Here is a 449,448-nt window from a genome sequence, read left to right as displayed (position 1 = left end):
CGGTTTAATCTGTGCTTTTCCAATTGTAATCTCAATACTGATTATAGTAATTCACCCACCATAGAGGTCAGATTGACTGGCCTTTAATTATTTGGCCTATCCCTCACAATCATTTTAAATAAGTATACATTTGCAATCCTGTAACTGCCTTGGAAACAATTCATCTGGCTCTGATTATCTACCTTCGAGGAGGTCAGTGCCCTTCTAGTACCTCCCATCATATTTTAATTTAATATTTCGTGCTGCTCCTCTTCAAGTAAAATGTCTGCATCATTGCTTTTTTTTTGAGATGACAAAGATGAAGTACACATAAAAAACCCAAAGTCCAACCATTTCCCTCATACCTTGTTACTCCTAATAAACTAATTAAACATCTTTGGGTTTTCCTTAATTTTACTGATCAATTATTATTTCATTGCCTTCTCTGTGATTTCCAAACTACATTTTTCATGTCTCTCCTGCATTTTCTATACTCCAAGCTTCCTAAAGGATTTTTTTTGGGGGGGATTATCGTAAGCGCTTTTTTTTTGCACTTTGTCTTATCCTGTATTCTTCTGGATAATCAGCGAGCTGTACATTTGGCAGTGACCATATTTTTTTGCTTGTGAACACATACCTACAATGTGCCCAGAATTATATTTTTGAATGCCTCCCACTGACTTTATTCAGTTCACTTTTGCCAGATCTCTGCTTTGTAATGCTGTTTTCTCAGAATTTAAGCTGTTACACATGTTCTGTCTTTTCCTCATTCTATAATGATGCTAAATCTAACCATATTATGATCACGATGTCCAAAATAGTCACCTCTGCTACTTCATTCACCTGCACATCTTCATTTCCTAAGGCAAAATTTATAATTTGCCCTCTCTTGATGAACTTGTTACATGCTGAGTGAAAAGGTTCCCTTGTATGTGTTTTCAGAATTTTGTGCCTTCCTTGTCAATCATGCAGTTTGTATCCCAGTTGATATTTGGATAGTGGAGGTCCCCAAACAAAAAAAATCTGCCTACATATTTGCTTTTGTGTGTGTCTCTCTCTCTCTCTCTCTCTCTCTCTCTCTCTCTCTCTCTCTCTCTCTCTCTCTCTCTCTCTCTCTCTCTCTCTCTCTCTCTCTCTCTCTCTCTCTCTCTCTCTCTCTCTCTCTGTCTGTCTGTGTCTCTCTGTCTCTCTCGCTCTCGCTCTCTCTGCCTGCCTCGCGCCCTCTGCAGTGATACCCTGAAGTAGAGAGATGACTAATCTCCAACAACTATAATCATTTTCCTTCAAGTTAGGTATGAATCAACCCTCACTTCTCAATGAGTCTCGTCATCTTAGGGCTCATTGATACCATACTTAACGTCCTGTTCCCATTTCAGTCCGCAATCAAGAATACAGAAAGCTTTTTAAAAAAAAAAGTAGCCTCTAATGCTTCCACCCTTGTTAGATGCAGTGCCATTTCAAAAATGTGTTTCATCACTCGATATATAATGCACAAAAGACTCCCATCCATTCATAGTTCTTTTACCATTATATAACCTTGCAACCACCATATCACTTCAGGGTATCAAACATAAACAACAGGCCCAAACTATTTTTAGCTGCTTCGTCAATGACCACCTTCCCTCCTATCGATTTCATTTTCAGCAAATTTCCATGCATTCACTCAGTGCTATTCTGCCTGGTAACCCTGCAGACCTCTGGACTCTATATAGAGTTCAATAACTTTAGGGCTTGAGCTTTCCCCTGTCCTTTTTTTCCATTCCTCACAACCAGGCCTTGTTATCAGATAGTCTGCCTTTACATGCCATCATTGATTCGCCACTAACAGTCCTCATTAAAAGTTGTTCAGATCTAGCCAGATCATTATTCACCATTTTGTCTGCCTAACTGCTTTTCTCTCTCTTTAGGCTCTATCCTCACCCTATCTTCTGCATCGGAACTGACGTTTTACGAATTAGCACGGTTCTGAGGAAGGGTCACTTAACTCAAAATGTTAAGACTGATATTTCTCCACCCATGCTGCCAGACTTACTGAGCTTTTCCAGCAATTTCTATTTTTGTCTGATTTATACAATCCACAGTTCTTTTGGTTTTTACTGGGATGATTCTGCCCATTGTCAGCTTTCTGGTCAAAATTTTGTTTTTATTTTTATACATTCGTGGTGTAGTCCATCTGGTCCAGCCACTCAGTTCTTCTAGCATCTTCTCCTTGGTGATAGCCACCATACTCAGCTCTGCTCCATGATTCTTGAATTTTTGGGATAATAAGAGGAAGCTCTTCAGTTATACTTAGCACCAAGAAAGATTGTTATGGCTATTGGAAATCAGTCATCTCGATCCTAGAACATTGCTGCACTATTTTGTTAGGATAGGTATTAGTAAATCAACCTGTTCAGAGAGTGTTATTATACATCTCTGGAGCAGGTCTGTAATAGCTGGACAATATTGATAAGAAAATGTCTATTTTTAACTTCTAAATTTAAGATTTAGATAAAGATACAGATACAGATACGGATACAGAACTTTTGGCTGCCATGGTACCTACACACTATAAATATACAGCATATAGAATCACATTAACAATAGTGTGAAAATCCAGTATAATGCCATTTCACTAACATCTTAAATTGTTCTGGAGTTTGATCAGGATATAAATCCTTATTCCTGAATAAGGGCTCATGTCCAAAACGTTGATTCTCCTGCTCCTTGGATGCTGCCTGACCTGCTGCACTTTTCCAGCAGCACATTTTCAGCTCTGATCTCCAGCATCGGCAGTCCTCACTTTCTCCTTGGTCTAGGATCATCCTGCTGAAACTGCACAGGATGTATTTCAATTTAATGTTCTATGCACAACTGTTAATGTGTCGAAACAATGTTTTCTAAAGTTCTTTTATGTTACTCCACCCATGATTTTACTTAAAATCTAAACTCAAGAAGGCTCTTAGCCTTTTATGTGACAATACTTGGGGGGATTATTTGATCCTTCAACACTTTTTCCAGATAAGTGATGAGGTTAATTGTACATCCATCTCTTATCTACTTGATTTATATCCTAATCAAACTCCAGAACAATTTAAGATGTTAGTGAAACACATTTTCAGGTCAGCAAGCATGCCCAATTTTTAAACCTTGTTTCAATTACAAAGGAAATCTAAAAGAGAGCTCAAGTAATGTACATTACTGTCAATAAAAAAAACTCAAAAGCAGGTGTTAGGATTCCAGAACCTCCTGATTGGGAAAGATTCATATTGGTGCATGTGAACTTCTGGAGCAATAATTCATAAGTTTTCTCTCAGCAAACAGTAATTAAAAATACAGTAAATCAAATGAGTGCATCAGGGACACTGCATGACAGATTTCACAATCGTACAGAGCCAGAATTAATTTCCCTCTATCCATGCCCCCCTCTGTCAGCATCACATATGGCTTATGATTTCTGAGTTCCACCCAGCTAGACTCTGACAGAAGGTCAAAACCCGGGCTGGCATCCAACATTTGAGTCCTGCCCGATTCTTTTATTACATACTGCAATCACAGCCAATGTACGCCATTAATAAGTAGCTGGCCTCCTGAAAATGTAGAGGTCAGTATTTTTCCAAGTTGGAATCAAAACCTTCAAGGCACGCAAACTTATAAAATAATGACATATAACAAAATATTAAAATAATTAGATGGCCAAGGGTACGTTCTTGGGGACATAAGATCACAGAAGTGATCTCCTCTACACTGGGGAGACAGGATGCCAACTCGCAGAACGTTACAGAGAACATCTCTGGGACACACTCACCAAACAGCCCTACCACCCTGTGGCTGATAATTTCAACTCCCCCTCCCACTCTGCTAAGGTCATGCAAGTCGTTCTGGATCTCCTCCACCACCAAATACAAAACACCCAACGCCTTGAGGAAGAATGCCTCATCTTCATCCTGGGACCCTCCAACCACACAGCGTCAATGTCAATTTTACCGGCTTCTTCATCTCCCTTTCTCCCACCTCATACCGCTCCATCCCTCTAACTCAGCACCACCCTCTTGAAGTCTCCTACCTATCTATCTTTATTCCCATCTATCACTGCCCCACCTGCATCTACCTATTGTTTTCCCAGCTACCTCCCACCAACCCCACTCCACCCTCCTATTTAGTTGTCAGCCCCCCCGACATAAACACTACACTTCTGATGAAGGGCTTATACCTGAAATGCCGATTCTCCTGCTCCTCAGATGATGCCTGACCTGCTGTGCTTTTCCAGAGCCACACATTCTGACCCAGAATACTGATGCATTAATAATTGTCCTGACCTGCTACCTTCAATGATCTGGGCACACATACACTGAGGTTCCTCAGTCCCTTCACCCCTTTAGCATTATATTCTATTATTTGGTATGTCTGCTCTTCCTAAAATGTGCATTATCTCATGCTGTTCCTCATTAAACTTCACCTACCACCCATCTACTCACTTCACCAACTTAACTATGTCCTTATGAAGTTCTATTGGGTCCTCCTCACATTTACAATACTTCCAAATTTTGTATCATCCATAAACTTTGAAATAGTCTCCTGCCCACAAAAGCTAGATCATTAATATATATCAGGAAAAGACAAAAAAAACTTATTCCAGCCCAAAAACAATCAAGTTGACTATTACTCTGTTTTCTATCTCTCAGCCAATTCAATACCCATATTATTACTTTTCCTTTTATTCCATACACAATAACCCATATAAGACCACAAGACAAAGGAGCAGAAATTTAGCCATTCAGCCCAGAGTTTGCTTCACCATTCAATCATGGCTGATAACTTTCCCAACCTCATTCTCCTCCTTTCTCCCGGTAAGCCTTGATCCCCTTCATACTCAAAAACAGATCTATCTCTGTCTTAAATATACTTAATGACCTGGCCTCCACAGTCTTCTGTGGTAATGAATTCCATAGATTCACCACGCTCTGGCTGGAAAAGTTTCTCATCTCCATTCTAAAAGGTCTTCCCTTTACTCTCCGGCTGTGCCTTTGGGTCCTAGTCTCTCCTACCAGCGGAAAAATCTTCCCAAAACCCACTCTTGTCCAGGCCGTTCAGTATTCTTCAATTAGCAGCATGTTTCAATTAGATCCCTCCTCATCCCTCTAAACTGTCAAGTATAGACCCAGAGTCCTCAAATATTCCTCGTACGTTAATCTTTTCATTCCTGGAATCGTCCTTGTGAACTTCCTCTGAACACACTCCTAGGCAAGTACGTCCTTCCTGAGATATGGGGTCCAAAACTGTGCACAGTACTCCAAATGTGCTCTGACCAGAGCCTTAGAGCCTCAAGTATAATGCCTGCTTTCATATTCAAAATAATGCCATCATTATATTTGCATTCTTAACTACTGACTCAATCTACAAGTTTATCTGGGCTAGAACTCCCAAGTCCCTTTGCATTTCAGACTTCTAAATTTTCTCCCCGTTTAGAAAATATTGCATGCCTGTATTTTTCCTACCAAAGTGCATGACCCCACACTTTCCCCTGTTGTATTCCTTTTGCCACTGCTTTGCCCACTCTTCTAACCTGCCCAAATCCTTTTGCAGCATCCCTGCCTCCTCAATACTACGTGTCCATTCACCTATCTTTGTATCATCTGTAAACTTAGCCAGAATGCCCTGAGTTCAGGATGAGATCCAAGGTGGCGGCAGTCTGAGTGGTCTGCTGAACTGGGCTTTGTGCTGGGCAAGAAAAAAGTATCACTTTAAGCTCACTGATTATTTGGAGCTGCCGAAATCACCTGAGATACCTTTAAGGCCAGGGTGAAGTCCGGTAAAGGACAGGAGGACAGCAGACAGTGCATTCCCTTAATGCATGAGCAGGAAATCCACCTCCTGGAACGAAGACTGGTGGCAGTGGGGGAAAGGATTGCGGCATCAGAGACCCTGGCAGAGGTATCGGGAGGAAGGACCTGAGTGCTGGAAGACCAGCTTCGAGTCCTTCAGGATCAAATCGATGATCTGGAAAACAAGAATAGAAGGAAAAATGGATTGTGGGCCTCCAGGAGTGCAAGGAAGGCAAAGACCTTGTTGGCTTCCTGCAGGGATGGCTCCTGAAGTTTCTACAGGTAGAGTTGGAGTCGGGCCTGGAAAGCATGGAGCAGGCCCACCGGATCACAACACGCCGGTCCAGGCTGGAACAACGGCCCTGTGCGGTCCTCGTGCAGTTCCTGTATTATAAAGAAAAACAGTTAATAATGGAAACAGCAAGAAGATTGGGAAGGAATTCACAAACCATAATGTATAAAGATTCAAAGATAATGTTCTTTCAAGAGTTTTCAGGATCCCTGGTTAAGAGGAGAAAGGCATTTGATGATATTAAAAAGGAATTAAGGCACCTGAACATCCAATACTCCATAAGGTACCTGGCCATGTTGCATATCACCCATGGGGGGATGGTATATAACTTTGACTCTGCAGAAAAGGCGAAGGACTTTGTGAAGTCTCTGAAATGAATGACCTGAGTTGGGATGGGAGAGGAGGGGGCATTATTGCGGATATTGGTTTGGGGGTTCTTTTTCTTATTACCCCCTTTCTACTTCCCTCTCCTCCTTTTCCCTCTTTTTTTTGTGGTTATTGGTTGTACACGTATAGTTTTGTTGTAAAATTGGAACTATTTTATATATTGGTCGGCTAGGTATTATCTAGGTTTTTTTACTGCTGTCTTTTTGATCTTATATTTGGGATGGCTATATTTGTGGTTAAGACGAGGTGGGGGGGGGGGTATCCATTGTTTCAGAATGTATATAACAAGTTTTCTTTATTTGTGAATTGCCTGGGGCTAGGACATGGCCTCAGCTGGAGAGAGTCAAGATAGCAATAAAGATTGGGAGGGGTGCCCCCTATGGGCAGGGAGGAAGATCTCAAGTGAATTGGGGATTATTTGGGTGTTTGTTTCAGTTAAATGTAGTGTTTTTTTTAGTTGTAATTGTTTTTATAAGAATAGTTTTTAGATCTCATAGAGTTAGTATCTTTGTAACTAGTCACGCCTCAGAATAAGTTCCCTCCTTCTGGGAAACCATGGGCTGTCCTAGATGACCATGGCTAGTGATTTGTTCAGGTGGTGCACCTGGAATATAAAAGGGAACCATTCTCGCATTAAAAGAAAGAAGATCTTGTGTCTCCTGCAGCAGGGCAATAACCACCCTTTCCTTCCTGAGGCTCCACATGTAACTGATAAGGAACATCTGAAACTGCAGCAGGAGGTTATGACAGGGTGTTTTATTTTTCATCCTTCACTTCTAAGAGCAGAGGGGTGGCTCTACTGATAAGAAGGAACCTCCCCTTCCAGGTAATGGATCAGATTAAGGATGATCATGGAAAGTTTATTATTTTGAAAGCCCTAATACATGGAGAAGAATACGGTATTTTGAATGCAAATTGTCCCCCGGCACAACTTCTTAAATTTTTAATTGATACAATGGCAAAATTATTGAATCTTGGGATTTGCCATATGAATATAGGAAGGGATTTCAATCACCTAATCCAAGGTTGACAGAGTGCCAAAAGGCCTGGCAGGTACACCCACACAGTCTAAACAGTTGGTGGACATGTGCGATGAGTTGGGACTAGTGCATGTGTGGAGGTGCCTCCACCCCAATGGAAGAGATTTCACGTTCTAGTCCAACACACACACAAATGTCATACACATATGTTTTTTATGCCAACTGATGGCCTGGACAGAATTTTGGCGTGTAAAATAGGGAATATCGCTGTTTTGGATCATGCACCAGAATGTTTAGATGTTAAAGCTAAGGGTAGTGGAGCGAATGCACATCACTGGCGCATGGATTCATTTTTGTTAGGGGATAGTAAATTTATTGAATATATTACAAGAGAATTTAGGACCTATTGGAACATTAATTCAGGTACGGCTAGTAATCCAGCAATACTTTAGGAGACCACTAAGGCATATTTACAAGGTCTGGTTATTTCATAGGGAGGAGCAACCACGGATGCTAGAGGACCGACTGAAGGCAATTGAGAAAACATATTATAATAAACTGTCATTGGTTAAGCTTCAGTGGGTCACAGCTCTCTAGGCTGTTCTTGGCTCAACACACACAAGTGGCCAAAAAAGAAGTTTCCTTTGCCAAACAAAGACTGTTTGAATTCAGAGATAAGCCTGGGAGATATCTGGCTTATTTGACTAGGAGGAAAAAAGCCTCCCAATCTATTACCTCTGTTAGGGAAAAGGCTGGTACGATTACTTGTAAATTGAAAAAGATCAGTGCTAGGTTTAGGGAATATTTTGAAGCACTATATCAGTTGGATGGGAGCGAACACAGTACAATGGGAATGTGGTCCTTTGAAAATCTGGACTTCCCCAATGTAAGTAAGGATCAGGCTTGCCTTTGGAGTGCATCTCTAACTGTGCAGGAAGCAATAAGACATCTCCAGGCTGGCAAAGCACCGAGGCCAGATAGATTCCCAACTGAATTCTATCAGGAATTCATAAACATGTTAGTGGAACCACTTCTGGGGATGTACAAATATTCTTATACACAGGATTGTCTTCCACCTTCTCTTAGGGAGGCTAATATCTCCCTCATTTAAAAGAAAGGGAAGGACCCCGAAGAAAGGGCTTCATGTAGACCAATCTCAATGTTGAATGTAGATTTCAAAATTTTATTGAAGATGTTGGCTCTGAGATTGGAGAAGGTCTTGCCCCATATTATAAAAGAAGACCAGACAGGTTTTGTTAAGGGCCGCAGTTCCTCTAACAATATTGGGAGAGTACGGAATATAGTACAGGTATGTCAGCAAAGATTGATTCCGGGGTTGGTGGCCTCCTTACATGCAGAAAAGGCCTATGATCGGATACAATGGCCGTATCTATTTGAGGTTCTAGAATTTTTTGGTTTGGAGTGGGGGTGGAGGGTTGCAGTGTGGGGTGGGGTGGGGATCCTTTGCCAGATGGGTAGCAGTACTGTGTAATGATCCTAAGGTGGCAGTTATTACAAAATGGTAATCTTGTAATCTTCAGGGGTGTCCTTCATCACTGCTACTATTTACCTTGGTAGTCTTCAGGGCTGTCCTTCATCACTGCTGCTATTTACCTTGGCGATAGTTTCGGCTAAAGGTTCAATTAGGAGGGATCCTGAAATAGTAGCGCCAAAGGTGGGAATGGGGGAGCATAAGATCACCCTATATGCTGACAATGTCCTTTTATTCTTGGTCGGTCTCAGAATGGACTCCAGCTTTAAGGCATGGGAGGACAAGGGAATTCTATGTTTGGGAGATTTATTCGAGGGAGAGACCTTGGTGTCAATTTAATCAGTTAAGTCAGAAATATGGATTGTCCAATAGGGACTTTTCTGATACTTCCAGGTAAGGGACTATATACAGAGGAAGACCGCGTTCTTGAGCCAGTTTATAAATCAGACGTGGACAAAAGAATACTCCGGTGTACAGGTACTCTTTCACTTAGTACTTTATATTATTTACAAAAAGGTCGCGCCCTGGGGGATATGGAAGGACTTTGTAAGACGTGGAATAGAGAGTCAGGACAGGACATTTTACCGGAGATATGGGAAGACATCTGGGGGATCATAAGGAAAATTTCAGTATGTAACAGGCACAGGCTATGCAATTGAAGATTTTACACAGGGCTCATATGGCGCCAGAGAGTCTAGCTAAGTTTAAAAGAGGATCGTCACCAGAATGTCCCAAATGTAACGTTAGTATAGGCACTCTTACACACTGCTACCGGTTATGTTGTACGATCCAGAGATACTGGAGTGCTATAGTAAGGGAGTTGAAGAACATCCTCGGGATTGAAATTAACATGGATCTAGTAATTCTTCTTTTGGAGTTGCCAAATTTGCCCTCTCTGGGGGAACACGGTAAGATACTGTGTACCATCTTATCCATTGCGCAAGGAAGAACACTCTAGTGTATTAGTCAGAAAAACCACCAGGTTTTGTGGGGTAGCGTAAGCTAGTGATGGAGCATTTCCCCCAAGATTACCTCACAAATATGGTGCACCACAAAATGGAACAGTTTTATAGGACATGGTGGCCCTTTCAAATTATATTGACGCTGACTTATCAGCAATATTGTTAGGGCCGTGGTATAGCTGTGGGAATCTTTATGGGTGCCCGTGGGGCCCTGGGAGGAGGAGATGGAAGGAAAAGAATATGGGTACTATAGATGGTACTCCCAGGGATGGGAGCCTCAGTGGATGTGTGATGAGTAAGATAGAATAAAATAGTGAGATATTATTTAATTTTAGTAATTTGAATGTAGCTTAAACTAGTATTTATTTAAAATATTTTTAGTTTAGTTTTAGTTAGGTAGATATGTTTGTTTTGGTAGAATAGAAGGATGTTTATTAACAATGGTACTATGCTATGGCCTTGTTTTTTGTACAACTTTTCTTTCTGTTTTGATGGTGTTATACTTTTTCTTTATATATAAATGTTTTGTAAAAGATTTTTAAAAGCTTCTCAATAAAAATATTTGTATAAAAAAAGTGCCACGAGCTCCTTCATCTAGATCGTTAATGTATAAAGTGAAAAGTTATGGTCCCAACACCAAACCTTGTGGAACACCACTTTGTCACTGGCCGCCATCCTGAGAAGGACACTTTTATCCCCACTCCCTGCTTTCTATATCTATTGTGTAGCACTGAGTTGAACGTCTTCTGGAATTCCATGTACACCACATCAACAGCATTACCCTCAGCAACCATCCCCATTAGCTCTTCAAAAAAAACCTCCAGCAAGTTAGTTTAGTGCAATTTCTTCTTTGGAAATTCTGGTTTTACCTAATCATTCACCATTTTTCATGTAACTACTAACTCTATACCAAATAATTGTTGATAGAAGCTTCACTGCCACCAAAGAAGTTAAACTGACTTGTCTGTAATTGCTGGTCTTATCCTTACATTCGTTTTGAACAAGAGTGTGATGTTTGCAATTCTCCAGTCTTCTGGCCTATTCAGAGTCTAGGGAAAACTGAAAGGTTGTAGTTAGTGCCCCTATAATTTCCTTGGATGCATCTTATCCAGTCCTGATTTACAAATCAACGATCTATCCAACACTTCATGCTCATCAATTTGAACCTTGATAGTGACAGAGTTTCCTCCTCTATCACCATAGCCTGGGTAGCATCTAACTCTTTGATGCAGACAAGGCAGATACAAAGTTTTTCATTTAATACTTCAACCATAGCCCTTGCTTCCATGTGCCAATCTTCTTTTTGGGTCCCCATTAGCCTTACACTTCCTTTTACCACTCTTTGCTGTTTATATACCTATGGAAGACTTTAGGATTGCCCTTTATGTTGACTACCACACTGTCTCAATTTCTCTTCTCTCCTCTACTATTCTTTTTTCACTTGCCAGCCAAATCCTTTTGGTTCTCAATTGTATTTCCCACACGTCACAAGCACACTTTTCTTCTTTATTTTGATTTCCTTTGTCATCCATGGAGCTCTGGATTTTTTGGTCTTACTTTTCCCTTGAGAGAATATACTTTGATTGTATCTGAACCACCTCATCTTTAAATAAGTAGCCCAGTGCTCCATTATGGCCCAAAAGGGGACATGAAATAGCTTTGGCAAATAGAGTTGAGGAGAATCCAAAGGGTTTTTACAAATACGTTAAGGACAAAAAGATAACTATGGAGAGAATAGAGCCTCTCAATGATCAGCAAGGTGGCCTTTGTGTGGAGCCACAGGAGATGGGGAGATACTAAACGAGTATTTTGCATCAGTATTTACTGTGGAAAAGGACATGGAAGATGTAGAGCCTAGGGAAATAGATGATGACACCCTACCTTATTACAGAGGAGGAAGTGCTGGTGGTCTGGATGTCTTGAAACACAAAAAAATTGATAAATCTCTAGGACCTTAGAACTTTGTGGGAAGCTAAGGAAGTGATTGCTGAGCTTCATATGAGATATTTGTATCATCGATAGTCACGTGAGGTGCCGGAAGACTGGAGGTTGGCTAACATGGTGCCACTGTTTAAGAAAGGTGGTAAGGACAAGCCAGGGAACTATAGACCAGTGAGCCTGACGTCGGTGTGGGCAAGTTGTTGGATCCTGAGGGACAGGATGTATGTGTACTTGGAAAGGCAAGAACTGATTTGGGATAGACGTCATGGCTTTGTGCATGGGAAATCATGTCTCATAAACTTGATTGAGTTTATTGAAGAAGTAACAAGATTGATGAGGGCAGAACGGTGGACATGATCTACTAGATGTTTGACAAGATTCCCCATGGGAGACTGACTAGCCATTTGGATACAAAACTGGCTCAAAGGTAGAAGACAGGGTGATAGTGGTGGTGGTGGAGGGTTGTTTTTCAGACTGGAGGCCTGTGACCAGTGGAGTGCCTCCAGGATCGATGCTCTTATATATCTCTTAGATATATGATTTGGATGTGAGCATAAGAGGTATAGTTAGTAAGTTTGCAGATGACACTAAAATTGGAGGTGTAGTGGACAGGGAAGAAGGTTATCTCAGATTACAACAGATTGTGATTAAATGGGCCAATGGGTTGAGAAGTGGCAGATGGAGTTTAATTTAGATAAAGGAGGTGCTGCATTTTGGGAAAGCAAGTCTTAGCAGGACTTATACACTTAATGGTAGTGTTGTTGAGTAAAGAGACCTTGGCGTGCAGGTTCATAGCTCTTTGAACGTAGAGTCGCAAGTAGATAGGATATGGAAGAAGGTGTTTGGGTATGCTTTCGTTTATTTGTCAGTATTGAGAACAGGAGTTGGGAGGTTATGTTGCAACTGTACAGGACATTGGTTAGGCCAATATTGGAATATTGCATGCAATTCTGATCTCCTTCCTATCAGAAAGATGTTGTGAAACTTGAAAGGGTTCAGAAAAGATTTACAAGGATGTTGCCAGGGTTGGCCTGGACTGTCAGAGGCTGAGGGTGACCTTATGGAGGTTTATAAAATCATGAGGGGCATAGATGGGGTAAATAGACAAAGTCTTTTCTCTGGGGTGGGGGAGTCCAGAATTTGAAGGCAAAGGTTTAGGGTGAGAGGGGAAAGATATAAAAGAGACCTAAAGGGCAACATTTCATGCAGAGGGTGGTACATATATAGAATGCAGTGCCAGAGGAAGTGGTGGAGGCTAGGACAATTGCAATATTTAAAAGGCTTCAGGACGGGTATATGAATAGGAAGGGTTTGGAGGGATATGAGCCAGGTGCTGGCAGGTGGGACTAAATTGGGTTGGGATATCTGGTAGGCATGGACGGGTTGGACCACAGGATCTGTTTCCATGCTGTGCATCTCTATGATTCTGTGAATCTAATAATGGTCTCGAAATGAATCAGGTAATTCCAAAGAAATGAGGGCAATGCTGACTGGAATGGACTGGGAATGTGTTTTGCAGCAAAGATGGTTGAGGAACAATTGCAGACATTTAAGAAATTAGTTCAAGGCTTACAGCAAAGACATTATCCAGTGAGGGAGGAGGATTTGTGGAAAGGAATAGTGCAGTTTTTGGAAGAAATGATTAATTGAGAAACAATATTATGTTGTCTCTTTCACATTTCTAAAGTAATATAAGTAAGCAAAATAGGAAAAGGGAAACAAAATTAGCATAAGGAAGGTAAACATATAGTATTCTTACATGAGACCTGTTACCAGCGGTGTTCCAAAGGGATTGGTGCTGTGCCCACTTTTGTTTGTCAATTATATAAATGATTTTGATGAGAATATTGAAAACATGGTTAGTAAGTTTGCAAATGATGCCAAAATTGGTGGTAGAGTGGGTAGTGAAAATTTATCCAAGATTACAAAGAGATCTTGATCAATTGGATCAATGAGGTAAGGAGTAGCTGATGGAATTTAATTTGGATAAATGAAAGAGATTGCATATAGGCAAGTTGAATGGCAGGTGCTTTTTCCTTAGGGTGGGGGATTAAGACTAGAGGACATATTTTAAGATGAGAAGATTTTAAAAAGATGAGGGTCATTTTTTTTCTTCACATGGAATGATAATGTTGATGAGTGGATTTATTCACTCTATTCACCTGCCTATTGCCTCCTATTCATCTTAACCATACTGGAATGAACTTAGAGGAAATGGTGGATGCAAGTAGAGTTACAACATTTAAAAGATATTTGGATAAATTCATGAATAGATATTTAGAGGGATATGAGCTGAGTGTGGGCAGGTGGACTAGTCTAATTTGAGATTATTGTTGGTTTGACTGGCTGGACTGAAGGGTCTATTTCCATTCTGTTTAACTCTTTTAGCATTTTTTTTTCCCAAAAGGGAGGAACTAGGGGACTTAAGGGAAGTCATGGCAGCAGATCTCACAGCTATGATATGTTCCTCCTGTACAGTGTGGAAAATCATAGAAACTTCAACTGACTCTGGTGACCACATGCAGGAAGTGTAAAACAAAAACAGAAATTGCTGGACAAATGCAGTAGATCTGGCAGCATTTTGGAAAGAAAGCAAAGTTAACATTTCTGGTCCAGTGACCTTTCTTTACAACAGAGGTGTTTCCAGTTGCAAATATTGGCTAACCACAATTTGGAGTATGAATTCATTGTGGAGCATCTGCAATACTGAATATGTTGTGGGTAGCACATTCAATGAGGTGGTCTCACCACAGGTGATGGCTGAGCAGAAAGGGTAGAGGAAAATTTGTCCAGAAGTTCCTCAGCCCCCACCCCCCTTTTTTAATCAGGTATACCATTTTGAATATTGTTAGGGATGACGACTCCAGGGGAAGACAGTGAGAGCCAAAGTCATGGCACTATGGGTGTGTTTCTTGCCCAAGAGGGGAGGAAAAAGAAAAGTAAGACGATAGTAGTAGATTAAACTGTAAAGGGACTAGACAAGTGTTTTTGCAGCCACAAAGACACTAGCCTCCCCAGTAGCAATGTCAGGGTTATCACCAAATGGCTAAAGGGCATTCTGAAAGAGGAGGGCAATTAGAAAAGAATAAAGTATTGTTCTTTACCAACAATAAAGGCTGAAAAAGAGTTGTAATCTCTGTACTACGCCCAATGCCCTGCTATAGTGTACAAAAATAAATTAGTCCAGATGAATGCGTTACTGGAGAGATGTTGCAGGAAGGAGGGCTTTACATTGCTGGGTCATTGGGACTGTTTGTTCGGGCCAGCATGTTCAATAACGATAAACGGCAGCATCACCAAAGCAACAAACACCGGATAGAGGAATATACAGGATTGGATAAAGAGAACCAGGGACGCTTAGGATAAATACCAAGAGCCGAAACAGTAGAAGGAGAAACTTAAAAAGGAAATCAGGACAGCAAAAAAGTTTTCCTTTTTTTAATCTGCAATTTTACAAGCTGTTATTTTACAAGTACTTACAGTAAAAAGATAACTAGGGAAAAAGTAAGTCCCAAATTAATACTTCATTCACTAGTGAGAAGTACAAAATTGATACAGAATTCAGGGAATATGACTATAACAAGGATGAAAGAAATTAGCATAGACAGAGGCAGTGTTCTGGTGGTCTGGCAGGCTTAAAAGAACTCCCCAGGGCTGGATGAAATGCATCCTAGATTGTTGAGGCAAAGGAGGAAATAGCCGAGCTGCTGGCAATAACTTTCAAATCCTCTCTAGTCACAGAAGGTTCCAGAGAATTGCCAGTGTGGTACCATCACTCAAGAAGGAAGGGGAAAAATCAGAAAACTACAAGTCAGTCACTCTAGCCTCAGTGGTCAGGAGACTATTAGAAGCAACGCCCAAGAACAGAATTAATTTGTACTTGGTGAGGCAGGGATTAGTCAAAAATAGTCAGCATTATTCTGTTAAAGGGAAGATCATGTCTGACCAACGTGATTGAATTTTTCTGAGACAACCAAGTGAATACATTAGTGTAATGTATATGATCGAAGAACCCATGGAATCTAAGGAAATTTGGCTAACTGGATCCAGAATTGACCAAGTGGCAGAGAGTGATGGTCAAGGGCTATTTTGTAATTGAAAGCCAGTGTCCAGTGAAGTTCCACACGACTCACTACTGGTGGTATATAGAAATAATTTTGACTTGAACGGGTCTTGTTTAGCTTAGTTGCCGGACAGCTGATTTGTGATGCAGTGATGCCAGCAGCATGAGCTCAATTCCTGCACTGACTGAGGTTACCATTTTAATCAAATATAGGCGAGTTAATCAGTAATTTCACAGATGATACGTGAATTGGCAGGATAGTAAATAGTGGAGCATAACCTTAGATTACAGGAGGATACAGATGGGCTGGTCAGAGACAAATGGAATTCAATCCAGATAAGTGTATGCGTATGCACTTGTATTTCCTTAATTTGTTCTGTCCATGATAGACAGTAGGATCCTGGGAAGCACTGAGGTTTCGGAGAGGCTTGGTGTTCATAACCATTAGGTAGTGGAATGGTAGATAAAGTGGTTGAAAAGGCATATAGGATACTTGCCATTTAGCTGAGGCGGGGAGGTTATACTAACTGTATAAAACATGGGTTTGGCCAAAGCTAGATTACTGTTTGCAGTCCAGAATCCACATTATAGGAGGGATGTGATTGCACTGGAGAGAATGCAGAGGATATTTATCATGGTGAGGTCAACAAGTGACCATCAGAATTAAAAGACCACCCATAATATTTAAGAAATAGAGGAATGATGCTGGGTGAAGTAAACAGCAGTGTGTTGTAGACCTTTTAAGACTGTGAACATGCTAGCTAAGTTACACTTGTATAACTACATTGTTATGAATCAACGTAAAACTTGGCTCAGGTTGTTGAGAAGAGGATCATGAACTGTGATATGTAATTTTTAATAAACCCAGATTGCATTAAAGCTTCTGGACAAATTCTATGTGAACATTCTAGAGTCAAAAACAATGAAATGAAGGCACAATTTTATTAAAAAATTGCAAACAAACTAAACAAAATCAAAAATGTTGTAGCTAGAGCACACAGATGCTTCCCCACATCTGCATTCAGTCAAAATTATTTCTCAAAAATTACCCTGTTTAGGAATAAAATACAATGAAACATGCCAACATTCTTGGTTACATATACAGGGCCACCAAATTTCAGCCACAGCTGCCCAAAGCGGGTGAGGAAGGAACATTAATATGGTCTCATGCGGCCAGGTGGGGGCGGTGCTCTACTAGGCGGCGTTATTGCAATGTCCAGGTAGTCCCCAATTTGAAATTTTTGCGATTGTAATGTCATCGAGTCATCTGGTCCTTTCCTCCCTGAAACAGTGGTACCGATTTCCTTCACTCTGTCATACAAAAGCAAAACAACAGTCATCTAGATGCAATTTTCACCAGTTAAAAAGTAAAATCTATTAGGACTGCTCAATGGACAATGTAGTTTTGTTTAAGACACAATTAAACACTGTATACTTTAACCTTTTCTCTTTAAGCAACTCCAAACATCATCGTAAAACCACAATGGGACTAATTAATACTAAAGTTTCACTGATCAAATTCTAGACAGAAAATTAATTTATAATTTGTGCTTTATTCTGTGCCTTATTTGCCCTTTTAGATAGCATATCTAGCTATCTGTCTAGTATCTGTTAAGTCTACATAATCTGTACAATCCACATGCATTTATGCCATTTTGGATTTCTGTTAATAATGCAAAAATAAAAAGAATAATGGATTTAGATACCATGACTCCTCAGATACTGAAGTAGTCCATGCCCAAATTCAGTAACACCTGGAAAATATCCAGTCTTGGCTGACAAGAGGTAAGTAATATTGACACCACACAAATGCCAGGCAAGGACTGTCCTCAATGAGAGAGGAGTCTGGCCATTGCCTCTTCATGTTCAGAGCCATAACCATCACTAAATCCTACATTGTCAACATCCTGGGGGTTACCATTGATCAGAAACTGAATTGGATTAACTTTTTAAATAAAGTGGAAACAAGAGCAGGCTTGGAAACCAGCATGAAGAACTCTCTTCCTGACTCCCAAAACCTGTCCATCTACAATGCACAAATCAGGAGTGTGGTGGAATACTGCCCACTCCCTCCACAAACCACCACCTAGCAGTAGCAATTTGCCCCATCTACATGACGCACTGCAGAAATTCACCAAGGCTCCTTGGACCGCACCTTCCAAATTCATGATGTCCTTCTGTATAGAAGTAAAGGGCAGCAGATCGTATCATCATTTGCATGTTCCCCTCCAAGCCACTCACCAAGCTAACTTGGAAAGATATCACTATTTCTTCAGCGTCCCTTGGTCTATAAACAGACTGTAATAGTTCAAGGCGGCAGCTCACCACTCCCTTCTCAAGGGTAATTAAGGATAGACAGCCAACGACAGTCACCTCCCAGGAGTGAATAAAAGAAACAGGCTAATGTAAGCACCCTCAGAGTTAAGGCTTTGGCCACCAAATAACTCTGCATCAATTGCATTCTCAAACTTATCAGATACATATTAAATGAGTAACAAGTAACTCACTTTATGAAAATATTAGGAAGCAATTTGTTTTATACATAGTTTAGTGCAACATAGAATTTCTGTCACAATGTTTCCCCTTAGACAGTGAAAAATTAGTTGATGAGTGGATTTATTCACCCTCTTCACCTGCCTATTGCTTCCTATCCATCTTAACCATACTGCTGACCTCCACACTGCCACTTTAAAGCTGACAGCCAACAACATACACATACATATCCTGCACATCAGGATAATTCAATCAGAGCTGATAGTTTTCTCAAACCCATTCTCCTGCCTTTTCCCCATAACTTTTGATGCCCTTACTAATTAAGAATTATTTATCTCTGTCCTAAAGACATCCAATGACTTGCCCTTCACAGGCTTCTGCAGTGATCAACTTCACACTCTGGCTGAAGAAATTCCCCCTCATTTCAGTTCAAAAGAGAGTTGCCCGTTAATTCTGAAGCTGTGCCCTCAATTCCTAGTCTCTCCTACTCAAGAAAACATGTGCTCCACATCCACTCTATCCAGGCCTCTCAGGTTCAGTAAGTTTCAATAAGATGCCCCCTCATTCTTCAAAACTCCAAGACTTCAGATCCACCAGCTTTTTATAACAAACAAAACCGAATAAGCTTTATAATAAATCTAATTAACAATTTGTAACATGAAAATTCAAACATCTACTCCTCCAAGTAACACTCAGAATTACAGATATTTTACAGCACAAAGAGGCTATTCAGCCTGCCATCTCTGCCCTGGCTGAATAAATTCTCATCCCATTTTTCAGCACTTGGTCTGTAGTCTTGTTGGTTACAAAGCTTCAGGTGTAGACCTAGGTTCCGATTTAATAAGTTGAGGACTTCCATTTCAACATCTAAACCAGGTAGTGAATTCCAGACATTTATGATGAAAAGGTTTTTTTTCGTATGTTCTTCTAGCCAGCCTATCAAAAATCTGTAATCTGCGTCCATTGATAATTGATCTCCCAACTAGAGGAAACAGGTCTTCCCTGTCCACTCTATTCAAGGCCATCATTGTTCTGTACACTTCAAAAGAAGTCACCCCTCAGTTTTCTTTGTTCTCAAGACGACAATCCAAGCCTCTAAGATACAACCTTCCCTTAACAAAACTATGCCCTAGATTTAGCATTACCACACTTGCTTTTGTGGACACATGCCTCCCACTGACTTTATCCAATTCAAGTTTGCCAGATCATTCCAGGTTTGTCATGCTGTCTTACCACAACTTAGAACATTTATTCACGTTATGTCTTTTCCTCCAACCATAATGATGCTAAATCTAACTGTATTATGATCACAATGCCCAAAATGTTCACCTGCCCATCTTAATTTCCTAAAACAAAAAATGTGCCCTCTCTTAATAAGCTTATTACATGCTGGCTAAAAAAAATTCTCAGGAAGTCTGTGTCCCAAATGATATTTGGGTAGTTGAAGTTACCAACTAACTGATTTTTTTTTAAACTCAGGAATTTGCCTGTATTTGCTTCTCTCTCTCTCTCTGTTGGGGATCTATAGTATATGTGCAGCAGTGTGGCTGCCTCTTTATTTGCTTCTGAATTTAACGCACAAGTGGCCTCATTTGACACTTCATTTAGAATAGCATCCATTCTCTCAGCTGTAATTGAAGAAGATTTAAAGAAGGATGCCCACCTGTTTTATCCTCCTCTCTAGCCTGCTAAACAAGCTCTATCAAGGGATGCTGAGCTGTCGTCATCGTCCCTCTTTAAGCCAAGACACCACAATAATAATGATATAATGCTGACAGATGCCTGTGTCGATCACTCCTTATGTTTGCATTACCTTTTAATACTGCCAAATTCTTGTGCTGTACATTTTTCAACCTTTGCTTCCTCTGTCTTTCAGAGTCACTCACTAAATTTTTGCCCCGTTTCTGGCTTTGAACTTGTCCTCAGGTTTCCAGCCCCATGCCAATTTAGTCTCTACAAACTTAAGCAAACAAAATTGAGAGAGAAACTCAGCAGGTTTGGCAGTATCTGTGGAGAGAAGACAAAGTTGATGTTTCAAGTCCAGTGACCCTTCTTTAGAACTGGCAATAGCAAAAGTCCCTTCAAAGGATATTTATCCTAGTCTTGTTCAGGTGCAGACCATCTGGCTTGTACAGGTCTGACCTTCACCAGTACAGTTTGCAATGCCCCAGAAACCTGCTGCCCAGCCATGTGTTCAACCACTCAATTTTCAAAGTTCTACATTCACGAGCAAATGGGACCATCACCTCTATCTAGCACAGTGACATCTGCTTTCAGGACCTTAGCCCCACTCCTATCTAGGTCACTGATACCAATGTCGACCGTGACCTCTGGCAGATAACCTTGTTTTGCAACAACTCTATAACATACTTTACCTTGGCACTGGGGAGGCAACATACCATTCTGGAGCCATATTAATGCCTGTATGACTCTCTGACTATGAAATCGCTATAACTATTGCTCCTGTATAAGTCTTCCTCCACTGTCCAGGTGCCCATAGTACCACCAACTTAGCTCGAACTGCACTCTCTTGAAGAACTATTCTTTCTTACTAGTACAGCAAATATTTTATTAACTGGCACCTATGGGACCAGGAGTATGCTGATTGATCAAAAAGGTCTACATAATCAATGTAAAAACATACACTAAGTAAAGGAAACATAATACAGGGGGTATGTTTTATTTACAGCATAAATCACAAATAATGATGCAACCTTGCCTTAAATAAAAAAAACTTATCGGCAGAGACAGCCTTCTCATTCACACCCTCAAATGACTACTTGGACATCACGGGAGATTTAGATAATACAGTAAACTTCTGGTATACAATTTTTGCCCATTTATCAAGAATGAGGGTTCAAACAAAAAGTTTACTGTATCTAAATGGTATACCAATTCGCAAGCAAGATAGACTCCTGCAATACCTGTCTATTTTCTTCTTTAGATTGCCTGACAGTCATCCATTTGTTGTCTGCCTTTATCCTTCTAACCTGTGATTACACCACAGTGACTCCAGCTGCTGTTCCATTTCTGAAATCCTGAGCTCAGGGTTTTATAGTCGGTGATACTTCCTTCAGAGTGTTTATCTGGAACATATGGTGAATCAATGGCTTCACAAATATTGCAGGATGTACACTCCATTTGGCCACTCTGACCTGCCATCCTGTAATTTTTAAAATTATATATTCTGAATAATACTAAACATAACAGTTGTCACCAATCAGCTTCTTCAGCTGTACCAAAGGAAAAGCTAACTACAGGAATGAAAACATTAGGCAAGAAAGAAATGCGTCCAGCGTCTCACCAAATCTGTCTATCTCAACAAATTCCTACTTTCCATTCGATTACCAAAGCAGCACTGAGGAAAGCCTCTACTTATGTTTCTTGAAAACAACTGAAACTTCAAAGAATTAGATTAATCCAGCCATTAATTAATTACAGTTTCTCTCACAGTTTGAGAGAGACTTAAGGTTTCAATTTTTAAAAATTGCTCAACTCAAAGTATAATATTTAGTTAACTCATAAATTAAAAGGGAAAACTAGAATTTAGATAAAAATTACCCCTTAATTCGTTTTCACTCACTATTTCCCAGTGTACAAAATGCCTCCGAGGGAGAACCACCATCACCACTAACCACTGACACAGTTCCCCACCCCCCTACAAAAAACCTCTTGTCATACAAGGAATAAACTATTTACATTGTTCTAGTTGTTATGTTGGAGTTGAATGTAGATTTCATTTTACACTAGTTAACAAATTTACAGACTTGCTGGACTCCTCCTCTTAGACACTCTACCCTGTAACCTTAACACAAGTAGATGCTTCTTGATGCCTCGGTTATTGATGTAATGAAGATTTGTACACCACTTTCCTTGGGATGCAACTTCTTGGCAATTCAATAAACACAAACATTTAATCTGAAGTATAAACTATGAACTGAAGGAGGTTTTTTTGTTAAAACAAATTGTTATACATGGAAAAAGTAAAGAACATTTATTTTTAATATTTTGTAGTTTCAAAGCCAACTGTATCTTGACAACACACATTTGGACAATTTTTTAACCAGTTTAGGACAATTTGTCCTAGGGAAAACTGTCAGGCCATTCTTTCATCTTAAGTGATTACTCTATTCATCATCAAGTCTAGCTTTTGATTACATTTAATATGATTAAAAAATAAATGTAATCACATCTTAATGGTATGCCAGTATGTTCTACGAGAATGCTTGGTGTCAGTTCAGACTTGCTGTTCAGACATTCATTATGGAGTCAGATAAAGGTCAGTATGGATTAACCAGGACCAGGGGCATAAAGGAAAATCATTCTGTATTCATAGAATCACAGAATCCCTTTAGTGTGGAAATAGACCATTCGGCCCAACATGTCCACACCGAACCTCCAAAGAGTAACCTACCCAGACCCATTCCCTATATTTACCCCTAACTAGTGCACCTAACCTACACATGCCTGAAAGCTATGGACAATTGAGCTTGGCCAATTCACCTAACATGCACATCTTTGGATTGTGGAGGAAACCCACACAGACACGGGGAGAATGTGCAAAGTCCATGCAGTTGCCAGAGATTAGAATTGAACCTGGGTCTCTGGCACTGTGAGGCAGCAGTGCTAACCACTGAGCCACCATGCTGCCCTGGATGATACTGTTTTTAAAATTGAACCAGAACTGCAACTCTTTATGGTGACTTGAACATCAACTGTGTATATCAGTGATTCAAGTGACAAACTAAAAAAGAACTTTACTTAGAGGATTCTTTCAAGTCTACAGGAAAGCCATGTTGAGTGAGTAGAAGTCTCAACAAATTTGCTGAGCTGTCACCCTAACAGCCATTAGGAAGGGTTGGCCATGCTGTTCAATAGCAAAATTGAGACGGTGTTCTGGGATAATAGTCTGAAGTGGCAATGTGCCTCACTCATCTGGAGGAAATAGCATCAAGACTCTTGGCCTCCAGTATCGCCTCCACATCTTGAGAGGACCTTACACTACAACAGTTTAGCAGCTACATGTCCTGGACTAGCTGGCTCATCCGTTCCTTCTTACTTTCTCTAACTCTGTTGCACCACTGTCATGGTGATAATCCTTGCTGTAGATGGATCCATTAGTCATGGCTCCAATGATGCTGTGGAGAGAATATCTGAAACCAAACATGTTCGTGATATAATGTGAACAGTCATTCATGTCAATCACAAATGACAGTTTAGACTAGACCACAGTGAGACTGGAGAATTCCCAAGAAGGAAAATTTTTGACACGGGGAGCTTTATTCTATGTAAACAGATGGAGGACTACTGAAACCTTGCCCACTTACCTCAGCTCCCACAAGAAGGACAGCATTGTATGTAATCATGTTCACAAATAGTTACCGTTCAAGGTGAGAGGAAATCAGCTTTGTGCACTTGTGCAGCCTCTAAGACCTTTGATTGTTTTTGAGAAATGAAGTCTGCAAGTGGTACTTTTTAAGGTTGTCTGTGATTGCTTTTGTTTCAGAGATGACTGTGATCAGTCAGTCATGATCAATGATATGTCCAAGATTGCTTGTGGCCAAGATTTGTATTCCACATAATTGGATAGTGCATGCATTTCATGTGCAGGGTGTAATGATTTTGTGTAAATGCCTAATTAGTGCAGTTTCTCATGAAGGGCCACACATTGCTCACTGATAGAGTCTGTGTTTTCTAACAAACAAAAACTCTTACTCCACTCACTTTGGGTGTGGCTCCAGTCATTTTCCATTTTCACTGGGCATTTTTGACCCAAGTGTGATGGAAGGCAGTGGCAAGGGTTGCACTTTGCAGTGAGTCTGATAATCAAAGCCTTCCATAATGCATGTTCTCCCATCCCCTCATCGCTCAATACTGATAAATATCATCATATTGATTTATCAAAAACTGAGTTTCTACATGTAACAACTCAACTTTTAATTAACATTTTCATCTCCCATGTTAGTCCGAGCCCCAGCCCTACAGTTTAATTGTGCTAACCATCTTGCTGCACTTACCCCAATCACAGCTCCTCTGATGCACTGTTGTCTTGAGAAAGTCTATAGCCTTAAAAATGTCTTTAAGCATTTAGACTAAAAGATAATGCTGAATTATAGAACACATTTGCTGCACACTAGAAAATAGACAGGCAGGAAGGCTCAGAAAAAGGGGGAAACTCAAGGTATAGAGTCATAGAGATACACAGCATGGAAACAGACCCTTCGGTCCAACCCGTCCATGCCGGCCAGATATCCCAACCCAATCTAGTCCCAACTGCCAGCACCCAGCCCATATCTCTCCAAACCCTTCCTATTCATATACCCATCCAAATGCCTCTTAAAATGTTGCAATTTTACCAGCCTCCACCACTTCCTCTGCCAGCTCATTCCATACACGTACCACCCTCTGTGTGAAAAAGTTGCAGCTTAGGTCTCTTTTATATCTTTCCCCTCTCACCCTAAACCTATGCCCTCTAGTTCTGGACTCCCTGACCCCAGGGAAAAGATTTTGCCAATTTACCTTATCCATGTCCCTCATCACTTTGTAAACCTCTATAAGGTCACCCCTCAGCCTCCAACACTCCAGGGAAAACACTCCCAGCCTGTTCAGCCTCTCGCTATAGCTCAAATCCTCCAACCCTGGCAACATCCTTGTAAATCTTTTCTGAATCCTTTCAAGTTTCACAACATCTTTCCGATAGGAAGGAGACCAGAATTGCATGCAATATTCCAACAATGGCTTAACCAATGTCCTGCACAGCCGCAACATGACCTCCCAACTCCTGTACTCAATACTCTGACCAATAAAGGAGAGCATACTAAATGCCTTCTTCACTATCCTATCTACCTGCGACTCCACTTTCAAGGAGCTATGAACCTGCACTCCAAGGTCTTTGTTCAGCAACACTCCCTGGGACCTTCCCATTAAGTATATAAGTCCTGCTAAGGTTTGCTTTCCCAAAATGCAGCACCTCACACTTATCTGAATTCAACTCTATCGGCCCATCTGTTGTAATCTGAGGGAAACCTCTTTGCTGTCCACTACACCTCCAATTTTGGTGTCATCTGCAAACTTACTAACTGTACCTCTTATGCTCACATCCAAATCATTTATATAAATGACAAAAAGTAGAGGACCCAGCACTGATCCTTATTGCACTCCACTGGTCACAGGCCTCCAGTCTGAAAAACATCCCTCCACTACCACCGTCTTCTACCTTTGAGCCAGCGTAGAAGATAAAAACAACTGTGCTCACCAAGTGACAACAGGATGCTCTAAGACAATTAGGAACATTTGCCTTAGCATCAGTGAATCTGTGTGAATAAAACACCCAGTGATAACATTCATGACCATTCCCTTGTGAAATTAATGGAAGTGTTTGATTCTGAACCAGAAACTAAATTCGGTACTATCAAAAACCTTGTAATTGATGGTCAAGTTCTGTCAAATATAAATGTACTTTTAGCACCCTTGCAAGCTGGGCAGACAACAACGTCTTTGGGAGTGCAAAAGGAAACTAGAGAGAGAGCGTGCAAGCGAGAGCTGAGGCTGTTGAAGCCAGTAGAAAATTTACTCTTACTGCTTACCTGCTATGGATCGAATTTAATTGCATGTTGGGACTTCATGATGATATTGAGTAGCCATTACTGGTTATTAATTCAAAGACGAATTAATTAGCTTAAATGCAACCTTGTGGGAACATCTCAACCTCAGGCACAGAATGATTCAGTGCTTAAAAAGGAGTCTGCTCCTAACTTAGAAATTATTCTAGGCGTAACATTGAAGAGATTCTGGCACAATGTGTCATAGAGATGTAAAGCATGGAAACAGACCCTTCGATCCAACTCGTCCATGCCGACCAGATATCCCAAACCAATCTAGTCCCACCTGCTAGCACCCAGCCCATATCACTCCAAACCCTTCCTATTCTCTTAACTATTGCAATCGTATCAGCCTCCACCACATCCTCTGGCAGCTCATTCCATACACATACCACCCTCTGCGTGAAAAAGTTGCCCCTTAGATCTCTTTTATATTCCCCTCTCACCCTAAACCTATGCCCTCTAGTTCTGGACTCCCTGACCCCAGGGAAAATACTTTGTCCATGCCCCTCATAATTTTTCTAAACCTCTATAAGGTCACCCCTCAGCCTCTGACGCTCCAGGGAAAATAGACCCAGCCTGTTCAACCTCTCCCTATAGCTCAAATCCTTCAAACCTGGCAACATCCTTGTAAATCTTTCTTGAACCCTTTCAAGTTTCACAACATCTTTCCGATAGTTTCAGATAGGAAGGAGACCAGAATTGCACGCAATATTCCAACAGTGACCTGTCAGAAAGCCATTTTATGGTCAAAGTTTGCCATCCTTGCTAAGAAGCCATTTTGTAAAACAATTGTATCTGACATGCAAGCTGTGCAAGGTTACCTTATGAACTCTCCAATTAGCTCAGACTGGTACCTCTTTATTATAGTTTATCTCGCTAGCAGGTGCCTAACTTGGCTGGATGTTTTCCTACCTGATGAATGGCTTATGGCCTCTGTAGGAGCGATTAGTCAAGCGTGCATAGACCTGTCAATTAACTTTTCTTCCTTATGAATTATTGTCTGTCAGTGTTATCTGTCTAATTAAGAACATGCAATGTTTTTGTAACTTTTTGTATAAAGGAAGCCACTTTGTTTCAGTACATCGGAGTAGCTTGCTGGGGCACTTGAAGAGCTGGTACCCTACTCTCCTAGGTTATTAGAACCTAGTTAGTTTAGCTTATAGATATTAGTGTTATGGTGTAACAGTGATGCTATTGGTAAATAAAGGGGATGACTAAAATTAAACTAGTCTGTAAGAGTGTTTTTTTAATTCCAGAGAGTTTGATCTCTGGGACGAACCGAGAGAGAGACTTACATGTCCGAATCTATAAGGGTTTCCCTGGGCAGTCTCAAATCTGTATTTTAACAGTCTCCCACCCTTTTTTTTTTAAAATGGAGTTGTGCGTCTTCACAAATATTGGCCCCGCTGCATCCCCATATATTCCCTTCAATTACTCTGGTTTCTTCCCACAATCCAAAGATGTGCAGGCGAGGTGAATTGGCCATGCTAAATTGCCCAGTGTTAGGTGCATTAGTCAGAGGGAAACGGGTCTGGGTGGGTTACTCTTCGGAAGGTCAGTGTGGACTTGTTGGGTCGAAGGACCTGTTTCAATACTGTAGGGAATCTAATCTAATCTAACCATGTCACCAAGATTGAAGGTGTAGTGTACAGAGAAGAAGGTTACTCCAGTGTATGATGGGAGTTTGATCAGATGGGCCAATAGTTCGAGTGGCTGATGGAGTTTAATTTAGATAAATGGGAGGTGCTGCATTTTGGAAAGGCAAATGAGGGCAGGACTAATACACTTAATGGGAAGGTCCTGAGGAGTGTTGCTGAATAAGGACACCTTGGAGTTCAAGTTCATAGTTCCTTGAAAGTGGAGTTGCAGGTAGATAGGATAGTGAAGGCGGCATTTGGTATGCTTTCCTTTATTGGTGAGAGCATTGAGTATAGAGTTGGGAGGTCATGTTGCGGGCTTTACAGGACATTGGTTAAGACACTTCTGGAAGGTTATGTTCAATTCTGCTCTCCCTGCTGTAGGAAGGATGTTGTGAAATTTGAAAGGATTCAGAAAAGATTTACAAGGTTGTTGCCATGGTTAGAGAATTTGAGCTATAGGGAGAGGATAAATAGGCTGGGCCGGTTATCGCTGGAGCATCAGAGGCTGAGGGGTGACCTTATAGGGGTTTATAAAATTATGAGGAGTATGCATAGGATAAATAGACAAGGTCTTTTCCCTGGGGTAGGGGAATCCAGAACGAGAGTGCATAGGTTTAGGGTGAGAGGGGAAAGATTTTAAAGGGATCTAAGGGGCAACTTTTTCATGCAGAGGGTGGTGCATGTATGAAATGAGCTACCAGAGGAATGGAGAAGGCTGTTACAGTTACAACATTTAAAAGGCATATGAATAGCAATGGTTTGGAGGGATATGGGCCAGTTGTTAGCAAATGGGACTAGAATAATTTAGAATATCTGGTCGGCATGGACGAGTTGGACAGAAGGGTTTGTTTTCGTACTGTACATTATTGACTCAGTACTATATTTATGCTACCTGAAAAGAACTAGCAATACCAAGAAGAATCTCTAAATGCACATAAACAAACACAGACAAACACAACAAGTAAACGCACGGGGAATAGATTTCTCCCTGTGGAGAATCATTTTGGGAAAGATACGTTTTACCAATTAGTCCTTAAAGGTAAACAATAGATAAGATGTGGAATGTTCAGATTCTGTCCATCTAAAAGTTATGACCTGCAAAGACAGAGGTCACCAAACAAAAGCCAATGCCATCGGGATCATTCCCAGTATAGCTTGCTCCAGAAACAGTATTTTCACAGAAGGTTCCTCTGGATGTTCTTGGTGAAGACAATCAAGATTCAGAAGGTCCAGAAACAAAGTTGAAAGTCTCCTTTTCTTCCGCAGACTGGCCAACAATTAATTGCCAGTGCAGTCGGAAGCAAGCATTTATCACCGGACAATGTGAATTTCAAGGAAAAGTTCTATTAAAAATAGTGTCTTTTCATTCACAATTTAAGTAAAAACAATCCAGATATGCATACTCCTTCAATTTCAAGCTCATAAAAAATGGTGAATATAAAGCTACACAAACCTGTAGCCAGGTCGTTTAGGATCTGGATACACAATTGCAAAGCTGAAATGCGTTCCTTTCTTCCGGGCCTCTGGATAGACTTCCTTTACTAAACTTGTTAGTTCCTTCAGTGTAGCATCCATCCTGAATACGAACAACAACGTAAGTATAATTTTATTAAATGCTCATGTGCACAGACTTGGAGTGTAGCTTACCATGGGTGGTGAGGGAACAAAGAAAACAATTGCCACTTCTAAATAATTTAAGATGTTAGAGCAATTTTTCTCACCAAGGAAATCACTCCTCAGGAGTACAAAACATAAACATTACAACCTGATATGCTGGATTAGGGAATTTCATATTATATGTTTACTTCACAGACAAAAAGGCGGCAATAAGTTTAAACTATCTAAACAAGCACTTACCATGAGTTGGTGAAGAAAATGGAAGATTGAAAATTGTTTGCAATATTTGTTTTGATCTCTATTTAAGACAAATTTATTCAAGATATTCAACAAAGTGGGCAGGGAACTGTTATAATGGTTGAATCAGAGGCATAAAGGAGACATAATGCAAATCTTATGATTGTAGGCAAGAAGAAAATTGAAATCAGAAAAGGATTTGTATAATTTGATTGACAATTATTGGAGGTATGGCCAAAGGAACTATTAGTCAATGAAGCAAGGAGCTGGCTACTGAATCAGACAAATCTTTGAAATGAAATCTAGTTTAAAAAAAAATTCCTTGCAAAACATGTTATAAATACAGAATAGACTAGTAGTTAAAACACCCATTTCCAAAAGCCACATCATTAAGCACAACAATTGCACCATATAATGACTGGAAGCATATTTTACAGGAGAATTACAACACTTACCAAGTGTAGATCTGTAGTTCACTAGATGGGACATTCCCTCTAGCAAAATCATCCACTCTGTGATGTCTTCCATTGTTAGTTGTGAACACTCTCAACAGAAGAGGGCAGGTCTAAATTTTTAAACATTCAATTAAGAAAAACTAAGTTAACAAAAACATAAAACTTGTTTCTTAAATCACCATAAATTGCACGACTCTTGCAAAATTCTATTTGGAAAGTTAAAATTAAATCCTAAATGTCATTTTTCTGTAATGATTTTGATATTACTCAAAACATGGGCATAAATGTCAAATCTAGGTCCAAGAAATTAACAGCAGAAACACAAATTAATAAGATTTAAGGGCTTTTTTCAGCAAAGTTTGGGAAATGGTGCACAGAGATTCAGTTGTATTTTTCTCTTATAAATGTCCATCATTTTTTTTCTGAATCACAGCATGTAAAGTAAACAATGTATGCTCTCCAAATTGAAAGTTAACAGTAAATTAATAATATCAATAGACACCTTATATTTCTGAAACTCTACCACACCCACTTTACATGATTTAAATGTATGGTATCATGAGTTAGGACTCAGCTGGAAAAAGTCAGTGTTGGGGGCTGCTGAACTTATGCAAATTTATGAGTATATACAGATAAACATCTTCATGGAAGATTTTAAAAGGGTGATATTTGATCAGCCAGAGTGTAGATTTTAAAAGTGCAAGAACTGAACAGCTGAAATAAAATGTAACAGATACTGAACAGGCAAATAAAAGTTTAAAAATGAGCAGGAACTGAACAAGACTGTGGGACCAGAGTGTCTGAACTTAATGGGAGGGAAAAATAATCACTTAGCGGCATCACAAAATAAGGCAACATACAGAATACATCAGTGTTGAGAAAATTCAAACCTAAAAGTGGTCAAAACTCCCACTGGAAGGTGTGGTGGAAGAATTGGACTGTATGTGTATGAAGGTAGACGGTTGGGATGGTTGAGGAGGAGCAGCAAACAGGCAAGAGTAGTTAAACATTTTAAACAAAACACATTTATGGTATTAGAATGAAAATTGTGTGAACTGGATAATTTAACACTGAACATTATTTCAGACAGCCTTGCACTTGAGTTATGACATGTCAAAGCACCTCACATTCCGTCTATTCTCATCTGATTTATTTAGATTTGTACTTTCTATCTCTTCCTGTCACAGTCTGCTTACTATTTTCTATATTTATACCTTTCTCTTTTGCTTCCTCTCTACTCTGATTTATTTTCCTAAGTATGATCCCTTCACCCCACTTTTGTTCAAAATCCTTTGTATTTCCATAGTTATGTGGTTTGCAGGACTCTCCAAATGGAACAGATCCCACTGTTGCCAGTACTCATGCCTATGCCTCACAAACAGGAATCCATTCCCCCTACACAAGTCTTTGAGGCATACACTAATCTCTCTAATATATTTTGGCATGGAACAAACCAGATATGATCCAGGTAAAACTAGAGATTATGATGCAGAATTGATTGAAATGCTTTGCAATATGATAATATAAATGTTTCAAAATGTTTTTTTTCTGTGATTTGCTTTTGGGGAAAAAGTACATTTAGATTTGGAAGGAACAAAAAAAGTACACACTGTTGAATGTTCAGATGGATGTCAATATGATATGATGGCACAAAGACAAATCTCTAGACTCTTGCAGTAGTTGCTCAAGCCTTTACGGACTCAACTTTCTCAGAAAAGACTATCGAGAAATTGTCCAGACCCCCTTACAAACAGAGAATCAAGTTTTACACTGGACTCACAACAAGGTGTTTCAGAAAGGTAAAGAGCAGCCTTTTTCCCAACTCAAAACCAAACAAACAATCTCAAGCAAAACACTGTTCAAACAGACTAACACCTGATGAAGGAGCAGTGCTCTGAAAGCAAATGCTTTCAAATAAACCTACTGGACTGTAACTTGGTGTTGTGTGATTTTTTTGATCTTGTCCAACCCAATCCAACACTGGCACCTCCACATCAAACAGAAACCAGCTCCTTACCAATCATAAATCTTGTCAAATATCTTTCAGAAAATTCCTAAAACCATGTGGTTTAAAAGAAATACCCTGTTAAAACAATGGATATCCAACGTGATTTTTCAGGAACTCCTTTTAAAAAAAAACTTACACAGAACTTGAAATAAATTATTTTTTCCACAATCCTTTTTATCCTAGATATTCCAATTCAGCAGAATAGTAGGGCCGTGCAACATGACGAATGGAGTCCTGTGTGAAGTTGGGATTCATCTGTGTGGTGGTCACCAATAGTAATACTGTCACAGACTGGTGCATAGGTGACAAGTAAACTGGTGAAAAAGAGATATCCTGGTCTACAGACAGAGGAGTCTTGAAAGGTAGGCATAAGGACCTCTGAGATATTCTGACACACTGCCTATGTTATAAGTGTTGCTCAAGTTTAAGCTTCCAATGGGCAATTAACATCTTTTGGAACACTCTGAATAGGTCCTCAACTTGGAGTTAGGATTGCAGATTTTAGAGGGTTCTGACGTACCGTAATAGTCAGCCAGGAAATAAAAAGGATTAAAATTAAAACATATCCTTATTCTTGGCTAAACAAAGAAATGATCCTCTAATCACTCACATGGGCATACTCACTCCACCCCTAGATCTGTCTCACTCTGGTCCCATCTCATTGCCACCACCGACTAATCCTTTTGGCAGATCTGTATCTCCATAGTCTCAGGATAGTCACCACCTTTCATTGAATTCAGATGGCTGAACTTCCTCTTGATTATAATTAGGTTGAATGAAATGATGCCTGGCATACACCCAAAATTGATTTTTATTTAAACTCATATCTGGCCAATATCATTACAAACATCATGTAAAACAGCCAAACAGCTCCATGAAAGCAATGCAAAGAAAACTCATCACTTTCTTTTAAAAGTGTGAAAATTATGAAAGCTTCGAGCTGTGTAAATGTCATTTATGCACATCAGGCACAATATATTCACACCATGTACGAGTCACTCAAACTGCTGTCTCTCCAACACCTGCCCAGCATCTTCACAACACAAGTCAGAAGTGGCATGTAATACTCTCCATTGTTTGCACGCAGTTCCAAAAACAGCCAAGAAGCTCAACACTATCCAGAACAAAAGCCCACCTGATTGGCACCCCAACCACTACTTTCAATAGTCACTTCTTTTGCCACTGATACAGGGGCAGCAATGTGCACCATCTAAGAGGTATACTACAGTAGCTCACCAAGGCTCCTCTGCTAACATCCTCCAAACCACTGCTGCTTACTAAGTTTAAAATCACACAACAGCAGGTTATAGTCCAACAGGTTTATTTGAAAGCACTAGCTTTTGGAACTCTGCTTCTTCATCAGGTGGTGGTGGACTATAAGATAGTAAGACACAATTTATAGCAAAGCTGTAAACTTTTACTATAAATTCTGTGACTTACGATCTTATACTTCACAACCACCTGAGTAGCACAACCACCTGATGAAAGATTTTAACTCTGTACATCCCAGTCCAACACCGGCACCCCCAAATCATGACTACTGTTTACAAGGACAAGGATAGCATATACATGGGAACGTTGACAAAATCAAGCTCATCTCCTGTTGTGGATCAAAATCTTGGTACCCGCTTCCTAACGCCATTTTGGGTGTCCCTACACCACAAGGGCAGAAGTGGTTCAAGCTGGCACCTCACCATCACTTTTGCTCAGACAATTAGGGATAGGTGTAAATTAGATTAGGTATTCAGAACACTTGCATCTCACAAGTGAAAAAAAAATAGAATTGTGGAACTTTCTAATGTGACTCAAATATATTCAAAGAAACAAAAAAAACAAAAGATCTCAGCGAGACTGATTTTTCTTTTTAAAAACCATAAGTTATAAAAAAAACTTTCCTGTTTAAAATTCTGCACTTAATTTCACACCTATTTTGAAACAATTTGATAGATTAACGTTTTCATCTCCTGAATGGGGGATGTTTCACAACTGAACTAAGAAAGTAGTAAGTGGACTGGCATAAAAGATGAGATGAAAATTCGGACATAGTGGTTTCCACATACACAGCAATGAGCTATGTGCCTTTTTAGTTGATAATATCTGGAAACAGAAATTTGTCCTCAGCGCTGGCAAAATAGGAGTCATATCAACTCTATACATGCCCGATATCCAATTTAGTTTCAGTCAATTAAACAGAAGGTGCTCACAGGCGACCGATCTGATACCGCCTGTTTCTCCCCCGCCCCACTTACATTGGTCCCTTGCCGTAATTCTACAATTTTATGTTTAGGTGCAGGTTCGCAGCTTGTTCTGACTAGAACCCTATTAACACCCTCACAATGTATCACAAAGAAAAACGTTCAGAACAAAACAATTATTTTAAAAAAACAAAAGACTTCTGGTTTTCGATGTAGAAATTTCCAGTTACCGGTTAAAATTGGGCCAAAAGGGGAAACTGCGGCCTCACCCTCAATCAGCTCAGACCACGGCACCTCAGTCAGTCCACCCAGTGAAAAATGCTTCATGTCTGAGGGTGAGAGAGACCCCGCAGCAGCGGCGGCATCTTCCAACGTGCACTTTCCCGGAATTGACATAACCCAGGCCTTGACCTGACTCAACCTGCAAGGCCGCCGCTACTGCCTCAGGTAACAGCCCTCGCCAACCCCCATCACTGCGAACAATTTTCACCTTTTCACGGTCCACCGGCTTCTCCGGTTCTTTCTTAATCTCCTCCTGGGTGACTCTGGACTCCACCGCCATATTCCCTCCCCTCCGCTCTCTCAGTGATGGCGACCGCACCATAGAGAGCAAACAGGCCCCGAGAGCCGCGCACGCAGAACGCGCATGTCAATAACCAGTTTGTGACAAATGCAGCAACCATTTTTTATCCTGGCAACTGCCCATGGTGACTGGCAATAGAGTGAGGGAATATGATAATGACATTAGGCGAAAGTGAGGACTGGAGATTAGAGTCGAGAGTGTGGTGCTAGAAAAGCACAACAGATCAGGCAGCATCCGAGGTGCAGGAAAATCGGGCTGATAATGACATTGACTGGTCACTTATTTCACCCCCAATGAATATACTATAGCCATGTTTGTAGCTGATACAAACATAGGTGGGAAGGCAAGTTGTGAAGATGATATATAGAGTCTTCAAAGGGATATAGGCAGGTTAGACAGGTGACTAAAAGCCTGGTGATTGGAATACAATGCTGGAAAATGCAAGATTATGCACCTTGGCAGGAAGAATAGAAAAGCTGAATATTATTTAAATGGACAAAGACTGCAGAAAGCTGCAGCACAGGAGGATTTGAAAGTGTTGGTACATAAATCACAAAAGGTTAGAATCCAAGTTCAGTGGATAATAGTGAAATAAAATGATGACCTTTACTTCAAAGGGAATAGAGTATAAAAATGGGGAGATCTTGTATAAAACTGTACAAGGTACTAGTCAGAATACTTTGAATAATTTTTGTTTCTTTAGCTAAAGAAAGATATGCGGGCATTGGAGGCAATCCACAGAAGACTCGTTAGACTGATGGAGGGATTTTCTTAATACAAAAGGTGTACTGATTGGAGTTTAGGAGAGTGAGAGGAGACCTTATTGAAACATTTAAGATTCTTTGTGGGCCTGACAGGGTAAATGCAGTAAGCTTGTTTTCCCTTGTGGGAGATCCTAGGACCAGAAGGCATAATCGCAGAGTAAGGATTCACCCATTTAAGACCTGACATGAGAAGGAACTCCTGTCAGATGCAGGTGAATCTGTGGAATTCTTTACTGCAAGTTAGGATGGCTGTCAAATCTGGGTCATTAAGTATATTCAAAGCTGATAATCATTAAGGGAATTAGGTTTAGGAGATAAGACAAGGAAGTGTAGTTGAGGATCATCAGATCAACTATGATCTTCTTGAATAGCAGAGTGAACACAATGGACTGAATGTCTTATTACTGTTCCTATGTCTTAATCCCAATTTCCTTTAGCCATTTAGAATCCTGATTTTCAAATAACTGCCTTAATTACCATTAACAGATAATTATTTGACAAAATTTGACATCAAGCAACATATGGGAAAAAGTGAGGACTACAGATGCTGGAGATCAGGGTCGAAGAGTGGAAAAGCACAGCTGGTCAGGCAGCATCCGAAGAGCAAGAGAGTCAACGTTTTGAGCATAAGCTCTTCATCAGGAAAGAGGGAGTGCCTCAAGAGAGCTGAGAGATAAATGGAAGTGTGGCGGTAAATGAAAGGTAGCTGGGTATGTGATAGGAAGATGAAGGTGGGTGTGAAGGTGAAATGTCGAAGAGGAGGGTGGAGCGGATAGGTGGGAAGGAAAATGGACAGGTAGGAAGTTCAAGAGGGCAGTGCCAAGTTGGAAGGTTGGATCTGGGATAAGAGAAAGGGAAGGGAAATGAGGCAGCAACTACAGGGGTGGAAGTGACGGGTAGACTTCATGGTGGTTTTGGCAGCGGTGGATCTTGCGGCAGTTGCGGAATCGGTTGTCTTGCCGGCGATTGCCATGGTGGCATAGTCAGCAGTGGCAGCTGTCTGTGGGTCAGCAGGGGTGGAAGGGATGTCATTGTTTGCTGCGATAGTTGGTGGCTGGAGTGTCCACTAATGGCATATGAGTGGTTCCGGAGGCTGGGAGAAGCTTCTGGGATGATTGAGGAATCTCAAGTTTGGAGGTAAATCCATGAAAGTTTGGATGTCCAATATTGTAGAGAAAAAGCATTTGTTGACCGTGTGGATTCTTCTAAGGATGAAGAACAGCAAGGGTCCTTTGCAGGTCTGGGAGAGCGTAGCCCTGAGCTGGGGCAGGACTGACTGCAAAGAGAGGAGGTGGCGGTGCATGGCTGCGAGTGTGGAGTGGAAGATCCAGAGGGAGAACCATTTCTGGAGGCTTTGGATTTGTTTTAGGTACTGGTTGTCCTAGTCAGGTCCAAATTGTGATGGTCTGAATGTAGTCCGGAGTCCATGCGGGATCAGTCCATTCCATAGGCAGGTGCTGAGGAAGGTGATGTGGTTGTGGTAGTGAGTCTGCTTCAAGATGTGGCTGAAAAGCTTCAGGGCAGAGGAGACAACCTGGGGGGGGGTGCAGTGAGAGAGAGACTCACTGAGATCCTTGTTGAGGGAGGAGGAGAACCTCTTGAAGGGAGGCATCCTTGGAAGAGGCTTCACAGTAAGGTTACAATCAACAGGAGAAAGTGAGAACTGCAGATGCTGGAGATCAGAGTTAAAGAGTGTGGTGCTGGAAAAGCACAGCAGGTCAGGCAGCATCTGAGGAGCAGGAGGACTGACATTTTAATGATGTCTGACCTGCTGTGCTTTTCTAGCACCGCACCATTTGAGTCAAGCAACACAAGCAGATATCTGGACAGTTGACCGAAAGAAGCAGGTTTTAAAGAGCATTTTTAACAAGGAAAGAAAAGTAGGAAAGTTTTTTTTGTGGGTTATGGGAGAGGTGGCAGTGGTGTTGCAGCATGGTGTTGGTAATTTGCAGAGATTCCAGATCTTATGTTTCAGCGTGCACCTGAAGATATTGCCTCCAACAGTGCAACAATTAAAACTGGTGATGCTCAAGGGCCTGAACTGTAGTAGCACAGGTATCTTGGAGGATTGTAGAGGTTGCAGGAAATTACACAGGTAGGGCATGGATTGTGGCTGTATAGGGCTTTGAAATTTTCAAACTGATGCATTAGTCAACTGGGAGACAATGTCTGTCAGTGAGAAAAGAGTAACAGGTGAATGACAAGCTTAGGACATAGGTAGTTTTGAACAAGTCTAAATTCATAAAGAGTGCAATGTAGGAGGCCAACCAGAAAGGCATTACAATAGTTAAGTCTAGAGGTAACGGAATGAATTAAGATTTTAACAGCAAATTAGCTGAGGTAGGGGAAGAAACAGGTGATGATATGAAGATGGAAAAGGCAATATTGTTGATGGAAAGGAGGGCTTGAAATCTCAGTCCAGAGTTTATTAGCTGCCACGATTACAAATATTCTGATTAAGCCGCAAGCAGAGGTTAGGAGGACAAATGGATTCTGTAGCTAAGGAGTGCATTTTGCAGCACGAACTGAAGATAATAACTTCATCTTTCCAATATATAGTTGAAGGATTTCATATATATATATTGTTGAAGAGAATACTGAGATACAAGGAGGAGGTGTTAGCAATTCTGGAAAGTGTGAGAATAGATAAGTTTCTTGGGCCGGATGAGATTTGTCCTGGGATTTTATGGGAAGCCAGGGATGAAGAGATTTGGCTTTGTTCTTTATATCAGCATTGTTTACAGGAATAGTGCCAGAAGACTGGAGGATAGCAAATGTTGTTCCCTTGTTCAAGAAGGGGATTAGAGACAACCCTGGTAATTATAGACTAGTGAGTCTTACTTCAGTTGTGGGTAAAGGGTTAGAAAAGGTTATAAGAGGTTATAAGGGATTTATAATCATCTAGAAAGGAATCAGTTGATTAGGGATAGTCAACGACAGTTTTCTGAAGGGTAGGTCTTGCCTCACAAACCTTCTTTGAGCAGGAGACCAAACAGGTGATGAGAGTAAAGCAGTTGATATGGTGTTTATGGATTTCAGTAAGGCGTTTGATAAAGTTCCTCATAGCTATTGCCCAGGCTATTGCACAAAATACGGATGTATGGAATAGAGGGTGATTTAGCGTTTTGGATTAGAAATTGGCTAGCTGAAAGAAGACAGAGGGTGGTGGTTGATGGTAAATGTTCATCCTGGAGTTCAGTTACAATTGGCATGCCACAAGGATCCGTTTTGGGGCCATTACTGTTTGTCATTTTTATAATTGACCTAGCTGAGGGCATAGAAGGATGGGTTAGTAAATTTGTGGATGACACTGATGTCAATTGAGTTGTGGATAGTGATGAAGGATGGTGCAATTTACAGGGGGACATAGATAAGCAGCAGAGCTACTGAGAGGTGGAAAATGGAATTTAATGTGGAAAAGTGTGAGGTGATTCACTTTGGAAGGGGCAACAGAAATAAAGAGTACTGGGCTAATGATAAGATTCTTGATAGTGTAGATGAGCAGAGAGATCTTGGTGTTCATGTACATAGATCCCTGACAGTTGCCACCCAAGTTGATGGGATTGTTAAGAAGGCATATGGTGTGTTAACTTTTATTGGCAGAGGGATTGAGTTTCGGAGCCACAAGGTCATGCTGCAGCTGTACAAAACTCTGGTGCAGTCGCACTTGGAGTATTGTGTACAGTTCTGGTCACTGTTTTACAGAAAGGGTTTGGAAGCTTTGGAAGGATTCAGAGGAGATTTACTAGGATGTTACCTGGTATAGAGGGAAGGTCTTATGAGGAAAGGCTGAGGGACTTGAGGCTGTTTTCATTAGAGGCAGAAGATTGAGAGGTGACTAATTGAGACATATAAGATAATTAGAGTTGGATAGGGTGGACAGTGAGAGCCTTTTTCCTTGGATGGTGATGGCTAGCACAAGAGGACATACCTTTAAATTCAGGGGTGTTAGATATAGGACAGACATCAAAGGTAGTTTCTTTACTTAGAGAGTAGTAGGGGCATGGAACACACTGCCTGCAAAAGTAGTAGGGCATTTAAATAGTCATTGGATAAACATATGAATGAAAATGAAATAGTGTAGGATAGATAGGCTCCAGATTGGTTCCACAGGTTGTCGCAACATCGAGAGCCGAAGAGCCTGTATTGTGCTGTAATATTCTATGTTCTTTGTTCTATGATATTTCAGCATGGCTTCCTTAAGAGGATTAATTCGAACGATTAGACTTCTTTGAGGAGATCGCAAGTAAATTAGATAAAGGAGAGTCAGTGAACATGATCTATTTGAATTTCCAGAAGGCATTTGACAAGGTGCTGCACAGAAGACTGCTCAATAGGATAAGAGCCCATGGTGTTGGGAAGGAAGGCACAGGTATGAGTAGGGGATTGGCTGATTGGCAGAAGACACAGTGTAGGGATAAAGAAGTCTAGTAGAATTCCGCAGGGGTCTATGTGGGTTGTTATTTATTAACGATCTGGATGAAGGAACTGAGGGTGTTTTTGCTAAGTTTGCAGGTGACACAAAGATAGGTGAAGGGATGGTAGCGTTGAGGAAGCCGGAAAGCTGCGGAAGAACTTGGACAGACCAGGAGAGTGGGCAAAAAAACAGCAAATGGAATACAACATGGGAAATTGTGAAGTGATCCACTTTGGTAAGAAGAAGCAGAGACTATTTTCTATAGGGGGAAAGGCTTCGGAAATCTGAAGCACAAAGGGACTTGGGAGTCCTTTTTCAGGATCCTGTTAAGGTTAACATGCAGGTTCATTTGCCATTAGAAAGGCAAATGCAATCTTAGAATTCATTTCAAGAGGCCGAGAATAGAAGAGCAGAGATGTGCTGCTGAGGATGTATAAGGTTCTAGTCAGACAACATTTGAAATATTGTGAGCAGTTTTGGGCCTTTAAGGAAGGATATTTAAGGAAGGATATTCTGACAGTGAAGGGGGTCCAGAGGAAGTTTACAAGCGGATGAAGGGCTTGACATATGAGGAGCAGTTGAGGACTCTGTGTCTGAACCAAATGGAATTTAGAAGGATGAAGGAGGGTTTGATTGAAACTTACAGAATACTGAGAGGCTTGGATAGAGTGGAGAAAATGTTTCCACTAGTAGAGAACACGAGGACCTGATGGATAATTCTTTAGAACTGAGAGGAGGAACAATTTCTTCAGCCAGAGGGTGGTTAATCCATGAATCTCAATGCTGGAGAGGACTGTGGAGGGCAAGTCATTGAGCGTATTTAAGACAAGAGATAATAGGCGCTTGATTGGTAGTAGGATCAAAAGTAATGGGGAGAAGGCAGGAGAATGGGGTTGAGAAATGTATCAGCCGTGGTCAAATGGCAGATCATACTCAATAATCTGAATGCCTAATTCTGCTCCTGTATGTTATGGTCTTATTGCAATCCAGAAACATTTCATTCTCGTTAAAAGAACATAGAACAGTACGGCACAGTACAGGCCCTTGACGTTGTGCTGATCTTTTATCCTACTTTACAATCAAACTAACTTACATACCCTCCATTTTACTATCATCCTTGTGCCTATCCAAAAGTCCCTTAAATGTTCCTAATGTATCTGACTCTACTACCACTGCCGGTAGTGCATTCCACGCACCTACCACTCTCTGTAGAAAGAACCTACCTCTGACATCTCCCCTAAATCTTCCTCCAATCACCTTAACATTTTATGTCCTCTCGTGATAGCCATTTCTGCCCTGGAAAAAGTCTCTGGCTATCCGCTGTATCTATGCCTTCATCATCTTATACAACTCTATCAAGTCTGTCGGTCCGTAGCCTTGTGCTCTATGACATCTCAAGTGAATAGCCAAATGTTTTTTTTTTAATTTTATGAGGCTTTGATATCTCTGTTTTTCAAACAATTAGTTTTTGACAAACATGGTGAATTAAAAAGTTATTTATGACTTTAAGAATGTACCAAGTAATTCTGCGATTCTGTGAAATCTTTCCTCAGCTTTCTCTATAGATGTTAAATGTTTTATAATAACCATTTTTTTTCCAATCTTGGCAACATCCTTGTAACTATCCTCTCGAGAATGATATCCTTTCTGTAAAATGGTAACCAGAACTGTATTCGTCCTCTAACTGCACCTAATTAATTTATTGTTTTTTAATAACTTCCTTGATTTTACTCTCTAGGTCTCAGCAAACAAAGAAAAGTATCTCATATCCCTTCTTCAGGTACCTGTCCTACTATCTTCTGGGATCAATAAGCATGCTCCAAGGTGTCTCTGTTACTCAGAATCCTTATATTAATTGTAAGATTGTAAGAAATAGGAACCGGAATAGGCCATTTGCCCTTTGAGCCTGTTCCACTGTTCAGTTGGATCATGGCTGATTTGACATTCCTCATGTCCACTTTCCTGCATTTCCCCATAACTCTTGACTCCTCTACTGATCAAGAATCTATCTAGCCCAGCCTTAAATATACACAAGGACTCTCTCCCTCACAACTGTCTGTGGAAAAGCGTTCCATAGACTCACACACCTCTGAAAAAAGAAATTCCTCCTCATCTCAGTCTTATTTATTCTCAGTCCCTTTATTCTGAGAAGATGGGCTTTGCTCCTAGACTCTCCCATCAGCCTTCATCCTGTCAAGTCCCTTAGTAATCCTATATGTTTCAATGAGATTAGCCCTCAATATTCTAAAATTCAGTGAGTAGAGCCCCAACCTATTTAACCTTTGGTCATAAGACAATCCCTCCATACCAGGAATCCTAGTGAATTTTCTTTGAACTGACTCCAATTAAATCATATCTTTCCTTAAATAGAGGAAGCAAAACTGCTCACAGTACTCCAGATGCAGTCTCACCAGTACCTCCCTCCTCTTATACTCCAAAACCTTTTTAAAAAAACCAACAATCCATTAGCCTTGCTGAGTATCTGCTGCATCAATGTGCTAGCTTTCTGTATTTCATGCGCAAGTATCCAAAGTCTCTTGTGTTGCAGCTTTCTGTAGTTTTTCTACATTTAAATAATGCTCTGTTCTTTTGTTCCCCCTTTCAAAATGAACAACTTCAAATCTTGCAACTTTATACTCCATTTGTCAACTTCTTGCCCACTCACTTAACCTATCAATTCCTCTCTGTAAACTGTATCCCTTTCGCAACTTGTCCTTGCATGTATTATTGTGTCATCTGCAAATTTAGCTGTACCACATTCACTTCCTTCCCTTGAGTCATTAATATGTTTGTATTGTGGTCCCAGCACTGTTCTCTGTGGGAGCCCACTGGTCACAGATTGCCAGTCTGAAAAATAACCCCTTATCCCTGATCGCTCTTTCCTACCCATTAGCCAATTGTCTATCCAAGTCAATATACTACCTTCAACAACATGGGCTCTTATGTTTTAACCTTTTGTTAGGTACCTTGTCAAACATGTTCTAGAAGTCCAAATACAACACATCTGTTGGTTCTGCTCTATTCACTCTGGACTGTGGTTGAGACTTCCTTGAAAAACTTTTATAAATTAGTCATAATTTTCCTTTCATGAAGCCATGTTATTAGGTTATGATTTTCCAAATGTCCTATTATTTCTTCATTAATAATTGATTCCAACATTTTTCCAACAATAGATGGTTAGGCCTACAGTTCCGTGACTTTTACCTTCCTCCCTTTTTGAGAAGGGGTGTCACATTGGCAAGTTTCCAATCCTTTGGTAATTCTCCAGAATCTAAGAATTTTTGAAAAATTGAAACCAGTGCATTCACTATCTAGGTAGTTACTTCTTTTAGGATATTAGTATGGACTTATCTGCCTTTAGCACCATTTCTTTGTCTAATGTTACTACACCTGTGATGGTGATGGTACTTAATTCTTCTCCTGCATTCTTTAGTATTAATGAGATGTTCAAAGTATCTTCCAATGTAATCCCTTCTGTATTTTCTTGTTTATTCAGCTCAAATGCATCCTGCTTTACATTGAATTCCATTTGCCATTTTTGACCACCTAACCAATGCATTGATATTATCATACTGTTTACATCATTCTCCATATCAGCCACATGGCAATTTTTGTATCATCTATATACTCAGTAGGGCTTTTGATAACATCTCACATGGCAGATTAGTTAAGAAGCTAAGAACCCATTGGATCCAGGACAATTTGGAAAATTGAAAAATTGACTTAGCAGCATGAACTGATGACCAAACACTGATTTTTGACTGCAACTTTCTGTCCAGTCTTAAACCCTGCCTGTTTAAGGTGGGGCCTGGGTGGGATGCTGGGTTTGGAGGGTCAGTGCAGACTCAATGGGCCAAATGGTTTTTTTCGGACTGTGAAGATATTACAATTCTGATTATAAATACAACCAAGGAAAGCCTGGTAGTAGTCGATCCAATGGTAACTTTCAAAGGGAAATTATAAAAATGCATGTAAAATTTAAAGGAAACGCATGGCGATGTTAAAAGAGCAGGAAACTGACATCAATTAGAAACCTCTTTGGAAGAACCAGCAGTCGCCTAATGGTCATAACAGCGCCCTTCAGTCCTGAAAAATAGCATTCATGAACAAACTGAACGCTATTTCCATTGAACATTTTTATTCCACCACAAGGTCTGGTTGTTTTTTTCTCACATGTAGATGTTGGCTCAAGGATACTACAGGCCAAGGGTAGAACTCGATGTGGAGCAATCAGTCATTAAAGTCCACGACCAGGATGCCGTGCCGCCCCGCCCCGCCCCGCCCCCTCCTGGAATGCCAGCGCAGCGACGCACCCGCGTTGCCACGTGACCGCGATGGAATGAAAACAATGCGACGCGCAGTTGTCAATCAGGAAGGTCGGAAGCCCCGCCCACATTCTGTGGCGTTGGGAGCGGTGAGGAGAAAATAGATTTTGATCGCAGCTCTGAGCCCTGATACAGGCTTCATTTAAACAAGTGGGCAAACACTGGAAGGAATTAAAAATAAACTCGTGGGAAAGCCAACTCATCTGAACGGCGAAAGTAAGCAAAAGCATAAGACTGACCTTTCTGTGGTGATATTGTATTACCGTATTTAGCCTGTGTATGCTTACGTATAACGTTTAAAGGCCCAGATTTTACATCAATAATCCTGTTACTGTAGAATACAAGATGCATTCTGTGAGGCGCAGGTTCGTTGAATATTATTGCCCTGTGGTGCTTGCTGATCATTTATAAGGCTGATCATGTTTAAGCTCGGACTTCCCTGTGACATTTGCTGGTGTTGGTCGCTAAGTGAGACGGGTTTCCCCCTATCCAGGATTGAAGTGTATTTTCTCCTGGCTGCGGAATGCGGGTTGTCGGTTCGGGCGGCCCTCCATTGGCTCCGATCCGCATAACTTCAACAGAGAGAGAGGGAGAGAGGGAGGGAGGGAGGATACAGCGGTTAGAAACTGCGTGCAGTTACTCCATTTCAGGGCAGACATTCCTGTTTTAAGGTACAGTTGATGAGAAAGACTTTTTTTTAGTAGCAGTGGTAACGTATTACTTAAATAATCCCCCCTTGCGCTGTCACCGATCTTTAAAAAAATAGTAATCGTTTCTCTCCATTAACTTGAAGCGAAGTTTTGTTTTTAAACTGGATTCTCAGCGACGCAAGGGATCGTTCACGAACTTTCTTTGGCCCGAATCAGTTGAGGGCGACTCTACTTTCGGAGAGTTCCCCTAATGGCCTTGACTGTTATTTCTGGGTGGGGGTAAAAGAAAAAAAGCAGGTGAAAGATAACCGAATATTTTTGTTAAGGCTGGCTGAAAAGATTCGACGATGACAGCTTGGGATAGCCGATGATGTCTGCTGAATCAGGGCCGCAAAATATAGTCAGCGCTGGAACTTGCATGCTTTCGTTATTCTGTCATCGGTAATTTTGGCGATTGGGTTAGATCTATAGTATAGAGCTTAATGGGGTTTAAATTTGCGTTCATACTTCTTGAACGGTTTAGATCGTCTGCATTTTCGACTGAAGTCTTTAAAATTGCAACCAAAAACGGTGGATTAATATTTCAATACAGTCAATTATTGTTGGAAAAGTTGCTTTGAAATGACCGAGTACTTTTTTGTTAACTTTACCTTCTCCTATTTATTAAATGCCGTAGCCATCACTAATGTTGATGTTGCTACCAGCTTTGATACATACTATTAACGACCGACAAAATGTTTAATTGTACACATTGTGTAATTGCGTCCAAAATCTGCAATCTGCACATGTAATCCAAAATGCGAGCCGATGTTTTATTTCATGTTTAAAAAACTGGTTCCCCAATGCACCCAAAATAAAGCAGAATTTTACTGAATTGCTGTGTCTTCCTGATGCCTTAAAGATCACACAGCAATATTGTTGAAAGTGATTATTTTGGACCGGGAAAACTCGTACACTTTTTTTGGATTGCATGCATTTCGACTGTATCTCTATTTGTTTCTGTTTTTCCTCATAAAACTGATTAACTCTTCGAGACACTTGCAAAGCAAAGAAACGTAAATAATATTAAACTAACTCCACTTATTTAATGTGCAATATTCGTATAGTCTCTGTAATAAAAACGTTAACGTTGAATTTTATACGGATAAATTAACAGACAATTATTCTGATAAATTTGTTTTAAAGTAACAGTTGAACTTGTGCTTGAGAACTTCACAGGTTCCCTGAGCTGTGTACATAGTAGATTAAGATTATGGGGGATTTAGCGTGTTTGCAGGTTACTGTGACAAAAAAACCCGCTTGTTTGGATAGTCCTTGTATGTTAAATTTGGTACTCACAAACTCTAGTATGAATAGTGTGATTTACTCAGTTAAGATGTTAGCTGATGTAGTTTTCATTATTTTGTATTTCAGATGTTTGATTTGATTTTAAAATTGTGTTGCTTGCTTTAGTAACACAACTGATTTATTTTTCCATATTGAATAAACAGCTAATTAAATCTATTTAGTTGCTAGATCCTTTTGGTTTTCTAGCTGGGGTCTGCAAGTTCACATTTTTTTGGTGGCTGCCATAGCAAGATCCTGAGATTTTGATATTTTATGGTATTTTTTAACTTATTATCATGTAGTTCCTGCAGTCATATTTCAACTGTACGTTACATGGCTATAGTGGTGTTTTCTTCTGGGTAACTAATACACTTTGGCATCAGTGTGTCCTTGTTGCTTGATGATTTACTTGCCATATTCCTTCACCCATTGTTATAACAGCCACTGAGCAGTCATCATAAATGTAGAACTTTAGTAAGATTTTGGATAAATGGCAGGGAAGCGTAAGATACTCATCAATGCCTTAATGTTTATGTTTGTACTTTTTAAATATATTTATACTTGAGAAAGATTCCTTTGTATTCTATGCGCAATTATAAATCGAAGAGTTGATTGTTCAAAACATCAGTTTAAGGCTGTTTTGTCAACATGTTTGAGGTTTGATAAAGGCAATTTACAGTCATTATGGAATTTATTAAATATTTGTGTTATTCCAAAATTGCATGTATCACAAAATATTTTGTTACCATTTATGATTTAATTGTGATTGAAGTATGTTAAAGGCTTTGTAACATGAAGAGAAAAATACATTAAACACTATAATCAAGTCCAACAAAAAAACGTTTCTGAAAGTAATTAGGATGCAGTAAGCACTTGTTATCTTGTGAAATGTAAATACTTTTAATTACTTACTAAGTACAACAAATTGTTTTCTATTCCTGATCAAGTCTTTGCAAGTTATAACCCCATTGATTGACAGTATGACCCGAAACAGTTCTATTCAAGGTCAAAGCAAAAGAACTGAAAGGAGTATCTACTTGCCTAAGCATGTTGTAAAATGCACAGCTTGCATTTTGTTCTACATAGTAGCTATCGTGAAATAAAAGAAAAAACAAAATATAATTTGTGTGGAGTTTGCATATTCTCACTGTCTGTGTGGGTTTCCTCCGGGTGCTCGGGTTTCTTCCCACAGTGCAAAGATGTGCAGGTCAGGTGAATTGGCCATGCTAAATTGCCCCTAGTGTTAGGTGAAGGGGTAAATGTAGGGGAATGGGTCTGGGTGGGTTGCTCTTCGGAGGGTCAGTGTGGACTTGTTGGGCCGAAGGGCCTGCTTCCACACTGTAAGTAATCTAATCTAAATATTCCATTTTTATTTTTAAACAGACTAGCAATTGCTTTAAATTCTGTATACTAGCTACAGAGATGCTGACCAGAAAATGCAAAATGGCTGGCAACATGTAGTTAAGTGGACCATTCTAGTAAATTATTCTCATCAGGTTGTATTTTATCTCTACACAAACCACAAGATAATTGTCAACTATTGTCGAAAATATTAAGCTTTAATACGTCTCCACCATTTGATATTATTTATCTGCATTGGCAGTTTTTTTTGTGGAATCTTTACGTAATTGTAGTTAGTAAAGATACCAGTGGCATCTTTTCAGTAGAAGTACTGGCACTGCAATCTGGAGGGCAAAAGTTCAAGATCTTGTATTCCCTGATAGTAAAATTTTGTCATTACGGTGACTTTTTAAAATTCTTTTGTGGTGTGGTCATTTCAGAGGAAGGAAATAACTGACATGGTCTGGCCCAGCAGAAATATTTCTCATTCCCTGCTTGCCAATTGCATAACAGTCTGTTTGGTATTGGCACAGTGGGGAAGCTAGTCTAGCTTCCTCTTCTTTCACCTGCAAATAATGAGCTATTCCTCAGAACACATTTCCTTCATTTCAAAAGCAGAATGCCAGTTACTCTAAGGGAAATAATGCTGAAGGTGCAGTCAGAGTTATTTTGTTAATATATTCAATATTCAAAAATAGCATGTTAGCAAACGAACAAAATTAGAAATAAACACAGGATTAACAAAGTTAGTTCTGAGTTATGGGGATGGCCCCATTTAGATAGAAACATAATGATTTAGATGTACACTTGTGATGCCAAGGCATACATTAGGCCAAGTTCTGAAAAATGAGATTAGAAAAGTTAGGTGGTTGCTTTTGACTAGCACAGACTCGATGGGCCAAAAGCCTTCTTCTATGCTGCGTATCTCGATGACTTTGTAATATTTTAGGCACTGTTTCAGGACTTGTAAAAAATGTCAAGAAGATCTATCAAAGGGACCTATCAAGCGAAGCTGTCAAAGGGAGTTGTCTAGCTCTTGAGGCATTAAAAAGTCTATTGTTTAAATCTTTGAAAAAAAATTCCTGGAGTTTTTTTAAAGTCGTGATTGTCTGATATAAGTTTGAGTGATTTTATTACTGGGTTATTGCTGCATGATTGACTTTTTGTCCATCTACTATTTAGGATGCCTGCTGGTTCACAGTTTGTTTGACAGCTACAAATGGCAGCATCTAAGGAACAGGAGAATCAACGTTTCGGGCTTAAGCCCTGAAGAAGAGCTTATGCCCGAAACGTCGATTCTCCTGTTCCTTGGATGCTGCCTGACCTGCTACGCTTTTCCAGCAACACATTTTCAGCTCTGATCTCCAGCATCTGCAGTCCTCACTTTCTCCTCCAGCTACAAATGGTTATAGACTCTTTAAAATAGGACTATCAATTAATTCAATTACCTGTTCTTTTATTGTGCGCATACATTTGATGTTTATTATGAAGTGTTTCTGTTGACAAAATATAAGTGTAATTAATGTGTTTTTATGATTTGAGACCACTTTATGCACTTAGACCTTTATTTTGTCTCATCCTTGCAAGGATCCTGCTGATAGTGGATATTGGAGAGTTGTCATGGTCGGTGTAAAGACCAAAGATGGTGGATGGGATGAGCATAAATTGGTTTGAGTTGTGAAGAAGTTGAGTAGTAAAGGGCCATTAGGGTTGTGTGAAGGGAATAGGTTGCAATGCAGGGAGCAAGGTTGGTGGAGGGACATATGTTAGCATGGAGGATAAGAGTGTCATAGATGGGTAGATGGAAAGACAGACCTTGACATTATGCTCAAGACATGCATCATATGGTGTGCATTGGAGGGGGATTGAGGTTTGGAGGGATGTTTCAGATTCCATAAAGTTCTTTTTAGCTTTGGACACTGGAGCCAGAGCCCCAAGGTAGTCATTATGGTACCCCACCCAGCTTCGTCCTCAATCCTGTGATTGCCCACCCAGAATTCTAAACCAGTCTTTCTGCTTGTCATAGAGTCATAGAGATGTATAGCACAGAAACAGACCCTTTGGTCCAACTTGTCTATGCCGACCAGATATTCCAACCTAATCTAGTCCCACTGCCAGCACTTGGTTCACGTCCCTCCAAATCCAAACTATTCATATACCCATCCAGATGCCTTTTAAATATTGCAATTGTACCAGCCTCCACCACTTCCTCTGGCAGCTCACTCCATACAAGCACCACCCTAAGTTGCCCCTTAAGTCCCTTTCAAATCTTTGCTCTCTTGCCCAAAACCTATGCCGTCTAGTTCTGGACTCCCCTACCCCAGGGAAAAGACTTTCTCTATTTAGCCTATCCATGTCCCTCATGATTTTATAAACCTCTATATAGTCACCCCTCTGATGCTCCAGGGAAAACAGCCCCAAGCCTATTCAACTTCTGGTTCAAACCCTTCAACCCTGGCAACATCCTTGCAAATCTTTTCTGAACCCTTTCAGGTTTCACAACATCCTTTTGATAGGAAGGAGACCAGAATTGCACACAGTATTCCAAAAGTGGCCAACCCAATGTCCTGTACATCCGCAACATGACCTCCCAACTCCTATACTCAGTACTCTGACCAATATAGGAAAGCACACCAAATGCCTTCATCACAGTCCTATTACCAGTGACTTTACTTTCAAGGAGCTATGAACCTGCACTCCAAGGCCTCTTTGTTCAGCAACACTTTGTAGGACCTTACCATTAAGTGTGTAAGTCCTGCTAAGATTTGCTTCCCCAAAATGCAGTACCTCGCATTTATTTAAATTAAACTCCATCTGCTATTCCTCTGCCCCTTGGCCCATCTGATCAAAATCCTATTATAAGCTGACGTAACCTGTTTCATTGTCCAATACACCTCCAATTTTGGTGTCATCTGCAAACTTACTAACTATACCTATTATATTCACATTCAAATCATTTATTTAAATGACGGAAAGTAGTGGACCCAGCACCAATCCTTGTGGCACTCCACTGGTCACAGGCCTCCAGTCTGAAAATCAAACATCCACCACTACCCTCTGTCTTCTACCTTTAAGCCAGTTATGTATCCAAATAGCTTGTTCTCCTTGTATTCCATGGTTCTCCTTGCTAACCAATCTCCCATGGGGAACGTTTGTCAAATGCCTTACCGAAATCCAGATAGATCATGACCACCACTCTGCCCTCATCAATCCTCTTTGTTTCTTCTTCAGAAAACTCAATCAAGTTTGTGAGACATGGTTTCCCACGCACAAAACCATGTTGACTATCTCTAATCAGTTCTTGCCTTTCCAGGTATGTGCAAATCCTGTCCCTCAGGATTCTCTCTAACAACTTGCCCACCACCGACGTCAGGCTCACTGGTCTATAGTTCCCTGTCTTTTCCTTACCACATTTCCTAAATAGTGGCCCCACATTAGCCAACCTCCAGTCTTCTGGCACCTCACCTGTGACTATTGATGATACAGATATCTCAGCCAGGTGCCCAGCAATCACTTCCCTAGCTTCCTACAGAGTTCTAGGATACACCTGACCAGGTCCTGGGGATTTAACCACTTCTTCGCATTTCAAGACATCCAGCACTTCCTCTCTTGTAATATGGACATGTTTCAAGATGTCACCGTCTATTTCCCCACATTCTACATCTTGCATGTCCTTTTCTACAGTAAACACTGATGCAAAATACTTGTTTAGTATCTCCCCCATCTTCTCCAGCTCCACACAAAGGCTGCCTTGCTGATCTTTGAGGGGCCTTATTCTCTCCCTAGTTACCTTTTTGTCCTTAATGTATTTGTAAAAACCCTTTGAAGTTAATTATTTAATTACCTGTTTTCTGATTGCATCCCATGCTACAAAGTAGTCATTTGATGAAGACCAGGTGAAGCTTGGCTGTGATATTCCTCATAGACATATGGAGCAGTGATGAATGCTAAGTTTTTGCTTACTCGCTTAACCTGTCTATACCCCTCTGCAGACTCTCTCTGTTATCCTCAGCAATTGCATTCTCACCTATTCTTGTGTCACCCACAAACTTAGATTAGGAAAATGAATGTATTATAACTAAGTCATGAATATAAATTGTAAATAATTGCATTCCACCACTGATTCCTGTGTCACTCCACTGGCTGCATCCTAAAAATGTCCCATTATACCCCAATATCTGTCTTTTATTAGTTAGCAAATCTTTGATCCATGCTAATATAATACCTTCAGCACCATGGATTAACCTAAAGGATAGCACCTTATCAAATATCCTCTGAAAATCCAAGTATATTAAATCCATTGCTTCCCTCTTATCTATGATGTGGACTGGGGTGGACAAAGTCAGAAATCACACAACAACAGGCTATAGTCCAACAGATTTATTTGAAATCATAAACTTTTGGAGCTTAGCCCCTTCGTCAGGTGAAGCGAGAGGGAAGCACACAGAATTTATGGGCAGAGAGATCAAAAGATGAGTGGAGTGTTGAACACCTCTGCAGGTGACCAAGTGTGTTAGATGGTGTGAGTAAAGTAGTGAAAGAACAACTGAAGGGATGACCTATAATCCGACTAAATGGGGCAGAGAGGTAAGTACAGAAAATTAAAAATAAGATGGTGCTGGACACAAACCAAATGACTGGAATAACAAAAACAGAAGCTGCTGGAAAAGCCCAGCAGGTCTGGTAGCATCTGTGAAGAAAAACCAGAGGAAGGGTCACCAGTCCTGAAATGTTAACTCTGATTTTTCTTCATGGATGCTTCCAGATCTGCTGAGCAACCCCAGCAACTCCTGCCCCTGCTCCTGATTCACAGCATCCACTGTTCTTTCAGTTTGTATTTGACTGGAATAGCATGATAGTTACAAGGGTCGCATGCTGAGGGTTGAACCAAACTAATAAGTTATCCAAAACCAAACAAACTAATTAAGGTAGAGAGATCATAAAAGTTTATCAGTGGTGTCAAAACAGGTAAGTAAGGAAGAGTTTACAGATACAAAACAGTATGGTAGGGTCATAAGTAGTGCAGTGTGAACCTAAGATTGTGGTTGAGGCCATCTTCATGGGTACGGAACTTGGCTATAAGTTTCTGCTCGGCGATCCTACGTTGTCATGTATCTCAAAGGCCACCTTGGAGGACGCTTAAGTATGGAAGCTGAATGTCCATGACAGCTGAAGTGTTCCCCGATTGGGAGGAACATACCTGTCTGGTGATTGTTGTGAGGTGTCCATTCATCTGTTGTCGTAGCATTTGCATGGTCTTGCCAACACACCATGTCTCGGGGTATCCTTGCCTTCCGCAAATGGGATAGACAACATTTACTTAGTCACATGAGTATCTGCAGTATCTGATGGGTGATGTTTCCTTGTGTGATGGTAGTATCCATGCAGATTATCTAACATGTCATGCAGAGTGGAAGGATTTTGTGGTGTTGTGGTCGATGTTCTTCTGAAGGCTAGGTAGTTTGCTGCAAATGTCTAAGCATCCTGGAAGGCAGCCTTATGCAACAATGCAGAATTGGCGAGCAGAAACTGATAGCAAGTTTCATATCCAGGAAGATGGCCTCAACTATGATCTTGGGTTCATGTTGCACTACATGTGACCCCACCACACTTCTGTATTTCTAAAATCTTCTTTACTGTCCTGTTTTGACACCATCTTGATAACTTGTTATGATCTCTCTACCTTAATTTAGTTTATACAGTTTTGCATAACTTATTACTTCAGTTAGACTCTTGGCATGAGACACGTATACCTATCATGTTATTCCAGTCAAATAAAAACCTAAAGAGCAACAGATGCTGTGAATCAGGAGCAGGGACGGGTTGCTGGGCATGCTCAGCAGGTCTGGTGGCATGTGCGAAGAAAAATCAGAGTTAATATTTCGCAACCGATGACCCTTCCTCTGGCTTTTCTTCAGATGCTGCTGGAGCTGCTGGGCTTTTCCAGCAGCTTCTGTTTTTGTTCCATGTTATTCTAGTCATTTGGTTTGTCTCCAGCACCATTATATTTTTTAATTTTTTTTGTCTGCTTCATTTTAGTCGGATTATAGATCATCCCTCCACTTATTATTCAGCTATTGATAATTTACTTACATGCTCTGACACCCTTGGTCACCTGCAGAGAATTATTATTCAACACTCCACTCACACCATTTGTATGATCTTTTGATCTCTGTACCCAAAAACTGTTTGTTCTGTGTGCTTCCCTCTCACTTCACCTGACAAAGGGGCTCTGCTCCAAAAGCTTGTGATTTCAAACAAACTTGTTGGACTATAATCTGGTATCATGTGATTTCTGACTTTGTCCCTTTTATCTATCCAGCTTGTTAGCTCTTCAAAGAATTATGGAAAATTTTGTCTGATATGACTTCCCGTTCATAAAGCCTGACTCTGCTTGATCATATAAATGATGTGCTATTGGATCCTTTATAATAGACCCTAACATTTTCCTAATCATAGACTATAAGATAACTGGTCTATAGTTACCTGTTTTTTTGTCTCCTCTTTTTAGACAAAGGTGTTACATTGGCAATTTTCCGATCTTCTTTTCCAGAATCTAAGGATTTCTAGAAGGTTATTACCAGCACGTAATCATTTCTAGCTACTTCCTTTAATATCCAAAGATAGTAAGTCCATTAGATTCCCTGGCATGCTTTGCTAGTGATAATAGTTGTGATTTTTTTTTCCCTTTTTTTGCCTCTTGACTATTTAGTAATTTTGGGATGCTATTAGTTTTTCTACTGTGAAGGTTGTTTCAAAGTATTTATTCCCACTCCTCCACCATGGTCTGGTTCCCCTTTATTATTTCCCCAGCCTCATTCTCTAAGGTGCCTATCCTCACTTTAACTTCTCTGTCCCTTTTTATACATTTAAAGAAACTCTTGCTGTGTGTCTTGATATTATTTATTACTTGGAGCAGAGAAAATCTAGGTGGAACTTGATAGAGGTGTATAAGGTTGAGGGGCATGGGCAGAGTGAATAAAAAGCAGCTGTTCCCCTCTGTTGAAGGGTCAGTAATAAGGAGGCATAACTTTAAAGTGAAGGGCAGGAGATTTAGAGGGGAATCTGAAGAAAACATTTTCACCCAGAGGGTGGTGCTGGTCTGGAATGCACTGTCTGCGAGGGTAATTGGTACAGGAAACCTCACAACGTTTTAAAAAGTACTTGGATGAGCACTTGAAATGCCACAATCTTCAAGGCCATGGGTCTTGTGTGGGAAATTGGGACTAGTGTAGGTAAGAATGTATTTTTGGCAGTGCAGACTTAATGATCTAAAGGGCCTCTTTTGTACTGTATGAGGCTATTTACAAGTTTACCCTCAGTTTATTTTTGCCCTCTTTATTATACTTTTGCTGTATTTTTAGTTGTTGGTTTTTAAAACTTCCCAATCCTATAGTTTGCCACATTTGTATTTCTTTTCAATTTGATATCAGTCCTTAACTTCCTTGGATAATGATGGTTGGCTTATTCCTTTCCACAAATCCACACGATAGTGTCTTTGCTGTGAGCCTTGAACTAATTTCTTAAACGTCTGCAATTATTCCTCAACCATCTTTGCTGCTGAATGCCTTCTGCAGTTCATTCCAGTCAGCGTTGCCCTCATTTTTTTGGAATTAACTGATTGGTTTCTAGACCATTATTATTGAGATACAATATTGAGGATACTTCAAAATCTTCAATGTGAATGTTTTGAAATAGCTTTAGACAAGTATGTCAAAATATACATTCCAAAATGTTCTTGGAATATCAGAATTTTGAGTCTTTTTTTTCCCTGTAACCCTTAGATTCATAGATGTATATTGAATCAACAAAAGAGGAAATAAATAAATGCAATCTAATGATTATTTGTTTGTTCAGCAATTTCGAATGTAATTTTTCTATTGTCATAAAATACAGTGTCACAGTTGCACAAAAGAAATGGAAGATAAGGTGTCTGCCTGGGACCCTCCAACCACATGGGATCAATGTTGATTTCACCAGTTCCCTGATCTCCCCACCCCACCCCTTATCCCAGATCCAACCCTCCAACTCAGCACTGCCCTACTGAACTGTCCTACCTGTCCATCTTCCTTCCCGTCCATCTTCCTTCCCACCTATCCGCTCCACCCTCCACTCCGACCTATCACCATCAACCCTCCCCTCCATCTACATATTGTGTTTCCAGCTAACTTTGGCCCCAGCCCTAGCCACCTCCCATTTATCTTCTCAGACCCCTCACCCCCCCACACCCAAAATCCTGCTGAAGAGCTTATGCTCGAAATGTCAACTCTCTCTCTCTCCTCGGATGATGCCTGACTGGCTGTGATTATCCAGCACCATACTTTTTAATCCTGATCTCCAGCATCTTCAGTCCTCACTTTCTCCCAGTAGTGCAAGAGTCCCCCTAAAGTTCTATCCACATAAGTATTTTCCATTTTGCAAACTAATGACAGCATTAGTTCCTCAGCGAAGTGCAGTCAGAACCATGTCTATTACCACTAGTAACTCAGTTGTTCAAAAGAGATGAAAAAGGAGAAGGTAGAAGTAATAATGACAGGGGAACAGATAGGTTTTTTTTGTGACCAGAAATGTGACTCCATGATGGAATATTTCCTCCCTGGTCAAAATTGTCATCGAGCAGCTGTAGGACATTTGTTCTGTAGAGGGTGAACATTCGGAGCTCATAGTCCATGTTGGTATCAAGGACTTGGGATGTGGTCTTGCGACCAGAATTTAGGGAGTCAGGTAGAAATTTAGGAAGCAGGATCTCCCTTCATTGTGCTTCAGAAGAATGAGAGGTGACCTTATTGAAACATACAAGATTTTAAGGGGGATTTAAAAAGTGGATGCTGAAAGGCTGTTTTCTCCTTGTGAGAGAGTCTAGGACCAGAGGGCATAATCTTACTGTAAGAGTTGTAGAGTTTGGACAGAAATGAGGAATTTCTTCCTTGATGATGAAGAAACTATAGAATTGTTACAGAGGCTGTGGACGCCGGGTTGTTAAGGATATTTTAAAGGTTGAGTTAGACAGATTTTTAATAAGTAAAGGAATCAAAGATTATGGGGAAATGCAGAAAAGTGGAGTTGAGGATTATCAGATTAGCCATGATCTCATTGAATGGCAGAACAGATCTGAATGGGCCAAATGGTTTACTGCTGCTCCTATTTCATATGGTCAAATGTGGTAATCGGTGGATTACTCCCAGTGCCATGTGAAAATAAGAATGTATATACTAGATTAAGACAGATGACCTTGTGCCTGGAAAGATGGTGCTAGATGCTGGGCATTGGATTTCTGGGACGAGCTCTAGGGAAAATAGCACCTGAACAAGCCAACATGTGCACCTGAACAGCAGGCATGAGTTTCTTGGGGAGACTTTGGTTAATGCTGTAGAGAGGTATTTAAACAACTTTATGAAGAAAGTCTTTTATACAAGAATACCATTGTTGACAAAATACATGGAAAGACAGTTAGCACTAATATTGCAAGGCAGAATATAATGAAGTCCATATTAGGGTTACTACGCGACTCTGTGAATGCAAGGAGTATAACAAATAAGACTGGGAATTACAGGTGCAGATTGTCATGTGGATATAGGTTATGGTGATTACCGAGATCTGGCTCAAGGAAGACTAGAACGTATTGTTAAATATTTCTGTGTACAAGATGTTCACAGGAAAGGCTGAAACAGGAAAAACAGGAAAGAAATGAGGGACAGAATATTGATGTAAGAAAGCAGTGGAGTACTGGAGAAAGAGGATATCAGAATCCATTTTGCTCAAGCTAAGGAACAAAGCAGGTGCAATTACATGGCTCAGTGTAGCCTATAGATCTCCAAGTAGTAAGAAGGATGTAGAAGGACGGATAAGTTCTTTTTCTTGAGGTTCTTACACACTTGATGCAACTGCAGCACACCAACTTTTGTGAATGAGCAACCAAATTTATTAAACACAGTACAATACACGCTTTGGAGATACTTTGAACACTCCTCGCCATTCTTACGAATCGTGTCCAGGGGTCTCTGTCTGACGGAACCTTTAAAACACACCTTGCAGGACTTACGGGGTCGTGGCAAATGCTCTCTCTGAACAAAGGAAACAATCCTTTTTATACAAAATGTTTACATCACAGTTAGTAACGCTGACAAGACAACTCCCAGTCACTCCCTCACAGTCACATGCCACTCAAGGTAAAAGTGACCACCTCACCTCCAGAAACAATATAATGCAAATCATCCCTTAATGGCTAGATGTGGTGTGAATTGTATTCTGTCTAAACTACAGAAAGTAGTTGGAACTCCAACTATGAATGTTCTTATTGATTTCTAGATGAAAATGTAAATCATTCCTGAATGGCAAGGAAATGGCCACAGAAACCTCCTACAGACGCACCACCTTACCCCTGGGATATTCAATTTCTTGCAGGTCAGCAGAGCAAATTAACTCTTTAATATCACAGGACAAGACTGCAGGGAAATTAGAGATAGCCACATTAGAGACTAGTTTATAATAGAGGACTTACACCAGCAATATCCCATACAATATTTAGGTAAGTAAAGGGGCAGTAAGAGACAAATGTTCATGGATCATGTTCAAGAGAATTTCCAACCTCAGTCTGTATCCAGACCAACAAAAGAGATGCATTGTTGGACTTGGCTTTTGGCAATGAGGTGGGCCAAGTGGAGTAAGTGTCAGTGGAAGAACACTGAGAAAATAGTGGTAATTGTCATTCTCCCAAATCATTCTAAAGCTTACAATGGTCAGTTCAGAGTAAGAAAAAATAATCAGCAGAGAGAGTGAACTTCAGAGGTGCAAGAATGGAACTGGGCATGAAAGATTGGTAGGAAAAACCATAATGGAGCACTGGGCTACTTCTTTAAAAATGAGGTGGTTCAGATACAATCAAAGTATATTCTCTCAAGGGAAAGGTAAGACCAAAAAAATCCAGAGCTCCATGGATGACAAAGGAGAAGAAATAAAGAAGAAAAGTGTGCTTGTGACGTGTGGGAATACAATTGAGAACCAAAAGGATTTGGCTGGCAAGTGAAAAAAGAAATAGAGGAGAGAAGAGAAATTGAGACAGAAATTGAGACAACTGAGACAACATAGGTATATAAACAGCAAAGAGAGGTAAAAGGAAGAGTAAGGCTAATGAGGACCCAAAAAGAAGATTTGCACATGGAAGCAAGGGCTATGGTTGAAGTATTAAATGAAAAACTTTGCGTCTGCCTTGTCTGCATCAAGGAGTTAGATGCTACCCAGGCTATGGTGATAGAGGAGGAAACTCTGTCACTATAAAGGTTCAAATTGATGAGCATGAAGTGTTGGATAGATCATTGTTTTCTAAATCAGGACTGGGTTAGATGCACCCAAGGAAATTACAATCCAACTACAATCTTTTGGTTTTCTTTAGATTCTGGGTGTGCCAGAAGACTGTAGAATTGCAAACATCACACCCTTGTTTAAATAAAATGTAAGGATAAGCCCAGCAATTACAGACAAGTCAGTTTAACTTCTTTGATGGCAGTGAAGCTTCTAACAACAATTATTCGGTATAGAGTTAATAGTCACATGAAAAATGGTGAATGATTAGGTAAAGGGAGAAAGTGAGGACTGCAGATGCTGGAGATCAGAGCTGAAAAATGTGTTGCTGGAAAAGCGCAGCAGGTCAGGCAGCATCCAAGGAGCAGGAGAATAGACATTTTAGGCATAAGCCCTTTTAGGAATTATTAGGTAAAGCCAGGATTTCTAAAGAAGAAATTGCATTAAACTAACTTGCTGGAGGTTTTTTTTTGAAGAGGTAATGGGGATGGTTGCTGAGGGTAATGCTATTGATTTGGCGTACGTGGAATTCCAGAAGACGCTCAATTCAATGCTACACGATAGATATAGAAAACAGGGAGTGGGATAATAGGGTCCTTCTCATGATCGCAGCCGGTGACAAAGTGGTGTTCCACAAGGTTTGGTGTTGGGACCACAACTTTTCATTTTATACAATAAGGATCTAGATGAAAGAATCCAGGGCGTTCTGGCTAGGTTTGCAGACAATACAAGGATAGGTAAAGGGACAGGTAGTATTGAGATAGGGAGGCTGCAAAGGATTTGTACGGGTTAGGAGGGTGGGCAAAGATGTGGCAGATTAAGTGCAATGTGGGAAAGTGTGACATCTTAACTTTGGTAGGAAGAATAGAGGCATGACTATTTCCTAAATGGGGAGAAAGGTTTGAAGTTTGAAATGCAAAGAGACTTGGGAGTTCTAGTCCAGGAGTCTCAAGATAAACTTGCAGGTTGAGTCAGTAGTTAGGAATGCAAATGTAATGATGGCATTTATTTAGAGAGGACTTGAATATTAAAGCAGGGATTATACTTGTGAGGCTCTGTAAGGCTCAGGTCAGAGCACATTTGGAGTATTGTGCACAGTTTTGGGCCCCATATCTCAGGAAGGATGTACTGGCCTGGGGTGTATTCAGATGAGGTTCGCAAGAATGCTGCCAGGAATGAAAAGATTAACGTACGAGAAACATTTGAAGACTCTGGGTCTATAGTTGACAGACTTTAGAAGGATGTGGGGGGATCAAATTGAAATGTACAGAATAATGAATGGCCTGGACAGAGTGGGTTTTGGGAAGATATTTCCATTGGTAGGAGAGACTAGGACCCAAGGGGACAGCCTCCGAGAAAAGGGAAGACCTTTTTAGAATGGAGAGAGAAACCTTTCAAGCCAGAGAGTGGTGAATCTATGGAATTCATTGCCACAGGTCATTGAGTATATTTAAGACTGAGATAGATAGGTTCTTGAGAATAAAGGGAATCAAGGCTTACCGGGAAAAAGCAGGAGAATGGAGTTGGAAAACTTATCAGCCATGATTGAATGGTGGAGCAAACTCTGGGCCGAATGGTCTAATTTCTGCTCCTACATCTTATGGTCTTAAACATGTTATTGTGCATGGAATAAAAAGGAAAGTAATAATTTAGGTATTGAATTGCCTAATAGTTGATTTAATGTTTTTTGGGCTGGAATAAGTTTTTTTTTTGTTGTGGAGTTTACCAAAGATTAGTATTGGGACTGTTGCTTTTCCAGATACATGTTAATAAGCTAGCTTTTGCTGGACAGGACTCTGTTTCAAAGTTTATGATACAAAATTTGGAAGTATTGTAAACTGTGGGGAGGACCCTATAAAACTTCATAAGGATATAGATAAGTTGGTGAAGTGAATAGATGAGTGGTAAGTGAAGCTTAATGAGAAGAAGCACAAGGTAATGCACATTTTAGGAAAAGCATGGACATATCAAATAACATAGAGAATATAATGCCTCAGGGGTGCAGGAACTGAGGAACCTCAGTGCATACGTGCTCAGATCATTGAAGGTAGCAGGACAGGTCAATTAATAATGCATCAGTATTCTAGGTCTAAAAGTGTGGCACTGGAAAATCACGACAGGTGAGGCAGCACCCGAGAAGCAGGAGAATCTGCATTTCAGGCATAAGCCCTTCATCAGGAATGTAGGGGGGGATGGGGGCTGAGGGATAAATGTGGGGGTGGGGCTGCGGGGAGGTAGCTGGGAAAGTGATAGGTAGATGCAGGTGGGGGAGTGACACGTTGAAGGGGAGGGTGGAAGGAATAGGTGGGAAGGAAGATGGATAGGGCGGGCAGTGCCGCGTTGGAGGGTTGGAACTGGTATGAGGTTGCTGTGTCTTCAGCTGCCAAGATTCTAAGCTTCAGAATTTCTTGCCTAAAATTCTCTTGATTTTTCTGCTTTTTCTTCCTTTACATTATTGTACATTTCAACTCTAGCTGTTTGGCCTAGTGTGTGATATCTAGCCCAATATCACCTTTATGAGCATTTTTATAACTCTGTATTGATGTACCTTAGGAAATGATGTAAATGTAAGTTTTTGTTTTTGTCGTCATCATTTTATTGTGACTTCTACATTTCAGATAAGGATGCCCATAAGAATGAAAGCAAAGCAGATTTTATGTTGAAACAAATTTAAGGACCACAAGCATCGATAAAAAGAAGGATTGAAAATCTTTGCAGTGCCTGAAAATCAAACACAGCTTATTTATGATAAACAAAAATTGGTTTTGTGATGAGGCCAAAGACCTTTCCAGCCACTTCATATACTGGAAACAGCCGCCAGAGACTGCAGGAAATTCGAGAGGGGTTGAAACAACCTCATAAGCCTTCAGGCCAGGCTTTAAATGTTGGCTCCAACAATGAAACCCCACTAGACCTGAAAGCCGTTGTTGCAAAGGATGCTACCAGACAACAGCAAATGCGACCTGTACCGAAATTTGGACCTTATCAGAAAGCTCTCCGAGAAATCAGAAACTCCCTGATGCCATTTGCAAATGAGTCTGGTTCATCTACTAGTGTTGAAGTAAATAGACAGATGTTACAAGAATTGGTAAATGCTGGATGTGATCAGGCAAGTCACCTAATTATTTTAATATTTTTGTTATTTGTCATTATTTTATAAGCTTGTGTGTCTTCAAGGTTTTGATTCCATCTTGGAAAAATACTGACCCCTACGTTTTCATGAGGTCAGCTCATGAGGTCATTCGTTAATGGCGTGCATTGGCTGTGATTGCAGTATGTAAAAAAGAATAGGGCAGGATTCAGAAGTGTTGGATCCCAGCCCAGGGTTTGACCTTCTATCAGAGTCGATCTGGGTGGAACTCCGAAATCACAAGCCATACGTGATGCTGACAGAGGGGGCATGGATAGGGGTAAATTAATTCTGACTGTACATTATGAAATCTGCCATGCAGTGCCCCTCATGCACACATTTGATTTTCTGTATTTTTAATTACTGTTTGCTAAGAGAAAACTGATGTATTATTGTTCCAGAAGTTCACGTGCACCAATATGAACCTTTCCCGATCATGAGGTTCTGGAATCCTGTCAGCTGCTTTTGATTTTTTTTATTGACAGTATTGTACATTACTCGAGGTCTCTTTTAGATTTCTTTTGTAATTGAAACAAGGTTTAAAAATTGGGCATGTTTGCTGATCCTTGAGTCCATCACAGTATGTTGGTTCCTTTTCTTTTCCTATTCCTAATTAACAATTATAGTTCAATTTGCTGTGCCTTCCTGTAGGTATTTTTGATATTTATTGAATTTGGGTTAAAATGTAAAATAACTACTATTAAAGATAAATTCAATACATATTTAATTATTTGATTGCAATGTGAAGATAATAATGACTTTTGCCTTACAGTAGCAAAAAATATATATTGTATTTTGTGAAAATACTCTTCATGTTGGTGTTTTTGTTTGGTTGAGCTGAGTGTAAAATACTTTTTTTTGAGAAATCTTTTGTACATTGTTCCTATATATCCATTCTTGCTCTGCTGGAGAGCAAATGGATTCATGCTATTGCACGACAGATTACTTGAAAAGTATTTTAAAGTCAAGCAAAGATAAATGACAAAGCTGCTCAAGTTTGAATTACAAAAGACAATCGCTTTGTCATAATTTGGAGGTGCCGGTGTTGGACTGGTGTGTACAAAGTTAAAAATCACAATACCAGGTTTTAGTCCAACAGGTTTATTTGGAAGCATTAGCTTTTGGAGCACTGCTCCTCCATCAGGTGGTTGTAGAGTATAAGATCGTAAGACAAAATTTGTAGCAAAAGTTTACAGTGTGATGTAGCTGAAATTATATATTGAAAAAGACCTGGATTGTTTGTTATTTCTCTCATCTTTTAGAATGGACATGTGGGTTTCAGTTCTTTCATATGTAAATTCCAGAACTTTCTTCAAGGTACAATCTCAAGTGAGCTTTTGCAATAGGTACCAAGCTGGCCCAGATAATGCATTGAAGGTATGAGGTGCCCTATATGAGGCTGTCTGTGCCCCAATATTCAGACTGATTCTCATCTTAAAAAAAGGGATTTACAGAATCTTACATGGATTCATGCAGTTTTTGAGCAAAATAAAATGTAATTCTGCAAGTACAAATTCACCCGACAAACTTTTATATCTGTGTGTGTGTGTGTGTGTGTGTGTGTGTGTGTGAATGAGTGTAAAGGGGTATCATTCTGTGGGAGTATATGTGAGCATATGACCGAGAGCTTGTGTAAGGGAGAGGGGGATAGAGTCTGCATGAGTATATGGGTCTGTAGGAATATGTGTGTGTGTTTTGTGCAATGAGGTCCCATGCAGTGTGACATTGAGGTCATCCCCATGGGTACCAAACTTGGCTGTCACCCTCTGTTTGACCACTTTGTGTTGTGCCTTTCCTGAAGTCTACCTTGGAGGATGGTTACCCAAAGGTCTGAGGTCTAATACACTCCTGTCTGACCCCAGTCAGAGAACACTTCAGCGGTCTGGGACATTTGACCTTGGACCATCGGGTGGCTATCCACCAAGGCGGACTTCAGGACAGGTAACAACGCAAAGTAGCTGAGCAGGGGCGGATTGTCAAGTTTGGTACCCGTGGGAATGACCTTAACCAGGACCTTGGATTCATGTCACACTACAGGTGACCCCACTGCACTGCAGTGCGCGCACACACATGCACACAGACACAGACACACAGAGAAAAATGCACTGACACCCACACACATGCTCCTACAGACCCATACTCACGCAGACCTTCTCCCATACACAAGCTCTCTCTCATACACTCACACCCACCATCACACTCACACACGCGCCCTCTCACACACTTCTACCCCTTCACACTCACACACATACACACACTCTCTCACAGACACTCCTACTCCTCACGGACACAAACACACATATAAGTTTGTGGATGAATTTGTACTTGCAGAATTACATTTTATTTTTCTCAAAACCTGCATGAATCCATGTAAGATTCTGTCAATCCCTTTTGTAGAAATAGAACATTGGGGAACAGGCAGACTTTAACCTGTTGGGCTATGACGTGGTGTTATGTGATTTTTTTTAAACTTTGTACAGATTAGGATAGTTCCCTTCCAAGTCACACACCATCAGATTGTGGTGTTCCTATGCATTGACTGCCCTTCTCATTCTAGATACTAGTGTCTGGCAGTCTGCTGTTGAAGGAATCTTGACAAGATACTCAAGTGTGTTTTGTTTTTTCCTTGGCACCTACTGCTGCAATGGTGGATGGATGAATGGTTAAGATGCTCAATGAAATGCCAGTCAAGCAGGCAGCTTTGACTTGGATAATGTTGAATATTTTGGATTGTATTGGAGCTATGCTAATAACAATATACAGAAAATATACCATCACTGCTGATCTGTGCCCAGTAGGTGGTGGATAATGTGATGAAATGAAAATAGCTGGCTTGAATTTGTGCAGGACAGGGCATACCTGAAGAATTTCCATTTTTTGCTGTGTAGATTTAGAGTTTTAATTGTGTTGGAGCAATTTTGCTCAGGATGTTGATAAATCTCAAGAGCATTATCCCATAGTCTGTGGCAAGGATGTTGTCAGACCTCTTAATCTATGCTGCATCTGTTGCCTTCAGTTGTTTCTTAAGGTCACATGGTTTGAATTAACTTGATTGAAGAATGGCATTAGTGATGCTAGGAATCTTTAGTGGTAGCTGAGTAACATATTCATTCAGCACTTCTGGCTGAAGGTGGTTGCAAATACTTCAACCTTGTTTTATGTAATGATGTACTGTGCTCTCTCATATCATTAAGAATGCAAATATCTGTGGAACCAACTCCTTAGTTGTTAAATTATCTATCACCATTTACAACTGGATATGGTAGGACAGGAGAGCTTTAATTCCTTGTTTTTGGGATGACTTCGCTTTGTTTGTCTTATATTGTGGAGAATTCCAGGCCCGTATCTACAAGAATATATCTATTCAAGATCCACTGTAGCATATTGAAGCATGAAAAGTTCTATTGTAATCCTTCGTAATGAATAGTCAAAATTTTTGATACCTTTTAAATAATATAGGAGAATTGTTTAAATATTATAGGAGTGCATAGAATGTCCAGTACAGAAACGGATCATTCAGCCCAACTGACCTGCCTCCTGACATGAACTGCCTCCTGTCAGTCTATGTCTGAGTTATCAACATAAGCAGATGAAGGACAAAGCAATATGTTGTTTAGCATGGATGCATTTTAAAGGGAAGCTATTTGACTCTGTTAGAGACAAAAGAAAGCTGCAGATGCTGGAATCCAAAGTAGACCGGCAGAGGCTGGAAGAACACAGCAAGCCAGGCAGCATCAGGAAGTGAGGAAGTTGATGTTTCAGGTGAAATCCTTCTTCAGGACTTCAGGAGTGTAGGTGAAGCTGCAGATAAAGGGATTTTGGGGACAGGGTTGTGAAGTGGGTATAGGACAGGTAGAGGGTACGACCTAGTTGGTCAATGGGGAGAATAATCCAGTTCGTGGCAGGGAGGAGTGGAAGGAATGGGGAGGGGTTGGGAAGGGAGGTTCTTTGAAATTGGAGAACTCAATGTCCCATTTCAAAGAACCTCCCTTCCCAACCCCTCCCCATCACTTCCACTGCTCCGGGCTGAAGACTGCCCAGGCGGAAGATGAGGTGTTGTTCCTCCAATTTGCAATTTGATTCATTGTGGCAATGGAGGAGGCCAAGGATAGTCGTGTCAGGAAGGGAGTGGGAAGAGAAATTAAAATGGACGATGACTGGGAGGTCCAGTCAACCCCTGCGGACCCGACTGAGATGCTCGACAAACTATTCCCTAAATTTACGTTCGTCTCCCTGATGTAGAGAAGACTACTCCGGGAGCACCTGATGCACTAAACTAGATTGGAAGAGAGGCAGATGAATCTCTGTCTCACCAGAGAGGACTGTTTGTGGCCCTGGATGGAGGTTAGGGGGTGGTGTACATGATCTCTATTCTCAGGTAAAATAATTTGTTAATTAATATCCAATTTGTTGGATATTGGTGACTATCTCATACTTTAGGCCTCTAGATTAGGTTCCCCTACAAGTATAAATACATTCTCTACCTACATGGGCGGCACGGTGGCACAGTAGTTAGCACTGTGACCTGGGTTCAATTCCCACCTTGGGCGACTGTGTGGAGTTTGCACATTCTCCCCGTATCTGAGTGGGTTTCCTCCGGGTGCTCCAGTTCCTCCCACAGTCCAAAAGATGTGCAGGTTAGGTGAATTGACTGTGATAAATTTTCCATAGTGTTAGATGTAGGGGAATGGGTCTGGGTGAGTTGGTCTTCAGAGGGTCGGTGTGGATTTGTTGGGCTGAAGGGCCTGTTTCCATACTGTGTAAGTATTCTAATCTACGTCGTATACTTTTTGAAAAATCTTCCATATGTTTTATCAGTAATTTTGGTATCATTCCAGCAATAACGATCTTTAAGGAGAATTTGCATCAACCTCCAATTCCTGAAAGAATTTTTCTCCCTCACATCTAGTGCTGTTTTCAAATACTTAATGGTTCACATTTTCATATTGGTAAAATGACTGTACAGTTTTATCACATGGTACATATAGGAACATAATTGACACATTTTAGGTTTGTTGCAAATAGCTTTTCACATGTACATAAACCTAATTTTTTTTGTGTGTGAAAATGTTGAGGTTGATGTTAGACTTTCTAAAACTGTTTTATTCTGACCTGCACAAACCCAATCCAATCTGCTGCTTCGTTAGCAACGAGCATTCTCTACGAGAGGTAGCAAACAGAATTAAATACTATCATATGCTGTATTCATAACTTTCTTTCTTTCAAATACTAATTCTGTTTTGTCCTTTGTATGATTTCATAATCTTAAAATGCAAAGTAATCTCCTTGCTATAATTCCAAAAACAGAATCTATTCTTTCCTACAATTTGTACTGCAAATCAAATACAGTCAAGGCAAGTAGCATAACAGTTGCGCTTAATCTTACCCAAATAAGTAACGTTTAATTCACTACAGTGTTTAGCAAAGTAACATTCAATCCCGTCTTTCAGCTGAGAAGTATTACCAGGGTCCTGCCTGCTCTCAAGTAGACACACAATTCCATGTCACTGTTAGAAGAAGAGAAGAGAAGATTTTCTCCATATCCTGACTAATATTTATCCACAGACCATCATCGTCATGTCATATAAATGATAAATTATGGACTTGCAATTAAAAAGAGTTAAAAATTTGTTTTAATACCTTCAGTCATCGTAGATTGACATGGTTTCATGAAAGGAAGAAGTTGATCTATAAAATTGCAATGAGCACCTGGCCACAGCTTGAGGCAGATTTGGGAAAATCAATGTGAAATAAACCAAATTGTCTGAATTGAAGTTAGCATTTTACCTGAAGACATTGAAACTAGTGAACTGAGTCAGGTATCAAGAAACTCTCACTTCCTGTTTTAATTTGCATTTGTATGATAAGTTACACATGTATATCATGAAAGGGTTTCCTGTAACTATCCGGTTTGGGAAGACAATTGAGCTAGACTTGGAATACAGAAATTTTCACGAGCTGCCTGACAAAGCAGAAGTCAGAAAGGAAAGTGGATTGGTAACATTCAAATTAGAAGATAATTTTTCTTTCTCCTTGTTTCTCTAAAGCTAGAAATGACGTGAAAATAACTAGAGCAATGTCCATTTATTGGAAACTCCAGATGCTATAATTCTGAGGAGACAAGACATCAACTAAACAGTCATGGTCTTAGAGTTCTTTTAAAATTAGAATTAGAACTGGAATTCTAACAGAGAAAAAAAATTATTCAAGTTTGTCAATTTAACACGAGTTGAGGGAAAGCAGTAAACCCTTCTTTATATCTTTTGTATAGTTGGCAAAGCAATTAAAGTTCCACATCCACATCCATCAAAGTTTTACCTGCACATCCTCTAATATCATTTATTGTATCCATTGCTCCCGATGCACTCTCCTCTACATTGGGGAGATTGGGCGACTCCTAGCAGAGCGCTTTAGGGAACATCTCCGGGACACCCGCACCAATCAACCACACCGCCCTGTGGCCCAACATTTCAACTCCCCCTCCCACTCTGTCGAGGACATGGAGGTCCTGGGCCTCCTTCACCGCCGCTCCCTCACCACCAGACGCCTGGAGGAAGAACGCCTCATCTTCCACCTCGGAACACTTCAACCCCAGGGCATCAATGTGGACTTCAACAGTTTCTTCATTTCCCCTTCCCCCACCTCACCCTAGTTCCAAACTTCCAGCTCAGCACTGTCCCCATGACTTGTCCGGACTTGTCCTACCTGCCTATCTCCTTTTCCACCTATCCACTCCACCCTCTCCTCACTGACCTATCACCTTCATCCCCTCCCCCACTCACCCATTGTACTCTATGCTACTGTCTCCCCACCCCCACCCTCCTCTAGCTTATCTCTCCACGCTTCAGGCTCACTGCCTTTATTCCTGATGAAGGGCTTTTGCCCGAAACGTCGATTTCGCTGCACTTTGGATGCTGCCTGAACTGCTGTGCTCTTCCAGCACCACTGATCCAGAAAGCAATTAAATTAGCCAATTGAAAAAAGGGGCACTGCTGTGGACGAAGTTCAAAACCTCAATATGCTTTCCATTCTGATGTATGCAGAGGAACTGTTTAGCAGCCATTCTATCTGACAACTGAATTAATGCACCAACCCATAAACTCAAAGAGGTTCAAATCTGAAAATTGTCATAGACTAGAGAGAGATAAGGGCAAAGTAAATTCTGAGGTGAACTGAAATTGGGCACTGCATGCATTTCTCATGCATAGATTATTGATATCTACAATCTATATTTTGAAAGTGGTTGATTAATGTAATTGCCACTCTTGCTGCTCACAAGTAGAGCCAACATGCTCAAGGTAGAACAATAAACATTTATTCTACTCACTCCAGGTATAGCCAAAACGATATTTTCCAATTTTCTTGCACATGAAAGGTGGAGGGCATCACAGGTCGTGCTTGGCATGGTGCTTCATGTGCTCAGCCTGGTAATCGAGGAATGAACTGCCTGACTTATCATGATCGCTGGACTGATGACTCAATCTAAAGAACAGATGCTGGCCTACTCCCTGGACTGCAATAAAATGAAGACTCTCTAAACAGCCAATAATGTTCAATACCCTAGACTGAGATAGAACACAACCCTTGACTGCAGCAGCAGGATCCCAAATGATGGCAGGTGCCCAGATTTAACTACTCCCTGACTTGGAGACCTAGTCATTTGATTGAAGGACATTTGCATGTTTGCTGGGTAAGTAGCTGGCACATGCATAAGTACTTTCAAAAAACAAATTAAGATATCACAAATCAGTATTCTGTAAAGAAGGTTACCTCAGTGTACAATGAGATCTTGATCAGATGGGCCAACGGGCCAAGGAGTGGCAGGTGGAGTTAGTTTAATTTAGATATATGTGAGGTGCTGCATTTTTGGAAAGGCAAACCAGGGCAGGACTTATACACTTAATGGCAAGGTCCTGGGGAGTGTTCCTGAACAAAGAGACTTTGAAGTGCAGGTTCGTAGTTCCTTGAAAATGGAGTCACAGATAGATAGGATAGTGAAGAATGTGTTTGATCTGTTTGCCTTTATTGGTCAGTGTAAATATATCCATAAAGATTAAAGTAATTAGCGATTTTTGAGAAGATTTGTAGCTCAGGTTGATGATAAGTCTGTAAGTTAGTTCGCTGAACTTGAAGATTTATTTTCAAATGTTTTGTCACCATACTGGGTAATATCAGTGAGAGTCTCTGGTGAAGCGCTGGTGGTATGTCCCACCTCTTTATTTATAGGTCTTGGTTTCCTAAGGTGGGTGATGTCATTTCCAGTTTTTTTTATTGGGAAAGTAGAGAGGATCTAAGCCGATGTGTTTATTGGTGGAGTTCTGGTTACAATGCCATGCTTCTAAGAATTCTCATGCGTGTCTTTGTTTCGCTTGTCCTAGGATGTGTGTGTTGTCCTAGTCAAAGTGGTGTCCTTCTCTCTCTGTATGTATGGAAACTAGTGAGAGTGAGATTAAAGTAGTGAAGTTGAATCCTGACAATTCAGTTGACAAAGTGTTTGGTTGACACAAGATGATCAAGTAACGGTCTATATCAAGTAATGGTCTACATTTAACATTCTTGCTGCGATGCTAATTTAATGAATTGACACCTACAGAGTATTCTGCTTCATATTTGGATCAAAGGTTTCTAAATCTCCATACTGATAAATTGTCTCTGTGAAGAATATGTAAGTTTTCAGCAGTGTGAAAATGATTTTGGCATTGGATTATCGCTGCGTTAAGAAGATGTGTATGCTTTGTCTAACAATACTCACTTCCTATTTTGTCACAGACACAGCAATATCCAAGTATAAGTATTTCCTAAAGGTTTGACTTATTAGTTAAGAATTATCCAGCAGTGCTTCCATTCTGGCATTTTGAATGATTTCTTCATATAAATTGTGTTTACATCACACCGTCTGTGGAAGGTATTTCTTCCAAACAGGAGTACTCCAAGGAAATTCCTGGTAAATGTTTTTAAAAATACACATTTGTAAAATGAAGATGTATTTTTGAAAAAAGGTTGATGTGGTGTTGAAAAATTGATATTCTGTGAATGTAATTCCATCAGGACCAAAAAATTAATTTTCTGCCCAAAGTTTGGACATAATATTTTGTTGGGTAAACAGGATGGAGTATAAAGTAATGCATTCACATGGACAATTGCCCAAGGAGCTTGCTTTGTGGCAAGTAAGATCCAAACTGTAGACTAAACTTCCCTTATTTTCTAGGCAATTAATTGCTATAAATTTCCAAAAGAAATTTCAAATGTGTGTTAAAATCTAGAATGAGGTGCTTGTAAGTTTGGTAGAAATAAATTTTATCCCTTTCAAAAATAAATTAGATAATTTATTTTCATTTTGACTAATGGTAGACAGGGCCAGCATAGAGTCATAGACGTGTACAGCACGGAAACAGACCCTTTGGTCCAACACGTCCATGCCGACCAGATATCCCAACCCAATCTAGTCCCACCTGCTAGCACCCGGGCCATATCCCTCCATACCTTTCCAATTCATATACCCATCCAGATGCCTTTTAAATGTTGCAATTGTACTAGCCTCCACCACTACCTCTGGCAGCCCATTCTACACATGCACCACCCTCTGCATGAAAATGTTGCCCCTTAGATCACTTTTATATCTTTCCCCTCTCACCCTACTCCTATGTCCTCTAATTCTGGACTCCCCCCACCCCAGGGAAAAAGAACTTGTCTATTTACCCTATCCATGCCCCTCATGATTTTATAAACCCCTACAAGGTCACCGCTCAGCCTCAGACACTACAGGGAAAACAGCCCTAGCGTATTTAACCTCTCTCTCTAGTTCAAATCCTGCAACCCTGGCAACATCCTTGTAAATCTTTTCTGAATCCTTTCAAGTTTCACAACATCCTTTCGATAGGAAGGAGACCAGAATTGCATGCAACACTCCAAAAGTGGCCAACCCAATGTCCTGTACAGCCACAACATGACCTCCCGGCTCCTGTACTCAGTACTCTGACCAATAAAGGAAAGCATACAAATGTCTTCTTCACTACCCTATCTACCTGTGACTATACTTTTAAGGAGCTATGAACCTAAACTCCAAGATCTTTTTGTTCAACAACACTATCCAGGACCTTACCATTAAGTGTATAAGTCCTACTAAGATTTGCTTTCCCAAAGTGCAGCACCTCACGTTTATCTAAATTAAACTCCATCTGCCACTCCTCAGCCCATTGGCCCATCTGATCAACATCCCATTGTAATCTGAGGTAAGTGTCTTTGCTGTCCACCATACCTCTAATTTTGGTGTCATCAGCAAACTTACTAACTATACCTCTTAAGCTCATATCCAACTCATTTATATAAATGACAAAAAGTAGTGGACCCAGCACCGATCCTTGTGACACTCCACTGGTCACAGGCCTCCAGTCTGAAAAAAAACAAGCCTCCACCACCACCTTCTGTCTTCTACCTTTGAGCCAGTTCTGTATTCAAATGGCTAGTTCTCCCTGCAATACATGAGATCTAACCTTGCTAACCAATTTCCCATGTGACGACCATTATTGGAAGGTAATCTATCTTAGTGGTTTTTCAGGCCATTTCACAGGGCAATTTCAACCATATTTTGCGTGGATTTTAAGTCGCATTTAGGCTGGATCTAGATAAAGATAGCTTGCTTCCCTAAGGGACATTAGTGAATCAGTTCAGCTTTTCCAACAATCTTGTAGCTTCATGATCACCATTACTGATATTTTTATTTTTCAAAAATATACTTTATTCATAAAAAATCTGTACTTATATACATAGTCACAAATGCAGTTCAATTCTGTATGGTGGCATATCAAGGAAACAAACGTTGGAGATTGATAAGTATGTAACGTAGCTCACTGAGCTTCAAGTTTTGTTTTCAGATGTTTCATCACCATACTAGGTAACATGGTCAGTGAGAGTATCTGAAGTGCTGATGATATGCCCTGCCTCTCTCTTTACATTTTCCTTCCCTTGGGGAAAAAGAGAACCGGACATGACATCGCCCACCTTAAGAAATCAAGACCTATAAATAGAAGTGGGGACATACCACCAGCGCTTCATCGGAGACTCTCACTGAGGCTGTTACTTAGATTGGTACGAAACACCTGAAAACAAATCTTCAAGCTCAGTAAACTAACCTACATACTTATCATCAACCTGAGCTACAAATCTTGTCAAAAATTGAAGTCTATCCAAACAAACCAGACATGTCTTGCTTTGAACCGGACTATATTTCATTAGCATTTGAGGCAACTGGAGGGTCTGTTAACTGAACTGACCACCATTTAACTTCAGCAGGAAGACCTCAGACAGTGGTTTTTCTCCACTGCGCCTTAGCGGCAGCTGTCCCAAGTTTTAGTGCAATTGAATTCAGTTCGCAAGTTACCATGGTGGGATTTGAATGCTTCTCTCCAGATTAGAAGCCCATGCTTTATTATTACTAATTCAGTAAAATAACTTGAAGTGGGGAAAATAATGCAAAGCTGTGCAGAAAACCAGAGAGGTGGGACTAGTTCGGTAGCACTTTCAAAGAGCTGGGATAGGAATGATGGGTCAAATATCTTCTTTTGGTGTCACATCATTCTGTGATATAGAAGTAGAAGTCAGTGGAATGTGAATCAGATAGATCCTATAATGGGTGAGCTGCCCTACCAAATTACAGCCCTGGCAGTGAAAATGAGAATTTACCCTACCATGCTTTGTTGACTTACTATATACTTCTATGATTTTCTTTTAAATAGCAGCACTTGAATCTTGGAAGGCCTATGTACCAATCCTCAATTCTTGATCCTGTATAACAAATAACATTATTACAAACACATTTTGAATTGCCTTGGAGGTTGTTTTTGAGAAGCAACCAAACAAAATAATTTTGATTGCAACATATATGAGCTACATAACTGCAATTTACTTGGAATGTGTTCAACTATTGCTGAACAAGAAAATGTGTAAATAAATCAGAGGCTAGAATGTAAATACAACAGCTGGAATTCTCAGATTTTGTTATGCGGCCAAGAGCGTTTTAAAATTCTTATTCTGTTATACATATCGCTAGATGGTCATTTTAAAAAGTTCATTTTTAAAAAAAGTGTCATTTCACTGTTTCCACCCCCCACCCCTCCCTCCCCAAAGGCTCCAGCTCAATAAAAAAATTGAAGATTTTGGGAGAAGGTTTGTAGCTCAGGTGCTCGTTGTTGTGGTTCTGTTCGCCGAGCTGGGAATTTGTGTTGCAGACGTTTCGTCTCCCGTCTAGGTGACATCCTCAGTGCTTGGGAGCCTTCTGTGAAGCGCTTCTGTGATGTTTCCTCTGGCATTTATAGTGAGTTGCATCTGCCACTTCAGGTTGTCAGTTCCAGCTGTCCGCTGCGGTGGCCGGTATATTGGGTCCAGGTCGATGTGCTTATTGATTGAATCTGTGGATGAGTACCATGCCTCTAGGAATTCCCTGGCTGTTCTCTGTTTGGCTTGTCCTATAATAGTAGTGTTGTCCCAGTCGAACTCATGTTGCTTGTTACGTGAGTGTGTGGCTACCAAGGATAGCTGGTCATGCCACAACCCAAAGGACTAGCCACACTACCATACATCAAAAACTTCTGCACTGACAGCCAGACTACTGCGACCACTAGGACTCATAACAGCACAGAAACCAACAGCCACTCTCAGACAACAACTCACCAGGACAAAGGACCCGATATCCAGCATGAACAAAACCAATGTAGCATACAAAATCCCATGCAAGGACTGCACAAAACACTACATAGCACAAACAGGAAGACAGTTAACGATCCGCATCCATGAACACTAACTATCCACGAAACGACATGACCAGCTATCCTTGGTAGCCACACACTCCGATGACAAGCAACAGGAGTTCGACTGGGACAACACTACTATTATAGGACAAGCCGAACAGAGAACAGCCAGGGAATTCCTTGAGGCATGGCACTCATCCACAGATTCAATCAATAAGCCATGATCTTATTGAATGGCAGAAAGGCTCGAAGGACCAGATGGCCTACTTCTGCTCCTATTTTTTATGTTCTTATGTTATAATAAAAAGGACACCACCTACAGACAGTCATCCATATAGCATTTTACAAATTCCTACTTTGGAAATAGAACCAGTCTGACTCCTTACTTATGGTCTGGGATACAGACAGACTCTGACCTCATATCTTTAATACATTTTCAGAGCTGAGATGTCACTTTTTAAATATAAAACCCTAAGTTATCTCAAGAATGTGCCTTAAAAGCAGTTTCAGCATTTACATATTAATGAACTGAAACCTGCAACCCATTCTAAAAAATGAAAGATGTAACAGCTATCTAGGTTTAATTGCATCGCACTGTGATCTTTTGCTATAAACTCTGTGTCTTATGATCCTGCCCCACTAGTTACCTGATGAAGGAGCTGTGCTCTGAAAGCTAGTATTTCCAAATAAACCTGTTGGACTTAATTTTGATCACAGACTTCAACAACACTGATTACTTGCTTGTCAAATTTACACACCCAGTTATTACCCAATTAACCCGTAATATATACCATCCTCTTCCCTAGTTCTATGGGTCTCAGGCATCCCTCCCAGATTCTACAAATTGATAACATATTCCTTTTTTTATATTCAATGTTTGTGTGCGTCACATATAATAAAACAAAAAATATAAAATTACATTATACATTTTTCTCTCATAATACCTATTAAAGTTCCAAATGTCATTTTGCCAGTTTTCTAATAATTTATTTGAGATTGCTTCTTTTTTCATAAAACATTGCTATCCAGAAATTTCAATTTGGAGATTTCTCTGTTCTCCAGCATTTTTTTTAAACTGTAGTATTGATTCTCAGTCCTCCTTTTATTCACATGTTGCATTGGATACATGTTAACCCATAGTGACTTCTCATTGATATCGCACACGGTGGGCATTGCTACTGAATCCCTTTCTAGAATTTCTTCCAATAAATTCACCAATGAATGTGTCATATCTATCGAGAGTTTCTGCTGCTCGGGTAATTTTTACTCTTCAGGTCTTTTTTAGATTCTCAAGCCAAAGGGTAACATTTACATCCTTCACCCAAAAGAAAAAGATATAAATCTTCATGCACTTCAGAACCTGTTTTGAGATTTGCATAAGTAAAAAGAGTAATTTTATATTCCTGACATCTGACATTATGATTTGAAATTTCCATTTCAGTTTGGAAGTTGCTGCATCTTTTTATGAGATCCTATTTTGACTAACAAAAAAGAGGCTAAAATTTTCCAAAAAGAGGTGAAGCAACCGCTATTCATTTTCCCTCATCAAATAAATGTATTTAAAATCTCTTGTAGCCTGATTCTGAATTTTAAGTTCTGCTTAATGGCAATGTTTTCAGGTTTGCTGCTTCTGTCTCACAGAAGAGATCACCCATGTGCCTCATAAAGATGCCTGAAAGGTTGTCCCTCATGGTACCAGTAAAACCATGCGTCTTTCAACTGGAGACAGCCCATTTTGTAATAAGACAAATCTTGCTGAAAAGTTCCATACTCTAGAGCCATTATTATACATTATATAGACTATATCTGCATTTATTTAACTTTGAATATTCCCACGCATTCGTGCCTCTTTCGGAGGGTGAAGAAACACTTTCCTTTTGAGCTGGCTTCTTTAATGCAACTTTAATATCCATTGACCCATATTCCTAAATATTTGTTGCTAATAAAGCAGGAAAATCTTCAAAATTGACTTTCCTACTTTTATGTGAATCTACAATAGTCCTTGATCTGTTCAAAACTGTGGCACTGGTATTGCTTTAGCTTTAAGTCCGATCAGAAGACGTGTTGTCCACACATATTAAATTGTATGGAAGAATTATTTGTATTGAAATGGTAACTACGTGTACATCCCAATTGCTTCAGGTGGAATTTCTGGCCTGGACTGTATTCCTTGACCTTAAACCCACATCTATATTTTGCCTTCTATCTCTTTCTGAACTGTTGATCTTCACATGAAAAGGATTCCTTTTTCATTAGCCCTAGAAAGAGATGTTGTTTTCACACAGTGTCTGTTTGACCTTCCACTGTTTGAGTAGAGTGTGCAGTTCTGTTGGCTGTTCCAAAGGAAGGATGTGATTGCATAAAAGAATAACATAGATATTGCCCGTGTTGGAATGTTTCAGCTTGAATAGAAACCAGATGGTTAGGCATTGTTCTCCTTAGAGCAGAGGAGACCTGATTTAGATGTAGAAAGTTATGAGAGATATTGATAGGGAGAAACTTTTCCCTTTTAATAGAGGGAAACCAAAGGGCATAGACTCTCTGGTTAAGGTAAAGGGTAAGAGGTTTAGAAGGGAAAATGGAGAATTTTCACCTAGGGGTATCTGCAACTCGCTGCCTGAAATACTCAAGTGTTCATTTTTCCTAAATGTTGAAACACTGGAAAATGAGATTAGTGTAGATAGGTGATTGATGTTTGGTATGGATACAATTAGGTAAAGGGATTCTTTCCATGTGATATAATCCTTTGACTCTATAACGATGAAAACAGGAGTTCATTCAGTTTGACAAGTGCAAGCAGCACAACAAAACCACAACTCAAAAGCCAAAAACTGCAGATGTTGGAAATCTAAAGTAAAACATAAAATGCTGGAAATGTTCAGCAGTTCTCATAAAAGTTCACAGACCTGAGCTTTTAACTCTGTTTTTTCTCTTCATTGTTGCTGTCAGATCTGCTGAATATTTCCAGCATTTTCAGTTCTCCCATTGCAGAGTTCTATAAAGTGCAAAAGACAGCACTCACCTGCATAATCATCCTGTAGTAAATTGGTCAAACTTTTTCTGAACAGCGAAAGCTTGCAATTAGAAAGGGTTTGGAGGGATATGGGTCTGGTGCTGGCAGGTGGGACTAGATTGGGTTGGGATATCTGGTCGGGTTGGACCCAAGGGTCTGGTTCCAAGCTGTACATCTCTATGACTCTGTCTATGACTCTATGCTAAATGTACAAAGTCTATATCATCAGAGGCAAATAACTGTGTGAAGATGTCAGATTTGTTAGAAGTTGTCATGTTTTACTTTGCTTTGCTCATCAGAAATTCTGCCTTCCTTGATTTTGTCAAGGGAAAAAAATATAAAATAACTTGGAGTTTTATGCATGACAAAGTGTGTACCTTGCTGCCATTGATGATGACCTTGTAATTAAAGAATGCTACAATAACGTACCTGTTTCTGCAATTTGAAACGAAGAAAACTGTTAGGAATCTTTCTCTGCCTTGTTAGATCTTGAATTCTCTAAATGCAAATAGACTAGATTAGGTTAGAATATCTGCTGGGCATGGACAAAGGATCTGCTTTCGTGCTGTACATCTCTATGACTCTAAATAGAGATACAATACCAAACACCTTGCAAAAAATATAGTCATCAAATTTCTGATGTCACTAGGTTGTGTGAAGAAGGACTAATGCAGCACTTACAAGGTTAACTATTGTAGGCAGCATTTGATATACAATGTATTCAGAATAATAGTCTGGCACCAGACCGTACTTTTCTGCTAAACTAATGGTAAACTAACTAACTCTTCTGTTTACTGGTTGGCTCTGTGAAATGTCATGTGGCCAGCTGTGTGTAAACTGAAATAATTCTCAAATGCTCTCTCAATGCATAGAAAACTTCACTGTGGGGTATTTCATCCTCTCATTGCTGTTCTTGACTTTAAGTGACAAAAAAAAGTTGTTAGGCTGTGGAATGCCTAATAAACTAACTGTTCATGTAGTTTATGAAGTATAGTCAGAACTACAACATTGGGGTTGTTTGTGGAGACTATGAATTGCTAATCGATTGATGAATGAAATGCTTGTAAAAGTTCATTATTTCGTTTTTCATGGTAGGGTGATAATTCATACACAATTAAATATATTCCAGGTTAGGTTAGTCCTGTTGCAGTATTCATGGTAAGCAGAGAGTAAAGTGACAAACCTGCTTTCAGAATTATGCCAGGATACTCTTCAATCAGCCACATCATAGAATCCCTACAGTATGGGAAAAGGCCATTTTGCCCATCAAGTCTGCACTGACCTCCAAACCCAGCATCACATCTAGATCTATAACACCACATTTACAGAGGCTAATTCACCTAGCCTGCACATCGCTGGACAATGGGAGGAAACCTACATAGACACAGGGAGAATGTGTGGAGTTCTCACAGTCACCCAAGGCTGGAATCGAACTTGGGTCCCTGGCATTGAGGCATCAATGCTAACCACTGTGCCACCTGACATTGCTCGGATGACGTTTCCTTTGCTTAGCAACCTTAAGTTGTCTCCTTGCTGCTCAGCACCTTTCCAAGTGACTCAAGTGAAATCGAGAATTCAGTATCTTCTAAAACATTGAGATTTTTGCTCGTTGTCATACAGTGGGACCAACATTCTTCATTTTGAAAGCTATTTCACAGCATCATTGAACTGTATAGCATGACCCTTTGGTTCAACTTGTCCACGCCGAACAGATATCCTAAATTAATCTAATCTCATCCTGTTTGCCAGCATTTGGCCCTCAAATCTTCCTATTCACATACTCATCCAGATGCCTTTCAAATGTTGTATTTGTGCCAGCTTCACCATTTCATTTGGCAACTCATTCCATACACATATCACCCTCGATTTCGCAAAAGTTGCCCTTGAGTCCCTTTTAAATCTTTCCCCTCTCACCTTAAACCTATGCCCTCTAGTCTTTGGTTCCCCTACCTTAGGAAAAAAAACGCTTGGCTATTCATCCTATCCATCCCATAATAATTTTATAAACTTCAATGAAGTCACCCCTCAGCCTCTGATGTTCCAGGGAAAATAGCCCTAGTCCATTTAGCCTCTCCCTAAAGCTCAAACTCTCCAACCCTGCCAACATCCTTGTAAATCTTTTCTGAACCCTTTAAATTTTCACAACATTCTTCCTATAGCAGAAAGACCAGAATTGATTGCAATATTCTAATAGTGGCCTAACCAATATCCTATATAATCTCAACATGATTTTGCAATTCCTAGACTCTGAAGACAAAGGCTACTTTATACTTGCCGCACATTTCCAGGGGTATCGTATGAATGTAGGGTGGTCTAAAAATGCCTCATTCTTTATGTCTAGGATTTCTGTGAGGCAGAAAGCTCCAGAGAAGATTTTCCTGAGCAATTGAGTGCTCCAAGTCAAGAAGGATCTTAGGAATGCTAACTTTTTTTTGTTAACCAGCAAAGTGGAGCAGAAATTTTTTTTGATAGCAGTCTCTAAGCTCAGAAGCTGTTTAGAATTTATCTTTTTAGTCTTGCAGTAGTACACAACAACTCTTTTCTAATCCGATATTTGGAGGATATATTCCTATCTGGGAATGTGCAAATGGGTGAACCTGGAAATTTGTTTCCAAGAGCAGTGTTAATTTCATGAATGGCATGTGAACAGAAATAGATAACATGCATAAAATATTAATCACTCTTGAATAGCCTGGGATGATCTTAAAGCAAGCACTATTATCTCTTTGTAATCTCCACTTGAAGTTCCAAATCTTGAGGATAGTTTGGAAATTTGGCAATTTAACCTTTTATAATACAGTAATTGTAACTGTTGCCGTTCTATTTCAACGGTGACTTGAAATGATTTTATTTTTGTTATTTAAAATAATACATTCACAGCCACTGACTCCGTTGGAAAAATAATGTTTCTGGCCTGCAATATTCATTTGCTGTTCCTTGGCAGCTATTTTCATTTGTAAAGGAACTGAAGAGTGGAAAGTATGCTAAAGCACAATGGTTCTGTACAGTGCTGCAAATGGCACCTCCAAGAAAAATGCAGCAGGTCCCAAATTAGATTTATTGATAAACCCCATGATTTCCCTTTTATAACTTCAAGCTTCTTCCACATTTGGATGCCAGTTGCTACGTTAATTCAGTCGGTGATCCCTCCCCTTGTTGTTTGCAACAGACCTTTTCTGGAGAGTGACTTATGTTTCAAAATTTGACTGCCTGCCTTTGGTGTACTTCTTACAGCAGGATTTACAGCCATTCTGCATTAAGTCTTTGAAATAATGGGCAGAATGTTCTGTTTGCATGAGGAAGCAAAATTGGAAGTGGATCAGCCCAAAATTTTCTAGCTTTAGTCGGCATGCCGGTTCCCTGGCATATTCCTGCCTTTGGGCCATTTTGTGGCCAATTGTTTTATTGTAAAACGTTTTTATAAGTTTTGAGTTCATGGTTCCATGTTGGCCTTCTCTAAGTTCCAGGCACCCTATTTCAGTTTTATAGTAAATGTACTGAGAGAGATAAAGAAATTCTGGGGCAAGTTACCTAACTTGTGTTAGATTCCAGCCCATCATTTCTGGTGCCCATAATTTCTGGTGCCTTGGTTCAATCCGGCCAGTACGTGTAACAATGTTTCCTCTCTATGGTGAGTAAAATTCTTATATGATATAAGTTTGGTCAGTTTCAAAATAGCACAGAAAGTTCTTAAGGCTCTGCATGAGAACAAGAGTGGAGGATGGAAGTGACAGCATGAAAGTTTCTTTTAACATTGGCCCCTCCAGCAAACTTAGTAGCTGTCAGAGACTCCATTCGGTGTGTTCATGAAGCTGACCTTTTGCTCCATGCTTGACAGAGTGGTATCCAGGTTCTGTGTGAAGCTCTTCTGTAAGTTAGAGCTAGATTCTTCAATAATTCCATCTACTCTGCACAGACTACCCATCATACCTAGCATTTTCTGTATATTCCTCAGAACCACCTTGGATAGTCTGGATGTTCAAAATCGATACATAACAGTCTGGTACCTGTGGTGCCCTACGCTCCTTTTCTAACTTTTGATCATTATGCTTGTGATTCACCATGTGAAGACCCCATGTCTAGCAATGTAAGCAAGTGTCATTTTACACTGAAAAAGATAGATCAGGGTACTTTGTATGATATGAAGTTAAATACAGTGGCTGTCCAAAGAGACTTGGGGGATTCATATGCATAGATTTTTAAAATGCCACAAACAGGCGCAAAAAATAATCAAGTCATCTACTGGACTGCTGGCTTTTCTGTTTAGAAAGCTGGAGTACAAAGATGCAGAAGTTATGCTGCAGCTATACAAAACCCTGGTTAGAGCCACCAAGCATTCTAAGAGTAGATCTGGGCACCATACCTCAGGAAGGATATATTGGCCTTGGAGGGAGTACAGTGAAGGTTAACAAGAATTATAACTGGACTTCAGAGATTAAGATATAAGGACGAATTATTCAAATTAAGCCTGTTTTCTTGAGAATTTAGAAGATTAAGGTGCCTGATTGAAGTCTTCAAGATGTTATCAGAAAAAGACTGGGTAGATAAAGATAAACAGGTTGGAGATTCAAGAACAAGGTGCCATGTTCTTAAAAATTAGAGCTGAACCATTTAGGAGAGGTGGGAATAGCGCAGAAACAGACCCGTTCGGTACAACCCGTCCATGTTGCCAGATATCCCAATCTGACCTAATCCCATTTGCCAGCATTTGCCCCATATCCCTCTACTCCTGTCCTGTTCAAATACCCATCCAGATGTCTTTTAAATGTTGTAATTGTTCCCATCTCCATCACTTCCTCTGGCAGCTCTGCATCGTACATGTACCACCCTCTGCATCAAAAGGTTGCCGTCTGGTCCCTTTTAAATCTTTTGCTTCTCACCTTAAAGCTATGCCCTCTAGTTCTGGTCACCCCACATTAGGAAGAAGACCTTGGCTATTTCACCATATTTATGTCCCACATGATTTTATAAACCTGTACAAAGTGACCCTCAGCCACCGATGCTTCATGTTAGGAAACACTTCCATATGCAATAGTGGTAGAGGTTTGGCACTCTTCTATAAAAGGTAGTTGCTGCTGGATCAGTTGTTAATTTTAAATCTGAGATAAATACATTTTTGTGAAGCAAAGTTATTAAAGGAATATAGGCCAAAAGCAGGTATACAGAGTTCGGCCACAGATCAGCCATGATCTCATTAAATGGCAGCACTGGTTTGAGAGGCTGAATGGCCTACTCCTGTTCCTATAACTTCTAAAGTAACTGCAATTTCAATCTTGAGTTGGGTGCTTGCTTAGGTCAGTTCAGACAATGTATCATCTTGTGGAAAATTGTCCTCTTTGTGAAGTGTCACTAGGGATTCAGATATGAGAAGAAGTAAGTGGATTAAATTTAGGCAACATGGCGGCTCAGTGGTTAACATTACTGCCTCACCGTGTCAGAGCCCGTACGATTCCACCCACAGGTGACTGTCAAGTCTGTGTGGAGTTTGCTTATTTTCCCTGCGTCTGCATGGGTTTTCTCTGGATGCTCTGGTTTCCTTCCTCAGTCCAAAGATGTACAGGTTAGGTGACATAGTCATGTAAAATTGCCCATTATGTCCAGAGATGTGCAGGCTAGGTCAATTATCTCAGGAAAATACAGCATTACAGGGATACGACAAGGGTCTGGGTCTGGGTCTGGGTGGGATGCTCTTTGAGGTTCAGCATGATCTCGATGGGCCAAATAGCCTACTTCCACACTGTTGGATTTCTATGATTCTAGGATGTAGTCCAGTAATAGTAGGAGAGTGAAGAAAGGGTTGGGAAGAAGGAAAGTGTTATGAGTTGTGTTCTGTAACTTGGGTTGACTTGGGGAGATTTATGTCGAGAGTGTGATGCTGGAAAAGTACAGCAGGACAGGCAGCATCCGAGGAGCAGGAGAATCAACGTTTTGGGCAAAAGCCCTTCATCATAAACCCCTCATCCTAATTAAGTGGTTATCCCCAAACGTCGATTTTCCTACTCCTCGGATGCTGCCTGACCTGCTGTGCTTTTCCAGCACCACACTCTCGACTCTGATCTCCAGCACCTGCAGTCCTCACTTTTTCTAGTTGGGTAGATTAAAAAAGGTGAGTGATATAACTCTGAATACTTAGATCATTAATAGGAACAGGAATAGATCACAGGCCAATCAGCTACCTCAACTCTACTTTGCCGTCCTAACTCCATCTCCTGATTCCCTTGGTGTCCAAAAGTGTTGTTGATCTCAGTTTTAAAGATACTATTCTTAAATTGACAACTTTGCTGAGACCAACAAATCTTTTTATGACATTTCAGCCATGAATTGGTAAATAGGCTCTCTGTGATGTCTTTTCCATAGTGTTCTGGTCTGGAGGGCTTTCTCATTCACTCCCATTTCCAGTGAAGAGGATTTGCTATCCTGGATCAATATCTCTAGGCAGCATTAGAGAATTTAAGGGCCTGATCTGCAGGTCTTGCAACAATTTTTATCCCTTTGAACACTCCCTGTTGTTTGCTGCTCTCTCGGAATTGTAGGCTGTCTTAAGTGTCATCAAAGATCTCCAATTTCCTACATTTACCTCCAAAAGGCTGTGAATCCAATAATTAGACTGCAAGTTTCAGCTATGATGATGAGCTGCCAGAACTGATTCTATATTTTCTATGTCAGCATAAAAAGATGTAGGCTGGATCTGTGCATCTATCAATTTTTGGACAAACGCTCATTGGAAAATAAAACATAGATGGTCTGCAAGTAATGAAATCTGCGAAAAAAAATTGGAAGAAACAACTGTTTGAAGAAAAAGTTGAGTGTTTTGGTTATAAGTTTTTACCAGATCTCATTCTAAGTAGAGTATCCAATGTTGTATACTAACTGGCAGATAAACCCTTTCAAAAATACCATATTAAACCTTAAAAGAATGGGACTTAATATCTAATCTATAAACTCTGAGTAAGTAGCAAACAGCCTTCTGCATGTTTGATTTAAACACCTTTTTCAGAAGCTTTGCCCTTAACATGCATGAGAGTTCCATTGCAATATAGACATGCACCAAAATAAAGTGATCACCTAATTAATCCAAACATTAAAATGCCACTGTTATTGCAATCATTCATGGGAACATGGAGATCTAATGCTTTAGAGCTGTCGTTATTCATGACAAGGATAAAATGCATCTCCCATGACAGGCCCTATTCATTATCATATTCTCAATCTTGCGTATTTATGCTGGTATTGACATTAATTGCATCACAGATCTATACTATAATCGAGCAAATACAGGAATAATTATTTCTGATTTGACTGAAAGTGTTTATGCAATGAACAGGTAAAACATACAAACAGGGAACAACTCAGTTTCAACTCTTGTGTGAATTAGCTGATTCAAAGAGCATCTAATAATTGTGAAACAATGAACCTCAGAGCTTCTGCATTGGTCAGGGAAGGAAAAATATCAGTCTATAATCCAGTCACTGATCTGTATCTTTTTTTTTAAAGATATTTTTATTAGAAATTTAATATTTTGACAGATTTACAAAAATAAACAGAACTTTCAAGCACAAACATTAATATAAAAATAGATCTTAAATATATAATCATCAAAATTCAAAGGAATGATACTAAAGAAGAAAGAAAAACAATGAAACTCAGTTAACTACTAATCTAATCCACAATTATCCAGAGTGTATAGTTGAGTCACTTACATCCTTCAAACAAGAGAAAATGTTCTCTAATACACTCATAACAGTATAATAAAAAGGAAACTATTTCTAAACAATAAGAACAAAAAAAAAATGTTTGAATGGAGATCCTCCCCCTTGTTCTCAGGGGGCCTTACTTCCTTTCTAAAGGTCCACCATATCCTCTCCCAAACAGTGTCCCACCCTTGACCCGGGCGCTCCTTAATAGGATTTAGATATAATACCGAGCTAGAGTTAACAGTGAGCACCCCACCCCCACCCCTCCCCACCCATACCTGAGTATATCTGATAGCATCAATGCCACATACAAACACACATAACTATAAAATTACAACTCCAACAAATTACAGTTAAGTATAATAACATAAAATAGCAAGGGAAAACAACCCTGCTCCCAGAAGCAAAAGTAGAGTAAAGTATCCACTTCTCCCCACGGAGTGTGGAAGAGGCAAGCCAACATAAATTGTCTCTTACGATTTATTTAAACGAGTCTAAAAGTTCCTTAGCCTCTTCTGGTGATCTAAAATTATACTCGGATCCTTCGTGGTTAAAGCATAACGTCGCTGGGTAGCGTAAGGTGTATTGAATATTTAAGTTCCTTAGACATTTCTTCACCTCATCAAACGACTTCCTCCTTCGTGCCAAAGCCGGGGAGAAGTCCTGAAATAACATAATCTTGGATCCTTCATGGATCATGGCTTTAGGATCCTTTCCAAGATTTCTGGAGGCATCCAGGAGTATCTGCCTCTCCCTATAACTCTGCAGCCGGAACAGGACCGGGCGTGGGCGCTGGTTTGGGCCAGATCCGCGTACTGCGACCCGGTGGGCCCACTCCACCCTTACCCAATCAGTTTCAGCCCCCAGGTTTAAAAGCTGGGGTAGCCATCGCTCCAGAAATACTGTTAACTGTCCCTTCTCTTCTTGTTCAGGGAGGCCCAGAAGACGGATATTCTTTCTCCGATTTCTATTATCCAGGTCATCCATATAGATTTCAAAGGCCCGGACTCTCTGCTCCAGAGCTCGCACCTGTTCTGCAGCTGTTTGTGCTGCAGCCTCGGAGGTCGTGGCCTTTAGCTCCGCCCCCTTCACTCGGCCCTGCAATTCCTCGAGAGCCTGGCTGTACTTTTGTAACTTTTCTTCGAATGAGTTCCATCTCTGTCTGGATTCTGCGATGAAATTGACGAGTGTCGTTTCCAGCCTGGCAATCATCTCTTTAAGGCCTGTTTTTACATCAGCTGCAGCCGGAGGAGGAGAGGAGGGTGGGGGAGGGGTCTTTGTTTTCTGAGAGCTGTGGGATCCCTTTGGTTTACTCATTATCCACTTAATATTAAACTGCTTAGATATAATAGTAAGCAGCTAATTAAGGTTAGAAAATTTTTTGGGTGGTTTGGTAAGTGTGGTGGGGGTGAGTAACTCACTTTACCCAGGTTTTGGGAAGAGCACTGTAAACTCAGACTTGCTGAGTCGCCGCCATCTTGGATCTCCCGATCTGTATCTTTAATCACCCAGGAAGCCAGTGGCCCAGGTATTCTGATGAGAGTCATTGAAGCAGCACATACAGGATACTCACTGTTGACCAGATATGCTTACCCCCACTGGCCTGAACTATCCTCCCTACCAATTGGGTCCCGCTTGACCCAATATACACTCTCACCCATCCCCTGATCCCATCCCACTGATAGCTTCCGGATAGCTTCCTTCCTACCAACTCATCTCACTATTTGACAATTGCCCTGGCTTTCTCAGCATCAGTGTTAGCCTCCCTCAACATCTCAGGTAAACTCCACTTGTTCCCAGCTGAGAGAACAGTATCTGGTGTAGTCCCCCTCATCTAAGTTCTCCCCCCATCATTGAGCTATGTTGTATACTATGCAGCGAGCAATCACTATTCTGTAGATTCAGAATACTGTAATGCATCTCAGCAGTCCAGGCAACAGAAGCATTGAAGACCAATTATCTGTTTTGTGACAGCTCTACTGGATGCATGGGAAACATTGTAGCACTGTTTGGCATCAATCTGAGTAGCTCACATGGTTCATAAAACATGCTTTCATTGACACCAATGACCAACCCTGGAGATAATGTTGCAGAGATGGGGCAGAGAACTGCAGCATATAACATTGTGGCAACTTGTTGTCTGTGATCAAAAACAAGCTAGACATTGATGCAGTGTTTAGATTTCCTGTTCAGAAACCTAGCTAGATGATGCCATGAACCTCTGAGCATTTCATGTTTGCACTTAATGACCCCTTTGCCCTGAGCTAACTCAACAATGGCTGCAAATTTGACCACTCTGGCACCTTGGCTTTCTGGGTTTGTGGTGAACTAAATAAATAATTGCTTTCCTTTAACAGAGATCAGTGAACTCTCGTTCACACTTGAGGCTGCTGATTTGAATTGCCATACAAATTCTCAGTTGAGATTTGCAACAAACTGAAGGGTCACACTGGACTCAAAACCATAACAATGTTTCTCTTTCCACAGATGCTGCCAGACCTGCTGAGTTTCTTTGATGTTCTGTGTTTTTTTTTAAATGAGTTGGTGGCAAGGAAGTTTTGTGCAGCTGTGATCTCTAGTTTTGTAGCACTGCCTCACACGCAGCGTTTCCTCTAATTATTTTTTTCTGCTGCATGGATCTCCTAGGTCCATGTGTGGCAGCAGCTTTGAAACTAGAGGTGAGTGCAGATCCTATGAGCAACTGAGCAAAACATGGCTCTCATGTCAAATGACTAGATCTGCTTGCAGGAGTTGACAGATGTGAGCAGTTGTGTCCTAGTAATGTATAGATGCCTCTGGCATTGTAGTTTGCTCATGGTCATGTAACTGCAATGCTTGGTAGAATGGTCAACAGTGTTGAGGACTCTGGTTCCCCTCATCATGCACGGCTTGCTTGTCCATAGCTATAATGCCCTGACCCTCTTGTCTCTAATTGTATCTCTCATTGGTCTTTTCTGCTTATGCTGGGTTTAGTGGTTCCTCCAGCTGGCATGAATGTATTGAGATTTTGACTTATAAGTATGCTGCCATGGTTGTGGATATGTTCGCCAAGCTGGGAAGTTGATTTGCAGACGTTTCATCCCCTGTCTAGGTGACATTTTTGGTGCTTTGAACCCTCCTGTGAAGCGCTGCGGTACTGTGTCTTCTGGAGTTTATTTGGTTCCATTCCTGCTGCTTCTGGTTGCTGGTTTCAGTTTTTCATTGTAGTGGCTGGTATGTTGGGTCTGGGGTATGTGTTTGTTGAGAGAGTCCGTGGATGAGTGTCATGCCTCTAGAAATTCTCTGGCTGTCCTTTGTTTAGCTTGTCCAATGATCACTGTTGTCCTAGTCAAATTTGTGGTACTTGTCATCTGTGTGTATGGCAACTAGGGAGAGTTGGTTGTGGCATTTAGTGGCTACTTGGTGTTCATGGGTGCGAATTGCTAGTTGTCTGCCTATTTGTCCTATATAGTGTTAAGTGCAGTCTTTGCATGGAATCTTGTAAATTACGTTTATCTGGCACATGATGGGTATAGGGATTTTTGTTCTGGTGGGATGTTGTCTTAGAGTGGCTGTCAATTTATGGGCTGTAATGAATCCGAGTGGTTGGAGAAGTCTGGCTGTCAGTTCAGAGATTTTTGTTTAATATCAGGTTGAGTGGTTCGTGTATTGAAGAGCTTAAGTGATGCTGTGATCAAGAGTCATCTGGACTCGGAACGTTATCTTGCTCTCTCTCCATGGATGCTGTGATCTCTCTCATTTGTTGTTTTCAGCTGAGGTTTCAGCATCTGCAGTAATTTGTTCCTAAATGTAACTATCATTGTCCTTCGTTAACCTCTGCAATGCAACTCTTAAATATTGGTAGGTTTAGCCTGCGTAATGCTTTCATCCCGAAGTCATTAACTTCCACAATGGTACTTGAATGGTCTTACATTGTTTATGCATTAACGCCCCTCCTAAAAAGCAAACCGTATTTAGTAAATCTTCATTTCCCTTCTCGTGAAAGATCAATGAATGATAGCCAGTTTTTGCTTTTACTCATTTGCAGCCTTTAATTTGCAGTGAGTGATTGCCTTCAATTGCCAAATGCCTTAATATAGTGCTTGTGCAATGGCTTTTTCCAGTTTCATTTTTGATTTCCTTTTTTTGAGTTTTCACTCTGCTTTAGCACCTTGGAGGCCTCTCACTTTTGCACTGTGCATTCACGTGATCCTGATTTGGAGAAGATATTTCAGCAAAATGGCTGTTGTAAAACTGTCTTTTGATTGCCCCCATCACAAGTACTTCTTTTCTTATTAGTTTTGATGGTTTTCACATCTCTTCTCCTTTCACCTTTAGAGCCTCCTGACTGCCATGGAGAATGATTAATCCCGGTTTACTTCCTAGACTAAAGCCCCCAGTGTTGCATTAGAGAATCCAGCAATCCTCTCTGATTTATTACTTGGTTACAAATCATCTCTCATCCACCAAAGAACTTAGTGTTGGTTTCATCAGCATTTTGTAGGCTAAGTGTACCATCCCTTTAGTAAGGTTCTTTGTCTTTAAGAAGTAAATCTAGTTGTTTGTAATGTAAGCTGTCGATCCAAAACACGTAGTGAGAAGTCAAGACATTTTTGGATGGTTAGTTAATTAAAACTAATCAGTTTGCAGTTGCTTCCACAGACCAGCCCAGCCCCATTCCTTTAGATATTTTCTAATCAACTTGATCAGAGATGATATTATCCCATCTCTAGAGTAAGAAAAACTTGAACCCAGGCCTCTTGGCTTAGAGGTAGGGACACTTGCACCACAAGAGCCATCCACTGATCCCCATTTATGTCAACCGATATTTTGTCATCAACCTGTTTAGAGATGTAATTACACACCCCTGGAATCGGTGGGTATGTCCCATTGGGGAGTACCTTTTCTCTGTATATCCATCTGTACGATAATGTTGGCTGTCCCCTATCTGGTACCTCCATTTAGACACCAAATTCCTTCTAGCTCTTCAACTGTTTGTTTGGAATCCTTTATCAACTTGTTTTAATTTGTTTCTAGCTACTAAAACTTTTGATTATAAAGGCTTCTACATCTCATGGAATTTCCAGTCTGTTCCATAGTCTTTGTTCTTGTCAAACTTCAGGTTCATTCACCCTCCTACCTTGATTACCACAAGATCTCTTCCAATCATCAGAATTGCATTTATACGTTTATGATCCTTTTCTAGGGTCATGTTCACTTCTGAGTCATTCTACATTTTCTGGTCTTCTATATCCTTATCTCATTTTGCCAATCCACAGATCTTGTAGAATGAATGCTGAAAACGGATCTGGAACATATCAAAACATGTATGATTATTACTAGGGGGTTTGACAGACTAAATGCAGTGATTGTCCCCCATGCTTTTGAGAGAGTCCAAGACCAGAGGATATAATTTTAAAGTGAAGGTCACCTATTTAAGACTGAGATGAGGAGAATTCTTTTGAGGGTGGTGAATCCATGGAATTCTTTACCACAGAGAGCAGTCAAGGCTGAGATAGGTGGATTTTCAATCAGTAAGGGGAGTTGAAGATTATTAGATCAGTCATTATCTCATGGAATGGTGGAACAGACTTGACTTGGTTTGAATAGTTGTGTTCATAAACCTTACGATTTTATGGCCTATTAAGCCAATGTGTATTTTCCAATGGTGTCGGATGCTCTCCCTACAATGATGATATTCATTTGACACTTCTAGTGTATATATTACTTTATGCTAATTGTTTATTGTTCTTCTCTATGACAAATAGTTTTACTATGTTCTTTGTGTATCACTTGGTCTATACTAGATCAGCTCATTATCGTCCTAATTATTCAGCATTTGTGCATGCAAAATGGATAGTACATCAGCAGTTTCTCTGTGTTGTTAAGATTCTGTAAATGTGTAACCTTGAGAAATGCACCCTAACAATTTGGTTTCTGTGCTTTTAAACTCAATTCAACACTACCTATTACTTTATCTGGATCTTTCTAATCTTTCTGCTCTTTCCCATCAGAACGTACTGTTCTGATGACCTTATATAATGCTAAAGGTTTGCTGAATTTTCTCTGAAACTTCAATCTTAAAGAATGTCTTTCTGTCAGCATGCATGGCATTCAGAAATGGTGGAGTTTATTGTCATCCTTTTCCATGTTAGAATCATTTATAACTGAGGAATATTTGGATTGCTCTCAAAAACCAATTGGTGTGCTAACCTTCAACCATTCATAGTACGTTCTTTATATGGACTGCCCATGGCAGGGCAGATGTTAATTTACAACTTGTTTGGTTTGCTAGGATTTTACAAAATCTCTCATCCATTACTGCATGGAATATATTTCATACACTCCATAACTAAAAAGGCCTTTCAGCTACCCTGTTCAATACCACAATGCTTATATTTTCACGCACACTCCTGTGTTCAACATTCAGTAAGTGTTCCTCATCTCCATTGTCAATTAGAAATAGCGATGGTGTTCCCAGTCTGGTCTCCATGACCCTTTCCACTATTACTGTTTTTCTTTACCATGTCTTCTTGTAGGCTAAGTATAGTTGTAATGTTTCTGAAATGCAAGCTGAAAATATTTTTTTCCTATCCCAGATGTTCAAGGTTTTTGCAGCAATGCCGTTCAGATGTCTCACTAATTGGAGACTCAAAATGAACTATGTCCTCCTGTAACTCCACCACTTTTTAGTCTCTCTTTTTAACAGACAAGAAAGTTCTTCCTGATATTCCCCTGCATCTTTTGCTCAGAATTTTAAATTTGTGTCCCGTGATCCCAGTACTGTCAGCTAATGGGACAAAATTTTCTTTGTCTACCTTATCTAAGCCTCTCATAATGTCTCTCGTCTCTTCTCAATCTCTTTTGATCAAAGGAGAATAACCCTAGCTTTTTCACTCCAGTCTTGTAATCCCACCTCTAACCCATCATCCCTAGAATTAGTTTTGGCAAATCTCCTCTGTACGTTCTCAAAGACCTTTACATCTCTCCTGAACTGTGGAACAGAACTGAAGGCAATGCTGTAAGTGGGGCATACCAGAGCGTTATAAAGGTTCAGTGCAACTTCCCTCCTTTCATACCAGATATGTCTACATTCCACAGGCTGGTTATACTTCTGAATCACTCTTTTTGAACATAATGTAGGGAGTTAAAAATATCTTGCTGGGGAATTTACCAATCTGCAGCAGTTGAAAATGCCACCTATTCACATTGTAACTGTTATTCAATTGTAGCTATTGTCTGTTATGTCAAACTGAAAGTTATAATTTTAGTTTCTCATTTTAAAATGTTTGTGATTTAAGGAAATGGCAATCCGAGCACTGAAGCAGACTGGCAGCAGAAGCATAGAAGCTGCTCTAGACTTCATAAGTAAGATGGGCTATCTGGACCCTCGGACTGAACAGATCGTAAGAGTAATTAAGCAAACATCAGGTAAATTCACAGAATCAATTAAGTAAATTTAGTGCTATTTGTTAAAAAAAATTAAATTTCTTACATTGAGAGTTACAAAGAATACACGAGTATGACTTTCTATTCCCGGTTTACTAGCTTTGGGTGGATCTGAGCACAGGTGGGAAATCCAGGAAGCTATTTTGCTAGTGGCTGATGGTTTAGGATTTTCCACCAGAAGTAGTTCTACCAATGAGCTGGCAGCAGGTCTGACAAACCACTGTAATAACTTTGAAACTTCACTGTGCTCCCACTCCCAGTAATCTCCATCTCCTCCTTCCTTTTCTGTGATAACTTTTAGTTCAAGCACAGGAGATGCAACATCTATGTGGACTTCTACCTCCCTACTTTCTCATCATCCAAAGTCCCAAATATACCTATTTTTATTCTGAAGAGTAGTACAAAAGAGAAGTAATTGGCCATTTTGGTAATTGAATCAACACTTTTACATAATGTTGTGACTGTGGCTCGAGCTTGATTCTTTGGGGTTTTCTTCCCATCACTGGCGTGACATCACAGATTGTCATTGAAAGGAGCTTATGGATACCCAGTTTTGAATTGCTAGATCTGTTCAAAGTCTGTCTGATATCATACAACGGGAGTGAGTGTGGGAGGTTTTGAGAGTACAAGTGAGGTTTTGAGAAAACATGCACTTGTAAGGGAGTGTGTGTCTGTGTGTACATGTACCTATGCTGCCAATTATACTCTTTCCGAACCAAAAAAAAAGGCTTTTGCTTGAGGAATGAAGATTTTATTAAGTAGATTGAAGCAACTACTTCTATGCAAATCTCCAACCATCAGGAGGGTGCATTCAAAATGGAATTGGTGAGATTGCAAGCTCAAAATCTTCCATTTAGGAGTAAATGTAGGAGCAACAACTCCAGAGATCCCTGAATATCTAAAATATTCTGGACTGTATAAGAAAGAGAGACTTTCAACAGGGAGCAAATCAATGGAGGCTTTGTGGTGTACAGAAAGTGCAGGGGGATGTTAAGAAAGCAATTAAGAGAGCAAAGAGAGTGCATGATAAACCAGAGGCAGAGAAGCTGAGTGAGAATCCAAAGATATTCTACAAACGTATCAAGGGGAAGAGGATAACCAGGGAAAGAATAGGGCCTATTGGGGATCAAGAGAGCAATCTGTGTGTGGAGCCGGAAGACTTTGGGGTGGTGTTAAATGAGTACTTCACATCTGTCTTCATTTTGGAGAAGGAGAACGTAGGTATATTATTCAGGAAGAGGGTCTGTGAGGGTCTAAGCAGTTTGACTTGGGAGTGAGAAGATTTAAGTGGGCTTAAAAGTGGATAAATCCAAAGGTCCAGATGAGTTGCATTCCAGGCTGTGATTGGAGATGAGGGAAATTACAGACACTCCTACCCAAATTTTCAATGCTTGTCTGGCCTCTGGAGATGTCAGAGGACTGGAAGACTGCTTATGATGTTCCACTTTTCAAGGAGGGTGGTGGACTTAAACCAGGGAAATACAGACAATTTGTCCTGCATCAGTGGAGGCTAGTTGTTGGTAAATGTTCTGAAGGAAAGAATTAATCTTCACTTGAAGAGGCAAAACCTGATCTTGGATAGTAAGCATGGGTTTGTCACAGCGAGATCATGCCTAACAAGTTTGATTGAATTTTTTGATGGGATGGCCAGATGTGTAGATGAGGTTGTGCAGTTGATGTCGATTTTATGGATTTCAACAAAGCCTTTGACAAGGTCCCACATGGGAGATTGATAAAGAAGGTCAGATCTTGACAGGTTAGATCCAAACTTTGCTTAATGGTAGGAGACAAAGGGAGTTGGTGAAAGTTGTTTATGTGACTGAAAGCCAGTGAGCAGTGGCATGCCAGAAGGATCAGTGCTGGGTTCATTAGATTTTCTTATATACACGATAGAGAAGAAAATGTTGGTGGGGGATGTCGATAAATAGGTTTACGATAACACTAAGATTGTTCCTCATTGTTGACCACCCAATCAATGTTTTTGGTTACAAGATGATATAGCTTGATTGGTCAGATTGGCAGATCAGTAGCAGATGGAAATTTACCCTGATAAGTGTGAGGTGATGCACTTTGGAAGAAGTAACATAACAACCTAGTACTCAATGAATCACAGGACACGTTGAACCTCAGAGGAACAGAGGGATCTTGGAGTGCTTGTCTACAGATCCCTGAAGGGAGCAGACAGGTTGGTTGACAGGGTAGTTAAAGAAGGTTACAGTAGTGTTGCCTTTATTAGTCGAGGCATAGATTAGAAGGACAGGGAGTTATCTTTGAGCTATACAGGACTTTGGTTAGGCCATAGCTGGGGTAGTTTGTGCAGTTATGGTCACTGCAGTATAGATTAGGTTACTTACAGTGTGGAAACAGGCCCTTCAGTCCAACAAGTCCACACCGACCCGCCGAAGCACAACCCACCCATACCCCTACATTTACCCCTTACCTAACACTACGGGCAATTTAGCATGGCCAATTCACCTGACCCGCACATCTTTGTGACTGTGGGAGAAAACCGGAGCACCTGGAGGAAACCCACACAGACACGGGGAGAACGTGCAAACTCCACACAGTCAGTCGCCTGAGGCGGGAATTGAATAGGAAGGATGTGCTTGCATTGGAGAGGATGCCGAGAACATTCATCAGGATGCTGCCTGGAATAGAGCAGTTTATTTATGAAAAGAGACTGGATAAGCTAGGGTTGTTTTCTTTAGAGCAGAAAAGGCTGAGAGGAGACATTTAAGATTGAGGGACGTGGACAGAGTGGAAAAAAAGCAGCTGTTCCACTTAGTTGAAGGGTCAATAATAAGTGAGCATAATTTTAAGATGTAAGACGAGAGCTTCAGAAGGGATTTAAGGAAAAAAAACCTTTCAGAAGATGGTGGGAATCTGGAATGCCTTGCTTGGGAGAGTAGTTGAAGCAGGAAACCTCACAGCCTTTAAAAAAAGTACTTGCGTGAGCTCTTAAAATGTCAACATTCAAGGCAATGGGCCAAATGATGGGAAGTGAGACCAGTTACATTTTTTTTGTCAGTGCAGACTCATTGGGTCAAAAGAGCCTCTTCCGAGTGATTCTGGTGCTTGACACTTTGTGATGGCTAGAATTCATTGTTTTGGAATTTTAAAAAAGCCACATTTAATCATTGTACAAAATCTTTGTAAAATTTGCTCACTGACCTCCTGGATGAGTGAAAACTTGAAATGTGATCCTCCATACAGAAAGATTAGACAAACACTATATTAAATGCTTTTTCGTGCATTACTGATTCTGATATTCCTGACCTCCAGGCATTCCCATTCTTGAATATACAGAGGAACCTCGATTATCCAGCATTCGATTATCCAAATATCGGATTATCCAGCAAGATCGTAAGGTCCAGAGCTTGGCTAACCTATGTTATCCGGCATTTGATTATCTGAAATTTGATTAACGGATCGAAATACTCCCCGCCCGTGTCCTTCAGAAAATCGTGGTTCCTTTTATATTCAAGAATGGGAATGCCTGGAGCTTAGGAATATCAGAATCAGTAATGCACGAAAAAGCATTTAACAGATTCTGATATTCCTGACCTCCAGGCATTCCCATTCTTGGATGTACAGAGGAACCTCGATCTTCCGAATGACACGGGCGGGGAATATTTCGATCCGTTAATCAAATTTCAGATAATCAAATGCTAGATAACATAGGTTAGCCAAGCTCTGGACCTTATGATCTTGCTGGATAATCCGATATTTGGATAATCAAATGCTGGATAATCGAGGTCCCTCTGTATTGCTCAGATACTGAAATACTAAATACACAAAAAGAAACACGAGCCCTCAACCTTTGCGGGCTTGATGCCATTTTTTTTCAATTTCTCCTCTGATTTGTTTTGCTCCCATTCATTTGTTTTTTTGCTTCAGACTTCATGACAAGCTTTGAAAGAAGTGCTTGTGTTAACATGGAGTGATGACAAGTTCAGGCTTGAGGTGCCTTTCACAGCTGAATAGTTTAACATTAAAATAAGACAGAGAACTATAGATGCTGGAGATCTAAAACAAATACAGAAATTGCTGGTGCAACTCAGTGAGTCTGGCAGAACCAATGGGAAGAAATCAGTTAATGTTTCAAGTCCAATGACTCTTCATAAGAATTGTTAGCAATTAGGAAAATGTGGTTTAGGAAAAGGCGAGAATGGATGACTCTGCTAAAAGTCTGCTATGTAATAATAGAACTGGGTGTGGCAATGGGGTTTAAGAAAAGGTTGTTTTTAGCACAGTCATCCATTGCCACTTACTTCTAAGCCTAATATCATATTATGTGGATTGTTTTCAGTACTTCAATGTAGCTCACCCATTCTCTCTCACTCTTTGCACTTATTGTCGTTTGTTCAATTTCTCTTCTGTCTTAGCATACTATCCATACTCTCTCTCTCTCTCTCTCTCTCACTCTCAATCTCTGTCCTTCCCTGTGTCTCTGAATGTGTATCTGTCTCTGTCTCTGTCTCGACTCCACCTCCACCTCTCCACTCACCTCTCCCTTTCCCCTCCTTCCTCTCCCAACTTTGTCTTCAGCATAAATACTACTTTTTCCTAGCTGCAAACAGTTCTAAAGAAGAATCACTGGACTTGAAACATTAACTTTGCTTTATTTCTACAGACGTTGCCAGACCTGCTGAGTTTCACCAGCAATTTCTGTTTTTGAGTAGTTGGCCAATTCATTTGTGAGACACTAACATGAATAACGGCCACTTGGATGATGAACCAAAAAGAGGTTGCTCTGTGGAATTGTAACCTAACAAGGAGTCCATACTATAAATCTCCCCGCCTTTTCTTTAGACAGGAAACTGAATAAGTAAATAAATAAAATTAGGAGCTAAATTCCAGCAGTTTTTAGATTTGGGGGTGAACATTATAAAGTATCAATTATAAATGGAAGAAACAAAGGAACTTTGGAACACTTTGCTTCCAAGATGTTGTTAATATTTATCCAATTTGGAACTTGTAGACCGATTTTCAAATTAGATGATGAACTTGTGAAAAAGCTTGTCAGTCTTCCATTAATTAGTTTCAACATAATGAAAATCATGAGTAACTTATCCTGACTTATGCCCTACTAAGCCCCTTCACCCAAATACTGAAGAGCTATAAAATGTTATTGTGTTGTAGGCACCGTGTCATATGGCACTGAGTAGATTGATATTAAGCCAGGTTTGCTACTAAAAAGTCTAATTGTCTCAAGTGTTTCACAGGAAAGAAAATTAGATTTGTTTTATTGGATTAAACAACTTTCCTTTTTAACTTTAGCCATTTTCAATGTGCATGCTTTCCCACTTCCTACACAGCCTACGGCTGACTTGTCTTTAGGTCTCTCATTTTGCTTTTTTCCTCTTCTGTGAAAGTTTGGAGTGGCTCAGATTGACATACAGTCATATGCATGCACAATTCTAGCAAGAACAGTGAATAGCAATCAGGATCAGAATGCCAATTTGAAATTCCCAGTCTTGAGAGTGCTCAAACTAATTGTAACAAAACCACTGCTGCTCTAATGAGATAAAGTTGATGTGGAGATGCTGATATTGCACTGGGGTGGACAAAGTTTAAAAATCACACAACACCAGGTTATAATCCAACAGGTTTATTTGAAAGTACAAGCTTTTGGAGCACTGCTGTTCCATCAGGTATTTGGCAATATTAGAAATTAGATCTATAACTTTCCTAGTATGTAGAACTCAGCTACTCTCTGAATAAATTCTCTGAATTATTTAAAAAGAAAAGAGTTCTGGATCTGGCATAATCTGTTGAGATAGAAACAGAGTTAGTATTTTGAGTTCAATGTGATGCTCCTTCAGAAAACAAATCTCCACTATCTTTTAAGGCATCAGACATTGGAAGGTGATATAAACAGACTCATTTTCTTGATTTCTGTTTAGCTATTTTCCTGCTTTTGATAATTGCACCAAATAAATTGTGATAGTAATGCCATCCCATTTGTTTATTTTAAGGAAAAAGTATTGGACCACATCCTCTTGATCGTAGGCCAAGTTTTGAAGGATCAAATGACTCTTTGTGTACCTATCACCAGTTGGGCAATCCAATGTATGATTTAGCAGATTCTGGAGCTGCAAATACACCGAATATGAATTTTTTAGTTGCTGCTGGACAAGCTATAACTGTCAACACTCCAGGGCAAAGGTGTTCTCCCTTAGGACTTCACTCTGCAATTGTTGGACAGAATCCTCCATCAAATGCTATATTCCCCTCCACAAGCTGTGATATTAAACATCAACAAATATCATATTCGGCCAAAGGAGAAACAGGCCAATCTCTTCAAATGATAAATTACACTCTTTCAAATCACAGTGGCCAATCAATTACATTGCAAAGTCCTCAGGTGTCAAGCAATCCACATTATATGAGGCAGCATTTAATGGCTCAAGGAGAAAATAATGTCTCCTTAGGTTATGCTGTCCAAAGAAGTTCATCTTTCCAAAACAAGGTGCAACAGGAAGGAAATTATGGAACCCTTCAGAATAAAAGCCCTGTTACTCAAGGCATTCCTGGCCATACGTTCCAACAACCTCCAACAGTTTTATACTTGTCGCAGTCCCATCATAGACAACAAAGTCCTACATCTCCTCAAATACAAATGTTATCAAGCCGCACTTCTTCATTTGGAAATGAGTTTTCGGAACTTGCTCCAAATATGATCACACCCTCAAGAAATAGCCTCAATGTGGACATTTTTGATATAAATCCTTCCCAGGTGCAACATTGGCAAGTATCATCTCCATCAAGGAGGGATTCCATTCAGAACACTGGACTAGAAACATTGCCAAGACCAGCTGGCCATCTTAGGCCAGATAGCCAAATACCAAACAGAACTAATTCGTTCAATAACCAACTTCAAACTTCACCATCTGTGAAACAAATTCAAACAGGCAAAACAGAGTCATCCCTAAACACTACCAATACTATCACAGCAGTAACATCAACCCCTATTCTTCAACCTGTGAAGAGCATTAGAGTTCCAAGGCCTGAACCTCAAACAGCTGTAGCACCTTCACATCCGGCATGGTTGCAGAATCAGGGTACGGACAATAATGATATACTGGAGCAAAAATCCTTGACAGCAGCAGGAGCAGCAGCCTATGTCCTTGAAACTGATGATTACACTATGAAAGAGCGTAGATGTCCTCCACCACCATATCCAAAACATTTATTACTTCAGAACAATACAGAGCAATTTGATGCTAACTCTGTAGCCGTGGATGTGGAGCAGTGTATCCGTGGTGTTCACAGTTTGACATGCAATAAAACTGAGGACAACAACAATGAAAAAAGTGAGAAAAGTAGCAAGCCTAACAAACCAGAGAAGATGGGAAAGGACAAAAAACGTATTCAAACATCCCCTGTGCCATTTCGCAAAAATAAAGATGAAGAGAAAAGGGAATCGCGAATTAAAAGTTATTCCCCTTTTGCTTTTAAATTTTTCATGGAACAACATGTAGAAAACATCATGAAAACATATCAGCAAAAATTAAACAGAAGGTTGCAGTTGGAGCAAGAGATGTCAAAGGTATTGATTTAACATTGAAATGATAACTGTACAACTGAACCATTTAATGTTTATATTTCACTCAAACTTAATTTTGTCGTTAATCTTCTTTGAAGTACAGATTTAAAGAGTTTAGTTTCAAAGATAGCATACTAAATCAGAGTGGTTGGAAGCACATTTGAGTCCTCATTCCATTCAGTTTCTATCAGAGTTGTATTGTTTTTTATTAAAGTAATAAATTGCAGTCTATAGTATGCGCTTCTGAAAAAAAAAATCAGCAAGGATTTTGTTCCCAGCTCCACTTGCACATTTCTTTTTGGCTAGTTCAAAGCCAGCTGATATGTAGCTTTTGAGAGAGAGAGAGAGAGCCCGATTTTGTAAATGAGGCAAACACAGGGATCTGCTGACCCATTGCATTAGCTCATCTGCCATTGCAGCTGAGCAATCGAACTATATAACGATAAGAGGCAGGAGCAGAAGTAGCACAATTTGCTTTTCTGTCACTTACTTAGATCATGGCTAATCTGATGATTCTCAATTCAATCTTACTGATTTATCCTCATACCCTTAATGCCCTTACTGATTTCAAATCAGTTCTTCCTAGCCTTGAACATACTTAACCCAGCTTTGACAGCCTCCACAGTAAAGATTTCTGCAGATATACTTCTCCTCAGAGATAGAATTCCTACTCATGGTCTTAGGTGGGCAACTCTGAGATTATGTCCTCTCTTCCTAAATTATCCCAGAAGAAGGAACAATCACTTTGCCTAAGAATCTTATGATTTATTAATTGCTCTGTTCAGTCTACTAATTTCCAATGAATGTAGGTCCAGCCTACTCAACGTATCTTCTATGAGACAGTTCCTCTATACTCAGAATCAGCCTAGAGAGCCCACTCTTAACTGCCTCCCATGCCAGATATCTTTCGTTGGATAAGGGGACCTAAACTATTTACAGTGTTCCAGGTGTGGTCTAGCTCGTGCCCTTTTACATTTTATTCCCTTTGAAATAAAAGTCAAACAGTTCATTTGCCTTCCCTATTACCCACTGAACTAGATGTTAACTTTTTGTGATATATGATGTGTTGCAGCTTTTAACAGTCTTTTCCCAGTTAAATGAAACAATAACATCCCATCCCCGGTATCCAGCATGGACAGGGAATGGAGTGCATCAGTTACATTAATAGTTGCAGTCAGCACCGCTTATAAATACTATCAGCAAAGTTTGATCAAAACAGGAGAGGGCTAATCAAATGATCAGTTCCCAAAGCAAGGAAACCTACAGCCTTTGATTGCACTTGCATGAGAGTTCCAGATATAGGGATACCTGATAATTGGAACTCTGTTGTATTTAGTTTTTTTTATAGAATCCTTGCAGTGTGGAAGGATTCGCCCAACAAGTCCACACCAACACTCCGAAGAGTAACCCACTTAGACCCATTCCCCTACCCTATTACTCTACATTTACTCCTACCTCATACATCCCTGAACACCTATAGGCAATTTAGCACGACCAATTCACCTAAACTGCACATAATCGGATCGTGGGAGGACGGGAGCACCCAGGGGACAATGCCTTTGACTTGCCAAATATTTGCTCCGTCAAGTAACCTTTATATGTCCCTCTGTAGACTCCTGTCATCATCACTACTTGCCTGTCCAGCTATCCTGACTATGTTGAATACACAGTTTCTTCATTAATCTGAATAAACTGTTGGTAAGGTCAAAGCTAGTGCAGAGATCACACGTGGAGGGAAAACTTAAATTCTGTCAAGGCAGCAGTTCTTTAAGGATTGAAACATACTCTAAATGGGAATTTGCAACAGAGATTGAAAAGTGGACTAATAGTTCATTAGCATAAAGGACAAACTTGGTCAACCTGGTTTCTTTGCTGAATGGTTGGAAGTGGAAATGGCAGCTTCAGAAAGGGAACCCAAAGAACAGTTGATCATTTGGGACGAAGACCATTCTTCAGTAAATGCTATAAAGGAAAACTTGTTTATATTGTAATTGTTTATTTTTAAGACCATGGCTGTATTTTCCCTTCCATGCAATTATAATTTTTCTGCTCCCAGGAGGATCAGAATGTTGCTCTGGAACTGGTGATTGGAAGGAGGTGGTTTACTAATGACTATCTTAATTATGATTTTCCTTTGCTGTCCTGAAGATAGCAACTCCTACTGTGTTTAATTGTTGGCCCCTTAATTACATGAACTATTTGCCATTCCTCTTATTAAAGCACGATGTCTGTCTTGACAATGAATAGTAGCATGCCAGTTACCTGTTGAGGCATCATTTTAAGAAGTTGCAGGATTTAAAGAGATGGCCATTTTAATTTTGAAAATTTAGGAGAGAAAGCTTGTGACAGTGTGCGAGGAGTGTATACAGTGAATGGTCTTGTCTTATGGTGTTTAGAAATTGAGAAGCAGAACAGTCTTTTGTAGCAAGTTCTACAAGCTCTTGCTTATTTTCACTTGTCCCTATACTTCATCCAAGGGTTGGGAACTAATATGAAAGTCACTTCCACAGTGTACAGTTGGATATATTGCTGAAAGTTCAAGACTTTGTCAGATTAGGGAAACTTAATATAATGAAAAATACCAGAATATCTGTGGTACACTGAGTACACTTAGTATCCTCAGCCTTCACCTGAAATTGTTCCTTCAATCACAGCAATATGTATGTTTAGCCCACATGATTTCATCTGTTATGTATGCATGCCATTATACTGCAGACTGACAATAAGCCCAATTTTAAGTCCTCATGTCTAGCAAGAATGGGCATTTCCAGATTCTTTTTCAATCCTTGCTGGCATGCACCATTTTAAAATGCATATTCTGGTTACCCTTCTTGTAGACAGATGAGGATTTTTGTTTAATTCAGAAGTTAAGCTCAGATGATGTCACACAGACTATATTTTAATTCTGGTCAGCTATGCGTGACATCACATGCAAACCTTGCCTGAGCCCAAAGGAGCAGCAGGCACAACAGACAGTAGAAACAGGGAGTAACTGATTTTAGGTTGCCTGGTGAGCCAGGTGGTGCAGAAGTTTCTCCTCCAACCCTCAGTGTCATTGACACTGGATTTGAGCAGGACTCAGTTTACAATATCCACTCTCCCCACCCCTGCATTAAATATCACTGCTTTGATAGTGTTTTTCATTTTAACAGTGGGTTATTTTTAGTTCTTTCTACTCTGCTTGCAGAAGACACCAAATTTCAAAAAAGAGAGAACTTGCCCTGGCTATTGACCTCTAATCCTAAACCTTAAACTTGTAGATGCAAAACATAGACAATTTAGGAGATGGAAAGTTGACTGCTTTTAAATCTCATCTCATTCTCTAATTGATTTTTTGACTAAAATATAGAATGCAGGCCATTCTAACATCACCTTTTTTAATGGAAGCTGTGGGCCAATTTTGTATTTGTGTCTTAAGGACCTATTTTTGAAATATCTCTGAGCATTGAACTCATTGGTTTGCTCATTGGTGACTATGCTAATTATGTGCTAGCAAGGACAGCATTTGTTACCCATTCCTAATTGCCTTTTAACAGTAAGGCTTACTAGGCAATTTCAGAGACCGGTAATTTAGATTACACCTAATACTACGGGCAATTTGGCATGGCCAATTCAGCTAATCTGCACAGTCTTTGGACTGTGGGAGGAAACCCATGCAGACACAGGGAGAATGTGCAAACTCCACACAGACAGTTGCCCGAGTCAGGAATTGAACCTGGGTTGCTAGCCACTGAGCCGCCGTGCCGCCCACGGTGATTTCAGTCACTGTGTGTTGGTCTGGAGTTGCATGCAATCCCAGACCAGATAAGGACAGATCTACCTCCCTAAAGAATATTAGTGAATCAAGTGGGCTTTTACAACATTTCATGACATTTTATGTAGTCACCATTACTGAGACTTGCCTAATATTCTAGTTTTGTTAATTCAATTTAAATTCCCTCGACTGTCATGTTGGATGAGCCTTTAGATTACTAGTTCAGTGACATTATCACTGTGGCTCCATTTCTACATAAAAATGGTGACTTTGGTGCATGTCTACATGGAACCTGCATTACAGCTTGATTATACAACATTGCCATCCATTGTGGAGTTTGCGGCAAGTCTGCATTAGAACTCCACATACCACAGACCGTAAGGGCAGTTGATGCCTCTCCTAAGAAATTACCAAAGGGTATTACAATTCTACCTTCAGGCATATCAGTCATTTGGTAAATAGTTTTCTTCCTGTCGTTAATTGTATTTGGAGAATATTGCTTTACACGTAAACAGCTGGTCAGCCTGTGCTGCTAATCTCCTGTGTCAGCCTGAAACCTTAAAGTTAGGACTATGAATAACATTTTCCAGAACTTTGATGGAGTTTATGTATTTTGCTACATCTGTCATTTTATCCATTACTAAATTGAAGCCTTAAGTGTGCCTCAAATCAATAGAGGTTTTTTTAAAAATCCTGGTTTGGGACTTCTGGTGGGTCCAGTGCATATTTGGTGTAGCCTGCTCTACTTGAAATCTCTACCTTCAAAATGCAGAGGTTAAAATGAGGTTATTAGATCGAGTGGATCGGTTGGAGAGACAGATAGAAGCGATGAGGAATTTGCAACACAACTGTGTGTGATGGATGGCAGTTAAAGGAAGGGGGGTGAAAGTCAGATACAGTCACATAGATGGGTTAACTCCAGGAAGGGTGAAAGAGGTCAGCACCTAGGGCAGGAGTCTTTTGTGGATATACCCATTTCAAACAGGTATACTGTTTTGGAAAATGTAGGGGGTGATGAATTCTCAGGGGAACGTAGAACGAACAGCCAAGTTTCTGGTATTGAGACTGTCTCTAATGCAATGTGGAGTACGTCGGCTTCCAAGAGATCAATTGTGATAGGGGATTCTGTAGTCAGAGGTGCAGACAAACGTTTCTGTGAGAATGGTATGTTGTTTCCCTGGTGCCAGGATCACGGATGCCTCAGAGAGGGTGCAGAATGTTCTCACGGGGGAGAGGGGCCAGCAGGAGGTCATTGTGCACATTGGAACCAATGACATTGGAAGGAAAAAGGTTGAGACTGAAGGGAGATTACAGAGAGTTAAGCAGAAATTAAAAAGGAGGTCCTCAAGGGTAGTAATATCTGGATTACTCCCAGTGCTATGAGCTAGTGAGGGCAGGAATAGGAGGATAGAGCAGATGAATGCATGGCTGAGGAGCTGGTGTATTGGAGAAGGATTCACATTTTTGGATCATTGGAATCTCTTTTGGGGTAGAAGTGACCTGTACAAGAAGGACGGATTGTACCTAAATTGGAAGGGGACTAATATACTGGCAGGGAAATTTGCTAGAACTGCTTGGGAGGATTTAAACTAGTAAGGTGGTGGGGTGGGACCCAGAGAGGAAAGAGATCGATCTGAGACTGGTACAGCTGAGAACAGAAGTGAGTCAAACAGTCAGGGCAGGCTGGGACAAGGTAGGACTAATAAATTAAACTTTGTTTATTTCAATGCGAGGGGCTTAACAGGGAAGGCAGATGAACTCAGGGCGTGGTTAGGAACATGGGACTGGGATATCATAGCAATTATGGAAACATGGCTCAGGGATGGGCAGGACTGGCAGCTTAATGTTCCAGGATACAAATGCTACAGGAAGGATAGAAAGGGAGGCAAGAGAGGAGGGGGAGTGGCATTTTTGATAAGGGATAGCATTACAGTTGTGCTGAGAAAGGACATTCCCGGAAATACATCCAGGAAAGTTATTTGGGTGGAACTGAGAAATAAGAAAGGGATGATCACCTTATTGGGATTGTATTATAGACCCCCCAATAGTCAGAGGGAGATTGAGAAACAAACTTGTCAGGAGATCTCAGCTATCTGTAAGAATAATAGGGTAGTTATGGTAGGGGATTTTAACTTTCCAGACATCGACTGGGACTGCCATAGTGTTAAAGGTTTAGACGGAGAGGAATTTCTTAAGTGCGTACAAGACAATTTTCTCATTCAGTATGTGAATGTACCTACTGGAGAAGGTGCAAAACTTGACCTACTCTTGGGAAATAAGGCAGGGCAGGTTATTGAGGTGTCAGTGGGGGAGCACTTTGGGGCCAGCGACCATAATTCTATTCGTTTTAAAATAGTGATGGAAAAGGATAGACCAGAGCTAAAAGTTGAAGTTCTAAATTAGAGAAAGGCCAATTTTGACGGTATTAGACAAGAACTTTTGAAAGCTGATTGGAGGCAGACGTTCGCAGGTAAAGGGACGGCTGGAAAATGGGAAGCCTTCAGAAATGAGATAACAAGAATCCAGAGAAAGTATATTCCTGTTAGGGTGAAAGGGAAGGCTGATAGGTATAGGGAATGCTGGATGACTAAAGAAATTGAGGGTTTGGTTAAGAAAAAGAAGGAAGCATATGTCAGGTATAGACAGGAGGATCGAGTGAATCCTTAGAAGAGTATAAAGAAAGTAGGAGTATACTTAAGAGGGAAATTTGGAGGGCAAAACGGGGACATGAAATAGCTTTGGCAAATAGAATTAAGGAGAATCCAAAGGGTTTTTACAAATATATTAAGGACAAAAGGGTAACTAGGGAGAGAATAGGGCCCCTCAAAGATCAGCAAGGCGGCCTTTGTGTGGAGCCACAGAAAATGGGGGAGATACTAAATGAATATTTTGCATCAGTATTTACTGTGGAAAAGGATATGGAAGATATAGACTATAGGGAAATAGATGGTGACATTTTGCAAAATGTCCAGATTACAGAGGAGGAAGTGCTGGATGTCATGAAATGGTAAAAGGAGGATAAATCCCCAGGACCTGATCAGGTGTACCCGAGAACTCTGTGGGAAGCTAGAGAAGTGATTGCTGGGCCTCTTGCTGAGATATTTGTATTATCGATGGTCACAGGTGATGTGCCGGAAGACTGGAGGTTGGCAAACGTGATGCCACTGTTTAAGAAGGGCAGTAAAAACAAGCCAGGGAACCATAGACCAGTGAGCCTGACCTCTGTGATGGGCAAGTTGTTGGAGGGAATCCTGAGGGACAGGATGTACATGTATTTGGAAAGGCAAGGACTGATTCGGGATAGTCAACATGGCTTTGTGCGTGGGAAATCATGTCTCATAAACTTGGTTGAATTTTTTGAAGAAGTAACAAAGGGTGGTATATGTATGGAATGAGCTGCCAGAGGAAGTGGTGCAGGCTAAAATAATTGCAACATTTAAGAGGCATTTGGATGGGTATATGAATAGGAAGGGTTTGGAAGGATATGGGCCGGGTGCTGGCAGGTGGGACTAGATTGGGTTGGAATATCTGGTCAGCATGGACGGGTTGGACCGAAGGGTCTGTTTCCATGCTGTACATCTCTATGACTCTAAAAGAAGTCCCATAGGAAAAATCTGTGACATTGTTGCTACTGACAGTAATAATTCGGCAAATGTTCCTAGCATACATATTTCAGAGAAATAGTACCAACGTAGCTTCAAGATTGTTTACAAATTTAGTCCTTAACAACTCAGAGTCCCCTTTTCATTAGTGGATATGCTGGATAATGCATCCACATAAATTTCATGAAAATAAATGGATAAGAAAGTTACACTATCTGAACATTGATCCGAACACTAAGCAGAAATGTTTTGCACCTGATTGCTCCTATTGTCACTTTTTTCTTGGAAAATGCATGTAATGCATGAAAAGGGTAGACTTCGATGTAACAAATTTTCAACTAATTTTTCAATAAGGATCCAGTTTGTGTATGGGAATAAATAATCTTAGCTGAAGGGATAACAGAGTTTGGGAGTCCAAGCAAGCTTAATTAATTTTATTCTCAATTTTTTTACCCTCTTGATGGTTTAGAAAATAATCATTTCTCAGAAAATGACAACTCCATATCCTGATTTTCCAACAGAAGACAATGGATATCAATAAAAAAATTTTAGTTTGGCAGTTTTTATTTCTTCCTTACAATTGGTCTCAGGATCCCAATTGTATCACCTCCACTGCTGTTTCATCTGAAATGAAAACCTGGGAATTGAATTGAAGCTGTAATGTCCCAGGTTACGGTTTTATAATATTGTTTGGCACATTGGCCCAAGAAGACAACACGGGAGGTATCTATACTTGCCAGCAAAGGAATTATCAAGTAGTCTTTCAGTTCCTTTGAATGTTATTAAGCTTTATTACTAATTATTTTTCATCCATTTTCAACTAATTTATACTGTATGACTTCCAAAGGCAGGACTATCCGAGGCAGAACAGGAGCAGATGAGGAAAATGCTTAATCAGAAAGAGTCTAATTACAACAGGCTGAAAAGAGCAAAAATGGACAAGTCACTCTTTGTAAAAGTTAAGACACTGGGAGTTGGTGCCTTTGGGGAGGTCTGCCTAGCTCAAAAGGTGGATACAAATGCTGTATATGCAATGAAAACTCTACGGAAAAAGGATGTGCTGAGTCGTAATCAAGTGGCTCATGTGAAAGCAGAGAGGGATATTCTGGCTGAAGCTGACAATGAATGGGTAGTCAAGCTCTACTATTCTTTTCAAGATAAAGAAAATTTATACTTCGTGATGGACTACATCCCAGGTGGAGATATGATGAGTCTTTTGATACGAATGGGAGTTTTTCCTGAATCACTGGCAAGGTTCTATATTGCAGAATTGACTTTAGCCATTGAAAGCGTTCACAAAATGGGATTTATTCACAGGGATATTAAACCTGACAACATCCTTATTGATCTTGATGGACACATTAAACTCACAGACTTTGGTCTTTGTACTGGATTTAGATGGACTCATGATTCCAAATACTATCAGAAAGGTAGGTCTAGATTATGTAATTTTCTACGTTTTCCTTTAGTGCTTTAACACATGTTTGAATTAATATTATTGATTTTTAAAAAAATGTTTTGTTAGCTCATAGTAGAGCAATATTGTACTTATCATAAAAGCATTAGACTTGTGTTAAAACAGCAAATACTAGAAATACTCAGCAGGCCTGGCAGCATTTGTTTTACCTGGAATTGTATTTGGGCCTCGGACAGTGAGATGGGGGTGGGGGAAAGCAAAAAATACAGGTGTTGCACCTCCTGAACAATAAACATGTATCAGAAAATGCAATAGGAAAGTGAGGTAAGTAGGTAGATAAAGGAGAACCAGTGGAGGTGGTGTATTTGGATTTCCAGAATGTTTTGATAAAGTCTTATTTAAGATATTAGTATGTGAAAATAAAGCATATATGACTGAGGGTAATTTATGGGCATGGATTCAGAATTAATTAGCATTCAGCAAACAGACAGTAGGAACAAGTGGATTTTTTTCAGAGTGGAATTGTGTCTCAGTTATTCACAGTATATATCAGAAGTTTGAGGGAATCAAATATAATGTTTCCAAGTCTGCTGATGACATAAACTAAGTGGGATTGACTGCTGAGGAGTATGTAAAGAAGCTTAAAGGTGATTTAGACAGGTTCAGTGAGTGGGCAAATGCATGGAGGATGCAGTATAACATGGATAAGTGTGAAGTTATCCACTTCATTGGGAAAAACAGAATCACTACTATTTGATTGGTCCACTGTATACAACAGACTTGTAAGCAAAGTTAGAGCTGACAGAATAAAAAGATAGGAGCAACATTAAAATGAAAATGGTGAATGACAGGAGATGGTTGGGGGGGGAGGGCCATGGGGACAGACAATGGTGAGTTGGTGGCCCTCAGTTTGCACAGGGCAACCTCTACCTTAAAAGAAGGTATTGCAAATTTCTCCCTCTTCCCAATGCCAAAAGCATTTAGGCATGAACATTGAAATATTCAAGTCAGTTACCCTGTTAACAGGTTCAATTTCCCATTAATTATCCTTTTAAAATGGCAAGCAGACTTTCTATTTTAGTTAACTCCCACTTTTATGGGAAACAAGTCAGGGGTGAGTAGACAGGCAAATTGGGTAGCTATCCAGCATGTTTTATGGGTGCTTGCCAAAACACACTTAGGCTGGATTTTGCAACACCCACAATCAGCATATTTTCTTTTTCTTTTTACAGACTGTTAGGTTTGCTGAATAGTTCCAGAATTTCCCATTTATTTCGTAGTTGTAACACCTGCATTATTTTATTTTTTGTATCATGTTGAGAGCCTAAGCATTAATTTATCTTTTCTGCCCAAATCAGCTTATCATTTTATAGCAAAAAGACCTTTAATCTCAGTTTGACCTGCATGATCCAGAATCATCAGCTGATGTTGACAAGAATTATGAGGTAGTCCATATTCTGGAAGATCTCTGATGGAGGGAGATCATAAAATGTACAGTAACCTCATGTTGTCATGGGTGCTCTGAAATTTCTAAGAGAAACTTTTATGTCAGAGTTGACAACCATAAAGGAAAACTAATCTTGCTTGCTTTTCCCTCAGCTAAAAGTATATAGTGCATAAAACTGTTCCATTCAAACTGCAACCATATTAGACACTTTTATATTAGGTTAACTTATTGAAGTTAGAGGCAGTTTTTCCTTGGAATATTGATTTCAGGAGATTAATGCCACATAGATTCCACTGTTCTCTGTTAACATTTCACTGTTCTCCTCTCCCCTAAACACTGGAAATCAATTCCAAACAGACTTCAGTGACCATGTGAAATGTCAGAGAAAAGATTTTCCATACTCATTTTAAAAAAAAAACAAATTTAGGTCATCAGGCCCTAAGACTATTAATTTTCAAACTTATGATGATAGTGGGTGGTTCTAGTTCTCTCATGTTACTAGAGTCAGGAATACATATTTTAAATGAAATGGCAGTGGTTGCCACTGGCTGGTGGCTGGTATATCGTCATAATGCTCAAATTGAGCCCTTTACGGTGTTGATGGTCATTGAAGCACTATCTTAGCCTGTGGATTGTAACATATTCTACTTTTGCTGTAAAAATCCCTAAGCTACCAGTTATATTTTTTAATAAATGTTCCTTGATATAATGAGGGTACCAGGAGATTTAGATTTTTATGATTCACAAAATGCAAGATCCACAAAAGTTGGGTATGTATATAAGTTTTGACAGGAACCTCGGGAGATGTTTTGATTTTGGGTGAGAATAGGAATTGAGAGTATGCAAAAGTGAAAATATAAGATCACTATAGAAAGAATGAAAAGGAAAATGTTTAAAAATGCTTTGTTTTCCCTTACTTCCTCCATCTTGTCTTTCTCTTTATCCCCCTACCTTTTTATGTACTCACCTCTCACTCCCGCCCTCTCTTTGTTTTTCTCTCAATTTTCTGCCACAATCTTTGTTTAACTAGATAAATTATTTTATGGGTTAATTACATTGCTTCAAGAGACAAATATTATAACTTCTGAGGCATTAGCACAAGATTGGAATTATACGAAGAGGCATATGTGAGGAAAGATACCAATCCTGATTTCCTATAACATTTTGTTCCACATGGCACGTGGAACAAAAAAATAGGCAAAATATTACTTAACTGGAGAGGTTGAGAGGTACAGATATCCAAAGACACCTGTTGTATCCTTTCTCATGAGTCACTAAAAGTTATCATGTAGGTTCAGCAAACCATTAGGAATACAAATGGTGTGTTGGCCTTCATTGCACGAGGATTTGAGTATAGAAGCAAAAAATGTCTTGTTGTGATTGTATAAAGCCTTTGTGAGGTTTCACCTGAAATATTGTGTCCAGTTTCAGTCTTCTTCTCTCAGTAGGGGAATACTTGCCAGAGAGGGTTTGCAACATAAATTCATTTGACAATTCCTCAGAAAGTGGGATTATTTATTGAGAAGAGATTGAGAAGGTCTGGATTCCCTAGAGTTGTGCAAAATGAGGGATGGCCTGACTGAAATTTTCAAAATCTGATAATATGTGGCAGGTGAAAATAGATGAGACATTTTCCATGGTTGTGAATAAAAAAACCATGGGACAAAACCTCAGGAAAAGGATGGGCCATTTGAGATTGAGATAAAGAGGAATTTCTTCAATTTTTGGAATTTTCCAGCCCAGAAGACTTGGAAGTACAATTATTGAATGTGTTCAAACCAGAAGTCTTCTGGAAACATGGTGTCATGTGATATGAAGATAGTGTAGGAAAGTGGTGTTGCTGTAGATGATCAATGATAATCCAATTGACTAGCAGAGCAGATATGAAAGGCTGAATAGCCTACTCTTTTTGTATTCCTTAAGACAAATACAACCAATACCCTGTATTTCTTAATCTGAGGATAGATAGATGTGTCAGTCTTTTAAATGGAAGGTAATATATGGAATGAATCTGAATGCAGTAGAATTGAAAAACGTATGCCATTTTGAAATTATTCATATTTACTACCAGTATGTAATTATTGTAATTAATCCAATTTAGTAAGATCATGTCTGTATCTGACAAGAGGCTTAAATTTTCTTAATTCATTTGCCAGAGTTAAGCATCTAGTCTTAGGTTAATATAAAATAATTAGAATTATGAATAAAATGTTTTGCTATCAAAGTTGATTATTAAATATGACAGGAATTTTGTATTCATTTGTTTTATTTTCCAATGTATAAAAAGGGAGCCATGTGAGACAGGATAGTATGGAACCAAGTGATCTCTGGGGAGATTTGTCTGACTGTAAGTGCGGTGACAGATTAAAGACCCTTGAACAGAGGGCTGTCCGACAACACCACAGATGCCTAGCCCACTCATTAGTTGGAACTCCAAACTACATAGCTCCTGAGGTTCTGCTACGAAAAGGTTAGTGTTTATAATGTTTGTTTGGTTTCAGTATATTTTTAAAATAAATATATAGTAGCAAAGTACTGAATCAAAATTCTGCAGACATTTTAGCAAACTCCACCCTAATTCCAACAGAAGCCCATCAGAGTGACCACAAAAACTACTGGGCCTCCCAGGTTCCAGTGGCTGCCTTACAATCCTCATTATGTAAGAAGGAAGATTGCATGAAAAAAGACACTCTTCCATCAGCAAAAACTGTCGAGTGTCAAAACTTTGACAAGTGGTACTCTGTGCACCTTTGTTCAAACTATCAAAAATCCACTTCTCCAGCCTCCTCCAATTTTAATGGGTTCACCAGTGGAATTCAGCAATAGACATAGTCTGGAACAGTACACAGTGCTTTGGCTGTGATTTTACCAGACCTACGTACAATAGCAGCAAGAGATACAAGGGGCTTGGAGTTTACAATACTGACCTGTTACCATTTAGAGTCATAGAGTGATACGGTACAGAAACAGACTCTTTAGTCTAACTCATCCATGCAACCAAGTTTCCTAAACTAAGCTAGTCCCATTTGCCTGCACTTGACCATTCATGTACTTGTCCCAATGTCTTTTAGATGTTGTAGTTGTACCTTCATCTACCACTTCCTTTGGCAATTCATTCCACATAGGAGCTATCCTCTGTGTGAAAGTGTTGCCCCTCAAGTCCCTTTTAAATCTTTCTCCTCTCATCTTAGTTTTGAACTCGCCTACCCTAGGGAACGGACCTTTTGCTATTCCCTTCATGATTTTATAAATTTCTTTCGGGTCACCCCTCAACCTTCAAAGGTCAGCGTCTCGACCTATCCTTATAACTCAAGCCCTCCAGTCCCGGCAACATCCTTGTACAGTAAATCTTTTCTGAACCCTCTCCAATTTAATAATATCCTTCCTAAAGCAGGGCAACCAGAACGGTACACTGTATTCCGAAAGTGTCCTCATCAACGTCCTGAACAACTGCAGCATGATGTCCTAACTCCTATAAATGAACTCCAGTATTTCCCAGAAAATTGACTTTAAGTTAAACAAATTTAGAGTTCTCACTTTTCTTTCTGTCCTTCCTTGAATAGAAATATTATATTTGTTTTCTTACAATCTGTGGTATTACAAATGATTGAAAAAATTTTGAAAGATCTGAGTCAATGTATTACTATTCTTGTAGGCATTTGTTAAAACTTTAGAATATAGGCCATTAGATCTAAGATATTTTTGCTTTTAATCTCAATAATTTTTCCAGTTTTTTTTTATTAACATAACTTACATTACTTATGCTAGACTTTGTGCCAAGAGGTTTTCCACAACTGAATACCATTGACCAGGAACCAAAATGGACCAGCTGTATAAATATAAAGACTATAGAAACAGATTTGAGCTTAAGAATTATGTGTCAAGTAGCTTCCCTCTAGTCAACTACATTTCCTATAACTTCTCCTGCAATTGAATAGACCTCCAAGATTCATGTGCAGTAGCAGTTTCTGGAACCAGAAATCAATGGATCCACATATGAATCAACACCCTCCAAGCAGCTGCACAGCTTAAAAAGAACACTGCCTGTGTCCTCAAGGCACAGGTCAGAATGTGACTTGAATATTTTTCATTTATTAGGATTGCTGCAGTTCCAGCAGCACTGCAGAGGCTTGACACCATCCAGGAAAAAGCATGCTTGATTGTCATCCTGTCCAGCACCTTCAATATTCATGCTTTCCACCACTGATCCACAGAGCCAGCATGCGTAATGTCTACAAGACGCACTGCAACAACTCATCAGAGTTCCATCGCAGCATCTTTCAAATCTGGGACTTCTACCACCTAGAAGGACAAGACAGCAGACACATGGAAAAATCATCAATTGCAAGTTCCCTTTCAAGCCACACACCACTCAGACCTAGAATTACATCACATTCCTTCATGAATCACTTTCTATCAGTATGGAGTGTGTACCCAGTACCCAAAAATTGCAGTGGTTCAAGAAGGCAGCTTACCACCACCATCTGCAAGACAATTACAGATACGCAACAAATTCTGGGCTCACCAGTGATGCCAGCATCTCAAGAACAAATAAAATGGGAACAAATTTATCAACATTAAGGAGTACGAGTACTGTGATTCATGACACTTTCACTTCCCTACCATTCAAGGCACACAGAACATGTATTTATATAAAGTTAGAAGAGAAAAGAGAAACTTAACAGGTCTGACAGCATCTGTGGAGAGGGAGATAATATGACTGTAAGACAAGCTCAACAAGCATTGTAATAAAAAAATTTAAAGTGAAACCTGTTGTTTCCAATTGACCATGAAAATCTGTAGAATGTACTGGAAAACAACCCAAATCAGCCATGTCCTCACACAGAAACACCAGTCTGCAAAGGCATAGACTTTGATGTGGTGGAAAGTTTGTGGGGGGTTTGGGGGAGGGGGGGGAGAGCAGCAATGGACTAGTTTCATGGTGAAGATTAGAGTGGTGCTGGAAAAACACAGCAGGTCAGGCACCATCTGAGGAGCAGGAAAATCTATGTTTCAGGCAAAAGCCCTTCATCAGAAATTTTCCCCTCAGGTGCTGCCTGAACTGCTATGCTTTTCCAGCACAACTCTAATCTTGACTCTGATTTCCAGCATCTGCAGTACTCAGTTTCGTCTAGTTTCATGGTGGTCTCCTGGCAGGAGCTTACATCCTGTGGAACACAGACACTTTGCTAATTACGTATGTGGTAAGCTCACATACCTCATTGACGTGCCAACGACCTCTTTGGGAAACCTCGATGTGTGAGGGCATAATATGCAGTTTGATTGTTAAAGATGTGAAGAGTTAGGCAAAAACACCATGTAATTTCTCTGACTTCTCTCACAGATCATTTACTAACAGAGCTTAACTGGTAGATGCCATTCCTGCATTTCTTGTAGCGTTGCTCCTCTTAGAAGGAAGTGGTGAAGGAGGTAACGGATGCAAGAACTTTGAGCCCAGTAAAAATCATCAAATGTTAGCAGCTGCTGCAAATGTTCCAGAGCAAGAAGCAGCAGGACAAGAGGTGGAGAGGAAAGATGACAAGCAGGATTATTCACTTCACTACAATTAGCTGCAAATGATAGAATGGTAATGTCACAGAAGATTAAGGATGTTCCAATTCATCATTTCTGAGCTGTGCCAGCTGCTATACAAGGACTCATGCTTTCAATGACTGGGTTGGCAGTCTGATCCTAGTAGCTTTAAAGGTTACAGCTGCCCTTAATGTTTGTGCTGAAAGTCATTTTAGGGAGCAATTGGGGTCCCCTGCAAAAACCCTCCAGTTTTAAGTGCATCGAAGATATATCCAAGGAAATGTCATACCATGCAATAGAACACTCACTGACACCTGTCTTTTACCAAGATCCTTGGCCCATACAGGAATAGCTGCTTGGAGACCGGGGATACCTATTCCAAAACAGTTTTATGACACAAAAAAATCCACAGACAATGTAGAGCTAAGCTACAATGATGCTCACTTTTCCACCTTGAGTCGTAGTGGGACATTACATCACCCTCAATGTAAATGTGATTTATTAGCTTGGACCAGTTTAGTGGAATTTGGAAATAGAAATTGAGAGGTTATCCTGAATACAAATTAAATGATGGACTGTGGGCAAACCTCTGAGGATGAAGTTGAGACTGAGGAGCAGGAGAATGTCCAGGTAGGCTGGCCATAAGAAGAAGATAAACCAAAGATTTAGAGAGCCTGAGAGGCCAGAGACAAGCTTTGTTACCACCTGCTTCCTGGATGCCTAAGCTAGTTTCAGAATTTGATTGCACATTTAAGTTGCTCATCTGATTGGCAACCTGTTGCTTAGTTTAAAGGAAATGGCTAACTTGTTTGTTTGCTATTCTTCATATTGGTTCTTGGAGATTAAGTGGTGTTACTCTTGCAAGTGAAATGTTATTTCAACTGAATACATAGTAAAGCAACTAAGCACTATGTGCCATTAGCGAGATAGTTCATATATGTCCTATAGCATTGATGTTATTTAGCTGTGAAACCATCTGTGAGGAGGATATGGTATATGAGTCTTCTATAGTCCAGTCCCTCAAGAGAACCACCAGGTTGACACTGATCCTGATAAAGCTCCTTTTGACTCTTCCTTCATCTCTATCTTCCACTGCTTACGAATGCATTGAGACTGTAATGTTGCTTTGATAATAATTGAGCATTCTCTACAACAACATGTAACCTGCAAAAGTCAGTGATTCAAGCACCTCCTCTCTCTCTCTCTCTCTCTGGACTTGTTATGCCAAGAAGGATTTTACATGGGAGCTGTCAATTGAATATTCACAGTCCTTGAACATAACAATACTTCCTTGAAAAAAGGAACTGCTTTTTCCTACTAAGACATAGAGGATAAGTAGAGTGTCTAAAGATATATTCCGCCTGGGTCTGGTACCTTCATTATACGTTGTCCTTAGCCTCAGTAGTCTCCAAAATAATGTGAAATGCCTTGGCTGCAATCCACAAAGTTAAGTTTCAAGGATCCTGGACAGAAGGAGCTATGTACAAGCAAGGACTTGGTTACTTGAGACAGAACTTGCAGCAGCTTACGAGACTTGTGAAGAGGCTCTTCACCTTTTCCATTGATCTGACTTAAGCAGGTCTCAAAGTGAAAAACTACTACAGACATTGTAACAATACAAATGAAAATATATGGACAACATAGAAGTCATTTTTACAATGATGCCACTCACGTGCCCTAAGTGATTTTAAAAAAAATATCTGTTCCTTTCCACAATGCCTAGGTGTAAGGCAGAACCCCACAGCTGCTTTTGAGGTAGTCTGCTCAGTTGTTGGTCCTATTGACATTAGAATACTTGGGTGATATTGCAGTGGGTGTTCTCTACCTAGAGAGCTCATGCATGTTGAGTCTTCTGCCCAGCTGCAAGCTTCTCCTATGCTTGACCTGTTGTTGACAGTGGAGAGGTATAGGAACTGACCATCTCTGGAGTGTTCTAAGCAGAAGCTTCTGCGATGCCTTTGTGTTACTATTCCACCCTGTGAGCTCCTGCTGCCACTATCTAGCTTCCTTGAGAGAAAGATGATGGTGTGAGGTCAAAGATCCTCTTCCCCCTTTTACCATGCCATCGATGCTGAGACCCATAGTTAATTTAACAAATTGCATGCCTGATTGCATATTTGGCAACTACTGGGCATTCTGCTGGACCTGGGGTCTCCAAGGTAATTGCCATAAAGACATCACATGCGATTATCAGAAATATCAAAATATATTTACTGGAACATAGGACAGTACAGCACAGGAACAGGCCGTTTGGCTTATGGTATTGTGCCAAACATAATGCCAAATTAAACTACTTCCTTCTGCCCACCCTTAGTCCACATCCCTCCATTCCTTGCATATTCATGTGTTTATCTAAAAGCCCTTTAAATATCCCTATCATATCTGCCAACACCATCACCCCTGGCAGCATGTTCCAGACTTCTACCATTCTGTAAAAAAAGACATTTGGCCCTTACATCTACTTTGAATTGCCCCCTCTCACCTTAACTGCATGTCCCCTAGACATTTTAACTCTGGGGGAAAAGAAAATTCTGACTGTCAGACCTATCCATGCATTTCATAATTTTAAAGACTTTTGTCAAGTCTCATCAGCCTCTGAAGCTCCACAGAAAACAACCATAATTTTTCTAGCCTCTCCTTTATAGCACATGCCCTATCATCCATGCAGCATCTTGATCAGCCTCTTCTGCACCCTTTCCAAATTCTCCATATCCTTCCTGTGATGTCACAACTAGAAGTGAATGCAATACTTTAAGTGTAGCCAAACCAAAGTCTTTTAAAGGTACAACATGACATCCTGACTCTTATGCTAAATGCCCCAACCAGTAAGGGCAAGCATGCCATATGCCTTCATTACTCTATCTACTCGTGTGGCCACTTTCAGGGAGCTGTGGACTTGACCCCAAGGTTCCTCTGTACATTAATGCTATTCAGGACCCTGCCATTAACTGTATACTTTTCCTTAACATTTGATCTCCCAAAGTGCAGCACCTCATGATTACCCAGATTAAACTCCATCTGCCATTTCTCCACCATATTTGCATCATCCCGCTGTATCCTTTCACCACCTTCTACACTATCTACAAGTCCACGGATCTTTGTCATCTGCAAGTGTACTTACCCACCCATGTACGTTTTCATCCAAGTCATTTATACATATACAATTAGCAGAGGTCCCAGTATGGATCCCTGTGGAACACCAGTAGTTACAGACCTCCAGCTAAAAAAAAACATCCATCCACCACAACCCTCTGCCTCCTATGGGCAAGCCAATCAGAGAGGAGCTTGATTTTTGTGCTGTTTGGCCATTATTTCCCCCCCCCCCCCCCCCCCCGCCACGTTATACGCAGTCTTGGTTTTCCCTGGCAATCTCTTGATAGGTGATGTGTGCCAGCTCCCCGATAGTCTTGGACTTCTTCACTTGGGCGTGTGCCAGTTTTTCCTTACGAAGTAGAGAAAGATTGAATACGATGGGAGTGGATACAATAGCAGTTAGTGATCATGCATGAGCACAAGAGATGGTGAGGTGTCTCTATTGAGTGAGTGGGAAGTGCAGAGGTAGACAGGGTTATTAATAGTAATGGATGAAGTGATGCAAGCCCTTGAGTAGGCATAATACATGTGATGATGAGGGTTATAGTCCATCATCCTTCATGAGATACATATGCAGTGGCACAGTTGTAATGAGTAATGGTACTGTACCTGTGAGGTAGCAGGAAAATGATGGTGCTCCTACCCCTTGTGGAGGACAGGAAATCAGTATTGCAAATCTGTCCATACCAGATCGGGCAGGGTAGCCTTTTTTTTATGGTCAGACAGAACAAGACTGAGCTTCTCACCATCACTGAATCCAAAAGCACCTCCAGATCTTTCTCTGTGAAGTGAGAAAACAACTTCATTTGTTTTTGTGTCATGTGTTAAGAGGTAGACACCACATGTAAGGGGAAGGTCCTGACTTGCATAGTCTGAAGTGGTGTCAACTGGGTGTTTAAATATGGTGCCATGGATGCCTGAAGCTGCCATTAGTAGCAAGCACTTTCATATCACTCACCATGTGTTTTGCCAAATGACACAACCCACATCTCACTTGCATAAGTAATGAGATGAGAAGCAGGTGATCATACAAGGTAATTCTGTCTGGACCATGATGGGGATAATGCCATGATATTTCAAATGGAAAAGTCCAGTCCATGGTAAATTGAAAGCATCCTTGTGAGGACTGATTTTCCTCCCTCCCCTCCATTTGTCAAAATAATCTGAAATGCAAACCACCTAAAAAGGACAGACTTGTACTTTCACAAAAATCCACGTGTAATTGTGCACTTGTACTTTCAGGTCATTATCTAACCCTTACAGTTTCACAATAATGCCATTGGAAAGGGCTTGTCTCCAATAATAGGGGAGGACATTGCTCAACTCCTATAGAACAAAGAAGATTACAACAACAGCAATGGCCCAAAACCAGCCAGAAAACCAAGGATGAGTCATCAACCTAATGTACCTGGGGAACAAAAAAAAGTCGTTTTACATTTTGGAGCTTCTAAGAATTTGTAGCCAAACCAAGAATATTCTCGGATATTTTCTCCAGAAAAAAAAAAGAAGGCTAAAGGATGAACTGATCAGGGACTTTAAGATTATCAAGTGGTTTAATTTTAAGAATCTAAAACTGAAGACCATAATTAAGAGAGAGCCACTATTAAGGAATTGAGGAAAAGCATACTTATTCAGAGTGTGGTTCAAATCTGGAATCTCCTATCACATGAATTATGGATTATGACATGGACATAATTAAGGTCAAATTGGTTAAGTACATGGCAAAGCCACCACTCAGTAAAGCAACAAACACTTGTGCAGAAATGTAGCATTGCTGTGCAGCATTGGTGTTTGAAGGAGAGAAATGTTTCCATGTTAAATGATCTTTGATTTTGTTGGATGCATCAGGAATTCATACCAAATAATAGATAGTCAATGATAGCTCGTATAAGATATGTCATATCACAATGAACTACCCGACTAAGTAAGCAATTTTCAAAACAATTAGTTGGTACCAAATGTTATACTTTGTCTGTGATGTGATTTGATGTAAAAAAAGCTTAAAATGCCATAAGGAAGAGGAGTACAAAAATAATTTTCTCTGAAAGATTGGTAGCCTGTTAGTTAAGTTTTAGTCGTCATTAACTGAAGCATTGTCCATGGCACTGCCTCTACCAATCAGCATGCTTCTCAAATACAGTATACTTTCCCTTCATGTGGATATTTTTATGAATTGTCCTGATGAATGCAAAATGGAAAACTTTGACAAATGCTTTTTAACGATATATCAAATAATATCTATCACAGTTATCATTTGTATACAGATTTTACAGCAGACCAATTCTGTTGGACATTGTAAACAAAACTGGTTTAGAAATAGAAACATTTGACTTAACTGGTCTGTCAGTTTTAGCTAATGTTTGAAATAAATAAAAGTTTACTGCTCTATTCTCATCTCAGGTACTTAAGTTTTGACTCACAATTGGGGATTGTCTTGGGTAATGGTGTCTGTTTTACAGGATACACTCAACTTTGTGACTGGTGGAGTGTGGGAGTTATCCTCTTTGAAATGTTAGTCGGGCAGCCTCCTTTTCTTGCTCCAACACCTGCAGAAACTCAAATTAAGGTAGGTACCTAGAGCACTATGTCCTTACAGCAATACATCAGAACCTATGTTTTACAGTTTTGACGCAGTATCTCATAAACCAAATTGTGCATTATGTGAGGGTACAGTAGTGCAGTGGTACTGTTACTTGGCTAGTATTCTAGCCACCAATAATACTCCAGAAACACAAGTCAAATTGTTCCTCACCATTGGGGAGAATCTCAATCAAGTAGTAAATGTGCATCAAAAATCTGGTCTCAGTAATGATGATCACAAAAATCCATTTGATTTGCTAATGTATTGTCCCTACCTACTCTATCCTATTGTGACTGAGACCCACTGCAGTCTGGTTAATCGTAAACTACCCTCTGAAATGATTTGGCAAGATATTGTGCTAAACTGTGACAGGTTGAATAAGAATTAAACTGGATGAACCACCGACATTGGAATCAACAAAGGTGCACATTGCCCAATTGACTTTGCAAAGTCCTCCTCATTAGCGTCTGGCACCTTTGCCAAAATTGGTAGAGTCAGAAGACTAGCTGAGCAACAGCCTTGGAATAATTAGTTTCACTGAATCATGCATCGGGTAAAGAGAGTAGCTAGGAAAACAATAGGTCCACTCGAGGACAGGGGAGGGAATTTATGCGTGGAACTAGACGAATTGGGTGAGGTGCTTAAGTACTTCGCATTGGTATTCACCAATGAGAAGAAGATGGATAATAAGGTTAGAGAGGTGTATATTGATGTTCTAGATATTAAGAAAGCAGAGGTGTTGGGTGTCTTGGAAAAAATGAAGGTAGGTAAGTACCCAAGGCCTGCAGGGCTGGATCCCAGGATATTGGAGGGAGACAATGGAAGAGATTACTGGGGATTTGACCGAGATAATTGTATCATCTTTAACCACAATTGAGGTTCCAGAAGACTGGAGAATAGCCAATGTTGTTCCTTTGGTAAAAACAATGACTGCAGATGCTGGAAACCAGAGTCTAGATTAGAGTGGTGCTGGAAAAACACAGCAGTTCAGGCAGCATCCAAGGAGCAGTAAAATCGATGTTTCGGGCAAAAGCCCTTCATCAGGAACGTCGATTTTACTGCTCCTCGGATGCTGCCTGAACTGCTGTGCTTTTCCAGCACCACTTTAATCTAGAATGTTGTTCCTTTGTTTAAAAAGGGCAATCCAGGAAATTATAAGCTGGTGAGCTTTATATCTGTTACAACACGGGAAGACTCTCATGCTTAATTTTAAAAAACACAGCAACACAGAAAAGATGCATCCCATGCAGTAGTCTGTGCAAATTCAATAGGCCAAGAACTATTTAAAGTAAAAATTAACAATTATTTATTTCTTAAAGTATAACAGAGAATAATTAAGTTACAATTCCTTCCTCTAACCTATCTTCTATAATACTAGTCTGATAAAACTCCCAATTAAGATTAAAAAAACTTATTTCAAAACCAGGCAGCTTTCAGTTTTCTTTGAATTCCTGTGTTCTTTTCTTCTTGGGGAGTTTGCTTCACAGGTTACTGATCGATAAAGGTACCTTTTAAGAGGGCTATTTTCTGGGCAGTGTTCAGATGTCATTGGCTTGGCAGATCTGCTCTCAACTGTTCAATTTTCCCTGATCTTATACCCCCCCCCCCCCAAAGCATTGGATTGTGTTATCAGCTTTTAAGATTGCCAATATACTAAAATCAAACTGGATTGGTGTTTGTATTTTCCGAGGTATAATTTAAATTGATTGGCCTAATTCAAATCTGCTTTGTCGTTTCCAGGCAACCATCTAATCAAATTGTTTGACCAAATGTTACATTATATTTCTTTTCAGAACATTTGGTTCTGTCAGGTAGTTCTGTTGCTTTTAACTCTCTTGAAGGTACAGTATACCCATAGCTTCAAAACAACCCTCCATTAAGAAAACAATGAACCATCATAATGAAAAAATGGCTTCATATTTTTACTTTTAAATGCATTACCCTAACATACAGATAACTTTGAGATAAGTTCACCTTAATGTCTTCCCATATACCTAATAAAATATTAAATAAAGACAAAAGTTATCTGAACTCTATCAGTTGAATACACGATAACCCTAATCTGCGATTATATTCTTCCGACTTGCAACGTGTATGATTTTTAAATTAAAAATCGGTAACGTAAGTCTCCAGTGAAATAGTCTCATTTTTGTCTTTAAAGTGTTCTAAGAATGTAAGCAGATTGTGACCTATGTACAAAACCGTTTCCAACACATTGTTCGTGACATACATGTTAAAATGCTATAAGGCCAGTACCAAACTCAATAGTTCCTTTTCAGTTGTGGAGTATTTCCTCTGGTGGATATTGATCTTCTTCAAAAAGTAACCAATTGGCAGTTCAATCTCATCCTCATCTTCCTGTAGGATTAGAGCTCCAACTCCTTTGTCACTGGCATTGATGGTGACTTTAAAAGGTTTAGAATATTTTGTTGTACCTAAAACTGGTTTGGTGGTTAATATGGCTTTCAAATGGTCGAATGCTTCCTGGCATTGTTCTGTCCACCGAAACTTTGTGTTCTTCTGCAGCAAATCGGTTAATGGTGGCACTACACCACTGAAGTTTAGAACAAACCTCCAATAGAATCTGCTGAGTCCTAAGAATCACAGCACCTCTTTCTTCAAAGTTGAACATGGAAATTCCTTGATGGCCTTCGTCTTTGCATTCTGTGGGGACAACCTTCCATGTTACGTCCCAAGAACGTCGCCTCTGCTTTCGCAAATTCAGTTTTATTTAAGTCGATCACTAGTTTTGCTTCTTGTAGTTTTTCAAAGGGCTCCGCCAGCTGGACCATGTAATCTTTCCAGGACTTACTAAAGATCACTATGTTGTACAAATAGACTGCACAATTTGTTAACCCAGCCACAACTCCTTTCATGGGTCTTTGGAGTGTGGCGGGTGCCTTCTTCATTCCAAAGGCCTTCACTTTAAACTGATATAGCCCATTTGGGGTTACAAATGCAGAAATTTCTTTCATCGCCTCTGATGAAGGTACCTGCCAGTAACCAAGCATTAAGTCCAACTTCGTGATGTAACCGGCTTGTCCGACTTTCTCGATACAGTCCTCCAATCTAGGAATTGGATAACAGTCTGATTTTGTAACGGCATTGACTTTCCGATAATCCACGTGGAATCGTTGAGTCTGATCAGTTTGAGTACTAAGACAATTGGCGAACTCTACTTGCTCTGGCTTGGTTCGACGATGTCTTCATCGAGCATGGCTTCCACTTCCATGTGGACTTGTCTGGCTTTGAAAGGATTAAGCAGATTAGGGTGTTGTTTTATTGGAGCAGTATTCCATACATCTACTTCATGTACAATAGCATTAGTCCTCCCCATCTGATTCTTACATATGTCCTTATACTGCAGTAACACATCTTTCAATTGTGTTCTATGCTCCTGAGACTGATAGCTTAATAACATATCCCACTCCTCAAGGACTTCTTCACTTTTTGATCTATTTTAAGGCACATCAAATCCATATCATCTGGATTTGATTCCTCACTCTGCGGGGCAGTAACTAACACCTGTTTCTCCAGTTCTTTCTCTCTAGTATAACATGGTTTCAACATGTTCACATGACATACTGAATACTTTTTTTTCTATCTGGCATCTTTACTAATTAGTTTACCTGACTCAACTTTTTCTCAATTTGATAGGGACCACTAAACCTGGCTTTGAAGGGATCTCCTATCAATGGTAACAGTACTAACATGTTGTCTCCTCAGGAAAATGTTCACGTCTCAGAGCTTTTATCTGCCACCTGCTTCATTCTACACTGTGTCCTCTTTAGGTGCTGGTTAACTAACTCACCTACTTGATTTAGTCTCTCCTCACCTCATATTAATAATCTAAGTGTGAGATCTCAGACTTTGCTCCTGACAATTTTTCTTTAATTAATTTCAAAGGGCCTCTCACTTCATGATTGAATATTAACTCCAAAGGGAGTGAACTGAGTAGATTCATTCAGTGCATCTCTATTGGCAAACAATACGAATGGGATACCTTTATTCCAATCATTTGGATAGTCCTGACAATATGCTCTCAACATGGTCTTCAAGGTCTGATGCCACCTTTGTAAAGCTCCCTGGGATTCAGAATGATACACACTGGATTTACGTGTTGTATACCTAAGCTATCCATGACCTCCTTAATAGCCTAGCAGAAAAATGTGACCCTTGATCCAACTGAATCTCTCTGGGTAGCCCATACTGTGTGAAGAAAGCCACTAACTCCTCTATCACCTTTTTTGCCTTGATACTCCATAATCGAATTGCCTCCAGAAATCTGGTACAAATATCCATTATGGTTAACAAGTCCTGGTTTCCGCCTTTAGTTCTTGGGAGGGGACCAACAAAATCAATTATAACCCGCGTGAAAGGTTCCTCAAATATGGGAATTGACAATAAAAGTGCTGGTTTTATTAATGCCTGTGGCTAACCTAAATATGTCACGTATGACACGTATGGCAAAAGTTAACCGCATCCAGGCCAATAAAAATATTTTTGTACTTAACTTGAGTCTACCATATCCTGAGGTGACCTCCTACAGGTAGTTCATGTGCTAGCTGTAACACTTCCTGTCTGTATGCTACCAGCAACACAATCTGGTGCACTTCGGCCCATTTCTCCTCTATTTTAACCAACTGTGGTCTCCATTTCCGCCTTAGGATTCTATCTTTCAGAAAGCTGTTGCAAGTCTCTTAGCTTTTCAGGAGTAAATGCTTTTGTCAGACCCTCTGCCTATTCAGGTTTTTCCTGCACCATTACATCAAACAGGATATCCACTAATTGAACCTCAACTCCTTCACCTTTCCCTTTACTTTTTGCTTTGTGCTGTGACTTCTGATAGTGGGATCTGGGTTACCACACAGTCTGGGAAAATAACAGGATATTTCTGTTTTAACTCCTCAGTTTCTTGGTCTTTCTTGGGCTTCTCCACAACAAGGGGTGTCATGCCCACCTTGGATCCTGCCAAATCATTCCCAAAAACAAACTGAATTCCACTGTAACTTCCCCTGTCTTGATTCGGCACTCCAACCTGATCTTACATAGAGGAACACTTAATTTCTGTCCATCTATCCCACCAATTACCACATTCTTTGGTAACAGATCAGAAAGAGTGCATATTCGCTCATCTCTTGCTATCAGCGATTGGTTAGATCCTGCATCTCTCAAAATTATAGCTTCTTGCCCTTCTTCCTGTTCTTTCTAAGTAAATTCTTTGTAGAGATCAGGTACTAACTCCATACCCAGCCCCTGCCTAGGCTGTGCACTGTCCTGCAGCACCTCAGCTCTTCTTGGGATCTCCTTTATTACCTTCACTAAAGTCACTGGCTTAGCTTCTTTTGCCACATCTTTTCCCACATCTTTACCCTTCTTGAATGATCAGCACTGTGTCATTATGTGTCCCACTGTCTGCCAGTGAAAACACCTTTTCCCAGTGCCCATCTGAAACCACTGGCACTGTAATTTTCTGTCTCACTCCATTACAGTGAAAACATCTGAGGACTTTCACCTCCTTTCCACCCTCTTCGGCTTCTTTTTTTATCCTGTGATAAACTCTTACCAGTGCTTTCTACTCTTGGTTTAGTTGTGTAGGATCTCCCCTTCTCCCAACTTCTGTCCCTCACAGGATGAAATTCTGGCTGGAAGCTTGTCTTATGCACCAACATGTACTCTTCTGCTAATTCAGCTACCCCTTCTCCCTTCCTGAACTTTCTGTTTCTCCAAATGACTTCTTACCATATCTGAAAGTGAGTTTTTAAACTCCTCCAGCAAAATAATTTTTAGAGCCTCAATTGTCCTATCTATTTTCAAAGCACGCACCCATCGATCAAAATGACTGTTTAATTCTTTCAAACTCAACGTAAGTCTGACCTGGTTCCTTCTTTGTGTTTCTGAACTGCTGTCTATATGCTTCTGGTACCAATTCATAAGCACTTAAAATAGCCTGTTTAATCTCTTCATAATGTCTTGACACCTCATCTGCTAGTGCAGCAAATACCTCACTAGCTCTGCCTACTAGTTTAGTTTGAACTAGCGTTACCCATAAAATCCTTGGACCACTCTATCTGCCTAGCCAATTTTTCAAATGAAATAAAGATGGCTTCAACATCTTTCTCAACAAAATGTGGCAGAGTTTTGACATACTTATAGATATCTGTACCATCTCTTTTAATTTCCATCCTGTTGACTTGACTTTGCTGACGAAGTGAAAGTGAGGAATGCAGATGCTGGAGATCAGAGCTGAAAATGTGTTGCTGGAAAAGCGCAGCAGGTCAGGCAGCATCCAAGGAGCAGGAGAATTGACGTTTCGGGCATGAGCCCTTCTTCAGGAATGAGGAAAGTGTGCCAAGCAGGCTAAGATAAAAGATAGGGAGGAGGGACTTGGGGGAGGGGCGTTGGAAATGCGATAGGTGGAAGGAGGTTAAGGTGAGGGTGATAGGCCGGAGTGGGACTAAGTCGCAACTTCTCAAGTTCAAATTTTCTCTCTCTTTGCTCAACTAAGAACTTCCTGTCTCTTTTTCCTCTCTCTCTTTCTCAGTCCCTATCTTTTCTCTGTTTCTCTCTCCCTCTCCATCCCTTTCTCTCACACTTTATTTATCTTCTAACTCCATTTTCCTCAATTGTAAGTTTCTACTGAAGTTGTCTGTTTCTCTGACACAGCTAAGTATTTGAGTATTTCCCTGATAATTTCAGCTTTACTTTTGTCCTTTGGTAAACCCAAGTCGAACTTATTTGCTCATTCTAAAAGTATGGCCTTTTTCTTTCCTTCTAAACTTTCTTGGCAAATATGAGCAACATCTTCAAATCACAGAACCTCTTTAGCAATTTTAAGGAGCTATTTCTCTCACTTTTAATCAACCACAAGTAAGCAAATTGTCTCACTTATGCTTTATTTAAAGATCTAGGACACTAACTTGCTGGGAATTTTCGTACCCCCGAATCTATTCAAATCTGTCTAAACCAGTTCAAATCACGGACCTGAGCCCCCAAACTGTTACGGCACAGGGTAAACTCTTCTGCTTAGTAAAGAAAAAAAACCAGCAACACAAAAAAAGATTTATCCCATGCAGTAATCTGAAAATTCAATAGGCCAAGAACTATTTAAAGTAAAAATTAACAACTTTATTTCTTAAAGTAAAAGAGAATAATTAATTAACAACTATTTACAATTCCTTCCTCTAACCTATCTTTTACTTTCCCTTCTTCAAGACTAGTCCTATAAAACTCACAATTAAGATTTATAAAAAGACACTTCTTACAAAGAACAAAGAAACTTTACTGCCCAGGGACAGGCCCTTCGGCCCTCCAAGCCTGAGCTGATCCAAATGTCCTGTGTAAACCTGTCGGTCAATTCCTAAGCGTCTGTATCCCTCTGCTCCCCACCTACTTATGCATCTGTCCAGAAGCATCTTAAATGAATCTATCGTGCCTCCCTCTATCACCTCTGCTGGCAGTGCGTTCCAATGCCCACCACCTTCTGTGTGAAGTACTTGCCGTGTGTATCCCCCTTAAACTTTCCACCTCTCGCCTTGAAAGCGTGGCCTCTCATTATTGAATCTTTCACCCTGGGAAAAATCTAGTCTCTATCCAACCTGTCTATACCCTTCATGATTTTGTAAACCTCAATTAGGTCCCCCCTCAATCTCCTTTTTTTTCTAAAGAAAATAAACCTAACCTACTCAACCTTTCTTTATAGCTAGCACCTTCCATACCAGGCAACATCCTCGTAAATCTTCTCTGCACCCTCTCCAAAGCGTCCACATCTTTTTGGTAATATGCCGACCAGAACTGTAAACAGTATTCTAAATGCGACCGAACCAATGTCTTGTACAATTTTAACATGACTTGCCAGCTCTTATACTCAATACCCCGTCCAATGAAGGCAAGCATACTGTATGCCTTCTTGACCACTATCCACCTGTGCAGCAACCTTCAATGGATCTGCACTCCCAAATCTCTCTGCCCATCAACTTTTCCCAAGGTTCTTCCATTCATTGTATAATTCGCTCTAGAATTAGTCTTGTCTAAATGCATCACCTCACATTTGTCTGGATTGAAAGCCATCTGCCACTTTCCTACCCAACTCTCCAATCTATATATATCCTCCTGTATTCTCTGCAGTCCCTTACATTTTCTGCTACTCCACCAATCTTCATGTCATCTGCAAACTTGCTGATCATATCAACAGTGCCCTCTTCCAGATCATTTATGTATATTACAAACAACAGTGGCCCAAACACTGACCCCTGTGGAACACCACTCGTCACCTTTCTCCATTTTGAGAAAATCCCTTCAATTACTACTATCAGTTCTTATCTCAAAACTAGGCAGCTTTTAGTTTTCTTTGAATTCCTGTCTTCTTTTCTTCTTGGGGAGTCTGCTTCACAGGTTACTGATCAATAAAGGAATCTTTTAAGAGAGCCATTTTCAGTGTTCAGATGTCATTGGCTTGGCAATTCTCTCAAGTTCAATTTTCTCCGGTCTTATGCCCCCCCAAAAGCATCAGATTGTGTCATTGGCTTTTAAGATTGTCAATAGACTAAATTCAAATTGGATTGGAGTTTGGTATTTTTCGAGATTATAATTTAAATTGATCGGCCTAATTCAAATCTGCTTTGTTGTTTCCAGGCAACCAGCTAATCAAGTTGTTTGACCAAATGTTACATTATATTTCTTTTCAGAACACTTGGGTCTGTCAGGTAGTTCTGTTGCTTTTAACTCTTTTAAAGGTAAAGTACACCGACATCTTCATAATTTATCAGTGATACAAAAATCATTGTGAAAGATTCTTAAGGGCAGGATTTACTTGCATTTGGAAAATAATTATTTGGCATAATCAGCATGAATTAGGCCAATCAATTTGCTCAGGAAGGATCTTGTATCTCAAATTTGATTTGAGTTCTTTGAGGAAGTGACAAAAGGTGATTGTTGAGGGTGGGGCAATGGTATGTTATCTCCATGGATTTTACTAAAGCATTTGACAAGGTCTCTTACAGTAGGCTGCTCCAGAAGATTAAATCATGTGGGATCTGTGGTGAGTTGGTAAGTTAGATACAACATTGGCTTGGTCATAGACACAGTGGTTAGTGTGGAGAGGTGTTTTTCTGCCTGGAGGTCTTTGAACAGTGGTGTTCTGCAAGGATCGGTGCTGGGTCCTCTATTTGTATTTTATATAAATGATATGGATGAAAATTAGATGTTCTGATTAATTTGTTTGCAGATGTTATTAAGTTATGGATAATGAGGAAAGTTGTCAAAGGATACTGCAGAATATAGGTCTTTTGGAAATGGGTTGGAGAAATGGCAGATGGAGTTTAATCCAGAAAAGTGTGAGGTGATATATTTTGGGAGGTCAAATACAAGAGGCAAAAAAACCCAGTAAATGGCAGGACCCGTAGGAGCATTGTTTTACAGTGAGATCTTGGGGTGCAAGTCCATAGCTCCTTGGAAGTAGCAACACAAGTGGCAGAAAAGGCATATGGCATGCTTGCCTTCATCAGTCGAAGTATTGAGTTGGCAAGTCATGTTGTAGCTGTATCAAACCTTAGTTAGACCATATTGAGCGCTGTGTGTACAGTTCTGATCGTCACACTATAGAAAGGATGTGGAGACTTTGGAAAGGGTGCAAAAGAGATGTACCAGAATATGGCTTAGAATACAGTGTATTAGCTATAATGAGGGGTTGGACAAACTTGGATTGTTTTTACAGGTGTGTCAGAGGCTAAGTGGTAACTGATAGATGTATTATAAAATCGAGATGCGTGGATAGTTGGAGTCTTTTTTTTTCCCAGGGTGGAAATATCAGATATTAGGGGGCATAAGTTTAAAGTGAGAGGGGAAAGTTTAAAGGAGATGTGTGAGGCAAGTCTTATGCAGAGGGTGGTAGGTCCCAGGAATGTACTGCCAGGGTAGGTGGTAGAAGCAGGTACGATAGCAATGTTTAAGAGGTATTTAGACAGACACAAAGAGGCAGCGAATAGAGAGATACGAACCATGTGCTGGCAGAAGGGATTAGTTTAGAATGGCATCATGGTCAGCAAAGACATGATGGGCTGAAGGGCCTGTACCTGTGCTGTACTGTTCAATACTGACCAGTGAAAAAAGTAGTAGACAGTAGTAGAGAACACCTGGCTAATTTCTCAAATAAAACATCGAGGAAAGGGAACTAACTTACTTGTTCTGTTTGAAATGAGAAATTGAATACAGATAGTGTCTCTGAGAACACGTAAGGCATTCTGCAGCTGTGAATTGAAATACTGTATAGCACATGTATCATCTACATATCAGAAATATTCAAGTAATAGCATATTAGGTGTCATTTCATCAAAGACACCTATCTTATTGATTCCCCTAAAGACCTGTGATGATATTACCTGTACTGGATGTAGGTTTGCTCACTGAGCTGAAAGGTTCATTTACAGGCATTTCGTCACCATACTAAGTAACATCATCAGTGAGCCTCCGGATAAAGCACTGGTTGCATGTCCCACTTTCTATTTATGTGTTTAGGTTTCGTTGTGTTGGGGATGTCCTTTCCTGTTCCTTTTCTCAGGGAGTGGTAAATGGGATCCAAGTCAATGTGTTTGTTGATAGAATTCTGGTTGGAATGCCGTGCTTCTAGGAATTCTCATGTGTCTCTCTGTTTGGTTGGCTTGTCCTAGGATAGATGTGTTGTCCCAGGCGAAGTGATGTCCTTCCTCATCTGTTTGTAAAGATATTCGTGAGAGTGGGTTATTACCTGTACATTGCACAAACTTATGAAAAGCCTTAAAGTGGTTACTGCCCTGAAAAATGTCCAGTTCAACTCTGATTACCCCTGAATGGCAAGGTATCTCAAACATTCAAGCAGCAAATGGTGTTCCCAACTATCAGGATACTGATGCCAAACCGTAAGGGCAGTTACCAATCCTGCAAATGGGTAATGTGATGTATGAACTTCAGTGCTTGTCTGATGCCAGGTATATAGATCATACACACTGCAGCATACCCCTTTGACTGTTCACAGCAAGCAAAGTACTGACTATAGTCACCCATCACATGAGTATTACAGTGATTCTGCAATTAGACAAATTTTGCTAGAAAGTCAAAGTAGGATGGTCAGTTGGACTTAAGTGCAGTGCATGTGTGTCTAGCAACTCCATATTTTAACATACTGGGCCCTGTTCTTTGCAAATAGAGAGAAAATGTACACACATTGCGTTTGTTTCTACTCAAAAAAAAGGTGACATCCTTTTGCTGAATCATTGGTCGGGGACTTGCCCTGAGAAATTAGAGTCAAACCATTGATCTAAAATTTAAACAAAGTCTGCCAATCACTAATTAGTGATGTATCTATGGCAAAACCTCAACCAACTAACATCCATTTTCAAACCTATCAACATATTGCTCTCATGGATTATAAATGTTGATTTTCCCTATTAATTTGTATTGTTGCAGATTGTTCTGATAAGAGCAGGACAAAAAGCTTCAGTAAAGTACCTTATTTTAGAAACAAAATTGATTATGTAATTGCAGCAGGTGATAAGAAACACTAATAGGATATTGGCCTTTATTGCACTGAGAATGGAATATAAAATTAGGACAGTTTTACTGCAGCTCTAAAGGACCTTATTGTGAGTACATTTGGTGTACTTTATCCACTTTTTGCCTCTTTATTTGAAAAGTATATAACTGCATTAGAAGCAGTTTAGTAAAATAACTGATAACTGGGATGAAGGATTTCTCTTATGAAGAAAGAGTGAACACATTGGATTTTTACTGATTGCAGTTCAGGAAAATGAGACCTATCTTATTGAAATATATATGATCCTGAGGGAACTTGTTGATACTGAGAGAATGTTTCCTCTTGGTTACAGAGATTAAAAATAATAGCTCTCCCTTATATATTAGATGAGTTTTTTTCCCCCAGCTCATTGTCAATATTTAGAGTTCTCTTTTTGTTGCGTGTAAAGATTGTCAACTGCAACCTGGTAATTGATCTGAATGGGGAAATCCCACCTTCCACTGAAAATCTGGACAAGTGTCAATTGCTTAAGGAGAGACCATGGCAAGTGCTTTACAAGTGGAATGTGAAGAACAGCTCAAATTCTGACTGTGGCTTTCCAAGTAAGATTATCATTCACATGTTGAACTTCTGCCCTGGGAGATCATTGCTGTTGGCATCACAGTCATTCAAATTGGATCAGCAGAAACTTTTGAATAGAGTGTTAAACTCGACGTTGAACAATAACTGTTTCCCCAGCAATAGAAATAAAAATCAAACCTTCTGTGAGGGAAATCAGTGAGGACAGACAAGGTGGGTAACAGGTTGAAGATTCAGATAGATATTGTTAGTGAGGAGAGGTCAGAGTCAGATAAAAGTCCGAGAGTACTTTATAGGTCTGAGAAATTGCAAAGTATGTCTGCAGTATTGGTACAGGGATGTAGGAAGTAAACCTGGTGGTTTTATTCAATCTTTTATGACTTGTCCAGCAGTTGTCAGTCTTGCATGGGATGCTTGACCAACATTCAATACTGGTTAAGTAGAAACTTCCTTTAATTAAATGTTGAAAAGACTGACATCACTGTGTATGATCCCTGCTATAAACTTCATTCCCTAGCTCTTAACTGGATTTGTTTCTCTGGAAGAGTCTGAGATTAAACTCATTTGGTCACAACCTCAGTGTCATATTTGACCATGAGATCAGCTTTGAACCACATTTGTGCTGTCACCAAGATTACCTGTTTACACCCACACAAGATGGTTCCAGCTTTGCCTTGTCTCAGCTCATCACCTGCTGAAATCTTCATTTTTGTATTTCTATACATGACTACTCCAACATGCTATCTCCCACCTCTACCCACAGTAAATTTGAAATCATCCAAAATTTAGTTCCCTTGTCTTGATGTGCATTAAGCTGTGTTCACCCTTCACTCTATCCTCACTGACCTACATTGGCTCTCAGTGAAGCAATGTTTAGATTTTAAAATTATCGTTCTTGTTTTCAAATGCCTATACAATGTGGCCATTCCCTATCTGTCTAATTTCCAATTGCCACACAATATTTGTGCTCATCTAACTCTGGACTTTTGAGCATACCTGATTTTAATCACACCACCATTGATGCCCACTCTTCTAGCATCCTACACCCTAAGCCTTGGAATTCCTTCTCCACACTTTGCCTGCTTCTCCACCATGCTTTCCTCCTGTGAAAGACTCCTTAAAACCTATCCCTTTGACCAAGCATTTGGATTTAATGTCTCCTTATGAGGCTTAGTTTTATAGCTATCCTGTAATGTACTTTAAGACAGTTCCTGATATTAAAACTACCATATAAATGTAAGCTTTTGTTGTTATTGGATCCAGTATTCCAGGTGCTACGTCTGATTGATAGCAATGAATCTGTGTATGGTCCAGTGGTAGGAGGCAAGTGAAAACAGTTCAACTCCAAATTAAACCACGGTTTCTCAGCACATGGTTGGTAAAAATTAAGTGAATATACAGGGTGAAATAATCATATGCATTATAATTCTCTCCTCAGGTGATAAATTGGGAGAGCACACTCTCCATTCCTCCACAAGTAAAGCTTAGTTCTGAGGCAACAGATCTCATCATAAAGCTCTGTTGTGGCGCCAGTGACAGATTGGGTGGAAAAGGAGCAGATGAAATTAAGGGTCATCCTTTTTTTATTACCATTGATTTTTCTGAAGACATCCGCAGACAGCCAGCACCCTATGTCCCAAAGATAAGCCATCCCATGGACACTTCCAACTTTGACCCAATAGAAGAAGAGAACTCCTGGAATGACAGCAGTGATAGCACCAAAATGTCTGACACACTAACTAGTTATGTTAGTGGCAATAAGCATCCTGAACATGCATTTTATGAGTTTACCTTTCGAAGATTCTTTGATGACAATGGTTATCCCTTTCGGTATCCAAAGCCCTTGGACACTGGTGAGCCCAAACAGAATCAGTCAGATGTGATCCAGAGGAATTCTGTTGACCACAGTGAAAGCTATCAGCCTGTATATGTTTAAAGTGTGTATATATAAATTTGATGTGAAGTTTCTCTGTTATGCCATATGAAACAGTGCAACATACAAAGAAATGAAGATTGATTGTTGAAAACTGAAAGCACTTACTTTATCTTTGTGGCATATTATGCCCTCTGGGATGGTTGAGCTCCTGCTGCTGAGTGTGTTCTTTGCAAAATGTGCGATATTTAACATCATTAATTTTAAAGCAGAGAGTGTAGCTCTGCTGTATAAATAACAAATAGACAACAAACTCTGAATATATCTGGAACATAGTAAAGATTGCAAATATATGGAGAAAGCTGTAAGAGGTTTCTGGCTACGTGCAATAATATGTAAATCATTATATGTTTTTATATATAGTGCAATTGGTAACTGCAATACAAAAAATGTACAATTATCTTATAAACATTGTTAATTTTATAATAATCTATATTGAAAGGTCTGGAGCAAATTGCATAATACTTGATGCTGCTTTATGTCCTTGTATGATACATACAAACTATTTTTCAATATGAACTGAGAAAAGGGTGTGTTGATGAATGGATAATGCATCCTGGTATGCTTTTAGTGTGTGGAACTGAATGCATGAACAGTATTCTTTTTCTTCTTAGTAAAATCACTTTATGGAATATTTTTAAAACAGGCAGGTCCTGTGTGAGTTGATTCTTTTATATGAATTTTTTAAAAAATCAAGCTCTTTCTTGAGAAGCCATTATGTTAGTCTGCCTCTTTAGTACAGTCTGTGATTTTTGTGTGTTCTACATATCATAATTTTGTTCTTCTATTCACAATCATACATGTTTTAAGATGTAATTGCGGTCAAACTAGCTGCCATTTTCAACCTATTTACAAATTAATATGAACACAGAATGTTTCACTATTAATCAGTGTAATGTCACTATGGTCCAATGGAAATTATGTTGTAATAAACTGAATTTAAAATTATCGAAAATGTTCTATTATTAGTTATTGTCATTGATTTATTAGTCTAACAAAAAACTCCTAATGTAATTACTTATAGAAGATAATTTTTTTTCTGTTAAGTTTCTTAGCTGCACTTAATTAATTTTAATTGATATTGATATGCAAAATTTTGATGTTTATCAGGTTTTCTAATCATTTATGCTGTTTCCGTATTTCTGAAATTAATTTGACATAATCAAAAAATAATGGATCTGTTTTTACTACCAGCTCCAGAGGTGTGTTGTCATATCTGAACAGTTTGATAAGAAAAATAGATGCCAAAAATATGACCAATGTTAAGATAAAGAAACTTGCAACAATAGTCCGTTTGACTGACTGTTACAATATTAATGGAATAACATTCAATAAATTATCGTTGCATCTATTATTGGACAAGTCATAAATTATAAACATTACATTTAGTTTTATTCCTAGGACATTCATTAACTAAATTTGTAACACTTTTTAACCATTCAACCTATTTGGTTACATTTAGTCTGGATCTTTTTGTTGCTTTGTTTCCTGCAGATAAATTCTGTCAATTTTTTTCAAAGGGTTAAGTATGGAAAATAGCTGAAAAGCTACAAAGGTATGGGATAAGGGTAGCAGAACATTTGGAAAAGTGGTAACAGATTATTATCTAGAAAAACATTCTGTGTCAAATTGAAATGTAAGGAGGTTGATTACTAGGAGATATTTCTGTTATATAGTCATCAGCAAATATGCCCAAATCTGATATGGAAAGCTGGTCACAATTTGGAATAACTGCATTTACATTTATTATGACAATTTTATTTGGCTGTACAATGTATCAAGTTTTTTCCAATTTTGAAAGACTTTGAGTTATCTATGCAGTGTGGAGATACAATTAGTAATTGTCCTTGTAAACCTTTTAGAGCACACAATCTTCTAAAATAAAAAGCATATACTATTCAAACTTTATGAAAACTGTTATCTATTTTGTACAAATTTGTTTACATTTCTATATAAAGGTGTGTTCTGAACATGAGAATTATTGTGTTGCTTGTTCTGTGACAGTCTCTTATTATCCAGTATTATTGGTTTTATAACTTGGTCACACATCCAACAGAAGTCCCGTTACAATTTTCCTCAGGAATCCAAATATAATTATTTATTAGTATAATATGAATGCCTTTTAGGATCTTTGTTTTGGTAAAATCTCAAAAGTAAAAAACCTAAACAAAATATGTTTACAATGTCAGTGTGGCAATTTATAAGTGAGTTAAATAATTTTGAAAGATCCACAACAGTTTTGATATTATTTTACTGAATCATTCAGATGTATTTTATTACTGATGGGAATTTGACCTCAAAGAATATGCCTATTTTTAGAAGTTACTCATTATGTTTTCAGTACACCGTGCAACATTATAAACCAAGAAAGCACTCTGCATGCAGGACCCTGTTTAAACCATTCTGCTTTTACATCATTGATATAACTGGTATTACGTGCATGCAATGTCAAAGTTTCAGTTTTAAAGTTGTTTCATTCAGGAACCGATGCATGACCTGATTTGGTACCATTTTGGAGTAATCACTCTTGCTCATCATCTCTCTCTCACTTACTGTCTCACCTATATCCTGACCATGCCACTTGCTATCTCTCCTACTTGCCACTTCTCCCACCTGCCCCATACCCTCCAAGCTATTGTTGTACCATAGCTCATCTCATTCCTATCACTACTCCTCTCCCGAACGTTTCATGTAATTCTATGTGAGATTTGCTATAACTACATTTTTTTAACAATCTCCAACTTCTAAAGACAGTAACATTCATACTTTCTTTGCAATGTGCAAACTCAGATGTTGCTCCATGTAAGTTAGAAAGCCCATGCAGCATTAGTACAGCACTCTCAGTGAGAGTTCAGCAGCATCAGAGAGGGAGAGGCAGTAAGTGGAAAAATCGTGAGCTTGAGAGGCTGGGGTGGGTTAGCAAGTGGGGAGGACCAGTGAGCAAGACAAGTGGCAAGTGGAAGATATGTAGAACAGTTAGCATAATTACTTTTTTTGAAGCAAAATTCTTTCATTTTAAAAGTTATTACATTTAAGAATAGAAAAATTTAGGAATGTGATATTTCAACCTTTAAAAGGTATAATTTTACAATGTTTTCCCAACAAGAAAGCTCTTAAAAACCTAACTACAGCTATAAATTGGTTGTTATTAGACCATCTTATTTGGTTAAGGTCGTTTAAGTTAATGTGGAATTTTTCAAGAACTCAACCAAAACATTAAGCAAGGGATTACTATATTGTCTTCCTTGATGGCTATAAAATGTACCATCTGAGAGATTACCATCTGAGGTGCACACACCTCAGGAATGAGACAGATTTGCACCAAGATTGCCAACTTCAGCTGAGGATGCATGAAGAAAATTGCAGTTGGCTGTAAAATAAAAGAACCAGGCAGGGAGAAAACTGATCCTAAATTCTAATTGCTCTTTGGAGACACCTGCTGGAAACTCACATCTGGACAGCAAGTAAATATATAATTAGATAAAGCAAAGAACTGCAGATGCGGAAGATTTGAAACAAAAACAGAAATTACTGGAGAACCTCAGTTGGTCTGGCAGCATTTGTGGAGAGAAAACAAGAGTTAACTTTTCAAGTCCAGTGACCCTTCTTCAGAACTGTTCTACCAGAGCGGAGTTTCTGTTTTTACAATTTCTGTTTTTGTTTCAAATACATACTTAGGTTTGTCTTCCAGAATCAAGTAACAACTGACAGTTGAGTAATTTTCGGATGATCTTCTGGTGGAAAGTCTTGCTTACTGAAAACATATTTGGGATTATGTGTTTCGATACAACTTTCATTATTCATTTCCAGCAGTTGCACCTTTGCAGTATACATCATGGATCCTACTTGATTGTCCTATTAGTAAAATCGATGAACATAAAGTAACCATGCAGCCTTTTCTACTTGTATTCCCTGGTATACCATATATAATTATTTTTGCCAAGTACGACAGGGAAAATCTGCTACTTTTTACTTATTCACTGATGGAATGTGGACATTACTTGCAAGAACAGCATTTATTGCCCATTCCTACTTACCTGGAAAAGGTGATGTTGAACAGTCTTCTTAAATCACTGCAGTCCTTGAAGTGGAGGAACACTAATAATATGGGGTGAAGAATTCCAGGATTTTAACCCGGCTAAAGTAAAGAATGGCTTTATGATTAAAGATTGGGATGATGTATGGTTTGGAGGGGAACTTGCAGGTAGTTGTATTCCTTTCCATCAGCTGTCCTGTCCTATGTGGTAGAGACTGCAGTTTGGAGATGCTGCTCCAGAAACCTTGGCGAATTGTTGCAGTGAGACTGTTGAAAATGGTGAATGTGACGCTAATCAAGCAATGTGCTTATTTTGAATAGTGTCGAGGTTCTTGTGTTGTTATAGCAGCATCCATCCAGGCAATTGGAGAGTATTTCATCACACTCTGTCTTTGAGATGGTGGATTAACATTGTTGAGAAAGGGAGTTAGTCGCAAGAGAACTCCAGGCCTCTGACCTACTCTTTTAGCCAGTTTTTTTGTTTGTTCTAGTTCAGTTGCTGGCATTTTTTTACCCTAAGCATGTTGATAGAGGGGGATTCAGTGATGGTAATTTCAAAAGGAGATATTTGATTAATACTGGTGGAAGATGGTCATTACCTCCTACCTGTGAGATGCGACTGTTACTTGCCACTTTTAGCGCAAGCCTAGATATTGTTTGGGTCTTCCCATAAATGGTGCTGAGCATTGTGCAACCAGGCAACTTGTCCACATCTGACTTTATAATGGAGGGAGAGTGACTGATGAGCAGCTGAAAATGGTTGGGTCTAGGTCATTACATTGAGGAGCTAAGAGTCTTGTGGTATAGTGGTGGTGTCCCTACCTTTCAACCAGGAGGCCTGTGTTCCAGTCCCACCTGCTCTAGAGGTCTGCTATAACACATCTGAACAGGTTGATTCAAAGTATTTACACTGAGGAACTCCTGCAATGATGTCCAAAGCATAAGAAGAGTGATCACCATCAAACATGTATGTACTAAACACACAAACCAGGGCAAATCCGATCTGCTACTTTCAGCCCATTCAGCCAACTCTTAAGCATCAGTGTGGAATTGAGCAGCTTAGCAAAGCTAAAGTCAACGACAATGAGGGGCAGAGGTCTTTATCTAGCACAAAGAAAGATGGTTGTGGTTGTTGGAAATCAATCGCCACAACTCCAGGACATTTATGTGCTCCTCAGTGTAGTATCCTAGGAACAACCACTTTTTACTGTGTGCTTCCCAAGAATTCTGCAAACTCATCCTTAATAATGGACTCTAAAATCTTGCCAACAATTGATGTCAGGCTAACTAGCTTAGAGTTGCCCATCTTCTGTCTCTCTCCCTTTTTAAATAGGGGTGTTAAATTAGCCTTTGGGACCTTCCCTGACTCCAGTGACCCATGAAAGATCACCGCCAATGCCTTTACAGTCTTCTCAGCCATCTCCTTCCAGAACTAGTGCCGTCCATCTAGACCAGGTGACTTATTTATCTTCAGTTCTTTTAGCTTCCCCAGCACCTTCTCCCTAGTGATGGCCACTACACTTACTTCTGTCCCCTGACTCTCAAAGTTTTGGTAAGCTGCTGGTGTTTTCCATTGTGAAAACTGATGTAAAGTGACTATTTGGTTCCTCCACCATAGTTTATTCCCCATTATGACTTCTCCATCCTCATTTCCAGTAGTCTAATGTCCACACTTGCCTTTCTTACCTTTTATAGGTCTATAAAAAAAACTCCTGCAATCTTCTTTTTTATTACTGGCTAGCTTGCCCTCATTTTTCACTCATTGTTTTTTTTTCTGCTGGTTTTTAAAGCTTCCCACGAATGAGTTTTGACAACATTTGTAGCTCAGGCTGAGGTTCTGGATGTAGGTTTGCTCACTGAGCTGGAAGGTTCGAAGCTGAAAATAAACCTTCCAGCTCAGCAAGCAAACCAACATCAAGCTTCCCAATAATCTTCACCACATTGTATGCTTCTTTTGCTTTTATGGTCTCCCTGACTTCCCCTGTCAGCTACGGTTGCCTTAATATCTTTTTTCTTCCTTGGGATGAATTTCTGTTGTGCCTCCTGAACTAGTCCCAAATTTTCTCCAATATCATTACTGAAACCTCCATTATCAAAATCCTAGGGTGATCAGGAACTGAATTGAATTAGCCATGTTTGTATTATGGCTACAAAAGCAGGTTGGAGGCTTGGAATCTGACAGCAAATAGCTCACCTTGTCACTTTATGAACCCTGTCCAAACAACACTGAAGAAAATTAACACCATTCAGGGCAAAACAGCATGCTTGATTGGCACCACAAAAGACTACGACTTAATGATATAGCATACTTGTATGGATTGAGGATTGGCTAACCAACAGAAGACAGAGTATTGGAAAGGCAACCTGTGACTAGTGGCACCACAGGGATTAAGACTGCAATTATTTTCAATATATGTTAAATGCTTGGACTGGAATGTATTATTGCCAAGTTCGCAGCTGACATAAAAATAATGGGAAAGCAAGTGCTGTGGATCACAGAAAGGGTCTGTAGACAGGTTAAGGAAATGGGTAAAAGCTTGGCAGGTGGAACATAATGTAGTAAAATGTGAGGATAGAAAATGTGAATATTATGTAAATGTAGAAAGACTGTAGAAAGCTACAGTGATGGATTTGGGAGTCATCATCCATGAATCAAAAAAACCTGGCATTCAAGTTCATTGTGTAATAGGAAAGGCAAATAAAATGTTGGCTTTTGTTTCAAAGAGGATAGAAATAAAAGTTTTGCTAAAACTATAAGGCAGTAGTCAGCTGGAATACTGTGAACAATTTTTGTGTCCATTATCTTAGGAAAGATATACTGGCATTGGATGCAATCCAGAAAAGGTTCACAATATCAGATATGGAGGAACTGTCTTATGAGGAGAGGTTGAGTAGATTGGGCCTCTCTTCATTGAAATATAGAAGAATGGGAGGTGACTTATTGAAACATGAGTCTTAGAGGACTTTACAGAGTAGATATGGAAAGGTTGTTTCCCCTCGTGGGAGACTCTAGGACCAGATGGCCTAATCGCAGAATATGGGTTTGCACATTTAAGACAGAGATGAGGAGGAATTTCTTCCCACAGAGGGCTGTTGAGTTGTAAAGTACATTCAAGGCTGAGATGGACAGATTTTTATTCTATAAGGGAATCCAGAGTTATGGGGAAAAGACAGGAGAGTGTAGTTGAGGATTATCAGATCAGCCATGATCTCAATGCAAGGCAGAGCACGCTCAATGGACTGAATGGCCTGCCTCTTCTCCTACATCATTGACTTAGATGGTGATGACTGCCACTAAGGTGAGGCAGAGTGTAAGATCCTGAAGTGAAACCAGTAACGGTAAAGGTTAGAGTGGTGCTAGAAAAGCACAGCAGGTCAGGCAGCATCTGAGGAGCAGGAAAATCGACATTTCGGGCAAAAGCCCTTCATCAGGAATCGGTAAAGCTCTAGGCCAGCCCAGAGATGATGTCCAATATGGTTCACCAAGATTAGGGGTTGGCTAGCATTATTATAAGAGGGGAGGGGAGGGGAGGGTAGATCCTCCAGAAGAACCCATTCTGCTTTCCCTCTTTCTTCATTTCTCCTTCCTCTCACCCTCTCCCATGCTCTCCCTCCTCCCCAGTATTTTCCTCTGATCCCTTCTCTCACTCGACCCTGCCTGCCCTCTTCCCTCCTCTCCTCCACTAAGCTACTCCTTCCCCCTTACCCTCCCTCTCTGCTCCCCACTCCCCTCCTCCTCCCCCTCCCTCTCCCCGCCTCTCCTCCTCCTCCCTCCCACTCCATCTCTCCTCCCACTCCTTTCCCCCCACCCTCCCCCTCCCCCTCCCCCTCGCTCCTCCTCCTCCTCCTCCTCCCCCTCCCCGCTCCCCCTCCCGCTCCCCCTCCCCCCCCCTCCCCCACCCCCTCCCTGCTGCCCCTCCCACAACCCCTCCCCGCTCCTCCTCCTCCCCCACCCTCTCCCCCTCCCCCGCACCCCTCCTCGCTTCCCCCTCCTACTCCCCCCTCACCGCTCCTCGTGCCCCTCCCCCTCCCTCCCTCTGCCGCCTCCTCCTCCTCCTCTCCCCCACCCCCTCCCTCCTTCCCCCTCCCCGCCCCTCATCCCCCTCCCTCCCTCCGCCGCCTCCTCCTCCTCTCCCCCACCCCCTCCCTCCTTCCCCCTCCCCGCCCCTTCTCCTCCCTCCCCCTGCTCTTCCCCACTTCCCTGCTCCTCCTCCCCCCTCCCTGATCCTCCTCCTGCTCCTACTCCTCCTCCCCCCCTCCCGGCTCCTCCTGCTCCCCCCTCCTCACCAACCCTGCTCCACCTCCTCCTCCCCCTCCCTGCTCCTCCCCTCCGCTCCTCCACCTCCCCACCCCCTGCTCCTCCTTCCCCTCCCTCCTCCTCCTCGCCCCCCGCTCCTCCTCCCCCTCCCTGCTCCTCCTCCCCCCTCCCTGCTGCTCCTTCGCCTCCCTCCCTCCTCCTCCTCGCCCCCCTGCTCCTCCTCCCCCCTCACCCCCCGCTCCTCCTCCCCCCTCCCTGCTCCTCCTCCCCAACCCCTGCTCCTCCTTCCGGTCCCCCCTCCTCCTCCTCGCGCCCTCTGCTCCTCCTCCCCCGCTCCTCCTCCCGCCTCCCTGCTCCTCCTCCCCCCTCCCTGCTCCTCCACCCCACCCCCTGCTCCTCCTTCCCACCCCCTGCTCCTCCTTCCCACCCCCTGCTCCTCCTTCCCTGCTCCTCCTTCCCCTCCCTCCCTGCTCCTCTTCCTCCAGCCCGCTCCTCCGCCTCCCCCGTCTCCTTCTCCACCCCCCTCCTCCACCCCCTCATCCCTACTCCTCCTCTCCACACCCCCCGCTGCTCCTCCCCCCGCTCCTCCCCCCACACTCCTCCTTTCCACACCCCTCCCTGCTCCTCATCCCCACCCCCTCCCTTCTCCTCCTCCCCATCGCTCCTCCCCTCCTCCTCCCCCTCCTCCTACCCCTCCCTGCTCCTCCCCCCGCTCCTCCTCCCCCTCCCTGCTCCTACCCCTCCCTCCCTGCTCCTCCTCCCCACCACCCCACTCCTCCCCTCCACCCCCTCCCTGCTCCTCCTTCCTGCTCCTCCCCCCGCTCTTCCTCCCCCCCCGCTCCTCCCCACCCCCTCCCTGCTCCTCCCCCCGCTCTTCCTCCCCCCGCTCTTCCTCCCCCCTCCTCCCCCCGCACCTCCTCCTCCCTCCCTGCTCCCCCTCCCTGCTCCTCCTCCCCATTCCCCTCCCTGCTCCTCCCACTCGCCCTGCTCCTCCTCCCCCCGCTCCTCCTCCCCCCTGCTCCTCCTCCCCCCGCTCCTCCTCCCCCCTGCTCCTCCTCCCCCCGCTCCTCCTCCCCCTCCCTGCTCCTCCTCCTCCCCCTCCCTGCTCCTCCTTCCCCTCCCCCCGCTCCTCCTACTCCGCTCCTGCTACCCCCTCCCTGCTCCTCCTCCCCGCTCCTCCTCCCTGCTCCTCCTCCCCCCTTGCTCCTCCTCCGCCCACTGCTTCTCCACCCCCTCCCTGCTCCTCCCCCCTCCCTGCTCCTCCTCTCCTGCCCCCCTGCTCCTGCTCTCCTGCTCCTCTGCTGCTCCTCCTCTTCCCCCTCCCCGCTCCTCCTCTTTCCCCCCTCCCCACCACACCTCTTCCCCCCTCCCCTTCCCCCTCCCCGCTCCTCCTCCCCCTCCCGCTCATCCTCTCCCCTCCCGCTCATCCTCTCCCCCGCACCTCCTTCCCCCTCCCCGCACCTCGTCCTCCCCTCCTGCTCCTCCTCCCTCTCCCTACTCCTCCCCACCCCCTCCCTGCTCCTCCTCTGCACCCTGCTCCTGCTCCTCCCTCCCTCCCTGCTCCTCCTCCTCCTTCCCCCCTCCCCGCTCCTACTCCTCCCCCCTCCCCGCTCCTACTCCTCCCCCCTCCCCGCTCCGCCTCCTCCCCCCTCCCCGCTCCTCCTCCTCCCCGCTCCTCCTCCTCCCCCACTCCTCCTCACTCCTCCTCCTCCCCGACCCTCCCCGCTCCTCCTCCTCCCCCACCCTCCCCACTCCACCTCCCCCGCTCCCCATCCTCATCTCCCCCTCCCCTCCCCTCATCTCCCATCCCCTCCTCCTCCTCCCCTTCCCCTCCCCCTCATCTCCCCCCTCCCCATCCTCATCTCCCCCTCCCCTCATCTCCCATCCCCTCCCCCTCCCCCTCATCTCCCCCCTCCCCATCTCCCCCCCACCCTCCCTCCTTCCCCCCTTCCCCCTCCCTCCCCTCCCCCTCATCTCCCCCCTCATCTCCCCCCCCCCTCCCCTCCCCGCCCCCTCCCCCTCATCTCCCATCCCCTCCCCCTCCCCCTCATCTCCCCCCTCCCCATCCTCATCTCCCCCTCCCCTCCCCTCCCCCCCATCCTCATCTCCCCCCCATCCTCATCTCCCCCTCCCCTCCCCCATCCTCATCTCCCCCTCCCCTCCCCCCACCCCCCCAACCACCCTCTTCTCCCATCCCATCCCCTCCTCCTCCCCTTCCCCTCCCCCTCATCTCCCCCCTCCCCATCCTCATCTCCCCCTCCCCTCATCTCCCATCCCCTCCCCATCTCCCCCCCCTCCCCCTCATCTCCCCCCTCATCTCCCCCCTCCCCATCCTCATCTCCCCCCTCCCCTCCCCTCCCCTCATCTCCCATCCCCTCCCCCTCCCCCTCATCTCCCCCCTCCCCTCCCCCCCCCATCCTCATCTCCCCCTCCCCTCCCCTCCCCCCATCCTCATCTCCCCCCACCCCCCCCACCCACCCTCTTCCCTCCTCTCCCCCTCCTCCCCTCCCCCCTCCCCACACCCCCCACACCCCTCCTACACCCCCCCCTACCCGCCACCCTCCCCCCTCCTCCCGCCCCCACACCCACCCCACCCCCCTCCTCCCCCCACACCCACCCAACCCCCCACCCTCCCCCCTCCCCCACCAATTCCCCCAACCCCCTCCCCCCACCCCCCCAACCCCTCCCCCCAACCCCTCCCCCTCCCCCCTCTCCCTTCCCCCCCTCCCTTCCCCCTCCCCCTCTCCCTTCCCCCTCTCCCCCTCTCCCTCCCCCAAACCCCCCCACCCCTCCCCCCACCCCCCCTCCTCCCCCCACACCCATCCTCCCCCCTCCCCCCCACTCCCCCCTCCACCCCACATCCCCCCTACACCCCCCTCCTCCCCCCCACCCCCCCACATCCCCCCTACACCCCCTCCTCCCCCCCACACCGCCCCACACCCCTCCCCCCCCTCCCCCACACCCCCCCTCTCCCCCCCACATCCCCCCTACACCCCCCTCCCCCCCACCCCCCCTCCTCCCCCTCACATCCCCCCTACACCCCCCCACCCCCCCACATCCCCCCACACCCCCCTACACCCCCCTCCACCCCCCCCACCCCCCTCCCCCCTACACCCCCCCACCCCCCCCACATCCCCCCTACACCCCCCTCCTCCCCCCCACACCGCCCCACACCCCCTCCCCCTCCTCCACACCCCCCCTCCTCCCCCCACACCCCCCTCTCCCCCCCACATCCCCCCTACACCCACCTCCCCCCCCTCCCCCCCCCCTCCCCCCCACCCCCCCCCTCCCCCCCCCCCCTACCCCCCCCCCTCCCCCCCCCCCCCCCCTCCCCCCCCCCCACCCCCCCCCTCCCCCCCCCCCCCCCCCCTCCCCCCCCCCCCCCCCCTCCCCCCTCTCCCCCCCACCCCCCCCCCCCCCCCCCCCCCCCCCCCCCCCTCCCCCCCACACCCTCCCCCCCTCTCCCCCCCCCCCCCACCCCCCCCCACCCCCCCCCCTCCCCCCCCCCCACCCCCCCCCACCCCTCCCCCCTCTCCCCCCCCCCCCACCCCCCCCCCACCCCCCCCACCCCCCCCCACCCCCCCCCCCACCCCCCCCACCCCCCCCACCCCCCCCCCACCCCCCCCCACCCCCCCCACCCCTCCCCCCTCTCCCCCCCCCCCACCCCCCCCACCCCCCCCCACCCCCCCCCACCCCCCCCCACCCCCCCACTCCCCCCCACCCCCCCCCACCCCCCCACTCCCCCCCACCCCCCCCCTCCCCCCACACTCCCCCCCACACTCCCCCCTCCCCCCACACTCCCACCCCTCCCCTCACACTCCCACCCCTCCCCTCACACTCCCACCCCCCTCCCTCCTGCCCCTCCCCCCTCCCCCCCCGCCCCTCCCCCCTCCTCCCCCCGCCCCTCCCCCCCTCCTCCCCCCGCCCCTCCCCCCCTCCTCCCCCCCTCCCCCCTCCCCCCCGCCCCTCCCCCCCTCCCCCCGCCCCTCCTCCCCCGCCCCTCCTCCCCCCGCCCCTCCCCCCTCCTCCCCTCCCCCCGCCCCTCCCCCCTCCTCCCCCCGCCCCTCCCCCCTCCCCCCTCCTCCCTGCTCCGCTCCTCCCCCTCCCCCGCTCCTCCCCCTCCCCTCTCCTGGCCCCTCCTCCCCCGCCTCCTGTTTTCCCACAATGCCCGGATGTCACTCTCTCACCAACATGGCGGCTGTCGGTGCTGCCGAAGTCATCGCTCAGCTGGAAAGCGCCGCCAAAGTTTTAATGGTAAGGGCCTTGTTTGCTGCTCTGCTCCTTCAGCCCATACGTAGGCAAAGGCTCCAGCTGGTAGTCTGGGGTTTTTATTGTTGGTCCTGGGTGATTGGAGCTGTCAGGAGCGGGGGATATGAGGGTCCGTGCGTGGCGCAGTCCCCAAAGCCGGGGCTTGGAGTAAAAGTGTAGCCCAGGAGCGGCTCGAGTCCGCTCGTTAGCCTGGGACAAGCTCTGGACAACTCTACTCGTTTCTGTGAATAACGCATGCTTCCGCACCCCATATTATCAATAGTGTTTTTTGTCAGCCTTTATTACATGAAGGGAACGATTGGATCTATCTCTGCCAGATTGTTTGCTCCCAGCATCATCAGTGCTGGTGGTTGATATTTTATGTAATATATACTTTGTTTTAAATTTTTAAAAATTCGATCAGCTGCAACCCATGTGCAGACAATAAATCCGCTTATACACATCCCAATTATGCTTAAATCGAAACTTTTTGATGAAATATTGTATTGAGCTTTAAAATGGCGTTTTATCATCGGTTAATGCTGTAGTAGTTCTTGATGAGACTTGCTCAGGTACACCAAAAAAGGGTGGTCGGACACGGTAAACATTCATTGCCATCATATTTAACGTTCAGTATAAATTCGTGTAACTACTGGCTAAGGAGTTGTGAAATGGGGGCTATATTTTGTACTTACAAAATAATTTTGGGTGATGATGTTTGGCTGTCATATGAGCTAGAATTTTCAACACTTATTTGACTGCTTTAATGTTTGAATTGGTAAAGGAGAATAAGTGACTAAGGAGCACATGGAACTAATGTGGCATACCCTGCCTGGTCATTACATCTAATGTATAACAAAGGGAAAGTATTCCAATTAGTTTTATCATGTCTCATTGTTAGATTAGATTCAACTTCAAAACAATTCCAATGCTTGCCAATATTGAAATAACTTAGATTAATTTTTGTGTTACATAAGTTTAAATAGTTTTTAGCTTCAGTTTCCTTCATCCAGTGCAATGGTTACCTTCTGTGTCCTTTTCCCATTATTTTTTGGATGAACATTAAACCCTTTTCAGGCAGTTATAAAAGACTCAATGGTTACTATTTTGAAATGAACAGGAGAGGTTCTCTTATCAACATTTAATCTCTCACCAAAACTGATTATCTGGTCATTGCTGAACCTGTGCTGTAGTGTTTTCCTAGGTTACGGCAGTGACTTTGGTTCCATGCCTGTAAAATGTTTAGGACAGCCTGTAATTGTGAATGGCAATGCATAAATGCAAGTTATTTCTTTTGATTATTCAAATGTGAATAGAGTATTAATAATGTAATATTCTTCTCTTCTGACTCTCAATTTTACAGCATGTATATATTGTTGATATGTCCAAGATTTACCAAACATAAAAGGGAGTCCAGAAATTTTCTACAGGCATATGCAAGGTATATAAATATTGAAAATATGGCAAGAGGACAGGTGAGGCCATTGAGGAGCCGAGAAAGAGATCTATAGATGGAGTCAGATGACATAACTGAAGTCCTAACAGCTTTGTGTCATACATTAGCAAGTAAGAAGAGACAGTTATAATCAATGATCTAAGATTGAGGACTTCCACTCTTTTTAACTGCTCTCACATAACACTACCATGTGCCTTTTTATCTTTAGGTGGTCCCATATCTTCACTTCTAGCTGCACTAGGTGTTGCATACTCCTTCCAGTCATAAGTTCAAACGTGTTGGTCCAGTTATCTGGTTTGGGATTGCTCTTAGTCATATTAACGTTAAAGGGTAAACATACCCCCATCCTCTTCTTAAATCTCCTGGCACATGCTGCCAAGTAGTTGAAGATGTACTGACTATCCAGATAAATATTGGCTGATTTATCATCACACCACTTTAATGTCTTCAGGGTGCAACCAGGTCGACTACCTGAGCACTGTCTACCTTTCAGAGCTCCTTGTTTCACTATTTCCTGATTCCTTTTTATTATGGCTTGGCCTGTCTTGGGTTCCCTGGCTTTGTGGCACCCAGCCGTTTTTTTTCCCCAAACCATAACTACCCAACAAGGGAATGACCTTAAATCCACAACCCCCCCCCCCCACTCCAACAATCCTTCAGTTCACGGTCCTCCGTCCCATAATTGCTACACTTCCTTGTTATTTTGTCTGTACTCTCTGTAATGATGCTCACTCAACAGAAGTGAAACACTGGCTGGACACAATGGTCTCATTTGCTACTGCCAAATTTGGTCCCACAAAATATTTCCACCAGTACTGTGGTGATCTGTGGGGAAATGCCTCGCTTATTCAACATCTATCTCACTTACCAATTGTAGAATAGTTCTGTAATCATTACCCATTGAAATATTTGGACCTAGGATTATTTTTGTAGATTTAGTTGGCCTCAGCATAGATGAGCTGAAAAATGTGTTGCTGGAAAAGCGCAGCAGGTCAGGCAGTGTCCAAGGAGCAGGAGAATTGACGTTTCAGACACAAGCCTTCCTGAAAAAGGGCTTACGCCCGAAACGTCAATTCTCCTGCTCATTGGATGCTGCCTGACCTGCTGCGCTTTTCCAGCAACACATTTTTCAGCTCTGATCTCCAGCATCTGCAGTCCTCACTTTCTCCTCAGTGTAGATGAGGACAACTTGGACTTCAGCAAGGCTTTTGATAAAGACCTGCATGGGAGCCTGATAATAAAGATAAGAACCCATGGGATCCAAGGACATTTGGCAAATTAGAACTACAGTTGGCTGAGTGGCTGGAAATGGACAGTGATTGTTGAGGGGCATTTTTCCAACTGGAAGTCTGATTTCATTGGGATCCCCAGGGGTCACTTGGAGCCCCTACTGTTTATAGTTTTTACAAATGATTTGAATCTAGGGTTGATTACAGTTTTCAGAAGATACAAAAATTGTTAGGTTGGTGATTAGTGAGGAGAATGGCCTTCAATTGTAGGAGGATATAAATGGGTAGGTCTGCTGGGCTGACTAGTGGGTGGCAAATGGACTTTAACCCAGATAAGTTTGACATACGTGGGCAGGACAATCAAGGCAAGGGAATACATGATGAATAGTAGGACCTTGCAAAGCACCAAGGATCAGAGGGACCTTGGTGTGCACATTCACTGGTCCCTTAAGTAATCAGAACAGGTGAATAAAATGTTTAGGAAGGTATATGTATACTTGCCTTCATTAGCTGAGGCACAGAGTTTAAAGAGCAAGATGGTCATGCTGAAACACTCTAAAATATTGGTTAGGCCAAAACTCAAACATTCTGTGCAGTTCTGGAATCCATATTATATAGGAGGGATATGATGGTACTGGAGAGGGAGCAGAAGAGATTTACCAGGATATTGGCTGGGCTGGAGAGTTTATGAAAAGAGATTAGACAGACTTGGATTGCTTTTCTTACAGTAGAGGAGATTGAGAGGGAGATGATTAAGATATATAAAATTAAGTGACATAGGACAGACAGGAAGGAACATTTCCTCTTGATGCAGGGACCAATGGCCAGGGCACAGACTGAAACGAAGGGGTAGAAGGTTTAGCAAGATGTGGGAAAAATCTTTTTCATCCATTGGTTGTGGGAATCTTGAACTCATTGCCTGTAATGGTGGTCAAGGCAGAAACTTCATCATTTAAGACATACTTAATGTGCATTTGTGATGCCAAAGCATACAAGGCTGTGGGCCAAGTGCTAGAAAATGGATTTAGAATAGCTAGGTGGTTGTCTTTGATTGGCATGGATGTGATGGGCTGGAGGGAGTTTTTTTTTGCAGATCTGACTGAGTTCCCTTCACGCCTTAATTACATTGGATCATTCCAGTTGGGGTTCTATGTGCTGGAGGGTTGGACTGGAATGGAGCCCCACAGGCAAGGTCATAAATTGTACCTGTCCTGGCGCCAATATTTATAGATATTTTTCCTACGTTTGGCCTCCATTGATGTACACACAATCCTTATCTCCTGCAGATAATGTAAAACAGCAGATAGCACTAGCATGGGAATCACCTATCTATCCTGTTGGGCTGGAAATTACTGTGTGATCCATCGGACCTGTCAATGGGGAAAGAAAATATCATGTCTAGGATTGATCATGTGGTTTTGCGTGTAATGGGAATAAGTGTGCTTCACTCAAATCTGAATCATAGTGAGGGAAGAATTACCTTGTGAAGTTTCCTGTCAATTTTTAGTGAAGGTGGTCAAGTCTAATTCAGAGGACAGCTTTTATGCCTGTTTCTTTAACAATTTTTTTCTCTTCTGATTTAGTCTACCTACCTCTAATCACTAAAATTGATCAGACCTCACAGATCGAGTCATAGAGATGCACAGCATGGAAGCATACCCTTTGGTCCATCTCCTCCATGCAGACCAGATATCCTAAACTAATCTAGTCCCATTTGCCAGCATTTGACCCATATCCCTTTAAAGAGTTCCTATTCATATACTCAACCAGATGCTTTTAAAATGTTGATTGTACCAGCCTCCACCACTTACTTTGTCAGCTTGTTCCATACCCACACCATCCTCTGTGTGAAAAAGTTGTCCCTTAGATTCCTTTTAAATCTTCCCACCTCACCTTAAACCTATGCTGTCTAGTTTTGCACTTGTCCACCCTGGAGAAAATACCTTGTCTGTTTACCCTATCCAGCCCACTCATGGTTTTATAAACACCTAGAAGGTTTTATAAACACCTAGAAAGTTTTCTCAGCCTCTGATGGTCCAGGGAAAATAGACGCAGCCTACTCAGCACCTCATTGTAAATCAAACTCTCCAATCCTGGCAGCATCCCTGTAAATCTTTTCTGAACTCTTTCATGTTTCACAACATCCTTCCTATAGCAGGGAGATCAGAATTGCACACAGTATTCCAAAAATGGCCGAACCAATGTCCTGTACAGTCGCGACATGACTTCTTAACTCCTATACTCAACGCACTGACCAATTAAGGCAAGTATACCAAATGCTGCTTTCATACTCCTGACTACCTGTGACTCCACTTTCAAGGAGCTATGCACTTGCACTCCAAGGTCTCTTTGTTTAGTAACGCTCCCCAGGGCCTTATCATTAAGTGTATAACTTCTGCTTGGATTTGCCTTTCCAAAGTAAAACACCTCACATCTATTAAACTCCCTCTAGCACCCGTTGGGCCATCTGATCACGATTCTGTTGTACTATAAGGTAACATTCTTTGCTGTCCCCTACTCCTTCAATTTTGGTGTCATCTGCAAATTTGCTAACTGTGCCTCCTATATTCATATCCAAATCATTTATATAAAGACAAAAAGAAATGGACCCAACACTGAACCTTGTGGCACACCGCTGGTCACAGGCCTGCAGCCTGAAAAGCAGCCCTTCACCACCCTCTGGCTTCTACTTTTGAGCTAGGTCTGTATCTAAATGGCTAGTTCTCCCTGTGTTCCACGTGCTCTAATGTTGCTGGCCACTCTACCATATGGAACCTTGTCAAATACCTTACTGAAGTCCATGTAGATCATGTCCACTGCTTTTCTCTGATCAGTCCCCTTGTTACTACCTCAAAAAGCCGAATAACGTTAATGAGACTCTATTTTCCAAACACAAAGCAATGTTAACTATCTCCAATCAGTCCTAAAACCATGGAGCTACCATAGCCAAACTGTGACCAATGTCCAGCCAATTGAAAATCACTACCAACTCACATAGTCTCCCTCATTCTTCCATTGTCAATTAAGTATTGTATGTGCAAGGGCTGTCTTGCTTTTTAATGGTAAATTTATTTCCTGGTATTTGTGACATTAGCCCACCCTTTACATCTGCCATGCTGCCAAGCTCTTCATGGGATGGGCATTAAGTTCTGCCCAACATCTATCTCAAGTTATTTATGAGGTCAACCACAACTCAAATTGGACTTCTGAACTATCTCCTCTGTGAAACCTTTTTCCCACTCCACTCTGGCCTATTCTGTGCTCATTCCTATATATGGTCAGAAATCATGCAATACCAGATTATAGTCATAGAGATGTATAGCATGGAAACAGACCCTTTGGTCCAACTCATCTATGCCGGATATCCCAAAACAAATCCTGCGGCCGTTCCCCTCAAGAACAAGTATACCATTTTGGATACTTGTGGGGGGAACGACTTATCAGGGGTAAGCAATGGGATTCAGGCCTCCCTCCCCGTTGCTCAGAAGGGAAGGGTGGAGAAGAGCAGAGCAATAGTTATTGGGGACTCGATAGTTCGGGGCACAGATAGGCGGTTTTGTGGGGGCGAGAGAGACTCACGTTTGGTATGTTGCCTCCCAGGTGCAAGGGTACGTGACGTCTCTGATCGTGTTTTCCGGTCCTTAAGGGGGAGGGGGAGCAGCCCGAAGTCGTGGTCCACATTGGCACCAACGATGTGAGAAGAGGGCTGAGGATGTTAGGCAGGGTTTCAGGGAGCTAGGTTGGATGCTCAGAGTTAGAACAAATAGAGTTTGTTACCCGTGCCACGTGATAGAGAGTCGAGGAATAGGGAAAGAGAATAGTTAAATGAGTGGCTACAGGGATGGTGCAGGAGGGAGGGATTCCGGTATCTGGATAACTGGGGTTCTTTCTGGGGAAGGTGGGACCTCTATAAACAGGATGGTCTACCCCTGAACCTGAGGGGCACCAGTATCCTCGGGGAGAGGTTTGCTAGTGTTCTTTCGGGGGGTTTAAACTAACTCTGCAGGGGCTTGGGAACCTAGACTGTAGCTTTAGGGTGCAGGACCTGGAGTGTAGGGAGGTTAGGAACATGGCATCAATCTCGAAGGAGGGTGCCTGTAAACAGGAAAGTGGCTTGAAGTGTGTATACTTCAATGCAAGAAGTATATGAAATAAGGTAGTTGAACGTGCAGCGTGGGTTGGTACCTGGGATTTCGATGTTGTGGCTATTACGGAGACATGGGTAGAACAGGGACAGGATTGGCTGTTGCAGGTTCCAGGGTTTAAATGTTTTAGTAGGGTCAGAGGTGGGGGTAAAAGAGGGGGAGGTGTGGCATTGCTTGTCAAAGATAGTATCACAGCAGTGGAAAGGACGATGGATGAAGACTCGCCATCTGAGGTAGTTTGGGCTGAGGTTAGAAATAGGAAAGGTGAGGTCACCCTGTTAGGAGTTTTCTACAGGCCTCCTAATAGTCCTAGAGACGTAGAAGAAAGGATTGCGAGGATGATTCAGGAGAAGAGTGAAAGTAATAGGGTGGTCATTATGGGGGACTTTAACTTTCCAGATATTGACTGGGAAAGCTATAGCTCGAGTTCGTTAGATGAGTCTGTGTTTGTCCAGGAGGGTTTCCTGACACAATATGTAGTCAGGCCAACAAGAGGTGAGGCCATACTGGATTTGGTTCTGGGTAACGAACCAGGCCAGGTGTTAGAATTGGAGGTAGGTGAGCTCTTTGGGGACAGTGACCACAACTCGGTGACTTTTACTCTAGTGATGGAGAGGGATAAGTGTGCACTGCAGGGCAAGAGTTATAGCTGGGGGCAGGGAAATTATGATGCGGTGAGGCATGACTTAGGATGCGTGGCTTGGGAAAGTAGGCTTCAAGGAAAGGGCGCAATCGATATGTGGAACTTGTTCAAGGAGTAACTATTGAATGTCCTTGATAAGTATGTACCTGTCAGGCAGGGAGGATACGGCCGTGTGAGGGAGCTGTGGTTTAATAAGGAATTGGAATCCCTTGTTAAAAGGGAAGAGGGCGGCCTATGTAAAGATGAGGTGTGAAGGTTCAATTGGGGCGATTGAGAGTTAAAAGGTAGCCAGGAAGGATCTGAAGAGAGAGCTAAGAGCAGCAAGGAGGGGACATGAAAAGTCCTTAGTTGGTAGGATTAGGGAAAACCCAAAGGCTTTCTATAGGTATGTCAGGAATAAAAGAATGACTAGGGTAGGAATAGGTCCAGTCAAAGGTAGTAGTGGGAAGTTGTGTGTGGAGGCTGAAGAGATTGGGGAGACACTGAATGAATACTTTTCATCAGTATTCACTCAGGAACAGGACATTGTTGCCGATGTGAATATTGAGTCACAATTAATTAGAATGGATGGCTTTGAGGTATGTAGGGAAGAGGTGTTGGAAATTCTGGAAAGAGTGAAAATAGATAAGTCCCCTGGGCCTGATGGCGTTTATCCTAGGATTCTCTGGGAAGCAAGGGAGGAGATTGCAGAGCCATTGGCATTGAATTTTATGTCCTCGTCTACAGGAATAGTGCCAGATGACTGGAGGATAGCAAATATGGTTCTCTTGTTCAAGAAGGGGAGTAGGGATAACCCTAGTAACTATAGGCCGGTGAGTCTTACCTCTGTTGTGGGCAAAGTCTTAGAGAGAATTGTAAGGGATAGGATTTATGAACATCTGGATAAGAATAATGTGATCAAGGATAGTCAGCATGGTTTTGTGTAGGGCAGGTCGTGCCTCACAAACCTTATTGAATTCTTTGAGAAGGTGACTAAGGAGGTGGACTAGGGTAAAGCAGTAGATGTGGTGTATATGGTTTTAGTAAGGCGTTTGATAAGGTTCCTCATGGTAGGCTACTGCAAAAAATACGGCGGTATGGCATTGAGGGTGTGTTGGAAGTTTGGATTAGGAATTGGCTGGCTGAAAGAAGACAGAGGGTAGTAGTTGATGGTAAAGGTTCGTCTTGGAGTGCAGTTATTAGCGGTGTTCCGCAAGGATCTGTTTTGGGACCATCGCTATTTGTCATTTTTATAAATGACCTGGAGGAGGGGCTAGAAGGTTGGGTGAGCAAGTTTGCGGATGATACGAAAGTCAGTGGAGTTGACAGTGAGGAAGGATGTGGCAGGTTAGAGTGGGATATAGATAAGCTGCGGAGCTGGGCAGAAAGGTGGCAAATGGAGTTCAATGTAGCTAAGTGTGAAGTGATTCACTTTGGTAAGAGTAACAAGAAGATGGGGTACTGGGCTAACAGTTGGATACTTGGTAGTGTGGATGAGCAGAGGGATCTTGGTGTCCATGTGCACAGATCTCTGAAAGTTGCCACCCAGGTAAATAGTGCTGTGAAGAAGGCATATGGCGTACTGGCTTTTATTGGTAGAGGAATTGAGTTCCGGAGTCCTGAGGTCATGTTGCAGTTGTATAAAACTCTGGTGCGGCTGCATCTGGAGTATTGTGTGCAGTTTTGGTCGCCATACTATAGGAAGGATGTGGAGGCACTGGAATGGGTGCAGAGGAGGTTTTCCAGGATGTTGCCTGGTATGGTAGGAAGATCGTATGAGGAAAGGCTGAGGCACTTGGGGCTGTTTTCATTGGAGAAAAGAAGGTTTAGGGGTGACTTGATAGAGGTGTACAAGATGATTAGGGGTTTAGATAGGGTTGACAATGAGAACCTTTTTCCACATATGGAGTCAGCTATTACGAGGGGCATAGCTTTGAATTAAGGGGTGGTAGGTATAGGACAGATGTTAGGGGTAGATTCTTTACTCAGCGATTCGTGAGTTCATGGAATGCCCTGCCAGTAGCAGTGGTGGACTCTCCCTCTTTATGGGCATTTAAACGGGCATTGGATAGGCATAAGGAGGATAGTGGGCTAGTGTAGGTTAGGTGGGCTTGGATCGGCGCAACATCGAGGGCCAAAGGGCCTGTACTGCGCTGTATTTTTCTATGTTCTATGTAAATCTAGTCCCATCTGCCAGTACCCAGCCCATGTCCCTTCAAACCCTTCCTATTCACAAACCCATCCAGATGCCTTTTAAATGTTGCAATTGTACTCGCCTCCACTACTTCCTTTGGTAGCTCATTCCATACACACACCACCCTCTTCGTGAAAACGTTGCCCCTTAGGTCTCTATATTTTTTCCGCTCCATCCTAAACCTATGCCCTCTAATTCTGGACTCCCCCAACCCATGGAAAAGACTTTGTTTATTTATCCTATCCATGCCACTCATGATTTCATAAACCTTGATAAGGTCACCCCTCAGCCTTCAACACTTCAAGGAAAACAGCCCCAGCCTATTCAATCTTTCCCTCTAGCTCAAATCCTCCAACCCTGGCAACATCATTGTAAATCTTTTCTGAACCCTTTTAAGTTCACAACATCCTTTTGATAGGAAGGAGACCAGAATTGCATGCAATATTCCAAAAGTGGGGTCTAACCAATGTCCTGTACAGCTGCAACATGACCTCCCAACTCCTGCACTCAATACTTTGACCAATAAATGAAAGCATACCAAACGTCGCCTTCACTACCCTATCTACCTGCGACTCTACTTGCAAGGAACTATGAACTAGCATACCAAGGTCTCTTTGTTCAGCAACACTCCCTTGGACCTTACCATTAAATGTATAAGTCCTGCTAAGATATGCTTTCCCAAAACGCAGCACCTTGCATTTATCTAAATTAAACTCCACCTGCCACACCTCAGCCCATTGGCCCATCTGATCAAGATCTCGTTGGAATCTGAGGTAACCTCCTTCACTGTCCACTACACCTCCAATTTTGGTGTCATCTGCAAACTTACTAACTATATCTGCTGTGTTCATATCTCAATCATTTATATGAATGACGAAACTTAGAGGAACCAGCACTCCACTCGTCACAGGCTTCCAGTCTGAAAAACAACCCTCCACCACCAGATTCTGTCTTCTATCTTTGAACCAGTTCTGTATCCACATGGCTAGTTATCCTTATATTCCATGAGATCTAACCTTGCGAACCAGTCTCCCATGGGGGAGCCTGTTGAACGCCTTACGAAAGTTCATGTAGATCATGTCCACCGGTCTGCCCTCATCAATCCTCTTTGTTACTTCTTCAAAAAACTCAATCAAGTTTGTGAGACATGATTTCCCATGCACAAAGCCATGTTGACAAACCCTAATCAGTCTTTGCCTTTCCAAGTGCATGTACATCCTGTCCCTCAGGATTCCCTCCAATAACCATGGACATGAGGCTCACCAATCTATAGTTCCCTGGCTTGTCCTTACCACCTTTCCTGTGACTGTTGATACAAATATCTCAACAAGAGGCCCAGTAATCACTTCCCTAGCTTCCCACAGAGTTCTAGGGTATACCTGATCAGGTCCTGGGGATTTATCCACTTTAATGCGTTTCAAGACATCTAGCACTTCCTCCTCTGTAATATGGGCATTTTTCAAGATGTCACCATCTATTTCCCTACATTCTGTATCTTCCATGTCCTTTTCCAGAGTAAACACTGATGCAAACTACTCGTTTAGTATCTTCCCCCGATCTCCTGCAGCTCCACACAAAGGGTGCCTTGCTGATCTTTGAAGGGCTCTATTCTCTCCCTAGTTACCCTTTTGTCCTTAATGTATTTGTGAAAACACTTTGGATTCTCCGAAGCTCTCTTTGCCAAAGCTCTCCCATGTCCCCTTTTTGTCCTCTTGATTTCCCCCTTAAGTATACTCCTACTGCGTTTATACTCTTCTAAGGATTCACTTGATCTATTCTGTCTATACCTGACATATGCTTCCTTTTTCTTAATCAAACCATCAGTTTCTTTAGTACAGTGGGTTTATTTGAAAACGCTAGCTTTCAGTGCGAATAAACCCACTGAACTATAACCTGGTGTCATGACCTTTGACCTTGTCCAACCCAGTTCAACACTGATACCTTCACATCATTCCTATGTTGTTACCTTCCTTTAGGTTGAACACAGTTGTTTTTACCCAAGTTTCTTACTCAAACTGAATACTAAACTACCATGTTGTGTCATTATTCCTGAAGGGATCTTTTACCCTGAGATTATTTATTAAAGCTGCTTCATTATACGTTACCAGATCCAAATAGCGTAATCTCTTGTTGGATCCACATAGTGTTGTTTTAAAAAAAATGCTACCCCAGATACACGCTATCTGTTTTGAAGAATGCTCACTGAACCCGAAATGTTAACTCTGCTTTCTCTCCCTAGATGCTACTGGACCTAATTTTTTTTCCGGCAATTTGTTTTCGTACATTGAGTCCTTCCTTGTGGCTACCTCTGCTAATTGTATTTTTGCAATCTACTCGAAGATTCAAGTCACCCATAATTTAAAGTATTGCCTCTTCTGACATGCTGTCATTATTATCTTATTTACTTTCTATCCCACAATATAGGTACTGTTAAAGGGCCTATAGACTACCCTCACCAGCATTGCCTTGTTGTTTCTTACCTGTTCAATATGGATTATACATCATTCAATCCAAGATTGCTTTGTGTTACAGTACTAATTTCATCTTGTACTGATAAATTTGGGCTATACCAGTTTTTTTTTGTGCATTTATATTCAAGGTGTACATGTGGCAGTGACTTCGGAACAGGAAGTCACAGCTGCACTTGGCATTAGCATACCAATTGTGGACCTTTGGAGGAGCTCAGCCTTCCCTTCCTGCCAATCTTTTTGAATGCTCAATGTTGAACTCCAGCTTTGATTTAATTATAACCATGTTTTCATAATAGTTATGATCATATCCATTAAACTCTCTTTGTGTCATTAATCACTGATTTTGTTCTGAATACTGTGTGCTTTCAAGAAAAGAGTCATTAATTTTGCCTTTTTATATTTTGTTCTGTACTTTGTCCCTGTTGGCTATCATTTTTTACTCTTGTATGCTTGGTCATTTTATGTTCCACACTGGGTATCATTGTCAAAATACTGCTGTTTTAATTTACAAGCACTCTCTCCATCTCTCCCCTCTCCCCCCATCTCTCCCCCTCTCTCTCTCCCGCTCTCTCTCTCTCTCCCTGCCTGTTTTTTGGCAATAATGAAATCAAAGTGTATTGTAAACATCTAGACTATTATATGCTCAATTGCTCTTCCTTTCTGGTTCAGAACTTTTTTCATTCAGTGAAGGGAAGCAATCCATTTGGCTTCTTCATCTTATCTATCTTCAGGAACCTTTGGATACTCAATCCAAGGTCTCTCCCCACCTTGCCCCCTCAACCATTATTGATTTATCATTGGAGAGGACTTTGTTTTCCCTCCCAAAATGCATGACCCCTCACTTCTCCAGATTGAATTACATTTGCCACTTGGCTGTCCACTCAGACAAACCATTGATCTCATGCTAGAGTTGGCAACTATCTTCTTCAGCATCAATTACCTTGGCAACTTTTGTGTCATCTGTAAATGTCCGAATCACACTTACCACAGTTAAGTCTGAATCATTGTTATATACCATAAACAGCAAGTGAGCCAAGGCTAAACTCTCTGGAACATAACTGGCAAGCACTTTCTAATGCAGAAACATTGCCCTTTATTTCCTGTAACTGAGCCAATTTTGCCACATTAACTTGCCATATAATCATGGGCTTTTTTTTATGATCAGACTGGCATTTGGGACCTTGTGATAATCATATCTGACAAACTTAGTAGGATTCTTTGAGGAGGTAGCGAGCAGGATAAATTAAGGGGAAGCAGTGGACGTAATATATTTGGATTTTAGAAGGTGTTTAATAAGGTGCCACTTCATAAGATGTTTAAGCTAATATATTAGCACGGATAGAGCTTGCTTAGCAAATAGAAGACAGACAGCTAGGATAAGGGAGGCATCTTCAAAATTGCAATCTGTAACTAATGGTATTCCGTAGGGCTCAGTGCTGGACTCTCAGTTATTTATAATGTACATTGATGACTTGAATGGGGACATAGAATGTAGTATAGCCCAGTTTTCATGTGACACAAAAATAAGCAAGAAGACAAGTGATATAGACAGATTAAATGAATCAACAAAAACTTGGCAGATGGAGTATAATGTGAAGAAATGTGAGATAATATATTTTGGCAATAAGAAAAGAATTGAATATTATTTAAATGAAGACTGTAGAATGATACAGAGCAAAAAAAGAACTTGGTTGTCCTCCTCTATGAATCATAAGCTAGCATCCATATTCAGTGGGTGTAAAGAATCCAAATGTAATGTTGACCTTTCTTTCAGAAGGAATGAAGCATAAAAGTAAAGATGATTTGCTAAAACTGTAGAAGGCACTACTCAGAACACACTGGAATACTGTGAACAGTTTTGAGTCACTTATCTAAGCAAAGATATAATTGCATCTGGAGATAGTTCACTTGATTGATACTAGACATGGAGGGACTGTCTAATGAGACACATTTGTGTAGATTGGGCCTATATATTTTGGAAATTCTGAGAATGAGAAGTAACCTCATTAAGATATTCAAGATTCTTACAGGACTTGACAGGGTGGATATACAAAGTTTGTTTCCCCTTGTGGCTGAGACTAGGACCAGCAATTGGTCACCAATTTAAGACAAAGATTAGGAAGAATTTCTTCTGAGGTTTGTGTATCTATGAAATTCTTTACGGCAAAGAACTGTTGAGGCTATCTCATTAAGTATATTCAAAGCTGAGATTTTTATTCTGCAAAGGAATCTAGGGTTCTGGGGAAAAAGCAGGAAAGTGGAGGTGAAGATTATCAGATCAGCCATGCTGAGATATTTGTATCTGGGCGGCACGGTGGCACAGTGGTTACCACTGCTGCCTCACAGCGCCAGAGACCCGGGTTCAATTCCCGACTCAGACGACTGACTGACTGTGTGGAGTTTGCACGTTCTCCCCGTGTCTGCATGAGGTTTCCTCCGGGTGCTCCGGTTTTCTCCCACAGTCACAAAGATGTGCGGGTCAGGTGAATTGGCTATGCTAAATTGCCCATAGTGTTAGGTAAGGAGTAAATATAGGGGTATGGGTGGGTTTCGCTTCGGTGGGTCGGTGTGGACTTGTTGGGCCGAAGGGCCTGTTTCCACACTGTAAGTAATCTAATCTAATCTAATTTATCAGCGATAGTCACAGGTGAGGTGCCGGAAGACTGGAGGTTGTCAAACATGGTGCCACTGTTTAAGAAGGGTGGTAAGGACAAGCCATGGAACTATAGACCAGTGAGCCTGACATTGGTGGTGGGCAAGTTGTTGGAGGGAATCCTGAGGGATAGGATGTACGTGTATTTGGAAAGGCAAGGACTGATTCGGGATAGTCAGCATGGCTTTGTGCATGGGAAATCATGTCTCACCAACTTGATTGAGTTTTTTGAAGAAGTAACAAAGAATATTGATGAGGGCAGAGCAGTAGATGTGATCAATATGGACCTCAACTTCAGTAAGGTGTTCGACAAGGTTCCCCACGGGAGATTGATTAGCAAGGTTAGATCTCGTGGAATACAGGGAGAACTAGCCATTTGGATACAGAACTGACTCATAGGTAGAAGACAGAGGTGTTGGTGGAGGGTTGTTTTTCAGACAATTTGAGCTATAGGGAGAGGCTGAACAGGCTGGGGCTGTTTTCCCTGGAGTGTCGGAGGCTGAGGGGTGACGTTATAGAGGTTTACACAATTGAGGATCATGGATTGGGTAAATAGGCGAAGTATTTTGCCTGGGGTCGGGGAGTCCAGAACTAGAGGGCATAGGTTTAGGGTGAGAGGGGAAAGATATAAAAGAGACCTAAGGGGCAACTTTTTCACACACAGGGTATGGAATGAGCTGCTAGAGGATGTGGTGGAGGCTGGTACAATTGCAACATTTAAGAGGCATTTGAATGGGTGTATGAACAGGAAGGGTTTAGAGAGATATGGACCGGGCGCTGGCAGGCGGGGCTAGATTGGGTTGGATATCTGATCAGCATGGATGGGTTGGACCGAAGGGTCTGTTTCTATGCTGTACATCTCTATAACTCTATGTTCTTATTGAGTTACAGACCTCAATGGGCTGAATGTGTTCTTCTTCTGCTACAATGTCTTAGCTATATTGGATCTTGTAATGTGTGATGAGGTAGAATTAATACAAGATCTTGTAAGTAAGAATCCTGTAGGAAGTAGTGATCAAAACACAGTAGGATTTCAAATTCACTTTGAGGGAGAGCAACTCAGATCTCACAGCAGTATCCTCAACTTAAATAAGGTCAATTACAGAGGTTTGGAGAAACAGCTGCATAAAGTGGGCTGGGCAAATCAGTGGATAAGTTATGGCAGATATTTCATAATGCTCAGCAAAAAAAATCTTCTTGTCAAACAGAAGGCCTTGATGATGAGAAGGATGAGCCACCAGTGGTTAACATCAGTAGTCAAGAAGATATCCAATCAAAAACTGAGATATGTAGCAGCAAAACCTGGTGGTGGGCCAGAGGTTTGAAAACTTTTTAGGAACTAGCAGTGGATAACTAAAGTACTAATAAAGAGGAAAAAAATTGATTATGAAAGTAACTTAGCAGGAAATATAATTTACTGGCCCCAGGGCAACTCATTACCAACTTCTTTCCAGTCCGAAAAATATCCACCAACCCACTGTGTGATACAAGTCCCTTTTATTCCATGAGCTCAAACTTTCTTCATAAATCTTTTCTGTGGTTCTGTATAGAAACTTGGAAAATAGAAACAGCCTGCTCAGCCATTCAGTATGATCAGGGCTGATCATCCTACTGAGTGCCCTGTTCTGTTTTTGCCCCACCCTTTAATCCCTTTAGCCGACAGAACTATAACTAACTCTTCCTTGAAAACATTCAAAGTTTTAGCCTCAACCGCTTTCTGTGGAAGAGAATGAGAATTATGTAGGCTTACCACTGTCTGGCTGAAGAAATTTTGCCGCATTTCAAACACTTTATGAAAGTTCATATCCATCACTTGAACAACAACATCCTCATACCTCCTTTATTACCTCTTCAAAAAGCTCTAGCAAATTACTTAAACATGATTTCCCTTAAGAAATTTAATTAACCATTGTCTATAATTAATCATTCAATCTGAATGATTGTTTCTAGAATTTGCCCCACCACCAAAGTTAAACTGGCCTTTAATAGTTGGGCTTTTGAACCCTTTACTGAACAAAAATATATTTGCAATTCTCCAATCCTCTGATACAACCCTTGTTGTCAAGATTGAAAATTTATGGCCATATTTCTGCAATGTTTACCCTTACTTCCTTCAATATTCTTTTGTCTTCCAACGGGCAGCACTGTGATTAGCATTGTTACCTCACACAGCCAGGGTCCTGGGTTGAATTCCAGTCTCGTGTGACTGTATGTAATTCACACGTTCGACATGGGTTTCCTCCTAAGTCCAAAGATGTGCAGGTTAGATGATTTGGCCAGACTAAATTGCCCATTGTGAGGTGAGATGTGAAGGCTAGGTGGATTACCCATGGTAAATGCAGGGATAAAGATGGGAGATAGGTGTGGGTGGGATGCTCTTTGGAGGATCGGTGTGGAGTCGATGGGCCGAATGGCCTGCTTCCAAACTGGAGGGGTTCGATGATTCTATCTGGTCTTAATGCACCATCAGCTCAAGAACAAATAATCTATCCAATCCCTTTTTATCAATTCTGAATCCTTCTGGTAACTAACACTCCTCTGTCACCATGTAGCATCTACTTCCTTGGTAAAGACAGACATAATATTCATTGAAGACTTTAACCAAGCCCCCTACTTCCATGTGTAAATGCCTTTTGAACTCTTATTGATTCCTTTTGAACACTTCTGATATTTATGTACTGTCGAAGACTTTGGGATTCCCTTTTATAATAGCTGTTTGATAGATCAGAACTTGAATATTGCTGTAAAAAATACATTTTTCTTATCTTACACTATATTTTGCAAGAATGCAAATTCAAGGGGAAATTTTAAATAGCGTCAGAGGAGAGTGAATGACAAATGGACTGTAGTAGAAGCATTGTTTTGGAGAATACAATCATTAATGCTGGTTAGCAGTTAATAGTCAGGTTTTGTTTAAATTTAGCAAGTTGCTTCTGGTTGGCACATTGCCTTTCACAATTGACCCGTGAATGGGTGTCATTTATTTTGTTGAGTTAAGCTATGTGTAGTGCATGTACATGTTATGTCTGTGACAGTATGAATAAATGTAGCTTCAGGTATGCACAATTACAGCACACTGCAAACCTGACTGATAATTCTCAGTTGAGTGTGTAAATCCTTACGGTTGGGACTATCCAGCAAATGATGTCCACTTGTAGAATGACATCTTAATAGAATGGTATATCTAATCAAACTATCAAAGGGACATATTATGATTTACCAGTCTTTGAGATGAGCGGCTTATCATTTCTGGTATCCTGTCCTATTACTGAAATTCATATACCATATGACTTATTTGTGTGATCTGCAGAACATCATTTTGGCTTGTTGGCAGCATCCTGTTAGTGGTGAATACCATTTCACTTGCTACTGTGTCGTGGCGTAAATCAGCTAGCTTCACCTGTCACTCAAACGTTTGCAATATCTTATCCATCCCAATCTGAGAGGAACTGCAGATTGACAGTGAGAATTAATCTGATCAGGGTAACTGTTATTCTGCTGGATGGTTTTGATGCACCCTTGCTCATACCTTAATTTAAGATTTCTGCTAAGGCCGGTCTCATAGCATGTGGAACTGTAGGAGTCCCAGCTTGTATTTGTAGGTTTGTATTTAGAAAGCAGTAGAGAAACCCCTGGCTGATTTCTCAACTAAGACATCAAAATTAACGATTCCGATTAGGTGACCCTTCAGATTCTGACAGGATTTCTGTTCCAATCTTTTTTCTTGTCCATCCAGTTCTGAAGGAGGGTCACCTGACCCGAAATGTTAACTCTGATTTCTTGCCACGGATGCTGCCAGACCTGCTGAGCTTTTCCAGTAATTTCTGTTTTTGTTTGAGTTTTAACATCTTTTGTTTTTTCAGTAGATGCCTGTTCTTAATTTAGCTGTAGGTTGAATTATATTGTTGTTACCTGAATTTGGTCTCTATTTTACTTCTACCTCACGTATTGCTGAAAGAAGACAGATTATCAAAAGCTTTTCGTCTTGTGCTTAGGTTGTTTCATAAGAATGCAAACTCAACATTTCCCCTACCATAATCTCACATCCCTAAATGTTTCCCCCATTGGCGCTTGTTCCTGATGATGGGCTCTTGCCTGAAACATCCATTCTTCTGCTCCTCGGATGCTGTCTGAGCTGCTGTGCTTTTCCAGCATCTCACTTTCGACTCTGATCTCCAGTCCTCACTTTCTCCTATTTGGTCTACCTGACCTGTTTATTTTCCAAGAACCAGATCTACAGGTTCCTCCTTTCTCATGGGACTGGACAAATATTGTAGAAAATTGTCCTCAGTACAATTTAAGAATGCTTGTGGCACTCTGTCCTTTGCATTACCACTATCTCAGTCTATATTTGCATAATTACTTTGCCATTATAACTACAGTGTAATGTTTGTCCCTCTTCAATTTCTTTAGATTTGTTACTTGCCATCCTTCCCACTAGTTGATGACCTTTAGCCTTCACCTTTTAATTGCACCCTTTTATTTCTTAACTCTAGCCAAATTGTTTCTGTACTTGAGCCCATGGGCATTCTCTTTTTCCAGATCTTCGGTGCTCTCCTTAACAAGGACCCCACCATCCCCCTTTTAACACCTAGTATACAGGAATATCTAAAACACAATTATTCTCCTCCTTGAACTGGGACTGAGTTATTGCCACATCATCATTTCCATGGCTTTGTGCACCTATAATTCACCAATCTTTATTATGCTCCATGCATTCACGTGCATGTTTTGTAACCCTGTTTAGACTGTTCTAATTTTTCCCTTACTCTGACACTTCCTATTAATGTAATATTCTCTATTGTAGTGCTTTATCTGCCAGTAAACAATCTCCAATTAGCAAAATACTCAACAAGAAACTCAGGTGGAACTTGTTTGGCTAGAATAGATGCCATATCACCCTCAGCTAGTCCCAGAAATCCAAAGTCCTTTTTTTCACTCCATCTTTCCAGCCACACATTCATTCTTCATATCCTCTTATTTCTTTATTCATATGTGCATGGTACTTGCGAGCTAATCTACAGATGACTACTTTTAGATCCTTCTTGCTAATTTTCTTCTGAGATCCCTAAATTGTCACTGCAGGATTACATCCTCTTTCTTACCTATGTCATTGGTGTCTATGTGAACCACAACCTCCAGCTGATTACCCTTCCAGGAGAATACCCTGCAGTTGTTCTTTGACAGTCTCGACCCAGGCACAAGGGTGGTAATATTCCATCTTGGAATTATGTCTACGACCACAGAAACACTTATCTGTTCCCTTAAATATTACATCCCGCATTCCTACTGCTCTCCCACTCGTCTGCCTTCTCTACTGTACAGTTGAACCACCGCGCAGTACCACAGGCTTGGCTTTTGTTGAACTCTTTTGAGGAACCATCATCCACACCAGTACCCAGACGGAAAGTTGATTAGACAGCAAAATATTTTCCGTGGACTTCACTGCCTGACTGAGTCTCTTGGACAACCAACCATCTGCTTGCATGTCTCAACCCTGCAGCATGATCATCTCCCTGTGCTATCAATGTGGTCCTTTGCTTTGCAGATACATCAACATTGACTCTGGTTGCCACTTGAACTCTGAAACCCATGAGCTCAGACTTCTGCAACCAACAATACTTTCTACCCATGTGCTTGACTGGATCATGCAAAGTGACCATGACACTCCAAGCAGCATAGGATGGACATTCTGCATGACCAAGCAGCGCTATCTACTTTAGTTTATAGTAAATATCCAAAAATAAGCTAAATGATTAGAAGATAGCACTGAGAGCCATATTTTTGTTATAAAACTAAAGAATAAGCTGAGCCCCAAGTGAAGAAAAACCAGTGCAGACTTGATACCTTAATTAACAAACTACATCCCACTATCTCCTATGTGAAAGCATTTCTTAAAAGTCCTGTGTAGTTCTTCTACCAATTTCTTTACATCTATGCCTCTTGTTTATTGACCTACCTGCTAAAATAAATGCTGTAAGTCTTCGCTCAAATGCTTAACCTCATTTCAAGTCTTTTGTCTTTAAGGCCTGATTCCTTGATTACATTGGCATTTCCAGTTGAACATTGTTACAACCAATCTTCAACTTCCCCTCAGGCTGTTCAGAGATGTTATTACACATCTCTAGAGCAGGTGGGACTTGAACCTGGGCTTCCAGGTTCTGAGGTAGGGACGACATCATTGAGCCATGAAAGCCTTTTTTTAGTCTACTCTTTATGTTTGGACATGAGTCTGAAGCTCGGAGTCCCTGCAACATTTACAGATTTGAAAAATACCTTATCTTTGAACAAGCTCATTGTTCCCATTTGTCATTACATGCCTGTAATGTGGGCAGGACTTTACCTGGATCTCCTGGCTAAGAGGTAGGGATATTACCATTATGCCACAGTAGGCCCTTTGCGCTCTGTTCTTAGCTGGGACCGTTGTCTTTACTACTACATGGGAACCTCGATTATCCGCGCGAGATGGCTGGGCACTATTTCATTCGGATAATCAATTATTCGGTTAATCGATAAAATGCCTGCCCTCTGGGGCGTGGAGCTTTTAATGTCTGCTCCCCGTTCAGGAGACTGCAGCAGCAGCAGCACAGCGTGCGAGGCCCAGTCCACCGCGCCCCCAACAAAAAGCAGGCGAGCCCCTACTCCCTGCCTGCCCCCAGAACCCCATCCAACCCCTGCACGCCAACCCCGTGCACGCTCCCCCATCCACCCTCCCCCCTCTCAGGAGTAGCCGGACTGTACATCAATGACAAGACTGGTGGTGCTGCCTTTGTGGGGTAAGTCTCCAAATAGCGTGCACACGCAACCAGTCCCCACACAACTTTTTACTGCAACTTTTTGTCAGGTTCCACCTCTGCCCTGTATACAGGACAATGTTGGAGAGATTATCTGGGGAGGATGTTCCCTAGAACTCCAGGGAAAGTGTGGGGAGACAGAGGGCAGGAGGTCAGTCATTTGGAGACTGTGCCTGTTTAATCACTGTAAACAAAAGACACAATCACTGTTGGAAACATGTCTTTGATGTAATGTTTCTATCGGGACCTCAAGATCTCCTTCAGATAATCCGATTTTTGGATAATTTGTATTCGGATAATTGAGGTTCCCCTTGCTGTCATTCTGCACGTGTATTGAAGGTCTCCATCTAGTGGTAGAATTGATTGGGCACTGTGCTGACTAATCACTGTCAGCAGGTGGAGCCGAGTCAATGTTTAAAAATACAGGTGAGTATTTAAAAAAAAATTGTAAGTCTACAATTGAATCATAGAATCCCTACAGCATGGAAACAGGCCATTTGGCCCAACAAGTCCATACTGACCCTCTGACATTGTATTGTATTTCTTTTATATTTACTGATGTATTTTACTTTGCAAGACATTTTATTTAGTGATACAGTTCTGAACATGGTACAGTATTTCAACTTGTATTTTTTTAGACAAAAGATGTTCGAAGACATTTAACTCTGAGTATGTTATTGGTTTCTTTGGGAAATCGGTGAATCACTTAAAAATTGTTTCACTGCTAATTGTGATTAATGAGAATATAGCCACAACTTTAGTTGAGGATTTACTGTAGGGTGCTTCCTACTATTCTAGCTTCTCATACTTCTAAGGAGAGTTAAAAGTCACAGAACACCCGGCTTATAGTCCAACAGGTTTATTTGAAAGTACAGATACACAATCCTTTATCCGGAATCCTTGGGGCCTGCTGTTTCTCAGAATTCCGAGAAAGTCGGAATTTTTCAGGTTTTAGAATAAATGACTTTTCCACAGTGAAATGAGAAAAAATTATCAAACAGCAGACACACGTGTGAATAGTACGAACACTGAGATACAGTTGATGCCTGCCAGTGCTGGGCTACAGCACCATGTTACACCTGAGTGACATGGGTGTGGAGTTGGATCACCTGTTCACACGCCAAAATGGCACTCTAAACTCCATGAAAAAAATTAGGATTTTGGAGCTTTTCAGATTTTGGGAATTTCAGATAAAGATTTGTACCTGTACAAGCTTTCGAAATGCTGCTCTTTCTTTAGGTAGCTAGTGGGGCAGGTATGTAGAACACAGAATTTACAAGTAAAAGATTAAAGTGTGATGCATCAGTTGTCTGACACTTTGATCTTTTACTTGTATGTTCTGTGTCCTATGTACTTGTCCCACTAGCTACCTGATGAAAGAGCAGTGCTCTGAAAGCTTTTACTTTCGGATAAACCTGTTGGACTATAACCTGGTGTTCAGTGCAATTAAAACCCTCCTTTGATAAGGAGACCTCAACTGTACATATCAGGAAGTGGTACTGAGGTGGTAATTTCAGTTGGTGAGTAAACCAATGGCCCAATCTAATCCCTGGGGATATTGATTTGAATCCCACCAAGGCAGTTGGTGAAATTTGAATTCAGTAATTCTGCATTCAACATTGTAACCATTATTTAGGGGAGATGATGGTCTAGTGGTGTTATCGCTAGACTATTAACCAAGAGACCCAGATAATGTTCTGGGGATATGGATTCAAAGACTCTAGTGATGACTGTGAGACCATTGGAAATACTGCATCAATAAGATCAAGACTGATCTGTTAGTTTTTAGAATTCCTTATTCCATCATCTCCCAATTTTGTAGTTCCCTTCCCAAGCAAGAATCTTTCTACATTTGCCTTTAAAATATTCAATGACCCTGCTTATATTGCTTTCTGGAGCTGTGTACAAAGTGTCTCAGACCTTCAGAGAACAAAATTCTCTTCATTTCAGTGTTAAAAAGGCTAATTTTAAACACTGCCTCATGTCCTTGAGTCACCAAAAAGAGAAATATCTTTTCCATGTCTGCCACATTGAAACTATTCAGGATCTTATGTACTTCAATCCATGGCCCTAATTTTTCTATGTGCTTTGTTGATTTCAGTTGTGTTGAGATTAACCCTTAATCTTTTGGGAATATGGAGTCATAGAGATGTACAGCATGGAAACAGACCCTTTGGTCCAAACCCGTCCATGCCAACCAGATATCCCAACCCAATCTGGTCCCAACTGCCAGCATCCAACCCATATCCCTCCAAACCCTTCCTGTTCATATACCCATCCAAATGCCTTTTAAATGTTGCAATTGTACCAGCCTCCACTTCCTCTGGCAGCGCATTCCATTCCCGTACCACCCTTTGTGTGAAAGAGTTGCCTCTTAGGTCTCTTTTATATCTTTCCCCTCTCACCCTAAACCTATGCCCTTTAGTTCTGGACTCCCCGACCCCAGGGAAAAGACTTTGCCAATTTATCTGATCCATGTCCCTCATAATTTTGGAAACCTCTATAAGGTCACCCCTCAGCATCCGACGCTCCAGGGGAAACAGTTCCAGCCTGTTCAGCCTCTCCCTATAGTTCAAATCCTCCAACCCTGGCAACATCCTTGTACATCTTTTCTCAACCCTTTCAAGTTTCACAACATCTTTCTGATAGGAAGGAGACCAGAATTGCATGCAATATTCCAACAGTGGCCTAACCAATATCCTGTACAGCCGCAACATGACCTCTCAATTCCTGTACTCAATAATCTGACCAGTAAAGGAAAGCATACCAAATGCTGCCTTCACTATCCTATCTACCTGCAACTCCACTTTCAAGGAGCTATGAACCTGCACTCCAAGGTCTCTTTGTTCAGCAACACTCCCTTGGACCTTACCATTAAGTGTATAAGTCCTGCTAAGATTTGCTTTCCCAAAATGCAGCACCTCTCATTTATCTGAATTAAACTCCATCTGCCACTTCTCAGCCCATTGGCCCATCTGGTCAAGATCCTGTTGCAATCTGAAGTAACCCTCTTCGCTGCCCACTACACCTCCAATTTTGGTGTCATCTGCAAACTTACTAACTGTACCTTTTATGTTTGCATCCAAAAAGTAGAGGACCCAGTATCGATCCTTGTGGCACTCCACTGGTCACAGGCCTCCAGTCTGAAAAACAACCCTCCGCCACCGCCCTCTGTCTTCTACCTTTGAGCCAGTTGTGTATCCAAATGGCTAGTTCTCTCTGTATTCCATGACATCTAACCTTGCTAATCAGTCTCGCATGGGGAACCTTGTCGAATATCTGAAGGAAACAGCAGCAAATGTTAAAACCAGAAACAACCTATTAACCAAACTGGCTAGATGTACGCATTGCCATTGCTGCCACAAACCTCTGGATGCAGCACTTGCAGTGTTGTACTTCACAGCATAGATCATCATTTACGCATCTTGTTGGACGGTCTAACTCCAATAAGCATACCCTGTGGAACCTTCCTTTCTAAAACATGTTATCCCAGGGATAGGTGAGTGAACCTTCTCTGAACTGTTTTCAATGCAATTAAAACCTCTCTTTTGATAAGGAGACCTCAATTGTGTAAAATAATCAAGATGTGGTCGCACGAAAGCATACGTAGTTGTAACAACATGTCCTACTTTTATATGCCATCCCTTTTTGATCTGCCTTCATTGGGTTGTCTGGTGCAGTGATGGTGACATCCCTTGTTCTGGGCTAGTTTAAGTCCCATCTGCCACAGACTCCTTATGTTTGAACATGTTGATTGATACCTTCTACATGCCATCTTAATTGTTTGCTGCGCCTGCACGTTGGTTTTCATTGACTTTTGTGCAAGGACACCCAAGTCTCCTTAACGTTTTTCAATCTGTCATCATTGAAGAAATACTTTGCATCTCTGTTCCTCCTATCAAAGTGAATAACTTCATATCCCCATTATATTCTATCTGTTTTGTTCTTGCCCACTCACTTAACCTATCCAAATTCCCTTGAAGCCTCTCTGCTTCCTCCTTTCAACTCGCATTTCCATCTAATTTTGTTTCAATTGCATTTGGTCTCCACATCCAAGTCATTAATAAGATTGCAGGCATTTAGCTCCAAACACTGGTCACAGCTATTTCCTCAGTGAATTTTTTTCCAGCTGTAGTGGGGATATTTGCTGATAATTGCACAGTAATTATAACTCATCAGATTGTAAGTGGACCATGTTTGTATGTACCAAGTTCTGGTCAACATGCAGGTATGGGATTTTTAAGAAGTATTCATAGGATGTGGGAATTGCAGACTAGGCCAGTGTTTATTGCCACTCTCTAATTGCCTTGAAGAAGGTGGTGGTGAGCTGCCTTCTTGAATTGCTGTAGTCCTGGGCTTGTCGGTACATCCACAATGCTCTAAAGAAGGGAGTTCTAGAATTTTGACCCAGCGGCAGTGAAGGAACAGATGTGTAGTTCCAAATCAGGAAGCTGAATTGCTTGAAGGGCTGGTGGTGCAGATGGTGTCGTGCCCATGTATTTGTTGCTCTTGTCCTTCTAGGTAGTTGTGATTCGAGGTTCTCTTGGAAGGTGTTTTGATGAATTGGTAAATGGTGGTTGAGGGACTGAATATGAAGGGTGTCAGTCAAAAGGGCTGCTGTATCCTGAATGGTGTCATGCATCTTCAGTGCTGTTGGAGCTTTATATGCATTCCCATAGTACTGCATAACTGCATGCAGTACTCCAGCTGTGGCCTAACCAAAGATTTCCATATCTTCAACATAGCGCCTCTGCTGTTTTAATCAGTGTCACAACTGATAAAGGCATGTCTACTGTATGTCTTAACTACCCACTGAACCTCTCTGGCCACCTTCAGTGATTTGTGAACAAACACCCCAGGATCCCTCTGACTTCTTAGTCTCCTGCCATTAATTGAGTATTCCCTTGTCTTGTTACTTCTTCCAAAGTGCATCACCTCACACGTATCAGGGTTAAATTCCATCTACCAATCTGTCTGTATACGGTGGGTCCATGTCAATCCTCTGAGCAATCTACTCCATCCCTGTAGCCCTGCATTTCTCATGGCTGGTCCACCTAGCCTGCGCATCCTTGGACTGTGGGAGGAGACCAGATCATCAGGGAGAGGCCCATGCAAATACAGACTTAGAGCCATAGAGATGTACAAACCCTTCAGTCCAACTCATCCAGGCCAACCAGGTCTCCCAAACTGATCTAGTCCCATTTGCCAGCATTTGGTCCAAGACCCTCTAAACCCTTCCTATTCATATACCCATCCAGATACCTTTTAAGTTTTGTAATTATACCAGTCTCCACCACTTCCTCTGGCAGTTCATTACATACACACCACCCTCTGCATGAAAGTATTGCCACTTAGAGTCCTTTTATATCTTTCCCCTCTCACCTTAAACCAATTTTCTCTAGTTTTGGACTCCACTACCCTAGGGAAATAACCTTGGCTATTCACTCTATTCATGTCCCTTATGCACTTTGGTAGGAAGAATAGAGGTGTAGACTATTTTTTAAATGGAGAAAACATTCAGAAATCTGAAGTGCAAAGGGACTTGGGAATCCTAGTCCAAGTTTCCTCTTAAGGTAAACTTGCAAGTTAAGTTGGTAGTTAGGACAGCAAATACAATGTTGGCATTTATTTCAAGAGGACTAGAATGTAAAAGCAGGGATGTACTTCTGAAACTTTATAAGGATGTGGTCAGCACATTTAGAGTATTATAAGCAATTTTTGGCCCCATACCTTAGAAAGGATGGACTGTCCTTGGAGTGGGTCCAGAGGAGGTTCGCGAGAATGATCCCAGGAATGAAAGGCTTAATGTATGAGGAACGTTTGAGGACTCTGAGTCTATACTTGATGGAATTTAGAAAGATAAGGGCGGATCTAATTGAAACTTACAGAATACTGAGCAGTCTGGATAGAGTGAGTGTTGGGAAAATCTTTCCACTAGCAGGAGAAAATAGAAACTCAAGGGCACAGATGGAGTAAAGGAAAGATCTTTTAGAATGGAGATGAGGAGAAACTTCTTCCACCAGAGTGTGGTGAACCTGTGGAATTTTCTGCTGCAGAAACTAGTTGAGGCCACTGCATTGAATGTTTTCAAGAAGGAGATAGATATTGTTCTTAATGGATATGGGGAGAAAGCAAGAACAGGGTATTAAGTTGGATATCAGCCATGATTATAGTGAATGAAATAACAGGCTTCAAGAACCTATTCTAACTCCTGTTTCTATAAAGCCATAGAAGACTTAAGGAGACAAGACTTCAGGCTGCCAATATTTTCTTATAATTTCTTTTTGCACCTCTTATTTGCTTTTTCACCTCCCTGCTGAACCTTCGATATTCCTCTTGGTTCTCAATTTTATTTTCTACCTTTTGCTTGTCATAAGCACACTTCTGAAATGCTATCTACTTTAATATCCAGGGAGCACTGGATTTCTATTTTTGCCATTTGAGGGAATATGCTATGATTAAGTGCAGACCATTTTCTCTTTGAAGATAGCCCATTGTTCAGTTACAGTTTTTCTTACCAACCTCATTCCAGTCAATCCTGCCCACTTCTGTTCTTTATCTATTGAAGTCCGCTCTCCATTAATTGATTTTTTTTTCCCCATTCTGGATTATTACGTGTCTTTTGCCTCCATTATCCTGAGCCTTGTGGTACAATGATTATGATGTCCTAAACATTTCCCAACTGACACTTGATCCACTTGGTCCATCAACTTTCCAAGAACTAAGTTCAACAGTACATATTTTCTTGTTGGACTTGGAGCATACAACTGAAGGAATCTGAAAAAGTGTTGCTGGTTAGAGCGCAGCAGGTCAGGCAGCATCCAAGGAACAGGAGATTCAATGTTTCGGGCATAAGCCCTTCATCAGGAAGGGCTTATGCCCGAAACGTTGAATTTCCTGTTCCTTGGATGCTGCCTGACCTGCTGTGCTTTAACCAGCAACACCTTTTCAACTCTGATCTCCAGCATCTGCAGACCTCACTTTTAACTGAAGGAATCTCTCTTGCATGCATTTCAACCAGACTTGTCTCTCCCTACCACATGCACAACAAGTATCCCAGTGTAGGTTTGTATCATTGAAATTTTCTGTTATAATGACACTATCATATTTGTTATATCTAATTTCCCTGCAGGTTTGTTCCATCTAATTTCCCTGCAGGTTTGTTCCTCTACGTGTTAGGTTCTTTTTCTTGAGATTCTTATACCCTTGATGCAACTGCAACATGTCAACGTCTGTGAACAACCAAATATTTATAAAGCAAGTACAAGCTTTGGAGGATCACTTAACATTCTTCGCAATGCCTGCGAAGCATATCAAGAGAAGTTCCCTGAACAAAAGAACCAGTTCTTCCTTTATACAAAATCTCATATCTCAGTCAGTAATGCCCGTAAGACAATCTCCAGCCAGTCCCCTGTAGTCACATGCCACTCAAGACACAATGTAGTGATCGCATCATTTCCAGAGATAGTGATTAAATATTCCTTCATGGCAAGACCTGGTGTAACTTGTATTTTTTTTAAACTGTAGAGTGCAGTCAGAATTTTAACTGCACTGTTTTTATTGATTCTGAATGGAGGATGATAATGCAAATAGCTTTGAATGGCAAGGGATGACAATGTAAATTCACTCTGAATAACTAGGAAATGGATGTGCAAATGGCTCTGAATGGCAAGAGATGGGAGTGTAAATTCCTTACATTCTACCTGTAACACAGAGGCATAGCACCCTACTCCTGGGACATCCAATTTCCTGCAGATCAGCAGAGCAAATTAACTCTTTAATATCTCATTCTTTGTACTAGTAGTTCGAGTGCAGCCTATGCATAGCAACATACTTGTACCTTTGATCCTTAGTTCTAGCCAACTTGATTCTGCACATGGGCTTTCTGAAACATCCCTTTTCTCCAGCATTGCAATGCACTCCTGAACCAATAGACAGTAGGTGCAGGAGTAGGCCATTCAGCCCTTCGAGCCTGCACCGTCATTCAATATGATCATGGCTGATCATTCTTAATCAGTATCCGCTTCCTGACTTATCTCCATAACCTTTGATTCCACTATCTTTGAGAGCTCTATCCAACTCTTTCTTAAATGAATCCAGAGACTGGGCCTCCACTGCCCTCTGGGGCAGAGCAATCCACGCAGCCACCATTCTCTGGGTGAAGAAGTTTCTCCTCATCTCTGTCCTAAATGGTCTACCCTGTATTTTTAAGCTGTGTCCTCTGGTTCGGCACTCACCCATCAGCGGAAACATGTTTCCTGCTGCCAGAGTGTCCAATCCTTTCATAATCTTATATGTCTCAATCAGATCCCCTCTCAGTCTTCTAAGCTCAAGGGTATACAAGCCCAGTCGCTTCAGTCTTTCAGTGTAAGGTAATCCTGCCATTCCAGGAATTGACCTCGTGAACCTACGCTGCACTCCCTCAATAGCCAGAATGTCTTTCCTCAAATTTGGAGACCAGAACTGCACACAGTACTCCAGGTGTGGTCTTACCAGGGCCCTGTACAGCTGCAGAAGCACCTCTTTGCTTCTATACTCAATTCCTCTTGTTATGAAGGCCAGCATGCTATTAGCCTTCTTCACTACCTGCTGTACCTGCATGCTTGCCTTCATTGACTGGTGTACAAGAACACCCAGATCTCTCTGTACTGCCCCTTTACCTAAATTGATTCCGTTGAGGTAGTAATCTGCCTTCCTGTTCTTGCCACCAAAGTGGATAACCATACATTTATCCACATTAAGCTGCATCTGCCATGCATCTGCCCACTCACCTAACTTGTCCAGGTCACCCTGTAATCTCCTAACATCCTCATCATATTTCACCCTGCCACCCAGCTTTGTATCATCAGCAAATTTGCTAATGTTATTGCTGATACCATCTTCTATATCATTAACGTATATTGTAAAAAGCTGCGGTTCCAGCATGGATCCCTGCGGTAATCCAATGGTCACTGCCTGCCATTCCGAAATGGAGCTGTTTATCACTACCCTTTGTTTCCTATCAGCCAACCAATTTTCAATCTAATCTAGTACTTTGCCCCCAATTCCATGCACCCTAATTTTACTCACTAACCTCCTATGTGGGACTTTATCAAAAGCTTTCTGAAAGTCCAGGTACACTACATCTACTGGATCTCCCTCGTCCATCTTCAGAGTTACATCCTCAAAAAATTCAAGGAGATTAGTCGAGCACGATTTCCCCTTCATAAATCCATTCTGACTCTGTCCTATCCTGTTACTACTATCCAGATGTGCCGTAATTTCATCCTTTATAATAGACGCCAGCATCTTTCCCACCACTGAGGTCAGACTAACTGGTCTATAATTTCCTGCTTTCTCTCTCCCACCTTTCTTAAAAAGTGGTATAACATTAGCCACCCTCCAATCCTCAGGAATCGACTCCGAATCTATTGAACTCTGGAAAATAATCACCCAACGCATCCACAATTTCCCGAGCCACCTCCTTCTGTACCCTGGGATGTAGACCATCAGGCCCCTGAGACTTACTTATCAACCTTCAGACTTAACAGTCTCTCCAACACCAAATCCTGGCAAATATAGATTCCCTTAAGTTCAGGTTCTTCAGCCACTGTTACCTCTGGGAGATTGCTTGTATCTTCCCCAGTGAACACAGATCTGAAGTACCCATTTAATTCTTCTGCCTTTTCTTTATTCCCCGTAATATATTCCCCTGTTTCTGTCTTCAAGGGCCCAATTTTAGTCCTAACCATTTTTTTGCCAATACTGTCTCTCTTCCTTCCTATCTTTTTGATCGTTTCTGAATACCTTGTGCCCAGGGATATTTAACAGTCTTGCCCTTCCTTGAGTAAGGTCTCTGCCACAACATCAAAATCCCACATAATGGTCTGCGTGTGCAAATCTCCAATCGTGCTGCACTGTATGCTTTCACATCCATGCACACTGATCCTGATTTAGACTTTACTGTTTTCTTCATCAGTCTAACTTTGCCTACTAATTAGCTATTGTCTCTGCTAGTGCTCTGCTGTGAGCCGTGGTTTTCTCCTCTACTAGTCTTTTTAGTTCCCACACCCTGTCAAGTAGCTTTAAAGCATTCTCAATAGCCTGAGCAAAACATCTGCAAATAACACAGCCCCAGCTTTGTACAGGTGCCATCTTCTCCAGAACCTGTCCCAGGAATCTAAAGCTCTCCCTATCCAACCACACATTCATCTGCCTATTTCTGTACTCCTGCATGTGGCACTGGGAGCAATCCAGACATTACAATGTTTGAGGTCCCGCTTACTAATCTTCTATCTAGCTCCCTAAATTCTGATTGCGCGATCACGTATCTTTCCCACCTCAATCATTGGTGCCAAAATGGGCAACTGCCACTTAGTTTTGTCCCCCCTCCCCCACCACCAACCTTGAGCAGTGTCCAGCAGCCACTCTTGTCACATTCTTGACCCTCGGGTGGGGGGGATGCAGGTAGAATTCTAGAGTTACACTGACAGCCTCAGAAACTCTTCTCTTTCTCCTTATTCGGTAAAGCTACACTGCTTGTTGTCAGACCCAAATGTGGGAGACTCCTGCAATATCTGCCTGCTTCTCTTAGACCGACTGGCAGTCTCCCATTCCCTTCCTTCCTCCAGGTTCTTAAGTTGAACATCTCTGAACATCAGATGCACGTAACTCTCAGTCTTGCTGATGTGTCACAGAACCAGCAGTTGTTATTTAGCTCTGAAGTTTGGAGTTCAGGTTTCTGCAGCTGGAAGCGTTTTCTGCACATATCGCCCTCTTGGCCATACTTTCTGTTCAACTAGCCTATGTTGCTATGTCTTAAACTTAAATTACATCTTCCTTGCTGAGTCTTTCTTCCCATGGCCAACTTTGCTTATTATATTGGCTCTAACTTACACTTTTTTCTGTTATTTCTCAGTTAATCCTTATTTCCAATAATACATTTTTTTAAATCATTAATTAGTAAACCACCACTTCCATGTGATGTCACAGATCTTTTTCCTCCAGTCAGCAGTCTCCTATCACCTCTGTGTTGAAGTGCTGGGCCTCTGATCCTAAGCTTCCGTATCTCCTCAAAGAAATATCACCAGAGATGCCTTTACAAAATCCTAAAGATCTAATAGTAGAATCAGTCCTCAAATGTCCCAGATCCCCCTCCGTCCAACATCTCATGAACTAGGTGAGCCGTGATGTCTGCATGCCTGACAACTTTCAAATATATTGTATCTTCTGAGCTTTGTTATAGCAAGTGAATACCAGGAGGGCAGTTCGTCCAAACTGAAGAAGTAGTGTCTGCAAAGGTGTCAACCATATCTCACTCTATCAAGAAACCTCCTGAAATGTGCTGCTAAGGTTTTGATCACTGTCTTTATATAGCATGCTGTACTGCTACTATTTTATAAATTTCTCCAAGAAAGGGTGAGAAAGTACTTGTGCCAGGCTTCAACCATAGGTATTTAATCTCATCTCATGATCTTTTCCAATCATCTTTTATAATTATTGAACTTCACAGTATAGGAAATGGTTTTTGACTGCTGTGGCCGCAACTGCTTTCAGTAAAAGTTCCCTATCCTACATTTTCACTGTCTGCAGATTAATATTTTTCTTCAAATGTTTATTTTCTAAACCAAGAGCATCTCACATTTTTAAATACGAAAGTTATTACATAAATCTTACTCTCCCTCGCTCTTTTTGGTGATGATTTTACATTGTTGCATTTTATTTGATTTTGCAATGAAAGGTAACGTTTTTCCTGATTTAACGGCTCAAACTGTTCATAACTTTGGACACCTTTCGAGTTCATTTTATCGCCTTGTACTTAACTGAATGTTAAGTACAAGGAAATAGTGTTAAATATATGCTTTGATCCTTTTTACTTTTGTGGTAAATTCTTGCTCCACCCATCAAAATAGTGACTTGGCTTCATTCCAAGAATGAGTTGCTTTTTCAAATTGTGTTGCTGACTGCTTACATCGGAAATTAGTCCCAAAGGGTCTTTGTTGTGTTGTCAGCAAAGAAGCTGAAGCCATTTTTACCATGGTGCTAGTTTTGTTCATATTCTGCCAGAGCAACATTTGTATGCATTTGTAATGTTGTTCAAAATTGTAAAATGTTTTTGTCCAGGATCCTGATACGTGCAATGTAGTTAGTGGTTTTGCTATCTAAAATTTAAAGTAAGTAATAATCAGTGTAACAGTATCAGAGATGTTTCAAATTGATATCTTTTGCTGAGTGGCAGTTGTGATTCTCTGTAATACATTGGATTGATGATTTTTTTTGTTCTATTTTTGAGTTGTCATTAGTGTCATGGGAGGTCTCTGAAATCATGAAAGTATTCTACCAAACAGTTCAATACTTTCATATGTTGAAAAGTATTTTCATGTGTCTATGTAAACACAAACAGCTGCAGGCACAGTCACCACTTGTAGATATTTTGCTACACTTCAATACTAAATACATTGGGTTAATGCCCATTGAGCAGCACATGAGACTTTGTTTCGGAAATGTTGTCAAGTAGTGGAATAGAAACTCTGACAATACTGTATGCATTTGAAACAAGTATCTGCTTTGTTATAAATGACAATTGAGGTAAAGTTTTCATTTAGATAACAGGATTTTCTTACGTGATTGTCCCTTGAATGTATAACCCAGGTTGCTTTTCTTTTTATTTATTTGCAATCCCATATATCAGTTTCTAAACATTTTACCATCATCTCAAGTTATTTTTTAAAATATGTCAACAGTTAAGGATGTGTGATGGTGAGCATTTACATATTTCCCACATTCACTTAAAAGAGTACCTATAATGTGCTTTCTGGTGAGCTGAACTGTAAAGGTCAGTCCTGATTTGTACTTGCTGGAATGTAGAGTCAATGCTCTTTTGTCTTTGGAGCAGGCCTCAATTGAATGGAACCCGCAAGCTTAGAACATCCTGATAGAGCTTACTGGAATCAGCTCAACTCAGTGATTTGTGGTCTAGATTGTAGCAACAAAGTAAATCTGCAGGGAGCTGTTACTGTCACTGAAGAAGTACAGAAGCTGCTTTGCAAATTTTCCTTTTATCAGTATGAAGACAATTTGGAATTTATGTTTCTGGGGGTTCTTTTCCACCATCACTCATGGCCTTCCTTGTCAGATATATATAGAAACTGACATATGGGATTGCAAATAAAGAATAAAAACAACCTGAGTTATACATTCAAGGGACCATTCCGTCCATGAAACTTGAGTCCACTCTTGCTTCACTCCCAACACCCCTACCCATCCCGGCACCTTTCCCTGCAAACTGCTGAAGGTGTAACACCTATCCTTTTACTTTCTCCTTCTCAGTGTTCAAGTGCCTGAGCATACCTTCAGCTCCAGTGCTTTACCTGCACTTCACACTATTTAGTCTACTGTATTCACTTCTCACAGTGTAGTCACCTCTACACTGGCGAAATGAAGTGTGAGCAGGATGAACATTTGCATTCTGTCTGCAAAAAAGACGCTGAACTTCCAGTTCCTTGCCACTTCAACAGACCACCCTGTTCCGTGGTCAACATCTTTCTCAGGCTTACTGCAGTGCTGCAGCAGAGCTCAGTGCAAGTGAAAAGAACAGCTAAAGCTGAAAGAAATCCAACTTGTAACATGATGAAGTGTATAATAGAAGTGCTCAAGTTTTGGATCTGAATGAGAAAATAAAGAGCCAAGTGTTGCTAAAATGGAGAAAGCTGCTCTACAGAGAGTTTTGGGAGTCTTTGTGCAGAAATTGAAGAAGTGAGTGTACATGTTCAGGTAATAGATAAGGCAAATGGAATGTTGGCTTTTATTTCAAAGTGAATGAAGTATAAAAATAGGGAGGGTTATATAAGTCGCTAGTCAGACAACAACTGGAATACTATGAACATTTTTGGGCCCTTTATCAAAGGAAAGATATGTTGGTGTTGAGGGGTAACCTGAAAAAGGTTCAGTAGATTGTTTTTTTTATGAGGGATTTTTTCTTATGAGTAGGTTGAGGTTGTACTCGTTGAAGTTCATGAGAATAGACTTCTTGGGGGCTTGACAGGGGTAGGACAGAAGATGTGGAGAGATTGTTTCCCCTTGTTGGAGAGACTAGCCAGAGGGCATAATCTGAGTAAGACGTAGCCCACATTTGGAGTGCTGTGTGTAGTTTTGAGGCCCATGTCTAAGGAAGGATGTACTGGCCCTCGTGTATGTTCAGAGGTGATTCACGAGAATGGCCCCAGAAATGAAAAGCTTAACATATGAGGAATGTTCAAGGACTCTGGGTCTATACTTGATGGAGTTTAGAAGGATGAGGGGGATCTAATTGAAACATACAGAATACTGAATGGCCTGGACAGAGTAGATGTTGGGAGGATGTTTCCATTGGTAGGAGAGACTCGAACCCAAGGGCATAGCCTGAGAATAAAGGGAAGACCTTTTAGAATGGAGATAAGGAGTAACTTCAGCCAAAGAGTGGTGAATCTATGGAATTCATTGCCACAGAAGGCCGTGGAGGCCAGGTCATTGAGTATATTTAAGACTGAGATAGATAGCTGCTAGGGTATGAATGGGGTGACCAGAATTGTAAGCAAAATTCCAAAAGTGGCCTCACAAATATCCTGTAGAGCTGCAACATGATATCCCAACTCCTGTACTCAGCAGTTCTGATCAGTGAAGGCAGATGTGTCGCATGCCTTCTACCCTACCCTATCTATCTGCGACTTTACTTTCAAGGAGCTATGCACTTGCACCCTTTGGTCTCTTTGTTAGGTAACAGTACCCAAGGCCCTACCATTAATTGTCTTAAGTCTTGCCCTGGTTCACCGTACTTTACATTTATCTAAGTTAAGTTCCATTTGCTGCTCCTCAGCCACTGACCATTTTGATCAATGAAGTACTCTGAGATAATCATCTTCACTGTCTATTCCATCATCTATTTTGGTGTCATGAGCAAACTTACTAACTATACCTCGTGTACTCACATCCAAATCATTTGTGTAAATGACAAAAAGCAGTTGACCCAGCACCGATCCTTGTGGCCCTCCTAACTATTCCCAAATAAAACAAGATTCTAATGGCATGTTGTTCCAATAAATACAAGTTCTACTCATATAACAAAAAATAGAATTTATTCTCTCGGAATTTCAGTCAGGTTACATGTTTTCCAGAATGTTCTATGCCTTCTTCCATTGAGTCTTCTGTCTGGAACACTTCTTCCAATTCTTCAGTCAGGAATGCCTTTTTCTGTCTTGTGTACCATTATGTTTTAGATGTTGCTTTCTCTAATACATAGGTGACTGTGAGAGCCATTTCTCTCTCGAGAACTGAGAGCTATTAGCTTTGGTGGATGGCAGTTAACTCTGGTCCAACTGTCCCCTGCTTTTATACCAGTGATGAGATAATACTTCTTGCATAGAATTGGTCCTATGTTGTCAAGGCCATCACATTTAAATTTAATGGGTTGTTGGTATTTAAGTGCATGTTTCAAATTGGCTAAATTCAAAGCCTGTTTCTTGATTTTAAAAAAAATGTTGCTTGGCCTGCGAATTATACGGCCTTTTGATACAAATGTTTCAGTTTGGGCTCTCTATGCACCTGCAAACCCCCCATGCTGCTACTCACAGATATCCATTTTAATCTCTAAACCCAGAAAAACACCATCTTTTAAAGGGACAGTGCAGTGTTTTCCCCTGCATTTTACAATTGTTTTTACAATTTTATGCTCACCAAATTCTAACTTCCTGCCTCCAAATATACAATTACTCTACCTAACTTTGCAACAATGCCCAATGACATTATGACTCTTAAGTGAATGTACTGTACCCAAATTTTCAGATGACAAAATAGGTCAAAAGGCAGCTTGAGAGGGATACAAACCTATTACAGAGATATTGATACATTAAGTGGGTAAAGAGTTTGCATGTGTTGTACAATGTGAGAAAATGCGAAGTTGTATATTTTGGAAAGAACAAGAAAACAATATTATTTAAATTGAGAAAAATTGCGGAAAGCTAGGTAATCATGGAAGGCTAATGAAATGTAGGCCCTTATTTCAAGAGGTTTAAGAGTATAAGATTAGGGAAGCCCTACTGCAACTAGGCAATGCGAGACCATATTTGGAGTACCGTGAGTTTTTTTAGTTCCTTTTATGTAAAGAAATTTCATTGGAGACAATTCAGAGAAGATTCACGAGGATGATCCCTCGTTTAGAGGGATTGTCTTATAAGCAGAGGCTAAACAGTTTGAGACTCTACTTGCTGGAGTTTAGAAGAATGAAACGTGATCTCATTGAAGCATGTATGATTCTCAGCACGCTTGACATGGTAAATGCTGAGAGGATGTCTCCCCTCATGGGAGAGTCTAGGAGCAGAGGGCATAATCTCAGAACAAAGGAATACCAATTTAAGAAGGATATGTCGCAAAGATGTTACTGCAGTTGTTATGGGGGATTTTAACATGCAGGTAGACTGGGAGAATCAGGATGGTATTGGGCCTCAAGAAAGAGACTTTGTGGAGTGCCTCAGAGATGGATTCTTAGAGCAGGTGGTGCTGGAGCCGACCAGGGAGAAGGCAATTCTGGATCTGGTATTGTGTAACGAACCAGAATTGGTCAGAGACCTCGAAGTGAAGGAGCCACTGGGAAGTAGTGACCAGAATACATTAAGCTTCAGTCTGCAATTTGAGAGGGAAAGGGTACAGTCGGACGTGACGGTACTTCTGTCGAATAAAGGGAACTGTGGAGCTATGAGGGAGGAGCTGGCCAAAGTTCAATGGTGCAATACCTTAGCTGGGATGACCGTGGAGGAACAATGGCGGATATTTCTGTGTATAATGTAGAAGTTCCAGGATCAGTTCATTCCTAAAAAGAAGAAAGATCCCAGGAGGAGGCATGGGCGGCTGTGGCTGACTAGGGAAGTTAAGAAACATATAAAGTTAAAAGAGAAAAAGTATAACATAGCAAAGATAAGTGGGAAAACTGAGGACTGGGAAGCTTTTAAAGAGCAACAGAGGATTATTAAGAAGGAAATACGCAGAGGAAAAATGGGGTACGAAGGTAAACTGGCCAATAATATAGAGGATGGTAAAAGCTTTTTTAAGTATGTGCAAGACAAAAAAATGGTTAGGACTAAAATTGGGCCCTTGAAGACAGAAACAGGGAAATATATTACGGGGAATAAAGAAATGGCAGAAGAATTAAATGGATACTTCAGATCTGTGTTCACTGGGGAAGACACAAGCAATCTCCCAGAGGTAACTGTGGCTGAAGAACCTGAACTTAAGGGAATCTATATTTGCCAGGATTTGGTGTTGGAGAGACTGTTAGGTCTGAAGGTTTAGATTAGATTAGATTACTTACAGTGTGGAAACAGGCCCTTCGGCCCAACAAGTCCACACCGACCTGCCGAAGTGCAACCCACCCATACCCTTACATTTACCCCTTACCTAACACTACGGGCAATTTAGCATGGCCAATTCACCTTACCCGCACATCTTTGGACTGTGGGAGGAAACCGGAGCACCCGGAGGAAACCCACGCAGACACGGGGAGAACGTGCAAACTCCACACAGTCAGTCGCCTGAGTCAGAACTTGAACCCGGGTCTCAGGCGCTGTGAGGCAGCAGTGCTAACCACTGTGCCACCATGCCGCCCCCGGTGATAACCGCCCAGGTTGATAAGTAAGTCTCAGGGGCCTGATGGTCTACATCCCAGGGTACAGAAGGAGGTGGCTCGGGAAATTGTGGATGCGTTGGGTGATTATTTTCCAGAGTTCAATAGTTTCGGGGTCGGTTCCTGAGGATTGGAGGGTGGCTAATGTTATACCACTTTTTAAGAAAGGTGGGAGAGAGAAAGCAGGAAATTATAGACCAGTTAGTCTGACCTCAGTGGTAGGAAAGATCCTGGCATCTATTATAAAGGATGAAATTACGGCACATCTGGATAGTAGTAACAGGATAGGACAGAGTCAGCATGGATTTATGAAGGGGAAATCATGCTTGACTAATCTTCTTGAATTTTTTGAGGATGTAACTGAAGATGGACGAGGGAGATCCAGTAGATGTAGTGTACCTGGACTTTCAGAAAGCTTTTGATAAAGTCCCACATAGGAGGTTAGTGAGTAAAATTAGGGTGCATGGAATTGGGGGCAAAGTATCAGATTGGATTGAAATTTGGTTGGTTGATAGGAAACAAAGGGTAGTGATAAACAGCTCCAGTTCGGAATGGCAGGCAGTGACCATTGGATTACCGCAGGGATCCATGCTGGGACTGCAGCTTTTTACAATATATGTTAATGATATAGAAGATGGTATCAGCAATAACATTAGCAAATTTGCTGATGATACTAAGCTGGGTGGCAGGGTGAAATGTGATGAGGATGTTAGGAGATTACAGGGTGACCTGGACAAGTTAGGTGAGTGGGCAGGTGCATGGCAGATGCAGTTTAATGTGGATAAATGTATGGTCATCCACTTTGGTGGCAAGAACAGGAAGGCAGATTACTACCTCAACGGAATCAATTTAGGTAAAGGGGCAGTACAGAGAGATCTGTGTGTTCCTGTACACCAGTCAATGAAGCTAAGCATGCAGGTACAGCAGGTAGTGAAGAAGGCTAATAGCATGCTGGCCTTCATAACAAGAGGAATTGAATATACAAGTAAAGAGGTGCTTCTGCAGCTGTACAGGGCCCTGGTGAGACCACACCTGGAGTACTGTGTGCAGTTCTGGTCTCCAAATTTGAGGAAAGACATTCTGGCTATTGAGGGAGAGCAGCGTAGGTTCACGAGGTCAATTCCTGGAATGGCAGGATTACCTTACACTGAAAGAGTGAGGCGACTGGACTTGTATAGCCTTGAGTTTAGAAGACTGAGAGGGGATCTGATTGAGACATATAAGATAATGAAAGGATTGGATACTCTGGCAGCAGAAAACATGTTTCCACTGATGGGTGAGTGCCGAACCAGAGGACACAACTTAAAAATACAAGGTAGACCATTTAGGACAGAGATGAGGAGAAACTTCTTCACCAGAGAGTGGTGGCTGTGTGGAATGCTCTGCCCCAGAGGGCAGTGGAGGCCCAGTCTCTGGATTCATTTAAGAAAGAGTTGGATAGAGCTCTCAAAGATAGTGGAATCAAGGGTTATGGAGATAAGGCAGGAAGAGGATACTAATTAGGAATGATCAGCCATGATCATATTGAATGGCGATGCAGGCTTGAAGGGCTGAATGGCCTACTCCTGCACCTATTGTCTATAAAAGTGATGTCACTGACCTGATGGGCTGAAGGGCCTTCTGAGCCATGACCATTCTTTTGTACTCTTTGTATGATGCTGCTAACGTACTGCACAGCTAATCTTATTCCCAATTTGCCACTTCAAATATTAAATTACAGTATTTGAGCATGTTGTTTGTTAGTATCTATGCCTACAGTTACACTTGGGATTGATGAACAGCGTGTTTAATTTTTAAAAAGCACCTGGTTATTTGGCATGTTTTGATTTATTAAATAATTTTGATTTCCCAACTTGGCATACTTCCAATATCTGAACCCTTCACAGATTGAATGAATAATTGCAGTTGTTTAAAGGTAACTAGAATGACTGTCATCCTCCTTTAAAAGTTGAAATGCTGAATACTACATATTTAGTTTTGTCTTTCTTTCATTTATTCTCCATAGTATTGCTGTATTCCCATTCCTCATTCACAAAATTATTGATTTTAATTCATGGATTTACAGATGGTGAGTGTCTTTCAATGTCTCTTACCTAAGTAGTCTTTGAGCATCAGCAAACAAATGAAATGCCACACAGTGAAACTTGAGGAAATTGTTATTACCAACTGATGCAAAGGCATGAACCTTCCAGAGAAAGTCAGTGGATGGCAAGCAAGAGTTACATATCAGAATGGCTACTTTTTCTTTCAAAGGAATGAAACTGATTCAGTGAGAAACAGAGAAAAGTTTCATTTTTAGAGTTTGCCACTTAAAAATCAAAAATCGGGAGGGAGAATTGATATTTGAATATAGCGGTGGAGACACTGAGAGTGGAATTTATCAGCTATTGATGCTGCTTGGTTTCTATACTATTGTGACAATTAACTTCCTCTGGTTGTTGTGATTTTAAGCTGAAATGGTGTATTTTTTTATATTGTGCACCTTTCCTGAAAATCAAACTGAGCAAGTATTTTTGGTTCCAGGGAAGAGTCATATCAGACTCAAAACATTAACACTGTTTCTCTCTCCACAGATGCTGCTAGACCTGCTGACTTTCACCAACATTTTTCTGTGTTTGTTTCTGACCAGTGGGTTGCTGGTCCAAAATGTTCAAGATTAGTAATGCTGTTATATAGTCTATTATATTAAAGTATAGACATTGAAACCTTGATATATCTTGTTAAAAATCACACAACACCAGGTTATAATCCAACAGGTTTAATTGGAAGCACACTAGCTTTCGGAGCGACGCTCCTTCATCAGGTGATTGTGGAGGGCTCGATCGTAACACAGAATTTATAGCAAAAATTTGCAGTGTGATGTAACTGAACTTATACATTGAAAAGTTGATTGTTAAGCCTTTCATCTGTTAGAATACAGTGATAGTTTCACTTCTTTCATGTGTAAATCACAAAACCCTTTTTTAAAGTTGCATTCTCGGGTTAGCTGCTAACAATGGTGATAGCTAGATAATATGTTGAAGGTGTTGTTAATGAATTCATTTTTGAAACTCAGCCCTTGTTTGATTTTCATGTCTTTTCAAGAGTCACTTTTCTCTCTCTGCCTCAAAGGGGAAACAGCTGATTTCCATAATATACCTTTTCTTGATAGTTTCATCAAATATTGTATTTAATGCTATAAAGAATCAAAACTATATTTTTCATTATGTTAATGCTGCGATGCACAATACTTCACTGTTTCCTTCAGATACTATCAGCTGAGTAATAACCTGGACATGTATAATAGTAATATACTGTTTGACTTCCTCTCAGCATACCAAAAGTGGTATTATTGCATCATGTAATGAATGTACATGTTAAATCATTTCAACATGATGAAAATTCAAGCAGTTACAGGATGACTTAGTAACTTACTGAATGGAAAATTAGACTAACATAATGAGATTTCCTGTTTCACACTTCTGTATTCCATGAATAAAGCACTGGGGCAAGTGGTGAATGCTTGGAATGTAAATCAGCTTCTCACTCACTCCTGCATTGAAATTTCCAATAATCATATGTGGAAGATGTGCATCATTGCATAAATATGATATATCTGTCTTGGCTACAAGATTTTAAAAAATGTTATCATGACTTAACTGGGAATAGTGTATCAATAATTCAACAGAATCTAATTTCAAAATAACACTTTATATCCACATAAACTTTCATACCAGATATGCCCAAATACCTGATACCTACTTTGTTACAAAACTAAACGATTTTAGAACAGCTGTATCTTTGAGCAATATTATTGCAATATTATTTTATCTTAAAGCATGCGTTAGCCTAAATTGCATTAACTTCTGAATTACTTGAGTCATGAAACAATAATAAAATCTTGGAATTGGTAGGCAGCCAGGTGTCAAATGAAGTTGAGAAAGTGGGAAAGTTGTTTGCTGTGTCAGAGGAAACCATCAGGGGTTCTCAAGAAACCTATGAGCATGACTACTCCTTTATGGTCTCTACCTTTGGCCTGCCCTACGGTTTCTTCCTACAGAAGATAATAACTTACTGCAATTAAACAAAATATAATTCAGTCCCTCACTTAATTAAGTCAAAATTATTAATTTTTGAAAATTAATTCAATCCTACAGCTTCTCTGGACTCTAAAAGTACACTCCAATGCTTGTTTACAGCCATAATTCCAGGCTTCATTTGGCAACCACCTTCACTAAGCTAAAATTGCTCCTGGGCCTTTTTGCGAGTTCCAGTTTTGCTCAAAACCAAGCAAATATTACTTGTGGACCCTGCTGCTCCCCAAAAGGCCATAAATGAGTAGCAGTGCTCATAGGTTTCTTCAGAGCCCCTGATGGTTTCCTCTAACACAGGAGAAAGTGGGACTGCAGGTGCTGGAGATCAGAGCTGAAAATGTGTTGCTAGAAGAGCGCAGCAGGTCAGGCAGCATCCAAAGAGCAGGAGAATCGACGTTTCGGGCACTTTCCAGCAACACATTTTCAGCTCCTCTAACACAGAGCCAACAACCTTCCCACTTTCTCAATTCCACATGACTTCATCTGACTCCTGTCTCAAACACTTAACTGGCTGCTAATTCCTGGAACATCCTTCCAAGATTTCTAACACCACAGACATCTAACAGCTCTTGACTCTTCACTGAGTAACCTGAGAATGTGTAGTTCAGCTGCCTTCCCAGCAGCACAGCTAATTGCAGCACTCCTAACTGTCTTCCGCTGTCTGTCTCATCCTCACTTCTTTCCTTTAATGTTTGAGCTCCTTTCAGTGACTCCTAAACTGTCCTAAATGATCTATTGAAAACCTTTCAATTCGCCCCACTCTTATTGCTGGGCAGAATTGATTTTGGTCATCCAGCAACTCGTGGAACGATCTATTCCATAAATGTTACCAGTCAAGATTGTGACTTGCTTCGTTCAAAATATTTGCAAATCAAAGACTTTAATCACAGTCAGTTCTTTGTATTAATCTTTGGCCTTTCACTTTTGCCACATTTGGGAAGAAAATGTGGATTTGCAATAAACTTAAAGCTAAAGCAGTTATTGATTATCAGATGAATTGAGTCCTAAAATGTAATTCACATTGCAAGGAGAATCTGTGGTTTGCTGCCTTACTTTGCTTAAGAACTCTATATATTCTGTATGTGGGCGCAGTGTTGAATCTGGACTAGAGAGGGAGCTATGGTCTAAAATATTGAAGTTGTTTTGGTGAGATTTTTATATAGTGCAGAACAATTGAATATTCCCATTTGTGTAAATTCTAGAAATTATTTTATAGAATCCCTACAGTGCGGAAGAAGGCTATTCAACCCATCTAGTCTGCACAAACCCTCAGAGCATCCCATCCAGCCCCAGCCCCCTCCACAGTGATTTCTTACATTTACTGTGGCTTATCCACCTAACCTAAGCATCTCTTTTTATGTCCTCATTACTGACCAGTTATTCGCTTAGGCAGCTATTTTCAAAGTGAGTTTGATACTAAAGTTACTGACCTGTATTTCAATTCAGTTACAATCAACTTGAGTCCATCCAAATGTCATAATTTATTAACAGATAAATCATTGAATATTTTTAAGTGTATTTACTCCTGGATGGGTAAATGTTCTCACCAATTTAGTCAGCAAGTTTTTACAAACACAAATTAATTTCTGTTTTTGAGGTTTGAAGGGAAATGTTCATTCTTTTAAGAGTGCTTGTACAGAAGGGCGCAAATGAATTTAAAGAGTATTTTTTTTCCAGTGTGATGCCTTGTAGCCTTATTTCTGAATCTATCTATAAATAGTAATAGTGAGACATGGGATGGTTCTCATTGTTGTAGACGCTCTTTACTTCGATCAATGTTCTTTGAAAGCAGATTTTGTGAAGAAACATTTGTTCATCCAACAGTCTTCCTGCTTGGTTCAATAATCTACCTTCTCTTAGCACAAGGAGGGATATCCAGAAAGGATAGCATTCCATGGAAAGACACACAAAATGCTTTAATTTCTCTCGCTTGGTAATGTCTCTAATCACCCCGAATTTGCAGATGACACAAAAATAGGTAGGAAAATAAGTTGCAGTGAAGAATTAAAAAAATTACAAACTGATATGCTTAGGTTAAGTGAATGAATCAGAATTATGCCAATGGAATTTAATGTGAATAATGAGAGGTTAACCATTTTGGTCAGAAGAATAAAAAGGTATCTGTGCTAATCCAATTCCAGATACTTGAGAATCCCCAATTTTAATTGGTCCACCAGGGCAAAGTTGCTTAGGTGCTCAACTCTGGAATTTCCCATTTATATATCTCTGCCTATTTACCTTGTTCTTTAAGCCTTCATCTTTGACTGCATTCTTTGATATCTGACCTGGTAAAACCTCGTGTTGCTTAATTTAATTAAATTTCACTTTATTGTCCGTAAGGAAGTTAATTTTGGGTACATTGATCATTCATTTAAGAAATAACTTGCAAATGAATAATAAAAAGAAAAAAACTTTATCACTGAGATTTTACTTGCATTAAAATTTAACTTAAAATGTGGAATTCAAGGAACTTTTTCAGTACTCTGAAACAATCAGTCCAAATGAGTCAAATCAAACTTTTTTTAAGAGTGCTTGCACAGAGGGGTGCAAATGGGTTTAAAGACTTTTTTTTTCCCCATTGTGATGCATTGTAGCCTTTTCTCTGAATCTGTCCAGCAGTACTAGGATATAGAACAGTCTTCCTGCTTGGCTCAATAATCTATTTACCCTTAGAGACTTTTTCACCAAGATCGCAGCACAAGGGGGGGATATCCAGAAAAGATAGCATTCTCAACAACAGTGAAATAAAAATGTTTTATGATTGTAGGATCTCCTTGAAAGGATTGTACTTTTCATAGGTAGTATTTTTTTTATGTCCCTTCCCTAATACACCTCATATTTTCCCTATAATTCAGCTGATCATTTGCTTGAATACGTGTGTTTCTAATTATTAATTATTATGAATCATCGGTGTCATCTTTTGTTTTACAATTCTCCTGTGGAGCCCAGGGTACACTTTGTTACATTAAAGATTTCTATAAATATAAGTTGTTGATTGCAGATTCCAAAACAATGATCCTGGCTCGCCATGTTGATAACTTTTGCTTATGCAAATCACTGCAAAGTTAGTGTGAGACTAGTAAACCAACTTCACGTTTCTGTTGAACCAATTCAAAGTAAAATAAAATAAACAGTTGGAATACAGAATATTTATATTTGGTTTTCTGCCAGTTTGTATGTAAAGTGACAACTGAATTTTTTATGCTTCCTCTTTCCACAGGCACCCCCATCCATGGTCAGTCATGAACAACGTCAACATGCAGAACACATATTCCTGTCATTTAGAAAATCAAAATCGCCGTTTGCAGTATGTAAACACACATTAGGTAAATCTATCCTATTTCTACCTGCTTAAAATCAAGATTACCTAAAAGCTGGATCATTTTCAATTCTGTTTCTTTCCAAATATCTTTGAAACTCTATGTAAAGCCCAAAGGAAATCATTCTATCAGTCGTAAAAATGTTGATGTGTGCTTTTTAAAAAAAAAAGCTTCAGCTTTTTTCAAGGGATTGTAATGTTTGATAATTGTGTTTCTTCCCGTGTGTCCAGCCAAACCATACACTTGCTACAGTACTGTATGAGGGTATAGCTATGCAACCTACTGTCTGCTTTCTGCTGTTGTTCATATTAGATAGTCACTACAGGTGGAGCAAATAGCCTGGTGATAATTTGTCCATTTTGTTTTCCTAGTCTCACTACTATGGCTACATGTCTTTCACTTAACTCTAGTTAGATTGATCTGGATAACTGTTATGATCCCAGTTGATGGTTCTACTGGGTAAGTCAGTTCCCAGAATGAAGTCTCACTTGGTCGATCGTATGTTTTTCTTTATCGTAGCTAATGTGTTTATTGACTAAAATAGTCATATGAGGCTGTAAATTTTCTTTAACAACAGAATAGAAATTTATTATGCAAATGATGGAAACATTTTCTTTTAAAAAGTTACCTAAATGTAGAACAGTTAAAACACACACCAAGGCAAAATCTGTTACAAAGTCTTGAATCCAGTGAAATTACTCCTCTTCATCAAATCTTTAACTTCTTAACTGATTCTCCCCAGTTTCTGCCATATTAACAGCGGAGTCTTTTCATGTGAATAAGTACAAAACTGGGAGCTTAAGCTTTTCTAGTTTTTAATAACTTATAGATTTCTAACGAAATGCTCTTGGCTCAGAGTTTTCACAGACAAAACTTTTCTGCTGAAGTCACTTTGCTTTCCCTGAACTGGCTTAATTCCCATCTCGGAGGCAAGTTACATTTATTTCTGACCCCAGTCAAGTTTTGGAACTGCCATAAAATCTTTGTCTCTGGGTTTTCTAAGGTAAACTCAATCCTCGATTATTCCGAACTGAAAGCAAATTAATGACCTTCAGTATTTGCTGAACCTGTTGTAAACTGCCATAATATATGTAATTTTCCATTAACACTCCCAGGGTTTGCAGTCATCTGCCCTCTGACATGAACAGGATTGGTTGCTGTTCCAGAAGGGTTGTTTGACCTCATTTCTTTTTTTAAAAAATCCTTCAAAAAAAGTGACCAACTTCCATTTGCTATTTATTTGTAAATGATGTTAAATATTATATAATCTTAAACCTTTCATTACATTAGGAATTAGAATGTGGCAAGAATTGAATTTGCTCTTTACTCTGCCATAGATTACTGCTATGCATGTATCTTTGTCTTTGAATTGTGTGTGCAGCTCACAAGTGAATTAATATGCATTTATGACCTGTGGTCAATAACATTAACTATTCTGTCTGGCAGATGTTGTGGCCTAGGTTCCCAGGCGCAATTAAAGATGATTTAAACTAGGAATTTGAATGGCTGTAAGATTTGTGAAATGCACATTAATGTATTTTTGAACTCTTCACTATTCATATGGATTTAGAAATTATTAATGAGGTCACAAAGATTGTAGCCATGTGAAAAATAAAGAAAATTGGTACACCAGGAAGTTGTTGATCTGATATTGCAATTAGAATGCATTATTGAAGCAAATTAGGACTTCCAGCTAAGTTGGAAATTCTTGGCTGACTGATTATGATTAAGAACTAACTAACTGGATCAACTGGTAGATCTGTGATTGAACTCTTAAATCAAACAAACCTCATTGATATCCAAATACTCAAACATTTACTGCATAGAAGGCAGCCATTTGGTTCATTGTGTCTGTGTTGGTCAACAAAGATCTGACTACACTAATCGCATTTTCAAGCTTTTGGACTATAGCCCTGAAGGCACAGCAGCACAAATACTAGTAAATCTAAATCCAAATAACTGTTCAAAGGGCCATCAATCTTAAGTTTTTTTTATTAGTTTAAATTAAGAAGCTTTTATACACAAGCTATACTTATGAACTAAATAATTTCTCCACCGTTCTTTTTGTCATGTGCCATATCACTTGATGACTGAACTAATTAATGACCTTACACCAAGTATAGTGTAGTTCTGTAAACAGCTGATAGAAAAGTTGTGAATATATTCAATTTAACTGTTTTCAGATTCCCTTTGTACTCAAGAAAGGCTTTCTCAACTGCCTAGTGAAAGTGGCACCTCCAATATGAGAAAGTGTGGTTATGTACACAGGACACAACTTGTTAATGTTGTCCAATTCATGCTCTTTGCAGAACATGTTTCGGTATGGGTATTGATGCATAATAGTTAATAAAACATTTCCCACTGTTATTTAAGTGAAATTTGCCAGTGTAATATTCTTTTCTTATATCATTGATTGGAAGAAACAAGGTCTCAAATATTTGATTTCTGTTTTGCAGAAACAAGTAAAGTTGACTACGTTCTTTTTCAAGCTGCGACAACCATAATGGAAGCGGTTGTACGCGAATGGGTACTCTTGGAAAAAAGCAGCATTGAATCATTACGGACATTCCTATTAACTTATGTCTTACAAAGGCCTAAGTGCGTATTATGTATATTGAATCTAAGATATATTGGAAATTCGTTATTGTCATGAAGCACTCTTGCAGTTTTCCTCAGATTTCCGTTAAATTTTTTTTATTGTTGGAAGTGGTTTATCTTCAGAAATTCTATTGAAGTTAAATATTAAGTTATAGTTCACAGATAATATGCCAGTCTGACTTTGGAAGAATGTGGTCAAGAATTGCCATTTGAATAATTTATGAGAGAAAATCATGCAGTAAAAGCTACTAATCAGTTGTCATTAAATCTTTTTTTAAAATTTTGTTACTGGAGGATATAGTAAGTGGTGATCTGATAGAATTAAAAATTCTACTTTTGGAAGAAAGTTTGTGTTGCTGCAGCATTCCTGAAATCCATAATGCCTATAATTTAATGTTTAACCAAAATGTTATCCCAATTAGCCCAATTTTCATATGTAGAAAGAGAATATTCCTTCAGTACTTCATAATAATATGTTCAGCAAACAGCAGGTAGCAACCTAGGTGTTCACTTGCAAGCAATGGAAATGTCTGCTAATGAGATAAGATTTGGAATAAAGGTAGAAAATGTGAGGAATGCTCAGCAGTTCTGACAGCATTTAGGGAAAGAGAAACAGAATTACCATTTCAGGTTTGTGACCTTTCATTTTTATTTCAGATTTCCAGCATTCCCTGTATTTTGCTTTAGATGAGGTAAAATGTGTGTTGAGTTGTCTTGAAATTCATTTTCTGGTAACTCTCTACATTAATGATGACACATTCTGCTCGAATTAGTTAAGACAGTGCTTCCCAAATTTCTTCTCAGTTTGACTCCATTTTTGAGAGTTGGGAATTGTTGTGACCTCTGTGTATAACAGATTTTGGAAGCTGAGTATATGGCCTAGTTCAGTTGGGAGCACAGCTGTTAGAACCCAGTCAGAACATTGTGGTTGCCATTACTTCAATGTCGAGCTCATGTCTCCAAGTTTTCAGCTTGCAACCCAGCCTGTTCAGCCTCTCCCTATAGCTCAAATCCTCCAACCCTGGGCAACATCCTTGTAAATATTTTTTGAACCCTTTCAAGTTTCATAACATCCTTCCTAGAGCAGGGAAACCAGAATTGCATGCAGTATTCCAAAAGTGGCTTATCCAATATCCTGTTCAGACACAACATGGTCTCCCAACTCTTATACACGATGCACTGACCAACAGAGATAACCATACCAAACATCTCCTTCACTATCCTATCTATTTGCGACTTCACTTTCAAGAAACTGTGAACCTGCACTCCATGGTCTCTTTGTTCAGCACCACTCCCCAAGATCTTCCCATTAGGTGTATAAGTCCTCACTTTCTTCTCAAAGATTTTAACCTACTGCGAATCCTCTTGCAAGGATGCCTTCCTTGAAGAAGCTTTCTTCCTCCCCTTCCTGAAGAAGGGCTCATGCCCGAAACGTCGATTCTCCTGCTCCTTGGATGCTGCCTGACCTGCACTCTTCCAGCAACACATTTTCAGGTGTGTAAGTCCTGCCCTGATTTGCCTTCCAAAATGCAGCATCTCACATTTATCTAAATTAAACTCCATCTGCCACTCCTCAACCCATTGGCCCATCTGATCGAGAATCTGTTGTACTCTCAAGTAACCTTTGCTATCCACTACACCTCCAATTTTGGTGTCATCTGCAGACTTGCAAACTATGCCACCTATGTTCACATCCAAATCATTTATGTAACTGAAGAAGGAAAAAGTTGTGACTGTAACAGTTTTCCTTTTTTGAGCTATTTTCAGTCTTGGAGCTGATTTTCTTGAATTGCAGGAGCAGTAATTGCTGTTCCATCGTTTTGGAACTTGGGGGGGGCGTGGCAGAAAATCAAAACAATGGCACTTTAGAAATGTGGAAGAGAGACGAAGATAGGTTCCACATGGGAAGTGATTCAAACAAGAAGGAAACCTACACTGCTGTCTGACCCAGCAGTGAATCTGACCAGCGACAGCCTTTGGTGTTTGAGTTTAAGTATTTCTAGACATCAGAGCGCATTTAAGAAAAGTTAACAAACGGTGAAATTCACAGATGACCCATCAGAAACCTGTGTGGGTGAGCTCACAGCAGGGGAGCAGCTAAGTGGGTAGTTTTTAAGGTGTAATTTTACAGTTCCTTTTTTCTGTAAATCTATCATAATCAGGAGTGGTTTCTTCTTTGATTATAGGGGAACCTCGATTATCCAAATGAGATGGGCGGGCATTATTTCGTTCAGATAATCGATTATTTGGTTAATCAATTAAATGCCTTTATTCTGGGGTTTGGATTTTTTAACATCTGCTCCCCGTTCAGAAGACTAGCAGCAGCACAAAGCACGCGAGCCCCTTCCCCCAGAACCCTGTCCAACACCACACTCCCCTGCCTGCCCTTGCCTTCCAACGCCACCCCCTGCCCCCTCTCTAGGGCAGCCGGACTGTACATCAACAAGACTGCTGCTGGTAAGTCTCCAAATAGTGCACGCATGCACACACAGACACACACACAACTTTTTACTGCAACTTTTTGACAGGTTCCATGTTTGCCCTGTACAGGACAATGTTAGAGAGATTATCTGGGGAAGGGGGGGGTTTAGGGTACACCTCTGTGTAGAACTCCAGGGAAAGTGTGGGGGGGGAGAGAGGGCAGGAGGTCAGTCATTTGGAGACTGTGCCTGTTCAATCACTAAGCAAAAGATGCGATCATTGTTGGAAACATGTCTTTGATGTAATGTTTTTATTGGGACCTCAAGATCTCCTTCGGATAACCTGATTTTCAGATAATTGGTATTCAGGTAATCGAGGTCCCTCTGTATATACTTTATTGAGGTCTGTCTCTTGATTAAATTTTTAAAAAACATAAAACATAGGTATTAAGTTAGCCTGGAGCTGTGTTTGTTAGAGCAGTAAGATTATGCAGTTTTGAGTCTATGGATTTTTATGGTGCAAAGATGGCCTTCAGTAGAGTGATGTGCTCTTCCTGTTGGATATGGGAGATTAGGGAGAGTTTCCATGTTATTGATGATTATGCCTGCAGGAAGTGTGCTTGGTTGAACATCCTGTTGGATTGCCTATAACTGCAGGTCTGCTGATACATGCAATGAGGAATTTATAGAAGCTAGGGCATATGCTAGATGACAGGTAAGGAAGGGAGAAAAACCGCAGATAGGTTACCTCCAGAAAAGATAAGAGGGGGAGACAGGTCATGCAGGAGTATCCTGTGGCTATCCCATCTCAAATAAGTATGTGGTTTTTGGAAAATGTAGGGGGGTGATGGATTCTTAGGAATGTAGCACAGGCAGAGAGGTTTCTGATACCGAGGCTGGCTCTAATGTAACAAGGGATGCGTCAAGCGATCGGTTGTGATAGGGAACCCTCTAGTCAGAGGCACAGACAGGCGTTTCTGCGGCCGACAGTGAGAAATCAGAATGCGGTGTTGCCTCCAGAGCCGGGTACAGAATATTCTCAAAAGGGAGGGGGACCAGCAGGAGGCTGTTGTACATATTGGAACTAATGACATAGGAAGAGAAAACGTTTAGATTCAGAGAAGAGAATACAGGAAGTTAGGCAGGAATTTTTAAAAAAGAGGTCATCAAGGGTAGTAATGTCTGGATTGCTCCAGGTGCCATGAGCTAGTGAGGGTAGAAATAGGAGGAAAGAGCAGATGAATGCATGGCTGAGGAGCTAGTGCAGAGGAGACGGGTTCACATTTTTGGATCATTGGAATCTCTCCTAGGGTAGAAGTCACCTGTTTAAGAAGGATGGATTGCACCTGAATTGGAAGGGGATGAATATACTGGCAGGGAGATTTACTGAAATTGCTTGGGAGGATTTAAGCTCGTAAGGTTTTTTTTTTGGGGGTGTGTAGGGAGTGACCCGGGGAGATACTGAGGAAAGAGATCTGTCTAAGACTGGTACAGTTGGGAAAAGGAGCAAATTAGACAATCAGGGCAGACAGGAACAAAGCAGAGAACGAGGGAAGACTGATTAAATTAAACTACATTTATTTCAGTGTAAGAGGCCAAACAGGTAAATACGTAGAACATTACTGGCAGTACAGGCCCTTTGGCCCTCGATGTTGTGCAGATCTATCATACCAATCTGAAGCCCATCTAACCTACACTATTCCATGTACATCCATATGCTTGTCCAATAATGATTTAAATGTACTTAAAATTGGCGAGTCTACTACCGTTGCAGGCAAAGCATTCCATACCCTTACTACTCTCTGAGTAAAGAAACTACCTCTGATATCTGTCCTATATCTATCACCCCTCAATTTAAAGCTGTGCCCCCTCGTGTTCACCGTCAACATTCTTGGAAAAAGGCTCTCCCTGTCCACCCTATCTAACCCTCTGATTATCTTATATGTCTCTATTAAGTCACCTCTCAACCTTCTTCTCTCCAACAGAAACAGCCTCAAGACCCTCAGCCTTTCCTCATAAGACCTTCCCTTGATACCAGGCAACATCCTAGTAAATCTCCTCTGCACCCTTTCCAAAGCTTCCACATCCTTCTTATAATGCGGTGACTAGAACTGTACACAATACTCTCAAGTGCGGCCCCACCAGAGTTTTGTACAGCTGTAGCATAACCTCATGGTTCCAGAACTCGATCCCTCTATTAATAAAAGCTAAAACATTGTATGCCTTCTTAACAACCCTGTCAACCTGGGTGGCAACTTTCAAGGATCTGTGTACCTGGATACCGAGATCTTTCTGCTCATCTACACTACCAAGAATCTTACCATTAGCCCAATACTTTGCATTCCAGTTACTCCGACCAAAGTGAATCACCTCACATTGTCCGCATTAAACTCCATTTGCCACCTCTCAGCCCAGCTCTGCAGCTTATCTATGTCTCTCTATAACCTACATTATCCTTCGTCACTATCCACAACTCCTCCAACCTTAGCGTTGTCTGCGAATGTACTAACCCACCCTTCTACACCCTCATCCAGGTCATTTATAAAAATGACAAACAGCAGTGGACCCAACACCGGCCTTTGCAGTACACCACTAGTAACTGGACTCCAGGATAACCATTTCCCATCAACCATCACCTTCTGTCTTCGTTCAACAAGCCAATTACTGATCCAAACTGCTATATCTACCACAATCCCATTCTTCCGCATTTTGTACAATAGCCTACTATGGGGAACCTTATCGAACACCTTGCTGAAATCCATATACACCACATCAACCAGCTTACTCTCATCTACCTGTTTGGTCACCTTCTCAAAGAGCTCAATAAGGTTTGTGAGGCACGACCTCCTCTTCACAAAACCGTGCTGACTATCCCTAATCAAATTATTATTTTCTAAATGATTATAAATCCTATCTCTTATAACCTTTTCCAACACTTTACCAACAAATGAAGTAAGGTTCACTGATCTATAATTACCAAGATTGGCTCTACTCCCCTTCTTGAACAGGGGAACCACATTTGCTATCCTCCAGTCTTCTGGCACTATTCCTCTAGACAATGAAGATTTAAAGATCAATGCCAAAGGCTCCGCAATCTCCTCCCTGGCTTCCCAAAGGATCCTAGGATAAATCCCATCCAGCCCAGGGGACTTATCTATTTTCACACTCTGCAGGGTTTCTAATACTTCCTTGTGAACCTTGATCACACCTAGTCTAGTAGCCTGTATCTGTGTTCTCCTTGACAACATTGTCATTTTCTAGAGTGAATACTGTCGAAAAATATTCATTTAGTTCTTCACCTGTCTCCTCTGACTCCACGCATAACTTCCCACTATTATCCTTGATTGGCCCTAATCTTACTCTTGTCATTCTTTTATTCCTTAAATACCTATAGAAAGCCTTAGGGTTTACCCTGATCCAATCCGCCAACAACTTTTCATGTCTCCTCCTGGCTCTTCTGAGCTCTCTCTTTAGGTCTTTCCTGGCTACCTTGTAACCCTCAAGTGCCCTAACTGAGCCTTCACATCTCATCCTAACATAAGCCGCCTTCTTCCTCTTGACCAGAGATTCCACTTTATTCGTAAATCACAGCTCCCGCGCACTACAGCTTCCTCCCTGCCTGACAGGTACATTCTTATCTAGGACACATAGGAGCTTTTCCTTGAATAAGCTCCACATGTCTAATGTGCCTATGCCCTGCAGTTGCCTTCCCCATCCTATGTTTCCTAAATCTTGCCTAATCGCATTGTAATTGCCTTTCCCCCAGCTGTAACTCTTGCCCAGTGGTATACTCTTATCCGTTTCTTTCACTAAAGTAAACATAACAGAATTGTGATCGCTACCACCAAAGTGCTCACCTACTTCCAAGTCTAACACCGGGCCGGGCTCATTACCCAGTTCCACATCTAATTTGGCATCGCCCCTTGTTGGCGTGTCTTCATACTGTGTCAGGAAGCTCTCCTGCACACACTGGACAAAAACTGGCCCATCTATAGTACTTGTGCTATAGTGTTCCCAATCAATATTTGGAAAGTTGAAGTCCCCCATGACAACTACCTTCTCTCTCATTCCTATCGAGAATCATCTTTGCTCTCCTTTTCTCTACATCTCTGGAGCTATTCGGGGACCTAAAGAAAACTCCCAACTTTCCTTTCCTGTTTCTAACTTCAGCCCGTACTACCTCAGTTGACGAGTCCCCAAAAATCCTTTCTGCAACAGTAACATTGACCAACAATGCCACACCTCCACCTCTTTTATCATCTTCTCTGTTCTTACTGAAACATCTAAATCCTGGAGCCTGCAACAACCATTCCTGCCCCTGCTCTAACCATGTCCCTGAAATGGCCACAACATCGAAGTCCCAGGTACCAACTCAGGCTGCAAGTTCACCCACCTTATTCCGGATGCTCCTGGTGTTGAAGTTCCCCCCCCCCCCCCCCCCCCCCCCCAACCAATGTTTTGCTTGCCGGTGCCATCTTGCATCCCTGAAACCTGATTTTGGACTTCCCTACTCTCAACCTTTTCTGTACTCAAACTACAATTTTGGTTCCCATCCCCCTGCTGGATCAGTTTAAACCCACGCAATAGCCTTAGTGAATTTCCCCCCAGGATATTGGTACCCCTCTGATTCAGATGAAGACCATCCTGCTTGTAGAGGTCCCACCTACCCCAGAAAGAGCCCCAATTATCCAAGAATCCAAAACCCTCCCTCCTGCACCATCCCTGTAGCCACGTGTTCAACTCCTCTCTCACCTTATTCCTTGCCTCACTAGCACGTGGCATGGGCAACAAACCAGAGACAACAACTCTGTTCATCCTAGCTCTAAGCTTCCATCCTAACTGCCTGAATTTCTGCCTTAAATCTCCATCTCTCTTCCTACCTATGTCGTTGGTGCCTATGTGGACCACAACTTGGGGCTGCTCCCCTTCCCCCTTAAGGATCCCAAAAACACAACCAGAGACATCACGAACCCTGGCACCTGGGAAGCAACACACCAACCATGAGTCTGTCTCGTCCCCACGGAACCTCCTATCTGACCCCCTCACTATGGATTCCCCAATGACTATTGCTCTGCTCCTCTTCTCCTTTCCCTTCTGAGCAGCAGGGACAGTCTCTGTGCCAGAGCCCTGTACGCCATTGCTTTCCCCCGGTAAGTCGTTTCCCCTCCTCCCCCCCCCCCCCAACAGTATCCAAAATGGTATACTTATTGTTGAGGGGAATGGCCACAGGGGATCCCTGCACTGCCTGCTCGTTCCCTTACCATCCCCTGACTCTAATCCATCTGCCTTTTTCTTGTACCTTAGGAGTGACTACTCCCTGTAACTCCTCTCAATAACCCCCTCTGCCTCCTGAATGGTCCGAAGTTCATCCAACTCCAGTTCCCTAATGCAGTTTTCGAGGAGCTGGAGTTGGATGTGCTTCTCGCAAATGTAGTCAGCAGGGACACTAGTGGTGACCCTTACTTCCTACATTCTGCAGGAGGAACATTCAACTGCCCCAACCTCCATTCCCACTATTCGAAATTCTCACAGAGACTGTTGAAAAAATAAGGAATAATAAAAAATAAACTCGTCGCCTTACCAAGCTGGCGCACAGATCCTTTTTTTTGGTTAGAGAAGGAAGATGGGTGGGAGACACTACCTGAATAGTGTTTCAGGTAACACAACCACACAAATATGACTTCCCTCGCAATTCTCAGCAAATGAAGGCCAAACTCCCAAGTAAGTTCTTTTTTAAGGAAAACTCACCCTTCCCGGTAGCCCTCGCGTCACCACTCCTCCTCTCCTCACCGCTCTGGCAAATACATCTGAACTCAGGGCACGGTTGGGAAAATGGGGCTAGGATAGTATAGCAATTACAGAAATGTAACTCGGGAGATGTTCCAGGGTATAGATGGTAGAGGAAGGATCAAAAGGGGGCAACAGAGGAGGAGGACTGGCATTTTTGTTCAGGGATAACACTACATTTCTACTTGGGCATAATAGTTATTTGAGTGGAACTGATAAATAAGAAAGTGATTATCACCTTTTTAGGATTGTACTGTAGACCCCTCCATTGTTAGTGGGAAATTGAGAAACAAATTTGTAAGGAAGGGATTTTAACTTGTCAAGCATAGACTGAGACTGCCATAGTGTTAAGAGCTTGAGTGGGAAGGAATTAAGTGTGTACAAGAACATTTTCTGATTCCGCATGTGGATGTACCGATGAGAGAAGGTGCACAGCTTGGCCTACTCTTGAGAAAATAAGGCAGGGCAAGTGACTAAGGTGTCAGGGAGCACTTTGGGGCAAACAACCATAATTCTATTTGTTTTTAAATAGTGATGGAAAAGAATAGACTGGATCTAAAAGTTGAAGTTCTAAATTGGAGGAAGGCCAATTTTGACAGTATTAGGCAAGAACTTTCAGAAGATTGAGGGGACAAATGTTCATAGGTAAAGGGATGGCTGGAAAATGGGAATCCTTTGAAAATAAGATAACAAGAGTCCAGAGACAGTATGTTCCTGTTAGGGTGAAAGGAAAGGCTGGTAGGTGTAGGGAATGCTGGATGACTAGAGAAATTGAGGCTTTGGTCAAGAAAAAGGAGGAAGAATATGTCAGGTATAGGCAGCAGAGATCAGATGAGTCCTTAGAGTATAAAGACAGTAGGAGCATCTTTAGAATGAAATCAGGAGGGCATATAGAATTAAGAAGAATCCAAAGGGATTTCATAAATTAAGGACAAAACTGGGGAGAGAATTAGCCTTACTGATCTTTAAGGAGCCTATGTGTGGAACCGCAGGCGATGGGGAAGATACTAAATGAGTATTTTACATCAGTTTTACTGTGGAGAAGGATCTGGAAAATATAGAGCTAAATAGTGACTTCTTGAAAAATGTCCGTATTACAAAGGAGGTGGTGCTGGACGTCTTAAAATGCATAAAAGTAGGTAAGTGCCCAGGAGTCTGATCAGGTGTATCCTAGAACTCTGGGAAACTAGGGAAATGATTGCTTGGCCTCTTGCTGATATGTTTGTGTCATTGATAGCCATAGGTAAAGTGTTGGAAGGGTGGAGTTTGGCTAATGATCCACTATTTAAGAAAGGTGGTAAGGAAAAGCCAGGGCACTACAGACTGGTGAGCCTGACATTAGTAAGTTGTTAGAGGGAATCCTGAGGGACAGGATTTACAGGTATTTGGAAAGGCAAGGACTGATTAGGGATAGTCAACATGGCTTTGTGCAGGGGAAATCATGCCTCAAACTTGATTGCATTTTTTGAAGTAACAAAGAGAATTGATTAGGGCAGAGCAGTGGGTGTGATCTATATGGACTTCTGTAAGATGTTCAACGAGGTTCCTCATTGTAGACTGGTTAGCAAGGTTAGATCCTGTGGAATACAGGGAGAACCAGCCATTTGGATACAGAACTGGCTCCAAGACAGAAGACTAGATGGTGATGAGGAGTTGGTTTTCAGACTGGAGACCTGCGATCAATGGTATGCCACAAGGATTGGTGCTGGGTCCACTGCTTTTCGTCAGTAACGTAACTGATTTGGATGTCGTTGTAAAGGAAATCAAAGGGAATTTTCTTTTTGGCTCCTGCCTCAGATATACCCGAGATCTTGCAATGGGGCAGTGTACTCGTTCAGCTCGCACCTAGACCAGAATTTACCACTACATAACTGAGATTACAAAGCCAATTGAAAGTCCACCTGAGAAAAATAGTTCCAGTGTAAAAATACCATATTAGTATCAGTAATACTGTAGTATCAGTACACACATTAGACGGTCACTTAATCATTTATTATTAAATAAACATATCAGTAGCCCTTGACTCTTTTAACTATTAAAAGTTGATTTACGTCTGCCATACATAAATGCAGTGACCTGTCTCCACTACTTTATGTAAGAAAATTTTGAGTAACAAACCTATGACAGAAAAAATACTTTGCATCATCTCCATCTTAAAATGGAGAACTCTTATTTTTAAACTCTGTCCCCTAATTCTAGTCTTCCAACGAAGATGAAGCATTCTTCCACTCTGTCACATCCCCTCAGGATCTTGTACATTTCAATAAGACCACATTTCACTAAAAATCCAATCAATGGATATAGGCCTTGCCTGTCTAAGCTTTCCCCTTACGAAAGCTCTCCCATCCCAAGAGTGAGTGGAGTTAATCTCTGCATTGCTTCAGATGCAGTTCTATCCATTTTCAAATAATGAAACCAAAATCTTGGTGAGACTGCGTCTGGTACTCTCTGATTCTTTGTACAGTTGCAGTAATACTTCTTTACTTTTATATTCTATTCAGGTTTGCTTAATCACTAAAATTTCATTTAACTTTCTGTAGCTGCATACTACATTTTGAGATTCCCACGGCACTCATTGCGCAGTCTCAAGTTCTGCAATCCATTTAAGTAGTATACGGTTTTTCCTCCTCCTCTTGTCAATATCAACAAATTCAAATTTTTATACATTGTGCTCTATCAATTTTTTTGCCCACTCTCTTAACCTATCTATACTCTGTTGCTGACTGTTTATACCCTCCTCATAAATTACTTCCTCAACTTGTGATATAGTTGTTAATCTGGGAGGTTGAGTGCAAATGTGCTAAAAGGCAATTGAGGTGAATTTCTTTTAACACACTATCGTTGTATTTGATGTATTATTGATTATAGCTAGCAAAGTTGTTGAAAATTATATCTTAAAATTAGTTAATGTTTCTTTTGTAACAGCCTTCAGAAATATGTTCGAGAACAGATATTATTAGCAGTAGCAGTAATTGTAAAGCGAGGCTCATTGGACAAAACCATTGTCTGTAACAGCATCTTCCATGAAGTCAGCCACTTAATAAGCAGTGGTAACCCAGCAGTGGTAAGTACTCAATGCTCACTTTGGTTTTCATATTGTTGATACTGCTACCTTTTCTTGTACTGTTGCTTTGCATATTTGTCACCTCTCAGATGGTTAAACTTTTACTTTTTCCCTGCAAAGCCTAGTGCGAAAATGCTTTCAATTGTCAAAAAATGAATATACGAGTAATATTCCAATGTATCCAGATGGAAACTATTTAACTTTTCACCCATCTCCACAAAGCTATCATCATAATCAGCCTTTTATTGAGAACTAATAATTTTCCATTTTGTAATCTTTCTAACCCCAGCCTCTCCTCTGTCTGATATTGTCAACAGTTCATCTTGTCTCCATATTGGTTTAGCTCCTGGACATCCAACGTCCTCAATAGACTTAATATTCACCACATCTGTCACCGGGGTTGCTGTCTGAATTGTCTATAAGATGGATTGCAATAGATTTACTTAGGTTGCTTACTAAGGTCTCCCTCCTGCAACACTTTAGGAATGGCATCCACTCTGAATTTTGCCATCAAGTGGATAGGGTAAATATCCTGGGTTGGGAGAGTCTAAAATTAGAGGACATAAGTTTAGGGTGAGAGAGGAAAGATTTAAAAGGGACCTGGGATCAACTTTTTCATGCAAAGGATGGTATGTGTATGGAATGAGCTGCCAGGCGAAGTGGTGGAGGCTGGTACAATTACAACATTTAAAAGGTACCTCGATGAGTACATAAATAGGAAGAGTTTAGAGGGTTATGGGCCAAGTGCTGGCAAATAGGGCTAGATTAGCTTGGAATATCTGGTTGGCATGGATGAATTGTACCGAAGGGTCTGTTTCCGTACTATATATCTGTATGACTCTGAGTTTAAATTTTGTGCAATCCTGACACATATTGTCAATTCAAGAATACTGATATTCCAACATTTTGGAAATGTACATCTGACAGAGCAGTGACACACTCAAGGACGTGAGTGGTTTAATGGCAAGGTTCTCACTCACTCACAGCCCACACATCTCTGCTGTGTCCGCACCATCTCCCCACCCCCACCCAAGCACCAGCACATTGATTAACGCATTACTGCACAGATATGCACACATCACTGATCTCTGTTTGAATTCTTTCAATGAGATGTGTTTCTTGCACATAAACTCTGGGCAGGCACCCAAGTATTGATTTGAATAATGCTACAATCAAGGACAAGAAGGGGCATGTTTTTCCAAATCTGATGTTGGGAAATATGTTGGACCAGTTACTTGTGAAGGAACATTTGGGCAAGAGTGTTTGTTAATCAAAATGTTTAAACTAGTAATGAAGAAAATAAAGGAGCAATCTAAGTAGAACTTCAAAATTGGAAGAACGTTAACTTCGATGAGATGAGTGGGATACAGCCAGAGTAAAACAGAATCAAAGATTGACACAGATCCTTAGATGATGAGGGAGGTAGAGCATATGATGAAATCAAAAGAAGGGTCTGTATCATACCTGTCAGGTGAATTCTTCAAACATCAGCCAGGCCAAATGTGTAAATTGATAGGATAAATAATGTGGAAAATGTGACTGACAAAGAAATAATGAGAATAGAATGGCAGTTAACTTAAAAAGAAACTCAAATCTTTTGCTGACATGTATGTGGTAAGCGGGAGATAAGAGGTGGGGTGGAATCTTTTCAAACCAAAGGGACTGATGTATGTTTCAGGGCACAGGGCAACACTAGAATACATAATGACTATTTGTACTGATGTTTACTGGGTGAGGGATGGCATTAATGAATGTGAAAGGTCAGAAATTGAGACCACTTTTTTAAAGATGTGTTTATTCATTCACTGGACATGGATATTGATAGCCAGGCCAGCATTTATTGTCCATCCTTAATTGCCCAGAATACAACTCCATTGCTGTGGGTCTGCTAGTAGTAAATGACTTAGGCATTGAAATACAAACTGAAATTTCAAAGATTTCCAATGGCATCAAACTTGGAAGTAAGGCAAACCGACTGATGTCAACTGACTACAACAGTACACAGATCAGTAAAATGGACAGACAAATAGTGGATGGAGTTTCACAGTGATCAATTTTGACGGAGCGGTTAAGTTAGATTCACTAAAAAGGTGTCATCACCTTAATTTTAGGAGAGAAAATTTCTCAACATCATTTGTGTGTGTGTGTATGTGTATGTGGGGTGGGCAGGGGGTGGGAGAAAAGGGAATGTTTTTGTAAGAAATGGATCTATAATCCATGTAGAAAATGTACTTGTGCAGAATTCCTTCACTCCTGTTTAAGATTCTCTCTGTCTTATTGGGGGATTTTGGCTGATTCTAGATTTGCAAAAACATTAATACTCAAGATAGCTTTTACAGATGTTAGAAATATTAGGTTACTGAGAGTTCTGGTTGTCAAACTGTAAGTAACAAGGTTATGAGCATGTTATTAATCATGGAAAAGTTTTGAATCTAGTGTAATTTTCACAAACGATTGCTTTATGAACTATTTCGTTCCCACATAAATTTGATGAGGTGTTGACCTTTTGCGATCTGTTAAAATTTGACTCTGCCATACTGCAACGATTCAATGTTTTGATATATCTTAATATTCTCAGACTGGGTTTGAATACACTTAAACTACCAAGGTCAAGGTATTACTCATGAGTGGTGCTTCTGAACTGAAATGCTGCAGCTGACCCAACAGCATTACTTCAGCTGTTGTGTGCAGCTGTATAAATAGAAACACACTGGTAGCATACTTGCCGTGTACTGTGATTAACTAGGTAGGAAGACACATAGCAATTTCCCTCTAGACATTGACTTCACAGACATAGCTTTGAACATTAACACTTCAGCAGACCCCACCTTGGCACCATATGGTCTGGGCTTCTAGCCAATTGCTTTGAAGTTATAACAATGCTGACAATGATCTTTGGGATAAATCTACAGGGGGAGAGAAAGCATCGAGATTGATTCAAAATTGTCATTCCAAGAATGCATCACATTTCCCCCTCGAGTTGTTGCATGACTAATGCATGATTTCACAATTGTGTGTGCAACACTAAACCTGCAACAAAGCCATGACATTTTATGCCATCTCCTATCCAGCAGCATTATTTTTATAACTTACAGGGAAGGAACAATTGCAATCTTGTATTTTTTTTTGCCACTGCATATCAATTTTAAAAAAAGCAAATCCCATGTATCGAAGTCCAGGTGAATTTGCTGTTTGTAGGATTAGTATTCATTGGTGTGGACATGATGGCACAAATGTTTTTTTTAACATGATCCAAAACACTCTTTGCCTCAGCTGTTATTTTTTTTTGCCAACTTCATACACGCTTATGTGCCAACAAGTGCTTTCAGATCTTCTGCCTCTGGTCACCTCTGCATCCCATTTTTCCTCTGTTCTATTTCAGTACTAGAACCTTCAGCTGTCTCTGTGTGACATTATAGAACTCTTTCCCTAAATCAAACCGCCTTGCTGTGTTTCCACTCTTTCAAAGACTTTAAGGAATTTTATCTTTTGACGTTGCCTTTGGTCCAGGCACAAATCACTTTTACCTTTATTTAGCACCTTGGGGAGTTTACTACATTAAAGATGCTAATTCAAATTATTAACTTCTCATTGGGTTACAGTTTCACTATTCTTGTTTGTGGCTGAGGTGTAGTTTTTGACACAGTGGACCACACTGTCCTCACTCACTGTCACTTTCTCATTGCCCACCTTACTGTCTTCCTTAGTTCTAGTCTTAGTATTCTGGAATAGCCAGATGCTGTCAGCACTAATTTCACTTTTCACCCCTGCATTACTATCTCTGTAGTTGCTCCCAGGGTTGTTCCTTACCCTCATCTTCCATTTAACTGTCATGTATAATCTTGGAAGACATCACTGAAATAATGAAGTACTGTTTTCATTATCCTTCTTGCACCCTCCACTGCCTTGGTGATAGTAGATTACCTATCTGGCAGCAAGTTTAGATGAACAGCAATTATTCCAGTTAGTTATTGGAAAGTGCCATTACAAAATCTGTAACCTCACCATGGATTATTTCCCCTCCCAAGACAGTGAGAGATTCAACTGCCTGTTTACAACACTGTTGTTGTGGTTCTGTTTGCCGAACTGGGAATTTGCGTTGAAGAGGTTTCGTCCCCTGTCTAGGTGACATCCTCAGTGCTTGGGAGCCGCCTGTGAAGCACTTCTGTGATGTTTCCCCCGGCATTTATAGTGATTTGTATCTGCCGTTTCCAGTTGTCAGTTCCAGCTGTCCGCTGTAGTGGCCGGTATATTGGGTCCAGGTCGATGTGCTGATTGATTGAATCTGTGGATGAGTGCCATGCCTCTAGGAATTTCCTGGCTGTTCTCTTTTTGGCTTGTCCTATAATAGTAGTGTTTTCCCGGTCGAACTCATGTTGCTTGTTATCGGAGTGTGTGGCTACTAAGGATAGCTGGTCATGTCGTTTCGTGGCTAGTTGGTGTTAAGACCATAAGACATAGGAGTGGAAGTAAGACCATTCGGCCCATCGAGTCCACTCCGCCATTCAATCATGGCTGATGGGCATTTCAACTCCACTTACCCACATTCTTCCCGTAGCCCTTAATTCCTCATGACATCAAGAATCTATCAATCTCTGCCTTGAAGACATTTAGCGTCCCAGCCTCTTCTGCACTCTGCGGGAATTTCACCACTCTCTGGCTGAAGAAATGTCTCCGCATTTCTGTTCTGAATTGACCCCCTCTAATTTTAAGGCTGTGTCCACGGGTCCTAGTCTCCTCGCCTAATGGAAAAAATTTCCTAGCGTCCACCTTTCCAAGCCATGTATTATCTTGTAAGTTTCTATTAAGTCTTCCCTTAATCTTCTAAACTCCAATGAATGTGGATGTGGATGTGGATGTGTTCATGGATGTGGATCGTTAGCTGTCTTCCTGTTTGTCCTATGTCGTGTTTTGTGCAGTCCTTGCATCCGCATCCATGAACACCAACTAGCCACAAAACGACATGACCAGCTATCCTTAGTAGCCACACACTCAGATGACAAGCAACATGAGTTCGACTGGGACAACACTACTATTATAGGACAAGCCAAACAGAGAACAGCCAGGAATTCCTAGAGGCATTGCACTCGTCGACCTGAACGCAATATACCGGCCAGCTCCTGAGCTACAAATCTTCTCCCAAACTTTGTTTACAATACTAAAATTCTATTTGATCCCAAGCTGAGTTACTGACCCCATATCCTCTTTAACAAGATGACTTACTTTCCACCTTCGTGATATTATTCACTCCTTGTTGTTCATTCAACCTTCTGACTCAACAATTTTACTGCTCTCTCATTAACCTTTCATTCAAAATTTGTGTCTATGTACTAGTTACACTTCACCTATCTTTGGTGTGCTCATTGATCTGTATTGGTTCCCGGTCTTCAAATGCTTTAGATTTAAACTCTTCCACGGTCTATCTCTTTAAGCTACATCAGCCTTCAATCCTTGGCAGATTCTACATTCCTTTCATTCTGGCCCCTTAAGTACCCCAGTTCCATTATCTCAACCTTCGTGTCACCATTCTACAGGGGGAGAATTGCGTTCCTTCCCTGTAAGTTATAAAAATAATGCTGCTGAATAAGCGATGACATAAAGTGTCATGGCGTCATGGCTTTGTTGCAGGTTTACACAATTGTGAAATCATGCATTAATCATGCAACAACTCAAGGGGGAAATGTGATGCATTCTTGGAATGACCATTTTGAATCACTTTCAATGCTTTCTCTCCCCTGTAAATAATGATGGCTTCAGCTGATTGTTTGCAAATCCCTTCTGAAGCTTTTGCACCTCCAACTCCTTTGAGGTCCTCCCTTAAAGTGCACCTCTTTGACGAAGCTTTTAGTCACCACCTTTTAGGGCTATATTTATCTTTGGTTAATATATAAAGCACCTGGATTGCTTTTCTCCATTTCTTTTTGATGAACACGTAATGATTGCTGTCATGGAATGAATACCCCCCACTTGCCTGAAAGAACATACCTTTAACAACCCTCAAGAAGCGCGATGCTATCCAGGATAATGCAAACTGCTTTATTGGCACAAATATCCACTGCTCCCACCTTTAGTGCTCAGTGGCAGCGGTGTGTACTATCAGCAAGATGCACTGCAGAAATTCACCCAAGCTCCTCACATATCAAAACCCATGACCAGTTCCATCCAGAGGGTCAAGGCAGTAGATGTATGAGAACACCTGCAAGTTCCCCTTCACACTACTCACCATCCTGACTTGGAAGTATACCACAGTTCTTTTAATGTAGGGTCAAAATCCTGGAATTCCATCCCTAATGCCATTACAGGCCCATCTAGAGCAGATGGACTGTAATGGATCAAAAAAGCAGCTCACCATTACCTCCTAGGCAAGTAGGGATGGGCGATAATTGCTGGCTGTGTCAGCAACACCCACATCTCATGAGAGTAACAGAAACTGATATTTCAGGGAAATTTGTGGCAATTCTACTGCCTGTGGCATTTCGTCTAGGTATTGCAGGTTCTTTCAAGCATCTGACATTTCTCCTGTCCCTTACTTATTTCTTCTCTGCACTATTGCTTTCAGCTTCCATGCGCCCCTGCGTACCCCGCCCCCCCCCAAAAAAAACCTGTCTTTTTCGTTTCATACACAGACTTGCAACTTTAGGATGGTGGTACTATAATGCATTATTGCAATATTCGGTGTTTGTATAGTTTTTAAAGTTGTAAATGATATAAGTGTAAATGTTAATATTACTTGAACTTGTCTTGCAGCAAACATTGGCATGTTCAATCCTCACAGCATTATTAAGTGAGTTCTCAAGTTCCACTAAAACCAGCAACATTGGTCTCAGTATGGAATTCCATGGAAGCTGCAAGAGAATATTTCAGGTAAAGTTTGTGTTAATGTGCATCTTAAAATAAAATGGTATATGTTTTAGGAAGTAATGAAACTATACATCTGAATGCACAGACCATTATGTCTAGCCATCTTTGAGTTGGACCATTATTTGAGATCTGGAAATTATAATAAGTTCATCCTTTAATATTCATTTAATATTTCAAAGCTTTGCATTTGTGTCTCTTTGTCATTAGTGCTTATCATGAGATAATCACAAGTCCAAGTTTAAATATATCCTAAACTTTGGCAGGGTGCACTTCTCCCCTAAGACGTGATGTTGTTATTTCACTCTTCACCTTAACTGTTTTACCTGATACCAGCATATCTGGAAGCTGCTGCAACAATGAGAAATAAGCAGAGAGTTAGGCATGAGAAGTAGCTAAATGTTTTGAATTAACTTGAGAAACCAAATAAAAGACAGGTGCAGCTGGAGTCACTATGTTTATTTTACCTTCTAATAGTTTCAAAATAAGAATGTATGAAGAACCCCAAATGGGAGAAAGTTATATAGTCTTGTAGTGTCTGTTGTGGGACCAGATGTTATTGGAATTGTAACTACATTTTTCTTCTCTTTGCTCATGTGACTTTTTATTTACAAAATGATCATGCACTCTAAATGAGTATTGTCGTTCTGTTTTGTTTTGACTTTACACAATAATTTACACCATTCCATAGAGAATAGTTTGACAACACTCCTTCCCACTTGTATAGTCTGTTTCTTTGGGGCTGTCATTTAGAATCTACTTGTTTTCTTTGAGGGTACAGCTTTATGTGCTGGATTTGCCCTCTTGCCCTTCAGCAAATAACAAATTAATGAGCATTGCAGTTAAATGTCATAGAGTCGTAGAGATGTACAGCATGGAAGCAGACCCTTCGGTCCAACCTGTCCATGCCGACCAAATACCCAACCCAATCTGGTCCCACCTGCCAGCACCTGGCCCATATCCCTCCAAACCCTTCCTATTCATATACCTGTCTAAATGCCTCTTAAATGTTGCAATTGCACCAGCCTCCACCACATCCTCTGGCAGCTCATTCCATACACGTACCACCCTTTGCGTGAAAAAGTTGCACCTTAGGTCTCTTTTATATCTTTCCCCTCTCACCCTAAACTTATGCCCTCTAGTTCTGGACTCCCCGACCCCAGGGAAAAGACTTTGTCTATTTATCCTATCCATACCCCTCATAATTTTGTAAACCTCTATAAGGTCACCCCTCAGCCTCCGACGCTCCAGGGAAAACAGCCCCAGCCTGTTCAGCCTCTCCCTGCAGCTCAAATCCTCCAACCCTGGAAACATCCTTGTAAATCTTTTCTGAACTCTTGCAAATTTCACAACATCTTTGAGAGGAAGGAGACCAGAATTGCACGCAATATTCCAACAGTGGCCTAACCAATGTCCTGTACAGCCGCAACATGACCTACCAACTCCTGTACTCAATACTCTGACCAATAAAGGAAAGCATACCAAACGCCGCCTTCATTATCCTCTCTACCTGTGACTCCACTTTCAAGGAGCTGTGAACCTGCACTCCAAGGTCTCTTTGTTCAGCAACACTCCCAAGGATCTTACCATTAAGTATATAAGTCCTGCTAAGATTTGCTTTCCCAAAATGCAGCATCTTGCATTTATCTGAATTAAACTCCATCTTCCACTTCTCAGCCCATTAGCCCATTTGGTCCAGGTCCTGTTGTAATCTGAGGTAACCATCTTCGCTGTCCACTACACCTCCAATTTTGGTGTCATCTGCAAACTTACTAACTGTACCGCTTATGCTCGCATCTAAATCATTTACATAAATGACAAACGTAGAGGACCCAGCACCGATTCTTGTGGCACTCCATTGGTCACAGGCCTCCAGTCCGAAAAGAAAACCCTCCACCACCCTCTGTCTTCTACCTTTTGAACCAATTCTGTATCCAAATAGCTGGTTCTCCCTGTATTCCATGAGATCTAACCTTGCTAATCAGTCTCCCATGGGGAACCTTGTCGAACGCCTTACTGAAGTCCATATAGATCACATCTACTGCTCTGCCCTCATCAATCTTCTTTGTTATTTCTTCAAAAAAACTCAATCAAGTTTGTGAGACATGATTTCCCATGCACAAAGCCATGTTGACTATCTCTAACCAGCCCTTGCCTTTCCAAATACATGTGCATCCTGTCCCTCAGGATTCCCTCCAACAACTTGCCTACCACTGAGGTCAGTCTATAGTTCGCTGGCTTGTCTTTACCGCCCTCCTTAAACAGTGGCACCACGTTTGCCAACCTCCAGTCTTCCGGCACCTCACCTGTGACTATCGATGATACAAATATCTCAGCAAGAGGCCCAGCCTTCACTTCTCTTGCTTCCCACAGAATTCTCGGGTACACCTGATCAGGTCCTGGGAATTTATCCACCTTTAACCATTTCAAAACATCCAGCACTTTCTACTTTGTAATCTGAACAATTTGCAAGATGTCACCTACAGTATATATCTTCCATATTGTTTTCCACAGTAAATGCTGATGCAAAATATTCATTTAGCATCTCTCCCATTTCTGCTGCTCCACACAAAGGCCGCCTTGCTGATCTTTGAGGGGCCCTATTCTCTCCCTTGTTATCCTTTTGTCCTTAATATATATGTAAAAACCCTTTGGATTCTCCTTAATTCTATTTGCCAAAGCTATCTCATGTCCCCTTTTTGCCCTCCTGATTTCCCTCTTAAGTATACTCCTACTGCCTTTATATTCTTCTAATGATTCAGTCAATCTATTCTGTCTATGCCTGACATATGCTTCCTTCATTTTCTTAACCAAGTCCTCAATTTCTTCAGTCATCCAGCATTCCCTATACTTATCAGCCTTCCCTTTCACCCTGACAGGAATGTACTTTCTCTGGATTCTTATCTCATTTCTGAAGGCTTCCCATTTGGAAAATACTTAACCACGAGGCTGCATCACAAAGTAACCCAATCCAATCTTATAATATTTTTTCACAACAACCTGTTCAGGGATGTTATGACACATGTTTGGAGCAGTTGGGACTTAAATCCAGTCCTCTTAATTCAGAAGTAGGGAGACTACCACTCTGCCACAAGATCCCTCTTAGCCCATTTTAGTCAATGTACTTCTAACAGAATTATTAATCAACAGTCATGGACAAGAATCTGACCTAGTTTTTCTGTCCTCAGCTGAGGGGTAGAAAGAACAATTTCAGTGCATTTTATCCTCTTTGAGATCAACTAGTTCAGCACAAATCTGGGACGTTGCATTGTAGTTTGATGATTTATATACCTCAGATTTTCACTTTGTAAATTAGGTGAGTTTGCTCACCTTTAAATGATAGCTGATCCATCAGGGAGGACACCAAACTTATCAACAGAAATTGTGCTATTTCTATACTGCTGCTGGTTGCCTAATTCAAAATAATAAAAGAGAAACAAGGAAATGCAATCCAAAGCAGACTAGAACATAACATTGAACTCAAACTACTCATGTTTGAAGCTGTTTGTTCTTTTCCAGAGATGAATGTTTCTTTTCATCATTACTCTGCATGTTTTCCCAGAACATTAGATAAAATGAAGGCAGAGAGACAGGATCACTATAATAGATTTTATTCCTGGCTTTAAATAAAAATCAGACAGTCAGAATCATAATACTTGTTAGTATTGAATTTAACTAGATCACGTGTGTGTTTATTTTTGCTCTTGTTACCAAAAATACAGGAGGATGACCTTCGACAGATATTTGTTTTGACGGTTGAGGTGCTTCAGGAATTCAGCCGACGGGAAAACCTTAATGCCCAGATGTCTTCTGTATTTCAGCGTTACCTTGCACTCGCTAACCAAGTCTTGAGCTGGAACTTCCTTCCACCGAATTATATCCTTTCTCAAGCTTCAGTTTTATATTTGTGGTGTTAGCTTGTTTTGTGATCAGAGAAATAATAAAGCTTGACTGTTTGGAGAGTATTTTTAACAAATTTTGGCTGAAGTGAACTTCCACTTTCTTTCATCCACAGAGACACTGTCTTTCAGCGATAGGACTCTCAAATTTCCTGAATAGAATTTCTGTGCTGATTTGTTAGCTTATATAACTTGAAGAGATGGATGGGGCATTGCATCCTTGGCTGGAGAAGAGTTGATGATCTGGAGTTCCAATTCTTTCCAACCCATTCTGAAGAGGACTCACTGGTCTCAAAATGTTAACTCTGCTTTCTTTCTGCAGATGCTGCCTGACCTGTTGGGTTTCTCCCGCAACTTCTATTTTTTGTTTCAGACCTTCAGCATCTGTAGTTCTTTGTTTTATTCCAGATTATTGATCATTTTCTGATGGAATTTTTTTGTATAACATAATTGGGTGAGGGCAGGATTTGATTTCAGTGTCGAGGCCTGTTCCCAAAATCAAATAACCAGCCAATATGCAAATCTGAAGTTGTGGACTTTGATGGTGGGCAGTACACATCCTCTGAAGCAGTACTAAGTAAGGATTCAATATCTTCAGTAGTAAAGAACAAAATAAACCGGAAGAGAAAGCACTGTAAATTGCAGTTTGGCACTTTTTAGAATAATCAAATTAAATTGTTGTTAGTTTTTCATTCTATAAGTTATGGTTGTTTGAGAAAATTCTATGTAACAAAGATTGAAAATTGATTGACCCTTGACTGCACAGTCAAAATGGATAATTATAAAATGGTGGATTTAACAAGTACATACTTTCCAGGGAAAGTATATGAACTGAGTGTAAAGGATTAACAGATAAACCATCATATTTTTGCTTATACTAGTACAATCCAACATAAGGGAGAGCAGCATTTTCTCCGACATACTTTCCAGGGAAAGTATGTCGGAGAAAATGCTGCTCTCCCTTATGTTGGATTGTACTAGTATAAGCAAAAATATGATGGTTTATCTGTTAATCCTTTACACTCAGTTCATATACCTTTATGTAACTAATGATTGCTAGTTCTTTGAGCGTTGTTGTGAACTAAATAGTATAGCAATCCTATGGTGCCAAAATTGTCATCAGTGCATTAGTATGAATTGTCTTACTAAAAATAACAGGATGTGACTGCTAAATATTGTGGCTGGTTAAAATAGTGCCAATAAATCTAACTGCTTTGAAGAGATCGTGAGTTGTCTGGTGTAGTTCTGATCATTTGAGGCAAGTGCACAAGTTAAAATTTGATGATTTTGATTTTAATTCTAGCTAAGCTATCTATAATTTACTACTGGTACATCTTATAACTTTGAGAAAGTGGTTATTTTGTCCATAGTCTAACAAACTGAAAAACCCATATATTGCATTTGAGCAGTTGTCTGTAGTGATCATGGAGAGGTTTTACAGCTCTCTTACATCCTAGACGTCTTAAGTGATCTTCATTATTGTTTTAATCAGCAGTAGGTATTAAAGCTAAGTGTTTACTGTATGGATCAAATTTCTACTTTCAATCTCTTAATCAGATCTTTGTATTTGTGATTCCTATATTAGTGTTTTTGGGAAGAGAGATTTATTTTGATGTGAATTCAGTTTGTTTGTATGTATGCTTAAATCTTATCTGTGGTTATCATGGGATTCTTGCCTAACATTTAATTGTAAAATAATTGCATGCCAAATGTTGATGTAACTTGTGGCTCAAAGGGTGCAAAACTATTGTTGTTTAAGCTGCTACCTGTAATCTTGGCTAAATGAGCGCATAGATTTTGCCAGAGCACAATAAAATCTGTGGAATGCCTCCCAAGTCAGAATAGCCAAACAATGCATGAGTGCAGCAGGCCCAAGCTATATATAGGTGTTCCTTTCAAGTGGGATGCTCTTCAGCTGTGCTGTTATTATTATGTGCACTTCACAGTTTTCTCTAAACGTATAAAGTAATTATCACGTAACTTTAGTCAGAGGTAAAATTTGCCAGACCTCCAGCAGCAGTAGTCAAGATATTGCTAATAGGTATGTAGGATTTTTACTTGTGTTTAGCTTTCCCATCACAATCAGTTTCAGAGATTAGATTCAGAGATTAACGTCTCTATATGAAGTGGCGTGTTAATTAATTTTGGTATTCACAAAAGAAACATAGTTATGTGCTTTTAGGTTGTTGCATGCATTTGTTGGTCATGTTGAGTAACTACTTCTACTGGAGCTAAATGATGTGAAATTATGCTGGTCGTTTGTCAGTTTTCTTTAAAATAAAGCATTGAATTTTATTTTCAAGTCAGCTGTAAATAATAGCAAACAGACAATTTAATCTTGCCTTTTCTGTTATTAGGTATGTAGAGTCTGTGTGTTGCTCAGTCACTTATGTTAAAATGAAAATCCTAATTTGCTGGTGTATGAGATCTTCACATGAATGGTTTTGTCTGTGTGCTTGAGTCTCTACATTCTATAACAATGGAAATATGTCTTTAAGCAGCTTTTGTGTTTTTTTTAATCAAAAACAGTCACATTTTATTCCAAGGTTGGTCCAAAGAGAATCCATCAAGAAGAATTAAATAAAGTTGGCATGTTATTTTCCTAGAAACTTCAACTTACAAGGGTTTAGAGGAGAGTGGATAAGAGGAAAGTCTGATCAACCATGATCCTATTGAATGTAGAGCAAGATTGAAGGGCTGATTTGAATTATACCTATTCCTACTTCTTATGGTCTTAAATATTTTGAGTCTGCAGTTTAAGAGAGAAATGTATATCTAAGCCTTTTAAGCCTCTGAAATGTTTTCCAGCTGATGCAGTATTTTTGAAATGTATTGAAGGTATTGTTCTAAGTAGGAAAATATGACATTTTTCTTTGTGAGGGAAGGTCCCTATTAGCAGCAATGAGATAAGTAACTGGTAATTTGTACTATTCAATTCAAGGATTGAATTGAATAGTACAACTTCTGCGTTTTACATGTTGTCATGAGAATTCCCCCGACTACCTAAGACGGAAAGACTGTTGAATGGTTCATATGAAAGTCTGCATCACTGACAGTGCAGCACACGCGCAGGATTGCAATAAAGCATTTGTCGTTATTATATGCGCAAGTCGCTGTAGTAGGGCTTGAACCCATGATCTCTGACTCTGGCAAGAGTATGACCACTCAGCCAAGACTGACACCTGTTGCATGTGCAAGTGCAGCATTAAAAGTATGTCACAGACTAATGACTGCAGTTGTCATTAATAAGTGTGTGTTTAACTTTAGTGTATATTAAAAATGGTCATGGGACTATCATGAAGGAAAGAAGCTGTAATATCACAAATCAAGGCATTTGTTAATTAAAGCTCCTGTTGCTGCCCCCCTTATCGTTTTAGTTGCTGTGCTTATTCATGTGATCATATCACAATGGAATGCCACATGATTGTAATCAAACTTTTATCTGCAACCATTCGTGGGTCTTGTTTCTGAACAGTTAAATGCTTTTATTGCTTGTCCTCATGCTGCAGTTATTCCATGTATTTAACATGGCTTAAAGTTTATTTCCATTACATTCTCCCTCTGAACTCATCTTAGTTGTAGCTAGGAAGTATTTTCCCCAGTAATGCTCCTCTATTGACCTTGACTCCAGATAACTGGGCAGGCATTATATAGCTATGTTTGAATCCTCCCAAAATGTGATGTTGAAGCCAACAGAATCCTGGCGAGAGACACTTCTGGACAGCAGAGTTATGGATCTTTTCTTTACAGTAAGTAGTATTCCAAATTTGTATTTGGTAATTGGGTTGAAGACAAGAGAAGTTGTAATTTTTGCAATTTATTTTATTTACTGATTGTGTTGTGTTGGAGTCAGTCAACTCTACCCTTGAAGCTTTTCTTAAGCTATTTAAATATTTGAATTTTTTTTTCAAAGAATTATGATATGGTCAGGTATGTTTTTGCTGTTTATCTACTGTTAGGTTTGTTCCAGAAGATATGGCATATGTAATGCAAATGAGAGATGGCAATAATTGTTTTGATTAAAATTGCTTTGAATTAAAATTTTGTGCCACAACTGATTTTAAAAAAAAGTAAAACAGTAAGTATAAATCATTGAATGTCTCTTAATTTGTATAATGCAACATTATCATCCCTTTGACCTTGAAGTCGTGCACTGTTAATCCTGAAATTTTCTTGGCTGCCAAAAATCAAGTCTGAGAATGGGTTTGGATGTGTGGGCATTGACACCAATGCTGGGGCAAATGGGAGGTAAGTATATTGTTGAAATGGTCATCATCTGAACTATGCTTGAGCCATTCTTCAACTGAGTCATGCAATAGTAGATAGGGATTTAAACTAAATAATGGGAGAGAGGGATTAAGTGAGAGATGATGTTACAATTTAAAGAGTGAGGGGAAAAAGGTAAGACCAAAAAAAGCAAGGCAATTGGTAATCTGCATGTGGTAGAAAAGGGCAGAGTGTACCGCTTAGAATGCACCTGCAGGTGAGGCTGGAAGATATAAAAATAGTAAAAAGAGTACAATTTGATTCTAAAAAGAATATACTGAGCATTCGCAACAACGTAGATGAATAGATGAAAATCAACAGATATTATTTAATTCCCATTACAAGGGTGTGGCTGCAGAGTGACCAAGTCTGAAAATTGAATGTTCAAAGGTATTCCAAGTTAGGAAGGATAGATCAAAAGAAAACAATGGTGGGGTCGTGCTGTTAATATAAGATGAGCTGTTTTAGTGTGTCGCTAACAGATAATCATAGATCCAAAAATAAAAATGAAGAATCACTTCATAGGTATCAAATAATGGTTAGAGTAGTTTATAGACTACCAGAATGTAGTGGTGATGTAAGGCATGATATAAATTAGGAAATTAGAGAATTGTGAACAAGGGGGGGTTTTACTCTATGTACAGAATAGAAAAACTTAGAACTGTGCGTGTTGAATTCCTAGAATGTGTACAAAATGGTTTTCTGGAATAGGATGTTGAGCAAGTAACAGTTTGCTGACAATTGTTAATTAACAGGTGCAGTCTCCATCACAATGTCTCTACCATTCAGAGTCCACTTGCCAACCTATCAGCACTCTCCGCTTTTGCAATATAAATGTTATTTTTCCTTGACATTGGTAGATTTGAATTGCCTTGATAGTGCAAGATGAAAAACATTTACAAAATGTACTTTTTTTAGCAAAACTCAAATTTACATTGTGTTGAGGCACAAAAACTCTACTGAAGTCATCTAAAAAAGGTTAACAAGAAAAGTTAAATATTGTGTTGGATCGAAAATAAAGGCTTATAAAGTTGCTAAAAGAAATAGTCTGATGAATGAAAGCATTTTAGAATTCAGAACAGGAAGACCAAGAAGTTAATAAAGTAAATAGTATGTGAAAGCAAATTAGTTTGAAGTGTAAATAATTAACTGTAAAACCTTCTATGGGTGTGTAAAAAGAAAAGGCTAGCAAAGGCTGGTGTGGGCCCTCAACAGGCAGATAAAGGGGAATATATGAAGGGAATAAGAAAAACTAAATAAGAAATAAGAAAATAAGAATAAGAAAACTTTATATCTGTCTCCATAGACGATGATTTAAAATAACTTCCAGGGATGCTAGTGAACCAAGGACTAGCAAGAATGAAGAACTGAGAAAAATAAGCATTGTACTGCAGAAATTAATGGGACAGAAAATTGGTAAATTCCCCAGATTGGATTATCTATATCTTAGAGTGTTGAATGGAATACTAGATTTAGGGAGAGTGGTATGTAGATAATCTTCAAAATTCTCTGAAACTGCTTCTACAGATTGGAATGCAGCAAATGTAACCCCACTACCTCTCAACCATTTTCTTTTTGTGTATCCTTCCCAATATTTGAGAGAGGAGGGAGAGAGAACACAGGAACTAACCTGACAAGCATGGTAGGGTAAAATGATTCATTTTAAAGGATATGATAACTTTGGAAATAATGGTAGGATTGGTCAGAATCAACATGGGGATATCATGTTTGATAACCTGTAGTTTTTTGAGGACATAACCAGCTCATTTTATGAGGGCACTTCATGACATGGTATATGTGGATTTTCAGAAGGCTTCTAATAGAGGTCCAGGCAGGAAGTTAATAATTTTGAGCAGATTCAAGTAATTTTAAATAATACAAGAGCATGGAATGCGAATTGTCAAGAGGCAGAAAGTAGTAGGAATAAACAGTTCATTCTCAAAGTGGCATATTGTGATGAGGGCAGTATTACCGTGCTTGAGCCCCACTTTCTCACAATCTCGATCAATAATTTGTTTGTGGGGATCAAATAAAGTTTCCAAATACTGATGAAACAGAACTAGATGGGAGTAAGTAAAGGGAATGCAAAGAGGCTGCAAAGGGCTTAGTCAAGCTAAGTAAGTGGATAAGAAGGTGGCAAATGGAATACAATGTGGAAAATGTGAAATTTTCCACCTCTGTAGGCAAAACAGAAATAGTGTTTCTGAAATGATGAGAGATTGGTGTGTGTTGATACTCAAAGGATGCTGGGTGTTCTTCATAAGTTACTGAAAACTAGCATGCCACTCAGCAAGCAGTTAGGAAAGATGGTATGTTGGGCTTTATTGCAAGGGGACTTGAGTACAAGAGTAAAAAAATTTCACTATATTTTTACAGAACCATGCTGAGACCATGCCTGAAAAGTTTGCTGCAGTTTTGGTCATTGTGACTAAGGAAGGAGTGCAAAAAATATTCACTATATTCACTAATTCCTGGGATCGTCAGATTGGTCTATGAGGAGTGGTTGATGAGATTGATCCTGTGTTCTTTAAAGTTTAGAAGGATAAGAAATATCATTGAAACATGTAAAATTCTTATAGGGCTCAAGAGGGCAGCTGCAGGCAAGATGATTTTCGTGGCTTGGGGTGGTGTCTGCAATCAGGGACAGATTCTTAGAATAAGTAGTAGGCCATTTTGGACTGAGAATTTCTTCAGTCAGCAAGTGGTGAGTCTTTGGAATTCTCTGACCTGGAGAACTGTAAAGGCTTTGTCACTAAGCAAGAATAAGACAAATATCGATAGATGTTTGCATAGTACAGGCATCAAGGGACATGGTGATTGTGTGAGAAGAACACTGAGGTAGAAGATCAGCCATGATCAAGTTGAATAATGACTGTCCTGCTCATGCTCCTACTTCCTGTTCCTAAATCCTATGTTCAGAGCATAGCCTTTCCAATACCTTGTTTCTATTAATTTGTATATCAGCCATTGCCTGTACTGTCTCTGCTTTCAGTGATACTTTATTGACATCCTGTTTATCAGTTAATACAAATAAAAAGGACTCATTCAGAATTCTAGCATTGCCCTCGTGGTCTTTGTTGTTAATAATAATTTACATGGAAAGTAAAATATAATCTATCAGAGTCAGCGTAGTTTTATAAAAGATAACCATGTTTGACTAATTTGCTAGAGTTCTTTGCCTGCTACATTTTCAATGTGGATAATGGGAATTCTGTAGATGTTGTATAGCTGCACTTCCAGAAGACATTTGATAAAGTACTGCAAATGGTTAATACACATGGTACGATAACATCAGGTTAGGAATCATTTATTAGCTTACATGGAGGATTGGCTAACCAACAGAGAGAGATATAAATGGATCTTTTTCTGGTTGGCAAGCTGTTAGTGGTTGCCACAGGGTTTGTTCCTTGGGACCCCAACTACTTAGAGGAGAAAGTGAGGTCTGCAAATGCTGGAGATCAGAGCTGAAAATGTGTTGCTGAAAAAGCACAGCAGGTCAGGCAGCATCCAGGGAACAGGAGATTCGACGTTTCGGGCATAAGCCTTCTTCAGGTTTATGCCCGAAACGTCGAATCTCCTGTTCCCTGGATGCTGCCTGACCTGCTGCGGTTTTTCAGCAACACATTTTCAGCCCCAACTACTTACAATCTGTATAATGAAATGGATGTGGGCATAGAAAGTACTATAGCCAAATTTTCAGATGACACTAAATTAGGTGGGAAATAATGTTGTAATGAAGAAATAAGAAATTTACAAATGGATATGAGGAGGTTAGGTGAATTGGCCAAAACTTGGCAGATGAAGCTTAACATGGATAAGTGAGGTTATCCATTTTGGTTAGTGACATAGAAAGACAACTTATCCAAATAGGGAGTAGCTTCAGAGTGCTTCAGTGTAGAGGAATCTGGTGTCCTTGTGCATGAATTGCAGAAGAGTAGTATGCACAAACAGCAATTAATAAGGAAAGCAAAGGGAATGTTGGCATTTATTCCTAAAGGAATATTGTATTAAAGGAGGAGTGTGTGGCTTCAACTGAATTGATGAGACTGAACCTAGAGTATGGTATACAATTTTGGTTCCCCTACGTGAGGAATGTTGTTGCATTGGAAGCAGATCAGAGGAGGTTCACTAGATTGATTCCAAAGATGAGGACTTGTCTTTTGAAGAGAGGTTGAGTAGTTTAGGCATTTACGCTTAATTGAGATAGAAGGCCTAATTGAGACACACGGTGCAAAAGGGGATTGACAATGTAGATAGTAAAAGGATGTTTCCTCATGTGGGCAATTTAAAACGAGAGGCCATAGTTTTCGGATAATGGGTAGCAGATTTAAAGCAGAGACGAGAAATTACTTCTCCCCAAGGTCATGAATCTGTGGAACGCATCAGTCCAGAGAATAGTGAATACTGGGATATCCAGTAAATTTAAAGCAAAGGTATTCAGATTTTTAATTCGTTAATGGGTTTAAGGGTTGTGGAAAGTGGACAAGCAACTGGAGTTCAGGCCAAGTTGAGATCAGCTGTGAGTGGTTTTGAGGGGCTGAATTGCCTACTCTTCCTAGTGGTCGTTATGTTCTTAAATTGTACAGGTTTGGTTGCATTTGGATGTAGACTGCTTCAGAATCTCAAAAGTGAACATTGGGCAGTCATCAGTGATCTACCCACTTCTTACCTTTATGATGTAGGGAAGATCATTTGACAAAGCAGCTGAAGATGGTTTGGACTAGGATGCCAGCAGTGTCACTACTGCAGTGATGTTCTGGTGATAAATGAGCTCCAACAACCACAACAATCTTCCTCTCTACTAGTTACGCTGATGTGAGCAGAGAGCTTTTCCCCCTAATTCTAGTTCTGCCAAGTCTGCTTGATGCCACACCTGCTCAAACATGGATTTGACGTCAAGTGCAGTCATTCTATCTTCTGGAATTCCATCTCTTTTGTCATGTTTGAACCAAGGCCATAATGAGGGCAGGAGCCAAGTGGTACTGGTAGAACCCAAACTGAGCATCGGTCAGTAGGGTATTGGTAATCAAGTGCTACGTGGTAGCTTTGTGGATGATCCCTTCCATCACTTTCATGATGGTGAGAATAGATGGGGCAGTAATTAGCTGGTTTTGCCTAGGACATATCTCACAATTTTCCACATTTTCAGGAAGTTTTTGTGCAGCATTGTAACTGTATTGGAACAGCTTGGCTAAGGGCATGACGTACTCTGCAGTGCTTGTGTACAGTAGTATTGCCATAATGTCATTGGAGTCCACAACCTTCGCAGTATCCAGTACCTTTCAGTGTTTCATCAGGTCAGATGGAGTGAATTGAATTGGTTTAAGACTGACATGTTTGATGCTGGCGGACTTATGGAGGAAGCGGAGATGGATCATCCAATTAGCACTTCTGGCTGAACATTGTTGAAAATGTTTCAAGTCTTGTATTTTGCACTGATGTGTTTGGTTCCTTCATTTCGTATGGGGATATTTGTGGAGCTGCCACCTCCTCTTCATTGTGTAATTGTTCACTATCATTCACAAATGGATATGGTAGGATTGCAGGGCTTGGATCTGATCCAGTGGTTCTGGGATCATTTAGCCTTGTATGCTGCTTCCACTGTTGGGAACTAGGTGACACCTCGTTTTAGATGTGCCTGGTTCTTCTCCTGACATCATAGACAAAAGTGGATACTGTAGATTCTGGAGATTACAGTCAAGATTCGAGTAGTGCAGGAAAAGCACAGCTTTTCGATGTTTTGGGCAAAATGATGAAGGGCTTTTGCCCAAAACATCGATTTCCTGCTCCTCGGATGCTGCCTGACCTGCTGTGCTTTTCCAGCACTACTCTAATCTTGACTGTGCTCCTGACATGCCCACTTGTACTCTTTACTGAATCAAATTGGTTCCCAGTTCAATGTTAGAGTGGTGAATCTGTTACTGTGATGTTTTGATAATTATAGCAAAGTCACTCAAGTCACGCAGTTGTCTTACAGGTACCGCTTGTTTAAAAATACACTTAAGTTTTTTCAATCACTCGTTCAAAAGAACAAATACATCATACTCTATGCTCTATGAGAGATGGCATTCTTTTCTGGAATGGGAGTGATAAGCTGGACAGCTGTTCTTAACAGGCTTCACTTCAGCTCAGCATATTCTTCGCAGGCTTCCGATGAATTCAGCTTGAAGTCTAACTGAACCAGATAAAACACGAATCTCTCCAAGCCAGTCACTGTTCAAAACAGCTTCAGCGGGGTTGATAGTAAAGCAAGCAGGTATCAGTCGTGAGTTTTATAGGTAGCATTTCCGAGGCTTACAGTGAACATTCAATTGTTGAAAATGTGTTGCTGGTTAAAGCACAGCAGGTTAGGCAGCATCCAAGGAACAGGAAATTCGACGTTTCGGGCCAGAGCCCTTCATCAGGAATGAGGAATGTAGGTAGCGACGCATGGCTGCAAGGGTGGGGCGGAGGATCCGGAAGGAGGTCTGTTGCTGGAGGCTTCGGATTTGTTGTAGGTACTGGTTGTCCTGGTTGGGTCCAAATTTTGTTGGTTGGAATGTAATTTGGAGTCTGTGTGGGATCAGTCGGTTCCGTAGGCAGGTGCTGAGGAAGGAGATGTGGCTGTGGTAACGAGTCTGTTTGAGAACGTGGCTGAAGAGCTTCTCTGCAGAGGAGATGATCTGGGGGGTGCAGTAAGAGAGAGACTCACTGAAATCCTTGTAGAGGGAGGAGGAGAGCTGCTTCAAGGAAGGCATCCTTGCAAGAGGATTCGCGGTAGGTTAAAATCTTCGAGTAAAAAGTGAGGTCTGCAGATGCTGGAGATCACAGTTGAAAATGTGTTGCTGGTTAAAGCACAGCAGGTTAGGCAGCATCCAAGGAACAGGAAATTCGACGTTTCGGGCCAGAGCCCTTCATCAGGAATGATTCCTGATGAAGGGCTCTGGCCCGAAATGTCGAATTTCCTGTTCCTTGGATGCTGCCTAACCTGCTGTGCTTTAACCAGCAACACATTTTCTACAGTGAACATTCAATGACATCTTTGAAAGAAACTGGTATGTCCAGAAAGCTTGAACTAAACCGGTTTTCTACACCCCTTCAAAGCGCAAGTCCTTCAAGCAGTATTAAACATAAAACAATTTTGTAACATTACAAATTATGCTGAATACAATTGGTTTGGTAATGGTGTACAACATTAGATTAAATTCCCTACGGGGTGGAAACAGGCCCTTCGGGCCAACAAGAACTAGAGGGCATAGGTTTAGGGTGAGAGGGGAAAGATATAAGAGACTTAAGGGGCAACGTTTTCACACAGTGTGGTACGTTATGGAATGAGCTGCCAGAGGATGTGCTGGAGGCTGGTACAATTGCAACATTTAAGAGGCATTTAGATAGGTATATGAACAGGCAGGGTTTGGAGGGATATGGGCCAGGTGCTGGCAGGTGGGACTAGGTTGGGTCGAGATAGCTGGTCGGTATGGACAGGTTTTACCGAAGGGTCTGTTTCAATGCTGTATATCTCTATGATTATAAGTCCACACCAACACTCCGAAGAGCAACCCACCCAGACCCATTCCCCTATGTTTACTCCTGAGTAAAGCACCTATCATTAGGGGCATGGCCAGTTCACCTAACCTGCACATCTTTGGACTGTGGGAGGAAACCAGAGCACCTGGAGGAAACCCGCAGACACTGGGAGAATGTGCAAACTCCACACAGACAGTTGTCCGAGGTGGGAATTGAACCCGGATCCCTGGCGCTGTAAGGCAGCAGTGCTAACCACTGAGCCACCGTGACGCCTGCACAGTGCTACAGTCTGCGACAATCCAGTCTAGCAGACTCGGACTCAACAGCTCAGTTTGCAGTAGTGATACTGAGTCGCACTTGATGGACATCAAAGATCTCCCATCCAATGTTAATTCTGTGCCCTTGCCACCAGCGCTCTCGCTAAACATGCTGATTGCAGCATTAACTTTGAATTCTGGAAATCACTGTTGTATATGGACCTTGGAGGCACTTGCAGCTGGAAAGGAAATTAGAGGAAAAACTGCTTGTCACTCTGTGCTTCATTTAATTAATGCTCAACATGGAGTGCTGTTTCACCAGCTATTGCAGGGGAGGAATTTTCCTTGCCCACATTTAACCTGATCGCGTGAGACTTCATGGAGTCAGGAGTTGACATTTGAGGACTCTAAAGGCAACTTCATTCAAAATGTAACCATGATATGTAAGATATTATTCTGTGAATAACTACCCTGTAGCAATCTCTTCTAATTTTGCCGTAAATTTCCCCAGATGTTAGTTAAGAGGTAGGCAGGGTTGGGTTTGCTGTTATCGTTTCTTGTACCTACGGTGATGCCTGGTGGTCCATCTGATTTTATTATTGCTTTAGATATGGTAGTGACTGGATCCAACTGAATGGCATGCTAGGCTGTTTCTGACAATATTGAAGAATCAACCACATTGCTGGTTATCTGGACTTGCACATAAGCCAGAGGGATTTTACAGAATAAACAATTTAATGGTCATCATTAGACTATTAATTCCAGGTTTATTACTTGAGTTCAGATTTCGCCATCTGCTGTAGTGGTTTTCAAGCCCATGTCCTCCGAGCATTATCACATGATTAGTGAAAAATCGCACAACACCAGGTTATAGTCCAACGGTTCAATAGGAAGCACACTAGCTTTCGGAGCGACGCTCCTTCATCAGGTGATAGTGGAGGGCTCGATCGTAACTCAGAATTTATAGCAAAAATTTATAGTTTGATTGTACCTGAAATTATACATTGAAAAATTGATTGTCTGTTAAGTCTTTCATCTGTTAGAATACAGTGATAGTTTCACTTTCATGTGTAAATCACAAAACTTTTTTTTAAAAGTTGGTTAACAGTTGGTTCTCTGGTTAACTGTTAACAATGGTGATAGCTAGACAATATGTTGAAGGTGTTGGTCCCCTGTGTTGTCTGTCTATGCCATCATGATAAGATTGATTCTAATCTAAAAAGTGAGATAACAGAGTTTTACATAAATTCATGCAGTTTTTGAGCTCAGAGTTATAACATGAATGCATGTAGTTTTTGAGCAAAGTACAATGTAATTCTGCAAGTACAAATTCACCCCACAAAATATATGTGTTCATGTGGATCTTTGTCTGTCTGTGTGTCTGTCTGGGGTGGGGGTTGAGAGTGTGAGAAAGTGTGTGTGGTGAGTGCAGAGTGTCTTAAGTCTGTGAGGGGATGCATGTGTGAGTGTGGGCGTCTGTGTGTACCTGTGTGTGTGTGTGTGTGTGTGTGTGTGTGTGTGTGTGTGTAGTGCAATGGTGATCACCTGTAATGTGACATGAACCCAAGGCCTCGGTTGAGGCCCTCCCTATGGGTACCGAACTTAGCTATCAGTCACTGCTCGGCCACTTTTTTCTGCTGCCTGTCCCGAAGTCTACCTTGGAAGATGGTCACCCGAAGATCCGAGACTGAATGTCCTGGACCACTGAAGTGTTCCCCAACGAGAAGGGAACCCTCCTGTCTGTTGATTGTTGTGCGGTGCCCATTCATCTGTTGTCGTAGCCTTTGCTCTGTTTCCCCAATGTACCATGCCTCCGGGCATCCTTGCCAGCAACGTATAAGATAAGCAACGTATAAGATAAGCAACGTATAAGATAAGCAACGTATAAGATAAGCAACGTATAAGATAAGCAACGTATAAGATAAGCAACGTATAAGATAAGCAACGTATAAGATAAGCAACGTATAAGATAAGCAACGTATAAGATAGACAATGTTGGCTGAGTCACATGAGTACCTGCCATGTACAAGGTGGGAGGTGTTCCCATGCGTAATAGTGGTATCTGTGTCCACAATCTGACACGTCTTGCAGCGTCCACCGTGACAGGGTTGTATGTCCTGAGAGCCGGGCAGTTTGCTACGAGCAATGATCTATTTGAGGTTTGGCGGTTGTTTAAAGGCAAGTAGTGGGGGTGTGGGGAAGGTCTTGGTGAGGTGCTCATCCTCATTGATAATGTGTTGCAGGTCATGAAGAACTTGGTGTAATTTTTCAGCTCCTGGGAAGTGCTGAACAAAGGGTTCCCTGTCAGTTGCAGCACGTGTCTGTCTCCTGAATTTTTTTTTGAAACTGTTCGTTTGAATTCAGGACAGGAGATCCTATAGATGTAAACCATAATGGTAGGAAATTGCAGGTGTTGCAAATCTCTTTGGAAGTGTGCCTTTCTCAAACAGGTACTCAATATTGCCTCTATGCCTTGTATGCAAAAGCTCTGCTAATATTTTTAATTTATCTTCTGTTATGCTCAGCTTGATTAAAGTGTCTCTGTAGCTCAAACCCACCAACCCTGGCAACATCCTCGTAAATCTGAACCCTTTCTAGTTTTGTGACATCCTTCTTGTAAGAGGGAGACCAGAATTGCACAGAATTCTACAAAAGTAGCTGAGCTAATGTTGTACTTGTGAAACATATCAAAAGGAATATTGGTGGACTAAGGTTGGAGCGTTCTGTAGTCTTCAGAATTAAGATATAGCAATATTTGAATTCCTAAAAGATTGTAAACCTTCTCCTTTAGCTCAAAGCACTAAAAGACATTTTAATTCACATTATTCTAACTGAATTTAATATGTCCCTGTTATTTAACGTGTTATCTCTCCTGCTGTGTTTCCCCCCCTTTCCCCTGCCCCCTCTCACCCGCTTGGGGAGTTTCAAATGCAGTAACACCATGCTTGTTGTAGCCTGGAGGCATGTTTCCTTCCATCAAATCACTGACTAGGATTTGCTCCTCTTTAATGACTGCGGTTTGCATGTGAGAAGTGTTTGCAGGTTGATACTCAAACTCTTTGTTGGCTGTGTTATGAATAAACCTTCCTTGGCCATGTGATCTTTGAGTGAGGCCATGTAATCCACTCCTGAGGTATTAAAATAGCTTTTATCCAAATGCAGCAAGACTTGGACAATATTAGGTTTGGGCTGATCAGTGATAAGTAATGTTCACACCACCCAAGTACCAGGTATTATGACTAACCAGCAAATAAACAGGGCTAGCCAAATGCTACAAAAGCAGGTTGGAGGCTAAGAATCATGCAGTAACTATCTCACATCCTGACTAATCCATCCTGTCCACCATCTACAATACGAAGTCAGGAGTATGATGGAATACTTGCCTAGATAAGTGCAGATCTAACAACATTTTGAGAAGCTAGATAGCATCCAGCACAAAGCCTACTTGCTAGATACCATATCCATAAGCATTCACTCTCCACCACTGATGTACTGTAATGGCAATATGTACCATCAACAAATTTAATGAAGAAATTTGCCAAGGTTTCTTCAAGAGCATCTTCTAAACCCCACCGACTACCACCTAGAAAGATGAAGGCAACAGGTAAATGGTACACTGCCACCTGCAAGTTCCCCTCTGAATCACTCACCATCCTGACTTGGAAATATACTGTTATTCTTTCACTGTTGCTTGGAATTAAATACTCAACTCCCTTCCTATCAATATTGAGGATGTACCTATGCCAAATGGACTGCAACAGTTCAAGAAGGCAGCTCTGCTCCCTTCTCACTACCTTCTCCAGGGCAGTTGGGGACAGGCAATAAGTATTGCACAGCCCACATCCCAAGAATTAATTTTTTAGAAAAGAACTTCTTGATCAAGAGACAGGGATGCTACCTGATGTCCTAAATTACCTCCGTTCAGTAGGTCAGAAACTCTTAAATTCAGATTTCCAGTGGTTGGTTGGACCTTTCCTCACTGGTAAGAATGCAAGTATGACATAGAACTGCTGTCAGTAAGTGTAAAGATCACATTTTATCCTAATTTTTAATTATGAAATGAAAGGGGAAAAGAATGGTTTTGAAACTGAGGATTGCTGAAAGATGAATGCATTTGTTTTGAAAGCAAGTAACCTGACACTCATTGTAGGTACTATTTACATAGCTACTAGTTCAAGCAGCAGTAAATAGTTTGTAGATAAACTGGAGTCAAAGACTGTGTACAAATTGAAATTCAGCTGGCAAAAATGTAGCTGGTTGGCCTGTAGTCTAGTGACCAGTTATCAAAGACAGAGGACATCTGTCAACAATTATATGATTGGTTCTCTGATACCTGACAGATTGGGGCTACAAACAAGATAGTGATAAGCCATCAGATCTCCATCAGCCGTGGAACTCTCTTGGTTCTCTGCAGTAAAAAAAACTGCTTTCAGCTTGAAGCAAAACAGTTTATTTTCCCTTCAGTTTAAAATTAGGGTCCTTTTACAAGTGTGAACTAGTTACTCTATGCCCCCTCAAGCCAGTGAAAGCATCTGGAGAAGATCAAGAAGCATCATTCTGACCAGTGGAAGAATCATTCCAGCAGTTCCTATGCACAGGAACCACAGAACTGCAAGTCTTTCCTTGTGCCTGTAAAATCCATGTTGTTTCTTGTCTACGTGAAGTGAATCATAGAAACTAGAAGCAGATGTAGGTCTTTCAAGCCTGCTCTGCTATTCAGTATAATCATGACTGATCCTCGGCCTGCAAAATTCCCACTTTCTACTGATAACCTTTGACATCTGAAAATTTATCTATCTCTTTCTTGAAAATATATTTAGTGACTTGTCCTCCACAGCCTTCCACAGGTTCATTGCATTTTAAGTGAAGAAAGTTTTTCCACATCTCAGCCCTAAATGATCAACCCTATAACCTGAGACTGTCTTCAGGTTCTAGAATATCCAGTTAAGAAAACAATCTTCCCCACACTTTGTGTGTCTAGCCCTGTTATAAATTTGTGTATCAATCAGATCCTTCCTCACTCTGCTAACCTCTAGTGAGTGCAGACTCCGCCAAACCAATCTCTCCTCATAGAAGGGCTTTGGGAGAGTTTATAAAGTTTGAAATTTTAACTACTAGGTGCCGACAGTTCATATGCATTTGCCTGTGGTTAGAATCTATTAAGTTGTAATAAATAGTAAATTGCAGAATTCGGTTTTTAAGAATATCTTGAATTTTGTGATGTCTTTGGGAATAGCAGAGCTTCAGCTTTCCAAATATTGACTGGGAGCACTATAGTATGAGTAATATAGATGGGTCAGTTTTTGTCCGGTGTGTGTAGGAGGGCTTCCTGACACAGTATGAAGCCGCATTAGATTTGGCATTGTATCACAAGCCCGGCCAGGTGTTAGACTTGGAAGTAGGTGAGCACTTTGGTGATAGCGATTACAATTCTGTTATGTTTAATTTAGTGATAGAATGGGATAGGAGTATACCACTGGGCAAGAGTTACAGCTGGGGGAAAGGCAATTACGAAGCAATTAGGCAAGATTTAGGAAGCATAGGATGGGGAAGGCAACTGCAGGGGATGGACATATTAGAAATGTGGAGCTTATTCGAGGAAAAGCTCCTGAGTGTCCTAGGTAAGTATGTACCTGTCAGGCAGGGAGGAAGGTGTAGAGCGCGGGAGCTGTGATTTATGAATTAAATGGAATCTCCGGTCAAGAGGAAGAAGGCGGCTTATGTTAGGATGAGATGTGAAGGTTCAGTTAGGGCGTTTGAGGGTTACAAGGTAACCAGGAAAAACCTGAAGAGAGAGCTCAGAAGAGCCAGGAGGAGACATGAGAAGTTGTTAGTGGATAGGATCAGGGTAAACCCTAAGGCTTTCTATAGGTATTTAAGGAATAAAAGAATGACAAGAGTAAGATTAGGGCCAATCAAGGATAATTGTGGGAAGTTATGCGTGGAGCCAGAGGAGATAGGTGAAGAACTAAATGAATGTTTTTCGTCAGTATTCACTCTAGAAAACGACAATGTTGTCAAGGAGAACACTGAGATACAGGCTTCTAGACTAGGTGGGATTGAGGTTCACAAGGAAGAGGTATTAGAAATCCTGTAGTGTGAGAAAATAGATCAGTCCCCTGGGTCGGATGAGATTTATCCTAGGATCCTTTGGGAAGCCAGGGAGGAGATTGCGGAGCCTTTGACATTGATCTTTAAATCGTCATTGTCTACAGGAATAGTGCCAGAAGACTGGAGGATAACAAATGTGGTTCCCCTGTTCAAGAAGGGGAGTTGAGACAACTCTGGCAATTATAGACCAGTGAGCCTTATTTCATTTGTTGGTAAAGGTTATAAGAGAGGATTTATAATCAACTAGAAAATAATTTGATTAGGGATAGTCAGCACGGTTTTGTGAAGGGTAAGCCGTGCCTCACAAACCTTTATTGAGTTCTTTGAGAAGGTGACCAAACGGGCAGATTAGAGTAAACCGGTTGATGTGGTGTATATGGATTTCAGCAAAGTATTCAATAAGGTTCCTCATAGTAGGCTATTGTTCAAAATGCAGAGGGAAGGGATTGTGGGAGATATAGCAGTTTGGATCAGCCATTGGCTTGCTGAAAGAAGACAGGGTGGTGGTTGATGGAAAATGTTCATCCTTGGGTCCAGTTACTAGTGGTGTACTGCAAGGGTCGGTATTGGGTCTACTGCTGTTTGTCATTTTTATAAACGACCTGGATGAGGGTGTAGAAGGGTGGGTTAGTAAATTCGCAGATGAGACTAAGGTCGGTGGAGTTGTGGATAGTGACGAAGGATGGTGTAGGTTACAGAGAGACATAGATAAGCTGCAGAGCTGGGCTGAGAGGTGGCAAATGGAGTTTATTGCGGACAAGTGTGAGGTGATTCACTTTGGTTGGAGTAACCGGAATGCAAAGTACTGGGCTGATGGTAAGATTCTTGGTAGTGTAGGTGAGCAGAGAGGTCTCTGTGTCCAGGTACACAGATCCTTGAAAGTTGCCACCCCGGTTGACAGGGTTGTTAAGAAGACATAGTGTTTTAGCTTTTATTAATCAAGTGATCAAGTTCCGGAACGAGGGAGCATAGCTTTAAATTGAGGGGTGATAAATATACGACAGATGTCAGAGGTATTTTCTTTACTCAGAGCAGTAAGGGTATGGAATGCTTTGCCTGCAACAGAGTAGATTCGCCAACTTTAAGTACATTTAAGTCGTCATTGGACAAACATATGGATGTGCATGGAATAGTGTAGGTTAGATGGGCTTCAGATTTGTATGACTGGTCGGTGCAACATCGAGGGCTGTAATGTTCTATGTTCGTTACCAGCATAGTAGCAATTGACTGTAACCTGAGAGACATTTTTACATGGTTAAATTTAATTGCATTCCTTCACATTAACCTGTTTAAAACCTGTTTTTCAAAGGGAGCATTGTAATTTCACGAGAGATTGGCTATCAGTAATTGGTGACTAATTCTACTGGTCCTGCAGGTGACTGTAATAGGATATGAACTGTTCGTTTCATCCATGCTTTAATATTTTGCATTATTATTTCCTGATAATGCAAAGAAACTGATCTATACTCACAGTATACTTACCAGTACAATTTTTTGGCAACATGACAGCTACTTTAATTTGTTATCCGTGATGGACTAATGCTAAAACAGATGTCAGTGCTAATTTGCCAAAGCTGTTTGCAATTTATCACCAATTTATCTTGAATAAACAGGCACACTAAGATCAACCTATTGAAAGATTTATTAAAACTAGTTCAGTATATTATAACAGAAGTACATAATTCAAATTTTACTTCTCTAAGTAACCTGTCATTAAATGTATTCTTTCCTCCCCTGTCTTACTTGATGTTGACATTGATGTCTGTCAAATAAACAAGGACATTGATTTTGTTTTATTTTTAAATCTTCTGTTGTGTTTGAAAAAAAGTGTTGACTTGTAAAGTTCAATCATGAAATATGCAAACTTGGTCTAATAACAAGACCATAGATTTGCCAAGTTTAGCATGTCTAATTTTACACAATGTCGACAATTATATTCATTTGTCAATTTTAAACTTTGTTACTATTAATTGACATATGTATGTAGCAAATTGATATAGAAACTGTTCTTCAAGATAATTTATATGTATATCAAATGACAGTGTTTTAAAGATTTTTGGTTGTTCTTATACAATTTTCCATTATCTAAAATTGATGTCAAGTGCCAAATTGTCAATAGGCAACGAAGGGAGGCAGTTTAAGAGCACTCTTCCCTTTAAAGACAGATGTGAAGAATTTTTATTTTGAGAGTTGTTAGTCTTTGAAATTCTCTCCCAGAAAGCAGTTAAGGCTGGTTCTTTGAATTAATTCAAGGTATACTTGGAGATTTTTGATGGACAGAGAATTCAAGGGTTAAGAACATCGGAACAGACATAGGCCATTCAGCCTGTCAAACCTGCTCTGCCATTTAATGAGATCATGACTGATCTATGGCCTAACTACATATACCTACCTTTGGCCCATATCCCTAAATACCTTTGCTAAACAAAAATTTGCCTGTCTCAGATTTGAAACTAACAACTGATCAAGCATTAATAGCCTTTTGTGGAAGTGAGTTCCAAACCTTTACCACCCTTTGTGTGTAGAAGTGCTTCTTAACATCTCTTCTGAACAGTTTAGCCCTAATTCTCTCACTGTGCCCCTGGTTCTAAAATCTCCAACCAGTGAAGATAGGGTCGATAAAAATATACTACCATTCCTGTTAATATCTTGAAGATTTCAATCACCCTTAACTGTTTATTTTGAGAGAAAGCAGATGTAATTTGTACAAATTCTTCTCGTAACTTAACCCTTGCAGTGCTGCTGTCATTCTTGCAGTTCCTCCACGGCCAGTGTAGCCTTTCAAAAACATAGTGCCCAGAACTGCTCTAAGAACTCAGTGGGGTTTAACCAGGGTTTTGTATATCTGCGGCATAAGTTATGTCCCCTTATACTCCAGTCCTCTAGATATGAAGACCAGCATTTCATTAGGTTCCTTAATTATTTTCTGTATCTATTTCTGGCATTTTAAAGATCTAATCATTTGAACTCCCAAGTCTCTTTGAACATCAATGTATTTAACAACATCCCATTTCGGAGATATCCTGATCTCTCCATTTTCAGTCCAAAATGGATAACCTTGCACTTGGTTATGTTGAACTGCATCTGCCACAGTTTTGCCCATTCACCTAGTTTACCAATTTTCCTTGTAGTTTTATGCTATCGTTGACACTGTCTACAATGCCACCTAACTTTGTGTCATCAGCAAATTTGGACGTATGGCTTTCTATGCCATTACCCAGTCTTTAGTTCATAGTGTGAATAATCGATACAGCACACCATTGGTCACATCCTGCCAATTTAAGTACCTTTCCTTTATCCCCACTTTTTGTCGCCTGCCACTCAACCAATTTCTCAGCCATGTCAGTTATTTGTTCTCATTTCCATGGGATGCAGAGAGGATGGTCGAGTTGAAACTGCAATCAGATCAGCCATGATCTTATTGAATGATGGAAGAGAATAAATCACCTACTTTTGCTCCTGAATACCATGTTCAAACCTAAGGCGAATTTATTTTTCCAAATTCACCTGAATATGATAAAGTCTGTTCAGTGAACAATGCTAAACTTTGAACTTATCCAACTTGGCATTGATTTTCATTTCCTCTAATCATGGGCCATTTGCTAAAACACAAACTAACAATTAACTTTCAATACATACACTGAGAGCAACAGGAGAATTTTTTTTTCTCTTATAGGTACATCGTAAAATCAGAGAAGATTCTGACATGGCTCAGGATTCGTTGCAGTGCTTGGCACAGCTGGCCTCTATCCATGGACCTATATTTCCTGATGAGAGAGCACAGATTGATTACCTGGCTCATTTTATTGAAGGATTACTCAACATGATTAATGGGTATGTTTGGAAGATCTAAAGGAGCAAAATGGATTGATTACGTGATTTCACAGGATATTTGAGGATAATTTCTTTGATTCTATGGTAGCTTAATTTCAAATCAAAAGCTGCAAATATAAATTGACTACGGAACTTCTGATTTTTTTTAGAAAATCAGATTGTTATTTTGTGTTTCTCATTGTTACAGTTTACATTCTGTGGAAATTTATTTCTAGCCCGCTTTATTTTTCAGGATAGAAATCGAGGATTCTGAAGCTGTGGGAATTTCCAATGTTATGAGCAACTTAATTTCAGAGTTCCCACGCAGTACCTTAACTGCCATTCCAAATGAACTATTTTCTTCATTCATAAACTGCCTCACACATCTCACCTGCTCTTTTGGAAAGAGTGCTGCCCTGGAAGAAGTAGTGAGTATTTTTTAATTTTACAGTAATTTTGCCTTAACTTTTGACTTGAAGACAGAGCCTGGAATATTGTCACATTTCGCAAAATTACAAATTTTCAGCAAAATTGTTTGCTTATGGAATAGCAAAATGCATATACTGGCCAACTCCAAAAGGATGCGATTATTATCAGCCTGGTTTGGACAATCTCAGGTCATTTTTCTACACAGTATAGTTAGTAAATGGCGTGCAACAAAAGACTGGTTCTTGCGAGAATGGGGTTGTTGTTTGAGGAGCAATTGAGCCTCTGTTGTCTACAGTTTAGAAGGAGGACAAGTAAGCTAATTGAAACAAATAAAATTCTTGCACATTTGACAGGGAAGATAAAGGAAGGCTGTTTCCCTTGTCTAGGGATCTAGAACCTAGGTCACAGTCTCAATAAGGGATATGAGGTGTTGAATTTCTTTCACTCAGCATGTGGGGCATTTTGGAATTTTTTTAACTCAGAAAACTAAAGTTATTGAATGTGTTCTAGACAGGTGGTTTGATTTCTAGATATTAAAGGTATCAAGACGTTTGGGGGTAGTGCAGGAAACTTACGTTGAAGTAGAAGATCATCCATGACCTAGTTGAATAACAAAGCAGGTACAAAGCGCACAATTACCTGTTCCTGCTTCTGGTTCCATTGTTCTTGCTATATAACCAAATAACACCGTGTATATTTGTGTGATGGTGGTGGTCTGTTTGAAAGAGAGAAGTTTTATTTTAGTACAAACGTTTGGGGCCAGATTTTCTGCTGGATGACCATTATTCCAGTGTAGGTGAAAGGTGAGCATGGGAACCCTTTCATAAGTAACTTTTCAACTGATGTCATATTTACCCCTCTCACCTCCAACTGTACCATATACAGCCCCTAGACTCTAACCCTTTCCCCCACCCAAGTTCTAATAACCCAGCCCTATTATACACCCCCCGAACACATCCTTACACCATCTTCTGCCTGGCACCCTACCCACCTGATATTTTTCCTTCAATGGTTACTCACTCCATTCCTGCTGTGAATTCCACCCACCTGCTGCCCTACATTGTACATACTTGGAGCCCTTCCCCTACTCATTTAACATGGCACCTGGTGCCCTACCACTGCCATATTCAACTGAGGCCCTAACAATCTATACTGGCGGCCTTCCCACCTGGCACCCTAACTCTCATTGTATGCAGCATGCCCCTGGCATCCTACCCATATGACATCCTGCCCTTGCATATACTTTTCATTAGGCAGCCACTTTGACAGCTGCTGTCAGTAAATCTGAATCTTTGCATTTCAGAATATGGCAGCTCCCTGCTATGAAAAGAGCGTATGGTTCTGCACTGAGAGAACTCTTGGGATGAAAGTATAATTCCAAATTTCTGGAGGGATCCTTATCTGACACTCCTGATTTCTTGTCAGAAATGCAGAATGCACTGGTTTCTTGAAAAGAAGTGGCGAGTGGCAACCTGAGAGAGATTAACAATCCTTGGAAAAAATAGTATGTGTTTCTTAGTAGCTTAACACCAGTGCATTAAGGTTCACAAAAATATAAATAATTCCTCCATTTGCTTGACTGGTTAAAACAGAGATTTGCTGACCCATACAGATTGGAACCAGTTGTGTTGAGTTTGATGAAGTGGTGCATATAATGCAGTTAATAATCCTTGTGCTGGACTACTGATATAAGAAAATGATTTCCAGTCAAAAACACCTCTTGCTGAAGATATATTAAAGTGGACAAATGAAGGCACGATTAGATCTGCCTGTGAGGTTCATGGCATTTAATAACTGCTGAAACTCAGTCTGAGCCTAATATGAATGGCTGTTTCAACAAGGTATTGTCAAGAGCTTGAATCCCTTTAAACCATATTTCAACAAGAAATAAATACCTTTAAACAAATAAGATTGAAGGAAATTGCTGGGTATTTAGGGAGGGGTGCAGGAGGATGATGTTGTAAAAGAGGGGAGGATAATAGTGGCACGATACTAAATGCTTTGTGACTGATTTGGGACATTTTTCACACTGTATGAGATTTGGATCCTGCTGTCTAGATGGCTTTAAGTACGTTTAAAGAGATGCTGAAATCGTAGTAATACCTCAGTTTACTCAGATTTGTAAAGGTGTTTTCCAATTTTGGATAATATAGTAGCACCATATCACCATTTTTGCATGCAAGGGCAAAGAAGTGTATGTAGCTTCTTGATTATACATTGTTCTGACTTTTTATTATTTGAGTTCTTTGCCAACTTCATCTCAATGTTACATTAATTTTTAAAATTTAATGATGGTTTTCTGTTATAAAACACAATATTTGCATTATATTTTGAGAATTGTTCACTTGTGGTTCTGGTTATAGATGAATTGACTGGAATAATGGTATCTATTAACTTCTGTCTTTTTATTTCGATATTCCTGCCTACTGAAAAATGTATTTTTATCATGGCCGATGTAAAAAGGTTAGTGAGCTTGTCATGACAAGAAATGAAGTTTAGGAGTCAATTAATCATGTATTTTCATAAACTTTCAAGTGTTTGAGCTTACAGAATCAATTATTTTCTTCCTGCCTTCTCTCAACTGCTAGCATTTCGCAGTAGCATTAGCAGAATCTCTTAGGCATTATTGAGGAATAGTATCTAGTATGGTAGTGAACAGCAGAATTGTGGTTATAGAATTCAGTTAAAGAAACTAACAAAAGATAGCTAAATTTGTAAGTGAACAAAGTCAAATCCACAATTTTGTGCAGAGAAAAGAAAATTCCTCCTTCAGTGTAGATTGGCACAATTTTGTTTAATCGTTATTGTATTGACTCTGTCTCATGTAAGCCTCACTTATGATTGATGTACAGAGAAATCTGGGTATTTAGATCCATTGTTCCCTGAAGGTGGCAACGCTGGTCAGTAGATTGGTCAAGAAGGCATACGACATGCTTTCCTTAATCGAGCAGGGTGTTGAGTACAAGAATCAGCAGGTCATGTTACAGTTGTATAAGTCTTTGGTTCGGCCACATTTAGCGTACAGTTCTGGTCGCTACATTACGAAAAGGATGTGGATGTTTTGGAGATAGTGCAGAGGAGGTTCACCAGAATGTTGCCTGGTATGGAGGGTGCTAACTCTGAGGAGATGTGAAGTAGATTAGGATTATTTTCATTGGAAAGAAGGAGGTTGAGGTGGAACCTGATTGAGGCCTACAAAATCATGAGGTGTGTCGACTGGATGGATAGCAAGAAATTTTTTTTCCCTAAGTGCAGGAGTCAATTACCCGGAGTTACGAGTTCAAAGTGGGAGGGGAAAAGTTTAGGTGAGATATAGGTGGAAAGTTCTTCACGCAGAGAGTAATGGGTGCTTGCAATGCGATACCAGTGGAGGTGGTAGGGACAGGAGTGAAAGTGTCATTTAAGATGTATCTAGACAGATACATGAATGGGCAGGGAGCAAAGGGATACAAATCCTTAGAAAGTAGGCAGCAGATTTAGATAGAGAATGTGGATCGGCACAGGCTTGGAGGGCCGAAGGGCCTGGTCCTGTACTGTAATGTTCTTCGTTCTTGTCTGTACCTATTTACTAATTTGAGAATGATTTTCAAAACAGTGTTATCAATGTATGTTAAATTATAAATAATAACTTATAGTGTTGTAAAGGTGAGGTAGTCTCAGTCCAACTGCTACTGGAATAGTAAAATAAATATATCCTTCTTAAATATAACATTTGTGTGTTAGTTTTAATAATTCCTGGATTTAAATTCGAAGCATTCTAGTCCATATCTGTGGCATATTTTCCTTTCTAATAGAGTTTGAATAAATAACAAAGACATTCGTTATTTATTCATTCAACTTAAATATGGACGATTCAAGCTTTTCAAACTCTGAAATTTGCAGTTCAATGCTTTTACTTAGAGAATTACTTTTTTTTTGTATCTTGTTTCTACTCAAAGAACAAACTTTACAGGCAATTCATCTTTTCAAGGTTTTGGAGTGCACTTTCACTTTAATTGTAAGACCCATGTCAATTGCAGTTGTAAATTGGCTCTTCCAAAATCAGTGTAAAGTTTGCGAGTTACAAGACCCATTCCAAGTATAAATATGTTGCCGTATGTTTTATTATGGTTCTCATAACAAATACAAAATGAACTACACTTAATATAAGCAGTAGTTGATCCAGCTATTTATGTCAGGGTGCCAATTCACAACACTAGTTTGACTTAGAACAGCTGTCTTGCCCTGCTGACTGAAACTGAAAAGCACGGGCTGCTTTAGTCTTTGCTAACTACTTACCCTCTTGATCAGAGCCTTTTTGAACTCTAATTGGTTTATTAGTGGATGAACAGCATATGCTGAGTCTTGGATTGATTAAATAATATGTCCATTTCCTGATTCGTTCCTACAAATGTAATGGCCATTGTGATAAGGGCGGCACGGTGGCACAGTGGTTAGCACTGCTGCCTCACAGCGCCTGAAGACCCGGGTTCAATTCCCGACTCAGGCGACTGACTGTGTGGAGTTTGCACGTTCTCCCCGTGTCTGCGTGGGTTTCCTCCGGGTGCTCCGGTTTCCTCCCACAGTCCAAAGATGTGCGGGTCAGGTGAATTGGCTAAGCTAAATTGCCCGTAGTGTTAGGTAAGGGGTAATATGTAGGGGTATGGGTGGGTTTCGCTTCGGCGGGTCGGTGTGGACTTGTTGGGCCGAAGGGCCTGTTTCCACACTGTAAGTCTAATCTAATCTAATAACTCTTCCTACAGACCTGTCATTCATGTGTTAATATGCCAGTCACTTTATTTAACCATCCATTTTGTAACAGCATGTCCCTTCTAGCTTACCAGTTCTACAAATCTTGCAAAGATAAGTCATCTGCTTGGAGAATGTTTTTCCATCTCTTCGAGATTGATTGTCATCCCAAATATCCCACTTAGTACATCTAAGATACATTTAAAATTGCAAGAGGATCTGTGAACCTAATTTCAGAAAATAAGACATACAAGTATACATATCCATAGCTCTGTTACAAACCATTTTAAAATTTAGATGTCTTTGAGTAATAGTCTTTCTACTTTCAAAGCATATGGTTACCTAAGTTTACATTAGCCTGAGCTGAACGCAGCAATAAAACATTTTACCTAGCCATATGGCTTGTTTGCTTCAGAAACTACCACCGTAATTAAAAAGAATGCAATTTAACCCTTCACTTCCTGAATCAAGTCAAAATGATTAAGTTTTGCAAAATGACTCAATATACACTTACCAAACTTAAGTTACAAACTGCTTGAGGTTTGTTCTGCATCAGTCCTTTTATAAAAAGGAATTAACAGTGCAGTACAATTCTGCCTGTAGTTTTGATCATTGATATTAGAACACTCTGATGATCAAAATAGGTTTTTACTACACTGACTTTGGTATGGAATTTCAGAAAATACCTACAGTTTATAGCCATGGAAGTATTGTAATATTTTTGTATGGGAAAAAATGATGTAATTTTGCTTCTATGTATCTATGTTTCATTAAATTAAGTCATTTACTAAAGAGTGACTGATGCAATATATTTATTTATTTATAGTTGGACAAGGATGACATGGTGTATATGGAGGCATACGACAAATTACTTGAGTCGTGGCTTACACTTGTACAAGACAATAAGCATTTCCATAAAGGGTTTTTCACTCAACATGCTGTACAAGTTTTTAATTCCTACATTCAATGCCACTTGGCAGCACCAGAGGGCACAAGAAACTTGGTGAGTACACTTTGTTTAGTTTGCTTCATCTTTCCTTTTTTCTATAAAACTGTAGAGGGCCATGTTTTTCAACTAGTGTAAGATCTTAAATGAACTAGCAAATCTCTTATTCTAGTCTTCTGGCCATTTCTGTTTCAGTGGGCTCTAGTTCCACCTGAATTTAATTGAAGTTATAGAGAATGATTTTGCTTGATGTGGAGCTACTTTGGGTCATGTTATCCAATAATAAGAGTACTTGCTTTGAAATTCTGTTGTTGATATTGTTCCTTCATTGTTTTCTCTCCTTTTTTTTGTGTTTCTTTAAAATGTTGGCATGGAAGCTACATGTTCTCCATTGTAGTTACTGTTTATATATGAGTTTTAACGAGTTACTTTTCAAGTTTGACATTTTGTGGGTATAACAGCTGAGCATTATCCTATGCTCGTTTGGTTGGTGGCATGTAACTTCCAGCAAGGTCAATGGAAATGTAACAAGGGTGACCTTCACTTTCTCAATCCTAGAGGGTTTAAGCCAAATGTACCACTGCAACTGCTATTCCATCTGAGATCAGATAACAGCACACATTGGGAATTGGATGTAGAGATATGGGGGTAGTCTTGCTCAATTACATTCTAACTTTATCAACTGAGCCAAATACAAATCATCGAGTGATTTTAAATGAAACAAAAAAATCAAGTGTGCAGTATTTGATAGGCTAATTGTGTGGAAAGAGGTACTGTAGTGGATATGCTTTCGATCAGTTTTCATAACTTTTCAGTGAATATATGCCACTTGTACATCAAATTATGGCTCCAGCTTTAGTGTTCTGCATGATATGTTTCTGAAGATTTATGTAGCATTTAAGTAAAGTTGGACAAAGTGGATTGTTAAATAGACATTTATTTCGCGCATACATTAATGTAAACTGGCCTAATTTTTGTTTTACCTGGAGATGTAGGTATCACTGGTAAGGCTAGCAGTTACTGCTAATCCTCAAGCAATTGGTATTGAACTGCAGTCTTAACTGCTACAGTACATGTAGTGTCTGGGAGGATGTTCCAGGATTATGACCCACTGACAGTGAAAAAATGTCAACATAATTCCAAGCCAGTATGTTGAATGACTTGGAAATGAACTTGCAAGTGTTGAAGTTCCCATGTTTTTACTTCCTTTATCCATCTTGTCACAGTTGCACATTTGAAAGCTGCTGTAAAAAAAAAACCTTGGTGAGTAACTGCAGTTCATCTTTTAGAAAGTGCACACTACTGCCTGTGTTAGTGTTCGATTAGGGTGTTTATCTTGGATGGTGTTGAGCTGCTTGAGTATTTTTGGAACTGCCATCATCCAGGCAAGTGGGTGGTCCTCATAGAATGAACTACCAGCAGAAGTAGTTGAGGTGGATTAACAACATTTAAAAGACATTTGGACAAATACATGGATAGGAAAGGATTAGAAGAATATGGACTAAGTGCAGGGAAAGGGGATTAGTGTGGATGGACAGTTTGGTTAGCATGGACCAGTTTGGGCTAAAGGGCCTATCTCCATGCTGTAAGCCTCTATGACTCTGACTGGAAAGTATTCAATCATGCTCCTGACATTTGCATGTAAATAATAAACATACTTTGGGGAGTTAGGAGCTACTTGCTGCCAGTACCCAGCCTTTAACCTGCTCCTGTAGCCACAGTATTTAGTTAAGATTCTGGTAAATGATAAACTGCGAGATGTTGATGTTAGGGGTCCTGAGATGGTATCACCATTATATACCTTGGGCAGATGATATAGTTATCTCTAGTTGGTGATAGCCATTGCCAGTACATAACAGCTGAAGGCCCATTGCTGTGAGCAGATATAGACTGGTTGTGCAGCAGTATCGGAGAAATTGTGGATGTTACTGAATACTCTAAAATGGTCAATAAACATTCCCACTTCTGATCTGATGTTGGAGAGAAGATAATTTGATGAAGCAGCTGATGATGGTTGTGTCTTGTATACTCACTCCCTGAGGAACTCTCAACATTGTAATGAGTAGCCTTCTCACACACCTAATCATCTATATTTCTATTGGAATTTCAGATTTTGGGGTTCACTTTAACTTTAAACGTAAGACAGACGTCAGTTACAATTACATTTTAAGTTTGAGAGTCTGTCTAAAGTTTACTAATCCAGATTAGATACAAGACCCATTCCTGGTATAAATGTTTTTAGATTAGATTCCCTACAGTGTGGAAACGGGCTCTTCGGCCCAACCAGTCCACACTAACCATCTGAAGAGTAACCCACCCAGACCCATTTCCCTCTAACTAATGCACCTAACACTATGGGCAATTTAGCATGGCCAATCCACCTGACCTGCACATCTTTGGACTGTGGGAGGAAACCAGAGCACTCAGAGGAAACCCACGCAGACACTGGGAGAATGTGCAAACTCCACACAGACAATTATCCAAGGCTGGAATTGAACCTGGGACCCTGGTGCTGTGAGGCAGCAGTGCCATCCACTGAGCCACCGTGCCACCGTTCTTACAAGAATCTCAAAAGAAATAATATGCAATAAAAGCACTGATTTCCAGTTGGTTCAGCTTGGGACCCTGGATGGTGGGCATGTTTCTTGAATGAAGTTCTCCTTCTGTCTTCAGTTTTCTTTTCTTGTGGACTGAACTACTAAAATGATCCCTTGCTAGCGACTACCATCTGTGCATAATCAGTGGCATCCTGAGATCTGATTGGCTTGCCAATGCATGAATAACACTTGATTAATTTTTGATTGTGATAATGTCTGATTACTATTTGGATTTGTTGAAAGTAATGGTCACCTTGTGACATCGCTTCCAATTGTTTCCTGATTTCTTTCTTTGTAAGGTCACTTCTGAAACCATATTGCCTAAAAGAACTTGCCAACCTTTTACATCTTTAACATCTTTATTGATAATTGGCACTAGTGGTGTAATTAGTGTGTCTGCTTAGTGCATGTAGTGTCATTCCTTAATGATTAATATCATCTCAAATGTCCAAATATGTATATCTAAATACTACTCTCCAAAATCTATTAATATCCTTTAGCTAAAAAAAGCATGATTCCACAATTACCAAAGTACAGTTGCAAGCTGCAACAGAACAACAAAAAAGTTTCATTAAGTTAAAAAATTAAACCTGTTTAAAACATAGCTGTGTATTTCATAAAAGCGCTCTCCTCAAAACATTTTTATATTTGTTAACCAACGTTCACATTTGTTTTGAGTTTTAAAAGCAACCTTGAACCCTGTTTTGACTTGGGCCATATGGCTATTCTTCTTTACAGAAGGTGTTTAAAATAACTACAATTAAACGAAATGTGATACCTCACTTCCTAAATCAAATCAAACTAATTTTGGAAAAATCTACACATCCTCCAGATGTGACTTCAACCGATATGGATAATTTTCTTCCCTAGTTCCCACTGGCTTCAATTTTGCTGGTTTCCTTGATGCTGCAGTCAGTCAGATTCTAGGGCAATCACACTCACTTCACATTTAGCATTAAGCTTTCATCGATGACCCTTCCTGTGGGGTCAGGGAGTCCAAAACTAGAAGACCTGGGTTTAAGGTGAGGGGGGAAAAATTTAAAAGGGAGCTAAGGGGCAACATTTTCACGCAGAAGGTGGTGCATGTATGGATTGAGCTGCCAGAGGAAGTGATGAAGGTAGATATCCTAAATTAATCTAGCCACATTTGCCAATGTTTGGCCCATATCCCTCTAAGTCCTTCATATTCATAGACCCATTCAGATGCTTTTTAAATGCTGTAATTGTACCAGCCTCCTCCATTTCCTCGAAACTCATTCTATACATGAGTTTCTCGAGGAAATGGTGGAGGCTGGTACAATTACAGCATTTAAAAAGCATCTGACTGGGTCTATAAGTATGAAGGGCTTAGAGGGATATGGGCCAAACATTGGAAAATGGGGCTATATTAATTTAGGATATTTGCCTCCACCACTTCCTCTGCAGCTCATTCTATACACGTACTACCCTCTGAATTAAAAAGTTGCCCCTTAGGTCTCTCCTTTATCTTTCCCCTCTCACCTTAAACCTATGCCCTCTCATTCTGGACCCCCCCCCCCCCCCCCCAATCCCTTTGTCTATTTATCCTATTCATGCCACTCATGATTTTATTAACCTCTATAAGGTCACCCCTCAGCCACTGACGCTCCAGGGAAAACAGCCCTAGCCTATCTGGATGGATATTTGGAGGGATATGGTCCAACTGCTGGTCAGTGGGACTAGATTGGGTTGGGATATCAGGTCGACATGGAAGAGTTGGACCAAAGGGTCTGTTTCCGTGCTGTACATCTCTATAACTCTATGCTACCAAAAGTATAATGAGGCCTGGAGTTGAGAGGCCCTGGCAGCACCTGAAATTAGTGTCAGTGAGCAAGTTATTGCTGAGAGGGTGCTGCTTGACAGCACTGCCAATTATATCCTCTATCACCTTCGCTGATAATTGCAAATAGACTGATGTGGCAGTATTTTTATCTGTCTATCTATTTATTTATTTAATGGACTGGAATCCTCAGAACCAAGTGATTGCTTCCTTGTTTGCTGAGAAGGCGGTTAGTTGGTCACTTGTCTGCACAGTGCAACATGAATTGTTTCAGCTAACTTCTGACTTTTCATCAATTGATGTTTGTGAGGCCAGGAGGCTAGAGGACAGTTTCTTTTACGATTCACCTTTCTGATTCAATTGAGTAGCAACAAAACAAGTGAGAGAGGCTACAACACTGGTGTCAACCTGACAATGTGGAAAATACCCCATGTATGTCCTGTACACAAAGTAGGACAGATCTAGCTCAGCCGATTACTGGTCAGTTACTCTACTCTCAGTCATCACTAAAATGATTGTATCATCAGCAATGCTATCAAGCAGCACTTGCTCAACAATACTGTGCTAAATGCTCAATTCGCTTCCACCAGGACCACTCAGCTCACATCTTTATAATTTTTGTTCAAAAATGGACAAAAGAACTGAATTACAGAGATGAGGTAAGAGTGACAGCCTTTGGTATCAAGGCAGCATTTTACCAACTGTGGCATCGAGGAACCCTAGCAAAGCTGGAGTCATAGGAATCAAGGAAAACACTCTGCTGTTTGGCGTCTCACCTGGCTCATGGGAAGATGGTTGTTGTTGTTGAAGGTGAGTCATCTCAGCTTCAGGATATCTCTGCAGGAGCTCCTTAGGGTATTGTCTTGTCCAGACAACTTTGGCTGTTTCATTTCCCTCCATTATGAGGTTAGAGAAGTGGTGATTGCACAATATTCAGAACCACTTGAGACCCTTCAGGTGTTGAAAAGTCCATGTACAAATACACTAAGACCTGGGCAATATCCAATTTTAAGCTGAAAACCGGCAAGTAGCTTTCACACCATATACATCAGGCAATGACCATCTGCAGTAAGGGGCAAGCTAACTACCATCCCTGACATTGTGGCATTACCATCATTGGATTTCCCCCAATCAACATCCTCGGGATTGCCATTGATGAGAATCTGCAGTGGACTAGCCGTATACATACATTGGCTACAAGACCAGATCAGAGGCTTGGGATCCTGCTGCAAGTAACTCGCCACTTGACTTTCCAGAGCTTGTCCATCATCTACAAGGCACATGTCAGGAGTGTGACAGCATACTCTCCACTTGCCTAGATGAGTGCAGATTCAACAACACTCTAAGCTTGACACTTCCCCAAACAAAGCAGCCTCTTTGATTGACATCCATGAACATCCATTCTTCATCGGATTCTATTTGCTACTGATCAGCCCATCTGATTATTCCATCCATATCCTCCTGTAATCTAAGGCTATTCGCCTCACTATTTACCACCCCACCAATTTTTATATCATCTGTGACTTTTATGATTAACTTTCCTATGTTCAATTTGAAATCATTTGTATATCCCACTAAACAGCAAGAGTCCCAACACTGATCTCTGCGGAATCCTACTGGACACAGGCTTCTAGTTGCTCAAACTCTCCTTGTACATTACTATCTACGTTTTGCCACACAGCCAATCTTGGATCCAATTAGCCAAATTTCCTTGGATCCCATAGGCTCCTAACTTTGCTGTCACCCATTCAGACCTTTTCAAAGTCTTGCTGGTCCAAATATACTGCATCAAATGCAATGTCCTCATCTGCATACTGGGTCATCTGTTTGAAAACTTCACTCAAGTGGAGTAAGCATTATTTCCCTTCATAAAACCATACTGACTCTTTTTGATCAATCCTTGCCACTCCACCTGCAGGTTAGTTCTGTCCATCAGAATTGCTTCCAACAGTTTATCCACCACTGAAGTTAGACTGACTTGGCCTGTAGTTCCTGGCCCTACCCCTTGCTTCCTTCTTGAATATGTCACAATTGGTTTCCAGGAACTGTCTTAGAGGAGGAGGATACCATTCTTGCCTTAGAGCCAGAAAATTGCTTTTTCCATTAAAAAAAGTTTCAAAAGCATATATGTTGACAAGAAGTGTTCATCTTGCAAATCATTGTGGACGAATTCTCAAATGTGTCCCTGTTTTTCGGAAAAAATTCAAGTACCATAAGGACTTCGGTGTTATCAGTTGCAGCTTAAATTTGTGTCATTTTCAGCATGGTCATTCATAATAAACACTAAAACAACTGAAAAGTTGTTGGGTGCTTTCCATTGAGCTGTATTAAAAGAGTAACCGGTCATGAGGAACACAGTAAGATTTCACAAATCAAAAGTAAGATCTTTAACTTGTTTCACTGCTGGGGAATGAGAGTGAAATTTTAACCAAGTACTTGAATGGCTAAATGAGCGGGTTGAAACCTCTTTTACATAGAGTAATACTTCAAGGAAGGTCATACAGGCCATTATGCCTACCTGGCTCTTTGAATGGGCTGTCTTTTTATTGCCTCTTTACCTGTTTTAAGCTCATTGTCTCTCTTCTATCTCTTTGTTTAATGTGATATTGCGAGTATTATTTCAGTTAAGGAAGACAAAGTAGGCATTTGATACATCATCACTGTGTGCCCTCTGTTTCCTCAGTTTACTTTAGACCCAACTTCCCTTTGATTTTGTTTTTCCCTTTACTCGCCATTGAAACATTGGAGCCCATTTAGTACAGTACAAAATTTGATTTAGGTTTGTTTTTAAATGCTGACGTGGAACTGGAATTTTTGACTGAAGCAATCCTGTCAGTTGAGTTGAGCCTTCATTGTTTTTACGATTTTTATTGTCATCTCATTTCAGCTCACTTTGTGTCCTCATGTTGTTATGGTGCTTCTTAACCATAAAACAAAATACTCCCACTTATGAGCTTGCCCTTTTTCCGGAAGTACATGTTTTTTTTCACGCATTCATGACTACAGATTGTTATTGCCTTTGTATTTAATGAAATCGCTGCAATCTTGAATTTGATCAATCGTGCCAATATACTTACAAGTATTGGTTAGGGTATTTTAAGTAAATATCTTTCTCAATATGGGGATCTTGTTAACAAACTCAAAACATTGATAATGAACAATACCCTCAAACCCTCAATAGATCCAGCAATATCGAATTCTTATCATATGTCATTGCAGACTTTCTTTAACATGTTTAGAAGAATGCTTTCTAGTGGTAACGCACTTGTGTAACACTATAATTTATGTAACAATGTAACATAATATGTTTTCGGCTGAACATTTAATTTAAAAGGGAGGTTCTTTCGAGGGGTTTAAAATCCCAGGCCAGCTTGATCAATCAAATTCCTCAGTGCAAGAATGTGTAGGTCATTGCTGGAGACATGTTATTTTGTACACTTGGTGTTCACTGAGATGGATTGCTTAGATTCCTAACATGTTTGTGAAACTGATCTTGGCAGTCTAGTCACTGCTTCCAATTGAAACTTTGAATTCATTCCTTACATTTTATTGACTTCAGTTAATATTTTCACATATTGGAATTTCTCCTTAAAACAACAACAATCAACGCTACTTAAAGTAATGAGCGTAAGGGTTGATGCATTAAATCAACAATTAATGCTGTTGTTTACTACATTTGGAGTCTTAGGAATAGTATGAAAATTATTTTTTTCACATTTAGGTTGATGAAATAACTCAAGTGATTTAAGTCACAAAAGGGTAATCTGAATAATAAATAGATGTTCAATAGATACTCCATACTGATCATGTTTTTTTTTGCAACAAATAAATGTCTTCATTGAGTTAAATGTGGATAAGTAAACAATTTAATGGTAACTATTGTAAGGGTGTATTAACACTTCCCATTATAGCATGTAAACTGCCTCTCACCTCTTTTCAAAGGTGCCTGGCTATCTTGAAGTTCACTCCTCATATTATGTTTAAGCTATCTGACAACTGATTTCAGTATCTAACCCTGTGATCCATGAAGCATTTATATGAAACTGAAGACTATTGGCTTATGATCTTACCGTTAACAGTTACTATACAGTCAGCTATAGTGTAATGAAAGGTATGTGAGCACACAGTCCCCTTCTAAAGAAATCCTAAATATTCAGAGCTCGGATTGTAAACTTTACTATTGGATGGTAAATGCATTTTCTGCTACAATGTAAACTTCCTAAGTATCATTTAATAGGGAGCATGGAAAAATATTACCGCATTTTGCATTTAAAATTTTTGCTTTTACTATTTCACGATGTAACATTTTTAATCTAATTTGACAGGTAAGACTGCAAGTATACTACCTTTAGAATAATATGTTAAATTAATAAAGTTTGGATCTCTAGTTATTTCAGAGAATGTTGAATCAAATAAAGTATCTCAAAAAGTCATCAACAATCTGGATAAGCTAACTTTCTCAAGTGAAGACCAGACTATTCCAAGGATTCTGCTAATGCGGCTTGTAAATAGGTCATTAGGATGTGTTGAGGATGATCTCCCTGAGGTTTTTTTTTGCCTGAGAAAGAAAAAGCCTCCACTACAGAACTTCTATCCCAGTTCTAGCTTCTGTCAAAGATTTAATAAATTTGCTTATTGCATAAATTGTAGACAGTTTTGCATATTTTGCCTTTGTATTTTTACCCAGGATAAATTATACCCAACTCTCCACAAATTTTAGAAGAAAGTCAAAAATTTGCTAAAATGAGAAATGGCTCTGGCTTTTTAATGATGGTGCAGTTATACTGCTGCTTTTGTCTGTGATCTGGTTTTAGTTGGCCATGTTGCCCAGTTCTGACTCTGTGTGTTAAAAGAAAGTGTGAGATCACTCTATATTCCTGAGGTCATGTATTGCAGTACAATTCTCGGCTATTGAAAAGTTGCAACTTAAAAATTCAGAGTGTATTAACTAGATTTCCATATCTTCAATATTTTATTGCTTGGACAGTGGATACTGGGTAACAGAAATCCGCATAGAGTTTCATTTCCATCTACCCAGTAAAAATAAGATGATTACAACAAACAAACTGCTGTAGAAATGCTGCAAATTTGGCAACATATGTGGAGAGAAAGAAGAGTTAACGTTTTGGTCTCAGTGACCCAATTCTTGTGGGATTTGCTAAATGTACATTTAGCTGGAAAATACTGGACCCTTAAAAAATGAAGAAAGCCTTTTTGTTTAACAGATTTTCTGAATGTGACTGACATAGTCATTATAGCCAAACTGTCCGGACATATGACATACCTCTGGAGCGGATGGAACTTGAAACAATGCTGCTAGTCCAGAGATGGGACACTGCCACTGCCCCCAGAAGAGTTGCTGTAATTGGTGTAATTTGTTTTCAAAGCTGATGAAGTGTGCACATGCAATATGAATTGGAGTTATGCTCACTAGCAGCTGTGATCAATTATATAATGTGTTGTGCCGCAAATTTGAGCTCTGCTAATCCATTACGATAGAGGATATGTTAACTGCACATGGAACGTATTGGTAGGTTATATGAAAGGGAAATACTGTTTGACAGACCTTTTTGAGTATTTTGAGTTACAAACAGATAAAAGGGAACCAGTTAACGCTATTATGACCTCACGTCAGATTACCATGTTGTGGTCTGGTAAGCAATAAGAAAAACATGTTTAAAAAAGGCATTTTTTGAAATCCAAGGTACTAAGATAAAGCTGCAGGATTCCATGGTTTGAACAAACAAACAAAATTGACGATGCAAAGTTAGAATAGTAAAATATATAATAGATATACACAATGGACATTGTATCGTTGAGAATTAACATGAAGTAAATTTGGATAACAGACAAACTGTAGTCAAACATCTCGCAGCATACATGGGGCGGGGTAATATACTGGCGTAGAATGAGAATTGATCTCTGGGCAGAAAACAATAGGAATAAATAGTTTATTCACTGGTTGGCCTGCTGGGACTAGTGAAGTATTGCAAAAAAATAGTGCATAAGCTCCAGCTATTCACAAACTATATCAATGACTTGGATGTGGAGAGCAAATATAATATTTCTAGGTTTGTTGATGGCACAAATTTAGCTTGAAATGAGTTGTGAAAGGGATATAAAGAGTTTGCAAGGACTTTTAGACAGGCTGAGAGAGTAAAAGCATGGCACTTATAATGTGGAAAAAATGTGAAGTTATCCACTTTGGTAGGAAGATCAGCGTATTTCTTAAATGATGAGAGATTGATGTCTGAAGGGAAATATGTCCTCATTCGTGAAGCACTGAAAGCTCGTATGCAGTTCAGCAAGCAGTTCAAAAGGCAAATGGTATGTTGACCTTTATTGCAAGAGAATTTGAGTAGAGGAGCAAAGAAGGATTACATAGAATCTTAATAAGATCACACCTGGAAGATTGCATGTGGTTTTACCACGATGTAGGGAAGAATAATAGTTGTCTACTTTCCATAGAGGGAGCGCAACAAAGATACACCAGTCGAATCCTTGAGATGGTAGGATTTTATTTTTGTTTATTTGTGTATGTTTCCAACACACGTTAGGTAGTATTTATTGTCTGTCCCTAATTGATTCTGGTGAAGCTAGTGGTGGGCTGCTCCTTGAACTGCTGCTATTCATGGAGCGTAGAGATACACCAATGCTGCTTTTAGGAAAAATGTTTTTTTTGTTGGAGGGGATTAAAGAGACTGGGCTAATGTTCTGCAGAACCCAGAAGAATGAGAGGTACCTTGTTCAAACACACTATCTTCTTTCAGTCGTTCAAACACACTATCTTCTTTCTTGCACGGGGAGTTGCAAGAAAGCTGCTTTTGTAGGGTGTTAGAAGTCAGGACTGAGATCAGGAATCTCTTCACTCAGGCAGTGGTGAACATTGGAATTTTCTACCCTGGGTTGTGAAACTTTAAGTATATTCACAACTGATTTCTAGATATTAAAGTTGTGAGGGACATAGGCCAACAGGTTTAATTGGAAGCACTAGCTTTCGGAGCGCTGCTCCTTCATCAGGTGGTTGTGGAGTATACAATTGTAAGACACCGAATTCTCCAAAAAGAGGGACATAGGGATAGTGTGGGAAAATAGCACTGGAGTCAGAGGATCAGCTTTTAGCTTGTTAAATTGTAGTACAGGCTTGAGGGGCTGATTGGCTTAACTCATCTACTTGCAATATTTTTGCACCTAGCATAGTCAATGAGTTGTGTGCATATTCAAATTCACAATCTTTTTGGACAAAGTGACAATTGCATTAGGTTGAAAACTTGTGTTTATAATTGCCACATTTATTTTTGTATACAGTCTTTGAAAGAATTGTTTCAAAAGAAATACATAGGTTTTAAAAACACTGGGATAAAAATATGAATTCGTGCTAACTGTAGATTCCATGCAGTTGTTCTAGTACAAGTATTCCCTACTGTTAATAGTAATGTGTGCATACAAATTATATTAATTGAAGCATATTCTACTCACGCATATGGAGTTAGAATGAAAAAAAGGTTCCAATCAATTTTCAGTTACCTTATTTGAATTGTATAATGAATAATAATTTGCCTTTAATGCAATAAAGCTTCATAAGGTGTTTCACAGGAAAGTTACAAAAACAAAATGCAACACCCAGCCATATTAGGAGATATTAGATCAGATGACTCAACATTTGTTTAAAGTGGTAACTTGTAAATAGTATCCTAAATGAGGAAAATGAGATGGATAGGGTAAAGTAGAGCTTAGAGCCTAAGCACCTGAATGCAAAGCGATCCGTGGTGGAGTGATTTAAATTGTGGATGCTCAAGAGTCCAAATATCTCTCAAGATTGTGGAAGTACAAGAGATTATGAAGTGGGATGGGATAGGGAGAGATTTGAAATCAAAACTGAAAATTTAAAAGTCGAGTCATTAATTGTCTGGGAGCAAATCGAGATCAGGGATATTTGTTAATAGGTTTTGGTGCAAGACAGAGGCGGCAGCAACACTTTGGATGGCCTCAAGTTAATGGAGGGTACAATGTGGGAAGTAAACCAGGAATGCGTAGAGACACGGCATGGTTTGGCAATACTGTCGAGATGATGAACTTTGCTGATGGTGTGAAAATGAACCCCACCTTGGGGAGAAAATTGATTCTAGGTTTGTGAACAGTTTATTCTTGCACACTTGAAAGGGAGGGGGGGTAGAGTTGGTATCTAGAGAAAAGAATGACATATCTTACTGATATTTGGAAGTTCTTGTTCACCCTGTCTGACAGAGAGGACTAAATCTGAAGAGAGCTGTTAGCAATAGCAATTAACACAGTGACTGGGAGAGGAAGTTGGATGGTCAGTAGTTTAAGTAGGAATAGACTTGGTGGAGTAGAGGTCAGTCTTGTGGATAAAGGTGAGAAGCTTAAAAGGAATCCGGAATCTTGCAACAATTAGATGATGCTTTGGTAGAACTACACTTGTTATACAGTTGCAATTTTAATCTAAACTTTTAAGGAAGGATATACTTGCATTGGAAGCAATGCAATGAGGATTCACCAGATCGGTTTATAAGATGAATGTTGTCCAATGATAAGGATTGAGTAAGTGGGTCTGTGTTTTCTGCTATATGGAAGAATGAGAGGTGAACTGTTTGAAATATTCAGGATTATGAAGATGAAAATTGAAACATTGTTCTTCCTGGCTGGGGAATCCAGAACAAGGGGACCAGTAGAAAGGGACAATCATTTAATGAAAAACAAAAATACCTGAGCTAACAGCAGGTCAGGCAGCATCCATGGAGAGAAAGCATGCTAACATTTTCAGTCTAGATGACTTTTCATCAGAACTGAAGTGAAATGTGGAGGGCACAGCATTTATACAATAATGGAATGGTGCGGTTGGAGTGCTGGGGGAGAAAGGATGCTGATAGTTCAAACTAAGCAATTGGAATATGAGAATGGCAGAACAATGGTGTGTCTGACAACCAGACTGGGAAGAACAGATAGTCCCACTTGGGTGGGGGTAGGGGAGAAGAAGACATTGTGACAGAGGATGTAACAAGCAAAGCTATAAATAAAGGAAAGCAATGGGTTCACAATTTGAAGATGTTAAACTCAATGTTGAGACCAGAAAGTTGTAAAGTGCCTAGTTTGAAGATGAGATGTTGCTGCTCCAGTTTTCGCTGGATTTGCTGGAGCATTGCAGCATGCCATGGACAGACAAGTGGATATGGGAGAAACATTTTCACTTATTATCAATGTTTTGAATTCTTTACCCAGGGGATCGTTGATGTAACGAACATTAAATATATATTAGGCTGAAATGGACAGACGTTTGGTCTGTTTTCTTAAACTGGAGAAAGAGAGGCAGGGAAAGAATTAGAGCAAGTTTGGCCAGGTGACGTTCAGAATAGGAAAAAGGGGCAATATAAAAAGTTAATTATACTTGATGCTTTCCACTGACCATCTAGGAGATCATTTAAAAGTAAAAAGTAACCTATTCCCATTCTTTTTCCATTTCAGCAAAAAGTAAGAATGATGAGGCAAACTAAGTAGTCAGTTGATATTTAATATTTTAAGTAAACAAATTTACTGTGGAATTTTACATTGAAGATTTTTTAAAAATTCCAATATCTAATTTTTGTTTTTACACAGACCACCAATGGTGTAACATCACGCGATGAGGAAGAAATCAGTGAAATTCAAGAAGATGATCGAGAAATGTTCTCTGACCAGTTGGCAAGTATCGGCATGCTAGGAAGAATAGCAGCAGACCACTGCATACCTCTTCTTATAAGGTAGGCTTATAAAATACTGGCAGAGGAATTTGACACAACTGACTTAAAATAAATAATCATCTTGAAATCTTAGATTCACATCACCATGGAATTAGTTGCATTTAAAAACATTTCAAGTATGTGTTCTGGACAGTAGTACTGCTTCTACTTAATATTTGCCTGACCAGTCAGATTGAGAATAAATCAATTACTTCCCAGTTTTTCTAACTGCTCAACCATAAAATCATTACCTGTGAAACAGTAACCCTGGTGGTCATCTATTTCCAGTATTGTGCTCAAGAGGAATTATATGACAGCCTTAATGAAAGGCTACCAGTTCATGAGAATTATCATAGTTAAACCCAATTCTGACTTTAACCTGACATCTACCCACCACACCTCACTGGCTTTGCTTGAAAGCAACTAGAGGTGAAAACCTAAACCCGTTTTCTATTCTTGTTTCAAAACTACCTGCAGGCATAGAGGGTGTTTTTCTGAGTCCTGAGCATAGAGGTGATTGTTGGGTCCTGTGGCTGGGTCTTTTGGGTCAGGGTCTGAGCAAGTGTAGTTGGAGAGTATGTGGGGTAAGTTGGGATTGGTTGACTATTCAGTCAGGGGTTAAGCTAGTTAGGCAAATATTTAATAGTTACTCAAAACTGTAGACTATTTTATGAACTGTAGTGGAACCTCCCAAATTCTCTGAATTAAATGGGTATTTTCAGAGAGCTCCAACCATAGGGGAATTGCCCAGTGGAATCTTCAATTTCTGCTACAACAGAGTCTGCTACAATGGGATTCTGTTTTGTCCCTGTGTGCAGGTCATACCTTTGCTTTCAAATCAATGCTGTGACCTTACTAATTCCTGAACTTAGATAGTCTTACTTAGCGGTTTAAGGACTGAATCTGAGCATTTGAGGCAGAGAACAATATGGGTATATTGGGAGTTAGCAAAAGTAATAGTACTATTTTGTATTAGTCTGGAAAAGAGCAGATACAGACACCAAGTGCCAAATGACAGCCTGCTTTGTTGCACACTTCTATGGCTCTATCAAACTAAAGTGAAATCAGTACAATATGATCTCTGCTTTGTCAGCCTTTTCTTGTTCCTTTAATACATTCAATTAGATGAATGCATAAATTTAGTTAGTGAGATTGCAGTGAGGGATATAATATGATTCCATCAATTAGGAATGGTTTTATAGCAGATGAGACTAACGAGCACACTTGCTATTCCAAAAATTCTTCAGAAGTCACATCAGACACTGCTTCTCTCTCCACAGATCCTGCCAGACCTGAATTTTAGAACTTTTACTTTTAACAAAATTATAACCAGAAGAAATCAAAAACATAAATTTCTGGAAAAAATCAGCAGTTCTGCCTGCAACTGTGGAGAGAAAACAAAGTCAAAGTTTCAAGTCCTGTGACCCTTCTTCAGAGCATTGTGGAGTTTCTCCAGCAATTTCTGTTTTTGTTTATTTCAGATCCCCAAAATCTGCAGTTGTATTGTTTTAAAACTAAATAAGCATTGACTGAACACTACTTAATAATCAATTAATTCTCAAAGAAAATATGGTGTTTTATTGCAATTAGTTATTCCACATCATATTCTTTTGTTATAGCATTCTCCACAAAAACAGGAAGTAATAGACTGTAAGACAAACAGGAGGCTAGAAGATCACAACAAGCTAGGCAGCATCAGGAGGTGGAGAAGTCAATGTTTCGGGTACTGGGTTCCCCTACATCTCCTCCTACCGCATCCGGTGCTCCTGATGTGGTCGTCTTGACATCAGTGAGACCAAACGTAGACTAGGTGACTGTTTGTTTCACTGTGCATCTTTGCCTGACTGGAACGGCCAGCCTGACCTTGCGGTCACCACACATTTCAATGAACTCGTCCACCCACGTCCACCTTTGGCTTCCTTCATTGTCACACTGAATCAGACCGCAAATTGGAGGAACAACACCTTATCTTCCGCCTGGGCAGCCTTCAGTCTGGAAAACTTAATATTGCGTTCTCTAATTTCAAATAACTTTTCCACCCATTTCCCCAGCTACCTTTCCTCCCTTCGATTCCACCTACTAACCCTTCCTTCCAGCTACCAACCGGATTCATCCCTCCCATCAACTAACCAGATTGTACCCACTACCTGTGTCCACCTATCGCAATCTCAGCATTCTACTACTAGCACCAACCAAAAAAAAAGTCCTGAAGAAGGGTTAATACCTGAAATGTTGGCGACTTCACCTGCTATGCTGCCTGGCATGCTGCGTTCTTCTAGCCTCATGCTTGTCTACTTTGGATTCCAGCATCTGCTGTGGTTTTTTTTGTCTCTAACCAAATAATACATTGTCACTCCCAGGTTCTAATGGGTTCGTGTCTCACCACTTTTTCAAGTCATAATGTTGAATGATTGTTGAGAGGCACTTCCTTGGATGGGGATAAATTCCTGAACTGACTACCAGCAGTAAGATCAAAGCTGGTAATTTCTGTTCCCAGTCAGGGCAGATCAAATCACTCAATCATTTAGAGTACTGAGGGATGCTGTATTTTGATCAGGGACTGTCTGTATATCCAGTAGTTCAGAGAAATTGTGTTTTTTTTCTGATGACCACATCAACTGGAGATTGAAAGTCTATCCAAAGTTAGCCCAGCTTTCTGATGTGAACAATGTCAACCTTGCTCTGATAGTGAACAACTTAGGTTCTTTATGATAATGCTCAACTGTTTTGAGTGGAGACTGAGGGTGGGTTGTCACATCTCATTATGCAAGTTAACTTACTGCACAATATTTCTGATGAGTAAAAGTGATTCTTGCAACTGTTGGATTAAAGTCTAGACGCTAAGATGTGCTGTGCCTCAAAAACATGTATATCAGAATTCCAGACTTTGAAAAACGACATTGTTGTGTTGAATAATGCCAGATATTAAGCAAACATATCTGTGAAGCATGATGCCTATGTTCACAGAAGTTTTGTCTTCATAGTAGTGTGAGGTTGAAATGTTTTTTATAGCCTTTGACTAAACTTTTCTAGTAGACAATATATGTAAAGATAAATAATCCAGAACTGAGTTGATTATAAATGTATTTGTTTGATGAAGCTGTCAATAAGATTATTCAATAACTGTGTATAATTTCTCTGTTTTAAATTTTCTAAAAATGAGGCATGTTTTATCTAGCATTATGACGTGATGAATGATAAATATTAGTTTTTGATTTTTATTCAGAGATGTAATGTCATGTTAAGTCTCATTTTCCCTTCCCACAATCTCTTGTGTTTTCTCCTTAGAAATGTGTTCCAGTCTTTCATTAAATTCACCATTTTGAAAGCATAGCAATAGCACTCAGTATCCACTTTTACACAGTGCAGTTGTGCAGAGCGAATCCTGCACAATGTGCTGCAACCAGTCTTAGGAACAAATATGAATTACTTCTTTTTATTAGCATTTAGAGATGTCTTGTATAAATATTTAGTAATTAAATGCCATTATCTGGATTCTGTAGTTTGATTAACTGCATTACCTTTTGTCTGATGCAGCTTATTAGAAGATAGAGTAACAAGACTTCATGGTCAGCTACAAAGGCAACAACAGTTTCTTTCATCACCAGGGCCAGCATCATTGGATAATAAAGTACTGGATGATTTGTATGAGGATATTCATTGGTTACTTTTAGTCACGGGTAAGTTCACTCCTAACTATGTTGTCTAGTCCAAAGTGCAATTAAGTTAATTCTAGCAATGAGGCTAATAGATTTCTGAAAAGATAAATTCTGACTGAGGTTCCTATAAGAATGGAGCTTAAAGGCTAATAAAGATAATTGGATATCTAATTACAGCTTGAGGAATTTGTATTTGGGAGCAAGATAAGTTGCAAAAAAAAAATACAGACACAGGTCTTGGTGAAGATGTAGAGAAATGTCTCTCGTAATAGGACAAGAATGGTTCCTGAGAGCCAAGTGGTGAGGCTTGGAAACATTTGCCTTTTGAGGGTCTGCTGTGGTGAAACTATTGTCTGAAGCAGTAAAAGAACTGAATTTCCACCTGAGAAATACGGCTCTGTAACTGAACTTAAAGCTTTATGTGCCTCCTTGGAGAGAGCCTTTGTAGCTTTGTATGGTGTATCTTTGTATTGACTATTTATAATGAAATGTCTTTTTTTAAATTTGTGTCATTCATAAATGTTTAAACTGTTGGTTTTGGTTTGCTTGTTATGATAAAAATTTGAAAAAATTATATCTTGTCCATTGATTTTGCTTTCCAGTGATGTAGTGGGGATTCCTTTATTTTTAAAAGTTGTTTCTAAGTGGGGTGAGGTTCATAACATTTTAAATAAGTGTTTTTAATGGTTAGTTATATTTTTCTTTTTGATTTAGATTCTTTAACATAGCTGTAACTAAATTTGCTAATCACCAAACAAACCTTTTTACAACCTTTGATCTGTATAGCACATTGCTTTGCAATGATAATTTCACATTAGGTGCTAATTAAACATTCTACCATAATGATTCCGAAAAATCTTAAGTGGAAGTGGTATGCTGGAGGAAAGACAGTGTATGGTAAGGAAGAGTGCTGATGTGAGATCATAAGTAACTGCAGGACTTTAAAGCATTTCATGGAGACATTTTTTGAAGAAGGAATGTACATACATTTCAGATTGTAAACTACCAATGTTGTGGGTGGACTTGGATTGTTGTGAGTATCTCCACATTTGCAGGCAGGATATTCTTACCTTTGTAAGAAGGTACCACTTTGTTAGAAGATTTTTGACTTGGAAAACAGTATGTATGGAGGAGTAGATGTGCTTTGAGCAGTTGTATGATGTTTTTCTTTTTAATGAAGTAATTTATTCTATGAAAATCAGTTTGGTTCTATGTACATTGTGGCCTATCAATATAAATATGAAATTAATATTATAGGGTACTAAACTGTATTCATAACCTGGTATCTTTATTCATGTTACTAGGCTACCTCTTAGCTGATGATACTCAGGGAGAGACTCCTCTTATACCTCCAGAGATAATGGAATATTCCATTAAGCATGCCACTGAAGTTGACATTAACACAACACTTCAGATTCTTGGTTCTCCAGGAGAAAAGGCTTCCTCCATCCCAGGATGTAACAGAACAGATTCTGTAATTAGGTAAGAGTCCATTTTAAATTATTTGACTGGAAGGAAAATTAGTGTGGTCGCTTTTACTCAAAACTTGTCTGAAACTAGTTGTAATAAAAAAAAACATCCCTTTGTAACAATAACCATGGATCCACTTGATAGTAGTATAACAAGTGTGATTCGTACTACTTTAATAAGGGAAAATCTTTCAAAAGCATTGTTATCATTGAATTCCCCACCTACAACATCCCGGGCGTACTGTTGACCAGTACGGTATTTTTTTGATAATGGGGCAATAAGTTAGAAATTCTGTGGTGAGTACTTCACCATCTGACTCCCCAGAGCCAGTCCACCATCAAGCTCGAGTCATTCAATGATTTTTCAGTAATGGTGCTGTGCATGCACACTCACTCTATGAAAGATTTTTGCATTTAAATGTGTCTGAAAGGTTTGCCCATGTTGTGGTCATTGATAATTATATTAGAGAAAAATAACTGTCTAAATTGTCAATAGAAGTATATTTTAAATTTGTGTTTTACATTACCTTTTTGCTAGTTCACTTGCCATTATTTTATTGTTATTGCTTGAACTTTAAACTAAGACAGATTCAAGGGCATAATTGGAATGGAAACTTGGACGGCAAGGGTATGTCAAGAACACCCATGACATGTGGTCATCTGAAATTGTCTATATTGCATTCCAAATAAAGTTTAAGGTTTAATCTATGTATTTCTATTCATGTCCTCCACTCTAAAAGTAACACAACTGTTTAACAAATATTTTCAGTGTCTTCTCACCATGAAACTGTTAGCCATTTAAGTTTGGATACACCTTGTCCATATCTTTCAAATTAAGCGTTTTCATTCTAAGTCATACTTAAACCGAACTGAAATATCTATTTCCAGGTTGTTAGCTGCTGTTCTGAGAGTTTCGGAAGTTGAATCTCGAGCCACTAGGGCAAACTTGGCAGAACTCCTTAGTCCACAAATGGGAAAAGATATAATGTGGTTCCTGAAACGGTGGACAAAGACCTACCTTTTAGTAGATGAAAAGCTTTATGATCAGGTGAGAAACTTTGAGTTTTATTGCGTGTTTGCTATTTAATATACTTGTAGATTTATAAGCATTTCTTAAGCAATTTTGAGGATCTTCCTTCAGATCTGGCCTTCCACGTCTATACTAGTATGTTCACTTAATTACTTTTAGTACATTACCTATGCATGCCCCCTAATTGGACCTGTAGTATGTGCCAGTTCCTCTTCATATCTGGATGAGTGTTGTACCTTGGAGGTCATTGCATGCATTTGATGACTTTAAAGCAGACTCTGGTGTATACCTTTATATTTTGCACTGTTTTGTACTGACATATATTCGCCTGACTGTTGCTGATTTTCTTTGATTTAAAAATTTACATTTACTCCTACCTGCTTAATTTGTGGATTTGATTTAATGATTTATTGTAAAACAGTGCTTCTTTGCGTAGTTCAGAAAGGGACAATTCTGTATAATCGATGAGGTTGATTTCAAGAAAGTTTGAAGATTTCTTCAGCTGTCTGTTTGATACATGTCCGACAAAAATCATGCTTTTGCGCCACAGTTTGGAGTGAAGCCCTTTTTATGGTTGCACAATATCAGAGTCTCACATTCCAAAGGTGAATTGATCAGTATTGATATCTCTTCTTGGATATACAGTGATTTATTGAAATTGTTAGTGTAGTTAGCATCTTTGGAGACAGAAACAGTTAATGTTACAGGTGTGTGTGCTTTGATCAGAATTGGAAAAGGGTGGGTTTTGTCACCTACCTTCAAAATTCCCTTGTAGCGTTTTTGCATTTTCACCAGACTCTAGGTAAAGAAGCTTTTCTTTAATTTGCTACTAGATTTATTAATAATTTTATATTCATAGCCCCCTAGCATTTGAATTCCTGATGAACAGAAACATCTCTGTATCTACGCTATCAAATCCGCTCATCATTGTAAAGATTTCAGTTGGGTCATTGCTCAGTTTTTATTTTTCTTTTCTAGAAAAGTACCCTAGCTTATTCAATCTTCCTGTTATCTGTAATTTTTAACTTCTGTATCCACCCAATAATTTGTTTTAAAACCTTCTCCGATGCTTCCATGCTTCTGAGACTAAACTGTTCACAATATTGATATCTCTTTTCACATCAAAGAATGTTCCATGCTTGAACAACTACTTGTTTGATGGAAAATCATTGTTAAGTTACTGGTCAGGTTGCATGATATTGTGAAATGTTATCTTTCTGTCTTCTGTCCCTTATTTATAAAGAAATAGAAGAAATGACAAAGAATAACAAGTTAAATGAACCTTTTCTGGTGCTTTAAATATGTCTTGTGATTGATTGAGAAGAAACTCCAATGAATCTTGCGAGGTAGAGGCAGTAGTAAAGGTCAGAATATATTGTGATGGTTGCAGTTACGCAAACAAGATGAAAGCTTTAGTTAAGTTGGTTGCAAGCCAAGGACTTGAACACCAAATTTAGGCTGACACTTCATTATTGAAGAAATGCTACATTTCGGAACTTCTCTCTATGTAATAAGCTAACATGAGATACAGTCTACCTGTTTAGATAGAACCCACGGTATTATTAGAAGAGGTTTTCTCGGTAATTTGGTCTTCCCTATAACAGCCACACCAGAAAAAAAAAATCTAATTTCTCAATTTCCTCCTGTTTGTAGGGACATGTTGCACGCAAACATGAGATATTAGAATTATGATAATATGCTATATAGTCTTTATTAAGTAATCATGAAAAGTACTATTAGATGGAATGTGCAAAATAACTCAAATGGAAAATTAAGTAGATTTGAAGAAGAAATCAGTGAATTTGAAAAACAACAAAATTTATTAATGGTATGAAAATAAATTGACAATAAATGTGCCTTCCCAAGTACATGGAGATGATGGTGCCCTGCTAATATTTGATAAGCTTCACTAAGCGTCCTATTAATTCAAACAGCTGAATGAACATCAGTACTATATTTTTTAGAAGCGTATCTTCTTTCCTTACAGATAAGTTTACCATTAAGTACAGCATTTGGTGCAGACACTGAAGGTGCTCAGTGGATTGTTGGTTACCTTCTAGAAAAAGTTATCAGTAATCTTTCAGTATGGATTGCAGAACAGGACCTGGCAAATGATACAGTCCAACTCCTTGTAACACTAGTAGAGAGGAGAGAACGGTAAGTGCTCTGTGCAGGTGGTAATATCAAAACAAAATCCATCAGCTCTCCTGATTTAACAGCTAGCTTTCACTAGTTTTTTTATTAACCATTTTTATTTAGATATATTTTGCCTCTTGCCTATTCATATTGCCACTATTAGAAACTTATTCTTTCACTATTGTGTGGCATTTAAAGGAATAAACAACGCTGAAATTGTGGAACAGGAGCTGGTCCATTTGACCCTTCTTATTTGTGTTGAATTTAAATCTGTCTTGTAGATCAGTTTTATGCATGCCCATTTTCCTGCTTTTTCCACATTCTCTTTCTTGTTCTTCAGAAGGATTCTTCGGTAAGTTCTTCTTGATTTATCATCACCATAGGAAATCTTTCTATGTTCTGCTGACTGTACAAAAATTATTCTAGTGTGTCTAATTTTGTAGTTAAAATGTGGCTTGTCTGGTCCCTTGTTTTTGGATACGCTAATGACTATTCTGACCATATATAAACTTTTAGTACATGACTGCTCCTTAGTGGCTTTCTTCTTAGACTAAATCCTCCATCTATGTTTCATTTGTTCCAAGGCTATAGAATCTCTTTGTGCTATTAAGGAACCCAAGATTTGACCTAATATTTCAGATGTAACCTCATCATTATTTGGTGTTGAATTATCATGAATTCTTTGCTCTTATATCCTGTTCTATTTGGTATAAACTCTCAAATTATATTTAATGTTTAACGTTTATAGAACCAATTAGTTTTTTCCATGAAGTTCTTCCTTTTTTTGATTCTATTTGAATGTAATTTTTCAGCATAAGAATGTTTAATGGCTTCTTTAGTTGTTTCTCCAAGCATTTTCTTAGTCACACACTTCCTCACTGAATTGACTTGTTAGAAGCTCATGATGCTTTTATCGTGGTTCTTAGCCTCAAGCAGGTGGCCAGCACTTGACGATATGACTTCTTTAAGAAAATTATGTTGTGTTTTTTGGCAATTATCATGTAGCCATTTGAATGTTTATCAAAAGAATTGACTGCATGGACTTTTAGTTTGGAATAATTTGTCAAGTAGCTTATTGACTAATGACTTTAATGTTCTAAACTGTATTGTATATAAAAGTTCAAATGTGTGAGCACCCCAAATATATTCTAAATTAACCAAATGATTTCTCAGTCTAAAGCTACTGACACATCAAAAATAAATTTTGAGAGAATAGTTTTATTTGATGCTGCAGTTTTTTGTATCCACTTTATAGCATACAAAGAAGTATAGAATACATTTTTTTTCAAACAAGTACTTGTTTTTGTTCAAGATTTTAATGCCAGTTGTATTAATTATGAAGTCATAACTACATTCAGATAATTGCATTTGTTTTACACATATTTTCCAGTAGTTTTAATTGACAACTGTTTCCTTTTAGGGCTAATTTAGTAATAAAATGTGAAAATTGGTGGAATTTGGCAAAACAATATGCAAGTCGAAGTCCACCACTAAACTATCTTCCCAGCTGTGTGCAGCGAACATTGATGAAAGCGCTAGTTTTGGCAGGATTTGCTCATGTGGATACAGAAACAAAACAACAGTATTGGACAGAGGTGAGAATTTGAAATAGACAAAGCTGGCAATTTTTCCAAAGTTTCTAGCATCTTTAAGGTAAACTATTGGACTAAATGTTTCTAAAATCAAGAGCATATTGATGAAGAAACTTTTCATTCAATCCACTGGTCTTGGATATTAATATGCTTTTTGCATCTCTAGTTGCTTTATTGAAACATATGTTCCATTTGGTAGAGGATACACTGCCTACACTGATAACCTAAAATATATAGTTTGCGGATGTTGAATGTGATAGCAAATGGTACCGTGCAGATGATATCACATCCTAAGTTCAGCTATTTTTGTCTTCATTTCCATCTTCCAAAAAAGGCATTACCTTTTAAAAGGCAAAAGTTTGCAGGTGGACATATTTGGAAGGCATTTTATTTTGAAACTACGACTGATGTAGTATTTGAGAACTGCATAAGGAGAATTCACGTGCTGGTGGAAGTGATGTAATAAGCGATTGGGGGGGGGGGGAAGCAAGATCAGTCAACCAGCATTAGAAGAGAGCCAGAATTCTCAACACTACCCATCTGGCCGATTGGATAGCTTAGGCACAATTACTGAAACTATCTTCAGAAGTTCTGACCCAGTAGAGTGCTCTTCAGTCTGGAATCATTGAAGGCTATCTGAACATTGCAGTCATATTTGAGATCAAACTTATTGGAAATAAAGCTCTCACAATGTCAGACGAAGGCATCACAGATGTTAAGTTTTATGCCGCCAACTGAATGCATGAAGTGATAGGACATTGCAAGTCATATAAATTGACAGGGCTCTCCTTAATTTGCCTGGCAGCCATTAAATGTTTCAAGATTGCTAGATTCACGAGGATTGTAGAGTGTTGCGCTCATTTGGCACAGCATGTGCAGTTTCCTTCATGCAAATTTAACAAGTTAGTCAAATGCTCAAACATAGGTGTACCGTATGCAGAGTTTAATAAATTGTGAAAGCATGTTGTGAAATTCAGAGTTTTAAAACTAGGTGTTCCTGAACATGATCAAGAGCTTGATGGAGACACTGCTAATGGTGACATCCTGATCCACGTAGAAAGGAAGCAGTTGCTGTGCCAGGTTTATTGAGACAGATTTATTTGGTACACCATCTCCTTTCTTTCACCAAGTTCTTTAAGATATAAGTAAAATTTGAATTGTTAGCCGAGCATATTGATCACTTGTTCTCTCTCGTTATGTAGGAGCTACTTCACTCTTTTGCATTATATATTCAAGTTATTTGTTCCTGTAACTTTGTCACTTTGCGCCTTTTTTGTTGGTCTTTTCCTAATGCTGTTCTAGCTGCTATTCTATGTGCTCGATGACATCCTGAAATGCAGCAAAATAGTATTAATTTCTTAATAAAGGTGAGCCTTCTCTTAGCACCTTGAATCATGTGATGGGTTGATGAGAGACTGACTCTGTCTGGGCTCCAATGGTATTGATTTAAGGCAAAACAATATCGAAGACAAAACCACCATGTCCATGTCCACAAGATTTGGTTACCATAGATGATTAGAAGAATGCCTTCACTGAATCTAATAGATCTTTGATCCCTCAGAAAGTGACAACCAAAAATGCTTCAGTCCCTTTTCAGAGGGTGCACTGTCTACTTCGTGATCTTGTTAATGTAATTTATAGATAGTCCCTGAGCCATCAATCATTCATTCAGTATCTACACATTAAGGTAACTGATTTGATAGGAGAAGTTTTATAAAGCTGATACAACTACCACCTTCCCCAGGCTGTAAATGTGATTGTAGCTCTGCTGACATCCTACTCATCATGGCTGTGCCATTAAGATCATCATCTATATGCTTGACATGCGGGGATCATTGCACATTTGTTCAACCACATAGGTTCTACTTCTGCACTTGTATTCTCTGCATATCCATGCTCCATGTTTCACCACATGTTAAATTCCCCTTTTACGCAGTCATAGCGATGTGAGTAAGTGGTTTCAGATTGTCAAGGCTAGAGGGAATGTGCAGTTTTTGTTCTTTAGATGCTTCTCAACTGTACAGCAATTCCTTATGTAAAAATTGCACTTAACCGACACGGTTTTAATTGACCAGACTATTTAGTAGCAGAGAATGGTTATTGCAGGCAGAACTAACTGCACAACTAATTTCTGTCACTAAATACAATTTCAGAACAGGAACTAGAGGCGATGTACACAGCGGTGTCTGACTTTAAAGCTTAAAAACAAAGGACAGTGTCACAGAATTGCTGTGGTACAGAAGAAGGTCATTCATCTCTTTGTGCCTGCATCGCTTCTGTTGCCTAGTGCCAATCTTCTGCCTTTTCCCCATTTTCCTGTACACCAAGTCATCCAATGCTGCCTAGAATTCCTCAATTGAACTTGCTTTCATCACATTTCTCAATATTTCCATACCCTAACAACTCACTAGCCTAATTAAAATTAGTTAATTTTATGGTATGCAGTGAGTTTGGCGCCTCTGAACCGACAAATTCCTCTCCTGCCACATTTGTAACTCTGCATCAGGGAGCCAGGTGTGTGTCAGCCAGAATGATTGATTGTGTGAGGTACTAATCAACACCAATAGTCTGTGCCATCAGGATAGTGGGTAAGATAATTACTTGACCAGTTAAATGGAAATTTAAAGCAATTGATCCTCCTTTTAGAACAATCTTAGGTGAACTGAATATTTGATCATTTGCAAAGTGAGCATTTTTTTTATACAACGATACATCTTTCACATGATACAGATCTTGTCACTCAAGGAAAGGTTCTAATTAGTAGTCATTTCAGTTTCCCCTCTTAACGTAGGATATTTAAATTGTGAGCTGTAAATGGAATTTCAACATCTTAATGCCAGTTGCTTAATTCATGTTTTGCCATCTTAAGGTAGCTAGCTGACAATATTGCTCTTGTGCTACAAAATGTTGCCAGACATTGACCCAATGTAGTTCAACCACAATTTGCTCAACTATAAGCATAATTGGGTCTACTGATTCATGATCATTAATCATTCAATGCTTAGAGTTAATTGGGACACGACAGCCATTTGATTCTAGTGCTAATTGGAATTTGTTTATTTAATAGCATCTGTTAGAATCAGTACAAAGACAAGCCTGAAGCAGCATCACTAGCGTTAAGTTCAGACAGTTTAAAAAATGATTGTAGCTTTATAGGTTAGTAGATCGCGGCGGCTAAAGCAACATCATGCACTGTGTTGATGAAAGCTTGATCTGGCTGTATTTCTGATTTTGTTTGACACCATTGCTATAATCCTTTAAAATTAATTTGTGAATAACAGTATATATAATAAGTTCTAAATCATAACTTAAGGCCTACACCCTGGAATTTCCTCTATTTACCTCTCTATCTAGCCTTCCTCTTTTAAGACATGCCTTAAAATCTTGCTCTTTTACCAATCTGCTAGTCATTTAGTTAATATCTCCTCAAGTTGTTTCTGTAATTGTTAGATCAATAATGATCTTGTGAGGTGTTTTGAGGTCTTGTTTTACGTTAAGGAGCATGTGAATGTTAGTTGGGAGTCAGTTAGCTAGATGGCTGTTGTGTGAAGAAAAGTGATGGTTCAATTCCCAAACTGGCTGAGGTTACTGTGAGGGACTCTCCTTCTCAACCTCTTCCTTTGCTTGAGCTGTCATGACCCTCAGGTTAAAGCATCACCAGTCATATCTCTAATGAGTGAGCAGGTCTATGATCCAGTTTGTTATCATTATTTATGCTATATCAGACAATACTCCAGCGCACTCGTCAAGGAGATCAAAGATACAATGCAAGCTGAGCTATTATGTAGACTGCACACTTGTTTTGTGACATTGATCATTTATCAGTAGAAATGTAGAAATGTTTTTTAATTCAAAATTATGTGAATACTTCTCCACATACTTCAGTCACCCCCCAAGAAGGATCATAGCATCACCAGCAGCAAATTTTGATTATATTTATTGATATGAGAAAAAATCCACGTGATTCACTTTGTTATATTTGTTAAAAAAAAATTTTAGGTTCTCCAGCCACTCCAACAGCGATTTCTTAATGTTATCAACCAAGAAAACTTTCAGCAAGTCTGTCAGGAAGAAGAGGTAAAACAGGAGATCATTGCTACACTGGAGGCACTTTGTGGGATAGCTGAAGCAACGCAAATAGACAACGTGGCCATTCTCTTCACCTTTTTAATGGACTTTCTCAATAATTGCATTGGTTTAATGGAAATTTACAAGAATACACCTGAGACTGTTAACTTGATCATAGAAGTTTTTGTTGAAGTCGCACATAAACAAATCTGCTACCTTGGAGAGGTAAGTACAATCTGTCAAAGCTACTCTGTTTTTTAGCATGTCTTCACTTGTTAGGACATTTCATTGGTAAACAACTAAATGATTCATAATTTACACCCACCCACAGTTAATGTTGGTGTTTCCTGTTTCATGGGAAAAAGAAGTGTCTTAGGTAATTGCTTTTCATGAAGATGAAGAACAAATTCCACTGTTTTTATGTCATTGTGAGTGAGTAAAATGTTTGTCCAAAAGCAAAATATTGGCCTTTTGCCTGTTTGTGCATCTCTGCTTGTGTTTATTTTTGCTCTCTACATATATAGGATATGAATGAAGGTATTTTAAAAACTGTTGAGGTGAAGATTATATTGCCATTTTAAAACTGTTGAGGGGAAGATTATATGCCATGTGACTAACTATTTCCTTAAAAATGATCATAAAATTCAGTTCATTGAAAACGTTTGATTGGAAATGGTTTTGGACTGGATGCAAGTTCTGAACAGATTATATTTTATCCATTGAAGAAGGATACTCAGATATACTACATTTCATAAGTACTAGGATATAAAATCCTCCAGTAACATTTGTCATCAGTTGGATCAGTAAACTGGCTACGTATCTCTACAGAGATTTTCTGCTTTTTGTTGATTGGCAAGAAGAACCAATATGTCTTTGAGTGCCAAAGACACCACTGCAGAACTTCGCCGGGGCAGTGTCTGATCCTAACCACCTTAAGCCGCTGCATTTCTTCTGTCACATTTAATATGTGGCAATATTCACATTTGACTGCACAATGTTCAACAGCATTTGCAACTTCTCAGCTACCTGAAGCAGTCTGTGAGCACATGCAGCAAGACTGGACAACATTCAGCATTGGGTTGTTAAGTGGGAAGTAACATTCAAGACCTACGTACTAGTCCCAGGCAATGACCATTTGCAATAAGAGAAAACCCAATCATTTCCCCTTGACAATCACTGGTATTAACATTGTTCATAGTAGGAGCTTCAAAGTCAAAGTTACCATTGATCCAAAACTGAACTGGACTAGCCACGTAAATACTGTGACTACAAGACCAGATCGGAGACTGAATTCTGCAGTAACTCATCTCCTGACTCCCAAATGTCTATCCACAGGATGCAAAACAGAGTAAAATAGAATGCTTGAATAGAGGAATATAACTCCAACTACACACAAAAAAGCCCAACACCATCCAGGACAAAGTAGCCCACTTGATTGGCACCATATCCACCACCTCAACATTCATTCCCATCACAAATGATGCACAGTGACAGCAGTGTGTGCCATCTCAGTAACTCACCATGGTTTCTTTGGTGCCTTCTGCCACCTAGAGGAATAAGAGGAGTGAATTCTTGGGAATGCCATCACCTGCTTGTTTTCTTTTCAAGCCTTACACCATCTTGACTTTAAACTCCATACCCATTCCTTCACTGTTGCTGTTGCCTGAAACTTCCTTCATAACAGTGGGGTGCATATACCTACAGTACATAGACTGTGGTCAGCAGTCTCACAACACCAGGTTATAGTCTCACAGGTTTATTTGCTTTTGGAGCACTGATCTGACTTCATCTGATGAAGGAGCAGCACTTCGAAAACTTGCGATTTTCCAATAACCCTGTTGGCCTATAACCTGGTGTCGTGTGACTTCTGGCTTTGTCCAGTCTAGTCCAATACTGGCACTTCCACTACGTGGACTGCAGCAGTTCAATAATCGATCATGAAACTTTCTCAAGTTTCACACACAGTAACACACACATCCCATGAAATAATTTTTTAGAAGTACTTTGTCTTGAACACAGCACTGAATATTCATTGCATGGTATATACAAAAGATTGAGTATATGCTAATTGACGAAGTTTCCATTCTGTGAACAACAAACAATTGCTTCCCAAATGAATGCTTCCCTAAAAATTACAATTTCACAGTTTTATCATGTGAAGTTTGAGGCTTTCCTAATTATTTTAGTGACTGGTTTAATATAGATATCAACAGCCCTAATTTGTTTGGGAAAGTATCATATTTCCTGTCAAATGTTGAATAATTGAAAGCTAAATGTATTCAAATAAGAAATCATCATTTTGCACAAAGATGGAACCTCCCAGCAACTGCACAGCCACATGCATTGCTCACCTTCTAAACAGCAAACTAAAGATGGGTAATAAATGCTGGCTCAGGTCACAAAATCTACTCCCTTGAATGAATAAAAATAACTAAAGGTAATCTTTTTGCTTGGGGTAGGAATTGTTGACAGAGAACATGGTTAAAAATTTTGCAGAATATGACAATGGTGTATTCGAACCTACTACTAAGAAAAATGAGAGGAACAGATACATGGGAACACGACCATCTGCAAAATCTCTTTCAAACTACATTTCTATTCTTCACTGTCATTGATTAAGATACTGGAAATCCCTGACACCATCACAAGTATACCTATGCTACATGGACTGCAGCAATTCAAGAAGACAGCTCTCCCAATTATTTCGAGAGAAGGACAAGAACCGGGGGCTAGTGGGTGCCAGTGCTTTTCAGCGTTTGAATGAATTAACAGAAAAAAATCTCTAACTCTCTTTTTGCATATATGAGCTAATGTTATGAATAAAAAATTTAAAAAGCATAAACGCATGTAAGAATTCAGAGGAAGAAATTAATTGAGAAACATAGTTAGAATTGTCTTTGTTTGAAAGGTATTTCACATTTTGTTGTCCTATAAACTGAAATGCTTTAATTGTAGCAAATTTTCTTTCCCTTAGTTCAGTAACCTCTTGTTACGAAAAACATAAAGTTGCATCAGTGGTTGCTGGATCAGCAAGTTCTGGGTTCAGATTCCAAACTTGGAATTTAATCGACACTAATGCTTTGTTGTACTATTATATATAAAAAAAAGTAGGCTGCATTATCAGATGTCATCTTTCAGACAAAGCCTGCACATAATAAATCCATTGTTACTTTTCAAATAGCAGCAGGGGATCTTCCCTATGTCCTGGTTAAATGGAAATGGTAACCAATACCAGAGCAATTTATTCATTATGGGATCTTGCTGTACTGTTTCACCTGTCTATATTAATAGTGACATCTTTCAAGTTATTCAATGGCAGTTACTACAAAACATTTTATGGCGTCTTTAGCATGTAAAGGTTGCTAGATAAATGAGTTGTCTTTTGTTAATAATCACTACAGATTACACTGCATAATATCCAAAATAATGGGATAATCCCCTCTCCTTTAATTGCCTAAAGTGTTGGAATTATTTTTAAAAAAACCTATTTCACAATACAAGTATAAGTATTTGTATGTTTGCATCAATCACCTGCTCATCTTTACACTTGTCAACTTCATTGTCAGAAGTTACTTTTATAACAGGGAACAAAGTCCATTGCCTGTTTGGAATGCAGGTTTACATTAAGTTTTGTAAGTATTCCATCAACCTAACATCATATTTTAATTTTTAGTCAAAAGCCATGAAGTTGTACGAAGCTTGTCTGACGCTACTACAGGTTTACTCTAAGAACAGCTTAGGCAGGAAAAGGACTGATGTGGCAGCAGAAGAAGAACAATATCAAGACTTGTTACTTATTATGGAACTTCTGACTAATCTCCTATCAAAGGAGTTTATAGACTTCAGTGACACAGGTATGCTTTAATTGTTATGTAGAGTAATGCTGGTTAACAAAACCATAGCACAGTGTAATTTGTGTATTATTGGAGATTTTTCACTTTGTAAGGAACCATCCATTTTTTTTTGGTCTATAAGCTGGAATGGAATTGGACTTCTGTAAAGCTGAAGTACTAGGAGGGGTTTTCAACTTGGAACCATCAAGTGATCGCAAGTTTAGCTGTACAAGACAATGCTGCTGTTCAGAGCTGTGGGGGAATACTTTGAGAGTGTTTCACTTTTTATTTCTTCCCTCCTCATCATCCAAGGCCCCCAACGCATCTTTCAGCTGAAGCAGCATTTCTCCTGCACTTCATTCAACTTAGTGTACTGCACTCAGTGCTCATAGTGCAATTCCCTGTACATTAAGTGACTGCTTTGCAGAACACCCGTGTTCGGTTATAAAATCATCCTGACCTTCTATGTTCCCATGCCAACATTTCTGTCTCAGGCATGTGCAGTGTTCCAGCAAAGCTCAACACAAGCTGGAGAAATAACACCTCATTATCTGCTTAGGTACTTTACAGTCTTCAGGATTCAACATTAAATTTATCAATTTCAGAACAAGAACACCACCTTCTTTGTCTATTACAGTACTTATCCTCACAACTCAGGTCCTGTCTTGAAACGAGTTGCTTTCAGCGCGGCCAACCCATTCTCAACTGCCCAAAGCTCCTATTATCACCTATGTAGCCTCTCTCTTCCTCTGGCTTACTGTTAATTTTTTTTTGTTTGCCTATCACTTTTTTCTCTGTCTAAGCTTTGTCTCTACCTACATGTTCATTCCTTCCTCCCACCAGCCCACACAGCCCCTTTTCCTAGTTGCTTCTAGTTCGGATGAAGGGTCACTGACCTCAGTGTTCACGGTTTTCTCTCCACACGTGCTGCCAGATATGCTGAGTTTCTTCAGCAATTTCTGTTTGTTTGTTTCAGGTCTCCATCTGCAGTTCTTTGTTTTATTTTTACAAAAACAGATTAATACCCAATACTTCAGTTGGAATATTGTATTGATAGGGTTGGCAAAGTTTAATTTCCTTCTAAGATTGATCAGTTGAAGAGGTAATGGCAAGTACCATTGACACACAAGCTAAGGATATATCAACCTTTGGTATAGTCCATTTGGTGTAACAATGTTGAATGGTGTCATTTGGTTTTAAAAATTCCTCATCTACATTTCAAATCCTAATGGACCAAGGTATACCTAAAATACCTAACTTTGTGCTATTTAGATGATGCTGTAATGTACAGTTACGTTACAGAAAACATGTAAAGCAAGTAGACCTATTTAAGCAATTACTGTTAGCTGGTTTCATAACTTTTACCAAGAGTGAATTTTCGAAAGTAAGGGTAGGTTGCCCAGAACACATTGTAGGGCAAGGGAAAATGTTGCCAATAATAGCAAAAGTGAAGATACTGATTCCCTATTCCTAAAATGAAATGAAAAATTGAGCTTTCTGGGAATGGCTGGGCATTAACGGAAATTAGTGTCTAATGTCAGCCCAATAGCTGTAGAGTCATAGATAGATACAGCATGGAAGCAGATCCTTCGCCTCAACTCATCCATACTGACCGGATATCCTAAATTAATCTAGTCCCACTTGCATCTTTAAAAGATTTATTACAAAAACAGGCAAAAGTGATATTGTTACCATCGTGCCAAGCAGCCTTTGAGAATCTGAAGGCAATTCTAATAAGTGCTGCCCTGAATTTACCAGCCTTTAAAGTGTCAATTGATGCCGGTAACTTGGGTGTAGGTGCAGTCTTATTGCAAGATGGTGAGTCAGGAATAGAAAATCCATTGGGATGCTTTTCTAATTAACTAATAGCAGAAGTAGAACTCTACATTGGAAAAGGAGACTATGGATCACAATTGCAAGGAAATTGAGATTGTTCTGATGGTGTTTATCAATGCAACTATTTAATATTAAAAATGTTCACATTGCTGGAAAAGTTAATGCAGTAACTAATGCATTATCATAGTCGTAATGCTGAAATACTTCAAGAATTTGGGAGAAAAATGACAAGGAATTATTTAAATTCAGCGTAAAGAATGAGTGAGGATGGTAGAAGATAATTTTGTTTTGAATATGTGTAAAGTTTTCTTGGTGATAATCTTTTTAAGGGTGGAGATGAATAAGTAACCATATATTTTGCTTTCTGAAATCTAAACTGAAATGCAAACGTGTCTGTTATATCACTGAAGTACCAAGTTTTCCAACCTGGAAAAATTCAGTGGTGCATGCTTAGCTATCCAAGACAAATTTTGATTTTTAAACAGTGAGACAGATAGTGATTGCAGTAAACTGCAGAGGAACCAAAATTGTAAATGCAGAGCAGCTGGCAAACGAAACATGTCTTTCTTCCCCTCTCTCCATGTGAGCAAAGAGGCAAGAAAACCAAAAAAGCTTAAAATAAATATTCCAAAAAGAAAGGACTTGTTGAAGTATCAAAAATTGTTTTGTCAAAAATAGTGCAATTGTTGCTGAAAGCAAAAGGAACTTAACCTACCCTTAAGCTATTGATTTTTGATCTTTGGAAATTTGGTTTGCTGTATTTTTGTTTATCCATCCATAATGTGTCAGACTTTTTTGTTTGTATTAATTGTGAGTATGTGAGTGAATCTGGGTTTTTTAAAGGGGCGTAGTTTAAGTCCCATAGCTGGAATCCTTTCCTTTCTCTGCCGATTGTTAAAATTAGGTGTGTTACAATAAATTAAATTATTTTCAGTTAATGGTAGTTGTCTCGAATAGCAATTCATCAGGCATCTTGGTGGTCTGATTGGGATTTTGTGCTTTTTATGACACCTTATGTGACAATGGGACACAATTATCAGCACGCTTCACAGTTAAGACATGACTCACATGCAAGTAATTTCTAACTAATATCATATATAAATTATGACAACTAGTGACACTTTAAAATTACAGGAATGCACAATAACAATACTGTAATGCATTTATATTCTGGAGCACTGCAATGATCGGTTTTTAAAAGGATTGAAATTAACACATGGAATATAGTACTTTGTTTAATAAGAATTAGTGCAGAGCGTTACAGCACTGAAATTCTGTGGTGCTAAATAGAGGGACTGAATTTGAATTCCCCATTTCTCAAGCTACTTACCCTTGCTGTGCTACTTGGGGAGATAAGAGGAGAAAATAAATTGTTGCCAGTCTACTTTAGTCACAATGTTGTGGGATTAGATTAACAAATGGTAGATGGTTGGGAAAAAACCCATCCACCCTTCAATTCACACTGTTGCAGTTCGTCATGCATAATTTATAAAGCTGTTGAGAGAGTATAGGACATTGATTCTTATGTTTGCTTGTCAAAGTGATATTTTGTTTAGCTATAGTTCTCCGGTGCAGTTAATGTTGGAATGGCAGGATGCATGGAAATTTTAACATTTGGATAAATCAGTTGGAAAGTGATTTTGGCTTTTTCATCAGATCAGATCTTTTTAAAATTAACTTTTTTCTTCCTGAAATATCAAATCAACCTTTTTTCCAAAAAAGGTATTAGAGAAGTTAAACTAAAGTTTGCTTTTTAATTGATTGATGAAAAAACAGAATGAGTTCCCTAACGTTTATTTCAATCTTAAAGCAAGTCATGTCACTCTACAAAATGATAACAAACTGTATTCTTCCATCTTCACTAGAACTGAAATGTTACATGCAAGTTTATGCTGCTTTACCCAGCCCATTAACACATCATGGACTTTAATTACTGTTGATCGTTTAATAAGTGTCTTTAAATAAGCCCTCTTGTAAACTGTTTCTTGTATAGATGAAGTATTCCGTGGTCAAGAACCTGGACAGCCTGGAAACAGATCAGTGTCAGCTGCTGATGTAGTCCTTTATGGAGTGAATATTGTACTGCCACTTATGTCGCAAGACTTACTAAAGGTAACATTTTTTTAAAATATGCCAAACAAGTGGAGAATAATGTAAAGCAATTCCTTTTCTATTTCCTAAAACCAGAAACTAGGAACAATTTTGTTATTAATAATTTAGCTTGTCAGAGTGCAGAACAGAATAAATTAATTGAACAATACACCTTGTTAGAATTTAAAATCACCAGGCCATGAAATTATATGGACATTAGGGGATGGATATAATTGACAGTTACACTTCTGCGTAATTTTATGATGCATGTTCCTGTCTTTTGCTAACCATATTGGTTAGATCATATTTTCAAAAATTTTGTTTTTTGTCATACTAGTTCCCATCATTGTGTAACCAGTATTACAAATTAATCACCTTCATCTGTGAGATATTTCCAGAGAAAATACCGCAACTTCCTGAAGAACTTTTTAAGAGTCTTATGTACTCTTTGGAATTGGGGATGACTTCGTATCCTTTGGAATGTCTGATTTATGGGAGTTATAATAATGACATCAAATGTTTGGTTTGTATCTCAGACTGATGAGTTTGTGTTGTATACGGACAATCTCAGACTTTTCTCTCCAGAAACTAGAGAAGTTGCACATTTAATATTCCCTAAGTAACCAAATAGTGCTTTTCCTCATATTATTGCGAAGGTCCAGTCTTCATTTTAGAAAGAATGTAGAAAGCATTGTATGGCTCTGCAATATCTTTGACATTTGATCTTTAATTTTCAGTAATTTACTGAACTTCTGTGAAGTTCTTTTTAACAGGATGACAGAAAGTAGGTAACAATTAAATAGTCCCTTAATTGAGATTGTGGGTTTTGTTTACAACTGAATGGATATGAGCAGGGCACAATTTATTCTATAATCCTCTGTACTGCAAAAATCAGTCTGCATATCTTTGTGTTCTTGCAATTTTGAGACAGTGACTTACATTTTTAATGTGTTTGTTCATTTATAGAATAGATCTCAATTGAATTGTTCTCCCAAATCCTGTTTCCATTAAACTTTGAACATTGTGTAGAAGTTCTGCATCTTTCCTTAACCGTTTCCTTTAGAATGACGTCTGAGGTTTCCCAGCTATGTTTGGAAGCCCTCACACCTTTGGCTGAAACATGTGCCAAGGCTCAAGAGGCAGAATCACCACTCTTTGCTGCAACTAGGCATTTTCTCAAGGTACACTTTATATTGGTGAAGTGCCATTAACTAATTCTTCAGACCACATTTTATGTGGTCATAGTGTAACCTGTTCAGGAGATGTGGACAGTCAAAGCAGAAAGTGGCAATCTTCAGGATACTGGTAAGTTGGGTGGTTGGCAGCCAGAAAAAGCTCAGTTTGAGCAGCTGTTGCAGGCTCTAAGCACTTGGAACTCAGAAGTTCTGCGAGCCAGTAAGTACAACTAAGGACTGTCTTTGGAGCTGTCTCAAGCTGTGGGAGCTCAGAAGCAGCTAGTGAGTCATTAAAAGTTCAGTGTACCTGTGAGTGGGAGAAGGGGAAGTCCACAAGCAATATTTCCTTAGTGTAGTTGTTGGAGCTCAGAAAAACCCAGGAGAATACCAGCTTAGTAAAGCTAGCTATCTGAGAAAGGGCTGGAATTGTGCCTGTGAACAGTTGCTGAAGTACAGTCTCCAGAATCTGGGAGAGCACAGTCCCAGGAAAGGAAAGTGAACTGTCAGATGTGAGCAATCTTGGAGGCATTTCATGATGGAGCTTTTTGCCAAGTTTCAAAGCTAGATCTTCAAAAGTGAAGAATTGGTATCTCTTGTAAAATTGTAAAGAAACTTGCTGACTACAGTAACCAACATCTGGAGGATTTTGAGAAATCTGGGGATCTATTTTTACTACATGATTTGGAGGGACCAGTGTTGAACTGGGGTGTACAAAGGTAAAAAGTCACACAACACCGGGTTATAGTCCAACAGGATTATTCAGAAGCACGATCTTTTGGGGCACTGTTCCTTCATCAGGTGGTTGTCAATATTTTTACTACCTTTGCTATTTAATGTATTTTTTGTGATGGTTGACCACAGTTAACCACTGGGCAACATGAGGCTCTTTGGAGGGTGTGGATTTTAATGGGCTGAATTGCTTCTTTCCACAAAGTAGGGATTCTATTATTCTATTGGTTAGTCAGCCTTATTTACCCCATGTCAACACTGGAGGTTAGAGTACATAGTTTATACAGTTTTGCTATTCTAATCTTGTAAATCTATTTTTGTTAGTTCAAACTATGGAAGTCTGTGGCTTTTATTTTCTTAGTAAGTACCTGAGATCTCTCAAATATCTAAATAAAAACATTACTGGTCTCTACCCAGACTCTAATATAAATTTGGTGGTCTTATCTGTACACTCATGCACTGAAAATAACGAATTTTATCTTACTGTGCTTGGTTTGTATTTTCATTCTGTCGAGTTTGTCATTACAGCTCGTCTTTGACATGCTGGTATTGCAGAAGCACAGTGCAGAACTCACTGATGCTGCAGGTGAAGCCTTCTACACATTAGTATGTCTGCATCAGGTAAATGGTTTAAATTCCTCTTTTCCTTACCTTTTTTTCCAAATGAATTCATTTCAGATTCTGCATGCTATATTTTCTAATGTACTTTTTTATGGAAGTTGATCATTCATTCCATGTATTGTTTCAATAGGCTGAGTATTCAGAATTAGTTGAAACTCTACTATCAAGCCAGCAGGATCCAGTTATATATCAACGATTAGCAGATGCCTTCAACAGTCTTACTGGAAGCAGCACTCCCCCTACACTGGACCGCAAACAGAGGATGGCCTTCTTAAAAAGTCTTAAAGACTTTATGGCAAATGTTGGTGGTCTTTTATGTGTTAAATAGCCTCGAACTGCAAAGTCCTTTGTTGAAAATGCACTGTAAAGCATGGAAATCAAAGCTGACTGAATTTTATACCTGTTTCAAGGCTGTTGCCTGCCATCTTGGATTTTAGACACTCAGGATATTTGGTCTAATCCTACCATATTAAAACAGAAGGATGAACCCACCACTATTCAGTTGCCAGTATTTCTTAGCCATGATTTGTCATATAATCTAATTGTTTACTTAAAAAAATGAAAAGTGTATTTTAAAGAATTCCGGTATGTATGGATGAATGGGCACAGTGAATGAATCCAGTGCCTTTTCATGTCTGGTTTAAGCCAGCTGCCCAATGGCCAGATAAACTGTCTTATTGTTTATATTTGAGCCCTTGTTTTGAGGGAATCACTGTAGACAAATTACACAGCTCTAAATGCTGTGGCTGAAATTAGCTTTATTTTTTTCCAGCATATGAATTTATTTGTGACCTGAAGAAAACACCAAATTGTAGCATTTGAATCTTGATTTTATTTCCATATCAGGCAGTGATCACGTAGTACACAATACTTCAGATTCACTTTGTACTGCCTGCTATTGAGAATAAAGTATATATTTTTGCTTCCCAACCGTGAACTTTAGGAATTGTAACCAGTTGCCTTATTTTCTGTAAATATGAAACTTTTGTGTTTTGAAATACCTGAAACTGGATTGCCAAAGTGGCAACTTTTGTGTTGTTCTTTTTTCTTGTAATTTTCCCTTCCCAAAAAGGAAAAGTTGCTCATTGTTTGTTGTCAAAAGTAGTATTAACATTTACATAAAAATTGGAAGTTGTCATTCTGGATACTAAATTAAGCCATTTAAGTTCTACATTAAAGCTTAAAGGAATTTACTTGTTCAACAAAACAAAATGTTAGACCCGAACTGTCACACTGCTAGGTTCTTGTGTCTGTTTAAGCAATAATGAATTCTAGGGTGTGAGTTTTTCAATAGTACACACCAGGATAAACTGGGCATTAGTTTAAAAACAAACTCTAGTTTATGCTGTTGTATAGTCAATCAAACTTTTAACACTTTCAGAATAAATGTAAATAAGCTGTTGGGCATTTTGTTTGTGACAAATTTGCCTTGACTAGCTGTTGGACAACAAATCACAATATAGATACATGGGTAACCACATATTATACTGCACAGCAAATTCAGGACTCCAAAAATGGAACTAATCAGGATGAGAGAATTGAGTATGAACATGCAAGTTTTAAATATAGGGATGAAGTAAACAAAGCTTGTGGTCACACCATTTTAAAAAGTGAAACAGAAAATGTGCAGTAGGTCACTGAACATCTGAAAGAGAAAGATGAGTAACATTTTGGATGTGATCGGTTCTAATGAAAGCCTCAATCCGAAATTGTTCCCTTTTCAGTGTTGATTAACTTACTGTGTATTTTCATTCCAGTATTGGTGTATTTTTTTAATGCTCTCTCAAGAAGAAAGAGGATCTTCATTGATGAACTTGTACAGGTTGTATGTCGAAACTACTGAAGAAAATAATTGTACTTGGCTTAGTTTCTTTTTGAGGCCAGCAAACCCGTTAAGTGAATTTTGTATGGATCTCTCAACACACTCAATTTAAAATAAAATTAAAGTAGCTAATGGAATAGTTGCTGCATTTTTGTTTTGTTTTTCACTTCTAGGATGTCAGACCTAATTTACTAAGGAAAAACTTACACTTGAAAATCTCTGTAGACAGTGTAGTAGTTCAATTTTCTGTAGGAAACTAATTTATTTTGCTTTGTAGTATTTCCAAAACTCCAATGCTCTTCAAAAATATCCTGTTTTGTTTGAAGGTTCTTTTAGCTGACCAGTGGCACAATTCTGTTTGACTGCTGACCACCTTAGGACTTCAAAACTCAATGTACAAAGTGAAGATTATTATTTAACGATGAAACATTTGAACCAGCATTCTACATTAATTTCAGCTACTTTGTTTATTTTAAATTAAGTCTGTACTGATTTTTGAAAGCTGGCCAGTAACATGGTTGAAGAACATGTTGGGAACCATATCGATTGATTGTGTTTTTTAATCAAATTATTATTAATATAGCATGCCATGTTTGTACATCTGTTCTAAGAAAAGGTGAGTGAATATGAGTGCTTGAAATCAGCATTCTTTTGGTGTTCAGCATATTTGAATTTAACATATTTTATTCCAAATGCAAATAATACATGTCAACCATTGCAATAATTTGCATCAATGTCCCTCCTTTTTTTTGGATTATCATCATGGAAATTTGTGATAAATAAAAATCCTGTTAGAGGAACACAGCATCTGTGGAGAGAGAAACTGAGTTAACATATCCAGTCCAATGTCATACTTCAGAACCCCGAAGTTCCCACTTCAGAAAATGAGTCATATGAGACTCTAAACATTTAACTCTGTTTCTCTTTCTCTCCAGATGCTACTAAATACTTTTTGTATTTTTTGTTTCAGATCTTCAACATCCGCAGGATTTTGTTTTCTTTAGTCTAAATTGGTGATAACTATTTTGATATACCAGAAGATTGTGATACTTAAATCAAGTTTGAAGGAGTTGTATGTGTACAAATTGTACCTTATTGGAAGAAAATACAAAGTTTCTACTAACTTAAGCACAAAATGTAGCTTAAAATGTTACCTAACAAAAATGAACATTGGTTTTCCCTATTTTCCCTACCCATTCCCTTCATTTATGGTTCTGGAAGATGTACTGTCTAGTTTACCCATCAAAAATGATTTTACTGGATTACAAGATGAGATGATCAGTACAATGAAATAATGGATCTTCTTCGCCACGTATGTTCCATAGCAGAGTAGTACACCTTATGCAAATTTCATGTTAGTGGTAAGGCAACCTGGTTGTATGTCTGAACTGTTTGTACCAACAGATTATTGCAAATACATGCTGAAGACAGATTCTTTTAGTGATGGAAATAGAACCTACTGTGTTAGATACAGAAAAGTGGGGTGGTAGAGGAAGAGATGTATTGTACAGATTTACTCAGCAGTCGCTTAATGTTGTATTGTGTTGGAATGTATGTTCAAAAGAATGGTTGGACTTGGCATAAGTAATTCGAAGTCCATGAAAAGTTATATTACCATTTTATCATGTTATTCAAATAGCTTCTATCCTACACAGGTTAAACTGCTGAAACTATTTTGTTGGCTAAGTTAATCATCAAATTTAAATTAAATTGCTAAAAGCCAAGTTGTGCTTAAACAATTAAAACTTGTATAAAAATAAGTTATAGATAAAGGATTAATGCCTATTCACTATTGGCTGTGATACTTTAAACATTTCTAAATAATGCCACATTTTAGTTGCAATTCCATGGTTTCAGTCCTTACTCTGACCAGGAATATCTAGGACTGTTGAACAAAAGTATTTAACTATGCTGTGAAATACTGCAGGTCAAGAAAATGGAAATACTCTGTTGATTGCTGCCATGTGACAACTACTGTGACATTTTTTAAAATTCATCTGGGATTTGTCTTGAATGAATCATAGCTTTTCTTGATGTGTAACCAGTTTGTGTGGTTGTGCATTAGGTAACAACTGTGATGCATTTAAATGATTAGTCTTCTGTTTTGTGCATTGTTTTGTACTACTTGTGATTTATTTTGTCATGTTTTATTACATCCTAATGTGTGCAAGCACCATTTTATGTACATTATTTTATAGAAATTTTGATCATTTAAATTCTTTTTAATTGCACATAGAAGGAATTGTAAAAGTTTGAGGATATGTTTTGGGGATGTCTCGCCTAAAATGTATCATATAAGTGTTCTTATATAAAAATATAATGTCTTGGTGCAGTTGAGTTCAGTGAAATTCTGACTATTGCATAGTCTACCCTTCTTGCATAGTACAAGATACATTTTTAAAAACAAAACTCCACATGGAATGTTTCTCTGTATATATGCGGTAATGACCAAATAAACTTTGGCTGCTGTTTAAATAATCTGTCACCAATAAAATTTGGTTTTGTTTCCAGGCTTGTTCTCACCACACTTAAACAATAAAAAGACTAAAAACATTTTTAATTCATTCAGCACTTGTTCCAAGCATGCAATGTGCCACTAATTATAGTTAACACTAAATTGAGGGTTTTAAAATATCCTTTTATAATTAAGGATACATTATTGGTGGAATTTGAAATACCAACAATCATTGTAAAGTAAAATTGTTTTTATAAAATGTTTTTGTTTTGCTGGTAGAAGTTTTGAAGTAACTTGCGAGAACTCGTTTCCATTCACCTATTTACTATCAACTTTGTCATTTGTTAATTATTTTTTAAAATTTATTGGAAATTGATTCATGACTTTTGACTCTGTTATTTCCCATTGTGACCATCTCCCTGCCTAGTATATTGAATATGTATGAGGAGAAATCAAGTCTCTTCAAGCTTAGCAATTTTCTAAAATATACTGCTTAAAATCCAGGAGTATTTAATAAATTAGAATACCTGTTAGATCGTAATTATGTTTCAGATTATTAGTGTTGGTTAGATAGTAATGCTGGAACCTGAGAGAGTGGTGATTTTCAAATCCACAATTTTCTAAGGAAGCATGATCTATTAAAGAAGTTTTTTTTTCTTCCTTTGGGTGATGTGGTTGTCTGACACAGCCCGCATTTGATGTCCATCTCGAACTGTGCTTGAACTGAGTGGCTTGTTAGCCAATTTTAAGAGCACATTAGTGAACAAGATGGGCTCTTATGACAATGGATTGTGTTATCAAGTTTACCAATACTGAAATAAGCTTTACATGTCAAATTTATTAATTGAGTTCAAGAATTTAATTCAGTATCCCCAGAGTGTTTTCCTGGGTTTCTGGATTATTAGACCAGTGACATTACCACTACACCAAGTAACCTCTCCCCCTTTAAAGTAGTCCTATTTCAATTGTAAATTGAATCACACATATATATATATATATATATATATATATTTATTTATTTACTGGAGTTCCGTTTGTCTGCTAATCACCTGATATAATACTGTTCATTTCAGACTTTACTATATTTGACAGTCTTATCTGTTATTCATCAACATTTCCTTGAAAAGCAGGTTGAGCAGAACAATATATTAGGTGTATACAAGTGAATGTTAACATTTTGAAACAATTTGGTGTTCATTTCAAATGTGACTACTGTATTGCAAGCAATTACCTTTAACCTTTAAGTATCAAATTGACAGCGGAGACGTGCTCTCCTGTAATCACTAGCATGAGTTAAAGTAATCACGAGCTTGTGTTTTTCTAGTGCCTTTCATATCCTCAGGACGTCTCTCAACTGTTGTACAGCCAATGAATCACTTTCAAAGTTGATTATTGTTACAATGAAAACAAATACAGCACCCAATTTCCACACTACTATGAATAGTTAATCTACAATAGAATGATGCTAGCTAAGATAAGGTGCTTATAAGGACACCAAGAAAATTCCCCTGCTCTTCAAATAGTGTAATGGATCTTCTATCCATCTGAGCTGCAGAAGAGATGCTAATTTAATCTCTCTCCCAACTGACAGCACCTCTAATAATACAATAAACTACGCTTGTGTAGACCTTCTGACCTGAGTGAGAATACTGCTTCTGAGTCAGAGCTGAAATTCTAGTTTTAACAGTACTATAACAGTCCATTCCAATTCTGACAATTAGGTGCTATTAACTTTATTCTTTGCAAATGGTTAACTTGTTATGCAGCTTTTGCCTAAATTAAAGTCAAACAATCTTTCTGACCAAGTTTTGAGAAGATTTGTAGCTCAGGTTGAGGTTCTGGGTGTAGGTTTGCTCGCTAAGCTGGAAGGTTCATTTTCGGACGTTTCGTCACCCTACTAGATAACATCTTCAGTGAGCCTCCGGACGAAGCACTGCTGGTGTTTCCTGCTTTTTATTTATATGTTTGGTTTTCTTTGGGTTGGTGACATCATTTCCAGTGGTGATGTCGTTTCCTATCTTTCTCAGGGAGTGGTAAGTGGGATCTAACTGGATGTGTTTGTTGATAGAGTTCCGGTTGGAATGCCATGCTTCTAGGAATTCTCGTGCATGCCTCTGTTTAGCTTGTCCTAGGATGGAAGAGTTGTCGCAGTTGAAGTGGTGTCCAACCTTATCAGTATATAAGGATACTAGTGAGAGAGGGTCATGTTGTTTGTGGCTAATTGATGTTCATAAATCCTGGTGGCTAGTTTTCTGTTTGTCCAATGTAGTGTTGTTATAGTTCTTGCATGGTATTTTGTAAATGACATTAGTTTTGCTTTTTGTCTGTATATGGTCTTTCAAGTTCATGAGCTGCTGTTTTAGTGTGTTGGTGGGTTTATGGGCTACCATGATGCCAAAGGGTCTGATAGTCTGGCAGTCATTTCCAAGATGTCTTTGATGATCCAACCGGAACTCTATCAACAAACACATTGACTTGGATCCCACTTACCACCCCCTGAGAAAAAGAACAGGAAATGACATCACCAACCCAAGGAAACCCAAACATATAAATACAAAGCAGGAAACACCAGCAGTGCTTTGTCCAGAGACTCGCCTGAAGATGTTACTTAGTATGGTGATGAAACGTCTGAAAATGAACCTTCCAGCTCAGCGAACAAACCTACATCCAAACTCATTTTGACCATTTTAAGTTTTGTGTCGCAGGAATTTTTAAGTAGTAAGAATTTGTCCTTGAGAGTGATTGTTTTGCAGTTATGATTTGGAGGTGCCAGTGTTGGACTGGGGTGGACAAAGTTAAAAATCGCACAACACCAAATTATAGTCCCAACAGGTTTATTTAGAAGATTGCCTTCTAGACATTCATCCAGTAACCAAAATTTGCTTTCACGTTTTCCTACGCAAATACATTGTTATTGATGATCATTACCTTCGCTGTAGGTTGAGCACAAGATTAAAAGCATCAATCTCACATTTAAGCTGTCGCTGTTGTAAACCAGAGATACAGGAAAATTCCTATGTACTGAAAATAATTTTAAGTCTTGAGCTCAGTAGTGAGGGGGATCTGAACATTGCTATGTTATGTAAATTGTGATGTATAACCTCCTGCTGTTAATTTAAACTGAATGGAATGTGTGTAAATCTTTTTTTAACCTGTTGACCAAAATATTGGCAGCTTTGATTTTTAATGTATATAATTTGTAGATTTTTGGAAAAGAAAAAAAAATAATGTTGGAAAAATGTTATATAATTAAAAATTCAGTTTTAAAAGAGGGAGGAAGTGAAATTCAGTGACCAAAATTGAGAATTTCTTTGGACTTGGAGTAATCAGGGGTCTTCTAATAAAATGTATTTTAATAACACCTTGCATATAGTAATCAGTTGTATATCTTCATAAATTCTACACAGGAAATGTCTTCTGCTGACCTTGAGCAACCTGTCTTCATTATTTTTGTATGGAGCCCAGCATGTACTCATCTCTAACTGCCTTTGAAACTGAATTGTAATTGCCATTTCAGAGGGAAGTTAATTGTCAACTACTGAACAGCTTTGCATCTCGAGTCTTGTGTAGGACAGCCACATAAGGACTGATTTCCTTTCCTAAAGAATACTGGCAAAACAAATGGGTTTTAGTTACAATTGATAATAGTAATGATTGCTATTACTGAAAGTAATTTTACATTGCATATTTATGAACTGAACTTCAATTCCACTCGCTGCTGTGCTAAACGTGAGCCCATGTCCTCAGACCATTATCCTGGCGTTTGGATTACTAGTCCAGTGACGTTACTACTATATCGCCATTTTCATGACCAACAGTGAGAAGTATGAACAGTTGTTATCACTTATGAAAAGGCAAAGAGAGAAACATTTTATGATACAGCATTCTTGGTGTACTGCTTTCTGTGATTGGAGCATTGGATTTAGTAATGAGTAATGGATCAAATTTAATTAGTAACATAAATGTGAGCATTTATCAAATAGTGATCATAACCTGATTGAATTTAGTGCAGCATTTGAAAGCAGAAGCATGAATCAGCTGCTAGAATTTTGGATTTAAATAAGAATGAAGTTAATGAGTTGAGACAGCATGTCCACAGTAAACTGGGAAATCTGATTGTGGGTGAAACAACTGAAGAACAGTGGAGGCAGTTAAACAAGTATTTAATGAAATACAGAATTAGTTTTACCCTTGTTTTAAAAAGTCCACTTCACTGAGAGAAAAAAAAGGATAACTAAATAAATAAAGGACACGGTAAAACTAAAAAAAACAAGGGCTTACAAAAATGCGTTAACAGCACACAGCCTGCCAAGCAGGACGCATATAAAGATCAGCAAAGAGTACAAAGCAGCTTCTAAAGGGGATGATGAATGGAAGCTTGCAAGGGATTACAAATCAATGATTTGAAATGCTAGTTACGTAAAGGGGAATGGGTGTGAAAAGCAATCTTGGCCCAATAAAGACTCAACATGGGGATGGCAACTACTATGGATAAATGGCAGAAATGTTGAATAATTATAGTGTTTACAGTTTTAAAAAGATCAGGAACATGGACTGAATAAAATTAACATTAATAAAATGTCAATAATTAGTAAATTAATGAATTTAAAGAGTGACAAAATCCTCGGGGCCTGATGGTTACCATCCAAGGTGTTAAAGGAAATAGGAGAGCATATTACAGACTCCCTAACTATAATCTTCCAGTATTTCTTCAATTCAACAGGTTTGAAAAATTGCATGTCATTCTGCTTTTTGCAAAGGCTACAAATGGGAAAAACAGGGAATTAGACTAACTGGTCCTTAATATCTATGGTGGGGCAGTTGTTTGAGTCTGTAATCAAGGATAGGGCAACTGAACACCTTCCGAATTTTTGGTTAATTGGGAAGAGCCGGCATGGATTCATGATCGGGTAAGTAACGCCTGACAAATCTTGCTTTTTAAAAAAATTGAAAAGGTGACTAAGGTAGAGGGCAGGGCAATGTCTATGGATGTTGTTTATCTGGACTTCCAGAGGGCATTTGATAAAGTCTCGCATATGTGACTATTAACTCAGGTATGACAGAATCGAGGGCAAACTACTGACAAGGTGGGGAAATTGGTTGAGTAGCAAGTGACAGAGTAGGTATTCAAATTGACAGGATGTGACCAGTGGTGTCCCACAGAATCTGTGTGAGGGCATCTATTATTCATATTTATTAATAACTTGGATAATGGCATGGAAAATCATAAATCCAAATTTTCTGATGAGACAAAGTATTAAAGACAGTGTAGATAACAAAATTACAATGGATATTGATAGACTAGATGAATGGATGAAACTGGCAAGAGGAGTTGAGAGTAAGCATAAGGTATCATTTTGGTCTGAAAAGGGGAAGATCAAGGTATTTTTTTAGATGGTATAAAGTTAAATTGTGTCTGCCCAAAGACTTGACAGTACAGGTGATTAAATCTTTAAAATGCTACAAACAGGTGCAGAAAATAATCAAAACGGAGAGAATTGTGGATACTGTAAATCAGAACAGAATCAAGGCAGCTAATGAAATGCTGGCATTTATAGCTAGAAGACTGGAGTGTAAGAGTGCAGAGGTTACGCTGCAGATATACAAAACTCTGGTTAGACCCCATTTGGAGTATTGAGAGCAGATCTGGGCAGCACACTTTATCAAGGCTACATTGGCCCTGGAGGGACTACAACATCAGTTTACAAGAATAGCACCTAGGGTTAAGGTATGAGGAAAGATTATGTCAGTAAGCACTTCTACACACAAAGGATAGTAAATATTTGGAACTTGCTCAAACAGCAGTTGATGCTCAATTACTTGTTACTGATAAATTTATGTTTTGCAAAGGCATTAAGGGATATTGGGCCAAAGGCACGTATATATAGTTAGGCCATAGATCAGCCATGATCTCAGTGACTAGCAGAACAGGCTTGAAATGTTGAATGGCCAATCCTGTTCCTAGGAGTATAGATTGGCACTTGGATGCAGTTGACTGGTCGAAGCCATAAATCTAGCGTGTTGATTTCTGCTGTCAAATTCCTGATATGCTGTCCTATTAAATGAACATTGAACAGTTATGCTCAGTATTAAACTGTGCCCCTGTAATTGTGTATGGAATGAGAAAGAGAATGGAAGAGATGAGAAGAGGCAGCACAGTGGCTCATTTGTTAGCACTGCTGCATCACAGTGCTAGGGACTGAGGTTTGATTCCAGCCTTGGGTTCGTGTGCAGTTTTCACGTTCTCCCTATATCTGCATGAGTTACCACTGGGTGATCCGGTTTCCTCCCATAGTCTAAAGATATGCAGATTAGCTGGATTAGAAATGCTAAATTGCCCTGTGGTATCCAGGGATGTGTAAACTAGGTGGGTTAGCCATGCAAGATGCACAATTATGGGGAAAGAGTGGTGGGGGTGCTTGGTCCTGGTGGGATGGTCTTTAGAGGATTGTTGCAGACTCAATGCGCTAAGCAGCCTCTATCTGCACTGTAGGGATTCTATGAATAGTGATTTTTGATTCCACTTCTTGGATTTTGTATCTTCATAGATCGTACAGCAGAGGCCCTTTTGGCCCATCAAATCTGCACGTCCCACTTCCTAGCAGCAGGTCCATAAATTTGAATGTTATGACATTTCAAATGCTCATCCAGTGCTTTTTAAAGATCGTGACTGACTCAACAATTCTCCCAGGAAGTGCACTCCAGACCCCCACCAAATTTTCATCCCCTCTAAAATTATTCTCCCTTGTTGTTAACCCTTCAAACAAGGGGAACAACTGTTTTCTATTCACCATTTCCACAACCCCCTCATGATTTTCTACTTCTCAATTTGGTCCAGCCCTCAACTGTGGGCGGCACGGTGGCACAGTGGTTAGCACTGCTGCCTCACAGCGCTTGAAGACCCGGGTTCAATTCCCGACTCAGGCGACTGACTGTGTGGAGTTTGCACGTTCTCCCCGTGTCAGCGTGGGTTTCCTCCGGGTGCTCCGGTTTCCTCCCACAGTCACAAAGATGTGCGGGTCAGGTGAATTGGCCATGCTAAATTGCCCGTAAGGGGTAAGGGGTAAATGTAGGGGTATGGGTGGGTTTCGCTTTGGCGGGTGGACTTGTTGGGTCGAAGGGCCTGTTTCCACACTGTAAATCTAATCTAATCTAATCTTCTCTGCTCCAAAGAAAGCAGTCCCAGATTTTCTGTTCTCTCTTCACAGATAAAGTGCTTCACCCCAGACGGTATCTTGATGAATCTCCTCTGCAGCCTCTTCAGTACAATCACATTTGTTTTGACAGTGTGGAGATCAAAACTGCACTCAGTACTCCAGCTGTGGCCTAACCAGTTATGTACAGCTCCAACATAATGTTCCTGTTCTTATAATTTATGCTTCGACTGATAAAGGCAAGTGTCCCAGGTGCCTCTGAACTACCCTGCCCTGCCAAATTAAGGGATTTATGGACACACACCCTGTTCTTCTGAGTGTCCTTGTGTCCTGCCATTTATTAAGTTTGTCTTGGTACTTCTGACAAAGTACATCACTTCACGCTTCAGAGTTAAGTTCCATAAATTTGTTCTGAAACATTTGTTTCAAAGAAAGCTGAGAGTTACACAGACATTCTCATGTGTTTATAGGCTATTTTAAAGGCACTTTACAATTGAGGGTTCTTATTTTACAATGTGGACAAATTTAATTATTATATTACTAATATAATGGATTTAAACAAATTAAACAAGATGCAACTATTCAGACCAATGTGCTTAATTCTGCATTTCCACTCCCTTTTAGAATTGTCATAGAATTTGCTGCCACCAATTTTTTTGATAGGGTATTGAGTGGGGCATAAAAATTCAGCGCTCCTACAGATCTCTGAGAACAATCTAGGAATGCTAATTAAGATATTACCACGGAGAATGCACCAAGGAACAGTAATCCCCAAACCTCCATCCCCACTTTTAAATTTAAACCAAGCAAATTTCAACCACACTGGTTGAGGCATTGCTATGGGGAATGTACGAGGGGGCAGTTGACTTCCAAGATTTTGTTGAGTTGCAAAGGTGCAATACCTGTATATTCCAATCACAATCTAATTGTCAACCAATCAACACTTTTATCTCATGCATATGAATTGTTGCCATCTTCGAAATTTGGTGTTATTGCATCTGTCCTGATGAGTACAAGATGAAACACTTTTTGACAACATGGCTCTTTGTTGCTCAGCATTCCTCACATTCTGTACCTACTCAGCAACTAACTGTAGAAAATGAGACTGCCAATATTCACATAGCAAACTCTTACAAACAACAAACTGAAAATAATATTCTGAGATCTGTTTATCGTGTTGGTTAAGGACCAACAGGGCACTCCGCACTTCTTTGAACTAGTGCCATGGAATCATTTACATCCACGTGCGGGCAGACCTTTTCAGGATTGTTTTATGTTCCCAGTTTAGTGTCTCACCTGAAAGACCACATCTCTCTCAATTTAGTGGTCCTTCAGAACTGAGTACAAGCACATTCAGTTGCCCAGGCTGCTTCTGGTATCATGATTTTGTTGTGCTCAGGTTTCATATCTGGGTATTGCTTTTGGTATCTGGGTATCTCTTTAAAGTATTTATCCTAACTGCTCCATTTGTTCTGTTTTAATCCAAATGTAAGTTGTTACAGTTAATCTTCTAAAGTGCCTTTCTTGCTTTTCTTCACTTCCATATTTAAAGTGTTTTTATATTTCTTAAGCAATATACTATTATCCTAGTGGTATCTCCACATCGCATCATAATTGTTTTCTAACGTTGCCATCTGACACTGAAGCTTGTGGCCACTCAGAGGCAAATATTCAGCTTGATGCCTTACTCAAACAGGACCACTCATCAGGAACCCAAAACTGGACATCTGCCTCCCGTTGTTGGCTGTTTCTGAATAGAAAGTACAGCTCTTCAATATATTACATGATGTCACCCAAAAGCTTTCACCTCAAGGAAAACAACTGCAGAAGAAAACAAACAGGGATAACTGTAGCAAATTAAATATATTCTCTGATATGCATGAACAATTGTCAAAGAGCCAGTTACATGTTGCAGTTGTTTTTATTATTTCACTGAATGTGAATGTTGCTGGCTATACTTGCATTTATTAAGTATTTTTTTGTGCCTTTGCAACATCTGTTATTTTGAAGTATGTTAGTAGTTACAAACAGTGTATTTTGTGATTTTGTTGGTTCCTGCCAGCAGCAATGAGATAAATTTACTTTTAGTGTTGGTTTGGGAAATTATGTTGACTGGGAAACTGGATAACTCCTTGTTCCTTAAAAAGGACCATGGATTGTTAAAATGAACCTGTAAAGCAGAATAGGCAGGTGATGGCAAATGTCCAATGTGATACTGAACTATATTTAGTGAAGATTTGGAGAAGCTGGTGTTGGACTGGGATGGACAAAGTTGAAACTGTAATCTTTTGCATAAATTCTGTGTCTTATGATCCTGCTTCAGAACCACCTGATGAAGGACAAGCGCTCTGAAAGCTAGTGCCTACAAATAAACCTGTTGGACTATAACCTGGTGTTGTATGATTTATAACTTTATATTTAGTGAAGATAAAGTAAAATTCTGTATTCAGTTTGTACAAATCATTGATTTCAGTTAGGACAAATATGGAAGAAACCAGAATTTTCCACAACTCTATGTTTCCCTCTCCTGATTGCTATTCAGTGATCAGATTTCAGATGGAGTTAAGGTTACAGTTTGGGTCTGTCTTAACTACCACCCCCTTCTGCAGCCAAATGGTTTATTGGCATTGTAACAAAGGTGAAGAATGGTTAGTGTTGGGAACACAACTTTTCACTTTATGCATTAATGATCTGGATGAAGGAACTGCAAACATTCTGGCTAAGTTTGCAGATGACACAAAGATAGGTGAAGCGGCAAGTAGTATCGAGGAGGTGGGGAAGCTGCAGAAAGACTTAGACAGCTTAGGAGAGTGGGCAAAGAAGTGGCAGATGAAATACAATGTTGGAAAAAGTGAGATCATGCACTTTGGTACAAAGAATAGAGAGGCACGAACTCCTTTCTAAATTGAGAGAAAATTCATAAATCTGAAGTGCAAAGGGACTTGGGATTCCTATTTCCAGTTACTCAAGGTAAACTTGCAGGTTGAGTCAGTAGTTAGGAATGCAAATACAATATTGCATTCATCTCGAGAGGACTAGCATATAAAAGCAGGGATATACTTCTGAGGCTTTTTAAAGCTCTGGTCAGACAACATTTGGAGTATTGTGAGCATTTTGGGCCCTATACCTCAGGATGGATGTATTGGTCCTGGGGTTGGTTTAGAGGAGGTTCACGAGAATAATCCTAAGAATGCAAGGCTTAGTGTATGAGGAGTCAGAGTGTGCTGCTGGAAAAGCTGAGCTGGTCAGGCAGCACCTGCGGAGCAGGAGAGTCGACGTTTCAGATATAAGCCTTTTATCAGAAATGAGACTTGTGGGGTTGGTGGATAGTGGGATGTGCAGACCTGACAAGGGAATCACAGAGGGAATGGTCTCTCCAAAACACAGATAAGAATGGGGAGGGAAATCTATCTCTGATAATGAGAACTATTTGTGGGTGGTGGAAATAGCGGAGGATGATGTGGAGGCTGGTGGAGTGGAAGATGAAGACCAGTGGGGTTCTATCCTTTTTGCAATTGGAGGGGTTAGGGTACAAGCATGGAGGTGCGTGAAATGGAGGAGATATGCGGGAGGTCATCGTCAACCATGTGGGAGGGAAAATTGTGGTCTTTGATGAGGGAGGCCATCTGGTATAGAGTTTAGAAGGATGAGGGGGGAAACTGATTGAAACTTAGAAGACTGAATGGTCTGGACAGACTGGATGTTGGGAAGATGTTTCTGTTGGCAGGAGAGATGAGAGGACTTGATGGCGTAGCCTTAAAGAGAAGACCATTTAGAACAGAGATAAAGAGAAATCTGTTCAGCCAGAGAGTGGTGAATCTGTGGAATTCATTGCCCCTGAAGACTCTAGAGGCCAGGTCATTGAGTATATTTAAAACAGGGATAGATAAGTTCTTGATTGCCAAAATGATCAAAGGTTATGGGGAGAAAGCAGGAAAATGGGTTTGACAAATCTATCAGCCAATCTATCTTGAATGGCAGAGCAGACTCATTGGGCTGAATGGCCTCATTTCTGTTCCTATGTTTTATAATCATTTTGATGAATTTAGCTATATAAGTAGGTATGTTGCAAGATAGCAGCAGGGTAGGACACTCCACCTGTTCTCTTATTCTTGGTGCTTTTCTTCTTTTCTCACGGCCTGTGATGACAGTTATTAGCCTGGCACAGTGGCACCCAGGAGTGACCTGCTGACCTCTCGCCCTGGTATATTGTCCACCCAGTGTGGTGTATCACTGGCATGGGCTGGATTCAGGGTCTGGTGTGGACTGGAAGTTAGCTGCCAGCATGGTCTGTTCTGAATTTTTATTTCTGTAATGCTAGACGTTATCTATTGTCTAAGATCTTGTCACTAAAGAAGCTGTGCACACGTAGTTTTGTATCTAAATCGGAACTGTAATTAGCCAAGTATAAACTTTTCACTATACTCATTGAGTATGTGATATTCAAGTCTATTCGTTTCTAAGAGTAAGCAGGTTTCCTTACAACAAAAAGTAATCTGGTTCGGTGGCTCCGAGACGTCCGTCAGATGGAAATTGAAATGTGAGAACAGTGCAATTTAATTTAAAATTATTTGTGTTGTAAGCACTGTGGTTATGAAGGCCATGGGTTTGTGCCCAACATTAATGCGATGGCTGCATATTAAGAAGTATTGTGACGGGGCGGGGGGAGAGTGGGTGGAATTATACGCAGTTGTCGTGTGCTCGCTATTCTTGTATATCGACGGAAATAACGAAAATCCGCAAATATTGAAATCCGAAACAGAAGAATAAACTATACCTCTCCTGAGGAAAAAAAAAGCAACGTTTTAGATGAACCTTCATTGGAAGCAAAGCATTCTTTTCAGGTTTTGCATGGATATAATTTAACTAAAATGATTCGGGCGGCGATTGGTTGGGAATATCTGTGAAGAATTAAATACTTCACACCAGTGAAAGAATCCAGATCAAGTTGTAATCTTTCCAGCCTTGCGAACTGGTAAAGACCGAATGCAAACCAAATCCAAAATAGTGCATTAGAAACAGAACCCTCATTAGAAACGTAACAGTATTTATAAAAGTCATCTTTTAAAACCTTCAGATGATTTTTTGTTCCCACCCTAAACCTACATATTCACTTCCTTTTCCGCTGGGTCAGAGGGGAAAGGTTGGTGTGAGTATAACAGCAGTCTGTAGTTGGGGTTTAATCATTGTTTAAATAAATGGGTTAAGTCCCTTAGTATTATTGTGGGGTATATGAGAGAATGATGGAGATACCGAGCAGCCTTGGTTCAGAGGGAAAGATGTTTCATGTTGAGGATCTTTAGCAGAATGGATGAAGTTTGAGAGGATGAAGCTCAAAGCATTTTCAAAAACTTCTTACAAAACTGTTAACTTCCTCACGTCTTCCAGTTCTGACAAAGGTCATCGCAGTGAAGATTGCTGTTTTTATTTGCTGCACAATTGCTGCCTGGCCTGTACCATTTCTCCACATTTTGTGGCTTCCTTATTAAACAGAAGGAAGCCCCGAACATCCAGAGTAAAGGGGCTTTGCACCAGGAGCTTGGTTTGTCCAGCTGATCTTAGGCAGCGATTTAATGCACGTGTGAATATCAGCCGCTAAAAAATACAAGCAAAATAATACGGATGATTGAAATCCAAATCGGTGTTCAGAGAAATGAAGTAATGTCTCGAGGCGAATATGACTTATTCAGAATGGAAGGAAGTTAGAAAGGTTATGGGATTAATGAAGTTGAAAGGGGCGGAGAGGCAAAAAGACAAAGCCTGGGAAAAGGTAGAGGGTGAAAGAGGTTAAATGAAAAGATGTCGGAATAAAAGGCAAAATGACCGGGGACAGTCGTGATTAAGCAAAGCATTTGTCTGGATCGTGTGTGACTAACAGAGTAATGGTTAGATAGCTCTGTTTGAAAGCAAAACTGTGGGGGGAACAAAATTGCATTTCGACCAGCTCAAGGCAAAAAGAAAATCAAAATTGACAACAGAGTTCAAGGTGTATTTCTAGTGAAGTTCAGTGCAAGCTTGAGGGGCAGTTCACTTCGTGAATAAATACTTTAGTGTTCTGAGCTCAATACTTGTACTCAATATTTTCAGACCACTAATTCTGTTCCCCAGGAGAGGGACAAAACTTCAGCAAAGTCAGCTAACTTTGGAACTAGGAAGGAACGTTTCGTATTTGCGTTAAAATGTATTATTTGATGTATGCTATACATCCTTTTGATTTATTCCAGGATAATTTGCCATCAGAATGAGCGACAGTGATGATGATGACGATATTCGGTTGTCAGCCCATGCTTTGGCTGCCCTGCAGGAGTTCCAACTGGATCAGCAGAAGAAGGAATATGCAGGGCTCAATAATTATTTTACTGAGTCTATAGAAGAAGATTGGGTAAAATATTGATGCCTTTTACCTTTAATTGTCTATTCCCGAAATATAGTTGTAATAATGTATTGGTAACATTTTCAGCATATGTACACTTCAGTAGTGTAGGTGGACTATTATTTCAGTATAAATGACAGGCTGATGAATAGCAAAATTCACAAAATGGATTTAGGTTGTACTAATTATTGCTTCAACTGTGATAGGATGATTGTTGCAGATGTCCTTTAGAGATGGGTGAGACATAAATGTTGGGGCAGATCAAAGTGAACATTACACAGAGAATTTGCATAAATAGATTTGATGGATAAAACTTCATATATTTTTGGTAGATAAAGTTGATAAATCTTAAAAATTTCACAGGACTGATCTATTTTAATCAATACAAATATTACTTTAAAAAAATCTTTTATTGAACCAGAACATCCTATTACAGTCAGAAGAAATCTCCAATTTCCAGTAAGTGTTTATTTTTCAATGATTTTTTAAAAAATCACTCACTGATGTGGACATTATTAAATGGGCCAGCATTTATTGTTAATCCCCAGTTGCCCTTCAAAAGAAATGGTAGTGAGCTGCCTTTCTGAACCATTGCAGTTAATTTGCTGTATGTCTCTTAATGATGTGTATTTTACCAGCTCTGTAAAATTTAAAAACATTATTGTTTACTCAGACGAAAAACGCTTGAAGTGCATTCTAAAGAATCCAACTTCTTTATTTGTTACATGCAGTATGGGCTGTTCATTTGAATATTCTCTCAATAGCTTAGTCCATTCATATGAAAGCATTTTTTAATCAATTATTTTTGAGTATATCTGTACAAGGAGAACATATGGCATGCTTTAGTTTTATATTTACTTTCAAGTGTCTTTTTGTTTAAATGTAAACACTGGTGCTAGGAGGTCAGGGATCACTGCTTTGCTAATGAAATTGAAGAGGTGCTTTCTATCTAGCATTCATCTTCAGTAATTGCTGTAGTGCAGTTGCTTCTTGGAATTAGTAATGATTCTGCTTTAGTTTCACTCCACAAGCAGAACGGTGTTTAAATGTGTAAATATCGTACAGAATCCTAAAAAGAGTGACATCCATAACGTTGATTTTCTTTGCTTTTCAACATTTAAATTATTAACTGAAGAAATTCTTGTGGCACAGTTTCAGATTTATTCTGTTACAAAACATGTAGAATAAGCTAAAATATGGTTTCAATTCTAGGAAGAACATTTTAGAAAGAATGTAGAAGAAGGTTTACTACAATTGTACCGTGATGAGGAAATTCATTTATGTAGAAAAACTAGAAAAGTTAGAATTAATATACTTAAAGAAAATAAGGTTAAGGAGAGACTTACAAAGTTGTTAAAGGTAAAATACTGCCAGTGCAAACACTGAGAATACTAAAGAAACTCAGTGTGTCTGGCAGCATCTGTGGAGAGAGGAACATTTTGAGTCTGGGATGACTCTTCAGTTCTGAAGAAGTCCTACTGGACTTAATAAAATATGATATAGCATGTTAGCACAAAAAAGAAAAATGTGCGGTGCTCTGTGGAAAGAACCAGGAAATGGGATTAACAACTCTTTTGAAAAACCAGAGCAGACACAATTGAGTGTGTAGCATATTCTGAGATGTGAGTGATTATTATTCTGTCTGAACAATGCCTTTGATGTTGAAAGAAATGTCCCAGTATTTGAGCATCTCATATCCCAAGTTTTGCATATTCTTTTGACCATTTACTTTTGAATATATGCTTCATTAATTTTCTTATTTAACTTGATAAGCTTTAGAAAATTTTATGTTCACTTCAGATATGCTTTCAAACAATATGTCTAGGTAATACATCCAACTTAATTATAATTTGAATATAATTATGGACTATTGCAACATTTGCATAAAATTATAGTTTAGAATCTTGATTTTTGACTGCTAAATAAAACTGCTGACCAGTAATGTTGCTAAACTAATTTCTAAAGGTATTTTTAATATTTTAATAGCAATTAAGCCAGTTTTGGTACAGTGATGAAACTGCTCTACGGCTAGCCCAGGAAGCGATTGAAGCTTCAGGAAATAATGGCAGGTATGTGTGTGGTTTTAACTAGACAACATCTTAATGTTTCTCCGGGACATTATTTTAATCAAGTGAATCAGTGCCCTTCCAAAATGAGACAAGCATTGCAATATTGTTTTTTATTCATGTAATTTCTTTTTCAGAATAGCTTGCATCAGTACCCCAAGTATATATCAGAAACTGAAGCAGCTTTGGAACGGAGAATTCTCTGCTATCCTTTTGGAGTATGACAGACGATTTTCAGTTTATGGAAATGAGTTTGTTTTCTATGACTATAACTACCCTATGAATCTACATGAAGATCTCCAACCTCATAGTTTTGACATAGTGATTGTTGATCCACCATACCTTTCAGAAGAGTGTCTCAGCAAAATAACACTAACAGTCAAATACTTAACAAAAGGGAAGATTCTTCTTTGTACTGGTATGTGGACGTTTTTCAGTTTACTGTGTTCATAGAAAAGCATTCACCTCCGTCTTGGCAGTTAAGGGTAGTTGAAAGTTTGATATAGAATTAATGCAAAAATGAATGTATTGATTGCCCTCTGTTAGTGGATCTAGAGACATGATTCTTTGACAACAATTACTTGAAATACATGGAAAAGGTTGGGTAATTTAGGAACAGCTAACATGGATTGCTGAAAGAGGAAATCTTATTTGACTAATTTGCAGGAATTTTTTGAAGAGACAACAGAAGGGGTTAATGAGGATAATGTTGTTGATGTGGTGTACACAGACTTTCAAAAAGCATTTGATATAGTGCCACACACAGACATGTGAGAAATATTTTGGCACATGGAATAAAACAGGAACATGTACACAAAGTTGGTGTCTAGCAGAGAATAGTGATCAGTGGCTATTTTACAGGCTGGAGGAAGTTTGTAGTAAAGTTATCAAGGAGTTGGTATTGAGACTTTTGCTTTTCTTGATATGTATTAGCAATCTCGATCTTGGTGTGCAGGGGGCAGTATCAAAGTTTGCAGATGACACAATGTGATTTGGACAGGTTGAGTCTTTGGACAAATACATGGCAGATGAAATATAATGTAAATAAATGTGAGGTTATCGACTTTAGTGGCAAAAATAGTTGGAGTAGCTGAATGGCGATACATTGGGAAAGGTAGAGGTGCAATGAGACCTGGGTGTCCTTGTATACCATTCACTAAAAGTAAGCAAAAAGGTGCAGCAGGTGGTGAAGAAGACATTTTGGCATTGATAGCAAGAGTGTTTGAGTACAGGATGTCGTGCCTGCAATGGTACAGGGCTTTGGTAAGATTATACCTGGAGTATTGTGTGACGTTTTGGTCGCCTTGTCTCAGGAAGGATGTTCTGGCTATGAAGAGTGCAGTGAAAGTTTACCAGACTGATTCCTGTTATGGCAGGATTGATGTATGAAGAAATGTTCACGAATGTTCAGAAGAATAAGGGGTGATCATATAGAAATCTATAAAATTCTGGCAGGGCAAATGCAGAAAGGATATTCCTGATGACTGAGGAGGTCAGAACCAAGGGTGACAGTCTAATGATTTGGGGGAAGGCCTTTTAGGACTGAGATGAGGAGAAATGTCTTCACCCAGAGAGTGGTGAAGCCTGGGGAATTCTCTGCCACAGAAAGTTATTGAGGCCCAAAGAATAGAATGCTTTCAAGAAGAAGTTAGATATAGTTCTTAAGGCTAAAGGGATTAAATAGTTTTTTGCAAGGTTTGTAGCTCAGGTTGAGGTTTAGGGTGTAGCTTTGCTCGCTGAGCTGTAGGTTTGATATCCAGATGTTTCATTACCTGGCTAGGTAACATCATCAGTGGCGACCTCCAAGTAAAGTGAAGCTGTTGTCTCCTGCTTTCTATTTATATGTTTGTCCTGGATGGGGTTCCTGGGGTTTGTGGTGATGTCATTTCCTGTTTGTTTTTTGAGGGGTTGATAGATGGTATCTAGATCTTTGCGTTTGTTTATGGCGTCGTGGTTGAAGTGTCAGGCCTCTAGGAATTCTCTGGCATGCCTTTGCTTAGCCTGTCCCAGGATAGATGTAGTGTCCCAGTCGAATTGGTGGTATGGGAAAAAAGCAGGAACTGAATTGGATGATCAATCATGATCACATTGACTGCAGAGAAGATGCAAAGGGCCAGTTGCCTTTCTTCCACTCCTTTCTTCCACTCCTTTCTTCCACTCCTTTCTTCCACTCCTTTCTTCCACGCTTCTACAAGACTAAATTTGTGGAAGAATTGTAAACTGAGAGGAGGAGTGTAGAAGTCCAAAGAATATAGTTAAATTGCAGTGGACAGTTAGGTGGCAGATGAGAATTGAAGTGATGCATTTTTGATGGAAGAACATGGGTGGACAACATAAAATAGGGGGAGGTACTATTTTTAATGGGATTGCAGGAGCAGGCTGATGTGGGTGTATATATGCACTAATCATTGAAGGTTGCAAGGCAAGTCCAGCATCATGGACTTCATGTTCATAGAGTACAAGAACAAGAGGTAATAGTGAATTTAGATACTTGTTAGACTTCAGCCAGAGTTTTGTATAGAGTCTGGGTGCCACGCTGAAGGAAGAATGGACTTGCCCTGGAGAGAGTGTAGAAGAGATGCTTCCAGAGATGAGAAACCTCAGTTTTGGGTAAAAATTGGAGAAATTCAAATTGTTCTCCTTGGAATGAAGAAGGCTTAAAGGAGATTGGATAGAAGTTCTGAAAATCATGTCAGATCTGCATAGAGTAGACAGAAAGAAATGATTCCTGTACATAAACTGATCACAAAAGGGCAATAGATTGCTACTTTTGCAAATTATTTTACAATTTTCACAAGTGGTTCAAATCTGGAACACACTGCTTGGAAATGTGGTGGAGCCAAATTCAAATGAGACATTCAAGAGGGCATTTTTTTTCTCTATTTAAATAATCACCTATTGTGCATGAGTATCGGGTAAACATGAGGTGAATGGCACTGGGCCACAGTGTCCTTTTAGGAAAGCCGATTCAGACACGATTGGTCAAATTACCTCCATTGTGCTGTATTGACTGTAATTTGGGATCAGACTCGCAGTAAGACAACTAATTGACATGCAAGTCCTGTTGATTCCTACAGTAAAACCTTGTGCTAGAAATGGTGAGATTACTCCACTGTAACTGGCAGCATTCTTTGGAGATGCACAAGCACAGAATAAGAAAGAAATCCTGAAAGCCACAACAGAAGTAACTATAGTCCTTGAGAAGATCAGCACTAACTTCAGAGGCAGTCTGTTAAACCTGTTTTTAACTCTGTTCCATCTAAAGATGTCATTTTTGTAATGGATTATAGCCTTCCATTCCACAAGCTGAACTATTGAAAGTATGCCACAAATCAGAAACCAATTAACTCACCACTCTCCCATTCGAAGTGTTTGGTTATATTTGAACCTAGGTCCCCAGGATGTTACCTGATCTCTGGATTAATAGTTTAGCGATAATATTATTAAGGCCGTTGCCTCCAATTTTTTTTAAAAGCTTGTTGCCATGTTTAGATGTTTTCTAATTAACCTGCTCAGGGATGCTGTTACACACTTCTGTAACAGGTGGAACTTGAACCCATGTCTCCTTCCAGAGCTAGGGACTCTACCACCGTGCCCAAATGCCTTTAAATATTTGCAGCAGGATTCAAACCTGTGACCTTCTGATAGCACCTGAACTCATGCCAGAGGTCTGCATTCTCATTAGAGAGAAGTGACTGCTGAAGACAATTACCACACCTCATGTGAGGTTGGGAAGATAAGGACATCCTAGTGACCTCAGCTGGTACAGGAATTGAACCTGAGTTGTTGGTGTCACACAGCATTGCAAGCCAGCCATCAGCCAACTAACACCCAATACATTTCATTGGAAGGCAGCATTAAATATGCATAATTTTACAAATTTTAGATATTTTCTAGTCAGCCTGTTCAGGTTAGGTGGTAATGCAGAGAAATTTGTTATTTTAGTAGCTCTGTCTTAGATAAGGGTTCTCATTCCTAATTGCGATCTATTAACCTTTGGTAAAAAATATATATTTCAGGATGTTAGGTGAGGGCACTATTGATGCCTAAAGCAGTTAGTTTATCAAGATTTTTTTTTAGCTAGGCTTAGGATGGCCACTTGAGTGAGTTATTTATTTATAATATGTTTGACTTTCTCTTTTTCAGGTGCAGTCATGGAAGACTTGGCAGCAAAGTTGCTTTCTGTGAAAATGTGCAAATTTCTCCCAAAACACAATCGGAATTTAGCAAATGAATTCCGTTGTTACACCAATTATGAGTCCAAATTAGATTTGGATTCTCTGTTAAATATTTAAAAAGGAATGGTTATTAATTGTGTATCATTTATATTAATTAGAAAGATTTTGATTTATAAGAATTGGCACTGAAGTTATGTCCAAAATATCAATGCATCACAGGGACTTGTGATAATCTATTGCCTACTAAGCTATTTCACTAGCCAGAGTTGTGATGCAATTAGTAATTTATCCCAACAAATTTATACATATTTTCAGTTTTTGTTCAGTTTGTATCAAGAAAAATAGATGCAGTCTTCAGATGCTGTGTTTGTTATTTTGGTTCTGTTGGGGATGGAGGTGGGAGAATGTAGTTCTTCCACATAGAACAAGAGGTACTATCATTTTGAGTCACTAAAGGTCTTTACAATACCTGTATCAGAATATGATTTGCATGGAATGATGGTGACCATGACAACTGGTGAAAATGGAATTCATTTAATCAATCTGACATTCAAAGTTAGCCTTAGTAATGGTGACCAGGCATGCAGCTATTGGATTGTCATAAAAACCAATCTGGTTCAATAGTAACGTTTCGGGAAGGAAATTGCCCACCTGACCTACATGTAACTCCATACATTGTGGTTAATTGTGAACTAGTAAACTGCTACAGATAGGGGTGGCATGGTGGCTTAGTGGTTAGCACTGCTACCTCTCAGTGCCAGGAATCCAGGTTCAATTCCCACTTTGGGCAACTGTCTGCTGGGAGTTTGCACATTCTCCCCATGTCTATGTGGGTTGCCTCTGGATGCTTCGGTTTCCTCTCACAATCCAAAGATGTGCAGATCAGGTGAATTAGTCAATCTAAATTGCCCATAGAGTTAGGTGCATTCTAAAGGGGGAATGGGTCTGGGTGAGTTCTTCTTTGGTGGTTGGTGTGGACTTATTGGGCTAAATAGCTTATTTCCATACTTATAGGGAATCTAATCTAAAGTCTAAACGAAATAGAATTGGATGGATGACCTGGCACCGACATATTATACTAGTCAGACGAGTTCTCATTGATTTTTGGGGCTTATGCCAACATTGGGAAAATTTAGTCCACAGACTAGTCAGGTGATATGGAATCATACTGTACAGCAAGTTTCCTGACATCTCCATCACCACCTTGGGGTATGTTCTGTCTTAGTGCAGGACAGATCCAGCAGAGGTGAGGCATAATTGTAAACGACTGAGGAGAGAGTTGTACTGTAGATGCCTCAGCATTGATACTGGATCCCAAGAAACATCATAGTCTGAAGCAGCGATCACTTCTACCCAAGACTAAGTGTACCAGGAAGACTAGATGGGGTAAGAACCAGCAGGCTCTTTCATAATTATTCCCCTCACACTTCTTGAAGGTCCAGCCTGGCAGATACTACATGCCCTTCTGGACTCCACTGGCTTAGTTGGTCACTAGTGGTGCCACCAAGCTGATCTTAGTGTAAGGCTCAGCAGTACCTCACTTAGAGTATGTTGTCTTCCCTTGCTATCCTCAGTGCTTCTAAGTGATGTTCAAAATTGTCAGCTGAGGGCTTTGGTACAAGTGAGGAGAAGATTTCCTGCCCATATTTAACCTGAAGACACTAGATCCTGCAAAGACAATGAACAAAATCTTGAAAAATATTAAAGTACTACAAAACATCTAACCACTCCTGTAAGCAAATTGCTCAGTAAAACTACAACCCTGGAGTCTACCTGACAATGTGGGAAATTTCTATAACATTTCCTGCCCACAAACTGCAAAACAAATCCAATCTAGTTAATTACCTCCCAATAGGTCTACTTCTGATCATCAGTAATGTATTGTCAACTGTTCTTTCAAGTGGCACTTAAAGGGAAATAACTAACTCACCAAAGTACTGTTTGGATCAAGGCAGAGAATGTAGTAAAATTCAAACATCAACAAAAATGCAGAACTCATGAAATAGTTGAGTGAGACTGCACATGATATCAAGCCAACATTTAACAGAGTGTATGAAAATCTACTAATCACCACCACTCTCTACTTCTCATCACTTAGCTAAATTTGTAAAGTAGGGTAGAAACTGTTGGGAAACCAGTTGGTGCGTGTGTTCAGGCTTCTGTACCTTCTCCCCAATGGTAGATGTTGTAGAAAAACATTGCCAGGGTGAGATGGATCTTTGAGAATGCTGGCACCCTTTCCTTGACAGCGGATCTAGTAGATGGATTCTGTAGATGGGAGGTTGGCCTTTGTGATTTTCCAGGCCAAGTTCACCACTTTCTGTAACAGTCTCCGATCTTGAATGGTACAGTTGCTATGCCAGGTAGTGATACATCCAGACAGAATGCTGTTGATGGAACACCTATAAAAGTTGGCAACGGTATTTGCTGTCACGCCAAATTTCCTCAGCGGCCGGAGGAAGAAGAGACGTTGTTGGGCTTTTGTAACCAGTGCGTCCACATGAAGAGTCCAAGAAAGCTTACTGTAGATGACCACTCCCAGGAGTTTGATGCTCTCCACTCGTTCCACCTCCATGCTGTTATGTGTAGGGGGGGCATGAGTAACATTTGTAATTTTCCCGTCCTCTGGTGCCAGTTTTGTATCTGAGGATGGAAAGATTACTGCCAGGTTCAGGAATTTGAAGCTTCTCTCCTGCACCATCTCACCAGTCACACATTCATCTGCTCTTACTGCCTTTTTCTACACTCAGTAGCATGTGATAAGGGTAAAGTTCCCAAAAGTCTGTTAGCAAGCCCTCATTCCTCTTTTTACCAACTTCATTTGTACCTTCTAAATGTATCCAGGACATTGTAGGAAGCTAGGGAATAGATTTTGGAGCCCCTGGCAGAGATATTTACATCTTTGATAGCCAAGGTGAGGTGCTGGAATACTGCAGGGTGGCTAATGTTGTGCCATTATTTAAGAAAGGCTGCAAGGAAAAGCCATGGCTGTTGCAAAACTTGAAAGGGTTTAGAAGATATTTAAAAGGATGTTGCCAGGGTTGGAGATTGAGCTATTGGGAGAGGCTGAATAGGTTGGGGCTGTTTTTCCTGGAGTGTCAGAGGCTGAGGGTGACCTTATAAGGGTTTGTAAAATCATGAGGGGCATGTATAGGTAAATAGACAAGGTCTTTTCCCTGGGGTGGGAGAGTCAGAAACAACAAGGCTGTTTAAGGTGAGAGGGGAAAAATTTAAATGGAACCTAAGGGGTAACTTTTTGACACAAAGGGTGGTGTGTGTATGGAACGAGCTGCCAGAGGAAGTGGTGGAATCTGGTACAATTACAACATTAAGAGGAATCTGGATGGATATATGAAGAGGCAATGTTTAGGGTACATGGGCCAACAGCTGGCAAATGGGGCTAGATTAGGTTAGGATATCTGGGCGGCATGGACAAGTTGGATCGAAAAGTCTGTTTCCATGATGTACATCTCTATGACTACTGTCTGTTCAACCCCCCCCACAACTCAATGTGCTCTGGAGTGACATTCTTGATCCTGCTCAGGAGGAGGCAATAAATTGCCCTGGATCCAACTTCTGCTCCCCTATCCTGTTTTTTTTAACACTACCCTTTCCATCCCAGACATCCACCTGCACAGCTGCAGAAACCTACTATTGGTTGCATTTCCTGGAGGAACCATAAGTTTCATCAATATTCTGAATTTAATAATGGGTAGTGAGATTTATTCCAGGGATTCCTGCTGTATCTTCCCTATTCTCTCTGACTATTTAGCAGTTAATTTTCTCTCTACCTTCACAACCCTAAGTTGCAGGATGTCAACACAAACAACATGGTTACAGGTAACTTTTATGGATTTGCCACAGTGAAACCAGCTTTTGATTAAGCTGAATCCTTGAGCTTCCAAGTTCTTATGTGGAATCAATCACAAATCAGTTTTCTGTTTTGGAAGCAGATGAGGGTGCTGGTTCCTTGAAGGAATGTGATCAGAGCTACATTTATGGCACCACAAGCAGTTCAGATGTACCAGAGGGGAGGAAAAAGGAACAGCAATATTGGTTGAGGATTTGTGAGGGGGACAGAGGCATTTTTATGGCTATAGATATGACTCCAGGATGGTATATTGCCTCTCTGATATCAAGGATTAGAACAGCTGTTGGACATTATTTTTTGCAGGAGGGAGAACAGAGAACTTATGATTCATGTTGGTGCCAATGAGTTAGGTAAGAAGGGAGATGAGGTCCTGCAAATAGAATTTCGGGAGGTAGGTAGAAAGTTAGGGAACAGCACTTCAAATGAAGAAGTTGCCAGGTTACACCCAGTGCTCTGTGTGAGTACAGAAATAGAAAGATCAGGCAGATGAATACATGGCTATAAAGATGACCCTAGAATCCTGAAGAACTGGGACTGGCTCTGGGAGCCTATATAAGTAGGATAGGTTAGAAATTAACTGAGCTGGGACTGAGTTCCTGACGGGATATTTTGCTAGAGTTGTTGGGGAGGCTTTAAACAAGCTTGGCAGTGAAACGAGAGAATATCAGACAAGAATACAGATAGCACTGGCATAGAGAACAGTAAATTAACTGGTGAAGTTTAAATCCGGTTATTGTGGTAAATAATATTGTGAGGTGTTCAAAGAATAGAGGTGGGGTAGTAGTATTGGTGAAGAAAAGCATTGCTGTGCTGGAGAATGGATGTCTGAGGTTCAAAAACAGAATCAATTTACCTGGAGCTAAGAAACAAAAAAGGTGCAATTATATTGCCAGGTGTACCCTTATAGAGCACCGACTAGTAGGAAGGACAAAGACAAACAAATCTGCAGGAAATTACAGAAATGCTATAATGGGGCTTTCAAATACATAAATATAGACTGGCATACTGGTAATGCTAGGGGTAAGTGTTCTTACATTGTTTTCAGGAGAACTTCTGACAGAAGAATGTGTCCAGTCCAATAAGAAAGAATGCATTGTTGGATGTAGTTCTTGGAAATGCAATGGGAGAAGTGGATTGAGTGTCAGTGGGGCAACATTTAGGAGATAGTGATCATTGTAACAAAGTTAGAATGACCGTGAAGAATGAAATTGGTCAATTCAGTATAAGAAAAATCAATCATGGGGAGCCAACTTAGCAATGGAGTTGAACAGACCTTGGCAAAACAGGAATGAAAGGCAGAACAAACTTAACAATGGGCTATTTCCCTCCCCACTCCATTCCGCCTTCCGCAAAGACCGTTCCCTCAATGACTACCTGGTCAGGTCTACGCCCCCCTACAACCCACCCTCCCATCCTGGCACCTTCCCCTGCCACTGCAGGAACTGCAAAACCTGCGCTCACACCTCCTCCCTCACCCATCCAAGGCCCTAAAGGAGCCTTCCACATCCATCAAAGTTTTACCTGCACATCCACTAATATCATTTATTGTATCCGTTGCTCCTGATGCGGTCTCCTCTACATTGGGGAGACTGGACGCCTCCCAGCAGAGTGCTTTAGGGAACATCTCTGGGACACCCACACCAATCAACCACACTGCCCTATGTCCCAACATTTCAACTGCCCCTCCCACTCTGCCGAGGACCTGGGCCTCCTTCACTGCTGCTCCCTCACCACCAGACGCCTGGAGGAAGAACGCCTCATCTTCCACCTTGGAACACTTCAACCCCAGGGCATCAATGTGGACTTCAACAGTTTCCTCATTTCCCCTTCCCCCACCTCACCCTAGTTCCAAACTTCCAGCTCAACACTGTCCCATGACTTGTCCTACCTGCCTATCTTCTTTTCCACCTATCCACTCCACCCTCCCCCCACCCATCACCTTCATCCCCTCCCCCACTCACCTATTGTATTCTATGCTACTTTCTCCCCACCCCCACCCTCCTCTAGTTTATCTCTCCACTCTTCAGACTCTCTGTCTTTATTCCTGATGAAGGGCTTTTGCCCGAAACATCGATTTTACTGCTCCTTGGATGCTGTCTGAACTGCTGTGCTCTTCCAGCACTACTAATCCAGAATATACCTTCAAAGAGGAGCTAGTTCAGGTACACTCAAGGTAGATTCCCTTAAAAGTGAAGGTTAACAAATCCAGAGCTCCCTGAATGACAAAGGAGATAGAAATTAAGGTAAAGAAAAAGTGTGCTTTTGACAGGAGACAGGAGATAAATTTGAGAACTAAAGGAATGGAGAAGTTTTGAAAAGAGATTAAAAACAAAGAAATAAAGAGGAATTATGAAAAAAAAAGCAGCTAATATAAAAGGGAATCTCAAAGTTCTTTAAAGACAAATAATGTGTTAAAAAGAGGATTATGGCCAATTAAACACTACACAGGGAATTTATATGTGGAGACAGATGGCATAGCTGAGGTATTAAATGAATATTGTATTTACCAAGAAGGTAGGTGGTACTCTACTCATGGTGATAGAGGGGGAAAGTTAATCACTTGAAGCATTCAAAATTGATAATCATGAAATCTTGAATAGACTTTTGGGACTTAAGGCACAGGGTTGAGATCCATTCAAGGATAATGATGTAAAGGAGAGTGGAAATTTCATGGGCACTTGCCATAATCTTTCAGTCTTCCCCAGATGCAGAGGTGCCAGAAGACTAGAGAATTGCAAAGATCATTTTCTTGTCCAAAAATAAAGGTTACGATAAGTTCAGCAATTACAGACCAATCAACTTAACTTCAGAGGAGTGGAAACTTCTAAAAACAATTCACTTGGAGGTCGCCACTGATGATGTTACCTAGCCAGGTAGCGAAACGTCTGGATATCAAACTACAGCTCAGCAAGCAAACCCACCCCCTAAAAACAATTAATCAGGATAGTATCTATAGTGACATGTAAAGAAAATGGGCTGATTAGGGAGAACCAGTATAGATTTCAAAAATGGAAATTGTGTTTAATTTGCTGGATTTAAAAAAAAAGAAATTATGGAAAATTTCATGAGGCTAGTGCTATTGATGTGGTGGATATGAACTTCCACAAGACATTCAATACAATGTCACACAATAGACTTCTGATAAAGATTATTGCTCATGGAATAAAAGCAACAGTAACAATGTGGAATGATAGAAAACAGAATAATGGCCAAAGGAAATTTTGCAGGCTAGAGGAATGTTTATAGTGAAGTCCCCTAGGGTTTGATTAGATTAGATTAGATTACTTACAGTGTGGAAACAGGCCCTTCGGCCCAACAAGTCCACACCGACCCGCCGAAGCGCAACCCACCCATACCCCCTACATTTACCCCATTACCTAACACTACGGGCAATTTAGCATGGCCAATTCACCTGACCCGCACATCTTTGGACTGTGGGAGGAAACTGGAGCACCCGGAGGAAACCCACGCAGACACGGGGAGAACGTGCAAACTCCACACAGTCGTCTGAGTCGGGAATTGAACCCGGGTCTCAGGCGCTGTGAGACAGCAGTGCTAACCACTGTGCCACCGTGCCGCCCAACTAAAGAAAAATACCGGTATTGGGACTGTTGCTTCTCATGATAATATATTAATGCGCAGGGGACAATTTCAAAGTTTGCAGACAATATGAAACTTGGAAGCATTGTATACTATGAAGAAGAGTGTAGAACTCCAAAATACATAGACAAATTGGTGTAATGAGCAGAAAAGTGGCAGATGGGTTTCAATGCAAAGATGTATTTTGTTAGAAAGAACATGGACTATAATTCTAAAGGGGGTGCAGGAACAGAATGACCTGGGTGTGTCTTGTGCATTGAACATTGCAAGTGGTAGGATAGATGAAGAGAGAGTAATTAATAAAGCATACAGTATCTTGGGCTTTATTAGTATGCATTGAGTACAAGAGCAAGATGTAAGACCTCAGCTAGAGTATTGTCTACACTTCTGGATGCCACACTATAGGAAAGATGTGAATGCATCAGAGTTCAGAAGAGATTTACAAGAATGGATTCAGAGATGAGGAACTTCAGTTATGAGAATAGGTGAGAGTTTGGGACTATTCTTCTTGGAGTAAAAGCAGCTAAAAGGAGATCTGACAGACGTTTTCAAAATCATGAGGGGGCACAGATTTAAAGTAATTTGTAAAAGAAACAAATGTGAGGTGAGAAAAAAATCCTTTGCATAGAACTGGTTCAGGTCTAGAATGCAATGCCGATTAATGTGGTGAAGGCAGGTTCAACTGAAGTATTGAATTGGATGATTATTTGAATGGAAAAATGTGTAAAAGTAAGGAGGAAATGCAGGAGATTGGTATTAGGTCATGATGCATATTTGGTGTGCCAATGCAGACACAATGGGCCAAATGTCTAGTTTCTGTGTCACCATACTTATGTGATTCTGTCGAAAGGATTTCTCCTCATCTCCATCGTAAATAAGCAACCCCTTAATTTTAAACAATGACTCTAGGTTTAAATTATCGCATGAGAAGAATGTCCTTTGGAGTTCCACCATTTCGTAACACCTCAGGATCTTGTATGTTACAATCAAGTTGTCTCTTAGTCTTCTAAATTTCAAGAGATACAAACCTAACCTATCCATTTCAGTTAGTAGTCTAGCAAACCTCTTTAAAATGCTTTGAATGCATTTCTATCCTTCTTTGAATAAGGAGATGAATAATGTGGACAGTATGCTACATGCAGTCTCACCAATGCCCTATATAACTGAAACATACCTCCATAATTTTTTATTCAATTTCCCTTGCAATAAACTGTAACAGTCTATTAGCTTGGATCATGTCTGGCAACACGGGTCATCTTAGAGATTCCTCTGAAAGATCTAAAGCCACATTTTGTCCCTAGGCAGAGTTCCTCCTCCACAATAATTAGTCCATACAGGAGTAAGTATACCAGGATTTCCCCTGCTTCAGAAACAGGAAAACAATTCAATAGTTTTCGTGATTTTTTAAAAAACCCCTCATCCTGATGATGGTTATTATTCCCGTGATCCTGATTTGGGGGACATTTGTGGTGGCGGGGTGAGGTGGTGGTTCTTTCTAATTTCAGATCCATAGGATGAGTGCATGGTGTTTCATTCTGATTAACAGTCCACACACTTTGAAGACCTCAGCTTTCACAATACTGGGGTCAAACACTTTGCTGTTTTTATCAGTCCAATTGCTTGTTGCATCACCAGTGGTTAACCCTTAGATAGGGTACTAGGGGATAGCCTGTAGAGTATTAGTTATGATTGAGACCCTGTTGAAAGTGTTCTTTCCAATGTTGACAGATGGCATTGTCATCCTTCAGAGGAGAGCCACCATCTTGTGAGTAAAGGGGATTCTGTCCATCAGACCGTGATCTATATGGTCCTCGTGATTTCAAGAAAGGCTTTGAATGTCATGATGATCAGCATACTGTTGGATCTCTTGGGACCTTGCTTCCTACCTTCCAGATTTGACTTGGAGTGTTAGTCTTGAGCATTTGTAATGCTACCTTGTTGACTTATTATGTTAGGGGTTTTTTTAACCAGGCAATGAAGGCTGCTGACAGTTGTTCCACAGGTACATATTTTTGCATTGTTTTAGTTGAATCAGTCCTGGACTCACAGTTAATCAAAGATCCAATGATTCAAACACAGGAGTCTAGCACAGCTATCTTTATTTCATCCCAATGTTACAAAATTGAATACAGCTTTGAACAATTCTCCAATGTCTTGAATGTGTTGTTGCCCCCAAACTAGTAGCAATGGCTGAACTGGTTTCAACTACTTTTCTGACACAAATCCCAACTATCCTTGGCTACTTTGTTCATCAAAAACATAGTTAACTCAGCCTTGAATAAATTCAATGATCTGCCTTCTTGGGAAGAAAATTCCACTTCTTAATAACACTTTAAGACAGAAGTAAGGAACATTTTCTTTAAGGAGAACTCTTATCCTTTATATGGTGTTCGTGAGTTCTAATCTCCTCAAAAAGAGGAAACGTCCTTTCCATATTCTGTAAACATACACCCTATCAATATCCCTCACAAGATTATATGTTCAATGAGATCACTTTTATACTTCTATACTCTAATTGATACAGATTCAACCTGCTGAACCTTCCTTCATAAGATAAGCCCTTCATCCCAAGAATGAACCAAGTAAATCTTCTCTGAACTCTTTCTAATGTAACTCTCCACTTTTATTTCAAATGAGTAGTAAATCTAGAGTGGATCTTGAGGCATACATAGGGCAAATCAGGTTAAGGATGGCACAGTTACATCCCTAAGAATATTAGTGAATGAGAGTGTTTTACAATAATTGACAATGGTCTCGTGGTCACCAATAGACTAACAGTTTTACAGTTTAATTCTTGATTTCTATTTAATTAAAATGTCACCATCTACCATGGCAGGATTTGAAAATGTCCAGAAAACTTAGTTCAGGATTCTAGATTACTACTCCAGTGACATTGCCACTACATCACCATCTCCCCCAATGTCTCTTCATGGGGTTCAATGTCATATTTTGTTTTATGAAGTCCCTGTGAAGTGCCTCAGGATATTTTATTATGATAAATTTGCTACATAAATACAAATTGTTGTTCTTTTCATTGTATATACCCAATTTTTCGCAAATATCCTATTGAATCAGCTTCCTGCATGATTTCAGTACTACATTTCAGATCATAACAATACTGTAAACTTCTGGAGAACTTGGTGGATTGTTTACAGATTTGAACTCAGAGATTACAGCTATTCTTCACCAAAATCAATTCATGTGCAGGTTTGTTGGCTAATAATCCGGAAATAATCCACTTTGTGTGATGCTTACTGAAATTCAGCAGAATATAGGATTGGCTACAATCTATGTATAAATCGCCACTTTGGTTTTCTGAAGAAACAGCAAGAAATATTTTCTGTACAATCGTCATCCTTCTTTAAACGTATCTGTTTTCTAACATGTAACATTTACATTTGGTTGTAAATTAAGATCGTCAAACACTTTTAGAACTTTTTTTTGCTTAAAAGGTTAATCATCGCACTTAATACAGTTTATCAGTAGTATTTGACAGTGGCTGAAACTGTTCACTTCATCGTAGCCTGAATTCAGTCATGTAATCGAGACATTGCCACAGATGCTGTGTGAATACTTACTTCCATTTTTCTACAAAACATTGCCCAACTACCATCATAGAATGAACTGTCCTGAAACGTCATCAAATCCATGATTCCAATTTACTCAGGATTGCTCTTTGGGTAGCCTGATCAAAAATTTCATGTTTTGTTTTTGTCACACTCAAAAGAAACTCCACTGGATACAGATTCATCAATTAAAGCTGCTATCTTTCTTGATCTCCTTTGAACTGCTTCCACATTTTCCTTTGCCCATTCTGAATGTGGTGATCACTAATTTCTGTTGTTTTGCAACAGATGTAAACTAATTCCAAAGGTTTGTCCATTTATTTTCATTAGTTTTATTACTTCTGAATCATCCAGACATGGATAATTACCTTCGATCAGTTGGCAAGCAATGTACAAAATTTCAGTAGAATCCAAATCAGCTGCAGACATTCTATCAAATTGTTTTTCATTTTAAAAAAACATTCAGAACGAAGAAAAAAAGTTTAAATTATCCAGAATTGTGACTTCTGTTTTGTGAATCAGCAAGTTTCTGTATTCAATATTATTCTTCTCAAAGACCATAATTTAAACCCTCTGATATTGCCCAAAACTTTCTCCACTCACTGACACAATACACCTCGAGCTCTGAGCATTCTGTACTTCCTGTCGTGTTGTCACTTGCACAGCTTATCCAAGGATGTTCATTCTCTTCAACATTTTCACATAGCAAGAATTCATTCATCTAGCAAATTTCATTGCAACTCTCAACTATATTTCTCTTAACTCCAAAATTACATATATTGCAGTTCGGAGAAAAGGTCACTGGACCCGAAATGTTAACTCTGATTTCTCTGCACAGATGCTGCCAGACCTGCTGAGCTTTTCCAGCAATTCCTGTCTTTGTTATTTCTGTTGTAATTGTTTACTACATGCATACCACACAACTGCAAGGCAATGACTATCTCTGACAACAGGGAATCTAACTATTGCCCCATGACATTCAATGGTATCATTACTGAATCTGCCACGATTAACATCCTGGGGGTTACCATTGACCAGATACTGAACTAGTCTCGCCATATAAGAGAATCCAAAGACTAAGAATTTTGCAGTGAGTGACTTAAGAGGAGTTAGATATAGTTCTTAGTATTAAAGGGTATGGGGAAAAAGCAGGAACAGGGTACTGAGTTAGTTGATCAGCTATGATCATAATGAATAGCAGAACAGGCTCAAAGAATCAAATGACATAGTCCTGTCCTATTTTCTATGATTCTCCAAAGTCTGTCCACCATCTACAGGCAAAAGTCAGGATTGTGATGGAGTACCTTCCACTTGCCTGAGTAAGTGTAGCTCCAAAAGCACTCCAAAGCTTGACACCATTCAGGTCAAAATAGCCTGCTTAATTGGCACCACATCCACAAATATCCAATCATTCCACCACCAGTGCTCCACAGCAGTGTGTACTATCTACAAGATGCACTGCAGAAACTCTCAGGCCTGAAACAACACCTTCCAAAGTCATGACTACCACCATCAGTATCTAGAAGGGCAAGGGCAGCAGATACACCACCACCTGCAAACCACTCATCATTCAAACCTGAAAACATATTGCTATTCCTACAATGTTGCTGAATCAAAGTCCTGGAATTCCCTCTCTAACAGCACAGTGGATCTATTCACAGAACATGGACTTCAAGAAGTCAGCTCATTATCACTGTCTCAAGGGCAGCTGTAAATAAATGCTGGCACAGCCGTGACACATCCCATGAGTGAATGAATATATTTAAAAAAACACTTTTCTCCACTATTATTTGATCTGTTCCATTTCAGATGTATGTGCTACATCCACATTGTATCAGTGTTGACATATAATTGAAGCTTAGATCCGAGTGGTGCTGGAAAAGCCCAGCAGGTCAGGCAGCATCCGAAAAGTAGGAAAATCGGCGTTTCGGGCATGTTTTGCCCGAAACGTCGATTTTCCTGCTCCTTGGATGCTGCCTGACCTGCTGGGCTTTTCCAGCACCACTCGGATCTAAACTCTGGTTTCCAGCATCTGCAGTCCTCACTTTTGCCTACAATTGAAGCTATATGCCATTTCTGCTCTGGCTCAGCATTATGACCAAAAAGTTGTCTTTTTTAAAAGATATGGATAATGAAAAGGTTGCACTTGCTGACATCTAATAGCATATGCACTAGTAGCCATATTGCTCATAAAAAGATTTAATGAAGATTGACAAATGCCTTCATTAGTCAACTGATATGGTGAGAAAAACACAGGCTAATCTTATATTCTTTTTGTTATGGACCAGACCAAAACCTCCTCAAAATATATTAAGAAGATAGCCTATCCCCTAACTTTTTCTTATTTTAAAGGTAAGTGTAAGGCGCTGTATACCAGATGCAACTCAATTGGTCAAACTACTCGATGTTAAGCAAAACACACGATATTTTTACTATATTTAAAATACAGACAAAATAAAAAGGAAAGAATTGGCTTAACTGTAACTGTCAAAATCCCGAACAAAATAATAAATATATTAACTACTACTAATTAATTGTTCTGACATAGTAACATCCCATAAACTTGGCAAAGACAAATTCAGCAAAATAGATTTGACTCACATGCAATTCTAGCAGCAAGAAGAGAAACCCAACTTTTAGTTGCAAGAGACAGGGGAATAAGAACGTTCACATCCAACATCAACACCCCAGCAACTACTGAAAGCTGAAATTAAAAATCCTCATTCTGTGGGAGCCTGAACCCACCATTCAGGCTGCTTGTATTGTTCCAATTTTTTAAAAAAGCCCCAAGCATTTATTCTGCCGGCTTTGGGCAAACTACTCTGCACCTTAAAAAAACATAATATTTGATTTGTTTTAATGTAGTCACATTTGTCCAAGTACAGTGAAAAGTTTTGCTTTGGAAGTAGTGTAGACAGTAAGATCACAGCAAATAAGGTCATACAGATCATAGGGTGCTTAGTCAGAGCAAGGTATATAAGGGTTACAGTTGCTCAGGAGGTGCACAAAAGCAAGATCAACATAAGCAAGAAGTTAAAGACGTCCATTCAGCAGTCTAATAACAGCAGGGAAGAAGCTGTTCTTGAATCTGTTGGTGCATATGTTCAAGCTTCTGTGTCTTCTGCCTGACAGATGAGGTTGAAAGAGAGCATTACCAGGGTGGGAGGGGCGTTTGATGATATTGGCATCATTTCTGCAGCAATGAGAAGTGTAAATGGAATCATAGAGATGTATAGCATGGAAACAGACCCTTCTGTCCAACTCGCCTGTGACGACCAGATGTCCTAAATTAATCTAGTCCCATTTGCCAGCAGTTGGCCCATATCCTTCAAACCCTTCCTATTCACGTGTGCATCCGGATGCCTTATAAATGTTGTAATTGTACCAGTCTCCACCACTTCCTTTGGCAGCTCATTCCATACATGCACCACCCTTTGCATGATAATTTTGCCCCTTGAGTCCATTTAAATCTTTCCCCTCTCACCTTAAACCTATGCCCAGTAATGCTGGACCCCCAAACCAGGGACAAGACTTTGAGAAAGTGGCTAAACAAATGAAATGGCTGGTGACCATGTGGATATTGTTAAACCAAACAAAATTGGTAGTAGAGCTGGTGAGGTATTTACATCACTATCAGAGGATGTATTTGGGAAGGATGATGAACTAAAAATCTCATCTAAAATGCATGTAAGGTAGTACCAGAAGCCTACAGACAAAGTTTTAGGAATCTAAGGAAGGAACCTGGTCAAACATATGTAGGGTTTTAGGTTAGAGTGGTGCTGGAAAAGCACAGCAGGTCAGGCAGCATCCAAGGAGCAGGAAAATCAATGTTTCGGGCAGGGTGCCTGCAGAGTGGAGAGATGAATGAGAGGGGGGTGGGGTTGGGGAGAAAGTAGCAAAGAGTACAATAGGTGAATGGGGGTGGGTGGGGATGGAGATGATAGGTCAGAGAGGAGGGTGGGGGAAGGTAGCAAAGAGTACAATGGATGAGCAAATCTGTTTCAGGACATGGTTGAAGAGCTTCAGGGCAGAGGAGATGACCTGGGGGTTGCAATGAGAGAGAGATTCACTGAAATTTTTCTCCTCTGCCCTGAAGCTCTTCAACCATGTCCTGAAACAGACTCGCTCACCCATTGTACTCTTTGTTACATTCCCCCACCCTCCTCTCTGACCTATCACCTACATCCCCACCCCCATTCACCTATTGTACTCTATGCTACTTTCTCCCCACCCCACCTCCTCTCATTTATCTCCACTCTGCAGGCACCCTGCCTCTATTCCTGATGAAGGGCTTTTGCCCGAAACGTCGATTTTCCTGCTCCCCGGATGCGGCCTGACCTGCTGTGCTTTTCCAGCACCACTCGGATCTAGACTCTGGTTTCCAGCATCTGCAGTCCTTGTTTTTACCTATATGTAGGGTTTTACCCTATCTGCTTTCTGCTCTTCCATATAAGTTCTCACTACTTCAGCAAATGAATTTTTGAACCTTTCCAAAATAATTGTTTCTCTAAGAGTATCATATGCTTGATCTATTTTCAAAGTCCTTATCTATCTATCAAAATTACTTTGATCATATGTTTGACCAGGTATCTTCCTTAGATTCCTAAAGTCCGTAGGCTTCTGGGACTATTTCACATGCATTTTAGATGAGATTTTTAGTTCATCATCCTTCCCAAATATATCCTCTGATAGTAATGTAAATACCTCACCAGTTCTACCTGTCAATTTTGTTTGGATCAACAATACCCACATGGTCACCAGCCATTTCATTTGTTTAGCCACTTTCTCAAATTATTGTTTTACATTCTTGTCTTTGAACTTAGGCAATGCTCGGACATATTTAAATAGATCCCCACCAGGCCGTTGGCTACAATGGAATTGCTCTCCAACACTGTCCTCATCACTACTACTAACTTTCATCTCTACCTTGGTCATTTTAAGTTGACATTGTGTTTTCAGTTCCAGCCTCAGAAATTTAAAAACAATCACTTTCTCCCTTTCTTCTGGTGGGTCATCCTTTCCATTCAGGCTGCTACTATTGTTCCATCTTTAAAAAAGCCCCAAAGTCTCATAAGCGGTTTACTCTATTGGCCTTGAGCAGACTGCTTAGGACCTCTGTCTCAACTTTTCTTCATAAAAAAAATCAGGACAAAATGTACCTCTTAAAGTCATGCTTTTGTCACAATTCTTCTTTATCAATGAAGTCTGCAACAATCCATAGTTGTTGATATGCTGAGCTGCTAGAAAATTAGAGTTCACGGTACAGATGGCAGGTCTGGTAGTGTCAGTGATTGCTTCAGCTTATTTACAAAATTACAGTTACATCGATCAGTTTTGATTTTATATTTAATAAGAAAGTAATATTCAGAAATAGTACAAAAATGTAATTACACTGGCAGAAAACTAAACAAAATATTGACATGCCTTCAATCCTAAATATTTAAACATCTTCTTTGTCTATAAATGAAATATTATATAGCTAATCACTGATAATCAAATATAATTACGATTAGAGATATTAATCTACTAGTGAACATGCAGTGCAATGAACTATACACCAACCATTGCCTTAACACTATATCACAGATATTAAAATATCAAAAATATACAAGTTTTATATTTACAAGGAACTTGTAGTTAATTACAAATGTAATAAATAATGCATTAGCAAGCACATTAAAGCAACTATAATCATGAGAAATATAGAATGAGTATATTTAATGTACACATTGTCAAAGCAAGAATATCATATGTCATCTGTGAAAGTGACATTTCTTTGTTTTTTTGTGACCTGAGTGGGTGCATTCATTACTCTGGTAACAAATCATCTCCAAGTTCTTCATCTGCAAATTCATCTTCTTCAACCCGTCTACGAGCTGCAGTTCTGGGTCGTTCTATTTGTGGTCCAAGTGGATCCACATATGAAGCATCTATAGAGACAGTTATGGCAAATCACTGAATATATTCAAAAAGAGATCGACACATTTTAAATATCAAAGGTATCAAGGTATATGAGGAGAAAGTGGGAACATGTCATTGAGACAGAGGATCGGCAGTGATTGTGGTGTTTGGTGGAGCAGGCTCAAAGGGCTGAATAACCTACACTTGCCCCTGGTTTCTATGTTTCTACCTGAAAGATAGTGAGCACCCTGTTTTGAAGGGACGGGCCACAGCTACCATTGTTCTCAGCCAGCATTAGGTGTATGGGGAAAAGGCAGGGAATGCCACCAATCTTCATGTGGACGTTCTATGCAATGAGTGATTTCATGCTTTTGATTCACAAATCAGAATTTTGGTTGTGGGCTAATAAGGCAATAAAAGTCAAGGTTCATTTAGAAACAGGTTTCTATCTGCTACTACAGAAGTGGAAGCCAAAAACTTGAATAATACGCACTAGTAAACCACAGATGCATTCCAAGTCATTGCAAAGGTCTAGACAACTCCACTAACTGGTAAATTCTGGGGCAAAGAATTCTAAAGATGCACAATCTGCTTCGAGAAAGAAAATTATTCTCAACTCTATCCTAAAAGGGCAACCCCTAATTTTAAAATAGCACGCTCTACTTCTGGCCTTGTCCACAGGAAGGAACATAATTCCCACATCCACTTTGTCAAGAAAGTTCAGATCAGTCAGAGCAACAGCAGGAGCAGAGCAGACTGAATGTGGGAGAAAACAGTGGCAGGAGCTTCCAGTTAACTATCTGAAGAGTGAGGTCCAGATCAAGGTCAGTCAAAGTGGTGGCGGGAGCAGAGGAGAATGGAGCAGAATCCAGAAATGAGGCTCTGGAGGTGGCATCACTGTTAAAAAGATGATGTAGGATTAGGTTGCTCAGGAACCAGGTCCAGAAACTGAGTGAGTGCCCCTGGAAAGGGATAAAAGTATCAAGCACTCATTTAAATGGTTTGTCATTTGTTAGAAATAGAGAACGAAAGTGAGAAATCTGATTTTGGTGAGTTGTGGTTAAGATTGTATAATTAGTTTATTGTCTGTAGTTGACATGGACAACTTGACATGGTAGAATGTTCCTCCTGTGATATATGGGAAATCAGGACAGTGTAGACTCATGGAGGAAGTGAGGACTGCAGATGCTGGAGATCAGAGCTGAAAAATGTGTTGCTGGAAAAGTGCAGCAGGTCAGGCAGCATCGAATCGATGTTTCGGACATAAGAAGGGCTCGAAACGTCAATTCTCCTGCTCCTTGGATGCTGCCTGACCTGCTGCGCTTTTCCAACAACACATTTTTCAGTGTAGATTCATGGTAGGCTGATACAGAAGGTTAAGTCACATGGCATCCATGGTGAGATGGCAAACTGGATACAAAATTGACTTGGGCATAGAAGATAGAGGACAGTTGTGGAGGGTTACTTTTCCTACTGGAAGTCTGTGAATAGTGATGTTCTTTTAGAATCAGTGTTTGTTTGTAATATTTACAAATGATTTGGATGAAAATGTAGGTACAATGATTAGTAAATTTGCAGACAACACAAAACTTAGTGAATAGTGAGAAAAATTATCCAAGGATACAGCAGGATATTGACCAGATGGAAAATTGCACACAGAAATGGTAGATGGAGTTTAAAACAGACAAGTGTGAGATGATGTATTACGAGAGTTCAAATGCAAAAGGAAAATATACCGTACATAGAAGGAACATTAGAAGCAGTGATATACAGATAATGCGATGTATATTCCTGAAAGTAGATAAGGTGGTAAAGAAGGCATGTGGCATGTGTGCCTGATCAGTTGGGGCCCGAAGTATAGAAGTTGGCAAGTCATGTTGCAACTGTATAAAACTTTAGTTAGGACACATTTGGAGGACTCTGTGCAGTTCTGGTCACCACACGATAGGAAGGATGTGGAGGTCCAATAAAAGTTTACCAGAATGCTACTTGGATTGAAGTGTATTAGCTATAAAGAGAAATTGGGCAAACTTGGATTATTTTGATTAAAGCAGAGGCTGAGGGGGCGACCAGATAGAAGTATATAAAATTATGAAAGGCATTGATGAGGTGGATAGCCTAAGTCTTTTTTCCATCATGGAAATTTCTAACACTAGGGAGCCACAGGGTTAAGATCAAAAGGGAAATGTTTAAAGGGATGTACAAGGAAAGCTTTTCTTTTTACACAGAACATGGCAGGTGCTTAGAATGCGCTACCAGGGTAGATGCTAGAAGCAGTGTTTAAGAGACCTTTAGACAGACACATGAACATGGCAGGGATAGAGGGTTAAGGACCATATGTAGGCAGATGGGATTAATTTTGAGTGACATTGCAATCAGCACAGGCACTTTTTTTAATACACTTCAATTAAGTCACCCCTCAGTCTTTTAACTCAATTGATTATAAGCCCAGTCTGTTCAATCTTTCCTCATAAAATAATCCACTCATTCCAGGTATAAATCCATTAAACTACTGGCTGCAAGTCATTTACATCCTTCCATAATTAAGGAGACCAAAACTGCATACAGACGTGTGTCACCAATGCTCTGTAAGCTATCTCTCATTGCTTAATGTACCACAGCCTGATCACTCACCCAACAGCACTTTCTGATACTCAAGATCAGAAGACACAGAATTTATAGCAAAAGATTACAGTGTCATTCAACTGAAATGATATATTGAACAAACCTAGATTGCTGTTAAGTCTTTCATCTTTTAGAATGGTTTGCAGGTTACAGATCATTAATATGTAAATTCCAGAACTTCGAGATAACTTAAGGTTTTCTAAAAAAAAGTGACATCTCAGTTTAGACAATGCATTAAAGGAGTGAAGTTAGAGTCGATCTGTAGTCCAATCTTGAGTCAGAATGGTTCTATTTTCAAAGTTGGAATTTATAAAACGTTACATGGATTGACTACGTGCAGATTGTATGCTTTTTGAGCAAAATAGAATGTGTTTGCAAATGTAATTCTGAAAATGCAAGTTCACCCCATAGATGTGTGTGTGTGTATGGAGTACATGAGAGAGAGAGTGAGAGTGTGTGCACATGTGAGAGAGAGAGAGAGAGAGAGAGAGAGAGAGTGAGTGAGAGAGAGAGAGTGTGTGTGTGTGTGTGTGTGTGTGTGTGTGAGAGAGAGTCAGAATATAAGCCTACGAGAGGATGAGAGTGTGGGGGAGTGTATGTACGTGTGTTTGTGTGTGTGTGAGAGAGAGAGAGAGAGAGCATATGTGTGTAGAGACACTGTGTAGTGTAGTGGGGGTCTCCTGTAGCGTGACATGAATCCAAGGTCCCGGTTGAGGCCATCCTCATGGGTACCAAACTTGGCTATCAGCCTCTGCTCAGCCACTCTGTGTTGTTGTGTATCCCGAAGTCCACCTTGGAGGATGGTCATTCAAAGATCCAAGGTCAAATGTCTCTGACTGGTGAAGTGTTCCCAACTGGGAGGGAACATCCCTGTCTCCGAACCGAAATCTGCAACCCATTCTAAAAGATGAAAGACTTAACAGCAATCTAGGTTTGTTCAATATGTTGTTTCAGTTGCATGACACTGTAACATTTTGCTATAAATTCTGTGTCTTATGGTCTGCTCCACAGCTACCTGGTGAAAGAGCAGCATTCTGAAACCTAGTACTTCCAAATAAACCTGTTGGACTATAAGCTGGTGTTGTGTGATTTTTAACAACATACTGCATAAAGACAGTATACACTAAATGAATTAGGCTTTTATTTTTGTATTTTTCATGTCTCACCAGATAAAGTTGCTGTGTGAAGGCTTTTTGCTATTGCCTTATCAAGTGTTATATATCACAGACAGTGTGGCATAAATGTACTGAAAAGGAATGGTGTACCCATGATGCAGGTGGGCAAATTCCTTTTAACTAAGGGTTCATTATGCAGCCTTCCTTACTTCATCTGATTGAGTGTTGTGCATGAGATCATCCCTTGGTTTCTCCTCCTACTTCTCCTCATTTGAAAGTAATCTTTTGAATCCCTGGAGGTAACAACTAGGTTCCTAACCATGGGGTTATAAGGAAGCAGCATACAACAACAAACATGAACAGACATCCCGAACAATACAAACAGCAATATCCCAGTTTTAGGAACCCCCTGATTTCCTCCATAATGTAGAATGTGACTCCACTGAAAGGAATATAACATGCATGGCATTCCTTTTAGCCCATACCATGGAAAACGTAAAGTCGCCATAGTCTCAGAGGACCATAGTGCTGCTCTCTCATTAGAAGACGACAACTGATGATGAGTTTCACCTGAGGTTCACCACGCTTCAGGCAAGGTTTAGAAGGAACTACCTTCATGATAACCTCAGAAGGTATGGGTATTGATACTATTGGCATCACCTGCATCACAAAACTGCCATCCAGATGAGTTTCCATAACATGTGGGGGAGGAGAGGGGAAGGATGAGATGAGCTCCCAAACAGCCATTTTGCTATAGTTCTGTCAAAAGTAGCAATCATAAACAAATTTCCATAGAATCATTACAGTGTGGAACCAGGCCATCGGTCCATTTCAGTCCACACTGACCCTTCGAAAAGCATTCCTCCCAGGTCCATCCCCCTGCCCTATTCCTGCACCCTATACTTCCCATGGCTAATCCACCCAACCTGCACATCCCTGGACACTATGGGCAATTTAGTATGCCAATCCATCCAACCTGCATATCTTTGGACTGAGGGAGGAAACTGGAGGAAACCGACACAGACACGAGGAGTGTGTTCAAACTCCACACACACAGTCACCCAAGGATGGAATCGAACGACTGGGCCATCATGGCACCCTAAATTTTCTGGCCACATAATGTCACAGAGTGCAGAAAAATCTTACAAGATGTATTAGAAGTCTTACAAGCAAAGTAGCAGCACATTTCAATTCTAATAGATAAGTGGTTTATCAAGTGCGATACTGTTCCACAAGGACCCTTCAAGTAGTTCAGGGGCTTGTCCAAAATGCACGATACTGACATGTGATGCTATGGTTGAAACTATAGTGCGAGAACTGGCCAGTGCCCTCTGCCACCACTTGCATGATGTCACAACAAGACTGGCTCCCGTGTGCACAGCACAAGTTGTCACGTCACTTACACTTCAGTATTACATTCTCTCAGAAGATTATTGTGATTATTTTATAATACATACTAAAATGTTGCAAGTCAACGCGCTCTCTTTCAACATTCAATTTAAAAATAATGCCAAATAATTTATTACATATAAAACAGAAATAGGAAAATATTTAGAATTTTCACAATTTGCCATTAGGTAGCAAGCAAAATAGGTGCACAGGATAGGCAGAATGATTCATGGGTTTATTGTTCCATGTAAATGCTCAGCAGATGAAAATGTTGAGATCCACTATAACATTATATGGTTATATATCACAGCTTGTTTTAGGGATATAAGATACATAACGAGACTTTGATGGTAAAAAAATCCTTTAATTAATATCATGAAACATTTGCTATTTTCACATGTTTGGAAAATAGAACTATATATTTGCTTTGCCCAAGGAACACCGTACAATGCAGTTCACTTTTTCACATCATCAGTATACACTAAGAAAGACCCCAAACTCAACATAAGAAGAAGAGCCATGTACTTGCCTATATCTTTGTTGTTGCTTGCTTCATAAGGATCATTAACACCAGGCAATGACTTCAACTTTGCACTCATCCGTTCTCCTTTAGCACTGGTAACATAGCTACTTTGACCATTTTCTGAAATAATGCAAGATAGGCTGAGATGCAAATATGCTCAGAAAAATAGGAATTTGAATCTTTGCATCAATTCTAAGTAGGTGCATCAAAGAACTGGAGGGGGGGTAGAAATTTGTTTCAAGTAGATTGTTCAGAGTGATATTCCACTATTAGAACTATCTGACATTCAGTTCCCATGCAGAAAATGAAACTGAATATCAAGCATTACATATGGCAAGCAGCGAATCCAAAAATGTACATTTTGTGCAACTACTGAAGAATTTCTATCCCTCAGAGTAACATTATAGAAAAAAATGTAACAAATTATGGAGTTCACAAGAGTTGTTTTGAGGTTAGCGTAGCTAACATGTCTACTTATTCCAAATATTTTTCAAATACTATTTTCTCTTTGCCTAGATATTGTACTTTCAGAATCAGGGCTGATCAAAGAAAAGATAAGAGGTCAAACAAGTAAATTAGATCCAATTCATCATTTAAAAAGTTATCAATATAGCTGGTAAAACTCTGATAAACTTGGAACTGTTAGAATTAATAAAGTTCCAAATTATGATGTATTTGAAGGCAGGTTATAACAAGCAAACTCAAGCACCAATCTATTTTCAATCTTTGGTAGATTATACAAGAAAGAAAGCCAGTTTTAGTTAAGTTCTTGCACCATGTTTTATGAATGTAAAGCAATGATCAAGTTTACTTAAAGAAGTAGAAATTTCTAAAAACACATTCTGAAAGATGGGTTTAAATGCAATCAATCAGCACTGAAGTTATCAAAGTCCTCTGTGTTGATTTAGAAAGTTTGTGTGTGAAATACTACCCAAAGTTTTCTTACTATCTCACTTTAATTGATAATTTATGAATAATAATCATAATAATTTATGAATTAATTGGCAGAATCTTTCAGAAAGGTTTCAAGCAGTGGAAGTAGTAAGGTATTGTTTGCTGCTGTTTATTTTATTTCTTTGCTGCTTTGTTGTTGTTTTCAGATCTGAATCGATGATGAAAGTGTAAATAGCTCTCACCATAAAGTATGCAATATTTATGTAATGTCATCTAACAGAAAATACTGTCGTATGTTCTCCCATATTCTGTCTCTTCTAAAAACTGCCTATTATCATTTGTCAGGTAAAAGTTAAAGAAGAAAACGAAGGGTTGAATTTTCCCGTTTTTTAGCAAACAGCTTTCTTTAGTGACACTCAATGTTGATAGCCTGCCATGCCAATGTAGACATTTTTCATGCAATCATCTGCTCTTCAGCTTATTAATTATGCAATCAGTGTCAATGGCACTAGTACTCATGTGGCAGGAGTAGTAGGAGTGCTTGCTGCTTCCATGACTTTGCGACTTTCATGCTACATTTAAACCCCTGCTCTACAGCACTTCAGAGACCAGGAAGCACTTTTCAGTGTGCTGTTGGCGGCCAGCTTGTAATTTAGGAACTGATCAGCCAACCTACTAAAAACCAATGCAAATCTGGAAGGCTGACAGCTTCCAAGTAAACACAAACTGAACAATCACTAAGAAAGTAATCCAAGAGGAATAAGATGCATATGTGTAGATGCATGCGAGTCACGTGTGTCCTTGCAGTCAAATCAACCTGACAGAAGTATACAATTCTGGAATATCATGAGCCCCAAACAGAAGTCCTGAAGGGTTGAAGTGTATGTGTTGGTCAGAAAGCACCCATGATGATGTGAGACATGTGGTTTTTACAATGTCCACTTGTGTGAAGTAAGGGTGGAAAAAAACAGTGTCCATACAGCATGCAGGGAAATGGGGGAGCTGGACAAAGGTCTGGAAAAACAAGCGGTGAGCGGTTGCCACTAGTTAAAAGATAGTTGTTCTGTCTTGCATGGAATTGGCATCTCTCGTTTCTGAGGGCAGGACAGGACAGTGGGGAGCTGCATAGTAATGAGACAAGATTAGCTATTGGTGAGATGCAAATCCATCTAAATATAATAGTTGTACCTCATCAGAAGAAGCGCTTATGCCCGAAACATGGATTCTCCTGCTTCTTTGATGCTGCCTGACCTGCTGCGCTTTTCCAGCAACACATTTTTAAGCTACCTCATCAGAGGGTCAGAATTTGTTATTTAAATCTTAAGGGGAAAATCAGAATGCCTTTTCTTGACATCAGCAGGGTGACTAAATGGGTAACCCCTCTTCCCCTGAAATCCTCCCCCAAGCTGGTTGGGAAACAGCATTATTTGCCCATGTAAGGGCCTCAACTGGCAAAAGTGCGGTTAAGTTAGCAAAGGTCTTGCTTGTCCCACTGTTCATTCATGGGATGTGGCATGGGCATTACTGCCCTTGAGAGTTGATGGTGAATCGCCTTCTTGAAACACTGCAGTCCATGTGATGTGGCCACCTGACAGTGCTGTGAGTGAGTGAAAGAGCAGTGATGTAGCTCATAGTTGGTCTGCATATTAGAGGGCCACTTGAAGGAGGTGGTGTTCCATGCATCTGCTGTCCTTGACCTAATAGGTTTAGAAGGTGTTGTCTAAGGAGTCTTGGCGAGTTGCAACAGTGCATCTTGTATATTGTAAACGCTGCTGCTTTCTTGTGTCAGTGATGGACAGAGTTGGATGGTGAGCCAATCAGGTGGATTGCTGTGTCCTAGATTGTCCTGTTCTGCTCTTGAGTGCAGTTGGAGCTGCACTCATCTATGCCGTATTTAAACATCCTACTGTTGTTAGAATACTGAATGGACTCTCAAACCCTTAACATTCGCCTGTACCTGTGTTTTTGTTTTTGCCGCTGTTTACCTATTATTTACTTATCCATGCTACTTAACTCTGTGATCTGCCTGTATTGCTCGCAAGACAAAGCTTTTCACTGTGCCTTAGTACATGTGACAATAATTCAATTCAATTCACTCCTGATTTGTGCCTTGTAGATGGTGAACATCCAGAGGAGGTAATTAACTCACCACAGAACATCGTAGCTTCTCACCTGCTCTGGTAGCCAGAGTACTTATAAGGCTGGTCCAGTTCAATTTCTGATCAATGGTACACCTTATGATGTTGATCTTGGGGAAATTCAATGATTTTAATGCCACTGAATGTTAAGGAGATTTGGTTGAATCCTTCTTATTGGAAAAGGTCTTTGCCTGGTACTGGTGTGGTATGAGTGTTACTTGTCACTCTTCATCCTGTGACTGAATGCTACCTAGGTTCTGCTGCATTTCTGCATGAACTACTTCAATATCTGAGGAGTTGAAAATAGTGCTAAACATTGTGGAATCATCTGCATCATCTCCACCGCTGAGCTTATGATGGAGAGAAGCCACTAACAGAAGTGCCAGAGGAGCTCCTGCATGATGTCCCATGACTGAGATGAATGACCTCCAACAATCCAAACATCCTTTGTGTTAGGTAAGATTCTAACCAGTAGGGAATTTTCTCTTTGGTCTTCTCTTAAGGACTTCAATTCTGCTCAAGCTCTTTGCTTTCACATGCAGTAAAATGCTACCTTAAATGTCTAGGACAGTCATTCCCCCTCGAATTCAGTTTTTTTGTCCATATTTGGACCAAGGCGGTAATGAGTTCAGGATGTAAGGAGACATAGTGGGACCCAAGTCGAATGTCAGTGAGCAAGTGTCTGCTGAGTAATTGCACCTTGACAGTAAAGTCAATGAAACCTGACTTCAACGATATCCAAGAAATGTGATACAAGCAAATCTGCTGGCATGGTAAATGTCTGAACAAAAGATTCAATTTATATGTGAACTTAAGCAAAGTCTTGGAGTATCCCAATGTATTTAATGGTCACTAACTGTCATTTCTGAAGTGTGATTGCTGATATCAACTGGCCTCATTCCCCTGCTCTGAGTACTGAGTTTGGATTGGTCCTCAGTTTAAAATATTACTTGACAGTAGCTTCAACACTGCAGCACACCATCAAGTACCATGCTCAAGTATCAGCCAAATGTTTGAAGGGGACTTAAAATTATAACCTTTTGATTCAGAGGTGAGAGCCAAGGCAAGCAACTTTGGTTAAAAATAGGATTTTCTAGGCACAATAGCACACTGTTCACAGACCAAGAACCTGGGGCAGACTGGAATTCTGTACTTGCATTATTTAACTATCATGAATAGAATGCTTATTTCAAAAATATCACATCCAGGACAAGGGAAGAAATTTAAATTTAAGGAGGCACAAGTATTAATTTTGTGAGTTTTGAAAATTGCCACGTTTATTTTTTTTATTCAAAGTTTGATTACTTGATCTATATTTTTAACTCAACATGAAGCCAGTTGACTTCATTCCATTCAATATCAGGATTGGGTGGAAAAGTAATTTTGAGAATTGTAGGAGAGAGCATTTAGTAACATTCAGACCATAAATGAGAAGGAGCAAGCGCAGTGGAACTGCATACATGCAATTTGCTCAAGAACTCAAGTAATTGCTCAGAAATGGAGTTTGGACCGTAATGAGTGTGCAAAAATGTGGGTTTGTAGTTCAAGCAGCTATTTGCGAGTGTGATAAATATCTTGTGAAGTTTGAAACACTTACAAATAAATCCACAATTCCACATGACCAACAGACTGAGCAGTTCAATGAACATATTTAGTCATGTTTATGAAATAGGTTATTTTTTAATTTTGGTATTAAACTTGATTTAAAAACTTTTAAAAGTTTTAGTTAATGACACAAAATTGTTTAACAAACAACTTCAATGATTTGATTATGTCACAAGGAGACAACGTTGAAAGGCGATTTTAGAAATCTTGGTTAAGATTTTTCCTTAATGAGATGTTAGCATATTAGTTTACAATTATTAGTGTGTGACAAATTTGCAATTATAAAAGTGTGACATACGAAGTATGGGTAACATTGCTGAAAGTAGAAGTAATTGCGACATTTTTTGTAACACATAGATTGACATTAGACCACTGCAGTGAAAAACATCCACAGCAAAGGCAGATGTGTCACAAATATGACCTTCATGATTGTTCAGAAATAGACTCTGACAAACTTTACCAGAGTACAAGTAGTAAAGTTACAGATTATCAACACTAATGAATGCACCACAAACCCTAGTTACCTAGTTTGTCAAAAGACCATTTGGCTGATTGTTCCATATACTATTAATGTTTACAGAATTAAATTCATGATCCATATTTCAATAGCTACCCATTTCCAAAATGTACATTCTTGGTGCTATATTTGATCACAAGATGAGCTTTTGACCACAAGTTTGCATTATCATGAAGACTACCTGTTTCTATCTTTATAATATTGCCTGATTGTGCCTGTTTCTGCTCATCAGCTACTGAAATCTTCAATTGTGCCCTTATCACCTTCAAACGTGACTGTTTCAACACAGTGCTGACTGGTCTCTTACAACTTCCTCCATAAACTTGAAGTTATTCAAAACTTTGCCACCCACATCATAAGATGCACCAAATCCCGTTCAACAATATGCTAATTGACTTGGATTAGCTCCTGGTCAAATAATTTTAAAATTATCTTTGTTTTAAAATTTCTCCATGTGTCTATCCCTCCCTAGGTCTGTGACTTCCTCCAGCCATAGAACCTTCTGGGATAGCTGCAGTTTCTATCGCTTCATCATTGTGGTCATGCTTTCAATCACTTAAGCTCTGGAAGCTCTCTCATCTTAACGTCTCCATCTATCCATCTTGTTCTCTCTTATGTTATATGACTTCATCAGATGCAGGCACACTGGCAAAGCTATACGTATTGCCTGTCCCTAACTGCCCTTGAACTGACTTGCTGAATAGATCATTTTACTGATCACATTGGAGGACCTGTGAAAAGCCTTGGAATGTTTTATAACATTAAAGGCACTATGTAAATATGAGCTGTTGCTGTTATGATTGTAGTTATGTATGAATCAGGTGTCAGATTAGAAAGTACAGATATATTAAATTATAAGAAAGAGGTTTTGCATGACAGTCGTTAATTTTCTTTTCTGATTATTAACTATTTCACTCTCTGCCCCACAATCTGATGAGTCTTCTGCACTTTTTGTGACCTACATTTGATTGCTGAATGATAAATTTGTAACTTGCAGAGAATTTCCAGCTAATTTTTGACTCTGCTTAAAAGAATTAGGTACATTTAATGGCATTTATATTGTAAAGGAATTCAGATAATGATTCTCAAGGCATTCCGCTGAATAAACAATCCTGTGAACATTCTTTTATCTGAAGAGAAATCTGAACTTGGAACACTGAGAAGACATAAGCCCATTTTAAATTCTTTGGTCTTTTATACTTATGTCACTAGTTTGCAGCCAATAAATAGATCCAACACTGCAACTTGGATTTACAGACTTACATTTTTGCAATTTTAAAAGTGCTAAATGCAAAACTATGGAATAGGAATGAGAATCGAGTGATAAAAGGAAACCTATCTGAAGGTAATGCTAAAGAGATAGATTTTACAGAACAAAACAGAAATTGCTGGAGAAACTCAGCAGATCTGGCAGCCTCACAAAAAGGTCACTGGGCTCAAAATGTCAACTCGGTTTTCTCTCCATAGATGCTTAAGGAGGTTTTGGGGAGGGAGTTCCAAAATGAGAAATCTCTGCCACAAGACAGAGTAAATGATAAGAGTTGAAAAAAAGGAAGGGAATGTGTATGCAGTAACCCATTGGTGGAGAAAATAGAAAGGGTACAATTTGTGGAAGGATTTAAAAATTAGGATTTTGAAATCAATACCTCACTGAGGGATAGCAATAGAAATTGGAATTTTGAACAGCAGAATTTATGTCTGATTTAATTTGAGAATCAAGCAAGGAGCAAACATGGATGTTGGATTCAACAAATAAGTCTTTAAAGGACAGTCAGGTGAAGAAGCAATGTTGACAAGAGAAAGTAGACAATCTTGGCATTGGACTAGATATGGGGATTGTTGCTGTCCAAATCTAAATCAGCCAGTTACCATTACATCACTTTCAATCATTAGGAAAATGATAGAGGTATTGTCAATAGTACTGTCAATAGGCAGTTTTTCATGTTCAGTGGCACAGTGGTTAGCACTGCTGTCTCACAGCACCTGAGACCCGGGTTCAATTCCCGACTCAGGCGACTGACTGTGTGGAGTTTGCACGTTCTCCCTGTGTCTGTGTGGGTTTTCTCCGGTTGCTCCGGTTTCCTCCCACAGTCCAAAGATGTGCGGGTCAGGTGAATTGGCCATGCTAAATTGCCCGTAGTGTTAGGTAAGTGGTAAATGTAGGGGTATGGGTGGGTTGCGCTTCGGCGGGTCGGTGTGGACTTGTTGGGCCGAAGGGCCTGTTTCCACACTGTAAGTAATCTAATCTAATCTAATCTAATCTAAATCATGGGTCACCAATTTAAAGCTTGGAGTCCAATATGGGCACTTATATGGAGACCTCATTACAAGCCTTGGCCCAAATTTAGACAAAATAACTGAACTTATAAAACGATGTGAGAGTGACTGTTCTTGACATCAAGTCAGCATAAAGGAACCTAGCAAACTTTAAATCGTTGAGAATTGGGAGGGGTGGAATTCTTCACTGGTTGAAATCAAATCTAACACAAAGGAAGATGGATGTGACTGCTAACATTAATCATCTCAGCCATAAGACATGGTTGCAGGTGTTTCTCAGAGTAGTATCCTATATGAAAACATCTTCATCTGCTTGATCAAGGACCTATCCTCTAACATTATGTCAAAATTGGGAATTTTGACAATGGTTGCATAGTGCTCACAGCATTTGCATCTTCTCAAATGCTGAAGATGCTGAAGCAGCTTGTGCCTACTTGGGATATGATCTGGATAAGACTCAGATTAGGGTTGATAATGACAAGGAATATTCAAGCTGTGCAAGTGCCAGGCATAGACTTTCTATAGTAAGACAGGCTATTCAACACATTTAACATACAAGGCCATTACTAGCACTGAACTCCTCACCACCAACATCTTCTGGAGGTCACCATTGATCAGAAACTGAAATGAATCAACTATACAAATATTGTGGCTGTAAAGCCAGGTCAAAGACTGGGAATTCTACAATGAATAACACATCTCATTACTTCCATATGTTTGTCTACAAGGCACACGTCAAGAGAATGATGGATACTCTTCACTTGCCTGGATGAGTGCAGCTCTAACACCATTCAATAGACAATAGGTGCAGGAGTAGGCCATTCAGCCCTTCGAGCCTGCACTGCCATTCAATATGATCATGGCTGATCATTCCTAATCAGTATCCGCTCCCTGCCTTATCTCCATAACCCTTGATTCCACTATCTTTGAGAGCTCAATCCAACTCTTTCTTAAATGAATCCAGAGACTAGGCCTCCACTGCCCTCTGGGGCAGAGCATTCCACACAGCCACCACTCTCTGGGTGAAGAAGTTTCTCCTCATCTCTGTCCTAAATGGTCTACCCCGTATTTTTAAGCTGTGTCCTCTGGTTCGGCACTCACCTATCAGCGGAAACATGTTTCCTGCTGCCAGAGTGTCCAATCCTTTCATAATCTTATATGTCTCAATCATATCCCCTCTCAGTCTTCTAAACTCAAGGGTATACAAGCCCAGTCGCTTCAGTCTTTCAGTGTAAGAAGCTCAAAACCATCCAAGACAAAGCAGGCCACTTGACTGACACATTGTCAATCTGCTTCAGCATTTACTTTCTCCACAGCCAGTAGAATGTGCCAGGAATATGTTGTGCAGCACCAACACATCAAGACTCTTTCACAACACCTTCTAAACTCTTGACTTTCATTATCTTGAAGAACAAGAGAACAGATGTAACATCTGCAAGTTTCCCTTCCAAGTCACACATCATTGCTGATTTGGAACTGTTTTAATGTCAGAAGCAAACTGCGCACAGCAAGCTGCCACAAATAGTGAATATTTTTAAACAGTGATGATTAAATGGTTTGAGTTATAAGGAGATGTTGAATAGGCACAAACTATTTTCACTAGAATCTAAGAGATTGAGAAGTGACCTTATAGAGGTTTATAAAATCATGAGGGGTATAGATAAGGTGAATAGCAGGTGTCTTTTCCCTAAAATGGGGGACTTCAAGACTAGGGTACATATTTTTAAGATGAGGAGGAGAAAGTGTGAAAAAACTGTCCCTCCCCCATGTCCTTTTATTAAATGAGTGGTTTGTGTGTGGATTGAACTTCCTGAGGAAGTAGTGGGTGTGGGTACAGTTACAATGTCTAAAAGACATTTGGATGGAGACATGAATAGGAAAGGTCTGGAGGGATAAAGGCCAGGAGCAGGAGGCAGGTGGGACTAGTTTAGTTTGGGATATGGTCGGCATTGACTGGTTGGACCAGAGGATCTGTTTATATGCTGTTTGACTATGACTGTTTGACTTTGAGAAGGAGGAAAGCTCTAAGGTTGCTATGGATATAATTGCTGAGAGTGGAGCTCAAAACTGATTGACTTTGGTTATTAGAATACATAACAAAATGGGAAAAAGCTAATTTGTAGACTGCAGACATCCAGTCATAGAACAGTACAGCACTGTACAGGTCCTTTGGCCCTCAATGTTGTGCTGGCCATTTATCCCACTCTTGGATTAGACTGACCTACATACCCTTCATTGTACTACCTTCCATCTGCCTATCAAAAGTCGCTTAAATGTCCCTAATGTATCAGACTCTACTACCACTGCTGGCAGTGCATTCCTCACACCCACCATTCTTGGGTAAATAACCTACCTCTGTCATCTCCCCTAAACCTTCCTCCATTCACCTTAAAATTGTGCCCCTTCGTGATTTCCACCATGGGAAAATATCTCTGGCTATCCACTCTATCTATGCCTCGCAACCTATTGTACACCACTATCAAGTCACTTCTCATCTCTCTTTACTTTAATGAAAAAAGCCCTAGCTCCCTCAGCTTTCTTCAGAAGACATGCCCTCCAGTCCAGGCAGCATCTGGTAAATCTCCTCTGCACCCTCTCTAAAGCATCCACATATTTCCTATAATGAGGAAACCAGCACTGAACACAATATTCTAAGTGTGGTCTAAGCAGGGCTGTATAAAGTTGTAGTATAACTTCGTGGCTCTTAAACTCAATCTCCCTGCTAATGAAAGTCAACATACCATACACTTTCTTAACAACCCTATCAACTTAGGTGGTAACTTTGAGGGATCTATGGATGTGGATCCAAAGATCCCTCTGTTCCTCCACACTACTAAGAATCCTGCCTTTAACCCTGTAATCTGTATTCAAACTCAACCTTTCAAAGTGAGTCACTTCACACTTATCCAGGTTGAACTCCATCCGAAACTCATCAGCCCAATTCTGCATCTTGTCAATGTCACGTTGCAACCTATAACAGCTCTCCACCAACCTTCACATCATTGGCAAACTTACGAACACACCCTTCCACTTCCTCATCTAAGTCATGTATAAAAATCGCAAAGAGCAGAGGTCCCAGAACTGATCTGAGTGGAACACTACTGGTCACTGAGCTCCATGCTGAATACTTTCCATCTACCACCACTCTCTGTCTTCTACGGACCAGCGAATTCTGTATCCAGATAGCCAGATTTCCCTGTATCCCATGCCTCCTTACTTTCTGAATGAACCTACCATGGGGAACCTTATCAAAGGCCTCTCTAAAATCCATGCACACCATATCTACTGCTGTACCTTCATCAATGTGTTTTGTTACATCCTCAAAGAATTCAATAAGGTCTGTGAAACATGACCAGCCCCTCACAAAGCCATGCTGACTATCTCTAATCAAAGTATGGTTTTCCAAGTAATCATAAATCCTGTATCTCAGAATCCACTCCAATACTTTGCCCACTACTGACATAAAACTGACTGGTCTGTAATTCCCAGCAATTTCCCTATTCACTTTCTTGAACAAGGGAACAACATTTGCCTCCTCCAACCATCTGATGGTACTCCAGTGGACAATGAGGATGCAAAAATCATCTTCCCTTGCTTCCTGTAGGAACCTGATGTATATCCGTTTGGCCCAGGGGACTTATCTATACTTATGTTTGTCAAAATTTTCAGCACATCCCCCTTCCTATCATCAACCCGTTCTAGCATATCAGTCTGTTTCACACTGTCCTCAGAAATGTCAAGGTCCCTCATAGTGGTGAATACTAAAGCAAAGTATTTATTCAGGATCTCCTCTACTTCCCGTGACTCCAGGTGCAACTTCCCTCCACTATCCCTCATAGGGCCTACCCTCAGTCTGGCCATCCTCCTGTTCCTCACATAAGGTAGAATCCTACCCGCTAAAGTTTTCTCATGCCTCCTTCTAGCTCTCCTAAGTCCATTCTTCACTTCCTTTCCTGCCACTGTGTAACCCTCTATAGCCCTGTCTGATCCTTGCCTCCTCAACCTTAAGTAAGTTTCCTTCTTCCTCTTGACCAGATGCTCCACATTCCTTGTTGCCCAAGGTTCTTTCAAACTACCATCCCTTATTTGCCTCAATGGAACAAACCTGTCCAGACCCATTAGTAAGTGCTTCCTAAACAATTCCCACATTTATGTCGTGCATTTCCTTGCGAACACCTGTTTCCAATTTAGGCACCCCAGTTCCTGCCTAACAGCATTGTAATTTCCCCGTCCCTCATTTAAATATGGGGTAAAAACAATGACTGCAGATGCTGGATACCAGATTCTGGATCGGTGGTGCTGGAAGCAGTTCAGGCAGCATCCAAAGTGCAGTGAAATCGACGTTTCGGGCAAACGCCCTTCATCAGGAAGGGGAACCTTATCAAAGGTTAAATATTTAAACCTCATTTAAATACACCCATACCGTCTGCTCCTATCCTTTTCCAAAAGTATAGTAAAGGTCGGGGAGTTGTGATCACTCTCACCGAAATGCTCTCCCAATGAGATCGGACACCTGGCATGGTTTGTAGCCAAGCTCCAAATCCAATATGGCTTCCCTTCTAGTCAGCCTATTGCATCAGGTACCCTTCCTGGACACACCTGACAAAAATCTGCTCCATCCATTACGGTTCTAAACAGTATTAGGAAAGTTAAAGTCACCCATGACAACAACCTTGTTACTTCTGCACCTTTCCAAAATCTCCCTTCTAAACTGCTCCTCCATGTCTCTGTTGCTACGGGGAGGGGGGGGGGGACTGTAGAAAATTCCCAATAAAGTGGCCTGTTTCTGACTTCCACCCACATTGACTCTGTAGACAAACCCTCCTCAATGACCTCCCTTTCTGCAACTGTGATACTAACCCTGACTAGCAATGCTACAACTCTGGAACATCCAACAACCATCCTGCCCCAGTGATATCCAAGTCTCTGTAATGCCACAGCATCATAGTTCTAAGTACTGATCCAAGCTCTGAGTTCATCACCCTTATTCTGGTTACCTCTTCCATTAAAATAGACACACTTCAACCCATCACATTGACTGCACCTTTGTGCCATCAAGTGCCTATCCCTCCTCACAGACTCTCTGCACACTGTTATCTGGCTGTTCACTACCTACTCTATCATCTGATACATAGCTCAGGTTTCCACCTCCCTGACAATTGAGTTTAAACCCTCCCAAAGAGCTGTAGCAAACATCCCACTCAGGATATTGATGCCCCTCAAGTTCAAGTGCAACCCATCCTTCTGGTACTCGTCCCACCTTCCCCAGAAAGTGTCCCAATGATCCACATATCTGAAGCCCTCCCTCCTACACCAGCCCTGCAGCCACATATTCATTTGCATTCGCATTCTATTCCTAGCCTCACCAGCACATGGCACTGGTAGCAATCCTGAGATTACTAATCTGCTTGTCTTGCCTTCTCGCTTCCAACCTAAGCTAGGGGTGGCACGGTGGCTCAGTGGTTAGCACTGCAGCCTCACAGCGCCAGGGACCCAGGTTCGATTCCAACCTCAGGTGATTGTCTGTGTGGAGCATGTATAATCTCCCCGTGTCTGCATGGGTTTCCTCCCACAGTCTAAAGATGTGCAGGTTAGGTGAATTGGTCATGCTAAATTGCCCATAGTGTTCAGGAATGTGTAGGTTATGTGCACTAGTCAGGGGTAAACGTGGGGTGGGGGAATGGGTCTGGGTGGGTTGCTCTTCGGAGGTTGGCGTGGACTCGTTAGAATCCCGACAATCCCTTCGGCCTATGATTCTAACTTCTTATATTCTCTTTTCAGGGTTTCCTCCCTTTCCCTATCTATGTAATTGATACCGATATGTACCACAACATCTGGCTGCTCTCTCTCCTCCTTAAGGATACTGTGGACTTAATATGAGACATGCCTGACACTGGCACTTGGGAAGCAACATACCATTCACGACCACAATTGATTCTCCTACCATTATCGCTCTCCTTTTCTCTCTCCTTCCCTTCTGAGCCACAGAACCAGGCTCAGTGCCAGAAAGCTGACCGCTGTGGCTATTCCCTGGTAGGTCGCCCCCCCTCCCCCCTCAAACGTTTCCAAAACTGTATACTTATTTTTGAGGGGAATGGCCACACAGGGTCCCTGCAATGTCTACCTATTCCCTTTCCCTCTCCTGATGGTCACCCAGCTACCTTCATCATGTGACTTAGGTGTGACTACCCCCCAATAATTCCTCTCTATCACCCCTCAGCCTCCCGAATGATCCAAAGTTCATGCAGCTCCAGTTCCCTACTGTAATCTATGAGGAGCTGAAGTTGTGTGGACCTCTCGCAGGTGAAGTCAACAGGGACACCACTGGTGACTCTTACCTCCCACATCCTGCAAGAGGAGCATGCAGCTACCCTAACCCCCAACCCGTCTGCTCTAAATTGCCAAGAGAGATTGAATAAATGAAAAACAAAGAAAAAGCCCTCCACCCACTTTTTTTTTGGCTTAAAAAAGGAGGAGTGGGAGAGACTGCACATGTAATGTCTCGGGTTTAGCTATAGCCCGAATATTTCAGTTCACATGCCCAGCAATCCCCATGTCACGTGCACTCTTGTTGAGCCTTCGCTCTGCTTATTCACAAGGTAAGACTTTAAGAGGGAAACTTACATTCTCAGCAGCCCCCAGTCTGCGCTCTCACTGCTCCTGCTTCTGCAATGGAAGCCACTAATACATGAATTAAGTCTTTAAGAGGGAAATTTACCTTCACAGCAGCCTCTGGCCTGTGCTCTGACCACTCCCGCTGCTGCAATGGTGCAGTCAGCTGTGTCTAAACAAATAACTTAGTTTTTATACATTCAGAGAGAGAGCAATAGTGAGTTGTCTTAAACTGAGTAGGGTCAATAGCTCAGCAATACCAAAATCTTTAACCAGCTGTCTCCTTGACAAGCAAAGCTTAAACTGCTGTTGTTGAATACTTCTCATAGTTTGGCAGCTTGCCCTAAAGTTTACCACTGAAGAGGTAATCCAGGACAGAATAAATTTTATCAGCACAGTTTTCATAAAATTGCAACAACAATCAAGATCTCTGTCATCACCCTTCTATATGGGAGTGAAACTTGCATCATCTCTCAAAGGCAACTTAGCGGCAGTTGAAATTTGATACAAAGAAGTGTGAAATGTTACAGTGATAGATGATTCAAGGTGAAATTCTTGTTTTCACTAACTTCAGGGAAAATATAATCATGCAAAATATGATCATGAACATGCCATAACTTCACACTCACATTTCTGTTGAAATATGAAAAAAAATGAACACATTTAAAATTCAAAGATCAATGGATTAAAATCTCATGAAAATAATTACAATCTAACTTAATTGAGTTTGTATTTTCACTGTAGTAAAAGGTTCTACTATACCTACCGCTACTAGCGCTGCCTTCTCTGCGTCCACGTGCACTGCTATCTCTGCCAGACCTCACACGCTGTTTTAAAAATAAAAGTACAAGAAAATATAATTTAATTATTAAATTAAAAAGTGCAACTACTGCTGAAGCACTATAATAGTAAGTTGGCGCCATTGACCTAATTGTGTATGTACACCATAGTGGAACCAAAAGATCTAGAATTAGTGCATCTGCTACTGCTGCCACTTCCCTCATTGTCCCACCGGATGCTCCAGTCACTGGTTCCTTTGCTGTTCATTGGCTTCCCCCTTCACTACTCCGCTAGCAATCTGGCCAGCCATTCCCCTCACTGATCCTTCACCACCTGGCTCACTACTTTACACAGGCAGTGGGATTGAGAGTAAGGTGTGGGGTGAGACATTGAGGATTCTTTCTGAATGCAACTCAGAGTCAATGGTTTTGTAATTTTTTTTACAGGGATGCAGGCTGCCATATGAAATAAACTTTAAATGTGGAGTCATTATACAGGTTCTCAGTGAAGTCTCAAGCACTGCAACTGCAAAGGCTGAGAGTGAGCCCCTTGCAGTTGCGGTGGAAGTAAGACCATAAGGCATAGGAGTAAAAAATGAGGTCTGCAGATGCTGGAGATCACAGCTGCAAATGTGTTGCTGGTCAAAGCACAGCAGATGCTGCCTAACCTGCTGTGCTTTGACCAGCAACACAATTGCATAAGGCATAGGAGCAGAATTAGGTCATTCAGTCCTTTATTTCTACTCTGCCATTCAACCATAGCTGATATGTTTCACTATAGCATTCTCCTGCCTTCTCTCATTAACCCTTAATCCCTTAACAGAGGAACCTTGATTATCCGGCATTTGGTTATCCGAATTTTGGATTATCAGACAAGATCACAAGGTCCCGATGCTTGGCTAAACTGGGTTACCCAGCATTCAATTACCTGAACATTCGATTATCCAAACAAAATACTCCTCGCTTTAGTTTGGATAGTTGAAGTTCCTCTGTACTAATCAAGAACTTATCTTTGTATTAATGATACTTGGCTTCCACAGCCTTCTGTGGCAATTATTTCTACAAATTAACCAATCTTTGGCTGAAGACATTCCTCCTCACCTATGTTCTAAAGGGTTATCCCCTCACTCTGAGGCTGTGCTCTCGGGTCCTAGTCTCTCCTACTAGTGGAGACATAGTCTCCATGGCTACTCAATCCAGGCCTCTCAGTATTCTGTATGTTTCAGAATCATCCTTCTGGACCCCATCCAGTACAGACAGAGTCCTGAACTGCTCCTCATATGACAAGCCTTTCATCCCCAGAATCATTCTGTGAACCTCCTCTGGATCCTCTCCAGTGACAGCACATCTTTTCTCAGATGCAGGGTGCAAAACAGCTCACAATATTCCAAATGTGGTTTGATCAGAGCCTTATTCAGCTTCACCAGTTCATCTCTGCTCTGGAATTGTAGCCCTCTTGAAATTATTGCTAATATTGCATTTGCCTTCCTAACTGCTAATTGAACGTGCATGCTAATCCTAAGAGAATCCTGAACTAGGATTCTCGTATCCCTTTCTGCTTCTGAAGCCTTTCCCATTCAGAAAATAGTCTATGCCTCTTTTCTTCCTACCAAAGTGCATAACCTCACACTTTCCCACATTGTATTCCACCTGCCTCTGTTTTGTGCACTCACCAACCATGTCAAAGTCCTTCTGCAACACAACCTGCCCTTTTAACTATCTTTTTGTCATTGGAAAACAATGCCCTCAAATCCTTCTTTAATGTAAAATGTGAATAGTTGTAATCCCAGCACGGATCCTTGCGGACTCCACTAATCACCAGATGCCATCTTGAAAAAGACCCCTTTAACACCCTCTATCTTCTGCCAATGAGCCAATCCTCTATCCATGCCAGTACCCTGCCCCTAACACTATGGGCTGTGCAGCCAATAAAAATAGACTTGGAGGAAAATGTTTGTTAATACTGAATGTTTTTAGTTTGAGGAGGTCTAGCCATCTGATTTACTCAATGTAGACAGTGAAACGTTAGGACGGAATTTCTCATACTTTCACACCTTAAGATTCACACCTTAACACCTCTCATCAGTTCAGCAACACTACATTGAGACCCATTCTTTAACTAATCACCAAGAAGTCTAAAGGAGATTTGACTTAAAAGCTGTTTCTGGCTTAAAAGGTCAACTGAACAATTGGTTAGAAAACATCCACTTACATCAGTTATTGATCAATTGATTTAGCCGTCATGCCCCAACAGGGTGCAGCACCTCTGCAGGAACTCTGTGGCCTACTCCTATTGGTTTATTAAACATATATGATAGATAACAGGAATTTATGAATCACATTTTCCCTAGGGAACAAGATTCAGGCAGAGATCTTGAAATTATTCACCCAAACGCAACAAGTTCATCTGGTAGTATCAACTTTGCTCCTAAACAAGTACAGGTCAAAAATAGTGACAACTTAAGTCACTTAACTCATGAGAAAGTACAGTGCAACAAGCAAATATATCATACTAGTTTATGAGAGGAAGCTTTCATTGGGGTGCTTCATCGAGAAGCTGCCTTTTAGTGCACATAGTGCTTCTTTACCTGTTCTCTTAACTCTTTCATCTTTTCAACTTTCTTTAGTCTTGTGGCATATTCCTGAACTTCTTTTAGTCCCATATCGGTACAAAGGCGAACTAGAAAGCGCAAACCTAAACAAAAGATCAATTAAAAAGGCAAACAATTCAGCATACCTAATTGGTGGAAAGAGCAGACAAAAAACATCAGATACCAGAAAATTCCTCAAAACAGTTGGCTTTCCTCTGCAAAATCACATTAAACCATAGCAAATATGTAAAATTACTGATATTCTATGTGCAGATAACATACAGATCTCAGTACAACGTCAGTAGATACTGCCCCCCACCATGTTTCTACAAGAACAATGCACTAACAAGATGAAGAATAAAGAGAAATCTGCATTAACTTTATGCCAGAGACCCACCCTTTTCAATTTTGAAGTGGTTCTTCATATGGGCAGCCAGCAATTATGCCTGAACAAGGCACATTAAAATACTTAAGTTAGTGTCCTAAGAGGTATTTGAGACCCTAAGGCAATTTTGATTCTGCCCAGCAGAACACAGCACTGAGTGGCCTATACCACCTGCATTGAAAGGGGACAACTTGCTTCAAAAAGTATAAATAACAGCTTTGGCAAGTAATACTAGAAGAAGCATGAACACTCTTTGGAATCACACAAAAACAAAATCACACCCAGATTAGTTATAGCGGAGAGACTGCAATTCCACACCAAAGCCCACCCCACAGATATATAAGCATTTGTGTAATGGTGACAGCTTACTATTGACAATGAAGTGATGTCTGATTACGATAAAGGACCAGAAACATGCTAAGATTATCAAGTGAGTCTCATCGATGTCGTGCCAATCATTTAACAGATTAATGCATAAAAATTGCCACAATGCAGTTTTGCTCTAGATTAAAATAATTTATATGGGTATTTTCTAAGCTAACATATGGGGAATCAAAAGTACAATAAATGCACTCACTTTTACGGTATAGCTACATAAAATGTCTATTATGCCAGTCTTCCAAGCATTCATATGCTTTTACACACAGTAAAGATATGTCAAAATGACAAACAGATCCTCTGACTATCATCAATTGTTTATTTTGAGAAAAACTCTTACATTCAGCATTTTCAGGAAATTTCTGATGAATGTCTTTATATGTTTCCAATGCCTTTTGATAGTTACCTGTAATAATAAAGGAAACTATTGATGACTATTTTAATCATAGACAAATTCATAAATGTAAGAGTTAACACTTTTTGAAAATTAGCACAAAAGTTTATGGCAAGTTAAAAATTGTAATTGACCAAAATATTGTCAACCCCACAACAATGTCAAAGACTGTCTAGCACCACATTAAAATTTAAAATTCTCACCCTCATTTTCAACTTCCTTTCACCTCTTCCCTCTAATCTCTGTAACTTCGTTCAGTTCTCCAAATCCCACTATTCCTTGTTTAGCTACCTTGTTACCTACCTTTAGCTACCAATCCCCTCCATCAGAAGTCATGCTTTCTGTTATCTGGGCCAGGACACATCAAAGAAGGGACTGAGATCAAGTGGTATTGTGTACTAAAATTCTGGCATTGCAGACTCTGAGGAAGCAACAGCTGACTCCCATCTCTGCTGTAATGGGTCTTCCCATCTCTCTTACCACTCACCAAAGGTCACAACAGTTTTCAGGTCTGGAATTGGGGTCACAGTGGGAAAAACTCTTAGGAAGCATGGGTCCAAGCTCCCAGTTCTTGAATCCTTTTCTAAACCATTCTAACTTGCTATCTGCTCTTTTAAGATGCTTTTAAATTCATACATACTTAAAGCTTTTGATCACCTAATTTGACTAGCTCCTTGGTACCTCAATCTCAAAATTTGTGTTCAGCTCTTTGATGTATTTTTCTATGCTAAAGATGTTTTACATATATGTAATTTATTGTTGTTATAACTTTGTACATAGCAAACTAGCACTACATAAGGATGTACAATTGGAAAACTCTAAAGATGGTCCATGTGTGTCTCCTGTACAAAAGCTGAAGTGGACAACTGGCTCTTAGCTTTAACAATGGGGGACAGTAAGAGCAGCCTAATGGGGATTAATTGATTTAATTTTTTCACTCCTAATAGGATACACATGGTTTCTGATTAGGGTCCCTTACGCATCCAGCTTTTTAAAAAAAGTCAGCCATGTTCGGAAATTAAAGAGATATGCTTCTATTCCTTTGTCCTTGAGCTGTCATGCATAAGGAAATCTACCACCAGCTCAATGTCCTAATTCTTCTTTTGTTTATTGGGACAGCATGAGCCATCCCTACTTGCCCTTGAGAAGTTAGTTGTGAGCTACCTTATTGAACTGCTGCAATCCATGTGCTGCAGTTGGAGCCACAATACTATTAGGGAGAGAATTCCAGCATTGTGACTCAATGACACTGAAGGAACAGCAGTCTATTTCCAAGTAAGGATGATGGATGTCTTCGATGGGCACTTCCAGGTGGTGGTGGTGATGATGTTCCCATGTATCTGCTGCCCATATCCTTCTAGATGGAAGTTTGAAAAATGCTGTCTAAGGAACCTTGATGAATTGCTGCAGGGTATCTTGTACATATCACTGCTACCGAATGTTGGTGGATATTTGTAGATGTAATGTTGATCAAACAGACTGCTTTGTCCTGGACGGTGTCAAGCTTTTCGAATGTTGTTGGAGCTGCACTCGTTCAGGCACGTAGGGAGTATTGCACTGAACTCACCTGTGTCCCATTGATGGTGCACTGGCTTTGGGGTGTCAAACAAGTTACTCGCTGCAGTATTCCGAGCCTCTGACCGGCTCTTGAAGCCACTGTGTTCACATGACTACTCCTATTAAATCTCTGGCTAATGCTAGCCTCCAAGATGTTGATAGCAGGGGATTCTCCACGTTAGAATGTTCTCAAACTCCACTTTTTCAGAATTTATCATGGAACCACATCACCTGCAACAGTTATGCAAAGCACAGCATACCAGAATGAAAAGGCGCACTCTCTCTGGAAGATGCCCCATTTCAGTCCAACAGCTGAGCTGCACCTTCAGAAGCCCTTTCATCTGCTTCACCACATTCCTGGTTGCAGTATGTGCATGAACTTGGTGAAGATGACACACTGTCTGAGTAATGAACACATTTTACATCAGAAAGGAATTGTCTTATGTTGTTTACACCTCACTAGGGTAGCACACTGGAAATCAAGGCTTGCAATTCCCAGAATCATCACAAAATTTAAAGATTTTAATCAATATGAATAATTCCCCAATTCATTTATCATTTGGATCCTAGTTGACAGAAAGCATAGACCAGATTTCTACATTAACAAGAACTATTATTTACTACAAATAAACACACTAACTACAGCAGCATGGTGGCTCAGTGGTTACCACTGCTGCCTCACAGTGCCAGGGGCCTGGGTTCAACTCCACGCTTGGGTGACTGTGTGGAGTTTGCACATTATCCAAGTGTCTGCATGGGTGCCCGCTGGGTGCTCTGGTCCAAATGTGTGTAGGTCAGGTGGTTGGCCATGCTAAATCGTGCATAATGCCCTGGGATTTGCAGGTGGATTAGCATGGGAAATGCAGGGTCACAGACATAAGGTGGGGGGTAGGTCTGAGTGGAATGCTCTTTGGAGAGTCGATGTGGACTTGATGGGTCAAATGGCCTGCTTCCGCACTGTAGGGATTCTATGAATTATGAACCATCGATTTATTAATCTAATAGTTAAAACTCTCACCCACTTATAAAAACCTTCCTTCTCCACATATACATACAGAATCAGGCAGACATTTGAAAAGTGTTATGGCTAGAGGGAAAGACTAGGGATGCAGTTCAGTAGTCCTGGCTCTCAGGATCTGATGAGATGATCCATCTGTTGATAAGAATGCTCTATCTTGATCTTTCTTCTCCAGATATTTTCACTTGATTGCAAGGAGGCACAAAATGACCAGTTCAATATATTCTACTATATATAAACTATGCAATTATACATTCAAAAATCTCTGACTTAATAAGTCACATCTAACAGCAACTAATGAGGAAAACTAAACTGGCTATCTTTGGGCTTGAGCTCTGCATCTGCTGTTTCCTTTCTACAGGTGCAATTGTTTCTGCCTGAACATTCACACCCCCAAACTGTTAGGCTACCTGGGAAACAATCACATAGTTGTTGGCAGGTAGGGAAAGAGGACTCTGTCATTGATAATTGATCATTAATAATCCACAAACCAATCAACTCATGGTGCTAGTCAAATCTCTGTGTCCCCTAGCTCTAGCTTGTCTGTAATTAGGTGTTCTCCACTGTTTGAAACCACAGATGCATAAACAACACTTACAATGAGTGTTATGTAACATGCCTTTAACCGGTGCAGTAATCTTTCGAAAATCTTTGGTTTTTAAACCAGGATTTTCCCATTTCAGAACACAATCAAAAATACAGAAAACAAGTCTTTACAGCTGTGCTCCCAATTCCTTCCCATCTCAGACATACATTAACTATGGCATGTATCACTGAATTCAATGAGGTCTGCAGACATACATATATATATATATATGAAAAAACAATGTTTCTGATGTTCCACATCACTGTTGGAAGTTTCACAAGTGGAATAATTGAATATTACTTAAATGAAGAAGGACTGCAGAAAGCTACAGCACAGAGGATTGGGAGTCCTCGGGCATGAATCATGGAAAACGAATGGACTGTTGGCTTTTATTTCAAAGGGAATAGAGTATAAAAGTCAGGAGATTTTGCTAAAACTGTACGAGGCATTAGTCAGACCATAGCTAGGATACTGTGAACAGTTTTGGGCTCTTATATACTGGTATTGGAGGCAGTTCAGAGAAGATTCACAAGGTTGATCCCATGTATGGGGGGACTGTCTTATGAGGAGAGGTGGACCTGTACTCTTTGGAATTTACAAGAATAAAAGCAATAATATTCAAACATTCAAGTCTGTAGATACAGATACGCTGTTTCCCCTTGTGAGAGTGTCTACGGCCAGAGGGCATAATCACAGAGTAATGTGTCACTGATTTAAGATAGATTCGCAGGAAATTTTTCTTTCAAAGGGGAGTGAATCTGTGGAATTCTTTACCATCGAGAGCCGTCGAGGCTGGATCGTTAAGAATATTCAAGTAAGGGAATCAAGGGTCATGTGGAAGGCAGGAAAATGGAATTGAGGGTTATCGGATCAGCCAAGATCTCATTGAAGCAAATTTGTGGGCTGATTGGTCTATTTCTGCTCTGCAATTACATCATCTTGTCATTAAGTACAGTGCAACTACTGGCTCTCTATCTATGCGCAACATATCATTTTCTCAAAGTACATGAACAGAATCATAGAATTCCTACAGTATGGAAGCATTTGTATTTGGCCCATCTAGTCCACATTGACCATCCGAACAGCATCCACCCAGATCAACCCCTGTACCCTATACCTGTAACCCTGCATTTCTCACAGCTAATCCACTTAGCTTGCATATCCCTGGACACTGTGGGCAATTTAGCATGGCCAATCCACATAAATCTGCACATCTTTGGAATAAATTGGTTAAACATGACTTCCCTTTCACAATAGCACATTGGTTCAGCCTTATTACTTTGAATTTGCTGCAATGCCCTGCTGCATCTTGTTTTGTAACAGCTTCAAACATTTTCCCTTTGACAGATTTTTAGCTAATTGGTCTGTAGTTTCCAGATTTATGTCTCTCTCCCTTTTTGAATGAAGGAGTTACATTTGTTATCTTCCAATCTAATGGTCCCATCCCCAAATCAAAGGAGATTTGGAAAATAAAATCAATGCATCAACTACCTTGTTATTTTAAGACTCTAGGATGAAGTCCATCAACAGCTGGGCTTTCATTATTCAGCTACTTCTTGATATTGTCTGGAATTTTTAAAAATCCATTCACAGAATGCAGGTACCACTGGCTAGGTTGGCATTTACTGCCCATCCCTAATTTTGCCCAGAGGGCAGTTAACAATGAAACTCATTGTGCAGACTTGGAGTCACATGCAGGCCTGATAAGGCAAGGATGGCAGATTTCCTCTCCTAAAAGTCATTAGTGAACCAAACAGATTTAATGACAATTGACAGTGGCTACGTGGTTCCAGTTTGACTATTTTTTAATTACTGTTTTTTATTGAATTCGAACTTCTAACTTGATAGGACTCACACCCTAGAACATTTGTCTATAGTCTTAAATCATTAGTCCAGTGACATTATTACTATATCACCTCCTTCACCTCCTCCACTTAAAATGAATCAAAATAAACTGAACTGGCTGAAGACTGGCACCTGAAATAGGAGAGGTCTCTGTCATAGATGGATATAAAGATGTCCAAAATGGCCAAAGATAGTAATAGTCTTGTCTTTTTCATGCACACTGTCTGCAGCTTCACCAGGCTGGCATCCATTTTTAGATATACTTGGTGCTGTTACTGGCATGCCTTCAAGATAGTTGCTAAAACATTTGAAGTTATTTTCTCTGGTATGACTTCAATACTCTTCATTGAACCAAGGTGACTTGATGGTAATAGCAAAGTATGTCAGTCATGAGTTACAGATTGTGGCAAAATACAATTCTGTTGCTATTGATAATTCATAGCACCATGTGGAAGCCCAGTTTTGAATTGCTGGATTTCTTCTGAATTTATCCCATTTCACACAATGGTAGTGTCACCAACATAATGATTTAAACTAACAATTAAAATAGAATTGAGGAGATATTAAGATTGACAGTTTTTGCAATTTTCTTTTCCAGACAGCAATGGAGTCATTGAATATGTTTAAGGCTGAATCAGAGAGATTCTCGATTGAAAAGAGTCAAAGAAAAAGGGCGATAGGCAGGAAAGTTGAGATCACAATCAATTCAGCCATAATTTTATAGAATGGTGGTGCAGGCTCAAAGGACCAAATGGCTCATTCCTATTCTAATTAATTTTCTGCATATGTCTGCATGGTGGTCACACTCTACCAATACTTTGATGGTAGTTGCATCTATAACAGATAGATTGGTCAGGATAAAATTGCGTTGATTCTTTCAGACTTGCTATTTGTTAGTTCAATCTGGCAGCTATGTCTCCAGACTTAAGCAGTAATGGTATTACCAAGCAGTCCTTGGAGTATATTCTGGGGCTGTTTCTTCACCAGCTTCATGAGCGATACAGTGGCTCAGTGATTAGCACTGCTGCCTCACCAGGAAACTGGGTTTGATTCAACCTTTGGGCGACTGTCTCTGTGGAGTTTGCACGTTCTCCCCGTGTCTGTGTAGGTTTTTTCCGGGTGCTCTCGTTTCTTCCTACAGTCCAAGGATGCGCAGGTTAAGTGGACTGGCCACGCTAAATTGCGTATCCAGTGATATGCAGGCTGGGTGGATTAGCCATTGGAAGTGCAGGATTATAGAGTTGGGGGGTAGGACCAGGTGGGATGCTGTTCGAGCAGCAGCGTGGCCTCAATGGGCTGAATGGCATGCTTCCACACTGTCATCTGTAGGAATTCTAGACCATTTACTCTATGAGCTTAGGGAGGATGGTAAATCATAACTAACAAGAGCTTTACTCGCTCATTTGTTCTGATGCTTATCACCAGAGTCAATACTGTGGATTCTCAAGGCCAGTCTCCTAGTTGTCTACCACTTGTGGGAGAATCTAGGACCACAGGGCACAATCTCAGAATAAGGGGTTGCACATTCAAGATACAGATAAAGAAGAATTTCTTCTCTCACAGCATTGTGAATCTATGGAATTCTTTACCACAGAGATATGTTGAGGCCAAGTCATTAACGTATATTCCAGGGTGAGGTAGATAGACTTTTAATCAATAAGGGAATCCAGGTTTATAGGTAAATGGCAGGAAAGTGGAGTTGAGGATTATCAGATCAACCATGGTCTCACTGAATGGCAGAGCAAATCTGATTGGCCAATTGGTCTAATCTTGCTTCTATGTCTTATGGTCTTATATTCTGATGGTGGATAGGGCATCCAGAGCATTGATAAGGACGTCCAGATGAAGAGGAGTCTTCAAGACTGAAGATGAGTCATTGATTTTAACTTGACCAGTATGTGGGACGGTTCTGTCCACTGACTTTGGCATTGTTTGAGAAGGTAGTTGGAGGATTGATTGGGCTATCTATACGTTTGTTGTATCCAGTGTCTATGTTGATGTTGATGGTGTACCTAGTTTTATTTTTAATCAGTCTTTATTGTACTGGTTTAATACAACTGAACAGCTTGCCACTGAGAGAAGATTTAAAAGAGCAGTTAAGACTCGACCACATGACTGTGTGCTGTGTCTTTGCCATGCCAAAGACTGCACGAAACACCATGTACGACAAAGAGGCAGACAACTAGCAATCTGCATCCATGAACAGCTGCCCCTAGTAGTCATACACACAGATGACAAGGACGACAAATTTGACTGGGACAACACAATGATCAAACAGAGGACAGCCAGAGAATTCCTAGAAGCATGACACTCATCCACGGACTCCATCAACAAACACACAGACCCAGATCCAATATATCGGCTACTACAACGAACTACCAGAACCAGAAGCAGCAGGAACTAAACCAAATAAATTCCAGAAGATGCAGTGAGACTCTAAAGCACTGAAAATGTCACCTAGACAGGAGACAAAATATCTGCAAACTGACTTTCCAGCTCAATGAACATATCCACAACGATGGCAATCAGTACCAGAGCTACAAATCTTTCTGCAAACCTTGAACAGTGCTGGGTATCTGTACTCATATACCAGGCAGGCTGATAAGATCAGCGGATTTCAGATAGGTTTTAACAATACTGCTGTGGTTTGTGGTTACCATTAATAATAATTGCTTATTTTTTAAATTCCAAATTAATGAATCATTCACATGATTTAAATTGTATAAAAAACTGTCTTGGTGGGATCTGAATTCCTGCCTCTGGGATTATGCATCCAGTAACATAATCATTACATACTGTACTATTACATTACGTTATATCATTCAATCCCCAAGTGTTACTTTTGGCCTTACACAGTTTTCTGTTGAGTATGATGTTAACTGAAAACATATTTCTAACTTTACTTAGTCTTGCTGACATTTTTATCTGAGACATTTAATGTATTTTGAGATAAAATATTTTGAGTCTGGGTAATATAAGCAATAGTCAAGTGTTTAACTTACCACTTCTCCTATAACAGCTAGCCACCATTAACTGCCATTTGACTTGAGTAGGTCTGCATTAAAAATATAGTAATAAAACATTATTTTCAAAACCAAAGAAGAAATATTAATTGCTTTTACACAGTTTTCAGTTATAAACACAGCCTCTTCAAAGTTTTAAGATTTTTTTTAAACTTCCCATCTTAAATCTACCGTATTATACTTTCCTACCATATTCTTCAGTTTAGGACACCTTATGCAAAAGCAGAGTATTCACCATTTCCCAGGCATCCAAGACCAATGCTTTTCATCTTGCTATGTTGAGTAGTGCAAAAAGTAGGAAGAAGAGAGGTAATTTACCAACTGATCTTCTCTCTCTCAAATCCTTTACCTGATACCTTATATAATTCCCTGCCTAAGATAGGAAACACAGTGCATGGGGGACATCACAGAATCGATGATAGAATCCCAATAATGTGGAAGCAAGGCATTCAGCCCAACAGGTCCACACTGACCATCTTCGAAGAGCATCCCACCCAGATCCACACCCCCACCCGATCCCTGTAACACTGCATTCCCCATGGCCAACTTACTAAGCCTGCACATCCCTGGACACGATGGGCAATTTAGCATGACCAATCCACCTAGACCAGAGCAACTGGAGGAAATCCACGCAGAGATAGGGAGAACATGCAACTCTACACAAACAGTCTACCAATGCTGGGTCCCTGGTGCTGTGAGGCTGCAGTGCTAACCACTGAGACACTGTGCCACTCCACATGACATATATATCACTTTCTCAATCCTGTTTGGCACTGTGTACACCAGTATAATGTTTAACAACAGCTTTAAAAAACAAATAAATCAGAAGTTCAGCATTACATAAATGGGGATATCTGGAAAGTTTCTAAGTAATTAACCTCTATTGTTTAAAAGAAAAGTTATGATTGACATCTAATCAAAATGCATTATTCTATGCTAAGAACTGTGCATTTGAACATAGCAGTGGGAGAATTGTACAATAATGCCACTAAAATGCATTTGCCAACAACTAGAATACTTAACATAGTATCTTCATACTGAGGCAAGACACTTAGCAAATTTGTAAACTTAAGTTATTGAATAACCTTCTCCTAATAATTTAGTAATTAATGTAATCGTAAAGATCAATGTTTCCAAGCCAAGAAGTAAAAACAATTTTAAAGAGTGTCAAGGTTCTCATTCTCAAACAATCCATTGAATGCTTATGCGTCAGTGTCATTTGGGAAGATAATAAATCTTGGATATGAAGCTTTCTGAAGCTCAGTGAAAACTGTGGCTCGGGGATAACATTTCTATTTGGAGTTAGAAAGCTGTGGGTCCCAAGAGCATTCCAGGACTCATGTATTATCTATACTGAGGCACCTCAGATTAGTCCTGGGGAAACTGCATTACTATCAAAGGGTTTTCAGATGTTATATCATTTGCCCGTTAAGAGAAGAATGATAGCTCTCTTTTGAGAATGAATAGTTTCTACCTGTGATACTCAGAGAAGCCAGTACTCTTTAGTGGCCACATCTTGTTAATGGAACAATGGAATACAATGGAATACAACATACAATGTCAAAAATAAAATATTTCTTACTGGATAAGTGCTGCCCTTTCAAAGTACTGAATCGCTTTTTCACAGAACTGTGTGTCAATGTAGTATGCTCCAAGCCATTCAATGCCCTCAATGTTTGATGGAAAATACCTAAACGACTGATAAAAATAACAGGATACAAGGTGCTAGTTATGGATAGCATTACGTGTCCATTACAAGATTATCCAAATGCTTCCTCACTGAGATTTTTATTTAAATTTTCTCAAGGACTTAAGTTTGAAATTAATGAATGTTAGCGTTACATCTTGAAAATCACACTGCCTATTTACCAAAATAATGTCTGGTACAAAATTAACATTTTCCTCATAAGTATTTATTAAACAGTCTAAATTAAATGTCAAGTATTTTAAAAGGACATACCGGAGACAAAGATTTCAACCATGTAAACTACATGGCAGTAGAGCAATCTAAGGGATTTTGACTGGCCTAAACAAACACATTTATTTTCATTTCAATCTTAAAATAATGTTAATAGCCTTAAATTCACTAAATTACATCAATTGTTTGGAATAACATTATACATTTGAGTCACAAAGTTTTGCGGTGTTCTCCATAAGTGCAAGTAAAGCATCCATGTTTATTCAGGCCTAGACTCAAGAGCCCTATTCGATATTTTGGGGATGATGTCACCTATGGGGCTAGGACAGGTTACTAGTATCTAGGAATGTGTATCAGCAACACCTTCTACAACTGGCCCTCACTGACAGGTGCCACATTTATGTTGAGTTTTTACAATTTTAGTTTTCTTACTATTGTTCTCCATATAAAGAATAAAAAAATTGTGTTTACATCTATTCTATGAATGAACATTATGACCTGCTGCACTTTTCAGCATCACATTTTTCAGCTCTAACTGATCAAGGCAATGCTCTGAAGAATGAACAAAAGAATGGCTGTGATCTAATTTGCTAGTATGAAATAGACTCAATGTGTTTCTATTTTCTTTACGTCTGACAAGGATTGTATTTAATATTTCTAGTTTCCAGTATGAGAGTTTGGCACACTGCGAACCTGACTGACAACCTTAAATTGGTTGTCAGCATAATTCTTAGCACATTCAGGATTATTTGGCAAATGTTGCCAAATCACCAAATCATATCTCATGTTAGACATTGTACAGATTATTCTGGAAAGGTATGGTATCTCAAAGGTTTGTGAATGTGCTGTGCAATATCAAAACAAGTCATGTTTGCCAGTAATAGGATGTTGCCGTCATACCAAAATGATGCCCTTCCTCTCTCAAAAGTGAGTGTGTAATATATGAATTTCAGCGCCAATGTAATGTTAGTTGTGTAGGTCATGTGTTCCAAGGACTGGCAGATTATATCAAACAGAAGGTCCTTTAAGATGCTTGCAACAGGTAAAGATACTAATTATTCCCACTAGCATGTGCTTCCAAAACTCAAACCACAGTATCCAGCATTAGATCTCTGTGATTTAAGCTTGTCAGTTGGGCTCACAGCGTGGCACACTTGCACATACTGGAAGTTACTTGTATTACAGAGCCCTGTTTTTTGCAAACACAAAGAATGTGTGCTTGAACACAGTTTGAGCCTGGTACTGTATAACACTATAAGCAGCAGACATTCTCTGGTATATTTCTCAGCATAATGCCTTGACTAATTATAATCAATCTGCCTTGTTTAAATTTAAACTAAACTGCTCAGTTAACTGTTAGTCAAATTCCAAATGGTGCATTCTTCATGACAATACCTCTACTGATCAAAGCAAACTTGCCAATACCAATCAGCACTCTCATGGGTACTATAAAATGTTGCTCTTCTGACCACTGATACTCTCATAAATAACGTGAACAAGACTGAACACACTGACATCATGTTTTGTTTAGAGCCATGCTTTTACTGTGCAGGATAATAGGGAAAGAGTAGGAGGATTCCTGAAGAAGGGCTTATGCCTGAAACGTCGATTCTCCTGCTCCTTGGATGCTGCCTGACCTGCTGCGCTTTTCTAGCAACACATTTTTCAGCTCTGACCTCCAGCATCTGCAGTCCTCACTTTCTCCTTCATCAGTTAGTCAACTTGCCAGATTTAAATCTAATCAAAGCTGGACAGCCAACTGTTAGTCATCATCTATCCAAGGCATTTCCCATGCCAATGCCTTCACAAATCACAGTGACCATGCTAATCCATTAGCATTCTCTTCTTATGTAGTATAAAATGCTGATTTCCTTTTCACTGGTCCTCTTGTGAATGACCCAATGAGTGCACAATGAAAAGCTGAAGAAAATGTTTTTTTTTCACTAATAGTCAAGTTCTATACGACCAAACAACCATTTGCATACCACAGTAAAGTTCATAATATTTAAAATCTTATACGATTTCTGTAAGATATCACTAAGAATTCAAAAATCTTTTTTAAAAAATTATCAATTTCTACGGAGATCATAAAAGTGTAGCAAAGGGAAGTGGCTTGAGAAGAAAATTCTGGCAAATATTACAGACAGCAGTTCACAAAGTTATATCAAAAATATTGGCTTTACAAACTGAATGCTAGTTCTAAAGGATTTTAGTCCTTCTAATTTATATTTCTGCTCTGAGTGAATGAGAAAACCTTGTTCATTGTCTGTTTTGTTGTACACACACGTAATAATTTGTATTTACTGTCTGAGTGGCCACAATCTTATGTACCAGTCTTACAGACGCTGAATAATCTTGAGGCCCACTCTTAATTTGAGAATTCAATTACACGACTAGTTTAGCAAACAGTTATTAAAAAAATCCCCAGAATGACCATTGTTGATTAAATACCTCATAATAATATTGGAAAGCCTGGGACTTGTCTCCTTCATTGTCATACAGGTCTCCTAGTTTAGCCAATGCCTGTGGGTCAGTGGGTGCAACACTAATCAACTGCATGAGCCACTCAATAGCTTGAGTCAGATCTTCCAGTATTTCATATCTCAAACATTGTGAGTCAAGGATCAGGTTTTCTTTAAAAATGACAATTTCTACTGTCACATGTGGATAAATATACTGTAGCAATCCTTCTTGTATACTTTGGTATCATTGTCATGTTCTGCTAAATAATACAATAGCAATAACATAGAACCCATGATCATCAATTTGGATGTGGTAATAAAATAACTTTCATATAGTTGTCCATAATTACACAATGTTAAGCAAAAATGTATGTAAGTGGATTCAACTAGAGAATTAACAGCACGAGCAAAAATCAACAAATAGAAAGCAGTTTTTGCTATTTAGTTTAAAGCCGTATCTAAAGCCCTAGTTATGTGATTCAACAGGATCCTGTTTCTAGCCTGATTCTATTAGCTCATGGCTCATGTAGTTTTTAGAAAAAAATTTAGATAGAGTCATACAGCATGGAAGTAGACCCTTTGGTTCAACTTGCCCATGTTGACCAGACATCCCAATCCAATCTAGTCCCACTCGTTTGCAGTTGGCCCATATCCCTCTAAACCCTTCCTATTCATATCTGCATCCAGGTTCTTTTGAATTGTAATTGTACCAGCCCCCAACATTTCCTCTGGCAGCTCAATCCATATATGTACGACCCTCTGCGTGGAACAGTTACCACTCGGATGCTGTTTAAATCTTTCACCTCTCATCTTAAACCTATGGTCTTTAGTTCTGGACTCACCTACCTTGAGGAAAAGACTTTGGCTGTTCACCCTGTCCAAAACCCCATAATTTTACAAACTTCTATAAAGTAACCCCTTAGCCTTCAACACTAGGGAAAAAAATCCCCAGCCTTAAAGCCTCTCCTTATAACTGAACCTCTCCAGTCCCGGCAACATCCTTGTAAATCTTATTGGCACCTTTTTAAGTTTAGCAACATCCTTCCTATTGTATTCTAAAAGTGGCTTAACCAATGTCTTGCACAGCCACAACACGACCTCCCAACTCCTATACTCAACACACTGACCAATCAAGGCAAGCGTATCAAGCCCCTTCTTCAATATTCTGTCAACCTGCATTTTCACTTTCAAGGAACTATGCATCTGCACCTGTGATCTCACCAAGACCCCGTATATCATTTCTACTTCTCAATTAAATTCCTCTTGCAACGAAGACCAATATAGCATTTGGCTTCCTAATTGCTTGCTGCACCTGCCGGTCTACTTCACCGAATGGTGTACAAGGTCACCAAAATCCTTTTCTACATCCACATTTTGTGTCACTATTTAAATAATACTGTCTTTCTGTTTTTCACAGAGAGCATAGATGCATATTTAGTAATGTTATACTGTATCTGTCATGTATTTCACACTCATTCAACTCATCTACATCAGCTTGAAGCCCCCTTGTATCCCCTCACAATTCACAATCCCACCAAATTTTGTTTCATCAGTAAACTTGGAAATACTGCATTTGGGTGCCTGATCTAAATGATTTTTTTGTACTTCAAACAGACATGGACCAACTATGATCCTTGCGGTACCTCACAATTTACTGTCTGGCACTGGAAAAAAAGTCTTTTATTCCTTAGGAACAGGAATAGATCATTCAGCCCTACAAACCTACTCTGCCAGTCAATGAGATTATGACTGAGCTTTGGTCTGACTGCATGTATCTTTTTGACACATATCCCTAAATAGCTTTTATCTATCTCAGATTTAAAATAAACAATTGACCTAGCATCAAAAGTTATTTGTGGACAAGTTCCAAATCTTTTGAGTGTTCCCACTCTCTGCTTTCTGTCTGTCTACCAACTCTCAATTCATGTCAACATATGACTTTTTAATTCATTCATGGTTTTCTGGAGATTATTACTTTTTTAGTTCTGCCTTTTAATTTAGCCCCCGGCTGCTCATATTGCCTCAGCAGAACTGCTCTACTTACATCTTTGGTATCTGCATGGACCACATCACTTGGATCTTTCCTTCTCTCACTCTAAGTTGCTCTGCAGTTCAGATAAGATATTCTGAACCCAGGCACTAAGCAGGCAACACTGCCTTCAAGAATCTCAATCCTGGACAAAGAGAACAGCGTCTGTTCCCCTAACTATACTGTCCCAATTACAATTACGTTTCACTTTTCTCCACCATCTTGAATAGCTCCCTGTACCATGGTCAGTTTGCTCATCCTCCTCACAGTCCCCACTTTTGTCCACACAGGAAGCAAGAATTTCAAACCTGTTAGACAATATCAAGGGCTGATACTCCTGTAGCACTACCTCCTGGATCACTCATGGTCTTACCTTGCTCATAATCATAACCTCTGCCCCTGACCATTGACCAGATTCAAGGAAGTAAATCGAAGGGGTGTGACAACATCCTGAAACAAAGTATCCAGATAACGCTCTCCCTCCCCGAGATGTTGCAGTGTTCAAAGCTCAGACTCTGAGCTACAGTCCTTCAAGAAAGCAGTACTTGCTACAGATGTCAGTCTGAACCGCAATAGGGTCCACCAGCTCCCACATCATGCAGGTACAAAACGTCACCTGGCCCTACATCTCTATTTTATTTACTTAGTTCTTACGTTTTTTTTATTTCCTATTGTCTTTTAAAATTTTAAACTGCAAATATTTCTCATTTTTGCTTCAATCTGAAAGTAATCTACAATATAATATCAAATTAACAGCTCCTGCCAACTAAAGAAATTATTGTTTTCCTGTGATGGGCCCCTGATCCTGGGCTTCAATTTGTCCTAATAAAAATACTCTATACTGCTTTTGGCATTGCTATCTCTTTATAAGGAAAAAATAAGAAATAACTTATTTCTTCTCTGTCATCCTATTCTGCTGCAGCTTTGAAGGGAAATGACAAATTAATGTTCCAGGAACAGCCTTTCATCAAAAGTGAAAAAAGGTTTAAACAGAATAGTGGGAAAGGAATGGCAACATATTCATTTCACATTGTCGTCAATTCTTGCTGCAAAGCAAATGAAAATTGAAATTTGCTACCATTTTAAACTTCTTATCTCTTGGGTACTTAGTCGCACGCTACTTTGCTGAAGATGATGGTCCAGACACTTATCTATCTTGAATAAGCTTGAAGAAAAAGCACAATGCTGCACAAGTTGGAAATCTGAAATTTATTTTAAAAAAGTGCTGGAAAAACTCAGCATGTATGTTAGCAATGTGCAGAGGGAGAACGTTTTGAGTCCAATGACTCTTTGGAACCGCAGCCCTAAACAGCCCTCTATGATTTTTTTGGCTTTGAGTAATCTATTGTTGCCTCTTTATAAGGACCTCAACTGTTCCACAGTGCCATAGCTTGCTTTCTGCCCAAGTCACCCAGGGAGGGCTAACCTCAATAACATCCATCTTATTCAACTCATGTCCCCACGCCATTACCTCCTTTGACAATACCAATCGCTGCCAATTTCCTTCAAAATGTCCATTTACGAATTATGCCTTGCCCTGCACAATGCTATTGTAGATTATTTCATTAACATGTTACTTTTGATTGAAATCTGGTTCAAGATCCTGCATTATATAATAAAGCAGGGTAAATAATTAATGCCATGTAGAGTACATTGCAAATGAAAAATGGCGATGTATCATAAGCAAGGTTGACTCATGTGTCACAAATTACAGAAAATTCCAACACTTACCAAAATGTTCCCTGACTATTATCTCAGGCCTCTAGATTAATACTTCAGTGACATATGCCAACATCTTGCAATGTAATGCAGTGACAGTGGAGGACAGCCTACTTATACTTCATTCTCTTTTAATCCTACAGAACTGGAAAGCTCACAATATCTGGAAGATGGCGCATATAGGAGACCAAGTGCTGAATCAGTACCAATTCATAGTCATAGAGGAGATGGCACTGGATACTGCATGGATGCTATTGAGATGGGCCATTGGTGATGGTGAAACTAGAAGCTGAAAAGAGTAAGGTCATTTAATACCTGCATCCTTGAGTGAAGGGCAAGAATGAGACCTCCACACATCGCATATAGAGACTTACTGATCACTGTACTCTATGGGACTGGCCACACAGATGCACCTGCTAAGTTGTCCAAATTCTCATAATTCTTCTTATGTCTCCGACAGATCTGAATATGATGATTCACAAAACAGAACACTGCATACATAGCCAACTTCCTCAGTAAAGTGAAGATTGCACAGAACCTGCACCATCACATCCTACCTCAACATCACCTACCAGCACTAATAACCACCTTGACTGGGCCAAAATCAAGTCTAGAACATGGTGAGAAGCACACTACCATTGAGCAGGAGGTGGTAAATGTCAGCCAGATTGAGGTTGATCCCTTGAAGTGCCTGAATGTATAAAGATTCAGGTTGTTGATGGCTGCATATAGGAGATTGCAATGGGTTGGTGCAAAAGATCAGGTGATTCCGGAACTCAAATGTCTGAGATTAGTTAATTAGATAGATGTACTCTCCTCTAGTACTGGTGCTTTCGCATGTGAAGGCAAATGACTTCTGGCGATACTCATGAAGGCTGAGGTAACACACATTCTTCTTGTTGAAGACCCTCTCTGCCCTTTACTGGTTTGATCTTGACTGCTGGGGCTCTTTCTCAGTACAAAGACAGTCAGATTGTTTCCATCTCCAGTCATTGAGTTGTTGGTGGTTTGTGCAGCTTCGTCTGCACATCTACTGTACAAATGATGCCAGCAGTTTACTTTTTTTTCTTAGTTTATTCATGGGATGAAGGCATCGCTGGCTAGGCAGCATTTATTGCCCATCCCTATTTCCCCAGACGGCAGTTAAGAGCCAACCACATTGCCGTGAGTCCAGAGTCACATGTAGGCCAGACTAGGCAAGAATGGAAGCTTCCTTCTCTGAAGGACATGAGTGAATGAGATCGATTTTTCCAACAATCGACAATGGATTCATAGTCATCATTAGTCTCTTAATTCCAGATTTTTAATGAATTCAAATTCCACCATCTGCCATGGTGGGATTCAAACCCATTGGGATTAACAGTCTAGCTATAATACCACTAGGCCATCGTCTCTGCACACTGGTCCTCTCACAACTTGCACTGTTCACTGTTGAGAAACATAAGCCATGACAACTCTGCAATTGGTTGGGTGGCTGAGCATAATTGTCTTAAACATCAACATTTCACCAAATTCTGGAGGTGGTAAGATTCACTGCCCACCTCTAAGAATGCAATTTTAAATTGTGCCAACACCTTCTTGTCTCCATTGCCAAATGAAAATCTACCCTCTATTTCACTGAGTGGTTAGTATATAGAACAGCAACAAAAACTTGCATTTAAACATCTTTTTATGACATAGTAAAATATTGTAACATAACAAGCATCCCTCCCCGATGAACTCAATTCATTCTACATTCATTTTGACCAGAAGATCAGTGAAACTATGTCACCTTCTTTGACAGCCCCGGCTGCACCTGTACCTGTAGTCACCGCCGCTGACATTAAGATCGACCTTCTTGGGAGCAAGCCCATGGAAAGCGACTACCCTGGATCAAATCATAGTTATAGAGATATACAGCACGCAAACAGACCCTTCGGTCCAACTCGTCCATGCTGACCAGATATCCTAAATTAATCCAATCCCATTTGAGAGCACTTGGCCCATATCCCTCTAAACCCTTCCTATTCATATACCCATCCAGATGCCTTTTAAATGTTGTAACTGTACCAGTCTCTACCACTTCCTCTGGCAGCTTATTCCACAAATGTACCACCGTTTGCGTGAAAACATTGCCCCTTAGGTCCCTTTTATATTTTTCCCCTCTCACTGCAAACCTATGCCTTCTAGTTCTGGACTCCTCCCACCCTGGGTAAAAGACCTAGTCTATTTATCCTATCCATGCCCCTCATGATTTTATAAACCTCTACAAGGTCACCCCTCAACCTCCAAGGCTCCACAGAAAACAGCCCCAGCCCTATTCAGCCTCTCCCTATAGCTCAAATCTTCTAACACTGGCAACATCCTTGTAAATCTTTTCTGAACCCTCTCAAGTTTCACAACTTTCTTCCTATTGGAAAGAGACCAGAATTCCAAAAATGGCCTAACCAATGTCCTGTACAGCTGCAACATGACCTCCCTGCTCATATATTCAATGCTCTGACCAATAAAGGAAAGCATACTAAACACCTTCTTCACTTTCCTATCTACCCGAGACTCTACTTTCAAGAAACTATGCACCTGCACTCCAAGGTCTCTTTGTTCAGCCACACTCCCAGGACCTTACCATTAAGTGTAAAAGTTCTGTTCTGATTTGCCTTTCCAAAATGCAGCACCTCACATTTATCTAAATTAAACTCCATCTGCCACTCCTCAGCCCATTGGCCCATCTGATCAAAATCCCATTGTACTCTGAGGTAACCTTCTTCACTGTCACATTACCTCAAATGTTGGTGTCATCTGCAAACTAGGAGAAGGTGAGGACTGTAGATGTTGGAGATCAGAGTTGAGAGTGTGGTGCTGGAAAAGCACAATAGGTCAGGCAGCACCCTAGAAGCAGGAGAATTGACATTTCGGGCATAAGCCCTTCATCCCGTCATATGCAAACTTACTAACTATACCTCCTATATTCACATCCAAATCATTTATATAGATGATGAAAAGCAGTAGACCCAGCACAGATCCTTGTGGCACACCACAGGTCACAGGCCTCCAGTCTAAACAGCAACACTCCACCACCACCCTCTGTCTTCTACCTTTCAGCCAGTTCTGCATCCAAATGGCTAGTTCTCCCTGTATTCCATCGGGCAGCACAGTGGCTAGTACTGTTGCCTCACAGTGCCAGGGACCTGGGTTCGATTCCTACCTTGGGCAACTGTCTGTGTGGAGCTTGCACATCTTCCCTGTGTCTGCGTGGGTTTCCTCTGGGTACTCCGGTTTCCTCCCACAATCCAAACTTGTGCAGGTCAGGTGAATTGGCCATACTAAATTGCCCATAGTGTTAGGTACATTAGTCAGTGGTAAATATAGGGTCGGGGACTGGTTCTGGGTGGGTTACTCTTCGGAGGGTCAGTATGGACTTGTTGGGCTGAAGGGCCTGTTTCCATACTGTAGGGAATCTAATCTAATCTAACTTTGTTAACCAGTCTACCACGAGGATCCTTGTTGAACGCCTTATTGAAGTCTATACATAGGTCATTTCCACTGCTCTGCCCTCATCATTTCTCTTCGTTATTTCTTCAAAACACTTAATCAAGTTAGTGAGTCATGACTTCCGATGTACAAAACCATATTGACTATCCATGATCAGTCCTTGCCAATCCAAATACATACAAATCCTGTCTCTCAGGATTCTCTCCAACAACTTGCCCACCACCAATGTCAGGCTCACTGGTCTCTCTTTCCTTGGCTTTTCCTTACCACCTTTCTTAAATAGCTCTCTGGTCATGCACTCAGAATCCGTGTGGACCAGCTGCCAGGAATATTTGCAGATATCTTTAATCTGTTCTTACTATGATGTGAGGTTTCCATCTGCTTCAAGAAGACCTCTACCATCCTGGTGTCAAAGTAAAAATCAGGTAACATCAAGCCTTAATGACCACTGCCCGTTCGCTCTGACATCCATCATTATGAAGAGCTTAGTAATGGCACACATTAACTACAGCTTCCCAGATTGTCTAGATCCACTACAATATGCCTACCGTCGTAATAAGTCCACGGCAGACACCATCTCCATGGCCTTACATTCATTCTGGAACATTTGGATAACAAGGACACCTACGCCTTCAACTCCATAATTCCAACCAAACCCATCCCTGAAATCAGGGACCTAAAATTCTACTCCCCATTGCAACAGGACCCTCAATTTCCTGTTCTGGAGATTGCCATCAGTAAGGATAGGCAATGACATCATATCCACAATAATCCTCGACACCAATGCCATGCCAAGGCTGCTTAATCAGCCCTTTTCTATATTCCTTATACACTCATGACTGTGTGGCCAAATTCCGCTCCAACTCCATTTACAAACTTGCTGAATACACCACCACAGTGGGTTGGATCTCAAACAAGACAGAGTACAGGAAAGAGATAGACAGTTTAGTAGCATGGTGTAAAGACAACAATCTCTCCCACAATGTCAGCAAAATGAAGGAGTTGGTCATCGATTTCATGAAGCACAGTAGAGGACATGCCCTGTCTATATCAATGGTGTTGAGGTGGAGGTGGTCAAGAGCTTCAAGTTCCCCACCATAAAATATCACCAACAATCTATCCTGGTCCAACCATGCCTTTGCTGCAGTCAAGAAAGCACACCAAAACACCACTACTTCCTCAGAAAGCTAAGGAAATTTGGCATGTCCACAATGATTTTTACCAAGTTTTATAGCTGCACCATAGAAAGCACCCTATCCAGATGCATCACAGCTTATTATGGCAACTGCTCAGTCCAAGACTGCAAGAAATAACAAAGAATTGTGAACGCAGCCCAGTCCATCATGAAAACCAACTTTTTTGCCATTGACTCCATCTACATTTCTTATTGCCTGTGGAAAGCAGCCAACGTAATCAAAGACCCCTCCCAATCCGGTTATACGTCCTTCCATCCTCTTCCATCAGGTAGAAGATACAAAATTTTGAAAACACACGCCAACTGTGGTTAGTCCACTGTCTTTGTGCCCATCTCTGGCCCAGTTCTCATAATATGGTATGTCAGCAGGTACCAAAATTGGAAGCCCCCCCACCATTTAAAAAAAATTAACAAGCAACTTGTTAACAGGGCAATTAACGCAACTAACCCCCGTTGCCCAACTGATAATACAGGTTGTTCTGTTATAATGTGTGCTGCATCAATGCGAATTTACTGTAACATGGTTGAGGAATAGGGGATGCTGTTTCTAAAGCGCGATTTTTCCATTAGAGGGACAGCACAAGAAAGCAACCATTACATTAAAGTGAACTGACTGTACAATTGTGTGGGCAAACAGAGAAGATCCAGAAGGCAATTTTTGAAAATAACTTGATGGAAAAGGTGAAAAGGAAAGAGATTATATTGTTTGGAGGTGCCCCAGGCACAGAGAACACTCCCATTCCAAGATGCTCCCCATTCCCTGTTCCTCTGCTGCCTGACCTTCAAAACACACCAACCCCACATCACTGTAGCCCTTCCTTGGGTCCTTTCTTCTTCAAAAAAACCAAGTGTCTGTTAGAGTCCAGTGGCTCTGTCCTCTTCACTCCAGGATCTAAATGCAGTCTCAGCAGCATGCAATCAGGGTGCTCTCACTGAGGGCTGGAAATTTGAATCTCACCTCAAGGCCACCTTCCATGTAATATCTCCATGGGGTAGCCATGTTGATCATCAGTTCTTGTAGCACCAACTTTCTTTCTATGATGGCAAGCGTTATGGTACCTTGCTCCATCATATCCCATGTTTGGTTTTGAAGTGTGTCTACTTCAACGCCAGGAACATCCGGAATAAGGTGGATGAACTTGCAGTATGGGTTGGTACCTGGGACTTTGACGTTGTGGCCATTTCAGAGACATGGTTAGAGCAGGGACAGGTATGGTTGTTGCAGGTTCCAGGATTTAGATGCTTCAGTAAGAACAGAGAAGATGGTAAAAGAGGGGAAGGTGTGGCATTGTTGGTCAAGGATAGTATTATAGTTGCAGAAAGGATATTTGGGGACTCGTCAACTGAGGTAGTATGGGCTGAAGTTAGAAACAGGAAAAGAGAGGTCACCCTGTTGGGAGTTTTCTATAGACCTCCGAATAGTTCCAGACATGTAGAGGAAAGGTTAGCAAAGATGATTCTTGAAAGGAGTGAGAGAGACAGGGTAGTTATCATGGGGGACTTCAATTTTCCAAATATTGACTGGGAATACTACATACGAGTACTATAAAAAAAGTTTCTTTACTCAGAGAATAGTAAGGGTATGGAATGCTTTGCCTGCAACAGTAGTAGATTCGCCAACTTTAAGTACATTTAAGTCGTCATTGGACAAGCATATGGACGTACATGGAATAGTGTAGGTTAGATGGGCTTCAGATTGGTATGACAGGTCGGCGCAACATCGAGGGCCGAAGGGCCTGTACTGCGCTGTAATGTTCTATATTCTATGTTTCCACAGTTTTGTTTTGAATTTACCTGCTATTGCCACTCCCACCTGTCTAACCTGAGCTGATGCAACTTGAGGTGTCGACTATGTCTTTTCTTCCTTTGGCTATCATCTTATTGCTGTTTTTGGCATCTTGTTGCTATATTTTGGCTACTGTTTTTCCCCAAATTGTAAGAGTGATTACACTTCTAAAACTTAGATTTAATTGACTGTAAAGGATTTTCAGATATCCTGAGATCATGAAAGTGCAAATTACAACAGTTGGCAAAAAACAAATCCATTCTCAATTTATTAGGAAAGCCACAAGGTTTCCCAAATATCAAAACAAACATTATTTGATGAAAATTCCATCACTATTCAAATGATGTGCTTACACATCAAATGTCTGTAAAGGATACAGGTTTGCAATCTGGTACATAACTTGAGCACTGTTCCTCATGATTGCATGGAGCTTCAAGAAACAATCCAAAGCTTCCTCCAGTCTATTCAACTTCTTGTAAGTAAGACCTAAAATTAAAAAGTACAAGTCTTTAAAGTAGTAGCAAATTTAAAAAGTACTGGAGTATTATTGCATGGTATCGTGGAATAGTGAGATGAAGTAGTAAAATCTTGAAGAATAAGAATAAATGATCTGATGTGCCTTTTTTTAATGTGAACTTATCTTCTGATGCGGAGTTTTGTTTGTAATCCCTCACACTTTAATTGTATCACTTTTAGGAGGCACAAAGAAACACCATGTGATTTTCTGCAGAGAGGGAGAGTCATTCATGAGTTATTTATAGTGACCTCTTAGAGGTCATTCACAGCTGCACAAAAGCTAATCACCCGTCCTTCTCACTGGGGAACAATGGGCTATGACAGCGATGAACCAGTTGTTGAAAAGAAAAAAGGAAAGAAAATTGAGGCATAGCCTCCAAATTACATCATATTATAACCAGTGATTGTGGATGATTGAGGATACTATGAGACACTTGCTTTGAAATACATTGAGTCTAATTTTTGTTTCAATTAAAATTTCTAACACAAATAGATATCGTTAATACACATGTAATGGCAAAACCCAAATAATTCCCTGAAAGATTATTTATGACAACGGATTATATAAATTATGCCTGTTTTCTTTAGAATTTTAGAAGGTTAAGTGGTGATCTGATCAAAGTCTTCAGGAAGCTAGACCTAGTCATCTAAAAGCTCTGCTCATGGTCTGGGAATCCGAATTCACATCCAGCAGATGATGGAATTTGAACTCATTAAAAAAAATCAGGAACTAAAAATCCACAGATGACCATGAAACCATTGCCATTTGGCTCATTAATGTCCTTTAGGGAAGGAAATCTGCCATCCTCACCTGGTCTGGCCTACATGTGACTCCAGATCAACAGCAATATGGTTGACTATCAAATGGCCTCTTGAATGACCTAGCAAACTGCACAGTCATTTCAAGTCCAACGAAGTTTCAACAAAGAAACGAAACCAGACAGTTACTGGAAACGACAAAGGCAAAAACAGTCCTGTTGACCGTGTAAAGTCTTCTTTATTAACATCTGGGGGTTAGTGCTAAAATAGGGAGAGCTGTCTCACAAACTAATCAAGCAACAGCCTGACAAAGTCACACTCACAAAATCATACACAAACAATGTCCCAGACACCACCATCACTATCCTTGGATATGACCTCCAGAGTTGGTAGCACAGTGGTACAGAGTCTGGAAGGAGTTGCCCTGGGTGACTCCAGATCGCATTAAGTCTCATAGCTTCAGGTTAAACATGGGCAAGGAAACCTCCAGCTGATTACCTTTGCCTGATGAATTAGTACTCCTCCAGATTGAACAACACTTAGAGGAAGCACCGGGCATCAGTAATAGCAATGAGTATGGACCCAGCAAGAAGTGATAGCATTGGTGTGGCGACTTCCAACGTTGGGGGGCCCAGCACAGGACTCAATGTGCTGGTGGAGGTACCAGCATCAATGGCAGCTCTGATGTCAGTGCTGGTTCAAAGGGTTAGACTTTTGTATTTGTTCATTAAGGTTGTGGACTCTAATACTTCAACAGATTCCAAGATGGCATTAGCGAGGTGGCCTGGTGGTGACTGATGGTGCCAGAGTTTGATGTTGGTGAGTTTGGTGCAGGCAGTGGTGAGGTGCAGGACTTGAGGTGGTGACATCAGTGGCAGCAAAGCAGCAGTGGTGGCAGAGCAGCTTTGATGGGTCCAGCTCAAGGCTCATGGTGGCAGTAACAATAATCTGGACATTTTATTTTCCTTTTGTTTCTGTTTCTTTAACTTGTGCTTTTATTTTTAATTCTAACTATTGTATTCTGAGACAGCACTGGAGAGTGCTAATTCTATATACTTTTCACTGCACTCCTGTACTTTCGTACTCCAGTACATGTGACAATATAATCTCATTTAATCTGAGGATGGCAAAAGCACAAAATTACTCTGGAAGGGGCTAAGCAGCAGCACTATTGATCGAGCTGACTGGGTCCTAAAGGACATAGTTGCTAAATTGGGTCTGTGGAAGATGTGAGGGAACTAACTAGAGGGAAAAACATATTTGACATTATAATGGTCACTCTTACCAAATTGAGTCCTTATGGAGAGGAAGTTCTGCCTTCACATTGAGAATACTGTTCATCATACTGTTTGGCACTATCACCATGCTAAATGGTACAGACTTCAAACAGATCCAGCAACTCAAGACTGGGAATCTATGAGATGTGTGAGCCATCAACAGCAGCAAAATTATACTCCAACACAATATGCAGCCTTGCGGTCCAGCGTATATCCCACTCAAACATTACTATCAAGCCAGGGGAATCAATCCTGGTTCAATTGACAATGCAGAAGGGCATGCCAGGAGCAGCACCAGGCTTATCTAAAAAATGAGGTGTCAACCTGGTGAAGCTACCAAGCAGGATTCTTTGCATGTCAAATAATATAAGCAGCAAGTGACAGATAGAGCTAACCAATCCCACCACCAATGAATCAGATCTAAGCTCTGCCAGATTCAATCCTGAATGGTGGTGGATTATGAAACAACTCACATGAGGAGAAATATCCCCAGCCGCAATATTCAAGAGCTCACCACATCAGTGCAAAATTTAAAGTTGAAACATTTGCAGCACTCTTCAGCCCAAAGTGGATGATCCACGTTGGCCTCCTCCAGTGGTCCTCACCATGACAGGTGCAGGCTTCTGTCAATTTAATTCACTTCACATGACATCAAGAAACGGCTGAAGGCACGAACTACTGCAAAAGGTATGGGCCCTGACAACATGCCAGTAATATACTGAAGACTTGTGCTTCAGGACTTATTGCTCCCTTAGTCAAGCTGTTTCAGAACAGTTACAACACTGTGGAATGTGGAAAATATCCCAGGTATGTCCTGTACACAAAAAGCAGAATAAATCCAGCCCAAAGAATAACCACCCTCTCAGTCTACTCTTGATCATCATTAAAGTGCTGGAAGGTATTATCAACAGTGCTATTAAGCAGCACCTACTTAGCAATTACTTATTCATTGAAGCTCAGTTTGTGTTTCACTCGCTCCTGATCTCATGACAGCCTTGCTTCAAACATGGACAAAACAGCAGAATTCTAGAGATAAGGTGAAACTGACAGCCCTTGACATCAAGGCCATGTTTGACTATCAAAACTGAAGTCAATGGGAATCAGGGATGTAGTCTCTGCTACTTGGAGTCATATCTAGCACATAGGAAGTTGTTGTGGCTGTTGGAGATCAGTCATCTGCAGGAGTTCTTCCTACAGGGTAGTGTCCTAGGCCCAACCATCTTCAGCTGTTTCATGAATGACTTTCCCTCCATCATAAGGTCAGACTGGAGATGCACACTGATGATTGCACAATTGAACATCCATGAGATACTATGAGCAAGACACTATCATTCAGACTCCCTACATACTGAAGCAGTCGACGTTCAAAGACAACAACATCTGGACAATATCCAGGATTGGCTGACAAGTGGCAAACAACATTCACACCACATAAATGCTAGACAATGAACATCACCAAAAAGAGACCATTTAACTACCGCTCCTTGACATTCAATGGTGTTAGCATTACTGAATTTCCCACTACCATCATCCAGTTGTCATTGACCAGAAACCTAACTTGAATCGCGCCATATAAATACAGTGGTTACAAGAGCTGTTCAGAAGCTAGGAATACTGTGGCGAGTTTCTCACATCTTGACTCCCCAAAGCCTGTCCAACATCTACAAGACGCAAGTCAAGATTATGATGGAGTACTCCTCACTTACCTGAATGGGTGCAGATCCAACAATATTCAAGAAGCTTGACGACATACAGAACAAAGCAGCCTGCTTGATTTAATGTCATCCTTAAATATCCATTCCCTCCATTCCTGACATTCTAAGGCAGTGACACATACAATTTACAAGATGCACTGCAGCAATTCATCAAGGTTCCTTAGACAACACCTCCCAAACCGATGAGCAAGGGCAGCAGATACATGGGAACACAATTGTCACATGCAAGTTCCCATCCAAGCCACACATCATCCTGACTTGGAAATAAACTGCTGTTCCTTTAGTGTCACTGAATCAAAATATTGGAATTCCTTTCCTCACAGTACTTTGGGTCTACCTAAGCACGTGGACTGTTGCAGTTCAAGAAGCAGCTCACCACCTTCTCAAGGGCAATAAATGCTGCCAGTCAGCAATACCTATGTCCTACATGTGAATTAAAAATATATATATTAATAGGAAAGGACAGGGTAGATAAAAATAAGTTATTTCCACTGTTTGGGAATTCTAGAACCAGGGAATAGCCTAAAAATAAGGTCAGAACATCATTCGGGAAAGATGTTAGGAAGCACATCCACATACAAATGGTGGTAGATGTTTGGAATTGCAGAGGGTGCTAAATCAGTTGTTCATTTTAAATAAGACATATAATTTTGTGTTAGGCAAAGGTGTTAAGAAGAATGGGCCAATGGCAGATTATATGGAGTTCCATCACATATCAGCCATGAATGGTGGAACATGCTCGAGCAGCTGAATGGCCTACTCCTGTTCCTATGTTTCTATCTGAATGAATGGCACAGTGAGCTTAGCAGAAAATAAGCTCTGAATAAATTAAATCACAAAGCAATTCTGAATCAATAGTGTATACTGAATAACCTACTGGAAAATGCTTCACATTCTTGAAATAAAGATGATACTGCCAACATTAAAGGATTAATACTCAGAAGTCATAAGATTTTCTACTAGAGAAATTAAAAAACGTTGCAACTCACCCAAGTTATAGAGTGCCTCAGTAAAAGAAGAATCATTCCTCAAAGCTTCCTTATAAAATTCAGCTGCTTTTTCATAGTCGCCTCGAACAAAGACACAGTTTCCTTTATTTGTCAATGCTGCTGGATTATATCGATCAGCACTCATAGCAAGGTCAGCATACCGGTCTGCAAGTCCAAAATCATTTTCCTGCACAAGTTCAATGAAAATGATTTCTGCTACGCGTGACCAATTTTTAAAAGTTTTCCTTCATTCAATTACAGAAAATTCATGATTGTCTTCTTTCAAACTCAGGTGATACAAATAAAAAATATGATTTTACACTATAGTAATAATGGAAATGCAACATAGTTATAAAACTTGTTTGTTTTGGATCATGCCAATTCATAAACATCCTTATTGACTTCCAATGAAAATGCCCAAATTTAAATTAAAGTCTGTCTGCTATTTAAATTCAGTACCTTGCAGTCCTACAGTGCGGGAACAATTTAATAGAAAACTGCTTGGAGGAAATGCATGCACGGGAACAACTCAGCACTGTGTGTGGAACCAGATTGGCTGCCTGCAAAGGTAGGTAGCCAATTTACATTATTAAGGCAAGTAGAAGAAAATTTTACCTCCAGCAGAGAAGACATTTCCACTTGCTGGCTGTCAGCTTAATAGAGCTAGCTACCTGTTTCAATAAAGCATCAGTGACCGATCCACTGATTTTGTGGTCAACAAATTAATAGGCTGAGAAAACAATATTGATTGGTGAATGATGAATTCCAAATGTGAAATTGCAAGAACCATGCGCAAATATACAAATTGTGGAAAAAAAACACATTTGTGTATTGCCTCACTAATACGAAATGTAATAGTTATGATCTTAGTACCTACCAAAAAATAAAGGAAAGAGAGATTTGTTGCAGCTGCGCTCTTAACCCTGCTATCCTTCTTCTCAAACATTTTCAGGGTTTCTACAGCCTATAAATTAGAAGTGGAAATATATTATTTTATTAGTATTTCAAAATAATGCTCAAATTTACAATGAGAAACCTGGTTGGATAATTTTAAAAAAGTTTTGATTAAAATGTAAACCCAGAATTCTATGGAAATAACAATCTTGGTGCAAAAGAAATTAATTGCATGCCATCACCATGACCTTCAATCTGATCTTCTGTTTGTGGAATCATTTAGCTCAGTCTGTCACTTGCCATTTATGCTGCTTGGCATACAAGTAGCTTCATCATGTTGACCGCTTTGTCTTTTGTTTGCCTGGTGCTGCCTTGAGTATCAAGGGAATCAAGGGTACGGGGAGAAAGCGGGAGAAAGAGGTTGAGAACCTTATCAGCCATGTTTGAAGAGCGGAGCAGACTTGATCGACTGAAAGGCCTAATTTCTGCTCATATGCTTCTGGCATGCCCTCCCACACTCTTCACTGAAGTAGGGTTAATGCCCTAGTTTGACGATAATGATAGAGTTGCAGATATTCTAGGCCACTGTGTTGGTGTAGAGTTTTGCTGCTGCTAATGGTCCACATTTAGCCTTGAGTGGCTAGATCTGTTTGGACTCTATACTATTTAGCACAGTGGTTGTCCCACACAACCCAACGGATGGTTGGGTTAACATGAAGAATAGACTTTGTCTCCACAAGGACTGTGTGACGGTCACAATTACCGATACTGTCAGACAGATGCAGCAAGGATGAGATCAAGTTATGATTTTCCCTCCTGTTTTTCCCTCACCAATTGTATGCAGGCATCTAATGTTCAATCAATGGATCTATCAGAGGGAAGTGGAAGCCACCCTTATGCTCTGTATCTGAAACCCAACTCCAAACACGCTGTCAACCTCCCACCCAAGAGCTCTATTCCATTCCACTTACCTTACCACAAGTGAAGATTTCAGTGCATTACCAGTAATTGCCACTGATTCAGGTGATGATGCTAACCTCTGTTTGACAAACAGCTTTCAGGCTGAGATTTACATCCTTCAGGGGCCTCGATTCAGTGGGTAGCCTGATGCTATCCAGTTAGGTATCTGATTGATAAACTGACACCAAATTCTGCTCCACAGCTACAATTTAGTTAACTTCTATGCACAAACAGTATTACGCTAAGGTAATCTTTTACATACCTTCAGTCTTTTTTTGCCATAAATTTTTAACTGGATATACATTAGCATGGGTTATCTGTCATTAGCAGCTGACCAACAATGGAGATTAAAGAAGAACTTCTGAATTCAGCTCACAATCAATTAACTTAATTCCAAAATAACAAATGTAGTCAAGAACTGAATGCCTCTGCAGCAACTGAAAATCAATGAAAATGCCAGGAAATCATTCATAAATGTTTGAAAACAATTTACAAAAGGTGGAAATCATCATTAAAAGAACCACAGATCAATGAGCTAAAAAAGAGATTTACATTTTCCAGCAGAAAACAAAGGGGAAAATTCTAAGTTACAACTCCTTGTAAGCAGTTGAGAACCAAAAGGACCTTTTCAAAAAGAAATTGTGTGGAAGTAGCAACCTAAATTCTATTTTATATGCAAATCGACCAGTTGAGCACTTTTTGTATCTTTTTAACTGAAAAATGTAAATGCAACTAAACTTGAGAGGTTTTTTTTCCTGGTTGTGCAGTATCAGAGATGAATGTGGATGTTGAATGAGAAAGGATAAATTATGATTCATTGTTTAAAACAGTTTATAAGTATCCAGCCGAAATAAAAATGGCATTATCATGTGTTACCTGGTTAAAATCCCTTTGTCGCAGGTAAGTAATAGCTTTGTTTATTTCCAGGTCATTAGCTAGTTCAACATATTGAGACGCCTTCACCATCTCCACACACCTGTAACAATTAACAATTGGATTTTGAATCATTCCTGAAAAACCAGATCCTCTTCACATTTCATTTCCAGTTACACAGTGACTTTTGTGGGGAGGAGAACCAGAATAGCTTACATTAATCCAAGAAAAGGATATCAGTGATAGACCATGGAAATATGCTTTTTTTAACTTCTACATCAAGATTATGATTCTTGGTTTAGTTGTGCAATAAGTTTCCTACAAAATAACAATGTGTTAAATTCTACAGCACCACAAAATTAGCTTTTTATTTCCCACAGTTTCTGTATATGAATGCCAAACAAATACCAGTATACGGTTAGTTGATGTCATGAATAGCCATCACAAAACTAATTTATCCGAGGAACGTCCATAGACTTCTACAGCAAAGTGGAGAGAGTTTGGTACAACAACCCAGTCTTCATTAAAACCTGTGTAAGTATCAATACTAATGCCTTCCATAACCACTATGATGTTCTCGCATTACAAACATTATATTTTTGCATTTGAATGTTCAATTGAAACTGGAAAATAAGTATAAATACATTCTATCATTATTTTGAGATTCCAAAGTTCAACCACAAAGATTTTGCAACTATGCTGGTAGTGGTGTGACACCTGCTAAATGGAAAAATATCAAAGAGCCCTCCTTGTCAGTAGGCTCAGAACTTCCAAAAACTGGATAAACCAACAGTAATTAAAGGATAGCTGCTTGCAATTAATGAGAATTCAGGGTTAGAATTGATGATTGAAGACAAACATTCCTTGCAAAAGGGTAGGGTGATGGCCATGGAAAAGACTTCAGCACTTAGCAATGCTTTCTGGAAAACTCCAAAAGGAGCAATAACAAAGGAGATTGATATTCTTTGAAACCACTTCTAACCAAGGTACTGCTTAGTTAAAAACCAGAAATTGGCTACTACAATATCCTAAATCCATTGCATCTGTGAGCAAATTAGGAAAATATTCACTGATATCAGCAGTACACTATAGGTATACCTAATATTATACATTTATTTTTCACCCACTGGAAGTAGGACAAGTATGTCAAAGTTTTCTTCCTGCACCAGCCAAGATAGCACACAAAGCCAATATGCATCCCCCCATATAAGTATCTAAAATAATAACTTGCACATAACGCATGCAAGTTCTGTTCACAAAGAATACTGGCAAAATAAACGCTGAGTAGGATGATGTTGTCTTTGAAAATAATAAAAAGGCAGTCTTATTTCTGCACTTGCTGTCAGCATGCCCATAGACAGTTAATTAAGAAGGCTCCTTTACGCATGCCATTCAATTTAGGGTGGCAGGCAGGTTCCTAAGACTACAGGTCCCTTAACAGACACTGAAACATTTGAAAACAAATTACTGGAGAAACTGAGCAGGTCTGGCAGCACCTGTGAAGAGAAAACAGAGTTAACATTTGAATCCAGTGACTCTTCTTCTGAACCTAATTGGAGTCAACCATGCTTAAAATTTAAGTGAACTTTGGGAGTTAACTGTCAGTCATCCATAACTGGTGAATTCTCCACAGCAACTTATCTACCAATCCGTCCTCCAATCACCACTCTCCTTACATACAATAGAAATCAGAGGTGAGGAACCTATTTCCGACGAGGGCTGGTGACACATGGATAAAATCATTTCACAGCCGTACATAAAGGGTATACTAAGCCCCTTTTTTTGGAAGATTAAAACCAAAGCAAAGCATTCAACTCACCTGTTGTTTTAATGCAATGGCTGAGGTTGGTTTGCCTTGATGAGCCTTCCATTGTCTGCTAGCAACAAAGATATTGCTAATCACAACTATTGTCCCACATTTACATCTGTTAAACGAAAGCACAGGTGGTTCTTTGCCAGAAAATGTTTTAAAAAGAACTGTTCACAGTAGGACGTAGCTCTGAGCAGTGATATAATTCTCAGTAGAGGCTTTCTCAAATTTGGAAAGTCAACAGCACCTACATGGAGTTTGTAAGATTTCAGTCGAGGCAGGTTATTGTATTTGGCCTTCAATTCAATGTTGCTTTACAGATGATTTCAAGTTGGAGACTTTCTGATGCACCGATAGCTTCAATATTGAACAGTGTGAAAAAAATGTAATTCTAGTACTTTCATTCATTCGCCTTGAAATCATGCACAAAATTTCTGAAGCAAATTTGCACAATCCCTATTGTGACTCTTCTATTGTGCGGATTTTGCAGATGTCCCTGAAGGATAAGAAAATGCACAGTTTGACCTTTTCCACCTGCATTTGCCATAACTTTAATTTGGCTTCTAATGATTTCACATTTGGAAGAGAAGTAAGATGCTGCTTTTGTAATTTGACATTGAGTTTTACTTACAAGTCACACACACACATTTGTGCTTACTCAACTCAGCCACAGGTTTTTCCTTCCTCTCTGAAGCAACTCTTCAAGAGGCCGGCATCCGATCACTAATCGCCCTTTATTGATAAATGCATAGCATTTGATAATAGCACTGCTTCGCAATGAGTCATTCCTGACATTCACCTTTTTATGTCAGCAGGTCTCCCTGAGTGGAGCAGATTAAGAGCCCAAAACAGGAAATTCATATTGAGAGGTCCCGTTGGCTAACCTCACTGTAATCACTTCACTCTCTATGAATGTTCTCACTACATTCCTTACTTCATTAAGCCAGATCAGCATACATCCGCAGCTGATTCAAGTACTCTGATTCAAGGTCTTTAACTAACCATTTAAATTAGCTAATGTTGAAGCTCTGTTTTTCAAAAAAGTTAATACTGAACACCTTCACCACTATGTGGCTCAGCTACAGGGACAGTATATGCAAATTCTCTTGCTAAATGAAGCAATGGCATAGAATTCAATAACTTGGATCAAGGATGAGCTGATCAATTTTTCTTAATCAAAAAAGCTAATCCCTCAGAGAACCAAATATGGCTAGAGCACCATCAGGAGGAAGAACACTATTTTAAAATGGTAACTGAAGCTAATATAAGCCTCTCAAAAATATCTACCCCTTTAGTGCGTTGCCACTTAAAAAAAAACAAATCCTCTCCAAGTTCAACATCTACTATGAATCTATGCACAAAGATCATCAGTGAGCCTGTACTTGTTATGTCTAATTAACCTCAAAATTAGCCAAAGAATCTTTCAGAGATATTTCAATGTCTAGAGTCAGATCATTAATCTAAACTGGCACAATCCTATGAGACAAATTCACACTCTGAAATAATGCAATTTTTTCTGGAGCCAGTACAGCTGCAGTTGCAATGATAACACCTTCACAAACTTTAGCCTATGATGAGGTCTATGTTATTGGCAGTGAGTTCACTCATCACAAAACTGGCATAAGTAATACTGCCCATCTTCTTTCTCAGGCTTCTGAAATTTGCTGGCCGCGCATCCAAGAATTTTCCAAAGTGCTCTGATTTTATACAAGTGCACCTGTTCACGGAATTTGGTGCATTTGAAGTATTTTGTGCTGTAATGTCGTTTTACATTGGAATTGTTATGGCAGAAACTGTTTCGTTAATGTTCAACCCCATGGGCTTGCATTTCACTGTGACAAAACCAAGGCAATTGTCTATTTCTCCATGCTTTTCAGGCTTTCAGGTTGATCTCCTCCATTGTGCTTCTTTGGTGGTGGTTCCCGCATTCTCAACTGTGTCATGATGTGCAGTGCTGTTGATGTTCAATGTGCCATTTGTCACAGGAACTTGCTGAGAACTGGCAGGCTGAATTCAATCTAGCAATAGGCCTGATATAGCCCCAGCACACTGGTTCCCCAACCTGGTAAAAATGTTCTTTTTCTTTTACTTTGGCATTTCTTGGTGAAATTTCCTTACATGTGCAAGACAAAAAGCTTCAACAAACAGTGTCATCTCACTCTACCACAGATTCTCTTTGTACCATATCATTCCTTTCATCAGACCGGAATCAATTTACATATATTATTTATTTTAGAATTAGGCATTTGAACTAGTGGTTTGTTTCTTTGGTCTATGTATATGGAGGAGTTTAAATTATTCATCTGACATTCTTTTGGAGCCATAATTTTAAACCAGTATCTGCCAGAGAACGGGTGACTGGTGCTATCCTTGACTGACAGTGACTTGTTTGTATTTTGAGTATTCAACAACTGGAGAGAGGAAACACTGGAAGGCATGAGCTTGCTTTTGGTTTAGAAGAGCCAAGATTTTTTTTTGGTTTAAGGGCAAATCCATAAATTGGAAAGCTTTTATTGGTAGTTTGCAGAAAACCTGCCAGGATTAGATACAAGAACATTTTCTCCTGAAGGAAGGAATTAGTTCAAAATAGTTAGGATATAGGCAAATTCAGTGCAAGAGTTTTAGTTTGAAAGTCAGTTGCAGAAAAATGTGAGAGTCTATCATAAAGAATGTGATAAATGGATACTTGAGTAAAAATGATTTGACTGGGCATAATCAGCATGGACTTGCAAATGGAAAATTGTGTTTAACAAACTTGTTGGGACTGTTGTGAACTAGAGCGTACCCCTTCAAAATATACTGAGAGGATAGCCTAGAATCTAATATTTTCTTGTTTTAAAGGTAAATGCAAGGTATTGTGTTTAAGATGCAATTCGATTGGTCAAACTACCAGATTTCCAGCAAAATATACTTTATTCATTTACTATAGTTTAAAAACAACAAAAAAAGAATTGGCTTAGTTGTAATCCTATTGAAATGCTTAACAAAATAATTAATAATAGTTACTTTATCTATTAACTGTTCCAATATAGTAACATCCCATAAACATATCCTTGACAAAGGCAAATTCAGAAAAATAGATTGTCTTGCATGCAATTCCAGCAGCAGGAAAACACCAAGAGAAAATTCTGAGAGAATGCAGCAGGGAGAGAAGTACATGCAGTTTTCAAACCCTGCTGAGACCCCAGCAACAACTGCTCAAAAGCTAAAACTAAAAATCCTTGTTCTGTGGGAACTTGACCACAACCATTCGGAGTGCTTCTATTGTTGCAATTTTTAAAATAAAAACTCAAAGTCCTCACAAGTTGTTTACTTCATGAGTTTTCAATAGATAGCTCAGTACCTCTCTCTTAAAACCTCTCTTCAAATAAAAAGGACAAAATACATCTCTTAAAATCATAGCATTGACACAGGAGTCTTTTGAGGGTATTATTAACCACATTGACAAAAAGCAGTTGATGCATGTAATATATTTAGATTTTCAGAAGGCTTTTGATAAAGTTTCCAGAGAAAGGTGGCAAGCAAAGTTAAAGCAAATGGTATAGGTGATGCTGTAGTGGTATGGATTAAGCATTATGTAAAGATTGTGATAGTAACGAAGAAATGGAAAACATTCAAAGAGTGCGTGGACCAACAGCAAACAATTGTTCATTCCTGTCTCGCACAGAAGTAAAATGGGAAAAGTCGCCTGGCCTTGGCTAAGAAGGGAAATTAGGAACAGTATTAGATCCAAGGAAGGGGTATACAAATTGGCCAAGAAGAGAAGCAGACCTGAGGACTGGAATCAGTTTAGATTTCAGCAAAGAGGACAAAGGGATTGATGAAGAGGGGAAAATCAGAATACCTGTGAACATATAAACTAACTATAAAAGCTTCTATAGGTGCGTAAAGAAAAAAGATAAGTGAAGACAAATGTAGGTGCCTTACAGTAAGAAACAGGGAAGTTATAAACAGGAACAAATAGATTACAGACTAATTCAGTACATATTCTATCTTCAGAAAGGAGGACACAAATACCTTCCCAAAATGTTGGGGAACATATGGTCTCGTGCGAGAAAGGAATTGAAGAGTATTTGAAAGAAATGGCGTTAGGGAACTTGATGGGATTAAAGGCTTGTCACAAAGCTAGTCCCTTTTTTCTAATAGCTGTTCCTTGGCTCAAGGAGACTCTGTGCTTGATTTTTTTCAGAGGGGTAATAAACTGGGCCGGACTCTGATCATTCTGGTTTGGTACGATATGAAAAGGATTTTGAGAGGCCTTTTGTTTTTATGTAAATAGATGAGACTTCAGGCCAAAGTGGTCAGGCTTTAAAAGTGACCAGTATAAAGAGAGGAGAGTGGTCAGCTGTTTTTAGTTCAGTCCTGAACTGGGAAGTTCAACGGGGAGCTGTGTGGAAACTCTTTCTCTTTTCTGCCCTTCAACTTCAACGTGTAAGCATGTGTTCCATTTATACTGGTTTTTAAAGGGAGTTTGCTTAATGGGACTGTTATGTATAGTCAAAACAGCATAATTAAGTCTAATTGGAGAGGCTGAGTTCTGTAGGGGTTCTTTATTTTGTTCTGTGTTTCATTGTGTAATTTTGTGAATAAATTTTTTGTCTGTTTTAAAATCTTGTAGTCAACCTAGCTATCTTACTCGGGGTAATTTTCACTGAACACTTACCGAGACAAATTGCAAAGTTAGGACTGGGCTGCTTTCTTAAGAATGTTTTGAGTGGTCTGGCCTAGTCCATAACAGGCTGACAAATTCACAGGGTCCAAATATCTACATCCCAGTATACTTAAGGAAATGGCCCTAGAAATAGTGGTGGTCACCTTTCAAGATTTTATAGATCCTGGAATAGTTCCAATGGATTAGAGGGCAACACCACTATTTAAAAATGGAAGTAGGGAGAAAATAGGGAATAATATACCAGTTAATATTTCAGTGATGATGAGGCAAATGCTAGAGTCTATCATAAAAGATTTAATAACAAAGCACTTTGAAAACAGTGACAGGATTGGAGTCAGCATAGATTTATGAAAAGAAAATCATGCTTGACAAATCTACTGGAATTTTTTGAGGATGTAATGAGTAGAGTTTATCAAGGGTTAAACCAATGAATTTTTTTAATTTATATTTTTAGAATGCATTCAATAGGGTCCCACTTAAGAGATTAGCACGTAAAATTAAAGCACGTTGAATTGGGAGTAGTGTACTGACATGGACAGAGAGCTTGCTAGATGACAGAAAACAAAGAGTGGAAATTTATTGGTTATTTTCTGAATGGTAGCCAGTGACCAATTGGATATTGCAAGTATGTGTGCTTGGAGCCCAGCTATTCACAACATATATTAATGATTTAGATGAGGGAACGAAGTGTAAAATCTTCAAAACTGGCTGCGAAGGTGAACTGTGAAGAGGATGCAGAAATGTTTGAATGTGATTTGGACAAGGTGAGTGAGTAGGCAAATGCATGGCTGGTGAAGTATAATGTGGATAAATGTGAGGTTATCAACGTTGGTAGCAAAAACAGGAAAGTGGATTATTACAAAATAAAACAAGAACTGTGGATATTGAAGAAATCAAATAAAGCAGAAATTGCTGGAGAAACTCAGCAGGTCTGGCAGCATCAGGGCAGAGAAAGGCAGATCATTGTCTGAATGACGATAGATTGCTAAAGGTGAGGTGCAACGAGACTTAAATGTCTGTGTACACCAGTCGCTGAAAGTAAACATGCAGGTGCAGTACGCAGTAAAGATGGCAAATATTGAGGTGATTTGAGTATTAGAGCAGGGATGTCCTCCTGCAATTACACAGGGCCTTTATCAGACCATACCAAGATTTTTTGTGCAGTTCTGCTGTCTTTATCTGAGGAAGGATATTCTGGCTACAGAGGGAGTGCAACAAAGACACATCAGACCGATTCCTAGGATGGCAAGACTGACACATGAAGAGAGACTGGATCAGTTAAAACAATATATACAGGAGTTTTGAAGAATGAGAGGGGATCTCATAGAGACATACAAAATATTCTAACAGGACTAGATAGGGTATACAGAGGAACAATATTTCCAATGACTGGGGAATCCAAAATGAAGGGTCACTGTGTAAAGATACAGGGTATGTAATTTAGGACCGAGCTGGTGAGAAATTTCTTCATCAAGGCAATGATGAGCCAGTGGAACTCTCTGCCACAGAAAGTGCTGAAGGCAACACATTAAACATTTTCAAGAAGGAATTAGATATATTTCTTCAGGCTAATGGGATCAAAGGGTATGGGGAGAAAGCAGGAACAAGGTACTGAGTAGGATGATCAGCCATGATCATACTGAATGACAGAGCAGGCTCAAAAAGCACACTGACGTACTCCTGTTTCTATTCTCTATGTAACTAAGATTTGGCTAACAGACATAACGCAGAGAGTAGGAATAAAAGGGTCATACTTGTGTTGACAGACTCTGACTAGTGGGGTATTTCATGGATCAGTACTTAGATCCCAGCCTTCCAGAACATATAGCAGTGATTTGTACATGTGGACCAAATGTATTGTTTCCGATTTTTCAGATAATACAAAGCTAAGCAGAAATGTATGTTATGAAGAAGTAGTAAAACCTTTTCAGGAAGATTTGGACAGGCATAGAGGCTGGGCAAAAACAAGGCAGATTGAAAATAATGTGAAAAGATGTGTGCTTATCCACTTTGGTGGGAAGAACAGATGTACAGAGCATTTTTTAAAAGATGACAGATTGGAAAGTGTAGATACAGATTTGGATGTCTTTGTCAATAAGTCACTGAAGGCTAATGCAGATGCAGTAAGCTATTAGGAAGTCGAATGAAATGTTAGCTTTTATTACATTATATAAACACAAATCATCAAAAACTGAGATCTAAACTTGACTCAGACTTCAGGGAAGAATATTAGGCCAAGAGTACATTCATAGACTTCTTGATGGCAGGTCCAAGAACAACATTAATGGATGCTGAAGAAGTTTTGAGCATAGGAATACTCAAGTCTTCCTATAATTGTATAGGAGTTTGATTAGTATGCACCTTGAGTACTGTGTGGGGTTTTGGTCTCCTTATCTCAAGAAAGGTATTATCGACAAACAGGATGTGCAATAAAAGTTCATCAGACTTTTCAGGATGGTGGCACAGTCTTACGATGAGAATTTGGGCAATCTGGGCCTTTATTTTCTAAAGTTTTGAACAATGAGATGTGACCTCATTGAAACTTAAAAATAAACTTGAAGGAACAGACCTGGTAGAAGCAGGTAAAATATTTCCCCTGGTTGGAGCATCTAGTACCAGATAATTTGAAAATAAAGAGGATGCCATTTAAGAATGAGATGAGAGCAGCATGGTGGCTCAGTGGTTAGCACTGCTGCCTCACAGCGCCAGGGACCCGGTTCAAATCCAGCCTCGGACGACTGTCTATGTGGAGTTTGCACACTCTCCCTGTGTCCTCCCACAATCTAAAGATGTGCATGTTAGGTGAATTGGCCATGCTAAATTGCCCATAGCATTCAGGATTGTGTAGACTAGGTGCAGTCAGAGGTAAATGTAGGATAATAAGGTAGGGGAATGGATCTGGGTAGGTTACTCTTCGGAGGTTTGGTGTGGACTTGTTGGATCGAAGGGTCTGTTTCCACACCGTAAGGAGTCTATGGATCTTGTTTTACTCACTCAGTGATAAATCTTTAGAACACCCTACCCCTTAACTGTGGAAGCTCCGTCTTCAGGCTTTCAACATATTAAAAGATTTTTCAACTTTTGAGCATCAATGCTATAAAGGGTGAAGGGGATTGTGTGGGTAAAAGTCACTGAAGTGTTCAATTACCTATGACTGTGTTAAATAGCAAAGCAAGGTCAACAGAATGAATGGCTTATTCTTGTTCCTATATTTCTATCTTCCCACAATTTCACTGCTTTGTTAAGAAATATGAAGGTGTTACTTAAAAGCAAGAAAATTTAAGCTCCTTTGTGTGATAATCAAGAAAGTGATAGCAAACTCTCAAGACCAGGAATTGAAAGTAACAATGAAGTTAAACCTATAAAATGTGCTGGACATGACTCTCTCTGATATTTGAGTATGTAAAGTTGGGGTAGATGGGACTTTATTCTGCCCTGTGTTTTGTAATCTTTCAATCTGCAGTATTATGATTCAGAAAAAAAACATTAAATAAAAACAAACAAATTATGATATCTCAAGCCACATTTCGTTCTGGAATCTCATGTGTGCAATAGTAACATCAGTTAGGATCGTAACACCAGTTTCTTGGGGACCTTCCCCTTTATCCCACCAAAAGTCACCTGATTTCTAACATGCAGACAGATCCTACTTAATCTGCACATTCTCAGGACTCTCTTTGTTTCTTTCGGATTTCACCACTTTGCTTTTCTCTATTTTCCAGGGTTTTGCTCAGTTATCCTTCTTGGTCTCAATCCCTTCATCCTTTCAAAATCTCAGAGTTGCTTGCTTTGCCAGGTTTTTTAGTTTTCACTTAAAATCTCTCCTTGTATGGCCTCGATCTGTTTCTGACACCATTCTGCAAAGTGCCTTAGGATGCTCATTAATTACATGAAAGGAATTTATTTTAACTGAATTCATTCTGGGCAATTGTGCTGGCATAATATATGGTCTAAAGACAAAAATCACCAAAAATTGAATTCCAAACCTGACTCAGATTTCAGGAGAGAACATCAGAACAGATACATTCACAGATTTCTTGATGGCAGGTTCAAGAATGCTGAATGGATGCTGAACAGCAGATTATCCACATGCTTTTTTCGTTGGAAACACAAAACTTTTACAACCATAAAAATAATACATGTATTTGACAGTAAATATATACATAATGGGGCAGAATGTTATGCTTTTCTTGGGCAGGTTGATAAGTAGACAAGGGTGTATTCCCAAGTGCACTTGGTTACTGTTCCAATCCTTGCTGAGTAGAAAATGCCTGTCAAATATCCAGCCCCGGGCTTTTCAATGTAATCTTTCCTTTATGTTACATAAACAAAATTCTGGAGAAATGCAGGTCTGGCAGTACCCTTGGAGAGGGAAACAAGAGTTAATGATTTGAGTTCAGTATGATTCTTCTGAATAAGTCATATCAGATTCAAAACATTAACTCTTTCTCTCTCCACAGATGCTGCCAGACCTGCTGACTTCCTCTCCCACTTTGTTTTTATTTCAGATTTTCCGTATCTGTAGTATTTTGCATGTATTTTTCCTTTAAAATTATTTGATTATCACAGTATGCCCAAAGTTGTTGCGCATATACATATTAACTCTTACCAGTCAAATCCAGATGCAAAAGATGCTTCAATTGCTGGTGCTATCAACTTTGCTGCTGTCATTATAAATCTCTCTGCCATTGCTTTCCTGCACAATTAAATACATATAAAACATAAGTGATTATAATGTCTTTGCAATTAAATTTTTAACCTAACTATAGCGTGCACAATATTCCACAGGATTGTGTCCTTGGCCCTATCATCTTCAGGTACTTCAATTACCTTCCTTCATCATAAAGTCAAAGATAGGGATATTCGCTGATGATTGCTTAATGTGCAGGACAGTTATGACTCCCGAGGTACTGAAGCAGTCCATGCCAAAATGTAATAATCCCTGTACAACACTCAAGGTTGGGTTCATAAGTGAAAACTAACATTTGATCCATACAAGTGCCAAGCAATATGACCATCTTCAACAAGAGAGGACTAAATCATCATTTCTTAACAGTTAATGGTATTGCCATCATCAACAGTGGGTGGACCTATTGTCCATGGACTGCAGCAGTTTAAGAAGCCATCTTATCACCACTTTCAAGGAAAATTTGGGATGGATACTAAATCCTGTCTTAGTAACAATGTCCACTTCCATTGAACAAATAAAAATAATTTCAAAATGGTAGCTTATTGAGGTTTTTCTAAATTTTACAAATAATTCCTCTAGAAACAGGTGAATGAAAAGAAATTTCATGTTACGAATTTGATTCTGAAAAAGCTTGTTTTTCTATTAATATATTTACTATGTTTCATTCAGATTAAAATAAATACATTATTCCTCCACAGGAAATGGCATTATTAAATAAGTACAAAGGAACCTCGATTATCCGAAGGACACAGGCAGGGAGTATTTCATGCGATTAATCGTATTCTGGAAATCAAATGCTGGATAACATAGTTTATCCAAGCATCAGCACTGTGAGGTCTTGCCGGATAATCAGACATTCAGATAATTGAATGCCGGATAATCAAGGTTCCTCTGTATTAGGAAAGTCCACAGCATTAACATGCACTGTGATCTGTTTTTTTTATGAAGTATTGAGTAGCTGATAAATATAGTTTGGAATAAATATATTTGAAACAAGTGACTCAAAATAAACATTGAAATGTAATTTTTTTTCAGTGTGTCTCGAGTTCAACTATTTCTAGAGATAACTTGTTGGTCCAGAAGAGCAAATTAAATAAGTGGCATGTTATTTTTCGAAACAGCAAATTTATAATACCGCTCTCGCTCCATTTGTCTGAGTGGATCATTCTTGATGGCTTCAATCACAAGATTCATATGTGGATCATCCTAAAAATGCAACGGTTTACAATGAGATAACATCACTTTGAAACAGAAATCGTGATATTATACAAATTACTTGATGTGGGAAATGAAACAGACTAAACAAACCAAATGTCAGCAGGAAACACTTGCGTAAGAATGATAATCATGCCAGAAGGATTTGTTTCATAATGGAGAAAATCATGGGACAATATGTAATAGGATATCTAGACTTCTGTAGATCTCTATGACTCTATTGGAAAAGGGATCAATTCTACGTGTTGACACTCGCCTGGGTGAAATGAAACCAAAGATTGACAAGATGAACTGTAAGTCGAAAAGGGTGGTGCTGGAAAAGCACAGCAGGTCAGGCAGCATCCGAGGAGCAGGAGAATCGATGTTTCGGGCATAAACCCTAAATTCTTGATGAAGGGTTTATGCCCAAAACGTCGACTCTCCTGTTCCTCGGATGCTGCCTGACCTGCTGTGCTGTTCCAGCATCATCATTTTTGACTCTGACTCTCCAGCATCTGCAATCTTCACTTTTTCCAAGGTGAAATATAACTAGATATTTTAGAAGCAAAATAACAAAAACAGGGTTCCTTGGATGACAAGAGAGATGGAGATTATATTTAAGGAAAACAGAAGGGTGTATGATGTATGTCAGGTGAAATCTTCAAATAAGAACAAGGTTATATAATAAATTGAATGGGGAGATGAAGGAATTAAGATTTATCAGGGGATAATATGAGCATAGAATGGTGGTGAATATAAAGAGGAATATCTTCTACTGGCGTGTAAATAGTAAAAGAATAGTTAGAGGTGTGGTTGATGCTATTAGAAACAAAGATAGTAAACAAGCTGGGAAGTACAGGACAAAGCTACATTACATATTGAGTTCTTTGTACTGGTGTTTACTAAGGGGAAAATTAACAACATATTGGAACAATGAGAGGTAACAGAAGCAACAAGTAGGGTAAGAGTTAGAAGAGACGGAAAGAGATACCTGGTGTTACATGTGCATCACTCTTGAAGGCGACAGATATATTGAGAACGCAGTTAGTATTGCTTATGGGAACTCAACAGTAATAAATGAATTGAGTACAGCAGATCTTTATAAAGCACTGGTTAGGCCCTAACTAGAGTACTGCATCCAGTTCCAAACACTGCACTTTAGGAAAGATACAAGGATCTTTGAAAAAGGAACACAAGGACAGGAGTCGGCCATTCACTCTGTACACTCCTTGTGTTATCCTCATTACTTGTTTTGCCACCTAATTTTGTGGCATTCACAATTTCAGTGATAGTACATTCACTTCCATTATTCAAGTCATTAACATATATTGTAAATAATTGGGGCCCCCAACAGTGAACTCTGTGGCAGTCCATTAGTTAGGTGTCACTTCACTGAAAATGACATCTTTATCCCAACTCTCTGTCTTGTATGAGTTAGCCAATCTTCTATCCAAGCTAATATGCTATCCAAAACAGCATGGGCTCTTAGCCTATTAATTAGCCTTATGCGAGGCGAGGTACCTTATTGCCCAAAATCAGTTCATAAGATAGTCTGGCCATCATGGGGAAAAGACTGATGAACTTCTGTTGAATTGCCTCTATGGCAATATCATCTTTCTCATATTAAGGAGACCAAAAGTGCACACAGTACTCGAGATGTAATCTAACCAAGCTCATAAACAATTGAAGTAAAACTTCACTACTATACATAAATCCTCTTGTGATAAAAGCTAACATTCTTTTAGCCTTCCTAATAGCTTACTGCACCTGTATATGGGCCTTCAATGATTTATTCACAAGAACATGCAAATCCCTTTGCACATCTACACTTTCCAATCTCTCACCATTTAAGAACCATTTGCACATCTGTTCCTACCAAAGTAGACAACTATGCATTAACCCACATTATTTTCCAGCTGACATTTTTCTCAAAAGCCTGTCCAAGAATAAGCATTGAGAGCTTCAAAAAGAGTGAATACAAAGAAAACATACAGAGCAGTAATTGGAAGTGAGCAACATCAGAATTGAGAAACATCATAGTAAAGGGTGGATCTGGGCTAGGGGTGATGTGGCTACTAAGTGATCATGGAAGATGGCTTGCTGATGGAGCACCATGCATTTCCTGACCCATTAGAGTGCTGTCAAAACTATTTATCTGCTTCATTCAGCTGTTTTTGTATCTTTTTGGTTATGGTGTTTCCTAAACTCCAGCTGATTTGGTTGAATAGTGTTAAATTGCAATGGCTGTCATATTATCAAGAAGTCAGTCTTATTTACATATTATAATGTCACAGCTCACTGAGATAGTGGCTGTAAATCAAGCCCCATTGTTCTGTAGTTCTTCACAAACATGAAAATTTGATTAAAATTGTCCAATTCTACCTAATTACCTGATTTAGTTAAAATAATATGCATGTCATCATTTAATCAACTGTGCAGGTGTCAATAACTCCCATTGCAAGACTTCCATAATCAGTAATGTGAATGCGTCAAAATTGCTGCCATATCCTTTGGTTTCAGAGCACATATATCTCTCTCTTATGTATCCTCCAGCATTACACAGGGTAGGCAGAGGATTTATTGCTTTATAAGAGTAGGAACATTCAGACCATACAACATAATAAGTATAACTAGCCTGGAAACAACCCTCCACCTGGGGCAATAATGCCATTCTGGGGTTCAGAGGTGAGAAGGGTTTGCATAGCATTTCCAAAATGTTCCCACCCCTCATTATCTTAACTTATTGTAGGACAGGCATAGGAAAGGTACCTGCCTCAACTATGCAAATATCTACATTACATTGGAAAGTCATGGCCCAATGCCATCATTGCCATTTTAATCTCTAATTATATACAATACATAAACATAGCCATTTTCCTAAAAATATTTGACCATTTCCTGAGCACCATGTTTCTACATTTCTTCGTTAATTATGTTGTCTAATTAGAATTAGAAAATCATTTGAATTTTTGGTGCAAAACTGTGATCTACTGCCAATAGCAAAGTGTATTGTGGTGATTTGACAAACAGGTATTAGATAATTTGTCAAATGTAATTTCTTTAAACTGCACTCTAAAACATTTTGATGATAACTGTTCTTTGTTGGTATTTGCCTGTTTGGTCAACAACAAAAGTTCATGAGAAAAATAGACAGGCACCAGGAAATTATTACTATTATTGTATGTAGCAACAGTTTTTAAAATAAGATCTAAGGCACACTCCACAGAAAAATCTTAAATACATTTTTATACTAAACCTAAATTCATATTTACAAACTGTTACATATTTCACATTCCTAACATATATTATACAAATAGTCAAAATATACTTGGCATCTTATTGCCAGTTGATTCTTAATTTACTTACATTAGGTGGGATATATTTGTCATCTTCATCAATACCAAGTGGGACCACAATAAGTTTCTGGAATGCTTTCTTCATCTTTTCACGATCACCAATGGCAAAGTAGCATAGAATGAGATTAAAGCTGGTTTTTAAATTTGGGCTTTCACTCATGATATGCTCAAAGGAGGTGATAGCATCAGAGTACTGTCCCATTTTGACAAATACAACGCCAATGTTCTGCATTATTTTAATTCTGTTTAACAAGAAATTAAAATGAAAAAAGCAATAAGCTGTAGGCACATGTTCAATATCCTTCACCATTACCAGGAGCCAAAGAACAAAAACCTTTTTTTCTGTTATTCAGCCTAAAAGTTTGCAAATTATTTAAAATTAGCCTTCGGGAGGTATTGGATTCATGACACTCATTACCTCTAAATCATCATGTAGTTTGTCTGATAGCAAGTACTGAATGAATAGAAATTTCCTCCAATAAACTTTGGACAGATCAAAGCCAAAGTGTTTCATCCCAAACACAACTCCATTCTCTAGTTTTGGAGGCCGAGGGATGACCTTACAGAGGTTTGTAAAATCATGAGGGGCATGATGGCAGAGTCTTTTTCCTAGGGTGGGGGAGTCCAAAACTAGAGGACATAAAGTTTAAGGCGACAGGGGAAAAACTTAAAAAGGACCTGAGGGTTAACTTGCATGCAGAGGATAATGCGTGAATGGAATGAGTTGGCAGAGAAAGTAGTGGAGATAGGTACATTTACAACACTTAAAAGGCATCTGGATGGGTATATGAATAGGAAGGGTTTAAAGAGTTATGGGTCAAATGCTGGCAAATTGGAATAGGTCGGATTGGGATGCCTGGTCGGCACAGATGAGTTAGACTAAAGGGTCTATTCTTATGCTGTAGGACTCTGAGTCTAGCCACTGGAATCAGTCCTCTCCCTGACAACTGCCTGAGGCTGAATTAAACCATTCACAACTTTAGTGCTATACCTGAACCAGTGTTGAGTTTCTGATCATATATCTATGCCATCTCTGGAACCATCTACTTTCACCTCCATTGCATCAGTGAACTCCTCCCTGCCTACGCACATCTGCTGCTGAAATATTCATCCATATATTTGTTACCTCTCGATTTGGGTATTCTAGCACTCACCAGTTCAACATCCCATCATCAACATTTCATAATGTGAGGTTCCTAAAATTCTGCTGACTGTATCTTAACTTGTACAAAATCTTGCTCATCTATCACTCACACAAAGCCTGACATACAGCATACAGTGGTTTCTGGTCTGGCAACATGCCAATTTTAACATGTTCTCATTTGCTTTTAAATTCTTTCGTATCCTTGCCCTTCTTGCTTTGGATTTTTACTTGTTTGTGAGATGCTTGTGTAGCTGGCAAGGCCAACATTTATTGCCCATGCCTAAATATTCTTGAAAACATGTTGGCAAACCCTCTTTTGAACTGCTGCAGTTCACATGGTGTAGGTACATCCATTGCTGTTATGAAGCAAGTTCCAGGATTTTCGTTCAGTGGCTGTAAAACAATTGCACTACAATTCAAAATCAGGATGACTTTGTGATTGGGAGAGGAACTTGGAGGTAGTGGTATCTGTTGCCTTTGATTTTCTAGATGGTAGGGGTTCAGTTTTGCAAGATGCAATAGGAAGAACTTGCTGTGAAGTATCATGCCCATAGTACAAATGGCTGCTACTCTACATTGATGGTTGACAGAGTGGATATTTAAGGTAGAAGCAGTTTACAGGGTTGCTAACATTAACTACACTGTCGACGGATTATTTGGGAAGTAATAATGAGGGCTTGTAAGTAAGCTACTGGAATAATCATGGATGATTTTAATGAAAAATGAAAGCTTGAGGATAGGAAGAATTTTAGAATTCAGCAAAGATGAATCAAGGAAGTGACAAAGCGAGAATAAAATATGAATACAAAATAGCAAGAAACATTAAAACAAATTGTAAAAAATTTCTGTAAATACGTAAAGAAAAGGTGAGCTATGAATTACTTACGGGCAGAGACTGGAGAATTTGGTACATGAAATATAGAAATAACAGGGAAGCTAAATAAGTACTTTGTGACCATCTTTACAGAGGAAAACAAACCTTTCTGAAATAATCAAGAACCAAGGCTTGAGTAAGAGTGTAGAATTAAAATAAATCAGTATTGGTAAAAGAATAGTATTACTGCTTAAATTAATAAAACTGAAAGTCGACAAATTCCCAGGACTCTATGACCTTCACCCTAGCGTGCTGAAAGGGATGTAGGGATGCTCATCTTTCAAAATTGAACTAATTTTGCCACAGTGCCTGTAGCTTGGAAGGTTGCAAGTGTAATCTCATTTTCTAAGAAAGGAGGGAACTAGATAACAGAGAACTACAGACCTGTTAGCTTGGATTCAATTGTATGGAACATCCTACACTGATATAAGAGTGTGATTACTGGATAATTAAAAAATGATTGTCAGAATGGAGAACCAACATGGATTTAAGAAGAAAAAAATCTTGTTTTTTAAATTTTAAGAGTTTAGAACATAGAACATACAACAGTACAGCGCAGTACAGGTCCTTCAGCCCTCGATGTTGCGCCAACCTGCGGAACCAATCTGAAGTCTATCTATCCTACACTATTCTATTTTCATCTATATATTTATCGAATGACCATTTAAATGTCCTTAAAGTTGGCGAGTCTACTACTGTTGCAGGCAGTGCGTTCCATGCCCCTATCACTGAGTAAAGAAACTACCTCTGACATCTGTCCAATATCTATCACCCCTCAATTTAAAGCCTTGTCCCCTCGTGCTAGCCATCACCATCTGAGGAAAAAGGCTCGCACTGTCCACCCTCTGATTATCTTATATCTCTCAACTAAGTCACCTCCCTACCACCTTCTCTCTAATGAAAACAGCCTCAAGCCCCTCAGTCTTTCCTCAAAAGACTTTCCCTCCATACCAGGCTTCATCCTACTAAATCGCCTCTGAACCCTTTCCAAAGCTTCCACATCCTTCCTATAATGCAGTGGCCAGAAATGGAGTTTCATCGGAGTTTTGTACAGTTGCAACATGATCTCATGGCTCCGAAACTCAATCCCTCTTCAAATAAAAGGAAACACATAGTATGCCTGCTTAACAACACTATCAACCTGGGTGGCAACTTTCAGGGATATTTGTACATGGGCACAGAGATCTCTCTGCTCATCCACCTGCCAAGAATCTTGTCGTTAGCCCAATACCCTTTATTCATGTTGCTCCTTTCAAAGTGAATCACCTCACAGTTTTCCACATTAAACTCAATTTGCCACCTCTCAGCCCAGCTCTGCAGCTTATCTATGTCCCTCTGTAACCTGAACCAACCTTAGTGCCATCTACAAATTTACTAACCCACCCTTCCATGCCCTCTTCCAGGTCACTTATAAAAATGACAAACAGCAGTGGACCTAAAACAGATCCTTGTGGTACACCACTAGTAACTGAACTCAACGATGAACACTTCCCATCGACTACCACTCTCTGTCTTATTTCAGCTAGCCAATTTCTGATCCAAACCACTAATTCACCTTCATCTCATGCCTCTGTAATGTGTGCAATAGCCTACAGTGGGAAACCTTATCAAATGCCTTACCAAAATCCATGTACACCACATCAACCACTTGACCCTCAACCCCCTGTTTGGTCACCTTCTCAAAGTACTCAATAGGGTTTGTGAGGCACGACCTACACTTCACAAAACAGTGTTGTCTATCCCTAATCAACTTATTCCTTTCTAGATTATTATAAATCCTATCTCTTATAACCTTTTCCAATACTTTACTCACAATCAAAGTTAGGCTTACTGGTCTATAATGACCACGGTTGTCTCTACTCGCCTTCTTGAACAAGGGGACAACATTTGCAATCCTCCAGTCTTCTGGCACTATTCCTGTAAACAATGACGAAGGCTCTGCAATCTCTTCTCTGGCTTCCCAGAGAATCCTAGGATAAATCCTATCAGGTCCAGGGACTTATCTACTTTTACACTTGCCTGGATTGCTAACACCTCCTCCTTGTCAATCTCAAAGCTTTTCACTATGTCTCGGTACATGTGACAATAAATTCAATTCAATTCAATTCCATCCCGTCTAGTCTAGTAACCTGTACATCAGTATTTTCCTTGACAACACTGTCTTTTTCTAGTGCAAATACAGACGAAAAATATTCATGTAACGCTTCTCCTATCTCCTCGGACTCCATGCACAACTTACCACTACTTTCCTTGATTGGACCTAATCTTTCTCCAGTCATTCTTTTATTCCTGATGTACGTTTAGAAATCTTCAGGGTTTTCCTTGATACTATCTGTCAATGACCTCTCATGTCCCCTCCTGGCTCTTAGTTCTCTCTTCAGGTCTTTCCTGGCTAGTTTGTAACTCTCAAGCACCCTAATTGAGCCTTCACATCTCATCCTAGCAAAAGCCTTCTCTTTCTCTTGACAAGAGATTTAACTTCCTTGGTAAACCACAGCTTCCTCGCTTGACCACTTCTTCCCTGCCTGATAGGTACATACGTATCAAGGACATGCAGGAGCTCATTTCAATTGTGCCCATCCCCTGTGGTTTTCGTTCCCACTCGATGCATCCTAAATCTCGCCTAATCGCAACATAATTGACTTTCCCTCAGTTATAATTCACGCCCTGCGGTATACACCTATTCCTTTCCATCACTAAAGTAAACATAAGCAAACTGTGGTCACTCGGAGGTCAGACAGGAATTGACAGATTTCTAGTTACCAATGTCATCAAGGATATAGGACTAGTGACAGAATATGGCATTGTGATATATAATCAGCTATGATCTAGAATGGGGAGCAGGTTCAAAGGGATAGGGAATTAACTAGGTAAGAGAAAGCAAAGAGTAGGCATAAATGAACTGATTTGGCAAACTGTAATTCATGAGTACAAAAGGAATAAGTGCTGGACCATCAACTATTTATTATTTGTATTAATGATTTGGAAAGGTTTGGAGGGATAATGTGCCAAACGCAGGCAAGTGGGACTAGTTTAGCTTGGGAACATGAGCAGCATGGACTAGTTGAACCGAAGAGTCTGTTTCCATGCTATATAACTCTTTGACTTAATTGATTTCTAGGCTGAAGAGGTTATCTTATGAGGACCGATTAGACAGGTTGGGCCCTGAGTCTATTGAAGTTTAGAAGAATGAGAGGTAATCTTAGGGAAATAAATAAGAACCTACAGAGATTTGAGGGCACTGGAGGCCCAGTCTCTGGATTCATTAAAGAAAGAGTTGGATAGAGCTCTCAAGGATTGTGGAATCAAGGGTTATGGATTTAAGACAGGAATAGGATACTGATTAAGGATGATCAGCCATGATCATATTGAATGGTGGTGCAGGCTCGAAGGGCAGAATGGCCTACTCCTGCACCTATTGTCTATTGACTGGGTGGATACAGACAGGATGTTTCCTCCTGTGGAAGCTACCAGAACCAGGGGCACAATTATGAGGCATCTCCCATTTAAGACTTGAGATGAAAAGAAAATGTTTCACAGAAGTTTGTTAGTATGTGCAATTCTCTTCCCCAGAAAGAGGTGGACACTGGAACACTGAATATCTTGAAGGCTAATTAAATAGGATTTTGATTAACAAGGGAGTCACATGTTATGCGGGTAGGCAGGCACAAGCAGATTAGCCATGATCTTACCCTATGACACAGCAGACCTGAGAGGCCAAGTAGCTTACTCCTGTCTCTTAGTCTACGTTTGCATGCATGGAATTCAAGTGTTAATCAAGTGCTTTGCCTTGTATGGTCAAGTTGTACTCATCTAGGAGTGTGGAGAAGAATTGAGTACATGACTGATTTGAGCCTTGCATATGCTGAACAGGCTTTGAAGGGTCACTTTGAAGAGTTACTTCCCACAGAATTCCCAATCTTTGACCTGCTCTTGTAGTCACAGTATTTATAAGGTTGGTCCTGTTAAATTTCTGCCTCTTGGTAGCCCCAGGATGTTGATGGTAAGCATTCAGTGATGGTGGTGTCTTTGAGTATTGAGGTAAAATGGTCAGATTCTCCCTTGTTTGAGACAGTCATTGCCTGCAATTGTGTGGTATGAACATTCCTTACATTTATGATCTTAAACCTGAACGTTGTCTAGGTCTTGATGCAAGCAGGCACAGACTACTCTAATATCAGAGGAATTTCATGTGGTACAGCAGATTATAATCATCAGTGAACAACCCCACTTCTGACCTTATGGTTGAGAAGATCATTCATGTAGCAGCTAAAAATTGTTGATTCTCAGGCACTATCCTGATGAACTCTTGCAACAATGCACCCTTAATACCATTAGATCAAATCAGTCTTGAACTCAAGGCAAGTCACTCTCACCTCACCTTTGGAATTCAGATTTTTTTGTCCATTGTTGGAGCAAAGTGCTGTACTGATGTCTGGAGTGGCTCTGATAAAGCCTAAACTGAAAATTGGTCTGCAAGTTATCGAATGACCATTACTTGACAGCATTGTCAACAACACCTTACAACGATTTGCTAATAATTGAGAATAGACAATGACGCAGATTGAATTTGTTACACTTTTTATGGACCGGACCTTATTGGGTATATGCCAGTCCATTATCTGTATTGGCACAGCTCAGGCAAAGTCATACCTAGTTTTGGAGTACAAGACTGCAGTTCCACAACTGAGATATTGTTAGGGCCCATTGCAAGTAATCTATCCAGAGCTTTCAGCCATTTCTTTCATATCATTGTAATGAAATGGACTGGCATCAATGATATTGGGAACCTCAGGAAAAGCCAAGATGGATTATTCACTTAGCACTTCTAATAAAAGTAGTTCATAAGTGTTTTAGTCTAGTCTTTTGAATTGATAGGCTTGGCTCCACCATCATTGAGGATGTGGCATTCATGGAGACTCCTCCTTTCATTATTTGGTAATGCTCAACCATCATCATGACTGGAGGTGACAGAATTGCAGAGATTTGTTGTGATCTATTTATTTTGTGATCGGTGGAGCATTAATCCAAATCCACCAACATTACCACTAAATTGCCTAGTCTAGCCCACAACTCTTAGATAGCTACACCTCTCAAATTGTGGTTGTTTGCCCCTCCCTAATTTTAACACTTTCACCATTGGTGAGCATGTGTTTTGCTTGTTATTATGTTATGTAAAATCTAATTTCTGACAAATTCTGTGTGTTTAGTTGCCATAATCTACATTGCATACATTTTGCATTAGTGGAATGGGGATTAACATAACTTGAAGACCTGTCCTAGAGCCTATCATGCACATCATGCCAGAAGTTTTGAATTTCCTCCTTAAACCTTGAAACTAAAATATTCCTTGAAAATGATCATTTTTATTATTTGTTCCAATTCCCTTTATGTGGCTAGGTTTCAAATTCTGTTTGGTAATGTTTATGTGGAGTGCCGTGGGATGCACTACTATGTCAAATGCACTAGACAAATGCACGCTATTACTGTCGTACAGTTACATTCTATATGGTAAAACACTATTAGAATCCCATGGTCACCAATGTAAAATTGCAGCATCGTATAATAGAACATAGAACAGTAAGCGCAGTACAGGCCCTTTGGCCCTCGATGTTGCGCCGACCTGTCATACCAATCTGAAGCCCATCTAATCTACACTATTCCATGTTCATCCATATGCTTGTCCAATGACGACTTAAAATGTACTTAAATTTGGCAAATCTACTACCGTTGCAGGCAAAGCATTCCATACCCTCACTACTCTCTGAGTAAAGAAACTACCTCTGACATCTGTCCAATATCTATCGCCCCTCAATTTAAACCTATGTCCCGTCGTGCTCGCCATCACCATACTTGGAAAAAGGTTCTCCATGTCCACCCTATCTAAACCTCTGATTATCTTATATGCCTCTATTAAGTCACTTCTCAACCTTCTTCTCTCCAACAAAAACAGCCTCAAGTCCCTCAGCCTTTCCTCGTAAAACCTTCCCTCCATACCAGACAACATCTAGTAAATCTCCTCTGCACCCTTTCCAAAGCTTCCACATCCTTCTTATTATGCGGTGACCAGAACTGTACACAATACTCCAAGAGTGGCCACACCAGAGTTTTGTATAGCTGTAGCCTAACCACATTGTTCTGGAACTCGATCCCTCTATTAATAAAAGCTGAAACACTCCATGCCTTCTTAACAACCCTGTCAACCTGGGTGGCAACTTTCAAGGATTTGTGTACCTGGACACTGAGATCTCTCTGCTCATCTATACTGCCAAGAATCTTACCATTAGTCCAGTACTTTGCATTCCGGTTACTCTGACTAAAAGTGAATCACGTCACACTTGTCCATATTAAAAACTCCATTTGCCACCTCTCATAATCTTACAATAAACTTTTAAGTGGAGGTGTTTTGGGCCAGTTAGTTCAATAACTTTAAAATTATGATTTATGATCCTTTACAAACAAAAGAATTCAATTTTATAGATATACTTATAAGTTTGTAGATTTAAAAAACAGTAGGGTATGATACAAATAAAACAAATTTCATTTTCACAGGTTTGTCCAAAAAACTAGTACTATACTCAGTATATACCTACCAAGTATCCTTTATTTAATCTATTTTCTATAATCATTCACAATGGATTGCAAGCTAAATATTCCACTCATTGTGGCATCAATAGTATGTATTGCTACTTTAAATTGTATTTGTCCTCAGTGATTATAAATGCAATTTCAACTTAAGTAGCAACAATTACACTCTCTGTTTATTTGCTATAATGTACATGATAGGCACTAGAAAGGTTTCATGCTTATTGTAGTGATTGGAATGAGGTCAGCCAGCTAGACTTCATGAAATACAAGGGTTGGCTGACATAAAAAAAGGGAGTATCAGAGATACTGATATTCTGACGATAACAAGTATAAATAAAGGGTGACTTGCTGATTGGATACTAGCACCTGTGGAGTTATTTCACTTATGTTAATCTCTATTCCACTGATGCTATGGAAACTAATACTTGACAGAAGAGAGCATTTTGTGCAATAATAAGTTGTCTTTTTTTAGATCTTTAACAGAGAAAACTGTCCCAATGAGCTTTACAGAGGCATAGTCAGACAAAAATGGATATCAACCAAGAGAATACAACAGTTTAGTTAAATAGGCATGTTTTAAAAGAAGTGAAAAAGCAAGGCAGTTCAACAGGAAATTCCTGGACTTTGTACTGATGTTCTAAGAATATTAAATTAGTTCCCAGTTTCCCAGTACCTCCAAAGTAGATTGGAGTGAATTAAATCGATTAATGGATGAGTATGTCTTAACATTTGATTTGCCTGAGGTGGTGTATCAGTTGTGGGCTATGGATACGAGTCAAGAAAGCACAGAAATAGCAGAACCTGAAAGTTGCAGGAATGAAAATTTCAGCAGTAGATGAACTGAGGCAGGGGTGGAAGCATGAAAGGTTATTACATTCATATAAAACCTTAAACATAGTACAAACATTCCAACATGCTTTACAGAAGCATGATCAAACAATATTTGACACTGAGTCACCTAAAGAGGTCAGGACAAAGAGGTAGGTTTTAAGGAAAGCACCACAAAATTATACAGATCAGAAGTTGTGAAGCTGGTCTCAAATAAGACAACAGATAAGGCATTACAATTGACCACAGCTCTGAGAGTTACAAAGATGAACGAACAAAAGACCAGAGTTCCATCTTCTGATTGACATTTGGTAACCTCTATCGGAAAGTACAGTGTGCAGATGTTTGGTTCAGGCAGAATAAGATTTGCTGCAATTATGTCCTCAGTCAAATATCTATCAATACTTAGTGATGCAGAGAAAGAGCAGTACAAAATTAAAAATAAAAACAAATTGTCATGTTATAAACTTGAAACTTAGAAGCTGTTTCATCGTAATAGTTTGACTAATACCCACCTCATCTCTTTATGAGAACTTGATATCTGATCCAATGCCATTCGATAAAATTTTATTGCCTTGGGATAATTTCTTTGCTTGAAGTAAATATTTGCCATGTTTACCTTCAATCGACCTACCAGTAAAAGTAATATTTTAAAAACTTTATTAAAGCGCAATTGCAGAAGAAAGAATATTGAAATCTTTCACTCATGTAAACTGAGCAACAGGAAAAACCATTCAGGAAGTCAATTTATCAACAAAGGCAGTTTTGCTGAATTCAGATTCCAAACCTTTCTCCATTTCCCTTAACATCTTTATTCCCCAAGTATCTATTCTCTTTCAAACATCTTTATGATGGGTCTGTCTTAGCATATTTTTGAATTTTCTTTTCATTTTAACCATTTTATTCTATATTCTAAGATTATATATTCAGTTCTGGAACTGCAGCTTTTGTAGGAGCCCAACCTTATCACAGAGTTAAGATCCTTCATATCACATACCAACCCCTGATTGACTGTTTAACTTCGGGTTTCCATCAGACATTTTACTTATCTTGATGAGCAAACAAGGAGTTATATATCAAAGTTTACAGATGACACTTAACAGAATTAGGAATTTTGGAGAAGGAGGCACAAGTTAACAAAGAGACAAAAGACCAAAGGCAATGATAGACCAAATGAGTGTACAGAACTGTGGTAACTGGAATTCAGTGTGGACATGTGTGAGGTTAGCAACTTTGGATTGGAAGAAAGACCTTTGTATATTGTCACGATATCGAAAGACAAGTGGCTGTTGAACAAATGCATTTTGGAGTTCATATACATTAATGTTTAAAAGATGGTGCCAGGCACAAAAATTAATCAAACGGCTATTAAGGGGATTCAAATGTAGTGATGTTTCAATTGTACACAGCTTTGTCAAAGTCCATCTGGAGAACCATATTCAATTTTGGGTATCAAAAGTCAAGAGTATGAGTGTAGATTCACCATGACGATACTAAGTGTATAAGGTAACATTATAAAGAACAGGTTGCACAATATGAGGTATGTTCTCTTGAGTTGAGAAGATTGAGAAGTAATCTAATTTAGGTGGTTAATTTAAGAGAGCACTGTGGTACAGTGGTTAGCACTGTTGCCTTGATGCCAGGGACCAGGGTTCAATTTGAGCCTTTGGCAACTGTCCATGTGGAATTTACATCTCCCTGCATGTGCATGGGTTTCCTCTGGGTGTCTGATTTCTTCCCACAGTCCAAAGATGTGCTGGTTTGGTGGATTGGCCATCCTAAACATTGTCCTATAGTGTCTAAGCATGTGCAGGTTAGGTGGGTTAGTCATAGTAAAAAAACCCACAAAGGATTATGGGGAATGGGCAGTGGGGTGGATCCGGTTGTGGTGTTCTTTGGAGGGTTGATGCAGACTCGATAGAACCAAAGAGATCATTTAGCCTATGAAAATGATAAAGGGATTCAAAACAGTGCATATAGGGAAACTTTTTCCTGTAGTAAGAATCCAAAATAAGCTGCCGTATCTAGAGCTGGGCCATTTGGTGGTGAAACAAGGAAACGCCTATTAACAAAAATAATGGAATTAAATATCTCTGTCCTTCAAAAGGCTGTGAACACCAGATACATTGACAATTTTAAATCTGAAACTGAGCTTTTTGTTGGATAAGTGGAAAGGATCAGAAGCAATGGATAACTAATAGAATTGAGGTGATAAAATTAGTGATGAGAGAACCGAGAGGCTTAACAGCTTTATTTGTTTCCACATTTTGCCAAGGGCATAGACCCTTTTCCTTATGGGATAGCAAACTGAACAGAACACTCCAAGTGAATATTAACTAGCTCTACATATATAAAAGCAAAGTACAGTTTTAATTATATGTACAAAATAAATTCTATAAAGCTTTCGATTAAAGATATGCAACTTTTGATCCTCTTTAAAGAAGCAGGTTAGTTTTTGATTTCTTGCATATTTTTCATCATCAACATTTATTCTCCTTTAGATCACAGAATGACCATTTTACACTCAATACATAGTGAATGTCTTAATGCCCCTTAATATTATTGCACATGGTATGAAACCCCATAAGAAAATCTGAAAGTACTTATATATTGTAATTGACAAGGACCACATGCTTTCGAGCCATTCTTAACAATTACATAGAAACACAGGCAGAAATTTCCCCTCCCTTGGGTGGTGAGAATAAGGGTGGTGAAAATAATAGAGAACAAGGTGACTTAATTGGGCAAGAGTCCAAAGATAAGATTTTTGATGACAAGCAAATCTCTCTCAATTAAATCCTCATGCTTCAGATGGCTAGTTCAGCATATCACTGTCAGGCATTAAGAAATTTATTTCTATGTATTTGCATCTCGTTAATAGCTCAACTTGCCATTTAAATCGTACTTCCAATCATCTTCTCTACAATCAAGAAACCAGATTATGCAAAAACCAAACCAAAACACAGAGCAGGTGCTTATTCATTTATCTCAATAACACCCACTACATCTCACAGAATGGTTGTGCTGGTCATCTAGCTACGCTTTACACTAAACCACTACACCTCAACAAGTGTCTCCAATCTCAATGGCTAAACTCTCCCTGCACCCTTCATCCATGCAGCTCAGCATTGGCAAAGCACCAGCCTCAGAACATCATGATGTTTGGTCTTAGCCCTACTTTTCAAGCATTCGTCTTAATAGTGAGGAATAGAGAGGAGTGTCCTCCTTATGACAGGTCATTTTGCATTGAAAGACAGCAAGGCATTCTTTATATCTTAGCCTGCTTTTTAGCACAGGAGAGACAGGCAGCATGTGGTGGTAGATAGCGCTAAGGAGTAAAGTATACCTATCAGAAAGACGGTGGACACATCACTGCATGGCATGGTGCAGCATCAACATCAAAGCTGCAACATATGCCAGCAGCTTACTTTGCATGCGCTTTCAGAAAATGGCGACGTGTGCAAGTCAAGAATGCTGGGTGTTAAGTGAGGTGAGGGTGGACTCCAGTCAGTCAGGGATAATGCCACAGTCAGACAAAGAACTCATCCAATTCAACTGCAGGGAGTAAAGCAATCTGACAGGCATTTGGCCCTATGAGAGTCCAAGGATTAGTGTCCTTGAAATCTGTGGATTGAATCACAGTCAATCTTCAAGATCAACTGTAAGCAGCCTGGAGATTACACGTAGGTCAGGTGAGACACTTTTGAGAGATCACTTCAGTGGAGGGAGTTATAGTCGTTCAAAGTTGTCCCAGCAAGGCAGCCTAGTTGTAGGTCACATTCAGTAATGGGGTTTGGTTGCTAATAGTCAGGGGGCTTATCATTGGTACTGTGGGACAAGTGAGCACCTCAAGGCTGGTGATGGGCCTCATTGTTCTGAGTCACTGAGGGAATGGTGACAGTGAAAGGGGACAAGTGGAGACAGCAGGGGGGGACCTCAGTTACTTGGATAGGCTGGGTATTCACAAGTGGGGGGACAAGCAGGTCATAGTTACTCTGGTTTTACATGGGGAGTGTAGGGCATTGGAAGCTTTAGAATCAAGTAAAACAAACACATTAATTTTAATGTAAAGGGGTTTAATCGAAACATGGAAGGACTGAAAGGTCATCGAGGCCATAAGGACAGCAACACAAAAGAGAATGTGAAGGATTGGAGAAATTCATAGATCGCCTACAGACAGGGCCTGTGAGTAACTCATACAAACACATGGACGAAACTTCACCATATCAGATCAAAAGTCAATTGTGCAACTAGTTCATAAAATAGATCTGGCTGCGTGCAAAATGGATGGGATAGATAACTATTTCTTCCCATGGGGTGGAATTTACAATAACATTCTTTTTGAAGCAAGCCCTGCAAAGGGAAATTACAGTAATTACATTAATTTAATTTATTAAACAGTCTGCTTCAATTCTCATTTCGTCTGGAGATTAGCAATCGTCAAAGAAAACAGATAATAGATTGATCTTTCTGGTGCATGCTCAAACATCTTATCAGTAAAGGAAATCAGCACTGCTGATATCATTGATGTGTACTTGGAATCAGAGGTCAGGATGGAATCCAGCCAAATGCGAATGCACATTAAACTCCACCTATCACTGATCTGCCCATCCGACCAAGCTGTCTCTGTCTTCCTGCAACTTAAGATCTTCTTCCTCATTACTATCAACCCAGACAATCCTTGGGTCATCTGCAAGCTTATTTATCATTTCCTCCCCCCCCAACACCTCCAATCATTAGCAATAAGGGACTCAGCACTGATCTGTGGTATGCCACTGGACACTAGCTTCCAGTTATGCAAACAGCCTTTTTCTTACCTCCCACTCTATTACTCAGCCAATTTAGGATCCAAATTATCAAGTTACCCTGGAAACCCAGTCTCCCATATAGGATCTTGTCAAAGACTTTGATGAAATCCATATAAACCACATCAACTGCACTACTCTCATACAAATGTGATCACTTCCTCAAAAATTTTTAGCAAATTTATTAGGCAGAACTTACAAAGCCATGCTGACTATCCCAAACACTATGCCAAATAGGTGCCAAACAACAATCTCCTCCAATGAGAGAGAACCTAACCTCAACTTTCAAAGGCATTACCATTATTAAATATCTCAGTATCAACAACCCATGAATTACTACTGACTAGAAACTGAATTGGAACCAGCCATATAAATAGCCGCTACAAGGTCAGAGGCTAGGTATTCTGCAAGTAGCTCATCTCCGATACTTTTCTCCTAAAGCCTATCCACCATCTACAAAGCACACATCAGGAATGTACTTTGTGCAAGTGAAGAAGCCCGACATCATCCAGGACAAAGCAGACTGCTTGACTGCAACACATCAATAAACATTCACTCCTTCACCACATATACTCAGTAACACCATTGTGCATCATCAACAAGACGCACTGCAGAGATTTATCAAGGTCCTCAATCAGTACCTTCCAAACCCACAACCATTACCACTTAGAAGGATAATGACAGTAGATGCATGGGAACACCAACCTCTCCAAGTTTCCTTCCAAGTCACTCACAATCCTAACTTGGAAACATTTTATTATTGTTCCTTCACTAGATCAAAATCCTCAAAATCCCTCCCAAACAGTGTTATTGGTCTACCTACGCCAAATGGACTGCAACCAATCAAAGACACAGGTCACCAAGGGCAATTAGGGATGGATAATAAATGCTGGTCCAGCCAGTGAAATCCAAATCCCATGAATGAATGAAAGAAAAAAAAACAAACTCCATAATGTTGAACTAATTTGTGACCATCAACGCAATATTTTGGAGGTACCAAGTCTTGTTTATAATGGAGCACTTGCAGGTCACTGCCTCTTTCCAAGATGTTGAGCCATACAGGGATGGCTGCTGGGAGTCAAAAGATACACGTATCCAAACCTAATTCATGACACCTCTAGGAAACAGCTAAAGTACAATATGCTTCCACCAGGACCCTGTTCGAACAGACTACAGGTCTGGTGTTTGGACAACTCCAGCAGGGCTTTAGAGTATAGCCCATACAGGCAACCCCTTATCATGTGGTATGCAGTGTTGTTCACAATTTGAGCCCACAAAGTGCGATGTCCTTGATGCAGAGGAAATGAGAGAACAAGAGCAATCCTCTGAGGATCAGGAGAAAATTCCTGATGAAGGGCTTTTGCCCGAAACGTCGATTTTACTGCTCCTTGGATGCTACTTGAACTGCTGTGCTCTTCCAGCACCACTAATCCAAAATCTGGTTTCCAGCATCTGCAGTCATTGTTTTTACCCAGATTAATCAGAAGGTCTGCCCATAAAAGGAGGACAGAGCAACACTTCAGAGAGCTCAAAAGGCCAGAAACTACCTTACTGCCACCCACTTCCAGGATGAATATACTCAGTTGACAGGTAAGTGTAGATTTTATAGAGGTTAAAGTGAATGGGAGCCTTTGAGGGACATGACACATGTAATACAAAGGCCTGTAGGATTAGTGAGATATATTCACAGCAGCAGAGTTAGGACAGGTGATGGCCTTTTGTAAGGAGCAAAGAGTTGATGGGCCATCAGCTCTTGCAGACCTCAGGAGGTTATGGACCTCTGCTGCCTGCATCATTTCATGGTGGAGACTGCACTGACCCACGCAATAGTCTCTACCCAACCTGGTTTAGTCTTTTACTGCCAAAAGCTGGTAAAGGACTCACCATCTTTCTGTCACCCTGTACTTTAATGATCGAGAGCCATCTCTGGAAAACGAGGAGCAAGCTTAATTTCTTTTGTCATCTGATTGGAGTTAAGAGACAAATGCCATAGTGCGAGAAGCAGTTCCTGGCTTACAGCATCTGATCTGTTGTCAGCTGGACATTTAAATATGGCACCAGTGCCTTGGTTATTGGAAATACCCAGCAGTGGCAAGAACCTTCGTCTCACTCATCACAATTCACTAAGTAACTCATTTGCACAAATATATGAGAAGAGAAGTGAGTAATTATGTGAAATACATCTCTGAGGCCATGGCAAAAACTCACTTAATGCCACTGTTTAACTTCAAAAATGAAAATCTCAATCACACAAACAAAGGAGCAAGTCATGCAGCTGTTTTTGATCAGCAAAATTTCCCTTCATTTCAAAATTGAGCAAGGTATTTTCAAGACAGACATCAAGCTTCTTGTCTGCATTAACAGAAAACCAATAAGTCTGATAGTAAAATTAATACTTAAAATTTAACAATCAGAATTTAATTACTTTATGAAGAGGGTGAGATCAATTTACATATAAAATAGCCATCAGTGATGTTCAGAATTTATTGCAACCACAAATTTGAAATCATTCCATCAACAGTAAGAAACAAATAGTTTTTCAATCATCAAATTTCAAACATATGCAAATCTGACAAAACTTAGAAGTATTATATTACTTTATGAATTATTGCATATCTCATTGTGCATTCCTATTTTCTTGTTATCTTGTTTTTTTAGTGATACAAACAAGCAAAGTGTATAATTATTGAAATACATATGTCAGCAGCAAATACTTGTCACAAACAATAGCAAAGTTCCTTTACATGTTGCTCTTGTCTTTTTCAAACAACATTTTCATAAGTTTCTGTTATCTAGCATTTTAAGGTTTGCTTTTGTATTTGTTGTTACACCAGCTCTTTTGATAAGTTAACGTAAATTACTGGACAATACATTACTCAAAATTAAGCAGTTTCAATTGAGTTTCCTGAAATGGTTATTCATCATATTTAATAGTAATTCAAAGACCTTAATAAACATCAGTTATTAGTTTTAAAATACAACAAAATCACAACATTTTCAACATACATATGTTTACTGGCATATAAAGCGCATTTCAAACAGTAAAGCATCGATTTTTAAAAAAATGGACAATACTTCTATCTTACCCGCATTGTTGAACATTTTGTTTTTCACTATCACTTGATAGGTATTTAATGCTTCTGCATACATATCATTGACTGCATATTGACTGGCTAAATTGAAAAGTACCTACGGATAAATTAATCTCATATTAATCATGACTGAAGTTACACCAAAATTCTTAATTTTCATTGGTTGTAAAACGTTTACTTTGAAATATACAATAACAAGGAAAATCATGCTATGTTTATCAATGTTAAGCAAATGCTGATATTCAATATCTAACTCACCGAATAAGTAAGATCCAGATTGATATGATCTGAAGATGCTGTTTGCTCTCTTTGTCTCACCAGTATTCTCTCCTTTCTACCTGCTTCCTTTGCTTTTTCCAAAGCCTGAAACAGCAAAAAAGGAATTATGCACTTCTTTAAAGTCTGAATCTAAACATCTGATATATCTCAAAGAAAACTATTAAAAAACTCAAGAGGTCATGTGTCTATTTTTAACTTTGTATTGAATGCTAAGTGCTACCAACAAACACTGAAAAGAAAAGGTAAATTAGACTGGTCTAGATGCTAATTCACATATGTCACTCAGCCACTTTTGGAGTTGCACTGGCATGTACATGTGATAAAAGTATCTATTACATCTCAGCCAAGAATGACATTTCTTTTTGTTTTTTAAAGAAATCCACTAGTCACAACTTGTCAATGTGAAGATGCACCATTTAGCTCAACTCTTTGCTTCCATCTCTTAATCAATCTTCTATCCATGCTACATCATCACTAAGACTATGGGCCCTGACCTTGTATATTAACATTTCATGTGATGCCTTATCAAATGCCTTTTAGAAATTCAAGGATATTACATCTACTGGTTCTCCTTTACATTTTCTCACATTTTTTGCAGTAGGCTGCTCAAAGGAGTGGAAAATTCTGCCCCTTGTCTTAACATTTTAATGTGTTCTTTTTCATTTCTATGACATTGAGATATTTTGCTACATTACAGATATAAACAGGTGAAAAAAAGCCTGGTGTCTTTGTTTAATTTCTCAAAGGACAAAAATGCTGATAATGCATTAATCTTTCAATATTCTACCTGATATGGCAGCCAAGACGACCTGGAGTACAATTTGAGTTAACAACCTCCCAGATTAAGAAGTGAGAGTACCATCACTGAAAAAGCTTTACACATCTGGTGGAAATTAATTTAGATCTAGAATTGTTGTTTCGTTGAGAAACTTTTTACATTCAAAGCTTAACACACAACATAAAACAAAGTATTTTCCATCTCGGACAGGTTTTGGTAGCCTTTGGAGATGAAAGGGGGATTTGGCACAATATAATTTTTATTTATTGGCTATATTTCTTTCTGTGCTTTTGCCTTTCCCTGGAAGTTACAAAGGGCATGACAGTGAGAGTTGTCTGCTCATGATGCTCCAGCTATCATGTGTAAAGACTGTGTCTTTTCAGTTTTTCATATTTTTAATTGTGGATTAAAATAAAAAAATGAACTTTTTATAAACCAAGAATTGCTAAAGGATTAGTGCAGGTTTTAAAAGTGTGCAACCTGATACTTACTGTAAGCACCATTTACACAACTGTTAGTTCAAGCAGTAATTGAAGTATAGTTTGCAGATGCTCTGGATTTGAGAGGTGTATATAAATGATGATTAAACCAGCAGCATGTTGTTGATTGATAACTAATTGCTGATCAACAGAGCAATGACAAAGGCCTCATGATTGGTTCTCAGATAGCTGAATAGCTTGGGGCTAAGTAGAGGATAGTGAGAAGCCATCTGACCTCTATCAGCTCAGGTGCTGTTTCTATTCTATACAGCAAAAGCCACTTTAAGGTTGAAGAAAAACAACTTATTTCTCCTCTAGCAGTTGTTATAAGCTGTGAATTTTAATTTAAAAGTAAGAGACTTTTACAAGTGCTACCTAGCTATCCTGTATATCCGGCAAACCAATGAAAGAACCTGGAAAGGGAAGACTGAGAAGCAGTATTCTGATTTGCACAAGAACCATCTCAGCATATCCTGTGAACAGAGTCCATTGAAATTCTTTATCAGTTTTCCTCCATCTATAACACCTCTGTTCTTTACCTTGTGCATGTGTGTTTAAAGGGGAGTTTATAAGGAAGTTAGAGTTTTAGCTAAAGTTAAGTACCAATGGTTCATAATTGTTTACTTGTAGCTAGAGTCAATTTACTTGTATTAAATAGTAATTCATGTTAAGAACAGAATCTGACTCATGCTTTCTGTCAATCTGGGTTGCAAAGTCAACAAAATTAGAGAATTCTGCATATTTTGTAACTTTTTTTTGACAAATCTGGGAATATCAGGGCTTGTTTTCCAGTACAGTACCCCATTGATCATAACATATGAGGTGTGGGACAGGATGAAAAGACCAGATTGTTTTCTTGCTGGTTAATTTTTTATGTTCACAGAACATGTTCCACAATGAAATTCTTACCAACTGTAGGTCACCACATCTATTGGCAATGCAACTTTCTTCAATCAATTCATTTACAATCTTCTCTAAATTCTTAACTTTTTCTTCTGGCCTACAAAATATGGTAAGGAAGCACAATAACAAATTTTGGTGAGGGCAATAATAATTTACATCAAACAGTCAAAGATGTGCTGCATAAAATATTACTTTCACCGATGTTTACAGGTTGCCAAAAAATAGCAGATCATCCAGTCCTATAATGAAAATGTATTTAAAAGCTACTTAGGAAATATTCCACATTACTGTATACAGTTACATTAATGAGAGAGGAAATGTAAATGCATTATAAATGTAATGAAATAAAACAAAATGTAAATGGACCATCAAGACTTTGCAGCAAAACTTCTTTCACAATTTTGGTTGAGGGGTGTTGTTTAGTGCTATAGGATTTTTTAAACCTATAGATTACACAGAAGGTTGATTTAACATCTCATCTAAAAAGTAGCATCTCCAACAATGCAGAACTTCCTTTGCTTTGCCCTAAACTTACTATCTAGCTTTTTAAAAATTCTCTGGAGGTCAGAGGGTTACACTTGATTGAAAAAAAAAGATGCGGTGTAAAATAGTCCAATCACATCACTTTTATTACTGAGCCATTAAGCATCATATAGGTAAAGTGCCAAGTGGAAAAAGTGGTGAGTGTTAGTAAAAGAATGTACCTGATTTACAGCACATGCATGGAAACACAAGCAGACAGATTCTATCGTAAATATGTGATCCCCTCATCCAAGTTCTGTGTTTTGCTTACTATACAGGCAGCAAGAAAAGAACATTTACCTCAGTATAACAAAAAAACTCCACTACACTATTCTGTGAATGATTAACTATTAAGAGGAATGCTTACTTATCCTGATACTAAGTGCTACATGTTTTGAAGTAGTATTGTAGTCTGACTTACGTATCTTCATTCTTTGTTTCAAGAGGTGGAGCAGGACCTCTTGATTGCCCAAGTGGATCAAACGTAGAGCCTGAAATGAACAAAATATGATTTTTAAAAATATGATGAAATGTCACATTTACGTTCAAACAGTTATCCTAAGCAAATATAATAACTGAAAGTAAATTCTTAGACAGATTAATGAGGCTGAAAAGCAATCAATACTACTTATCCATAGGCTTTATCTCAACTGCTAGGGAAGACCAACGAACAGACTTATGAGGCATTGACAATCATGATAAGAAAGTGAAAAACAAAATACTGAGGAACCTCAATTATCCAGCATTCAATTATCTAAATTACGGATTATCCGGCAAGACTGAAAAGTCCCCATGCTTGGCTAAACTATGTTATCCAGCATTCGATTAAGTGAATGAAATACTCCCTGCCCATATCCTTTGGGTAATCGAGGTTCTTCTGTAATAGAAATTTGAAAGAAAAAAGTATACTCAGCAGGTTAGGCTGCATCTGCTATGACACAAATGGAGTTAATGTTTCAAGTCTTTCATTAGGCATTGCATTTTTGACGAAAATTCACTGACCCAAATTTGGTGTGGAAGGGTATTTAATCAGAGGGGAGTTTGATAGGTAGGGACTCCACTGCATTCTCACTTCCACTTGATTAAGTCTGTCATTCGAAGGACTATGCTAGTATTCTGGCCTTGCCACAAAAAGGCCATTATGTGGAAACAGACAAGGATGGCAGATTTAACTCCCTAAGGATAATTTTGTTCCGAGTTTGTATTCCTCCATGATGAGTCTTGAACACATTTTCAAGGTTGGGTCTCTGGAGTGAGAGTCTGTGGACATTATCATTGTGCCACCATATCCTCCAATACCATAGGCAGAATTCTATGAGCTCCCAAGTGGCACGTTTGCAGCCAGGGGTGTGTGTGTGTGTTTTGATCCTGTCAACCTGACCCAATTTTAAGCTGAAGGGGAGATGAGGCCAAGGGCATCTTACTTACCTCTCTTCAATTGAGGCCCTTAAGTGACCATTAATGGGGCCAAAGCCCAACAGGTTATTCTGCATGAGCCTCGAATGGGAAGTGGAATAGCACCTTGCCTCATGGCTCCCTTTTGACATCAGGCATATCCCTATCTCAGTCCCACAAGCTTATCCCCAATGTGTTAAGGGACTAAGGATCTGCCAGTGGTCCCAATGGTGGCCATATTCCGTTACGGAACTGCTAAGGCTCCAGAGTTGTTCGACAATAGATTGACCAGCAGCTCTGAGGCAGGACATCTTCTCAAGAGAGGGATGAGAAACTCTACTATAAAATTACCTATAAAACTCTGCCCCATGTAAAATAATGCCATCAATTATCATATGCAACATGAACACACAATGTAGAGAAGGAGCAGCGAGAAATATCCTGACTGTTCATTTTAATGTTTTAAGTAGAGCATAGGAAGCCCTACAATGTGTCATCCCTATACTTCCAGAATCCAGTCAGGAATCTTGTATGCAAAATACCTATTAGTTAAGTTCAAAGCTATTGGGATTTGCCTAAAACAAGGGAATGAAAACAAAACTGATCAGAAGGTAAAAGAAAAAAAATCACAGTTCTTGTTAAATTGGAATTGAAGGTGGTGGAATGGAGTGAGGTAGAAAGAGTACCAAGCGGACAACTCAAGGAAGAGTGTGGTTACTGCTTTGCAATTCTATCAATTATTCAGGTTTGGAAATCCAATATACGGTGGCACAATGCTTAGCACTGCTGCCTCACAGCGCCAGAAACCCAGGTTCAATTCCCACCTCAGGCAACTGTCTGTGTGGAGTTTGCACATTCTCCCCATGTCTGCGTGGGTTTGCTCCAATTTCCTCCGACAGTCCAAAAAAAATGTGCAGGTTAGGTGAATTGGCCATCCTAAATTGCCCGTAGTGTTGGGTGAAGGGGTAAATGTAGGGGAATGGGTCTGGGTGGGTTGCTCTTCAGAGGGTCAGTGTGGACTTGTTGGGCCAAAGGGCCTGTTTCCACACTGTAAGTAATCTTATCTATAATAGCCTGTAGCCTCTTCTTGAGATCGACAGGATTGGAAACAGCATAATTGAGATAAATCTCTAAGTTTTTGATTAGAGAAAACAAGATACTTGGGAGTACAAGTTAAAATAGAAAAGTGCACATTTAGGACTGACATCAGGATGCTCTTCACTAACAGTGATCAATACATGAAATGGACTCCCAGGTAACAGCATAACATGAAAAGACAACTTTCTTTTTGCACAAATAAGCTGATAATAGAGCCAAAACCCTCCCTGATCCATAATCTTTTCTCTAAAATATTTCAAATGAAACAGACCTCTGTAAGCTGCAGAAGAATAGCCAGCTGCACGTACTGCTGTCATAGGTCTAGCAACAGTAATTCCATCCTTAAAAGATGAAGAATAATGCTGTTACATATACTTTGTTTTCAAAGTAGAAAAGAGGCAAAATCATAAAATTACTCCACATGTAAACACGAATATCAGAGCGAAACAAAGAAAAACGTACTAAGAAAAATATATAGAAACTGATTGCTGTCCTTCAGTGTCAGAGATAGGCCACACAAATTGTCACCTACACCACACAGTGTAGGAATAAAAAAACTATTCTCACATTAGCAGGCTATGTTTAGCGGGGTATCACAAAGTTCAGTACGTGGTCCCCAGCTGTTTACAATATATATTGATCTGGATGTGGGACCAATCCATAATATTTCCAATTTTTTTATTCGTACGAAACTAAATGGGGATGTGTTTTGTAAGGAAGATATAAAATGGCTTCAGGAAGATTCAGACAGACTTAATGAATGGGAAAGAACTTGACAGATCAAACATAATGTCAAAAAGTGTAAAGTTATTTCCTTTGGTAGAAGAAACAGATGTACAAAGTGTTTCTTCAATGGTAAGATGTTGGAAAATGTAAATGTACAAAAGGACCTTGATGCCCTTGTTGACAAGTCACTAAAGATTGACATTCAGGTGTAGCAAGCTACTGGGAAGCTTAATGGAAGGTTAGTCTTTGTTACAAGAGAATTTGAGTCAGGAGTACCAAAGCTTTCTTTCAATTTTAAAAGAGCTTATTTAAGACGGCACATGGAGTCCTGTGTGCAGTTTTGATCTCTTTAACTCAAGAAAGATACTATTGCCACTGGGGAATGCAACAGAGGTTCACCAGACCTGTTCCCAGGATGGTGAAACTGTTTAATGAGAGATAGGCAAATTGGACCTATATAGTCAAGATTTTCAAAGAATGAAAGATAATTTCATTGAAACTTACAAAATACTGAAAAGGATTGTTAAGTTAGATGCAGGAAACATCTGGTTTTTCCTGGTTGGGGAGTCTAGAACCGGGGCATAATTTCAAAAGGGAGCTGCACTTACGTCCAAGAATTTTTTTACTTAGAGGGTTGTGAACCTTTGGAATTCTCTACTATAGAGGGCTGTGGAAACTCAGAAATTATGTAGTTTAAGGTACAGATTGGTAGATTTCTGATTACCAATGATGTATACGGTTATGGGTAAAAATGTTCGATCAGTACGACCACATTGAAGGGCGGTGAAAGCTCAATGGGCGAATGGCCTATTCCTGTTCCTATATTCCTAAGATAATAGAAACAAATCATTTTCTACAAATTCTATGCAAAACAGTAAAATTGTACAATTGTTTCCGTATATAATTCATTTTAAATATCTTCTCAGTAAGAATGTACCGAGTCACGTCACATTAGATGAAGTCTTATGATTTGATTGAGCCACATACTTTAATTCACAGCACCTGCTGCAGGCATTCCACCATGAAACTATTGATAATTTTTAATACATGATATAATATAACGCTGATCCTAACAATGGGACTACAAACCAGAAATCACCCCTCTAACATTTCCTTCACACAGATGGCCATTATCTATCTGTAATACTCTCAGCATTTTGTATCACAATTACATTTAATGAGAGGACTTAAATAGCTTAGATGTAAATAAAAGCACTGACAAAATAATAATGGACCTTAAAATATTGCTTAAATTAGGGCATCATAAAATAGCATTACCAGCTACGCAATTGGAGTATCCATTCAGAAACAAAGTTGAAATATTTTGTACAGAAATGCCTTTTCACTTTTCCATTAAAAACTCAAGTGTGTAACGATGTCCAGGAACTACTGTGACACAGAATCAGATCAAAATCTGATACTTAATTTAAATTGGCAATTTTTAAAAACTTTATTTGTACAACCAAAATAGCTTAGTATCAACACAAAACAAATGTGCCTTAATGCAAATCGAACAAATGAACAGCATAATGCTAAGCTATCAATAGTTTATCAATTGCAGAGTAAGATTCATACTCCCTGAAATTCTTCTGTTACATAAACCCGTTGGAGCAAGTTAAAATAGTTAAAATGATGATAATCAATTTATAATTTATTAAATAACAATCAACTTAATCATCAATAATAATTTTCAGAATGCTCTTGATAAATGTTATACAAGAAACCTGTGGAACACAGAAATGCAGGGAGAATATCGACAAGTTGAATTGGCTGCATAATATTAAACAAACGATTATGATAAAAATGCTGTGCTTCTAATAGTGTAAGTATGCCTGTAGGTATGAGTGCAGAATATCTGTGTTTCTGAAGATACTGCATAGAAAATGAAGAAAGGGATATGATTCAAAGAAAGAAGCTCCATGGAACTTAACTAGAAAAAGGAATTTCAAATTGTTTTAATAGTGAAGAAATCTTATGTAAATAATTAAAAGAATGATTTGGGATAAGGGCTTCACAGCCAAGGGAAGCTTTTAGTGTCCATGCCCAACTGCATGAGAGGTGGTGATGGTAAGCCATTTTCATGAATTACTGCAATCTCATGCAGATACTCCAACACTGCTGCAATGTGGGAAATTCCAAGATTTTAACCCATCAACAATTAAGGTGCAGTGATATATTTCCAATTCAAGATGTTGTGCAAATTGCAGGAAATTGTGGCATGTGGTTATGTTCCCAAGCATCTGTTACCCTTGTCCTAAATGGTTGAGGTCATGGATTCACAAGATGCACTGACGGCAACTTGCAGCTCCAGGATTCATGTATTAGTCGATCTAAATCTGGTCAAGTAATCCCTTCTCCCCAACCCCACTCCCACCCCCAGGACAGTATTGGCATTGAACTGCAACAGGAGATGCTTAAAGCTCTTGCGTGGGAGAAGATCATTCAATGGCATTGGTGTAGCATAAACACTTCTTGTCATTTTTTAGCACAATGCTGAACTTGTCCAAACTCTGTAACATGCATACAACTGCTCCATTATTGGAGGAGTTCAGTGTTTGTGGGGTCTGATGAGGACTCCAAGACAAATCATCCATTTGGCAAATCTGCCTGAAGCCTTCTATTTCACACTCATGTGCTTTGTTGTTTTTGCAGATGGGATTCTCATGGATCACTCTCATTTGTTAGTTGTCACCATCATTCACATCTGGAAATGACAGGGCAGTACAACATGGATTTGACACACTGGTTGTGGGATTGCTTAGTTCTGTCAATCACTTGCAGCTTACGCTGTTTAGCACATACGTAGTCCTGTCTTAAAGTTTAACCAAGTCAATATTTCATTTGTACTTTTATCTGTTGTCCTTCCTGTCACTTTCCTCTAAACTCTTTGTTGAATGCTGGCTTGATGATAATAGTACAGTAAATTATATAATAAAATGACATTATAAAATAACATTAAACTTAACCAAGTTTAAAGATTATTACTGAGTAATAACCTGTCATTTAAGAACACAGAAACAGGAGCAGGTCATTCAGCTTGTAAAGCTTCCACTGCCATTTAAAATAATCATGACTGATCGAAAACTTCAATGCCTTTTTCCTACACCACCTCCATAACCCTTTACATCATTCAAAATCAGAAACCTAAAAATCAATTTCTACGTTAAACATACAGAGATAGGGTAGAGGGGTGTGTCTGGGTGGGATGCTTTTCAGAGGACTGGTGTGGACTCAGTGAGGTAAATGGCCTGCTTCCACACACGAAGAATTCTATAGTCAAATATTCAAACCTTCTGTGGTAATGAATTCAAAAGGTTCAGAATGCTCTGAATAAAAATAATTCTCATTTCGGTCTTAAATGGCATCTCCCTTATTTTAAATTGTGCCCTTGGTTCTAGATTTTTTTCTTGGGGGGGGGGGGAGGGTTTGGTGCACATCAAAGGATCTGTCGTATTTAGCACAGTAATATTGCCACACAACACAATGGAGGATATTCTCAACATGAAAACGGGGCTTTGCCTCCGCAAGGACGTGCAGTGGCTACTCGTACCAATTCTGTCACGGGTGGCAGGCAGATTGGTAAGCATGAGTTTGAGGATGTTTTTCCTCTCGCGTTGATTCCTTCATCTCCTATCACAGACCAATCTAGCAACATTAACCAGCACGGTCAGTACTGGTGCTCCAAAGCTACTCTTAGTAGACTCTGAACAATTAAATCCCCCACCCAAACTATAAATTGCACTATTGTCACTCTCTGTGCTTCCTCTAAGTTGTATTTAACATGAAGAAGTCTTTTTGTATATCAGAATTTTCCACATTTACAATTAAGAATTACCCTGTACATCCTTTCCTCCTACCAATATTGATAATCTCACATAAAATCTGTCTGCCATGTTCTTGGCCATTCACTGAGCCTGCCCCATCTTCCTTACAACTTACATCTCCCTTTTGTCTGTTTAGCTTTGTACCATTACATTTGGACCCCACACCTAAATTACTATTATAAACTGTTAGCAGCTGTGGACCAAATACTGATCCTCGTGGCTCTCCTCTAATCACAGTTTGCCAATACGAGAACGATAATTATTATCTATAAATGCTGTGCTTAGTAGATAATTAAAAGTTTGATTACTTTCTTACCTGAATAACTCCAGTGGCAGGCCTTCCCATTGAAGAGGCCAAAGGCACTCTTGCCTACATTGAGAAAACATTTGTTTAGGTAAACGGCAAATAAAAATATATTATACAACAGAAGTACTAAGAAATTAATTTTGATAAATTTTTCACATTGAGTAAACGATATCAGCTTAATTTCTTTTTACTTTTCTCTTTTTATTTTTAAAATGTTGAGCGTACTAAACAGAAAACAAATATTTCTTTCCTGTCTTCTCCAATAAAATATTTTGTCAGGCCACTGCTCTGCACTGTTGAAGGCAAGACCCCAGAAAAAAGATCAGCTGGGCATGTAGCTAGAAATTGTGCAGTGCAGTTCTGTAAAGGCATATTTTAAGAAATTAAAGTTAAAGCAAAACAATAGTAGTTTCAAGTTTCACCTGCTCCAGAGATGTATCATAATTATGTAAGTTAGCTCACTGAGCTTGTAATCTTGTAAATGACATTAGTTTTGCTGGTGGTATCATTTACAAGGTACTATGCAAGAACTGTAGAAAACACTACATCGGACAAACTAGCAAGAAACTTGCCACCAGGATACATGAACACCAACTGGCCACCAAATGACGTGACCCACTATCACTAGTTTCTATACATATTTACAAAGAAGTTTATCACTTTGACTGGGACAACACACACACCCTAGAAGAGGCGAAACAAAGACATGCATGAGAATTCTTAGAGGCATGGTATTCTAACCAGAACTCCATTAATAAACACATTGATTTAGACCCCATCTACCTTCCTTTGAAAAAAGAACTGGAAATGACATCACCTCCTTAAGAAACCAAGACCTTTAAATAGAGAGACGGGACATACCACCAGTGCTTCATCGGAGACTCTCACTGTTGATGTTACCGAGTATGGTGATGAAACGTCTGAAAACAAACCTTCAAGCTCAGCGAGCTAATTTACATACTTATCATCAACCTGAGCTACAAATCTTCTCAAACATTGCTAATAATATATCCGAACAGGCTAATAAAAAAAAACTAAGAGCTCCAATGCTAGGTTTTTAAGAAAAGCTGCAACATCTGACAAAAAAAGACAAGGTTCACAAAAGATGTAAAAGATAACATTATAGGTAAGGCAAATCACGTAGAAAATGTCATTTTTAACATAATGAAAAAAAGGGCAGGAAGTTCTTGAGTGCAGGAGTCGTGATTTACTAAGGAAGTTGAATCTCTTGTCAAGAGGAAGAAGGCGGCTTATATTAGGATGAGATGTGATAGCTCAGTTAGGGTGCTCGAGAGTTACAAGCTAACCAGGAAAGACCTAAAGAGAGATTTAAGAAGAATCAAGAGGGGATATGAGAAGTTGTTGGATAGGATCAAGGAAAACCCTAAAGACTTTCTATAGCTATTTCAAGAATAAAAGAATGACGAGAGTAAAATCAGTCAAGCATAGTAGTGGGAAGTTGTGGGTGGAGTCAGAAGAGATAGGAAAAGCACTAAATGAATACTTTTCATCAGTATTCACACTAGAAAAAGACAATGTGATTGAGGAGAATACTGAGATACAGGCTACTAGACTAGACAGAGTTGAGGTTCACAAAGAGGCGTTATATATTTTTACACTTTCTAGAATTGCTAACGTCTCTGGACCAGATGGAATTTATCCAAGGACTCACTGAGAAGCCAGGGAGGAGATTGCAGAGCCTTTGGCTTTGATATTTATGTCGTCAATGACTTTAGGAATAGTGCCAGAAGACTGGGGGATAGCAAATGTTGGGAACATGTTCAAGAAGGGGAGTAGAGCCAACCCTGGAAATTATAGACCAGTGAGCCTTACTTCGGTTGTGGTTGGAAAGGGTCATAAGACATAGGAGTTATAATCATCTAGAAAGGAATAAGTTGATTAAGGATAGTCAACACAGTTTTGTGAAGGGTAGGTCATGCCTCATAAATCTTATTGAGTTCTTTGAGAAGGTGACCAAACAGGTTGATGAGGGTAAAGCTGTTGATGTGGTGCATATGGATTTCAGCAAGACATTTGGTAAGATTCCCCATGGTAGGCTATTGCACAAAATACGGAGGCATGGGATCGAGGATGATTTAGCCGTTTGGATCAGAAATCGGCTAGCTAAAGATGACAGAGGGTAGTGGTTGATGGGAAATGTTAATCGTGGAGTTCAATTACTAGTGGGGTCCACAAGGATCTGTTTTGAGTCCACTGTTGCTTGTCATTTATATAAGTAACTTGGATGAGGGCACAGAAGGATGGGTTAGTAAATTTGCGGATGATACTAAGGTCGGTAGAGTTGTGGATAGTGACGAAGGATGTTCTAGATAACAAAGAGACATAAGTAAGCTGCAGAGCTGGGCTGAGAGTTGGCAAATGGAATTTAATGCGGAAAAATGTGAGGTGATTCACTTTGGAAGGAGTAACGGGAATGCAGAGTACTGGGCTAATGGTAATATTCTTGGCAGTGTAGATGAGCAGAGAGATCTCAGTGTCCAGGAACATAGATCCTTGAAAGTTGCCACCCAGGTTGATCGGGTTAAGAAGGCATATGGCGTGTTAGCTTTTATTGGCAGAGGGATTGAGTTTCGGGACCATGAAATCATGCTGCAGCTGTACAAACTCTGATGCAGCCACATTTGGAGTATTTAGTACAGTTCTGGTCACTGCATTATAGGAAGGATGTGGAAGCTTCGGAAAGGGTTCAGAAGAGATTTACTAGGATGTTGTCTGGTATGGAGGGAAGGTCTTACGAGGAAATGCTGAGGGACTTGAGGCTGTCTTTATTAGAGATGTCAGAGATAGTTTATTTACTCAGAGAATAGTAGGGGCATGGAACACACTGCCTGCAACAGTAGTAAACTCACCAACTTTAAGGACATTTAAATGATCATTGGATAGGCATATGGACGAGAATGGAATAGTGTAGGTTAGATAGGCTTCAGATTGTTGCACCGACCTGTGGAACCATCGAGGGTCGAAGGCCTGTGCTGCACTGTAATGTTCTATGTTCTATAATGATAAAGTATATTTAAAGTTTGTAACTGTGTTTAGTTATCCGGCTGAAGAGAATGTCCAAGGTAGCTGCTTAATAAAAATTCAAAATTTAAAAATGTATATGAAAGCCTTTGTCATGGACCAGATCACATTCCCTCAAAATATATTAAGAAAGTAGTCTAGATCTTAACATTTTCTTATTTCAAAGATAAAGACCAGGTTCTGTGCAAACCGATTTGGTTAAACTCCTTGACGTTAAGCGAAACACAATTTATTCAAACACTATAGTTAAAATACAACAAAAGGAAGAACAGAATAATTTAATTCTACTGGAAAATTGAACAGAATAATAGATATAGTAACTATTACTAATTAACTGTTCCAATAAAGTAACATCACATGAACACCCCTTTGGTAAAAAGACAAATTCAGAAACAGATCGTCTCACACACAATTCAGCAACAAAGAGAGAACCCCAGCTTCTAGCTGTAACCGAGAGAGGGGAAAAAATAGCTTCTTAGAGGCTCCAGTAGCTTCTATTGAATCTAAAAGCTAAAAAAAATCTAGACATCCTGGCGTGTGAGAGAAGGCTGCACCATCCAGCCTGTCTCCATTGTTCCAACTTTTTAAAAAACCCTAAGGTCTCTCAAACTATTTATTTTACCAGAGACTGCTTGGTACACTCATTCAATTACTTCCTTGAACGAAACCAGGACAAAATACACATCTTAGAGCCACAGCTCCAGCACACCTTGAATATACAGAGGAACCTCGATTATCCGAATACAAATTATCCAAATTTTAGATTATCCGAACAAGATCTCAAGGTCCCATATAAATCTTACATTAAGTAGGTAAGTGAACTCAGATTACCTACTGAAGAACATGTGAAAATGCTGGCAAAAAACAAAGAAACACAAGCACTTCATACAACAGCGACTTGATTTTTTAAAACATGAGTGTTAGTTACACAGTCCTTTGCAGAAGTAAGTGCTTTACACCCGTCCCTTAACCAGGCCATTCATGAAAAAATGGCAGAGAAAGTAAATGCATATGCGAGGCAGTGCTTCTGTCTTTCTATCGTGACACTGAGTTCAGCGGAAACTGACAATGCTCTTGTGATTGTGGAAGCTGCTCAGGACATTGCTTAATGCTGGGATTTCATATATTTATGTGATGGTAAGGGTTTGGTCTTTCTCAGTTTAATCTGCAATTTGCAGAATGCAAAGATTAGTCTGTTTAAATAGCAGACTCATGAAAATTATAGATTTAAACAAACTCTCCAGTACAGCACAGCATTAGATCGGTATGGCTTTCTTTGTTTACGGTAAAATCAATTAACCGAATAATCAATTATCTGAATGAATTACTGCCCACCCATCTTGTTCGGATAATCGAGGTTCCTCTATACTTAACAACCCAGCCTGAACAGCCTTCTGCGGGAAAGAATCCCAAAGATTCAGCTCATTCTGAAAGAGACAAAACTCCTCTTATTTTCTGTCTTAAGTGTGCAAATAATTATTCAGAGATTATACTCTCTGGTCCTTTCTGCTCATTCAAGGAAAGGACCTTCTGCCTCTACCGTGCGAATCCCCCAAAAACTTATAAGTTTCAAGATCTCCTCTCATTCTTCCAACCTCCAAAGAGTACATGTCCACCCTACTCAACTTGTCTTCCTATGAAAATCTTTCCATACCCAAGATCAACCTAGTGGACTTCTAACATCTATAAAAGGAAAAAAAACCAGAGAGTTACACACAAAAGTTGGCTAGATTTTCTTTCCTGATTCTTCCTAGATTTCCCTAAACTTTTGCATCATTTCCCATCCAATAGCAGATAAAAAATGAAGAAAGAAAAAGAGAAGAGATAGAGGAGCAACTTTCTGTATGGAAATTCCTCAAACCAGTTCACAGAAGTGCAATCGTGCATTTATTATACAGAGTCATTATGGCACAGACACGGCCATGCCAGCAAGTAATAATGGACACTGAATCAGAAAAGAGTTTAGGATATATGACTAAATATTTGGTTAAAGAGCTCTGTTGTAATGAGCACCTTCAAGATGGCTATGTAGCCACAGCCACCAAAAGAGGGTCAATGAAAGTCACATATGCACTAGAGTACAGAAATGGAACAACACAGATAGAGTCATAGAGTCATAGAGATGTACAGCATGGAAACAGACCCTTCAGTCCAACCCATCCATGCCGACCAAATATCCCAGTCCAATCTAGTCCCACCTGCCAGCACCCAGCCCATATCCCTCCAAACCCTTCCTATTCATATACCCATCCAAATGCCTTTTAAATGTTGCAATTGTACCAGCCTCCACCACTTCCTCTGGCATCACATTCCATACACGTACCACTCTCTGTGTGGAAAAGGTTGCCCCATAGGTCTCTTTTATATCTTTCCCCTCTCTCCCTAAACCTATGCCCTCTAGTTCTATATCTTTCCCCTCTCACCCTAAACCTATGCCCTCTAGTTCTAGACTCCCCGACCCCAGGGAAAACACTTTGCCTATTTACCCTATCCATGCCCCTCATAATTTTGTATAAATTGAAGAGTTGCAGAGCTGCTGTATGTTGGAGATAGGAAGGCAAAGACCACTGAGGAATCTGAACATAAGAATTACAGAATCATAGAGTCATAGAGAAATACAGCATGGAGGAAATCAATGTATATCAAAGAGCTTAGGGTGATGGATAGCAAAAACTCACCAGTTTGGGATGAATGGAAAATGGTAGACTGGCCAGAAAACATGAAATACTTAAGTCAGGGATAGAAAATGTGTAAATGGGGGTTTCATCAGCAGATAAATTGAATCAAAAATAGAAACAGACAATATTACTGATGTGGAGGTTGACAGTCTTATTGGATGAAGATATTGGGATCGAAAGCTAAGCTCAGGGTCAATTAAGGCAATAGGGTTTTGAAGAGTCTGAAAAAGCTTAAGATAGCAGTCAGGAAGGGAGATGGAACCTATGGCTACGAACAGAGGTAGCTGTGTAAATCCCAAGGATTTATTACAAGTAGTTGTGGCTCATCTCTAAGAGAAAGAAGCAAAAGAGAAATAAGGACCAGATGAAAAAATACAGTGAGATAAATAAAAACAAAGGTCAGTAGAGAAAATAAAATGGCAAGTTATCTCCATTACTTCGTGCAAAACTATGAGAAATCATCCACTCATACCAACATTCATGAAAAATTAGATGATGCAGGAGTTATGTTCCATGTAATACATATTTTTATGATTTGCTAGTAAATTCGTGAGATAAATGGTGACAATACTTACTGAAACATTTACATAAAAAAAGTTGTGATGAAGAGGAAGAACCATTTGTAACTGCATAAGCAAAGATGCTTACCTATATTTCACCAGGATTTAATATAAAACTGAAATCTATGAACACAAATGTAGGCATGCAAAATACTGTTTACAAAACTTTATGCATGCATTAAAGCAAGAAGTATATCTGGAATATTTAACTTATTTACTCATAACTATTCACTTTCAAAAAGGAACATAGAGATGAAGAATAGGACATAATTCCTTGTGTGATTTATTTATATCTTCAGAAAAATATATATTCCTCACCAAGAACTTTTTCCAACTCCTAAACCAGCTAGCTGTCTGTTTATGTTCAGTCTGAATGAAACTGCCATTTGGTGTTGAAATTTGGGCTGTTCAGAAATGTGGGTCACCTTACTAGATACTAAGAACAAAGTGCTAAAATAATCTCTCAATAGATTCTTTACAGGCAGAGAGAGATTTCATCCATCAGCAGAATCTGAGCCTTCCATCCAGGTCTCAGACTTGAAAGGAGGGTGTGCTAAGACCATGAGCCACACAAGCCCATCATCCAAAATTGAAATCAAGTGAAATATTTTCCTAATCAACCTGTTAAGAGATGTTATAACACACCTTTGGTGCAAGTATGACTTCAACCCAGGGATGCTAACATTCCACCTTAAGAGGCCCAATGGACTCAAAGTGATTAATTCTGCAGCTTGACTAGATATTATTTAATTGGTAAATTGATAGGCACTTCATCAGAACTGTACCAGACTCGAAATGTTAACTGTTTTCTCCCCCTACAGATGCTGCTAAACCTGCTGAGTTTCACCAATTGCTGTTTTTGTTCCAGATCTTCAGCAACTGCAGTTCTTTGTTTTACCTGCATTCTAGTTTGCTTTAATTTGGAAGTCAAGTTCTATAAAATGATTTATAAATGCTCCAAAGAATATGATGGAAATGTATAGTGGCTTTTGTGGCATAATGATAGTGTCCCTACCTTTAAGCCAGAAGGCCTGAGTTCAAATTCACCCTCTCCAGAAGCATGTCATAATATACCTCAACCAGCTGATTAAAGCATCCACTGTGACAACATCTATTATTCAACTTGATGCATCATTAAATGGGTTAAGACGAAGGTTTATATTAAGATTATTCACAAAATGAAGCCCTCATTCAACTATAACTTCATGGCAAGCTGTAAAGTTGTTAAGTATAGGCCATGAGGGTATAAAAATTGGAAGATAAGTCAACTCAACTCACTCATGCATACCTTTGAAGAGCTGTTTACAACCGAAAGTGTGAACTCAGGAATAAGTTACTCAGAAAACAAGATATTGTGAATCATGTAAGGCAAGGTAACGGGGTTGTGGATATGTAGAAAGAAAACAACTAAGTTTAAGACAATCTTTGCAAATATATTGTACATGTTGCAGATAAAGTGAACTTCACAAACTGTGTACCTCATAGTAATTTTTAATGCTGCAAATGCAGCATTATTTAAATTATTTTCAGTGGCTGCAAACTATTCCACAGTATTGTTTAAAATGTTGTACATACCCCCATATTCCCAAAGGAACGTACACCTGCTCCAGTACTTGGTATTTTTGCAGTCATCTACAAAATAGTTTTTAAAATATACTTGGTAATCTTAGACTTCAAAGATATTCTACAAGTTTTACAGAGCTAAGAGAGCATTTTTTTCCTAAATCCCATAACTTCCGTCAAGAACCATAAATGCTGATTTGCATGGACCCATTCCTGAACATTGCAGGCTTTACTTTATCAAGTATTTAATTGTTTCAGCAATATATTAGATGTATTCATATCAGTTATACTCGACTTTCCATTACAAAGAACTGCGACATGACTTTATTTTAAATTGCTCACTTACCACTAACCAAACAAGACACTGAGTAACCATACGGAGGCATATTAATGTGGTAGCTGAATAATTGTCACAGAATTGTGGAACACAGGATAGTACCAGTGACTAACTACATTACTGAAGTCAACCATTGTCATGTGAGGAAATGGTGGAACATGACAATATAATCTTGAAAGGAAAGAAATAGGCAGCACTAATGTAACTTCATACAGTGTTTGACCAGCAGAAACTTAGAGGTCAACCGCCTCGTTGGACACAGTAAAGTCTAGTCAAGACATGTAAGATCGGGTTAACAGGAGTTTACGCTTTATCAAATAATTTAATTGATTCTACCCAAGTATGATTATTCTCATAATTCACTTACTGGTGGTCTTCTTCCATGGCTAGTCCTCAAAGCTTGTTGAAAAGCAACATCATTCTCTAGTTCCTATATATAATATAAAGAGGTTACTTATTTCTTTCAAACACATGGGTAGTCATGCCTGCTTATTTTGTACACAGTGCATAATAGTGCATACAATGATTGTTTTTCTCTATTACAAATTAAGTAGCAGATTTTCAAAGAAACTTCTAAATTAAAATTATTATAGATCATTAATAACAAAAATTATTATATTTGTTTGGTGGTAGAAAACTTGAGTATTACTGGAAAAAATGCATTCTGTCAAAGATTTACACTGACAACCAATTTAGGATGGTCAGCACTGCACTTGTATGTACTGGAAGTCACATTTTTAAAACATTGTTAATACATAGGGGCTTGTTCTTTGCAGAAACTTATAGAACATGTCACAAAATGTGCCTGTTTCAACTCAACAAAATAGCTGACAGCAATTCAGGGTTTCATTTCTCAGGGAATTGTCTTGATCAATCAATATGCCTAGTTTAAACTTAAACAAAGCCTGGCAGTTAACTGTCAATCATTAACTGGTACATTACCTATGGCAATGCCTCTACCAGAGTCCACTTGCCAAATTTTAACAATCTTTTTTCATGCAGTATTAATGCCAGTTGTCCCTTATACTCGGAATTCCCTTATGAATTGTCAGGATGAGCGTAAGCTGAAAAGCATCAATGAAATGTGCCTTTTTTTCAACAAAAATTGCTATAGTAAACACTTTGAAAAGGATGCTAAAAATTTCTTGATATTTGAACACTTCTTGTGCTTGTCACTTAAATGTTTGCTAACAATGCTTCTTCAATCTTAACTAAAATGCAGAGTTATTAATACAAATGAAACACCTACCCTCTGATCCTAAAACATTTATTAAAATCACTAAACTACATTTGACTGTATTTTCATTACTTTTTCACAATATGTAACAGTATAATAGCAAAATGTACTTCCAACCCAGTATCAGACATTTTACTTACAATAAATAAAAGCAGAATTTTATCCACCACATCTAACATATATACTTACTGAACAACTACAGAATTCCAAGATGTATAAGGATTTTGGCTTTCTGATAATTAAGTCACAAAATGCAGGTACAACACACAATCAAGAAAGCTAAAAGCATATTATCCTTTATTATGTGAGGAATTGAAAATGAGATTAAAATGTTGCATAGATTTGTAGACAAACTTGGATTTCATGATTGACATAGTTTATCTACAATCACACAAGTATGTTCATTGATTGACTAAAGGTTATATCATTTTACTTAAATGTAGCTAATGCAGATCCCGGAACTGTAAAATAGTGTGACTCTGCTTGCTTCATTGACAAAGAAATGCATCATGAATTGTGAAAGTGAAGACAATAACCTAAGGTTTTGGATTTACAGCTGTAAGTCTGAGGGATGCCTGTTTAGGTTATGTGCAGCTGAAATCCAGATTTTAAACTTTGAGTAAGACAGACGTAGTGTACTCCTGGCTCAATAGTCCTCATCAAGCAATCTTAACCACAGCTGTGTTCTTGTACTAGTGTTTTAATTTTTTAAGTAGGTGTAATGTATGTATTACAGTTAACTTTACAACAAGTGTCTTCAAGTGTGCAATTGTATAATCCTATAGATTTTTTAACATACGCTAAATGACAATTTGTTGCAATTAGCATTTCTGTACTACTTGTTTTCTAATCTTTTGTATTAATTTTGCCTGCAAAGGATAAAGGGCAGCAAACGTTTTTACAAGCATTCAAATACAGCAAAACTAATTACACTGAATTACTCCAAGGCAGAACCAAATGGTCAATGTTAAGTAAGCGTATGATTTCCAAATTAAGTAAACATTGAAATATGAGATCAAGGATATCTAACATTGAGTCCTAACTGCAAAGGGATCCCTTTTTCCTTTAACAGAGATGAAGAACATTTCAAACAATTCTCTTATTTTATGAAAATTTAATGAGGAGGATGGACGCAAAGATAACTGACAACTTAAGGAACCAATCGAGTAAAAAGTGAGGTCTGCAGATGCTGGAGATCACAGTTGAAAATGTGTTGCTGGTTAAAGCACAGCAGGTCAGGCAGCATCCAAGGAATAGGAAATTCGACGTTTCGGTTATGCCCGAAACGTCGAATTTCCTATTCCTTGGATGCTGCCTGACCTGCTGTGCTTTAACCAGCAACACATTTTCAACTTAAGGAACCAGTCAGGATATAGTGGAAAGTGACATCAATGTCGATCACTTGAGTAGCAAATCAGAGATTGAGCATGTGTCCCTTAAACCAATTAGCAATAAGTCTTGCTTAGCTTAGACTAATCTGAATATAATAGTGTAATTGGAAAGAGAGCTAATAAGCAAAAATGTTCAGTGAGCAAGGCGCTTGTGAGGCGTTTGAAGTTATTCTGCTGTTTGATTGAAAGGGGAATGGTGTTAAGGCAATGGACAGGAACCAATTCACTAGCCACATGTGTGTTTTCCTGGTGGTGGAAAATATAAAGTTCTTGCACAATTATATCTTTTTACTGAGTCACTATAGATTCAGACACAGCCTTGGGTGATGTGGGGAAAATATATGCACTGATATTGGAGCCCCTTTGGGTGCAGTGATAGTGTGGGGAAGGGGAAAGAAAAGGGAAAAAAAAGGGGGTTCAGAGAGTCTCGTAATTCTAGGGATTGGTCTGAGCTCGCTGGTCAGAGCCCATGTACTGTGCAAAAAAAAAGTGGAAAGGGACCAAATGTCTAGATGTTCAACTACGCCCTAAGCTGAACTCAGGAAGCAAGAGCCATAGAACGCCTGCTAAGTTGTTGCCTTAGAAGTGTTATTAACAACTCAAGGAAATTTTCCTGAGTCACTTCCTGTTGTCTTATTGATAAAAGTCTCAGATGAACAAATTTTAATCTTGGGATTTGAGTTAAAGTTACAAGGGCCCTAAAACTTACAATGATGCTTCGGCTATACAGGGGATTAGTGAAACTACATCTCAAATTCTGTGTGCATTTTTGATTTTCTTATTTAAAGAATGATATAAATACACTGGAGGCAATTCAGAGGAGTTTAGCATGGTGATACCTGGACTGAGTGTGCTGTCTTGTTATGACAGGTTGGTCAAGATAGACTAGTTCTCACTGGAGCTCAGAAGAGTGAGGGATGACTTAATTGAAGTATCAGATCCTGAACGGTTTTTAACAAAGCAGAAACGGAAAGAATATTTCTTCCTATGGGTCAGTCCAGAATTAAGACCTCCACTTTCAGGTCAGATTAGGAGAATTTTCTGAGGGTTGTTCAGGTTTGGAGTTCTGTCTCAGCTGAAGGCTGGTCACTGAATATTTTTATGACTGAGATAGATTCTTGTTAGTCAGGAGAATCAAGGGTTGTTGGGGTAGATGAGAATGTAGAATTCAAAACACAAACAGTTCAGTCATGATATTATTGAATGTGAAGCAGGCTAGAGGGGCCAAATGGTATACTGCAACTCCTACTTTGGACGTTTGCATAGTATAAATTTACTTTGATAAAGGAACCATTTCAAGCACATACCTCTGTATCATAAGTTGGGTTGTAGTCATTATATCCTGAGTATAGGTCCTCCTCTTCTAGTGCTGTCAAATGCACATGCTCCATAATTCCAATCTGCGTAAGCAATGTAACTATAGTAAAAATTAGCATTATTTTTTAAATGAAAATATCAAGAGTGTTCATCCTACTTTGATTATGGGCTAGTCTCAGTACTTAAAAATTCCATTGCAAATTTCAAGAAATAATGAATTAAATTTATTGTGCTTTAGAAAGTCTTGCTTATCTCAATCAATTCCTGTAAGTATTGCTTTGTGTTGTGTTTTTCTGGCAGCATCTCCCAAACCTGCCAGCAATACAGCAGATGGTGTGCTAAGTATATGCCTGTAAAGATTTTAAAAATGAAAGAATTAGGGTTTCTGCATCTAGGGAACTGAGGTGTTCCAGTTTCCTCCCCCAGTCCAAACATGTGCTGGTTGGGTGAACTAGCCATGCTAAATTGCCCCTATCTAGGGTTGTGCAGGCCAGCTGGTTTAACCATGGTAAATGTTAGGGTGGAGGCATGGATCTGGGTGTGAGGCTTTTCTGAGGGTTTGTGCAGACTCGATTGTCCAAATGGCCTCTACTGCACTGTAGGTGTTAATAGAATCATAGAATCCCTACAGTGTGGAAACAGGCCCTGTGGCCCAACAAGTCCACACCGACCCTCCAAAAAGTAACTCACCCAGACCCGTTCCCCTATCCTATTATCCGATATTTACCCCTGACTAATGCACCTAACCTACACATCCCTGAACACAATGGGCAATTTAGCATGGCCAATTCACCTAATCTGCATAGATTCCAATTGTGGGAGGAAACTGAAGCACCTAGAGGAGTCCCATGCAGACACGGGGAGAATGTGCAAACATTCCACACAGGCAGTCGTCTGAGCTGGAATCGAACCCGGGTCTCTGGCAGTGTGAGGCAGCAATGCTAACCACTGAGCCACCGTGCCACCGTGACAATTCTACTAGGGTGCTACAGGGTTCGGTGTTCCAATTGTTTACTGTTACTTGATTGTGGTGACAGAAAACACGATAGCCAAATTTGCAGATGTCGCTATAAAACAGGTGGAAAGGAAGTTTCAGTGAAGAAAGAAACAATCAAATGGATAGGTTAGGTGAACACACCAAACATTGGTAGATGATGTTCAAAGTGGATAAGCATGAAATTATCCACTTCTTTCTGAGAAATATAGAGCAACTTGCTCTCATAACAGAAGGACACTTCAGAATGCTTTGGAGCAGGGGGATCTGGAGTCCGCATTCATGAATGCAGAGAACTAGCAGGCAGATAATAAGAAAGGCAAATAGAGTTTTAACATTTATTGCGAAACAAATATGTAAAAGTAGGGAAGTGTTGTTGCATTAGTGAGACCACGTCTACAGCATTGCATGCAATTTTGACTCCTTTACTTGAGGAATAGATATATTGGAGGCAGTTCAGAGCAGGTTCACTACATTGATTTGAGATGAGATAAGGGAGTTTGTCTTACAAAGAGAGACTGTGCAGTTAAGGCCCATTCTTTGGAATTCAGAAAAATGAGGAGATATAATTAAGATATATAAGATGTTAGAGTGGACCGACAGAGTAAATGTAGAAAAGATGTTTCCTCATGCAGGGTAATCTAGAATGAGAGGTCATATCTTTCATACAACAGTAGCACGTTTCAAACAGTTGAGAAACTGCATCTATCAAACGTTTGTGAGTCTGGGGAGTTCACTACCCTTGAGCATGGTAGACGCTGGGACAATTGAGTAAATTTTTGAGGCAATAGACCAACAGTTCTAAACTAAATAATGAGTTGATGGCTTATGAAGATTGGGTAGGAAGGTGGTGTTTAGGCCAAGGTGAGATCAGCCATGAATATATCAAATGGTGCAGTAGGATCAAGAGGCTGAATTGCCAAATTCTTGCTTCTAATTCTTTCATTTTTTTAATCTTTACAGGCATACACTTAGCACACCATCTGCTGTATTGCTGGCAGACTTTGGAGATGCAGCCAGCAAAACACAACACAAAGCAATACTTACAGGAATTGATTGAGTCAAGCAAGACTTTCTTAAGCACAATGTCAGGAGGTCTCTGTGATGGCACTCATAGTAAATCAGTGAGTATACTGCTTTATTTTCAAAAAGATGGTGTGTGTAAAATAACAATGTCAGGGGTATTGAGATTTACAATTACTGCCAAATGTCATTATTATTAAATGTTAGCTATGATTCAGTAATTTCTATTTGTCTAAAGATTATGGGCTCAAGTTCCACCCCAGATATAAACACAATCTAGACTAACACTATTGCACAGTACTGAGGAGAGAGCATTGCACTGTAGGAACTGTTGCTTCTGAATGAAATGTGAGATTGAGACTCTGTTTGAGTTCTCCAGTGAGTGTAAAACGAAATCTCAAGATAATTTTGAAGAGAAGGAAGGAAGTTAACCAATGTCCTGGTCAAGACATGGCAGCATGGTGGTTAGCACTGCTGCCTCACAGCACCAGGAATCCAGGTTCGATTCCAGCCTCAGGAGAATGTCTGTGTGGAGTTTGCACATTCTCTCAGTGTCTTTGTGGGTTTCTTCTAGATGCTCCAGTTTTCTCCCACAATCCAAAGATGGGCAGGCCAGATGAATTAGCCATGCTAAATTACTCACAGTGTTAGGTACATTAGTCAGAGGGAAATGGTTCTGGGTGGGTTACACTTCGTAGGGTTGGTGTGGACTTGTTGGGCCGAAGGGCCTGTTTCCACACTGTAAGGAAACTAATCAAATCTAATCATCAATCCTTTATTCCTCAATTCACCCTAAACCAAATGATTTGGTCATTGCTGTTTGTAGGAGATTGTGCAAACCAAGTGCCACATTTCGTATATTCCAACAGCAAGTATCCCTGTAAATGCATTTTGCTAGCTTTAAAGTGCTTTGGAGCTTCCTTCAGTTGTGAGCAGCATTTTAAAAATGACTTACTTTCTTTTTAAATGGTGTTCTGCAACCTTTACTCATCCTTCGGATAATGCGTAAGAAACCACTGATGCACTTCCTACATTAAGGGTTCTCAGTGGCGTGTCTGCTGGTCTTCCAATTGTTCATTGCCTTCATATTGCACAAAATTTTAAATTGGCTCCATATTGAATCCATTTGTACAATATCCAGGGTAGAGAGATTTGCCTTCCTGTCTGGCATCACTAATCAATACCAAGTGCAGCATCACTTTAGTCCAAGGTATCTGCTGCACACAGGGTGTGAGAACCAGAATCTGCCACTTGGCTACAAGTCCAAATTGCCATGTAGCTGGCATTCTGTCTCTGTGACCATGTTCTGTTCAGCTTATTAGTAATGGAAAGAGAATGAGAACTGATATCATTATCAGTCTCATTGGCAGTCTGTCAATTCAAGAAATTTAACAACCTTAATGGTAGGATGATTACAACAGTTATAAACTTCATTAGTAAGCGTGTAGAAGACAGCATGCCAAAGAAGTTAATCCAAGCATTTCTGAACTGGAAACCATGGATGTATCGAGAGATCCACTCCCTGCTGAAGTCCAGTTCAGAGGCAATCAAGTCAGGCAATCTATACTGGAAATCCAGACATGACCACTGTAAGGCCATAAGAGACACCAAGCAGCAATGCAAAACTAAGCTGAGACCCAGACCAACCACACAAACACCCATCGTTTGTGGCAAAGCTTACACAACTTAATAGGCTGCAACGCGAAGTTGAACAGAATAGCGGGCAACGATACAAACCTAACCAGTGAGCTGAAAGCATTTTATGCTCACTTGCAACAAAAGGTCAGTAAAACAATGTCAACAATCCCAACAGCCTTGAATGCAATTGCACCCTTGGTCACCAACATAGACATTAATCTGGCCTTCTTGAGAGTGAACCCAGAGGAAGTGACTGACCCCGAATGGAATCCCTGCCATGCACTCAGACCCTGTGCAGACCAGTTAATGGGAGTATTCATAGGCATTCTTCCCCTCTCCTTACTACGATCTGAAGTCCCCACCTGCTTCAAGAAGACCACCATCATATCAGTGGCAAAGAAAAATAAGAACATAAGACATAGGAGTAGAAATTAAGCTATTCATCACATCGAGTCTGCTCTATCATTCAATCATGGCTGATAAGTTTCTCAACCCCAACCTCCCAATTTCTCCCCGTAACCCTTGATCCCCTTGAAACTCAAGAACCTAACTGTCTCAATGTTAAATATATTAGATGACCTGACCTTCACAGCCTTCTGTGGCAATGAATTCCATAGATTCATCACTCTCTGGTTGAAGAAGTTTCTCCTTATTTCCATTCTAAAAGGTCTTCTCTTTAATCATGCAGCTTGCATCAATGACTACCATCCAGTGGTTCTGACATCCAAAATTATGAAGTTCTTCAAGAGGTTAGTCATGGTTCACATCAACTCCAGCCTACCAAATAGCCTTGACCCTTTGCAAATTGCCTCCCGGTTCTATATTTTTCCCTGGAACATCTGGATAACAAGGATACCTACATCAGGTTTACTGACTATGCTCTGCTTTCAACACCATAATTCCAAAGAAACTCATCTCTAAATTTAGAGACCTAGGTCTTGACTTCCCACTCTGTAACTGGATCTTTGACTTCCTGACCCATTGACCGCAATCAGTAAGAATAGGTGACCACACTTCCTCCACCATAATCCTCAACACCATCCCTGCAAGACTGCATGTTCTGCCCGATACTATACTTTTTACACACACACAACTGTGTGGCCAAACTCTGCCCCAACTCCAATTCCAAGTTTGCTGATGACAACACAATTGTAGGGCAGACCTCAAACAATGACAGGCCAGAATACAGGAAAGAGATAGCAGCATGGTGTAAAGTCAACAATCTCTCTACCGGTATCAGCAAAACACAACATCTGATCATTGACTTCAGAAAGTAGAGTGGGGGGCATGCCCCTGTCTGCATCAATGTTGGTCAGGGAGAGATGGTCAAAAGCATCAAGTTCCTGGGACTGATGATTACCAACAATCTGTCATGGTCGACTCATGACAATGCAATGATCAAGAAAGCATAACAACATCTCTATTTTCTCAGGAGGCTAAGGAAAACTTGGCATGTCCACAAGGGCTGTTCCTAATTTTTGTAGATGCACTGTAGAAAGCATCCCATCTGGATGCATCAAACTATTGTATGGCAACTACTCTTCCCATGACTACAACAAACTACAGAGAATCGTGAACACAGCCCAGTCTATCATGCAAACCAGCTTTCCATTCATTGACTCCTATATTTTCTGCTGACTCAGGAATACAACCAAAATAATCAAAGACCCATCCCACCCAGTTACACTCTCTTCCACCCTTTTCTGTTGGGCAGAAGATATACAAGTTTGAATGCACATACGAACAGATTCAAGAACAGTTTCTTACCTTCTGTTATCAGACTTTGGACCTCAAATGTTGTTTCAGATCTCTCTTTGCGCCTTCTCTGCAGCTGTAACACTATATTCCTGGTTAAAACTCACACAACACCTGGTTATAGTCCAACAGGCTTATTTGGAAGTACTAGCTTTTGGCGCACCGCTCTTTCATTAGGTGGTTGTGGAGTATAAGATCGTAAGACACAGAATTTATAGCAATAGTGCACAGTGTGATGCAACTGAAATTATATATTGAAAAATACCTGGATTGTTTGTTAAGTCTCTGATCTTTTAGAATGACCATGTTGGTTTCAGTTCTTTCATATGTAAGTCCCAGAACTTTTTTAAAAAAGGTACATTCTCAAGAGAACTTTAACAATAGGTGACATGTCAGTTCAGTTAATGCATTGAAGGTGTGAGATGCCCTGTGTGAGGCTTTTTGTGCCCCCATGTTCAGAATGATTGTATTTCTAAAAAAAGGACTTACAGAATCTTACATAGAATCATGCAGTTTTTGAGCAAACTAAAACGTAATTCTGCAAGTACAAATTCACCCCACAAACATGTGTGCACGCACATGGTTGGGGGGAGTGGGTATGAGTGTCTGTGAGAGTGTGGTGTGTGTGTGCACGAGTGTAGAGGTGTATAAGTCTGTGAGAGTGTGTGCATGTGTGAGTGTATGAGAGAGGGTCTGCATGAGTATATGGGTCGGTAGGAGTTTGTGCGTGTGAGACAGATTCAGAGAGGCAGAGGCAGAGACAGAGAGGCAGAGAAGTGCTGTGGGGCCACCTTAGTTTAACATTAACCCAAGATCCCAGTTGAGGCCATCCCTATGGGTACCTAACGTAACAAACAATCCAGGTCTTTTTCAATATATCATTTCAGTTGCATCACACTGTAAACCTTTGCTATAAATTCTGTGTCTTACGATCTTATACTCCACACCCATCTGATGAAGAAGCAGCATTCCAAAAGCTAGTGGTTCCAAATAAACCTGCTTGACTATTACCTACTGTTGTGTGATTTTTAACTTTGTACATCCCTGTCCAATACCAGCACCTCCAAATCATGACTATATTTCTGAACTCTGTTCTTTACACTAATGCATTTTATAAGTTACAATCTGCCTATATAGCACACAAAACAATACTTTTCTTGTGACTCAGTACATGTGAAAACAATACATCAAACACAAGAGCCAATCAACTTCTCCAATATTCTCTCACAGCCTTGAGATTTTTTCTATCTTCAGGGCTACATCCAATTCCCTCCAGAAAGCTTTGATTGTATCTTCCTTCAACACCATACTCTTATAGCATTGCATTTCAGATCCTAATCCCTCACTTCAGAAGAAAATGGTTTATCTTCATAAGAGGTGCAAAACATATACCCACACTTCCCTCCTCACCTCAGTCCAAGGCCTCAAAGGATCATCCAAATTCGGCAGAGATTTATTTGTATATCCTCCAACCTCATTTATTGCATCCGGTGCTCTCCTCTACATCAGAGAGACCGAACACAAACCCATGGAAAGGTTCAGGGAATACCTCTGGTCTGTACGCATCAACAAACCCCACCTTCCTATGGCCATCCATTTCAACTCTGCCTCCCACTCCCCAGAGGACATATCCAATTTGGGCCTCATTCACCACCAACACAAGGCCACCTGCAAACTGGAGGAGGAACACCTAGTTTTCTGCCTTAGAAGCCTACAACCACACAGCGTAAATATTGAACTCACCAGTTTCCAAATCTGCCCTCCCCCAACCCCATCCCAGATCCAACCCTTCGACTCAAATCTGCCCTCTTGACCTGACCTACCTGTCCAGCCTCCTTCCCACCTTCCCTCCACACTTCGCAATGATCTATCACCTCTGATCTTCACTCACCTAAGATAATTCGACCTACCTTTCCCTGAGCCCCACCCCCCTCCCCTTCTTAACTCTCAGCCCTCTTCCCCAGTCCTGAAGAAGGGTTTTGCCTGAAACATCAACTCTCTTGCTCCTTGGATACTGCCTGACCTACTGTGCTTTTTCTAGCACCACACTTTATCAACTCACTTTATCAACTCATCCACATATCAACATTGGCTAAAGAACCAATCATTTTAAATTGATGATCCACCTGATTTTCAATTCTTCTGCCAATGTTTCTTTCTATCTACTGTCGAAAGCCCTCAGGTTTTGAGGAGTTAGTAGGTGAAGTACTTGTCAGAGAATGCCAAGTCTGGCCTGCTCTTCTGGCCACAGTACTCATATGGCTCATCCCAATCAGTTTTCGGTCAGTGGTAACCCTCAGCACGTTTAGAATGAGGCAGTGATGGCAATACCATTGAATGTCAAGAGAAGATGGTTACATTTTCTCACTATAGATGATCCTTGTGTGATGCAAAATGTTATATTCCATTTGGCTGCACATGGATACTAACTGCTTTAAAATCTTAAGAATTATGAACAGTGCAGAACATCATACAGCCATCGATGAACAGCTGCACATGTGACCTTTATGATGAAAGGAAGATCATTGAAGCATCTGAAGATGCTTGGCCTCAGGACATAATCCTGAGGACCTCTTGAAGTCTATCACCATCATCTTGACAGTTCACATTACTTCCAGGTTTTGGGTCATGTGCCAATTTTGAAACTGTCCCGTACACTCTGGTCTTGTCATAACATGTCTGAGCCAATTTTTTAAAAATTTAAAATAACTATCAAGAGAAAGTGGTCCTAGTCCCAATACCTAGAGAACACCACAGTTCATCTACCTCCAATACAGAAACAACTGTTTATCACGACTGTTTCCTGTCATTCAGTTAACTTCATATAGAGTCATAGAGATGTACAGCATGGAAACAGACCTTTGGAGAGGCTGAACAGGCTGGGGCTGTTTTCCCTGGAGCATCGGAGGCTGAGGGGTGACTTTATAGAGATTTACAAAATTATGAGGGGCATGGATAGGATAAATAGACCAAGTCTTTTCCCTGGGGTCGAGGAGTCCAGAACTAGAGGGCATAAGTTTAGGGTGAGATAAGCTGTTAATGTTCCTTTTCATTCAATGGACTTCCATTTTACTTGCAAACATATTACAAGACACTTTAATCAAACCACTTTTAGAAGTGCATATTCACTGACAACCACATTGCCTTCATCAATCCTCTCCTTTATCTCATCAATAAACATAAATTAGCATGAATATTCTTTGGCAAATCAGTACTGTCTTTCCTTAGTCCATATTTGTCTAAGTGACTATTAATTTTGTCCCAGATCAGTTCCTCCAAAAGCCTTGTAATGCACTATAGTTGACTCAGGTAACTTTAACTACAGTAAACCTTACCAATGGTTTACTTCAATTGGCACCTCTGTTACTATGACTTTCTACTTGTCTCTACTAAGGAAAAGATGTTGGCAAAGTATGCAATTAGAACCTCAACATACAATGATTTCCTTTTTGATTCCTAATCACTTCTTACCACCTCCTTTATGATCTTTCAATGGCTATACAAATCCTTTGGACTCATTCTTGTTAACTGCTAGTCTCTTGCCTTGTACTCTTCTTACATTTCATTTCTGAACTTGCAACATTTAACCTGGTTAAACTCTCTGGTTAAATAAGCACCTCTCAAAGAGTGGGACTATCATGACTTTACCTCATGTTAAATACTTTTTAATTGTTTGGGATAGTAAAAGTCCCCATTAGCATACTCCATAGCTTTTGCATACCTATGTCATTTCCTTGTAATTTTTCACCTTTATCTTTGAAACTAGTTGGTGGCTGACAGAATGAACCCTACAGTTTCATGATACCTCTATTAATTCTCAACTACAATCAAATACATTCTGACCTTGAACTCTCTTTCTTCAGCAATAATATTGTTCTTAATCAATACCATCATCCTTTCTGAACAGCTATATTCAGGATTTTTTTTAAAAATGGACTCCTATCCTTCTTTGAACCGGCTCTGGAGTCAATTTATTAAGGATGTAATAACTGAGCATTTGGAAAGCAGTCACAGAATTGGTCCTAGTCAGTATGGATTCACTACAGAGAAATCATGTTTGACAAACCTTCTGGAATTTTTTGACAATGTGACCAGTAGAGTGAACAAGAGTGAATCAGTAGATGTTGTGTACCTGGACTTTGAAAAGGCTTTTAACAAGGTTCCACACAAGAGATTAGAAAGAAAAATTAAAGCTCATGGGTACAGAACTGGTTGGCAGACAGGAAGCAGAGAGTTGAAATAAATAGGTCCTTTACAGAGTGGCAGGCAGTGACAAGTGGATGCTGCAGGGTTCAGTGCTAGGACCCCAGTTGTTCAAAATATACATGAACAATTTGGATGAAGGAATTGAATGCAATATCTGTAAATTTGCAGAAGACACTAAGCTGGGTGGCAGCGTGTGCTGTGAGAAGGATGTTAAGAGGCTGCAGGGTGACTTGGACAGACTGGCTGAGGGGGCAAATACTTACAAATGCAATATAATATGGATAAATATGAGGTTATCCACTTTGATGATAAAAACAGAAAGTCAGATTGTTATCTGAATAGTGACAGTTTAGGAAAAGATGAGGTGCAATGAGACCTGGGTGTCATGGTGGAACAGTCGCTGAAGATTGGCATACAGGTGGAGCAGGCGGTGAGGAAAGCTAACGGCATGCTGGCCTTCATTGTCACAGGATTTGAGTATCGGAGTAAGGTTGACTTGCTGCAGTTATATAGGGCCTTGGTGAGGCTACACCTCAAGTATTTTGTGCAGTTTTAGCATCCTAGTCTGAGGAACGACATTCTTGCTATTGAGGGAGTTCAGCGAAGGTTCACCAGACTGATTCCCAGGACGGCAGGACAGATATACAAAGAAAGACTGGATCGACTGGGCTTGTACTCACTGGAATTTACAAGAATGGGGGGGATCTCATCTAAAATTCTGATGGGTCTGGATAGGTTAAATGCAAGAAGTATGTTCCAGATGTTGGGGAAGTCCAGGACATAGGGTCACAGTCTAAGAATAAGGGGCAAGCCACTCAGGACTGAAATAAGGAAGAATTTCTTCACTTCGAGAGTTGTGAACCTGTGGAATTCTCTCCCACAGGAAGCTGTTGGGGCCATCTCTCCAACCATGCATTCATTCGTTCTATCCGTCTATTTATTGCTGTCAAACGTTAATTTGAAGATTGCTACATCTTCTGATGTTCTACAATTTTGACCTATTACCAATTGCTCGCTGTAAGAGACATCCAGGAGCGCGGTAGAAACACTTCAGCATGTTCTCAAAGCATCCCTGAAGAGATCAAACGTTGCCACCAATTAATTCCTGAGCGTCCCTTGCCTTGTGACGAATCGGGATGGGACGAGTCGGGAAGACACCGAATACACAGACGTCATCAGGAGCATGGGGGGGGAAATGGGGTGGTCAGTCGCGACATTGGACAGAGTGTAAAAAACTCAATACTTCGTTTTCTTGCCCCTTCAGAAGGGCTTGTATATGGTATATGTTATGATCGCGTATGGACTCACTAGACACTGCAGAACCCACTGAACTGGAGTGAAAGCAAGTCATTCGCGATCCCAAAACATGTTTTTTTAAAAAAAACTGTCGGATAATCTCATCCCACTTCCACTGACAAACCCCAGTTCAATTATCGAGACCTCAGCGACAATATACTGACCGCTACAACGATGTACAGTACGAACTGCAACATAACCATGTTTGGGCATCAGCAATACATTTGCATTAAACAGAATTACAAATGGCTAATCGTGCAACCACTTTTATGCAGAAAATTGACTTTTGTTGTGACTGCGTAAATATTTAAAACTCAGGAGAGAAGTTGCCTCAGAAACAAAAAGGTTGCTGAGAAACTGCTGCGATCAGAATCGCACTACCTCCTACCGTGCGAAACCCCGCCTGTAAAACTGAATTAATCGAGAATGAATTACTGATTATACAAATACCTTTCAAATCGCCCAATTCGTCTGAGGCAAATGAAACAAAAATAATAAACTGCAATAAAATTCAAAAAGTTCAAATTTAGTCAAACGGCCGAGACCGCCCCCAAAACAATCAGGTTTCTTCCTTCCCACAATTCAAAGCGCTGGGATCAGACAAATGAAACGAGCGAGCCGATTGGACCGGCTAGAAAACCGGCCCATTCATGGAAGTGAGAGGACAGGTGTGATTGGCTACAGGCATGCGTTCTGTTGCTGAGAGACGGGTGAGTAAACGAAGTGATGGCCCGCTAAAGGCCAGAAGCAGCGGCTAGCAATTGGATTACTATAAACATGGTTATCATAAACAAACCCCACAACGATAGAAATAGTAGAGGGTGGAAATGGACATTTTGATGAAATGCTGCCTATTGTAGTATGGATTTCACGACCATATAAAGAATCCTGGAGTTGTTGTATAATCTAGGCGAAAGTGAGGACTGCAGATTAGAGTCGAGTGTAGTGCTGGGAAAGTACAGCAGATCAGGCAACATCCGAGGATCAGTAAAATCGACGTTTCAGGCAAAAGCCCTTTATGAGGAATGAAGCTGAGAACCTGACGGTGGAGAGATAAATGGGAGGGGGGCTGCTGAGAAGGTAGCTGACACTGCAATAAATTGGGGGTAAAGGTGATAGGTTGAAGGGGATAGGTGGTAAGGAAGATGGACAGGTGGGACAGGTCATGAGGACAGTGTTGAGTTGGAAGGTTGGATCTGG

At 39.9% G+C, this 449,448-nt stretch overlaps 5 protein-coding genes across 11 annotated transcripts; 3 read left to right on the top strand and 2 right to left on the bottom strand.

The window, feature by feature from the left end:
* Nucleotides 1–16,828: 16,828 nt before the first annotated feature.
* Nucleotides 16,829–34,774, bottom strand: sap18 (Sin3A-associated protein). The gene is made up of 4 exons (XM_060826716.1): nucleotides 34,640–34,774; nucleotides 29,947–30,056; nucleotides 29,091–29,213; nucleotides 16,829–17,211 (listed from the first exon to the last, which is right to left on the bottom strand). The coding sequence occupies exons 1-4, from the start codon at nucleotides 34,751–34,753 to the stop codon at nucleotides 17,055–17,057; spliced, it is 504 nt and encodes a 167-aa protein (XP_060682699.1). The 5' UTR covers nucleotides 34,754–34,774; the 3' UTR covers nucleotides 16,829–17,054.
* Nucleotides 34,775–44,327: 9,553 nt separating this feature from the next.
* On the top strand, nucleotides 44,328–290,313 carry xpo4 (exportin 4). Of its 6 annotated transcripts, none has more exons than XM_060826076.1 (26): nucleotides 44,328–44,454; nucleotides 61,475–61,965; nucleotides 92,720–92,849; nucleotides 98,846–100,419; nucleotides 194,895–195,000; nucleotides 197,451–197,592; nucleotides 208,725–208,863; nucleotides 215,611–215,727; nucleotides 219,444–219,597; nucleotides 223,257–223,369; nucleotides 241,437–241,594; nucleotides 241,827–242,001; nucleotides 247,557–247,733; nucleotides 261,687–261,829; nucleotides 265,346–265,488; nucleotides 266,772–266,949; nucleotides 267,825–267,984; nucleotides 269,954–270,123; nucleotides 271,523–271,697; nucleotides 275,694–275,987; nucleotides 279,436–279,616; nucleotides 283,425–283,543; nucleotides 283,860–283,990; nucleotides 284,586–284,703; nucleotides 285,955–286,047; nucleotides 286,178–290,313. In XM_060826076.1, exons 2-26 carry the CDS (start codon nucleotides 61,627–61,629, stop codon nucleotides 286,373–286,375), a joined length of 5,427 nt encoding a protein of 1,808 aa, XP_060682059.1. In that variant the 5' UTR covers nucleotides 44,328–44,454; nucleotides 61,475–61,626; the 3' UTR covers nucleotides 286,376–290,313. The 6 variants fall into 6 exon arrangements, with proteins under 6 accessions (XP_060682059.1, XP_060682064.1, XP_060682060.1 ...); XM_060826077.1 differs by lacking the exon at nucleotides 44,328–44,454 and adding an exon at nucleotides 44,889–44,909; XM_060826078.1 differs by lacking the exon at nucleotides 44,328–44,454 and adding an exon at nucleotides 57,919–57,959.
* LOC132816780 (basic proline-rich protein-like) lies at nucleotides 146,116–148,237 on the top strand (the record flags this gene model as incomplete). The annotated part of the gene is made up of 4 exons (XM_060826715.1): nucleotides 146,116–146,383; nucleotides 146,809–146,978; nucleotides 147,350–147,918; nucleotides 148,021–148,237. Coding segments are annotated over 4 exons (1,224 nt in total), but the record flags the coding sequence as incomplete, so codon positions are not given.
* A 12,270-nt stretch (nucleotides 290,314–302,583) lies between the features above and the next one.
* On the top strand, nucleotides 302,584–310,454 carry eef1akmt1 (EEF1A lysine methyltransferase 1). The gene is made up of 5 exons (XM_060826714.1): nucleotides 302,584–302,627; nucleotides 303,703–303,860; nucleotides 305,838–305,920; nucleotides 306,055–306,335; nucleotides 310,064–310,454. The coding sequence occupies exons 2-5, from the start codon at nucleotides 303,720–303,722 to the stop codon at nucleotides 310,210–310,212; spliced, it is 654 nt and encodes a 217-aa protein (XP_060682697.1). The 5' UTR covers nucleotides 302,584–302,627; nucleotides 303,703–303,719; the 3' UTR covers nucleotides 310,213–310,454.
* Nucleotides 310,455–326,703: 16,249 nt separating this feature from the next.
* On the bottom strand, nucleotides 326,704–448,815 carry ift88 (intraflagellar transport 88 homolog). Of its 2 annotated transcripts, XM_060826712.1 has the most exons (26): nucleotides 448,699–448,815; nucleotides 437,327–437,419; nucleotides 433,759–433,821; nucleotides 433,067–433,123; nucleotides 425,221–425,274; nucleotides 420,626–420,695; nucleotides 418,283–418,352; nucleotides 417,346–417,436; nucleotides 415,159–415,263; nucleotides 414,895–414,997; nucleotides 407,519–407,633; nucleotides 397,580–397,811; nucleotides 394,155–394,225; nucleotides 392,939–393,025; nucleotides 381,851–381,950; nucleotides 379,998–380,084; nucleotides 379,121–379,307; nucleotides 374,242–374,350; nucleotides 363,654–363,804; nucleotides 360,867–360,982; nucleotides 359,264–359,316; nucleotides 351,202–351,267; nucleotides 350,096–350,202; nucleotides 347,495–347,555; nucleotides 332,692–332,805; nucleotides 326,704–327,062 (listed from the first exon to the last, which is right to left on the bottom strand). In XM_060826712.1, exons 2-26 carry the CDS (start codon nucleotides 437,408–437,410, stop codon nucleotides 326,941–326,943), a joined length of 2,475 nt encoding a protein of 824 aa, XP_060682695.1. In that variant the 5' UTR covers nucleotides 437,411–437,419; nucleotides 448,699–448,815; the 3' UTR covers nucleotides 326,704–326,940. The 2 variants fall into 2 exon arrangements, with proteins under 2 accessions (XP_060682695.1, XP_060682696.1); XM_060826713.1 differs by lacking the exon at nucleotides 433,067–433,123.
* Nucleotides 448,816–449,448: the final 633 nt, after the last annotated feature.

This window comes from Hemiscyllium ocellatum, chromosome 6 (genome assembly GCF_020745735.1).
Source record: "Hemiscyllium ocellatum isolate sHemOce1 chromosome 6, sHemOce1.pat.X.cur, whole genome shotgun sequence".
NCBI classification, from domain to species: Eukaryota; Metazoa; Chordata; class Chondrichthyes; order Orectolobiformes; family Hemiscylliidae; genus Hemiscyllium; species Hemiscyllium ocellatum.
The sequence above is the reverse complement of the archived record's forward strand: the minus strand, read 5'-3'. Positions and strand labels throughout refer to the sequence as shown.

Coding starts and splice junctions, on each gene's coding strand:
- sap18 (XM_060826716.1), bottom strand. CDS start 34,753: ATGGTGCGGTCGCCATCACTGAGAGAGCGGAGGGGAGGGAATATGGCG. Junction 30,057..34,639: donor AGCCGGTGGACCGTGAAAAG/GTGAAAATTGTT, acceptor TTAAAAATTTAG/ACCTGCCCTCTTCTGTTGAG. Junction 29,214..29,946: donor GAACTACAGATCTACACTTG/GTAAGTGTTGTA, acceptor GTTCGTATTCAG/GATGGATGCTACACTGAAGG.
- eef1akmt1 (XM_060826714.1), top strand. CDS start 303,720: ATGAGCGACAGTGATGATGATGACGATATTCGGTTGTCAGCCCATGCT. Junction 303,861..305,837: donor AGTCTATAGAAGAAGATTGG/GTAAAATATTGA, acceptor ATATTTTAATAG/CAATTAAGCCAGTTTTGGTA. Junction 306,336..310,063: donor GAAGATTCTTCTTTGTACTG/GTATGTGGACGT, acceptor TCTCTTTTTCAG/GTGCAGTCATGGAAGACTTG.
- ift88 (XM_060826712.1), bottom strand. CDS start 437,410: ATGGAGCATGTGCATTTGACAGCACTAGAAGAGGAGGACCTATACTCA. Junction 418,353..420,625: donor TTCTTCTGCAGCTTACAGAG/GTCTGTTTCATT, acceptor TGTTCATTTCAG/GCTCTACGTTTGATCCACTT. Junction 332,806..347,494: donor AGAAGGCAGCGCTAGTAGCG/GTAGGTATAGTA, acceptor GCATTATTTCAG/AAAATGGTCAAAGTAGCTAT.
- xpo4 (XM_060826076.1), top strand. CDS start 61,627: ATGAGGCCAAAGACCTTTCCAGCCACTTCATATACTGGAAACAGCCGC. Junction 275,988..279,435: donor AAATCTGCTACCTTGGAGAG/GTAAGTACAATC, acceptor TTTAATTTTTAG/TCAAAAGCCATGAAGTTGTA. Junction 283,991..284,585: donor TTGGAATTGGGGATGACTTC/GTATCCTTTGGA, acceptor CGTTTCCTTTAG/AATGACGTCTGAGGTTTCCC.